The following is a 508,248-nucleotide window of genomic DNA, read 5'->3' on the forward strand; positions in this document are numbered from 1 at the left end:
AGTGGGTCTGATTTTATGATCTAGGATCAAGATTTGGATTTCACAGATTTTTTTTTCCCTGGAGGAGGGAAAGGTATAGTTTCATGTCAGAAGCAAGAGGCTGGATCTACCCTAGCTAGAGTAAATAGACATAGATGATACTTGTGAAGTCCACAAAAATATGAAGAAAAGCACACCCTTTCCACCTTTGTTGCACCCTTTTAGTTAAATATAGCTTACAACTAATACAGAGCATATATGTGATTTGATTGGAGCTAAGTAGATAACTTTTGGTGACCACAAAATTAACACAGTATTTCATTGGTATTTTCTGCTCAGGAGATGCCTGTGAACTGCCATCATTTCCTTCCTCATAGTTGTTATTCAAGGTTAGCTTTTCAGCATTTTTAGATTCAATGAATTTGTGAGGAATACTCTACATCTTAGACATGTTACCCCAGTGTCACTACTCAAGCAAAGTCATATGAAGTTGTCTCAGACCAACAGTCTTTCTGGCGCTCATAATAATGTTCTTTGTAAAATCTGCTTCCCACAGTTCTGTGCCCAAAATGCATTTTGCGCACTAAAACAGTGTAGAAATGGTCAATCGCAAATGCCTCAGAAAAGTTAGTTTAAACAATGACTGAATATTCGTAGCAACCCTCTAAGCATAACCTATCTTTTTACAATAAAAATTTTATTACCTTTTTATTTGCTGACATTCCCTAGTGACATGTCAATGGTTCTGGGAAAAAAGCCTTTAAAAATATTGGTGTTTTTTTCTGTCACCTGAAAGTTCAGGTGGCTTGTTGTCTGTTGTCACTTGCTTCCATTTATCTGACAAATGCTGCCAGTTATTTAGGTTTGTCACACACTCTGCTTCAGTTTCCTTTCACCTTATGATGCAACTTACAGCTCCATCACAGAACTGTTTAATACATTGCTCAGCATCATTTCTCACTCCCTTGTCCACACAGTGTGGGGGGAATGTTTCTGATCCATTTGCCTTGCAAGCGACTCTGTAGCAAAGACGTATCTTATTGTCATAAAGAAGTACTTTTGTCAGCCTTCCTGTTGTGACTGAGTTGGGTGGCTGTTCTTCTCAGATGTACCCCAGCCTGTTTATTTTCAGCTGCTTTCCACCTGACCTGAGTACATGCATTTATTTCTTTAGTGATGTTCCAAATGTGGATGCTGGGGTTTTTTTTTGCTGTGGAGCTCTGTTTTGATTTTTTTTCAGGTTCATTCTTCCACATTCTGGACTTCATGGTCAAATGCCTTGAAAATTCATTTTCTCAAGCCTAGTCTGAGATTTCATTGGAAATATTGCATTGTGTATGTAATTACACCTTCTTCCTCAAGATCACTCAATAATTTATACCCCATTAGAATGTGTTTCTATAGGAAATCATGGTTGCTTGACCAGCTCAATTATACTATGTGTTCCAGAAGAATTCGCTATCATAAAACTGCATAGTAAAGCATTAAAAAAAGCTGAATAATCCAAGGATAGGTGGAAACTTTATATAAATTAAAGTAGTATTCCAACAGTACATAGCATCAAGTAAAATGTACCCTAGCTATACTGATATCTTCTACCCCTACGAAAGAAACAATGGCAAATATTGTATTAAACTATTCTAATGCTTCAGCCATTTAACCTTTTTGCAGAGTATGTATTATTGTTAAGCACCCTGTATTCTGCAGCAGGGTAGCTGGTTTATGACAGACTGTTTTATAGCTTTTCTCTAAAAACCATTCATGATTTACAATTTTTTTTTACTGAAACTATTGTATTTTTACTACACCAAAATAGTTCATAAGCATTCAACAGCAGACAGAGGAAACTGAGTGACATTCTACTAAAGGTGCCAGGAACTTTATACTTTCATGTATACTTTCAAAAAGAAAACTTAAAAGGAGCAGGAGAGCTCATACAGGATGTGATGTATTTTGGACAATTATACTATTCTTATCCCAGGAGTTTGAAAGGATTGAATTTGATTTGTTGGGAGGTGTTTGATAGTGATTCTCACTGTGATTCTTAGTAGTGGTGTTATGGTCTAGTGGTCTAGATCCCCAGGAGCTCTGCCTGCTTCGGCTCAGTCAATGGCACATGAAGAGCCCAAGTGCCCATCTTCTGAAGCTCCAGAAGAAGGAACGCTGTGATCTCCTTAACTGTGGAAAAAAATGGCGGACTTTTCTGGAAATGGTGGATATATTATTTTTCATTATATAATTGCTGCAGAGGCTCAGGAAATTTAAAAGGAGGAAAAGACAGTTGCAAATATTACACTGAACTGGAGAACAGTGATAAGAAACTGATAGAAGAATGTGCCTTCCAGCTGCAATTTGAGGTTGCCTGCAGAAATCCTTGTGAATTCCAATTCCTTTCCTTGAGCTAAAAGAGGTGCGTGGATTAGGAAGCATAATTCCTGTAGGCAAAGGAAGGAAACGTTTGCCACCTTGCTGCTGCCTGCGCTTCTCTCTCTCTTTTATTATTTCTTCGTAGTTTCCTTTTCTTCAGTGATGCATCACCTCTCCAGGTAATAAATCATAGAATCTTTGTGGATAATGTCTTCATTTTGCATGGCAAACGCATGCCATAAATCTAGGTGAAGCTTAATAACTAGTATATGGCATCCTTCTTCCTGTGAATGGCAGAGACAGAGAATCCCATTTCCACTTTGCTTTCCCACTGGAGGAGACACAATACTTGTTGATCAACTATTTGGCTAGAACAGTGATTGATATCAATACTCAAAGAAGCTAGGGGAAAGATACGCTAATACTGGCCTTATCACTTCCAAAATCCTACTGGAAAACTCCACATGGGTCAAGGTTTCTAGAAGAGGATGGCATTGGAAACACTTGTACCTTGTCACTACTCATGTACCAGGACTGACCCATGTGTTCTGCTTTCAGAACTGCCATTGTTATCTGGCACTATGTAGTGTCGTGGAGACCTACTAGTCTTGCTTTACCTGGAGCACTGTTGCACAATGCAGATAGGTCTTGTAATGACATTGTTTCTACTGGGCAAACCAGCCTCTCCTCATTCTAACCGTGCCAGCGTCGAAAACCTAGCTTCCCTTCATGGAAGCCCCTCTAAAGAAATCAAAGGACTGTAATGATTAAGCGTGGTCTAAAATGGACTGGGCTAATTCTAGAGTTGGCTAGACTAGTGGAAGCGTTTTCCTGTAAGACATACATATGGCATCTCCATGTTCCTTGTCTTACCCTGACTGCTTGGGATATTTCTGGCAGCCAGATACTCATTGTAGTATGAACTGCAGGATCACAGAGCCATAAGCTCCCAAAGTGGAACTGACAGCTCTGAAACAAAGACAGCGGAAATTTTCTCTGAGCAGGAGTGGTAGTATGAGGCCCATCATATGTAAGACAATTACAGTGTAAGCTAATGAAATCAGATGCCAGCTTTGCTGATATAACTAGTTTCACAACCTCTAGCCTTCCTAGCATAACACAGAATAATTCATAATGGGACTGCACAGACCTCTCTCAATTAGATTTCAGCAGTGGAGCGAGTTATTTTAGCTAGGCAGAAGCATGCAAAGCCTGTAGGCTCAAACATGGTAACTGAATAAATAGACTCAGGCCTTTGCTATCACAAAAAGAAATTAAGAACTCAGTGTAAAAGATGTAAGAGTCTACCTCTAAAAGACACCCATTCAAATCATCTAACTGCACTCCATTCAAAAATCACACTTCCAGATGAGGGGAGAGGTTGCCATTTCTCAGAAGACCTCTCAGTGATGAGGATGCCTTCAAGTGAAGATTGTGAGTGCAGCTCTAACTTCCAGATGGTACAAATGTCAAAAATGCCTGCAACGCATAAAAAAAATTGGAACGCTAATCAGTAAGCAGGGATTCTGAAGACAAACTCGTTCATGGATACTACCTTTATTAAAGGTGATACTTCAGCATTTCAGGGAAATATCAGTGCTAATCACATGAACCCAATATAGCACAGGCACTTGTGTTTCTGCACGTGGTTTTTTGTATTGCCACCCCTGGCAACTGTTTTGCAATGCTTACTGCAGCCAGCCTGCCAAAGGGTATTGAAAACAGCAGCTAAACATTGCAGCAGCTGAATGTTTCTGGTCCAGCGCATCAGTGCGTGGAAGTTTCTTCCTATCTTCATAGTGTTTTTCGCTCTTTCCTGATAGTGACTACTGCTAGGGATCAAGTTTTTGTTTGCTTTATCTTTCCCGTTATGATGGGAAATCTTTCCCAAGGAAGATGGCTTGTTCCCCAGCCAAATTACTTCAGCCAAGCATCTTTGATCCAGGGCTTTTATTCTGGGCTTCAGATGCTTTCAAGTAGCAAATCGTAGATGAACATACCAGCATGGCTGACTCTTGGCTTGCTAATGGGTTTGAAGAGAACAAATTCAGGACTCCATGAAGGAAGGAGAAGAAAGTCCATAATTGCCCTTTCCTGACTGTAATGGTATACTAGAGACGAAGCAGGAGTGGTTTTGTTTATAATACTTTTATACTATTTTTCACAAATTGTTTATTTATCATTCTTTCAAGTGGAGAACGTGGCATCGGACACAAGAGTGTGGCCAGTTTGCAAGGAAACTCATGGGACTTTTGGTGTTGGCTTCAAAAAGGGGGGAGAAATTATTTCTACCTTCTAGTTTTGAATAAGAATTGCTTATAGTGAAATAGATTTTACAGTCCATTAAGTTCAGTCAGTACAAAATGAACTTAACTGGCCAGATTGACACCTGGAGAATACACCTTGTGCTAGAGGGAATCTTCATCTGTGTAAAGTTGATGCAGCTAATTCTGTTATCTCTTGCTTTGGATCTGACATCTGTGAAGTTTCTGCTGCTGGAGCTACATTTTCTGGATGATTGGGAACAGGCTGAGACAACAGGGGAGGAAGGAAGAGTCGAAGGAGAATCAATATTATTCTGCTATGCCCCATCCTCGATTAGCAAAATAAGCAGACAAGAGCACACTGGCTTACACTTAGTATCCTACAGCTCCAGAGCCATGCAGATCCTACTCACATTACTCCTCTGATGATCATATCTAAACCATGAATGTTGTGATACATCTCGTCCATTTGATACTTCTGTTTTTCTTAATTATTGTAAAGAACAGACACATTTTCTTCAGCGCAAGGAAGAGCTTATGTCCTTTCCCTGGTGGAAATGGCATAGGGCAAAATGATGATGTAAACTACCAAATGCTGTTTGAGATCCAGGCACTGAGAAGAGAATTTCTTCTGTAGAAAAGCAAATGCTAACTCTGTTCTGCTCATAAAATAAAAAATAAAAAAATCCTGTCTGAGAGAGATCCAGAACATTATATTCTTCACAGGAATGAAGAATTATGAAGTTCAGCTAAAGTGTTGACAGAATAGTTTATCACGAGGTAAATCACTTTCTTTAGATAACCCTTGCTTTTCAAATTCCTACGCATGCAATTATTTTCCTTTTGAGGACATTTAAAAATAAACCATCAAACAGGATATTTCCAAAACGACAAAATCCTGAACCAAAAGGACAAGATCCTGAACCTGAAATTGTGTAAAAGAATATTTGGCCCATAGATTAAATAAAATTTCTGTCTACCATTCTCAGGTGTTGAATTAAGTGGTAGAGTATGAAACTGGCTATCCACATGGACAATGTCAGAAGCCCCCAGAATTAGTCCTATGGCAATCTAAACAGTCATGTTGTCCCAGAAAATTTGTTACCATTGCATGTTTAAAGCATTAATCACGCTGTTTGATACCACCCCACAGAGAATTTCCATTTTAATTTCTTTGCTGTGGTGTGGGATTATCTTTATAATAATAGTTGTGGCTATGTGTAAATCATTCTATAAAAATAAAGGGGATGTAACTGGACAGGCACAAAGTTTGGCAGCACGCCTGCTCTCATCACTCGTGATTCAACAGTCATTACACTGAGTCCTGTAGTTAGCTGAATGGATCTGTTGCTATTTGGTCACTGAAAATTGTAATGCGTCATCATCATACCAAATTACCAACAGTTGACTGTTTTTTCCAATGATCGGGAACTGTGACAGCTGTTTACTTCTTCTGTATATTGTATGACACTGTTTTATATAGTTTTTTTATTAAATCACAAACAGAAGTCCTAGAATTCGTAGTGTTTTGATTATGAACTTCGGTAGGAATTTTGCATTTACTTATGAGACTACCATGGGAGACAAATCATCAGAAGTGCTTTAGGCAGCCACTGTGTACCAGTGTTCAAACTGGTAGGGAAGTTGTGTAGTTCATTATGCTAAAAGCAGAAGACACAGATTTGATAATTGGCCAGACTCTGAATTGCACACGTGGGTACCAAAGATGCGTCACTTCTAAGTGCTTTGTTTGGGAGAGAACTTTTTACCTTTGCACAAGTGTGAAGGCAGAGCCCCCAGTCAGTTTGTTTCCCAGAAATGGAAGTGGACTGTGGAATTATTTCCATTGATTGTAACTCAGACATTTACATTTTTTTTTTTTTTTATTGCCTTCCCTTTTGAAGAATTGATTTCAATAGGGGAAGCAGTACCAAGAGAAGATTGGCTGTATTGAATTCACATTGAACTGATTAAAAAACATGGAAGTTATTAGAAAAAACATATTTCCTTTTCCATTATGCAATATTTCATCAACAAATTTATTAGTTTAATATACTGTCTAAGTAAAAATGACAAGGAATATTATTTAGCATCATTGGAGAATAATTTTGGCAGCTGGAGAACAATTTACAATTAAATATGTTTTTTATGAAAGAGATCATATAGTTTTTCACCTTATGTAGCAAAGAATGAATAGTGTGAGGATAGTCTAAATCTTCATAAGGAAGCCTAATTTCGTTTACATTTTTTCCAGATTATTGTAAAATCTTAGCTACTGAAGTAAATGTATGTAAAGGTTATTTGGACAATAATCAAGTGATAGTCTGAACAGGCAGATACTAATCACCATTTCCATTCTGCAAACCTAGTGTTCTTGCACTGAAAAAGAAGTGCTGTAGCTGAGATGAGAACCTGTTTCGCAACTTACAGAGTAAGATAACTAAAAAAATAATCAGGTGAGGTACATACTTCCAAGTGAAGGCCTAACTGATTTTAGAATCAGCAGTTCCTGTCTGTGAGCTGGTGCAGAAGCTATGCCTCAGTAGTGCAGTCAGCATTCCCTTCTGGAGGAGCTGATGGGAGATAAAATAGAGGCCCTGAATACCTATGAATAATAGAGGGTTTGGGGCCATTTTTGGAAGAATAAAGGATGAGTCTGAATTAAATTCCCTTCCATATTTTGTTGGGCATATTAATTCTTTCCCTTCTCTTCCCTTCACAGATGTATACTATTGCAATCTGCTGTTAAACAGCTGCAGTGGCTCCCGCTCTAGGACAGGTAAAGTCGTCCCAGATCTTCTACCTGCCTCTTCCAGGTGTTAGGAGGTTTAATTAATTTATGCTTCTATAGCACATTGAGGTCCTTGAAGAAAAGATAGTATAGGGTTGTATTCCCTGCTTCATTCCGTTACTGGCCAAGCAGATTGCTTGGCAATGCAATTTGTTACACACAGGTGGCACAGCCTTCTGCAAGCTCCTTCCTCTGTGTGGTTTCCACAGGGTTGATCTTTTTCTTTCTCCTTTAAAATTTCTTACTAAGGGGAGAAAAGGAGAAAGCAGGTCAGAGAGGTGCTTAATGAAAGAGATCTTCAATACATTAAATCTTTTCAAGGAGGTTCCACTGTATTGTCCATTGCGCTGATCAATTATGGTATCTTTTTTCTCATGGGCACTACTCCAGGAATGGAGCATGGGTTTGCACAAATAAAAGTACCAGTAGAATTTGATATGGAAAATAGATGTGCAGAGACTCCTGGTGTGCTGTGTGGCGTTGCTGTTCGTTTTTGTAACATCCCAACAAACCCATTTGAGCTAATTCTTAAGCACACCATAATCCATTTATGTTTAAGTAAATTGAAAATTTCCTCTCAGAACCTGTATTTCCAATGGTTCACTGTTATTTATTTATTTATTGAAAATTGCTGCTTTCTATGGGAAATATTATTTTCATGGAAACCAGAAACTGCAAATGTCAATTCAGTTGAGCTGTGACCTTTTGAACCAAAGAGATTTTCACTCTGGTTCATTTTGGCTTTATTATCCTAAAACTTTGGGTCATACTGATGTAATTTTTAAGCAATGTCACTATGAAGATTGAACAGTATGGCTTCCTGATTTTCCTTTAGTTTACAAATCAAAAGACCCTTTTATACCCTTCTTGTCCCAGCCCCTCAACTTAGGGTTGGATCAGGAATGTGAACTTCTGTTTCATCGTTCCAGTTTGTTCCTTTCACTTGCCATAGATCTTCCATTGTTGATACTGTTATTGTTTATTAGCTGACACTATTAGACTGGGGAGACGAGACTTTGCTGGTGAATAAAGCGTAAAGAATTGAAATGACAGGGTTGTACCAGTAGTGTGGTGGCTGCGCTAACTCCAGCTCAGTTGTAGGTTGTGCTGTAATATTACAGATGCCTTGTTGTGATGCAGTGAAATTAGATCAGTGCCCATGGGCCCTACCACAGAACTATGAAACAACACAATGTTTTCCATGTCTCTGTACCAAGAATATACACTAACTCTTTAGGGTGACTGAACTGTTATAAGTGTTACACAAGAGGAAAACATCATATCTGCAAAGTACATTGACAAAAATTCAGGCAATATTGTACAACCAGTGCTGTGTTGTTATTGCTTTTAATAATACAATTTTGGATTATTCAGGGTCTAGCACAGCATTTGGAAGCCATGAGCTCAGAAACAAACTGTGCTTCAAATATAATATTGAGCCAAGGTCTGCACATATCTGGGGGCAGAGTGGGGTCCTAAACCTATATGAATAATAGCTAAAGGCACCATTAATTTACATTGATTTCAGTGCAGCTTCTGGGCTGTGTAGCTGAGCACAGTGTTGCACTATTTGGGCTGCTTCTCTGAACTGGGGCAGAAAGACTTCACTGAAGAGAGCTGTTACGTACTGCTGTCTGGGCATCTCACTTCTAAGCAATGCCTGAGTTTAATAGCTAGAACCTTCAGTTAAAATTCCTTTCCAGGTGCTTTCTCAATGGAAGGAAAGTTTGCCTTTGGCTACATTTTTCCTGGAGACATTCCCAAGACAGCATACTGCCTTTCTTTTCAGACTGTAGGACAAGGCACTTTGCTGACATAAGCCTGACCATTTTCTCTGATGTAGAAGGCCTGTTCAGTGATTTGGATCAGCTGAACAAATGACCTATAACTTTAACACCAATACTTGTTTTATGTATCTGTACACATTAGCAATTCAGATCCAAATATTCGTTCATCTAGTATCTTCTTCATACTTTTGTCCTTCACTAGTGGTACATAGTGCCTGCATGTGATCCTCCCAACTTAAAAATTCATATATTCAGTTAGACATTAGGTTTGGAATGTTCATTATCATTAGAAGATAAATAAGGCCCGTAAAAGTGGCTTTTCTTACATAGTATTTTTTCCATCATTACAACTGGGTGCTGAAGTTTGCTGGTTCAGAGCAGTAACGCAGATTCTGCACATCAGAGGTGCTGAGGGACAAAAATGACTGGTCTGCAGTAACATGGGAAACGAGAAAACCGCCTGAGGAAAATCAGGCCAGTTTAACCTCTTTCCTAATTTGTTCTAAAACCAACTCCATTAGTGGAGTTAAGTTTCTGGTTGGTGAGAAGAACACTTATTCTGCATAGACAAATGACAGTGTACACCACAGATTTAATTAAAAAGAACAGAGATAAGTACTGCATTGTATGCTAAAGTAATGTTTACTATAGCAATTGATTACTCTGCAGACAGCTTGTTGTTTTCTTTTCCAATTTAAAGTGAAGATAAGAAATATAGAAGGATCATAAATATTCGATCTGAATTGTACCTTTTAGGGAGGTGACTGAAAGATATTGAGAACACTTACATAAGAAATAAAGCTGCAAAATCCACAGCCGATGCAAATTGGCATATTTCCATTTGACGTTACTGAGTGTTGTTTTACACCAGTTGAGACTCTAACTCCCAAGAGTGCTCATAAAAAACTTTGGTATCTTCAAACCGCTCCGCGAAGAGCTGGACTTTTTATATCGGTATGCAAAGGCCTGATAAATCATCATTCATTTCTTCTGAGAAAGTGAGGGAGAAATTATTGGAAACAGCACTGTTGCTCTCTGGAAGAAAGCTGTAGGGCACAATGAAGAGACGGAATCTGAATGCTGGTCAGTCCTCATCATTTCAGAGGCTACACCTTTGTCATTTCTGCAATTGTTGTAAAATGTTCCCTCCTCCATTTCGGTCTGGTGGTTGCATGTGGTGTAAGAGAGTGGGCTTTCTGCTGAGGTGGTAGATTGGGAAACAGTTCTGTCCCAGATCCATTATATGACTTTGGCAAGCTACAGTGCTACCGCGTGCCTCAATTTCTTCATCAACATGCTCCTTCTAAACTACACTCTTTCCACTATCCTTTTCCTTCTGAAAGGCAGGATTGCTGTAGGTGAGAAGTGGTCTGGTGTTTAAATTCAAATGGTTTGCACTAGGGCGTTGCCTCTGCCATGAACTGCTCATGTTTCACTCAATGACTGGATTATTCTGTCCATGTTAGAGCAGACTAAATGTAAAACAGGGACGACAAAACTTACTTACTAGCAAAGCAGCAGGAATAGCTAGGGCCACACCTTCGCAGGTCCACAAGATGGGGGGGGAGGGGGAGCAACTTGTGTCTTAAAGTTAGCAGTGGGGACTTAGCTCCCTTATCCTGGTGCAGCGTGCACTTCAGGATCATGCAGAAAGCACGAGGTTCAAGTACTGCAGGAGGCACAGAGCTGCGAGCGCTGCTGGCTCTGTGCACTGCTCTCGGAGCCATGCACCAAGCGCCCACTGGAATCTGGAGTGCTCAAAGCATTCAGCTCACGTTTCCAATGTAGCAGAGCAAAGCCAGACTTTACATGTGTCAAATTTGTACAAAAAGAAAACTGGATTATGTGAGCTTCATTATTCTTTTATTATTATTATTAATGTCTATGTATTGCATGTAATTGTGGCATGAGCTGATGTTAATTAATTCCAAATAGGTTTTTAACTAGAAAGTTTATGTTGTATTTCATTACTGCAATAGTCTCTGGCTTTCCAAATTTCCTCAAAATGAAACCATTTTCTTTTCAAGTGTACATCACCGAAGTCAAAGAGACATAATATTCCCAACTGTATAAAACAGCCTGTGGCAACTAGGTTAGAGCTGTCAGTTTTACACATGGGGTGCCTGACAAACATATTATACATACAATTCAATGTTGACCCTATACTGCACCTGAATTTAAATCTGTATACCGCACGATGCTTTATAACCTAAATAGGCTGTTAACACCCTTTTGCAGCCCTTCCCTTTCATAATGGGCTGTAACTGCAAACTCTAAATTGTCATGAGCAGCAGCCAGAAGGTAACACCATAAAATTAGTTAATTTTAACATAAAGATGCCAAATCACTGCTGCACACTTCTGAAAAATATTTTTTCTTTTAAGTAGTTGAGTGCTTGCAGATAAGAAGAACGTTACATAAAAATTCGCCCTGTTTCCCAGTGTTTCAAAATGTCTGTTATCTCCAAAACACGTGGGATAAGAAAATGGTCAGCTTGCAGGATGGGGGACCTTTAAGACAGAAATTCAACTTTGAAAGAAGCTCAGAGAGTAAAAAATTCTTTCAAAGAATTTTTCTCCAGGTGTTGCTGTATAGACAGCTGTATACAATGGGAAAATAATAACAATCTCTATAGATCATGGTGTTAAGAAACATCTCTCAGGACTATTGCACACGTTGTGGGGCTGCACAGTCTGCAGTGCAGCTGAGATGCCTCGCAGACAGAGGCTGGGGCAAGGTTGTGTAGCCTTTCCTGGGACGTGCACCCAAAGTCAGCATGCAACTGGGCAGACGTGCTCTGTGAGCAGGGGACATGCCAAACACAGCAGTGGACTCCCTGCTGATGCAGGAGTGGTTTGTCTCTGAGCTTTTGCAAGTCTTGTGAAGACACTTTGTGGGCAATAGGCTACAGGCGGTCACTGTGTATGTGGAGGGGGGCTCTTGTTCATGTAATGTGGAGCATACTTTGGTAAGCCGTCCTAGCTGAAGTAACTGGGGGGTTTTACTAAAAACCTCTTAATCCATCTGTGAGATAATCTCCTCCAAACTAGAAATTCCTGGTTCTACTAGTTTGGGGATGCTGAGATACTAGCCAGTGCTTTCAAAGGGTGTAGCACAGTCATTTGCAGAGGATGAAATCCAGTGTCAAACTCCTGATGACTTCAGCAGGGTGAAATTTCTACTGTAACTTTAATGAAAGCACAGATACGCACCGCCCACAGAGCAAGCCAGCGTGCTTCCTCTGCTCATGTGCTGGGGAAGTAATAATTTGCTTCCTCTCTTATTATGACTGGAAGATTTTTCAAAGTCTTTGCATGGGATGGTGTAACTGCAGCCGGGGGTGGGGGTGGGGGGAGGATCTGAGCAATTTACTGCAACTCACTGTAAACTTCTGTAGGGTATACAGAAGGCTAAAAAGGGAGGACAGATGTTGAGGCAGATGCTTTGCCACTGCTCTACACTAGACAATCAGGCATGTCTTTTAACTCTCTCTCTTTTTCTCTCCCTACCGCCCCCTGCCCCTTATACCTCAGCCCCACGCAGCAGGTTTTCGAAGCTCAAGTATGTGTGGATTCATCATGTCTCTGAAATGGATTCTGCCTACCCATGGTCACAGAGGGAAACTGTTTTTCTAGAGTAGGGTTAGGGTATTTGTGATACAGAATTTAAACACTGCCTGTCCTGAATGCACTGGCACACTTGCATTTCGTTGTGTCACTTAGGGACAACTCGGGCAGGTCTGGAAAGTGCTTCAGGCTCTATTACTATGGCAGGTTAACACTGCTGTAGTATCAGCACATCAGTCCCACAGCCTAGTAAATAGGAATGTGGAAGGAATCACAGAATCAAAGGGAGTCCATCTGCCTACTCAGTCCCTATGGTTTCTCCCATCTCTGTAGCCCCTTCCCAGGAGATCTGGTCCATTAGCCCAGTGCTGTAACACTGTACACTCAGTAGCTATGTCCTTGCTCAGAATGCAAACAAATTCTGGTGCTTACTTTACAGCAGCATGTCTTTTCTCTTTCATGTGCTTGCTGCTGCAGAGCTGTGCTGTTTGCATGTCAAATCACCCCCTCATTTCTGCTCAGAAGATAAAAAAAAAACCCTTCATTCAGCCAAGACAAGCACAGGAGAGGTCCAGAGCAGGGAGTCTGATTTCAGACTGACCCAGGCAGTGGGAAGGTTCAGATCAAGATCTCAGCCTGAGCTCTGTAAATCAGGCTTGGCTTTTTAGCTTGTTTCCAATCCACACAGGAGCTGCTTGGGTCTGGCTTCACGCCCTGTCTCTGTGAGCTCGTACCATGCCTGGCACCTTGAGCAACAATGGAAAAAAGACTGCTTTTCTTGGCGTAAACAAATCTTTTTGGAAATGTTTTCAGGCATTTCAAAGAACTGTTTGGAAGTATCCCATTTCAGTCTGTAGATTCCCTTTGTCATTCTCATGCATGCTCCTGTCAAGCACTACAACTAATAGGTACCATTTCCTTTTAAATTCCTTTGGAAGTAAAATCCTTAGGATTACTTGTTTTGTTTCCTTTGATTTGGGTAGTTGCCACTCATTGACTCATGTCAGACTTTAAAAAACTGGCTGCTATACTTGCTAGAGCAAATGAAGACTAGGGCGTGGTGTAGCATATATATTGTTATAGTTAATGAAATTATTTTACACCAGTGGTGCTTTACTAACAAACATTAGTAATTCATTGAGTGGATTAGTTTCTATAATTGATTGCCGAGTTTCTTAACAAGCTTGTGCTCAGAAAGTTTTAAACGTAAGACTCCTCCTCTCCCTTCTCTGGAGATATCTCTCTTGTATGCCTTATGAAATAGGCACAGCCTATTAAGGTATTCTTCCTTGCTTGGATATGACAGATATTCTCAAAGGAACTAAACTCATGTCTGCACAATGTGCTAGAGACCTGAAGAAGTAAACTATATTTGTCTTTCCTGAATAGCACTTCTCAGTTCAGCGCCTAAGCTGAACTGAGTTCCCATGAACTTTGCCTATGGATGTTTATCTACTGACCCAAAGCCATATGGATTTGTTTTCATAACATACAAATCATTTTGCAGATAACACTGAAAACAAACATTTTATTACTGGTTTCCTATAAATTAGAAATTGTCATTGACAAAAAATTGACTAGTTACACAGATTCTATTACATTCTTGTATATTGACTTTTAATTATGCACTGTTTAATAAAGCAAATAACAATGTCTTTCCCATCAAATGATAGGTAAAGTATGCAGTCTCTATCATGACTTATTTTCTTAGCTCATCCTCTAGATTTTGTGAGTTGCTTGAAAATGCAGAAGTTCAAATTTGTGTTGAAAAAAGAACCAAAGGAAGCCTCTAATATTCTGTAACATTCTTACTTGGAAGAATGCTTTATAGAAGATGGGTTAGATGTTTGGTTGGCACTGATTTAACTGGCATAGGCAATTGGGCTGTTTAAACTTGGTGCATTTATCACAAAGAAAGATTTTTTCAAGGTGCCTTTATGCTGCATATTCCTTCTTTAGGAATCTACTTTTGTAGGCTGAGGTTTTGGTTTAGGATAGGAAGTTTTTACCTGTCTTCTGTGATCAAAAAGATAAAAATCACTGGGTGTTAAGCATCAGTTCTGGTAGGATTAGCATGTTGGTGTTAATAGACATATACTAACCCTCAATGCTAGTAGGTAAAAGGGCAAGAAAGTATAAGCAATTCCTTTTGGGCTCCTTCAGCAGCACATAGTTGTTCGAACAGCTTTTCCTGTGGGTCAGATGATCACTTAAGCGAAGTCATGGTACTGACATTCAGGGAAGAGCCTTTGTCCCTGGAGATGAGCAGACACCCAAAACAAGACCTGTTGACTGTCCCAGGTGTCAGCTTCCCAAGTGTGAATAGGCTGGTGTCTGCTGAATAGCAGCCTCAGCATCCCTCTGAATAATCTAAGCTTTCTGCTCTGAAGCTCAAAGCCATGAGACGATCCTGCAGGTCAGTGCTTCTCTGCATGTTCCTCACCCAATCCTGACTTCAGCTGCTTCCCTTGTGCTACACAGAGATATTCCCCCTTTGCAAAACAGGAGGGAGAAATCACAAATACAGAGAAGTTAGTTTAGGAAGAAATGTTAGAAAGCTACTAACTTCTGGTGGCCCCTCTGTATGTGGTAGAAGTCACATGCATATTTCCCTTCAAAATAGCCAGTATTCTGTTTTTGTGGTTTCTAGCCTTCTTTTGCTCATCCCAAGATTCCTCTTGCACCCACTGTTTACCTGTAGCAACAACTGTAATTCCTCAAACCATTCCTAAAATATAGTTTAAAAGCACAAATAAAATTAAACTATTATGAGAATGTTTTTCACGTATGAAACTGTGGGCTCAACTACTTTCCATGTGTTTTATTTGCTAATTAATCTGGAAGCTTCCCAGAGTTTATTTTAAAGAGTCCAGTTTATAGATACGCACACCCAGCGGGGTAGTCTGTGCTAAGGCATATGTTTAGAATATATGCATGGAATTGCTTTATGTCCATATAAAGTATAAAAGTTGTTTTCTCCAGGTTGTAGTATCATGCTTCTAAAAATCGAAGACAAAGGGTGCTGTACTAAAATCCTGCCAAGAGAATGAACAATAGTTATTAGTACTTAAACTTTTTTTATTACAGTGTAAAAAATACTTATCTTTAGTCTCTGCTCACCTCTGCATGACATCAGAGGAGGAGGCTAAGGAGTCCTAAAACATTTCCATTTGCTGTTATATGAAACACACCGACTATTTTCCATTGCTCTCACTGCCAGGCAAGCTGGTGGCAATTAATTCTTTGAAAAACAACTGTTTTTTCAAGTGGCAGCGCTGTTCCTTTAACAACTCCTTCTGTTAGAAAGTTACTGGCACTTAGAACCATAATGGAGAGATTTCCTAAACCTCCCTTTGTAAGAGAAGTTTGGCTTGTAGACATAGTGGGTGGGTATTCATACCCTCTGGTGGAGGTTAACCTGTTGCTTCACTTTAGGTTCCTTCTGTAGATGATGAAGAGATGCCAACTTCTTCAGATATGATTCAGATCAGAAATAGACTAAGCCACCATCTGGAGAGACAGAATTTCTTCTAGGGACTGTAGAAGGTACATAGGATTACTGTACTTACACCACAGGCATCTCAGGTAGATGGTTGTGCTGAGCTGAGCTGGGATGAAAGCAGTCTCCATTGCATGTCTGAGGAAACTAATAGACTAAATTTATCCCATTCCTTGATTGGGTTGGAACTACTCTAAGCAATGAATAGGAATTGCCTTCTTGTTTCAGTGAGTACCAAGAAAAATAGAACTTTAAACCCATTTGTATTTCAGGGTATTAGAATCAGTTAACTCCATGTCCTGGTTTTGGCAGGGATAGAGTTAATTTCCTTCGTAGTAGCTGGTACAGTGCTGTGTTTTGGATTTAGGATGAGAATAATGTTGATAACACACCGATGTTTTAGTTGTTGCTGAGCAGTGCTTACACTAGTCAAGGACTTTTCAGCTCCCCGTGCTCTACCGACTGAGCAGGCTGGAGGTGCACAAGAAGCTGGGAGGGGGCACAGCCAGGACAGCTGACCCCAACTGGCCAAAGGGACATTCCATACCATGGGACGTCATGCTCAGTACAGAAACTGGGGGGAGTTGGCCAGGGGGGGCCGCTGCTTGGGGACTGGCTGGGCATCGGTTAGCGGGTGGTGAGCAATTGCATTGTGCATAATTTGCTTTGTGTATTATTATTATTATTATAACATTATTATTATTGTTATTTTATTTCAATTATTAAACTGTTTTTATCTCAACCCATGAGTTTTTCTCACTTCTACTCTTCCAATTCTCTCCCCCATCCCACCGGTGGGGGGGAGGAGTGAGCGAGCGGCTGTGTGGTGCTTAGTTGCTGACTGAGGTTAAACCACAACACTCCATCTATAAGTCCTGGCATCAGGAAAGTACCTGTATGAGGTGTGCACATGTATTAAAAGGATGAAGTTGGAACAGTAGAGGTTCCATTGAGATCAAGTCCTGACCTTCCAGAGTTGCAGTTTTCTCAGTGGTAAGAGGGCCATGCAGACAGTTTGTTAAGACAGTTAGTTAGCTGTTGCCAATTGCATGTTAACTTACTATTAATAATTGTTACTCAATAACTCCAGGACAAATGCAAGGGGAAATGGTGCTCTAGATGCATAGGTGTCAATGGTTCAATATCATTCTTGGCTGGAATTAACTCACTGCTGCAACCTCTGGTACCACAGGGGACGTATATTCAGTGGTCAAATTCAGATGTGTGCATTTGGTGAGACATGCTGCTGCATTCCTCCAAGAGATGCATAAGCCACAGGGAGCTGAGGATTAGTTAGTTATATAGCATCGTATTTTTGCTCTAGCAGTACAGCATATGCATTTGAGCTAGGAATCCCAAGTTCAGCCCTCACAGCTGGCTAACTTAGCCAGGTCCAGGACATATATCAGGGAGGATAGCTATTTTAGGGCTAATGAAGGAAGCCTCTAAGAACTGGGACTTCCATGCCTAACAGTTTCTTTGATGCTGTGTAACTTGTACAACACAGGTGCATTAAAGCATTTAGAAGCTGGATTCCCTGTGGTTTTGGCTGTGCTTTCCTAAAAGTGGCAGGTTATCTGTGCTTCTACATACAACAGAAAACAATGGAAATATCTTAAGAAGTGGTCTCAAGAGGCTGAATCATAGCTCCAGCAGAGAGATATACCACTTTTCCTTATTGACCTTTAATATAGCTTCCCTGGCACTCTGCAATCAATGTAATCTTTTCACTATGATCATAATGGCCATTATCCTGCAGACAACAGATAGAAGTGGAAACAATATTAAATTAGAAAAATAGCTGAAGGATTTATTTATTTTCTTTATGGATTTCTTATGAGTTTTTTCTTTTTTTCTCTCTCTTTTTTTTCCCTGAAGTCAAAAATATTTTTACGCTGAAGCAAGTGGTTGGCCCCATTAATATTACACACTTTCCTCTGTTTCAGTACATTGCCAACAGTAAGGTATTATTTAGGGAAAAATATAAATGCATAATAAACAGATCTATACAATCATTACTGAACTAAAATAGCAGTTAGGAAAGTATTTTTATTGTGAAAAATGGCCCTGTAAGACTTGCTGGCTATTTGTAATGTTGCAATGTAACTCAGATAAATTGGTGCCCAGGAGTGTGACATTTCAAAAGCTTGAAAATACACTACATTTTTCTGATACGCCATTTTTGTGATTCTGCCAGCTATTTTGCAGTAGCAAGAAGCAATTCCTCTTATGCCCAGGCAGTTCAATTAGAGTGTTGTAGATGTTGTCAGAAAGACTCAAACATAAGTGCCCCTGAGCAACGGTTGCAATTTCATAAAGTATCCTATGCCCCTTCTCCCTAGTAATTGACATTTCTGGTCAGTTGTGTGAAACGCTATTAACTAACTTTTTAAATAATGACTCATTTGTCTTGTAAACTTTGTATGATAAACCCTCCCATTTAAGGTTAGACATGCATTTTTTTAGTAAAAAGGGATTAATAGATGAAGACTTCCGCAGGGACAAAAGGCTCTTTTTCCATTAAGTGTTTCTACTGACATAAGCAAAAGTTCACCAGATTGTGGAGATGGATGTAGGGCAGCCTGGTAATGTTATCTGCTCATCTGTCATTATTCATAATACAGATCAAGAGTTCAGGAGGTATCAGAAATCCTTAGTGAATTGAGGCTGTGGAGTAAGAAGGGGAGAAGGAGATCGGGCACTGACATTGCTGACCTTTGGTTAAGTAGGAATCCCAGCTACTTAAACACTGGTCAAACAGCACTGTACTTTGAGGGGCAGAATTTGAAAGCATTTGGGAGTTCAGATGTGCAGGCAAAAGCTTAATAAATTGTACAAACACACCAAGATTCACTAGAGTTTGTCTTTCATCCCTCCCTGGTTTACGCATTTTTACAGAGCATGTGGGTGTCTATAGTCACGTCTACATTAGAGGGGGTTATTTGGCACCGTGGGAGTGGAGCAGTGGATCGAGGCAGTTGCTGCTGCGGCCTCTCCGTCTGCACGCTGTGTGGCTGGGGCATTACTTGGGACTAGATTCAGTTTGGTTCCCTGAACCTTCCCATCGCTTACGTGGTTTGTTGCTTCAAACTCTTAAGTCCCAGCAGGGGCTGGAGCACATTTGACATCTGTGCTTCTGTGTGAACCAGGCCATGATGCAGTAACTGTGGACGAGTCAGGGATTCACTACTGTTCTGGATCAGACACAGCCCATTGCACCTTTAAGCACCTAAAATATCTGTATGGATTCTCTGTATAGGAAAAATGACAACCATGGAGGTTTAAGAATTCAGTTCACCGGCAGCGCAGGAGTGCTGACCGCATTGTGTTTCAGACTGTAAGCAACAGGCTTCAGCTCTGATCCAAGGAACCACCTGTGGGGTTTAGGGGATGCAGCCCTTGGAGCAGCCGGCCTTTGGCCTGAATGCTAAGATTACTTACAGGGCACCCGCTCCTTATCCTCAGTGGTACCCCAGTTGCCTAAATAATTGCAGTCTTCACAGCTTGTCCCTGTCTTTCCTTCACCGACTTCATGCAAAAGAAAGATGATTTGTGCACATTTAGAAGAAGTGGATTTACTTCCTGCTTCTGCTGCAGTTTTCAGACAATGGCCTTGATTTCCTTGCTCTGAAATGGGACAATAAGATGTTTTCTGCTCTATCTATGTAGTCAACTTTGTAAGGACAAGAACATTTTCCTACTGTGTGTGCATCTAATGCTCAACACAACAGGGTACTGATTTTGCAAAGCAAAGCACAAACTCTTTTGTTAACCCCCAAAGTCTTCTGAAGCCAAGAAACGGGAAACACTTTTTATAGGTGAGCTACGACAAGCCTATTCCTATTAGTTTTCTGATTTTCTGCTAGAAGTTTTCACTGGCTGCTATGAACAATGGTTACTGACCAGTTGTCTTAAGTCCTCTTGATAACAGGCAACAGTATTATTTTTGCAATATGGAAATTGATTCACTAGTGTGATGATCAGCCTTCATAGAGGTGCAAGTTAGAAATCAGTTCCTAGTGATGATAAATAGCAGCTGGGCACAGTCTGGTTTTAAAGCCTTTGAAAATCTCTGCATGTGACTTAACATCAGGGTATGAGACAGCATGACTTGATGCAGACTTGGTTTTCTAACTCAGAGGCTTAAATGTCATAATGCAGCATCATATGATGTTATTACTGAAGAGACATTTGAAAGCTTGGAGATGACAATATAAAATAAAATTATAGAGTACGGTTTTAACAATTTCAGTTTCAGGAATCAGAACGTATTCTAATTCTTTAAGATTGTGACGTTTCACGTTGAATCACTTAATTTCCCATTAAGTATCTGTCTTATCCTATTTTTCTCATAGGTATTCACCCAAATGACGTCAGCATCATTGTCTAAATCAAATCAAACACTAATACTGAGTTGGGAATTTGTTCTTACATATACTTCAGCAAGGGCTTCCCACACAATCTGGTACAAAGAAAAGACTAAACCAAATGCCCTAATCACAGTTTCTGCTACCACGTACTTTCTATCTATCTCAACTTTCGTTTGACCTTGAATTTTCCCTTAGAGGAAAACATTGCCATTTTCTGTTGACAAAAGCACAATCATGAATTCTGGGGGAAAAAAGCAACATTGACAGATACATTGAATTAGAATTATAAAACAAGCACACAGCAATTCCTAAAATTGCTGTTGGCATATGTTAAATATATAGTGTACCACTTGGAAATCTGTTATCATAGGCTGCTGCTAAAAAGAGCAGTTATTGTTATAATTATTGTGCCTGCAGCCTGTTAAACAATCATGAGATGAGAAGCTTGCAGAAATTTTCTAGTGCATGAGAAGGGTTAAGTCAGATTTTACCCACAAAGTCCAATTCAAAAAAGAACAATTTGCCTGATCTGGAATATATTCCAGTTCAGCTTCTACAGATGTTGCCACTTAGTCTTCACTGTGGTTCGAGATCAATTTGGGATCTGTATCCAAATCCCTGTCTAATGGGAACTGTAACAAAGGATCACAGAATATACAGGCATTACCCTCCATCAGAGCTAAAAACCAACCAAACCACCAAATAAACAAATAAACAAACTGCAACAGAGTTCCTCCAGCAAAGTTATTCAGAGGATAATAGTACTACAGCGAGCAGTTATTCTTATTGTTTTTATAATCATTGTGTCTGCAGCCTGTCAAATACTGACAGGCGCCTCTTTACCTTCGTAAAAGGGAAACAAAATGATCAGATTGTAAAACTCGTAGACTTTGATATCTGATCATGTCTAGACAGCCTATGTCCCTGCTCTTAAAGACAGTCATCAAACGCTTTGCATCAATAATTTGATATGCTGCTGTTTTCAAGATGTTGAACATTAATGTCACCTCCTTGGGTCCCAAGTGTCTGCCTCTTCTGCATTCATTATTTTTAGGTAATAATGGATACTTGCTTCTGTTTAGTTTTAATAATCATGCAGAACAAGCAGCTTCAATATCTGAAATAAACTGCTTCACAAATTAATCAAGTGCAGAACAAAGCCATTTTAAGTACATGATAGCCAATAAAGTCATTTGTGATGCATTATACAGAATCTAGCCTTTTCTGCTCTGTGCTAAATGCTATTGCCAGCTGCAGAGATGGAGGAAATTTTTATTAGAAATCAAGTTCTCTGGGAGTTTTTACCGAAGTGTAAAACTGGATTTTATACGTTAGACACAATCATTTAATGTAAGTCCTAAAATTTCAGAGGATTATTTAAGAGACTACATGCTTTGGAGAATTAAGAGAAAGAGCTGAAAATGGAATTGCCCTTGTGATCCAAAGCTGTCTTGGATAGGTTAGATGCCTTGCAGGCAGTCATAGTGCAAATTTCTCATACTGGCAAATACAATCTAAGTCCGCCTTTGAGTAGAACTGAACTGTTTGTGGTTGAACTGTAATGAACTTCTCTTAGCTCAGCAGCTCACTTGTTGGGCTTTTAAATTGTGTGGTTGTAGGCAATAGCTGAATTATATGCAGCAGTTTCGCATCAGCCCATCAATGAAGGAGGAACTGACCAGAGCTATCATTCATTTCTCTTTGTTTTTTATATTGGATATGAAAAAAAATAGTTGCAATATTGAGATAACCATTCCTCTTGCTTTTGATTACTCTTGGATTACATTTAACTCTATCTTCTATCTGTTCAACAAATCCATGTCCCTAAAGCATTTATGAAAATAACATGGGGTACAAACTGACAAATTAACACTGATAGATATGCAGAGAAAGTGATGGTTTTGAATGTATCACATTGTAGATGTGAAGACCTCAGTATAGAAATGATCTCCTGAGTAAAATCTGTGTGAGATATATAGAAGCTGCTACACAGAATATTGGCTTATTGCACTCCGTAGATTTGAAACCATCTTTCTTGGATAGCAATGGAAAACTTCAATATACTTACATGAATTATAAATGATGTCTGATTCTCTTGTTGAAGTTGGTACTGTATGTTTTTCTAACATAGGCCCTTCAGCCTTTAAAAAGCTGCTTTGTGTATGTGCAAAGGTGAAAGATCTGCATTTGGAAACTTTTACTGTTTTCAATACTGTTGTGTAAATTGTGTACCCTACTGTAAACATTTTTGTTTTAATTGGGAGTGCCACAGATATTCCCTTAACATGGGAATGAAGTCATGGCTTTTAAACAATTAGTTTAGAGGTGGAATTGATTTGGAAGAAATAATGCTTGTGAAGACGCAGTATATGAAACCAGAATTGATTCAAGGCGACAATTCCTAAATAGTTCAGACATTTTGGTGCCTTGAAATGAACATCTTTTCTGCCAGTTCAGAAATGTAATAATACACAACAAGGCAGATCAAAGACAAGGAATCATCACTTTGCTTTTCGGATTCTCAGCAGTGATATAATTTACATTCTTTTAGATGTCTTTGTTTTATTTGGAAACAGTGCACACACCCTGGAAGTGCCTATTGCTAGCCTGAGACATTAACCCTTCGTCATAGTTATAGTAATGGGCTCAGTACATGAATAGCTGGATAAAATTCACAAGGCTATGTGACACAAGGTGCTAGACAAAAAGATCTTGTAGATCCTACAGTGCTATGAACTTACTGCTGCTTCTTGGCAGAAAGAAAAAGTCTGTGTGGTCTTCATTTGGAGCAATCAGGATTCCAGTTAATTCATCAAAACAACAGAGCTTTTAAATTTGGCATGCACTTCCTAAGGGCTGGATTCAGATGACTTCTCTTGTACGGAATAGTGCCACAGAGCCCTCACAGCCCTGACTGAAGGAAAGCATTTTGGCATAGCGAGGTGTGCAGATCCTCACTCGGCTGCAGACCTGTGCCCAGGCACCAGATTCTGCCATTCCCAGCCACGGAGGGGGCTGAGAATCTGACTTAATAACTGGTTGCACCTGGACAGAAATATGCAAGTGGCTTCTTATTAAGATCAAACCCGAAGATTTTGACACTGCATAGATCTCATCACGATATTAGTTGAGTGAAGTGGGGGCTTGTAGTGCTCTATCTGTACTTCCTGGAAAGCACTGCCCTCAATAAGAATAGCACAAGACTGTGGTAATAGAACTGATAGGCAAGGCATTAGCCAGACTAACCTAGCAAAGGTCAGTCAAGGATAAGGAAAACCTGGCAGACTACTTGAGGTAAGAATTACTTTATGCAAAAAGGACTTAATGGAAAATAGAATGCATTTCCTGAAAGAACAAGCTGACAAGGATGCAGTGAAAAGAGTTATTATGTGTGCCAAGAACGGAAGGTGGTCTAGACTGGAGCATGCCAGTGGGAATGAATTTTACTGTGTTTTAGACCCATGCAAATGTGGGAAGGCTGTACACAGACTCCAGCAAATCTGAAGGATCTTTACCTGACTTAGAAAGAGTATATTGTCACTACAAGAAGGACGTTGAGGTGCTGGAGCGTGTCCAGAGAAGGGCAACGAGGCTGGTGAGGGGTCTGGAGAACAAGTCTTATGAGGAGCGGCTGAGGGAACTGGGGTTGTTCAGCCTGGAGAAAAGGAGGCTGAGGGGAGACCTCATCGCTCTCTACAACTACCTGAAAGGAGGTTGTAGCGAGGTGGGTGTTGGTCTCTTCTCCCAAGTAACAAGCGATAGGACGAGAGGAAATGGCCTCAAGTTGCGCCAGGGGAGGTTTAGATTGGACGTGAGGAAAAATTTCTTCACTGAAAGAGTGGTGAAACATTGGAACAGGCTGCCCAGGGAAGTGGTTGAGTCACCACCCCTGGAGGTATTTAAAAGACGAGTAGATGAGGCGCTTAGGGACATGGTTTAGTGGGTGGTGGTGTTGGGTCGACGGTTGGACTCGATGATCTTAGAGGTCTTTTCCAACCTCAATGATTCTATGATTCTATGATTCTAATTGAGTTGCTCTAAAAATAGTCTGGTTCCAGCCCTGGCAGAGTCTTGTTTTTCAGCTAATCCGAAACTAGATCTGAATCACAAACCAAATAATTTTGGTCATACACATTATCACAGATCAAAATGTAAGGCTTGCCCTCAAGCAAGTGTGTGAAGAGGGCCATCATAAAGAGTCTGATCAGTTCAATAGCAGCCAGGGATGGTGTGACTGCATAGGAACATGCCCAGTGGTTACCTCTGCAAGGGGTACTCACAGAGGGACTGAATGGAAGGACAAAGACCTTAAAGAGACCTGGGGTCATTTAAAAGAAACACGAGTTTCAAAAGGGCACCCAACATAGATTGACACTGTGCCTGTAAAAAGAAAAACGGAGTCAAATAAGGAGAAAGTTGCCTGCAGCATCACCTTATCTAAGCTCTGACAGAGCACTTTTTCATCACAGATCTCAAAGCATCTTAAAAAGGAAGATAATTATCATTATTTCTATTGCATAGCTTGGGAAACCCAGGGAAAGAGGAAATATTATTTACCTATTCTCATGCAAAGCTGAGTCTAAAGCTGGAAAAGATGGGTTTCCTAACTCAATCCATGCTTGCTATCATGTGACCCTTAAGTCACAGATGAATGAACTGTAAAATACCGAAGAACAAGTTGATGAATATTTAAGTCATGTTTAGAATATTTGAATTGATATTTTTGCACCTTGATCTCTCTTCTTACTCTACCCATCTGCCTTTCATTTTCTGCTGCCTGTGTGCTATGCTTTTTTTCATATTCATGATATAATTTAGCTCTGCCTATGTTTTTTAAGGAAGTTGTTCAATTTTTGATCTGCATTCCTTTGATGATTTGGTACCAAAATGAATTATAATTATCAGAAGATGTTGGGTTTTTAAAATACAAATTATAAGCCAAATTCCTTGCTAGAGTAGGCTGATTAAAATAAAGTAACTAGAACAATGTCTATTTATCCTAGCAAAGACTTTAGCTTTTTGATTATTACTAGTGCCACTATCATTTTCAGACTTCATTTCCTCAAGTTCAAAGTCTTCATGTAGAAAACACGCCTTTTTTTACAATTTAAGACTCCCAGTGCTGTTATTTCTTAGCGACAGAGCAGCCTGTTGAGTAGTCCAGCACCCTTAAAGGGAACTGATAGGAACTGGTGGATTGCAGACCCAGAGGAAATGGTTTTACAAAAGAGAAAACATGGAGCATAATGTAAATAACTTGTCAGAAGCTATTATCACTTCTTATTTTAGTGGAAGGACAATGATCCATCCGATGTCACATGGCATGCTACCTATATATATAGCTGACATGAGAGCGTGCACCTAGACCACCCTGTATGTTGCACAGGAGTGTAGGTGCCATTTATAGTTCAGAAATCTTTAATTACCGGGCATAGCATCATGAAAATAGCTCATCTGATTTTTTTTTTCTTCTGCCGCAGTTTTCCCTGAAATTAGGAGGAGGGGAAATGGGCAATGCGGGTAGACGGGCCTCCAGCAGGTTGTTCTGGCTACGCTGCGTGGTGCATGTCTGCTTACTCATTGATGCTAAAGACGTGATATAGATAGCTGATCCTGGAAACATAATGGATAGCAGGAGGCTGAACCTGGTCCTTCTCTCTGCACCACAGCAGTCAGTGATGCATGTATACCTCCCGAGAAACATGCCCTCCTCAGTCCTTTTGCCCATGGAGAAGAATGGTGAAGGTGGGACAAATGACACTCTTGTTTCAGCCTGCATCTGTCAGATTGGGGCAAAAGTATTTTTAGTAAGGAAAATTCCTCCCAGAAAGCTAAAAAATATTTAGTTGAAATCCCATTTTTCGTTAGAAAATGAGTTCTGCTCATTCAACCAATTGGAACCTACGATGAGTTTGACAGCACAAACCCTTGTTACGCAGGCAGGTAGGTGCATCGGTCTTTTAGTTTGCTGTTTGCTCCATGCTCCTTCCTAACGAACACACCGAAGGGGCACTCTGAACTGAGCTCTGTAGCTGGATTTGCACTACAGAATGGTAGTGTGCGTGGGACTGGAGTGAGGGATAAACAACAAATGAGAGATCATAGACTTTGGGCAGCAGCAGCAGCTCTCGTTAGTGAACTAAAGGCAGAAATTGAACTAAACCTTTTGTCACTTAGGAATGCAGAAATACTTAGCTGTATCTCCTGAATGGGTGAGAGGGTCATTGTAAGAAGGAATGACACAAGCCCTTGACACTTGGAGTAAGCAAGAACATCTGAGTTCTTATAACAGATTTCACTGAAAGCACCTTCATTTATATAAATATATTTAAAGTTTGTGATCACCTCAGTCAAATTAGAAACAGATTTCTTCCTTTTTTGGCCTTATTCACTCCCAGACTTCTTCCAAGAGATGACATAATGAATCTTGTCAGGGTCATGTGTTTGTGCAGTGCTAAATATTAGGGAAGTCAATACTCGATCATAACATTTAAAGTAGCAGTTTGTGATTCAACAAAATTCACCTTTAAAAAAAGCAAAAGGGGACTGGTTGCCTATGGGTTTATGAAGGAGTTAGTGAAACTTCAGAAAAGGTTGCTAGGTTGAAATATGCGTCTGTTGACAATAAGTTGATCTTGGTTCAGTATGAGGAAGCTATCCATTAGGGTTCAGCGATTCTTTAGCCTTTTGGCAACTGAGCGAAGACATTTGCTCTTCTGTCCTCCTGACTTGCTGGCTAAGGGGACACACGTGTATTCCCTACCTTACTAGGACTCTGGAGCAGGCCCATTTGTTCTGCGTGGTTGGAAGGCTACTTGTGCAGTAGTCCATAAGCAGGTGGTATGGACTGAGTATGAAGAGAGAATAGATGGAGTTTTCACATTTACGGAAGAAGAAAGAGGAACACTGGGAAGTGCTGTGGTGTGGGCAGGTAGAAATGGGGATATGGTGGAGCAGTACAATTCGTAATTGGTTCCCATACTCGCACAGCTATGCATGGCAGCTAGAGAAATAGGATGTAGAAATCCCTATGGCATATTCATTCATTCATTCACTAAATATTTCTTCATATTTAAGAACATGGTTTAGGTCTCCTTCCATTCTGTTGTATTTATCCTTTTGCATTAACAAAAGAATACTTTGCTTTTCCCTTTATCCAGTTTGTCATCTTTCAACTATTTTCCTTTGTATTTTATAATGCACAAGAACTAAATACAGTAAAACTAAATGTATATAGTGCAGAAAATACAAAGGATCTCAAATAGCTTTACATAAAAGAATATCTAGGAGCTTTAAAACTGAGCTGCATTTAAGGCTGGAAAAGCCAGCCTAAAAAGATAAGATTTCAATTTTGTCTTAAATGAATTCACTGAATCTGCATTTCTGATGTCAAGTAGAAGTGAATTCCATAGCTCTCATGAATAGCAAGCAAAAGCCCTACAGCTATGAGAATTTAATCTGAATCTTTTATTTTGCATGTCCAGGATTTTTTAAAAATATATTTAATTTCATATGTTCTGAAATCTTTGTGGATTTTTGATCTTATGGCTTGCATGGTTATTTATTCCCCACAATTGTCCTTACATTCCAAAGCACTAAATGAAACAGTCTTCTGGAAAAATATTGTTAACACAATAAATAGCTTTGAAATGACAGCCATGATTCATTGGAGCAGAATACATTTAAGTGGAAAAGTTCCTTGCTGTACTGCTTTCTCTTTGAAAAAACCTCGTCATTCAACAGAAGGTGTGGTGCAGGTGATGAATGCGTATGGACACACTTAGAATTATGCACCAAGAAAAGAAATATACATGAACGAAGATCATCCAGGAGCTTTCAGTTCTGAGTCTGCTGCTGCTGTAGTCTCATGTGTAGGGTCATTAACCCAACATGCAGTGTTCAGATGAGGAGCTGTTAGGAAGAATGATTTTATGGCTAAGATTCAGGAGATCTACATTCGTTCCTGCCTCTTTGGCACTTTCTGTCCTCTACTGCCAGTTGCCAATACCCAATAGTTCGCCCTGTCCTCTTTTTGTCTGTCTGATATGCTTCACTTACAAACTTTCTGGGGCAATGGAGGTCTCCTCCACTGTGACTGTAAGATGTCACTTAGGGTGGAGCTGAAATTGAGAATTTCCTTCAGAACTGTTAACATGACTGCAATAAAGTAGGTTAATACAATGATAATGGATAGTAGATAAACATAACACACTAGGCTGATAGTATGTTTCTATTGCTATGGTATGCATCTCTCCCTCCTTCTGGCAGCAGTCAGCGTGTCACCTCAGAGTATGTCTACGTTGCCATGAATACAGAGCTTATAAACATATCTAAGGTAGCTTTAAACCACCTAGTCTGAGTACTGAGACTACTGCAGCCCCTAACAATAGGGTTCATTTAAGAAGCCCAGCAACAGATCTGCTGAGGTGCCTAGCATGAGGTGAGATGCATGCTTTTGTGACTATCACATTTTTGCTCCCTGAGACAGCTAGTTTAACGGTAGTTTGAACGTATTGACCGAACTGAAAGGAACAGATGTACACATGCCTTTGGTGTGGCAGCTGTGGGCTAATCCATCGGAAGAGCTGATGGCCCCTACTTAGCTAACTTTGCAACCAGCTGCAGGAGACAAATGCAGTAGCCAATGAGGGGCTAAATTCTCAGAAACGTTGTACTTACGCTTGTATATTTCCATCTATAGCCATGAGTGCTATCAAAATGGTAAGAACTCCTCAGTTCCTTGTATTATTCAGTCCAGAGAAGAGGGAATAATAAACCACTTCCCCTCTTCCCCCAGGCCGTGCGCTGGCAGTGTTGGAGGGGTTTCAGTGAATGTGGTGAGATTAGGAACTGGAGAACAACTGCTCTCTGCAGCATGCTTGCCAGGTACCGGCAGTGATCCAGGTAGGCATTCGTGCCAACTGTAATGCTTTGCAGAGAGGGAATACTGCTCCTGGCATAGACAGAGTATGTGTTGGCCACATGGTTACAAAAGGGCAGATGCACGGGGCATTTTTCAACTTGGCTGGCTCTTCCAAATTTCCGGCAGCTGTTATTAATATTTGAATAACGCTACTAGCACGCTCCATTTGGACTCGGCCAAGCTGTCTCCTCCGATTTCCCCTGTGCAAACTCCTAAGCCATGTGCTGCTTTACTGCCGTGTTCAGCCTCCCCTAAAGTCAGTATGGGGCTGAGAGCATGGGTACCATTTCCTGGGCATAGGTTAGAGCAGGCTTGGGGTTGCTCTAACATCTGTTAGCGGGAGTCTCCAACTCCCTGCTCACTCCCCCAGCCCAAACCCAACATCTGTTCTGGTGAGCATATCTAGTGAGATGCCACTCTCAGTTCTCACCAAAGAGGACTCCAGCCTGCATGTAAGGAACGAACTGAACAGAAAATACACTATGTAAATGCAACCTTTCCCAATTTTGCTCCTAGTAGGGGAAAGTACATTTCTGCTTCCTTTGACTGCAAAGTCCCAGGAAAGGTTGTAGGTGGGCAGAAGAAAGGACAGGCGTGGTTCTGTGGCTTTGTCCTCATAAAGCCGAGCTGGAATTCCAGGTCATTTATAATACCTGTTGTTTAGTTTTGGTTAAAAGCTGCTAGCTGAACTTCTTCCCCTTCTGTAGAGTTGCTAATGGTCATCAGAGTCTCCTGGGGTTTCCTAGAACTTACCCCCTTTTCACAGAGGGCAGCTTAAGGGTTTATAAAATGATACCAATATGAGAGGTCCCTTCAGGGTGTTTATAGATATGTGGTATCCTCCCAGCAGAAATACTGCTACCATGGGCTGTTCACTTTGTGCTGTTGTAAAATGTCTTTGGCTCACAGGTACACAATACATATAAGATTGTTTCTAGGAGGTCAGAGCTAACACTGCCAAGAGAGATGCAGATTAGCAAGTATAGCACAGGCACAGACTTATCAGGGATGTTAAAATGGTTATAAACTTTACCTAAAGTTTGTACAGTTACTTGCTGTTCATCCCTTCCCTTTTTCCTATCAAAATTATATCCGAGTCCATTACAGTCACATCCATTAAACCCTGGGCAGAATATAATGTTTCTCATCTAAATCTGTTCCCTGGTGCCTGAGCCCTGAACTATACCTACATGGGTAAAAAGTGCCCAGAAGTACCTGAATGTCCAGTGCTAAATAACCAACATGTTCCAATGCGGGAGAAAAAAAGGATCAAGCAATTCGTAATCAGTAAATGAGAGTGCGTTGCAGAAGCAGACACATCTCTCTCTGTGGGAACACCTGACTGGGAGCAGGAGTACCTGATACTGCACCTGGGTGGGAAATGGGTTTCTTAGTCTGCGGCGGTTTGTAAAATTTTAGAAATAATAATTTTGAAGTAGGATGAAATTGGAAATGGAAAAATCCAAAGCGACTGAGCATCTCATGCTGTATCACTTAAGATCCTCATTTCAATCATTTTGAAAATACTGACAGTCTATTAGACCAGGAAATGAAACTTCTTGGCAAACAAGATGTTTGCTAATTTTGGTATTTTGTGTGAGTCAGAAATGTGTGGAGGGAAATATATCGAAACTAACCCCTTCTTGTGAACTGTTTCAGATTGCATAACTGACATTTGCCAATAAAAAAATGTTTCATCAGAAAGTTTCTGAACATATCCAAAAGAAAAGGCATTCGAAGCTACTGCAAACACTTTCCCACACAGCATTAAAGGTCATTGGTCACACTGGATTTTCACAATGGTCAACGTGATGAACGTCTGCTTCCCTCTGTGCCTAACTCAAACTAATTGCAAAATAATCATGTTCATTTATGACCTTGCATATTTCCACATCATTTACTTGATCACAGAGCTACACTGTCCCATTTCTTTTTATTTCATGCTTTCAGCTGCTTGGTGAAAGCAAGGTGATGGAAAAATCCAGCTCTTTGAAATGTGAGTATATCATCTAGAAATCAGTTAAAAAGTCATGTTTCCCTTGATAACATATTCACACCCACATGTATTCAAAACTCTTAAAATTTTCATTTTGGCTTCTGGAATGTACATTATAAAGTGAAAATTATGGCTACAAAATTAGAATTGTGGTGTTCAAAAATCTACAAAGTAGTTTGATTTAAATTATCCACAATTGTCTGTTTTTCTTCCTATTGAAAAATAGCGTTCCACAGGTTCTTAGGATTTCCTTCGAGTGATGCTCAAAAGCCTTGCACATTACTTATTTGCTTAGTGCACTTTTGAACTGAAACATTTAATGTTTGAAAATAAGCAGTAAATTTATCATAGTTAATTGGAGACAAAGAAAGAATTTGGGAAAGAATTTGAGCTTCTGCAACAGCTTAAAAGTTACAGTGAGATATGATTTTATTGTCTTGATTTATGAGACTTATGTTGAATTCTAATTGCATTAAATGAGCAAGATAAGAGTTATGGAAACTACTGATAGACAAAATAACGGCAGCAAGTATCTAAGTAATGTGAAGAATGGAAAATCCTGCTTAACTAGCCTCTTTTGATAGCAGGTCATTCAAGGATTTCAATAGTAACAATGAAAAAAGATGCAGACCTTTTAAATTTTCAGGAAGTTCTTTATTAAAATTAATATGACATCTAAGCAGTGTCTAAACACAAAATTACAAGGATTTGAGCAGGCAATAAAGAGTCAAGGACATATTTCACTGAAGATTGGATGTCCTTTTTTGAATGATTCTAGTTATTTTTTGGGTCCAGATCTTCAGCAATATATCAACGATGATTCAAGGTGTGGAAGGCCATGGGGGTTGGTCCTCAGTGAAACAAATCTTTGCAGAGAAAAGGATATCCTTTTGCAGCGGCTTCAACCATAGCTTGTAGCTCTGTAATTGTGAAATGATAAGGCCAAAAGAAATAGGTGACATCTGATTCTTCTGGAAACTTCTAAAGACATTTTAGTGACAGTGCCTCTAAAATAAAAACTTCATGTTTTCACATATCGCATATTGTTATATGTAAATCAGGAGGGGGAGAAATGCTGTGGTATTCTCCAGGTGACAAAAAAAATAAAGCATCCATCTGAAACTGCCAAACTGATCCCATTTAAAAACACAAGCAAAGGGAAATATCCCATTGAGAGTTTCTTTAATACTTTGTGGAGACAGAACTGTTGAGATGAATTGATATAGGCAAAAGAGAATGAATTGGAATCTGACCTGAATTATAGCTACAAAGTAAGTAGGACTTCAGGGGTGCCTGGGTGAATGATGCTCTTGAAGTCGGGATGGGTACGCAGAGCAGTGGCTGGTTCTGGTGGCTAGTTTAAAGCCACGGGTGTATTGACGCGCTGACTGTGGTAGGATAAATGCCCCTGGTCATCTGCCCATCTGAACTGCTATGCCCTGAATGAGTGCGATGAGCATCACACTGAAGGTGACGTGGATGCACGTAGATATGCTCTTATGCAGAAGCTTTTTGGAAAAAGCCAGATATGGACTTATTTTTTCCTTTGCTTCTCTCAGGAGTACTGGTATTTCCTTGTAGTGAAACCTGCCTATTCATGCATTGCCCTGGAGATGTCTGAGAGGAGTGTCTGTCATTGCCAAGGAGAGAGGACAAGGGTGGCCAACACTTTCCCCAACAGTTTCAAAGGAAATTGGCTTGTGGGAGTGAGTTTTCCTGACAACCATAAGGCTCTTCTTCTATCATTCTCCAGGAAGCTAAAGAGAGGTGACACTGTAGCCACCAAGTCCTTTTTGTCTTTATTTATCTGCCCCTGTCCCAGTGTCATGTCTCTCTCTTGTCCCATGAAGAGAAGTCCTAGCAAGGGAATTGCTGTGTGCATTAAACAGTGTTTGTGCCCTGTGTACAGGCCATGTGGCAGCTTTTTACTAAATTTTTGGTCCAATAATCATCTTGGCGTCATAGCACCAAGTGATACAGAGAGAGAGTATCTGTGCTCTGGCCAGGTCTTCCTGCCAAGCTGTCCCACTCTTCAAGTCAGTGTAAAGCGTGCACTATGGCAGCTATAGGATTCCAAAGTTCCCTTACTCAGAATGCCTTTAGGTCCAATTTCTTCTGCACGGGGTGTGTGTGTGCCATAAAAAGCATCCAAAGTCACTGAGAGATAATGAAACAGAGAATACTATCAGGAGTTAAAGCTGTCTTAGGTTTTCAGCTCCAAATGTGGTTTCTTTGTGGAGTTATTTCCAGCAATGACACATGGTGGGTGGTAGGTTGTGTATTCAGCTCCCCAATTAGTTGTCTTTGCATGAGCTCCACTTTTATCAAAGTAAATAGAACAGAACTCAGGACAGATGCTACCTGCTGATCAGAATACTGTGGTACATATGCCACGTGAATGCTGTGACAAAACCATAGAAACTGAATAATCCAGACTGTGGTTTTGTTACAGCCAGAGTAAAAAATGATATTGATCTAAGTTCCAGCATCAAAATATCTATTAACTTGTCCTCCCTTACAGAAGTGGTCACAACCTGAAAACATTCAGAGCTGGGTTTAGTACATCTTTCTTCAAAGCCCTTGCAGTTGTTCCAAGGACTCTTGGTTATTAGAATATGCCAACTTGGCATAACCCAGCTCATAGTATTTCTATCATCAAGAAATTCGCTGCAAAGAAAAAGGAGATATGAAATAGAAACTATTCTGGACAAATGGGTAGCGAGAAATATGACATGAGTTATTCTCCATCTCGGAATTCAACATCTTTTTAGGGGACAGCAGAGTCGATGTAGTGTGCCCTGTGTCAGCTCCCTGGACATGTGCACCAGTACTTCTCTTTTCAGTATAGCTTTGTAAGTCCATAGAGCTTCTGCGTCCCTCTGCCGTGAGTGTGTAAAGGGATTGTCTGAGCCCGCAGAGCTGGGAGCCTCTGCCATGGAGGGGTCTGTGGACCTGCCTGTCCCGTGCCTAGCACAGTGATCTCAGTTGTTTTTTCCCTCATCAGTGGATGAAATGCAAGAACAGAATGGTCGCGGTGTTGCCAGTGGTTGTGAGTTAACTTTACAAATAAGCTCCAAATTTAAAAAAAAAAAAAAAAGTAGAACCTTCTCTAAAATGTGTTTCAACAAAATGCTTAAAGCAACCATCTCTCTGTCAGCACAGATTCCCCTTTCCATTGTGTATACATATGCAAACTGTTTAAACCACCCGTTATGTCAAGGATGTGGAATGGAAAGAAAAGTGTGAAGACTGTTTTCCCCATATGTTGAGAAAAAATCTGCAGCAGGCAGTAAAGAATCTGGTAACAGGAAAAGTATCTGAAGTTATGTTACAAGGTAAAAGACGAGACTGTGGCTGTGAAAACAAACTAAAACAAGAGAAGGAGATAGAATACCCTTTACTAGATAAAGTGATAGTACTGTGATGCCATAGTTTGTCGAAGCGTGGTGGTGAGGGAAATTTGAGGGTTCGGGCACTGGCCCAGCTGACTTTGCTGATGCTGATATTACACAAAGTTCCCTCTTGACTAACCGTATGAAATGCAGCTCTGACCAGGAGAGAACCCAGAGGATGAAGGGTCAGAAAGTCTGAATTAGGCTCCTGAGAAGGTGCAAGATGTTTGCCACAGTGGGATATACAGCCAAGGGAAAGAATCCCCACTCTGAGCTTTAACACTGGAGAGTTGTAAATAAATACTTGGAGAATATACTTCATTTGACATTAATAATGCAGTGCTTAAAGTATATTGGATGTGCTTTAAATATTACATGTGAATCCCAGGCTTCTCTTGTAATAATTTTAGAAAATATCCATAATCTTGTCATTTTAACAGCAGAACAAGTTTTCTGGCCTTTTCATCTTTCTTGGTGTATTAGGAACTGAGAAATGTGGACCTTCTCCACATAAAAATTGCATTTACTGTTATTGCCTTTGCAGCTGTGCAAGTAACAGTCTACTTGATTTCAGACAAGTAAAGTAAATTAAGAGAGGATGAAGACCCAAGCACAATAAAGCTGCTTTGGAGTCATTACAAGACATAAATATAGAGCAACTCTCAGGTCAAATCCAGGTCTGGCATCAACAGTCACAGCTCCAGCCTCTAGAAGAAATGCCTGTAAACATCAGGGTTAATGTCATCTATCAATCAAAATTTGGATTGATCAGAAAATAGTTTTAGACTTTGGAAAACAACATTAACAGTGCAACAGTATCACTGAATCATCAGTACAAGGTTCTTGTCAACATGATTTCGACTGATTTATTTCACAATTCAAAAGAAGCATTACTGTGCATGCAGATGGAGACTACCCAGTTTTGTACAGCATATAGAATGAGAAACAAATCTGATTCACTTTTCTACTTCCACAATTTGCCCTAAACCAAAGAATAAGTAGTAAAGGAATGTATGAACAGGAAAAACAATTAGGGTCATTTTCTTCCCAGGGAGAAATGTGTACACTTCAGCTAGCATCACTGAGACTTTTGAAGTATGCTTGCAAGAAAACAGTTTGTTCTTTAGATATTAAAAGATACTCAGCCTGTTGCTGCCAACAATACAAGATGGGCAAGTGTCACAATGCCTGCCTGAGCTAAATGGATAGATAAAATATATATGGATTTCATTTTTGTTCAATTTATCACATACCTTTGATATTGTTGGATGGTAAAGGTCATGGTGAAGGCTGAAGCTTTCCTTTGATATTATTAAAGCAGTGCTTAATTAAATTAATCAGGAATATATTAAAAGATCACAGTGTTACTCTCTGTGATGCCAGTCCCTTCCCCTCTAAACTAGGGACTGACAGAGATTCAGTCTGATACAGAGCCGTAATTATTATCTTCTTACTTTCTGACTATTCAGTTTACATACAGTTGTACTTACATTTTTTTCTGTTTGATACGATCGACATGCTGTTTATTTGCTTAGCTATCCATACTGATAACTGTATCTTCTTGGCGCTGTGACTGCAGAGCAGTGTTTCCAGCGTAAATTGTAATCATCCCATTTCAGTAGTGGTGGGAGGGGAGGCAACATTGGACTGGGGATGAGGAGAGCAAATTCACATTTTGTCCTGATACAGGGTGTAACTGCAGGCAGGTCACTTCACCTCCATGTCCTCCTTCCCTTTTTGTTTGCTTTGACATGCTTTCAGGCAGGGATTGCCTCTCTCCTTGTGAGTCTGTGAAGCCCCTGGTGTGTTTTCCCCTGATGCTAGCTCTTGATCTTGTAAGCGGGGCCCGAGGGCACTGTGCTGATGTTTCTGCTGTGCTGAATGTCCATGTGGCAAATGGGAGGCTGAACAGGTCAAGCCAGAGGCTCAGACCACAATGGCTCCATTCAGCACCCACAAGTCTAAATCTCACTGATGCCACATAAAAATTGAGCCCTTTGCAACCCAGCGGGGACTAGGGAGCTGTGCGACGTGTACCTTCTGCTCCATTTTGTAATCTCTAGGGTAGGGTGTGCTAGTGGGGGGTTACAGTCCTTTTTACTCCTTTCTGCTTTATCTGCTCTGAGAATAAACAAATATGCTGCACACACAAACACACACTGAAAGCAGAGAAGATTCTGCAGGAAGGTATTCAGTGTGGAAGTCATAAGTCACACAAGAAATGAGTGTCACTTCGATGGTCTGCGTTACATGAACGCTCCCTTAGATAACAAACATTCCCAAAGAGAAGTTCAAAATGTCTTCCTATGGCCAAGACTGCTAAAACACAACATTTTGCTGTGGAAGAGCGGGGGGCTCTGGCAGGGCTCCCATATTTAAGTTGTCACTGAAGGCAGGAGAGTGCACATGAAAACTGGGGGAATGGTAATGCAGAGAAAAAGAAGAAAGCTGGAAAGAAGAAAGAAAACCACACAAAACTCGAGCTGTTAATCACATCCCTATGTTGATAAAATATTTATGAGATCTCATTCAATTAATTAGACTAAACTATGTAACACTGCAGGAAACAAATTGAAAATTTAATAAAGTAAGTTCACTTCCAATTTCTTTTGAAGAAAGAAGCTAATTATATTTAGTTCTGTAATTATAACTTTAATTAAAAAATAATGCAAAATATTTCATAAAGTGAAAACGGTTCTGTGTTAGAAAATAGAACCTTTAAGACAACTTGCTCCTCAGACAAAAATTCGTAACAATTTCAAATGAACATTTGAATACACTTGTTTCTAAAATATTTTCAGGGTAATTTTAATACAAATCCATCTTAGAAATGCTCATTAGTGTTAGCTTTTATTTAAAATATGTCTTACCTTCCTGCCTCTATCCAGAAATGTTTCTTACTCTATGTCAGGGATGTGTGTTTTACTTACTGTATTTAAACCAGAGGCACATTCCTTATTTATACTTGCCTATTGCAGCCTACAGAACCCAGTTTTTATTTAGAGAATAATTTCAAAACACATTTTAAAGTATATCCACATAGCAGCTGCCTTCACCTGAGCAACAAGGGAAGAGAGCGCCTCAGGCAGAGAGATCCAGGCAGGCACAGGGAAATTTGGGTCTAGCAATATAAAATGAGAACACTGACAAAATGACCTTTCATTGATGTTTTTGATGATGATTTAATAGCAACAAAGTCTTCTAGGCTTGTGTAAAATGAATTTGTCTTTAGGACTAAAAAAATAATTTTACAAATGATTTCTAACACACAGTTCACCAGGGAGTCTGGGATGAATGTGCTGTTTGTTGATTCTCAGAGTTTATCTGAACCGTATTTGAAGTCCGGTTGCATTTCTCCCACGTTGTTGGATTCTGATTCAGCCAAGCTCATAAGTATTTTCATTTAAGATAGAAACCGTAATTAGATGCTTAAATATGTTTTTAAATAAGTGTACCATTGAGTCTTGTTCTCGGTGAAGTCATCAGAGCCCTGGACCTTTAACTTTTCTTTAGTTTCCAGTAGGAAAATAGTTATGCCAGTGCATGAGCTTTGAATCTTGTCCCCCATGTGGCTTTAGCTATTTGCTCTGGCTGGCTGGCTCACAATGCTCACCTTTCCATCCCCGACCTGTTTCCTACCATTTATTCTTCATCTCTCAGCCTGCACACATTCTCTCCCAGCTGGCTCAAAAGCCGCAGCTCCAGTTGAGCAGTGGTAGTTCAGGACCACCCAACCTCTTGCATACAAGGGACTTCCACAGTCCCTCCAGAGCATCCTACCGGCAACACTTCTGTCTCCTCCGCTGCCCACACAGCTGGCAAACACCCACATGCTGGGCCCTGACCCTCTCACGTTTTGCTTCAGCATGCTAACCAGTCACCACCGTCAGCTTTTTACCTGCCAGTGCTCAAACAGCAAGCTTTGCTCGATAACCATGGGAGTGCTGGAAGCGCTCCTCTGTCCTTCCCACCTACTTTTTTTATTTCAAAGTGCTGTGTGTGAAATTAGGTCAGACAGTCTTCTGCACAGGGCCCACAGCTGTGCTGGGTGGTACTTAGCATGACCAGCATCACTGTAGAATAACACTAATTGTAATCACTAGTGACTTATTTGGCATGAAGAGATTTGAGGTTTTGAAAGAGGTGAATTATATAGATGTTTGCCTGTGTGGGACCACCTCTCCCAGCTACATTAAGTCCTTTCTCCCTAAGCTTTCCATGCTGGGCTTTAGCCTGATTTTTTGGCTAAGCGTGTGTACGTTCTGCTGTCCTCTTCTGTTAAATAGTTAAATTCCTGTTAGTACACAAAGGAAAAAGAGAACACATGGAAGAAGTGCACACAAGAAACTTATAAAAAAAAGAAAAAAAGATTGCTTTATCACTCTTAGCAGTGATCACTAATGACATCTAGTGCAAAGGTGCTTTTTGCCTCTGTTCTTTTCTGGCTGGAGGAAGAGAGTCACAGACTTTGCTTAGTTTTAATACTGATCCTAGGGACATACCTTTTGCCACCGTTTTGAGAAGGAAGAGGGGATAAGATCTCAGACCTTTCTGACTTTCACCTGTGTGTGTCACTGCTATAAAGTTGCTTAACTATCGATTTTCAGTGCTAACGAAAACTCCTTCTGTTCTTCCCAAGCAGATCAGATGTAACAAGAGTGAGTCAGTTATAGCAGTGTTAATTGAACAAAACAGGAACCCAAAATAGAACAGTTTGAAGGAAATGCTGGATTGACATATGCTGTTTTCGTACATTTGTTGAACATTATTGAGCATTTCTAGTGCAGTAATCAGAGAGTAGGAAAATATCTGGGAGTGTTTATTTGATAGAGTTTACATTACACAGCCTGCAATACAGCCAGAGCAGCATTTTGTGATCTTTCTAATCATATAGTTCGCTTTCTTGTCCTCTTTGCCAAGGAACTTGTTATGATCAAAAATGGCCACCGAGTGACCAGAAGCTGGCATTTCAAAGTCTGTCTAATGAATAAGAAGCACAGTAGCAATGGGAGCCCTCTCAGAGTGGATCAGAGGCTGTGGCATTATTATTGAAGAAGCTGCAGAGTTGACTCCTTTTCTGAGGCTGTGGCAGTGGATGCTTTTATCTATCTCCCACAGTCTCTAGTTTGCTCTGCCTGGTGAGTCAATTGGGGTGGTGGCCATTCATCCCCTCCACCATAAAGCCCTTTGCCCTTCAGGCTCTTTTTATGATGGAATTTCTCCATCTCAAGGAGAGCAACTAAAGACACTTGCTCAGATCTAGCTCACTTAATCCCTGTTTGGCAGAACGGGGCTCTCCAGTGACATTTCAACCTCCCTGCAGAACTGGAAAGCTAAAGTTCTGGGATGGCTGGACTCATCCAGGTGAAAATCAATACTGAAGTCAACTAAACTGAATCAGAACATAATTCAGACAGAAAGGGCCTGAAAGACAAAATCTATTCCCGTGAAAGGAAAGATTACTATTTAATATTTTACTCTTTCCAGTAGAGATCAACTCCCAGTGGCCCCCATTGCTGACCAGACCAAACTACAAGGACTGAGCATGCTGAGCAGAGGGTTAGGTGAGCATTTAGATTGAGTTAGTTAATATAGAATTACTTATTGTATCTTTGTCATGGTGAGATCAAATCCTCTAACACAGACAAGAATTTATGCTTTTTTTTTAAGTGGCTTAAGAGAATTAGGCACTGAGCTCCAATTAATAGATTTGCAGAAAGATGTGGTTTATATTCTTATTTCCGTTGGTACTGTAGTATACTGTAGAAACCATCTGTGGGTGAAGGTTATCTTCTGCTGGGTATTATGGTTATGATGTGCAAAGGCAGGGACCCTTCTAAGATGTTTGCAACCTAAGTATCATCTCTAATCTAAATATAATACGTTGTGAGGTCTGCCTTGAATCTGCCGTACCACTGTTTTCTCTTTCTGTGCATCTCTCTCTGGTCTGATCTTCTGCCTGTCTGGTTTATGTAATTTCTACACTCTGCTGCAGGAATTAACCTTTATGGTATGTCTATACAGTACCTGGAATAAAGGGATGTTAATCTCAGTGGGAGTCTTTGGGCAGTACAACTCGCAAATAAGAATTTAATCTGTAACATGTCTGACCCTGTTGTTATCAATGCTTCTATGCATCCAAAGAAAAACTAATAACAAAGGGAAACAGACTCAGTTGTCATACAAGAGATGTGAATAGCTGCCTGCTCCCTTTCATATTTTTAAGACTTAAAGGTTCATGGTTTTTTTCCCCTGCCTATGTTAAATGAAAACATCTTTACTTGATATTCATCATTCTGCAATGGCCATTTCATCACCTAGACAACATGAATAAAAGTTATTATTCTTAGTCATTAGTCACTCAGTCAGGGAAAAGAGAAAAATCGAACATTTTGGAACATTTTACTTTTCTGTCATTTTAGAGTAAATGACACTCCTAAATGATGGCCAGTCAAACCTACAGAATCTATTAGTAACTTGATAATAAGTGTGAAGGGATGCTGGGACCCAAAGGAGTCTTAAAGTCGCATTTATCAGGCATGTCACATCATTGCTACTGGTAATAAAAGCATTTTTGTTTTATGCTGCAGCGTCTATAGAGAATAATATTTTTTGTGCTATAGCCAAAAGTGATATTACTACATTCATCACACTGTTTGATATGAAATAGCCTAAAAGCACTGGAAATTGGCTGTCATTATTTGTTTCTTCCTTTTCTTTCCTAATCAAGGAGCCTACTACAGTGGTGGGAAAAGTTTTCCTTGTCTTCAAATTAAGGCCCACAGACACACGACAATTGTAACATTTCTCCATCAGAAATCTAACCCTTTGTTTCTAGCGGTCTTAAAGTTTTAGTGTCCTTTCAAGAAGAATATCTATGATTAACTCATTTCATTTTCATTTTGTCTCTCCTGAAAGTAAGATTCAGTTTGGTTTACTATTACAGTCTTTCCTGGCAAAATCTTCATTGGCTGTAGTGAAAATTCTGTGTGTTTGGGGACTGCAAGATGATGACTTTGGATGTTAGCTTCCAAGTGTTAAAGATCAGAAAGTAATCAGTTGCCTGTGAAAGTGAGAAAATTATTTGGTTTTTCCTCTTTAGTCAATCTTTTAAATAAGGTAATTTAAACAAGGACAGGTCACAAGGTGCAACTACGAAGGTCTCTGTGCTATAGTATTGTTGTGGAAATCCCTGGTGAAGGGATAGTGTATACTGCTGAAAGTAGTTTTCCTTGCTGGCATAGCTACTGTTGATATAAACTAAAGTCTTCTGGGGGGGATTTTTGAAGTATGTAAATTTTTTTTCAGGCCTGAAAGACACAGTGAGTCCAAGCTAAACTTTTCAGTGTAGTCTTGGCTGGTGGCACCATGGGAAACTACCGCTGACTTGTCCATGAACTCAGTCTGTGACTATGATAGACTCTGTTCTTCCTAAAAAATAAAAAATACTGGTAGCAGTAACAAAATGTTAAAGGTGAAAAAAAAAAAACAAAAAAACCCCAAACCCCCCTAGAAAAGTCTTTCTTCTTTTCAGCTGACTTCCTTGGTAGGAAAAAGATCCATTAGTTACTTTCAATTCATGGGTCAACCAGTCATGGCCTTGTGTTCTGTGTCCCCTATACAGCTGCTGCAAATTTGCATGGGAAAGCTCGTGCAATTTCCTCTGGAAATGTAAGGCTAGAATAGGCAAATGCATCACAGGAGCTCACTTAATAGCAGAGAGGAAACAGAGCACATTTATCATATTGAATTCTTTCCCACTGATATTCATCATTTGCATGTAAAAATGCCATTTGATTTTCTCCCTCATAAACCTGGTGTGATGTTTTCCTTTTTTCCTGTTGTTATTTTGGTTTGGATTTAAATCTGTCACTTTTGAAAACTTATGCTTCTTAAGCCCCACTGCACTCTGGAAGTAGAAACAAATAGGATTTTGAAGGACCGGGGAAGTTAAAATACTCATTGTTGAGTGTGCTTGTGCAGCATGATGGATTTTATAATTACTTGAGCCTGTTCCTGGTGGTGGGGTTGCTCTTTGAAGCTAAATTCTGCCCTGACCATTTTTTTCAGACTACAGAATTTGTCATATTGACTGACTCTGTTAAGATCTGGCATGTCTTATTAACAGTCTGCAGCAAAGCAACCCAGTCTTTGAAACATACAGTCAGGCAAGGCTGTTTGAACAGCTAGAGCAACCTTTACACTTCTTAGGGGCATGATAGTGCCAATATTGTGAATAGCTCTCTGCACTTCCTTCACATTAATCTTATTCTGTCTTTATAATGTGCAGACATATCAGCTGACTCCACGGGACATTCAGTCCAGTAAGAGTATGATGCTATGACAAATTAATTCAGGTTTTTAGAAGTTTGTGCAGCCAGACAATAAAAAAGGCATACCATGCAGAAATGTGGAAGAGCACCACAAATGCGGAAATGCCGCACTATTAGTATGGATGGCCACATTTATATTGGGTGAACAGCTCACACCTTCCTTTTCCTCAATTCTTATGTATTTACTGCTGGTTCTTTGCACAGAAATTAAGGACTTGCAGATGAAGCAAGCTGTCGCTTTGAGGTCAAATATATCACTCATAGAGTATGGTGCTAAGGAATGGCTCTAAACAAATAAAATAATTTGTAAATAACACTAATTTACTGGACTCAAGAACTCTCTGTATGAAGCTGTTCGGCCTTCCAGAAGATATGACATGCCTCAAATCACTGGTTGAAATACCCAACAGTTGCAACAACCTGCAGACCACTCCAAGAAATCATAGAGTCATAGAATCATAGAATGGTTTGGGTTGGAAGGGACCTCTAAAGGCCACCTAGTCCAACCCCCCTGCTGTGGGCAGGGACATCTTCAACTAGATCAGGTTGCTCAGAGCCCTGTCCAACCTGACCTTGAATGTTTCCAGGGATGGGGCATCCACCACCTCTCTGGGCAACCTGTGCCAGTGCTTCACCACCCTCAGAGTAAAAAATTTCTTCCTTCTATCTAGTCTAAATCTACCCTCTTTTAGTTTAAAACCATTACCCGTTGTCCTGTTGCTACAGGCCCTATTAAATGTCTGTCCTCATCTTTCTTATAGGCCCCCTTTAAGTACTGAAAGGCTGCCATAAGGTCTCCCTGGAGCTTTCTCTTCTCCAGGCTGAACAACCCCAACTGTCTCAGCCTTTCCTCATAGGAGAGGTGCTCCAGACCTCTGATGATTTTATGAATGTCTTAATGAATAAAACACATCACCCCGCACAGACTTAACTTCTTCTGCATTCCCTTTCCCCAACATCATTTCTTTCTGAAGCTGTTTCTGGCAGAGATCAATTTGTGTGGCCTTAGGGTGACTCTTGTGGGTGCTGTTTTCTGCCAGTGGCTGTTTTCCTAAGCGTTCCCTACCGCTTACTCTGGTACTATTTGCCAATTTATTTCTGAAAAGATAATGCAGACACTAGCAGACAGTTCTGCAATAATCATGTCTCAGCAGTTGTCTTTGGTCACCAGTAATGAGAAGAAAAGAACGAGCTCATGTAAATGGTCTAATTAGTTCCTGTAGATCCGAACACTTCTCAGCTGAAATAAGCATGTGTCTTCACAGAGCTAATGTCATTGCACTGAAATGTGGGCTTTTTTGAGGAAAGAAATTGCAGTATGTTTTAAGGGACAAACCAAATAATAATTTCATTATGCAAAACAAACAAACTGCAGTAGACTGAGAAGAGGAAGTTCAAGGTTTGTATCTGAAAATCTCAGAATCAAATATGCTTTTATTTATATATTTATATTATTATGTATTTATAGCTCATGTTTAGTTTGTTATGCTCTGTGCTCTATGGATATTTTCAGACTGGGTTTCTTACACTGTTTGCAAAAATTCTCCTTTTGCTTTTCCAGCCCTCAGTTTCTTGCATGCTGGTTTCAAACATCACTCCCTCTCTTACTGGATTTGAACTAGGCAAAATGACCCACTTTTGCTTTTGTTAGTATTTGCATGCAAAGCTAGAGATATTTACAAAGAATCCATGAATTTATTCTACAAGAAAATGCTGCTACTATTGCGAGCAAAGACAACTTTTCTATGTGAGCACAGTGAAATTTCACCAGGAGCAAGCCACAGATGTGCTTCACTGGGACAGTTTGCCATTTGTTAGTGGAAACACTTTGCAGCTTCTAAAATATCAGTTCTTTCAGAGGCAGCTGACTCAGTCTCCAATGTATGTTCTGTTGAGTACGGTAGGTGTGTGGATTGTTGACATCCATTGCATACACACATCTGCCATATATATGCACTCACTCTAACTTACCTGCCTATACCCTCTTTAAACAGAAGGAAAGCAAAATAGTGACATTTTCCTGCCCAACTATTTCTTGGCATATGTTTACCGCTTTGCTTCAGGGCTGCATCCCCTACCTCTTGCCATAAGAATGAGTTGCGAGTCAAACTAAAGGTCTAGGCCAATATGTTGTCTTTGACAGTTGCCAAAACCTGATATCTGCAGAGGAGTAGAAGAAGGGGCATATATATGATTCTCCTCTTTAAACTCTTGCCAGACTCCAGCCGTTCTCAGTATAAGTACTAAGTTTTTAGTAAACCTCAATGGATTTTGATTCCATGAACTTTCCAGTCTTCCCTCAAACAACCCTACACTAGCATCCACAATACCCTTTGACAAAAGGTTTCGCAGACCACATGCCTGTTGCATGGAGTACCACTTAGCTTTGTTCTAAGCCTGGCTCAGAATTTCCTATTACCCTTTTTTTTTTCCTAATTTGAAAACTGCTTATAGCATTTCTGTGACCTCTTTCCTTCTCTCCCTCTTCTGATAGTATCTATCTCTTTGTTCTGCTCTTACCTTCTCAACTCCAGCCTCCTCCAAATATTCTACATGGAATTAGTAACCAATAGCATATGAACATAAGATCTTCAAAAGTGTATCTGGCTTAGGTGGTTCTCCCCCTTTAGCTCTAATAGGACTTATTTAAGTAAGGAATATGAAGTCTATGTGGGTTGTCATTTCACTAGGACATGACAAATAAGATCAATTTGTTCCATGCCACTTTGGGTTTTTTTCTGCCACTGAATGCGTAGGAATTAACTTCTTATTAGCCATTCAAAGAGTATCCCGAGGCATTTCAGAAAAATGCATTGGAAAGACTCAGCAGTAATAAAATATTCCAGGCTCAGATGCAAAGTCAAATGCAAAAACATTTCAGCTTTAACTAAAGTCTTGGAAAGAGCATCCTAGCTTAGGAGCTGAACTAGGCTACAGGTAGTTTCTATCCAATTACTAAGGTCTAATGCTTTTCCAGCTGACTCCAGTAGTACGTCTGACATTGCTTTGAGGACACACAATACTTTGTGACACTTACAAGGCCACAATGGCATATTTTATTGTTGTATATCTTTGTAAATACTAATGAACTACTCTAGAATAATTCATTTGGTGTTACCAACTTCCTACATTCCACTCTTAATTTAAAGGGTCTGTCCTTGGTTATTAACCTATGGACACTCTGAACCCCAAGGGTTTTGGAAGCTTGTCACACACATGAATGTGAAGTCTGTGGGAGCAGAACTGTCAAAAGGGCTAGAGGAGCAGTTAGCTAGCAGGAGTGCACATGGAAGCTGCAAAGGCGTCCACGTAATGGTTGGGAAAGGGGGGAGAAACCAGAAGTGGGGAGTTGACTGCCTGAAAAGAAAAAGCATAAAAGTATATATGAAAGCCCTTAGCATCACAGAAATCGTATCGTCACAGCCACTAGAGGAAAGATATAGATACAAACTTTCATTTTATGCTTAGCACTCAGTGAATTCTTTGGATTCCTAGGTGTTATGAAAAATACAAACAAGAAGCTGAACTTTCACACAAAATATAACCAACAACAGAGGGAAAGCTGCAATGCTTACTGTAACATAGAGAAGCTTAAAATTTCTGTTGAAGTTATTTTTCATGGTCACTTGAGTAGGAAAGAAAAGCAGTCAGGAAGCGTCTAAAAGGCAGCAAGCCTATCCTGTTTCACACCTCTGTCTGCAAAGTAGGTGTTTCCTCTTCAGTGAACCAATGGAAGGAGCCTGGTACCCCTCTGCCTGATCTTTCCTGACTCAGCTGACATTCCTAGGGTCTTTCATAGTTTGGATTCCACGTCACACCATCAGCTACAGTGTAGTTCAGGTACTGAGGGGAAGGAAAGTTCAGGGACTCATCAACAGGTTTCATCAAAAGGTTTTACAGAATTTAATATAAAACTAAAAATGAAATCGGGTCTGTTCTGTATGTAAGATTTGTAAGTATTGTCCTTTTGTGATCAATGGGAAATACTTTTTCTGATACTTGGCTGAATGTTTTACTGCTTCTGTTTAGTTAGTCTGGTTATCTGCCCTTGAGAACGGCTCATAAAGTGTGGACATAGCAATCTTACTTCATCCAGACAAGTGGAGACTCTCTGGATCTGGACAAATATCTGAATTCTTAAATTCTTCATTCTTGTGAAACTACATAAGAACTAAGTTAAGCTAACATGCAGTTGAAGATGTAAGAAGGCTGGAATAGGTATCTCTTAATCCTGGATGTTTATAACTACAAGGCAGTTTCCTAAATAAATGGGAATGAAGGCTATCACTTACAGTTCATCAATTTATACTGGTAACATATCACTGTATTTATTATCCCGCCTTACAGAGAACATTCAATTCATTTGGTAGAGAGTAGAGCCAGATGCACTGTCTTCTGTTAAAGCTGTGAGTGTCAAAATGTCACTCATCTTTAAAAAGAAAACTACTGAATGTTTTTGCATGTTCACCAGTTTGCTGCAGTCTTGTATTACTTGTGGAACTTAAGTGATGGCATTTCTGGGACAATCCTGCATGCAAGAAACCCAGTATTTCCATCTTCTAGAGGAGGCACATCCAGTGGTGACATTAACAATGATGCATAAAACAGCAATTATAAAGTAGACATCACATTTCCTAGTCTAACTCTGATTATGCTTTGAGAGGCACCTAGGTTTCTATAGCATCTTTGTATTTGTGTATACAGTCTGTGTGTATGTAGTTCCAAATCAAAGCTGATGAAGGTGGGAGGAATATAGAAAGGCGGAAGAATAATGTTTGCAGAAAAAGAGCTGAAAAAAGGAGAATTTCACTTATTGGGACAGCTGGATTGCTGTGGAAGGCAATATTTGATGGAAGACCCATGCAAATGTCAGGCAAGAAAGCAATACATTCTGACAACTATTGGAGATCTAACAGAAAGATGCCTCTGAAAAGTAAAGTGAAGTTCTACAGCAGCAACAACTTCAGTGTTTTCTGTAGAGTGGAGATGTGGCAGGTAAGACAGAGTAGAAATTGGATGCTTTGGTACAACATTTCTAAAATCTCTCTGGAACTGGAGAGCAGGGAGGGGAATTGTTAAGCAGATTTTTTTGCAGATCTACCAAGCAGATATTTGAGCCAGACATTGTACAGCAAAAAAGGATACAATTTCTAGTGAATTCATTGCTTTTCCATATTACTCAAAGCTTGAATAAGCAAGTTGTCAACTTGCTTATTGGGAACAGCTCATGGGGACAGTGAAGAAAAATGGAAGACAAGACTATGACAGGTTGGGGTGTTAGGACTGAATACATAAAGGGAGGACATCATGTGAGCTGAATTTGAACAGAGTCCAGGCAACTGAGATGCAAACGTGTCACCTCCCGATCTCTCTGCACAAAGGAACTTACATGGTCAAAATCATCTGGTACTGCAAAAAAGTGCCCTATTACTGCAGAATCGTTTGAAGAGGTACAGTGTTAAACCTTTCTACTTGGGAAGACTAATACAGATATAGTATCTCAAATAACCACTGTTCCTACTGCTGCAGTCATTCTTGTATCAAAAATAAATCAAGATTCGTGCTTATCTTTCTGGATAACAATTTATATTGTAGTGGAAAGGCCTCTGTAAATTAGTCATGCTTCAAAGGCCTTATCGCCTTGTTTAGTCCATTCTCTTAGGTGAGTAATAGATGGTGTAACGCAGTCCCTGCACCTTACAAAGGATCAGAGAGCCTGCTTTACTAATTGTAGGAAGAGGGCAGTGTTTCTTTCAGTTCTAAGCTTGCTTTTTTAAGAAAGGAAGGGGCAGTATGAGTGGAATATCTACGATGTTAATCTGGAGGAGGATTTTTATCACACGTAGACATGCTTCAGATGGGATAAGACAGAAATTCTCAGTCTTGCCCACATAGGGAAATATCAGAACCATAGATTTAAGGGAGGAAGCGTGTATCTAGCTGAGGTGCATTTCCTGGCATTTTAATTTTATATCTACATAAATTTCTGGGTGCTTTGTAGGTAACTGTTTGCATCTACCCATCTGATTAACCCTTGGACAACTCTTACTTACAAGTGCAGCCAAGAGGATAATTATTTAGAGCAGCACTTTGCATCAATACTCTGCAGCTTAGCAATGAATGGGTATTGTATAGGTACTAAGACATAGGTCAGACTATACTACTTGATTATGTCAGATTTTAGGAATTCAAGGATCTAGTCTTAAAGCATGTGAGTATTCGAAAAACTGACTCTAAGTATAGTGCTGCCTTCCATCTCAGTTTCCATCACTAGTCATCCAGGGTATTTGGTTATATGAAAGTCTGTCTGATACTCAGGTTTTTTCATTTTACTCTTGATCCTCTTCTCCTTTGAAAGAACAGTGTTAAGCAGAGGTTACTAGCTAGTTTTTCTCAGGTGAATGACCATGTTATTTATACCAATTTATTCTGCCCCCCTGTCCATCTAAATCATCCCTGACTTAAAGATCACTGTTAAATAGTATATTTTTATAACATGAAGTAGGAATGATTGCTATCTGGCCAAGTGGAACTGAAAAAAGATCCCACAGTTTGTGATAATAGCTTCATAGTGTGTCCTGAGGGCTGCTGAGCCACTGCAGTTCTATTGATTTCAAGATATTGCATACAAGTTCTTAAAATGTGTTGTTAAATAGGATTTTCTCCTGTTATAAGTAGAATGTGAAACACCCCCCAGAAAGTCACAGTGGAAGGACAGCTAAGGAGGCAGGTGAGTATGACTTCAGTCACTATAATACTGATGATGCCCACTTTATTCTAATGGAACCAGGTTTGTGTGAAACAGCCACAGCAGTTCATAGGTGGACCTCTCAATTTTGTTGTATGCCAAATTCATACTCCTTTGACTCTTTCTTGAGATTTTTAATCCTGCAATTTAAGGGAAATGAATTTCAACCACTGGCTTTTGCATTGCTTTCTAATAACTGTAAAATTGCCCAGGTTCTTTGGAAATTGCCCAAGGATCATGAACTACAACAAACCTTTGGAAAATATTGTTATAAGTTCCAGATGCTCTTAGGATTGTTTCCAACAGCCTTCAGTGATAAAGCCTGGAAAATTTCCAAAGCTGGTAAATGCATCTAATTCCTTCCAGGTCCAATAGCTACTACAACCTCCCCTGGAGCCTTGAACCGTAAGCACACTGTACTTTTGTTGGGTAACTCAGACTTCCCTTTAGCAGATGATCAGAATGTAATCGTGTTAGCAGTGAATTTTACATTAAAGCAATCCCAAAAATACTACCAATCACTTTAAGTTTATGAACCACATCTCTCAGAAATGAACCTGAGTAACAGCAATTGTGTAAGAGTCAGATAATCCTTCCAGCTGCAGAGAATTCTGCTAGCAATTGTTTTAACCTGTTATTGGGGGATGAAAGCACTGCTTTAGCTGTCGAACAGTAATAAATGGAGCTTTTTCTTACACAGCACTTTTTTTTTTTCTTTTTTCTGGCCATCACCTGATCAACTGTGTATTTTAATCTGATGCTGTAATGGTTTACCTCAGTTTTTCTCTTCCTGCTTTTCAGCCCGGAGGCGTTTTATTTCATTTACTTATATTCCCTAATATTTCCCTATTATGTATTTCCCATTACAATGATCACTATTGTTTTGAATGGTTCTTGATCTGAAAGGTACTGCAATTATTTTACCCACATGAGTTTCAGCCTTGATGGGGTTCAGAGCAGGATTGCTATTTTGTGTAATAGTAGGCTTTATATGTTAAATCCTTTCCTTTGACCTGGACCATAGAGCATTCAAAACTAATAGCTGTAAAAATATTTGGCTGTGGGCCCATGACTGACTGTATTCTAGTTGTAACAGCTAACCAAGTCCATCTGCCCAGCAAGGCATAGCTGGGGACAGTAATATCAACTCTGACAGCTAAATCCAATCGGGCTCTCTGTTGGGAAAACCAAGAGCAAATACCTGTTCAGCTCCTGAGCTCAGCTAAGCTGTAGCTGCCAATCTGAGGTTTTTCTCACTGGATGGAGCAACCTAGACAGTTGCAGGTTTGTATGTGTACATGTCCAAAACAGTCAGTAGAGGCTTCAACAGTCATCTGGGGGATTAAAATTGGATTGCAAGTGCACCTAGACCTTCCAGCTCTCTGCCTGATCCTGGTTGACATGTGTTTTCTGTGGGGACAGCAGAACATCTTAGGAAAGACTCCTAATACTATTCAATTTCCAAGTCAGTGCATTAAGTGAACCAATCTCAGGTTATCTAATAGAACAAACAGAAAACTACTGAGCCTGATGGTTCCTTACAAGCCATCCAGTTATCCCCACAATGGTGACATCTACCATCCATGATAGGTGAAAAGCTGGGGGCGGTGACCTCTTGGTCAGGCAGAACACAACCCATCCTGTTGTGTGGGGCCCAGTCCCATGGTTTACGTTGACAGTTTAGGGGCTTGAGCATCCATGTAGACAAACTTCCAAATTTATAATCCATAAGGGAACTTTTTCAGATCATGGGTTATGATTCTAAAGGAATTTTTCTCTGTGGATCTACATGAGATTGTGGAGAGGTTTTCTTGCTTCAGTGCCTTTTCTGGCAGAAAATTCAGGACAGTAAGATGATCTGGCTCTAGTCTCATTCAGATGCTATTTTAATCTATCCTTATAGGAGGACTCTAAAAATCACTAAATGTTAGGAAAAGAAATGATGAAAACTTAATTCTGTTAGCATAACTTTTTAGGGATTTTTACTTTTACCTGCTTCCAATAACTCATTGGTACTTGGATTATTAGGCTTTGAAGCCCTGTACTTTTCCTGGGATTTAGGTTTTAAATACAGACGGGCTTCAAAGTGGAGTGTTAGACTGCATCAACAATGTTTTTCATCACACAAACTCTAAATTTTGTGTGTAAAAGTATTTATTTTTTCTTGCAATTTTTCTTCAGTGTTTGTGGTGACTGTAATGTCACCATCTGTTCAAGAAGAAACAGAATAAGGTGCCAGCTCAGATGTGTCAGAGAGATTAAAGCCCTGTAATGTTCCAAAATTTCATATTATGATAAATCTACCTGGTTTAATTTAATGTATGTCTATCCTGGTTATTGTTTATAGTCAGAATGCCCAACTATAAGAGTCATGTGTGAGAAGCTCAAGACTGACCGGATACTTGGGGTGAAATCTTGGCTCCAGAGAAGTTGAAAGCGGATTTTTTTCTGACTTCAGTTTGCAACGTTTCTGAAGTCAGCTCTAAAAATTACCTGCTTATTTTGGGCCTGCTTAATAAAACACTTCAGTTCAGAATAGACATTGCCTTAGCAGATCAAGTTGTGTTCGGTCTAGTCCTGCATTTCAGCTGTAGTAATCATCAACCTTGATGCTTCAGTCAGAGTGATGCTTCTATTTCATCCTTGTCTGAGACAGTCTATCAGAGACAGGATTATACTAGGTGTAAGGTCTTACACCTTGGCACATGCAGTTTTCAAGTCCAAGTTTTGTGACTAAACAATTAATTGTGCACATTTGTTTTATCTATGACTTTTGGGTGGGTGCTGACACCTTTGAAAAATTAATCATAGACAATTTTTTTTCTGCAATAACTGTTTCTATTATTAAAATATTTTTAATGGGAATTATTTAAAGAGGTCCCTTTATGTAAAGGGATATTTGCCAAACAGATTGCACAGGAAGCAATGATTACGAGATCTATATGCAAGCTGCTTGTTTCCGTAAAAATATCTGACAGGACTGGATGTCCCCTTTGGAAACAATCAAACCAAACAGGAACTTGCAGGGGGGACCAAATCCAACTACATTTTGACAAGACCCTCTTCTGGCATTCAGATCCATGAATCTATATAATCTGATAATTTCTAAACTCTTCTCATTCAGTGTCCAAAGCACATATGAAATTTCTTCTGCCATGAAGAATCCTCTCCTCTGACAGTGAGGATTAGCTGAATGCATTCGCTTGCCAAGGCTCCAGAGTTTATCACAATGTTAAATTTCAAATGACAGAAAAGAATGAAGCTGTGGTAACGGTGATACTTGCATCAACAAAGAGTGCTGTCATCTCTGTGCATCTTGGGAGGTTCTCAAGGACCTCTGGCTTCAAAGGCTTATTAGGATCTTTCCTATTCTGCCCCAAATAGAGTTTCAACCTGCACACTGTGATGTTAAATACATTCTCCTGCCAGCATGGAGCTAGTGCAGCTACTGCAAGTTCAGAAGTAATTGTAGACATCAGAACAGGGCATGAAGGTCTGATTGAGGAACTGTTCAGCCTTGCAGATATTTTTAGATGCCTGAACATCTCACTTAGTGTGACTTTTAGAAATACTTTTAAGGAGATTTACATAATAGTTCACTTCTGTGTGCAGAAGGAATATTTCTCAAGATGAATGTTACAGAAGTTATAAGCAATGCCTGTACGGAGTACCTAATGATGACAGCCAGTGAAAAGGTTAGTGTTCAGATTATTCCGAGAGCCTTCCCCAGAAGTGTTTCTTTCTTACCTCGTCTTCTGAATCTGGCCATCGATGGATAGAAGGATCAGACCTACTATAGGAAAGCCTATTCTCCTAAATACTGACATGACCAAATAGAAATTGAAAAGACACAAGAAAAGAAATGGGCTCCCACATCTAATGAAGATAAGCAAAATATTTGCCAGTAAGCACCTCACGAGAAGTTATCATATGTTGTCATTCTCCTTCAATAAACAGTTTGAATTTAAGGTTTAAATTCAAGAAAGGTTTAACAAAATTGCCAAGCACTGAATAGTGTGGAGATTTGACTCAAGCATAGCAAGGTAATAAATCTGCTTAATTTCACTCTAACATAAACCAGCAATCAAGTTCATAAATGCAAGTAAATGCAGTAATTTTCCTTCAGGCAACTAGGCCAATTTGTGAGAGTGCTATCTGGGTAAGAAATGGATGTATCTTGATAGCAAGTACACGGTATTGAAATAGTTCCTCTTTTTGTGTATATAGCAGATTCAGCAGCTACTCTGTGTAAGAAACCTGACACGTACTCTAGGATCAGACATTATTTGGAGAAATAGTTATGTTTTAGAACAATCTGTCTCACTTTGCAGAAGAATCAGTGCAACTGAAATGATCATTCTTTCTAGCTGGACGATAGGGTTAGCGCATTCCTCATGAAAGCCAGCAGGTGGGATTCAAACAGCTTGTACAGTTTGGAGGGCAGGAATGCTCCTGAGATACTGCATCATGGAAGATTTTGTCAGTTCAGCAACTCCTCTATTAAAACAAACAAACAAAGAAAAAAACCCACGGTAGCAATGCTAATAAAGTGCAAATCTGTAAGAGCTGTGGTATTTAAAGTTCAATCTGAAATATAAAGCATACTTCAATAGTTTACATTAAAGGTAATACTTAAAATCCAGATACTTTAGTATCTCTACAAAATCAAAGTAGAAGATAATAATCTTCAAAATCCCTAAGGCTACTTTTTTTGAGCATTTTTAACCAAGAGCTTAATCAGTACAAGGAAATGGGTGAAAAAACCTTAAGGCATATATAAGACAAGCCAAAACTCACAGTGACAAATCTCGTGCAGTGGACAGGATTGGATGATACATACAACCCTGTCAAAATCCTTTTTTACACTGAATGAAACGGAAGCCTCTGGGCATGTGAACTCAAGCATGTAAAGAAGCAAGCAAATGTTTCTAGAGCAGTTTGGTTTTTTCATAACCTGTTGAGTTTGTTCTTTTAGTTCACGTTAGAGTAGGATACCTACAGCTGTCTCAGGTACAAAGCAATGGGTGCTTAAAAACTGTGGAGTAATTATAGAGAAGACAAGATCAGAGGTCAGATCTCTACATTTTAAAATAGTTTTGTCTCCTGTCACACTGTCAGTCATGTCTCTGTTAGTGGTTGGTACCTAAAACCAGAAGGACTGAATAAAAAGTATAATGGTGTAAGCCAATTGTTCCCTGATGTAAAAAGAGGGGAATTAATATTTGACCCCTGTGTGCTGACTGGCGTATGTCTGGAAGTATGAGATTTAATTAAACAGATGGTAGCGTACATTACTGCTTTAGAAATGTGATTAATCATTATAAATGTTCTAGGTCCTTTAAAAGAATGACTAGAGCATCTGGCTATCCACACTGAAACAGCGTACACCCACCTGACAGGAATCCATCTCCATAATGTAGATGATACTTGTGTTTATGTTAATTACTTTGCATCTTTACGCTTCAGTTGAATGGACAAGTGCTGGCACATTCTTTTAAATAAGGCAGATCCATTCTGAAGTTAGACTGCATTTAAATTCTATCTACTGTTGAATTTTAGCATCAACAAAAAGCATGAAGTAAAAAAATCCAACCTTAACCCACCAGTTTTCAAGAAGCCTGGAGATGAAATTTGATGTAGAATTTTAGACTAGGAAAAGGCAAAGTTCCTTTGCCTGTTGTGGGGGTACTTTTCTTCACTGAATGATCAGATCAGTTAGGAACCCCATCACTGTAAGTCCCGGGCAAGTGCACTAACATTAGTCCTAAAGTGTTCTAGCTGACATGCTCACCAGCTCATTTCAAAATAGCTCTCATTACACATACATGTGATCCAACTTTATCAGCAGTCAATGAACAGAAGAGCTGCCTGTCTGAAGTTCTCTGATTTTCATGTATATCATCCTAACACTCATGACCACAGACCAGGTGTCTTAGGAGTATTCCTTACGCAGGTGCTTGGCGAGTGCCTAACAACCTGCCTGTGTTTTTCTGAGGGGACACACCATGAACTCAGGAGGAGCTTGCTAATGCTGGTCAGCCCCTTCTGGTGGGTAAGTACCTTTCCTTGGATGGCTATGAGCATGGTGATTTATTTGCTTCAAATGGATATTATATTTTTTAGTCCTCTATATTTATCCACCTTCTGTCATTTAGATCCATCTGCTGTACATGGGAAATTGAGTCTTTATTTTAGAATCCAGTTCTGCAAACTGCTATCAGCTTGAGGCTTTCAGAGATTCACAGTGCTTAAAGCTGGACAGGACCCTTGTTTTTAGTCTGTTCTCTAAAGTGCATGCCTCTTAATTCATTTGTGTTCTCCAATTGCACATTGCTGGCTGATTTCCAAAGTATGTAGCAATCATGCAGGAGATGTTTGGTGCCTTGCAGGATGGGGAGATTCCCAGGCAGCTCTCTGAGGTTCCTCTTCTTGGGAACATTTCAATCATGCTCAAAGAAGTAAGAGAGGAGACCAGGTTGAGGCTGAATGATAGCCATCAGGTCAGTAGCCAGTATTGCAAAACAAGTACTGTAGACTGAACTGATAACCTAACTATATAGGTTTCTATGCATGTTTTCATTTGCTAAAAGTCACATTAAGAGCCAAAGATACTCGGACAAACCAGATTGCTCTGTTTCTCTTGTTCAGCAGATCAATGGTTTAATACTCTCTATCATTTTCATATGACTCTGAAAGGCTTACAGAAATAAACTTACTTTAGAGGATTACCTTCTAGTTTCTGTGCATTTATAAATGCCATCTGTTCATATCTGAGAGCTGGGTGTTATGGTAACCTGAGTCTTTTAAACTTGAGCTAATTGCAGAGTACATGCCCATACTCATGGAGCACATATGCATGTGGGTGCCTAATGCTGGCATGAGGATGGTGACAGGGGACAGGGAAAATCCTGAATATGGGAAGCCTTTGAATGGGTCTTGCCGGCCACAGTGATCTGGTTGGAAGCAAAGAGGTCCTCTCCTCCACAAGCCCAGGAAGCAAGGAAGGTTACTTGTAATGCTACAACATGCCCAGAGGCCAAGTTACAAGGGCTCTTCTCTTTTGACGGTGTAAATCAAACTTTGGGGAAAAGATGAGGTCAAGGCGGATGCCTCTATGCTGAAATTTTCTTTTTCATATAAACTTTGACATATCTTGTGGGTGATTCAATGTGAAAGTGTCACCTGTTCGGTTCATTCCATCTGTACAAAGAAAAGCTTATGATTACTGTGGTCATGGAGTGAATTTGAATCATCATGCACACAACTCTGTGTATTTACCGAACTTCTTAGGTTATTCTTCATAGAAAGTAATTTGGCATATGTACACAACATTTTCTCAAATGACTTTTGCTCTTAAAAGTGTCTTTCAGCATGTGGCCATGTAGATCTAATAAAAGTTAATAAAACAATTTCACAAAGTTAGACAGGTACCCAGCCTCATTCCCCATAGTTGACTGTTGTATTAACTAGTATCCTGCTACTGTTTTCCTGCTCTGTGCATCCATTAATTATGGATCAATTATTCAATTCTTTAGGAACTCAGGTGGTGCCTGGGCTACTGAGTTGTGAAATTAAAGCAATGCCACAGTGAACAGGAAAGAACATGCATTTACTTTAGAACCATCATCCTACAATACTGGTATTCCTAGGACAGAAGTATTTTTCTTCAATCAATAATTAAGCCAATTCGTATGAATGTCCTTTTCCCCACACTGGTTCTAACTCTTCTAGCATAACGTTTATCAAGACCTTCTTTCTGAGTAACAATCTTTCCACATTTTTTTAATGGCACAATCAAAATCTGAAAGCCAAATGCCTGTTATCATCATAGGCACAACTCACTGTGCTCTATATTTTTCCTAAATGAAGCACAGCACAATTACCAAAAGAACAACTCCTTTACAAAGTTAATCTTGTAGTTCAGTAAAATTTAGCCACTGAGGATCAGCTCAACAAAGAAAGTATTAATTTGCTGTTTGGCATGCTGGAAAAAGTGTCAAACCAAAATGAGAGGGGTGGCTTCTCAGCTGCTGGGACCAGGAGGAGTAGCGCTCTCCAACACATTGCTCATTTTGCAGTCAGTCTCTTGCTTATGATTTCACTTAGATTCCTGTAATATTTAGCTGGTTAAGTCAATTCCTCTTTACCTTTGGGTAGTGAATTTTCTGATGACAAGTCTTTTGTTAGTAAAAATTGTTTGCTTTTGAAAAATGTTCCCTAGTGTAAGAACCTGAAGAAAATTGAAACCAAATATTTACACAAAGTAAAAATATGCTAACAAATAAAGATAATGGCCTGTTTTTCATTGCCTTACCCTTTGTTCAGTCATCTACATCAATCAAATTAAGCAATTAAGCAAATTACAGGAAAGAATCTAACACTTTACAGCTTTTTTGCATGGGGCAGAAAGGGAAGTTAAGCTGATATTGTTTTCAAGTATCTGTCATTTTGCCAAAGTGCCGAGTGTTTAAAGAGTACTTGTATTCAACGCCCAGCCTCCCTGGCATCCAATGCCATATTGTAAATTACCTTTAACAATGCAGCGCGAGGTCATGTTTATATAAATAGGTGGGAAGGGTCTCCATATATGTCTCCATCAGGACTGAAACTGTTGGCTATCATCTCACCAATTTGTGGCATTTACCCTGAGCCTGTGGTGTATGACAGACCACACGGATTGCCACTGGGGTGAGCGCAGGTAAAACTGTGGCTCCTAGAAGTGCTTGCAAGTACAGCTTGTGTCCTTAACCCTGGGAAGTGTGGCAGTGATGCCTGTGCTGCTGGGAAGCAACCTTCTGGTGTCAGAATTCTTTAAAACCTCAGGACAACGGGTGCAAACCTGTTTGTGCCAAGATTTACTCCAGTTCCATTACAAAATGCCGCTTCTGCTCTATGTAGCAAAGGGTCGTTCACACACCCCTCTCCCCCCTGAGGCTGCCTTGGGCGTCTCAGCAAAATACTACTCAGAGCCCCCAAATTTGGAAGCCCAACCTTCCTCTATAGTTAGTGAAAAAAAAGGTTAAGGGCTTCTAGTTCATTCACGACACCAAAATTAGATACCTGATGTTGAGTGGGTTAAAAACCTCTTAACTCTCTCAATCTTCCAGATGCACGCATTTCGTGTTTGGCTTTTGCCAAATCTTTCAGCCTTCAAAAATGTTTTTTACTGCTAAATCTCTGAAGTGTAGTTTAAACTTATGACCCAGAAGGTCAGGCTTAAAAAAAAAGTTAATTTTCTTTTTTTCCTGCTAGGTTACCTGGAATTCCAACTTGAGTAAAGCAGAGCTGTGGCCTGAAAGACACGTTTATGATTCATGCGATTTAGAAATAAAAATGATTTCTGGACTTTCTGTTTTGTTTTGTTTTCCAGAGAGGAGATCATGACCTTCTGTGATGGGAAAGGTTGTCTTCTCTCATGTGGTCTGTGAAGGTGTGAAGTGTATAAAATGAAAGCTCAAGGTGTTTCTTTTTTTTCTTTTTTAGGTTTTAGCATTTTAAATGGCAAGAAAACTTACTTCAGAGTAGTCACACAGCAATGATTTTTGGATCATGTAAGGAGACTACAATGTTGTGCTGTTTTGGCTGGGCTTGTACATATGATACTTTCAGAGGTTCTTGGTGAGCAGGAAGCAACAATGTGTACTAGGATTTCAGAGCAACTTTTTGGCATGCACGATTTAACGTAGAGTTACAATATAGAGAAATTTCTAATGGGAAATCTTTAGCCTTTGAAAAAGCTGTGTTGGAACACTAGTCTGTTAATTTAGAAATGAAGGGGTGAAGCTTCCCTTAGTTTCTTTTGAAAGCTTCAGCCTACATATATTTGCCAGTTTCTTCCGAAAAATACTTCTCAGGTGTAATATCTGCCGAAGGACAGTGACATGTGCACTGCTCTGGTGGTTATTCATTCACTGACAAACTGCCTGCTTTTGGCACTGGATTTATATGGCCATTTAAAGAGAGAAAATTCAGGACCTCTAGGCTAGACAAGAGCATCATAATGTGCTATTTCTCCATCTAATGGAAATGTCATCTTCCTTGGTCACTCTTTCTTCTGCCCAAGAAATTCTGTGCCTTTGAAGGGCAGGTGTGTTTTATATAGGATGAATCTAATGAAAAGGGCTCTTTTTTTGCCTCCTGATGGAATATTTTTTGTGTCCATGTGTGGAGCTCTCTAGAGAGGGACAGACCTGGAGGAGGTCTGAGCATTTGCTCATTCCTGTGGTCTGGCTAGAAGGAGCACCAGTGAGCTCAATTCCAGTCCCCTTCACGTTTCAAATCTGTATCTTCCTGAGATGAATACAGACGTCTTCAACTTACCTGTGCCAGGTAAGTTGAAGGCATAACAATCCCATGGATGAGTTTGCCCAAATCCACTCTCAAACCCAGAATTCATTTTGCAGCACTGACACAGTAGAATCATCTTTGATGTGAAGTTGATTGTTCAGGAACCAGGAACTGCAGTCTTAGAAAGGCTGCATCTCTGGACCTCAGTTCGGCAGTCCTTTTAATGGAGCCAATAATATCAGCTTTAAAAAGCAGCTAGAGCAATTTGGGTAAGCTATTTAGTAAAAAGTATTATTAACAGACTTTTTCTGACAGCCAAACGGGGATGACACTTTTCACTGCTATATATTAAATGAGAGTTTTTAACTTTTTCATGATGAGCTAGAATAGTGTTAGCAACCATGGCAAATACGTTTTCTGATTGCTTTTTCCTTTCTTTCTAACTTCGGAATACATCACTTCAGGGACTGCATATCATTTACTGAATTGCTTCTGTTTGCCTCTCCCAGCCGCCGCCTGCTTTGTCAGCAGTCTGGGATCCAGCCGGTGACATTTTTCACTCCTTGTCTCAGAGGCACGCGGTGCTAAGTCCTGCCCAGATGTTCTCGCACACCTTTCTGTAAAGTCTAATGATAGAGCTGTTCACCTGAGCGATACTCATAGCAAGAGGGGCAGGTCTTGAGAAAGAAAATCAGACAAAAAGCAGGCTTGCGTCAGATGTTGAAAACAGTTGATTTCCATTTAAAGGGCACTTCTGCCTTGCCAGTTCTGAAGTGCAATGTGTGGTAGTAAGAGATGATTGTGCAGCACAATAGCCTGAATATAGTCATTGAAGCAGGGTGAAATTTAAAAAAGGTTTCTTCTTTTAAAGCATGATTATAAGCAATGATTTCTGTCATGCTTACAGCCATATATGAAAATAGCAATTCATTACACACCAAAACTAAGCAAATAGTTGAGGCTGCAGATAGTACATAAGTAATAAAACCAAAACCAATCTAAGGACCCAGAGGCTAAGTGCATTTTCTACTTTATTTATTAGTTTTGATCTAGACCAGAATAGACTAGACTAGAAATAACCACCCACCTGCTCTGAGCACCCTGCCAATTATTTCAATCTACAAAATCAAAATGCAATATGAACAGCTCACCGGTTCTTGCAAAGTGCAATACCCACTCAGATATTCCTACCTCTCCTTTTCCACCAGTGCTTTTATTCATTTCTCTCTCCCAGTGCCAGGTCACACAGATGGATATTGCAAGCACTGCTGATAGATGCAATAACAAACTATTCTTTTCTTTTCCTCATTTTTCAATGAAAAGTAAGGAATGTTGCCTAAAGTGCAATGAAAATACTTTGCAGTGTCTGTTTTTAGAAGCAGGCTTGTAAATTATTAGACTTTTGTTCCTTGTTCTGACTTTTCTTAAGAGACGGCTTTTTCTCTTCTTTTCTGTGCTTAGCTACTTTATGTAATATTTTGACCTAACAACTTCCTCTCTTTGCTCCATTCTACCTTTTAAGTTACTAAAACTTGAGAGGATGAGTAGCAATATTGCTTTTAGTAGGAGAAAGATATATGAAAATCTGCCAATGATGTTCTAGCTATTTAACCATCATGTCTTTATTTCTTTTAATCTCACTAGAGGTTAAATTCAAGAGTAAATCATATATTATTCTAAAAGGATTAACACCTTAACAGTTAACATTCTTAACAACGAGTTTAACAGGTGTTGCTGTTATTTAGATATAGACCAAGAAAACAGTTTGGTTTTCCCAGACACATAAGAGCGATTCTGTGTAACAACAGTAGTTGTGAAGCCATAGATGAAATCTTAGCACCCTGGAAATCAATGGCAGAACTTCCTAGAGTGCCAGTACCTAGGTTTTCAAACAAATTAATTGCCCAAATCCCTTTGAAAATCTCAAATCATTCACGGGCAATGTCATCTCAACATACAGATGGTTTTGGGTCTGTTACCTCACTGTAAATCCAGAATTACACTACAAAGTAACCCCATGGCAGTGAGAGCAGAATTTAGCAAAGGACTGCTGAAAGAATTTAAGAGACTCAGGTGCCTGTATCCATGATTACTCCTTCCACTCCTGCTACAAATATTATTGGTTCATGCCTCATCTGACTCCCCACAACTGGGTGTAAGGCTGCAGACACACATTCTCTTCTGGAGCACCTGTGCTGCTTAAAGAGGTTATGCCCCCATCCCACACCCATCTGTCTCCTCTCCCTCTTGCTCTCCTTTTAGTTTTCATGAGGCAGCTGGTACCCTCCAAGTCTTCCAGCTGTCTGTCCAAATCTCACTGCTATTAGCAATAGCCACTGAAGGCTGGGTCACAAAATAGGAAATGAGGAATTCTTTCACTGAAAGGCAGAAACAATATTTTTCCTTTTCTAATCAAGAAAAATAAGTGGAAAGGATGCGATGTATTTTTTTCAGCCCAAAGTCCAAGATGAAAGGTGGATTTCTCATTGGCTTCACCTTGTAGTTTCCTTCATTTTTTATATAACAGAAAAACCAGCATGGTGAATGTATGTTGCATTTCAGATCTGCTCTGAGTTACGCTGCAGGGGAACCCACCGCTTCTCCAGTGGATGCACAGGATCCCCGGGGATGAGAGTCTCTGTATACCTTCCCCTCTCTCCCCGGCTCCAGTATGTATCCCTTAGGCTTTGGTACAATCTACATCATATAAGCTCTGAGCTGGAACTTGACGTACATTTTTTTTTGCTGTTTCATTTCAGGAGACGTGTTAACTTGGTACATAAATAAATCTGATGGTGACTACACCAGACAAAATATTAATAAAAACTCTTCCCTCCCATTTCTACCATATCTTTGGTGAGTCTTTGCATCCGGGCAAACCAGCTAAGTGACTTTCTGAGCTGCGGTAGATGCTGCCTCTTTCCTTCTGGTCCCTCATAAACCCCTGCTGTAACTCCTGAGACCCGGCTAGCTGCTCCCAGCGATCTTGGTCTCTGGGTGTGCTGCAGGCTCCTGGTGCCCTGCTGTGCACAGCTCCTTCCTACTCGCCACATGCTGTATTCCCTGAAACCTCTTTCTGGTCAGGTTTAGTTGCTCCTTTGATCAGGAACAACGTTCCCCTTCCCAAGATGGCCACCTGACGATGGCAATGCCCTTTCAAAGGATCTTACTGCACAGACTGAGAATAAATAGATGCTATCACTCACAGGAAAACTGAAAGCCTTTGCTTAATCAAAAGGTGTTGTACGGTCTCTTTAATACTAATAAAATTGATTTTTAAGCATAATTCAGAAAGAGCTTTGATACGCAAGTTGCCTTATGTGTTTTATAAAAAGGCTGAAAAGTGCTTCTGCATTTCTAGACTGTTTCCTTCTGTTATTTTAGTAGCAGCAAACAGTGATGTGTTGCTCCCAAGTACCTTTGTTTGGATGCAAAACCGTATTTGAAATGGCATCAAGACCTCCTTTAAATACCCTGGCAAATAAAAGGAGATAAAATCCAATTTATGGATGCGGATTCTAAAATTCCATATTCGGTGCCCTTTAAGTATTGCAATCCTATGTTCTTGAAATTCCTTACAGATATATTATCAGGCTTAGAATTGAGTAAAGGTGAACTTTATTAAATAAGTTCATTATCATGGTATTTCATAGGTTTGGGCTTGTGATTAATGGATTGTAAATTTATACTTTAAGACTAGAAGAACATGATCATATAAATAGTCTTATTGAAGTTAACAGGACTGTTCTTTGAAGAAAAATGCCATTCAGCAGAACACTTAAATGTATGCATAGCTCTAAGCATATGTTTAAATTCAAATGAAGTCAATCTATTTGGTTTTAAGAGGGCTTGACTGTGCTTAGGTTCCTTGAAACATTTATATTAATATACAGGGTGGCTGCTGTATAAGTAGCCTTGGGATGTCATTAATGTTTTAAAAACAATAGTCTTTCTAAGCACTCATGACCATTAGCTAAGAGAACTACTATTAGTTGGCAGCCAGGTTAAGGCCTTAAAAACTCTGTCATCTGATATGTTTATTAAACTTTCGTATGTATTGTACAGATGCAAAGAAGCAAATTTAACTGCATACCAGTTGCTGAAGACTAGTCCCTTCAGCCAAGTGTTGTGGATAAAAAGTTGCCAGAGTGCAGTTCAAGAATGGTGGTAAGAAAAGGATTTGCTATTTCTAATTTTTCTGCCTAATTATTCAGAAAAATAATTGTGGATTTGCTCTGGAAGTCATTTTCCTTGGGTTATTTCGGACTCTCCCTCCCCTCATAGACTGTAATAGTACCTTATGGAAGAATGGGAAAGAAATGTCTGTGGTCATACTTCTCCATAGAGGACACAGCATAGCATGATGAAGGAGCATTGCTGACACAGCAGCCACTTCAGTGCATCTCCCTTACAGCAAAAAGCTGCACTGTATAAGGGTAGTTAAAAGGCAGAAGTTCATTAATTATATTTCTGTAACAAAGACATCTAATGTCTTAATTACAAGAAACTGATACAGAACCAACAGGAACATTCTACATTATTAAACAAGAGTATAGAGGTTGAACGTATTTTTTACTCTATACATGTAAGACACTGTATGTACAAAGGAAACTTTTAAAGTAAGCATTTCAAATCTAAATCTCAAGGTCCTTATCATAGGTAATCTATCAAGAAATGCAAAAAACCCAGCACGCTTAATCCCCCTGCTTCTTAAGTGTATCTGTGGGTTACTTGGCAGCATAAAGCAATCACATGCTCCACAGACCACCATTTCCCCGATTGAGAGGAAATCATCCCATAATTTTTTTCTCCTCTTGATTTCCAAAGTAATTTTTACAAGAGACTCAAAGTCTTTACATATCTGCAGCCACCACTCTCTCCAAAACTGAAGGATACTGCTACTGTCCAACTGGTGTCCATAGTCCAGTCATACCTTAAATTGGACCAAAACCTATTGACCTCCCTGTAGTAAGGAGTTTCATTGACATCAAAGAGGTGTTATAGTTCCTTTGGCCTTAGGATCCATCATCACAGAGATGAACTCTGCTATATAACACTTGGTCGCTGTTTTCTTGAATAACAACATTCTCATCTGCATAAATGGGCTGATAATCTCACTTTTTTTTAAGTTAACAGTTCCACATAAATGCACAAAAAAATGCAGATTCATATCACCAGGCTTTATGCTGGACACGAAATGGTGCAATTCAGAAGAAAGTCAGTAGTGCCTCTTTTTTAAAGCCACGCATAGATAGGCATGAACTGAAAATAGCAAAAGTCCTTATCTTCCTGTTGGTATTGAGATCCAGTACAATGGGCAAATGTTGATTAAATGTCAGATACACTACACTGGGCAGTGCTCTAATCAGTTGTTTCTATATATTCCAAAAATAGACGCATACTTTGAATTAAAAGCTCTGGGGGAAAAAAAAAAGACAGTAGTGCTCTAGTCAATAGGATGTAGGGAACTACCAGAAGTCTCATTCAAACATTTTCAAGCTTTTGTACGGCAAAGCTATGCAGGGTTTAGAAAAATATAATTTCAGAAATGTAAGCTTTTAACATTGCTGTTCTGCTCCAGTGAATGCCATAAATGTGATATTTATAAAGTTTTGTGTTTGTCACTCAAGGATCCAATATAAAACCTATTAAGTTTATAATTAGAAATATATTCTATTCCCTTCTCCAAATTCCAGCCTGTACTTTGGAAGTCAAGGTGCAAACTTTCTATCATCACATGCATTGACAATAAAGATGAAGGCTCTATGCCAAATTAGGCCCAAATTAACAGCTCAATAACTTCAGTTTCTTTAATGTGTCTGCACAAGACTAAAACTTGTTAAACAGTTTAGGTGATGATGGTTCAAAGGAGGTAACTTCCATTCCACTCTTACCTCTGATCTGGTTCTCAGGAGCTGAGAACAATCAAAATAATTTCTGTCAAAATAGACAGCATGTTAAGGCGACTGATGTATGAAAAGGACATAGGGCACAGAAAAAGGCGGTGTTCTTATATGTTCTTTTCCAACAGGAACCACAATTTGACTTGTAGTGGCTACCTTGTTTTTCCCATACAGAAAATTCTCACTGAGCTGGTGTAGGCGAGCTGTGAGTAAGTTATCCTCTGGATAACGATTGGTTGCACCTAGAAAAATAGAAAGTAGCTGTAGTCCACTAGCAGCTGACCAGCGAACAGAGCTGGCTAGTATTAATCCTTAAAATACACTGTGGTATGCAAAAATTAGGCAGTACGATTTCCATTCCTTTGATGAAGCAATATTGCATAAACATGCTCATTACTGTCAAAGTTCAGAGTTGTTGTGGCCTAATTTTCCAACAAAAAGATGTAGATACTTGCTTTGGAAGAGCACCTAGCTTAATGTTTGTCACTGCTTATCAGATCATTTGAACAACATTTGGGAATCAACCTACTGGGTTTTTTTTAATATTAAATTTTACAGAAATAATATAAGGTTGGCCTGTGAGTCTTCTGAGCATTCTCATAAATTTCTTTTGTTTTCAGTTCTTCCTTGAACTAAAAATAAAGTTCCCATGAATGGAAATTTCCTCTGACAAGTTGGTGTTTAGAGAAGCATTTCTCTAGTTGCAGCTTAGCACGGATGTTAAGGAATAACAGAAACTTTTAAAATTATAGACCTAATTATCTACATGCAGCTGATCAAACACTTTGCACTTCTAGCTGTGAGCACAACTCACCACATCTGTTGGCCTCTCCCTGGGTAAGTCTACGCTGCAGTTGCTGCTGTGAATGTTATGAAGTGGAGACACACCAAAGGCAGCATTAAACTAACAAGCCTTGGATTTGTTAGCGTGACAGCACAAAGCTTGGTGGCGGCTTTTTGCCTGGAGTCTTACCCAGTCACTTGCTGGGTGTTGGAGCCAAAGGAGAGTTTGGGGGTGCCACAAAGCTGGGCAGCTGCAACTGCTCTCAGCTGTAAAGGCTAGTACCGCTCTGTCCTTCACAAGCTCTTTCCTCTATTGTTGGGGGTTTTTTTAAAGTTACTTTGGCTATACAAAAATCTCGCTGGAGCTACAGATTGCACTTAATGTTCTTAGAGGACAAAGGGATGACAGTGAATTGGCACAACATGAAACAGGGAAAAAGTCCAAGCAGTCTATGAGGTAGTTTATCCCTCCATGAAAAAGTTGAGTATCCTTGAGTTGTAGCTAAGTGAAAAAGGAAATTTGTTGAAATGTGTTCTTTTGAGTACATTGTATTCTGACTATTATCTAATATTCAAAATATCCTTTTCTCGCTTAGATCATGAAGACTAACAGAGTTGCAGAATATAAGCACTATTAATGTACAAGGTACTCACCCTCGCCTGTCACATGGATGGACTGTATGACTAGTCGTTCGTACAGCCTTTTAGACTGCATGAATAATCTTTCTGCAAACACAGGGATTTCCACATGCAGGAGTGGAAACACAGTCATCCATATGCCTTGGGAAACCCTCCACTTGTATCTTCTGTACAGTCACTAACTTGTGCTGTATGTCCAGCTTTAACTATGCATAATAATAGTGATAGAAAGGCATATGATGTTCCATTTCATGTTTATGTATATAATAGTTCTAGAAAGCTGTATGATGCTCCGTATTCTCTTTTCAAGCAGAAGTGAAGAAGCAGCTGAATCCTTTTTGTTCAAACTCACGCCATTTTTCACCTTTCAGGATCAGCAATTGTCAGCCCATTGTTTAAAAATCCCTTGTACTGGTTCTGTTCGCAGTGCCTAAAGAACTTGCTTTCTCTGACTAACAAAAAGCTTCTTTTTATTATTATTTTTTCCTCCACTGAATGAGAGAATAAGGCCAAGCAATTTTTGATTTAACCTCCTGCTGCTGAGTTTTCAAATTTTAAAGTGTTAACAAAAGGGACTGCATGTTTTCAGTGCTGAAAGCTCTGATTATACTATGGCACAAATTTATAAAAATCAAACGCAGGCAGAGAATAGCAGGCTAGAGATACGTGACTCTCTTTAACTGCTGGCCTCCTATAATAGAAATTGAACTTTCTCAAGAAAGCAAGCTGTAAAAAAGAGACTGTTTTACCAAGTCTTAGTCTGTATCCATTTTTGATAGATTTAGTTAACCTACAAGGGAACAACAGTATTGACATATATCACTTTGAAAAATGCCAGCTGAATGAGATATTTTTGTTTCCTGGGTTACATGCTGAAGCCATGTCATTTGTTCTGATTTTTTTCTGTCCCTGCTAACACACTCTGTTCCTGTATTTTATGATTATATGTTCACTCTCTGAACTACCCCAGAGATATCGATTACGTTTTTTGGTGAGTGAACAGTATTTCAAACAGCCTACATGAAACTCTCACTTTTGTTCCTATTTATGTAATTGTGTGGACTAGAAATATAATTAGATGAGTAAAATTATTATCCTAAAGAGCCTCTAAACCTGGTAAATAGTTTTTGGTGGGAAGACTTCTGGTTCCATAGTTTTCCTCAGCTGACATCACACATGAGAAAGAGTCTCCCCCAAAGGAGAAAACTAATGAGATTAGTTAAATTTGGGTGTTGCCTCAGTGGGTTTTTCCTAAGAATTAATCACTGCCTGGTCCTGTGCCTTTCGAGTCTCCCTCCTGGAAAGATAATGAATGTTAAGGAAAGGAACCTTTAGGCTTTTTGAGTCTTCAGTAAAACTATGGATACAGCTGCCTGCTGAGGCACCTCACAATGCAGACCCAGGTCTGGGATTTTAAGATTCAGTTCTGTTAAGATTCAGAGCATGACCAGAAAACCAAAACAGTATGGACAATGTCACCACTGCTTTTACTTACAGCTTGTTTGGTGAGAAGAGTTTGGGTCAGGCTTGTCAAGAAAGTTTGATGTGAACAAAGCTTTTACAGCAGAGTTGTTCTCTTTTTCTTTCATTCTCTTTTCTTCTATTTCCCACATGTACAGGGAGCGGACATCTGTGTGGGCAAAATCTGCTCTCGTTGCTGTTTGCTGACACCCCATCAAATTTGTGTGCACAAGGAACAAGCACTTGTATGATTCATACTGGTGTGGCTCAGGATGCTGATTTGAGTTTACTGCTCGATGCTGCCTTCCTGGGAAAGCCATCGCTTGTTATTTAGGAAGGGAGTTGATAGAGTTGATAGCAGCTCGGACCAGCTTTGCTCCCAGGCCAGTGCCAGAAAGCAGATGTGTGACGTGCCATATCCTTAACAGATGGACATGCCATATGCCATTAAAAGTGGTTATCCAACTTTCTCTCATATTGTGGGTGAACAGCTCTTCTCTTTTGCATCAAAGCTTTAACAGACAAAAAAAGTGTTAGTTCCTAGGGGAGGTAAGTAACTCAAAGGAAGATTTCCCAAGCGTCTTCCAGAGTTTCTCAGTGATGAACAGTTGTGTGCCTTTCAAGGGTCTGTCTACCTGAGAGTTTGCTGTGCCGGCTGTGGGAGGTATCTATCTTCCCTGACTCACGGTCCTGGGATTGCACTAATGCATGTCCAAGTCTGAGCTAATTTACTTTGCTTTTCCTAAGGCAGGTTTGGAGCCGGGCTAACATGGTCATGGGGTGTCTGGAATGACTTGGCATACAGGAGGAGCAGGCTCCCATCTCCATAGAGCAGAGGCAGGGCTTGTAGAAATAAACTTGGATGTATAACAACTCCAGCTTCCTTACAGGAAGGAGTAGAAAGTTGCACCATAGGCTAAGAACAGCTACACATGTACTTTATGTGCTGGTTAGATATCTAGGTTAGGCCATGAGTACATAGGTACTGAACCGCTCCTGTGTTTTAGGCTCACACCTAGTTAAGGACCCATGAGTGATGCTATGGCATCATGTGCTTAAGTGTTTTGATGGACTATTGTATAGGATCTTTTTGATATTCAGGAGGAAAAATTATTGTCATACCACTAGTCACTTGTGGCCTTAACAAGAAAGCTGAGATAATCCAGGTTTTATTATTTTAGAGTATGAACTGTATCACATAAGGGTCTAAACCCATTTTGATGAATGGCTGAAAATGTTTATAATGGTAAAAAGTTGCAATTATACTGAGAAACATAGTTTTTATTAAAAAAATTGTGCTTAGAAGACTAGCCTCCTATGAGAAGCATATTTTGCTGGAAATGTGCCAAAGCAAGACTGTTTCAAAGCTGACTGGCATATTGGTTTGGTTTCCCTCTCACTATAAATTTTGTTCATTCAGATGAATGACTGGGCTTTGGGCTGGTTGGTATTTTAGGTGGAGATGATACAAAATGGGAGTTGAGAGGAAAAGATTTGGGGAAAGTCTTTATAGGTGAAGTCTTCTTAGACCCAAGCCAGCTCCTGAGGGTGGTTGTTTTTCTGTCCCAGGTTATCTGGGGCCCTGAGATGCGGGAGGATTACAATGAATGGTTTTGATTTGGAGAGTCTACAGCATAATGGGAGACAATGGCCACAATAAAACCTACATAGATTGAATAATGCAGAATCAATACATGAACAGAAGTTTGTGTCGGGGGTTGCTATGGCATCTCTCTTATTTAATAAAGGAATAAATAAAGGAATGGAAATCTCCATAAATGGTCTCAGCACAAATTAGCGCTGTTCCTAACAGCTCTAATATATGCAGTAGCATTTTTGAAAAATTAATTATCTTCCTTCATAAACAAGAATGTTTTTTTTGATCATGCTTAAAATGAATTTAATTTGTCTAAATTTATGCCAATTCCAGTTGAACTGTCCCTGAAGCTTCACTTGGGGAGTAGGGAAGTTATGAATAGAGGGATCTGTTCAAGTGTTTTGTTCAAATGCCTTCTGCAGTTTTGTGCTAGAAGAGTAAGAGGACAGGCGTAAATACACCCCAAAATGCAGTTCCTTGGAGACTGTAGAACCTAAATCTACAAGAACTTGAGCCCTTAGTTTTATTACTTGACTTGACAGAGAAGGGACAGTAACAGGATTTGCTCGGTGTGGCACAACCGGGCTGAGGGCTGTTCTGGCAGCCTACCTGTGGATCCCAAAGTGGCTCCCAGGCCAGGATGCCCCTGAGCTAGAAAACCCACCCTTAGATTCCAGATGGAGCTGCCAGATCACATCCTCACGTGTTTAAAATCAGGGTGTCCAAGGAATTAACAGGATTACACAATTTGGGTGTGGAGACATGAAAGGGCAAGCAAGTTATATGCAATGAATAATTAATCTATGAAGTTAAGATCTGGTTTTGCTTGTCAAACATTGATTTTCTCATTTAGCCTTACTAGGGCTTGATAATATCACACACATTTGAATAGTTTTGCCTGATCTGTAACTTTCAGGGTATGTTGTTTAATTATGTGTTGTTAATCATGTGGTATAGTTCTTCATCTTAAATAGGACAGTGCTGAAGCTGTGCACCCCATATTGTAGGTGTTCAGATATGTAATTTATTGACAACAAATATTTTCTCAGTAACATTTCTTATTGGTAAAATCTCAATTGTTCTAACAGCTTCATGCAAATGAATACCAAAGGGGCATATTATGACAAAAGGTAATATAAAGAAAATTTGGATGAAACTTTTAAAAATGTTTTTTCTTCCATTTAAAGGTTGAGTGGAGGTTTCTCTGTGCTTGAGCATTTGTTGCCCCTTAAATGTATCACACCCACCACATCTCCTACTGTTCCTGGAGAGCGTGTCAACCTTTAAATGAATAATTTAAAGCTAACTTAACTTTCCTGAGAAGCAGTCTAATGAATAGATGTAACTGATGCCCACTAGTTATCACATTCCAGGGTACTTGGTGAATAAATTATCTTTTTTTTTTCCCCTTGCATGAAACAGTCCTAATTTGTGGAAATGCATTTGCTAGTCACAAATATCCCTCAAAAAATGCATGCAAACAAAATAGTATTTGTTATGTGCAAAAGGCCTTCACTCACTTGAGTCACAGGCAAGTTTGTGCTTCAAAAACAAAAAGTAAATACCAAATGACAAGTGATTAATGTTTGCTGAGGAGAAAATACCATTGTTTGCTTGCAATTTCAGGCATTTTTATGGGCTTGATTTAAAGCCCACCAATAATCAGAAAGTCTCCCACCTCATGCAGGTCAGGCAGCCAAAGAACACCTCTTTCCCCAAATTTTTGTGAAAAGAGAAAACAACTTATGGAGATATTTAAAAGTAGTCAAAAGGAACAGGTACAGACAAGCAAAATAAAGATCATTTGAACAGCTCCATATCTCTTGCCGTTTGTCTCAGTTACAACACAGGAAAATAGAGCAAATACATAAGAAAACACTTCACCTGGTGAACTGTGGGCCTATGCAGCATCCTGGTTACGAAGGCGACTGCACTTTCAGTTACTTAGAGTCAGTGAACTGCTGAAGTTAATTAAAAGTATAAATAATTTTGCAACAAGAGGACGAATGGGGCTGGGAAAATTATTTGTCCACATATTGATTGCAAGCGCATTTTTCAAATTCCTTATGATGTGATAAATCCCACAGGTGGTAAAAAGATTTGGGCCCGATCATTAGCTGAAAACTCAGCACCATTTGCATTGAATTCAGAAGCGCTGAACAGTTTTGCCTTACCGTAGCTCTGCTCTGTAAATCAGCAAACAAAGTTTGGCAGCTGAGTATTTTATTCTCAGTAATAAACTATACTTGAAAATGTTTGCACTTACTCTCTTCTGTGGATTTGCATAGATACACCTTTCTTTGGCATCATGTCACTTTTCAGCCATAATGTATTTTGAGATTTAATGAGAAGCTGAAGGATGCTCATTAAGTTATTAATTGCTTTTCACTTATCCATTAGGCTGCATTTTCACCTTTTAAGAAGAAGATATTTAAACACCTTTTAACCAAAAAGATACAGGAGGAAAGGTTATAGCCACCCTGATTCGCAAGGGGATTTTACACGTGCCTCAGGTAGGGACAAATAAACAACAGTATTCACTATAATATCACTTCACGCAACTTTCTCTTGCCACTAGTTAGGCCTTAATATACTTAGAAGGTTGCTCTTCTAATTTGAACTGTGTGAGACTTTGGCTGGAGGCTACTTCTGTGTCCCAGTGATAAAAGAAGACATAAACCAACCCAGTGCCTGATTATTCTCCCTGGCTGACAGTGAATCATGTTTAATAGCATCTCCATTGCAGTTTTGGCCAATTTGCTTGCAATGGCATCCTTTTCCATGGGCTTACTGCTCAGCAGGCCCTGAAGCAATCTATGAATAACTTCCCAACAGATGCTGTTTATGAATTGAAGCAAATGGCTTCCCTGTTTCTCTTTTTTCTCACTTCAATAATTTTCAGTTACGTTATGATGAATATTTATAGTCCTATAGCAGAGCATAAAAGTGGGAACAAGCAGACCTGTGCATTGTTTCATACGTGAGTGCTGTTCTAATGGGTTTTGGCTCAGTGGTTTTAATAATGTTCTGTTGATGGACTGAAAAGAGAATGCAAATTGTAGATCAGTCACTTCCATTCACTGTTTTAGCAGACTGGGCATTGATGGAAGACTATATTAGAAGCACGTATAGTGTACCTTATCTTCTGGAAATAATACACCCCCTAATACAAGCCTACAATACCTTTCTACTCAGCTTTATTTCCTATGAGTAATCCCAACTAACTGCATTGTTAAATGCAGGATTTTATGCTACTGCAGCCAGTCCTTACTGGGTTTATCAGGCTCTGGCTAAAATGTCATGTGATTTATGATAAAATTAATGTTTAGTGGCAGAAGTAGCCGTAGCCAGTGTTACAAGTATGTCATTTCTATGAATTAAGTTGGAAAGGGCAAAGGAGAAACTGATTTGTGATCAGCCATCTTTCTTTAACAGAACAGCGTAAAATTCTTGTTCAATCCTAAAAAAGACCACTTTACAACATTTTATAATTCTGTAACAGTTCTTCAATGTTGTTTTGCCAAGAAAAGTGGTTAGATTTACAACTGTAGATGTTTATTGAGCTTTTTCCAAGGGAACTGTTCTTGGTGCTGCTTCATTCATCTCCAAATGTCTGATCTACTTGTCATTTCTATTGAACAATAGAGAAGCTAAAGAAATAGTGCCTTTACTACGCAGTAATTCCAAGATTAATAAACCCCTCTAACTTACTAGATACACTTGTACAAACATATTGTACATATTGTCTATAAATATATACTAGATACAAAGCATGCATATTTAAATACAGAATATGTCAAATTATTGCATTTTCCATTGCTCTATAATAAATTCATTTGTACGATAAAAAGAATTGGAAATACGAATGACCACACACATTATTCACACTACACATCTTTAACACAGCATTTTATTCCCCAGTACAGAAGTTGGAAACTGGAAACAATCTGGACAATTTCTTGTATCCTAATATGATGGCACTCATGTGGATTACAGCTTTTAAAAATCCGTTGTAAATAGGGCACACTAAATAAATATGACTGTTGTGCCTACGGAACTCAGATTGTGTGATTTCATCACTTTGGCTTCCCATAAATGAATAAAAAGCATATACATTGTTAATTTATATTATCGATTGCCATCTCAGGAAAGTAAACTAAGACATGCACTGTGTCCTGAGTTCTAGGCCATTAGGTAGCGAAATAATACCATTACAGCCGTACCAACCTACACTTCCAGAAGCATTTCTTTAACATTCTGAAGTCTCTTCTAAAAGGCACATATTGTAGAAGGTTGGCATTTCTAATTCACAGGATAATTTGACTTTTAAAATGTGTATTTGTTTCATTTTCCATTGAATTAGTAACTTAAAGAGTTGTCATGTTGGATTATTAAGGTGTTAGGGTCAGGTCTGGCTCCCCATGCTGAGAGCCACTGGGTGGTGGGCCCAGACCTGTGGCCATTCGTAAAATTTGGCTCCAGCCTTCTCTCTCCATCTCTTGACCCGCTCTTCTTCTCTAGCCAGTGCCACCTGCTACAATTTCTTTATAAGTTCTTGGCAATTCTTCTCTGCTTCTTTTGCACCAGGGGAGTGCAATGTACGGGTGTCATTCTCACATCTTTGCTGATGGTTTTTTCTGGTCTTCTCTGAGCAGTCCTGCATACAGTATAGAATCATAAACAAGTCCTTCCCTTGAGACTAGATTTAATTAAGAAAAGTACCAAAAACACAGTAATGGAAAGGCCTAATTTGAATTTTTCAGTATCTTTTAAGAATGAAAAAAATGCATTAAAATGTTGGCTAGATATTCACAAAAATGTCTTCTCCCTGTCAATCACACACAATGCTTTTTTATTTAATTATTCTGTCTAATTTATCTTCACAGTTCCCTCTATAACTCATTTCCACAGCTCCTTGCTTCTTGGACAGGTTATTGATCTAATGTGTACAGAGAAGGTTTTTTAAAGGCAGTCTTTTAACAATAATCACCTATGCACAAAATCAAGGAGCTCTTTAATGTAAGCGGTAGTAGAAATTTGATCGATGTGAGCATTACAGCATTAGGCCTTAAATTAATTGTTTCAGCTTACACTTTAGGTAACTTTGACATCACTTCAAAATCTGGTCTTTTCAGAATTTTGTCATGTAGGAAACGTTATCTTCATAAATCACTGTCAGCCGAGAAATTTTGCTGGAGACATAAAATAAAATAACTGGTCTGAACAATTTTCCAGTGGAAGCTGGGGCCTGAACTAGATACTGGCTCTAGTTTCCAGCCACCATGATAGTGATTTAATATCTCAAAAATCACCAGGGAAAGCAGTGAAAAAGCTCCACCCAAAATATTTGACAAAAAGTTTATAATGTGCTACAGAAGCATCACTCATAAACTGCCATTGGGACACAGAGATTAGGTATGCTTAAAAGGAAGATTGGGTCTATATCTAAGAACTTTTTTCTTTAATTCACCATACAAATTCCTGCTGAGGAATATTGATATCAGTTAAGTTTTCATTTTACAAAAAAAGGTTGTTTCTTTTTAAACCACTGGGCTAAGATCAAAAGTGTAGACCCAACACTCCCTCCTTATTAACCTCAATTAGGGGTGGTAAATAGATGGTTTCTCAGATTAATCATAAAGAATTGATTTTTTAAAAGAAACACCTGAAGTAACATGTAAACAGTGAACTGTGGGGGTCAAGCATGAACACATTTCGGATCACACACTGGTCAGCTTCCCACTGGTCCTCGGGGACCATCGCTGCCGGTTGCGACTACCCTTTAGTAACAGGAATAATGGAGCAAGAGGTGTAAGGGAAATGGATGAAATGGATCTTTCCAGAAGGAAGAGGTACGTATATAAATGTACATCTATTCCTTCAAAGGGGTTTAATGATTTGCATGTAGCTGTGAACAGTTTTCTGTACATTTAAACAATTCTAATACTTAGTGTTTCTATTAAGTTGTTTATTACTGTGGACCTTCAATTTGCCACGTGGTGAGCAGGCTATAAATATTGCTCCTATATAAATTATTAATAAAATCAACATCTTTTATCACTTTCTTGCCTGATATAAACTATGATGAGCTGAAAGTCCTACAAATGCTTTTAAGCTCCCACCCCGGTACACACGAAGAAAATATTTGCTTTTATACAACAGTGGAAGTGCTTTTACTGTGGTTAGAATAAATTTCCTCAGTCTTTCTACAGTGGATGCTAATAACCAAAGTGGCTTTGTTATTACCTAACAAAAGGCTAACATGCTTTAGCTTTTAAAAATCATATCTTTCCTATTGTCCTTTTCATCTCAGCCTTGTTTTCTGCTATAGTTAATTATTTTTCTCATAAACAAAATAAACCCCATTAGTACTAACAAGGGAGAGTCAGATTAAGGGCTCACAGAGTCTTGGATCTTAATGTTAACATTGTTGTGTGAGCAGGAATTTATCAATTTGGGATTAAAAATTAATCACCAAAAATGTTTTAGGAGCATGATTCATAGTCAAACCAAAATACCAGAATGTTTATTTGATTCCATAGAAAAGACAGATGTCTTTATCTTAACTCTATGGGAATTGCACTGGAAAATGAAAAGGAGTGTGTCTTTAACAAAGGTAAATTTGAACCGTCACGTGTGATAAAATCATTTCTTTTTTTTTCTTCTTTCTTTGCCTTTCTCAGTGTGACATGACTCAGACAAAAATAGCAGGATAATATCACAGATGTTCCTTTACACCAATCACTGGTTATTGCTTATCCAAATTATGTTTTAATACAAACACACAACTGTTCCTTCTGTTTTATTGCTGTCAAAATTTTGTTTCAAATTTAATAAATGGAGAAGTGTGAGCAGATGTGTCATTGACAGTTTGCTTTCTTCACTGGGCTGCGTGGCAAGCTACAGGATGTTAGTCACATCTGCATTTTTAGAATATTTAATTCTGGGCCTTTTTCACCCCGTCTGGTGCTCCTCAGTTGGCTGTTAGGGCCAGTGCAAATGGGCTATGGCTGTGCAGCAGATCTGGAAAGCGACTGCAAGCTCGGAGGTGTACAAACAGTCAGCACCCATCGCTAGCTCCTGGAACCTCAGGTGCCTCACCGGCTTCTTGGAGAGCGTTGGGTAAACTCACTTTTCCAGCCACAGATGGTCCCTGAAAACCTTATCGATGATTACAGTTATCCCAGATTTTTCCCAGTGTTTGACATAGTACCGTAGCACCCCTAACTGCTGCACCACTTTGGTTTTGGTCCCAGCTGTGCTCTGGTAAAACCCATGATAAGACTGGCTGCCAAAATCAGATCAACGGGAGTCTGCAGCCTCTGGGATGTCTGGGTCACTAGAGAAAGGGCATTTCTTGTCAGGTGGAGGTGCTTCAGGGCGTATTGCTGTATGGTGGAATTTGGGCAGGAAAGTCAGCTAGGTCCTAGCTAGCAAGGGTCCCCTAACCTACTGAAATGGGTAGCTTATGATCCTGGGAACCAGGCAGAGAGAAATCCCAAGGAAGAAACTATCTTGTATAACAACAGCTGAAGCCATAACCCACTGTGAAATAAATATACTTTATAAACATAAAGTGGAAAATAGTCCCTCACTTACAGTTTGTATGTGATTTATGTCTTTAATTTATTTAAATCAGTGACCCATCAAATGCAGACACAAAATTAGAAATTCAGCAAAAATTTCAACTGCCATAAGGAAATACTGAGTTTTTATTTGCTCTCCTCCTGCAGCTGCCTCTCCATGTTACATGAATTTATCTCAAAATGAAGCACAATGAGGAATCATCTTGCCAGAATATTATTGATCTGTGATTTGGGTACCAGGCTCAATACACTGTAGACACAGATGTGAAAGAGACAATTTACTCCCTCTCACCCCCAAATTTTTCAGAGTACTTCGTTTCAGATATATAAATCTGTAAGCTTTTCATAGCAGTTTTGTGACCAAATATATGCCACTTCTATTACTGATGGGATTTTTCAGTAAACCAAGAATGAGTCAGTATCCTTGTATTAATCAGATGGTCATGGTTTGAAAGCTGCTGATATCCGTGTCACATGGCCCAAAGGGCCATCAGGTCTGGTCTGTAAGGCACTGAGGTGAAGGGTTTCCTTTTTTTGTCCTTTCTTTTTTTTCCCCATTGCTCACAGTGGGATTTAGTTCAAGCTCAATAAATTCAACAACAAGTACCGGATTTCAGCTGGTGTAAATTTCACACATTCGCTTCAAAAGCAGACGCTGCCTTTCACGGTGGGAATTTTCCTGCTATCTTGGGTATACACAGTTTGCAAGAGCTGAAGTTGGAGTGTCCAGCTCTATAATTTTGAAAAAGATACTGAGATTTTCCATGCTTTACTGGTGGCCGTACTCTGAACAGTGCTTTTCTCCTCCTTTTTACTGTCTTTGTTGTTGACTAGTAAAATGATTATTTGTACAGACATTTTCCAGAAATTTCCTCAAATTTCCAGCGTTTGAGAAAAACATGGTCCATGTATCAGGACAAGGCCAAAAATTCACAGCATGCAGTTTTCTTTAGCCAGCTGTGCTTGATTTTCTTTTAGGAAATCATAGTGTTTGTAACAATCTGGCCCTCCCTACCAAAAGAATCCAACCCTCTTTCAATATTTGCCAGGAAAGCTACACCAATATATCAATCATTAATTATAGAAAACCATGTCTGAGCACAGGAAAAAGGGAGAGTTTTAATTCTCTCTGAGATACTGATTTCTTCTGTAGCCTGTGAGAAGTCAATCAACCTGCTTGCCCCTGCAGTAGCCACTTCTTCAGAATATAGGTGGTGCGGGAAGGAAGGGCTGATGGGGCAGAGTGTGTGTATGGGCACATGGCTTGAATGAAGCACCTCTGTAAATGGCTGCCTCAATAAAGAGCTAGTTCACTTTTGCAGGCTTGGAATTGTACAAGCACTACCTGGAAAAGCTCTTTTATCTTCCATGGAATGGGGTTAGTTCAACTCATGAGCATATTTACTCCTTAGGAAGATATCTTTAGGCTTAGGCTCTCTGAAGTGCGACAAAGACGAGTTGCACTTTCTAAAGTCTATGACATTATATGTAAAAGCTCCTTCTGAAGTTTGGCCATTTAAAATATTTTAAAAGTATTTTTTGTTAATAGATTGAGCCATAAAGATGAGATAATGGCATTCAAATATTTGTTCTTGTTCCACAATGATTACCTTATTACATTATCTATGTCAAGGAAAAGCTCTCACATTCATGATGCAAATTTTCTGCAAGTGATTCTTTATAGCTATGCTCAGCTCTACGCAAAGATAGAGGCTTCTTGAAGGCCCATCGAACTCTGCTCTGTGGCATTCTGTGATGGGCACAGAAGTTTCTTCCTCAGCACGATAGGACAAGATAACAGAATGAAACTATGATGATTTCAGCAAGATAAGGACCAGTAACTGCTACCTGTTGTACCCTACCATACTGTACGTCATGTGAGTGGTACCCTACTATTCTAGATGTATCTGTGTAATCTCGGTCTAGAGGTACGTGCTATAGCCACTAAGCATGGACCTTGGCAGGTCCACATTACTTCTCATATGTAACCCACGCTGATGGCAATAGGAGGCAGAAGAGGCATGCTAGTTTGTCAGTTATGCCAGAAGATAACTCAGAAATATTTAACCCAGGTTCTAGCATGAGTTCGAGAATCTTTATGGATGTAAGGTGGGATACTGGAAAACACACTCTACCCTATCCTTATCCAGAGGGTGACTGAGTAGTGGCTCGCCAGTCCATTACCCTGACCTCAGGTTTTTTCTTTATTGTCTCAGACACTTTCCTGAATTTCCCGTCTGAACATGCGCTATTCCCAGGCTTTCTGACCGCATGCTCCTGCTCCATTGCCTGGTGTCATGCTGCTGTGCTGACAGCTCCTGCTAGAGTTTGGATAGCGATGGACGACAAGTGTGGCATGCAGCTGTGACTGCAATTGTTATAGCCAAGTTTAGATGCAGATTTAATCTGTATCAGGCATGGACACTCCCTGCATTTGTGTCTCATTAACAGGATCCCCTGATAGACAGCATATGCCAGGTTTTTCTGAGTCCTGGGAAAATAGATACCAATATAACATCAGATCCATCATAGTACAAGAGAGAGGGATCCATGACATGTGATCTACTCCTGGTAAAATCAAGCCCCACTCAAACTTTCAAAACCAATATGAACTAGTAGAATGATTTTATACCAGACCGGCTTTTACATTTTCAGCTGTGTTGCTTTTGACTTAATACTAGGGCTTCAGAAGCTGAATTTACAGTACCATCAACCCACAGCTCCAAGAGGAGTCTATAATTCTCTTTCCAGTGTCATCTCTGTTGACCTCAAAATGAGACTCGCTTTTGCCATACTCCGTGGATTATGGAGCCCTCTAATGTCAAGAAGCTGCACTGGGTGAAACGTGTCCTCCACAGCTCAGCTCCTCACCTTTGAGCAAGTTGTGGATACCGGCAGATTCATTATACTGTGTTGAAACACAGGATAATATACTTTATGAATGAAAGATGTATTATGCATGCTAACTCTACATACAAACTTCGAAATTGGGCTTCTGTTTATACTCTGATAACTGCTGACTCCAGTGGTACTTAAACAGGCCAGAACTCAGCATTGTTTCTTTAAGACACTGATATTTTTCTTACTATAGATGTTTTTACAGCAGTGGTGACACGCACCATTCCATCAAGTACCGATTGGAAAATGAGGTAAATAAGCACTCTGTGTTGCATGACAATTTTCTTCGCAGAATAGATACAAAGCAAATTTCTGGAAGAAGTCGGTAAGTTAAAGTTAGAAATTAAATCCTGCCAAACCCTTAAAGTTGGGAAAAATACGTGGTTACCAAAGAAACAAAAAAATATGAAAAAAGAGCCACGCCATTGGACCTCAAACATTGTCCAACTGCCGAAAGCAAAAGTAAGCTATATTAATAGTAAATACTTTAGCATGCAACAATGAGAAAATCTGTAATAATGGCTTGAAAAGCCAGTCTAATTTTCCATGACCCTGCATAAGCCTAGTAATACTCATTAGTGTCTACATGAATTTGTTAAACCTTCTCAGCATTGAGAAAACTTGGCTTCTTTCAATTTGGATTTGTTTGCATCTAAAACTTTCAAATGCTGTAGCTTCCATGGGAGTGACAATAACTTATATTTGAGGATTAAGGAAACACATTAGATATTCCACATCTCAATAAGAGTAGCAAAATAGTGTAATCTACCACATTTCTAAAAGCAATCAAATGGGCAGATCCCTGCCCTTTTAAGTAAACAAGCTTGCCTGTAAGAGAAGCATTCTGAATTTCATAATTAAATGAAAAATTGGATGAGTGCAAGTGAGGCTATGACTTGATGCAGCTCGATTGTAACAACAGGGTCATTAATAGTTATTAATGATAACCGGGATAAACTGTCAGATATCATCCATGTGTAAGTAGGTAGACATGAACAAATGATTAATGAATGTGTCTTTCAGAATCCTTGGCTGAGCCTTTGGTGAACTTGCAAGCTAGGAGAGTAGGTATGATAAAATACAGAAGCAGGGTATTTGTTTTAATTTTGGATATACTGTATTTGGATAAGGAACCCAGCATCACACAATGGCCTGCTGTGGAAACAGCGATGTTATGGATTTTACAAGTAAGTTGCAATGAAATGTCCCTTTTGGCTCAGAAGCCTATATTCACCCCTGACTAATTTCATTACGCTGCTCAAGCTGACGTGCTGATTAAAAGAAAGTCATTCCATTTACTGCTCCTTTTAATCATTAGGTAAACATAATACGGACTGCTTGGTACGTTTGGTAAATATGAAATAGATCAGTTATTACTCCTCAGGTGCTGATAGCGCTATCGTACTGGATTATCTCCTGTGTTATCAGCACCCCGTTCTGCCATATAGCAACTTCTTGAAATTGCCACATTGTAAACAAGAGGCCTTTGGGTATTTGCTTTTCTCTCTTTCAAATATACATAATCACTCAGCAATACCAGGATGGTTAAATTATCCTCAGAGCCAAATGACTTTGAATTAGATTTCTTTTCTTAACTACATCAATCCCCCATGCGCCACTGATATCTGTGGAACTAATACACAAAAAGATCTTCTCTGCTGGGGCCACATCTTGCCACCCATTTACAGACTAAGGTGGAAGTGATGCACGAAGCCCCCTCAATACCTCGTGCTACTATACACAGGCTACATACTTCTCCAAATTAAGATATGGCTGAGTCTGCCCACACTGAGGTTCATTTGATGGCTGTCAAAGAATCTTCTCCTATGTCAATGCTGTCACCCCTTACTGAAGAGGGACATTTTCAACTTACGTGTATGACTTACTGTTTTCAAGGCAGGTGAAGGCATTGCAACAGCAGGGTGGGATTTTGCAGGGCACTGAGATAGATCTAGCTCTTCTAAAGCAATGGGAGCTTTACTATTGATTTCCTTGAGAGTAGAATTAGAGTACAGCTTTCCAAACCTCTTCTGTGCAAAAAACGCAGAACGTATTTTAAAATTCAGGGATGATGGACCGAGGGCTAACCTAAGCCGAGCTGAAGCACTGGTGGGTCTCCTTCCTGTTATCTCACTTTTGGCCATGGAGAACCACTCCTTTCCTTGCGTTTGCACTGGCAGCATCTGACCTGAAAACCCAGGGAAAGCAGCGGACAGGGTGCACAGGGATGGAAGGGAAGGCATTATGGCACAGGCAGTGTTTTTCCTTGGACGCAGCTGAGCCTTTCCCTCAGATCCACAGAAGGATGGAGCCTTGCTATGCTGCCTTGCAGGGGTACCACACAGGAGGATGTGTCTAAATCCTACTAAAAAGGATGTTTTGTTATTTTGCAAGAAACAGCCTCCTAAGGTCCCTCGGGTAGGAGTTTTGAAAAGCTCTAACCTTGCAAATTAATATTTTTCAGGCAGTTCCTGTCATATTTATTATTACAATTACTATTACTACTATTGGCATTTTTGCCCATAGTTGCTCATGCATTTTCACAGAGTGAGGATAAAATTGGAACCCAATTAATTTTTCCAATTCTACTCTCACACCTCTGAAAACCAAAAAAATCTGAAGTTGTCACCAGTCTCCCTATTATTTTGTTTGCTGCTTCCCTCCTGAACAGTGGCATCCAGATGAACTTATATTTGATACTTTGTTGTCATTTCTCTTTGTTTTCTGTTTGCAAGACGCTAATGGCTCGTTGCAAATTGGAGAAGGCTCCCGGCATGTCAGCTGTCTGGACAAACTGCAGGAGCAGGTTAGCTGGGAGTAAAACCTCCCGGAGATGCAGGTTTAATACTGTTTGCATGGCTTTCCCTCTGCGGTCTGCAATCACTCTGACTTCAAAGAAGTGTTTTAGAAGTTCCTACATTCAGAACATTGCAGAGAAAAGTATTTGTTCATTCTTCCCGTCAGCTACTCCCAGAAACAGCCTTACAACAGTTGGTAAAGGGGAGGGAGGCATTTTATTGTTCTGACTCCCTTAAAGCAGCAACACCTTGCAAAACTGCAAGGCAATTATAGGTGCCATGATTTTTTGCTATCATCCTTCCTAGCTTGTGTATTCCAGTTTAATACATCCTCACAACCGTGATTTTCCGTGAGCATAATTAACGTTTTGCCTTCTGAATGCGATAAGATGCATTTGCTGCTCTGTCTAGAGGCTGAGCCAGGAAGCATTGTTTCTCACTTGATAACATTTTAATGTTCTTGGGAAACACCGGTCTATTTGTTAAGATTTTGTCCAAACAACACCTCAGCCAAAACTGCTATAACTCTTTTCACATGAATCTTTCCAACGGCCTTGTTTTAAGCATGAATTTTCTTCAGGGGCTGTTGTATTTACTTATTTGTTTATTATTAAGGACATTGCAGATTGAGAAAAACAAAGGCAAGCAGGCAAACCTGCAGACTGCTGAGCTAAGAGACTTGTATCCTAATAACAACATACAGTGAAGTGTAGAGTCTGTTATTAGGATAAAAGTCTGGCCATAAACAATGACAAAACTCTCATTGTCTTTGGGAAGATCAGCATTTCTCCAGTGTCTCTGTCATACGAGCAGAGGTTCTCCTTCTTTCACTGAACCTCATTTCTAATTTAGTCACTATCAACGCTTTCTCTGATTTCAGCCTCATTACGAACTTCATCTGTTTTTTCCCTTCCACTAAAAAATTAGGCTTCTTAACACAAACTATGAATTCTACAGAAATATTCTGGTTTAGACAAAATTGGCATTGAGTAACTAGGTATTTTTTGTCAAAAAGACAGTAAGATCGTGGCACTGATTTTACCCTGGTGCTGAGAAAATTTACCCTTCAGGCCCATGTCTGAGTCCCCTGTTTGCTTGATTCATTGCAGATTTTTCTCTTATCAGGTGAGTAGTTTGACCATTTGATTTTATTGTCGGTTTCTTTCCAGATGCCAGAAGTACTGAGTATTTAAATATATATCTGAAGTTCAGCAGGAAATTGAAAATTGATTCTCTACAGCAGTTATCTGAGATATGGTTCAAGTTCTTCCTTCAAGTTAGCCAAAGCAAAGAGCTGAAGCAGTCTTAGGGGAATGCCAGCTTGGCAGATACTCTGGAGTGATTTCTGTGGCATCTTTGAAGAGAAATTCAGAAATTACGCATTTTTTAAAACAAATCTCCTGTTTACTCTCGGCTCTACTAAATAAGCATGGAGGGTAAGAAGAGAATGAAAACGATTTTGAATTACTTGCATAATATGCAGGCACCTTTTAGTGGAGACATAGGTGATGAATCGTCAAATATGGCGATGACCAGATTACGACTCCTTATGATTTTCTTTCGCTGTGCTGTGGCGTGGCCACAGGCTCTACTCACAGCTCAGCCTGCTAGTGCTAGACCTCATACACGTAGATATAACGGAGGTGGCTTCTGCCCAAAGTGCTCACCCACAGATTGCAACAGGAGTCAGCGGGTTGGACAGGACAAAAAGATAGGAGGACACAGGATGACAGACGGTTGCTGGAGCTTTGATAGCCACGGAGACAGAGGCCTGGTGTGTGGATGGCTGTCCCTACATGCTACTGCTAACTGGTGTTGAAGACTTGCGGCTCAACCTCTGCCATGAAACTGAATTTACCCTCCTTTAGTTTTCCAAACTGTTCCCAAGGCTGCTGAGTACAGCTGAAGCAGAGGAGTGCACTCCAGTAAAGCTACGTGCTTACTGTAAAAGTAAGTGGCATGACATAAAGTCATATTTTTACTAACACTTCTGTGAATTTGATATACTAGCAGAGATGTACTGACGCAAAATGGTAACCTTTGTCATTCTGAGTCGTATATAAATGAATGGTTAAAACAGCACTTGGGTGCAGAGTGTAGTGATGTTTTTCCTCAGCAAAATCAATGAAACTAGTCTTGGGTAAAATATTTGCAAGAATATAAAAGTAACTTAGACGCTTCTCTGCCTAAGCTTAAGCTTGCTTCAGCAGCACCTCCAGTGGTAGCCTATTGAATGTTACTTGGACTCCAGAAGCTGTGATATGCGAGAGAGCTCAAGCCCCCTTTTATGCTCTGGCAGGAGAGTGAGTGCAATAATGATTCACTATTACAAACAAGTGTTAGTTCAATACAGATTGATTTGGTTCTGTATCTTTTTGTTTAAAATGCATTTCCACACAAATGAGTCTGGTGTGTTCTAACTTCCTAAAAAATAATTCCACCAAAATTCTGTAATAAATAAATTACCCTCAAAAATCTACTGGAATTAAAAATAAATCAGCAGATTCTCTGTTCAGCAGCAGCAATAAATCCTTCGTCTATCACAGCGTACACTGTTTACATTTGCCTAGGGGCTCTAAAACATTATGAGATGAAATGATTTTCCTGTTCCTTGGTGTCTGGCTGCCATAGAATTTAAGTGTTTCATGAATTTAATTGTGAAGAGAACAGTTTAACATTTTTCAGCCCCCTGTGGGGAAATGGAAGGAGGAGCCAACTGGATATTATGCTGCCTGGAAAATGATTCATATTTAAAATTTAGCAATGATGACTATATCAGGTGAGATTCAGAAGGCCAGCAAATGACCCCATGTCCATTAAAGACCCACGCAAACTGTCAAAAGAAGGCTTTGATATCATAAGTTGGGCCTAGCCTTCTGCTTGTGGTAGAATTTTATTCCGGGTTGCATAAATATCTTTATTTATGCAACATTAAGCCAATTTTCAGCATTTTCCTGAAAATCTATTAGTTGCTTTCAGGCTCTCTGAAAGGTATCATATTTCACTGCATGAGAATTCATCTGTCATACTTTGGAGAGAGAGTTTATATCTCTAGCAACTAAAAGCTTGTAAAAAGGCAGTTGCAATCTTTTGCTGAAGCATAGATAGAAGAAACAAAAAACTGCTACTGCTGCTTAGATGTAAAAAGAAATCTTTTTTCAATGGAAAAGATTGTTCTGGCTTACCTTGGTTATTGAAATCAAGGAAAACATATAACTTAAGTCTACCAAACCATTTTTGTGCAATTTAGGGAATGAGAGAGAGGATTGCTGTACAAGCTGGAAAAAAAGCAAAACTACTAGTTGTGCCTCCTTTAAACATACACCCCTTTATATTTTCATTTTCCAATCTCTATTTTCTTTTCTTGGTCCTCTTTTATTCACTTTCATGCTTTGCAAGCAATATGGGAAGGATTTCTGTGCCATTGTGTATGCTCGCTTATTCTGACTTCTCTGCTTGGTGCACAGAAGTCAGGGTGTGACATGAACAACAATTTGATGTACGGAGCCTACAATGCCAAAAGAATCTAGTATTTTATACAGAAGCAAAGGACAACAAAATCTTTGAAAACCTGAGAAGAAGGTGGGGTAGTAAAAGGGATGTGTGGGAGGAGAGGAATATAAAAAAAGGATCAAAGCAGATAAATTTCAGCTGGCATGTGATAACATACTCCTCAGTTTCCTAGAGTTAAATTTGTAGCTTCCAATATATTTCAGTGATGGATCCCACATAGCAAACTTAACCTAAATTGTCCCTTATAAATTTGTTTTCTAACAAAAAAATAGAGTTAAGTATCGTCTTATAAATCTTGCTAATGTGCCTGGTAGTGAAGCAAAATCAGCAGTAAGACAAAGAGTACTGCTGACAATTTCAGTGAAGAACAAAATCAGTCAAGTATAATGTTCATCATTCCTTATTTACTATGATAATTAGATCCCAACATTCTGCACTGTGATGTGCATGGCTTGCTTTGTTCAAGATGTTACCCACATTATTTCTTTGGCAGTGGTCTTCTTCCCTTGCCACCAACTTAATACAGGCGCTTTTAGTATACGGGCACTGAAAATGAGCGCTTCAAAAGTTCCTGATCGGCCCAGCACCTCTCTACGTGCATACCAGATGACATGGAGACAAATGAATCTGCTTCCAGGGACAACGCTGCGCAAAGCATTGCTTTGGTTCATTAAAGCAAATGCCTGGATACGTGTTCAATAAATGTTCTTTATCACTGAAAATTAGCAGTGCTGGGTCTCTTGAACTTTGTAACTACAGTCAGGGTTAAGAATGACAGAATCTGAGTGTTGGGAATTGGAAGAAATAAAAGAGTAAATCTGAAAACAGAACAGACTGGAGACTGGAGCACTCCTGCATCTCTCTTAGGGTGGAACTGTGCATTAGCAGATGGCAGCCTAAAAACAATACGTGCTGAGAGAGCTCGAGATGTATGGCAAGATTTTCAACACCTACGCAAACGTTCCGAGGAGTATTGTCTGTCAGGGGTGGTGCAGGAATTTACAAGTTGCTTTTGTGTGGATTTCTGAAGCTATTACCTACATACGATCAGCTATGAGATGTTGGAAGCAAATTCAAGGCAAATTTTTACAAAATGGAATATAAGAACTAGTCACAATATTAATCCATATGTTTTGATGTGAGTGTTGTAAAACACACATAAAACAGCCCAGACCCTTCTTATTGGTAGATCACGTAGTTAGGTTGCTTGTGAGAGGCAGCAGAAAATTGCAACTGAAGAGCAAATCGTGATCTTGCCATCTGCCTGGAAGGAATTATTATATAGGGTTTGCTGTCAATCAACCAACCTGTTTTGAAGCAAAGGCAGAACAGTATATGATTTTTTTTCCATGCTCATTTCATGCACTAATTCCTTACTCGGAAACTAACCGTTTCCAGCACTAGTACAGCACACGGGGCTCTGGCTGCAGCTCTCTGCCCAGCCCTGCAAACAAATAGATGAGGTGTGGAAGAGAGTGCTTCCTTGGAGTGTTTTTCTTAAGTAAGGACAAAGCCCATAGCTGCGACAAGGAATTAAATCTTAAGGTATGGTGTTTGTTAAAGTGATGGCATCAGGGAAGTATTGGCTGCTGTATATCACATATTCAGCACAGGGTAGACACGGACCTGTTGGAGCGGGTCCAGAAGAGGGCCATAAAAATCATCAGAGGTCTGGAGCACCTCTCCTATGCAGAAAGGCTGAGAGAGTTGGGGTTGTTCAGCCTGGAGAAGAGAAGGCTTCGGGGAGACCTTATTGCAGCCTTTCAGTACTTAAAGGGGGCTTATAAGAAAGATGGGGACAGAGTTTTTAGTAGGGTCTGTTGCGACAGGACAAGGGGGAATGGCTTTAAACTAAAGGGGGGTAGATTTAGACTAGATAGAAGGAAGACGTTTTTTACGCTGAGGGTGGTGAAGCACTGGCACAGGTTGCCCAGAGAGGTGGTGGATGCCCCATCCCTGGAAACATTCCAGGTCAGGTTGGACGGGGCTCTGAGCAACCTGATCTAGTTGAAGATGTCCCTGCCCACAGCAGGGGGGTTGGACTAGGTGACCTTTAGAGGTCCCTTCCAACCCAAACTATTCTGTGATTCTCTGATTCTGTGACTCATGCTGATTCTTACTTTTTTTTGTTCCAGTGGGAGAACTTTCCCCAATCTCTCGTTTCCACCCCTTTAAGGGTGTCTTTTGTGTTGCTTTCTAATTTTATTGGTTGGCTGGGTTTTTTTTTCATGAACATAACTGAAGTTAGAAATTGTACCTGTCTGCCTGCTTTATCTTTTCAAGGATTTTCCTACAAACTCTAGACTATAGTATTGCACACTAGTGTATTTCATCCACAACCAAATTTCCTTATGTAGCACCTCTAATCTGAGGATCTCCAAGCATGCTAAAATAGGTGTGTGGAAGCCACGCTGTGCCCCTGCAGAATCCAGGGCATTTTAGAAGTCATAAACTGAAGTATAATTTAAGATCATATACTGAATCCATTATAAGAGTTCACTCTGCAGGGGGCAAGTAGCAAAGAAACCTCTCAATTTGTTAATGTTTTTTCCATCACTGGCTTTCTTTGTGACAAAGCGGAAGCAAATACATGGATTCGCAAATAAGCTATTTGGTCAATCCCCTAGTGTAATATAGGAGCTGAGATTTCCTCAGCAGCTGGGGCCGAGCAGAGCTTGTAGACTTTAAAGTGCTATTTTCAGGGTAGCACCTGGAGTTATAACGACCAGAAGCGCAACGCTGCAGAGCTGAATTGGCTCCTTGCATTTTCCTTTTGCAGAGGTACCAGCCAAAGCTTTCTTTCCCAAATAAGATGTTTCTAAGCACAGGTGCTGGGTTGTGCCAGGACGTGCATTTGATGTGTACTGGAGCACCCAGGCATACCTGGGTGCCTGAAGACATTTCACAGCCAGGAGAGGCATTAAGCTCATAGCAGAGCTCCATGCAGTGTTCCCTAGCACACAGCACAACCATCCTGGCATATTTCTCAAATCAGCCTGGTTGTGCCTTGTCACTGGGATTTACTCTAACCAAAAAATACTTTGCACCTGATAGTTTTTTGAGCCTTCAAACCAGCTCATCCCTGTGCCAGGTTGTGGACCCTTTAAAGGCTCAGGTGGAGCTTATAAAAGTTCCCAATCCGTGGAAGGAGGTGAGAAGAGTAGGGTGGGGTGATGGTAGTGTTTGTTTTGGGAGTGGGGGCAGCAGCAGCTGCCAAAAATTTATAGAAAGAAGTCTTTGAGTTAAGGGGGGGTCAGAAAAAAGAGCTAAGCCTGCCTGTGAGCTCAGACCTGTTTTTTCAAGGTTGGTACTTGGGAGCTAGACTTTTGGGGCTGGAGGAGTGGGTTCCTGGTTATGTTCATGATTTGGGCTTTCATGGTGTGTTGGGGAAGCTCTTTCTCTTCCCAGTGAAGCTGGGGAGGGGAGGAGGTAGCCAGGAAAGAGTTGATGTATTTTTGAGCTTTGGTCTGTGTGGGAACCTTTCTGCTGTGGGTCCTGGCTGCTTTTCCTACTAGTTTCCCTATGCCAGGAGAAGGTGGGAGGCTGGCTGGGCCAGGGGAGTGTCTGTCACAGCCCAGCTGGGAAGGAGATGGGGTATCGAGCTGGGGATGGCTTGCTGCAATGTTATAGGGAGAAATACGTTTCCTGGATAGCCCCATGTCTGTGCTGATGTCTGAAATATGTGAACTTTGATGGAAATGTCTTACTTTAGCTGCTGTTGAAGCCTCCTTTTTTTCATTACCTGGAGATAATGGAGACCTGTTGTTTGTTAACTGAAAGTTAGGAACATAGCAAGCCTAGAGGGAGTGAAGACAGCCCAGGGACCATGTCTGAACTCACCGTAGTGAATTTGTCTCCTAGAGTCTCTCAATTGCTTTGTTTCTGTTGGATTTATTTTATTTATGTTGTGAATATTGAAAACACTTGTACCTTCATGTAAAAATTGACTTTTCAGCAGCAAAAGTAAATAGTAAACCTGTGCTTTGGGACTGATATTTGACATACTGAAACTGATAAATCAAATACCGAGTGTCCTCTCTGACTATAGGTATACTAATTTTCAGTTCATGCACTCTGGTGCATGATTTGTCTGCTGTAGATGGGTCTCGCATGTAATGTGGTTTTAGCTGGTCCGGAAAGGCAACTGCAGACTGACAATAGTAATAGTTTGTTCTGAAGCTGGGAATATTTCAATAGTATTCCATGTAATGGGTTCAACTAAGCTACTATAAGAATGTCGGGGCTGAAGGTTCTTGAGTTTGTGCTATGCTGAAGTTGAGAATCAATGAGGAGATTCTGGATTTTCAGATCAGGATGATCTCTCCAGCTAATGTATAGCTGATGAAGGATAACAGTGTCACTACTTGACAAGAACACCATGACGGGCATCGCTCTAGGGCTGTTTTAACTTATATTTCTTTGCTTTTTGGTATCTCTGAATGGAAACTAAATAAACAACTTGTCTCCATGATATGAAGGTTATGTTTACCTGCCATATCCTGAGCACAGTCATGTTTTTATGGTTATATTTTGAATATACTGAGTGCTATTGAAATTTTGTTGCATGATGATAATGTACTGCACAGATAATTCGTCTTGTTAATCCTTAGCAAGTACTGATCCTGTTGGCTAATGGCAAGTTATAGATAAGGGTTGATTTTTTTTGTGTGTGTGCGTTGTCCTACATACTTTAAAAATAACTAGGACACAAACTTTTTGATATAAACTTCCTTGACAAATATAGATGTGCTCTTTTTTTCTTTCTCTCTTCTCTTAGGCATGGCAAAACTGTAAGAAGCAGAATCTCTGCCTCCCAAACACAGTAATTGTGAAGACTAGGTATCCCTTTAACAAGGAACAGCAGCACCTTTAAGGTAGGCTGGGATAAATAAGTGTGAAAATCTTTCCTTTTGTGCTCTGCTCTCACTTCTCCCTGCTTTTGTCAATATTCAGACTTGTTATTTAATTCTTCATTGTTTTCCAGTACAAGCTACTTACGGAGCTTTTGCGGTTTGTTGTGGTTTTTTGTTTTGGTTTTTTTTCCTAATGGCTTTGGCTATGACATCTTGCTGGTTGGATCTTCCCTGTACGTTTGGGGGTGGGGGGAGGAATGGCTGACAAAACTGCTGCTTCTGCCAAGCAAGGTTGGTGTGGCCGAGGTAGCAAGGAGAGAGGTGCTGCAGCGGTGTGGCATGAGATAAGAGGGTAGGAAGGAGCTACCAGGTTTCTGGGCGCTAAGCGGAGCTTCTCCATTGAGTGTGTTCCGCTGTTCCCTGGTGTTGCTGTGTCCTTGGCCAGTCCCCTATACCTACATAGCTGCACCTATGCTGGGAACGGAGCAAATTTCCCAGCACCCTGTACTTGAGGTGAGACAATAACTGTCTGAACCTGCCCCTGGGCTCCCATGGGAAATGGTTTCCCTGCACATGTTGTTGTTCAGCTCTGCTTCTTCAGGCTTTTGGTGTGTATAGTCTTTGTGTTTGACCAGCAGAGGCTGTGGTCGCAGCCAGATGAATCACCAAATCTCTTTGATGTTCTTCCTGCATGAAAAATTGTGAAGCTTTCTGGCTGAGCTTTGCATGGTCATCATGGCTACCTCTAGGAAAATCAGTGCATCTTCTCTTGCTACTGGAAAACCTAAAGGAGAAGAAAGCTTGACAATACAGAGTAAAGGATTTAACGCTGTTGTAGAAGACACAGGAAGGAAAGGAAATAAGTTCAGTTCAGTCACTGTGGTTGGACCAGACCTCCTTCAAGAGAGGAGGAAAAGTGGTGGGGACTGAGAAAGAGAAGTCTCAGGGCAGGGAAGGTTTTCCTGGGAATACATCAAAAGTGCTAGAAAGGAAGCGGAGCACTACTGTGAGCATCTGGCTGAGCACAGGGGATGTGCATGTAAGATGTCGAACATTGCTACACTCCTATGCATTGAACACGGCATATAAGTGTTTGGGCAAAGCTGCGTCCACAGCTGACTTCTAGGAAACCCATAGATCTTGTGCTCTCCCTGTCCCAAAAGAATCCTGCTTGTTTGTGCTTCCTGTTCCACTGGGGAAAGAAACCAAGAGCCAGAAACACATAGGGCCCTGGATGAGGATTGCTGCTTGGCTGGTGTTACTCTGGGCTTTGTGGTTGCTGTTGAGGCTATTACATGTAGGCAGATCAATCTTCATGCGCACAGCTGCTGGTTTTCCACGTGGGCTGGTTTTCAGTGGAAGACAAGCTGTGTGGGGAGGCTGGGGGGCCAAGCAAAACTTCTGCTCTGTCAGATTTTAAAAAAGCTTCCATAAATGTTGTGGACATAAGACAAGAGAGTCAGTATTTTGTCTTTCAGTGGAGGTAAGGTAGACCTTGCTGTTAGACTACACTTGGCTCACCTGGGGCAGGAACATGCAGGTACTGAGGAGCTGCAATGTGCACTGCCTGTTGCCCAGGCAGCAACCAAGACTGAGTTTGGGTCTACAGGAAAGAGCTTTGTAGGGTGGGTGGAAGCAGCTGGGAGGGATGGAGAACACAATCTGTGAAAAGCAAAGCTTCATTGTCCCAGAAGCACTAAAACTAACGAGCTTTGCATTTCAAAGGTGGCGAGCCTTCTTCAGACCTTGTAAGATACGTGCCTGGGATTTGCCGTGTTAAGTCTTTATGTGGGGAAAAGGAGTGTATGGCGGAGGTGGAGAGAGAGGCAGAGGAGGCAGCGTGCAGAAAGTAGAGGCCAGAGACCCTTATTTGGGTGCAAGTACCAATCTGCTGTCTGCATGAGCCTGCCTGAGTTGCATATGCTTTCCTTTTCTGTGTGCACAGAAAATTGTGATAAATAGAGGTTCAGGCAGTGAAGAGCATTTATTTTTATTTGCCTATTTTTGTCGTTCACTTGGCATCTCTAGATGAATGGTGGAACCAGGAGGAAAAGGCTATTCTCCTTGTGAATACAGTCCTCGTGTGTGTGGCAGCCTGTCTCAAAGGCAGTTTGATGCCAGCTGACCCCCTGCAACCCACCTTCACCTTGGAAATATCACTCCAGTGTAACGGTCTGCTTCTGGCAACCCTCCCAGCAACCCCATGGAGTCTTTCAATCAGAGCTGTGGATAGGCAGTTTTCCATGCTCTCTGACTAGGGTAGCTCAGGTCCTGGTCTCTGTCCTTTCCTCTGTTTGCCATCAGGTATCAGAGTGGAGGTGGAAGGACTTCCTTTTGACACTTCACCTCCCAGCAGCCAGGCATAGACCACGTAACCCAAAGGCTGTTCTGCCCCTCTGCAGGGCCTGGATCCATCCCGCCCCAGTGCTGGAGAGAGCTGTCATTGTACAGGATGGTTGACACAACCTTTTGCCCCGTCTGCATTCTTTCTAGAGACAAACTACCCTTTCAGCCTTCCCTTTTGATGACAAAGGATTTTGAAATGTGCAGACTGTTCAGTAGTGTCCTATTTTTCCTTCCTATTTTCTTTCCAATGTGTCAGTTCTAATAGCCCCACATTCAACACATGGGCCCATGGGCACATGTAAAGCATCATCCCCCTCTTGACAAAGCCAGTGACTCCTGAAGTGAGGAGGCTAACCAAAGCATCAGGTGAAGATGACACTGTGCCTAGCTCAAAGGAGGGTAAGAGGAGCTGTTTCATGTCCTGTTGGTCCGCTGAAAGTTAAAATTGGCAGCAAAGACATCAAAGCAGGTGTGAGGATGCTTCTGCAAGATTTGCCAAGGACTCCTCTGTTCCTGCCCCTCTGTTCCTGCCTGATGCTGGGAGCCAGGGCAGGGAAAAGACTGCAAGCGCAGCCTGTTTAATATTCTCTTCTGTCCCTCTGATCTCCCCCCTACCCCGCAGAAGCAACATGTCCCATGTTTCTGCAGAGCTTGTCCTGAGCAATAGCAGCATCTGTCAGGGGTTACGGTGGCATTAGCCTCATGGAGCTGGGAGTTAGCAGCGCTTGGCAGAGTGACAGTTCTGCTGTACCTTACATAAATCTGTATCTTGCATAAATCTGTCTCTGCCTACTCTGCCAAGGTGTGTGGTCACAATTTGTCTGATTCCTCCTGCTGTCCACAAGGCCTTTCAGTTTCCTAGAAGATTTTATTTGCTTCTTGAGGCCCTTCTCCCTCCTCTTGCTTCAAACCTCCCCAGTCCATACCCTTTCCCTTGTAGCTTCCCCATGAGCCCTAGAGGGAACACTTCTTGTTAAACAGGTGTTATTTTAAAATAAATTCCCATCACCTGCCGCTCTCAGATGCTACAGAAAGCTCCCCATATTCCCATGGAAAGAGGGAAGGTCTCGAGCTTCCCTGTGGCTTTGGCAGCAAACCACAGCAGCCTGCCTGCCACCCACCACCTTCTGCTGTCGGCCGCACCTGATCCCAGGTCCTGGTTCCTTGCCCATCAGCACTTAATATTACTTGGTGTGCCTTGGTTGCTTCTCATCAGCTTTCTTGGATGCTTTTAGGCCCTTCCGAGAAAGTAGCAGCAACTGTCCCAGTTCTTGGCCTTCTTCCAGTGTCTAAGGAAATTCTTGGGGAGAACAAGAAAACCTTTATTAAACGGAACATTATATCCCCAACCATACTCGTGCCATGTGTTTCCATGCAAAGCACCCTGAAAAAAATGCTGACCTCTTGAAAGCATCTCTGGTCACCACAAGGCTTGTCCTGAGCCACCGTCTCCTCCCCAGCACTGCTCAGGGACCTGATGGGAGCCATGCTGCAGTGGTGGCCCGTGGTGTGGGGAGAGTCCACTCGCCAGTGTTCTCCTGTGTCACTTTGTCACACCCCCCCGATTGCTTTATTGTTTCCAGGCTGTAATAAAGAGCTGCTCTGAGCACTGTGGCAGAGACCAGCGTAATGTTCCTGTTAGTCTGCAGGGCCAATCTCTTAATATGCATTACCCGATAAAATACAGCAGCTCCAAAGGAGTGTATGGTCTGTCAAGTAAGCTCATTGCACCTCTCAGTGAGAGTCTCCACTGAGATATATGTCCTTGGGTGCTGAGAAGGAGATGCTTGAGAGTAAGGGTACTTATTACCGTTATTATTTACTATTGGTTTGTGTCTGGAGCTGGTAAGCAGTGAAGGTAGTACACTCTTCTACCGCAGGTTATCAAGGGAAAGAAAAAAATCCCACGTTGTGTTATAGCATGCACCCTGGGCTCTTAAAATGGAAGTTTCTGTTTTGTCTCCAAGCCTTCTCTCTTTTGTAGGCAGACGTGAGAGCCGTAATGCTAAGTGAATGGTATATATTAAGTCTATACAATGGCTCTTTAAAAAATAATCACATATGGTACAAAAGGGAGAGGAAATGACTCCATTCCTGTAAATGGCCACTTAAGATGTGGACAATAAATAAATAACTGTAATAAATAATCTGGAGTATCTGAGCTTTAGCATTTAGGAGGAATAAATCAGAGCTCTTTCCCCATTGTCTGCCGAGATGCATCGGAAATGGAGTTGGAAGGAAAGATTTCACTCAGAGTTGTGGCAAGGTGTTGGAAAGCCCATGGGCGTGTGTAGGAGTCTCCTGCCCTCCCCTGATTTTTCCCATGTTTTTTGTTACACTTTCCCTGCACCACCCCTCCCGTTCACAAGCATGTGCTGCTCTCCTGTGAAATGGAAGAGACTCCCTTAAGTCTCACTTGCCTCTTGTGAATGAGTGCAAGAACAACGCCTGGGGAATAAAGCCTCTGCCGGCAGAATTAACGCGTCTCCCAGATTGCTCATTGGGTGTTTAGCCCTTCGCCTCTCCATCGGCTCTGCCTTTCCACCAGCACTCTTCCACCCTCCTCTGCCCGTTCATACCTGCTCCTCGCGGACGAAACCAGCTGCTCTTCTGCTCAGTGCAAAAGTCTGAGTGCCGGTATTTAAATGCAGCTCCAGTTGCTACGCCCCAGCTGCTAGTGGAGTGCCTGGCTGGGGCTTGCAGCCGAGGGCTGTGTCACTTTAAGGCATGTGATACTTTCCCGAGCAGGGATGTATTGAAATAGGCTACGGTACTTACGGCATCGTATAGCGGTGTACGTACAGCTGCCTTACTCTGCACTGCCTGCGCTGGAGTGAGGCTGCTCTGTCGTTAAACATAAACTGCTCCTCATCCTTAAGTATCCTGGAAGCTGCAAATTATCTCAAGATCACTTCAAAGGTCTCATCAAGCAGAAGGTGATGCTAGGAGATGATTTAAAGGTGAAAATGAGAAGGTTTCCACCCCTCAAACCTTGGCCACTTTTCTGACGGCAGAGTCTGAGAGCTCAGATGTCTTCTTTACTCTGGGAACAGGATTTGTAACAAAAGAGATTTTTTTTTTTCTTCTAATCCTGATAAAGAAGATTATTGGGAAGCTATTAAAAATCCCTTATTGTGATACAGATGGATTTAAAAAAGTGTTAGATCTTTCCAATGAACACTAATAGAGTGCTCTGCTCTTGGTTGGATTACTCAGGTAAGGAGCTTCTTTAGGATTTAAGATTCAGAAAGCAGATCTGGAACTCATCAGATAATAAGTAGAGGAATACTCACTGCTGTGTTTCTTACTACTGATGATTTGTGTGTAAAAGTGTATATGTGACAGCAGTTTGCTGACAAACAAGTGCATGAAGAAATGTTTCTGAGAGATACTGGGCTTTGAGCAAAGGTAGTTTGAATTAGTGTAGTTTGAAAAAGGTTTTTATAAAAAAAAAAAGGGGGGGGGGGGAGCAGAGAGCAAGTAATAAAGCCTGAGTGGGTTAAGTCAGTCTGCTGTCCATGTGGTTAAGAATATGATGCCCGACGAAAGACACAGGAGCGTTCAGCAGGCTGTAGAAGTTTGGCTTTGCTTTGCTGTTGCTTCACTGTTTGGCTAGGATTTTTAAAGTTCAGTTTAAATAGCCTGAATACCTGAAATATCCCTGTGTGAGAGTCACCTTTCCCTCTTGCCTTGTTGTATAAAAAACATGGGAGCACCAAATATGACAAGAAGGCATTAATTCCTGAAGACACGGGAAGCCTACTGGGAGCTCCCTGATCTGAGGGGATGGAATCTATTTTGCAAGATAAATGGGTCTAAAAAGAGAGGAGAAAAAGTACACTGTATACTGCAAAGTACACAGTCGGAAATGAAATTAATTGTATGCTAAACAGTGCATCAAACACTCAGTACAGAGAAAGGAAGAGCCTCATGCTGATCAAAATAATGTTTTGGTATTTTCTATTAATTATACTTGTCAGTTGATGTCGTTCTTTTCAGCCAATTAGACTTAAAAATCTTCCCAAAGACTGTATGCTGCTTTAAAATCAGGGACAAAAAAAAAAAAATTATATCCATATATTTTATTACCACTGTATTTCACTATTTTAATATTGTTAATTTTCCTACTGCAGTAATCACCCTGATACATCACATACGGACTTTTTATTTTTTAATTTTTGTTTAAGGCAATGATTTTTCTATGTGAGAGATTTAATCTTTCAAAGTCTTTCCTGCTCTGTGAAAATGATGTTCAGCTGATTGGATTATTAGATAGAAAACGGCATCATGTCATTGGCTGAATAAGGAGAGTGCCTGAAGTTTGATTAATTTGGCAATATGAAATGCAGCAGAAGGTGTTGTTAAGGGAGCTGGACGATGTGTAGCGTAGCTGAGCCTTGCAAACCTCCCGATCCTTGCAGGCATTGAGAAAGAGCTGTTGAAGTTAAAAAGTCAGAGGGAAATTTAGCCAGTGCTACAGTAAAATTAGCCAGTAAAATTAGTACAATAATGAATGCAAGTATGAAAAATCACAGTTGTCTATATTGGATGGCCAAGTATGCCAGCACCGGGAGACAAAGAAATTGCTCTTCCCTTTACAATAGGAATCTCTTTAAAATTTTGACACAATTTGCTTTGTGAAAAGATCAAATCTTCTATAGAGTACGTATGAAATTCAGTCGGGCCATACTCCAGTCCCTTTACGTGCACAGGTTGGACAAAAGGAAGCGGATTTCATCTGGGGATTAGAACATAATTCTGAGAAACAATTACTTTGTTTAGCAGACAGCATCATGATTAAAAATTAATGCTCGCAAAAGTCAAAAACAATAAGCTGTTACCTTCTGGGTCAGTATTAGCCTTCCAGTCTTGGGGCTAGAGTATTTTTGAAATGCATCTCAGATATCTGATGATGTTGTATGCCTATCTGTAATGTGTTTAAAGTAGTTTTGATGCTGTCTGGACACCATGCTCTTTTTTTTTTTTTTTTTTTTTAGGCTGGCTGTGTGATTTTCTTTTTTAACTCTTGTAAATTCAGCTATGGACCAGCATAGGAGTATTTTCCAGCCTTCTATTTACATTGGTTTTGGTATTTTTAGTCCTCAGATCATTACAGTTTCATTTTTACCATTGAATTATTAAAGTTATCCAGGCTCCTGTGTTGACATCTTGTTACCTCAACTGTCCTTTTTGGACATGACCTTTGTTGTACGACAATTGCATCCTGCAGGGGGTAATAATAACCCGGAGACAAAAGACATTTAGCAAAAGGCGTGTATTAAAAAAAAAATAAAAATAAAAATACTGTTGTAATGGAAGCTGACTATTCTGTGTGCTGTAAGGCAATGGATAATAATGTCTGTCTAATATTTTATTTAGAGAATGGCAGTGGTCTCTGCAATGTCCTGGGTCCTGTATTTGTGGATAAGTGCCTGTGCAATGCTGCTCTGTCAGGGGTCCCTCCATCACACTTTCCAGCAGCATCACCTGCACAGACCAGGTAGGACTGAGATCAGCTGTGGGATGCCATAAGATTGCAGGCTTTCTGCCCGTGCTTATGTCTGTCTTGATAAATGATTGAATAATCATAAAATCCATTTTGTCATTTAACTTTTATGAGTTGCTTGCCTTCATATTGCACAGCATCTTTTTTGGGTTGGTCTAACGTGTCGTGCTTTGCCAATCTGATGTTGGAATATTCATCCTTTAACGTCGTCTTCTAACAACTTCCCAACACAGGAATCCCATTTTGGATAACCATTTAGTTGCTCTGTCTCTTTCTCTGTCTGTATTTCTATCTCCCCTTCTCCCCATTTCATGCAGTTCTGAAGTGGGTGTATAACTCTGAAAGATATTGTGACAGCACAACTTTGGATAACTCTGCAGTATCTGACCCAAACTGGACATAGGTTTGTTACTTAAAATACCGGCACCAAATCTCACTCATAGTCACTAGTGTTTACTGGAGGTCGGGTGTTTGCCTTAGAGTTATTCTAAGGTTCTCAAGTTTACCTCTGAAAATTGATGGGGTTGCAGAAGTGCAGCCCAGAGGAGAATTTGGGACTGTCTTTCGATGGAGTTAAAAGCCTGTAAAGTCAGAATAAATCCCACAGGTTAGCGGTGGAGAATGCAGCTCACTTTGACTGTTGTGCTCCACAGAGACTGCACATTAGTATTTTACTGTGTTTTTATTAATAGAAATGGATCATGTAACTTTTTCAACGGTTAATTGCGCTTTGAAGAATATGTGCCAGCTTAAAAATTGAGGAGTTGGCATATTCTAGCACAGTATTATCATCTGTTGCTTCACAAATTTGGATCCAAAAAAAGGTGGGAGAGGTTTTAAGAGCTTTGGAAATGAAAGATGGAAAATGTTAACTCAGTGATGAATCATTTAATAATGTGGCAACTAATACTTTAATGTTTTTTTTTAATCTAATGGCATACCTTCAAAGATGGATGGTATTGAACCACAGGTCTTTAGCAACTTTAATGACTCAAAGTTTTTCCAAGTACTTTCCTTGTCCAAAAGTCACAGGTATTGGCACTGTCTTGCTTTCTTGTGATAAAATACGCATAGTATGAAGGAATAGACCTAAATCTTTGATAGACCAGCTCTCGGTATCTGTGTTACAGCATCAGGTTAACTAATGGTGTTATGTTTACTAGCTGGCACTGGAAGTTTGAGAGTATTTGAAATTTGAGTGGTGAGGTTCTTATTTGGGACTTGCAGAGAAATGAACAAAATATTTATTACAATGCAATTGTAAGTAATGCTGCCGGTTATCTGAGTCTGTCCCCCAGGGAAGGAAATGGGGAAAACCAGCCCAGCTAAACAGAAAGGTAAAAGGAAAATGTAATCTTGTTTTGTAAAATCAGTTGAAACAAGTGACATTATGAGAAAAAATGAGAGCTGGGCAGATTCAGAGCTCTGCAACATTTGCCTAAGCTTGAAAAATCGCCTTTTGATGAAGCAAGAACAGCAAGACGCGGAATGCATACCAAGTGTTGGGGAAATGTGAAAAATGACAAAATCTTTCACTCAGAGATGTGATACAGATAGAGTGAAGGTTTTACAGCTGCCTCATCACCTACTTAGAAACAGCCAAGCTTTCCCTCCTGCGAGCCTTTCTCAGGCAGCTTCTCTGCACCCTACATGAATAAGATTGATGGTGTTCTGATCCCAGGCAGCCAATTTCAGTCTCTCAAGAAATAATCCACTACATTGACAGATGAGTGGAATTTGACATGATGTTCACCTCTGATTCAGATTGTGCTGCACCTGGGAAGTACCAGCTAGTGAGCATCCTTTAGGGAAACTGTTAGATTTTGGACAATTTCTGCTGTCACAACAGAAAATCAAGACAGTGGGTTTTATAAGGCCATGAATTTGCGGTCTGCCAACTGAATGTGAAAGGTTGTGTATAAAAGGGATGGAAATATGTTAACTAGCAAACTGAGTGATTTTAATGTATTCAACTGCAGTCCCTGAGCACACCCTATTTTTCATATTTATAATATTGGGAATGCGTCATTTACTTTTAGTTAGTCACTGTGTAAGTAAGATTAAAATGTTCAGCCAAATAAAAGTGAATAAAAAAAATGATGCAGATGAGCCAGTGCATAATTTCAGTAATTTAATATTTCATATATGAAATTTCAACTTATTGAATCATGACAAATATAGCTGTAATCAATAGCAAGCTCAGCATACCTTTTCTTTCAGTTTGTGATCTTCCATAGATAATAAGATGCTCTAAAATAAGAGAATTTGAGCTGTTCAGCTCTATCGTGGGGCTACTTTGGTACAAGATAATTAAAAAGGCAGGTTCCACCCTGTTTTGTGCTTCTCATACTTGATGAATAGAAGAGTCTCACTGAGCACAGGAAGGTGCAGGTAAAAGATAAAATCCTCATGGAGTGTATTTAGCATAATAAACTTGAACTGAACTCAGTGGATTAGCACAGTGAATATACCCCTCTGTACTACTGCGGTTAATCCAGTTTTGAAACCCTGGAAATCAAGGGCAATATATGAAAAGGTTAATTTAGCATCAGATTTCTAAGCTTGTTCATTTTTTTTTCTGAAACTTTCTTAAGCAAGTGTCTGAATGGGTTGAAATAGATTTCTACACACCATGCAATCACAAAAGTTTAAAGCTTCCTTTCAGTGTTGTATAATTTTTCAGTTTTATAATTCAGTACTTCTTCATTCAGTTAGATGACTTAGCAGAAGGTACGAACCTGAAAACAAATGTGATAAACTGCTTTACGTGACAGTATTTGTAATTGACTGTAGCTTTATTTTCTGTGAAATGTTGGCAGGCAGGCACAGATAGTAAGGGCATAGTAAATATTACTTGAATATAAGATGGATGATGCTGTATTATCTGTACCTGTTCATGAATTCTTTCTTGCCTCATTAACACAATAAAAAGTTTGAATGCTGCTGTTAAGTACAGTTAGGTATTGGTGGCTGTTCCTTTTGACTCTGATAGGTGAGGTGGGCAAGGTAGGTTTTCAGGCTTTTCTTTGCTGGGATCTGGAGGAGACCTTTGGAGTAAGCTAGCTGAACACCATTGCAGTGTAATTCCCCTTGGGTAATACGCATGGCTTTCTGCAGGTTTGTTATGACTATATTTCATTTTCATGAAAATTATGTTAGGCAGAGGACGTGTGAAAGCATTCACAGGAAATAACTTTATGTGGAAACAAATCTCAATTTTTTTCAAGCATGTAACTTCTGTGTGATTTAATAAGAAGCAGCAGTAATGAGAAGAATTCCACATTGGCCGTTTTAGGCTCCGAGATACACACAGTTGTAGAGCTGTTGAATTGGCCTGAGGATTAGAGCAGACAGGTTGTGATTTGCAGAGTTAGCTGAGTGCCTGTGAGAGTCCGTTGGTCATCTGATTGACAGGGTTGGCCCCGCCCAGAGGTAGGAAGTAGATGCTGGCGTTTGGCAAGACAGCAAGATACTAACAAAGCAAAGGGTTCAAGTTTAAAAGATGAAAAATAACCAGTCCCCCCTCAGTCATGCAATTCTTAGTGAATTTTCTGGCTTTGTTCCATAAATGAGGGACGTTTTGCTCCTGGTGAGGACCATCAGCTAGTACTGAGTCGCAGTAGACAGCACTGACCACGTGTTGCTTAAAAATACAGGGAAGTACATTGGATTCACCTGTAAGTTCATGCAAAATAATTAGGTGCACGTTAAGGATGCTGGGTTAGTCTTGCATACAGTGTAAAGATGTGAGGCAGACACAAGCAGAAACATGTACCTACTGTAGCAATGCTGGCATTTGCAAATATGTTAATTAAAAATAGGCCTGTTCAGAGGAAGAAATCATGGACTGAATCAAGGCTGGAATCGTATGTCTACTAAACATGAAGTGCCTTTTATTGTGACAGTAGTTAATGATGTGCCCATTAAAAATCATCTCAAGAAGTGATTCTCTATACTTCATGTTACGAGGAGGAAGATCAGTCTCAAAGCAAACACAAACTAACAAGCAATATCAACCTAAGGATGCTCTGAGCATGTGTCTCAGTAGACAGCATTTTGCAGAGACTTGAGTCTGTGGCTGTGAGCAGAAAATTTCTTAGTTCTGATCTTGGCCTTCCCACTGTTTTTTATAGCCTTGGGGGAAACCACATATTTTCACATTTCAAAAGGTCTGCTATTTTCATATGCCCCATCTATGTGGCTATTCAGTTCAGAACAGACTGAGAAGAATCTTGGTCTGAATCTAATTCCTCAGGAAAGTGTAAATAAAATGCGTGTCTCTAGTTTGCAGAGCAACTGAGATCTGGAAGATGAATTCAACAGGATTTTTGCTCTTGGTATTGATAGAAGCAAGTGTAGGACTAGGTAGTTAATATATAAATGTCTACAGTTTCTGTGATTAGCAAGAATTGTATTCCATTAATCATACTGTGTGAATGCCGACGGTTGCCTTCCGTACACAATATCCAAATTGCCATGCAACAACTTAGCCAATATCCAGTAGATCACGTCATGGACGTGAAAGCTGACAACTGGTGTTTCTTGCTGTGTTAAAATGAACAAATTTATAAGCTCCGAGGCCTGATTCAGATCTCATTTACACCAATAAATGCACGGGAGGCATCATACATATCCCGGTTTGTTCATGATCAGAAAAACCTGCTCACAATGAGCTATTCCAGTCACTCACTGGAAATCGCCTCTCTTGTGATACCTTTCTGTTATATACCTCTGGCCTTCACAGTCTGTTCTTGAAAATGTGAAACTACCAGCTGCTAAGTAAAGAAATCCAGGTTGGAGGAACTTACTCTGTTCCTGGTCACATACAAAATATATTTGGGTGTATGTGGACAAATGTATTTGTATGTATTTTGTGTAGGCAGAGAACTGATGTAATGAAATAAAGACTTAAGGACGAGTGCAGCATGACAGCGATCAACTGCCTAGTGTGCTAGTGTGATGCACTTGTTTACAGCAGCAGACTTTATCAGAAGTATTGCACCCGGTGATTTTTATTTTTACTTTTCCTGAAAAATTGAATCTCCAAGAGAGAAACAACATGGATATAGGGTGTGTTTCCAGCCGGGGAGTTAGCTATGTTGTTTTTTTTTTTTCCTGGGGTCTGTAAGCTGTTACTTTAGTGGGCTTTTGTCTCTCAGGTAAAGGGGAAAGTGTAGGTAGGCATTGCCGAGGAGCAACCAGCAGTCAATGGAGGGTCAAAGGCAAGAGGACACCACCTTCACCAGAGAAGGGTGCATAGCCGCGAGGCTCACAGCTCGATTGCAGGTGGAGGAAAGCTGTCACCAGTCATGCTGCTGAATGTGATGCCTTGTTACTTCTGATCCAGGGAGATGAAGCAACCTGGGGGTGCAGGTGTTGCAGCTCAATGGACTGTGAACAGCAGTACGGCCAAGGTGCGTGGTGGGGCACTGAGCAGACCGCTGTGCCCGGCACACCTCTGCAGGAGCTGCTGGAAGCGTGGCTGTGTTCCCTGCAGTCGCCCCTGCCACACACCTTGTGCCAAAGAGCAATGGCAAGGTGTTAACAGTGAGAGAAAGGAAATGCCTCTTGCATGTGTGCTTTGTACCGGCATTGCTCTGCGCTCTGGTTTGGTCTCCCCTGCGCTCTCCTTCCTCCCAGCTGTGCTCCTATCCCCAGCCCATGCCACTTCAGCTCTCCTCCAGGCCCCTCTGCAGGCAGCCACACAGGCAGGAGCAAAGCAAGTCCTTCGTTGTGTGGCAGAAGCTGCTCTGGGGAAACAGGGACCACAAAGCGCCTCTTGCTGCGGTGGCCCCGGCAGGCATCTTCCCTTCCCACACCCGGGTGCTGAGCCTCCATCTCCAAGTGCAGCCTTGGGGCCTTGGTGAGTCATGAAGGGACCGTTCAGTGCACTGCACTATTTGTAGCTCGCTGTCGTGGTATTAAAGACTGTGAGAATTCATACTGTAGTGGTTAAGTCCCAAGGAAAATTTGGCACCTACAAATATAAACCCCAAAGGCAAACTACATTGCTCTGTGCTGAAGTATTTCTGCTGATAACATCAGAAACCTGCCTTTAATGATTAGCCTACTTTAGTCCAAGGCTCATTTATATTTTAAAAGGCAATATCCAAGTGCATTTCCTCATAAGATAGATGTTTTCTCCCATTAAGTTTCATATTGTTTTATCCTATCCCGCGTTTAATCTCTGTATTTCCTTTTGAATGTTTTCTTTTCCACTCTGCTGTGAAATCAACCTTTGCTGTGAGCAAGATTTATTTTCCTGATGGGATTCAGCATTTTTGCTATTTCCAGATGCTCTGTACAGAACAGTTCTCTCTAGCTAACCTTATTTTTTTTGCATGGGAGCGGTGCTGGAGATTTCTTTTCATTGTGCTCTAGGCAGGGACCACGAGGACTGCAGCACAGTTGGACTCTCGATTTATGAGACTCAGTCAATGATGCCCAATGGGGAATTGGGGGTGTAAATTAAGCTGAATGAAGTTACAAAGCCCCATGTATGTATCTGTGACTCATATTTCTACGCTCAATTTAGAAGACTGTTATCTGACATCTCTCTTGCCTACTGTATTCCTTTCGGAACAACAGTTTTCCCCTTTTCCTTCGCAGTGGGTGAAGAAACCAGTCCTGCCCTTCTTGAACAGTCACTTCAGTGACAGCAGGTGCAGGATCACTGTTGCTATCATATGATAAACAATAATTATGTTGTAGTACTCCACTATAATCCTTACTTCTCTTTGAGAGAATAGCTTTGCTTGGGAACTGAATTGGTGGCAGGAATGGAGGACCTTCCTAGTTTTTTTTGGATGATGCGAAAGAGATTCCCTGAGAATCACCAAGTGAAGTGGAACACGTGGAAAATCTGTTAGCCGAGATGGCTGAATTCCCTTCCACCAGGGTGCTCTCATTGTGGTGCCTTGTCTCTGAGCTACAAGTATTCTGTGAGTAGTCTGATCTACACTAGCAGGTCCCACCGTCACATGTGCTGGACACTTTTTAAAGTCGTGCATAATTATTTCTTCTGAGCTGTGAAGTTTCACTTGTATATCATGCACCTTACCCCTCATTAAATGAATAGGCAATCAAAAAGCAGCTTAAATGGTGATCCCTGTCTCTTGGTTATTAGGAGAGCTTCTGGCTCAGATCAAAATATGCATTTAATCCGTCCTCAGGCATGATCCAAAGCTCTATTGGATTAATTTTCTTTTCTGTAGATGACAAATCTGAATCAAGAGCCTTCATTGTGAATCTACTAAAAACAATGAGAAAAAAAATCACTTCTGTAGTTAACTTATGTGCAAGTGGAAGTTACATTGATGGAGGACTTGATCGGAAATCTCCTATGAACATACATGTCAGTTTATTGGAAAGTGGGGAACTTGATACTGTAATTTCTATGTTGTAAATAATGTCAGCAGCCAACAGGCTCTATAGATCAGCCTGAGTGCAGGCGAGAGCCTCAGGATCTTAACTGCACACACTCTGATAAAACTTTATTACTTCTTTTTATTGTCCTCATTAATGCTCTTCAAAATGCCGTTAAATATTTCTGGCAAGCAAAGCTTCAGTGTAATTTTACTGTTTTGTTAAGGATTTATTAATTATAATCTTTTCTTGCAGAGTCTATTTATATTTGATCATGACATTAATTGGTTGCCAAAACAAACTAGAGTTAATTGTGTTTAATTAAGTGGTTGGGAGCAAGCAAGGGTAGTTTATTTGGAAAATCGGTTTCATTGATTTATATGTTTTTTTTTTTTTAAAAGAACGTGAATAAATGAAGGGAACCTATTGTTTAGCACCTTTTTCCCTACATGCTGCCCAGGAATCATCAATAACAGTTTTGACTTTGAACAGATTCAAGGGTGGAAAAGTATCTGTATTGTCTATATTTGTCTATATAAACCTATTAAGAAGTAAATGTTCACATCCTGAATAATTTTGAATTTAAATAAAACCTAAAACCAAGCAGAAATGAGATCAAGTAACACTGAAACTAACAGTAAGGTAGCGTTCAGAACAATGCATTTTGAAAAATGCATTTCGGAGAAAAACTTAGCTTCATTTCAGATTTGGCTAAAGGTGCTTTGGATAAGGAAGGCATGGTAAAATACACTAAAATATGACTAGAGAAATATTTTCTATAATAATAATATTAATACAATATATAGTTATATTGTATTTCTGTGATATAATAATTTCTATGTTTTCTATCATGCGTTTCAAAATCAGCTAATTTTACAGTTCAGAAGCTTTTGAAGACCAGCCTATTTCATGTTTTAATGTAAAATCAGAACTGAGTGGAGAATTCTGAGGACTTAATGGGTTTTTTTGAGGAATCAGTTTCCTAAGTTGAAACTGTAATTTGAAAAAAAAAAAAAAAGTAGTTTGATATCTTTGTGCGTTCCTTGTTTCTGTCTTGGTATTCCTCATTGGGGGGGGGGGGAAATTACCTGCATAAGGTTTCTGTTATCCCAGCAGCTACCTAAAACAAGTCATCATCCTGATCAATGAATAAATCCTGCCTGGAAGCATATATTCCGATATGCCAGCAGCTGCCTCTTTCCCAAAAGAAATCAAGACCTCACAGACTTCAAATCCAATACCAATGGAAACACAAGGAAGGTCTTGTGTGTCCTGCTGGCTGGTACCAGCTCTTGTTTTGATTTGCAGCAGCACTGAATTTAAAGGAGGTCTACTGTTTCTGGAAGTTGCCTTTTTCCCCAAAATCAATCTTCTCTGCTGTTTTAACAAAAGATACTTTCCTTATCTAAAAATCTTGCTTAAATCCATAAGCTCTCAGGGCTACACTAACACTGTTTGCTGTGAATATCATTAACTCATGAAGTTCCCCTTCTTGGTTAGTTGCATGGGATGCTTTCAAATTTGGGTGGTCAGTCAGGCAGAAGTCACTATTGTGTGTTAAAAAAAAAAAACTCAAGAGATGAGTTGAAGATAACAAAGGTTTTTGAGTTTGTAATTGGTTTCAGTGTGCCAGGGCAGGATCTGATAGAGAATGATTGTGTCTAAGCCAGCTCCCACATCTGTAGTATAATTATTTCTGTAGTAATACTGTATTTTTGTCAGGCTTTAAAATGCAGCTTTCTTTTTTCCCCAGGTAATTAGAAACTGTCTTTCCATGGCTGAAACCTCAGCACTTTCTCCATAAGTCAGCCGCCTGGGTGGTGTTTATCTTAACCTTGTTTTGAGTTTCTCCAACAAATAGATGACTTTTTTAGTTCTAATTTACTTTCTCTTGGTATTTCTATTATCTCTTTCTAGTTGGCAGGCAAGGAAATCAGATGTGCATCAAATGAAACCATTTGTCATGGATTAGTGCATGCAAATGCCTTGGTGACAACAATAGACAAAAGCCAGCAAGTGTCTGAATGCTAACTTTGGAAGAGAAAATTAACGAGGCCAAAACACCAGTCACAGCAGTCCCTAAGTGAGATTATTCAATGCCTAAGAGCAAGGCGACACTCTTACTGAAATCTTAAGACATCAGGGTAATGCACAATGACACTGCTAAGTGGAGAAGTGTCCATGGGGGCTCCTGGCTTTCCCAGAGCTACTCAATGGCAGGACCTTCCCTCTGCCTATTAAAACCCATCTGCACCCACAGCAGAGGAGAGGGATGGGATGGGACTCACAGGTAGGCAAAACTGGAGAAGACCTTTGGTATTCCAGCGTGCATACCCTCGTTTGTCACAGCGCACTGGGAGTCAGAAAGGCTGCCAGGCAGGAGGCTTAAGTGAATCATGTCGAGGTGGAATATATCTTCCTCAGTGTCTTGGTTGGAAATGTTTTGCATTTCTCTTTTCCCCCGAGGACAGAATTGGTAATTGTTTAATGCTGATCTCCTACTGTTGATAACACACTGACTTGAATGAGTTGACAGCAGTTATTAGATATTTATCTCATGCTTGTGATTGTTACTCCAGTTTCTTTATGAGCCTAGTTGGACTCTCTTGAGTCCTAAAAGATACATGTGGGCTCTGCTGAGTTCCCCACTCGAAGAATGGTGTGAGGAAGAGCTGAGACAGTTGTGGGAAGGGAATTTTGAGATGCCCTGACTGGGAGCAGGCTGCGGACAACGAGCATCCTGTGCACGTTTGCACATTGTCACCCTTAGGAGAGCGCCAGACACAAAGTCTGTAGTTTAGTGAAAGGACCACAATGTAGCCAGATTACCTGCTGTCTTCTCTAGGTTTTCACTCCATTTCAGTCTTCCCCCCTGCCCGCTGCCCCCCCCCCCCAGCTTCTTCTATTTCTAAATGTCTCCCTTCCTTTAAATCAGTTTCCTTTATTTTCTTCTAAATCTTTCTTTATGTAAGCTCTTATGGCTCTCACTTTTAGAAAAGGCTCTCTGAACCTCCTCCTTTTAAACTCAACGCACCTTGATATGGTGTTTGAGCAACAAAGTGCGACTTGATTTCATCCCAATTAGAACACCACCCACATTTTAATGAAATAAATAGCTTCAAACATTGCTATTTACAAATAATCAAAATGGAATTATTTGATCAAAAGATTTGAAATGCTAAAATACATTTCCCACTTTCTGATATTGACGCCATATTTTAAGTGTTTTCTAACAAAAACTGGAGAAAATATAAATTGTAACGTTTTTCACCCATAGGAAAAATTATTTCTGTTGATCAGAATTTTCCAATGGGAAAAACTTCACAGGCACTTTGTGCCTGTCTCTGCAGCAGGCTGTATGCAAGGCAATATGCTACCATAGTGGTTTCTAGTTTTTTTTCTTTCCCCCCTCTGCCCTTATGCTTTGATTTTGTGTATTTGTACTGGAACCAGACCTTCATCCTTTATACCCCCGAAGTTTCTCCCAGTTTTGATGCTGTAGCGTAGTCAAGACACCTTGTTGAGTGTTACCACAGACATAAGCGTGTTGGTCAGACCGGGTGGTGCAGGCTCTGGAAAGCAAACTCGTGACTGAGCAGGACCAGTTCTGAAAAATGAATAAGTGCTGGTGATAAAAATAGGTGCAAATTAAAGGGAAAGGGATTTCTGCTTTCAGTGTGAATCATTTGATGGTTTCCCCTAGTAAAACAGTTCCTTGACTTTTTAGATTGTATTTGAATTGGCTTTGAGCTGCCTGTTGCTGCACAGTGTTTTATGATGATGTGCCTTCTACGTGCAGTGTTGTATCAAGCGGTTCTTTTGCACCAGTCATACTCCTCTGAGGTTCAGGCTGCGCAAGTCCCCCCTAAACCCTGTTCTCATGTAAATTGAATTATTCGCTTATGTTCTTTTTTTTGTTTGTTTGTTTATTTTCTAGTCTATCAAAGGAAAAGGTGTAATCTATAGTGTCTAGAGATGGAAACAAACTACAAAGCAGTATCACATTTATACTGAAGTCCTTCTGATGAGGATTATATCTCTAGTATGCTGCTCCCTACATCTGAGGGGCTGTGCTCTTTAACAGGTGAGAAGAGATTATCCCTTAGTCCTGACAGAATCTATGAATCAAAGTCTGTTAAGGGAAATTCGTACAGAGTTTAAAATGCAAACCTGCTTTTAAATGTAACTATAGCAAAATAATTTCCCCTGTATAATACATGTGCATTTTATGAATTAGTACCTAAAATTTCAGAGGTCCTACTGTAAGCTGTGTCCTGTCTGCTTTTAAAGAAGTGTTTTAATGTCTAGATTTCACATAGGAACCAAGCAAAGATATGAAAAAAATTCAAATATGCCTTTGTCAGGAGGGATTATTTCATATTCTGATAGCACATACAGATCTCAGAACATCAATATTTGCTATAAAGAGAGCATAGTTTTACAGGACACCCAACCAACACCTGCCTTTCTGTTTGGTTCTTTTCTTTCCCTTTATGCCCAACCAAGGGACAGTCGATCCCCCTGTGTAGTGTGTACACAGCATCCAGCGGTGGAATAGATCAGCTGAGGAAACCGAGAGATCTCCATCATGAGCATATTTAGAGCAGCTGAGATGCAAATAAGTGAGGTTTTGTTATTCTGTTCCTCACGTAGCCTCTGTAAGTGAGGCTGGTGGCTGCCAGACACTGTCCTCCCAGCTGGTACCCAGAGCAGGCATCCCATCCCTAGTGCTCTGTCCTTGGCATGGCTTGGCGTGCAAGTACAAGTGTTGCTGTGAGCCAGGTGATGGATCGTGGAGGCTCTTAGCTCCCTCTTTTCATGAAATCAAGTGCTTTACTGTAAGCCAACTTCACGCTGGCTTAAACTTTCATGGTGGTTAAGCTATAATCTATCAGACTGCCCCAGCTGTGAGGGGTAAAGAGCCTTCACGTTCACTTACTGTTACTCAATTGACAAACAAGTTGTACCATTGTAGTGAATTTTTCCCCTGTGTCCATGCTCTCAGCTGAACCACAGGCTCAGCGCATGCAGGAAGGCAGTGCGGCGTTTGCTTCAAATGTGGAACTTCCCACTTAATTTCTTCCTTGAAGAAATGAGAAGGTTAGGCTTGTCTTTGGACAAAAAGGCTTCTGCTTTAAGCGTGTTTCTTACTTGAAGGCTACACTTCCCACCAGAGTTTTGTGCGATGCTTCCAGTCTTTCACAGGCAGCGTAACACTGATTCTGCATAACTCAAAGAGCATATTTTTCGTAACGTGTCTGACTTGCAAATCTTGTTAACTGCACGCTGTTATCTCAGTACACTTGCAGGCCAGCTACAGCAGCATAAAAACTTGTGGCAAGATAAATCATGTCAATTTTTTTTAATAGGGAAAAATAATTCAGACTTTCATCTTCTACAATTGGAAAAAACTTAATCTCTTGATTGCTTCTGAAGACACAGATTGGTCTGGGGAAAGACCTAAAAGATCAGTCCCAAAAGAGGACTGTGCTCTGGGGGCTCCTAGATGGAAAATCATCTGTGAACGATGTCTTGTTTGGTCCAGCCAAAGGCGGGGGGGGACTTGGTAGGGCTAGGATGCTGTTAGGGTCCTGCATGTCCTTCCCCACTAATGGCCTTTTTTTGGCTGCTGCTGTTGAGTTTCGAGCCAACTGCAGAAGTTTTGCTTCTCGCTCACCAGAACCTAGAAAACCTCTAAGCTGGGGAAAGGGCTTCTCTGTTATTTGCCTTTGTTTTGGCAACACAGAAGCTCAGAGGTTATATAGCTATTTACCAGTATTGTTATGTTTCCTGGCAGGACTTCATGCTGTCATAGAGGCGCAGCAGGAATCCTGTGCCACAGTTCATATTGGGGCCACCTGGTTGGACTGGGGAGTCCTGGCAAGGGATCCTCTTCCACAGGATCCTTTTCCCCTCACGCAATGAAAAGGCGACTGAGCTTCAGCTGATGTCCACTGCCTGGCTTGCAGAGGGTACCTGGAGGCTCTTGTTAGGCCTTGAGAATGAAACTAGGACTTGATTCCATCTGTATTGCTGAATTAATGTAAAAATTGCTCATTTTAACCTCTTGTGGTTATAAGCTTTTATGTTCTTGAGGAATTGTAGCAAATTTTCTTTTCTATTGTGACAACTGTTTGTTTATTTTTGTAGGCTGAAGGAATACAAGGTAACAGTCTGCATTTTGCAAAGCATTGTTTCTTTTGTTGTGTAAATAATATGTAAATAATGGATTTTTTTTTTGACAGCTAAAGCAAGATATCAAGTGTTGGTTCGGTGCAGTATTAACACTTTGAAATTAGTTCAGAACAATTTGACTGTTTTTCTTACTAACTGGAAAAGAAAAAAGAAAACAAAACCTGAAACAATGCGTTGTATTTCTAAACACTGAAAGAAAAGCAAGGAAAAGGCCAGATTAAATTAATAAAAAAAAAGTCTAAAGAAGGTACTGCTTCTTTCCTTAAATAGATTTAAATCAGAGTATCTCTAATCAGAAGCTATGTTCTGCTGTAGGGGTTAACCCTTCATCTTTCTCCCAAAAGTAGGGCTGTGGTGTTAAGATATTGCTGGTAGGGAGAGTAACTTCCAATACCTCTTGAGTTTTCCATTTTGAATAAATAATTAGGTAATCAGGACAGCAGAGATGGGACATCACGATTTTTCTCACTTGCAAGAGGGCAAAAAAGCCAGTCCATTGCTCGCAGTCTCCATGGCTAATGTAGTGTTTTATTCAAGGTTGAATGGGCTTTGAGACAGGCTCTACCCCTGCCAAAAAGTGAAGAGATGGAAGAAGCAGTGCTAAACTCACTGCCACTAAAACTGAGCGCACAGCTCTGCTCCGAGCTGGTGGGGGCTCTCGGGTGGTGGTGGCAGACGCTAGTCATTGAGAATTAAATGCATTTGAAAAGGAGGCTTTAACAAACAAAGGACGGGTATTTTAAAAATACCTTGTTGCAAAGTTTAACCTCTGGGAAGGGCATACTTTGGGTGGTTTTGCTTTGCTTTCAAATAGAAGAAAGCTGAACCGCTGCCCGCTAACTCTGTGTGGTGCCGTAGGCATAGATCTCCTGCCGTTCTGCTGCTGTATCTGAACGTAAGGCTTGAACTGTGGCTTCTCTCTCTCTGCTTGCATTTTGGAGGAGGCCGAGGCTGCACCCCAGCCACAGCAGAGCACTACTCGTGGCCTCTGTTGATCCGTTCAGAAAGAAGCAGGAGCCCACAGGGAGGGAAAGCAAAGCTTTGACAAACTGATGTTTGTCTGCGGTGCTGTTGAAGTGCTTTGCTGACTTCTCGGTCATCTCAAGACCTTTACTAATTTAATGAGCCAATTTCATTCATCAAGCTGACAGTTATCCATGTCAGAGACCAACACTCCTTCTCCTGTAATATACATCTGTAGCAGTTATTTTGCTGTCCTTGAAGAAACACAGACTGGAATATCACTTTATTTTGAGAGATGCTTCTAGTTTTTTTTTTTACCTGAGGCTTAGTATTGGAAATGTGTTTTCTTTATCTAAGTGCTTTTGTCATTTTAATGTAAACTCAGCTCTGCTTTGCAAAGCACTGCTGTTCTCCTCTTCCGGAGAAAATGTGATGGTCTATCAGCAGTGAAGCTCTCTCTGTGCTCTCTAATATTAATCACTGAATCCAGCAGTTATTTAAACTGTATCTACTTGTGCCTTTTTCGTGACAAGTTCTGGGGAGGGTGGGGGGGCATTGTGGTGGGATTCGTAAGTGTCTGTATTGGATTTTGAGTACTTACAGTAAATGAGTTAGGAATTATGTGTCAGAGGAGAACTTTAGCGAAATACATAGACTTGTCAAAAAAAAAAAATCTTCTGGTAGAAACACACCAGTTTTAGCAGGATCCAAGTTTTGGTAAAACGGAACGAAAGAGGTTGAGATCTTATCAACAATATGATCAGTGGTGTGGTGGTTTGGGCATTTCCCTGGAAGCCGATTCAGATGAAGGATTTGAATCTCGGTCTTTCACCGGGCTGTCGAGTTTGTCTGAATTTTCTGTTTCCTGGGGAGAAAGTCTGATTCAACCAGTGAGCCGCTCGTTCAGCACAGAGGGAGCTGACGGCATGGCCTGGCAGCAGCACAGCATAAAGACCAAGGATCGTGCTTCAGCAGCACAAAGCACAAACCTCTTTCCATTTCTTGTGATTTTTGTAAAAGTACCAGCCTAGTTCTGCGTGATGTTTTTCCGTGTTGTTAGCCAGCTCAGTGGATGATCTGTAGCTGTCAAATCTTGCAAAGCCCCAACTTTCTGCCAGCAGAAATAGAATGGGATGTAAACCACTTAGGAATGGTTTTGATGGCCCTTCACGTGGAATAGAAAATGTAGATTCATTTCACAGCTGACAAAGAGCTGATTATTTATGTTTCTTAGAAAACAACTAAGAATGTCTAAGAATCTTTTTTTACCATTATGGATGACTTTCCTTGTATTTTCACATCATTCTTTTTTGAATCATGACAAGCTGAGATTAAACAACAAACAGCCCCTGAGATCTGTCATTTTTTTCCCAATGATTTACGTCGGATGGTACCATAAATTATGGAGGCAGCTACCGGATACTGTGCCTGAACAAGTACTTTATTTGTGATGTAGTTTTGAGAAACCTCCCGTGAGTTGTATCTGCAGAGGATAATGGTGCCATCCCGTAAAAAAGCTGCTTAACATTTCTAGGACACTAAGCCATGAGGCAAAGGTGCTAATTTTTTTATTTATTTTTAACATAAACCCATGAGTATTTATGCTGGATTATATTGCTGTCTGCCTATCTCTCTTCTCATCGCTTTTACCATGTCATTTAAATGTCAAAAGAACAAAAATCTACCTCTTGTAGCTGGAAAAGGATGAAGATTTTCCATCTTGCTCTGGTGCTCTGAATACTTTGACATCTGTAATATAACTATTTCTCGGTAAATAATTCACCCAGTTTTGGACACCCTCTTTTGTCTGAAGCGTCTCCCTCTTCTGTACTGGGAAGTTTTGGAAAGATGCTGTAAGAAAAGGAGGCTTAATTTTGTTCTGCTGCAAAGCCTCCTTATTTATGGCTGCTATTATTTTATATATTTCCTTTCATTGAGGAGGATGGAAGAAGGTGGCAATGTATCATCTCCCAAAATGAGAATGTGTGGATATGCATATGGCCAGACACGTCTAACCTTTTTGTTCTCAGTGGTGCAGGCATATTCACATACAAGCCCCTATATGTCACCTCATCTTGTAGTGCTGAGAGCCATTTTTATTGTACAGAGCTGGATTCTGTACTCACTTTCTTCACAGAACATTGTCTTTTGCTCTTCCCTTATTTCTTGTGTTCTCAAAATAGTCCATCGTGGGGATGTTCAAAGCAGCAAGGTCTTAGTCACTCTCATGGATAACTAAATGTCTCCCATCAGCTGACCAGGTCTTGCAGTCAGTTATTCAAATAGTCACAAGGGTTTGGGGTTTGGCTGTATTTCTGCTGGGTCTTGATGAAGACTGAAATGTTTTGAGTTTTGCTATTGCTGAGAGCATCTTTCTTCATTGTGCAAGTGCCAGTCTGGAACGAGATGCTTCCCCCAGGACCATGGCTTGTCACAGGCCAAAGTAGCAGCGGGAATAGCATTGTAAGGGGCAGCAGAAAATCCCTACGTCGCATTGCCCAAGGGAAATGAATGTTGCTGCGTTCTTCAGACCTTTTTTTTCCCCCCCCTCCCACAGAGAATTTCTGGAGCTTCCCTAACAGCAGTAAAGACATCTGTTTGCAGCTGCAGAAGCCAGAAGTGTCAATAGCCGCCCTGGCCAGGGCAGCAGCAGCAATGTTGCTGCAATGCAGGCAGCTCAGCACACGCTAATTTTCCGTGTTTCTTGTCCATGCGGCCCCCAGGCCAGTCTAGCTTTGCCTGTCCTCAGGGCACAGCACTGTCAGGCTTGAAGCGGTGCTGGCGAGCTGCGGTCCTGGTGGAGCGACACGTTGTACGGGTCTCCTGCCACCGCAAGGCAAAGCCCCAGCTGACCTGGGGGAAGAAAAGGTGCCATCGCAGGCACAGGGCTTCTGTCGTTCTCTTCAGTTTATATGCACTCGTGATTTGCTTTTTGTCCTCCTGTCAGTGAAAACCTTGAGAAATATCACTCCGTGGACTGGAAATACTTATCAAATTCCCTGCTTTTTCATTATTTGTTTTGTTATCTGCCTACCCCCACCCCCCAAAAAAAGAAGATACCCCCTTCTAATTTTTTTTTTTTTTACTTTTACCTTCTATGCTCTGGTGGCCACAGTTAGGCAAACCTCAGTGCTTACAAGGATTGTGTTTTCTAAATGAAGTACTTAAAATCATAAAGGATAAATGTATGAAACCTGGGAACAATATCAATTATCCTGTCTTTCTTCTCTAGAAACATTTTTGTTATTACATTTTGAATTATGATTCCTGTAACAAATTCTAAAGTGTATATATATCGACTCAAATGCAGAAAATGCCCAAAGTGTCATTAAGTTGGCCATGACTGTTTCTGTCAATATTTAATACTTGGGTAAGTGCAATTCATGCTGTAAGCTAAGCCATGGTAAATTGGTGGAAGGTAGCGCTTGTATGTGTACACATCCATACCTTTACTGTAAGCCAACTCATTTCCTGCTTTATATTCCCCACATTCATACGGATTTCTTTCACGGGGGTTTCAGGCGCTATACGCTTCTGTATGTGTGGTAAGATTCAGAAGCTTCAAATCCATAAAATCAATCCACTTGGTGATCTTCTGGTAAATAACACCCGAGAGTTTATAGTTTGTTCAGCTTGGTGATAGATCATAATTTGGATTTACAGCCGTTTGCCAGCCTGGCGGGCAGAGGGGGGTAACTATCCTCCCCTTCAGGAGCCTCCAGCCTGGCAGCACCTGTGTCTTATGCTCGGAGCCCAGCAGCAAGGGGATGCTTATGACCTCCCTGGGGAGGGGAGGGACCGGTGCCTCACTGCTCTGGCAGCTCCTGTGGCTGCCCTGTGCGGCAGCTGCCTCTTGGGATGGGTATAAAGATCTGGTAGTTAGCAGTGAGCGGGGATTTGGGGTAGTAACAGGTCTTCTTTACAATAAGCTTCCCAAACATTTTGGTTTCATCACACTTCTTCTGGCAGTGATAGATATATTAATTAGCATTTTTATCGCATAATAGTCTATAGCCTTAAAATGTCAAATTGTGAGCACATTTGTGGATTAGGTTTAACTGTTAGTGCTTTTCCAGGAATTATATCTAGATATGTATTATTTCTTTATTGGCAATATTAAATCATCACAGTTGGAGAGCTATACATCTGTTCTTTATCCATTTTTCCCCTGCCACCAGAAACGTGCAGACATCCCAGCATCTCACCCAGCTGTCAGTATTTGAAGGTGTTTTCTCTTTTTAAGTCTCTTATATAGTTATATAATATGGAGGAGTGGAGGATATAAAGGTTTCATCAGTATGTCTTTCTGTAACTTAATTTGTATTTATTATTTTTTCAAGGAGGGAAACTTCCACGCCTATGAGGAGAAAAAGAGGTAGACTATGAAACATGGTTCTTAATGGCAGCAATGAAAGTGTTCCGTGATTTGGGATGTCAGAGCAAGTCTGCTGGGAAATGGATTAGTAGGCCAGGAGAGGGTAGTGTGATCAAAGTGCATAGTAAATTAATTTACCTCATACTCCTGCAATTTATCACATAGATATCACCTCTACACATGAAAAGATACATGAGTATGGATGCAATATTGCTCTAGTGCTTATATCTTATTCCAGAAGTTAAATAATTTAACACTCCTGCTTTAACCTTACTGAAATATTAAAACCCTGCAATCCCTTAGATTTGCTTTTGTTACAACTGTAACATTACATTTTCGTGTCATTACGACACCGGTTCGTAATTGCAGCCCAGACAGGTCTTTGGCCATTTGAATAGAAAGCAAAACTGGTTTTGACTGGTAAATGCTAAGCAATTTCATCATGAACAAGGACACGCATTATAAAGAAGGAGGAATTACGGATTCACTGACATCAGGAGCCCTTTTAAAAAGAACTTTTTCATTTGCTCACCCTTGCAACTTTTGGCTTGCAGTCATTTCCCATCTATATAGCAGTTCTGAGGGATGTTTCAAGTTGTGGTAGTTACACTTCACAATTAGACTTGGCTGGTAAACAGTTCATTAAAAATATCTACTTCAAAGCAAGATGAAACAAGTCTTTCAGAGGTTTTGGTGGAGAATGGAACAAAATAAAGATCCATCTATTGTTGAAGGGCCTCTAGACTGGGTGGTGGTGGTGCAATGAAGTTGAGCATGGGAAATGCACGGTTATGTCCTGGCCTGAATTACAGGGGTTGAGAGTTCTCATTTTGCTACTCGTGGTCCAGGAAAGTGCCCTGACAAAGCTGCTCTGGTCTGTCTGTGCCTTTGACCAAAAACTGCCTTGTTCCTGAGCAACTCTTCTCCATCAAAATTACTGCCAAGTGGCTCTCCTCCTGAAAAAGTTTCAGCTGTACGGAATATGTGCTATCGGATTACAAAAAGATTTCCTCGAAAAGAAGTCCCAATTGGCTATAGTCACTGTGCTCAATTCAGTTAAGCTGAGCTGATCCCGGCTGCTCGTGGAGCTGGCAAGCAGAGCGTTGCAGAGGAGAGGCTCTGCTCCCCTCCTGCCGTCCCACAGCCTCTTTCAAATGATTGCTTGGCTCCTGTCTGCGGAGCCACCAGCTTCTTTACTGGAATCCCTTTATTGCCTGGGTTCCTCTAATTAATTACTTCTTTCCAGGTCTTTTAAAAATTTGGTAATTGGTGTATGTAGCTGTCTGTTTCCCCTAAAGTCTGAAGCCATTTTATGTACATCTTATCTAAGTGTACAATCAGCTAAATTAATACTAATTACAATTTCCGAGAGTCCCATGTATTGTTCGTTTTCTGAAGAGAGGAGAGTTTTCTTGATGGTTATTTATGGGTAGAGGTCATGAATCACTGTATTAATCTTTTTTGATTACTAACACCTGATAACTCAGACTGCTTCTTCCTAAAGTATTTTTGGTTCAATTAATTTGCTTTTATTGCTGGATCTAACACACGTTCTGCTGTAGTAAATCATCTGCTAATGAAACTACATCTTTAAAATCAGTTCAGACTTACTTGTGACTATGTTTGTACTTGTTAGATTTCCGTTTGAGGAAAAAATGTGTACCTGAAAACACTTACGGAAAATTCAAATAAAAAAGCCAGTTACTCAGATATTTCAGTTTACTTGAAATTTCTGAGGTGAAATATTGTCGCCTTTTAATTTCTTGAGATTTTGACACCAATGTGAGTGGGTTTGACCATCCTTTGTATAATTTTTTTTCTGTATATCTTCAGTATAGAATTTTTAGTGTTTCTTGGAGTTTCTTCTGTTTGTTTAAGTTGTAGGGCTCAGAGCCTTTACCTTCAGTATGAAAATATAACACACACCAGACATCGGGGCAGATATGCTAAGGGTGCTCTTTGCATCTGGCAGTGATGTCAGATCAGCCCAGGCTCTCGTAGCGTGGCCACACAGAACAAGGCAGATTCAATCGGCTGAGACCGGCTGCAGGGAAGCGTGCAGGAGAGCAAGCTAAACGATGAGGGTGGCAGCGTTTCCGAAAGCTCTTTGAATGATGAGGTGGTGCAAACATTGGAACTCAGACTCCAAAACTGGCAAGAAAAAGGTGATGGAAGAAGTTGCTACTCTCGTAGAGAAGGAGGAAATCTTTCCAAAACAGGCAGTTGGCTCTCAGTTGAGTTTTCATCATAGTGTTACTCCATCAGCAGAACGTAGGCACCAAGTAAGACCACACTGATTCAATGGCATTTTACAAGCATTGCCCACAAGACTTGGGGCAGTAGATAACTGTGTTCTAGGGTTATATTTAAAAGCCCCTTTAGACCCTCTTACAAAATGAGATTCATTGATGGCTCATGTGAGGGATTTCAGATGAGCTAAGTGATCCATCAGAGAGAGGAGTAAATGGTTAATCAAGACATTTGATCTTAACCAGTGCAAAATTAATCTCTTCCACTGAGGTAGAAAATTTGTCGTGACAACTCTTGTCCAGGTCCACAAGAGTGAGCGGTACTTAACTAGTTCTGCAGGTGACAAAGAAGTGTTTGGGTAGTCAAAAGGGAAGAAGGATGCAGCAATCTTAAATAAGAGGAGGCCAACGCTACAGAACCACTTTGCAATGTGTTATTCTAATCACAAATCAACAATATGCTGGGATTCAAAAAACAGATTAGAAACTAAGATGATTAATAAAAACATTTGTACATATATTTGAATACATTATTTAGCTTATAACCCTCATTATTTTAACAGTATAAGCTTGCTATTCACCTCTTAACTTCATGTCTCTAGTGCAAATCCTAGTCATACCTGCACTAAAATCTGTGCCTGTCTCCCTGATCTCCATGACATTTGGCTTTTAAGTCTGACGCAATATAGCTAGAACAAAATTCTTCTCTTATCGTGGCTAAAGCAGGACTCATCATTCTGTCAAATCTGTTTTCATTGTTGTCCACTGTGAATAATTCCACCCTGCCTGTAACATGAGTGTCATCTTCAGCTCCTCAGCTTGTGTCATCCTGGCCACCTCTGAATCATGCTGCATGAGCCACCTAAGGTGCAGTTGTTCAAGTCTCTACGTGCAGCCAGAAGTCTTGTTAAGGCTCTTGTCTCATGCCCTGATTATTTCCACCTTCATTTGTCTGTTCTTCATAATTTTTGTTATACTGTGCTAGTGTCTATCTGAAATAATGAGACCAAGACTGTCCTTAGCCTGTACCTCATCTTCCCTCTGTCCTGGTATCCCCTTCGCTATTGCATCAATTGTAAACTACTTGTTTTGATTTTTTTTTTTTTTTTAAATAGCCTTTCTGGTCTATTCCCAGCAGATTTATTTCCTGTTTATTGTGTTGTACATGCTTCACACGTATCTCTCATTGTGCAAGTTTTCATGTTGTTCATTCACATAGTACTTCATGTACTCTTTCAAAGTACCAAGCCACTTTAGCTGCTGTTGGGATACTGGATTAGATGTAGCAATTGGTCTGATATTCTATAACAACTTCTCTATAACTGCAGAAAGAAAGACTTTCTTTAGATAATCTGTCTTCAAAGATCTGTACTTAGGATAACAGATAAATTATTCTTAAACGCAGGCGACCACGTCTGATCTACAAAGGCACTTCCAGGGACATACTGGTTTAGGTACCCAAATGCAGGTTTGTACTTACTGTGATTTTGCAGCCATGAGTTTTCAGGCTTCTAGTTTAAAAGATCCAGTTGCACAAGGATTTCATTTCAATGGGTCTTCGTCCTTTGAATATCCCCCCTCTCATAAAAAGAAGATTCTAGGCAGATCCACACAATGCAAAGGAAAACAGAGGTGTCCTAGTTGGAGCCTGTACTAGCTCCAGAGCCAACATAGCTGCATCAGGACATATTAGCTTGAACTGATTGCTGTGTTCATTTGGTACCCTGCTTCCCTGGCTGGGCTAGTTTCTGTGTTGCTCCAGCATCACACATGTGTTGATTGCAAACCTACCATCTGTGCTCAGTATAGACTAGTTTTAAGCTATTACATCAGTTTAGGTGCTTATAAGACCAAAATTCAATATTTTAAAGTTTACTGAAGATTATCTTAATTACACGTGTTTGTGCTATGTGTTTCTCAGATTTTGTTAATAAACTAACAATAATCAGCAACAATTATTAAAAGGTGTAGCTAAAATTTAATATTGATTGAATCGCTTATGCATGTGAGTATTCATAATATGGAGCGCCCCTGGTTTATTAACTTGAACTGAACTGTGCTGCTCTGAAAGAAGGAAGATGTTATTAAAGTGAAGTATATGTGTATAGCCAGGCTATTGCCTTACAAACTGTGGTGATAAACCTGAGGCTTAGGTACTCTTGAAAATATCCCCTATAGAGAAGTGTATGCATTTGTTTATAATAAGTCAGAGACTTAGAACAGGATTTCTGCCGGTGTTTGTAGCCCGTGCCCTGGCAGCAGTCAGCAAGCACTTAATTGGCATCTAAACCCAACGTTAGGGCCTCAAGGGTGACCTTCAGTAGAGGGGAGCAATCAGACACTTTTAATTTCCTAATTACTGAGCGGGGCTAATGGATGCATGGCGACATCAGTTCCACAAAAACTATTCTTGTTCCTCAGACTCCTTTGCTTGTATCGATTGCATCTCTGCCCTGAAAAATGTATAGGCAGCGTGAAAGAAAGCTATTTTGGCTTGAGGTGCTGTGAGATCAACACTGTCGTAGTATACATATTCATTTAAATGTGATATTCCAAAAAGAGGGCAAGATACTGTGCTCATCTCCACTGAAATAATAGTTATTAATAACTGTGTTCTGGTTTTAAGGAAATAAATGTGGAACAGGGAATTTCCTAAGAGTCGAGGGGTTTAACTTGCTCCAGTCAATAGTACACATAATACCATCAGTAATACTTATTAAACACAACTCTTCAAAAAGGAGAAGCTAACATTTTTAAATGTCCATGGGTGGTCACTACTTCAGTAGCTTAGCTACTAGTTTATACATAGAGCGTGCTCACGAAGTATCCCTTATTCACCAAGGACTGCTTGCTAAACAGACAAAGTGACTTAGGTCTGGTGTAGAGCAGACAGGTTCTGGGTTTCAGACCTCGGTGCCAGCCAGTGCTATGGGTCAGTGACCTGGTGCTGCATTCAGAGGCCACACCACAAATTATTTCCTTTGCAGCACTGGGATATGGGGTCCTGCTTTCCCCTCTCTAGCTTTTCTACGCCTCTTGGTAGCATAGCTCAAGCTTGTGTAGTGACCTAAAACTAAGTAATTACTGTGCATAAAAGGAAATAGATTTATTGGAGTAAAATACTAGTAAAATACTAGTAAGTGTGCCATATAGTAATTATACCACTTTAAAAAATTACCCGTCTAAATCATTTTGATATGTGATGTGTTTTAATGCTTTTCACCAGTTTTGCATTATGAAGAATGGTAAATAACTGGTAAATAACTGCTTGGTCTTTCCATGTCATCTGCTGGTTTTTAGGCTTTCCTGTGTCCCTCCCCTTAATTTGTTCCTGCTGGAAATTAAGTGTTTAAATAGGTTTAGTGCCCTTGATTCCCACTGGTCCTTTTGCTGGTATCTCTCTCTCTCCTGTTTTTCCCACTTTGCCTTTTTTAGGGTGGGGATCTTAAGTTTTACCCTTTTTTAGTATGATTTAACTATATTTCTTCTCTACTAATTTTTTTCTAAGCTATTATTGTTCTAGCTTCCAAATTGTCTGACATTACGGTTGAACTATCATTTTTTTCCCAACCTGACATTGTTTACTTTAGAAATATCTTAGAGAAGGTACAGCTGACTGTTATGACTTGAAATGGAATTGCATCTGTTCTGTAAACTCTTGTATAATTTAATGATTTTTTTTCCCCCTTTTTTTAAAAACAAAAACAACTGAAAGAAAAATCAATTGAAATGCAGTTCAACAAATGAAAATAACAATTAATGTTGGCCTTCAAAGTGAAGCAGGGGGAGTTAGTGCCGGTATTCCCTCCAGAGTCCCAATGCTATTTTTCTTCCTTTGATAATACCAACAAAGTGGAAGCAGCTTGGGCAGATTTGTGTGGGGAGGTGTAAAAGTTGTGGGAGTGTGGAAATAGCAAAATAAATTTATCCTCATCCCTCTACAGTGTGTCACTGCAGCTGTTTATTTCAGTAGTTGTTCCACATAAAATACCAAAGCAGAGCCAGCTTCTCCGCTGCCTCACACTGCCTGCAGTATATGGGTATTTTCAGGTGACGGGCCAGTAAGCAGCAGCAGGCCTGAATGCTGCCTGTATTGCCACGTGTGCCTTGGGCTAGATGCAGGTCCTGCTTCTGCATCAGTTGACAAAAAGCCACTGCCAGGAACTGTGCCTGTAAACAGCAAAAAATGTGAAGCCCTCTGAGGAGGAGCTTGAGGTTGGAGGATGCTTTTGCCTCACAGATTTGGAAACGAGCATCCTGTAATTTTTTTTTTCCCCGCGTCCCCATTCCTGAGGAGAGCAGTGAGACAAATGCTGAAAAGGATTCCCCTCCTTCTCAGCTACCTTCTCCCTCTCACCGGGAAAGTGCCATAGTGAGTCACTTCTTTTAAAAACAAGAAGTGTGTTGCTGCCGCTATTGACTGTACGTGGGGTGAGCTCCAACACCACCCCGCTGAGCCAGCATCCCTGCCTTTGCAGGGCTGTGTGTTTTGGCTCCAATATAAATTAAAGCCATTAGCTCTTCCCCAGGCCTCCTATGGCACCTGTGAGTTGTTGCATTGGAAAGTGACCTCACCATCTGCTCCCAACTTCTCATCGTACGTGGCCAGAGACAAACTTTTAGCTGAGGTGTGACGCTGGGCAGAAAGGGGAGAAGAGACTTTGGACAATTAAATACAGATTCTTTGGTATTTATTAAAATATAGTAACTATCAAATTTTAGTAGAAAAATAGCTGTTGCAAATGCAAATTTTTTCTAAAGTTCAGCTGCTGCTAAATGAGATTCTGGTGCTCCTATACTTAGAAATGCTTAACATAAATTATGACCTCATTAACATTTGCATGGTAATCTAGACTTCCTACAGCTTATTCTGCTAATTAACACATGACAAATGATCAAGAATTAATATTTCATTGAAACATAACATGTCCAAGAAAGCCCATTAATGCTGCAGGGAACACTTCCATTCCCTTATAGTTTTATGCCTGAAAAGTGTTCTCTTTGTTAAGACTATTATATAATTTTTGTCATGAAAATTATTTGTTATTAGAAAAATCACAGTAATAAGGGTGACTGCAGGTGTTTCAAATTTTACTCAGGTCTACTTAAAAATAAATGAATACATGTTCTGGCATGATCAGCTGGGCTAATTAGGGTTTGGGGTAGTTGGGATTCTTCTGTAATACCCCACTGGACTTCAAACAGTCAGCTTCAAACAGGTTGAAACAAGAAACAAGTGCAAAACCCATGTGCTGTTCTTCTGTCCTTGTGTATTTGTAATGTGACAGTACCAAAGGGTAACATCCATTCTGTGTAATGCAGCGATTATGAGCAGATCTGCAGGTTAGCTCCAAGCAGGCCAATATCAGCACGGAGCACCGCACAGCGGCATGCGGAGATAGCAGTCTTGGGTCCTTAGCTCCTGGTGCCGCATTCGCTCTGCGTTTCGTGTTTCCCCCTTTTTAATGCTGCAAAACATCCTTGTGCTTATCGCTGCCGCAGTGGGGCCAGCCTTCCAGCACCCTCAGTGGGACCCAGGTCCTTGTCCTCGCCTTTCCTGGGGAGACGGGTCGCCTCTTTGCAGGATATGGAGGTCTGAGCACCCACTTAGAGCTTCTCATCTTAAATAGATGGCAAAATATGGCTAAAACAGAGAGCTTACTCTTCAGAAAAAATACTTTCTTTAGATCCACAGGAAAGGAAAAGAGCCTGAAGATTTCAGTAAATGTGTATAGGCTAAGGATAATTAACACTTAAATAATAATTAACTGCTAACTCATATAACCAAGAAACCGAAGTTTTAAATCAAGATCATAATTAGGGTTACATGATCAATGCAGCACAAAAATCCAGTGAGCTAGTTCCTTGAATTCAAAGTGATTAAGTACTGGCCATTCTTGCCATGTTTTTTCAAGCATTTCTATTTCTGAGCACTGCTTACCCAAAATTTGAATACAGATGTGTCTCCTTGGGCTGAAACAGTAAGTTTGATTACCCTTAAAAAAATAGAAATTAAAAATAATCAAATGAAAACAGATTTTCTTCTGCTTGTATTCCTATGCAAATAATACCACTTAAAGCAATAGGTATCCTTTTGCAGGAATGTCTCATCTTCATTGTTTGGTCATCAGACACATCTCTACAGACACCACTTGCTCCATTTCTTTTAGATAATATATCATCATTTGTTCACGAAGCAATAAATCCTTAGTGATTAATCAGTCAAAATGCCTGTTGGTTTCAGAAGGAATCTCAACTGCTTGCAAAAGACAAGATCTGCTCTCTAAGGGAAGAGCAGAAAACATGCACGTATTAGACTAACACTTGCTTTGTTTTAGAGTCAAATTAATTTTGCCTTGCCTGAAGCAGAGAAGGAACTTAATCATATATAGAGAGTCTGTAATAAATCCTGCTTTGACATATGGTATTTCCCTATGAGCTTCCAAAAAGGAGGGGGACGCAGCAGATATGTTGTTCAGGGACAAAGGCCTGGTATTTCTCGAGCACCAGTTGAACTCCGACATTTTGTATTTGCTTTTGTACTCTAGTTGTGTGTGCTTTTCTTGGAAAGAGCTCAGAACTCAATTTTGTTGCACGTGGCTGCTTGGCTCTAGTCTCAGGCGCAGGCGCAATGCAGAAACATGTATCTGAAAAATCTGCTTCATAGATTGTCAGACAGCTCTTCTCCAATGTATAAGGTCAATGTCTAAGGCTTGAGCTTTATCGATATCATTTTATAATAACTTGAATACTTATCTAATTATAAATTACCCATAACATTTTTAATTCAACCCAGAGCAGTAAAGATATTTGGGGTTATATATTATCAGTTCTGAGGTTATGAATATCTATCTTAACAGTTCAACATGCCCAAACCTCTTCAAATTAAGAGTCAGTTTCTCAGAACTATGATCATGAGGAATCGTGACTGTTCAGGCTGGGGCATCTGTTTTCTCCCTCACCAGATGAAAAACACGGTGCAAGAATATGGGGGGGTTTGGACAAAAGGGGAATGACTAGGTTTGTATCTGAATGGTGGCATTACATAGCATATAATCTCGACTATCAAATAAGTACTGAAATGCTGAGAATCCGTGTGCAGTCATTCTCCCATTGCATTCTTGGGAGAGGCCTTAGTGAGTACTGGGTGTTACCCGTTGTGTAATTAACCAATATTTAATATTGTAATGATCTAAGTCTTAGCAGAGTCGTATCTTTGAATTTCTTGTAAGGGTAACTGTTAGAAGAGTTTCCTCTGTCTAGAGATGAGAGTGCAGATAGAAATTGGTAATATTGATCTGCCAACAGTGATATATTTTACAACTGAGTCTCAAGCATATCATCCCTTTGAAGCTGTCTTTTTTTAACTATTTTTCCTTTGCTCTAGGTTGGTTTTTTTTAATGTTCTGGCATTGATGCCCACAATGCTAAGAGAACTGAATGAAAAGCCCTTCAGAAATCTAGCAGTTCATGCCTGTTTACATTCTTCTGTTCTACATTAGATGCTCAAATGCATTTGACCCTGAAAAAAGGCTTCCTTTAAGGCTTTTGATTCACTGTGACATGTAACCTGTGTCCGCATTATGCATTTGGCGTCATGGCATTTGCCCTCTGCCATACAGCTGGAGGAGAAAACTAATAACACAAAATTTCATGTCAATCACTTCAACTGTAGGTGGCCTTTCAGTGGTCCCAAAAGCTGATGTGCATGGTTTTGCCCCCTGCCCAACTTCATAGGAAACAATAGAAGGTTTCTCATATAGGACTTGTTTTTAATTCAAAATATAACACCACGTTGTATGTTTTCTTCAACTAATAAAGAAACTGACTCTCTTGAGTTTGGAGAATCTTTGAGTCTACTCTAAAACTACAAATTTGCTACCGTTTCTGCAGGAGAATCCTGCTGAATTTGTTTCTTTGAAATCCCAGGGTGGTCTTGGGATCTTGAATTTGTAACAGTCTCTGAACCTGCATGATTTGCAGACTTAAATGATGTTTTAGTGTTTCCCAAGAAGGATTGGCACCTGTGGCAGGATACAGCGGGGATGGGCTATCCTTCTGAGCTTCAGGCTGCCCTGGATGCAGGAGCCTGTCGATGTTGCTGGTGTTCCAGAGGCCCATAATGTTCCCTATTTGGATGCTGCATTTTGGATAAATCCACATTTATCCAGGCTCGTCTTGCATCGTGTAATTGAAGCAACCTGATTCATGCAATGGAGTGACACTGAAAGCCAGTGGCTCATTTTATAAAGTAGTTTTCTTTGAATTCATAATAAAACATCTTGAATGTCTTTGATCTATGACAAAAAGTCAAAAGTTTGAGATGCAGGAGATATTGCGCATCACCCATGGATCTGGGGATGGCAGAAATGTCAGTCAGGCTCCTGACTGTTTTGCAGCAAGAGCGATTTCATGTCTCCGGTGGCCCTACATCCTCCAAATGTAGAGCGCTCTCACACTTGTATCCTTCAGCTTCTTTAATTTGAACTTCTGAAGGGTGACTGTAACTTGGCCTACTGACTGAAATGAATCATGAATAATTAACTCTTGGCTTATATGGTTATTTTGAGTCAAACAGTCTGATTCATATAGGTTTTTTTATTCTGGAGTTTGCTGATCGAGCATCTTGACACAATTTTATTTCTTTTACATAACGAACAACAATCTCTTGTCTCTGCATTTTGTTATATCCTAGCTCCATTAGATCTGCGGGTAAAACCGTAGCCTTAACAGTTTCAGAAAAGGCTTTACTTCTTTCCCGTTGTTTGAAGCAAAAACCGTTTGCAAATAAACAGAGTTATTAACTGTGTTCTTTAAGAAATACTGGTCAGTGCAGTAAGGAAGGAACTGCTCTTCCAATTTGGCTGTCCAAATGCAGTTAAATGCTGCTAGATTTGCCATAACAAACTGCTAAATTGTCACTGTCATCTACTGAAGAGACACCTCAAGTTATTGAGGGCACTGCTCATTTCCTCCTCACAGATGAGAGATCTGTCCGGCTGTCAAGTGTCAGTCGTCATCAGGCGATGCTGCTATGTGCCTGGACTTCAGCGTGTGCAGCGCAGTTAGTGCTTGGATGGCATTTTTACTTATTCTTCGGCTTGGGTTTGCCACTTTGGGGGTGCATTTGCATTTTCAGCTTCCCAAAGAATGACTTCAGGTTGTAACGGGTAGGGGTGATTGCTCAGGGAAAAAGCAGAGTGGGAGCAGTCATTTAAACGGGTAAAAATTTGAGTTTGGATGTTTTTGTGAGACAGGGCACAGTTCAGTTCCCTGGCTGTGGTGAAAGGAACAAGCTGTGGTTTTGTCATTTTGGGTCTGGCTGCATGAACTGGCAATCGCAAGGTGGTTTTGTGTTCTCTACTCAAACTCGTCTTTGTTCTGGATATCTCTGTGTACACAGACCATCGCAGTCACAGCAAAGGTTAAACTGAGGGAGAGAAAAAAGCGTCTTTTTTGTTGAGTTGGCAGTGAATTCATCGTGGGATAGTCTTTTGCTGAGAAGAGAGGCCTTACTACTTGAATTTGGTGTGTCTCTAGCATTGAACTCTATTACTCATTTTACCTTTTTGCTTCTCATTTCCCTTTTGAAATGGGAAGAGCCCACCAGAGGCTGTTTTCAGCATTAATTAGTTGGCATAATTTGAGATGCTGAAGAAACTCATGGTAGTTCAGACACTTTATTTTGGGCTACTGCCTCTCTTATTGATTGATGTTGCTTTTTCCTCACATGCTAATTTAGTGGGGAAAAAAACATCCCTTTTTCAGTTTGATGTTAGGTTAACTCTTCTGTCTTCTCCCATCCAAAGCATCTGGAGCTCATGGAAGCAGCTGCCTGTGCGCCAGGCCACTACCAAGCGAAAGTGGCTGAGCACTGATGCACACGTACATTTCTTTCTGACATGTTTAGCTATATTGATGTTGGAAGGCAATATTTTGGCCGTTGGAGCTGGTATTTACATTTAGAGCTGAACTGTCAGTTTGTTTCTTGGTTTGGAGATGTGAGGTTGTCCATCCATATAGACCCAGCGCGAGTGTCGGAGAGCCCTTCAGCTCGTAACGAACGCGAAGGGATTGCTTCGCAGTGAGTCATCCAGTCATATAATCAAAATGTTTATAGCGTCTGTGTCTTGGCAAGGCCGTCTGTGGTGCCCCAAACACAAATTCCATCAAACAGATTGTTGCAGAGCAGCCATGTGTATTAACTCTATTTATCACATAATGAATTTTGGTAGCAGAGAGATGAGATGACCATAATTTACAATGCAATTCAGGGCCACGTGGAAGAAAGAACAATGCTTGTAGTATTGTGGGCTGCAAACAGGAATTTTAAGTATGCCTTAATATCTCCGTGAATATGCTAAATGCAATCAGGTAACCTTCTAACCGGAAGGTTGTCCTTATGGTAACAGGGGAGTCCAGTTCATGTCCTGCTTCTGGCAGGACAGGACTAATTTCCATTTGCGAGGGTCTCTTTGCTAAGGGTGGGGTTTGTTTGGGTTGGTTTTTTTGTTTGTTTGTTTGGGATTTTTTTTGGCATTTTAGTATTGCATAATCCTCAAGAACAGATATTATTGGTTCTCTGGCAGTAGTCGTATTTTAATGTTTTTAAACAATATGATGTTTATAGGCCAGCAAAAGATTTGAAAATTATTTTAAGCCACAAATCCTGATTAGACTAGGAGGTGTGGAATTAAATTGTCCCAGACAGGGCCTGAACCCTATAAATGTATAATCAGCCCCAGTGCTATTTCCTGGATGCATTTTGTTGCCGAGTGCTCAACCAGGGCCCACGAGGTGACTTTGCCTCTGTTTCCCTGCTCCTTGCCAGGAGGGAAGGAGCAGACATCATCTGTGTCTTCTCTGGAGCATATGGAGTGCTTCTGTCTCCTACCCCTTAGCAGCAGCGCGGATCCAAGGCACACGGGCAGGAAGCACATTTATCCTGGCTCTCTTTATTCCCTTAGTATCGTCAGGCTGAGTACTCCCATTTGACAAAATGTGTATAACGTGCAAAGCTTCATCTAATTTTTCATCATTGGGGTGACTTCTGTTTATCAATAGCTCAATAATTATTGATATTACATTTCCTACAGAGCAGGTAACATCTTTTAAAATTTATTCTCTCTCCTTGCAGTTTTCCTCCATTTTCCACAGTATCTAGCTAGAGGGGAGAGAACCAAAATGAGCATTCAGTTTTATTTTCCAGTTCAGGATTCCTTTCATTCCTACAAGCAAAGTGCAGGCCGCACTGCAAGCACTACATAAATGGCTCGTTTTACCTCATGACCAAGTGAAATGTTCTTGCTCACTTTTTGTTCGCTGTTACGACGTGTTTGGTGTTGTTCCATTTGCAGCATTTGTAACAAGTTCCAGTCTGATGACCTCCCGCGATCCTCTCAGCAATGCTCGCAAGTGGTGCGTTATAATAGCAGAAGAGGGAATGGGCAAAATTTCCTCTACTGCTGCATGACTCTTCAGACCTGCCAGTACCTTTGGAATATGCGGCATTGTTAGTTTGCCTTTTATTTTATCTTGGGTAGCTACGATCGGTTGCGCTGACTGTTGTGAACAGCCGAGATGAGGCAAGGCTTACGCTGGTCGCTGTTTTAGCACTGAGAACTTGACTGTTCTTTAAGACATGTCCTGGGAAGGAGCAGCCGAGTGGGATGCCCTGGGCTGGGAGGTGCTGTGGCTCAGGCTCATGCAGTGTCCCAGCTGGCTCTTGCCTCTTCCCCTCCGTGGATGGTGATGTGAGTCTCCACAGCCACTCTCTTCCAGCAAGATATCAGGACTTGGTCTGGTTAAAATGTGGGATTTTCATTTTTGATTTGAAATTGCTTTTGTTTTCCCATTTTTAGATACTATTTATTAATTTTGCAATACTTTTCTACGAGTGAGTAGTGGTTCAATATTTCAACTCGTCTTTCACGTTGTATCTTCTTTCGTATTGTTTTGAAAATCATTGTTGCCTTGCATTGACCAAATCACAGTACCCTTTATCTAGAGCAAAGTGTTTACTTTGAGATGCAATGAAGGGTAAGTTTGACACGTACAAAAATCGTACATTAAGGTATGTCAATAATAAAGTAGTGTAGGATGTTACTGTTATCATGTTGGAAAATGTGAGAATAAGAACCATATAAATTGTAAAATATATCAAATTATTTTAATACCCACCTTCAAAAGATATCCCTAAGTTTAATTTTAAAAAAATAGCCTAGTTGGAACACATTATATTCCACAATATCTTTGTTGCAGTTTGTATTGAAGACAACAGAATTTGTAGAAAAATCTCAATTTTTTACAAAGACCAGCACTTGGGTCCAGGACCCTACAAACAAACAATATTGTAAGGGGAAAAAGGCCCTTCACCACACCCAGGTCCTTACCAGAAACTCCAGAAGATTGGTGCTAAACATATTTTTTTTATTCTTGCTATCTCTTTCTCAATCAGCCTCTATTGTGGGAGAGAGGGAAGGAAGAGCTATTCTTTCCTAAAGCCCTTTCACGATGATCTGAAATCCAAGACACAATCAAGTCTTTATATACTAGAGAAGTGGGTGGTAGGTGTCAACCTAAATAGATTAGATGAATTATTAATGTGCATATTTTTGAGACTGACAATAATCGGTTGAAGACGACAAATCTATTTTCATAAGTAGTGTGCCTCCAGACACAGCACCAAATTGAAGGTCTGGGCTGGGGCCCCTCAGTTGGGAGGGAAGAAGGTTGAGGGGGACATGGACATGCCTTACCAAATCACAAGGGCAGGAGAAACAGACAATGTGGAGCTGTCCACCATGTCCTTAAAAATTAGAGCTATGGACATCCAGTGAATGAGCAGAAAAATGATTTTAAAAGGACGTTTGTCCCCTTGAATGTCCCCAGTGCAGGGCTGTACGTGCTGGGGTAGGACGAGGGGACGGGATGGCACAAAGTGGCGGAGTCTCACCTGCTTCCCCAAACAGCACCTTATTGCTGCTGTGGGAGAGGGAGCACTGACCCACAGGGGAATTCCTATGCTAACACGTCAACTCAAAAAAGTCCTCAGTCTTTCCTTATTTTCCTGCCCCTTCCGTATATTCTGGGAAGGGAGATGGGCATATGAATTTGCGCTGAGAGAGAGGGTGCTTTGGCTGTTTTCTCAAATCCTAGGAAAGTACCATTGTAATGGTAATGTGGAGGAAAAAAATCCTATCCCAATTTTCCAACTCTTCTCGTTTACTCCCTTGCTAACAACCACACAGACTCAGCTCTGGTCATCCCCAGAAGCCGGGTTGCTGCTTTTGAAGAACTGAATGAAATTTCAATGATATGGACAAATACTTTTGAGATTAGTTTGCAATGTGCTTAGCTTGTTTCCAGAGCCACTTAATCTCAGATTATCCAATATAAAAGATTAATCTTCCGCTCAGCTTTCAGTTCCTCTCTTTATCCTATGTCCAAGCTTTCTGCAAGGTATGCAGCTTTTTAGGGTGTAATACTATCATGGCAAATGCATGCATAATGTATTAAACTTATTCATAAACAAACACTGGATGCTATTTACCAACATTTGCTTTGTATCCAAGCCAATCTTTTCAACTCAGTTTATATTGATCTTTCAGCCTGATTTCCACCTATCCCATTAGGGTTTTTTTGAACCATTGACCTTAATTTTGTCCTTTGGAGCTGTAAGAATAACCGAAGTGATGCTATTAGGTTGCTCTTTGGAGAGCTGATGGTGACAGTGGCAGCTTTCATTTCAGGTCCCCAGGAATCTTCAAGTGTGTGACTGATATTCCTATATTATTCTCATCTCTCAGGTCAATCAAAAAAAAAAAAAAAAAAAGCAGTTAATCCAAAAAGTCTATCACCCCCAAAATGAGAATAGCGTACCATGGAGGGATGTTGGTAGAGCGGACACCTCTACTGCCTGTTAGAGCTTCTTATTTTAAATGACATGGAAACAACAGCTTTACACTCTGATCAGAAACACAGAGGTTAAAACTCAATGTGATTGAACACTATCCCACTTGTAAGGTTGTCATGAATTTTATCTGCAGCCTGCAGAATGAGAGAGGTCTCCTTGACAAGATACCCCCTAAGTCCCAAGGCTGCATTTACTGTCTTAAAAGTGGGATTCTCCAATGTTTGCACACATTTTCCAGTTTGGCACTTGTGGCTTTAAGAACCGTATGAAATATTAATGTGTTGTGCAAATGGCGCTGCTTAGTTACTATTGGATACCTGTTGTGGTACAAGGCTTGAATCAGAATTACATGAAGTCTGAATCGCAAGATGCAAAACGAACCCCCGAAAGCAACCCCATTTTGTTCAAAGAAGCCGATCCTTTAGTTTGAGGCTGAAGGAAATTCCTAATTCTGTCCTTTTCCAGAGGGATTATGCTTTTGTCTGGATTTGCTGTATCAGGAGAGAGGTTAATGCTTGGCAACATGTTTTGTGGGAACAGTAAAAACGCATCTTGGCTGGCATATTATATATTCTTAGATCTACTCCACAGGGAAGAGCAGGTCGAAAGGACCATCTTGCCGGCTTTTAGCCGAGTCTCTCGCACTGTGGTTATCAGTTAACTGATGAACCGCACTCCGCAAGATGCAAGATATTTTTTATGAAGGGGTGATTACCTTCATTTTCCCCTGGGAGCTGAAAATGCTGAGCATCTCGCATGTTATGTTCAGTGCTTTACAGGACTGGCTCTAAAGGTGACATAAGTATATTAGGGTTAATTTTAGGGGTAAAGACCCATGGAGAGGGGCTAAAAATCGTGACGCTGAGATGATAATCTCAGCCTTGCAGCTGTCCTACAGCACCTGCTTAGAGCAAGGGCACTTGCTCTTTTGTGGAAATTGGAAACAGGGCCACAGCTACAGACACATATGTAGGTACCTAAAGATGCTACCAAAAATCTCCCTGAATGTGTCTTCTCCCTATTACTAAATGTTTTACTGTTGTGAATCTGGCCCTTGAGTTGTGGTTCTTTCCTAAGCCTTTCCAAGCCCTGCCTAAAATAATCTTTTTTTGTGGTAGTGTTTTGAGTTAAATTTCTGAGTTATGTTTTCTCTTTAGAAGGTGGTTTGTTTTTTTTTTTCCTTTTAATACTGTGAGTTACTTCCTGCCAGTCCTGAGGTGGTTTTATTTTTTTTTCTTTGGAGCCTTGCAAGATCGACGGGCTTGTTGTCATTTGATAGATATGTACAACTGTCAGTGCCACTTGCTCATTCAGGGATGAAGAAACCTTTAATAATGATAAATGGTTAATAATATCAGCTTTTAATGTCTACTATCTGGAATTAAAAATCTCATTAAAGCTTTTTACCTGCTTTCAAATTGTGGTCATTTAGTGCCTTTGTACTTCTACGTGCTAGAAATCTAGCAACTATCCCCTTTGTGCCTGTTAAATACAGAACCACAGTTGTCTGACTTCATTAGTCAGAATGAAACCGCAAAGATTGCTAGAGCTCTCCTAAGCATTTGCTTAAAGACTTATTTTCATTTATATTACTTGGTGATTCTAACCTTTATTTCAGTTATAGTAACATGTTGATAATGTGATACCTGGGTACGGATATAAACCAAAATTGATGTATATGTAAGTTTAGTAGGTAGATCTACCTCTTTATCTGATGCAGAAATATTTCCGTGGGTGTTAGTTGTACGTACAAAGTAACACTCCTGCATAATTTGCAAAACCAATTAATGCACGGTGTTACAATGCACATTTTTGGTCACCTTCTCTACGGTCCGTTCACAAGCTCGTTTGTTGCGGAATAATGCTGGATACTCTCAGCCTCTTTTACCTGAGTCACCACATGTAAATCAAGCTACCCTGGAAAAGGTCTCTGATACCTCTGTCAGTGTGGAACAGCGGGTGGAATCAGTCTGACTAGAGGTGGATTCGCTCTTGGATCTATCGGAGGGCTGAGGTGCAGCCTCCGGTGGCCCTGCTGGATTAGCAGATGGAAACGGGCTGCCTCTTTCCCAGAATGAGAAGTCATTATTACATCAGGCCCCAAAGACTTGTGTTACCCCTCCTAAAATAAACCACTGGTGTATGGAAAGTTTAGTGCAAAGTTGTTTTCTGGAGTCTTTCAGATGGGTGTCAGTGTACCCCCGGTACTAAATTAGACCAGGTATTTAGTTGAAGCAAAAGAGAAAATTACCACAGTTAACTTTAAACACTCTAAAATTTTTTTCATGTTCAAGTATATATCTTGTAGTAGTATGGATTAAGGTACTCTAAGGAGTTCGCAGACATTTCTTTAGGATGACCTTTATAAGTTCCTTGGGAGTTTACTATCTGCAACGGAGACATCCCCAACTAGTGCCAGTTAAATATTTATACCACAACATGATATTGTAGAGATACAGTGGTCACCATTAACATTTCAGAATTTGTTTACAGATGCTGCATTCTCACCACAGTTATTTGCTAATTCAGGCATACGCACAAACAAATGGTGTCTCAAACAGCTCTAACTGTTGGAGGAAATACTAAATTTTTAATTGTGAGCACTGTATATACATGTGGCGTGTATTGTTATTCTTAAATAATTGGGACCAAAAGCCCCAGCTGAGAATAGCAATCCATTGTACAAACTTGTATAGGAATCTGGCCAAGTATCATTGCAATAGAAGAGAGCTGCCATTCAGAAGACCTTCAAAGATTGTTGGGTTAATGAAGGTATCTGCTAATTGAAGGTAAACTGAGGGCATTGATACACAGATTGTGTCAGAGTGTAGGATGTGAATTTAGGTAACAGCAGCATTTCTCCAGTCATGTTAAAACAGAAATAATGCAAGGTGGAAAAAGTTACTTTAAAGCTAGTAAGTGATGTGTTCTCACTTTGGATTTGGAGTTAAATGTAATCTACAGTCCAGTGCTTGCAGTGGAAATGATGTTTCTTTTAAGTTGCAGTGATTCCTGTGCTTAAAGGGTACAGCTTAATAAAACACAACTTCTCTTTGAAATGTCTCTTGTCAAAACTAAACACTTTGGAAATTTTTGAACAAACATCAGATGAACTCTCTTAATTGGCACTAGTGTGTTGAATATAAAGTATGTTACTCTTGTAGGATTTGTTTCACTCTACATTCATTTCAAGATATTGGGTTATTCTGCACGTTGAAAATGTTTGGTGGCAAGAAAAAGTAGTGATGAATGAACATGACTAGTGGCAAAAATTAAAATGTGCTATAAGTGTGCATTCATCGTACTACTATATAAACTTTATTCGGGTTGGGTAGGCTCAAGTAGTGCATATTTTGCTGAGCATTGATCAGATTCAAGATTTTGGCTGTTTCCTGTCATGTATTCTGGCCAATGGAGAGATCATATCCAGCCTAGTGATGAGTAAGTTGTGGATATACAGATCTCATCTATTTTGACTGTGTTTTAGTCCTCCCCCCAGATTTCTCAACAACACAGGCATGGGATCATTCACAGCATCTCCTCTTGGGTTTCTCCTTTGTCAATGGGACTGCCTCCATCTCTTACTGTTGGGAGGTGCTGTAAAGGTAAACGTCTGAAATGTTTTGAGGTGCTCTCATACTGCAGGAACAAGAAACTCTGCCTATATCCTGTCCATATGTCTACCTGCAAAGATGCATGCCAGTTCAGTGCTAAGACTAAATTACCTTTGGTTTAATAATTTGTATAATAGTGTCCTGGTTTTGGCAGGGATAGAGTTAATTTCCTTCCCAGTAGCTGGTACAGTGCTGTGGTTTGGATTTAGGATGAGAATAATGTTGATAACACACTGATGTTTTAGTTGTGGCTGAGCAGTGCTTACACTGGTCAAGGACTTTTCAGCTCCCCGTGCTCTACCGACTGAGCAGGCTGGAGGTGCACAAGAAGCTGGGAGGGGGCACAGCCAGGACAGCTGACCCCAGCTGGCCAAAGGGACATTCCATCCCATGGGACGTCATGCTCAGTACATGAACTGGGGGGAGTTGGCCGGGGGGGGCCACTGCTCGGGGACTGGCTGGTCATCGGTCAGCGGGTGGTGAGCAATTGCATCGTGCATCACTTGCTTTGTATATTCTTTTATCATTATTATTATTATTTTTCCTTCCTTTTTTGTCCTATTAAACTGTCTTTATCTCAACCCATGAATTTTACTCTCCACCTTCCCCACCCCCCCCCCCAATTCTCTTCCCCCATCCCACTGGGCGGAGGGGGAGTGAGCGAACGGCTGCGTGGTGTTTAGCTGCCTGCCGGGTCAAACCACGACAAGTAGCTGCAATTACCTCTGGCTATATGGCTTCCAGGTGAGGGCTGGGCCACAGTGGAAGAGCTCAGGTCCATCTACGCTGCTGAGGTAGGTAGCCCTTCGGTGGGCATAGGGCATGGCAAGACTGGTAAAGGGAGATAGGATGTGGCTGAGAAAGGGCTAAAAAAAATCATAGCGGAAAGAAAAGCAAAATAAATCAAACCAACACATAGAGAAGTGAAAAGAAGACATAGCACCCTAGAGGCAGGGACATAAGAACTGAAATTAAATTAAATTGCTGTAAAGTATTACACCTGGAATATCCCTATTATCTAGTCAAAGAAAGAAGCAGGGCTTCAAGGAAGGCCAGTACTAACATTGAAAAGGAGAAACAAAAAGAAAAACCGTGTCTCCTGGAAAGGAAAGCCATGGCATGAACACCTTCAAATATTTCCCCTGTTGTAACTCAGGGGTGAGACCGTGTGTCCCTTCAGGATATAATTCAGAAGACTTTTTTTTTTCTTCTTTTTTGTCTGGGAGGGGATGGAAGAAAATACCTGGGAACAATGTAGTAAATAAAATTAGAGCTGTGTACTGAAAAGCAAAATAGTTGGAGTTGTGTCTTGATTTCTGAAATTAAACTAAACTCCAAATGCATTCATGCTTGCTGGTCCAAGTCACCTCCCAGAAAAATCTGATAGGTATTGTTTTGTTTTGTTTTGTTTTTTAAGAGCTTACTAGCCTGGCCATGCAATGTATTTCTACAAAGAGGGTGGCCAAGAAGAAATCACTGGTTAAAAAGCCTTTGGCTGCATAGCAATCAGATTTGACTTAACCAACACATTAGGAATTGGAAAATAAATTTGGTGGTTCATCTTGGTGGCTGTTGGTGGTTTTCTGCACCACAGCGATAACAAGCATGGAGGCTGCATTGACATGGGCACTGTACGTGTGCGGCATTGCAGTGGTTTTCTCTTCGGTGCCTGATAAATCCTCATTCACTTCGTAGGGTTATGCAATAGGAGTGAAAATTTCCCTTGTTGTACAAAGGACTGGTTTTTTTGTTTGGTTTCTTTTTTCCTTGCAGAACTTTTAGTTGAAAATAAGCATAGTATCTGTGTCCTAACTCCACTCCAAATAGAGAGAATGGTTATAGCATTAACCCATTTCAATATTGCTGGATAACCAGTCATCTTTCACAAATAATACTTGTGTTATCTTTTCACAAAGAAGTTCCCACTGTGTGTGCTCACCTCTAGCTGGTCTTTTCCGTTCCCTCACCTGTGGCGTTTGTAGCCCTCAGGGCCAGTCTTGCTTCACAGAGCCGTTGAGGGCAGGTACCTTCATGGAGGCACACAGCCTGCAGCGAGGGCAGGCAGACACCTGGGGTGGGGGGAGGATTCTTTCCAAACTGAAGATGCTTTGTGCATGACAGGTGAAATTAAATGTTTTTTTGAAAATAGAGCCTTTCTAAAGGGACTGTAGGCCAGTTTCGAGATCCCTTCTCAGCCTTGCCACTGCTCTGCTCCCCAAGCAAGGCCTGGTTTTTTTCACTCTTTCCTCCCTGATATGCAGTGCAAACAGAGCATGCATAAGCCACACACGCTCCCTTTCCCAGGAGTATCTCTCCTTAGGGACAGACAAAAATATCAGTGCGAAGAAACGCCACCCGTGTCGCTGAAGGTACGTCACAGACCCCAGAAAAGATGCAATCCCGGTAGCTGTGCATTTGCCGGCTTTAGTCTAGCTGATGTGGGGAAGGTATAGCATAAATTTCAGCACTGCTCCCTCTGCTCCTGATTATGCATTTTTGTTGCTGACCTGCATTACTGTGCTGCTGGGGTGAAAGCTGTGCTCTGCCCCAGGTGTGGAAAGGCACCTCGGGAGAACAGGGCTCTCTGTAAGAGCCAGACATGCTAAAGCTGAATGAATTTCACTCCTGTGCAATTGATCACTCAGTTCTCTGAGAATAATACAAATTATGTGCTCTTGCATTAAGAAACCTCGTCCTGACAGTGCTGTTTAGAAACACGTCAGCTTCTGAAATCAATGTTTGAAGTCTTTGGGAAACCTGCCTTTTCTGAGTTCTTTTCTTGCTAGAAGACAATATCAAAAGCTGGCATCTTAACCTCCTGCTAATTTGCTTCTAGACAGACAAATGATGAGTTTAGCTAAATTCTTTTTCCTAGTAACTGGCAGCGTAAGTTAACATCTACCTTTTCTGCCTACACAAAGCCAAAAGCACACAAATGCCTTCTGACCGGGTGTATGTACATTAACAATACAGCTTCTTAAATAATCTGTTATCTAAAAAGCAGTAAAATCCGTTGCTTGTAGAGTTTCAGAATATTTAGTTTAAAAAAATTTAGCAGTAGGCATCTGGGGTTACAAGCTTCTGGAAGTTTTGTTTCAATAAAAGGAGTAGTTTTTGGAAAAGTTGCTGTGGAAAAGTGACACTTTCTTCAGCAGTTCTGTTCCTGGGATGTCTTCTGGATCACCTCTGCTGAAGACGGTCACAAAATAAGTTTGTGCAGCTTAAAGTCAGACATGTCCTTTCCTATACATCCATCAAGAATGGGACAGAAATTCTTCTCGCAGTCTAATCGCTCCAAATAAGCATGCCTGGAGTGGGCAGGATTACAGGGATATTAGGAAGGGCAATCGATTTAATACTGGTGCTATGAGAGAAGTCAAGCACTCGGATGCTTTTCAGCTCAGAAGTTGAGTTTGTGGGGTTTGAATTTGGGAGGTTTCTCAGACTGTTCATACCTGGGAATCGCTGACCGGTGATATGGAAGCCCGAAACAAGAGTAACTCATTTGTCAGAGCTTTGAAATGAGTTTGTCCTCTCTTTGCATTTCTGGGTGTTTTAGAGGGCTAGGGAGAGGCGGATACATAGCAGAATAATTAGTTTGCAGTGCATAAAGCATTTACATGGTGAAAGGAGGCAAATGAGCGCCTCAGGAGGATGTGGGATGCACCTGAATTAGCCTGGGTGCCCAATGTGAGTGATAAAGCTGACCCCGTCCTGGCATAGGGGTATTAAACACCCATCGTCACAGAGAGATCAGGTAGTCACGCTGCAATTTGCTGCAGTAAATCACCTGGTAAACGAGAAGCAAGCAGGTGAGCAGGATTTACACAGCGCTGCTATGTCATCCTTCTACACGAATAGGCACTTAAGATGTTTGGTGCGGTTATGTCTTGTTCCCCTGGGAGGCTGGAGTAATTTTTTTTGTGGGGGTAGTTTAGTTCAGCTCTGAGGAGGTTTGTCTGTGCTCTTTATTTTATGGCACAGCGAAAGCTGCTGATCTATGTTAGCCTGTCTTTGCTTGCAAGTGCTTGCTGTCGAGCTGCATGATACCTCTGTTTCCCCAGCAACTCTGTTAATTCATTTAAATCTCTCGTAAAAAGTAACTTTTGCTGTCTCCCTTAGGATAGGGAATTGTAGGGGAATTACAAAATCAATATACAAAACAAACCCAAATTAAATTTAGAGAGACCTCTGCCAAAACAATGCGTGTTTGTGTTCCTTATCTAACAAAGATTTACTTTTTGCATTGTTCACTTTGTTCTTCCTACATCTATTCCTTTATCCATCATATCAAATACAGGGAAAAAATGCTGAAGCTACTGAGGTGTGAGTTTATGCATATATTTTGGTGTGTGATGGATCCACGTTATTTTCTTCATCTAAAAGTAGATCCCAGTTTGTGTAGTATATACACTGTATGGTACATTTATATGGATGCTTAGGAAGTACAGAGGATATTTTGAAGAGGTGAATTCTGTATGGCTGGACACAGTGCTGGATGGAGATGCAATCCCAAAGTCCAGCTAGAATGATTTATCCAGTTACAACCATTACATCAGAAATAGGGGTGTTTGAATCTCTTTCGTTAGTGATTAAGTAGAGGATAAAAATTGCAATTCAGGGAAACAGTGATATTTGGTGGCTGCACAGCTAAGTGCTCTGCCTTTGGCTCTGGTTTAGAAAACATTGGCATTGAGATGAGAGGAGTTTCCCCCACAGTGCTGAATTCCTACAGTCTGCCCAGTTTGATTCCTTAGCACTCTAAATAAAACCCCCAGGACGCTGGCAGAGTCTTGAAATTTCTTTGGAACTCAGGAAAATATGAAAAATAATGGGAAATAATGGGTATTAGCCTTTAATCAATTGGCACAAACCCTTGAAAATCAAATCCTTTCCCTTTCCAGACTGTGTGACAAAGCCTCTTGGGTTACAAGAGCTCTTCCAATCTAGACCTTCGTGGTGGCTCAACCAGAACCGGGCTCTGAAGATGTGCAAGATGCCTTCTCATGCTGAGCAGACCCCAGGCCTTGTGTTGTCTGTATTTGCTGCCCAGACACTGGAGAGCGGAGGCCGGGGCACAGCCCTCTGCTTCACACCCTGCCCCAGGGCAAGTGGCATTTGCAAACTTTTCCAACGTCAGCCACCACTGCTCTGCATTTTACAGGCAATTCCAAGGAAAGTAGTGCAGGATGCGCTGAACTGGTCTCCCTGACAGGGAAGGCTGGGCTGTGTTGTCTCTGCATCCCCTGTCTGCTTCTAGGAGATGAAAATTAAACTTGCAGTAGCGTATCAATCCTGAGAAAGTTGTGCGCAAGCCTATTGCCTGTAGTCTGCATGGGGGCCAGTTTCACCCTGCGTTTCTTCATAGCCCAAGGCTGTCAACTCCATGCTTTCCCTGAGCCACGAGGACTCAAAGGAAAAATAAGATAAAGAAAACAGCTTTGATTTTTATATTTTTGCTACCACCACCGAACAGCATATAATTAGCCTTTTTTTTACATATTAAAGTTAGCCTGATGATGCAATATCCATTATAACTCTAAAAGCTTAATTTTAAACAGAGCAAAAAAACCCCAGAGGAGGATCATATGCCTGGAAATTAACATAGGGTTTTTTCCTCTTTAGAGGAATGCCTGAGTGCATGGATGCTGAGAGGATGTGACTCACGCAGAATGAGAACGAGTTGTTCTTCAGCCTCTTGATATAGTGCCTGGGATATCAAATCAAGTCCAAGCCCTGATTTGAAACTCCCTTGGAGGACCAATTTTTAATTGGATGTGAACTACTTTTAATGATGGAAGGATACCTCTTTTGGTGTTATATTTATGGGAAAAAATGAAAAAGCAATTTTATATGAGCAATAATATACTCCAGGGCATGCAGTTGTAATCAAGTAGACATATTTCCCGACTGCTGGATTCACAGCTGAAGCATAGCGTATAGAGTATATAGGCTACATGTTGCATCTCACACAGGGCTCAGTCCTGTTTGTGCTGCTCTTGGGATTTTATACAGACAGCTTCCATCTCGGGACAGGAGTATTTTGCCATATTTATCCTAAGGAAAGACTAGACCTCCCTCAAATTTCCTCTGTTCACTGCATGTGAAGAATGGATAACTGACTGGCCCTCAATTCTTTTCCCCTTTCACCAGACCCAAATGTTTAACATATAGGCTGTAATGCACATCTCACCTCTGCATACGTTCATTACCTCCCTCGTTAGTACAGTGTGGAGGTCTTGGCGCCATCCCACTGGGGAATGGGGTCATGCGTTTGTGACTTATTCCTGTGCAGCTCCTCTACTTAGCGGTTGTAACTATATAATGTTTTGGGTTAGCTTTTCTTCGGTGCCAAGGTGCAAGCTGGTAGGAGATGCCACCTTCCATCCTGTACTGCGTTAGAGTGCAGGCAAAGCAATCTTTCCACCCACCAGTTGTAATCAACATATAAAGTTTGTCAAATAACTCATGGGTAATTGTTTGTTACTCTTTCTTAGAAATCAGATTGTGCTGTTGGTTTTTTTCCCCCTCTTATTAATCTCTTATTAATGGCTTATACAAAACCAACATTTAGAACCTCCCCTTTTTCATTGGTTGTGACAAGGATCAATTTGAATTGCAGAGCACTGCTTTTGAAAAGAAAAAAATAACACTCGGCCTTTGCCTTGTACTTTTTCCTTTATTCAGAAATCATCAATAAACAGCTACCTGGCTATTTAAATAACCTTTCATTCTAATAACTTAGTTATTTATCTACCACAACCTCATTGTTTAACATTAACAGAAGTGTTTTGCTTTGCAAAATCTCAGTGCTCTTTCTACCCGTTGCTGCTGTTCTCTCTGGGAACCCTCATACCAGTTGATCTTCTGTCTGTTTTTACAATATAAGCGAGTTTAATATTCTGCCCTATGCTTTCTGTGCCCTGGATGTCCTCGCAGATTTGTTATAGAGTAGCTAGGGCAGACTGCATTTATAATTTGCTTCTCAGTAATTTTCCTGTGAGGACAAGTCCTAAAACAATTATTTTTGAGTTAAAGGTCTTGGAAACTTCATTTCACTATCTAACAAACAAAGACCTGATCTCAGGGTTGACTGTATCCACGTTGTTCTTCCTATTCTCTACAGGTTTTTGTAGCCACACATCCACAACTGCACCTGAACATCTTTCAGTGTGTATTATGCGACATGGTTAATATCTGGTATGTATTTTTCTTCTCCCCTGCTCCTTGGGAAGGGAAGTGTGAGCTGCAGTGTGCCTCGGTGTTTTTGTTTGGTTGGTTTATGCAATATGCGCATTTCTCTGAGTTTGTTTGACTCAAGTGAATGTTCTTGAAAAGGAGATGTTGAAGGGTCTGTAATTCCTGTTTCAACCTGGGAAAGCTCAGCATCTCACACACATGAGCCTAATCCTCCTTACAGCACTTTTTTCCCCACACAATGAAGTCCTGAAACATGGGTTTCAATCTACACACACCATGTGCTGGCGTGCGGTGCAGGAACAGTGAAGCTCAGTTGTCAGGGAGAGCAGTGCTGTGCATGCTAGTGCCTACTGGGTGGGCTCTCCAAAGCATCACGGCCATGTCAGCGGAGCACTCCATCGCTTGTCCTGGTTATTTGGAGAAACTAGTTATAGTACCATGCTGATACAGGTATTTCACTTCTAGACTAATTAGTTTGGTGGGCACTGGGCACCATGGCTTCACACCCTAATGTAGGCAGTTGATTGGGATTCAGGCTGTCCAAGAAGGACTTTGAACCTTTCTGGGGATATTGGTGTAGAAAACAGAAGACTAACCTGATTTACTTAAAATAGAAGCTAAAGGGATTGTTGCAGCTTTCTGTCCTGGATGGGATTTCTCTGACCAGATCTTTCTGTCGAGGACACTTGCACCAGGTGCAGACCTGACTAGGTAGGACCAGGCTGGGACTAGAGTCCTCATCTGCACCATTGAGGGGCACAGAAAGCAACCTTTGTGTGTGCAGACACTTGTAGCCTTGGGTTTCTTCAGTCTCATAACCACCATGAAACTCTTCTCTAGACAGTAGAACCCTTGAATCCTATTTCATCTTGCCCACAAAGGAAAACTTCTAACAAATTTCATTATTTCCTCACTGAGAGTTGAATAGACCTCATGTTAACTGCAACAAATTTTTCATTAGTATATGCTGTATCATTCTTTCATGTCAGTAATTCTTTGTTCAGTCTGCCTCACTGCAGGAATATATTAAGAATCCTTGTAGCCCAGATTTAGACATGCTTAGGCATGATGATTTTTCATTTATTGTTGTAGAATGAACATTGCAGAGCAAGCAGGAGGCTAACCGTTTAAGACCAAGTGTCTTATTAATCAGCTTTTGTTTATTTAATTTAATAAGCAGTTTTGATAGCTGCAAGAGTCTGGTTGGATATTTAATTTAAGCAGCACTTACTGTTTGGGTCTTTAGAACATACGACTTCAGCCTTCCTGATACTTCACTACTGTATGGTAGCCTTTAGATCTCAGAAAGTTTGTTTCATCTTTTTTTCTTTTTCTTTTGAAAATGCAAGAAGCGTTTTCTCCTTAAGACGCCAGGGAGTCCACTTTCTTGGGCTGGAAGTTTTATACTGCTTTCTCTTTAATTTTAGGAGGCATGCGTAGGCACACAAAACCAAGCAACTGCTTGTCTTTTGGCATCAAAACCCAGGGAAGCAAGTGCTAGAAACTCCTGTCTTTGAATCGTGTCTGGTCCTTTGGGAAGTCATGGAACCTTCTTACCATCCTCCTCTCCTTCCTGAAAAGAATGAGCGTTATCACATCTCTGCCTTGAATAAGTCCTAAATTATTTCAAAAGCACTACTCTATGAGCTGAGGACCAGAATCCACCTCTGAGACCACTCTCTTACAGTCCTCTAGTCGCATCAGTCCATGGGTTTTCTCATACATGTGTTCTTTAGAGCCATTTAAAATGCTTCCCAACATGCAGCATGCTGCATTCCTGTGCCTGGCCCTCCAAACCTTGTCTCCTTAGGGATTTGGGGTCCAGGAGATGATTGTCACGCTGGTCCCGCTCCTCAAAATTCCCTGGGGCAGAAATCAGAGACCTGCAGGGTAACAGGGCTCTGGGAAGCCTTTCTCTAGTTTCATTTGCATTTCATGTAATCATTACTTATTTATTAAGTAATTAATCTGGTTTTATTTTTCTGAACTAGAAGAATGCCATGTGGTTTTGTCTCTTCCATTAGTTCAATCACATTACATTAACAGGATGGGTTTGCATGTACAGCCTGTAGCTCCAAGTGGCCTTGGGCACTTTTTTCATGGATCCAGTAGCTGAAGGTGGACCTTGCTGTATCTAGTGAAAACTCAAGAATTCTCCTTAATATTCAGTGCAACTTGATTCAATAAAATCTTGATAAATTGAGGACAAAATATTACTGAAATAAATTTACATACATGTGAGTTTCAAGATATTCTTCAAGCAAAAAATAGATATAGAAAACCTTCTGTTACCTATGATAGTCATATTTGTGTATTTTTGCAGCACTAGATTGACATGGAGACCAGGTATTAAATTGACTTTATATATATATATATGCCTAATTCTATTCACAATGCTGTGGGCTATAATACTGTGTTTTGAAAGATTATTCAGGATTAAGTCTCTAACTTCACGACTCCTTGCATAAATTATTTAAATACTGTGGGGGTGGGGTGGGGAAGGGAGTTTCAGGAAAAACAGATAATTGTAATTGTCTTGGTGAAATATCTATTGGCAATATTAGTGTTTAATTATTTGATAAGCCCTTTGAAAAAATGTACTGTCTGCTGCAATTGGCAGATCCTAATGCAATGTGAGAAATACAGAGGTTGATACATGACTGCGGAGTGCTACATGTCCTTGGCTGTAGCCCCCATTACTGCAGCCCCCTGCAAGTAGCCCCCATTATGCCATTCGGATACCTAAACGGGAAGATAAGTGAAGGACAGTTATTCACTGCTGAAAAGCTAAAAAAACCCACCCCAAAACTGTTACACAATTTGTTATATTGGCTATTAAAAAACCCTAACACCCAAAATTCCATGCTTGGCAGAAAGCCAAGGGCATGGTCCAATTTGATTTTCAAAAGCATGGGTATACAAGTAATTAAGCAAGCTTTTAAACCCAATTTAAAAGCAAAGAGGAGAGAAGAGTTTTGAAGCACATAATTCAGTTTCTCTTTCAGTTTGTTCCCATGCTTTCATTGATTTTTAGGGGCTGTTGAGTAGTTCAGTTGTAGTCATTAGGATCCTAATTCTCTTAATTCACTAAATTGCTTGCTTGTGCCAGTTCTTAGTAATTCATTGTCCTGAAATAAAAAGAGAAAGAGCAAAGATTGACATCCTAATTGTAATTTTTCCTATTGTGTTATCTGGCAGAACAGTAAAATCAGCATCTTACAACCTTTTCCTCTGCTATATAATGTAAGACATCTCTAGTAACGATGGAAATGACTCATCTAAATGGGAATACTTAAGTGTCTGTTCCCATGATTTTTTTTTTTTATCCTTCCAGGAACAGGCATTCATATAGGATTCCTGGTACCCAGCTCCCTCTTTTTCCAGATTTCCAAAGAAAAAAACCACTGTGTGCTGGAGCAATGCAATGTTCCTTTATCCAGTAACAGTGGGACTTTGGCCCATGATTCCAAAGAGGATCTGAAACAAAGGCCTTAAACACTAATGTGGGAGACAGCTCTTCACTGCAAGTGGAGAGGGCTGTTATGGGGAAGCAGTCATGGAAAGTTATTTTCATATGTCCATCAGCTACACAAATGGGCCATCTCTCAACTATTATGTTTGTAGGGCCTATGTGGACATATAAAACATATTTCTGCTGCAAATAATGTCACAAGGTCCATAGCTTAATTATCTCTGAGCATTAAAGTTCCTTGGGGAGGCATAAGCACAAAACCAAATGCTGCTGTGTGCATTAGACACAGCAAGTATCAGCAGTAATGTTTTCAGCACAGGTAATGCTGAAGTGGGAAGCTAGCCCACTGCCAAGCCTTGGATACCTTGGCTTTCCCAAAAAACAAGTGGCCATCTGCAAATTAACCTGAGATGGCTCTGCGCTCTAATGGAATAGCTAATATGCAGGATCATCAACAAGTGCTCTTTGACAGAAGAAATCCTTGATAAAAGATGTCAAAAATAGTCCCTGGGGAGGGGGGATAAATCAAAAGCTCAGGTTGGGGGAGGAGTCAGCTTTGTATGGCAAAAGGTGACACCAAGCTCTCCGCATGGGATAACGGGCAAGAGCTGATCTTGAAAAGAAGTAGGGCCCGTTATCCTTTAGTGACCTGAAGTGATGTCGGCATGAAGGAGCTATTAAAGGGCAGTGGAAGCAGAGGAAAGATACTCCTTTTAAGTGAGAAATGAGTCATTTGAGGAATGAGTTTGCTTTTATTTTTTTATTTAATTGCTTTGCTCTTTGTCTCTATTAGCTAGATATCAGCTCTGAGAAATGTGCTATTTCGGTTTCTGGGAATTTGTCGGCAGTATTTCAAGTTTGTTTGTCTATCGGTTTTATAGGCTTGTCAGCAGTAAATCATGGGAGAATGAAAATCAGGAAATCTTCAATTGTGTGTAACGTATCAGTTCATTTCCATGAGTATTTCTCAATAATCTTATTTCCACAACACTAAATGCATGTATACTTTTTATTTTCATTGTGTGTATTCATTGGAAAGCTATGTTATAAATAGAAAAGTGCTTTCCTAAATCCCATCTTGCTAGCATTGTAATGTCATGTCTCTGGCACTCTCAGTTATGCCAACAAGAGTATTTACTACTGCCAGTTCCAAAAAATTAGTCACAGGCTGCTGCTCCCTGCTTATTTCCTGCATCAGGCTTTTTTACCCCAGATCTATATAGAACTCCTCTGAGAGCTTCACCTATCCTCTGCACCTTTTGAGCCCATCCGTGCCGTTGCTGAACACCTGCCATGCAAAACTGCCATGGGAATGAAATCACCTTCTGTCCTCTGGTGATACCTCCAAAGTCACCCCCCAGTAGGACACCAAGTGGTGCTCCAGGCTCGGTCCTTCCCTTTTTGCTTTTCTTCTCGTCCATCCTTTGCCTCTTTTATTTCTCTTACTCGTTAAAATTTTTTCCCCCTTTCTCTTCTAGACATCTCGCTGCTCTTTCTCTTTCCCTTATCACCTTGTCCCTTTCCTTTCCTGTGTTCCCATCCCTTACTGTCCTCTTAAAGGCGAACCTTTGTGTCTCACCTACTCTGGCTCTCCCTCTCCTCTGATGGTTGCTCTCCTGGTGATAACCATCCTTCTTTCCTCAACCTCTTCCTCTCCTCCTTTTTCCTGGTACTCTAGTTTCTTTCCAGGGTGGTGGCTGAAAAACAGGTTTACACCACTTTACCCAAGCTAGATGAAATGGATGTGCAGCTATTTCTGTTCATAGCAGCTTATTTCAGTTTACGTCAAAACTGCTCTTACACTCTACCATGGTGGAAGCAGCACAGAAGAGAACCTTTTTTTTTAATGCTGAAGAAGCCACCCAAGGTGTTTTGCTGGCTGATCCCCGGTGGTTCTTGGGTAACCAGATGTGGGACCATGTGGACAGGCTCCAAGGGCTGTGCTTCAGTTCACAGCCCCTCCATTTTCTGCCGCTTCTTCCACTGTTCGGTTTTTTTTTCAGTTGAAAGAGGCATTTGCCTTCTGACTCAGCCATCTGCCTTGGTCGCGCCACGCTTTTTCTCTTCCATCTCTAAATGGAGTTTGCACCATCTGGACCTTCCCCCTCTTAGCGGACAGAATTTGTAAATATCGTGATGGGTTTTCTGGTTGGTTTCCTCGCAATTTCCTTCTTTTAACAAGAGCGTGGAATTGGCAGAGCAGCTGCCTCATGGATGTTAACTGAGTTGCCCTCCTCAGCACTTCTCCTGCCCCATCTTTTCCACCTTGATTTGGGTGCTCGAGCTGGGATGGCTTCCTCAGTGTCTGTGCAAACATTACAATATTTCATAAAAATAGTAGTGAATAATGCTGTTAGTTCCTCCTCACTGTGATTTGATTACCTTTATTTTAAGCGTAGTTCATTAAGACTGTAGCTCATTTTTTTTATCTCGTATGTTAGTTTTCAGCTTAGACACCATCCTACTGCTGATTTTCTTTAACCTCAGTGGCCCATTGCAGCTTTAATAGTGTCTTACTGAGTTTCTGGGTACTGCTGAGGGCTCATCTCTGACAGCAGCCAGGCCTTTAACACTCTAAGATCATATAAATCAGTCTGATTTACCTGATTTTTATTGCTGTTGATGGAATGCAACGTCTTCGTTTGTAATGATAAAATATACGTTTGTACCCCCACGCTCAGCTTTGCCTTGTCTAGCTCAAGCCAATGATGGTTATTTCTCACATCACTCAGTTTGACGTAGAGGGCAACTGTTGTTTTGTCTATAACTCTGGTTGTGAGGAGAATATAGAAGACACCTATAGGACACTTGCTCATTTGCAGAGGGATGGATCACTCCAGCCAGCCGTCCACTTGCAGAGTCCGATGAATAGGCTCGATGCCTCCTTCAGCACTAAGTATTTACTGCTTCACTGAGCTGGTCTACTAATCTAACTGCACTGAGAGTATTAAAATAAGTATCATTGCCTTCAGCTTAATTAATTAAATTTTCTAATTGTGCTCTCTCTTTACTGCTGTACGAGGTAATAACTGGTGCTTTAATTGGGGTAATTCAAGAAAAAAGTCATCTTGTTCTTATTACTGCGTTGCGGGTTTTGTTTGTTTATTCAAGGTTTCCCTCAATATAATACCTGTAACACTGAATTGCTTAAGACTGTGGGAAAGCATCTGCCATACACAACACAGGAAAGATGCCGAGAGTCCTGCGTGACGTGGCTGCTGGGTCAGGCCTGACTTTCTAACAGCCTTAGTGTTGGTAATGCTGGATTTCATACCACTGCTGGGAACCCATATACCCCACATTCCTTTTAGGATTAGATTGCAGGATGAGGACCACGGGTCACTTAAGCCTGATCCCAATTTGTAACGACTTTATTGTTTCTCTGAAATGGATATTGGAGAAGAGAAATAGGCCCATCGGGTGTGTTATGATCATAGGGTGTATACCACAATCCAATCCTTGTGTAGTCTGTTTAATAGAAGAAAACACAGCAGAAAGATCCATTTGAATGTTTTTAAGATCATTATCTCTCTAAGTATTGTCCTTATTTTCTAGAGACGTTTCATAAATGGTAATTGCTGCTTTGGGAACAGGCCATTGAGAGTTTGTGGATATTGGCAGCGACGGGAGTCAAGGGGCTTAAGGGCTTTTCCAAGTGGGGAAATTTACTGGTGTAATTACACCAGTGTAATTATACAGCTCTAATTGTACCAGCATAAATACCCCATGTTTTCCAGGATGAGGGTTACTTTCTTCTACGTTTATCGTGCTTCCACCATGACATGCTTTGGGTAAAAGGGAGCAAACTTTGGCAGGGACGTTCACACTTACCAGGGCGCTGGAACTGGGGTTGTGCCAGGTCCCAGCAAGCTGTCCGCAAAGGGTCACCCGTCATCTGCCATACCCACAGCCACGCTGATTTATGTCCCGGCACCATGGTGAAGTTAGGAAGGCTGTGTTGCACGGCCCAGTGGGATTATTTTGTCCCTGGGCTGTGCTTCAGCCAGCTGTGTGGTAGCTGTTATCCCACTATTCTGCAGAATAATAGAAAGGAGCTATCTAGCAGGGACGTGTCTCTTTTGGTACCACAGATTCTGAAAAGGGATGGAGGGACATGTGCTTTCAGCAAGACGATATTATAGTGTATTATCGAACAACTGAGGCATGGGAGTCTTTCGAGAAATGTAAAAGCAGCGTGCTCACCGAGTATTGCCTTCAGGGCTGGGAGGAGAATACTCCCAGACTCAGGGCTTTCCTTTGAGGCTGGGTAAGTTAAAGAGTAGAGGAGTTAATGCAGGTGAGGGGGGAATGAATTTGCTGGATTTTCTGTGCAAGGTGAAGCTAAAAGCATTAGGAGTCTTTGTGTAACCACTATTGTTTGAAGAGACAAAACTCTAATTTTGGAGTTATGTGTGTTCAGGACAAAGAAATGTTGCTTCTTTCTGCAAGTCAGCATCAATAACCAGCTGGAACCTGCCTAAAAATGTTCCTCCTTGGATTTGCAATTATTATTTTTGATTAAATAAAAAAGAGGGACCTTGTTTTGTTTTAAGTACACATTCTACAATATTTCTGATAGTATGGGAAAGAGAATACTATGCACTTAAAAATTCCTGCTCATTAATTAGCTGCTTTGATCCTAAGAGTGAAAACATCCCACCTGTGCTACAAGGTAGCTTGCAGAGTCGTCTTTAGAAAAAAGACTTTTGCTGAAAAAGCCTATCCTTTCTGCTGTGTTACGCAAACAAATTTTTTTTTCTTTTAGTAGGAGTGAAATATGAGTTCTTTTTCTTTCCCAGCTTGCTAAAAATGTGTGATAACAAGTTGACTTCAGTGGGAGTTTTGTATGGGTAAAAGCTGGAGGATCAATCACATATTGTATGTGATTTTGCCCTAGTAATTATTCTTCAGTTGAACAGCTTCTCCATGGCAACTGCTTCAAATAAGTCTTGTATCTTCACCTATTTTTAAAAAAGGACTTATTAGGATGTATGTTTTAATTTTTTTCACCCTAAAATGAGAGACAGGAAAAGAATCAGACACAAGCAGAAGTGTACAGGATTTGGCCAAAGACGTCCTTTCTTCCACTCACATCCCCACCTTTTCTCTGTCCTAGGAGGCAAAAAAGAAAAAAGCATATACAGTTAAAAATAAATTCACTACCTTGTCTTTCCACATCCCCTTCCTGAGCCTCTGAGACATTATGACGCTGACTTGATCAATCATCCCACATCCACCCCGACAGTTCCTTAACACAAACTTTCTTCTTCCCTTTTTTTTCAGCCACAGTCTGCTTTCAATTGTCTGGCAATTAATTGTCCTACTTCTCCTGTCCTCACAATTGCATTCTTGTCAGATGGCTCAGATGAAGCCCAGGGCCTGTTAGCTGCTTGCTTTGTTTTGCACCCTCTTACTAAAAAGTAAAGGGAGCAAAGTATTTTGTGGCTGGATATTCTCTTTCATATTGGACTCATCTCATGGATCATTGGTGATGCCTCCACATGCAGTTCTACTCCTAAAAAAAAAAAGGGGACTTTTCTAATTTTTTGCCAAAGACTAGAAAACACATCTGTTGTCAGGAAAAACATCCAATTATTTTAGACTTGATTTTCTATTTTCATTTTAGTATGGCAACCGTGCTTTCTAACAAAACTCCAAGAGCAAGGGTTTCATAGGAAATCGTCTTCTCTTTATAGTTTTCTATTGTTGGAGGTCACTCTTCTGAAATAATACATCCTTTTGTAAGGCCTTTTTCCTTGATTCGCTTCCGAATGTGGGGTTATTGTTGTATGCTGGGCATGGTATTTTGTGTTCAGTTCCTTATGCTGTGCCACATTTTGAAGGCTAGTAGGGTAATATGGGGCCCTCTCCTTTCTGCTGAACACGTGAATATGGAAACTCTGACAGATGAGTTTACCTGTCCCGGTGATGTGAGTTTTGAAACACTGCTGACTGACAGCTTTGCTGGCAGGTTTTCACGCATGGCTTTTTTAAGCTGATATATAAAGCCGTGTTATGTTTGTTTCACCTGAAAACCCATGTAATGTGGCATACAAAAGATGTTATCTAATTGGTTTCAGCAGGACTACATCCCGTGTGAAGGCTATTTTGTCATTTTTAAGGTCGTCTCTGAAAGTTTTTGCAGGTTATGTCTAATTTTAAAATCACTGCTCTTTCTTGTGAAGATCATCAAATGCTGATGATTTTTAGCTGTTTTCTAGCAAATCCAGGATGGCTGACACTGGCCCCGAGTTTTGCCTTCTCTAGCTGCTCACCCCTCTGGTTATACGCTGCTCTCATCCTCCCTGCAACGCACAATGCTTTTAGAGATCCAGTCTATATTATGACCCAATAAAGAATTTTATCTGCAGAACTAAGATGGCAACAAATCGTGGCAGAAGGTGGGAAGAGTTTGCTGGAGGATGAGAACGTAATAAACTAGCTTTCTCATTTAACCTGATTTATCACTGTACCCTGAGCCACAATACTCGCCCATGTCAGCAGGTGCTGCTCAGTTTTCTTCTTTTCTTTGCAACTCTCAGTGTCAAAAAGAGGGCTCATCAGGCAGCATCCCTAAATTTGCCGGTACACTATAAAGCATTGCCTTTTGCTGTTTTCTGACAGTCAAAGTAGAGAGAGTGGTTAACAAACCTAAACTAGAATTTTTCAGTCAAAATGTTGACAGCCATTTTGCAAATGCCGTCTTAGCCCTGACATCTTGGGAAACAGCTTAATAATTAACGTTACAATGGAGATTTTAACTGTCTGCCGGTTCTGACTATCACCAAAACAACACACAAACTCACTAGATGTAGCAGCGGTACCTCGGGTGGGCTGGACATCAGGCACTGAAGAGCAGCTGTCATGTTTGATACCGTGCCATCAGATGGAAGAAACTCAAACTGAATCTTAAGCAGGATGCATCTATTAAGTATTCATTATATATGTTTGGCTTGAACAGTTACAACAGCAATTTGATTGTCTTTTGTTGGCATTAAAAAATTAAGCCAGCAATTAAAAAATGAAATAAACATAACTAGTAGTGAAAAATCTAGGATTTTTTTTTTTTAATATGTCTTGCTGTAATAGTGATTAAATGGTATACTGTCAGTCAGGCTGGGAGAATAAATTGACTCTAAAAAGCTGTGAGACAAAATTTGTTACCCTCGGTTCTGCACTACCTGTTTTGTCACTTAGTCTAACACCAGAGTAATTAATTCCAAAGAGTTATCTTTGAAAAACAAATAGCCCTGGCTTCCTGCTGAAAATGATAGATATCACTCTACAGGGAGAATAAAAAATAAACAATAGTTTATATTTATCACAGAAATTTGGACCATTCTATTTAATTGAGAAGTATCCAAATTCTCCAAGTACTCTCCGATTAGTGAATTCATATGTATACTTAATGGGTAAAAATGGGTGTGATATGGTACCATTCATCACTGGTTGTACCAGTCTTTTGGCCAACAAACCAAAAATTACAGAGGGTTCTCTGCAATGTTAGCCTTATTACTAAACTTTTGATGATAATAATAAAAAAAAACCCAAAACCAAACCTAACCTCTACATTTTACAGCTTAATGTGGTTCCACAGACCAAAGTGAAATGCTTACTGGTGTCTTGTGGACCACCAGAGAAAGCTGGGACAGCAGGTGGGATCCTCACTGCGATCCATGGAATGCTGTTGCCGAGACTGCAGAATTTCCATGGGCAACGCATTTCAGCCACGATCAGTTTCCCCACATGGCAAAGAGAAAAACCTTTTGCAGCAGCAATAAAATGATTGATGCTGTTGTTTTTTATTACAGCTAGGTCTTAAAACATCCATTTATCCCATTCGTCCATCCCATGCAGATTTTAGACAAAGTGACATCTTCTCCACGAGTCTCCTGAGCTTGCTTCTCTCCCTGAGGCAGGGCTCCTTCAGTGCTTGTATTTTCCTCAGGATACCCATCTCTTTGCTTGTGTGAGTAGGATAGTGAATGAAGTATTCTTTGGTGGGGAATTCAGCAAGTTTATTGTTTCATTTATTGCTGGATTTGGATTTTGAGCAAAGAGTGAAGCAGAGGGACCGCACATTGAATGCTGAAGGGAAGAATAAATGTTGCACGGTCTGCATCGCTGGCTGAACTACATACTGATTTGGGCAGGGTCCTGAGGAGCAGCGGGCATGGAGTTATGTACAACTCGTGCACAGGATTAATGTTGTAGGACCAGCCCTGACAGCAGATTGGATCCTGCTTTCTAAGGACTTGACTTTGCAACTTTAGCATTCTTCTCAGTAAGAATTATTACTTATTACTTGTATTTAAGTCTTTATTACTTATGAAAGAATATCTTTAGAGACCTTCCGGCAACTTTTCTGACATAAATCCTTCTAATCAAAACCTTTTCCACCCGAACTAGATCTTGTGCCCCACTGTATTACGGGAATTATACTTCAGCTGACCCCAGGACGTGGCTATCCAAATGATGAAGAAATGCTTGTGTGTCAAATGAAGAGCCAGGGCACAAGGGAGAAGGAGAACAGGGCATAATTTCCATGGGTGGAGGCCAAAGGAGGAAAGGTTGTCATGTCTGCCTTGCTCTCAGATAATAGTATACACCACCTGTTTTATAGGCTTCTGTAGGTTAGTTTTCCTTTCTTTCCCCTTAAAGCTGTTCATATTTGAAATATACAGCTACTTGAAACGTGGTATTGTTTAAGATAATATGGCAAGAGCATCTCTGTCAGTTGTTCGTCTAGCAAGACATATCATAAACAAGGTGGCTAAAACCATTTTTGTACCATATCGTGTCATCTTGCTGTCACAATTAACATCTAGCTAACCAGGTATTAGGTCTCTCCTCAGATCAGAGCATCCCAGCTCTTATTACAAATTAACGACACCAGGGCACCAGACTAGATGGGAAAAAATAATTTATCAGGAGTCCAGCTTACAGTTTTGAGTCTTTAAAAAAAAAAAAAATAGTGAAAGCAGGACTTTGTATGTGTTAAAATGCTCTAAACTTAAAAATGGCTGTTAAATATGGTAAACCTAACACATGCTCCTCTCAAATAACATTTCTGGCTATGGAAGGTATATGAGTAGATTACAGCTTAATGTTTTTCTCAAGGTATGTTTGTTTAATCTCCATCACAATGTTACTGCAAAGTCTGCTGTCTATGTACGTTTTGTTATATTTGTATCCTATGCCCAGATTTAGGTAGCACGTAAGTGAAATTCTGTCATTTATTAAGCAGGTAAAACCGATCCTAATTTTCAAGTGTCTATTAGAATGCGAAAGGAGTCATGACATTTATCTTGCAGACTCATGCTTCTGAGATATAAATGTATATATAATATCTAGTAAAGAAATTTTACTTGCTGGGCTGGAGTTTCAGGTCATGCTGAATTTACGTTTGTGCAATCTTTTCTGAGGGAAAGAGCCTTTGCTTATATCTTTGAAGGGATGTGAGGTAATGGACTTTTACGCTGAGACGTTTGTACTTCCAGAAAAGCTTTTACTGACCAAGAGCAATGCCCAGGCACTCCTGTGGCTTGGATAAAATTAATTGGTGAAGAGGCATTCCACATCTAGTGAAAATGAAAAAAACAATGTTTTGATAACTTTAGGAACTTCCTTCCTTCCTTCCTTCCTAAAAATGACCATTTGAGCATGCTGAGGAAGGTATACCATTGTGTTGGTACGTTGAAATAAATCTCAGAGAAATGTATTAGCAGGCAGGCAATGTAGTCGTGGATGTGACATGGCTGTGGTTATAGATATGGAGGAGAAATCCATGAGGTGAATTCCACATGTATCTGTGCGTGCAAGTTAAACCTTTACAAAATAATAGCAAAAGGAATAGTGTATGCTGTGAAGTCAGAGTTGAAAAACAGTCCTGCAAGCTGCTTCCTTTTTAGTTAATGAAGACAGAGGAATCTTTGTAACATATAGAAAATCAGGACTCTGTAATGTGTTGATTATCCTCCCATTAAACATTATCCCGGACATAGAATTGGAATATGTTAGCTTTATAGGGGAAATATTGACTAGACAGGCTGCTAACATAGAGATTGATTTTATTATTTAGGAGGGCAGAATATTAGGATACATGAGTGTTTCTTTTTTTAACCAAGATGCTATGCTGTCAGTGCTGAAATATTACTGCAGGAGAGTTTTCTTTTTATACACAGTGGTAAGAAGTATGGCTTCCTTTCTCGGCACTTCAGCCACAGATGCTATCAGCTAGACCATCTGTGGTGACAGATTTGTGTTATATCACTTAGAAACTAAGCGAAGCTGGTAAAGCCTCCTACTACAGGATATAAGTAGCTCCTGCTAAGGCTGGGATGTATTACGATTCTGTCTTTCTTTGGGGGGGCAGAGGAGTGGGAGGATTGTGTGGATAGAGGCTCACAATAGCTTTCAATCATGTCTTCACCGAGTCTTGAAATGCTGGCGTGGATCTTCTGGGGCAATGTCCACACGAAGCTCCTTCCTCTGTGTCCCCACAGGGGATAGATCTGGACTCTTCTTGCTCACTGTGAGTCGTTAGCAAACCTAACCAATCTGTGGAGGTCAAGGGGGATGCTAAATCTAACCTCAGAAGAAGCCTGTGTAGGTGGTACGTGCCAGGCTTTCACGTGGCCCATATTTTCTCTAGAGGAAAGACTCCACAGAATGTCTTCTCAAGGTTACATTGTCTTGAAGATGGTGGATGGTGACATTTTAGGTTATGGTGGGCTTCTTCCTGCGCAGTTGTAATTTTTTCCTTCTCCTAATCTTTAAAATGTTCTCAATTGGTGTTCTGGGATTTCCCAGAGGATGACAAGCTTCGATGAACATTGTTGATAGCAAGTGACCATGGTGACCGTGAACACCATTTGAGCACTGCTAGGACTGAAACCATTACACCATACAGGGAAAGCCGGTCCCACCCGGGACAGGTTTTTCAGCCATGAATGTGCAAGAAAGGGATGTTGATGGCCTGTAGTGTCACACAGCATTTCTGTGCAGTGAGATGTGGTACAAGTAGGTGTTTTGGCAAAAAAACTGCAGAAAGCTTTGCTGAGCCAAGAATGGAAACCTTCAGTCCTCACATCTGTGACTGTCCAGTTGAAGGTATTAGACTGGAAAGATATTCTTGTCATGTCTCCATAAGCATAAAAGAAATGTTTTAGCCTGAGAAACAATTTTTGCTGTTAAGAACATTGCAGTATTCTTGTTCTACATTCAGAATCAGTGGGGCATACTCAGATACCAAATAAAGACAATAGGATTTAACAGTATGAAAGCTCTCCAATTACAGGAATTACAGGTTCCTCAGCCCATAGTGTTATCCACTCATTCCTCATCTCAAATTCTAACAAATAACAACAGAGCTAAAGGAGTTGAGCACCTTTATGGGAGTTGGCATTTCATGATCTCAAGTTCTCCACCTACAAAATAGAAGAGATCATCCATTTGGTTATGTAGAGAAGTGGCCAGGACTTCTTTCAGTAATAGAACCCGTAAAATAACCAAAAATAAAATTATGGCATTTTACAAAATCTAAGCGATAACAAACACCTACTTGGCAGTATAAATTTGCAAAATTGTCCTTCCGTTCTTTTAAAATAAAATCCTCCTGATAACATCCTTTAAATGCAGCAAAGAGACTTTCAAACAGATGCTCTCAGGAAATTGTTTTTTATCTTTGTCTTTGGAAATTTAGGCTTGCTACATCTCATCCACAGTAATTTTGCAGAGGGAAATCATAGCAGCGGTTTTCTGGGTACTGTTCCTGCACACAGTGTAGCCAGCTAAAATTTTCCAGTTGGTAAGATAAATACTGAGAGAGTCATAAAATGAACAGCTCTTTTTTTGTGAAGTCAAGTATTTCCTGAAGGATAAATAGGTAGTCAGTTAAGTCCCTAGTTGGAAGACATAGCTTACATGCGGTAGCTTATTGGCGTCTCAGGTGTTACTACCCCTTTTCTTAATTTGTCCCCTTTTTATTCTTTCCTTTATCCCTCCTCCCTTCTTTCATCTCTCTGAGCATTTGGACCCTAGCTTTACAAAGACTTAGAGTAATGCACCCAGAATAGCTGTATTGATTGCAGTGGTTACTGCATGTATGGCACCTGCGGTTGCTGTACTGCCTCTGAGCAAAATCTCCACTCAAGTTTTCTTCTTCCTTCTAAAAGTGCCAAGACACTACTGCAGGGTAGAGGGCATAAGAAAAGGTTGCTGAACCTGTCTTTTAGGCTTGGTAACACGGAGGGCACGCAAAGCAGGGGTCATGCTCTGATTTCCCCAGCTGGTCTGCCAGCTAGACCCCTGCAGAGCTGGCCCAGGCGTGTGCCATCAGGAGGGTGGGCAGGCAGCGGGTTTGCTATTGGGCATGGCCCAACAGTACACCTAAGGAGAAGGGTCTATGTGTGAAGTTATGCAGGCATCACACTGCTGCTCCACGAGGCTCAACCGGTGCACCACAATCCCTACCTAAAGCACTCCTGTGTTACTGTTTCAGGGAACGCAGTCATCACTGCTTGGAGTAGGAAACCTTGCCCTTGACCCAACACCCTGAAAACTGTCTCTGAGTAACACTGGAAGAAGACAGACCTGGAAGCCTCAGATCCTGTCACCAACCTCTAGTCTATTTTAGGCACCTGCTTCTCACCAAAATCTGTTGGAACTTGGTGCTGAAATACTTTGGAGGATTTGAATAAAGCTGCTTAGTATAATAAAAAGATATGATCAGCCAGTGTGCCATCGAGAAACATTTGAAATTAATTCTTTTCCCTTTTTGATTTCCAGAAAACATTTTTTGCTTTTAAAAATGTGAACTGGCTATCATCCATTTTAAAGCAAAATGAAACCAGCAACAAAGACTGCTGCGTTTAATTATTTTTTTTTTTTACATATCAAAAGTATTGCCTACAATGGATGTGTGTTATTAAAAAAGAGAAGAAACTGTGATTGGTTTTACTTCAGGATCAGTGGTGTCCCTTTAACTAGGCTTTTTTCTTTATCAGGCATTTGTCAGGAGGGTTTGTCATATGTATACACATGGTAGGATTAAGCTAAACTGAGACACAGCAGATTTATTCATTTCACAGGTTTTACTTGGGTTTTGGTTTGTTTTTTTTTTTTTTTTTCCCAGTCTTCAATATAATTAACTTATTGCTTGCTAGCTCTCTGCCCTGCTGCCGCCCATGTGAAGTGGGGGAGCTTTGTGGTGTCTTTGCAATACCTTGGACCTCTAGAAACACACAACCTTGACAAAGTCAAATCAGGCTTCCTAGTCCATGATTCTGGGGAGTCTTTCTATGAAGAGCTTGAGCTCCTGAGCACTTGCTTGATGCCGTCATCCAAAATCCTGCCTTAGCAGAGGTTCCCTGGTGTCTCTGTTTGTCTGGTTCTCTGGCCATTAGAGGTGTGCAGCATGGTGGGGTACAGTCTGTGGGGGGTTGCAGGAAGTTTGTCTGAGTTTGTCTCCAAAACTGAACACCATTCTGTACTGAACACTCGACTGCCAGCATGCACACAAAGATATTTTCTCCCCAGTAGCTCTTTATACAGCTAAAGTGATCAATACTGGAATCTAGCTGTCCCTGATACCCATATCCAGCGTGCTGTTGACTGGACAACATATAGCCCTGGTAATATATTGCTACGGGGGTGTTATAAACAATTAGAGAAACAGGGAGTCGAACCATGGGCTCTTGTCAATTGGAAGGCATCATCCAGTCTAGATGCCTCTGGGCATCATCTAATCTAAACTCCTGCTCACAGCAGGGCAGGTAGAGCAGGCTTCTCAGGAGCTGCTCCAGTCAAGGTCTGAATAACTCATGCTATGTGAGGTCCTAACGAGGTCTGTGGGTGAAATTAAAATAAAACGTAGACAGGAGTTACTGCCATAGAAAAGGTCCTGCCAAAAAAGACATCATCATTATGCTGCATGAAAAAGGGGAGACAGAAGAAAACCAAAATCTTTGGCAAAAATTCTGCTCTCTGTTACGTCCTTGTCATGTCCTTGAAGCCAGAAAATCCACCCACTGGGTAACTCGGGTCAGAACCCAGTTCTGCAGCAGAGACATGATGATTCTTCTGTAAAGAAGAATGCTTTATTAATAATATGTTTAAGTTATGTCAACTATCAGCCATTCATGAACTTTTATTGACAGTTAAATAGAACCTGAATGACTTGGGGTTTTGGCTGTCATTCAGGGGTGCTTTTGCTTTCAGGTCTGTCCTAACCTGAAAGCATGTAATTTGTTTCATTTGTGGTGCTGCATAGGAAATGAACCTAGGTCTCTAGTGCTCAAAGGCAAATGCAGGAATCATATGCGTGACTTGATTCCTTATTCCGGTAATATGAAAATTGTCAATTATGGATGAATTATGGGCGCTACTAATACCTGTAATTTGGTTCTGCAGTTTTGTAAACATATGCAGCTGCATTTAATTGTATTTTACTAGTCATGTAATTCATTAAGGTGCACCTGCAGTCACCTAAGATACAGATATTAATGAACTGAAGAGCTGTATTTCGTTGTCTACTATTTCTATTGCCATTTCTTACAACTGTTTGTTTTTAATCACATATCTATGTATCTGAGATGCTGATGTTAAAAAAATTAAACAATTGTGAAATAAACAGACAGCATAGCTAGCTGCTGTATTTTAACTTCCTGAAGGTACTTGCTAAATAATTAATTTAAATAACTGCTTTTCCATGCAAAGCCCAAGACTGGAGGAAAGCTGTAGAATTGATTTTTTGCAACAGTTATTGTGGCAAAGATGAATCATTAGATAACTGATTCCAGGGATGTGAGCTGCTGAAGACCTTACTCTATTTCCATGCTTGAGTGGTGATGGATGTTGTGCAGCTCTGCCCGAATACAGTAGCTTTACCTTTCATCTTCCAGTCCAATCTCTTGAAGAAGTTACCTTCAGATTTGGGAACACACTTTTAAAATAGACATTATATTTTGCACAAATATGCGTTTAATATGCACAGCCTGTTCCTCCTCTTCTGCTTCTAGGTATTCCTATCATTTGGATTAAAACAAAAAACAAGTAGTTTTATTAGAATCATAGAATGGTAAAATAGTTTGGGTTGGAAGGGACCTTTAAAGGTCTAGTCCAACCCCCCTGCAATGAGCAGGGACATCTTCAACTAGATCAGGTTGCTCAGGTTGTTATGTTAGCCACATAACCAGTCCTTGGTTCAGTGCATTTTGCAGAATGTACAGGTAGAGCACCGAGAATCAGATCATACAGGTCATACCTTGGATTTTTTTTCCCCCCCTTCTTTCAGCATGTCTCATTTTGCCTATTATTATGGGAAAAAAAATGGTGCTATGGCAGAAGCCTATGGCTTCAGGAAGTCTGGGGTAAACTCTGGCTCCATAGGGAATTGTCATAACTTTGCTGCACAGGATAAAGATGGAAAAGAAGGCGACAGAGAGCTTCAGTTACTGTCTGCATTCCTGGGAACATTGCTCCGTGCCTGCTGTCTGTATGGGAGCACGCGGAGAAGAGTGATGAGCCCATTATCTGCAAGCTGCTTAGGGGAAACTCAAACCTTTCCATCAGCACAGGAGACATACTCTGGTCTCCTCTCAGTGTTGGTCTCTGCCTGTTCCTGCTCTCTGTTAGCTATGTCTTGTCTCTGACGAAGTACGACAATCGGGTACCTTCTTCCCGTCGTTACTTTCTCCTTGAAGAGTTTGTTTTCCTTTTTCCCTCTACCCTACCTCAAAGGATTGTCTCCAGTCAATCACACTGTTACACATACGAAAGAAGCCACACCACTACAGTTAAATAGCATAATAGCTGAACAGAATAAAATTATTGAGTCTGAGAAAGATGTAGAGTTGCTTACTGTAGGTTACAAATGGTGTAGTTCCCATCCCTGAATCAACGGTATTGTATTTCTTGAGAAAAAGCCTCTTTTCCTTGAAGAACCTGTTGGTTGGTTGAGGATCTTTCCTGGAAACAGCATTAACTTGTATATTCCATTTTCAGTGAAATATTTTTTGTCAGAAAAGTTTTCCCGGCTCTAGCTATTAGAATACACTTTCTGCCTCTCATAAAGTTCGTCCTCTGCCCTGTAATGTACGTCCTGGGACAAAAATAGGGTGAATCCTTTCCATACATCTTGACATTTTCAAGGATGTGTAAAATTTTTGTTGCAGGTTGGGGGGGGAGGGGTGTTAATTCAGTACTTCAGAAGTTTCTGTGATCTGAGTGAGTATGATGACATTATATTAAGAAATGTTTTCTGGCCTTATCATGAGATTCTGTGATAGATGCTTTTGCGGTTGCAATATTTGTCACAAAATGGACTAATCCCATCGCTCAGATGATGTACTTTGTGGCTTGGCACCATTTAACTGCACAGTGATGGTTATTGTAAGAGCAAGGTAAATATTCTTCAGCATACCTAGGATATTAAGTACTACCAAGCATCACACTCCCATTTCTGGAGGTGCTTTACAGATACAGTTTGCAGCTAGGAAAATGTCAAGCAAGAAGATGAATTGAAATCTGAATAGCAAAACTTGCATAAGGGGACACAGGCTCCTCAGATGGAAGAGGCAGATATCAAGACAGATGTCTTCAATTAGAAGAAATTAAGGATTAATGTTGTAAATAACTTCCAAAAAACATAGGAGTTGCTGGAATGAATAATCTGATTATGTCTGTCCTGACATCTATGCAAGTGTTGGAGTGTCCAACACTAGGAACATTTGCATGGGAGCAATCAAAGTACTCGTGGTGTTCTTATGCTAGAGTCTAAAAACAGATGAAAAAGTTAATTGCATGTTTCTTTGTTATGCTCATTAAGAACACTGCAGACAACTGAAGGAGAAAGTAAAGAAAAAAGAAAAAGGAACTGCCATTGTTGGGGAGAGGAGTGGGAAATGAGGAAAGGTGGATGGGAGTTTATTGTACATCAGATTAGGGATGGTATTATTCACTAGGGGAATACCGTTCAGAAATCTGAGTTAATATGGCAACTTGGCTGTTTTATGGTTCTGTTCTACTGACTGTATTGAAATGAGGTATTAAAGAACAACTGAAATGCAGAAAAAATGTTAACAGTAAGCTACATTTTCAAATCACTTTATTCAAGCTGTTCTTTCCAAGGAAGTATAGAATAGATGGAGCATAGTTCCATTAAAATATGGAACTATGTGTCAGTTGAGTCATTTTAAAGTCCTCTTTCTGCGTAATAGCAGAATTTGTAAGGATAATGAGATGCCCAAATCCCACAGGTTGGTTCATCTACCAGGCCTTGCACTTAAGCCAGTTCCAGTTAGGGTTATTTTCTTCTTTAGACTCAGATGAAATCTCCTCCAAAGCTTGGCTTTCACTGGCCTTTGGAGTTCTTTGCACTACTGACATCCAATTCACTGTGAGAGGGAACAAGATTTAGCCCTTATCTCTTCCTATACGCATCATTTGAAGTTGAATTTAAATGAGATGTTCTTCCAGGCCACATAGGCACCTAGATTAGAGGTAAAATATATCAGTCATTAAATGGTTCCTTGTCTTGCTGCAAGTCATACAGTGTTGGGGAATGGCTCAATTAGTTTTGAGTGCAAACCTATTGATTTTCTGCTCCTTTCCCCCCTGTCAAGCAATGGACACTAGTTATGACAGCGCCTAGCTCTTTTTTTATGAGAAAGTTCCATGCACAGCAGCAAACTTCAGAAATTAATGTCTTTATGACAAACTCACAAACTTGTATGATAGCGTTTACTTTGATCGTTGATTTGTATACAGCCTGAAGTGTTAGAAGAGAGGAGAGGTGTATCCAACTCTCAGTTGACCAGTAAGTGCTGTATCTAATTGATTCTTTTGTGCCAAATGGAAATTGAGTTTTCTTGGCTCAGAAAAAGGTACCTATTTCTGGAGTTTGCTACCATTTAAAACACTTCTCTTTATGCTCATGATTGCCATTGCCACACAGCATTGTCATTTGCTTTTTGCTGTTGGTTCCTAAGCACACTGAACTAAAGAACTTTAGTTTATAACCTTAATGCTTGTTTGAATAATTGGTTCTTGCTGCATTGAACATTTACTCTTATATCTCAGGTCTTTTATTGCTGAACTCCGCTCAAACACTTCAGTGTTGTAGGCTTATCCAGACCACAGAACTGCTCGATACACAATATGGGTAATTCAGTGTTTGGTTTCCTGCAATACATATCAAGGATAGTTGTCCTAAACTCAGTTTGTCTTGAATAAGGACAGACCTATGACTATTTTTGGCATCAATAGAAGTCCAAGGGGTACAAAAATGGAATAATTTTTTTTAACAATATTGGCAATTTCAGGATGCTACAAGACACACCTTTTGCTAACTTCCAGCTTCCTGCTATCTGTTGATGATTTCCGAAAGGCCCTCCGAGCAGGACTCGCAGTATGAAGCACACAATGGCTGTGTATTAAACACAGCTTTAATTTGAAAATAAGCATGGGATAGTTAGTAGTTTAATTGCTTTGTGGCTTCATCTGTCTAGAGGAGGTAGGAAGAGAGTATATAAACCATCCTCCATTCTGCAGCTTGCTTAAACCTCCACTCCAAGTGAGTAGACCAGGAGGTGGTGGGTAGCTCCAAGGGCTGGGTAACACCTTGGCTCAGCCCTCCCACTCACTGGGTCAAAATAGCTGAGCCAGCACCTGCGTGCGGGGAGGTAACGACTTAGTCCTGTTATAGGCCAGCGGTAAATCACTACCCTTTCCCTCCCACGGGGAGTAGGTGATTGTGATTCAGAGATGCGTCTCTGAGTCAGGTGGCCTCCCGGGGCTCGTCGTGGGATGTTCGCTCCCAGTTTAGTGTGCAGCAATGCAGAAGAGTCGATGTTCGCCAAAACATTGCTAATTGCATCCAGTTTGAGAAGAAGGTATAAGGAACTGCTTTGCCTTTTGGTTCCATCAGCCCTTCAGTGATAAAGAAAGGTTTAACATCCTGAAGTTGAAATTTTACATCCACTCTTTCCAATTGTTTTCTGAAGCATGTATTATAATGCATTGGAATGTAATCATAGCAAAGACTGTGCACCTGCAGAGATGTCGTAAGTGCCTTCTCGCGCCTGCATTTCAAAAGGCAGCACTACTAAAGATAAAGGAGGAAGCTGAAATAGTTTAGGTAGTAGGAATTTTCTGGCAAATGACTTGCCAAAGGAAAAATCTGAAAACGTCCATCATGAAAAATGTCAGCTTAATGCAAATTAATGTGGAAAAGAAAATTGGAAGTTTTCTCTGGTGTATCCCTGAAGGCCCTCCTGAAGGACCATAATGTTACTGTCACTGCCTGTCTGCTGGAGGGAAGGGAATGTGCAAGAATATTTCCCCAGGGCAGCAATTTCAGCCATGCTTAGATGGAGTTTTTATCTTTTTCTGGAAACTCTCATTGGGGAGCACAGGGAATTATATTTCTGTATAGTTTAGGGTGATTTTTTTAATTAACTTTCTTTTTTTTTAAAGTAAAAGGAATTTATACTTTCTGGCGAACTAAGCACCCTGGACCAAACAGAAAAGTCTGGTCAGTGGCTTTGTTCTGAATGTGTCATGGGCTATTCTCTTACGCCCAGGTTTCCAAGTTCTTTTTCCTAGTATAGGAGTGAATGTTCAAGCACGAGCAGAAATGCCATGGTTGTAGTACTGCAGCAGGAGCCTGCTGTGGGTGAAGAACTGTTTCCTCTGCACGTTGCTTTCTGATTAGGGTTGTTTCTTGACACAATCTATTTCTGAGATTCTTAAAAAAGATAATTACATACTCTTGTTTCTGATCACTTCTGCTCCAAGACTAGCAAACATGCAGGAATAAGACAACATATTTAGAATCCACCCAAATATTCATGAAATTTCTTCCTTCTCCTTTACTGGGCCCAGTTATTCACTAACTGTTCCTAGACAGTCAGCCCCTGTCTCGCTCGAAGGGGACAACAAAACTATTTCTTGTAAATATATTACTAGTGAACACTTCATTAGCTAAAATGAAAGTGTACTCAAAAACCTTCCTTAGGCAGGAGTGAAAGCAAAGGAAAGAATAGGAGGGATTCATGATTTTGATATGTCTTAACAGTAAATGACTGAGATTCGTACAAGGAACCTTTTATTCCGTTCTTTTGTGCACTCATGTCATGACAGATACTCACGTCTCGTTCTCTCTGTAAAGCAGCTGTGGTACTTGTGAAAAGGCTGTCATCAGTGCCAGAGAGAGAGAAATGCTGCATGAAAAGCGGCAGCGGAAGTTTTCCTGCTCCACAACTGTCCTTGCCTTGCTTTTTTAGGAGCCGTCTAGTAGAATAAAAGTAGTACCTCACCTATTACGGCCATTCAAACAAAACTGACTATAAATATCTCTGCCAGCTCCAAGTATAGTGTGGTTTTTCACTGGAAGTGTTTGTTCAACCGGTATCTCCTGACCGTCCCCAAGCATTGTTGAGTAACATCTCTGCAGAGGAAGGGCTGTTCTCCAGAGAAACACTTTCCCACAGAGCTGTAAAACGTAGTGTCTCTTCCCATCAGTCTTAAAGACTCTTGGTGAGAATTATGGTCACCCTCATCTCCTAGTGTCTCAAAAAGGATGGCTTGCACCTCTGAAACGATCTAGTCGTTGATGGAATAAATGTATTGTTGGCCATTGCTGGTGTCGGCGTGGGGAACCCGTGGTGGTCCCACAGCTGTGTTGTTGCAGGACTGCTGATTTCCCGAATGATTGTGCGGGGGATCCGGGCAACCCCCTTGCAGGCGACTTGTCGGGTGTTTCCAACTTTCCTTACCCAAGGAAATTATTTTTACCCTCTTCTTCTGTTACCTGTGAATGAATCCTGTAGTTCTAATCTTAAAATTCAGGTTGAACATTAGACTAAAGTTTCATGGTAATATAATTGTTTCATATGAGATCATTCCACTTTGTAAAAGGTGCCTTCTGATGGTCTGGAAATAATGTTATAAAACAGAAAGACCCCAGAAACACTAATGCATCACCATCTCTAGAATTGTGTTATCTAAAAAATACTTGAAGTGCCTTCCTGCTGTGCACTGTGTCCAGAATCAAAATGAGGAAAGACAAATTTTTAAGATAAATTGGCTTGTGAAAAATTTATGTGCACTTTACTAGTGCAGGCAGGATGTAATCTGTTTTGTATTGAATCTGCTTAAAAAAAAACCCACAATGATAATGAGATTTTTTAAAGGCACTTTTAAATTCATGCTGGCAAAAGACAAATAGTCATGACTTTTAATTTCTATAAACTTAACAGCTGGGGACAAAATAAAGCGTTATTAACTTAAGGGGTGTAAGGAAGTTGCTTTTGTTTCAAGGACGAAATAAGTTATTCTATTCTCAGTGTTGTTCATCTAAGCTGTCCGCCTGATCTTTCTGCTGGTACAACCAGGCCAGTGACTGGTTTTATTTATGCTGCTTTTACTGTTAGTAGTGAGAGAAGAGGGGCCGCAAACATCTCCTGTGATGTCTGTGTTCCCCATCCTTGGTAATGCCTGTAAAAACATTGGTTATGAAGGAACTATGCTTCAGGGGCAAGTTGTTCTGCTACTAAATGGGATATACCTCATATTAAAAACATAAAATGTATTACCAAATAGCGAGGAGCTTCTTAACCTCATTTTATTATTTGGAAAAATATTATTTGTCTTTTTTATCATGACAGCCATTAATGATAAAGATGTTTGTCCTTGTCAAACTGAGATTTACACTAATTTTAATTACATTAAGAGCAATTTACTGTTATCACAAGATAAATAAGTTATTTTTCTTTATCACTGTATGTCTTATATTACAACTAAGAAGTAATCTGGGTTTGTTTGTTTTTTTTTTCATTTTGATTATAAATTTAATGGTAATTCAAAGGCCAACCACAGTTTCTTGGTATTCTTTTGTGCCTGCTGTTTCTTTTGCCTGTTGAATTCAATTCCATTTATATTAGTGATTTATTTTTTACTGTGAACATCTTTGCCACCTGCAGACTCCTCCTGTATTTTCCCAGACTTCACTGTAGAAGTTGAAGAGTATATTGTGTTAGTAGTAAACCACAAGTTCATGTTTACACACCGAGGGGTTTCCCTTGAGTCCCAAGTCTTTACTAACTGATTTGTCATAGAGGTGAAGGGCACAACCTCTGTGTTTAGGAAATCAATAGCAGTTGCCATTTCCATTAAGAAGCCTTGGCTGAAGTTGTTCTGTCTTGCATATTACACTGCTGTCAGTGTATGCTTTCGTTTGCTCATGGCCCGAAGCTAAAAATGGGGACAGACCAAAGGCAGAATTTTTTTCTCAAATAAGCATATTCTCTCCATAGAATTGGGAAGGGCTGATCTGAAGATGGCTTGAGCAAAGAGGGAATACAGAAAAACTAGCGTGAGTAAATGTTATAAAAGGGTGTACTTACACATGCTCAGCTAAACCAAAACAGTGGAACAAAGTATGGTTTGACCTAGTGTAGAAAAAATGAGCAGAAGTGCCAAAAAAAAAAGAGGTAGAGAGATCCCTCTGCAGGGAAGATTTCTTACTACATTATAGGGGTAGCAGACTAATACCTCTGTTCAATAGTTGTTGAGTAGCATCTGACGGTATTCCTAGGCATCTTGAAGAATGACCAGTGTTTGAAATAACTGCAGGTGGAGTAGCAGCAAAGAGCCACGTGCCAGTTTAGGAGAAAATGTACTGCTGCCATTGTTTAGCTACCCAATTATGGCTTTCCCCCAAGGACTGACTTGGGCTACAGCCCTTTATTGGTACCCACGCTGCTGTCCTTTTTCATTACTTCTGATCATCAAGACACGTTTTGTTGCTGCTTACCTTTGAAGTGCCGGAATGCACACGAGTGCACCAGCGTGATTATGACACCAGGTGTCATTACAAAATGAATTTACATCACTGTAAATTCTGGGGAGAAAACCAACCATAAATACTCCTGAAGTCAGCATGTGAAATTACAAAACACATCTTTCATTTCGGATTGGCACATCCCAGTTGGCACTAACCATTCTCTCTAGCAAGAGTGTAATTTAAAAGAGATTAAACTGCACATGACAAGGAAAAACTCCCCTTCTCCTCCCAGGGTGCTACTCAAAGCTTGCCTGCTTAATACCAGTGTTAGTACCCTCTTCTTTCACTGTAACATCAACTTGATTAGACCCTGAGGTCTCCATGGTAGGACTAAAGAGATGCTCACTGGGTGGGGGCACCATCAGCAGTGCTCCTCGGGACTGTGCCGGAGTACAGAGGCTGTGGGAGCCCAGTCCGTGCATGCTCGTCTAAAGCATCCGACACCCAGTTAATGACTGGAAAAGATTTGTCCCCCAAGGCCGTGCTAAATTTGCAGCAACCACAGCAGCGTGGAAGTGGGCTAGGAGAAAATTTGCTAGCCCTGCTTATGTTTTATCATATTTCTGCCTGCAGGAGAGCCACTGTGCTATTGCTCGGTCTTATGCACTCTCCAGTGTATTTCAAATACTCTACCTTTAAATACTGACCACCAGCAGAATGATGCCAGTGCTGAATGCGGTACTCACAGATAGGACAAACTTAGGGAAGATAGATACATTTCTCTCAAAATTATTTAAGGGGCATCTGATAGCAGTGTTTCAGTTAAGGCTTATTAAACATTCTCCATTTTATTCTCCATTTTCAGGGTTTTATAATTTTGCTATAAAAATTCACTCAACCTTGAAACTTGCCATCCACGGTTTCATTCCAGAAGATATTTTTAAAGATACAAAAGCAGAAATATCCCTATTCTGGCAATGGTTTAAATGGATATTAACTTTCAATCCTGCCGCACAGCACATTGGAAAGTTGAAAAAACTGCTAAAAATTACCGCTAAAAAAAAGAAAAGAGCCTTTGCAGCAATATAGCTTGGATTATCCACTGAAATTTTGGTCTCTTGAATGTAATCTGGTACATTTTTGAGGGTTGCTGCCCAGTTTCAGAGAGCTGCTCAGATGCAGATACCTCTGCACCGTACTTCTCGCAGAGGCTGGAGCCACATGCTCCTTCTTAGAAAGGCCCATACCCCATGAAGGAAGGGCCTTTATGGATAGGGAGGGTGCCCAAGCACAGGCAATCCTGAAAGCAGTGTGAAACAACAATTTTAGCAAGTGAGCTTTAGCTTTGAGGGGTGGGAAGTCCTGTATTACATGAATGCCTGGGTCTTTTACAAGATTGGCAATGGGCACAGTTGCACTGAGTTTGAGTATTCTGGAGAATTACTGGAAAAAACTTTCTAACTGTTAAGTCTTGGACCAAATTGCTTAGGGTCATTGTAGGGTCTCTGTCATCAGACCTCAAACTGGACAGGCTAAGCTAGGCACGTGCCGGTAACGTCTCAGGTACAGTTAGTTCTGCCTTAGGGCAGAGGGAGACATGGACACTCTCACATGCCCTCCAGCCCATTTTTCACTCATTTTTCATCATAAAATTTGCTATATTCTTTGTCATTGGTGCTGCTTATTCCTCTCCCCATTTCACCAGGTGAGTGCTTTACGGTTGTCTTAAACGGGTCCGTATTTCTTAATGCAGAGCAAAGTTTGTTTGTTCTCAGTAGAGGTCTCCGTTTTCCTGTCCTTTTTACCTAACACATCTGAGCCTGGTGTCTTCCTGATTTCATTGGCATTTAAACTGCTTGACATCTTTAACCCTCAAGGATGCTCTGAGCTGTAAAGACTCCTTGCTGAAACTGCTGTTCTGGAGTTATAGGTGATGCACGATTGGTTGGCTGCTTCATGCGCTAAAGAAATCAAGCAGCGTGCAGCTTCTCCCATTAAAAATTAACGCTCTGCAGTAGGCAGTAAAGACCTTAAATGTTTTGTTGTTAAGGAGCAAATAATGGAAAAAACACCACCTTTTTGTTAAAGAACGAAGGATGCTTCAAGTTAGGAGCTTTCTTTTGTTATGTGGCTATCACCGCCTTGAATCTGACAGCTGGAGAACGATGTCCGGGAATGCGTGATCGTGCGTGTGGGTTGCTCGGATGTTACTCCACTGTTCATAATCACACTGCTTCTACCTGAGATGGCCAATGCGTGTATGCAATATGTTAAGAGATGGATAAGTACCTATCCGATTGGATAGTACTTTGAGTATCCTTTCACGCACTTTGTGTGTATGTAAAGCTTCACACGGCTGCAGATGGTTAATTTGAAAAGAGACCTGTGAAAATTTGGCATAGAGTGCATTCGCTAATGCAAATAACAATCATTCATGTGGGAAAGAGTGAAAGGATCATTTAAAATGGAGCACTGACTCCAAAACTTCCCAGATATCCGTGAATATCCTGGGTTAAGAGGCTAAGCTCGTGGTGGGGGATCTGGGGATTTGGTAATCATTTGGGGTTATGTGAAGATGAATTGTAGGATGTCAATGTTCATGTCTATTTTACACACTCAGTCTGCAACGGGAGATTTGCCTGGTGCATGGGGTTCTGTTGCCCTGTTGTAGCTGTCTCAAGCTGTTCTGCACTCCGCGAAACAGCGATGACTTGAAGCCTGAGAAATGTCCGTAGAGTGGGATGCAGTGATTAGAGCAGACCTGTGGAAAGCAGGCACGTTTCCTCTGTCTGTCTGAAATGGCATAATGTTTTTGGCAAGGACCACAGTGAAAGAAATGAGAGGGGGCATTCTGTCCAGCCAACTGTCGCTGCTCTCGTCCACCTCCCCTACGCCTATCTGGTACATCGGCACTCTTTCAGTTGTACCATCTAAATGCTAAACAGCAGGGCTGCTGCATGTCCGTAACTATGCAGCACTCTTTTATTACAGTCCATGCCGCTATCAGATGAGAAAGAAAAATAGTTATGAAGTGTTTGAAGATTTAGGAGAACTGTGAAGCACCGCCATGCAAATAAGAGGAAAAAATACAATGTTATAAGAATGAAGTGTTTGTCTGGAGAAGCTCTCTAGAGTAATATAAAATGTAGTCTATCTATTTAACAGGGTTGCAGCAGAGGGGTCCTTCAGCTCATCTGGGCTGTGACAGGGGCTTTACTGTGTATAAAAGCTGGTGCTCACAGTCTCTGTCTAATTGGGAGTAATTGCAGTAAACTAGTGGTATAATGACGACTAGTTAGAATAAATGCTACTAATGACAGTAACACATGTTAACATTGAAATGATGATTGTTGGGTATTGGTGGGTAATTGCTAGTTTAATTTTAATTTCACAGAAGAAATTATCTATTGTCAACCACCCACTTGTCCAGTACAATGCAAAGATAGTTAGCTAAGAAAGACACCTGTGTTCAGACTCCCCTGGTTGCTTTACCCATGTTGCACCGTGTTCCTCTTTAAAGTGTGTCCACAGCCTCCAACGCACATCCTTTACGGAAAGAAAAGAGCAATGTCACTTTGAGACAGATCCACAGGGTTTAGACCAACTTTCCATTTCCTCAGTTAATTACCAACATAATCTCTAGATAATCTCTTCTCAAGTCTATGAAGATTGGCTGCCTTTGAATTCAGAGGACACTTGGTCTTTTTGGATCGTAGCCATAGATTAAAACTCTTCAGAGTGGAGATAGCTGTACTTTCCTGCTGTTGATTGAAACACGCCGCTGAACACTTCTGAAGTTGGATAACCCCTCCAGAAACACAAACAATTCCTGGCCTCCCTGTGTCCTCCCAGCTCAGAGGTGCCAAATCCCATTATAACTCATTTCTGTGCAGACAGTCAATCATAGCCTTGTTGTTCGATGTGTAAGAGGATTTTCCAGTTATGCTAGGAATTCTTTATCAATAGGAAATCACACATTATGAAAGAGCTATTTCCACCAAAATTGCAAAATTGTGTCCATACTTGTATTGTCTCTTTAGAGAGGGGAATTTTCTAACTGTTTTCTTAACTATCCTCATCGTGACTGAGTTCTTACATCTCCCGTGAAAGGAGAGATCTCCCATCTGCAGGAGACGTACCACTGTCATTTGCACACCTCTGCTATCTTCAGTCCCAGGCATTTTGGCGTGCTCTGCAGAGAGCATCTGCCTACAAAAACGCTCACAAGGTTTGTCTGATGTCACCTGTGGGAGCTTTGCAGAAGATCAGAGAACTTTCAATGGAAAATTAAATAATTTCCTGGGGGAGGGAGCAAATTTATTTACATGAACAAATTTACCCTATCCTGCATGCTTTCCTTCTGTATCACCCACACCACCTCTCCAATTCTGTGCAGGTACAGGTGATCTAAGGAGCCATTTGCCTACTGCATGTGTATGGCTGGGAGTGTGGACTCTCGGGAACCAACTTGGTTTCTTATAAACCACATAAATTGTTCAAGTTTGTGCTAGGCTGTCCCTCAGTAGCCTCTAAGACCATTCCTGGCTCTGTCCTTCTGGTTATGCACTTCTGATCTTAATGGGCTCACTAAAAAATGCTGGGATCTAACAGCATAAATCCATTTTGTGTCACTTTTGGAGAATAAAAATACTAATTTTTTAAAAACATTTAGTAATTTATGAGACAGCAAGAGAATCAAATGCTTAATTTATGCTTTCCTGTAGGGCATCATTTTAAATTAAATTTTGCTTTTGAAAGGGCCTTACGCTTCCAAACTATTTCACAAAAAAAAATGCCAGTACCTGCACAGTCATGTTGGTGGGGTTTGTTTCTGGTTTAAGATTGGGTCTCTAGAACCAAGTCTGTCATTTAATTTGCTGATGTTTATTTACAAACTAAACCCTATCTGTATCTGAATGTAACTCAGTAAATGTCTGTGTGGTTTCAACACAAGATATGACCCATCGTTCAGATATCCATACAGTAATTTTCCATGAGCTCAGAGGAAATCATTCCATCTCCCAGTGGACATCCAGTGCCATTTTCTATTGTACTTGACATTTCTTTGCTTGTGGGTATTGTATTTCTGCCCCACCCCAGACACACACAGTCATTCCAGTTTCTGGTAACAAGTTTTTGATCAGGTTTTCTTCGTACTCTCAGTTTTTGAAAGCTCACCATTGGGGTAAATTTCCCTTTCATCTTCATGTAGCCTTCTCCTCCCCTTTTTCTCTGAAAACATCTGAAATTGGTAAGGAAGAAAGTTGCAGTGCAAACACAATTTGCTTGTTTAGTTTGAAATTGTAAATCCCCTTTTTTTAAATTCTCCCTACAGTAAAAGAAAAAAAAAGAACCAACCAGTTTTTTTTTACCTTGTGACATTAAAATGTGGAATTTCTACTTATGAAGAATAAGACAGCTCTTCGTTCACCAGCTGTATGCTGGGGGGAATGGTGCAAGATTTGCTTCTGCCCCATCTAGGCTTGATATTTTGAATATTATCTGCAAAATACAACAGCTGACGAGTTTGATAATCAAATCCTGCTCTCTACCAAAGTACTGAAGATGTTACTATAGCTAAAATGTTTACGGCTGTGTGAAATGTAGAGAAGTGGATGAGAAATAGCTTTTAGAGAATGACAGTGATTTTGGTTTAAGATGTAGGAAACTTGAACTTGGCTTTCTACCGTGATATAAATAGAAAATGGACTTAAACGCAACCTCTGAAGCCACTGACCTAAGAGCCAGCAACATGTGTGTTACGAAATGTTGGAAAGGTTGGCTCTGCACGCTGCCATGGGATGGAGCCGTCATCCCTCAGCCATGTCCAGCCAGCACAGCCCTGCCTGTGCGCCCCAACTCACTCTTGCCATGCAGCTCCCATTTCAGCTTGGCCAGTGCCTTGTCCAGCCCCATGGCAGACACTGCTCCAGCGTGACTTTCCGGTACAATAATGCTTAGAAAAACTATAAACAGTTAGGCTACCCTTTGCTTGTGTCCCCTCTTCCCTGCCACGGAGCATCAATTTTCTGCAGGTTGGGATAGTCTATGAAAAACATTGTTTCAGTAACTTGGTGCTGGTAGTACCATAATTGCTCTCTTCTTCTGCCATGCTCTTTATTTTCCTAAGGCTATGAACAGCATCCAAAAATCCTGCGAGCTGCACCTATTCTATTAAGGACTATTCTTTCTGAGTCTGGAAAGAATAAAGGCTGTAGCAAGGAAAGGGCTTTCAACTCAGCTCAGGCAGATGAGCTCTGCTGGTACTGGTGCGGCCACGTAAAATGCCACCAGATAAAACCCTAATCCGGAGTAAGGTGTAAAGCCAGATGTTTCAAGCAGGGATGTCAGCTGCCTTTTTGTTTTCCGAAATGAGGACTGTGAGTAATCTTGAGGTTGCCATCTCATGAAAGTGTCATGAGTGAATTTAGTAAGATTTTGGAAAGCAGTGAGTGTGTATGAAGGTATAAAAAAACCCTCATTATTTCTTGTGTTGAGTTTGTTGCATGTAAAACCTCCCTGCTCCTATCTGGTTTGCTACACAAATCACAGTTTAAAATAGAGTGTATGTTTTACATCTACATGTGCATGCGTGTGTGTGTGTACACTGAACACTTTAAAATATATGAATTATCCCCATTTGGTGGTTAATAAATTCTTAAGGGAGAAAGGGCCCTCCTGAATTTGCAGACCAAACATGATCAGTTCCTGTAACTTTATAAGGTGAGCCAGATCCCAGCTGATGTAAACTGGTATAATCTCAATGAAACCAAAAGAGCAGTTCAGATCAGAATCAAGTGAGAATTCAGCCTGTTTAATAAGCAAGTTTCAGAAATAAACCATTTATCCATTTTACTGTTAGAATATTTATTATGGCAGGATATTTTCAGGCAGCAAAAATAAGCAGCTCCCAAACTTGCTAAAAACATAGAAAAGACTTGAGCACTGCTAAAAGGTGTTATTTTTACTGAATGTGGTTTATTACTTGTATAATTGGCATGAAGTAGAAAGCAGTTCACCGTAATGGTATTGTTCATACTTCTGTAATTAAGATTGTATCAGTATTTCAAGGGCATAATACCCAGTTAAAAAAAATGCATGCAATTATAGCATTAATTCCTTGGGAAGTAGATCTTTAGCCAATTTTTATGGGGAAAACACTGCTTTGGTTGATGACCAGATAGTCTTCCAAAGAAAATGATTCTGGGTTCCAGCGTGGCATCAGGTGTTTTGCATTCCTCACATAATTAAAGCCTAATGGGGAAGTGATGCCTTGAAGTACTTAACTAGCAGAAATGCAAATATTAGACCGACTTAGTATGTTCCATTTTTACAATGTATTAATTGCTGTAAATATGCAAAGGTATGCAATTAAAAGAGCAAATGAGTATTTCTAATTAGGATGGAATGGTAGCGCATTTCATCAAAGTAGGACACAGTGTGCTGCTGAGCTGTGTATATGTTTTTGCCAATTAGTCAACAAGGAATTCTCGTATGAACAATTGAGCCTTATATAATTGGAAAACGAACACTGAAGCACCAAAGTCCAAAACCAACATTTATATCACCCTGTAACACAACAGGCTACCTTTGGGCTTCTTCGCTTCTGGGGAAAGGGATAATCCATTGACAAAACCTGCGCCTGCGTGTGGGAACGTGGCTTCCTCCTCGCTGTCTGCGCTGCAGCCTGCTGATGGGGCCGCCCAGCAGAGACGTGGGGACAGACTACTTACAGCCAGACAGAGCAATGCACGTGGGGCTGGGAAACCAAGTCCCTGAGCAGCCCAGGGGCAGAGCTGCTTTCTAACCCCTTGCATTTGTTCATTCAGATGTGTCTTTCAGCATGCCGAGTACTGTGGCAAGTGCCCACAGTACGTCGCCGTCTAACAATGAGGATTGGAGCCCAGCTTTCCTGGCAGTCCCGGCAGTGTGTTACAGCTGCCTTATTCTCCGTGGCAGAATACCACACAAAGATGTTGCCAGCACTTTCCTAGAAAGCATTTAGAAACAGGTCTAAGCTGGAATGATAATGGAAATATAACGGAAATATAACTCTTGGCTAAAATAACTTTGATCTGATCCCCTCCATAGAGTTGCATCTTTGTGGATGCACGTGTGGGAGAGGGGCAATTCCACAGGGTGGCCATGCGTGGGATGTGCCAGGGCTGCGCAGCCGCTTGGACCGTGGCAAGCGACGTGCTGGAAGGCTGGGGTAGCCCAGCACCACGCCAGAGGCACAGCCCTCAGACACAGGTACCAAATTTGTATGCTGAGCCTCAGGTAGTGGGGAAGCAAACCAATTTTCTGTGCAGTCAAGAATACCCCAGTGAATACCCATGTGTTGGACGAGGGGGCACTGACAGCAGGTGGAGTTTCTGTTAGCTGACCCTATGCTGCACACATGCTCCCATGGGAAGATTTGTGTTTGGTGATTTAGCAAATGAACAATTTGGAAATTTTAAGACTAAATCCCTTGGTTTTTTTCTCAGGTGAGGGGAACAGGATTAGAAGGGGGATAACTTCTGTTCATGACTAACATCTTTGGGGGAAGCTGTATGGAAGAGGGTGTTACTGATACAAGTTGGAGCCACAAATATATCACTCAAGATGCCAGTTCAGACCAATGTGGAGTTTGCAGGAACAAGAGTTTAGTCTGCCTGTCATGGGGAGCTAAAAATCTGAAACTGCTTTGAAAAGCCCTTGAAGGGGTAATGGAGCATGAGAAGGATGGGGAGAGCACATGGCAAAGACCCCAACCCAGGAACTCATGGGAGCTGCTCGGAACAAGAATGTGCCTCCAGTCTTTGAAATGCTTTGCTAGGTTTTGGACTGTTCTTCCCTTGCTTTTGGATAAATTTTCCTCGTGTTTGTGAGAGTTTCAAATCTGTGTTGGGGATTTGGTAAGTTTAGGGGGTTCATTTGGGGGAAGGAAAACCCATTTCTCCTTTGTATAATAATACAAATGCACTTAGATACAGGCTGTACTTAAAGAACTGACTGACAGCCTCTGTGACAGACGAAATAGAATGTTCTGGGGTTGCAGAATAAAATAATATAATTCATACAGTACCGGGCAGCCTCCTGCCCTGAGCCCTGACCTCTCAACAGATATTCTTCCCATAACCTCCTGAAATATTCCCAGAGCCTCTTTCATGGTGAAAGGTAGCTTGCTTAGTGCTTCTCCTATGCTCAGAAGGCACTGGCCTGTAGCTATAAATAATTACTGACTACTCACACTGCCTAGCGCAAAGTTCAGATTTGAACTTTCATTCAGATACTTCTGTGCCTGTTCGTGCTTGCTGTACGTGGTAAAAGTTGTGTTTTCTACATCCACCCTGTCCGCTCCAAGTTAAAGTCATTCTGTCATCTGGTTGAGATGCTCAGACAGGGAATTAATGGTTTTTCTCTTCTCTTCTCTTCTCTTCTCTTCTCTTCTCTTCTCTTCTCTTCTCTTCTCTTCTCTTCTCTTCTCTTCTCTTCTCTTCTCTTCTCTTCTCTTCTCTTCTCTTCTCTTCTCTTCTCTTCTCTTCTCTTCTCTTCTCTTCTCTTCTCTTCTCTTCTCTTCTCTTCTCTTCTCTTCTCTTCTCTTCTCTTCTCTTCTCTTCTCTTCTCTTCTCTTCTCTTCTCTTCTCTTCTCTTCTCTTCTCTTCTCTTCTCTTCTCTTCTCTTCTCTTCTCTTCTCTTCTTTCTCCTTCTTTTCCTGAGGAAAGTTTCTAAAACCTTGTTCTTTCCACAAGAAAGGAGTTAGTCACCTAACTCCAGGTCATCAGCATGTGAGTGTTTAATTCCCCTGTGCTCTGTTGTGAACCACCACAACGAAAAGATTGAGGTGTGTCCTACAACTGCCTTTCACAGCTTTCTTCAGGAATTAGGGACGCCCCTGGCACCCAGGTGAGGCACGGGTGGGGATGAGCAGATGAAGGTGGGGAACATCTACAGGTCTCTCAGTCCTGAAAGCCTCCGAGTCCTGGCAGCTGCCCCAAGATAGGACGTTGCCCTTCATGCCATCTTTGCAGAGGTCAAGCCTGCGGTGGCCCAGCCATGAGGGGTAGGGATCCTCTCTGCTGGGCTTAGCTGGAAGAAGGGTCCCTCCGGGCTGGCCTCCATCGAGGGTGCACTAACCGATGGCACTTGTGTAGAAGCCTTTATACATGCCCATGGGACTGCACCTCTGTTCCCTTTTAAAAGACCATTTATATATGGTAATGGCAACAAATGCCTCTTGCGTCATGGCTGAGTCTGATGTGTTGATACCTGCACTCACAGATGATGCTTCAGTGGAGTGAACCAACCGTCTTCTCCAGCTTTCAACAAACCTCAAGGCATTTTGCATCTGGCTATTTGCATGCTGCTATTTTGACAGACCTCCTACCCAAAATGCTTTGCATCACTCAAGCTTGCCAGATATTGAGCTTCATATTTTGAACGAGGGTGACTTTCCTAATGTATTGAAGGTGTTTAGTACTTTCATTTGACCTTAGCTTTACCTTGCTCATATTTGTCACTGGAAAGAAAGGTGATTAGGAAGATATATGGCACTCTACACTGATTGCAGACAGCGGATATGTAGCACTGTCAGAGTGGGCAATTGCTGATAGAACTGTTTAAAGTTTAGTACAGTTTGGATCTTAGGCTCACATCTCTGTCAGCTCTATTTGAATATCTCCTATCACAACTTCAATATTTACTTCATGCAGAATAGAGAACATCTGGGATTTATGCGGCTGCTCACAGGAGTAAAGAAAAAAAAGAAGTGATTCTGGGCCCTTGCCTACAAATGCTTCAACTTCCTGAGCAAAGCTAAATGGTGTTTGGCAGTGCTATAGTAGAAAATTAGAAAGAAAATGGTATAAAGGCTCCTGTTAGTACCAAAAGAACTTTTATTTCTGCAGAATTTGGCATAGCAACTTCATGCGTTCCCAGAACTCTCCCTCTGTATTCAAAAATAATGAAGTGAAAACAAATCGGGTTTGTGGAGTACATTATATGTGCCAGCAGGCTTGTTTGTGTGTGTCTGAGATAAATGTGCATGTGCCTCTGTGTATGTGGGGTAATTGTTATCTGCTAAGTGGTGTGTGATCCCCTTCCCTCCACGAAATTACAGCACCACCGTATGCTGCGAATAACAAAGAAATATTGCGTACTACCATTTATATGTCTAGACTCAGTTTCCACGTAAAGGGGCTAATACTAGCTAAGAATTAAGTGGTCTTCTCTTCCTGCTACTTTTGAGGCGTTTGGGAATACTTTTAATCCCTTTTGCTTCTAATTGCCATTGTCCCTGCTTCATCCTCTCCCTCGTTGCCACTTAGTCCTTGTTGAACTGAAGAAACGGCTTTTACACAATGTTCTGTAACTATCGAGATCTTTGATTATAAAAGGTACATGCTGTTTCCGCTGCCTTCTGTAACTGTAATTTGCACAGGGAAGTAATGGTGAAGGTTGCATTGAGGGGGTGGCTGGAGCCTTAGGAAACCCGCTGACATGAAAGTGCTGCTCTGCTTTGCACTGGGTGAGGATCTGTGTCTCTTCCGTCCTCTCAAAGGTGGTTATTTTTGTCAACAAAATAGGGGTTCCCTACAGTGTCAGGGCTTTATTATCCCAGAGAAAGTCAGCTGAATTTCAGAACAGTACAGTACCTTCCCAGATGTTTGATGCTGTGATAATATACGCTCTATTGACAGCCTGCATTAGAGCTGAAGCTTTGCACTCAGTATATTTAGAGCCTAACGTGCTGCAGTAATTGCACAACAATTCCACTCTTGCGCGGCTTTTCTTTATTCCATGAATCCTGATTCCTTACTTAGTTCAGAATAAATTATTAGCGTTGGGCTATGCCTGAGCCAGCTAATCTGTGTGAGGTAAAGTTGCTCAATGCAAGAGTTCTTGCAAGAAGTCACAGCACCTTGCTGCTAACTTGGAACTGCTGATATTATGAATTTCCAAATTCTACTATCTACCCCATCTCCTGTATACATCAGGAGTCAAACTCTAAGGTACCACAGGTCTGAAGTTTTCTTTACTTGTTTTCCTTTTCAATCCTATAATTTTTTCTAAGTAAATTTTGACTTGTATACGAAATGTTTTTACAGCTACATAGTAGTCTTTATATCCAGAATTCCTGTGTGTCTTACTGACATGTGTCACAGCCGGGGCACTGCAGGTATGCAGTAAGTCACATTAACCCTTTAAATGTTGACAATACGGTGTATGCACTGTGTATTTATCACTAACCCATAAAGCAAGTCCTGGACTCCATGGAATATTTGGATTTACTTTGTATGTCTGGAAAGTCAGTCGTGTATGAAAGTGCTAGACCTACTGCACGTGCACAGAGCACCTCTGTTGTACATACACATTAGTAGTGATGTTTCCCAGGGGCATCTGTGCATATTCAAGACATGCACAGGGTAATGGTGGCGGAGCAGGATACTTGGTCTTCCAGGAAAGCTTGCTTGGAGCATATGGCTTGTGGCTCCATAGTGGGGGAGACCCCATGCTGGCCCCTCTTTCAGTGTGGTCTTTCCTGAAGGAAGACCAGCCACATCTGAAAATGGACTGATCACCAGGAGGTGATAAAATGTTAATTGCTGGGGAAAAAAAACAGAAAAAAGCATGTAACTTATTGAGAAAAAAAGTGTATAACCACAAAGGAAAATTACCTCTGCTCTGGAGTTTTCTATAAATGCATCGTTATACTTGGGAGTTATCTAACATTTCTGTAATTGCTACGCCACTGTCTCTCATATTGCAGTGGGTAATTCTGCATGTATAGGTGCATATACTATAAAGCGATGGTTTTATTAATGTTAAAGGAACATCAAAAGTCTAAACTATATCTAAGCACTGGCATACATCAGTTGAGTGTTTTCCTTTCCGCACAGTCCTCTCTCCTGCTTTCCTAATAACTCTGACACGTTCTTTTTTTTTTGACACATTTCTCCATAAGCATAGTGGTAAGATGTACCTCCCTGCATGAATCTTGGTTTGTATAGACTTCCATACTTGGATTTCAACGTTAATTTTACCTTAAGATAGTTACAGGTTGTCACTGTGCCCAGTCTAGGTATATTAGTTCCATATCATTTTTGCATGGATGTGGTGGTATTTATTCATACACAAATAAAGCCAATAAAGCATATAACTAGTACATATTTTATTACTAATGTAACATTTACAGTGCTTTATTGTTAACATAAAATAATGGTACACATATAAAAAGCAAATGTTTCAGCATAAAGCACTCTAAATGTTCAGCCAGCACGACCATTGCATATAATGTTTCCATTTATCAATCAATATGTCAACGTGCCTTGATGCATCAGATGTAAATTATCATCTAAGGTATCTTTAACTCCTCAAAATGTCAGCCATTGAACGGAGCTCATTCAAGTTCACCTTTTAACTTTTTCCCCGAGGTGCTCACTGTCCATCAAATATGTGAAGGAGGTCAGAGGTTAATGAATCTTAATTGGACTTTGTTATGTGGTAATATAGCACCTCGAGTGCCTAACTATGCCCCGATACTGAAGAGCAATGTCATAATGTAAGGTTGTAATGAACTGGAAGCCACGCATTATCATGCACTGTAGCACTTCATGACTTGTTATGGTTCTCTGCATTGTCTCCAGTGAGGTATAAAGCTTGGTGCATACTAATACAGTCAAATTTCAGTTTTGAGAAGTATTTTAAACACATTTGTAAGTGTGAAGACTTCTGATTGATTGAATTATGCTGTAAGGCAAGCCCAGTGCTATGTAACTTCTGTCATGACTATAATCTGTTGTTCTTCATTGCCTGTGATGCTAGAAGAGAAATTGTATTCCTTCGCTGCAGGTAGGGCAAGTCACACTGAAAAAACAATCCTTCAGTCCCAAATTTTATGGTGTTAATTTGCCATGTATTAATTTTCACGAATCATTTGAGAGCAAACAAAGAATTAAAGTAGTTCATTTGGTAATAAAACTGTTTTATTCAGAGATGTAATTAGGCTATATTATTTTCAGTTTCCCTTTGGAGGATTGGAGGCCATGAGCAGAAAATGACTGTACTACTGTTTCGTATGTCAAAAAGTCTGCTTATACACTAGCTTTTAGCAACGAATGAATGTAAGATACTAGTGAAGTTAGCGGGGTGTTGTAGGATCAAAACATACTGAAACAATACCATTTTTAGGCACATTGTAACTACTGCTCTGTGTGTGTGTGTGTGTGTATTTCTGTTTCCTGAAGTTTCACGTTCTGCATCAGATGCATTTTGCCCATTTTTTAGCAGCTGTCATTTATATAATCACTTTGTCCTCTTATTTAAAATGGGAGCCAGGTACAATGTCTGGTTGCTAGAAACCATATTCTGTGAATAAAAGTTGTACTAAAGAGCTTGCAAACAGCTCTTCACAGAGCTGTGTAAATAATTGATAGGTCTGTTTGCTAGCCGAACTCTTTTGTTTTGGGTTTGGCGTTTTGTTTGGGGGAACAAAATATTTTTTCTTAGTAAAAAAAATTAAGTGTGAATTTAGGTTACCTAAAACATTTCATTTGAATAAAAATGATGTTTTGTATTTCTAAGGATTTTAAGCTTCTTTATTTTTTTAAAATATTCTGGCATATTTTTAGAATGACTAGACCAGATTTTAATTTGAAACAAACAAACAAACAAAACCCAAAAAAGTTTCATTTTGAAATATTAAATGAGCACTTTAATTTTTTAAAAAATAAACACCTCTTTTCCCCAAAAGTCTTTATGGACTTCACCCCAGAATGGCAATTTTCTGTGCATAAACTATTCACTTTTCAATTTTTCATTTCTTGGGTCATTCATTTTTCTTTTTTTTTTTTCTTTTCAGCTTCAGAGATTTTTTTTTCCAACCCAACCATCTTCACTCCTAACATTATCTGTTTCAGCTAAATCTTGCTTAACAGTATGTGTTGTCATTTGCAAAACCAAAACAAATTCAACCCAAAAGATGACAAACAGTAGGGCCACTCTAAACAGCACTGCAGAGAGAGATAACTTTAATTTTGCTTAAGAAATGTGCTGATTTTTCCTGGTATTGCAAATGGCAGCTAATTTAAAATTGTTTCATAAATAAATGATTTTCAGTCAGCAAAAGAGCACCTTCATTTCTAAACTGAAACTGGTAATTTTCTTGTGGACTTTCAGTTGTTAGGAAGGGAAACCTAGTTATACGCTGCTGTCTGTACCGTCAGGTACCCTGCTTTGAATCCAATAACTGAGTTCAACAGCCTCAAAAGTGTATTAAACATCAATATCCTTTCCTCAGCGAGAACTAATCAGTTCCATCTCTCTAGCTTTTGGGATAAAATGAGGCTGCCTGGTTGCTGCAGGATTTATAATATTTATAGCTGCGTTTTATATTCTCTGTTTCCGTCTGCCTTTGTTTCCATCCCTCTCGTTCGCTGTATTTACGTAGGATATGCGTAAGCTGAATGTAACACTACAAATTGGTTCAAGCAACCGACCTGTAGGACATATCTGCTTTAGGAAAGGCTCCGGTGGTTTCACTCAAGAAGAGAGTTGTGTATCTATCTTTACTTCTTATTTTCAGTTTGTAAGAAGAGCCCCTGGGGCTCAGTGACCACTGGGGAGACTCTCTGGACACAGCAATGACCAGGTAGTCCATAGTGCCCACATCTCCTGGGGGCCTGGGCTGCAGTGAGGGCAGACCTCTTCGGTATTCACAGTATTTGATATGGTCAGATGCTTAGGGGTGGTGGGCAATGCAGATTTCTGCTATCACTAATGCAAACTGTGTCTGCTTTCCTTCTTTCCAGGGTCTGTTGTGAATTAAATCCAGCAGTGAGCACTGCTGGGTAGCAAGCCTTCCTTTCGCTGTGTTCTTACAGCCCATAGCACGGTGGGACCCTGGTCCTGATTAGGCTGTCACAGCACTCTTGGAATGACGTGTCTAGTTTTCATTGCATCAACTGATAACTTGGATAAATGATTACATGAAGAAAAACAACAACAACAGCAAACACCACCCCCCCAGGCATGTGTGGTGTATGAAAGCAAATCTCAGCCCTTATTAATTTTCTAGGCTGTTAAAAAAACACTTTCCTAGAGCATAACACATTACTATTGTCCCTAAAATGTGAAATACAATACAAATAACCAGTGGCAGCAAGGGATATATTTGCTGTATGCTCAGGTAGGGTTCATCTGGTGGAGTTCTATCACATTCTGATAGATTCATGACAGTTCAATCAGAAGTACAACACGTGTGTGTGTGTGTGTGTGTACTCCGTGCCCGCAGGGACGATACAGATTTCAAGAAATGCAATGAGCATTCCAGCAACAATCACAATTCAGGACAACAGTGTCTTCACTCTGGATATCAGTGGCAACATCTAATTATAAAAAAGAAAATGTCAATGCTTTCCCTTTATTACTAGCATTGTGGCTGCATTAAATCTAACTTTATTTGACAGGAACTACTCAAAATTATCTCCTACAGAAATGTGCTATCAGACATCAAGAGTATATCTTTGTCAAAACAGCAAGTAGTAGCTGCTGTTAAGCAATTTTGCAAATATGGTACCTTCAGGCTCATATACTATATTTCATTCTGCATTTACCAATATGACAATTAGCCTTCAGTGACAAGATAAAAAAGATTATGGATGCAAATATGGCTATTTCTTTTCTTTCAGTTGATTGAATCTGATCACAGCCAGATACTACTTCTCAGACTGATGAGTTTAAATATGTTTTACTCTTTTCTTAAGGAAAAAAATGGAAATTGACAGCAGAGTACTTAACTGCTGAGATTCATATGCTCACTTTATGTATATATGAAATGTAATTCAAGTGGCTGCAAACATTGACTAATCAAAGAATTCAAGCTTAGTTGAGTTTTCTGTAGAGGAGCTTAGATTAGATCAAGTTGATGAGTTCTTCTGAGTTGCATATTACAATGTCATAAAAGACTAACTGAATTCACGCCAAATGCAAGCTGGGCTCCTGCTCTCAGCACCACCAGAGAATAGAATCAGGATGTGCATCTTCTCTCACAGACAGAAAAACTCCTTTTTGATTATTGGAGGAGTTTTGGCAGATTGTCTCACTCTGGAGCAGCAACATAACATGCAACATAACAAATCTTATTATGGAGTCCGTCCTTATACGTGGAAAATATTGTAATTTTCTAAGTATGAGCTGTTCTTCAGTTTTGCAGCCTGGAGGTGGCTTAAGCTTGTCTGGGAAATTCAATGACAAATTTGTCATAACAATATTCTGGAAAACTAGCTGGAATTATAAAAGCATATAGTTAAAATTAGTCACTTCAGGCTCATCTATCACGCAGTTCAGCCCTGAGGAGCTCTGCTGAAGGACTGGCGCAGTCTGAGCTTGACCTGGTGCTTCGGTTAAACCCAGTGGGCTTGTTCCCAAGTGGGCCAGGGAAGGGCAGAGCCCCAGCTCTCTCTGCCCTCCTGCTCGTGATAATGGAGCCAGCAGAGATTGTTGTGGAAAACAGGCAGCCTTGAGCATAGTCTTTGTGATCAGAGACCTTTTCCTCTGTATCTACACCAAAAACTTAGTTGCGTTATTTTTTGCAGTTTATTACCTGAAAAACAGGCATAACAACGGACAGAGACCATGTGATAAAGAGATGGAGTCAGGAGCTAAATAAAGAGAACAATGTTGCTGAGATTAGGCAATTGGCAAAAGAGCTGGATGAAGTTAAAAATCCAGCAGATCAGTTCAGTAGGATGAAATTCATTGAAGGATGCTAGTCAGTAAACAGAAAAGTGTGTTGCAACCACAAGAACAACTGAAAAGAAACACCGAGACGGCCACAGCAGGCGTACTTTATACTGCTGACACTCGTGAGACCTGCCGGAGAACATTATATACATGTGGCAGCAGAGCATTTGAGTATAAAAGGAGCATAAAGTTGCCTTGGCATTCACATCCAATTTAAAAGAAAAGCACTGCTTGGATACGTAGAAAATATGTATCTTCCAAATATTTCATATGGAGATTGTGGTGCTTATGCTGTTCTAATCAAGAGGACATTCATGGAAGAAACCAGTAAACAGCAGGCTTGAACAAATGCTTTCCCAGTTCCCAAGTAGGAATTATTTTTAATCATAAGACATAAAGCACCCATTGGAGTAAACCCCTGATCGGTATCTTGCTGTCATGTGAGTTGTTCCATTGATTTCAGTGAAGCTATTAAAGATAAGCACGTGCTTAAGTGCTCGACTGGGTTGAACGATAAAGAGGGAACATTATTTTTGCAAAGATACTTGACAAAAACTGCCCTCATTTGCAACTTAACTCTCATTTCATGGTTCTGTCCTTTAAGAACATTTAATTCACTGACAATAAGAAAGGAGTCATAGACCCAAACTGCACCAAAACAGAGGAAGACTCTTTTCCCTGCAGAGATTTCAACAATGTGCAATGACCTCCAACAACTTTAATTAAAGAGAAAACGCATACAGAAGGAAACAGTACAAAGATATAGTAGGGCTAATAATTTAGTTCAGCATCAAAAGTCAGTAAATCAGTGTGCTTCATGAAAAGCAACTGTCAGTCTTTGGCCAACAACTACAAAACATGTTGTGATGCACCGAAACTTGGGGGGGGGGGGGGAAGGAAAACTTTTCCTGACTTCTTAAAACTGGGCACACAGTTCATATTCCTTTTAACTACCTTAGGGAATTAATTAATGAGGGAAAAAAAAAAATCACAGTCCACTTGGAAGTTAATTGCAGGTATCTGCTTTCCAGATCACCTGCTGCTTTGGCTGTTTCTATCCAGGACTGCTGCTGCTGCTGACCTCACCCTGCGAGATGGTTGTACAGACTTGCATAAAATTCGAGGTGCTGTAACCTTGCACGGCGTTCACCCGAGTTGGCTTTCCGGTGATTAATCCAAGGCAGGTGATTGTCAGAGAGCAGCCACCTTTCCTTTCGCATTAGCTGCAAACCGACAGAATTTCCATCTCCGTTAACGGACATGAGGCTAATGGACTTCTCTGCTACAGGGTTTCATTGTGTCTCTGCCCCTCCAGCTGCTTCTTTCATTCATTGCACCTCAGTCTTCTTTAAAGATACCTTTGGGGATTCCTTGCTTCCCCCTCAGGGGGATGGAAAGTCTCGAGCTGAGCGAGGGACACTGTGGGTGTTTAATCTCGATTTCTGCTTATCAGACGTTCTCAGGTGCTAGCCACAAAAGCTGTAGCAGCAGTATGTCTTTCTTGACTTCATCTGCAAATGGTGTCTTCTGCTGTTGAGGTTTTTCAACTCGAGCAAACATGTCACTCAAGAAAGTGGTAAGACATGCAAATGTAGATTGCTTTGTAGGTTTTTCTCCAATTTTCAGGAAAACTCTATGGATTTTTTTACCCCAAACTCTACTCTGTATTTACATATTCATTGTTGGAAACTTCTGTGATGTGTAGAGATGATCAGGACATAGGACTCCGCCTGGGGTGTGTCTAAAAGTCACACGAATTCAAAGAAGTAAGGAAACAGCAGTCAGCAGCTCATGCACTAGCATCTTTCCTGCATTGGCCCTGTGCAAAGACTCCTGCAGGTGGAGAGAGAGAGATGTTTATTTGGATAGAAAGGGATGGGTACTGCCATATTAGGGAACTAAATTGTAAGTAACCAGGTTGGCCAAATTATCTATAGTTAGGGCCTGAAAGTTACCGTTGGATTCAAGGCATGTTTGCTTGTTCGCAGCTCTCAGTGGAGATACTCTTTCTAGGCATTAATGTAACTGATAGCATCACTTGAGTGGTGTCAGCTGAAGTGATATTTCTCTTTCCCTCACCTAATGGAGACTGAAAGGGCCCTGAATTCCTGGATTTAGTTGTGTGAAAGTATCAGGTATTTAGGAAGGAAAAGGAAGATAGACGTAGTAACCAAAAGCACTACAAAATCAACAAAGTGTAAAATAAAGATCAGTTCAGGTAGGGTTGGAGCCTGCCTATAGCAGACCTGTCTAGTCCAGGCTAAGCCGGGACACAAGTTTGAAGAAATGCTGTTAAAAAACCAAGGCTGAAGCTTGGGCTTTTACCTATACTGTTGCATTGCTTAGCTACAGATATACATGACTAAAAATGTTCTAGTATGAATTGGACTTGATTATTTTTCTACAAGGACACTTAAAGTATGTAATTTTGGAAATACAGATGGCTTGATTACAGAAAAGTAGATGGGAGAGACCTACTGAGAATTAGAGCAGGTAACAGCACCAGCAAGACTTGCTGTGCTCTTTGTTTTATTTAGAATGCAAGGTAAACTTGTTTTATTTGAACGTCTCACTCCCTTACAAAGTATTACTGCAAATACCATGGCTGAAACTGAATGCCCAATGAAGTCCTTGAAGTATTTGTTTGACCTTTTAATCTATGTGTGTAGATTAGAGTTTCCAAATTAAAACATCAAAGAAATACTTCTATTTCTTCTGAATAAACCACCAAAATAGGTTTTAATGTCAAATTTCGGTTCTAGTTCCAAGCAATTTAGTGGAGTTTTTACCAGTGTAAGGATTCAAAATTGAGCTCACTGATTGCAGACTGTCACTCCTCTGGCAGGCACAGTGATCTCGGAGAAAGTCTTCTGGCTGTTAGTGTGACATCTGTAGTAGTACAACCACATTTCTTGTTGAAGTGTGTTTCATCTAAACTGTATCATTTAGCAAATAAAAACCATTTAGTAAGATACAGTAGACGGATGCTGAAATTGGCCTATTAAAGACGCTTTAACAAATGGTGTAATGAAATTCTCTGCAGCTGAGACACTAAGCTTAGTATGACTCAGAATAGATAATAGTGACTAAATAAAATAGTGACTAAGAGTAAAAGCACTTTATAGGAGATAATTATCATTTAAGTAAGGTACTTTGCAGATGTGAGGAATTTCTGCAACACATTTCTCTGCCTGCTAGCATTAGAGGTAGTTTTCTCTCAGTAGTGACTCAATGCGGAGCAATTTGTTTCATAACTTGAGAGTCTAAAACGTAGTTTGGAGGTTTGCTAAAATGTCTCAGACTCTTCGTTTTGTGATGCTTTGAAATAGGCTGTGTATTTATGAATGATTTTCCCCTGAGTCTTTATTAACTAACAACTACAAGTCTCCCTCATCTTCCAATACAAACTCCTGTGAGTAGTAGATTTTCTTGTTGCCTGCATAGTATTTTCGTATGTTAGAAGCAGCTATGCTTTACAGACAGATACTCCAGTAAAATTCTGGCTGACTAATAAGCTGTATGATTTAAGGTCAGATTTCAAGTACAGGTTGGAGCAATCCCTGTTTTTGACTACATATAATAGTCGGATGAGTGTACTAGGTCTGGCTGGGTGTTGTGGTTTAACACGCTGGGTTATGAATATGTGTCTGTGTCATAAATACGAATCTGTTCCCACTGTGTTGTAAGTGTGATCTCAATAGCCTTGTAGCTTCAGCCTGGCAGCTCTTTCAGACACACGGAGACCGTTGTCAATTCTGTACAGATCAGGTTTTGATTTCCAGAATCGAATTGATTCCAATTGTGCCAATTTTTCCTCTCTGCTGTGTGTTCAAATCAATGGCTCTGAAGTTATCCTCATGTCTTAGCGACTCCTTAACTTTATCTGTAGTTAACAGTAAACTAAAAGTTAAGAGAAATGCTGTGTCTGGATCATACATGGTCAAGATCCAAAGCCTGGCCTAATCCAAAGCAAATAAAGTGACAGAGATGCCTCATGAGCTGTTCTTCACAGCCCTTTGAAGTCATCATTTTCTTCTGGGCAGAGGGACTGCTCCTGGGTAGGGCTTCAGGGAGTTCCAGCTTCCCCAGATGAGGTGGAAAAGGCTGACACACATAAATGATTTTACCCGCTTAAGATGTCTTCTGAGATACATGATTCCTGAATCACTTTTTAAGTAGGTGACTTGATTAATTAGTTTTCTGCAATACGTGTTCTTCATAAGCAGTTAAGAAGCCTTTCCACTTCATCACAAAGCACTTTAATTTTGCCAGACATTATTTTTGTTTAATATGCAACCTATTCAGCAACTGATTGCAATGCCCCATACAACATATCTATAAGTGTTGCTGTGTGCTTTAGTAGTCAGTATAGTTATTGTAAGGTTTAATGTTCACAGCACTTCTGAAACAAATGGATTTTCAGTGTCCATATTATTTTATCGTATCAGTAATAAGCTATTATGTGAATATGGAACAAGTTTTATTTGACACAGCAGAGAAACAGTATTAATTTCCCATACCGTTACATTCTCATTTTGAATTAGCAAAGGTGTGACTGAGAACCATTTCTAAAACAAAAACCATTGTGCCATATATTGCTGTATGAGGAATGTCCTGATAAGGAGTTGCTGCAGTTACAAAGAGGATAAATTGAACTTTTAGATGAAAATCCCTTTACATATCTTTCTCCCTCTGTGAGGCTGCAGAGTAGGGCGTGACCATGCTGTTTAGATACTGGCCAGGTGGCCCACAGAAGTCCTGCAGTAGCCCCTTGCACATTTGATTTAATTTCTCCCAGGCTGAATCCCCCATAGATTTAGGGTTAGGCAAATGTTTTTCAGGGATTAAGTTATTCACACACAGAGGTTGGAGCTATCCCAAAACTCCTCGCTAAGAGGTTAAAATCAAATCTGCTGAATAAAGTATTTCAGGCTAAATTCAGCTGGGGCTTGTGCTGTCAGCACACAAGAAAAACTTCTGCATTGAACCGAAAGCAGAAGGCAGCATGAGGAGGAGGGCAGGGGCTGCCCTGCCGTGCGGGCTGCCCAGGGGAACATCCTTCAGACCTCACTCCACGGAGCAGCTGGTGCTGCTCTGCACTCGCTGGTCGGCGACGTCTGCGCAGGTCCTGCACTCATGCAGATGTCCACAAAACCTGCCACAGTCTCCCCTCATTTTCAGTTTGCATTGCACTGTACGTCCAGAACCAGCCGTGTCCCAGTTTGCATTGGCACATCTAATTTGCCTTCTACACTGTAGTACTTTGCATTTGTCTTCAGTGAATTTCATTTTCTCGATTTCAGTCTGTTTCTTCAATTTATCAAGATCGTTTTGCTAAGCCTGTCCCTGAGAGACTTCCCCACCTCTCCCAGCCTCGTCATGTGCGTGTTTCAGCAGTGGGCTCTCTTTTCTAATTACCGTGTAAAAAGCAGTACCGTCGCCACTGATAAAGAATGATAATCATTTCTTTGCAGCCTGCAGAATTTAACGAGTGTTGCACTTCTGCTCTAGAAGGCTACAAACAGGCTTAAAAATCTCCAGAAGGTGTATAATTATTTATTTAAATGTAACTGGTTTATTGATTCCTGTGGAATCCAATTGATTTCATCCCTGCTAAAACCCAGGTGACTAAAGAATGTAGCCTCTGATAAATTAATAATTGAATGTAATGAGTTATTAATCATGGCTCTTGTTTTGCCTTTTGTGACACAAGGTGCAAAGACCCCAATTCATTCTCCCCCACTCCCATTTCATTCAATGAGAAGTTTCCGTACCAAATTTAGGTCCATTATAAATCTAGCAGAGGAATAATATTAGATATACTGTTGGTCCGTTTAGTTTGTAGAATGAATTATACATTTGCAGTGTCTGAGGCTTACTGAAGTTATTTCAGTTTTATTTCAGGGTTTTTTTTAAATATACGTCTTCCATTTTTAAGCAGAAACTATTGTATTCCCCAAGTGTGAGTTTCACTACATGCATGCTACAGTTGGGTGTGAAGATGTGCATTCGTTCACCTCCAAATTATGGATCAAAATTACAAGCGTTCTAAAACAATCATTAAAATTATAAATCAGATATCTGTGTGGCACAAATAGCCCTGTGAAAAAAAAAAAAGCCTGAAAATCAAGTCTTGAACATTGTGTAGGGCAGTAAGTGGAAGTCATCCGTGGTACAAGAAAAACTGGTTTAAGGAAGCCTTGCCCATGTTACAGGAGAACTCAGCCAAAGGCACTGCACTCTGCTATTTGCTTCCATTTCAACATCACTGTTTGCTCTGAAGACCCCATTTACTGCAGCTGCACACATCACTTTTTCTCATGATCTTGACTTATCTTCTTATTGACCTAATGGGGGGAACTCAATATATTTTCTGGAAGATGGGATTACAGACAGCACTGAACAAATGATCTCTCCTTCGCTTATCCTGGCCTCAAGTACCGGCTGCTTCACTGGCCTAGTGACCAGCAAAAGCTGCTGCTCAGTGTCACCTCCTTGCCTTAGGACGTGGCAGCCCTCCTAAGTGTCCTTGATCTTGCCAAAGGATTTTTAAGAACTACCTCATTCCTAAGATTCTTTCTTTTCCCCCCTGAATTATTTTAAACCAAGATATTCTCTAAAAGGATTTATAACTTACCATTAGAAATCCTCTTCATTGCTTTTTAGCCCTTTAGGATTTTGTCAGGATTACTAACGGGATTTTTATCACTAGGAAAATATGGCTTCAGACATTATACCTTAAAAAATAAATCTGAAGCATAGACTGTCAATGAAGCAGCCAACACATTTATATTCTTCTCCAGAATAGCTTGTCTTGTAAACCAGAGAATTCTTTAGCAAGGTGTTTTAATTTTTTATGTGTCAGAATAAAGCAAATTTCTGGCTGAGGAAAACCATCTGTATAGATGACAGCTTGACCATCCTGGTTTACTATTTTGTTAACATGTATCTGCCATATAGATTTAACCATGTTTTCACCGTGTTTTGCTACAGCTGCATTCTTACTCATTCTGGTCCCATACTTAAATATATTCTTAAGTCTAGCTCTGCTCAGCAATTCACTCGGGATTACAAGCATGTACCTAAGTAACTCAAACAGTCTCTCAAGTGTTTTCCTGCATCAAGGGCTCTCTTCTTGTGTATAGAGGATGAGTAAAGAAGAAATTAGGGATGTTAGTTCCTGCTATGCTAGACCCAAGAGGCACGTAGGGTAAAAAGCATTCAAGCTCTCCCCTACATTTATCTCTGGGCGTGCAGATCGTGCAGTACTCAAGGGGTAAAAACTTGGGTGGGCTTGAGTACAAAAGGAAACTGTATATATGACTTTATTTAACGGCTTTTCTACACAGGCTTCTTTGTCTTGCCTTAAAGTTGTTATAATCATCCCACCTAGAGGAAGGGTGATCAGCAGATTTTTACAGTTGCAGCTTACTGCATATCCATTGTGAACTTCCTGAGCGAGCAATGGAGGCAGTTCACCAACAGTATTTATGTAGAGACCTGTCCATGATCTTATTATGTCTCCATGTTATACCTAGTATATCAATAGCTGGGGAATGGGAGTCAAATTAGGAAGGAAATGGGCCTGAGGAAATATTGCATTGCAGAAGAAAGTGTGTTAACCTTGGATATGGTCTTCAGGGATGCAAGAGCTGCAATCCATGTGAAAGCAGATTTTACTTCAAAAAATTCTTCCTGATGACCAGATTCCTTTCGTTATTTGTCAAATGAAGCAAGAAAGAAACACACGTCCTTCCTTCTCCCTCTGACACTGCCCTCACAGGGTACGACGAAGAGCCCTGTGTCTTCAGTAGGCTCTTTCTGCCTCCGTTCCCCCCAGTGCAGACTGTTGGTCTGGAGTAAGGAAGACTGGACCACTGTCATAGCAGAGTGGTTCCAGCTCAGAGCTGGGGCAGGCCCTTAAAACAGGAGGTAGCAACTCCCTGTTTCTGAAAGTGTTTTTCCAAGTCTTGGTTTTGCCCAGGAGGTAGGCCCCCGTGGTGGGTCTCTGTGCTCCAGGTTCACTGAGATTCTGCATGTTCTCGTTGTAAACTGGTCAAAACCATTTTCTAAATAATTGCTTTATTTAGAAAAATCCTGCAGGTTTTTTCCTGCTGTTTGGTTTTGGGTGTGTGTTTTCCATTCCATAAAGAGCATTTATTGGTGAATAAGCTAGCCATCCAGTAGGCTGACTGACATTGAGTTAATTGGTTAAAATGCATGACACTGCAGAGGTTAGTGGGTCACATAAATCTTTTAGAACCAATAGCTCGGGTTTTTTATTTGAAAAAGTTTATTTAAAATTGCGTGTCTGGGGATGTACTGTCAAGGCTATTTTAATTTTGTATCAACTATAGTTATTTAAATGAGCTCTAATCTATTATATCTTAGAAAGTCTAAAATGCAATAATAGGAATGGAATCCTGTGAGTACAATCTTTCTAGCCACTTACAGGATTGCCCTTAGCAATTCTCCAGTACTTTGGGAGGTGGGGATTGACAAACCTTTCTGAGATATTTTCCTTTTTGATTTCTAAAAACTTTCCGGATCACTTCACAACAAGTTTGGATTAATTAACAACGAGTGCAAAATACAGAGATTCCTGGGAATGACAGAAAATCCAGGCAATAATAAGCACGATCCATCCAGATCCAAGTGCCGAGGGCTTTGTCAAGCTGTGACCATATGATCATGAGCTGCATGCTCATCTTGTGTTTATGGTGGTATTTAGGATGTTCTTCAGCTCATCTTCATTTGCCTGAAGAGTACGAAGAGGTTTTGCAAAAAAATGCTCACAATAAAATATTATTAATTTTTAAACTGATGAGTACAATCCTCGCAGCTGGTAGCTCTATGCTGTTTACAGCAGAAGTGATCTTCTGTTTATATATTTATAACAGGCCAGGTAGCAATTAATGTCTGGGGGGCAGCTTGCCTCAGCAGGCACTGCCATCACAGAGTCCCTCGTGCAGAGTCCCTGCTCCCTCCACCTCACCCAGCCCAGGTCACCTTTGTCCCTCCATGAACTACGTTCTGCTTCTGCACCGCTAAATTATGTAAATCAAAAATCATGCAATTGGATTAAATGCATGTGATCTTTAAAGAGAAGTCTGTGACAGGTAACTTTTATTTCCATCCTTGGCTTTGACCCTGCAGGCTTTAATCAGCTTTCATTTTCAAGCTCATCTTTGAACCCACAAAGGCTCTCTTGTCAAAGGGGAGATATTGTATCTAATCACTCGATTTCAAGAGCTGGGCTTTAAAATTAAAATACCAGATATTCAAGTTCACGATAAGGACAGGAAATGTCATCCTTACAACAAAAGTTAGCAGGACTTCTTTCTTCCTCTTCCGTGCCGTGTCTGAACCCACGGTGCAGCCCTGCAGCCGGAGCCAGGTCTCAGCAGCACACACACGAGGGGTAGGCGGACGGCAGCTCCTTTCCTGAGTCAAATTTCACAGATACCGAACTTGGCAGCTCGCCTCATGCACGTGGTTTGTTTTAGCAGGGGAGCAAACAGTTTAATTGCTCAGATTCCAGGCCCCGACCTCAACTAACCTTAATTAATTAATTAGATATCGGCACAAGTCATCAAGCCAGTGGGTGAGGAGAGGAAGAAGCTTCTATTTTAAGGCCTGCTCTAGGACCTTTTTGTTTGCCTTTGCCAGAGGAGGGGGGGTGGGGAAAGTGCTTTCTATTGCTGTTAAAACAAGACCTGGCGTGGCTCAGGTGAGGGCGATGTGAGCGGCAGCGGACATGACTTTGCACTCTCCTACAGCGCTCGTCATACAGGAGTTCGTGTGGCTCCTGTCACCTCGGGGAGGCTAACGTCCATGCTCGGGCTTATCTGCTGATCAGCTGAATTGATTTTTTAGATACTAAACACACATCAAGGCAGAAGGGCTGCAGCTGGAATGGACGTTAGATACTATTTCATGCAGGGGTTGGTGGTAGGCTGTCCATCAGAGGCTGGGTTGTTACAGAGCAGACTTAACCCCAGGTAGAGGATTGTAAGTCCCTCTAGGCTCTCTGGACAGTGAGGAGAAAAAGGTCCATCCAGTGGGCAATTCAAGAGAGGGGGCTTAACTGGACAGAAAGCCCCTCTCTTGCTTACAACAAGTCTCTGAGCTGCCCTCCTGGGAGCAGCAGCCTCTGCGAACATGTCGATGGATGCCAAGAGGGAGGTGGAGCAGTTGCAGCAATTGCTCTCATACAGCTTGGGGTGGCTGTAACTCAGCAGGACACAAGCTTGTTTGTCTGCTGGCTCAGATTTGGGACATAACAGCTTCCTCTGGGAAGGGAAACACAGCTCGCCTGAATAATTCATGTTTTTTCCTTAATTATTCAATAATAGGTGCCCATTCTTTGGTATTGAGAACCCAGATAAAATGCCAACAGTATATTATGTCTCTAAATCTCATTTTCAGGAGTAGTTTAAGGCCAAATTTTCAAGGTTATAAAAGCATCTTAACACAGAGATAGCAATTTTCAAGACCAGTAATTAAGCCGGGCATCCAATTCCCTAGGAGCACAACCTTGGTAGGCATTTTGTAAATGTATCTTTTGGCACCTAATGACCTTGGCATCTTTCTCAAGAACAGAGAACTGAGGGAGTTTGGATGAATTCTTATGGCTAAATTGCAGTGGAAGCTTTTGTTAAGTAGGAAATGCAAAAATGATCTTTTAGCATGTTTATTTTGTTAGCTGCTCTCTTATGATACAGCAGAAAAGACAGGTCTTGTAAAAAGCTGAAGTGACAACCAATCTTGTTATTTTGAGGGTGAAAAAATAAGTAATGTCATGTTTTTCTTCTAGTTCATTTAAAATTTTATGTCTGAGACTATGATCCCAAATTTATGTGGCTTCATCAGAATATATTTGCTTAAAATAACTTTACACTATTCATTTCTTAGAAAGTCTGAAATGCAACTAACAAATGCTAAATCTTTGAAGCATAAGCTGCACAGCTGCACAACACTACTACTTGTTTTGGCAGATCCCCAGCACGGCTGGGAGTCCCCTCTCTGCTTTCTGTCCTCAAAATGTTTTCTGGATCAGAGCTTTTGACAACTAGAGAGTGTGGGAGTGTCATGTTCGACAGCTCCAAATCATTAGGAAGAAGCTGAACTGGAGTAAATCAGCATTCCTGCACTGACCATGGTAGTGTTGGGTTTTTTTGGTTAGTTGAGATCCTGATCCGTTTAAGAAAAGATTAGGTTTAAATGAATGTTTTAAAGTGTTAATTGAGAAGGTTTTTTACATAAACAATCTCTTTTCTATTGAAATATTGCTTTGGTTTACAGATTTATACCTATGCATCTCCTATTTATTTTATAGTCAATTAAATTATTAACAGAAACTATAACAACTTAATAGAACGATTTAATAAATAATAGAAAGTAGTGGAATTTGTGATGCTTTGATTTCTATTAGACTGGAGTCTGAGCACCCCACTGCTATGCTCCAGCCTCCTAGCTGCCTTGTGCAGGAGGAAACCCTGTCCCCTCTCTGCCTTTTGGGGACAGGGAGCTTTCTGTATTCCCCGGTCCAGCATGGTGAGCTGGCTCAGTGCCAGGAGCAGCATGGCCATGTCAGCAGGCACTGAGAGCAGAGTTTATTCCGCTGGTTGGCCTCAGCTTGGGGATCAATGCGTTGGATATTATCTATAATATAGACTTGCGCTAAGGCTCAAGTCTTTAAATGTATTTAGGAACCTAAATATGCAAGTGATTTCCTGATGGACTTGCCCAAAATCACAGATGAGGACTGTAACCAAATGCTGTAACCCTTTCTAGTCCCCGGAAAGAGAGAGAGCATTTCTGGAAATGGCAAAGTGTGTTGGACAATGTTAGCATTCTGGGAAAAGAAAAATATTTAATTTGCAAAAGAGAACAAGTAGAGTTCACATAATCCTGACATGAAGATTACCTAGCCCCTGCTGAGCATGTGCTCACCATACCCCGCTTCAACTTCTGATATTGTAAACTTGTAGCTGATCACTTATGAATAAACTAAAGAACATTAATTACTTATTGAAATTATATGGTAAATAACTGTGCACAACAAATATACTTGCTTAAATGATAATCCGCTTGCAGATAATTCACAAAGAAAAATGTGATGCTTTATTTATGGCAAATTGTTCACTGCTGTGAAGTGATTTGTTAGTGAAATGCTGATTCTTGCCAGATATTTAGAGAGCTGTGTCCAATCTTCTTAAATATTTCAAGGAAAAGTCACAATAACATCGCATAGCATCGTTAGTGTTTGTGCGTAAAACTCTGGTAATGATTGCTTAGCATGAAGGTTTGGCTCAAGAAAATCAGCCAATACTCTACACCAGTATTAGATTTTCTTTACACAAATTTCAGACCAGAACAGCACTGCCTTCCTAACTTTAACTTGTATGTGGAAACTAGGCGAAAGCAAGTGAAATGACAAAAATAATTGTTTGCTAAGCTCTTGCTTCAGAAGACCCTTTCACAAACATCAGCTTTTGCAATAGGTTTTTATGGTGCCCAGATAAACAGCAGCAATTCCTGGTAGTTGAATTGCCCTGTGTGTTACTTGACAGATGTCAATCAATTGCTGCTGAAATTTACTTCTTTGTTATATGTGTTTTAAGAAAAAAATAGGAGACCATTCACACAACCTAAGTGGACTTCATTAGCATAATGATGATAACATAACACTTCTAAAGAAAAAAACAGCTTAAGGAAAGTTTAACCTGCCTTCCAGCCCAGTTTCTGCATGGAATCGGAGTTTTCTAACCAAGGAATTTAACCTAATTTCCTAAATCTTCAGACTGATAGTGGAAATAGTACAGAGAGTAGAGAAGCGATTTCTTCATGTGGCTGGTTACTGCCGTTTGAATCTGAGCGGGACACTTGCGAGATGCCAACAGAGGCTGGCTTCTTAGTTTGGGCACTTTCCTTCTTATTGTCTGACTTAGTCTTGATTAAGGTGGTTATGGCTTTTGTCTCTGTTTTACTTCATATTCTTGGAAAGTTTGCTGAGGAGGCTTGCCTTGACTCAGCATTTATAATATACTTGCATGATTCAGTTAATATTATCAGAAAGTTCAGAATTAATACTACAGCACGTGTGTTATATACGTTTTTTGTCACTAGCTAAGTCAGCAGCACTAAGGCAGTAAAAACAATACTGAGTCATACCAAAGCCCTGTTCAGGTCAATAACCATGCAGTCTTCAACTTCAGCAAGCTTCAAATTTCAGCTTGCGTGAATTGGTGTGTGGTGAAGCTGTTTTTTTAAGGCTCTAAATACATTGACCAAACTGTTTGTGACTTTATATATTGCAGCGAATACAGAGCTATGCTGATTTTTCCCAGCTAAAGTCTGAAAACCTAGTCCCACTGCTTTGAAATTGCTTTTCTGACTTTTTACAAAACTGCAAGGGAAAAAGCCTGTGATGAGAGGCCCAGCTTTGAAATGTAGCAGGATTCCTTTTCTGTGGTAGCTAGGGAACAGCCTTGAAGGTCAAGTTTATCCATATATGTGCATATGTATGTGCACATTTGAAATGCGTTTATGTGTATTTTGAAGCTTTTTAATATATATTGGTATATTCACAAAGATACATTTACGTGTATATGTTATACATATAGAGATATTTTTAAAAAATCAATTCATGCTAAATCATTTATAATTCCTAAATGAAGAACCAAAGTTTTCTTCCTTGCATGAGACGCAACCTATACAGCGTGCCAAGCAAAACACCACAGTTTGCGTGCCAAGGTACTGGAGTTTTTGCCGTTTTAAGGAAGTTAAATTTAACTGATTTCAGAAGATGTTTAATGAAAAGGCTTGCTTTCTTTCACACTGGTGCTGTTTATTTTTGTCAAACTCTGGCTGATTTGTTAAATATCACTAAATGATATTTACAAGTTTGCAATGCTCCCACGGACCAGGTGCAAAGATTTTTATATATATCTATCTATACATTACATATATATTCCTGATTATACATAATCAAAAGGAGAAATTAATGACAAATGCCCACCTACCCATCATCAGGCACGTCACTACACAAATATCATCTCATTTTATCTCCATTCAGTTTAGTGCTCAGGGAAACGGATCAGACATTACAGCCCAAAAGACTGAATATCAAGCAGTTGCCTATGAAACTTTCCAGCACATTAAGGTTTGCATACCTCTGTCATGGACTCATCCCTTTATTTTAACAGAAACTTCACCTCAATTCCCATACAAAACCACAGCTGCTGTTTGAATTTCCTCCTCTTTGCAGCCCCAGCCATCTAGAAGAACCTGTGTGCATATCTCTACTGCAATAACTCTCCATCTATTTTCAAATATCAGCCATAAATATCGTCTTCCCCCTGCCCATAACCCTCAATTTTTCACCCCATCTGAAGCCACATTTTAAGTGTCGATTTTGCAATTGGACTATCTAATTGTGGATTGCGCTTTGAGGTGCGAGTTGTCATCCCAGGCATGGGGGTACATGTTTGGGTGCCTACCCGGGGAGCACCCAAGGAAAGGACCACAGGCACCAAGGAAAGAGTCCCTTTGACCTGCTCATGATCCTGTCAGTATCACTGCAAGCTTCGTGTCACAGGTGGCTTTTGCAACTATTTGGGTGCTTCCTTTAAGTACATTTGAAGAAAACTGCATTTTCAGCCAATTCCCTTTGTTGTCCTGAATTATAGAGAGCAAATAATTTTAACATAATTTTTCCCAAATTGCCAAGTAAAACTATTTCTGAATTTTCTCGTAAAACTGATGATGTCAGTTTAATTGATTACAGTATGGCATCAACCAAACACTAGCCTTAAAATACTGTCAGATGCCAAATAGAGTAAACATAGCCACTAAGTACCTTAGCCTTTACTTCTTCAAAGAACTCTATGGGTGTTACTAACTGGTAAGTTACTCTAGACTGCCCAGGTGCGCTGGGTTTGGCTGGGATAGAGTTAATTTTCTTCACAGTAGCTAGTGTGGGGCGATGTTTTGGATTTGTGACCAAAACAGTGTTGATAACACAGGGATGTTTTCGTTACTGCTGAGCAGTGCTGACACAGAGTCAAGGCCTTTTCTGCTCCTCACCCCACCCCACCAGCGAGCAGGCTGGGGGGGCACAAGGAGTTGGGAGGGGGCACGGCCGGGACAGCTGATCCCAACTGACCAAAGGGATATCCCACACCATATGGCGTCATGCTCAGCATATAAAGCTGGGGGAAGAAGAAGGAAGGGGAGGACGTTCAGAGTGATGGTGTTTGTCTTCCCAAGTCACCGTTGCGCGTGATGGAGCCCTGCTTTCCTGGGGATGGCTGAACACCTGCCTGCCCATGGGAAGGAGTGAGTGAATTCCTTGTTTTGCTTTGCTTGTGTGCGCTGCTTTTGCTTTCCCTATTAAACTGTCTTTATCCCAACCCACGAGTTTTCTCACTTTTACTCTTCCAATTCTCTCCCCCATCCCACTGGGGGGGAGTGAGCGAGCGGCTGGGTGGGGCTTAGTTGCCGGCTGGGGTTAAACCACGTTAGGATCTTAATACACATGTATGACTCCATCTGCATTTATTGCTTAGCAAGGTTACAATACATTATGGGATGCATATGGTGGTCCGTGCCACCTCAGAATACCTTAGAGCACATCAGTAACCAGTCTGCAAGGTCAGAGTGACATTTTTCTGCTTAATTCTAAGGCATTTTGGATGATCCAAAGAACAAGGTATCACATTCACCACATCAGTGAAAAATTCTTAATTCTTGCATGAAAGTGTAGTTGGAATATCAAACGCTGAAGATAAATTTGACAGCAATTCTAATTCGAGACACGTTCTTGAGTTCAGTCCACCTGAGCACAAAGACTATTTGATTGATAGAAAAAATGTGTGATCTATCTGTCTCTAGGGTGCCATCTTTTCCCATTGTCCCTTTGAGCTCTCAGTTCTGACACAATTGAAAACAAGGGGTCAGGTTACTGCTCGAAACGGAATGATTTTATGCCACTTACTAATGCTATTTCCTTGTAGGCCAGCCAAAAAAGATGGGAGAGTTTGACATTCTTTTATGCCCCTTGAAACGTGGTATTGAAGACCATATTAGCATACACATATTTGCTCCATCTCTTTCTTCTAATGTACAGCTTACATGTTCTAAAATTAATCTGAAGCAGGTTTCTCACAGAGTAGGAATATGCTTATTTGAAAGATTTCTTGCCTTGATTTCTGACATAAAATATCTAAGCTGTATTTTAGATTTAGTTATGAATAGATACAGCTTATTGATAGACAAATGCTGATGCTTTGCCTTCCTGTTATTTTGACGTTTTGCTTGTAATTGGCGATTGTGAAACTTGAAAATTAGCAAAATGGAATTATCTGATACAAAGAGAATACTTTGAATTTTGTGATACTGAAGTGGAACAGAAATATATCTACAACAATTTTCCTGTATTTTTTTCCATAATCATTTCAGGTGGGTGTTTGTGTTTCAGAAACTGCAATTTATTCTGCATAGCTCCTTTCATCCAGGAGAAATGGTCTACAAGGTGTTTTATAGACTGTGGTAATTTAACTTACAGCGGTAATATAGGCACAACATGGCAAACAGACCTTCTAACTGGCAGAGCACTTAATTCATGCTGAACATTAAGCATCTCGGTAGTCCCATGATGAAATCCACTTTGAGACTGCTGACAGGCCATTTTAATGTTAATCACATGCTTACAACCTTTGCCGTACCAAGGACTTAATTTACCAACACTTGAACGGTATGCAGCAAAAGAAGGAGAAAAGAGGGAAGATGCTAAGAAATCATTTCCAGATAGAAAGCACTACACTTCAAAAGTTACTGAAATGGTCACACGTTCAGAAATCTTGTTGACACTTGACTTTATGCCAAGATGTTGTTATTTCCCACGAAACCAAAAAAAGATAGAACAGGTGAACCAGGGAAAGGCAAAAGCTTACTCCTTCAATCCTGAAACCACTCAGTGCAAAATTTAGCTCCATTTGGCTTTGTCACAAGCATTGATAAGAGCAAGATCTTGCTCACTCTTCCCTGTATGGTAGACGGTTGCTCTTGTGGCATCAGTATGTTGAATCCTAATATTCTTGAGCTCATTCAGAACAGTCACATCCCACCTGTTTCCCTGAAGCTCCACAGGCAAACAAAATTAAAACGCTACCTGCTGTCAACACAGCGGAAAGGGTGAGAGTCAGCCTTTGCTTTCTTGGGGATGAGGTTGTCACCAATCGAGAGGAATGGAGGAAATTCCCTAAAATACGTTTTCCTTTAATGTAGGTAGGTGAGAAAATGTGTCCTTCAGTAAGTGTGGTTGCTTATTGAGGTGATGTTAAAACGGTTGAGTTTAGGGCTTTGGTGAGCAAGTGGAAGGAAATATGGCGCAGCAGGATCAGATTTGATCCTCCTAGAATCACATGATGGAAAGATCTCGGGTAATATGTGAGATTTGTGCAAGATCAGTTGCTGCTGTGCGATTCCTGAATCCTTAAAGATTTCAGTGATAGAAACAGTTTGGGATCTGTTTTACATCCTATTGTATGTCTAATGGGTGTTTTGTAGATTTTTCCTATCTGGGCCTTGGATGAAAGATTGTCTTCAGTTTTAGAAAGACAAATTCAGTGGTCTTGGCAGTTTCTTACTTGTTTCTTTTTTAATATAAATATATACATTTTTAAAGATGCATAGATGAATCTGTTGGGAAAAAAAAACCCAACATTTTTTCTCTTATCATTATGAATACAAGTGCAATCTGAAAGAAATATCACACAAAATGAAGGACGAAGAGGAGATGTGTGCTGACTCTATGCAGGCAGCAGTAAAACTTTTGCAGAACACATTGAAACTTCTGTCACTAGAACTATTTTATTGCAGCTGGGAATAACAAGAACTGTGAAAACTAATCATTAGAGACAATAAAAACAATGTTTTTTTCTCCAGATAGGTAAATCATATTTTGAGAGGTAATTGATAAACTAATGCTACACAGCCAGCTGTAAATAAACCAGCCATCCCAAGGATGAAATACATACTTTCTTCAGTCACAATCCTAAACCTCCATCAAAGATCTAATTTCCTCCCTGTAGCAGTGGAAAATACAAGCCTTTATCAAACAGTAATCCTTTTAACAGAAATGCCAATTAAAGCTGCACTTTTCTTTATACTATATGGGTTCTTACCATCTGTCTTGCAACTCTGTACTGTAAATAAGAAGGAAAATAAAAGGATTCTCGGTTTATTATATCTTTAACTGTAGGAAACGAAATTCAAGCATTCCCTTGATGTCAACAAATACCTCTCTCGGCACCCAGTGGAAACATGATTGTACTCTCGCACTTCTGCTTGAATTAATGAGTTTAAGCTTAGTGCTCAGGGTGCAGGGCTGAGAGCCAGGGGCTTGTAACCTATAATCCAGGGCTGGAGAGACTTTTCTTCGCTGAGGGCAAACAGGCCTTTGAAACGCCTTTGGTAGACCGCGCAGCAACAGCTAACTGGAGTGGCAGCGGCTCTGGGAATACACAACAAAAAATGTGGAAGGGGGGGCTGCAAATTGTAATGTTGCATGGAAGTGCACCATGGTGTTATTAACAGCACTTTGCACCATTGATTAAGGTTTCCTTGGAACACATCAGTAATTTCTCATGAGCTCCGTAAACACTATGACTTCTTATTTGGAGATGGGAAGTCTTTCCAGGGTATCAAAGCTAGAAGTCTTCCGCACTTTTCTACAGAGTTGTACGTTGAGTCAGGGCAAGGTCCTGGATCATATTTTGAAGTAATACCTGTCTCTCCCTTCTCTGTCATGCCTACATAAATGTCTATCCCATGCTCAAAATTAAGAGACATGAAAACCAAGCCCGTCTAAACTAATAGCAGTTTAAAAATGAAATGAGAGTTACTACTGCTCAAAGCTGCAGCATATTTTCAGAATGGTACCATGAAAATAATGCAACACTTTGCTAAGATGCTCAAGTGCTCTTTTCTTTCACATAAAGCCTATTTTAAGTATTCCATGACACTTTTTCTTTCATTTTTTAGCAAGTGATTCGTAAGTTTATTTCCATGTCCTGTAGGACTGATGTCCTCACAAGCTTTTTCTGTTCTGGCAACAACCTGATCAGTTGGCCAAGAGGAATCTGTGTGCAGAAAAGCTGCAAGCCTCCAAACTTGGATGAACTGTAAATTGTGATTAAAAATGGCATTAAATGTTACTAAAAATGGTGTCCAGAGATTTGGTTTTCTTCCTCTCTATGTTAGTTCTGTTTCCCAGAAGTGTCCTGTTGTCTGGCAGTGGCACACTGTGGTTAGACAGTGGTGGACTATGGTATGGTGTGGGAGTGAGTGTGGTGGAAAGGACCTAACAGGTGGCCCTTGCTTAGACTGTGACATTAGTATTGGTTTTGATAGATTTTATTCTATGGGCCCACTGCAGTATGATGAGTTCAGCAGCTTATTTTGGCCCAGCTCCTATGACATTGTTATAAATTTGGAAACATTGGGCAGGGAGGACAGGTTGCATTTGATTGCGTCATCAGGTGGAAAACTAAACATATAAAATTGCTCATTTCAAGTTAGACGAAATATCTTTTTTACTCAAAATACCTTTTTTTCACCCTTTTTTAGATCTAGGAGCACAGAAAATATATCTTGCAACATGCATTAGACTGAATGTCAAGGAAAAAAATATTTTTCCCACCTGCATGCAACAAGAGAGATGTCTACCCCAATGCATTTATTCAGGACCTAATTAATAATGTGCTTATCAGCGTTAAAAATCTTGACAAAATTACCTTTTTTCTACCTGATTTTTCCTGTTCTTTCAGCTTTGTCTTGGTCTCATAGTTTTGCAGCTTATTAATTCTGCTTCAGCTACACCTTGTGTAGACCTAACCATACGTTTCTACAAAGTCTTTGTAAGTCAGCACCTTCTCCTCTGGGACTGGAGTGGCAATACCTTAATTCCCCTTTGCATTCGGGAAGTACACAAAAAGGCTTGCAGCCAAACTACTTCCTATCCTTTTAATAACTCCTTTAACTCTCCCATCTCCAGTTTGATGGCTTGTGTTTTATTGCGAAGTGAGCTTTCCTCTTAAAGGTAATAATACCCTTTGGTTTCTAAGTACCTAGTAAATTGGTCCCAAGGTTGTCTTATGACTTTGACTTGTTGAAACATCCACCCCGTTGCTTGTACAGCTTCTCTCTTACAAAAGTATCTTTACCAAGTTTGTGGCAGTGATGGAGTTTCCATGTTGCGCTCGTGATCATGTCATTATTGATTAACAATCACATCTGCAACACCAAGACGTGTTTGCTGCTATGTGTACACACGCAGAGCTCCAATCCACATGTATACCTAGCACAGACAAAAGGTTTATTAATGGAAGAGACATTATATGCAACATAGAAATTACTGCTTGAATTATTTGTTAGATGTTTCTCATTGAAAAATTCTAAGAAATGGGAGAAAAATAAGATAAATTATTTAACATAAGAGGCAATGTATTGAAATAAACGAGTCCTATCTATCAGGTCATACTTGCTTTTCCACCACAGCCACCCAAATCTTACAGTGAGCCTGAGGAATATGATATGTTTTTCAGACAAAACCAGTCTGAAATATCAGATCTATATTCTAGTTTAATTGTGCTGCCTTGGAAGCTTGATGGTGTATAAGGGTCAGTGTCATATGTGGTCTTAGGTGGAAATAAATGCTAGGATGTTCCTAATCCATGAATATGTGTAACCAAAGATAACCAAAACTGTGCTATATTTGTCTCAGAAGAATATAAAGGACTTCAGTTCCCTTTCCAGTAATGTGTACTAGTGCACTAATCATTCATGTACAATGTGAATCAGAATGTCTCCATGACGAAATATCGTAGTGTCTAAAAAGGACTTACATCCTTCCTATGGAAAATTTAAACCAGCTCAGAAAAATTCAAAAGAGCAGACATCTCCTTCTAAATGTTTTAACTTCTGCATAGGACACATAGGTTTTAATTTCGTAAGAATTTCATAACAGTTGCTACAGGTGTCAATTTACTTCAGACAAATGTAAACAGCAATTGGAAATCCTCTGGCAGAGTACCCGTTCCGGTGAGGAATGCTACTGTCTTTTTGCAAATTTCACCATATCAGTTGGCACTCATAAATAGTAATTAATTAGAACAATTTACTATATCACAAGGAAAGTGGCTTTCTTGTGAACGCTTGCATAATGAATATAAATATCTGCATACTTTTCTCTGAATGATCCACTTGGCCTGTCATCCATGTGGTTTTTGAAATAAAACAATCCTCCTTATACGAACACTCAGTGTAATTACTAAGGCCACTGCTTAAATAACTCGCTGGAGTCACTCCATCTGTGAACTGCATGAGCCTACATAAAATAATTCACTACGCACGTAAAAAGAAAGGGAGAGACATACAGGAAGATTGCAGATAACCCCCGGGCTTAGCAGTAGGTCTACTACAGTTAAATAAAAGATTTTCTGAAGGTGACCTTGTGGATGTTCATTTCTTACTCTTGTCAACAGTGGACCATGATGACAAGGCGGGCAGAAGGTAGTAATGAGACAGTTTGATTGATCAGTGAATGTCAAATTAATTCAGCTGGAAGCCTGCCAGAGCAAAACACAAAACTGCATAGTGGAATAAATAGAAGAGTGGATTTGATACTTTGGCTAGAATAATGCCCTGAAACCATTGAAAAGATGGCTCGGGCATGGAAAGGTAAAAAAGGAATTCTGTAATGAATTATTTGTCATTCCAAACAAATTTGGTTTTACAACAGGAGATAAAAACTTTACGCAAATCTTAGCAGCTTTGCCAAAAGGAGAAGCAATATATTAGAAAAATGTTAGTGGGACAGATGACAAACATTCATTTGTCTTTAGGCGATCTGCAAATTCAGCCGCTTAGATTAAAATCAAAGGAACCAGTCTGGAGAATTCAGTAATTTAAAACATGAAGGAAAAAAGCTCTTTCTAAAATTTATTTTATATGTACAAGCACGTATCATTTTATAGAGCTTCTTCAGAATCAATCTTGAGAAGATTGGTCTATTAAATATACTTTTTTGGATTTGATTGCAATCATTTATGAAATGTTTATGGTCTGCTGTATATACACAGAGGGAAACCCGGGCCTGTTGAGCCAATGGCAAAGCCTCCCTGACTTCACTAGGTGCTGCGTATTACTGCTACATTGCAAGGAAAAATTGTCCCTACTGAAATCAGATTTTTACCTGGTAATCAAATATAGTGGCTCTCTTCAGACTTACTTAATTCAACCCATTTCACTCCTATTAGCACGAAAAATAACATTCACGTCCTTAACAATACTCTTCCTTGAGATAAAGTAGCTACGTAACTTATGCCTCCAAATAGCACATTGCTACTGTTGGGCAGCTCCCTCCTTTCCAACGTGGCTGCACATCCAGAAAACCACCTTGCTCCTGAATGTAGTTTTTTTGATGCAACGGGGTTAGGAGGAAGGGAAGTGGTGGGGTTATGGAGAGATCAGGGTGAGAGGTGGGAAAACCTCCAGCATAGCCCTATCAGCTGTATCATCCCCTCCTGCTTTTCCCCAGAGCTGTTCTCCGTGGATGCCTATGCTGTTGTCAGGTGCTGTCTTTGCAACCATCTTTCTTCAAAACCAAGAAGTTTTACTGGCACAGTAAATGTGAAGTCTACACCACAGAAATGCCAGCAAATTAATTCTATCTGCTGCTGGCAGCCCATAATTACATAGCTGCACGTTGCTAAATGTTCTTTTTTTTAATATAAAATAAGTAGCATTGTTCTATTTAGACTGTAAAGGTACTTATGTCAGCTTTGTGATGTGAGCGTAAGGCCTAGAGTGGGAATTTGCTAGAGTTTCACGCAGGATCAGTATTTATGCCGCAATTGCAAGACATGCTTTTACCAGTGTAGAAAGATTTCTAACTGGGCTTCATTATCAGCCCTTTTTGCATCTGCTGTTCTGCTGCAGGTAGAATTTTTCTTCCAAGCATAATGCTGATGTTGAAAACACGTGCTATTATAACGAGGGTTAGTTCTGTTGCTCAGTGTCTCCTGGGAATATTCATGCCATCACACTTGTAAATTAATTTCCTTTGGCTATTCTGTGTTCCACCTGTGTTAGTTTTCTATGAACATTTCTCCAATATGGTTTTATCAACAAAAATATTCATAGAATGACTGTTTCTAAACCAAGGCATATTTGCAAGGGCTACTCCTGGTGCTTGCTCACGTACTTGTTCTGAAAGCATGGAGTCCTCTTGTATTGTCTGTAAGAAATTCTTGTTTTTAAAAACGCGCACTGAAAACAATAGCAGCTTTGATGAGTAATTTTGCTCCAGTGTTAACAGAGTTTTAGGGCTGCAAATGTAATTTGTTGAACGCCAGGAAAGGCTGATGGTAACGTTTTTTGCGCAGTCGCAGCTCCATCATCTTCAGTGTATATACTATAAATCAGGTTTTGTATCTGTAGGGATGGAAGCAAATTTCTCGAGGTGAGCTGCTCATGCTCGTGTTCGTTTGCACCACAGGACTGGCCAAACCTTGAAGTTTGACATTGCAAAGGCTCAAACACCGGGAGCTCATTCTGCACGGTGCAGAGGGAGTGAGGGGAGAGTACGCAGGGGTGGGACATGGGTCCTGTGGATTTTCCCCACAGGCACCACTTGGCAAATCCGCTGGTGCCAGCACATTTATTCTATCTCAACAACAGGACTGCTGCGAGCACATCTGGGCCTCATGGCACAGATTGGAGGGTGGATAGGAACAAGACATGGGAATTTTGCCACCAACTTCAGTGGGAAACAGATTGAGGTGTTGTCTTTTTATGCACTTATTTGCAGTGATTAATTTTTTAGGGAGTTGGGGACAGCCAGCTGCCACTGAGCTATCTGTTCCTAGGCTCCAACTGTTTGATAACTTCCCAGCTGGAGAAGCCTTTGTCCCCACCTCATCTCTTTTTTGGTCATTCACAGTATCATTTGATAAATATCTCATGACATGATGCTCTGTTTTACCCAGACCTGCACCTCAGAGACCTCCCCGCAACTTCAGCAATCCCAACCCCAGGAATGTAATACATCAATAAAAAAAAAAAATGACTTGATGTGACATGAAGTGAGACCTGAAATACCCTTGATATTGTGTGTTAGGTACATTGCAAACCTTCACATGCCTACGGGGTTTAATGGCTTACTACAGTTCTATAGAAAAACTTTACTTTTTTCATCTGAGTAGAAATTTGTCATATACAGAGACACAGTTAGTCAACCTGATAGACGACAGTCTCTTGATCTGATCTGTATAATTATACGATGCCTATTGGGTTCTTAGCTCATTCTTTTCCTGCAGCTATAAGTGTATCAAAATATTTGTTTGGGCACTACCTGCCCTTGATGAAAACTCCTATGTTTTTTTAATAGAGGTCAGCACACCCTGTTAGCGCAGTGAAATACCCTATGGAGGAGAAACTTCAATGCAAAGCTTTAGGTACCCAGTTTGAATGCCCTGAGTTAGGAACCTGAGCTGAGCCTGATCTCTGATGAGCAGAACCACCTTCAGGAGGTGCCAATATCTTTCCACCATGAGGGGAGGAAGCTCATGAGTCATTTGGGTGCCTGAGAAAAGTGCTTAAACTATGTATTCTCTACGACGGGCACAATTTTGAAGTGGTCTGTAAAACTGCACAGGCCATCTTTCCTTCTGGAGCAGACATTTGCACATTGGTAAATCTCACTTGACTTAATTTTGGCACAGAAACAGTCTCTTGTTTTTAGTAGTGCAGATTCCTTATGTGTGCAGGGGAAAGCACAATCTTGCAGTTGCACTTTCAAGGATTTCCACAGAAAAGTGGTCCCTTGGAGCTTCTGATCTTTTAACTCTCAAGGCAGGAAACCCACTGCTTTTCAAAGCAATCATTTTGTTGGTCTGAGTTTGCTCCTCTCGAAGTCTGCAATTGAGTTCAATGGGAAGGATCTCAGCCCACCCACTGCCTTGGAATTCCACCTATTCTTTCTTGGAGTAGTAATAACTAGCTTTTTCTCCACTGTTATAGTGTTATTTAATTCTCCAGTTCATTTACAATAATATCCTCCCCTAATATTTATTGTACATGTTGAAAATTTTTACTTGATCTTCACTTCCAGATAATGTCCATATGTCTGTATGATAACATTTTGATTTTCCAGCTGATGTACATTTCTCAGTAATGCAGCACTTGAATGCATAGCCATTGCTCTGAACTTTCAAGAGGTATCATAGGACTGGAATGAACCTAAAAGTTGCTTTAAAAGCGTCTCATCTTTAAACAATTCGCAGAAAAAATCAAGTGCAAAATTGATTAAAGATTATTTAGCATGTTTGAATAGCTTTCAAAAAAAGCCACATATCTAAAACTTAGTCACATTTCTGTAAGCCTGTGCTGGTGTTTCTGTCATGATTTTTATTAATGTTAAAGGAAGTAAAGTGGTTTTAATTTTTCCCAAAGGAAATGCCAGGTTTTAATGTGGTGAAAGGACAACCATCGTTTGCTGAGATTTCCGTTGCCGTGACTCATTTACTTGTCCTACTCTTTCAGTAATTAGCTTAGATGAGCTCTCTTTCTGCCAGTTGGCATTCCCAGAGCGTCTGAGGGGAATCCTGGTGCTTTCTGTTTGCATCAGTTGAAATGAGAAAGGTCCTGGGTCACTCCTGAACACAGACTTTGGCACTGTACCCCACTGTGCGATCAGCCCCGCTCGCAGGGCTCGCTGCCTTTGCTGCTCTGTGCTCTTCCGTCACCTCCCCGCTAATTAAAGTGTCGATCCAGAGCAGCTGGGTTTGGTAGTGGTGTGCTCATGCCAGGGACGTGGCATGTCAGAAGGGTCACCTTTGGGGAGGGGACATTTGAAACCTATGGGAGGAGAATGCTACTTGGGAGACTTTTGACACCTTGAGTTTCTAAATTGGCTCTCAGATATGAGGAGAGATTACTGCGGTGAGGTTTTCCCCTTCTTCCTAAAATCCTTTGCCACAACATTTTGCAGTACAAAGCACTTTTTAAGTGGAGGGAGGGGGAAGGGAGGGAAGCATTAAAGATAAGGATTATATTAAGGGAAGTGGGTAACTTTGGAGCCAAGCAGCGTGACAAGATTGAAGTAGAAGTGCAGAGACTGATTTTTGATGTGGGATAATTTAACTTAAGACCATGACTATCACTCAGAGGTTTACACACTGTAATGAATGCAGGCATGCGGCAAGAACAGTTTGGGAGCATCTGATACATGAAAGCATGAATATTGTATTAGGTGCTTTTAATTGCTGGATTTTTGGTGTCTCAGGCTCTTTTTTAATAATTTCCATTGTTGTTATTCTTTCTTAAGAAGTTGTAAGGGTGCTCCTTAGCTCTACAGATTGCGTTGGACATGGAAAGGTAGAAACCAATGGAATTGTTTCTATATTTTATGTTAGTAAATGAATTATTTTGTATGAGAGCAGCTTTTGTAATGCATCTCCCTAATTAAGCTACTTCAAGCACCCTTCTAAGTGCAGCTTATATTGGCCCAGATTCAAGATCTGCTCAGTGCAGAGGAGGGGTACCAGGGAGCCGATTATGGGTCTCAGACTCACAAACCCCATCTGCTCCAGCCTTGATTTCAGTTAGAGCATCTGAAGGGGCGGCTCCAAGTTGCCCCCAGTTGTTCTGTGGCCTCAGAGACTCTCAGATAGCTGGGAACTGAGAAAATTGAGATTTCTACCCATTATACCCATTGTGACAGCTGAGTGTTTCCCCAGCTGGGGCCATAATCTGTCCGGATGTGCTCTGTTAGTGGTTGGGATGAGTGGGAAGAAATTGTGGCCCTTTTAGTATAATCCTACTTCACTGTTATATCTGTCTTCACTCGGCAATGTCTGTTAGTCCCCAACAGCCTTTATGTGAGATGGGCGGCTATGACTCTCCCCAGTCTTCCGTGCTTACAGTGAAGTAATTACAAATGGTATGAAAATTTAGCCACAATAGTGCAAAAGTTTCCTTAGGATATGTTTCTAAGGGAATTCTTTCATAAAAAGCAGAGAAAAGAGTGATAGCTTCTCTGAATTCAGATGGAGATCTTTGATGTGTTGATATTCTTCGTATATTTCTGTCAAAAACATAAGTTCAGCTGTAACCATTTTTGCCAAAAATATATTTAGGCTGCAGCGTTGGGAAGACAGATACCAATCTTGGGACTGGGGGAAGATGCATTTATTGAACAAATGCTCATAAAAAATTATCCACAGAGCAGTTCTAAATACAGTTGATATCTGCAAATACCATAGTAACTTTAAAAAAAAAAAAAAAGAGAGAATCTGTTGTCCTTGCTTAAGTGAAATCAAGTGGCTGGTGGGATGCCCTTTTGTAGCTCGTTTGCTGACACTTGAGACATTTAAACTCACCTGTGAAGGATTCTTACCAAAAGAGGGGCTGTACTTGAGCAGCTCTGAAAGTAGTGCTGGTGATTTGAAATTGTAAAACTACTGAAAGAAAATCTTCCTGCTGGAAGAGTCAAGGAAGTTAAAGGGAATTGAATCAGAAATTTTTTGTAAATTATACTCCCAGGCTACTTAAGAAGAAAATTTTACAGATGTAAGGAAAAATAACTCCTTGGGCTCTATATCTATCATTTCTGAGATAGCTGGCGAGTGCTTTTATTGCGAATGTGTTTATGGTTTTATGACTTGTGAGTAGATTCAAAACTTTGATCTAGTTTAACAAAATAAAACCATAGCAGGAACGCTTGAGGAAGGTGCAGGGAGGCCACCGGGGAAATTTGTAAGCGGTGGTGGGTCTGCTGGAGAGTGTCCCTGCACGGTTTGCACAAAGAGCAGCTTTGCTGGCAGTGAAACTTCCAAACAAACATCTCTTTCTGATCTCCAGAAGTCTTCTTTTGGATAGGGCTCCCAAGCGTCTCTTGGTAGAATTCCCCAACATGTTAAAGCAGAAACATCTAGGTTTCTGATGGAGTTTATTATGTCTCTAAATACTGACAGATTATCCTTGACAGAGACACCTTACACCTGAGCTTGGGGAAAAAAGCATACATCAAAATGTTCTTTTTCTCTTTTTTTTTTTTTTTTTCATTCTTCAATAAAGTAAATGAAGGGTATTTACAGTAAAATAAATCACCGGGAGAAGATGCTTTCAGTGTCATAGTACCCAGTTCTCTACCATCAATATCCACAGGATGATATCCAGGTCTAAAATACAAACATTAATGAAAAAGAGGATCTTAATAAAAACAGCTTTTTCTTTTTTTTTTTTTTCAAATTGCAGAGTTATTGCTTTGGAAAAGCCATTACAAGGCTCCTGTAACTGCACTCTCTGTTGGAGAAGGATGTCATGTCTAAAAATGTTGTCACCTTCAGAATACTGTGAAAGTCAGGGGGAAGTTATTTTAATAAGGCAGTGTTAGAAGTTGTGGGTAGAATCACAATGGAAAAGCAACATTTTCCTTTATATGGCCGATGCAGTAAATTCAGTTTCTCTGGGGAGATGCTAGGAATTATGCGGATGGTGAGATTAGTGTATCACTAAAGCATTTACCAGCAAGAACAGCTACTGTGTTAGCTCTCTAATACATTAATAATATTTAACATTTCTGAGTTGAATAACCCCTTTCTTTACAGGTTTGTTGTACCCATGCCTTCTTCGCTGCAGTCGGCTCTAGCTGCCTTGAGAGATGGAGAAATAGGAAGGCTTTCTTAGGAAAGTGATTGATTGGGGTGAGACTGGGGCTCCTGCGGAAAACAATGGAAGCTGCCAGGCTCATGCCTCGGAAAATGCCACTGAACAACAGTGCAATTTTCATAAATGAAGAGGCTTTCTGGTTCAGGAAAGATGTTGCATTGTGCAGGAAAAACCTGATGGTGATTCTTGGAGGAAGGGTTAATATGAGAGTCGTTTTGTAGCCAACATAAAATTCAGCTTTCATTGATGGCTTCTTCACTTGGAAAGCTCGCTCTTTCTGCAGGGGAAATCACAATAGGTGAGAGTGGGAATAAAAGAGATTTCTTACCCGTTCTCCTCCGACTGACCCCAGCCCTCACAATTTATACGTTGTGCTCTTTTCTCTCCCTTGCTCCATTAGCTGGCCCCGCCAACTCTCATGCCAGTAGTTAAACTGCTTCCAGTTTGGGGTTTTCACAGGGTTTGCTTTAAAGTTTCATCTCACTCGTGGAGACCTCCATCCCAGATTCCCCACACTATTTATGCATAAAAGCTGCTTCTCAGCAAAAGCACAGACCTGGGCAGGAGGCACAGTGACATGCCTAATGTTTCCACTGTCTAATGGCAGGATTGCTGGAGGGGTCAAGCCAGCACAGCAGAAGCAAGGGCTGTGCAATGCAGAGGAGAGCTCTGCCCAGGCTTAGGTTTATTTGCAGTCTCCAATTAACAGCATTACCATCCCGGGTCTCCTGCTGTGTCATGTCTTGCTCGCCTGTCTGTTCTTAACTGAGACCCAAAGAGTATCGTGTACTCGCACAACCTTGGTAATTATCCCGGCTACCTTGGCTCCTACCTCCCAAGCCAAGGCTGCCAATCTCTTTTCTGTTGCTGACCAGCTGGACTCGCCTCGTAAGTCCTCTTAATTGGCTTTTTGGGATAACTTAAGTTTACCTATTCTGCCTGGCTAATTTGCTAACAAGGATCAGCTGCCTTTTCTGGGCCTTGACAGGCTGGAGAAGGATTTTCAGGGCTTGGCTAAGCTGAGAGGCTTTGGAACAGCTGCCAGTAGTACCCGAGGGTTGCTATCAGTGGCTTCACCTCTCCTGTGGGAGGCTTCTTGTGCGTGTCCAAAATGGGGATTTTTCTCACTGAAAACAGATGGGTGAGCGCTCCTTCACCATCCCCTAAACATCCTCTTCCCCTTTCCTTCCCTTCTCACAAAACTATACAAGTGGTGTATGCCAAGGAAAATAATGAACCGGTATGTGGTATTTTACTGCTACTTTCTATCCGTGTATACTATGTCAGATATATTGAGAGTAATGGGATTTATAATGCTATTATGGTTCTGATAGTTGGCCATATCTATGGCTAATCTTGTTTTTTCTCTAAGCTCCCCTGTTCTTAGCTGCACTCTGATTTGATTTTTTTTTTTTTAATGTAGTGATATCAATCTCTAGGAGGCAATGTTCTGTCACAATTAGAGTTATTAGATGGTACTGTATATAGAAAGAGGCCAAAGTGACTTGATAGTTATTTCCTTTTCTTTGTAGCTATAGACTCATTAGAAGAGCCTCATCCACTTGTGGCAGGCAGGCCAGAGCACACCTCATTAGTGTTTCGTATGAGAAAACCCTGGCATGCAGCACCAAAGGTTAGTTACAGATGTATTTCTTGATAGATCTAAAGCTCTCTATTTTAACACTTGCTCTAAAGTAAAGCTACTGAACCATGGCTCTGTATTGCAGTACATTAAAATGCAATGATAATTACCCTCATTATGAAAACATCTCCTTATAGCTCTTGCAATACTTGCTTCAAAAACATATTAAGGGGGAGTACACTTGGGACGCAATCCACAGAAGTGGGGGGTGAAGGCTAGGAAAGCAAAAGTACATTTATGGACAGGAGAGGTGGTGAAGAGATGTCTCTCCCGAAATGAATCCTACTGCAAACCGCTATGTCTCAGAAAAGGTCTAATTCAGCACTCGCCAGTCAGAGGTTTCCCGTAGTCCCCCCCTGGAAGCAGCACTCAGTGAGTCCCAGTGGTCCCCGTTTGTCTCATACAGGTCTGGTATAGGATTGACCAGTTAAATGGGTTTTGTGTAGGTGTGTGCTTACCCGGGACTCCCTCACACAGAATTTCTGCTTTTGGTAGTTTTGAAGTGACAAAGTGAAAGGTGCTTTAGCTGAAAACAGAACTCATTAAAAGTTAGGTTTGTATTTCCAGCCTGTCCATGCACACAGGGGAAAAAAAATAGTTCTTTTGCTTAATACGTAACCCACAGGATTTGGTTTGAAGAGCTGTATTAGCCTGGAGACAAAAGAGGGAAGCCTTAATTAGAAATAAAACAAGCAGGCTTTCAACCACTCTGAACTTGGTGGGATACAGAAGAGGCCTTGCAGTAAGAAAACTCCTTGATCTACCAAGTTTCCACAACTACCACTGCCTAGAAAAGCCGTTATATTGAGTAAGAGAACAAAAATAAGATATCTCTCCCCATCCCAAGCAGTGGTAAGGTTTTCTGCAATGTGCTTCTTAGCAGGGGACAGCGGTTTGATAAGGATCAACATCTGATCCTTACAATTCGGTGGAAAACTTTGCTGACGTATGTATGTCTTACAGTTTGTTGCTCGTTCGTAGCCTCCGGGAGGCATATGAGCAGAAAACCAGTCAGTTGGGTAATCATGGTAATTAAAAGAGATGTAAACGTTCAAAGTAGCTGACACTTAGTCATTACGCCAAGCTGTCATGCTTGACTGAGCTAACGTTAATTCCGATATCCCATTATATCTAGCTGATATCAGTTTAAAAGATAGCTGCTGTGTTTCTTTGGCAACTTGCAGCTACAGTCATAAAAGTATTGATTGCAGTGCACATTTGACAGATGTGAGATGTATTTAAGAGAAATTGTGCCATAGATATTCTTTTACTTAAATTGCTCAATGCCGTATGGATGCCAGATGTATTCTTCTGGATTTCACCAGTAAGGTCCTGTGGAATCTGCCTGAGAGGTGCAAGATTGAGGGAACACCTTCTTTTGGGCAGCACTTTTAGTTTCTTAGCATAGATCTCTTTGATTTTGTTACCTGAGTACAGAGGTGATGGAGAATGGGAGAAAAAGCAATTTTTTTGGCCAGCTTCACCATTTTCTTTGAGCCTTCACCACATGCTAAGTTATAGACCTCAGCCAAAGTGAGGTCTCCTAATTGACTTCAGCAGGCTTTGATGGAGGGGCTGAGCACTGAAGTTTTCTATTCCTTGGGAATTATCTACATATTCAAGAGTTATTTTATCTTGTCTTTCTTTCTGGCATCAAATTGATTTCCCAGTACTGAATTATTATTTTTAAGACCTTGTTAGATTTCATTAGATACTAAAACCCCAACTAGTGGAAGCTGCTGGCAGCCGTAAGGGAGCTATGGAGAAGTTCTCACTCGCAGGACATAAACTCTATGGAAGTGGCAAGTGGGGTTGCTCACAGCAGACTTTGTTCTTACAGGTGGCTAGAGGACATGAAGTTTCTTTGTTCAACCCTTAAATTATTTTTATTTTCTTTTCCTAAGTATCCCACCCCTTGCTATCTTGTAAGTTAAAATAAGATTTTTATTAGACAATGCATTCTCAGTTTCTTCATTTCTGTACGCAGTTTTGAATCTGTCCATGTGCCCACACTGAAGCATGAGGAAAATACTGGCAATTGCCCTAAGATAAGAAAACATAAGAAAAGAAAAAGATTTTTCATTTCCCTTAAAAAAATTAAAAATCCATCAACTTGAAAAACCCAATAAGCCTAATTACTTTTATCTCTTTCTTTAAAATCATGCGCTAGCTTATAGCATGGCAGGAGAAAAATCAGGAGCAGACCCACAAACTTGCATGAGAAATGGGAATAGCGAAATGAAATGGCAAAAGTATTATTCATAGATTTATTTCTCTGTGTTTGGCAAAAAACCTGTGACTCTGAGGGCTTTCACAGACAGAGGCATGCTGGCATTATGAAAAAAAGGCCAAAGTTCAACTCTATCTAAAGATTCAAAAGCTGTCATCAGATCAATGTATGCCTTACAGTGTGGCTTGCAAAAATCGTTTCTCAGCTAATATCCTCAAGGACAAGATATAGTTTGATTTGGCTCTTCCAGGAGGTATTCTTGATTGCTTTGGAAAGCAATATTTTAAAACGGGGGCAAGGGAAGGAGGGTGGCGTGGAGCTTTATTTTTAAAGCTCTGCAAATCAGAACATCAATCAGCCATGAGGATGGAGACTCTCTTTCTGTCTTGATAATATGAATCTTGAATCTTCTATTTTATGCCTAATTGGGAATTGTTTTAATGAGTTTATGGAAATCAGTCTGCCTTCCAAAATGTTTCAGGAGTTGTTTTTGTTTGGGTTAGTGCCTCCTTCTGTTTGTTGGTTTCTGTACTGCAGCGTAGAGGGATTTTGAACTTTTTTTTTCTTTTTTGTCAACGTTTGCGTTTGATTCATATGTGGATAGACCCTTAACACTGTGTAAGTAGATTGGCAAGAAAATCTTACCAAAAACTGCATAGAAAGATGCTGGAGACAACAATCTAATAGTTCAGTGTTCCTGTACTGAGGCATTGTGGAGACCAATTTACCTTTTCCCCGCCCCCACCCCCCCCAAGCTGATTGACACAGAAAATGAGAATGGTAAATAAGTGTTCATGCTAGTTTATTTAAAGAGGTGCACGGGCTTTTGGTGTGCATCCCACAGGTTATTTAATAAGATATGTGCGCAAAGCTCCCCACGCGCTGCTTACCCCCCGATGGGCAAATATGCACGCTACGTGGCTGCTTTTAAGTGCGGGAGTCTAAGGGGCCTAATTCCTATTTCTTTATTCAGTCAGCAGTGCCATTATTACTAGGGAAGGAAGGGGTCTTACGTGTTGAAAAGCCCCAGTCTTGCCCCCACAGCCCTACCCTGGCAGCGGTAGCTCCAATGAACCATATGCAGGGAATTACTGACGGAGAAGTACCTGCTTTAAAACTTCTCAGGAAAATGCTTACGGAGATGCTTTTGCACAGGAGACCCTACAAAGATCACTAAAGTTACAGGCGGCCACTGCAGGTCAGAGTTTTCTTTATTTTGCTCTTGGTCTGATGGGACATTTGGTCAGAAGGCAAATTCACGGTGTGCTGGTAGTTGACTTCACTCATGAAGCAAAGTACTAAAAGGGTCAGGGTCCCAGCCGACCTGTGTTTGGCTCAAAAAGGGAAGAGAGCCTGTGAATTTAGTTTAAAGTGTTTCACAGCATAGCCTTGCGGATGAAACTAAACCAGGGGTGGGATTTGAGCACACCCATAAATGGCTGCGGACAGTGGGAGAGCTGTTTTCAGGGGCAGTGGCACCCATTTTTATTTCTACATTTATCACCTTGAGTGCTTCTACCAGTCCCCTTGCTTGGTTTGCTCCCGTAGCTGATAATTTTACATTTAAAATAAATAAATAAATAAATAAATAACCCCAGGATGATTTGGCTTTTTTGCACCAACTGGAGAAAGCCTTTTTTCTCCAATTGTTCTGGCTCAAAAGATGTAATGGAAGATGTATCTCATAACTGGAGTGTCTGGAAGATACATCCAGCATACGCAGCTGCACATCAGCACAGGGAATCAGAAAGAGCAGGTCCTGTACAGCAGTCCTGTTAACCAGCTAAGATACTGGTGGGCTGTTATACCAGGACTGGGCAAGGCAAATTTGCAGAGCTATCATTTATAATGTGAAATGCAGAAATAGCATGCAGCTTAAAGGAAACAGCAGGAGAAAATTCCTTTCTCTTCTCTTCGTATATGTCGGTATAGCCTACAATGGCACAAATCAATATTGATTTTTCCATCTCTATACTGAAGTGGAGTTAATCTGCCTTTTGGTAAGATGTGGAATAACCTAAATGTTCAAAGGTGTAAATTAGCATGGAAAGCGTGTCTGTGAGAAAATGAAGTGTTTTTAATGGCTCTGTTTTCTATAGGTACTTGAAATTGTGTTTGTTTCACTTAGAGCACATGTTTAAAGTTTTTCTCTTCTGGCAGTGCTGCGTATCAAGCGCATTCATGGAAGTGAGTTGGTTTCACCTCCAGTCCTGGCTTTGTCAAATTAACTCAGGCTGTAGTTTCCCGAGCCCCTGGAGCTGTGTTTCTGCCCCTCTATCACCAGGCTTGCCCCAGGCGTGAGCTCACAGGAGCGTCAAGCCTACGGTGCTGTTGGTTAAAGAAAAAAACCAACTCGGCATCCAGCTCAAAGATGATGAAAGTTACTGAGAAAGAGAAAATTTGTAACTTGGCAAGGCATTTTTTTACAGCCACTTCTCTGAGTGCAGCTTCACCTTATTGATTTAAAGGATGCTTGTTCTCCAGGTACTGGTGCTTTTATCATTTAGGGAGAGTTGAAAAGCAGATTTTATAAAACTCGATAATTTGAACAAAGATATAATCAACTATAAAAAATGCAACCTTAAAGACGTGGGAATCTTTTGTTTAGTGTCCTGTGCAATGATACTGGGCTGATAGTTGTAATTGTTTATCACTCTTTAACGTGATTGATATGGTAGCTAACCGCAGTGCTATCTTTCAATACCATTGATTGTAACAGCTCTGACTGACGGTCGCTTCGTGTACGTTACAGCTGTAGCAACATATTAACATGACTTTTGAATGGCTGGGGGAGATTTAGGCTCAAAGGATGCTATTCTTCACTGATTTACAGCTCTTACGGTATTCCTGAGGCTACATGGAATGTAGAGCAATGGAGAAGTTGGCCTAGGTGATGAGCTAGTCCATTACAGAGAAACATTTCCATTTTGGTGTGTTTACAGTATAATGCACTTAGCTCCTCTGGTATTACCTCTAAAGTGAAGTAGGGGTGCAATATTGGGATTGAAAATTAAAAAAAAAAAAAAAAATTGTTCTTTGAACGCATTCACTTACAAAGTTATTACTTGCCTTTTTCATAGTGTATGAGTCAGCACAAGTGCACAAGCACCAGAAATAGAGTCCTGGCAAACTGCCTTTCGTCTGACACCAGAGTACTTGTATACTCTGTGCTTTGCTTTCTTGCACTTGGAGGATTATTCGCATGGTGAGCTGTGAACCCTCCTCTCCAGATTGCTGTCCTTCAGCAGGAAGATCCTGAGTCAGACCGTGAAGATCCTGAGACACAGACCATGGACCAGTTAAGTTTGCTTTGAGTAATTTCAGTCTCAATGGATCTGTCTAGTGGCAGGGCCTTGCAAACAGCTGGTTTTATGGCAGTGCTCAGTCTGTGATACAGGCACCGTGGCAGGAGTTTGGTGTTTGAAGATGACTGAAGTTGCTTCGTTGTATTGTGGGCCAACCCAGATCTGGGAGCAGATGGCATTAGTCAACCTTTGTTTCCCTCAGCATCACAGAGCAGAGTTGTGTTCTTGCCACTTAAAAGGTTATTCTTTGTTTTTCGTTTCTTTCTTTCATGATGAGTATAAATAATGGTAGTTAATTCCCTATCAAGATAAAGGTACCGTTACACCCTCTCTCAAGCCTGACCATTAACCAAGCTGAACGAATTGATGGTAGTGCCTCAGTTTTTTGACAACTGTTAGGTTTCTCCTCAGCCTATACATGATGCTTACCTGGATTAGTGTGGGGGTCTACTAAATAATCTATTAACACTTCAGGCTACTGAAAGACCACCTTGAAACACTTTTAAATTATGTTTGTGGGAGTCAGTCTAGAAAAAATTGACTATCAGAATTTGGGAAAAAAAATACCCCCCTCTCACCCTATCCAGTATAATTGGTTTCTGTTCACTGGACAAATCAAACTAATCAAAATAGTGTTGTGATGCCACTGGCTGTGACAGGCTGGTTGTGAAACAGGTTTGTGCATGCATGGCACTGCCAGGGCCTTGGTTTGTACAGCCTACGTACCCTTCCCATTGGTATGATGCCATTCTTCCCCCTGTTTTCAACCGGTCTGCAGGTTTGTCACCGCAAAATGTTACAGTACGTCCCCTCCCTGAGTGCTGGGAGATGCAAGACTTGCACCACATGCAGCTGTTAACAGCTGTAGTAGGGGGAAAATGGCTTAGATTTTGTTGGTGCCGTTGTCACCAGTCTTGACTGATAATAGAATAATGAAAAGTAGATTTGCCTGCACCATGGATGTCAATGTGATCATGAGTTCTTGCTACGTCTTTTCAAAACCGGCCCTTGTCAAAGTTAGAGCCATGGTGCTGAGTGGCCCAGAGCATGAAAAAGCAGCTGTCCTACATAAAATAAGTTTTGTTTCTATTTTTCTTTTCTTTGCTCTTCTTACCTTCTCAAATCACTAATCACAGGCACAGAGGTGAAATCTGCCCTCGGCCATATCTATAGACTCCCACTGACTTGTAGTGAGAGATTATACAGTGGGACCTGAGGCTAGAAGATTTGCCTTAGTTTTATTTTTTATTCTGAAAAAAAAAGAAAGCAAGGGACTAGTTCGAGCTGAGAATTGGAAATTAAAGACCTCAAATAAATTATTTCTGTGCACCTACAACTTGAAAACAGGTTGTTTTCCTACTTTGTGTTGGTGTCTCATGCTGATTGCCTTATTAGCAAGCTGACACGATCTCCACTGCTGAATAACTGAGCAAATTAAGATAGTGCTACATGTGTATTACTTGAAGGACATGCTTCAGTTGGGATTTCCTTCAGTATCTCATACCTGTGAAAACCTGAAGAAACTGCTTTGTATTTAGTGCTTGTGATGGTACTTCTGACCTTTTGTGCTTCCTCTCCCTTCTTGGATAAGGCACCTGCATTTTGGACTGACTTGCCATGTATGTAAATTACTGTAAGTGGTGAAATGACTTTTTCTTGATTTGACAGAGAGCACTAAGTATTGTGCTTTTGTTCCCTACGCTACTGAATGTAAGAGTTGGCAAACTATACGTACTGTGAGAGCTATTGTATCACGCTGTTAAAACCTAAGGAGCTTTTTATTGGACTTTCATGCTAAATAACTTTAAAGGTACCGCCTGGTGTTTTTATATAAATTATAAATGTTTTAAAAATACATCAGAAAAAATACTTTAATAGCAGAGTTTCCTGCTGCGGAGTCTCACGCTACGTAAACTTTCAATTATGGCTATTTATCCCTTCCCCCACCAATGACAGTCTGTTTCATGGGATTAAATTATAACTATTCATTCAGCTTGAATAAAATATTTCTTTAGATATTTGGCCTTGGAGCATTCATTTTTATTCTGTAGGTTTGGTAGGAAACACCCACAAATAAGATTTCTGCTGCAGGCCCCCAGATAGCAGTTGTTTGTGAAACTTGGCATAAAGGCCATCATAAAATAGAATCACCTGCAGTTTCAGAGAGGAACACGGAGTTTTCCGTGAGTTTGATCTTGCTCAGTTTTACTGGGAGCTGTGAAACTAGTAGCTCTGGTATTCAGAACTGCACACATATCGGGAGTGCAGACCTGCAGCAGGTCTGGAAGGTCAGGTTCTGCAGGCGATGCGTGGTTTTCCCACTGAAACAGAAATCCAGTGGCTGATCCATCTGCTGAAGGCTACCCCGTAAATTAGTAAGCTGTAGTAACAACACGGCCGGTCAGCTGAACCCCTGTAACTGTCTGCAGTCTTTGTGGTGAACAAAAGGTAACACAACTTCTCCTAAAAGCTGTTTCCCTAAAGTGTAAGAGAAGCTGCATGAGCTTGCAGTCGCAGCAGGCAGAGAGCATGCGCCTGGATGGTTAGTGCACCTCTGCTAGCCTGGTGTAGCCTGTAAAGCCGCAGTAACTTGACTGTAAGTCTAAAATGCAAGTCACTGGTGCTCCTCAATGATAAAAGAAATGTCCCAGGGTGATGGAGTGACCCCCTTTTATGTGGAGGATTTGCTTGTTATCCTTCTGCTAAGGATTCTTTCAGAACTGTCTCTGATAACTCCTAGGACAAGAGAAGCTGAAAACCTTCCCGCTCCAGGCAAAGGTGGTGAGGGAGCCCTTCGCCGCACGTGGCTCTGCACGCAGGTGTGGGCAAGCAGCATTGCTTCTCACCTCACCGCAGGCACGAGGGAGTGTTTCATATGTAAGTTTCTGTCTTGAGCTGCTCTGCCCTGGAGTGAATATTCGTGTTGGCACTTCTGAAAATGGCAGAGAGAAAACCAGGCTGACAAAATGCACTTGGTGTACTCGGAGGTGATATATATAACAGGTTGTGCCGTTAAGGGTAGTGCAAGAATGATGCCGTCCTGTGAGAGAGGCTACACAGGGCCAATGTTCAGTGTTCTCCCTCCTAAACAGGACTGAAGTACTGCCCACAGTGCAAAAGTTACTTGCCTTTTTAACGTAATTATTTTATCTAGGCAATCTTTCTTCCTCTACTTTTCTGCTTTCCTTATTAATACCGACTTCAGGATAATCCCCTGTACCCCTGCTGATGAATATATGGTCTTTCGTAAAAACGTCATCTTGTGTGCTGGGGTTGGGTGTATTCAGTCAACTGCAGTTAGTAATGGAGCTTCAGCAGGGAATGGGGATACTTTGAGCCATCATTTCCGATGTGGTCCACAGCCTCCAGGTGGAATTTGGCTGGTGGTGAAGCCAGATCATTTCTATACTGCTGAGTTTGGTGGTGAGGTTAGTGGTGACCAGTGATGAAACTGGAGGGCTGAGAAAGGCCTGCTCCCAAATATTTGCATACCACTGGCCTAGGTGGTCTTGTGAATTCAACAATAGAGGAGATGTAGCAAGGTAGCTGGGCATTTGATTCCAAATGAGGGTTTTTCCTAGAATAGGTAGTTATTTTCTGTACGTAACTCTTGTGACTATCAGCTGTGCATGGGCTTACAATACACTACAGACCAAAGTATTATTTTTGATGGCCTCGAGACTGCTGCCTGGAGTGAGATAATATCTGCAAATGATGCATTGTAACTGTTGACATGGTAAAACTGTTTTGCAATCTAGTAGAGCAAAAATAAATTAAAAAAGCAACCGCAGAACTTGCAAATGTAACAATCCAGCAAACGTTATTTCTCTTTGCCTTCCTATTTATTCATACATTTGTAAATGCCAAAATGTCTTTTATCTGCCCTTTATCAAGGGCAGTTCCCTAGTGTCATAGTAATTGAAAATTAAGAATTTACAGTATCGTAATTATATTCTACCTTTTGAACTCTTGTAGACTGTAGCTGCATTATTAACAACATCCCACTCAGATCATGAGTGGCAAGAAGTATTTTGAACACCAACTGCTGCAAGATAACATAACAAGCTCTGACAGCTCCCTAATTATCAGACTACCCACTAGTTAAAAACTCTTTAATACTGTAGCAATTCTCTTCTTTGCACATAAGTCAAAAGGTATAACTAATTTGTCCTTTAATTGATATCTATATTGCTGTTTAAATAAAGGGCACACACTCCCCCAATATGCTTAAGCATTAATTTGTCACCCATGAACTGAATTTGGAAAATAATTGGAATGACTGTAAAGTCATCTTTCATTGATTTTTATCACTTTCACCAGGAAACTTTTGCCTCCGATTTGATCATTCGTCATGTTAAGTGATCGGGAAATCATGTAAAGTGATCCTAAGCGAAGCTGAAGTTCAAATGCTTTTGTACGTGTAAAAGATTCCCACTGTGCCGTGCCCCAGTGCTTGTGGCTGAGTTGCAAAATAATAAGTAACTAGGCCTAAAACAAAGGTTGCAGAGCCATGAGGCAGGCAGGCCTATCGCCTGAACAACAGCAGAGGGAACAAAGTCCTGCCTGTAGTATGACACCCCATTTCTAGTCTACAAGCCCAGCAAGGTTATACTGGTGGCTCGTTAGCAGTTTGCTCCCCGCACCAAGGAGTGGGCGATGGCACTGCTGAGCTCAGCTACTCCAAACCCCACCGAAACTGGCCACCTGCCCAATACCCATTGCCGTCTCTCTGCTTTTCCTGTTGGTGGCTGTAATTTAGGAAAAAAAGAGGTTCTGGTGGCTTGCCAGTTTGGAAGGAAGAGTGGGAAGGTGATATGGAAGCTGCTGTAACTCGATTTTCAGCAGAGACACAAAAAGTGAATTCTGGAGGGGTCTGTTGGTGGAAGAGGGTAAAACCAGGATGTTCTGCTCTTAGGAGTGTAGTTATTTCCAGAAGAGACGAGGACATGCAGAAGATGAGACCAGGACTGCTGTGCAGCCTCTCTGAAGGAGGCAGCTTGCAGAGATCAGTACATGCATCTGCCTGAAAAGCTGCTGGAGAAATGCACATCTCTCCCAGGGCTATTAATGAATATGCTGTGGGTTTATGAACAAATTCTGGCTTTGTGTTCTTCAGCACTTTGTGCTGGTGTCATGATTGAAGTCTTTCCTTAGGTTGCAGCCAGAGGAGGTGGGAGACTACTAATGAGGCTGTTTTTTTGGAACATTCTTCATGCTGTGTAAATACCCCTCAGAGAACGTACTATACACAAAGATAGTAAATGCTGGTTTCATTTCTGCTTTTCTCTTTTGTTCAATACCTGGCATGAATGTAATAGAAATGGTGCCTTCAGTGCATGTAAATACAATGTGATGTTTTGATGATGATGACTAAGATTACCTACATTATTTAGGTAGCTAAAAATGCAGGCAAGAGCTTCTGAGAGCATTACTCTGCGCCTCGCTCCCATCAAGGCTCCAGCAAGAGCAGAGGTTCCAATGAACTCACGTGTCCTAGCTGTACCTTAGGTTGCCTCTGACTTTAAAACCACTCCATCCTTCTCCTCTGCCTTTCATGATACAGAAAACACTCAATTGTCTATATGAATCTTCTCCCTTCAACAATACCATATCCTTTGCATGCATTCTTTTAATGTATCACCATTGAATTCGAACTGCTTGCATTCAGTTAGTGAATGGCACAACAGATCTATGCTCTTACAGTGCACATAGAAATCTGAGTTCTCTGAAGCACAAAAAAGGGCTCAAAATGTTTTTCAAAACTTTTTTTCATGCTTCAGTTTCTCAAAATGGCAGGGCAAAACATTATCGATCTAGCTAAGAAAAGCCTCCCTGTAGCAGAAAAATAACGTTACCCAGAACAAGAATATGGTGACCTGTGTATAAGTTATTCAAGAGAATCATTAGTTAAAATTTTAAATTATTTTGGCAATATTTTTTTCTTTGTAAGCAATTTCTGGGTCATGCTTTTAATTCTGTTCAAAACCGAGTCTGAGCTGACTGCAACTTGGGACTGTGGCAGTGAGGAAAAATGTAATTGATAAGAAGAACGTCTGATGAGACAAAGCAGCATTGTGGCTGTATGTAACATCTGTCATTAAAATATTTTTAACAAGCTGCATTGCCAGTAAGGAATACCTTTGGATGCTTACTTTTCCATTGGAAAGAGATAGAAAGTATCAGCGCAATGTAACAGGAGAAGAATCGTTGGCCGTCTTTGAGATTTTGGTAAACATTTGCTTATGCCAAACCATGAAAAGTCCCAAAAAATCATTCATGAATGAGCCAAAAGCTGAAATATAGACCTAGCGTAGATGACACCGTGGAGAGGAAGAGTGGATGCTCACTCAAGTAACAGACTTATATGCACATGTTTTGGGATGAATGTTATCCCAAAGTGGCACTGAATATAGACACGCACATTACTGTTATGTACAATATAGGTATATGATGTACGCATGGGGTCAGTCCACTGGTCTGGTTACAGAAAATCTCATGAAAGTCATCTCCTCATCTCCCAAAAGAAGGAATCTTTCTATATAGTCTGTGGCAGAAAGTTCATATTCATGTGGTTTTCCCACTACTTCTGTGTTTGCTTTAGACCCTGTTCCTTCTATATGGCACTGTGGGTCATGTGAAACTCCTTATGTGAAAGACATGTTGTCTTAAAGCCTTTGTGAGGTGACAAGTTGGTCATGGCCCGTCAAAATAACTGTCACCTGAAGAAAACCAGTAGAACCAGATGGAGGGAGGGAAGTGGGGAGATACCACTGGTTTAATGAAAATCCCAATTCTCTTTGCTTTTCTGGATACAACAACCTGGCTTTTTGTATCAACTGCTGAAATGTGCTGTAATCACGTAAAAGGGACCTCTAGACAGAAATCTATTTTTTGTTCCTCTTCTCCTTTGTATTAAGTGAGCTGTTTTGTAATGCTACTTTTTATAGCCTATAATCATGGTAATTATGGTTTGTTGAATCTTTCACAGTAGTCTAACATTTAGTAACATTTATCTCACTGTGCTGGGACTTGAAATCTTCCCTGCCATCAGATGCTAATACAGTTATATTATTGTGGCAATATGGGAGCTAAGCCTGAGTACAGTTGTTCCTTGTTACAGTTGTTACCTTTGGCAAATTACTTCTGGTTATTATGAGCAGCTGAAATCAGAAGGTCAGTGTTAAGCAAACCATGAAGAAGATATAAGCAATAGATACGTTTAAATATCCAGGCAAAGCACATAGTTTTTTGGGATCTCTAATGCATTGGTCAGCATCCAGCAATCAACAGGGCTTGCTTTCAGTGTTGTGCTCATTGCAGTGATTATTTCTTGTTGAAGATCCCCTTGTGTGCTTTTTCAACAGAATGCACATGTGTCCAAAGCTAACTCAACCAGATAAATTCTCCTAAATGCTAATATTAGTATAGTTCTGCCAGTATATTTCTATAAATGCTGGACCGTATAACATCTTAGTATCATCAGATCTACATAAGGAGGTATCTCAGAGGGAAGAAGTTTGGAGAATTAATGCTGTAGTTTCTGTAACATACTCTGGGAAAGGGAAATGCATATCCCTTTCTCTCCCTTTCATCTGCTTGCTTGCTCTCCCACTTTATGACTGGTATTGCGCTCTGTGCTGTAAACAATCACCATTAAACTCAATTGAGGCACTTCAAGACAACAGCAGAACTTACACCAACTGTTTATTTCTCATTATGTTCCTCCAGCCTGGGCTGCTGTCATAGTTCCAAGGCAAGATCCTCAGCTGGCAAAAATCAGCTGAGTAAATTTGTGTCGGTTAGGATGTACTCTGTAATAAATGTACCTTTTATAAAATGTCTAGTAGGTTGTCAGGTGCTTAAGCTGGTTGTTCAGAAGTCACAGATCCTGGATTGTTAGTGGGAGAGGCATGATCCACCCCGGATCATGTCTGCTACTCATAGCTCAGTAAGTTACAGCATGGACCTTAATGTTTTTATGTTCACATCAAGCTGGAATAAGATTGATCAAATGACTGCTATTTAACTAAAAGCATTGCTGCTACTTCTTTTTCTCTTCCTTGTACAACCTTTTCTCAGATGCTCATTAGCTAGGAAATGTAGTCGCTACAGTCTCTGCCCTAAGGCGAATACCCTGCACATGTAACAGAGAGATATTGCTTCAGCAGGAGAGCAAAGTGAGAGATGATACTTCTGCCTTAAATAGGATGACACAACCATGGTTCAGAACAGCATAATTTTGAGCTTTTGTGGGTTTTGTGTGACAGAAATGAAAGCCCTTTGGAGTCGTATATCTGTATTTCCACGTGGACCCAACAAGTCCATGGTGCACCCAGGAGGGGTGGCCGGGGGGTAGCTCCTCTTCACCTTGCAGAGCAGGGCCGACTTGCACTCATAGCAGCACAAAAAAATCACAGAGGGCTGACCTGAGATCTTGTGTAATTGTAAATTATATTTAAACTACTGTAAAGGCAAATGGGTTTCAATGAAGGCAGGTTGCCATGGGTGGCATACGCTGTGTGGCATGAGTGTTTAAGCGTGAGAACTGGAGAGGAGTGTCTCATCGCCTTTTGCAGCTCCTTCCAGGCATCGATTGGCATCTCTTCACCAAGAGGTTCCTCCTCCTCCAGGTTTTTTTGACCTTGTCATCCTTTCTGTCTGGAGGCACCACCACTACTCCCTGTAGGTTTTGGTTTCGACTCAATGAGGAGAGGGAAAGCGAACTTCATGTTCCTTGAAGCTACCGTGGGGAGCACAGGAATTTGTGACATGCTGGCAGCAAGATGATCTTTGCAGTAGAGCTCTAACAGAACACAGCAGAATGAGCCCTCAGATGCAGTGCGACCGTGGTAGATGATTTTTTTTTCTTTTTCTTTTTTTTTGTAAGGGCATTGTTCAGGTGGCCTTGTTGCTGCTGCTTTCAAGAAGAGCCTGGTGGTGCCCTGGGAAATACAACTTTGTTTCTCCTAGAATAGCTGGCTTGGCGTGAAATTTCCCAGTGCTCTGTTCACCAATAGAGTCCCCATGCCTCCAAATTTTAAAAAAAGAACAATGATATGTGCAGCATCTGATTGCAGAGCTTTGTGCTGCAACAAACTTGTAATATAAGAAAAGTCGTTATTGATTTGTAGTGCTATTAGAGTTCTTTGCCCTCCCACCACTCTGTTTCAGTGCTTCTGACAAGCAATTGGCTCTCAGGTCCTGGAGCAGGAATGAGCAAGACAAATCCAATACAGGATTTGAGCATCACTGTAAGGCTTGGGCTAAACTCAGGTTCCTGTGTCTGAAATTGCAACTCTGGAAGCTCATCCAGCTACCCACTTCTGGGGATACCTAAACGCTTTGGTTTAACAGCGTGCCTCAGGTGACTGGATAAAATGTGCCAGTACTTCTGGAAGCAGGGTCCAGGATCCAGGGCTTCTACCTTTCCAGAGGTAGTTACCAGCTTTCCTGTTATCTTCACTACCCAGCAGCGTGGGGTTGCTCTGCCTATCATTTAATAACCAGCAGAGGTGGATGATGAGGGCATCTGTGCCTCTGCTTTGCTGCTTGACTACTTTTAGCTGCAAAACTTCTGTGCAATAGAAAGGAAAGCTCCGGCACTATCAACTACATTTTAAAAGCTAAAGGATTGATCAGAGGCCATGTTTTGAAAGAAAGACTGTGGATGCATGTGTGCAGAGAGGGTCCTGGGTGGGACCTTCCCACAGAAATGAGCTGGGAGTAGGGCATTTGGTGAGTGGGGGTTAAGTCCCGCATCTGCCCCACATCTGCTGACAGCTAGCTAGGCAAGAGTGCTGATTTCAGATGCTCTGTGCTCCAAGCATTGGATGTTTCAGACTCATTTGGAGGCACTGTGTAAGTGTAGGAGTTGTAGCACCAAAGTCCTTTGCTAGATCTGCTCAGAAAATTAAAATATTCTTCTTGCATTTTATCTGTCAAAGAAATTCATCCTCATTTCCTGCTTTCCAACTGTACTTTTAAAAACATCTGAAAAATATTAACTACCTATCTATCAGTGACGGACAAATGCAAGTTATAGCATCAGCCATAATTATTTGCTTGTTTTGCTTGAAATGCCATTTTTAGCCAGTTTTGCACATTTTACAAATGCCTTCCATGCCAAATCATCCATGGAACGTACAAATCATCTCAATTGTTAAATTCATTAAGCTAACAAACTGTGGACTAAAAGCCACATTTAAAGCATGCGTCCTAAATAGTATTCTCATTATGTGGAATCAGATTAGTCCCTAATCAAATTTGACTTGGAGCTTGGAGCAAAAGGTAATGGAGTATGACCCCGATGTAAAACAAGGATAGGTGAAGTAAGTATCTAGCACCATGATACCTCCATTTTGTGCTGTGCCAACTAATTCCATCCTTTCTGAGCATTTTCATAATTTTGTAAACAGATTTGTACTTGTTTAGCTCCTTACCTCAGCTTCTAGCACACACATGACATCTGCTAAGATATTTATAGATATTCTTCCCAGCAGCTTGATGTTTTTGCGCATTCATGTCACTGATGTAACTTTAATAGCATGGACCAATAATAATTATCAAGTCTATTATTGTTGTGCCAACAGACCGAGCGTTGATGGGACACCATGGTTTGAGACACAGTACGGACAGAACAGGAGAAAGTTTCTTTTTCAAAAAGTTTTCTGTATAAAGAGAAAAGGCAGGAGGGGGTAGAATATGCAAAGAGAAGGGGAAAAAAAAGCCTAAATGGAGACAAATATCACAGTCAATTACTTCCATCCCAGAAAACTGAAGAGAGAGACTCGCAATAGAAAGGAGAGGAAGGACTGAGAAAGACTGACCATAGTCATATTATGCATTTGGATAGTGGATTTTCTCCAGGGATTTCCAAGCATGTCTTAAAGACATTCCTTAAGGAAGATTTAGGAAAGCATATTTCCCCCATGAGTAATACTTCACCAGCTTGAGTTAGCCGGTGTGAGCCCGTTTCCCCATTTGCTGAGCAGTTGGGACTCCAATGTGGGTTGCTCACCACCAGCACCAGCCTGGTTTAAGGGGACCCCACAACGGTGGGAGAGGTGTGGTTTCCTCCCCCTGCTCCAGACTGGGCTCAGTAAGCTGACTCTGGATGTGGTGGGGACATACTTACCTGCTCGTTTTCCTTCCAGTTGAAACGAGCATTCAAGGGGTCAGTGAATAGCATTCACCATGAAGTGGTGTACACCAAACCCAGGAGGTGGGATGATGCAGTCTTAGGTCCCCTAGTTAACCCACTGGGATATCCTATTTATTTCATGCAGGAATATTCAGTGTGTATTAAAAAAATCAACATCTGTTCTATAGCTATTGTAAAGTACCTACATACAAAAACCTGGTTTGTGTCGAGGCTTTCTGTTTTTTAAATCCTTCCTTTTTGAAAGTGTGTTTCTTTTTCACAGGATGCTTTCTTACAGCATCCTTTGAAACTGTCCCATTTCATGCACTGCCATAGATAATTCTTTCGTTTGCCAGCTACCCATTGGCTAATTAAAGCTGTAGCTGTTCATGTGATAAATGAATACCGTATTCCAAAGCTGGGTTAGCTCTTTAGTTGTGTATCAGTAGTAAGGAGAATGGACTGCATCTACAAAGGAAAAAAAAGCAATAATAGTTAATAAATTTAAAAAACCAAAACCCCATCCTTCTGATATTCAGAAGCCCCAAAGGACTGTCAGTTCTTTGGAAAGCAAGAGACAAATACTTTTAAAAGTATGGTCAAGGACATGAGGTGAGGTTAACACAAAGCAATTTAGCAGATAAGAGTGTGTGTGATGGTGCTGAGGTCTTTGCAAGCCTGCTCATGTGCTGTTAGCAGGCTGATTTCTGATGGAGTTTTAGATACCTAATATTTGATGCTGTCCGTCTGCAGCATTTAATGCTCTGTCAAGGTCCTATGCATATTGTCCTGCAGTAGGGTAATATACAATTTATTCTCCCTACCCGCTGTAATCGACTTGACTGACTGTAAACGTCTGTTTATGAATTTGCAAGCGCTCATTCTTTTCTCTTTTTTTCATTTTTGTTATTTCATATAACATTGATAACTTCAGTATATAAACAAATGCTGTCAAAAACTCTCTGTTCTGGAGGCAGCTTGCATTATTTAATCAAATCTGCAGTTGCGGTACGAGATAATAGCTGCATCATGCGATTCCAAAAACAATCTCAGTGTGATGTTTGGTGGGTTTGGGTGTGCCGCAGCCGTCACAAAGCCATCATTAGTAATCTGGTGCAGACAGGAGCCTTTGTTAATGAAAGGGTAAGGACTGAGTTAGTAAAAATTACTATGATTTTTCATAACTTGCACCTAAAACTAAGAACACTTTTTCTTTTTTCCCCGCAGAATTAAAAAAAAATAATCCATTTGCTTTTCCTCTTTGCAGGTCATTTCTTCAATCTTCTCAAAAAAAGGTTAAAAAGGTTAGGTTAAAAAAAGCTACTCAGACCAGACTTTTCAGACAGATCCAGTAAATGAATGGGATAGCTGGTTCTCTTATGATTCTCCTTTTTAAGCTACAAAAGTTTCAGATTTTTAACTTTCTGGCCCTTTTAAGTAAATGGAAGTTTTGATTTTTACTTCAATAAGGTCTGTCTTTCTCCTTCTAGAAGAACATGTGGTTATATAATTTGAACTATATCAAAACCTTTCTGCTCGCTAAAATAAGAGAACTTGTTTCTGCCAATTTAGCAATTACCCACAAGTAGTCTTTGTGGCAACTTCTAGAGTGCTATTTGGTGTCAGCATCTGGGCAAGAATTTGGCTCCAATAAATAGCTTCAAATTGAAAACTATAACAAAACATGAGTATGAAAAAATGGTAGGGATAGAAAACAGTAAAAAACCTGAGCAAGCATACCTTGGTAGCTACTCTGCAGCTCGTAACACAGCTCCTGAGCAAAATCCAGATTGCACCTGGAATAGAATCATAGAATCAGAGAATCATAGAATAGTTTGGGTTGGAAGGGACCTCTAAAGGTCACCTAGTCCAACCCCCCTGTTGTGGGCAGGGACATCTTCAACTAGATCAGGTTGCTCAGAGCCCCGTCCAACCTGACCTGGAATGTTTCCAGGGATGGGGCATCCACCACCTCTCTGGGCAACCTGTGCCAGTGCTTCACCACCCTCAGCATAAAAAATTTCTTCCTTCTATCTAGTCTGAATCTACCCCCCTTTAGTTTAAAGCCATTCCCCCTTATCCTGTCGCAACAGGCCCTCCTAAAAAGTCTGCTGCCACGTTTTTTGTAAGCCCCCTTTAAGCGTTGAAAGGCTGCAATAAGCTCTCCCCAGACCCTTCTCTTCTCTAGCCTGAACACCCCCAACTCCCTCAGCCTTTCTTCGCAGGAGAGGTGTTCCATCCCCCTGATCATTTTCGTGGCCCTCTTCTGGACCCGCTCCAACAGGTCCGTGTCTTTCTTATGCTGAGGACTCCAGAGCTGGACGCAGGACTCCAGGTGGGGTCTCACCAGAGCAGAGTAGAGGGGCAGAATCCCCTCCCTCGACCTGCTGGCCACGCTGCTTTGGATGCCGCCCAGGATACGATTGGCCTTCTGGGCTGCGAGCGCACATTGCCAGCTCGTGTCCAGCTTTTCATCCACCAGTACCCCCAAGTCCTTCTCGGCAGGGCTGCTCTGGTTCAGTTAACACATCTGCTAGGAGAAAATTTGGTGGCTCTCATACCTCAAAACCCTGTTTTGTTGGCCACAGAAATATGGTTATTCCTGTCCAAGTCTTCACCCAGTGCATAAGTTGCTGTTTAAATGCACGGAAATTCATGGGAATTAGTTGCGTGCATTGCAAAGGAGAATGCACAGCTCCAAATCCCATCATCAGGGCCTAGAGGATGGCAGAGCAGGAGCGCTAATGTGATTTCATAACAAATACTTGGGCTTCGGCATATACATGAGGCATAAAAACTGTCCCTGCAGGCTGACATGGAGTAAGGAATATGTCATCAAATAAGCTGCATTTTGAACACAATTGGTCTATTGTGAAGGCCCCTTCTTAGGAAATCTCTTGAAAAACAGAAGTACAGTAAGGAAAGACTTCTCTTCCCATTGTTATCCCTGTCTGAGGTGTTCAGTGTCTTTTTTTTACTGCTTTCTTTAGATAACTAAACTGATGCTACCTTTAGATCTGGGCACTACTTTACTGGAGAAATAACAAGTTAGTTGAAAAATAGGAGCTAGCTGGGGAGAAAAAAATTTGGGTCGAATCCTATAAATAGCTCCTGATGAAAAATATAGGAACAAGACAGAATTCAAAACCATTTCATGGGAAATGCCAAAATGTTTCATTTCAGCTCTTTAATGATCCAACTTAGATTTTTGCTTCGAATCAGCATTTTTTAGTTTAAAAAAAAGCTCTGCGTACTAAAAAAGGAATCAATCTTTTGTTCAGGAGTTAAATAAACCAAAATCATAATAAAACACTTTATTTTAAATTAAATTAAGCATTTCAGATAGTGCCTATGCTAGATGTGGAGGTCTTGTTGTTGAAAAAGCATATATATTTTGACCTAAACCAATTTCCTTCTCAATCTCGGAATTGGCTGGGAAACAGAAGCAGCTATTTTTTCTTCTCCTTCTCCCTGTTCCAGCATTCTTGAAGCATTACATTTCCTTAGACTTTTCAAGAGTGGACAGGCTTTCCTAGAAGCAAATCTATGTCTGTGACTAGCAAGAGAATTTCTTCTGCTGAAATATTTTGCATGTGTATTCTTTCTGAGACAGACTCTGTTCCTGCAAAATACTTTGCAGAGCACTTTCCTTGGACATGCACTCAATGAACAGTTATTCCATGTGTATTTTTGTTAAAGCTTTGATTATTATGGCAAACGTAGGATCCAAATTCCTACAATATTCCATGAGCAGTGGAAACATCTCCGCAGACTTAGGAGTCAAGTGACGTGTGTTTGCTAACCACCAAAATTCGCAGGTTAGCACTGGTTAGTCAGGATGACTGCAGAACTCCTCCAATCACATCCATTTCTTTTCCAGCTAAGTTGGCTCCTGGCTGGAAAATACACCTCTAAAAGCTGCACTGACAATTTCAATGATATCCAAATGCTATAAAAGTTTAGTGCCACACTATGGTATCCTTATCTCTTTCAATAATATTGAAAAATACTTCAGGACTATGAAGAGCAAGGAGTTGCAGAGGCAGAGAAGACAAATATGGAATGTTTTTGCCCAGGACGCAGCTGTTCAAGTGGGCATCACATCTATTGCTTTGTCTGCAGTAGAATGAGAAGCCAGGCAGTGCCTGTCCTCTGTTCTGCTCTCTGCAACTTGCACGCTCTGTAGACAGAGAAAAAATGGTGCACATCTAGGACCCCTTTTAAGGTCCTCTTCGTGTGACGGCTGAGAGCAAGAAGGGGTAGCAAGGTGGTGGAAAGGAAGGCTAGATAACTAAAAAGAGGGCAGCTGCTGTTGTCCTAGTTACTCACAATATTTGCCTTTTAAATTTCCCGAACGACCTGGGACTGAGTGTACTGGGGGATGTGATGCAGGGAAGCTGAAGTCACCTGGGGTCCAGCATCAAGCTCACAGCCAGCCCCACCAGGCTCAGGCTCACACCCAGAGGGTCTGGCATAAAGATGAATTAGCCCCAAAACTCTAAGTGATGTTAATGATTGTCTCTCTTTTGCTCTTCTCTGGCATAGCTGAACTCTAAAACACAGCCCTAATCATACAGACAAGTGCTGTGGCTCTTTGGTGAGTCTTATCTGTGCGTTCACATGCCTTCACAGCACAGGATTCCTTTTAATTCAGTCTTTGTGCCATCTTACCATTTTTCTGTTTGGGAAGAGACAGCTCCATAGCTGAAATCAAATTTCTGCCTGCTCTTGGCTGCTCTGCTGTGATTAGGTGTATAGAGAGGAAAAGAGAGGAGAGGAAATCTAGACTCTTGTGATGTTATGGGAGAAGGGAATAGATAGAAAAAGTGTTCATGAGAAAAAAAAAATTATTTGTGTGGATTTACTGTAACTGAGTAAAACATTTCCTAGATGTATGAATGTTATTATCTAGATCAAGAGTATTATATGGAAATAGATTTAAGTTTCAAGCCCAAGTCCCAGTTTAACTTCCACTAAGTCAATAGAAAAGATTGCAATGTGCTGAATGGAAGCGAGACGTAGGTCTATAAAAGAGGTTTTCTTCTGACAGGGGACATTGCTATTTGTACTCTTTGTTTCTTAGGAACGTCTCTCAGAGGTACTCCCTCTTTCATTTCTCTCGTCAGAAACATGTGATTAATGATCTCTTTTTAAGCTTTATTATTCAATTTAGCTCACTAATCCAGTATACATATGCATAGTTCTGAAAACCTAAATTGTCACCACATTCATCCAGGCTGGTATACGTAGACTTGCAACTATCCTGGAATCTGACAAATCAAATCATTTTAATGAACCACAGCAAACAGTTCATGTTGAAACAGCTGTAAGCACAATATGCAAATCATGTTTACTGGTAGCTTATGCTCCAGAGAAATAATCTTTATATGACTGCTTTATTATTTACAGTAGTTCCAAAATTTAATTTTAGTCAACATTGACAGATGCCATCCATGTTAATACTTGGACTGCTATATATGGAAAATGCTAAACATATGCAGAGATCTCATGTTTGTGAGTTGATAATGTGGTTAACAAATGGGTTTAACAATATCCACTCATTTCTGAGCAGTCGGCTAAAATTCACCTGAGGTCTGTGGTAATAGTGAAGAGAAAGGTCAGAGGAATATGAATGAAGAAAAAACAAAGGAATGACTCCAGAGAGCAGTGGGTATAATAAAAGCATGACAGAGGATGATTAATTATATTTTAGAGTCAGATAATTCCCAGAGAATATGTGTGCATGATAAAACTTTCTAACCTTTCGAGTTGTAATTAAATGAGAGATACACTAATCTGACCAAGTAGAGACTATTCTGTTCCTAAAACAGCACTAATGCATATATTAAAAACGTGTTATTTGAAATAAGCAATCCTACCTGGCATGAATAAAGTCAGAGGCATTAAATGCAAAAGACAGAACTGAGAGTAAAAGAGCTAAATTAAAAGAAAAATAAAGGAGATTTTGAGATGTGAATTGCAATGTGTAAGATGCAAGGAACAGAATTAATAGGAACAGCTATTGCTGGAAGATAGGGGTGAAACCCTCCAAGATTCTTCTCTACTTTTTATCCCATGTCCTTTGTTTTGAAGATGCCCATTTAAGTCTTTGCATACTTGCTGTCAATGAGTTTGGTGGCTCTTCAGAAGCAACATGGGCTTCTGTTCAGGTCTTGAGTGGTTGGCAGGTTGATTTAGACAAAAATCCTAAAAAAAAAAATTGAGAGTGTAAACTAGTTTATATGTATTCAGCGAAAGTAAGCATGGATCATAGAGCATGGTTTCCCCTCTTCTATTGATTATTGCAGTTCAAAAAGTATCTTAAACTATTTCTGGATCTTGACATTAGCAGAGCTGCTCCTTTTGCTGAAATCTTAGAGCAGGTAGGTAGGAGCTGTTCTGGACTACATGGGAATGGACCTTCGGATTGCAATTATTATCCATTTAAATCTATTCCTTCATATCAATTACTGAGGTGCTGGAATCTCAGCTACAAAACCACAGTGCTTTAATTCTTAATTGACCCAACAGGAACAGCTTAAGAACAATGAGCCGTGTCCCCCTATTTAGTGAACTTCACTTCGGTTTAGAGTCAATGTGTTCATTTATAGTTAATGCTACAAGAGATATTACAACCCTTGTTATCCTACCTTGCTTTTAATACAAGGACTTTGTAAACCACATGTGCAGTGGGCTGGACTGGTCTTAAGCAGGTCTGCCTGGTTCCTGAAACACTCAGCTTGTTCCCGAGGGAAAGCTGGTTTCAACTTTCATGCTCTCTACTGCACTTCATGCTGATTTTTGAAGGGGAAGACTATGAAATCAGGGTCATGTTATTTTGAGATGGATGTGCTGGTGACAGACTGGTCTTGGTCCGCCTTAATGAGAAACTGTTTATTGCCTTTCTCTCTCTGTTGGCTGAAGATGCACAGGGAAAAGTGGCCATAGCAAATGACTCTGGTATTTCTGTTGTTGCTTCATTCTGATTTGTTAGGAGTCCTTGAGAGAGAAGCACCTGAAGGAGCTCAGTAATCCCACCCTTTTCCTCCAGCTGACCTTGGAGCCATTCCCTTTCCAGGCTGTTTCCTCTCAGCCTCCTTGCTCTTCCCTTGTGCATCTTGCTGCACGAGACACCAGCTGGGGACAACAATGCTCTTTATCTTCTTCTTTTTCAAGTTGTCTCACTCATCTTCTGTGCAATGTTTCCTGGAAGCTCAAAGCTGTTCAACCCCTGCTTTGTGGTTATGGCTGCAGGTCAGATAACGCAGAGGTGCTCCTAAGACATTTGCAAGAAGTGCAGGATGTTATCTTGGGCTTTTCTTCTTATCAAATCCTTGGATTGCTTCATTAAGAAATCAGGGTGACTTCTGGTAGTAAATTTGCATAGTGAATTAGGAACTCTTACCAAAAGATGTAGCTGAAGAATTATGTTGGGTGTTCCATTTCTCTTTGAAATTAATATTAAAATACTGATTTGCTATTGAATCTTTTTTAAGTGTATTAAAATAGGAAGCATTTTATTGAGGTGATTTGTCACACCATAAAAAACAAAACAAAACCCAAAAAAAACCTGAACAGTTGCATTTGAGCAGGAAGATTTCCTTTTTAATAGATCTGGATGTATCGCAGAAGCACTAGCATACAGCAAGCCTTTATGTTCATGGTCTGCTTAACAGAAGCCTATCATTTGGCATTAAAATCTGAATCTGTGAAATGGTTAAGCACATGTTTAATCATAATGGATTGTGGACCCACTCATGTATATCACTCTAACTTTTTTTGAGCTTTCTGAAGCACATTTTTCCTTAAGTTTTAAAATAATAATGCAGTGAGTTATGCTGATTTCACCCCGATCTCACATTTTTAATGTTGCAGGCTTGATCAGCAAATTTTAAATCAAAGCATTTCCTGTGGCTTCTTAGATTAAAGTGAAAAAATGCAGCTCAGCTGTTTATATACAAACATGTGGCAGTTATAATGAAAGAATTACCCACAATGCCAGTGTAACTATAGTAACCTGCATTCATAAAGATCTACATTTCGCCAAATACATATTTGTTTCACATAGACAATATCATTTTTGTAACAGAACACGACATCAAAAAAGGACCTGTGGATACAAACATTAGTTAGGTGTGGAGTTTCCTACAAAATAGACTCTGCCTTTGCCTTTGCTAACAGTATGCAGACTCCCAGGCTGCTCCAAGAATGTCAGAAGACAGTCATTCAAAGTGCTATTTCAGTACAAAGTCAGCTGAAAACCCAGTTGTCTAAACCCTCGTCCGCAGTAGTATCTACTGGCGGAGGTCCTGTTCCGCACAGAGTACCACTGACTTCAGCAGGATGGTGCGGGACTGATGCTCTCTAACCTGCGGCAACTCCTGCATCTTCTAACTGCTATAAATATCAAAAATCAGGTGTTTGACTGTGGCAGAGCTGTTACTGATTCTAAGCAATGGAAAAAGAAAATAGTAAAAAACAAACAGAAGGCAGATAGAGGAAATAAAATAACAAGTGGATGTACGCTGTAATCAAAAGGTCCTCTCTAGTTTTGATGCACTTTATGACAATGCACTGTTAAAGAGAGGTGGGGGGTTTTGAAGTCTATGGCTGATTGCAAGCAGAAATAACTACTGATCAATAGAAACCTCCATTGGGAATGGAACACTGCCTGGAAATTATCTTAGCAAAACTATCTGGCTTACTGCCTTGCAAGTTTATGCAACTTCATAGTTGTTTCAATTCTTGTATGCAGAAAAGTCACTATTGGCCTATATCCACCTTTGTAGCTTGGTAGTTTCAGGGAATGTAAGGGTACAAAAGGTGACTATTTCCTCTGCTTTGCTCTTAAATGCTGTGCTTCCAGTTTTGTCCAAATATCCTGCACTGAGATTGCAAAGCATTCAGGACACTAACAGTGCGTGGTGGGTAGAGGACAGGAGAGAGCTGGGAGTCCAGGCACCGTCTGAAGTGGGAGGTACCTGGATGATCCCAGCAAGAAAACCTCATCTCTCCTAAAGAGAAAGGCACAACCATCCTGCAAGCCCTGCAGATCTGACACAGAGGAAAAAAAAATCATTCCCAGACCCAAACCTGGTAAGTGAGGAAAGCACAACTGGCAGAGTCTGTGAGCGCGTGTTCTCCGTGCCACCTCCTTCATTAGTCCACGGCAGCCCCTCTTCAGCAGCTGCGGCACTCCACTGATCCTTCAGAGAAAGAAAGGAGAAAACCATCAGATTTTATCTAGGAGGTTGTTTGCTTTGTAGAAAGCAAGCAAAACAAGTGTGACCAGGTTTATCCGAGTTGAGTGGTTTCAAGCCTGAAAATACCAATACAATATTGACCAAGGATTCTCAAGGTTCAGAATAATTCTGAACCAGTGTTTGTTCCAGCCAAACTTAAAGCACACTGTGTTTTTTGCAAGACCCAGTTGTTAGAAGATTACATCACTAACGACTGCTGTCAGGTTCATGTGTGCGTATCCCTTTGTCCCCAGAAGTTGGGTTCCTGTTCCCAAGTATGTGGAGGAAATGTTAGGGTATAAAATGGGTACATGAAAGGTTAAAATCAAGCACCTGTATTGTGAGTTAGCACAGATTTTTACCAGAGTTTGGTGTGTCGACCTATATGGTTAAAACAGTTTCTATAGTGGGCTAGCATGTAAGATCGTGGTAGCTGGTACCTTACCCATCTTCCTGGTCTGGCTGATGTGGTACCCATTTGCTGCCTTAGCTGCCGGCATCCCCTGATGCAAGGAGGCATTATCTGCACCGAGAAGCTGTGTCCACGTTGCCTCTGTGAGTTTGAAATAAAAACTGATATAAAGCAGCTTGAAATTAGCTGCATTTTGCTATAGCGGAAAACAAGAACATAATTTCAAATGAATGGCACAGAGCTGTCAGTTGCTCTGTTCTTTACAGTTAAAAGTTTAATGCAATTCATTGTACGTGGATGAAGAAAAAGGAGAGAAAGAAAGTGTGGGTACGTGGAGGGAAAGCTAAGGGCTTACAGGTGGAAGGGCCCAGTTCATCAGTACGTTTCCATCAGATCCGAAGTAAAACTGAGGCAGTGAGTAAAAATGTAAATGACATAAATAGAAAGAGAATTGAAAATAGAAAAGTAGGCAACAGTACAGACGGGATATAATATTCATAATGACATGTCCACAACATAGGACAAAAGTTTAAAATCTTGTTCCTAAATCAATAAAGAAGAAAAAATGGCATACTTTGCTCTAGTCAAATAGCTCTCTGAATTTCAATTTCAAATAAAGCGAAAGCAGGTTGCCATGACTACTGAGTGTTATTGAATGTCTTTATATCTGTATAATTGCTGAATATTTGTAGACAAACAGTTGAAATGCATCTTTCGCTTTCACTTGAAAACTTGGAAGCTAACTAGTTGTTAATGTGAGTCCCCTGGCGTCTTCGTGAATAATTGGCTCAACATTAAGCTACAGTTATCTCTATCCAGACAAAAAGATAGCTATTCAAACAGCCATCATAAATATATCAGACCTGAATGTCATCATGTGTTAATATACAGTATCTTAATTTTACAGAGCTTTCCCCATTTAGATAAATCAAGGGCTGCTGGCATGGTTGACGTGATTTTATGAAGCTTGTCTTTGGGCTGTTTGATCTTTGCTTCCAAAACTTGATAGCTTTTCACAGAGAAGTGGTTCTCTTCAGCACAGCTGTGGAGGTCCTGTGCGTGGAGAGCTGATGGCTTTCTTGGGCTTGTCAAGGACCTGTCACGGGGCTATTTTATATAGCATTTGCCCACAGTGTCTCCCTTCGTCTGGTAGGTGGGAGATCAGATCTAACAGGCATTGCTCGTGATTTTTTTTTTTTTTTGCATTTGTACTGAAGATTTTGGTTAAACTGTTCACAAGCAAAATGAGATGTGGAATTTCCACTGTCTTTATATATTATGCATATATACTCTGCTCCGTTTGCCTGCTAAATGCAGCACTTCCCACTCTCATGGAACTAATTGGTGTTTAGTCCTGCAGAAGCAAGAATTGCCCCCAGTGAGGCTAATTCAGATATCCAAACCGTTCAACAACATTACAAATCTCCAATTTTGATTAACTTGTAATCGTCTGTAAGTTACCTGCACAGTTTGTACTTGGGCAAAGCATTCAACTTTTTTTTTTTTTTTTTTTTTTTTTTTTGCTTGTGGCATGCCTTTGAGAAGATCTGGCCCTAAAACTGGAAGGAAAATATTTGGGAAAAAAATAATCATTAATCATTTTCCTGCTTTTCATCCAATTTAGAAACATAATTAAATGTCAAGAAAACCAAAAGCACTGCTACTCCTGTCTCCCTTTTCTCTTAACTGCATCTACAGTAGCACATACGTGGGAGTAAATAGGAGGAAGGTTGTCCAGAAAAACAGACTTTGTGTTGTATTGAACAGTTGCCTCTGTCATACAGCACCTCTAAAAGAATCGGGAAAACACAGGATAATAGGGGACAGTTCTGTAAGGTACCAAGAGCTTTCAGCTCAAAGTTGTGCAAGTAAATCCATAAGTAATAAATGTATATGGAAAGCAAACTCAGAAGGAATGAGGAAAAAGCTGAAATTTTCTGGGGGGATATTCCCCCCTCACTCCACCAGTACTTGTCCTGTTCTAGAAGCTATGTTACTCCTCTCATGAAATTTTTGAAGCTGTACGTCTGTGTTGCTCGCTGGCAGTAAACGCAGTATAGTTCTTCGTAATCAGCTGTTATTAGCAAAACGGCAGAACTCCAAATCAGAGATCTCTTAAAAGTCCTGGCAGCACCTAACAGTACAGATCTGGAACAAATTTTGCAGCTACTCCCTTGGTACACAATTAATTACCCAAAATCCAACTTAGACTGTACCCCAGTTCTAGAAAAGAATTTAACCGTTGTTACCTGCACCTTGCTTTCTCTTAAAAAAAAGCTCAACTTAAAGCCAGAAAGCTTATTTTATTTCCACTAGCTGGACTAGGATTGGTCTAGTTCATTTATTTATTCAGGACTTGAGGTCTATAGATAAATCAAGTTTACATTTTATTCTATTTACATAGTTCCAATTAACTAGTAGTGGAAAAGAAGTGCTGCATGAAGGTCTTTGGCCTTCCTACCAAAGTTCATTATGCCTCTAAAGAGCACTTAGTTAGTCCTCTAATCACTTAGAAGTTTTCTGTCAAGCCATATTAGTCTTTGTTCAGTTTCCATTAGATTTAAGGTTCTCTTTCTTGGAGTCTGCTTAATTGTATGAGTGGAATTTCTTTCCCTTTGCACAGCCTTTGGAGAAAACTCGACACCTTCAGCCTCAGCACAAAATAGCCCAGTTGTCCCCAAGTGATACGTATTTTATTGCTTCTTTGACTGTAATTCTCTGCTCTTCCTATTTTGCAACCCTTTCTTTTTCATCATCAAGCCCACCCACGCCTCTGGTGTGAGGCAAACAGTTCCTTTGAAGAAGAATAATTTATACAAATAATTTTTCTGTAGTTTCTTCATAGTCATGGATTTTCACTTGTGATCCTGCAGAAAGCAGCTTGGGTAGCTCCATGTATAGTTTGCCTTCCATCTCACAAGCCCATGCCATGCCCTTGTAGCTCTGAAAGCCACTGGAGTATCTTTAGTGGCCTATTTTAGGCCAAGCAAAACTCATTCCATTGTGCTAGGTGCTGAGCTGTGAAACTGTCTCCCTTCGGTACCAATAAGTGCACATTTCATATTTCATATGTGTAACTTAAGCGTAACTATAGAAAATAAATTTTTTCCCAATTAACGCCAGTTGGGTGTCATACACTTTTCCCTTTTTCATAATAAATGGCCTCTGCTTTATCATTTTAATGAGCATAATTTAGGATATTTTGAAGTTTTTCATTGTATTAAACCCAGTGAATTAGGTGGAGATATACATCAAATTCTAGACTATCTCCTTACGTATATGAACATCTTTAACATCTGAACAATGGGAAAAAAGAAATAAGCTAAAAAAAGGGAATACATGGAATTAATCCTTTCAAGGTTCAGGGACTCAGCATTTCAAAGATATGTGAAACTTATTTTTTCACAGAGTTATTCCTTTGACTCAAAGATTTTTTTAAGGTCAGAAAGTGTCACTAGAATTATGTATTCCATTCTCTTGTGTAATATAGGTCACAGGATTTCATGCAGCTGTTTCAACGCTGAGCCTCGTAAACTCTGTTGAATAAGCATATTTACTGAGGCATAAGTCAATGAACTGGAGAAATGAACTGAGTTCTCCCTTCTCAACCTGGGAAATCCTCTCTGTCCTATTCAAGTTTTACTCAAAATGCCAATCGTTCTATAATAAAATTATTTACATACATACAGATTATGTCAGTTCTTTGGAATTAGCATCTAGTTTGTTCTTTATAGTGAGGAAAATACATCTGATGTACTCCTCTGAATACACGTGCGCGCGCACACACTGGTCTCGCAGTACTTCCTCTACTTGGTCAAGTGTCCCTGAGAGTAGCGTTAGTTCTGCAAACATTTGTAATCCCTCTGTCATGATCATCTCTACATCTATAATCCATTTGGTTTAGACAATGGAAACTCTTCAGAAACTTCATAAAAGATTTATAGATCAAATTTACAAGGCGGAGAAAATTCTAACTTACAGAAGTAACACTGCTGGAATGAAGAAAAAATGTATGTGGTCTGTACTTATTTGTATAATTTTCTGGGAACAAACCTTTGGTAAACTGTTTAGGACATCTGCAGCTCATCTGTCCACTAGCCTGAAACACTGCAGTAAAATGCAAAGAGAAAGAAATTCCTCTGTAATTATTTTGAGCTCCCAATATGATAAAAAAAAAAAAAAGTGTCCCTTATCCAAAGGTGCTCTGCTTATCGCTAATCCTGTGACCTGAGAGCTGCTAAACACTTCTGAAAGCCCCACCGTGGTTCCCCAGGTGCCACTGACGGCCAGACATCCTGCGTGCCTGCTGGCTCCGAGAGCTGCCCCGGATGCTGGTGGCCAGCCTGATGCTTTCCAAGAGGGTGAGGAAACCTTTGGACCCGAGGTGGGGTCCTTCCAACCCACCCCTGGTAGGGAGATGGCTGCAATTCATGATGAGATGGTGCCAGGCTGGGGTTTGAAGGGTGTTAAGGTTCTGTAACCAAACAGAGCAGAAACTCAAACGTGACCGTCCTGTGGCCAGTACCTTGCTACAGAAAAGCACGCAAAGGAGCTTTATTTAGTTCTGATGCAGAAGGGATGATTGATACATTGCATTTTTTCAAGTTATCAGCTACACTGCAAAATTTATCAGTTGTGCGTGGAGAACCTTAGAAAAAAAAAAAAAGAGGAAATTTAGGCCCTGAACCTACGTCTGTAGAAACTGCTGATAAAACTCTCATTTTCAGTAAGTCTAATATCTTGTGAAAATTTCAGTACAGGTTCAGGTACCTGAAAATCTTGAAAGCTTGTAAGCTATTTTGTCCATAAATAAATAGGTACCATACATTTCTCAAGCATATTGTTATACCATATTACACTATATCACTATGTGTGTATTTGGTAGGAGTGTTGTCTCTGCAATGTCCCCCAAAGGATGTAACTGCCCCCCTGCTACGTGCCTGCTGCGGTGGCTTGTCCTGGAAATAGGGATGGTTGCCACAGTGAGCAGGTGTGGTGTCAGTTTAAAGGAGCGATATTTGTGCTGATGAGCTGGAACCGCCTTGCAAAGGCTGGCGGCGTGCTGTGAATAGCGATCCAGCGCAGGCAGGAGCAGGGCTCCCGAATGGCTTTCCAACGTAATGGTGCGTTCCCTACTGAACTGGCCGCAGTGGGCGAGGCGGGGACCGGATCGTTTCTTGAACGCGCGGGCCGACGTTTAGCTAGTGCTGGAAAAGCTGACGTCAAGGCTAAGCACTATTTAAAAAAATTTCTTCTTTTGTGTTAAGCATAAAATCTTGTTGAAAATAAGATTTTCCATGTCTTAATTGTAATACAGAAAGTGTCTTTTAGTCTTCCTATGCTTGAGATAGCAAGGTAATTTCAGAACTGAAAGTGATTGTCTCAGACATTCACGACTCAAATATTTAATCTAAAGGGTAAAATTCCCAGACTACGTCTTTCATCGTTCCTTAGTTCTATAGAGAATAAAAGCTTCAGCTTTATATGATCTGATATTATTTCCATTATTGGTATTATGCTGGAGGCAAATATCCTTCAAAAAGTAAAATCTGCTTCCCCAGTGCTCAGTAAGTTGCGCACCACAAAGGCCCAATCTCTCCTTTGCACTGTGTTCCGGAGATGCCTTGTAATCTGCTGAGAATTTAATAACAATTATTTTACTTCTTGTAGTGAAGAGCCTTTAAGATGTAATATAAAATATTCATCTGAAACCTGATGTATCCAAATTTCAGGGGCGATTTAGGACTGAAGGATGAATTTTCCAGCTAACTGAAGAGTTTAAGTAGTGGTATGCCTCTATGTATATGCATCTGTGTACCTCTCCGCATGGGTGTGCAAGGACTTTCTTTGGCACCACTCTGGTTTTACTGTTCTAATATATGCAAAGACTGTGATAAGTAATAGCTTACTCCTAAGTAGTTCATACATTTTTGGAGCTCTGCCTCTGGGAACAGGAATAAAAGTAAGCGTTTGCCTGTGTGGTAAGCAAAGACATCAGATTCCTTTTTTCCAGTAACCCCTCAAATTCTGTATCTCCTTAATAACACCTCAAAGATTTTCATGTGATCTGAGTCCAATTGCTGCCATCTGAAAGTGTTAAGAGCTGCTAAATAAGAACTTCTAAACAGCATGCAGTGTAATATGACAAACTGTAAAATATTCTGCGACTGAAAACAGTGGGTAATATAACGCACCTTACTTGTAATACAGAAAGCCCCTCTTAATGATATCAGACAAATTCCCAATGTCTTCTTTTCAGTTCTTACTGAGTAGAAATCCCATTGACTTTATCACCTTAGTGGGGCTGCAGGACTTTATCCTTCCTGTCTGATATCATAACAACATGAATATGGATTGCTCTCTATATTTATTGTAATACAAGGGAATATGCTTTGTAATTATGCGTAATGAGGTCTGTAAGGCTACGAGGTGTGTGTGTCTGCACATTAGCCGCAGAGATGCAGGCAGGAGATGGATACAATTTCTCTACTATCGATCATTTCTAAACATAAAATGAGATGGTAGGGAAGATTGCTTACCGCAGTTGCACAAAGCAGTTACTGCATCTACAGAAAGAACTTGTGCAAATAAGTGTTTGCATGAGTGAAAGAGTGAGGACTAGAATAAGTACATGAGAATTCAGGGACACGTGGGTGATAATTGTATAATGGTATATACACAGAGCGGCAAGATCAAAGATTAGACTGAAACATTGACGTAGACAAAGTCTTTGCATCACTAAAACTTGTTGCTTTCTGCATCCAAAATATCTTTGAAAAACATTATTTGCTGCATATAATTGTCACAACTAATTTGTAGATGACACAGTTGGGCTTTGATCAAAGAAAGAAACAAGGGAATTGAAGACCAAGAATAAGGAATCATGACTCAGGACTGTGCGACAGACTGAGAAAAGAGAAATCACAACCTGTGCCAAAGAATGAGCGCATTAATGTGTGCTTAGTCTGAATTTCCATAGCAGTCCAAACCAGGAAAATGAGAAGAATTCAGGCCAGATGCTGAACAGTTGCACAAAAAGAAAAAAATATTCCCTTCTCTGTTACAACACAGAAAGGGGATTCATTTCACAGTGGTTTGACTGGTTACAATACCAATGTTTACACCTGGGCTCACAGATCCCCTTGCAGTCAAAAGGTTTGCAGGATCTAATGTGCAGAATGCTACTGCCAGGCAGCAGGTGCTTGACAATGTTGATAATGTCATGTAGATAACACACGACAACCAAATAAGCTGCATAAGCTTTATATATATTGACATGCTAAAACAAAGACCTAAAAGACACTAATGAAGAAGAGAAACACTAAATTGTGTTAGAAAAGGGAATAATTTTGCAGGAGATGCTGCATCTAGTTCATGGCAATGTTAGTTTCTGGACCAGATTTTAAATCATTGAAGCTATATCAAGTAGACATATCAAGCAATAATAGCCGTGATGATCCACATTAGTTATGGATCCATTTCAGGATTCTGATTCTGGTATTTTCAAACAGTAGAGAACAGAAAAATAATCCAATGAGTTATTAACTCTGATAAAGTTAATTAACGTAATAGAGCATAATTTCTACTCTCTGGATATATGTGAAATTAGTATTCATTGGGTGAACCAGGATTATCACTAAAATGTGATTTTTTTTTTTAGCAAATGATCTGTATATTCAAGTTTTTACCTAACTTGCAAATAGCTAGTAAATGTCAGAATATGCCAGATGACATTAAGAAAGTTATTCAAGCAAAGATGGTTTAAAACACTTACTAGCGCCTGTGGTGTTTTTAGATGGAGATCAGAAGACATCACTCAGTTTCCTCTTGTTTTCTGATAATAACAGCAGGTAAAGGCAGAGCAGTTGTTCGAATGTACCTCAAGCTATCTGCTAACTGCACATATCTTTCAAGATAGTCAGGGACTCCTGAGGAAAATACAATTGAATTTTAAATTCTAAGCTAGCTGAACCTTTATGCATATATATGCTTAAAAATGAGTGTTTATACACATGTACACAGATTTTAGAGATATTCGCTCTGAGTATTTGCAAATACATCCTTAAATGGCATTATGATCTCCACTTAAGTACAGAATATGCCCTGCTTCAAAGTCAATACATAACATTTCTCTCATTCTCCTTTATTTGCTTTTTTCAAAGAAGATTGTAGGAGTTGAAGGTATACTCAGTCTCTGATTTTATAGGTGAAAATAGATAATATCATTTAGCATTAATTGATGACCCTTTTATTATCTTCCATCGCTTGGTCTTTCAAACAAACATAATGCAGCCTACTGTTGCATGAAAGTTGTAATAATAATTGCTATTTGGTGACTTGAAATGGGTTTCCTCAGCTTTAGCAGAGCTGGTATTTCTCAAATGGTCATGTAGTTAAGTATTTTAGCAGGGCCTGTTGCGACAGGACAAGGGGGAATGGCTTTAAACTAAAGGGGAGTAGATTTAGACTAGATATCAGGAAGAAATGTTTTACGCTGAGGGTGGTGAAGCACTGGCACAGGTTGCCCAGAGAGGTGGTGGATGCCCCATCCCTGGAAACATTCCAGGTCGGGTTGGACAGGGCTCTGAGCAACCTGATCTAGTTGAAGATGTCCCTGCCCACGGCAGGGGGGTTGGACTAGATGGCCTTTAGAGGTCCCTTCCAACCCAAATTATTCTATGATTCTATGATTTTATTATGCATTTAGAGCAGCTACTTGCTGCAGTTTCTGGCTTTTCAAGGGACAAAGACTCTGGGAGACATCAGTATTCAGGAGCAATTGTAGGATAGTGCAAAGATTAAAAAAGAATTAGAGGAACAGCAAGAAAGCAGCAGATAAATAATAAGAGGCATAGTCACTAAGAAAATGGGATTGCCACCTGTGATGGGAAGAATGATGACTAAACGTTGTGCTCCATCTGCAAAAAAAAAAAAAACCAACCCGTAAACAAAAGGGCTCATTCTGATTTTATTTGGTGAATAGGCTCTACAGTGACTGACACCATGCAAATTATGTTGATGAATCTAAAATATCTAATTAGTGAAATTACAGAATAGTCTCATGAAGTTCCTGGGGATGGGATTGTATTAGTTGTGTGCATGTTGCCATTAAAGATCTTTATATTTTGGGTAAGAGGCAACATCTCTTGCCCCCCTGGACCATTTCAGAAGCTACTCATAAGGGAGTTTATGGGGCTAGGAAAGCAGTGGACCCGCTCGGCAGGGAAGCAGCTCGCCCATGCTGGGGAACACTAAGAGCTAAAGAGGGTCCCAGCCCAGGCAGGAGGAGGTCCTGCAGGGAGATTTGAAGTTTGTAGGAAACCTTCCAGGCAATGCAGGGCATCAGTCACCTTTAATGAGACTGGGCTCTTTATTTGGACTTAAAATAATAAATGGGGCGAGCCCTATAGAAGCCATTATCAAGGTTCTTGTTTCTCTTAGTTAAGATATAATTATTACTTTATTATAATAAAGACTATCTTTTGGACATGTTCTAAATGAGCTTTAATAGTCATTTGCTTGAGCTGGAAAGCAGTGAAACCAACTGAAAAAACATTCATTTTTTAAACATTTTGCATTACTGCCCAACTCTTGTAGTAAAAAAGGGAAAATCTCAGCCGTACAAGCTAAATGCGGGAATCCAAGAATCAAGTCCTTTCTGAAACTCTGTTTGCTTTCCAAAATAAAACAAGCTGCCAAGTAACTTCCAGTCATTCTTGCTGTGGCAATAACCTTTCTCAAATAAATTGATGCAGTGCTACTTTATTAACTCATCCGTGTAGAAAACTGTCTCCAGCCAGCCAAACAACCGCTCTTTTAAGAAAATGCAATAAATTTAAGCATATAGCAGGGAGTTACTTGGCACTATGATGGCCACAGTAGATCACCAGGAAGAGGTGATACAGTTGTTCATAAAGCAGTGAGTGCTGGGTCAGTGTGGGATACGCACTGCTAAAAATGCTCTTCCCTAGCGATGATCACCGCTTGTACCCATTAGAGATGTGATGGAGCTCTTCATGTAGGGATGAGTATGATTCTACAATGTCAAAACTAGATGATTACATAACATTATTTCTAATGAAAATTGGATGTTAGGGGTCTAATGAGAAAGTTTCCTGGTTGTTCATGATGTGTTACTCAAAAAGCTTTGGGAATTATGGTTGCATAATTTTGTCCAAATATGTAAATACATCAGGCAGGACCAAGTAGTTTCAATAGTTTATACCTGCTGCCTATGAATTTTCTTAGGAAAACCATGTTCTGTTTGGAAGTATTTCAATTTTCTGCAATATTTTCAGCAGAATCGGAAGAGCAAATGTTATGATATACAGATAGTGTTCATTATTGTCACCCATACTTTCCAGTAGTTTCTTAAGGGCTGTTGAAGGAAGTTGTGGAGGAGTTTGGATGCTGTATGGACACAATTAGGACACTTTTTGACCATGTTTTGTACATAATTGTCTGTAATGTTTAAGCTGTTCCATAGTAAAGCTGGAGGACTGGAAAGCAAACATCAAAGTATATTAAGCGGTCACCTGAACACCTAAAATGCCTTTTCTGAGAACGTGTACCTCATCAGGGACTGAGCTGATTGCTGCTTGGTTAACTCCTGATTTTTACTTTGTTCCAGCTGTAAGTGACATTAGTTATTGGATCTCAGTGGTATTATTGTCATGGCTAATACAAAACTTCCTTCAATAACAAGACGCCAACTTGCATTGTCACCTGATAAGTATGAGAGACAAAAGGGTCCACAGATGGAAGAAATGGGGCAAAATTTGCTTCATTAGTTACTCAGTAGATTTGCCCTGTGATACAATGGCTTACTCGGTGGCTTGAGAATTTGCTAAATTTGTATTACTAATCTTGTTCTAGGTAGTCACTTGAAATACATTCTGTACAAATAAATATGGCCTATGCAACCATTTAAATTCACAGTTTGGCATCATACTAAGACACAAAAATGTTTAAAAGACTGATTTATGTGGAAATCTTACTCGTTTATGCTGAACAAGAAATCACTGTACTACACATTAATATGTTGACAATATAATGAAAGAGGGAGAAAAAGTTTTCTCATACTTCAATGAAAATGATTATGTATTTACTTCCATAACCATCTCCATAGGTTTGGACAATACTTTATACTTTTGAAATTAAACTATTAGGGGTTCATAAATCAACTGCGGTGCTGTTTCTGTTGCTCCTGTGTAACATTTTACTGATGGAGAGTAGAAATCCATCACGTAAAAGGAATCCGCAAGTTGTGGGAGGAGGCATCCCTTAATGGCAATACAGCATTGATTTATTCATTTTACCCTTGCTTATAGTCAGAGTAGGCACCAAATTTACTCCAGATTAAATATTAATGTAACTAAGAGTAAAGCCTCATTGTCTATTTTACCCAAGCAAAAACTATCAGGGCATAATTCAGTTGGTATTTTATATTGCAGTTAACACTTGATATTAAAAGGGAAGCTTCTGCAAAGTTCATAAGAATACTGTGGGTTTACTGAAGTTTTCAGGAAGCACTGATTCACATCAGTTTGGGGGGTTGCTTTAGAAGCAGTAAAGGGATGAAACACTGCCTTTATTAGAGTAGGTTTTTTGGCTGGATCCCTTCAGCTTCAACAGCCAGACACATTGGTCTGGTGTTGCACGTTCCTTTGAGCGTTTTATTTCATCCTTTCTTTCTCTTCCTTGAACTATTTTGCTAGAAAATCATAGAATCATAGAATCATTGAGGTTGGAAGAGACCTCTAAGATCATCGAGTCCAACCGTCAACCCAACACCACCAGGCCCACTAAACCATGTCCCTAAGCGCCTCATCTACACGTCTTTTAAATACCTCCAGGGATGGGGACTCCACCACTTCCCTGGGCAGCCTGTTCCAATGTTTCACCACTCTTTCAGTAAAGAAATTTTTCCTTACATCCAATCTAAACCTCCCCTGCCGCAACTTGAGGCCATTTCCTCTCGTCCTATCGCTTGTTACTTCGGAGAAAAGACCAACACCCACCTCGCTACAACTTCCTTTCAGGTAGTTGTAGAGAGCGATGAGGTCTCCCCTCAGCCTCCTTTTCTCCAGGCTAAACAACCCCAGTTCCCTCAGCCGCTCCTCATAAGACTTGTGCTCCAGACCCCTCACCAGCCTTGTTGCCCTTCTCTGGACACGCTCCAGCACCTCAACGTCCTTCTTGTAGTGAGGGGCCCAAAACTGAACACAGTATTCGAGGTGCGGCCTCACCAGTGCCGAGTACAGGGGCACGATCACTTCCCTACTCCTACTGGCCACACTATTTCTGATACAGGCCAGGATGCCATTGGCCTTCTTGGCCGCCTGGGCACACTGCCGGCTCATGTTCAGCCGGCTGTCGACCAGCACCCCCAGGTCCTTTTCCGCCAGGCAGCTTTCCAGCCACTCTTCCCCAAGCCTGTAGCGCTGCATGGGGTTGTTGTGGCCGAAGTGCAGGACCCGGCACTTGGCCTTGTTGAACCTCATACAGTTGGCCTGGGCCCATCCATCCAGCCTGTCCAGGTCCCTCTGCAGAGCCTTCCTACCCTCGAGCAGATCAACACTCCCACCCAACTTGGTGTCGTCTGCAAACTTACTGAGGGTGCACTCAATCCCCTCATCCAGATCATCAATAAAGATATTAAACAAGACCGGCCCCAGTACTGAGCCCTGGGGAACACCGCTTGTGACCGGCCGCCAACTGGATGTAACTCCATTCACCACAACTCTCTGGGCCCGGCCGTCCAGCCAGTTTTTGACCCAGCGCAGAGTCCACCTGTCTAAGCCGTGAGCCGCCAGCTTCTCTAGGAGAATGCTGTGGGAGACAGTGTCAAAGGCCTTGCTGAAGTCCAGGTAGACCACATCCACAGCCTTTCCCTCATCCACTAGGCGGGTCACCTGGTCATAGAAGGAGATCAGGTTGGTCAAGCAGGACCTGCCTCTCATGAATCCGTGCTGGCTAGGCCGGATCCCCTGGTTGTCCCGCTCATGCCTTGTGAGCGCCCTCAAGATGAGCCGCTCCATAATCTTCCCCGGCACCGAGGTCAGGCTGACAGGCCTGTAGTTCCCCGGATCCTCCTTCCGGCCCTTCTTGTGGATGGGCGTCACATTGGCAAGCCTCCAGTCTTCCGGAACCTCCCCCGTTAACCAGGACTGCTGATAAATGATGGAGAGCGGCTTGGCGAGCACCTCCGCCAGCTCCCTCAGCACTCTCGGGTGGATCCCATCCGGCCCCATAGACTTGTGAGTGTCCAGGTGGCATAGCAGGTCATTGACTGCTTCCTCCTGGATTACGGGGGGTTCATCCTGCTCGCCGTCCCCGTCTTCCAGCTCGGGGGGAAATGAAAACAATAAACAATAAACCCATCCAATCTTGGAGGTTAACACATATGGAAAGATACTTCTGTATGACAAAATTAACTAAGGAAAGACCTGGGTTCCTGGGACTGTGGTGGATAAACTTCAGAGACTTTTTCATTATGTCCTAGTAATTGAATCATTTACAGCCCAGAACAGGGGAGAAAGGAACAATCCCACAAAATGAACTTTCAAGTTCTACTGACCCCCTTGCATTTAGAGGTTGGAATCCTTCACCAGAGGCTGAAAAAGGCTGCACAGATAAAATGAAAGCAGATTAATTTTGTGCAGTCCACATTCCATAAATAAGGCAGTTTTCAGTTTAAATAATTAAGCAGATAGAGTGAAGTCCTTTCCACATTTGCCAATTTCTTCAGTGGGACCAGGATTTTGCCTTGAGATTTTGTGGCAGACAGGGACCAAATCTCCTGTCAACTTTACCACTATGAGCTGTCTTGCTGAGTTAGGTTTCTTTTCAGCTACATTAATTCCTGAGAAGCATCTTAGAAAGGTACTTTAGTGAATTTTGCTACATATGCTCAGAATAGCTGTGGAAATTCAAAGTGAGTGAGAGCTGAGCCAGAGACGGAAATGTCTATTTTCTTCAAATTCCTGATGCTACTGAATTTGAACTTCAGCTTTTTTTCTTTCTCCGTTCCACTTCTTCTGTATGTTATTACCATCTGATTAGTTAATTATAGCTATTGATTCTACTCTATTATCAAAGAGACGACTTTTCCCTTCTGTTTTACCTGTGAATTATGTTTAGACAACCAATAATTATTTTGATAGTAGTAGGTATAGGAATGAAGAAATACCTCCTCACTCCATATGCAACACCTAACTTGAGGCTGAGAAGTTGAAGCTGAGTTGAGCGCTACAGATATTTATCGGTGTTGCTGTTCAGTTAAACTGATGTGCGTGTGACCTGCTGCAATCAAAGGAAAAATCAAAGTGGACAGGAGCTAGTTTGTGAACATGCCCAAGCATAAGGGCATTAACCTGTTACCGTATTTGGGAAAGGGAATCAACATCTCTTATCCACAACCTAAAGTATGTTTTAAAAAACATATACAAGGGTGATAGTGTTTTGCCTTGTCTCCAATTGCTCTTTGATGATTGGCATCAAGAATCAAGCAGTGTGGTAGAAAGACCTTGACATATCCCTTAGTGACATACAACAACTTGTAGGCATGGATGGTATTCAGCAGAATTGGCTTTCCATGAATAAAATTCTGACGCTTCCACACAAACCCCCTGATATCAAATATCTGCCCTCCACCGCTTCAGATGTAATACATAGCCTTCCAACAACGGCCTCAATTCACAACTCTGTCTGAAATGTTGCCACTCTGGCAATTAAGTTTGTGAAGCTCATGGCAGTAGTAGTAAAACACAAAATATGCAGTACACAGTGTTTAATATTGCTTAGCAAAACTCTAAGAGTAGCCTAGTGGAATTATAGATATGTGAGCATGTTTGTGCATGTATTTAATGAACTGAGCTAAAAATATATTACAGAACATATTTTAATGCTCTGAAAAAATGCAGAAAAATGTACTGCTCATCCCTAATCAACACAGATTTTCTGTAATAGGCCCTATGAGTATAACATGGAAAACTCTTTATATCTGCACACAGACCACAGTCAGGCATGCTCAGCACTGACAGTTGCAGACCTTGATGGATGCTGATGTGCACAATTGCCCGCCCCGCGCACGCACATCCAGAGTTTTTACAGGCTGACATGCACAACCACTGCTAAAAAGTGTGTGTAGTTTGTGGTCCCTGCTGTAATATGAATTTCTTTCACACTGCATACAGACCAGTCTTAAAATTAAGACGACCTTATCTTTCAGTAGCCAAGACAAAGTAAAGTTTAATAATGCTCATGGAACAGTGTGTGTACATTGGGGGGGGGGGGGGTGTATGTGCAAATAATGAATTATCTTCAGTAATGCCTTTAATGTGCTAACACTACTTTCAAGTGTTTCCAGAGGTACACAGAAATATTTGTTACAGTTATATCCTATTTTTAATGTTAATTGATTAGCACTAAAAGATATGTTTACCATAAATTAGATTTACTAAAGGTTTGGGCAACGGTCTGGCAAGTTTGGAAAAGTATGGCGTAAAAAAAAAATTTATGAAGCACATGGAAAGACTTGACTTAGAAAGGCTGATACAGTCGACAGTCTTGGGTGATGGAGAACATGACAGAGAGTTTCCCAGGGACTAATAAAACTAGATGAATGGGTAGTATAAGGGCAGATGATTTTCAGTGTTGATAAAAGCAGGAAAAATAAAACAAAATGTGTACACAGAAGGAAAATCACAAAGGCTAATTTTAGCCTTGGGGCATTATTCTGCCTTTATATTCAATGGAGGGAGATGGGCATTTAAAATACCACTTAAACAATCATCTCTGGGCTAGAGGTAGTCCTCGTGGATGCACCTCACCGTACTGGGCTCTAATTAAATCTAACTACTTGATTCAAAGACCTGATTCATCTCCTGAGCAGAACATCTGCTCACTCTGCACTGTAGTTAACATGATCCAACGTGTGATGTGGTTAGCAACATTGTGCTCTGAAAATGAATAACGGATCTGTGAAGGATCATGTAAGTGAAGAACTAGGGAAGGTGACGTTGTCAAGATGTAAACTACAGAGAGACAAGAGCACCCAGGGGAACGTGTGGTGAATTGTTTCTAGGGGCTAGCAGAGACTGCAGAATAGCTTAACAGGAGTTCGAGCCCGAGAGGGTAGGAAGAAAATAGAGAAGGAGGCCAAGAATTATTAAAAAGCAGAGCTGGAGTAGTCCCAGGGGTGAGTCACCTGGGGCCACCTACTGCTCTTGTCGTGGTGAGGCAAAAATCATCCATCTGGTGAAACCGCAAAGGATGATTTATTATGAAAGCATTGGTTATTGGAAAAAACATCGTCAAAGTGAAATAGGTGTGCCCAAACTGGTGACTACTGAAATGCTTGCTCCAGCACACTAGGATAAAAATGGGGTGGGAAATACTGGATTGAATACTGAATTCTTGAACGTCATTATGAATTTAAGATGTGTTTACTGATGGATTCGCATCCCCACTTCTGTCATCAAATCCAAAGCACCAGTGAAAACTAAAAGAGGAGCCAGGTAATAGGTTTGAGAGACAAGGAAATAGCTTTATATGAGCAAAAACTGATGTGTCGGTGACCACGTACAGTAAAGAAAAACTCATGAAGAGGCATGAAATGGAACTGCAGAATAACAGTTATTATTTGTAGCTCTCTTAATGAATGAGTGCAGACACTCAAGAAATTTATGAAACTAATATAGGGAACCAGGTTCAAAATATTTATTAATACAGCGTGTAACATATGTGAAATGCACAGCGTACCAGTAGTACCAGGGACATAAAATAATAAGGATATTTTGCTGGATCATTTGAACATCATGACTTTGCATAGGATTAAAAATGCTTCCGAAGGAATAGGAGCTCTTATTCCCCAGGACATAAGTGTATAAGCAGGCTATATTGTAATTGTCCCATTTATGGGCTTCTTTAATGTTGCTTTGAAGCCCTTTGTGTTTCTTCTGTCAGAACGAGGACAGAACAGATGAGGGACAATTGTTCTGATCTAGTTTGGCACTATTTATGTTGCAGGTTTGTACATGGTTAAGGGCCATTTAGCAGTGAACCTGGGATGCTCTGAGGATTTCTCAGACGCGTGGGAGATTCATCCTTAGTTTGAAGCATAAGCACAAAGAAGTTTTCGAGAAGGTGTGGCTAGCAACACAAATCACATTGGGGAATGTGCATGACAACTTTGACATTTCCTTCCTTGTTCCATCCTGTAGCAGTGACTCCGGACAAGGCTCCGCAAGACAGGCTGTCAGATGATGAATGAAATAAACAAAACTTTGAGTGTGTACTTCTGATGGTATTTCATAGCATGAGTCTTCTTTTGAGAGAGCACATCAAAACTGATGTGGTTTGAGTACAAAGAGAATACAGGAGATGGAAGCGTGAAGGAGATTTGCTCTGGATAAGAACAGAAAAAACGGAAATGCAAGACCTGCAAAGGGATATGGAATTCCCAATATATGACTTATTTTAGGAATATGTGTCCTAAATAAATTGGTGATACTTTGCAGTGGGTTACTATTTTCAGATGACTAGAATGACCTCTGCGACATCGGGACCATCTCTGGGAATTTAAAAACAACCGTACTGGGTCAGGCCAGGAATCCAGTATCTTGTCTCCAGTAGCAGTCACAGGACATGCTAAGGCAGAGTACAGGAGTGATAAACAAATAGGGAGAATTTCCCCCTAGACTTTCCCAGTTTTCCATAGTTTGTGATTCAGGGATTGTGTTTAGTAACCCTTAAAAGACTTTTCTCCCATTTGCTTGTCTAACCACTTTGTGAGCTCATGGAAAACTTTCAGTTCATCTGCCTTGTGTGAGAAAGTCTCCCTTATTTGTTTGAACCTTCAACTGCATATTCTGTTGTAACTCCTGGGCTTGGTACTGGAAGACACAGTGAAAATTCGTATTTCCCTGACATTTAGCAGTACCCTGATTACACATAATTTCAAACCACACCTCTCGTTCAGACTCCAGAAAGTGACTCTTATTTTGTTTAGAAACATTCAGATTTTGTTCTTAACTGGTATTAGTCACCGCCAGTTTAATATTTACTTTTTACAGTTGGGCAAACCTAATCTCCTCATATGGAGCTTTGGGGGTTGCGTCAATGAGTTGCAGTTGACTTTTTTTGTCCTCTTCTATTCACTTTATATTGCTATTTTACTGAGTTTTGTTAATAAATGTTTATTGGCTTCATTATGAATAAAGTCAGATCTAAGGCAAACACCTTCCTGAATAGCAAGTGATTTTGGAGGACTTTGTTTTGGGGACAAAATTGAAGTTTCTGAAAGGTGCCTGTTTGTCAGGGTATTTATCTTTAACCTTTTCTAGTACTCAGGTCTCTTAGCACATCTCCACGTAGACACGCAAAATCAGCAGCTACTGTGGGATAACTTGATTTAGTTATTCTTTTAGCCAGCAGGGTCAGCGGAGAACTGTCTTGTTCATAGGAGTTAAGTGCTAACATTGTATGCAGGCTGAGAGCCGCAGAATTGCTGTTATATGTCAGATCAGCTGTTCAGAGGACTGTCATATGTAGCAGCTGCCCTTATAACTGTCGTTTACTGTTCCTGAGAGACTAGAAGTATATCAAAAAGTTTTTTAAACACAGAATTATGAATCCTCCCTTGAAGATATAGATGTAGGTTCTTCCAGCTTATATTTTTCCTTTGTGAATTTTGAATGAATTGTAAGCCCTTATTTTTACACTTCTCTAGTAGTGGCTTTCATACTAAAAATCTCAGACCTCTACAAATAAGAGAGAAAGCATTTTCTTTATATAACTGCATTAATTTAAGAGAAATCATACCAGGATATGTTAGGTCCATTTGCCAGGTAAGCTTCATAAGAGGTGTTCTGCCTCATTCAAAGGAGTAAGAAATACATAACGCTGTTGTGAATCATGCTACAGTGCAACCTTCTCTGGGGTGGGACATGATGACACACAGCCAACATGCATGCAGTTCCAGGAGTGAAGAGATGAGTATATTCATCTGCAGCATGAATTTAAGTGCAATGCAATTATGCAAGTCAGAATCCTGTCCCTTTTCTAATGGCTTATATTGGCATTCACCGTCATAAAATTTGAGCATCATTCATGAGGGAACATTCCATAATGTTCCATGAGGAACTTTAACGCTGCTATCTTTGCCTAGTGGAAATAGGCTAGTATTTTTTTTTTCTTCATTCCAATTCTCATAGCGTACAAAAGAATGTGAGTGGTACCTGGTTTGAGTTTATGGTGGGAAACTGGGTAGAGAGGTTGACTCTCTTGTGACTGTGAATGTTCCTGAATCATCTGGTAATGAATTTTACAATCTGATTAAGCTCTTCAAAGTTTGTGTTTCCTGTTGCATACACACCAAAGCCACCTGCTACCAGGAAGCGATGAGTGAGGCTATGATGGACGTCATGGCTTGATAACCAGGTTATTGAAGCCTAATTCTGTGGAGGGCTTTCAAAAATCTGCAGGGTGGCAGTAACTAGACCTTGCTATCTTATGGGACTGATACAAAGAGCAGTGGATGATACTTCTCAGAAAATAATCAATCTTGATGAGATGGCGTCTGCTACTTTGTAAGGGATTGAAGTTTTCTTAGGACGCTGTTTCATTCCTACCCAAGGGAATTTGGTTGAAACAGGAGATTTGATTTCATCTCTTGTCATTGACATTTGGAGTCTTGCATCTTTTGCAAAGATGATTGCCATCATCTTTTGCCAAAATGACTTTTCTCTCTTTCTCTCTCTCTCTTTTTTTTTTTTAATCAACAACCAAAACTGTCTGGGGAGTTCAGCTTAAATATTCACTTTAACTAAACCTGTATTTCTCCAAGAAGTTTCAGTGTAGTTTTACACTTTTCTTTTTTGCTTTGTTCTGATGCCCAGGTGCTAACTCTCTCTCTCTTGAGGATCAGAAACAAAGCCATAAAACCAAGAGCAGTTGACTGGGAAGCCCTTATGTTAGATAACTGGCCAGAAGGGAGCAGAGCTATCATCAGTCCATCATGCTGATGACCATCTGATGAAATTCACAGCATGATAAAAAGAATTTCTTACTGAGTGAGGGTCAGTGAATGAGCATCACCAGCTAAGAGCTTGTTTGTCTAGGACATTGATCAGTGCATATTTTCAATCATCTTAAATATCATCCCTTTTGAAGCAGTCACAGTTAGTCATTTATTTAGGACACAAAACCTCTAACATAAGCAAGGATTAATCTTGGAAGAAAACTAACAGAGACAACAGCTTTGCGCCATTTCATTTGTATAATTAATGTTCAACATTAAGTGTTCACTCAGCTGATACATGCATGGTACTAGCAAACTAAATTCATTCAAATGCAAACAGTTTCTCTTGTATTGTTTTTGGAACTATATGGTACATTTGTTCAGCTCCCTGGTAATACTTTAAAAGCTAATTACTTTGAAAAGTAAACAAGTATGCTTGTTTATTCATTTATGTTTATTCATGTATATACATCAAGAAGTGTCAATTGGTTGTTTTTGAGGTTTTGGGTTGAAAGAGCCCAAGAAGAGAGAACCATGAGTTTGCTGAATTACTGACAGTGCTGTATTTTCTGTTTTCTCTCTGCAGTAGTTTTTTCTATTGTCAGTCTCTACAATACTTTCTTTTACCTAAAGAAAAAATACTTGTTCTTTAAACCTGGTTTAAAAATAATTGGAATCAATGCTTTAGGATCGTGTAAATTTTCAGCAGAAACAAGCCAACAAAATAGTGATAGTGGGGAGGAGACTACAAACGCCCAGGAGATTTGATCTGTTTGGAAAGCAGCAAGCAGTGGAATATTTATGCACAAATTGAATAGACCTCACAGATAGCTTGCCTACATTGGCTGGGGATGATAGGCTTTTGATTGCTGCAATGAAAACATGAACGAACAAAGCAGGGAAGGAAAATGGGAAATTTGGGGCAGCTGTGTCCTATTGTGCCTCTTCTCAGCCCAGCTTCCTCTTGTGCTGTGCACTGAGCTGATTCCCTCCCTGACTCTGTCTCTGCTGCAGCTCAGGACCAGGAGCTCAGATGTTACAAGCCCATGTGCTTTCTGCTCCATGCCCTCTGCACTGACACCATTATCTTAGATGTAAACAGGAAGGTACAGAAATTTGCACTTCTTTAGTTGCTAGTTATGGCAAACATCTTAGTATTCAACTGTGCCAGTGAAACATCTGCACTCAAGTGCTCTCACCAGTCTTGCCTGGGTGGAAGAGACCATGAGCTCCTCTTTGTTCCTTGCAGGTCATCAGCAGGAGGATGGGAACCACAATTGTTTCTGGATGCCACACGGGTGGTACTCTGTGAGGCTGTTCCCCGAGCATAACCAGTGAGCAGGAGGACAATGTTTAAGTCTTCCAGATCTAACCTGAACCTTAGATTTTTCAATGATAAAGTTATACACTTAACACTTAGATATAGACTGGACAATGTCCAGTAACTTCTCAAAGGCAGATAATAATTATTATTAATAATAATAATAATAATTCATGACCTTGATATAAGGAAGCTCCTGCTTCATGTTTTTAAGGGAGCAGTCAGATTATTAAATCCTTTACCCAAAACTTGTGCCCATCAGCCTCAGCATCTTCTGACATGACAATTATTTAGGACCTAGTGCTATCTCACTGAGCTAGAAAATTTCTCGCAAGACCATCTCCTGGTCTGAGAAAGTTCTGCCATTAGATTTCTGTTCTAGCACCATTAATTCACTAGTCTGCCTCTCAGTATGATCCTGTGCTTGCATATAAATCCCTCAGAATGGTCTTTAAATCTAAAATTCTGGTTCCAGTATGGCTGAATATTGTTTATTCATGTGAAAAGAAGTATCTGATCCTGAAAGTATTAACATATATATTCAGATATTGAAGAGGTGATTTGTCCCACAGAGAGAATTATGCTTTCTAAATAAGAGAAGGGCTACGATGCATGCGACTGTGAGAAGGTGATTGCAATATCAAAGCAGGAAATGGAATAAATGAACTTTCCAATTATTTCAGTAACTTACCTGCTTGATAGAGTGTGTAAATTATTGTAATTTATTTAGATGAAATTTGTGTAAGCAAAAGTATTTTTCTAGATACACTAATTTATCAGAGAAAGAATTTTTTAGATGTTTTCTATGGATTTCTTTTTGTGATGATTGAAATAAGACCCACATCCTAAAGCTATTATTGTAGCAACGCGGATTTTCTGGCTGCATTACTTGTTCACAGATGGTTAGCCTTTGACATGGCAATGAGATTGTTCACTTCTGCAAGATGTTAGCACAGATCAATAAGAAAACTGTCTTACAGAGAGAACACCTGTTTGTCAACCAAGCCTGCCTTAAAGGTATTTCTGATATTACGTTTTCGTTTGTGCAGTCAAAAGTCAGTAGTTTCCCTGGCTGCAGCGTTAAATTCCTTCTTTGTTAGTGTGCAGTTTGATAGTGGTAGGAGAAGACTCCCTTTGGAAAAAGAGGGAAACCCACATCTTTGCAGTGCTGGATTTCTTAGCAGGTTGGGCTTAAAACTCTGTTCCCGTACTCCATTCTGGGCCATAGAGGTATTGCAAGTGCTAGTTTAGTTTTCTGCCAAGCAAAAAATCACTTTCATCTTCCAAATTTTAAAATAAAGATTTGGAGACTGCTCTATCCAGGTTGTGGCTCATAGGAAACAGGGCCTCTGCCCATTTACCAGTGATATTAAAATATGCGTTATGACAGATTTTGCCGAAGTCCAAGACTCGTAATAAAAAGGATCAGAAAAATTTGAAGGCCCGGGAGATAATGTGAGTAGAACTAGAAAAATGTGAACTAATATATCTGGGGAAAAGAAGTATTTAAGTATTAATTTTGAAAAATTGTTAGCTGCTACAGCGGGGACGAAAAAAATAGGGAAGTGATGGCATTTTCTCAAAGCGCAGGAGGTAATAGTCTCTTTTCTTGTTGAGAACACTGCTGGAAAGCACAGAGCGCCATTTCAATTAGATATGGCATCCCTCTTCCACTCTTAGACTGTTGGCTAGATTTTCTATTACACAGCATCTGTCTCTGTTTCTATCTATTCCTTGCCTATCTCCATGGTGCCTGCATGCCTAAGCAGTAATAGATAAATGCCTGTGTATCTGGTAGTTTATACACTGATGCTCAAATATTTTTGAAAATTGATTAACTTGTGTTGGTTGTCTATGTTTTCGTTAACGGTACTGAAGAGCAGACTAGAGATAAATGCTGGGTTGGGAAAATAGGGCAGATTTCCTCTCTTAAATGGAGATAATACTCATCAACTTAAGAGCACAGAATTTTTATCACTGTTAATAATAATGTTGTTGTTATATAGTGGAATCTTAAAAACATCAGTACCAGCGATGTCAATGATGCAGAGAAGAACTATAGACATAATTAAGGTGATGGAGGCAGGCTTATGAAGAAAGATGAAGAGAAGCAGCAAATGCACAGTTTGACTAAGTGGTAATAATGATGATGGGGGATGTGATGACCATCTAAAACGTATCTGACATCTGTAAACATAGAATAGGGAATAGTTGTGTTCAGTTGGTCATAGCATTACAATTAGGGTTAATGAGGAAAACTGAGTAAAAGAAAACACAGAACATTTTTTTTGCTGTTCAGCCCAATGGTAGAGCACATTAAACGCTAGAATGGTATCTTCAAAGGATCCCCTGTTGCACCAGCAGAAGCCCAATTGCTTAAGTAATGTGAAAATAAATTGAGCAAGATGCTCATGAGTATGCAGAGGGAAACATTTTGATACTGGGAAAGGACTGGGCAAGATGACCTCTTCTGCTTCTAATTTCCAACACAGTATTAGAAAGAGTTGGCAGAGATGCCCTATTTCTAGTTTGCAGGCATTTCTCATTTTTTTATTTGTAATGAGAGCCCAGTTTATATCCAAAATTATCCAAAACTTTCAAGATTGGAAATTCAAGTAGCTGAACTGAGGGTTCAGAGCATTAGGGTAGTTTCTCTGCTGGGGCTCACCTGGAGCTGCACACCCTGGATGCACATGAACCCTATGGGATGGCAGTTACACCTGAGCTATCTGAAGCAAAACATTTGGAGTTGAATTAAATGATGCTTCTCCAACCAGCTCGAAAGCAGACAAAGCTGGACATGCATCAGGACAAGTCTAAGAAGAATCGAGGGAAGGAGAACCATTTGCGTGCGGTGCGGCAATCGGCACAGCATCTGCAGCGCATTAGACTAGCTGCTTTTCCTTAGGACGTTGCAGCACATGCATAAGGACACATGATTTTGTGTGTGTGTGTGTGATTGCCTTGAAATATATTGTTTGGTTTATTTTGGACTAAAAGTTGAATTATTTTGTTTTAATGTAAAATGGCTGTGTCATGATCATAAGAGACATAGTTCAAGTAATTTCCAATTTCCTTCTCTGTCCGGACTTCAGCTTTCAAGATACGTTCCCCTTTTTGATGAGAATATGAGTACATCATAATGTTTCTTGGCTGTAGTACCATATAGGAAAGAAACTGGAAATCATTAGCTAAAAGTAATTGAGTTACATGAATTATAACCCCTCCGAGACATAGGGATTTTATGTTGAATTGAAATTTATTGATGTTTGCCAATGAAGTGTCTTTTTTTTAAAAAAAAAAATCTGTTTAAAAAGCAAATTTAATTTAAAAAAGCCTATTCCAAATTCTCAGAGATAGTATTTGGATGAATACCGATCATTACCAAGGGTAAACAGGAGAGAGAAAAATACATGCATTTTCTGCCTGGCCTTTTTGGTTCTGCTAACAACAGAGCTCCCAGCACACTACTACTGTTTAACTAATAAAAAATAAATTAATATGAATTTCAAGCCAATGCTGTAATGTATCACACGTTGCTTTCAAAGTAGGAAATTATTTGCTCACTAGACTTCATGTATTTCCACTCAAGTATGCAGCCCTTTTTATTCATATTATAAGGGAACAGAGTGAACTGAATTGCGCATGTATTCAAAGAAGCAGTACAAATCTGAACAGGAGCCAGACGATCAATTATTAGGATATAGTACTGCATTGTGTTGTTCACCAGGAGCTTCAAGAGAGACGAGAAAGAAATTGTCAAAGAGAGAAACATTCAATGCAGTTACAAAAAAGGTAAAAAGAGAGAGAGAGAGAGGGGAACCAGAATAAATCACGGTTAGAATTGTATGCTGAAAGCTGGAGCGGAAAGACAGAGCAAATCAAGGTGACAGGAAATAAAATATTGCTCATCAACAGAAACAGGGAGGAGAGAGACATCAAAACATGGAGACTCATGCAAAAAAAGGCAGCTCGGTATAGTGACTACAGGAAAATGCAGGGGAAAGGAGGTCTTGGGAATGTTCAAAGTAGTTTGGAAAAAGAGAAAATCAGTCAGACTTCATTTGTTTGAGATGAATGTCACCGAAACAAAACCAAAAGAAGAAAATAAGAGGAACCAAAAGTTATCATGAAATAAAATATTGCCATTTTCCTCTCCCTTAAAATTTTGGTGTGGAGGAGGCAACCACCCTTCCACTAAGGCTTCCCACAGAAGTGGCCACAATGAAGAGTTAAATCTTGAGAATGGTAAGGTCTGAACCCCACATCATCCTCTGCTTCCCTCCCTCTTCCTCAGACGTAGTTTGGTCCTGACCAGTAGTAAACAGCTTAATCATGCTTAGGTCTGGATGAAGTAGATTATTTTGAGAGAGAATTTTTTTAACTTGTTAATTTATAACCACAGTATAGTAGCCTGAAAATTAAAATATTGCTGTTCACGTATCCAGTCTGTAACATTTACTGAAGTGTTTGACTGTGCTTGAAGCTAAATAAAGTTCAGTAATGAGCGCGCTATAAATTCCTCAGGCTGGAGACTACCAGGTTCTTCTGCTATGGATAATGTATGCAGTGTAAAATGCTTTCCGTGCAAAAGCAACTGATTGCTTCTGTTCCTTCGGTTCCATCCTCTGTCCTTCTGTACCATTGTACAGTCAGTTCTGGCAAAGGTATCATTTTCTACTCAAATGTAGGACCGGCTGCTGGTGGTCATCGTGTGAATGACTCTAGGAATATATGGGGTGGGATAACGTGCACCTTGTCCACTGAAAAATGACTGAGAAATGATTGCTTGACATTGCTTAGCTGCAGCAGAGTATAGAATTTACTGCTGCTGCTGCTCGTGGCACACAGCACCCGTACAGTGACATTTTCGTTACATATGCTGTAACTTATGGTCCTTTGTTTTCCTTTTCGTGGATTTTGTAACACGTGGTCAACCCCATTGACGAAAATGTTACTGCCGCTATAGCAAGACAACTCATCTGTAAGAGATCCCATTCAAAACATCTTCACTTTGATCCCACCCTAACACCTCAGTTTTATACATTGGCCAAATTCTTTCAGTCCCGTTCCTCCTTGTTATTTTATTTATTGCCATTCTTTGGAAGATTAATGTGGCTTCTGCACTGGGTATAATTCTCTATATCAGTCTGTCTATAGTATCTCTGCAATCCTAGCTCTTCATCACTGTACTTTCTTTATGGATCACATTACTTTCACCACCCCTTATCTAACTACTTCATAAAAACCACCTCACACATTTATAAAGCATGACAAGAGCATTACCATAAACTATGTTACTCTGCTCAGTAAACACATCATAGACTCTCCATAGGCTAATCATCTTAGTGGATAAAATTATCTGGGGATGAATTTATCTGCAGCAATCATATCAAAAGACAAACTGTATAGAACAACATTGTTCTGCTTTTCCATCATTTTGTCTGACTGAAAGCCTGGATTTTAAAGTTGGTTATTGCTGATCATCTTCATAATCAGTAGATTTATTTATGAATATTTAACAGAAATCCTGAAAGTGTGAGATTTTCATGTACCATATGAAACAATAAGGGATATGTTATAAGTGTTATAAGCAATTTTGAGTCTCTTTTGAGGTTGATGGGAAAAGTAATATAGTGTCCCAATTTGGAGAGCAGGCTGAAGATAAAGGCATTTAATAAAAGGATTAGGCAGTTTTAGAGATCTGGAAACATCAAGGTGCTTGGGGAAAGCCTGTTGTGCAAGAGCGAGACTCTGGCAGGACCAAACAGTGCTCGCATGGTTGACAGAATAATTTTTAAATCCTTTCTTAGTAACTACTTCTCATGCACACGTCTGTATTTATTTCTCAGCAGCAGCTGTGCCTAAATCGCATATTTCTTATCAGCCTAATTACTCCTGAAAAGAGAGTTATCCTATCTTTCTTTCATTGTGTGCCTTTTCTAAGACTCATTTAACTTAACATACATTCTTTGGATGCCTTTTGCTGGCAGCAGTTAGAACAACAACATTTTGAGGCCCCAAGAACAATATTCTGCGGTTCACCCAACTTTTGTTGTTAGGATATTTTCAGGCGTAATTCCACTTTGGATTTTCATTGTGCTCTGGCAAGGAACTAGAGATGCCAATATTGGAAATGTTCGTTTCTGTTCAGCAGCAGCAATGCTCATTTCTCCACAGCTTTGTTACCTAGAAAATTTGTTCTGGGGATGAATTGTGCAGCTGCAAAGCAACGATCAGAATAGCATAGTAGGTCTTTTTAATCTCTAGTTTTATACTGCTGCTTGCAGTTTAAGTTACAGGAGGAGCTCTGCTTCAATGCAGGCATATTACATCTATTTTGCCCAAACTGTTTTTTTTATCCTCTCTGACAAATCAAATATTAAATTTTCCAAACCACTCAAGTGACTAAGGGCAAGATTTTTTTAAAGATACTTCCAGATTTTATGCTCAACCTTAGTAGACCTACATCATGTAGACCAAAAAATCCCATTTACAAGTGATATAGACCTTTAGGAGTGTCATATCTCACTGAAAGTCGACGAAATTTAGAGTCATAATGCCTATTACTTTTTGATATGGAACTGAAATTATTTCTCAAAAATAACGTTCTTCTTTTTCTGAATTTTGAAAGTTCTACCTCTTCATATACACCTCTTACTGGCATTCCAGAGCTGTAAATCCCACCAAAACTTCTAATTTCTAACCTCCATTTCTCCAAGTTGCTGTAATTGATCTCCCTTTGAAGTAAAAAAATCTCATTAAAAGACTGAAGATCCCCACTAAGAGAACATTGAATTCTTGACTGCCTCATGAGCTACATATCTGCTTTTTGTAGTTCATCAATACGAGAATGCTAACAGTACCTATTGCAAGTCACTTTCAATACTCCCTGTGACAAAAAAGCAATCAAACGTATGGGGTACGTGTATGGTCCTCTGCAGACGGTTCTGCCTGGTTGCTTTCACTCTGCTGTCTATCAGGGAGAGCATACACACACAATAAGTGAGATTTTCTCATAAACTCTGTCATTTTTGTGTATGTGTATACTGCACACGTGCACGCAAAATCATAATTAAAACTACCCATAACTCTGCTTCAATAACAGCTAGAAGCAAATTCCTCATCAGCATTCCTCTCCAGCCACTCGTGCCCTGTTGTCCTCTTGAATACTTCAGCCGACGCTGGTTATCGCATTGCCATTTGAGATGCGATGTGCCAGAGGCAGTAGCTGCTAGAAGACTGTCTTGTTTTTCTGGATACCATTTTTCCTTTGATTCATCTTTAAGAGATTTTTTTTTTTTTTTTAATATGCATAAGAATAAGGTCCTGTGCAAATTTCTCAGGAGATCAATTTGCAAGGCTCTTTAGTAGAAAGACCTATTCTCTAGTGTGTATATTGGTTTGATATGGAAATCCATAAGCCTGCCCTAGATCTACCCACATCTCATACACTGGTGTGCTCTGGGTTTTCTTTGTGAATTCAAGAGTAGAATCCGTACCATTTCTTCTCTGCAAAAAATACTTATTTTTAATTTCTGTGAATAAACCAGTTCTTGAGGATCAGAGTCTATTCTGGGTGTAAGTATAAGAATCTGTAAATCTCTCAGATAAAAAGCCTCCTGTGGCTGATGGCAGAGAGCATTAGTAGAAAATCGTAAAAGACTACAAATGCATGTGCTAATTAGAGCTTTGCATATCCCTGCTTCCCCTATTATACTGAACAGGAAATAAAATACAAATGAAAAAAAAAAAAGAGTATTCAAATGAAATATTAACATTCTGCCAAACAAAATATTTTAAAGATATTATTTTCCTCTAGAAATTTTTTTGTTATGGATTTTTGTGGAAAAGTTTGGTTTCATAGAAATGGCCTCTTCTGTCAAAACTACTCTTAGAAAATTAGCTTATAGCACTGTAAATAACCAGAGATGCCTGTGCTGAATGCACACTGCCCCTCTTAGCCTTTGAATTCTGAATCCAGAATCTATCAAAACTTTGGCTTGGTATGAAATTAATTTCCATCTGTAGCTGACCTGCTTTGTCCAGCAGTTCTTCTCCAGACTCTGACCATGTGTGCAATGGGTCAACACAAACCAAGACAGCACATTTCTGGTCTTACTAGAAATAGGGTTGTTGTATCAGTGATACAGAAACCGGGGCCTGATCTGAACAGGAACGTTGCACCGCCCACCAGGAAAGAGGCCCGTGGGCTCCTGGCTGAGCTGTGACCTCCATGAGTACTCTTTTAAGTGACCTAGACATCGGAAGAAGCTCAATAGGAGTTTGAAATGAACCACAAGGTGCAAATCCACAGGAAACCAAAATTTGCTAGCCACACTCCCCATGGAACTACTTGTTCTGGTCTTTTGTAAACAAATAGCATTTTCTTTAGAGGAGGTACCCTGTGTCTCCAGAACCCTTTCCTAGCAACAACATTCGAGAAAATAATATCTCAACCTAAAACTTAATGACCCACAATGGGAATCGCTTATGTTGCTGCAGTTGCATAGAGCCTTCCCAAACTGAAAATAATATATAACCCACGTAATGAACAATGGAAATACTGAATATTAATGAAAATATAATTTAGGGAATTATATTAGGGAAAATAAAATAGGGAAGAGGCCACTGCAGTCTATTCTGATCCACTGGGCAAAAAAAAATCCAGTATATAAGCAGGAGGCTTGTGGAGCATGTGCAGTGCGTTACAAATTCCCACAGTTACTGTAACTCCATATGTAATGAGTAGCCCATGGATCTATTTCTATCAGTTATCATAATGGGAAAGAATTAAGTATGGCTTAATGCTGACTTTTTATAGTTGGGTCCATTTTTTGATGGTACCTTTGTGCTACTTAAAGTTCATGGGCCAAATTCAACTGTTTTGTAACTTCATTGGAACTGATGGCACTCTGGCAGCTGAGGTGCAGTTAACCTCGACCTTATAAAAATGAGTAAAAACCCTAAGCCCTGTCTGATTGCTCTGCAGCCATTGTCACTCTCCATGCGCAGAAATACACACTCCTCTGTGTGAGGACTTGTATCATGTAAGCTTGATCCTTTTCCTTCTGGAGCAGATACAGAGTGTCAGTGGATTATATGTAAAACAAAAATTGGAGTGTAATTGCACTGTGGCTGTAAGGAGTCTCTTATTTGTTCACTTATGAAGTGACTCGTGGAGTAGCATGGGACTTTGTTTTTCCATCTGTTACATATTCCCGTCAGAAGCGAATACGTTATTTTATAACTAACATAGTAGTGGCTTATTATTTCTTAAAGTATAGTATTTTCCCCTGAGCACAGTGTAGTCTGTAGTTCTGGCACGTTAGCTGGCATAAACATTTTGATTAAAGCTTATGAATGTATTAATTACACCTGGGAAGTTTCCAAAGCTTATTCAAACTGCAAACTCTTCAAACTGCAGCCCCGAAATCTGAATTCTATTTAGCAAATGTAAAAATGGCTATCACAGGGTTGCCTTTTCTTTCTCTAGGATGTTTGTATAAAGACGTGAGGTGGCAAGGGTGCAGATTTTTTTACCCATTAGTTTCTGTAAGCACTTTTTCAGAAAGTCTTCAAGTGTCTGAAGAAGTTTTACTGTCATGTTGTCAAACATTTGCTTGAAGTCTAAACAATTTAATTCTGTTTAAAGTTTTCTCTGATCTTCTAGGTCTAGCAACATCTGCATATACTGAAGCATTTATCAGAATAGTGTATGGGTATATGACCCATGGCTTAGACAGGTGGACTCTGCGCTGGGTCAAAAACTGGCTGGACAGCCGGGCCCAGAGAGTTGTGGTGAATGGAGTTACATCCAGTTGGCGGCCGGTCACGAGCGGTGTTCCCCAGGGCTCAGTTTTGGGGCCGGTCTTGTTCAATATCTTTATCAATGATCTGGATGAGGGGATTGAGTGCACCCTCAGTAAGTTTGCAGATGACACCAAGTTGGGCGGGAGTGTTGATCTGCTCGAGGGTAGGAAGGCTCTGCAGAGGGACCTGGACAGGCTGGAGCGATGGGCCCAGACCAATTGTATGAGGTTCAACAAGGCCAAGTGCTGGGTCCTGCACTTCGGCCACAACAACCCCATGCAGCGCTACAGGCTTGGGGAAGAGTGGCTGGAAAGCTGCCCAGAGGAAAAGGACCTGGGGGTGTTGGTCGACAGCTGGCTGAACATGAGCCGGCAGTGTGCCCAGGCGGCCAAGGCGGCCAATGGCATCCTGGCCTGTATCAGAAATAGTGTGGCCAGCAGGAGCAGGGAAGTGATCGTGCCCCTGTACTCGGCACTGGTGAGGCCGCACCTCGAATACTGTGTTCAGTTTTGGGCCCCTCACTACAAGAAGGACGTTGAGGTGCTGGAGCGTGTCCAGAGAAGGGCAACGAGGCTGGTGAGGGGTCTGGAGAACAAGTCTCATGAGGAGCGGCTGAGGGAACTGGGGTTGTTTAGCCTGGAGAAAAGGAGGCTGAGGGGAGACCTCATCGCTCTCTACAACTACCTGAAAGGAGGTTGTAGCGAGGTGGGGGTCAGTCTCTTCTCCCAAGTAACAAGCGATGGGACGAGAGGAAATGGCCTCAAGTTGCGCCAGGGGAGGTTTAGATTGGACGTGAGGAAAAATGTCTTTACTGAAAGAGTGGTGAAACATTGGAACAGGCTGCCCAGGGAAGTGGTGGAGTCCCCATCCCTGGAGGTATTTAGAAGACATGTAGATGAGGCACTTAGGGACATGGTTTAGTGGGCATGGTGGTGTTGGGTTGACGGTTGGACTCGATGATCTTAGAGGTCTTTTCCAACCTTAATGATTCTATGATTCTATGATTCTGTGACCCCAAACAGGATGATAACACTGGGACATAGACTGTCTAGCTGAAGCTATAGAAATAAATAGAGCTATCAAAACCAGTAATAGTCCTAATGAACTGTCTGGAAATCTTGATAAAATTGGTCCATATGATTTCCTTTGCTCGTATTCCCACGGTGGATTGCTTACAGTGTAACAGAGGGCAGAATTTGACCAGCAAAGCCTATGTAGTTGTTTGGGTATCACTATATTTTTGCAAGTAACATGAACAAGTTCTTACAACAACCTTCAACTGGATTAGGTTGCATGGTGCATTGACAATGAGATGGAAGCAAACGTAACAGAGGATCTGAATTCTAAAATCATTGGGCATATGACCCCAAAAAGAAGGGCATATCTTATCTATCAACTGTCTGTGCCTCCGCCAAACAACCCAAGAAGTCTCACCTAAGCGGTGCTTTGCTCATGCATTCATGCACACATGCATTCATTATGACTGACCTGCCCTAGGAAGGTCCATTAAGTGGAACTCATTTCAAGCACAGATGGTCGTGAATAGCTTAATGTCTGCCTGGTGGCCAGAATAAGTGATTTCTTGATGGCCTTAGACTTCTGATCACATACATGCAGCCAAGGAGGAAATGAAAACATGTTTATCATTTTGATAAACAAACTCTCTCATTGCTGCAGGATGCTCCATGTAACTCAGCAGAGTCAAATACTATTAAATTGTCATCACTGTCAAAGAGAGAACGTATAAGTTTTGCTACCTGAGTCATAGTTAATGACTTCCTCAATGTATAACACAAATCAGTACTGCTGTTTGCCTTTTTTATGTTTGTTTACTGATAAGTTCAGGCTTGGTTAGAATACAGAGGCGAGTTATAATTTTGAAGTGCAAAATATGCTTTTATTATTACCTCTCAGCTAGAGACATAAAAAACAGAGATGACTAGAAGATGGCTTTTTGGCTTCTGCCAGGCATGCACTCAGACCCTATAGATGATTAGATATTTTAAATCACAGCCACCCACAGTAGGCTCATACTCATGATAAAATATTTCACTCTGCAGTGTGTAAACTCAAGGTGGCTTTATAAGAGACAAAAATGAACATGATTTCAGGAGTGTAGTGCCCTCCAATTAGAATTAAACCATTTGCAGGAGTAACAGACAGTTGTCCCTGTTTTACAGGAAGAATGATATATAATTTCTACAGTTTTGTATTTTGAGCCTATGCAGAACAAATACTTCCGAAAGGCTAGGAAATATGAGCAGAGTCGTAATACCACAGATAGTTGCCATCTTCAACAGCCCAGCATCCTTCCTGGCAGCCAATTCTGTCCCTCTTGCTTTGGTAGGCTTCACATTTCCTTCATGCAAAGTTCAGGGCATCCTGTGAACTGAGCGCTCAGAAAGGGTCAGCTGTTCTTACCATCAAGTCCTGCTAATGTTTGGTGTGAAGAGGATATAAGTCATGTTAGGACATTTTCATTCACCTCTGAAGCTTCTTGACGAAAGAGCAAAGCTATTCCTGATTTGCAAGTTCCTGTTTAATTTCTAAGCTTTTTTCTTATTTTCTTGGGGCAGGAGGGAATTAAAAAAACATAAGTTATTTTTCTTACCAGGTGGATAAAGCAGCCACTTCATGAAATGTAACTGTCAACAAAACATTCAGAAGACGCTTACTTAGAGGATTTTAGGGCCCTTCTGTCTCCTTTAAAGATCAATGGCAAATACCCTGTTGACTTGAATGAGTTGGATGAGGCTGTTATTATGGAAACAAAGCCAGAAGCTACCTTAGTTCAATAGACCATAAACTTCCAAAAAAAGACATTTCTGTTCTTTGTGACAAGGATTTAAACTTTTGCTGCACTCACAGCCTAGCAGGTCAATAATTCACATTTTTTCAGGACTCCCAGCACTGTAACATCTCACCAGGTCTTCCCATAACCTAGAAGAACCACTGAAAAAAAATCACTGGTTCAGGAGCAGAAGTCCTCAGATGGTATTACAGCATTTCTTGGTGCTCTCCCCGCTCCCCCCCCCCCCCCAAAAAAAAAAAAAAAGTTGGAAAGAAAAAATAAAAATCACAGATTAAAAAGGTACTTCACATATACATCTGAACGTGTTAACATTTTTTCGGTGGAAACTGAAGATTGATTCATGTTCCGCTCCCCGCTCTAACTTGTTTCCTCATTTGTACAGCTAAAATAGAGATTTAAGTTGAACATGTCTGTATCCCCCAGTATATTTGTGATATATATATTTCTGTGACTAACGTAATCAAGAGTGTGCTTTTTCAATGAGGTTTTTTCCTAGTCTCACTGTGTCCATTTGTATTTGTCTGGGTACCTCTATCTATTCCCGGTTTGTATACGGCTTTTAAAAGGTCTAACATGTATATGCACGGCTGCTAAAATATATACCGGCAAAACACATTGCATGCAATGCTATCCAGCAGTCATTCATAGGCTAACTGTGCTTTAATGGAAAACTCTGATCCCACATAACAAATTTTCCAGGAAAACCGGGTGTGTAACATGCATAACTTTCTCCATGTGAGATGGATTTTTTCTTCTGTATCAGCACCGGGGAGGGTCTTTTTATTACTGTTGTTAGTATTATTATTATTATTTGCATTACAGATATAGTCCGTGCAGATAAAAGTTCCAATTAATGTACTTAACTGTCTAGTGGTAAAACAAGTGCTTTTTCATTGCTTTTATAGTTTCATTATGTTTTGCTACTCCTAAACAACTATACACTTTGAGTTAATTTCTTTATTGCTGCAACAACTTGCGCTTCCACATAACGATTAAAGGCATTATAAAGCTCATCCACCACAACCCATTATTTTGAATAGATAACCAAATAAGCAAGACTAGCTCGTGTGGTTATTAGTACTCATACAGCAAATTAATAGAGAAAATTAAGCATTTAGCTTATTCACAGATATTTACCACACAGTCTATGTAGTCTAAAATTAGAAATGCTTATTACTGCATACATTATCTTTATTGTTGAGGTTGCGATCAATAAAATCACAAATCTTTCTTCTCTTAAGGCATGACCATAAGATGAATTAACCAATGAGAATCTTTTCATTGCTTTCAATATGATTTGGATGGGGGAACAGGGAATTTATCTGAAGAATTACTTCATAGAAAAATACAAGCATTTGGGGCTGAGTTGATCGTCACAATTCCTCTTACTCCTAAGAGACACTTAAAAGACCATTTGTCAGATGATGGCTTTCTGAATTGTTGGGATCTCTCTTCTGTGACACCTATTGGCTTTCAAAAAGCTTGTGTCAGCATGCCAAATGCACCTAATAACTAATACATGAAGCAGCATTTCTCTCCAGATGAGTTAAATATTTACTGCAGTTAGTCTTGTCTCATGCTTGCAAACTCATCAGTGCTTAACCCCATCACCATGCAACCTAAGCTCATTTACCCTAATGGACATTCACAGGCTTTCATCCACTGGCTCACCCTGGACAGTCAGTGGTTTGAAAATTTAATATTATAAAACATTTCCACACTTTCTGGAGTCCCTGTTCATTGGTAGTTGTTGCACTACTTAATGATGCGGGTGCACCTTATGGCACACCACCATATGACCTTAACAGCACAGAGTGAAGGGAGACTCCTCCCTGCCCATCTACCCTAGTGCTTCACTACAGAAATACCACATTTGTAGAATTACCAGGTAGCTGGACTCGCTCCTGCACAGGGAGATGCCGCTGGACTCCCAGATCTTTTCCAAAATCCCTTGTTCACAGCCAGACGTGGATCAGCATCTCCACACTGCTTATTCTCCTACTTGGCTGCAGGGTTACTATAGCGTTCAAAAGCTCCCAAAGTTGTTTCAAAAAGAAGAGTGAAAGCCAAAGATAGGAATAATGCTTTTTACGCTATAGTAAAAGCAATGTACAGTTAGCATTTCATAGTGGCATGAAGTAATAATGCTTTTCTAGCAAACCTAGCAAATCTTCTTACACATCCTGCTCTTTAGTAGGCTGTGCATGATGTTTTGTGCTAAGTTTAAACAAATCCTGCCAAATTTATGCCACAATTTCATGAAGTAGCCAAATATCTGTGGGGAGCAGACTGGCACTGTTAAATACTTGGTGATTATGAGCTAAAACAATCTGAACTGAGGAACCAAGAAATTACTTGGGCAGCGCATTAGCCCACTGTGGTGACTCATCTCCTTGCACTGTACTACTGAGGTGAATGGGAATAATACACTTGACGCTCCATTTCTGTGCGTAGCATATGCCACAACCACCAAGAATTCATAAACCTTAAGCCACCATCTACCTGTCTATCACTCCTTTGTGTTCTCTACCTAATCAAACTATTGCAAATGTTCATAAAGATCAATTAGGGAGAAGACAAATTAAGCCTGGTGATCTTGCACACAACGGGAATGTTTCCTGCCCTTAAAACTGCCAATTTAGTGAGTGGGGTAGCAAAGGGAAATGCTGTTGGACCATCCTGTAATTTGCAGAGGCTGATCATCATCCCCTAAGGGCTGAGTACTGGTATAGAATCAAATATCTGGAGAAAAAACTTATTTCTAGATGGATTCCCTTAGCCCCTGTCCTCGTATGAGAGAATGTTTGGGGGAAGAGGCCTCCAATATTACAAGTATAAAATCAGCCAACAGTTGTTGCACGTTTACTGTAGTATGTTACCTACATTTCTTCAGGCCCAGACCTTGACACAGCCATTTTTAGGCCAAAAATTTTGCTGATGTCAGAGAAGCTTCTGATATAAGACAGGCAAGCTATATCTACTCTAGAGGGACATTTATCTGCATTCCCTATTAAAACTGAAGTATAGCAGCACCTGGCTTATTCAGGAGCATGCATAATGGGAGAAATAGCATTGTAATCCCACCTGTATAGAAGCCATGCAGAGACACAGACAGGAGCATGCCTGGGTGCTTTGATTAGCCACTGCTGCTCTTCCTAATCAGAGTGTCAATATTCTCTTTTTCTTTTTTTCTTTTTTTCTTTTTTCTTTTTTGCCAGAAGGAGGAACGTGTGAAGTTATAGCAGCACACAGATGCTGTAATAAGAATCGAATTGAGGAAAGATCACAAACAGTAAAATGCTCCTGTCTACCTGGGAAAGTGGCTGGGACTACAAGAAACAGACCTTCCTGTGTTGATGGCAAGTAGCTCCTCCTGTATATATGTCTCTGTTTGTGTACCATCCAGTAAATAGCTTTAAGTCTATAGATTATGCATAGGAACTTTGTTGTGTTCTCTATTTAACAAAACAGAAAAATCTATAAGCATAAGCGTACATTTACACCACCTTGCCTGCTACTTTAGTGCATGGTTCTGTGCACATGGGTCACGTTAAGATTTACTCACAAAAATGAGAGTATAGTATTCAGTACAGGCACTTAGATAAGTGTAACAGATTCTGTGGCAGGATCAAGCCCTTAATAAATAACTGGACAAAATTATCCCTTGCGTCACTTCACAGGGCCGCCCTGGTGCCACATTAGTTTTAATTCATGAATAGTTCAAAGGACATCAGCCATTCATTTTGATTTAATTAGCCATTTGAAAAGTCAGTGGCAAAAAAGATAAATAAATGAAACCTGTGGTCTTGTCCTGTAACAAACATTACAGAAAGCTAGGAAAAAAATCTTTGTCTTTTGAAGTCACTGGTGCTGTTTCTTGTCATGGGGATTTTTTTGCTGAAGGGAAAATACCATGTTATTTGTGTCTGGGTTTCATATCAGGTCTAGCTCCACAGGCTGTATTCCTCTCAGGGGCTCCCCTGCCACCGCTGCAAGGTGAAACCATGCAGCAATCGGGGAGAGAGCCGCGGCTTGGAAGTGCTTAGCAAAATATAAATTGCATAAGAAGATGGGGAGTAAGTGATACTAATCCCATTAGTCACCCTTCCCAAACAGGCTGCTCCGTGTTGCAGAATCCCTCTGTGCAGCAGCTTTGTGAAACAGAATATCTCATAAAAGTTCCCTGCTACTCTTTATAGTAAACATCTGGTGCCAGTGTATATACCACCCCCCAGCCCAAAGGTGCTTCAAAAAGCCAGGGGTCGTTTTGGCTAGAGTTGAGGTGGGCACTGCCCGGGGCTCTCCTCATCCTTCACGTGGCTGGATGTCTAGGGGTGGCGGCGTAGCTGCAGGTTTTGGAAGCACCCAACATTTCCTCTTTGGGTCTGTCGTTCTTCCCCCCGCGTGAGTGAGAAGGGGGAGCGGTACAAGGAAACATCGGGGCAAATGGTTTCCTCTGGGTACCTTTCCTCAATCACATGCTGCAAAGGCACTAGCAAGTGAGCAGGGGCTGTTCCAGCTGTAGCCCAAAGACAGGAGTATTGGTGGACATAGTGGGCCGTGTAGACAAAGCTCTGAGGCTTGCACATTCAACACTGAAAAGATGAGAGATTGGGGGTGCCTTGGAGGGATGAGAACCTCGCATTTTCTCAGTAAGTATTTGTGGTGTGTACGTATCTGGTTTATATATTAAAGATAGAAAGAAAATGTTTTATTATTTCAAAAACGCTTTCAAATTTTTAAATTGAAGCAGTAATTCATAGGTTGTCACACTGGGAATGCGATTGAGCTTCTGAACTCATGACTAAAAACATGCTATGAACGCACCTGTGAATGATTACACTTCAATCCACATTCTGTCATTCTGTTATTGCTTAATTACCCTGATAAAAAGAAGCTTTTCTTTTTCTGTTAAGCACACTCATAAAACCGTAGGTGAAACCTACAGCTGGTCTTAACCAAAGATCAGCTGTACAAGCCTTGAAGAATTTCATGTTCTTGAGCAGGTCATGAAAAACAGAGGCACCGAGTAGAGTTGAGAGACACCATTAAATCAGATCTCATAATTCTGTTCAGAGAAGAGGAGCTCAAAGAATGCTGTGTTAAGAAAAAAAGGTCGGGTGCAGGTGTGGACTGGAGCCTAATTGCTCTGTCAGGATTACAATAAAAAGAAATGTTATTGTCTGGAATTTTGAAAGGAGTAAGGATAAAACAATGGCTAATAGAAAAGTGCAAAGCTAGTCCCATTGAAGTCACTGGTAAGACTCGCAGTGACTTCAAAGCCAGCAAACGTGAACTACAAAGGAACGTTCTCCCCTTTCAAGTTTAGTCATTGTAGTCAGCCCATAGCTTCTTTTGTAGATGGCTGGTGAACGGTTCAAAAGCCCAATATGCTGCTCGTAAAAATTAATAGAAGGGGCATTTTCTTTGGCCTTTGTTTTATCCCAGACTTTCCTTTGTGACTTTTGACATACTGACCTGTTTTAAGTCAAAACTTTGACCTATTCAGTGGTTCTGTTCTCGCTAAGGCAAACTCCCAAAACTTCCTATGGGAGTCCCATTGACGTCAATACTTTAACTCACACAAAGATTTGGGATTTGCTGTTTCTTTTGTACATGAGAACATTTCAAAAGGTCATCTGCAACTTTTTACCTTCTTTACCTACTATATTGAAAGGATTAAGACCATGTAATCTCACACTGGGTTTTACACTGTATACGATTTCAAGCCATAATCTGTCACTAAGAAAGCTTGCTTAGGTCCATTAATTAAAAATCCATGGGTGTTCAGGTACAGCAGTATACTCACACCCAGACAGGCTGATCACCTTTGAGAGGTGACAAGGAGTGGGAGATCTCATGTTAGCAGTTTGACTCCCATCTGTAGTTGATTTTTACCTCGACCCATCTCCACCTGATAGCTGTTTAGTAGTGTGTATAAAACAAGCTGAACCTGCCTTGCTCTGTTTTTACCATTGGCCAAATTGTGACTTAATAGGATCAGAATCAAGCTTTTGGTGTTTCTCGGTCCAATTTCATCAGAAAACATCTCATCGAGGCTGATGCTTTGACAGTTTGAGTTCATGTTACAGAGGAGAGATTGCATTGCCTTCCACTCCTACCAGCCATTGCTCTGGGACGCAACTGGGCTGCATAGGTAGGACTGTGTGGAGAGCTAGCTTTGTTTTCTGTTTAAGAAAGAGTACAGTTATACGTAGGAATAAGCTTTATCTTTTTAATAAGTATCAGGGGTGATAAATGGTCCTTTTGTCCTCTTGTTGTGAGATCTCATTATGGGTAGCACACCATTATAGTACCTAGGACTCACGTATGCAGTCCTCCTCCTGAATGAGCTGAAATTCAGGCTGAGTATGTGTTATTTGTACTATGAAGAGTGGCTGGAAAGCTGCCTGTTGGAAAAGGACCTGGGGGTGTTGGTCGACAGCCGGCTGAACATGAGCCGGCAGTGTGCCCAGGCGGCCAAGAAGGCCAATGGCATCCTGGCCTGTATCAGAAATAGTGTGGCCAGCAGGAGTAGGGAAGTGATCGTGCCCCTGTACTCGGCACTGGTGAGGCCGCACCTCGAATACCGTGTTCAGTTTTGGGCCCCTCACTACAAGAAGGACGTCGAGGTGCTGGAGCGTGTCCAGAGAAGGGCAACGAGGCTGGTGAGGGGTCTGGAGAACAAGTCTCATGAGGAGCGGCTGAGGGAACTGGGGTTGTTTAGCCTGGAGAAAAGGAGGCTCAGGGGAGACCTCATCGCTCTCTACAACTACCTGAAAGGAGGTTGTAGCGAGGTGGGTGTTGGTCTCTTCTCCCAAGTAACAAACAATAGGACAAGAGGAAATGGCCTCAAGTTGTGCCAGGGGAGGTTTAGATTGGACGTGAGGAAAAATGTCTTTACTGAAAGAGTGGTTAAACATTGGAACAGGCTGCCCAGGGAAGTGGTGGAGTCCCCATCCCTGGAAGTATTTAAAAGACGAGTAGATGAGGCACTTAGGGACATGGTTTAGTGGGCATGGTGGTGTTGGGTTGACGGTTGGACTCGATGATCTTAGAGGTCTTTTCCAACCTCAATGATTCTATGATTCTATGATTCTATGAAGGGTGGGAAGTTGCTGTGTATTCCCAAGCATCACTTCCTGCCAAGTCCAGCAAACTTTTTCTTTGGGGCCTCATCTTAAAAAAGTATAGTGAGGCCAGGCTGTGGCAGCCTCAGAAGTTATAAATTATTCCTTGCCGCTCATTCAGTAGACACTGTCCTAAAACCTGCCTCAACCACCAATGAATTATGTAGTAGCAGCTGTGAGAGCAAAACAAAAGCCAAATCTTGTCATGAAACAGAGATGCCAGTTTCTGTTTCTTTGCCTCTTCTGTTGCACATTTACTTTCATGATTCCCTTCACTACTTTAAGGCCTTTTTTTTCTTTTTTTTGAAGGATGGTTTTGAATGCTCCCTTCCCTCCCTACAATTTATCTTGTGTGTCACTTGGCCGTAGCACATACCGTGAGCATCAGTCTGTTCAGCCCTCTGTCATGGCTGTTACTATTTTCTCCCTTTGCCCAAATACCTCTCCAGAGCAAGTCCCAAATGGATTTACTTCATTTGTGTTACAGCAGCTTGAGAGGATCCCTTTTTTTTAGGGAAAGCAGTGTTGAGCATGTCCAGGGAGTCCCCAGCCCTCTGCCTCCAGAGCACAGGGGACCTGTGCAGCTTAGAGTGTTACTAACCTACTCTGCAGCAACGCTGTTGGACACAGCGTATGCATCGGCTGTCTGAAGGTACCAGAGCAAGCTCCTGATCTACCATCCTGCCCACGCACTTCAGAGACGACCAGGGCCGGTACAGGGCTTGAGTTTGCAGCTCAGACTAGCATGCAGACCCCTCTAGCTTCACACCTTGATGGACCTGCTCTCTCTCATTTTCCTGTTACTGCAGGCACTTTTTGTGTGATGTGCAGGTTATTTCTGCAAGGGTTTCTTAGCCATGCTTCTGAATTCACACCTTCCCTCTCTGCTATGCTCACAAACAGCTTGCCTTCCTTGTTTTAGAAGCCCATGAATTTTCCTCCTCTTGCAATAGGCTCTGTGGGCTTATGCGTGCACTCAGGTGTCAGCACAAATAGCTGGGATTTGTCCCCTTGCTAGCTGTCGCATGGCTAGTTCAATTTCTCCTGTGGGTTGAGGTTTTGTTCCTTTGTCTTTGTTAATTGATTTCTTCTTTTGATACTGTGGTTATCAGAGAGAGATGTTCCCAGTAACGCCCTCTGCTTCTTTATAGCAAGTCCTCTTGTATCTTCCTGGTAGGGTCAGTGGGCACATGACGATTGTCCTTTCCGGTGTCAGGCCCACATCCTTTAGAAAATCTGTTCACCTCTGTGAATAAAGATCAGCCGGTGGCTCCAAAATTTTCCTTGTTTTTTCTTAAGTTAATTTTCTGTTATTCCACATAAAACTAAAAGAATACACTAAAATGAAAAAGAAGAAAAGAAACCCTCATGTATTTCTCTTTTTTTTAAATAGATATTTGTCTTTTTTAAGAATTTTTCACCATTCCCAGTACATCTTCCACATTGTGGGACCAAGATTTCTTCTGTTGCTCACGCATAATGGGGAGGTATTCTTAATCTTGTTCATTACTTCATCAGAGCTTTCTTTTCCTGCCCCATCTTCCTTCACTGTATGGAACACACTGAGCACAGTAAAACCCTGATGAAAAAATGTGACTTTTAAATACCTGTAAAATTGGTTTTTGAACCTTTTCTAGACTTACTCAGCATATTCTCAAAATATTTAAATATTATTGAGAGATTTGCATTCACAATGCCTCCACAAAAGCCGTTTTTATTTTGCTTTTGCTTTCTTATGACCCAAGACACTTTTCTTCAAATAAATGGCTGCAGACTGCTCCAGGTTTGGTGGTTCTACCAGATCTTGGCATCATATGAGGTTTCATAACATCAAAATAACTTTGCTGTGGCAGTACCAAATGTAAAGGTTATACCAACACTGTCATATTTGGGTCAGGACTACAATGTCCACTTCTCGTTTTTCATTGACCTAATCTTCATACAAAATTGATGTCACCTTTCTGAATTTTCTTCTGTGGCATGAAAAAGTTGGCTGTGTGGGCTAGAGAGCAGCAATGAGCAAGTGGCAGCAGTGAATTGATTAATACAATTATGTCTTTTTTTTTTTTTTTTGTTCTTTAGGGCTTGTCTACACATGACTTGCAGTTTTCTTTGGCTGCTTCCATTAGCAAAACAGTCTGTGGCCACTTCTTTTTTTTTGTTTGTTTGGTTTGTTGTTTTGGGGTTTTTTAAGCAGTTCATTTTAGTACTCAGTATACACAACATAAACGTTTGATTGGACATGGGAGTAACCACCTTTTCTACACTCTAGTTGAAAGCTTATGAAAATTCTCCTATTTGGAAGTTTCCCATTCCCTGTAAGGATACACACTTTTGCTTTCTACTGCACTTTGCAGCGGCCGCTCACGTTCCTCCCAGGATATCAGTAAACAGGACTGGTCACAAATAGCCAGCGACGGAGGTGGGAACAGAGGCCAAGTGAGCCCGTGGAGTTACTGAGTAAATATTAACAAAAAAGCTCTGGTAATATTCTCTCAGCTTTAATACTTCATATGATTGCTATAAAAATGTAATAGGAATACAAAATATTTATAATTTTAATACTGTGATTTTTATACTGTGAATCATGTGCTTTGTACCATATAATTTACAGTGGTATTGAACCATTCTGTACAGTCAGTAGGTGGCTATGTTCGTGTGTTCTTCAAGGCCTTTGAATAATACATAATTTGTTCATCTACACTGAAGTTTACTGTGTTACGGTTAATGATGCTCTCGGACACACATCTTTTTAAGGCTTGAATTTTTTGTTCCCTTCTCTTCAATCTTCTTCCAGTCTTTTTTAAACTCTTTCAGAGGCAACCTCAATATTTCTTGCACAATTATCTGTGAAATTTGTTGGACCACAGAGTATGGAATAACGGAAAAGCACCTGCACTGGCTTTTGAAATCAGTCACAAAGGGACTTTCACGCAGGTTGTGCATGTTGTCAGTGCTTTTAGGAAATGAGGTGGTTTTAACACTGGCCAAAACCAATGAGGAAAAAGGAAGGTGCTACTAAAATGCTGTGCAGTATCTCTCCCTCTAAATTATTCCTGTAAGAAATGTCTCTGCAGAGATCTGAGATGGTCCGATTCCATGTTGTCTGCAACACAGGATTTGAAGCATTAGCTCTCAGGCAGCAGGACTAGTGTTTTAAGTCTCCGTGGCCTGCTGTTGTCTTATTTTATACCAGTCATGCATCTGGGGAAAGGGAAATCACCCACTGATACAGAACAATAAAATGAAGTGAATCCAGTATTTCCCTTTCTCCCAGACTGGCTTTGGATCACATCAAGTTTCAAATCATTCCGTAATATATGAAATATTAATGTGCATGTACGTACTTCAGATTTCTATTAGTTTGAGGATTATCCATCACTAGCCACCATGTGGCCCTGTGAATTTACGTCAGACTTCATCAGGACAGCATTACCAAACTAAACACAAGTCTTAATGACCGTTGAGAGCACTGTGACTTTTAATGCCTCTCTGGGCCAGCACCTCACGACTCTCCAGTCATGCTACTGGATGGTTGGTACTGCACATCCTTATTTTGCCATGTGCAATAGTGGGAGCAGAGAGGGGACAGCATTCATCAGCACTTGTTCCCTTTGCTGGCATTTGCCCTCTTTTCTGTCACCCAGGACCTGCAAACGAAAAGGTCATACCTGCTATGTCACTCCTTGGGCAGACAGCAAGTGCAGCCATGCTGTTGGCATGAGCTAATTTATTTTATTTTTTAAATTATGGATAAGATGCCTACTGTAGAATGAGCATTCATAGTTCAAGAGCGCTGTGTTCCTGCAGTACAGCGGTGTAGCATATCCCCTCGCGGGTCCCTGAGCTGGTGCTCAGCCCCTGCGTCCTCCCACAGCACCCATGCTACCCCAGCTCACACCGGCTAAGAGATGGGCACGGGACATACAGAAACTTCCTGGCTCTCCCCGGAGTGAGTGCAGGATTCGAGCCCTGCAGAGTCAAATGAAAGACTCCTATTGACTTGGGGTCGGGTCCTTAGTAAATGCTTTGTTAGATATAATCCTGTATCTATCAGCACTTACATCAAGTGAAAACGGTTCACAGTCACAAAGCCAATAGTTTTCTATTTATCTAATGTGTACTTTAGGTGGTATCACCAGAAAGCCTTTTTTTTTCCCCCACTCTGTGGAAATACTTTCAATCAATTCTTATTTCTTGAAGAAAGGGGGAAAAAATGTTTTCTGAAATCCAAGGAGTCAGCTTCTCATCCCTCTAGCTGTGCTTCGGCCTAGATAAGAAGAGATCTCAGGGTCCCATATTATTAATGCACTGTCTATATGAATAACGAGCAGGCTTGGTGAATTATTCCACACTCCTGGGAAAATCTATAGCCCTGTCCTTCTGCAGCACCACTGGAGCTGAGCAGGAGACTCCTTTTTTTTTTGATTTGGTGAATTCAGATTACTTCATTTGTAAGGAGGAAAAAAATGTATCTGTTCCCTATTAACACCCATTTAGTAAGCTCAAAAAAAACTCACAGCATATCATGTGCACTATTAAAAAAGGAGAGAGAGAGAAGCCTAACTGTGTACTGAAATATTTTAAGACTTTGCTTTTGTCCAGAAACATGTCTTTTTGAAATGTCCTTGCAGTGACCTTGAAACTGCAGCCAGATCCTGAGAGGTGCTGACTTCAGGGGGAGCAAAAGCAAAACTGGCAGTGACGATGCAGAGTAATTAGTTCATTTACCAAGGCACAGCAGCTCTCATTACCAGTTTGCCTTCTAATCTGCAGGGCAGAGGCTGAACGGAGCAGAGGGGAGGTATGTGCCTGACCCTGCTGATGGTGGGTGAGCTTTTGTGTCCGATCCCAGTGTCATTTCCTGAACCCAGACATCAGTGAGCAACCTGGGGAGAGCAGAGAGACCACGCTTCTCCCTGAACAAGTGTATGTACAAACGTATATATGTGTGTGTATACATGTATATATGTATATCGGCACACATACCGTAGAGTCATCCTGCCATGGGCGCTACATCAAAGCACCCAGTGTTGTTCAGACACATACGCATGTTTCCAGTGATTAAGGTACGCAGGGGGAGGATATTCAAGGGTCAAATTTGCAGCCAACCTGAGCCAAAGTCCGCAGCGAGGGCTGCCGAGTTAGGCGCTTCCCCATCTCTCAGTGAGGGCTGCGTTGTTTGTGCCGCATGCAAACATCCACCAGGCATTAGGGAGAAGTAGACAGATGATGATGTCTTTCTGGTGTGAAGACTGTGCAGCTAATGAGATCGTCTGACTGTGGGTTTATGTGAGTACATCTTCATCTCAGCTATAATTTATCTCCCTACCTATGTCTTATATTTCTTTCTTTTCCAATTGACATTGTGGTTTCCTGCATAGCAAAGCAAACACCCTTTTTAATATCAAGCCCATAGAACAGCTGACTAATCCCTCCCTCATGAAGTGCAGAGAGCTCACTTAAATCCTAATTTCCGCAGAAAAAACATTTTCTACTTAAGAGGGGAAAAAAGCCATAAGTCATGGCACTATCTCCATCTGTGTGAGGGGTGGTCATTTTTCCAGGCTCCAGCTGACAGGTTTCAGTGCTGACACAGAGGGAGCAGAGCCCTCGCAGCCAACCAAGGTGCACAAGCAGCAGCCTTATGGTGAAATTAGAGAACGGCACGGCTGTGTAGCAGTGTGAAGACACACAGGAACATATAATTACTTCACCTCCATACAGAGGAAAGTAACCTTTCTCTAAAATACTTGCAATAAGCCCGCTAGAGGCTAAATGGAAAAACAGTAGGAGTTTTCTCCTCTTATAGGTAGCATTAAGTGTTAATCACAGCACTGGAAAGAGCCTGGTAAGGGGTTTTGGAGGCAGGGAGTGCAGGCACAGAGGGCAGCTGGCCACGCCGGTGCGCTATGCACCGCAGGGAAAAAGAATCACAAGCTGGGTGGGAAAAGAGAGCCTAAATTAGAGAAAATTCCCTCACAGGGGTGAAGCCACAGGCAGGACCGTGCAGGTGAGCCCTGTGAGTTCAGGTAGCATAAGGATCAGGCATGCTGCCTGGCCAAGCACAGAGAACAACCAAGAGAAGGGGTTTTCGCAGCTTTTGCATACGCAGATCTGCCTCAGTGATCCCGAATTAGCCCAGAAGAGGGGCAGCAGCCCCCTGTGACCTATCTGCAAATCTACAGATGGTAGATGTAGGGGGAAAAAAGCTTCAGCAATGCTAAGGGAGGCTCCTCTCACAACAAGCAGGCATCCAGCAATGCTGAAGGAGAGATTTCCAAATGTCAGGATCTAGGTGGAAAAAGCCTGTCCAAGAAGAGATCACAAGGCTGTGGTGAGCAGCAGTGTGTCAGAGCCAAAAAGCTTTGCTTGGTGGGCAACACAGAAGTAGCTCAGAAGAGCAAGATCTGGACATATAGGAGCGACTTATGTGTACGACCCTTGATGTTTTCATATCCACCACAGCTAGGCAAGGTATGGAGCCTGGTCTGTAGCTGCCCTGCGTGGCAGCAGCAAGGCAGCGAGAGAAAGAGCTTTGCTACCATTTACTAAATCTGAGTGGAGTGATGTTGCCAGCTCATACAGGATGTGTGGCATCTCAGCAGTAAAAGGTTTAAACCTTTACACTATGCCTTTAAACAAACTCTGGGTTTATCTGTCTCTTGTGTGACAAAGCACACGTGCGCCGCCCAAGTACAACCTTCAAAATGCATTCAGAAAGCGGTTCGACACCCAGAGACAGGTTTTCAGCTGGTGTAAACTGGCTCCTGAAATCCAGAGAGACCTGCTAGTTTGTGCCAAATGAGGACATGGTTTGTTGAGTTTAGGAAAATGAACAGAATGGCAACTGGCTATTAATCCTTGCTCGCGGTCTTTAGGAAATATATGGGACCAGCATTCAGCTAATTGGTGGCCAAGAGGAGCTTAGAGAAATGTTAAGGTCAGGTTAGCATCTGTGCTTTATCCCCTTACACCAAATCTTTGCAGTAATTCAGATGATAATCGATCTCTGCCAGGAAAGACCGTATTACTAAATGGCTAATTCTGCATAAGCTCACGTCATACATCTTTTCTGCATCGGATACTGTATTTTCAGTGCACCAGGGCTGTGAAATGCTGCTTGTCTACAGGTGTCTCTAACATAGTACAGAAAATATGTGATCGGAGTATTGCAAAACATTAAGTCTTTTTTTCTTTTCTTTCAAAGCTACCTTCTATCTATAAACATGGAGCCTAGTTCACAAGGCTTGAATGTGGTTTGTAGGATTAGGATTAGAACACAAAAGAAGCGGATGATTAAGTAAAAATGGAAAATGCTGCTACATAGTGTGCTCTCTTTAATTTAAGAGACGAGAACCTGAAGTTATTACACACTGAAATTTTAAAGAGACAACGACCAAATCTTTGTAAGAAGAATACACATCGTTAATCCTTTTATTGATGCAGTGAGTTCAAATAAGAGTCACTAATTTAGCACTGGGATTGTCCGTTGTGTTGAACTACATGAATTAACCTAGCAACTGCAACTAGAGGCAGACAAGTCAACAAGTGTTTAATTGATTTCAGAGAATTGATTATCCATAAAATTGATCACTGACACATTTCCAGTTCCTCCTCTCAGAATACAGCCAGGTAGCTGTAGAACCCAAACCCCTCAGCAGTTTGTCAGCCCGTAGTCTGTTTTGGGTGATTGTCATGCATTAGCATTGCAGAATTGCCTTACATTTAGGAATCAAGTAAGTACATTGCAAGCGAGGGATTTATTCCAAATCTCAGACTTTGTGCCGAGGAAGTGTACCATTCAGCACGTACATAGCCTGCAGATTTTGGAACAGGTCTCTATAGGCAGGTGTCAGAAAGCAGTTTACTAATCCAGTATCTCAAAGAAAGCATTATTCCTCCCTGGGAGTTAAGTGTTTCCACGGACAATTCAGTTTACTACAATAACTGCTCAAGGTTAAGCAAGCACAGGTGCTGATGTAGTATGGCAAAACTCAATAATATTCAAAAAGTGCTGTCTCTCCCTTTTGAAACTATCATGCGAAAGACAGTGGTGTGGAAAGGAGCTGTGCTCTACAATTTAAGCATTCTGCCCTGTGTCATTAGTACATAAAACCTATTCTGCAGGCAGATGGATTGTTTTTAATATGTGGTCTTGTGTAATCATTTCCTTCTGATTACAATTCCTAGGCAGCAAGCATACAGCAGAGTTTTCAAGATGCATGTGCATGGTCAGTATATTTTTTTTTTTTCTTCCTAATGTGCCCAGAACTCACAAACAGCAAGGTGAAACATCAGCACAAACCATCACTCAGGAATGAAATTGAGAAGCAAATGACACTGTCCTAACTGAGGACAATGGCAAATCTCCCATTAACTCAAATGAGAGTAGAAAACATATCTCTGTAATGGTTTTACTCTTAGAAAATGCCCTCTCCTTTTTCTTCAGACCCCTCCATGAAATACCATCAAATGCAGTTGTATGTAATATAGTTATGCAAATATCAAATGAACTGTATTTCCTTTGGAAATTTCCTTTCCTCCTCTTGAAAATAGCTAACTGGATGAACACATTTTAAAACAAGAGCGCCTGTAGTCCCTGTTAAATAAAAAAACCAAAGCCCATTAGTGTAATGAACACTTGTATCACATTAGTGAGAGTGTTATCTGGGGGATGCAGATACCTTTGGCTCTGAGCAGGACCGGGGAAAGGAGGGTGGCCACTGCTTTGAACCACAGAGTACAGGAACGAAGCAGTAAAGGAGAAAATCCGTATAGTTTTTGACAGGTTGTATTTCCTCTGGGATTCAGCTCAGTAGCAAAGGCCCGGCCTCATTATTGCACTGGTGCTATTCATTTCTCGTTTGTCTGTGTATTGTGATGAATTTGGTTCATCTGAATATCAGGGGAATCAGGTGAGGAATTTGTGGCAGAGCTGGAGAAGCGTAACGCTTCTCTGTAGCACAGTGATGGGTCCTTTCCTGGGAGGGATGTACAGTTCTGGCCACGCAGCCTCAAAAAAGGAGGTGAATTAACTTGGGGGCCCAGGTGTGGAGAAAGACTTTGGCTGCTCAGGAGAACAGGCAGCCTCTATGAGAGAAAAGAGTTGTAGGGCAGCAAAGCAAAGGATGAAGGAGTATGAATCTGGTGTCAGATCAGTGTGTGAGCACCAGGAATGGAGAAAGGCTAAGAAAACAGTGGGGGATTTAATAGCTATAAACTCCCCATCATTAAACGTAGGTTGGAAATTAGAAGAACAGTCCTAACTCTTAGAGGTTGGCAACAGCTTCCCAGTAGGGATGCCAGCTAATTTTGCAGACTTCCAGTGTCTTTTGCCGTACCCATGAAAGGCAAAGAAATTAGTATCAGTTGATAAAATAACACTGCGGCATACTGGTGAACAACGGACGTACCGCAGACTGACATAAGTCAAGAAAAAGACCTGTAGAGCAGACTCATAAGAATTCATTTGTGTGTTAGACACACAACCGACTGCATATATGCTTTCTCTTTAATATAGCAAGAATTGATTCAATCTGGCAAAAAAAAAAAAATCTTATCACAAACAAATCTCATTAGTTTTCAGGCAGCTGCATTTCATACCAACTAAAGGGTAAAGTCTTGGGTGAGTTGTGTGGTGGTTTTTGAAATGCAATTTTTGAAAACAAAAATGTTTTGTCAATGTTGTGAATTTATTAATGAAAGAAGGAGGGAAAAAATTGCCAAGCAGATATATGGAAAAGTTTCATCCCATTTTGAAGACTTTAGTTACAGTTTGACTTTATTTGATACAGTAATATTTTATTGTTTGGTTGGCCAACATTGATATCTTTTTTATATCCATTTATTTGCAATAACGTGCTGATAAATCAGTTTTAGCAGTGGAACCAATTAATTCTCCATTGTAAATATTGACTTAGATTTTTTTAATCTATTTTATTTGTTGGAGATGGCAGTGCTGGGCTTCCCTGGATGAGCAATAATGAGGGAGTATTGCAGAATCCATTTCTACTACTCCTCTGAAACAGCGCTTGTCAGTCCTGTGTGGTCATTGCAAAAAACCCAGCATTTGCAAACACAAATTAAGTAAATTATAGCCTTGCTACCTGGCTTGCATTCTTCAAATGACCCCTGTGCCCATAAGCGGGGATTCTAGCAAAACATATCAGTTCAAGTTTGCAGATTTCCCAGCTGAGTTTGCTCATTAAAACACGGCAGGATGGAAACTATGATCAGAAATGACCTGTGATTACAATGGACGTGGTCTAAATGTATTGTGTGTAGTCAGGTCCGGTAAATAAAATGAATGGGGGAGGTTTTGAAATTCCTAAAATTCAAATGTAATTACGTACCACCCAGATCTGTGTTTTACTGTTACTGTTCACTGGCACTGAAAACCTTTTGAAAGCTGATACAATTTCCTAATAAAAGGAATAAATTGACAAACCAGGTCAGAAGCTTACACTCCAAATGTAGCAACCCTTATGCAAAGGCCTTTAGTGAAAACTGCTGCAAGTGTGCACTGTATTCAATCAGTATATTTCTGAAATAATCAGAAAGACTCATTTGCAACAAGCTTTGGGTTAGACCCTTTCCATGTGAACCATTTTCATTTTAAACTCGTTATTTATGGTAAGCATAGCCACACTCTTCATGCATTTTGCATATTCAGTTTTCAAGCCAAAATATAGGAGCTGCATTAGCTTCAGTGCTCCCAGCAGGTAATCAGCCTCCTGCAATATCAAACCTTATGTCACCAACAGTAATAGGTTGAAATAGTCAGAGCCTCATAAGGACCGTGCCTGCCCAGTTCCTATTAAAATTAATGGGGACTGGGCATCCATTCCCTCTAGGCAGCTTTGAAAATATCAGCCAAAATGTAGTTGTAAGTATTAACCTTTAGGAAGTTAGTGTTGGCAGCCTCCCACTCCTCTGTACTAGTTTCCAAAATCAGTAGCTCTGATTAGGCATGAGCCCTGCGTGAGTGCCGCCAGCGCCGGTTTGACGGGACCGTGTCCTCAGAGGCTGCTGGTGGGAAGCAGCTGTGGGCAATTCGCACCTTCAGGCTGTTTTGGCTGAGCAGACCCCGGGGAGTCAGAAAGCAAATTGTGAGGCTGCTCTGCCGCTTGCACCAGGAGCGGCCTGAACGGAATGTGATTATTTTTTTTCTCCTGGTCTTCAGAGGTGAGGAAGCTGGTCCCATAAAGGTCAGTAGAGGTGGTGTGAAAAGGCTACCCTGACTCTGAATATGATGCAATGTGGAAGTCTGGGGCAGAAATGCCAAAAATATTACAGCCTAACTGTTAAAATAGACATATTTGGTATCGAAAGAACCTGCCTGTGAATGTTTTTATATATTGAACCCTGTAAGGAACTTCTGCCCTGCTGATTTAACCTTCTTTAATTAGGGTTTTTTTCCCTTTCCTGTCCATATTTGTAAAGAAAAACAGTCTGGCATTTGAAGAGAAAAAGGGGATTAGAATAATTTATTATTGGATTACTATTAAACCGATAGAAATAGCAATAGAAATTCATGTTTTTAAACAACCTCCAGGTCTCAGGTCTAATCCTCACAGGATTGATGACCTGTGAGGAAGTAGTGTTACAGGAATAAATTGGCTGCGGTTTATACTGAAGGATTTCAACCCAGCTAATAAACTCTCAGTAGTGCATGCCTGAAATGTTACCACAGTAGCTGGAAAGCAAACTGTCCCCTTTTTAAATTTTTTCACCAAATAGTTCTAAAATAACCAAAGTGTAATCAACGCACTCAGCGAGCAGATTGTTCATGGACACAAAATATATTCCTAAATCAAATAAATTGCTAACTGTGAAGCATTTGCTAGGCTCTGCTTTACATAGTATGAGATAAGAAGTAAATATAACATACTGTTCTCTATTACTGAGCGCTACTAAAAATGCAAGGGGATATACGCGCTCTTTCGATTTCAACAGTACATCAATAGCAGAAATCCTGTAAGGACTGCATGGATCTTAATGACCTGTTGTACTGCATCTTCGCCACCATTGTGAGTGCCAGCTCTGTTGGTTTGGTGGATACCTGTGCCATTTTAGGAAGTACTAATTGCATTTTGCTGATTTTTGCTGCATTTTTATTCTGGTGTTCTTACTTTTTTATTCTCCCTTCCTAAATAGGACTGTCTAGTAGTCATGGCCCTGGAGGAAATGTGTAGCCAGGAACATTAGCAGTGCTGGCAGATCTCGGAAGCAGCAAAAGGGCCAGCCAGAGCCCTTCCTGGCTCTGCTGAGTCCACAAGTTTTGAGCAAAATTACAGGCAAGGCTTACTGCAGTATCCCTGTGCTCAGGGTATGGATCGTGTGCTTGTTCTGCTAGCTTCTTCTGAAATATTAGGTCTTGCTAAATGTAGCTTTCTGTAGAATACAAATCAGCTATGTTAGTGTAGTGTCCTGCTTGTACAACATATTTTGGTTACGTCTACCCTTATATTCGCTCACCTCATGGCATACTACGATATGTAAAAGAATGTAGATGCTGCTGCTTCCTACCACGTTTTTCAGCTAAAAATGACGGGTGCCTGGAATTATTACAGTATTATTTTTGTTTGTTTTTTCACTAAGAAAACAACACCATAGATGTTGAGAGGTTCTTGCCAGGAGTTCTGCAGAGACCAGGGGGGCTATACTTGCACTCTGCAGTCTAACAAGGAACCACAGTCTCCTAGTTTGTGCTGCAAAACAAGGTAGGCATCCAGCGAGGGCAAGAGGACAGGCTTTGTGCAGTGAAAAAAAGAAAAATTGGGCTGTGGGCAACACAGGAGTGAAGAGAGGTTACACTGCAGAGTGGGAGCAGATTTGCTGTGTTAGCTAATACTGGATACAGTAAATAACCTCAAACATCTGGAATTTTTTTCTTTCTTAGAAACCTGAAAAAGTGTGCAGTGACTAAATAGATTAAAACTCTACCCTGTTTGGATCACTGTTGGTGTATCTGTGAAGGATGAGATAAAAACATAGCATGGGGGGCAGAGAGGGGGCAGACCCACAGGGTCCTGTTCTACACTCAGTCTGGGGAAACCCTAAAGTAAAAGGAGATATTCCTACAGCCTGCTTTCCATTCTCATCCAAAAATACTCTTCCTTCCAATTTCTCTTTGGTGTCAAAATAAATGAAAATGTTTCAAAGTGATTAATGGTGTGCTGGCTACACAGCGAATGTTGGTAGGGATACAGCCGATCAGTGAAGAGGATATTTTCAGAAAACCTCATCATATTTTGTTTTGACTTTATGCTGACATGTTGAATTTTGGCAAAAAAGTGATGAAATTCAGCCAGTTACATAGGCGTGCATGTGTGCACATAGACACACACAGGGAGAGAGAGTCACTTGATGATTCTGCTCCTGGAAGGCGATACCTCTCTGGATAAATGCTCCGTTGTTTGACACGTGCTGGACTGTTGGTCGCTATTTGAACCTGGATTGTCCACTTCAAGGATTATGTCTACAGGACAGGACTGAAGGAGCATCCCTGTGGTCCCCAAGGCCACCCAATGTTGCATGGCACTGTGGGCACCAGCAGCCACTGCGAGGCAGGTTGATGGGAGATGGAGGCTTACCTGCCCCTCACCCTACCTCTGTGCACCTCCTCCTGTGCCACCTTTGAGAACAAAAGGAGGTGACAAATGCCACTGTGTCCCTGTTTTCTTTAGGAAATTGGCTTAGTTTTTTTAAACGTGCTTACAAGGTTTTAGAGGTCCGAAAGAACTTGCACCCTAATGCAAATGAACTCAGAACTTCTAGTTTTGATAGAGCTTGTTATACATAAAGTCTATACTGTTTTTATTCACCTAGAGACCTTAACTACATGTACAAAAAAGAACAACTACAGCACAATATTGTTTCTTTCACTACCTTTGATCTTTAGTTTCACACTTCAGTTTTGCCCTCTAGATTAAGGGTGTTTTTTTCATACCGCTGTGTATGTGAGATGTTTAAAACTTGCTTGAGATTTTGATTTCCAGAGGGTTCTGCGAGGCTGAGGTTGTAGCTTATCTAATATTTTGACAAAGTCCAAGCTCTGTGTTGTAAATGTCAATTTAGTTTTAAGCTGTTTTCACCACTACAGTGAATAATCCAATTTTTAATTATTTTATATGTTATTTTATTGGGTTTTTTGTATTTTTTACTTAAAATTTAGTTGTTTGTCATTATTACAATTTTAGTGGAAGGGACACTGGAGGAACCAAGCCTTGCTGGAATAGATTGTTATCCAGTGTAATGTATTGATCAGGTCAGGCAGTAAATTAACAGGAGCAGAACACCATTAAATTTTGAACTTAATTGCCTTCTACTCTTAATTTCTATTGGATATAATCAATAGGTGCCGGAGGAAAGTTAAAAGAGTTATTTAGCAAGCCGCTACTTCCTGCAGCATAATGGAAAACTACTGTTTCATCCTCTAGTTGATGCAAATAATTTGCAGTTCAAGTGTGGCCACTTAAGCATTTTATCAAAGACTCACTTTTAGTTCTGTCTTGATTAATCTTCATCCCTTCCAGAAAGAAATGTGATTTAGTGACACAATCTGTTTTGGTTTAGCTGCCCCCCCTTTGGTCTTTGCACTTACACTGGTGTTGCAGCAACGCCATTTCCCTCCAGGATCTCTCCAGCCTGTATTCCTGTCTCTAGCCATGCACACGCAGAGTGTCTTCAGGGGGATATTCTCCGGTCAGTATCTTCTAATATGATTTCCTTTCCCAAGGAAATGCAATGTTACAGCCAGTGGAAATGGAGACCATAGCCTTGGTCTTGACTTTTCTTCTTGGTTCTTCTCCTAGCTTGTTTGGGCAAGTTGCTTATCTCTCTTATTTTCCTTGCCTGCAAAACACTAACATAATCAATCGCCTTCACCAAGGTCTAGTGTCAAGCTGATGTGTTGTATTCTCTTGTAGGACTCCCTGTGCTGATGATACACCTTGTTCTGTTCTCCAGCCTACTGTTCAGTTTGTTACTCTTTGTGTCTCACATTTCCCTCTATAGTAATATTTTAGATACCTTTTTTTTTTACTTGCTCTTCAATTTAAGTATTGCTTATCCTGCTGTAATCTAAAACCAGTTCCTTATAAATCAATATCTCAGTCCTATTATTATTTTTACACCTCTTTGAACACTCTTTCCGTTACCTAGTCTTTCGCTAATAAAATGCTGCAAAGGAAACACCATGTTTCGGGTGGCCCCTGCCAAAGCTGTTTGCCCCGTATCACTGCCCTGTGGAATCACAGGGACATTAAAAAGCCATTGAATGGAGGATAGACATCTGATGCAAATTAGGGGATTATTGCAAACTTTGGTGGGCCTTGGAAGATGTATTAGCGAAGCAGCACGCAGAATAAAACAGGCCAAGGTAATCATACCTCGTATTTTACAATAGCTTCGGTTCTGCACCAGTGGTGCTGTTCCATATTTATAACTTTATATTGGCATAAGGTGATTCACATACAAGCTAATGGGAGTTTTCCAGGAGTGTTGATTCAGGTTCTTGATGAGAAATGAGTATAGCCCCTTTTGCACATCTTTACAGCAGAAATAGCAGTTAGAGTAGAGAAGAGTCTACTTGAGATTTTATGAAGTGGTGCATAATGATGCACTAAACGGACAGACCTTCATAGAAGTCTCATTGTCTAAGAGAGCTGACCTATACCTCTGAAAACCAAATATCTTCAGGGAGTGGCGAGTTCCCACCTCAAAATAGTCAACACATCCAGCGAGCCTTGCTCTGAAATCTTGACGTACATCTGTCCACAATTCTCTCAATTATGAAATGCAGATAACAGGTATTTTACTGTGAGCACAGTTTTATTTTATTCAAGTCCAGTATATTTGAAAAAACATTGCTTGCTGTTTATGCAAATTCAAAAACCGCCAAATCATCAAAAGAGCTGAGTATGAATTTACCTCTCTGACAATTATTCCTTGTCACATTATTTTGGTTAACAGGAAATTTGTCACAGGGCAGAAGAAAAAATAAAGCCTCTTGACGGTTACAAGGAATTAACAGTGCTTACAATAATATATTTTCCAAGGGAAGGCTGGAGGGCAGACTTTGACAGTGCTGAAGCTGTACCATGTACAGTGACGTCCTGTGACCATCATTGGCCTGGACTTAACCTTTACAGAGGGAAGACTTGTTGGTCTGTGTTACAGATTAGCACGAATTGTGCAAGACTCTCAGTCCCAGCTCCCAGGAGAGGCTGAAATTCTCCTGTTCTGGTCATCCCACCAGTGCCCACAGCATCACTAGTCCTCGTATTATGAGCAGACAGACAGAAGAGTTGGTGTTGTGCCTATGGTATATTTAGGGAACTGAATCACAAAGCCCAGGTGCCCATGGAAGCCTGTGGCCAAGAAAGGAATTGGACATAGGACTAATTGAGTATCTCTGGCCAGGGTGGTGTCAGCAATTATAATAGCATTCCCCATTTCCCATGGAGAAGAGCTTCTCCTTGTGTTTCACGCTTCTGCCAAGAAAAGGATGAAAGGAGATTTTTCTCTGTGTCACTGAGGAGAATCCCCTTTTCATCCAAATGAATTATGCTGTCTCCAAGGCGCCAGATTAATCTGTCTATTATATCCCTTGTGTATTGTTTCTAGACTAACACATATCTGTGTTTCTTCTTTCATGATCAACTGCCACAAATGAAAGCTAACTCACGTGGTAGTCTTTCACTGCTACCCACTGCCATGAAAAACTCTACAGGGACGATTCAGCCCTGCTGAAGAGGAGAGGTACAAATATATACCTCCCTAAGCAAGAAATTAGGGTAAAGTTTACCCCTGAGTTGCCTCATAAGAAGCCTCTGGAGGAGATGCTTTAAGCATCTGACACAGTTCCCTGGAAGAGCAACAGAGGCAGCTGAGATGATATTTTGATGCTGTGCCTGATCCTCTCTTGAAACTCCCCTGGCTTCTTCTGAGCCTCTTGAAAGGGAAGTAGCTACCTATGCCATGCAGCAGCCTAGGTCCAGTCCAAACTTCTACATGAGACAGACATTTGCAACGATCCCCAACTGTTTTGGAATGAGATGTGGATAATAAGACAACATTCATGTTAAGGTTGATGACGAGTACAGTTTGGCTCAGTTGAAGCTCCTTCTCTGGCTTGCTGTCATCATAAAAACTATGGATTATTGCATTATAGGTGTATACACCAGGAAAGGCAGGCAAGGTAGGAAGTCTCAGAGACACACATGAATTAGGATTAAATGGAGCAAACTAATTCTCAATCAGATCTAGTCACCACTAAAACGAAGAAGATAGAAAGAGACAGAATCAAAATTAGCAAGATAACAGATTGCATTTCTGGTTAGGAAAAAGTCTTGCATTATGAAATGCTGGTGGATTTAATGTTCAATTCTACCCTTATTTGTCATGCACATTGTAAAGCATATTTGCAGTCATCACCTTCTAGTTGAATCAGGGCAGTGAGATTTTGTTTTTCTTAGAGTACTTTATGGTTTATAGCTTAGAGCCTTGGCAGAAGTCCATCTATGGTAATATATGATTCACATCGTTGTTAGGTTGGGGACTGCAATTGTTGCTGTTCTGTCTATACTCTGCTGTGTTTGTGCAAGGATCAGGATTGGAGCTGTGAGGTTTTTCTTGTGATCTCTAAATCCAGAAGTGTATTTGCACCATTTTTATCCCTAGAAAGTTATCCACTACTTACAACTTGCTTTCCTGAGAAATGGTCAGACAAATGGTCTGCCTGGAAAGCAGGCTTATGTAGCGTATGCTAGTATATAAGAAATTATACCAGACATTAACCCCAGTTATGACTCAAAAAACCCACCACATGACAACAACAACAGCCCACACACACACACACACACCAAAAAAAAAAAGAAAGAAAGAACCCCCCTCCAAAACCCAGCTCTTTGGGGGCTTTGCAAGACAGCTCTGGGAGTTTCAGGTAAAGATAACATATTCTTTGCATAACTGTTCAAATTGAATGTGTTGACTCTATACATAAATTGTTTTCAACTCTGTCTTGTCATTCAGTCTAAAGAGAGTTTCAGTGGCACCTTGGTGGAGTTTCTCAAAACATTGGTACTGGCAGATATAAGATGGCCTGCTTCAGCTGGAGGGAAGCTGAAGGGAAGCTTCAGCTTCTGGGGAAAACTTTGCCATTAATTTCATGGCTGGCAGAACTAACAAATTATGGCTGCAGGAAAACTGTATAACATGTTGCAAGTGGAAAATTCTCCATATACCGCATCACTGGAAATACAATATGAATGTGAAACCCTTCCACCTATATGCACATATCTTCCAACATTTTCAGCAAAATCAGGAGATTTCCAGATCTTTGTCCTGAATGATAAGCAAGCACATTTTATAAAGATATGCTCAACATCCCTATAAGTAACAATTTCTCTTTTTGCCTTTGCAAGCCATCATCAGAAGGTGAATACTTCTTCACTTCCTCATTCCTATCCTTCATTTGCCCACATAGCCATAACAGCACGCATGTAAAAATGCATTAAAATTTCAGCCTTGCAATTTCAATGTCAAGTCTTCAATCTTATTCCAGTACATTTAGACCCTTTTTTGCATACAGTATGGCTGACTTATTACAAATCTAGTTTTCTTAAAAATGGCAGAAGATGCGTCTGTGGCCCCTTCTGATAGTCCCATTTGTTACTCTACCCTTGCAGAACAAAAACGTAATGTAGCGTGCTGTGCTGAGAGATCGGTCACAGACAATCCCTTAGGGATATTAAATAGTTATATTGTCTTTGTGGAGCTGATCTGACTCCCCTTCACTTCACTAGAGTTTAGCAAGGTCTCACTGAAATGCTGCTGGGATTTAGCTTCACTGTGGTATAACCAGGCATCTCTGCATGGGGAGATGATGTTGCAAAGGTGTGTCCCTATTGTCCATCTCTTTCAGTGCCCTGAAAAAGAGAAAAGACGGCACAGAGATATATAGGTGTGTATATATATATATATATATATAAAATCCATTTCACAGCTATCTGGCTGTCTAGATTTTTTTTTTTTTCCCTCCCATCCGGTATAGTTTCCTCAAGTATATATCGAGAGAAGCTGTTTGCAATCATGCTGAGTGATGATTTGGGGGGGTGTTGCAGACTGCTGAAGAGAGACCCAGAACACACGACACACTAGGCTGCACTAATGAAGTTGTAGACATAGCCTGCTCCTCTCTCTTTAGCGCAAACTGGTATTTAGGACCTCACTTTCCAAGACTGAGGGCTTCCAGGGAGTCATCTAAATTCCACATTTGGGCACCTAAATTACTTGCCCTCAGTGGTTTTCTAAATTAAAAATTACAATTTAAAACAAAAAGCACTAACAACTGTCCAATTCATTTTCTCAGACTCGTTCCATTTGAAAGAAATAGCAAATACAATGACTTTAAAAAAAAAATTTTACATAACTCATTAGTTTTTGAAGAATTTCCTTCCAAACAGTAATAATAAATGTACATGTGTACATTGAGAGCTCTCTCTTGGGTCAGTTTTTTTTAGTATTAGAAAAAAATTATTTTTATAGCTATATAAAATGTTACGGCCATTCCTAAAGAATACATGAGTGCCTGTTTACTCCACTGCCCACAGAAAGTGGAGGGGAACTTGACACTAACCTCTCTCTCCAGCAAAGAGGACACAAATATAACCCAGTATTTCCACTGAAGGATAGTGGATATTTTTACCATTTCTGCCCACGTTCTTCGGAGCAGCTTGTACAATCCATAGTTATTCAGGGACAGGCATATACTTTCCCTTCCACCTTCTACTGTTTTAAGGCAGAGCTTGGAAACTGCTTGAGATCCTTGCAGTGGAGGTGCTAAAAAGGCACAGGAAACTGCTACGGCGTAATGGTGCACCGACTTCGCTGCAGCATGAGCCTCGCCGTTACTACAAAAGCCTGTGGAGGTCAAAAGCTGTCCTAGTTTGACTATTTCTACCTGCTTTTTAATGAACAAATGCTGACACTGTTTGAATAATTCATTTATATTAAAATACAAAATCTTGAAGCACATCAGCCACTAAAGACGCTTCTTTGCAGAAGACGTTCTGCATTTCCCTGGCCAGGACTGGTGTTCCCTGCAAGGCAGAGCTGGAAGGGCTCCCCATGAGCTCCCAACGCAGAATTGAAGTCTTGAATGCTCCCTGGCCACGAATTGAGCCCCTGAATGCACAGTGACTGAATATTCATTTTGTCCATTCTTCAAAAAAATACTGACAATTTAAAGTGCAAGAATAGCTCCATTCATAAGCTGCTATGTGAGACAAGTCTCTGTCACCAGTGCCACATCTACATTTCTTAATAAGAAGCGAACAAAGCTGATATATTACCACGTATAAAAATAATGAAAAAAAGATATCCAGAGAGAAATTACCTTTTTGTCATAAAGTGATGTGGGTTGATTATAAGCATATGTATTATTTCTCTTTGTTGTTCACTTCATTGTGCAGTCCGGGAGAATAAGGAAGCCGTGTGCGCCTGCTGTATGGCTGGATGATATTAGGGTTTCAACATTCGGAACAGCAGATACTTATGGTAAAACTTTCCCCTGATTTGAGCTGTACTATTCATCACACACGTAGCTGTCATTAATCTTACATGCAGAGCCAGGCTTCTCATATTTCAAAATCTTTGGAGAGGCAGCTTTTTAATCTATATTTGGTTCTTCTTTTTTCCCCCTCTGAGATTGATTTCTCTTTGCATATAATGCTGTAGTAGTTTCAATTTAAACAGAACCCTGAAATAAAATAGTTGAATATGAAACCTTAGGAGAGAGAAAGGAAACAATTACCTTGAAATTCTTTTTTTTTTTTCTTTTTTGAGGTAAAAAACTTCAGTGACAGCACCACTGACTGACAAAATTGACATGTATTTTAACTTCTGTTTCAAGCAACGGATTATCTTAATCACAACGAGAGGGCATATACTCCTGGATGGGACCATAAATTCAATTAATCTCAGCAGTAATTCTCAAAGCAATTCATTTTAATACAATGCAGCTCCTTGAAGTATCTAAATTACGGCAGCTGAAGCTGGTTGAAGACGAGAGGCAGATGCAGAAGCTGCCCAGCAGTTCCTGGTGGCCAGCTCTACCTCCTCCTACTTCTTCTCTGCCCACACCAGCTCAGGCAAAAGGCAGATCTGCTGGAGCTGCTCCTCTGAGCCTGGACAGGAAAATGAAGGAAAAGGACAAGGAAAGGAAAATGTCAGGGAAAAGAGGAAAAAAGGCAGAATGGATGTGAGGGCGGCAAACGGCAGGGGCTAAGGTCTCAGCTTATTCTCAAAAATATATGAGCTATGACAGCTGCAGGTTATAAAGTATCTCTATCAAAAGTTTCTGGTGACCAAGAGCAAAATTTTTAAGTCGTTTGCATATCTCTCTGGGCTCTTGAGATAATAATATAGCTGTCTGTTCCTTATTTTGTAGGTCATTTATACAGCTCATAATCTAAACCCTTCTCTCTGCTAATACTCAAAAAGGATGTTACTGGAATCCGAATCTCCTTGCCATTTTGCAGAGCTGAATCTGGACACATAACATTATAAATTCAGCAATGTGTGTCACTATGGGAACTGTTTCTCCTGCCAGGCAGCATTGGGAATGAACTGGGAACTGGCTGTTTAGACACTTGTGTGTATGTGTGCGCGTGTGTCTGCCAGGCACACGCGTACGTAAACATTCAAATGCAGATATGTAAATTTTACCATTAAGTGTTTGCATTTCTTTGCTTCACCATTTCTTCTTATTTTGCTTCATTTAGCATAGATTATCTCTGTAAGTTTAGCAACTAGTCAATTACTGAATTCCTTTTCAAAGGAAGGAAAATGAAGATTACAAAATTCATCAAACTAGCATAAATCACCATATCTTCCCCACCTGAGGATCTGACCCTTTAACGGTAGTTTTTTTCTTCTTTATAAAGGTAATTATTCTATTAAAATTAATAGTAAAATGAATACTGCTGTGACTGAATTACATGGGATAAGCGTGAAATACTGTGATCTGTTCTGCTATGAATTAGTAATTATAGTGTGCCCAGTGAAATTTGCATACTTTCCTCTCCTTCCCTGCTATCCACCTTGGTTTAGTTGCTAAAGCTCTCTCCAGGGCTGGAGCTGGGGATTGCTAATGGTTTACACCGGCACAGCAAAGAGGAGGTGTTTGCAGAACATAGTACCCCTGAGTTTTAAGACAGCAGAAGAAGTTACAAGATAAGCATGGATTTGTTTGGTATTTGAAATATCTGCGATTGCCTTTCTAAATGTGGTGGAGGGATTTTTTTTGTGCTTATATAGATGAGGTGAAAAAAAAAAATCTTTCTCCTCTCCACCTGCTATTTCTGCATGAAAAGTTTGGCTTTGTGATATGACTTTGAGTTCACGCTGCCTGGAGCAGTGAAAACAGTTGGTATCTCAAAGGGATGGTACTTAGAATAAGGGAGACCTGGTACTCATGCAGGAGCTCATGGACCTGCAATAGCTTCTGTTTTGGGAAGAGCCGCGTGCGCCTGCTTGCACTTAGGTGGTTCATGGAAAGTGTAAAGTGAACCTTGAAGAGGATAAATGATACCGGGGTGAAAGGCAACCTTTCCCACACACACTCAATGAGAGACACGCCTTGAGCCAGCAATAGAAATTACTTATTAACTAGAGGATGGAAGGAAACAATAGTTCTTTCAGTGCTATATGGATGTAGGGCAGAAGTCAAGTATCGGGTCCAGGCTGGTTTCTGAGGACGAGAGCGCGCCTGCCCAGCACTAGCAAGGAAGTTTTGCCCTGCAGCCTGTACAGCCCTGCTCTGCCAGGGTACGTGCCCAGCTCAGCGAGATGGGCTCTTCGCCTCAGCACAAGCTAAATACCCCACAACCTGATAGAAAGGGATAGATGGGAGAAAACTGAGATAGAGCGAGCTGCTCCCCTTTGACCCGCAGCAGCCTGAATCTGACATCCTTGCAAGTGTCCTACGAGAGCCGTGTGCTCAACTTGGCTTCACAGGCAGAGGGAGGAAATCACTGCTGCCCGGGCAGCCTGGGAAAGCCCTAGCTGGCTGGATTCCTGAGAAGCAATTGCTTTTGTTACCAGGATTTCATTGTTATTAACCATATTAGGATGGTTGCTGGCTGGTTTAGATAGCTTATGCTTGATTAAATAATGACCTGCTGCAGTGATAAATGCCAACTTGTCCCAATGAATGAAAAACTGGGTTTGCTTTCCTGAAAAAAAGGAGACTTATGTTGACATACTTAATTAAGACAATGCATTTTGTTTCTTCGGATAAACCTTGATCTTGACAATCCCCAAGCTAATAGAAGGTCGTTCTTTTTTCCCTCCTAAAATAGTGTGTGCAGTGCATAGCTTAACCGGCTCAATAGAAGCACTTTTTCACCCCAAGAATGCAACCTTAGACAACTTGTAAAAAGGTCATATAAACTTTGGATGCAAGCCATTATTTTTAATTCGTGTTTCCTAGCACCTGAACAATCCTTTCTGCAAATTACGTTCTTTTTGTGAATATAAACAGTTTATTAAAACTCTTGTATTAATTATTTAAATGAGTTTATAAACATTTGAGAAAGCTCATGCAAAAGGCACTCATAATAAATTATCATATTCTACCTTCATTGAAAGTTAAATTACAAAACTCTGAAGACTGCCTTCTGTAATAAAGCTGTTTCTGCTGCCTGTCATCGCAAGGGTAAGAGCATTATATCTAGGTAGCAGCAAAAAAATAAAAATCAGCACCTAAAGTTTAAAGTGAAATAACAGCATTTCTGTCTTAGAGTGTTTGTACTAAATGTGACACGCAATCAAGTACGTGACCGTTTAATTACCCATGCTCAATGTCTTACGGAAGGAGCCATCGGTTTCCAGCCTTGACTTTGAGATCACAGGTGTGAAGACTGAATTAATGAGCAGAAGGGGAGAGAGAGGTACTGAGGAGAAGCCTGGAGCAAGTGAAGCAAGAAATCACTCACACAGATCGATTGATTGAATAAGAAGTCAGATACTGTAAGTGGTACGGGAAAGAATATCAATCCTACAACTCTATGGCAGATCAGCCTGAACAGTGCAAGGGGATTTCTTCTATGAGAGGGCAGGCAAAAAATAAAATTAAATTAAAAATGGCAGCAGCAGGATAGCAAAAACTTCTCTGGATAAACTTTTCTGGAAATTCTTTTCCAAATGGGAGGAAGCTTCAGCTTCAGAGTTCTTAGTTTTGCAATGTTGGTTGGTAAGGTGAAGACTCACTTTGTAGATGTTCCCATCTTTTGAGTCCCAGTCTCCATGCACACGGTCATGTCTGGCTGTCAAGGACGTTGCAAATTATAAAAGGCAGGTGCCAATCAGGCCAGAAGTGCTTCTGCAGAAATTCGGTAATGGATAATTAAAGTGGTCGAATAGAAAGAGATGTCCGATGATGATCCCCTTCACCATGTGCTTCTTTCTTAACTGTCCTGTTTTCAAGGAGCGTCTTAAGGTGGACACGTGGATTTCTTGAGAACTTGGTAAAGTCAGTTCGTTGTAATGCAAGATAGACCAGAAGATGCTCCTGCTGTAAAGCCTCAGACTGTGAACTCGTGATGGTTGATAAAACCGAAGCACTTGTAAAGATGGACTCACCTCTATGAGGAATGACAGTTCAGATTAGCTCCATGTATCCAGCCTTTACAGTTTTCCCAACACTTGTCCACTCACCTGCTTCTCTTCTTCATGCATCTTCTCTTCCATTGGTGGTCACTGCTAAAGCAGAAAATCAGGAATCTTACTAGCCTGAGGACTGCAATGTAATGCCCAGAATTAGGGGATTCACTAGCCAATTATCTTTCCTATTTGATCTACTTTTAACTTTCAAGTATTTGTGGAGGTGACTATTTAGAAAGAAAAGCCAGCTATTTCAACCTTGTGCTGTTTTAAAGTGCTTTAAAAAGATGAACAAGGGGTATTATAAAATTTCATCTAAAACAACTTCCTGTTCGGTTTGCTAATAACTACAGGAATTCTCAGTATCTTTGTTTCGCTATTCATCTTTGGAGGGCTTCTGCTTGCATGCATTTTGCAACTGGCAGAGCTGAACATATTCTGCAAAGCATTTTACACTAATTCATGCTCAGATTTGTAAAAGAACTTGCGCTGGGCATGCTCAGGCTCCATTTACATTCGTTTTGTATGAGCATTAATGAGATCAAGTAGAACAAAGACAGATGTTTGTGAAAAATAAAATGTTAAACTCCTATTTGTAGTAATGAGAATAGAGCTTACAGCTTCATAGCTAAGAATCATCTGAATGGAGTGTGCATGAGATTCCTGGAGTATCTGGAGTCTAAGACTCACAGCTCCTTCCATCTGGTTATTTTTTCAGGAGCACATCTTGTGCATTACATAGGAAATAGGCGACGGGTGATAGTAGTAGGCAACTCTCTTCTGAGAGGTACAGAGGCACCCATTTGCTAGCCGGACGCACTCTCTAGAGAGGTGTGCTGCTTACTGGGGGCTCGCATCAGGGATGTCACTGAGAGCTACCAAGCCTTGTACAGTCCACTGACTATTATCCACCACTGCTGTTTCACGTGGGCATCAGTGACACAGACAGGAGCATTCTGAGGACTATCGAGAAGGACTGCAGAGCCCTGGGAGCGGCGGTAAGGGATTCAGGAGCGCAGGTAGTTTTTTCATCAATCCTGCCGGTCAAAGGGAAGGGGTTTGAAAGGGCCAGTCGAATCTGGCGAGTCAACAAATGGTTACGGGACTAGTGCCACAGCCAGGGGTTTGGCTACTTAGACCATGGGACTCGCTTTGAGAAACCTGGTCTACTGGGGGCTGACGAGGTCCATCTATCAGAGGAGGGGAAAAGCATCTTCGGTCATAGGCTCACCAAGCTGGTGAAGAGGGCTTTAAACTAGAGATGCCGGGGGAGGGGAGCCTCAGTCCATCCCACTCCTACCAGCTTGATGCCAGGGCCAGCAATAGATGCCCAGAGCCTGGAGAAAGATCACAGGTCAGCAGGAGAGCACCCGAGGAGCAGCACAAAGGAATTCCAGCCACTCCAGACAGTAAGTCAGCTTCATCAGGGGCCCAACTTAAATGCCTCTATGCAAACGCACGTAGCATGGGGAATAAACAAGAGGAGTTAGAGACGTGCGCATGCCTGCAGGGCTACGACCTTATTAGCATCATGGAGACGTGGTGGGATGGCTCCTATGATTGGAGTGTTGGGATGGAGGGATATAGGCTCTTTAGGAAGGACAGGCAGGGGAGACAAGGAGGGGGTGTTGCCCTCTATGTCAATGACCAGCTGGAGTGCACGGAGCTCTGCCTGGGGATGCATGAGGAGCCAACCAAGAGCTTATGGGTCAGGATTAAAGGGAGGGCAGGGACAGGTGACATTATGGTGGGGGTCTGCTACAGGCCACCCGACCAGGAAGACCGAGCAGATGAGGCCCTCTAGAGACAGATAGGAGCAGCCTCACGCTCACAAGCCCTGGTCCTCATGGGGGACTTCAACCACCCCGACATCTGTTGGAGGGACAACGCAGCAGGGCATAAGCAATCCGGGAGGTTCCTGGAATACGTTGATGATAACTTCCTTCTCCAAGTGGTAGAGGAGCCAACGAGGAGAGGTGCTATGCTGGACCTTGTTCTCATCAACAAGCAGGGGCTCACGGGGAATGTGAAGCTCAAGGGCAGCCTGGGCTGCAGAGACCACGAAATGGTGGAGTTCAAGATCCTTAGGGCACTGAGGAGGGCGCACAGCAAGCTCACTACCCTGGACTTCGGGAGAGCAGACCTTGGCCTCTTCAGGGATCTGCTTGGTAGAGTGCCATGGGACAAAGCCCTGGAGGGAAGAGGAGCCCAAGAAAGCTGGTTCATATTCAAGGGTCACCTCCTCCAAGCTCAGGAGCGATGCATCCCAACAAAGAGGAAGTCAGGCAAAACCACCAGGAGGCCTGCATGGAGGAACAAGGAGCTCCTGGACAAACTCCAACACAGAAGGGAAGCCTACAGAGGGTGGAAGCAAGGACAGGTAGCCTGGGAGGAATACAGAGAAATTGTCCGAGCAGCCAGGGATCAGGTTAGGAAAGCTAAAGCCCTGATAGAATTAAATCTGGCCAGGGACGTCAAGGGCAACAAGAAAAGATTCTATAGGTACGTCGGGGATAAAAGGAAGACTAGGGAAAATGTGGGCCCTCTCTGGAACGAAACGGGAGACCTGGTTACTCGGGACACGGAGAAGGCGGAGGTACTCAATGACTTTTTTGCCTCGGTCTTCACCGGCAAGTGCTCGAGCCTCACTGCCCAAGCCGCAGAAGGCAAAGGTGGGGACTGGGAGAATGAAGAGCTACCCACTGTGGGAGAAGATCAGGTTTGAGACCATCTAAGGCACCTGAAGGTGTACAAGTCCATGGGACCCGATGAGATCCCTCTGCGGGTCCTGAAGGAACTGGCAGATGAAGTTGCTAAACCACTATCCATCGTATTTGAGAAGTCGTGGCAGTCCAGTGAAGTTCCCATTGACTGGAAAAGGGGACACATAACCCCCATTTTTAAAAAGGGAAAAAAGGAAGACCCGGGGAACTACAGGCCAGTCAGTCTCATGTCTGTGCCTGGGAAGATCATGGAACAGATCATCCTGGAAGCTATGCTAAGGCACACGGAGGACAGGGAGGTGATTCGAGACAGCCAGCATGGCTTCACCAAGGGCAAGTCCTGCCTGACTAACCTAGTGGCCTTCTATGATGGAGTGACTACATCAGTGGACACGGGAAGGGCTACAGATGTCGTCTGTCTGGACCTCTGTAAGGCCTTTGACATGGTCCCCCCCAACATCCTTCTCTCTAAACTGGAGAGGTAGGGATTTGATGGGTGGACTGTCCAGTGGGTGAGGAATTGGTTAGATGGTCGCATCCAGAGGGTAGTGGTCAACGGCTCAATGTCCAGATTGAGGTTGGTGACGAGTGGCGTCCCGCAGGGGTCTGTATTGGGACCGGTACTGTTTAATATCTTCATCAATGACACAGACAGTGGGATCGAGTGCACCCTCAGCAAGTTTGCAGATGACACCAAGCTGAGTGGTGCGGTCGACACGCCAGAGGGACGGGATGCCATCCAGAAGGACCTGGACAAGCTTGAGAAGTGGGCCTGTGTGAACCTCATGAAGTTTAACAAGGCCAAGTGCAAGGTCCTGCACCTGGGTCGGGGCAACCCCCAGTATCAATACGGGCTGGGGGATGAAGGGATTGAGAGCTGCCCTGCCGAGAAGGACTTGGGGGTACTGGTGGATGAAAAGCTGGACATGAGCCGGCAACGTGCGCTCGCAGCCCAGAAGGCCAATTGTATCCTGGGCGGCATCCAAAGCAGCGTGGCCAGCAGGTCGAGGGTGGGGATTCTACCCCTCTGCTCTGCTCTGATGAGACCCCACCTGGAGTACTGTGTCCAGCTCTGGAGCCCTCAGCATAAGAAAGACACGGACCTGTTGGAGCAGGTCCAGAAGAGGGCCACAAAAATGATCAGGGGGATGGAACACCTCTCCTGCGAAGAAAGGCTGAGAGAGTTGGGGTTGTTCAGCCTAGAGAAGAGAAGGCTTCGGGGAGACCTTCTTGCAGCCTTTCAGTACTTAAAGGGGGCTTATAAAAAAGATGGCGGCAGACTTTTTAGCAGGGCCTGTTGCAACAGGACAAGGGGGAACGGCTTTAAACTAAAGGGGGGTAGATTCAGACTAGATATAAGGAAGACATTTTTTACGCTGAGGGTGGTGAAGCACTGGCACAGGTTGCCCAGAGAGGTGGTGGATGCCCCATCCCTGAAAACATTCAAGGTCAGGTTGGACGAGGCTCTGAGCAACCTGATCTAGTTGAAGATGTTCCTGCCCACAGCAGGGGGGTTGGACTAGGTGACCTTTAGAGGTCCCTTCCAACCCAAACTATTCTTTCTGTGATTCTGTGAAATAATGTTCCTTGTATAAATTCAGGATTATTCACTCTAAGGACAACAGAGTAAGGTCACCATATAAATTATTTGTAGCAAAGACTTACCTAAAAGTGCAATCCAGGGACTCTTCCAAGGTAAAAAAGAGGAGAAAAACCACTGCAAATGGTAATGAATTTTCATCTTTTAAAATAATAGAATTCAGAGTTAAATTGAACGGAGGCAAAAAGACATGAGCTGTGCCAATACCAACATGGCCATGAAATTTCAAGTGCCCATTAACAGACTTCTCAGCTCTGTAAAATGCTTTGGAGTAAATAAGCATTATGAGCACTGAAGGAAAACATAATTTCAAAGAAAAGCTTGTCAGTTAAGGTCAGTTTAATATCCACTCATGAATTTCACTGGTTTTAAGTCTTGGTGATAAGCTTTTATAACTGAGTTACTTCTCTTATTCCATGCATATTGAAGCAGTAATTAAGCTATGATATGAGATACAAAGTATTGTGTGCTCAATTCATCAATTTTTGTTCAGTCTTGCAGTTCTTGTTCCGATTGCACTGGCATTGTTGCACTGAAATATCTGCAAATCTATCATGTCAAGATAATGCATGATGTAATTTGTAATAGTAGCTAGGGATTTGTTTACAGAAAACAAATGTTCCTTTAATCTTTAAAACAAAATTAGACTTGTTTTACATCACAGAACAAAGAGATTTGAATGAATACAACACTTCTAATAAATCAGTAATTACCTTGTGGAGTAACAGTTGGCTCATTTAACTCAACCTTTGAAAACAGGTTCCTCCACACAGATTTTAAACTGTGCCCTTTGAGATAAATTTTGAGAGCTGGGCTGTGGAGATTTAGGTGCTCTATAGGTGTATTATTTATACCACAGCAATCCCCAATTCATGGAAGAGAATTTGGACCATATTGCCATTTCACATCAGAGATAATTGCAAGTTAACTAAACTACCTCCTAAAGAAATTTGCAAGCTCTGCCTTTTGGGACCACTGTGCGTAAAGTGGCACACCACGTGCAAGTTCATAGTACCATCATTAGGTCAATAAAACCTCCCTTAGTTTATAATTTCAAATTGAATCATCCCTACGACGAGAGCACAGGGCACCTGACCCTAGTTTGCAGTGTGAGTTTGTTGGCTGGTGGGGGGTTAAGTAACACTCCACCAGCTGTAAACCAGTCTGCCATAAACATATTTCTGTAGCTGATATGGTCTGAAAATAACTGGTGGGTACAGGCAATAGCAAAGTGCTGCTCCCTTCCTTTCCCAGAGCACCCTGGGTCATCCATGGGTTACGCTCATCAGGGCCTTGACCCACATCACTTTACTCTGAAAATCAACCAGCCACATGCCAACAGGCAACTAATGAAGGCTGTTGTTCTTCTGCATATGTGTCCATTGGATAATAGATTTGTGCATATTTTATTAGGCTGCAGGACACAACAGGCAGAACATTTCAGGGGAAAGAGAACGTACCAAGAATGTATTATGAGACATTAGGTCAAGCACAGATGAACTTCAACTACTTGAAAAATGTTTTAATCACCTGCCGTGGACCAGTTAGGCAGCTTTACTGCTACTAGACAGGACAAAGAGATGTGATGGTGTGTGTTTTGGACATAAGTATGACCACACCAGCAGGTGCTTGCACTGATGGGACTGGGGAGAACAAGAAGGTCCCTCCAGAGCCACGTCCTGCCACTGTGACAATGGTAGCAAACCAGCAAACAGCTGCTCACACCCAACCCCATCCTCACACGGTGGGGTCAGCCTGTCCGAAAGAATGATATCTCAAGCAAGGGTTCTATAAAATTGCAAACCTGAGTCACTTAAGTGATGGCTGAAATCTGTATTTAATCACACACCTGAATGTATTGCTGAATCTGCCAATACCAGTTAACCCAGCAGGAGTCTCAGACCAGTGGTGATATTCAGACCTTTTTAGGACATTAGATTCTTGTAACGAGCTCAAAATTAAGGAGTGTTTTGATTCAGGAATTTTCCAGCTCTGATTATTATCCTCTTTCCATCCTTTTAAAGGGAAGAATAGCAGATGGCTTCATGTACTTCACACCTCTTAGCAGCCTCTTTTTCCAAAAATTCTATTTTAAAAAAAAAAAAAAAAGAAAAAATTTTCCCCTGGAAAAACATATAAAAAACTAAAAAAAGGTGTTTTTCACTGACTAATAACACATAATCACATTATGTGTTATTAATTTCTGTAGCTCCAATGGAAGAATTTGCCTTATTTATTTATTTACAGGAATCTTCTCTGTGAACTGGAAACAACAAGAGACAAATACTACACCATTTATACCCAAGGAGTCCACCAGAATTTAATTTCGTAACTGATAGCTATCCTATATATTATGCATGCTTTGTTATGCCTTATAAATGCATTACAGTTATATAATTTATTCATTTTCAGTTCTTTCATAGAGTGCTTTGCTGCTAAGCTATGTTTCTGGCACCTCATTCAGTCAAAATTTCCTAACAGACTTTTACCCTTCAGAGCCCATCTTGCAGCTTTTCCCTTCCACCTCACTACACCCAGCCCCCTGCAACGCAGGGGATTCACATTTGAGCAAACAGCAACTTTTATAGACACCAGATTTGGTCCGAAGCCTGCAAAAACTAAGGAGGATTTTTTTCCTGTTTCTTCAGTAACTGTTTGATCAGACCCTAAACACAGAGCATTGGTTTCTAATGCAAGAACAGGCAATAATTGCTCCTCTTGGGTGCTCGCTTCCACCGTCATGATGGACAAAGTCATAGCAATTATATCTTTGGTTCAACACAGTCACTTCCCAGCAATGCTGGTTGTGTGAGCAAACATCTCCACAGCAGCATCAGCACCACAGCAGGTCATCATTTTATATATATTTTTTATATATATATATATATGATTTAGGGTCCCTGCAGCCACCGGAGGAATAGCATTGCAAGGCCACCCACAAACCTCTGTGTACGTCCCTTATCCTCATCTCACAGCCTGGGTTTTCTCTCTCTGCATTTCAACTCATTCATTTACTTTATTAATGAATTATTTTTAATGAAAAATGAACATTGCATGGAGGCATTTTTCTTCTTTGATGGCACACCAGTCCTCAACCCTGGTCTGAAACATGTGTGTGAATATTTATAAGCAGCTTCCTATTGTCTTTCCAAAAATGTATAATTATGCTGCAGTTCTTTGGCATTTCACTAAATATATAACAATAAGATTAAGTTTTCACTAGGCTATCTAGAAGCAGTTCAAATAGGGTGTAAATAACACTGGTACACTGCACAAATAGTTTATCAGCCTGCTCTCAGCTTTGTTCTGCGGTGAGGGACTGATTCAGTTCCAAACTTCAGTAATAAATAGCAGCGATGGCTCTCCCTAACCTACAAAAGATCAATTTTCCCCATACAGGTTGGGAGGGGATCCTCACTCACCTGCATTCATTTCCACTCCCTGCATGTAAGCATTTCATGTTTTCATTAGTCTCATTAGCACTCATTAGTGTCAGCAGGTTGCTCTCAAATGACCCACTGTCTTTGCAGTGAGGTTATGTCAAACACCAATAAACTCACACACATAAAACTATAAATAAAGGTGGGTGGCTTGATGCTGGCCTTAGATGTATGTTGCTGTGCATGAATTCAAGAATTTCCAAGAAAAAAATATAAGGCTGTGTCTTAGCACTCTGGAAGGTCATAGAATACGTTATGCGTTTTGGGGGAGACAAGTTTATCATACATGGTTTATTTCATCATTTCATGTCCTTTCTCTCTGCGACAGATATCTGCAAAAACCTGTTTTGTTGAGGCTTGCTCTGCCTTTCATTGTAGAAATCAAATTTCCAGGCAGATAATGCAGTGAAGGTTCAGTTATAGTATCAACTATGATCCATAACTGTCGGAGAAAAAATGTCAAGCGTTGGTCATGTCTGAGCTCAGTGGAATGTGGAATAATTAAAAAAGCCGACGACGCTTTTTGAGTACAGTATTAGCAAATGAGAACAGGGGTTGAGAGCCAGCTGCCAAGCACGATTCGGCTGTCCTGGGACCTGCTGACATCTCTGGGAAGGAGTGCTACAACCCGTTGGCCTCCAAGCCTGACAGCTTCTGGTGGCTTCATTTTTTTATTACCTTAAAATCTGAGACTTGGAAAATATCTCACATGTTGAACTGTAGGGCCCAAGAAAAATTTTGATTGCTTTTCATTGGTCTGTACTCAGTGCTGCTGAGATCTCTGAGATCTACCAGACTCAGAAGATAATTATGCGAATTCTACAGTTCTCCTTAAAATCTGGATGTTATCTGAGTACCTAGCTAACAAAACAGAGTTTTTTTACCTCTGAACAGCTGCACACACTTTATAAGTACTCAGAGGACTTGAGTACTGTCATTTTTAATGCACTCATGGAAGTTAAGATGCACGTTCACTCACCATGAAGGTGCCACCCATGAGAAATCGTGGTCCTACTTCAGTTATGGATGCCCCTCAGCCATATGTCTAAGCAACATTTGTTTCCAAAGGTGCAAAGAGGGAGACATGGAAAAATGACAAAGCTGCAGCATTCGGCCCTCCCAGGCTGAACAGCATTGAGGGCTAGAAATTCCTTTGCAAGATCTAAGCTATTTGGTATGAAATCCGCTCTTTAACAGACCATCTCTATTCAGCTGAAAGTCAGGCACGTGCTTAAAAACCTCCTGGCAGCACACAGATTTCATATAATTTTAATGTTTTTATTTATTATCGTAGTACCTAGGAAACGCAGGCTCAGTCCAAGACACCATTCTTCTAGTTGTACAAATGCAGAAAAAAGGTCAGTCCCAAATTTCTGCAATACAGTGTTGAAGCTCAACAGGTCAGTAAAGACAGAGGGGAACATACAAGGAAACAAGGCAAAAATAACTCATCCTCTTATGTAAATGAAATTACAAATGGAACATTGGTATAGCAAGAAGATGATTTATCTGTGGTAATACAGAAAGTCAGAAGCAGAGCTGGGATTCAACAAGCCTCAGGAGTTTCTGATTCTCAGGCCATTAGCCAACACCATCTCTATTAGTCATATTGTTATGAGGGAAGTAGGCAACATGCTTATGTCATTTTTTCCAATTTACCTAACAATATGCCAACTGTTAGAAAATAGCAATGTAAGTGGTTTTTCACTAGTGAGTCTTCTCATGCTGTCGAATTAGTACCCTTTTTGCTGGTTTATGCAGATCTTAAATGGAAATTGTTCATGGATTCTTTTGCATCTAATTCATATTTTATGGGTATATTTTAATGCAACCCACAGGGTTGTTCAGACGCATATCACACTCTTAAAAATATCCTACTCTGGCTGCTGAACATATTGCAATGAAAAATCAAGAATTCTGGATGGAAAAAGAATGTAAAAACCTTCAATTCTTTCTAAAGTTTCTGCCAGTGAATTAATAAAATATTGTTCAAAAACCTGGAGAATATTGCAAAGATCAGAAAGTTCTAAAAGCAAAAAAAATTATGATGATGATCTCTTTTTAATGTTTACTACAATTAAAAAATATTAAATTAACTCAGCAAGACTGGATCGGAGGCAATTAGGAGATACGAGACATCACTTGCCAGACTGATTGCACTGTGCTTGTATTTTAAACTGGAGAAATGTCAGTTTTCCCAGAGTTATGAGAGGTCTGTTATCAAAGTCTGCAAAGTATTACACTGCGTGAGCATTAGATGGATGCTTCTAAAATTGAGTAAGATTGAACTAAAGCAGACAGTTTGATGGACTCCCTGTAGGAAACATCCTGTATTTCTCCGAGACAGCATTATTCAACCTGAAATCTCTTGTTTTGGATTTGTATTCTTTAACTTATCAGACTACTGCTTTACAACTCCCAGAGTAAACGGTATCTTTGTCTGTTTATGAAATACATAACCCTTCAGATGACATGTTCTTTCACTCCGGTTTTCTCCTCCTCCTAGAAAGTGTGTTCCCACCCCCATAATTCATTCCGCACCCCATGACATCCCAATAAAGTAAGAGAAACTACATGTCTCATTCAATTCTCTGAGATTTTGTTTTATAAGGAATAGGGGAGCACAGGATTACAGATTCTCCTGTTCTAGTTTATATCAGGTTTTATTAAAAAACCAAAATGACCTGAAAGATTTTGCCTACCTCTGTGCTATTGTCATTGCCAAAAGTCTCCATCAGTGCAAGAGTCTCTCCCAGGGAGTTTGAACTTTCCTTTAATCTCATCCATTTAGAAAATGACTCACAATTTACTGAATAAAGTGGAGAAAATTGATATATTTTCATTAAGCTGACAAAGTCTTTTTCACTGCTGGCATCTGTGAAGTGTGTTCTCTATTTAAATTTTATTTATATCAATCTTCTCTGGTGGAAACTAGATTAAAATGGAATGCTTTATACTTACAGTAAAAACTTTCCCATGCTGCAACGAGTGTCACACTGGTTTTGAAAACGAACTCTGTTTCTTATTCCTTGGAGTAACATGATACCTATGATCAGGAGGAAGCACACTCTCATATCTCTATTCCTTTGTATTCTATTTCTATATAAACAAAATGTGTACACTTTACCACAGGCAAAAAGAGATAGCTGCTGTGGCTTTATAATGGCAAATGCAGAAGCAATCTTGGAACATTTTAATACATAGCATGTTCCCTCTAAACTGTTGAAAAATGCATGATGATACTTTGCTCTGTTTTCATATTTCAGGGTCTTCCATAAACATGAATTAAAGTTATATATTACTCTGTGAGTATTGTCATATTGTTATATTGTTAAATGTAATGTCTTTATACTTATTGTATAAGTGTCACACATAGTTTGCCGTATTGTTAAAGCGATTTCCTAAATACGAATGCAGAAAAGTTAAAGGAGAATTCTATCTGCAAAAAGTCTTTGCATTTTTTATACACGCTGGAGTAGCAAACATGACACAAGCAAGTGCTTGAGAGTTTCTGGGCTGTGTGTGCACATTTTCTCCCAGACCACCCTCTGCCCGTGTCCTGTTAATCACCTGTAAGAGGGTTGAAGTTTAATGCAAGAACTCAAAGACTGAGAAAGGTGAAACTCAACAAGTTCAGGAGTTTCAACAAGTAAGGAAGTTTTAATCAAATGGGTTGTGTATTTTTTTTCCAAGTATTGCTTGATTCAAGAGGAAGGTGATGGAATGGTTAGTGTTTCCATGTTGATTTGATCTCAGTTTAGGTGTAGATATTTGAAGGTGTTCAGTGCATTTTTACTGTGATCCCGTAATAGAATAATTTGTTACTGAAATTCAAGGGGAAAACATCCCCAGCCAGCTTTCCTCATGCACCAAACCTTTGTGCTCCAGATGATGCACAAGAACAAGTCAAAAAACGGTCACTACCCTTTTGCAACCTACAAAGGTTCTTATGAACCTAAGGCTGAAGCCCACTGAATTCAGTCTAAGCTGAAAGTTCCCTGCAGCCACCTAAGGCTTTGGGCATTATGTTTGGGAACAAATGCATTTTAAAAAGGAATAGAATTGTGTAAACACTAGCAAATATAAGCTATTCTTTTGCTCTTTCCCTATATTCAATCTGATTCCCAGATCTCTTATTCGTTGCTTATTTCTCTGTTTGGTACACATGATTAGCAAATGCCATTTCAACCAAATGCTTTTTTGTTTGTTAATCCATGCAGACTAAATACATCAAAAGTTAAATATTTTGATCAAAAATTTTCTATAGCTTTGCAAACAAAGATTAAAAAAACCAGTGTGAATTGGACTGGAAAAAAAATCTCAAGAATTTTCTGAAGAAAGTCGCTTTTCTCCCCAGCTCCATTAGTTATATGCTTAGTTTAATATTCTTGTAAAAGAGGCATTTTCTTGAAAAGAACTCGGGTATAAGCAATCCCTTATTTACACTAGCAGGACTTGCCGGGGTGGGGGTGGGGGGACACACACGACACACGACACAAAAGAAAACACAAACAGAGCAGGAGTAGTCAAGGCTCTTTTATATCATATCCTTTTTCTCTCCCCATGGCTGAGGGTATCTGTCTCAGTCGAATCAGACTTGCATGAAAAAACTTCATGCTTCACGTATTCCCCAGGCAGTGAGAAGAACACAATGAAAACCACTCCAAAATGTAACAGGCGTCTAATTCAGCATGATGTGGGCACTCACAGCCTGTTACGCCTGGTGACTAACGGGAGGCTTTAATTCTCATCCAGAATTAGCAGTTCGGGTCACTGAGAAGCTCAGGTTCCTCAGGATCTGGGAGATCTTGAATGCAAACCATCCCGAGGGAAAGCATCTTAACTTTAACAATTCTCTCTCTCACACGACCGCTTCAGCATATCTCAGAGAGACATAATCTAAATGTAGAGAAGCTGCATTGTATTCCCCGGGGAAGCTTTTTTCCCCCCCTCCCCATAGAGGTGTGCCTAATCTCAAACACAGCAAACTGTGACTCATTTTAAAGCTTTTTCCTGCCTCTTTGAACAGAGCTGGAGGTGTAAAACGTTGAAATCAAGGAGACCTCAAAGGATCAGCAATGCCCAAGAAGGACAACCGGTCCTAAAGATTAAAAGGCTCTTAATAGAACAGAAAACCTATAAACACAAGACTTAAAGGAAATAATTTTCATTGGGCTCTGGACACCCCTGCCGCAGCATGGTGCTGAGGACTAGACCACAGTGAGCTTTGTAGTGCTTCAGACTTACAAAGGATTTTGCCCACTTACATATTAGAGACAAATAGGAGCTTTTCATCTGCAAATGGCCTTAGTTTCTCCCTTTATAAAAGGAGCCTTGTCTCCAGCCCAGCTATACTGGGTAGGGACAGGTGAGGGTACTCACTGGTGGACCCTTGGGTGGGCTACCTTGTGATTGTAACTGCACTGTGATCACAAATTTTTATATATATTTATATACATATATACACACACACTAAAACCTGCACACTATTACATGAATCAGTTGACGTTAAGGTTCAGCACTGACTTTACATTTGATTCTTTTTCAAGGTCAATATCCAAATACTTGGGCTGTATTTAACAACATTAATAAGTAGTTAGATAATTTTAATTGCTGTGAACAGCATTGCTTCTCCATGCTGCTTCTCAGTCTGTATTCATCTCATAGCTCTTACATTGTAAACTCCCTAGGCCAGGGCGTTCAGTTTTGTGGGTTTTAGTACCTAGCACCATCGGATCCTTCTCCATGGTTATTTAATACTACAGCACTGCTACTAGTAAATAATTATGATCATCGCTTTTGATTCCATATCACAGGATTCTTCTCACGTATTCTGAGGATGCTCTGCTCTGATGATTGCTGTGAAGGCCAGTATTTAGCAGGATATGGTTTTTCAGTTTGCCCACTGCACAATCTATTATTAGAGTGCAGATTCAGCCCTCATGTGCCTTTTCATGCATAGCAAAGAGAGATATCTCTTTTCTCCACTGTTAGCAGCATTAATGATATCCTTCTGAAAATGATGTGAGTAGTATCATTAAACTGCCTTGCAAGCACAGGTGTAAAGTGGGGTTTTTTTGTGAGAAATGATATATTACATGATAAAAATGAGGTATAAGCTGTGAGAAGAAATAAGAAAGACAACACACAGAGCTAGATGATCGTTGTAGGGCCCTTCCAACTGAACTATTCTATTCTATTCTATCTATTCTAAGCTTAGCTCACTTGCTCCAAGTTACTCAACTCTTCTTCCAGACCAAAGGAGCTTTCAAACCCAAGGTGTTTCTCCCTGTGTTTTAAGTAAACTCAGCAGGTGAAAACCATATCCCTGTTGGGACAGTTATTCAGCAAGTCTGCTGGTATAATCACATACCAAGTGAAGGCCTGTTTTAGAGATATTAACTTGGACTCATGAATTGCAGTAGCTTCCCATTAGAGTTAATTAGCTGGCCTGAGAAATATTGCTTCTCATTCTGGTTTATTTTGCACTAAAGTGGGCTATACTTGGATGCGCTCCAGCATGGCCCACCAAATAACTCGACCATATGCCACTCAGATCAACCATGTACCTCAACAAGTGGCAGGGGCTGGTTTGTCCAGCTTATCTGAGGAACAAAGACCTCACCTTTCCAAAGGAAGTCTCAATTGCACTTTAAAGGAAATAAAAGTGAAATTTAATGAATGTATACTTGACCTTCTTTACAGGATTTCCCACTCTATAGTAACCATTTTTATTTCCCAGAGTACACTACCAGCTTTACATAAAAAACAGCTTCCTTTCTGGGCACATGACATACCTTTGTATTCATTTAACCAACCTGAATTATTTCTCTCTATTACATTCTTACCTAAAGAATATGGTATTTAGCTTAGTTTGGGTGTAAGCCCGTGTACCTAAGTCTCCCATTTGTAAATATACATTTATAGTATTACACACCTACACGCTTGCATCTGTGTGTGTGTGGTATTTGTTAGTCTGCAGCAAAGAAAGCTGGATCAGAAAGTCAGGGGAGCATCAAGGAGAAGAGGTAATTACGTGAGGCTTCCAGAAGAGTTCAAAGCGGCTGAGGGTTGACCGTGTCGGCAGTGGTTCATTTTTCACGGACCACAATGGAAAACAAAATGCTAAATTGGAACAGTCCTATGAAAAGGTAGTTTTCCTTTCAGAGCTAGATCAAAAGGGGAACCATTCCTAGTAAATTAGGATTGGAGCAATAAAGTCAGCTGCTTAGGTGGGACAACAGCAGGTCTGGTAAGATAGTGTGATGGGTGTAACTCTGTGTAGATAATGCTGATGATACATAACTCTGAAGCTGTGGTCACCGAGTGCCCACCTCTCCTAACCCAAAAAAAAGAATGCAGTCCCTCTTTTATCCCTTGCTGAGTCTCTCTCTTCTACAGTCTCCCGCTCTCCGTGCCACGCAGAGCCTCCTCTTGCATGATGAAATGGAATAGTGATACACACTTTTTAGTCTAGGAGTGTCTGTGGGTTTGGTGCATTTATTTTTCAGTGTGGCTTGGTCATATGTTAGAGATTAAAGAAAAAGGGACTTGTAGTTTCATCTGTGTAGCTGTGAATTAAGGGTATGGGCATTAGTAGCAGCTGCAGATACGTGTCTGGGTGTTTCCTTAGGATTTTGTGAGCATAAACAGATTACAACTAGATAAAAAATAAATCAAGTCTTTAATTATAAACTCTGAAATGTCCTTAAATCAATGCATGCACAACAGGGCATTTTCCAGAGCTGAATGGTGTGATACAAGGTAGTCTGCTGCTTCAAAGGTATTTTATGGGCTCGAAGCAGCTATGTGGGGTGATATGAATGGGTTAAACATCTCTATTTGAGTGAGTGTGCAAGAAGCTTTGACAGTTAGGCTTCATGAGTGCAACCATGAAATTAATTCTTGCCAGGGAAAACAAACCGCAGACAGAGCCACTCATGCACCAACTAGTCACAGTTTGCAAGGTTAGCTAAAGTTTATCAAAATCCCCAGACAAAAAATGTCATTAAGATACAGTTAAGGTTATAGACAGATACCAATTCCCAGGCAAGAAACTTCATTAAGGTACACTCAAGGTTGTAAACATATGTGCCAATTAAATTCAAACAAAAAGATCCAAACACTGTCATTATTTACAATGTTAAATATTTGGAAAATAAAAGTTACTGCTAGAGATAATACAGTTTCTATAAAATTAATAATCATGTTTCAACAAACTGAACTTCTGCTGCTGTTCATTATTACCTTACCTTCTATTGCTAGTTGTGATGCTCCCTGCCATGGAATACTGTGAAACCTAAAAGCCTACATGGGTTCAAAAAATTCTGCACAGATTTGTGGAAGAAAAAGCCAGCTGTAGGTACTGAAAGCAAAGCAGACACTGTTTATTCTGGAGTGCCCTGAGCCGCAAGTCCTGAAGACCTGGAGAATATTCTGAGGAAAATCCCTTTCAACTTGCCTTGCTCTTATATATGTCCATAAAGACCAGATTGGCCGCTCACGAAGACAGGCTGTTAGGGTGGATGGTCCTTTGGTCTGAAGCGGTATTGCTGCCGTCACAGCATTCCCCGCTGTCACAGTACGAGAGTAGACTAGATCTCGCGTATAAGGAAGCTATGGCAGGCGGTGCACTGTCTTAGAGAATATAGGATGCAAAACAAGTAATTAAATGTGAAATCCTTGCAACTAAATTTCAATTGAAGGGTTTAGAAGGGACACTCTGCCTCTTAAATGCAGTGTCAGACCCTTGAGATATTATTTAATTAGAATTTTCATTATAACATAGTTGTGAATATTGTCTTTTCTCTTTTAGCTTCAATAGTGATTGGGAAATGGTGGTGTGAGATGGAGCCCTGCCTAGAAGGAGAGGAATGTAAGACGTTGCCTGATAATTCTGGATGGATGTGTGCGACTGGCAATAAAATCAAGACCACCAGAGTAAGTCGTCTTTCTGTCTATACCCAGGAGGTTTTAATAGGAAAGGGAGTCACTAATGATTGCTCACCCATATCTTTTCCATCATCATGTCTGCTGTAAAAGTCTTAAAGATCACTGCATACCTCCTCAGCCACCCAACGCTCCTGGCCATAATTTAGTGACAATTCAGATGGATTCAGGCTGGTCAGCTGGGTCCAGGCTTGATAACTGGCAGGTTGGAGCTGCTGAATCACCAGGTCACATTCTTACAGACATTGTCACCTCAGAAAAAAACCTAGTGCACATCACTGAGTCCCCTTCTGGTGGCCAAAGGGAAGAATATTAGATCAAAGGGATCTGCTGGATCCTACATCCATTCCTTGGCTGTTCCAGGCCACTTCTGTGTTAACAGCTGCACAGCTGCTTCGTAGCATGAAACGGTGCTGAGGACCCAACTCACTGTCTGCATTTCAGGTCTTACTTCAGAGCAGCTCTGGCCCCATGCACCCGTTAGTGACATACTCTTGAGATGCTGAAGATTCAGGTAACACAGGCCAACAGGTGACGACAACTTTCACCATGCATTGCTAGGAAAACGCAGAGATATGGCTGCAAAGAGAGAGCATGAATGAGCTGGCTAAACTTCTCCCACTATGAGATTACCTTGGGGAAAAAAGTGTTTTTCAAAAATAGAGTCTAGCTTTTCTTTTGCATCGTGCAGTTGTTTCACAACCATTTTCTTAAAACCACTACCTATACCTGTATTCAAGAATTTTAATTAAATTATTTTCATACCACGATTGAATTTTTTTCCAAGAAATTTACATGGTTGTCAACTCAAAATATTTTTTATAAATGAGTAAGTTTTGTTTTTCAGTGAAGTGGAAAATAATTTTTGAAACCTGCTAAATGAAAAAACCCAAATTTTGAAGAAATTTTTCCCTGTTTATTAAGAAGTTCTACATACTCATACCCAGCTACTAATTCACAGGAACGTGAAGCTTAGTGTCATGATTTCCTGACTTCTTCCTTTTTCTACAGTCCTAACTCTAGACATTATTCATGTCTTCTAGGCCTTTTGTTGAAGGAGAAGATTTTACCCCAACTGATCCCCATGCCATCTGAAATCTTTTCTTTCCCTCCATATTATTTACCCCAGGATGAATGATTCGTATTGCAACCCTAGTTTCTTGAACAGTGCCTTCCAGCATGGCTAATCTTACCACCGCATTAAATTACTAGGATACATACTAATTTAGGAGGTTTTCTTTGCAGAAGGCAGTAAGTGGCCCCTGAAAACAGGATGCATATTATCCCTTTGTCATCTCCCAGAGCAAAGGAGAAAGCACGGAGGGAACTGTGATTCCTTGACTCAATTTCTTCCTGCAGTGTCATTGTTGCTGCAAACCACTCCGTGCTCACAACTGATCTCTCCACACTGAAACACCACTGGAAGATTGTGCCCCTAATGTATGTACCTTGCAGTGCAATTAAAAAAAAAAAAACAAACTTGCTACATGTCTGTCGTGATTTAACCCCAGCTGGCAACTAAGCCCCACACAGCCACTCGCTGTGGGATGGGGGAGAGAATCAGAAGAGTAAAAGTGAGAAAACTCATGGATTGAGGTAAAGACAGTTTAATAGATAAAGCAAAAGCCGCACACACAAGCAAAGCAAAACAAGGAATCCATTCACTGTTTCCCATGGGCAGGCAGGTGTTCAGCCATCCCCAGGAAAGCAGGGCTCCATCACGCGCAACGGTGACTTGGGAAGACAAACGCCATCACTCTGAACGTCCCCCCCTTCCTTCTTCTTCCCCCAGCTTTATACGCTGAGCATGACGCCATATGGTGTGGGATATCCCTTGGGTCAGTTGGGGTCAGCTGTCCCGGCTGTGCCCCCTCCCAACTCCTTGTGCCCCCCCAGCCTGCTCGCTGGTGGGGTGGGGTGAGGAGCAGAAGAGGCCTTGACTCTGCGTCAGCACTGCTCAGCAGTAACGAAAACATCCCTGTGTTATCAACACTGTTTTGGTCACAAACCCAAAACATCGCCCCATACTAGCTACTGTGAAGAAAATTAACTCTATCCCAGCCAAAACCAGCACAATGTCCTTTTCAGAGAGGCAACATTTTTCTCACTGAATGGGGAATTAAAATGGAAGAAAGTGATATTAAAGATATTAAAGAAGTAATAAGCAACATGAAGAAGTATGTTATACTTTTGTTAAATTATAATAATTCAGTACTTCTGCAGTCTGTCTGTAAATTATATAATTTAGGAATTGCATTTGCTTTTTTCTGTGAAATTGTCCTGCTCTTAACTCCCCCAACCCTCATCATATAAACTAGTTTTAGGCGATAGCCTGCATCTAGAAGTGATTGCTAGAAATTTAGCAGCTTCATTAATATGCAGATGTATGGTCCAATCTATTCAGTATGCATTATTGTATTTCATTTAAATTAAATACTTACAGAGTGAGCGCTCATAACTGAAAAAATATTTCTTCATTTACCCACAGGAGTTATTTTAATTAGCTTGTGAGGGGAGTACCTTATGGTGCTGCTTCCAGTAGAATTTTGCTTTGTTGCTTTAAAATATCATTACAGAATCCAATTGACAAAGGCAACATGACATGATGTGCTTAGCAACTGTCTCTTGCATTTTCTAAGCAAAAATTCTACTTCATAATCCCTGAAACTTTGCTTGAATCCGTACTGCTGCGTCAAGTCTAGCAACATAAATATGAAATAATAGAAGCGATCAGATCCTGAAACAGGCATTTTTTCTTTGTTTTGTCATTTCAGATGGCATCAGAGAAAGAGATTACACTATAATCTGTACTGACCCCAATCCAGGCTGCAAGATTGGGCCATGTGTGTCTAATTTATGTAGTTAAGGAAGTTAAGAAAGCAGAAGAAACAAGACAAATCACTCAACATCCTAGATATATCTGTGGTGATTAGCCAAAAAGCTAGTGCAAGTCACCATAGGCTGTAAACTGTAAACTGTTTTAATGAAGGCTTTTCCTTACACTAAATACATTTACGTTAGGCAGCTGCTGTCCTGACAAGGAAAACATTCGCATTTATGACTCACAGGATTAAAATACCTATTAGTATATTCTTCAAGGCCCACAGTAAATCACATATAAGCATGTGTGTATGTGTATATATATATATATATGAATACCTGTATATACACAATATATGTAATTTTACAGTGTAGTGTATTACTTCATGGTTGGTTCTCAGATGTGATTAATACACATTATATACACATAATAGTGTCAGAAGAAGGTGGACAACAGATCCAGCAAAGGCTTTGCCAGCACATCCTCCATTCCTTCCTTTTCATGCATTTATTCCTGTGTTTAGTCCTTTAGCATAGCTCACTAATTAAGTTGTTAAAGCCAAAGATATAAAGCTCACAGCCTTTGTAAATCAATTTGTTTTCTATTGATGGTCAGAGCAGGTGACAAACACTGGAAAGAAATCATTTTGTAATTCAATTTTTGGAGCAGTTTCAACACTTTTTTTAATCCCTATTCACTCCTTTTTTTTCAAGAATATACATTTCAATGCTTTCCTTAAAAATGTGGGGCTCTTGGAGCTGTACTAGGATCTGGCTGGAGATCACATTTGCTACATTTCAGCAGAGCAACCGGCACCAGGGGGAATTCAAGAGCGCCGTCTCAGTCTGGATGCTGGGAGATGGTGCCCACAAGGGCACATAAATGCCTGGAAGAACCAGAGCTGCTTGAAAAACGTGAAAACATGGCTCTTCATGCATCCCATGTTTTGTCACTTCCCATCTGAGCAAGGGAGTCACTCACAAGCTCTTGACATTGGACTGGTGTCTACACACAACTTTCTGTGTGCCGTTTTGCAGGGCCCTTGAGGAGCACAGTGCTCTTCCTCAGGGGTTTCTGCCCAGACTTATGTGCACACTGCACTGCAAAATGCCCTTTTTATGTAATCCACGCTAATAACACCTGGCATTCATGTACTAGCCCTCTAAATACTTCAACAAGCTGTTTTTCTGCTGATACTGTGGAGGATGGAAATTAAAGCGTTGAGCACTTGGGGACTGGCAGAGCAGCTCTCTCTCTCCAGCTTCACAGCCTGCGCCCTCCATTACAGCCCACCCACCCCCCAGTTTCCAGACTAACACTTGGTTTACCGTATATTTTGCCATCAAAGAAATGCAGGCCATTTTACGGTGCCCCAAGGGACCTGAGCATCACATTTCTTAGCAGCCACTGCTCATCTCATGCTGCAGCAAATAGCACCTGAGGTGCCCACAGCCCCTTGGCACTGTGGTCCCTCGTCATTCCCTGCTCCTGCACCAACCGCACAAATCCTTGCGGCAGTGTACAAACAAGAAAGGGAGGTACTCATGCCCAAGAGAGAAAACCCAGCGGGGCCACTTGTTAGTGGCAAACCAGGAGAACAGAAAATGGGAACTGGGAGAAGGAAGGAAATGGTAAATGAACCCAGAGTTTTATTTTCTTTTTTTAAGCTGTCCAACTAGGTTAATATGTCAGATGATTTCCAGATTAAGTTTTGCTTTAGAGCAGTGAAGAAACCCCTCTATTTTTGTGATAATAGTCTCTGTAATTAAGAGGTCAGTTCGAAGCAGTAGAACACAAGAGATAGTAAATATCTCTCGCTATAAGACTTACTGCTGCATTTCATCATATCACCTAGTGCTTAGCTAATAATTTGTAGCCCTGATTTAATGCCCGAGCCTGCTCGTATTCAAGTCAATTTGAGTTTCATTGCTGACCCAGTTGTCTACCAAAGGGTTGGACCCCTTCTGCCATTCATCTGTGTGTATCAGTGTGGGAAAGAAACAAAGGCCTCTCCTCGAGAGAGCTATTTTTGCTTCTGGTCGGTCGTTCTTATTTCAGCATCCTAAAAAAAACCCTCTGGGCGGCGGTGTTTCCTCTTCAAGCCATTAGTGCGCTCACTCAGATCAATTGTGGTGTTAGTCATAAACAGCGATGGTTTTATGGGCTGTTGCAGGCCATGCTATCTCACCCGAGGTGAGTAGATTAAGTCGGTCAGACTCTCCAGTCTATTATATAGCTAGTCACTCCTATCTGCCCCTCTTTGGGTAAGTGGGTTGGTGGGGGTCCAAATGAACCTGAAAGATGCATCCATCTGCATGTCCTTGCCTGGCAGAAGCTACTTGCATCACTCTGAGAAGGGGAGGGTGGAAGGCTGGGGTGAGCATGGCCCCATGACCAAACTGTCCTGGCATCTCCTGCACCACCAGCCAGGGTGATCGATGCACATCCAGGATCTCCCAAGGCACAGGCGGGAGCTCCCTCAGGGTCTGCCTCTTGCACATCCTCAAATCCCTGCAGCCCCAAGAGAAAAGACTGCCCCCAAAATATTGCGATTTAAACTCAGCTATATCAGGAGCAGGGCAAAGTGCCATGAAGCCTGGGTCTTTCTTTCCACTCATAATATATTTTACATAAGTGACTCTTTCGCACTTTCTTACTGCAGATCCACCCGAGGACCTAACAGAGCACCGTCTGCATGGAGACAGTGAAAGCCCTGCTGATTTATGAGGACAAAGTATTGAAAGTTTAAAACCATCTCAGCATTTACAAGCCAAATGGATTTCTTATTTGCACTTTGACTGTTTACCAGATAACAACAGTGGCTTTATTGAGTGGAAGAAAGTATTCAGTGGAAATAATGGTCCTGAATTTTGACAGCTGAAAATAAAAATGAAGAAAATGGTTCCTTTGGTAAAGTTTCTGAGATCGCGAAGTACAAACAACAGTGTCAGTTTGGATCTACAATTTACTTTATACCAGTTAAAGTATATATATATATATTTAAAAATATATATATATTAATATATGATATTTTGAAATAAAAGCCTCACTCTTCAAGAAATTGAATAGTACCACACTTTGCTGCAGCTGCTGTAGATTTTTTTTTCTTTTTTGTAATGGTCTGGAAGATCCCTACCTGTTTCAGAAAGAAATGTGGCAGTGAAGAGGCAAAGCAAACCTGCTGCGGTACAAGGACGCCTAAGAGCTACACGAATCCTACCGATGCGGCATCCAGAGCTTCCTGTTCCCTTCGGCAGAATTTCGAGGGCATTTGTTGTTCCACTTTGTGTTCTGGAGGCTTTTCTCCTTGTGCAATACTAGCATGCTGGCTTTGCTTCATTAACCATACTTGATTGATATATAACAATGATAATTCTATCCTCTTCCAAGAAAATATTTTTAGAGCTGTTAGGTATTCCATGAAGAAGAGATGGACAACTACTGAGTGAAGTACAGTATGTATTAAAAGTTTATTTGGCAGAGTTTGGTAGACTGTGAGCTCCCTTCTTATTAAAGATGTACTGTACATACAATGTCTTCAGACTTTGTATAGCTCGTAGAGACTACAGTAAAAACCCCGTAACAAACTCCAAAGCTTTGCGTTGTTGGCTCACTAATTCTTTGAAACAGCGACAAAGCTATTTCTTTCCAGACCAACATGCGAGAGGGCTTGGTTTGTTTTTTTACGAGCCCATTTGCAATAGGTGAACAAGCGTTTCAGCTTAAGCAAATGCCTCTGTGGTCACCTCGAATGCTCAGGCACACCCGCACGCAAAGGACTGCCTGGCTGCATGCTCTTATCCCACAGCACACACGGGAGAACAACCTAAATTTAAGCTTCCCTCGTTGCAGGCCAGGCTAATTCTCACTGAGAGCATTTGCCACCAGCTAAAAGCATACATGTGGGCAATTCCATGGGACAGCAAACACACAACAGTTTGTGGTAAGCAAACCACGCCTGAGCCTGGCTTTCGTTTCAGGAATAGTTTCTTTCAGTTTAATTTTAATCTGTTTTTTACTAAGGTGAATTCAGCTGAGATGAGATGATCTTCAGCAAGGATGTGTCCACAGAGACATTGATCTACTCACCGCGAGCGGTTTGAATTCACATTTCTAGCTAAGCTGTTGCTCTTCACCATGCAGCCTGGCCCTTGCGTTGCTGAAGAAAGATCAAATCTGAGGGCTGAAATGTGCAAGCCTAGTTCACATTCCCAGGCACTTTTGTGAGCAGTCCAATTAATTTCAGGGGGTTTATTCGTGTGGAAAAGTATCTTGCTGTCACGTGTAAGTCTGCGCAATCTACCCTTCAGTACGCCTAATGCTACCAAATCAAAGAGGAATAGAGAATTGTAAAACTTGTTCTATCCAGCCCAGCTTCATTTCTTTAATATTTCAAATTTCCTTTCAGCCTGTTTACCTGTCTCTCACAGGACCCCTTTGGCCATGCTGATCACTTGTAATCCAACGCAGACAAAGTGCTGCACTTCCCGGCCTAGAGTTGGTCAAAATTCTCCCACTGACTTCTTTCTCCTTCAGGGCAACCACTTCAACCCCTGATGCTTCAAGAGGCAGAAATTTGTCACTGTAATTACACTGTATATTAAAGCAGCTACATGACGTGCCACGCCATATTCCATGCCGGTTTCCGTGCTGGTCCTTGCCTGTTGCTCACAGTGGAAATGGATATGCTGTTTCCAAGTACTTCTATTATTTCCCCTTCAGGAAGACATAAGAGTGAAAAATGTCCAGGGAAGAAACTTGGGGGGTTTTTTGTGCACAGAAAGAATAAATAGGAGCATGAGCCTCACTGCCAGTTGTAGGTCCTAGCACATGGAGACGAGCCTCACTGGTGGCCCAGCTGGACAGGCCATGTATTTTCTGGCCACAGCCACCTGCCTAAACCACAGAAGATACCTGGACCCTGGTCTATGTTTTAGATATGGTCTGCCACGGCCATGTGTGCCTGGTCCCATCATCTCAATTCGGAGAGGACCACTGCCTGACTGGTTACCCACAGATAGGGGAGGTCCCAAAATGAGATCATCAGACCAGCTCCAGGCTCACCTGCCACAAGTAAGGAGAAACTCCTTCAAAATAAATCCTTAGCATTTCTTAATTTTACTAGAACAGCACATTAAAAACCCCAGGACTCTCTAGAGCTAGGAAGCCCTTGGTGCACTAGGAGATAGACCCTGCCACCAGGAGACAAGTTGATTAAAAGCCAGGATATGTTATCGTCCCTTTACCAGTAGGAACCGAGGCACACAAAGCTAAATGGCCACTCAAAATCACATTGGAGGGTTATGGAAAATCGAGCAGAAATGGAACTTCGGTTTCCTTATTCCCAGTGTACTGATACTCTGTAAGATGACCCACACACAGCAAACTAACCCATGGCCTCTTGTACCCTTTGCCAAAGCCCAAGGTATCACCATTGAGAGATATTTACCCCATAGCACTGTATCTGACGTGGCTCAGACTGTGAGTAGATAACAATGCTTATGCCTGTGTCTATGAAATATGCCTGTTGAGATAGATTGGGAAATATTAGACTTGCTAAAATATAAGAAGGAAATGTTGTCATTTCCACAGCAAAGTTTTTTAGAGATGTTTATGAATTTTTCTTTGCCAGTAGGCAGCCTCAAATATCACCACACCAAATTCAGTAAACATCTGCGCCTCTTTGAAGTTGCTGCAAAATCTGCTCACGAAGTGTGGCACTGAGAAATTGCTGTTTTAATTAAAATGTTTTAGAGGGGAATTAAGGCCTTTGCAAAAATAATGACTAATAAAAAAAATTTGAAGTCAAATTAAGAGCCGGATGCAGCTAACCTTCATTGTTTCAGTGAACCAAATTGAAAACAATAATAAAAAAATCCAACCAGCCTGGCGTCACAATGATCATGTGTTTCAGTGATATGCACAGTAACACAGTGTGTAGTGGGAAGATGTCAGAGCTGCTTACCTTGGCCGATGGAAACCCAATGCGTTTCAGTGGTGGGGTGAATGAGTCCCACATCCTCACAAGAAAGTGAGAGTCATGCCATTCTCTGCACAATGTTAAAAGGTATTTACATCAACAGAAGAGAAAGCTAAAGTTTCTGCTTTCTGGCAGAAGTCTAGACAGAGGCATGTCAGGGAAAAAAGAAAAATATTTGTAAATGCATCAAAGATAAACTTAGATTTATGTCAGTGTTTCTTCTTCAGATGTGTGAAACCAAGTTATGTAAATCTAAAATGTACAAGTTGGAAAAAATACTGAAAAAAAAAAAAAAGTAGCTACCATCTGCCTATTGATTCAGAAAATCTAGATTATGTGCTTCTGTCCAAAAATCTCTAGTAATAAAGAGCTCAGTGTGGTATGACTTGATATTGCTTTGAATATGCTACATGCTATATTTGAAGAAAAAAGACCCATGGAGGAAGTCCACTCAGCGGCCAACAGTTATGAACAGCATGATGTGCACCCAAACCTGGCATTACACAGAGAAAGGACCATGAAAAATTACGGAAGGTGATACAGTTTATGATGAGTGATGCTCTTATCAGACCTATTGGTCGACCATTAATAGAGTTTGCAGATACTTTCAGTGGTGTATTGCTTGTATATTTTCCTATTATAAAATGATTAGTTACGTTCCTAACTCTCCTTATTTGCCACTTTTCTGTTTCACTGTATGGTCCAAATATAATTACAGATCATAGAGAAGTTGTGGAGGAGATAAACGTACCTTGGCTTGAAAAGCGCATCCGTTTCATCTGAAGGTGGCAGTCTTCGTTTCTTCTTCACTGGCAGGATGAATATTGTGGCCTAAAATGAGCTTCTCTTTTATCAATACCTCAGTCACATCCCAGTAAGCAGGGTTTAGAGCTTGCCTGACAAAGAAATGGGTCATGCTTCTTTGCTTGGTATTCTATTTTTTGTCAGAGAAAAATAGAAACACATTCCACAAATAATCTTTCAGGTAGACAGAAGGAGATGTGTGTACAGGGCAGTTGGTTTAAGGCTGTCAATGCTTTTTCTAGTTCACCGGTTTGAATTCAGATCGTAGGCCTGACACATATTTATGGTTTCTTCTCTGAAATGCTCACACAGTCAAAACACTTAACTTCACAAATATTTATACTTTATAAAACTATGCCACTCTGAGGAAAAGAAACCGAATCATCTGCTTTGCAGATAGGAAACCGAGACTCGTAAGACTTGAGACCTGCCCAAGGTTATGCTAAAAAACTGCAGCAGAGCCAGCAGTAGAACTGAGGACTGCTGGAACTGAGGACTCCTGGATTTTAGGTCATCATTGCAGATGGTTCACATCAGTGAAATTTCACCGACAGCAGACCCTGGCTTTTAGCTCGGGTCACAGAGAGCAGAATTAGGGTGCCTGCAGTCAAGTGTGGACAATCATCTGCAAGCACCAACTGCTCAGAGCTTGTTCACCTCCCTTCAGCTGGGATTTTCAAACCACTGATGGACGGAAGACCACCACTAGACCTACTCCAACATCTTCTGCTCCCACAGGGACACAGTGACACAGTCCTGCCTTAGTTTGGTTTCATGGCTTCTTAGTAGAAGCTGCTTTGAGCCTTTCAGATCAGAGCAGAGATGCAAAAAGGCAGCGAAATGGCTGTGCTTAACCCTGATGGGCTGGGAAACAGGTCTAGCCAACAGTCCTTCTTTTGGAGGCCACGATTTCTCAGAGATGCCCATCTGATAGAAGGATTTTCATGTAAAAGTTGACTTTGAACAGAAAAAGCACACATTCCCTCGCACCAGAAGGTACTTGAACCAACCAACAAGAAGCACAAATAACTTGTTCTCAACTGAAAAACGTGAGCACCACTACCAGGGGAGAGGATACTACACAGGGTAATTAAGTCATGGGGAAAAAAAAAAATCACTTTATTTTTGGCAAATATTCATCTGTGGGCACACATGGCAGATCTTTGATAAAACCTTTTGCTGTTGCTTGACAAGTACCTCTAATTCCTGAATGCAGCTCAGAAATATACAGAGGTCTTTCCCACATGACAGGCCTTTCTTTTGGATCTTTTAATCCAGCTCTCATTGGTGGATTATTTTTGTTTTCCCACCATGCAGCAATATGGTCAAATTTGTATGACCAGAAACAACATACATGTTTGAGCATCAGGTTACTGACCCGCTTCCTATTATTTCTCATCTTCTTTCTTTATCAGGCAGTTGTCCTTCATTCAGTTAGAAATTAGGGCTAGAGGCCCACCTAGATTTGAAGCAAACTACCCATAACCTAAAATATTGCTCAGGGGAATATGCAATTTCTTCCTCCCACCTGCCATTCCTCTTCATTTCCTATTTCATTTCATTTTCATTTCATCTCACCCCCTCTCTTTCACACTACTTAATTATTTTCATCCATCTCTATTAATCTTTTATCACCACTACTGCCCCACAGACTAAAGAAAAGCAGCTGTGCTGTTCAAGACCCAATTCAAGGAGCTGTTCCCCCCCAACATCAGTGATTTATGTGATCGTCTTTCTTTTCCTTTTTCCTGTGTACTTTGGAAGGCAAGATCCCAACCTCACTGAAGCTGCTGTGCCAGCAGCTCCCTGCATTTGCACTGCCCACACCAGCAATCCCCAGCTCAGGGCCACAGGGTCCATCTCAGGTGTGCCCTAGTGTACAAAGCAGATGCTACTGGTACTTGATTTGCAGCAGAGGAGTTAATTGTCAGCTCCTCACCTTCACTGAACCTGTTCTGTTTGTTGCTTCTCCTACAATCTCATATACCTTGACCAGAACCGAGAACTTGGCACACTGACTATTGAGGGCTTGCCATTAGTTTATGCCTCTGCAAAAGGAAAATTTATCACTATTGATTTGATAAGACTTTTCTTGGACTTGAAATAGAGAGTGAAGAACAGGCCAAGTTGCTGTTAAATGCACAATATGGGATCCAAGCACAGACATCTTAGGTTTTTTCTGGGCTCTTTTTTTCCTGCTGCTCTTTCAGTTACATTTTCTTTCTGAAAGACTCTGCTATTTAGACTTGTAGAGCCTACATGGTATCTCATGTAAAGTGGTCCAGAGTTTTTACAAATCTGGCACCAAGTCCCTAAAGACCTACTAGTACCTCACAGACACTGATGTAAAGCAGAGAAACAGTTAGGAAATGTTACAGGTTGAAGACAATGGTCTCCGTGTCTTTCCTCTGCTTCAAAAAAATCTTACCTGAAAGTATCTTTGAAACAAAGCATCAACTTTCAAAGCATTCTGCAATGTGAAGAACATCAATACTGAATTAATGCTGAAGATCAGCTAAAAATCCTAAAAGACAAAATGCACTGGTCTCTTGAATTCAAGCCCTTGGTCAAATCTTCCACTAGCTTTGCTTCTGGAATAGTAACAGATGGGTCACCTTGAGACCCATTTAAGTCTTAGTAATGAACATAAGCAGGGAAGGAGACCTATCACAAAGGCATCGCTGCCTCTCATTGCTACCTCCAGGCACGCTCCAGCTTTTCTTTAATTCTGCCAATGGCAAGTTTAGCATTTAGCACTGAGTGCCTATTACCAAAGGGGCTGCACTGTAAGCAGATTTGTATCTCCACCCACTTCCACTGAGCTAAGTCTGCCTGAATTTGACTGATGGGTATGTGTGATAATGGCAGTTATGACTTTGCAACACAGTACGACAGTCCAAATAAAGCTTTCTTACAGAGGAAAGCATACAACCTCATTATAATTAGCTGCTCTTTTAGCAGAGTTTGGTGGCATACGTGTTCAAAGCTGCTCAGGCTTTGATCATCATAGCTGATCAGGCTACGATGCTTTTCCTTAACCAGCTTGGCTATTTTCCCCCATTCTGTTTGGCCACCAGACTCTCAAAGACACATAAGCTAAGTAGCAACTGCTAGTGCAACAAAGAAGTATCACAATCTGGACGTGTACCTTCAAGAGGCAGCTTCAATGAATGCTTCATTCATTTGGCTTCATTTTCTTCTGACCTTGACTTCCAAGAACTGATGGGCTCAGAACAGCACAAACAGTGACTAGATGGAAAAAAAGGTGGAAAATCACAGTAGCCCTAGTTGGTATGCCCTTGCACTTCTTTCTCCTGAGCTGGCACAGCAGAAAGGGAAGACTCAGAAAGGCAAGGGCAGGCAGAGAATTCTGGCACCCAAAGCCCTAAAACTGTTACAAGCCTACAGTGGCCTTTTCTGCCCAGCTGTGCTGAGATGTGATTATTATAAGAATATCATGTCCTCTGTTAGCTTTTCTACTCTCTCAGCACCTGATTTCTAAACATTATTACTGCCTATCTCCTTTTCAGCCCATCTCCACCCTGCCTTTGTCCTAGGCAGAGAAAATGATATTCTGCTTACACAAAAGCCTGTTCTTTTACTTGACATACAAAACAAGACAGATGATAAGAGCCCGTTGGTCTTATTCAGCAAAGCTAATCTCATCACTTGCTTCACCATGGGATTATAAACAGTATTCCAACCTCCCCCCATAGCTGAAACACCTTTTTTTATATCACATCTTTTTCTTTTTAACGTCAGACAACTTTGATTTGTTTACAGCTCTACCTCCTGTAACCTGTTTCTAATTCTCAGATTTGAGCAGAATTGAATGGAGATTTCAAAATGGTGGGCCCAATCCTACCATTTTTCCCTATAGATGTTGTGTCCATATAACCTGTGACTTCCACCTTGCAATGCTCTTTCCAGCAGCGTCTTGTTACAGCCAACACCTCCCTGGGCAATAGAAACTGAAACAGCCAACTCTGAATTGATAGTCCAGGCATCCACATATTTTACAAATTAAAATACATGTTAGATGGTTAAATATTTAATGCTAGTCTTCATCCTTTAGTCACTGGCCTCAACGGAGGGTACAGCAAAATTTCACCAATGCCCAGCAGGGTTAGGAGAAAGATAGGGACGAGCAAAATAAGAGAGAGTTACCTACAGACATAGATTTACCTGCTGCCTAGAAAGATTCTCCAGACTGAAGTTACTGAATTCACCCCGGAGCACTGAATAGTAAGGGTCGACACCTGTTTTCCGCCAAAGCACATCAGTTTCCTTCGTAAGTGGAATTGACCCACAGTATTTGCTGGTTCACAATGTTGTTTTGCGGCCCCACTGCTGAGTTAAAAATGTCTTTTTTTCCCCCAATAATTACTTGTATTGTGGCTTTTGGGACTGCTTGTTACATATGATCTATGACACCTCGGAGTTAAAGACGGCCCTCAAAAGCTCTCAAATGTGCCACAGTGCCTTTTCTCAAGAATAGCATCTTGATTGTGCATCTAGAAGCAACCTACAAAAAATACTTACGATGGGATCACAATACAGCCCTTCACAGACTAAAACTGCAAAGAAAAATAAGGATGACAGGATTTCTTACAGTCAATGCTGTTCAAGATCTGGGGGCAAAATAAGGAAGAGCAGCCCAAAACTTTAAAAACATTTTAGCACATAGTTGTCATTGATTTCTACCCCATGCACTCCTCAATATACTCCACACATCTACCTGGAGACTACAGTAACTTCACCTAGAAGCACCTCCTGTAGCTACACCATTCGAAGCCTTGACACTTGCAAAGGAGCTCCAAAACCCAACCACACCACGTGAAGTGAGTGTAGACCTGGTCAGTGTGTTGCTGTGTCCAGTTTCCCTTTCGACTGCTGCCCTTAACGCTCCCAACAGAATTTGACCAGAGTAGCTCCGAGAGAGTTGTTCTCCATAAATTGCTGTGAGACATGAAAGTCATCTTATGCCTGAATAATTGAGGCACTCGTCTCTACCAACAGGCAGTTGCTTTCTGTAGTCCTCATTAACCAACAGCAGCCCTATTTAAACTGATCTCATTATTCCCTTGCAATCAAAGGCAGTGGTTTGGGTAGAAGAATTGAAAAATGGGAGTTACCAACAGGTAAAGTTCTTGATCAGGACTATTATTATTTTTTCAAATCAAACCCAAAGTTTGCATAACGAGGATTTCTGGGAAGATATGGTCTATTACATAGGAAAACCAGTTGTTCATCACTAATTCACTCCATCCTTCTCAGATGCTTTTTCACAGACACCTAGAATCAGGATTTCTGAGCACATACAAGCCTAGCATTAAGTTAAATGAAAACTGAAGAACTGACCTGAAAGCAAAGATTACCAACCTTAACTTTCAATTTATCGGAAGTTTGCCATGATTTAAACACAGGCTGCTCTGCTGAAATACAGACAGTTTCTACCTGCAGCTCTCGATTTTCTTCACTGCTCTACAATGCACAGGCTAAACTGAGCGTAAAACAGGACCCATGCAAAATACCCAGCGCACCTCAGTGGTAACTTTCCTCACCAGTTAGCACTAAGATGCCCTGAGACACAGGTGACCCCATCAGACATAACCCAACAGCCACCAGTGTGAATGACATTGGCTATTCAGCTTGAAGTTTATGCAGTACAGAGGCAAAACAGACTCATAACAGGCGCAAATTGATACTAAAACCAGTGTCTGGACAGCAGAAGATCCACATCTCACAGATGACTTACACATAAAGAGAGTATATACAACGGCTATGCTGATCATTTCCTTAGGATTCAGAGAAACGAGCAACTTCAGCTTTACAGACTTCAAGGTTGCTTGATCTCACTACCGTAAACAGCTCCATATTTTTCCTTTTCATGTTTTATCCTGAAGCAACAGAGCATTACATTAATTGACTTGTCTTATTAATTCAATAAGCTGCTTCCAAGATGAAATGCTTAGCTATGCTTGCTTGTTTTTGGCACTTTTTGGTTGTTGGAAGAAAAGCTTTAAGGCTAGAATTGCTCTGATGTTTTCTACAGTTCACTGAATAATTTTATGCACTACTGAAGATTTGCCACATTTGGAATTACTGCAAACTACTACTTTTTCATCATATTATAATTTAATTCACACTTTTAGTATGATAAGAAAACATTTAACAGTTTGCATATTAGAGGAGTGTATTTGTTCTGCCATAAAGTTGTGGTTAAGAATTCATTATGGGTCACTCATTTCTAGGATTTATAATTTGGACATAAGATGCATTTAGAAGATTAAAGATGACATAGAAGCCACCTCATTCAAATAAATTATATGCAAGAAAATTCAGGGAGAAAAAAAATGACCTTGCTGTAAATATATAGCAAAAATAATTTACTGCCAACTTGAAAAAGATTGAGAATTTTTTACTATTTCAGCAAGTTATTGGAGGGGAGGTGAATGTATTTTAAACTTTAAGAAACTTGAATTCCAATAAAGATATCCAACATTCCTTAAGGGGAAAACACTCATGTCACTATGTGGAGTCTTAGATTTCAACTTCTTTAGGAAACAAACTCTGGGTTTGCCTTTCAACTGGTGAAAAAGCTGTTGTTTTTTTTTTTTTTGTTTGTGAACTGGGTGAAAATGAAATTTCTTTTTTTCCACTGAGCTTACTCTTTTTCAAGGAGGCTGGCCAGGGGTTGTCAATGCCTTTACCTTTGAAAACTCTCCTTCCATCCATTGCCCAACCCTAGGCTGTGCCCATACAGTCTGTTTTGAAGCAAGGTAGAGCATGGTGGTGTCTGCTCAGCGCATGGCACGCACCTTGGAGTGACACAAGCATCATTCAGCTTGTTAATGTCACCCTTCAGTAGCCACTGTTGGTGTCCCTCAACCTCTCCATGTCTCTTGGAGGGTCCTGTCACAAAGTGAGCTGTTGCCCTAGAGGTAAAAGTCTCTCCCCAGTTTATTTCTTGGACTTGGAGTGGAAGCTCACAGTCAAGCCTCCAAGGTGAAGTCTCTGCAGGGTAACTGTGAATACTCTCCCTCTGCCTTCACGCTGCAAGGGGCTGTGGGCACCTCCAGCCTCTCTGATGAGGAAAGGGGGTGAGTGAGCCCTCATCAGTGATTGCTTCTCAACCTGTAGGTAGTACAACTCCCTAAATCCCTGCTCCACTGCACGGCACTCACCAGAGCCCCTTACAGAGCTCCTGGAGATAGTGCTGCATTTAGCTGCTTCAAGGGTGATGCCTGGCCTGGGCTGAGCTGCTGCAGGGAGCAAGGGCTGGACACAACTAGAGTGAAACCAGAATGCTACAAAAAGGAGTCAGTCCCTGGAGAACCAGGTCAGTTGCTCCTGCTCCTAGGGGTAGGAAGGCACGTCTGCAAAAACTGTTCTTCACACCCTCCCTCATCTGCAGCAAGCGAAATTTTGTCCCCCAGCAATAAGCTTGGCAGCTTTGTGCTCAGAGGTAACGCTGGTGGTCAGGGCAGTGACTCCCACCAGCCCTGGTATGGGTTGGTGCAATGGGTGATAAACCTTTTTCTCACCACAGAGCCAGTTACAATCACTGCTGCAGCAAAACCAATCTGGTCATCACAAGGCTTTGAGTCAAAATAAAGACTTTGCCTGCAGTGAGGTCCTATTTTTAAATGAAGGTTATTGATCAGGTTTCTGGCCTTAAGAAAAGAAATCAAAACATAATTTATGCTCAGAGTGACCTGTAGGTGTTTGCACAGCAATTAATACCCACAGTTATGGTAACACAGCTGGACACATGGCAATAGATCTTTTCCTTGAAACATTTTACCCTTACAGCCACTACCTCTAACTCTTCATTATGTGTCCCCATACTCTTTGCATTTCAAAATTATCATACTAAGCAAAGCTCAATGCACTGTTTAAATGAGTAAGGAACATCTGGTAAGCTGAGACTGCTGGGACTCCACGGACAGATAAAGTTGTAGCACTTTTCCTCTGTATATGGAAATGCATTGTAAATTAAATCTACAAATCATCTGAAAAGGCACAGGTCAGAAAGGAGGTGGAGAAATGCCATCATTTGTGCCAAGGTCAAATTCCATGCAGATTAGCTTAAAGTCAGTGCATTTTCATGCATCCAGTCACAAAGCATTGTAGTGTTCACTCACTATTTTGTATTTTAATGGTTTTCTAAAGGTGCTTGTGACATCATATTTCAGCCTTCACAAAACATGTGTCAAATATACTATAAAACTGACAAATATTGTGAATATGAAAAGATTTCTTTCCCAACCCCTTTTTTTTTCTTTCATTTGCTTTAAAGAAATGTGGGATAATACTGAAATATCAACCCGGAGCTGCCCGAGACTGAACCACTGCCTGCTGATCTACCTTAGTTAAAAAAAAGAACAAGTTGTGCAGTAGGCCATCTGCCGTGAAACATAAATGTCTTGTAACAGCAATGAGTCGAGAGCCATGAACCACTTAGCCTGAGGGAGAAGATGTTTCAGCAGGGTAAGCAGCAAGGAAAGCCTCAAAGAGATGGGTGACGCTCCCTTTCAGCTCCAGCTGCCGCAGCGTTGAAGGCCAGCTCTCCGCAGCCTGCTAAATTTCTGCACAGCCTGATAGCTCCTGCTGCGTCACCTCTTCACCTTTGCTTTCATGCAGAGAGATTGAACCCTTGGGAAGATAAGAGTCACTTTTGTCAGTGTTACTCTGTGGTCAGACATCCTCCATATCCCCCTGTGACAGGAGACGATGTTACCATACCTGGAGGTTATCGCCACCTCCCTGCCAAAGACGATCTGCCTCCCTAACGTGCTGGCGTTCCTCTGGCACAATATGTCTGACAGAGATTAGGGAGTACTCATATGTTGGTAGACCTGAGGTCCTTGCAGGAATTAAGGAGAGGGCACTACAAGCTGGTGGGACTACAGTGTTTTGCAGACGAGAGCTGCATCTGGAAGGCAGTGATGCCATAGATGTGCCAGTCAGCACCGATACCCATCCTACTGCTGTTACTCCCATCGCACATGAGACCATGTGTTTGCAGAACATTCACACACATTTTGGCTTTTGCCTTTGCATCGCAAAGGGGCAAAAGGCATCTGGGAGAGCACAGCCTACATCTCTGCAAGAAGTTTTACCACCATTTTCTGCCAACCCCCCAAAACACCCTTTATACACCCCATCTGTATGTCAGGAATTACTCTGGCACACCTTACAACCACAGCCCAACTGTCAAATGGGATTAATATGAACCGGTAGGACATTTCAGGTTTTTTACTCTGGAACAGAGCTAATAACAAAAGACAAGCAGCTTTCAACAGAAGGTAGGCTTATCTCAGGTCACAACAGCTAAGGAGTATCATTTTAAAACCCCAAAGGGAAAATTTGAGAAAATGTCTTCCAGAAAAATCCCTGCTCTTGTTACCATTTCAGGAACAAGCAGCAGGAACATGACACCTTTGTCTTCTTGGTGTAATAATGGTACTAAGTATATGGGAAGGTTGAGTGCTAATTGTTTATTGGGTGATCAGTGATATTCCCAGGTGGATGCAAAGGAAGAGGTTGAAAAGGGATAAACGATCTTTTGGATTTCTCCTCTCAAGAAATCATTTAAACAGAGGCATGAATAAAAGGAGTGGCAGGGCTGAATCTGCAGATGGCTCCAGTGTCAGGGAACATTTATCTGAAAGCCAATAAAAATGTGCCAATCTACTGTTTTCCCAGGCCATATAACTTCATCTTGATGAATGTTTTGAGATAAGACAATAATCAATCTCGAAGGGCACACCTCCTTTTTAGCACAGCAGCGGGCACCAGGAGAGCAGCAGTGCCGTTACGGCACACGCTCTCCCGCAGCTGCCTGCCCGGTGCTCCTGCTCCTCCTCCACCCGCCGTGCAGTTCCCCCAGGTAATAACCCAGCAGTTCTGCTGCACTGTCCATCTGACTGCCCCAGCCTCTTCCCCCCCGCCACCGCTGTCCCCATTACCCGTGTGTGGCTCGTCAATTTGGCTGATCCCTTTCTGGTCCTGCCGGTGCCATCCATCTCCACAGCTCCCACAGCAACATGTGCCAGCACCTCACTGCCCACTGTGCAAAGAAATTTCCTCTAAAAATCAGTCTCCTTCTCATTCACCGGGTGCCCCTAGCCACATATCACAGATCTGTGATATGGATCAACAAAGTTTCCATCCCTTTGAGCAGGGCTCAATGCAGCTGAGAAGAAAGGGGAATAAAGATGCCCCGTATCTGGACAAAACACATCTTCTACCTCAGGAAGTGTCATCTTCTGACACTCATTTTGTACCAGCTGAGGGCTACAAAGAATGGTGGAGAATCACTGTGGCAGTTCCCTTATATGAGATTATCTGACATAGCTGATATTAATTGATGCCCAAGGGCAAAGTGACTGATATTAACCTAGCTACCCTCTCAATGCCATGAAAAATAAGTCCATCCTTTGTATATTCCTAGGACAAGGAAATAAAGCTAGAAACAAAGCGCTTAAAAACCTGCATTTGTCAGACTGATCCTGTTTAATTAAACAGGAAATTGCAGGGCAACTAAATCAATCTTTACGAAGAAAAGCTGTTTGTCTGTTTACAGAAGAGAAACTTGTGGTGATTTATCTTAAAGAATGTAATTGCCTAATGATTAATAGTGACCAGAGATAGAAGGAGGAAATAAGGAACAGGAGTAACTTCTCTTGGTGCATGTTTGAAGCATGGCAGAGCTATATACCCCTGCCACAGTAAGTATTAAACAACCAAAATTTCCTGGTTTATACCAGGATACTGCTGTTCTTCTTCTAGTTTCTTCTGTTGGTACAGAAGTTATCACCACTGGAGAAATCCAGATATGCTAGTAGAACTTTGGAGATTTGGGTCCGGATATACATTTGTTTTTTTCCTTTCTGCTCATGATAATACAAAGTCAGATTTTCACCTTCACAGTTCTCATCTGAGCCCGCTGCCTTTTTAATGCAGGACTGTAAAAAAATAGGTGTTGCCTGCCTGGGCTTGAGACTTATTTTGCTTTGCCTGAGTTTAGAGCAGATTTGGAGCTGCTGCAATACATGGTGAGTAGATAAGGCTCTCAAAAGCAGAACAGATCTAATGTGCTGGCCTGCAGGCAACCTTTGTCTGTCTGCAGGCTACCTATGGCTGTTTGTAGGCAACCTATAGCTGTTTACAGGCTACCTATAGCTGCCTACGCTGTGGCAGTGTCCCAGGGACTGGAACATGCAGGTGTGTGTATACGCATATCTCTGTATATGCATAATGGCACTGGGTAGCCTTAACTCTGAATATATTTTCTTTATCATAGAGACACTATGAAGAAGCTAGAAACAGCTCTTATTGTTCCTAAAACCAGATAGGAATTAATACTTGAGGGATACTTGGCCTTCAGATAAAGCTATCATCTTGCTTAAAAGGACAGCCAGTGCTTTTCATAATATGATCAGGGTCTTCTTGCAGCCATTCATCTCAGGATACCCTCAAAAATATCGATCACTGGTGACAGGATAGACAAATGAGCACGTCAGGGTAATCTTTTCATTATATTTATTTACTTGTGCGCTGAAGTATTCCAGCCTGATAAAAGCGTCGTGAGTAGACAGTGGGATGATTTGATTGTCCAGAGAACAGCAAGTTCATGGATAGTTTCTAATAAAGCTGCTTTATTATACCACTAATATAGCACAACTTTCCATTTTAGGGATCCTCACTATCTCACAAGGTCTCGTCATAAATTGCCATTCAGTTCTGTCATTGTCTATCAGGTTTGTGGTTTCCAGGAATGACTGTTGGATGATATGACTGCTTCCATTAAAAATAAGGGTTATTTTCAGAGTCCAAGTCATAGATTTGGGGCCCTTCTTTCCCTGACACATATCTAGACCATGTCAACACAAGCTGATGTTCAACCTGAGTGTCCAGTTGGCACCACCATGTTTCAGAGGTGCCCAAGACTCAGCACATCTCAGGAGCGCACTGGTTTGAGATGAGCTGCTGGCACTTACCTGCCCAGTCTGAGGAACAGGAGATGGACCTGCCTTGTGCTGTAGCTCCAACACGGTGAGGTGTCCCCCAGGAAGCGTGTCCCGAGACTGCCCCACCACAACAGGTTGAACGTACGGCCAGTTTCCTGAGGTGCTGCTGTCAGCCTCCATCTTCCTGCTGAATCTGAGCCGTGGTGCAATGAGGAAAACCGGAGAATAAGCGTAACCACGCAAGATGCTGACTTTGTAAGCTGAAGTGCCTTTACAGGAAGTCTTAAAATTTCCCTGTATATTTTCAGGAAAAACATACATTTCCCAGGAGCTGAGAAAAGAGCCTGGAGATCCCTTCCTCCCTAGGTTGAAGAGTCAGGCTCCATCTTGCCTATTCCCTTTTCCTGACCCCATTGATTTTCTGTCTTAACTCCCCAGTGTCCCGGCAAGAGAATGAGCAGGTGGTCTCCCATCCCCTTTTCTGCAATCTGACATGGAAAACAGTGGGCTTTACGGCTATATGGTACCTAAATGAGCACCGCAGTGGAGAAGTGACCTAAATACCTCTGCAGTCCCATCCTTGGGGGTTGCATCCTGCTTCTGAATCCTGCCCTGGCTGCAGGACACCTGTGACAGAGGCAGGAACTGAACCCAGATTAACTGCATCTCAGTGCAGGACCTCAACCGCTAAATACCGCTTTCCATTCCAAAGCATGTCCGCTCACGGCTTTCCAAGAGACAAATTAGATTTGCTGCTCACTACTGATGGCTGGCAGGGCTTAGAAATGTGGATTTCTCACACAGACAATAACAGATACCATGACTGCAGAGCCCTGGTAGGACAGTAAGACATCCCCCTGCCTCCAGGATTGCATTCGACCATTTATCAAAGCAATACCCTTGAATTTAAATAGGAAACAGATGTTGCCAGTACCTTCTGCAGGGAAGGCAAAAGGAGGCACCGCTGACTTGTCAGAGGAGCAGCCCGCCCTTGGCTGCTGAGCAGGTAGCAGGGCTTCCCAAACAGCACTGGGAAGAGCGCTCTGCTCAACTGTATGCACATAATCCAGACTAAAAACACACAACCACTCTTTTGTGCAACTGACCGAATGACTTGAGAGTTTGACGAGTCGTGATTCAATTCGAGAGCATCTGATAAGGTCAGTGACAGTGTCCTCTGCAGCCACATACAGAAATCCCATCGCAGCCAAGCACAGAAGTGCCATCCATGCTATCCCTCTCTCCTCACCAAGCAGATTAACAGATGGAAACGATTTCTATTCACTTGGAACTGGTAGAGGTGAGGATAAGACAGTAACCTTTTAATGAGCTGTAGTTTTTTGATTGCTTATGAGGAAATGCAGGCAGAGGTCTCACAAACCAGTTAGAAAGCACTGATTAGTGAAACCTCATAGTTTAAGCAAATGAGGAATGTTTATTATTACTCTAAGGTGTCTTGCACTGAGATGAAAGTTTGAAGGACTAGTAACACCTCTGAAAGAGGTGTCTTAAACTTGACCAGCGTGTAAGAGGACTAATATTACAAGTGTTTCACTATTTTGCTGTTGTAGCTGAACTGAAGCAACATACTGCCCATTTTTTCAGCTCAGTCATGTTTCATCTGCACCTCCAGCAGGACAGTTCTGATCCTGAGAGTTAATGCTCTTTCCCTAGGAAAGTGCTTTGATAGCATTTCAGTCCCTTACACTAAAGCACACGTTATTCTCTCAGCTACAAGTTTTTTCCCCCATTTCCTTTAAATGACTCAAGGAAAATCTGCTCTCAGTCTGTTGTAGAAAGGAATCCATCTGGTTTTAACCCATAACCTTTTTGTGCTTTACTGACCTAAATGGCTGCTGGCTGTAAGGCAGACTCACATTTTAGAGCATCTATCTCCATAATTTAGGGATGGTCATAAAACATTGTCCAAGCATATCCACTTTCTTTTCCCATAGATCATTTACTGATTATTTATAAGCAGCATCCTAGCTACCTGTTTGATGAGTGCTTTCATTACTATGCCTCCGTATGAAGTTACTCAGCTAGACTAATATCCACAGATTGCAGTATAAATTCCCTATTAAATCCTAACCCTTGTAATTACTCAATCCTAAATACTCTCATTTCTTCCTCTGTAGGTTCCAAAAATATCTAGCACATGAGAATCTTTCAGCCACCCTCACTGATCCCCTGCCACCACTTAATTGAATTATAACACCATAAATAATCTGGAGGTTATCTCAGAGGCACCCCATACAATTTTCAGGGATGCTGCCTGGCGGGTGACCTATTTGGAGAGGTGCAGACAGGTTTCTTGGGATTTTCTTCAAGCTGATTATCTCCATATTCCCTGATGGGCCTTTGCTGCAAAAGCATTACCAAAAAAAAAAAAAAAAAAAGTGCTAAACCATTTAATTTATTAACAGCTGGTCCCAAACCAACTTCCCAGGGTGGAGAAATACTGAGCAGATAAACCTAAACTTCTGGAATTGAGAGCGCCAGGACAACAAAGTGTTTTAAGATGGGGATCCGAATTTTGCAGCTAAAGACCATCTTCAGGCAGCGGGTGGATTATGGAGACTGTGCAGGGAGCCAAATGCAGAAGGCACTTATTGCCAAGTACCTTCTGGCACCCACAAACATAATCTCCCAAAAAAGATTTCCACCACAAAGAGATGCTTCACATATACAGCCAGAAACATGGTTGCTTATCTGAATTAAAACTTCCAAGGGCATTAAGGCTAATCTATTGGCAGCAGTGGGTCTACACTTCAGGTAGATGGAGTGCTTGTGCTGTATTGCAGCCCTGCATCCACTCAGCAGAAGGCATTCAGAAAATTGCTATTCTCTTTGCTCGCCCAGCTGCGGTATGGATGCCTGCCACACTTGTAAGACAATAGATGCGATACCAGAGCAGTCCGCCATCCCGGCCGCATACCCACGAGTGCTATTGTATTAAGCAGAGCTCTGCTGAGTGGATCTACACAACATGCGTCTGCTTTTGTTATCAGCCTGCACAAATACGTGTCTTCTGCCGTCTCAGGAAGAGACCCGGCCTGTGCTCCTGAAGAAACCTTTTCCCATCTGTTTGTTCCCCAAGAAGCATGTGCTGCTCTCCTGCGAGCGGGGCCAGTGTGAAGAGCCCGCTGGCACCGAGCATGACCATGTGCCATTCAGAAGTGGAAGGCCATGCACTTTGAAGCACGACAACCATTTCATCCTCTGCCTGCCTTACCTTTCTCCTTCTCTTTGTTCTCCACCAGGTTCAGACAACTCGGTACATTCTGATCCCACTTTTGCTGAAATAAAACATGTACATTTTTTTTCCTATACTGATTTCTGGAGAATGTGCTCATTTGTAGGAGCTCAGCACCTGCTGGACTGCCATGGCTGATCCTTTCTGTGCCAACATCTCCGGTCAACCGATGCCTCCCAGCCCCTTGCAGCATCAGCCCAAACTTCTGCTCCCTCCCTCTGCATTTTTCAGTACATTTCATATTAGTAAAATTGAAAGGGGAGGGGGAAACAGTATTGCAGCTGTTTTCTTCATTAAACTGGAAAGCCTGTCAGCCTCGTCAGCATTTGTAGAACTGAAAGACTGGAGAGGTGACACTAGGGTGGGTAAAACAAATCCCATAACAGGGAAGCGACAACTTAAAAAGACACCAGCACCACCAATGAGCACCAAACCTTTGGTCAGTCGCTCCTGCATTCTTGGCAGCAGGGTCTACCCAGGGCTTTCACAGCAAGGCAAGCTATCTACTGCAAGAAATTCCTGCTCTCTCTCCATATGCATCGTCTCTGATACATTCAGCACAGGATAAACATGCCCCCCAGCTAGTTTACTCACCCATAAACATTGGGAGTATTGGTGGCCTGGGTCTGATGCTTGGGTGTTCAAAGATTTCAACAATTTCACAGCTGAGAACTGGCACTAATCTGGAGTAGCAAGCAATGAAAGAGTGGACAGGCGACAGGCAGGGTGAGCTTTCCCACAGAAATTTGTCTGGGCAGATGTATGAGCATCACACGGCACCTCTGAAAGAGAAGAGACGGTCTTGTAAGCCAGGAACAGGGCTAAGTGTTTCCAACCTTTGCTAGAGATTTCCTCCAGCACATCACTTCTTTTTAACATTAACAGCCTTTTTGGTCTTCTCTTTCCCTCTGATTAGTGTGTAAACACTTCCCATCTGCCTTTCAGTGCTCTCTCTCAGATGGCGGAGAGGCTGGGGAGGGGGATCCCCAGAGCACGGGGTACACACCAGTCCGGCTCACAGGGGCTGCAGCCAACAGGAGGCTGGGGGTGGTGTGGCCCCTGTGCGAGAGCCACATGCCACATCCACTACCAGAAACTCTCCTAAAATAATAAAAGTTAGGAAAAATAGGCTATTGAAGCTGCATTAAAATCTGTGTGTGAGCACACTTAGTGAGCACTAAAATCAGCCCAATAGTGTCAGCATTTGTGTTCGTGCTCTTAGCCTATAAATAAACTTAACCTGGCCAGTGAAGGCTAAATAAAATCAACGACATTTTCTTTGCCTCTGCTTGAGAACATTTATATAATTGCCAGCTATCTGTTAGCCTGCAATAACTTTTCTCACTTCCAATGTGACCAAACTGAACCAAATTAAGACAACCTGTATCCTGAGTGCATTCACACTGGGCACTAATTCAGTTTAACACATCTGCTGAGACTTTACATGTTTGATAATAGATGAGAACAGCTTGTGAATGGTTACAGAGCAGGTTAGAAAGCTTCCTGGCTTAGTGCTGTTTCTCAGGGAGACTATCCTGCACAACTGCAGTGCTTTGACTACTTAACTATACAAACTGCTGGGGCAGGTCTGCCGTGGACCACCTCCCACCGCATTTCTCCAGCCGCTTCCACTTGCATTGCTCCTACCTGTCCTCCACGTATGTGGCACCACACTTTGCAGCAGGAAGGGATGCTCCTCGGCTTGCAGTGACGTGGTGGCTTTTGCTGCCATGACATGCAGCTGAGGGTTTCAGTTTCCTTTCTTCTTTCTCCCTGGCCCCGCAGCTGCTTCTCTGAGTGCCCGACACATGCAAGTGGGGACGTGTGTGTGTGTTGCCAGAGGCTCACAGAGGTGTTGAGACCCGATGTTTTTCCCAGCCCCTCTGTTGCTCTGTGTGCGTGTGTTTTTGTGTAACCAGAAGCTGTTGAAGCCTGATGTATTAATATATAATCCCTACACTGGGAAGCAGCCAGGTCTTCCCTCCCGCTGCTTGTAGAGCACCTTTACATCTTCCCTGCTTCCCAAGGAGGGGTTGGGGAAAAAAAGCCAAACCTCAGGCAGGGGTCTGCTCTTTTTGCCTTCTTATCATGCACAGCTCTCTGCACGTGAGGTCTCATAAGGGGTGTGAGCCAAGCCTTATCCTCATCTCAACCTTCAATTAAGGAAAGAGTGAGCAGGGAGCCTCGGTGAGCACCAGCACCACACCAAAGCCCAGAGCTGTCAATGGGGCTGTCTGCAGCGAGCTCCCAGGAGCTAGCTACTAAAGTTAAGAGAAGAAGGGCAAAGAAACCCGAAACAAGCCTCTGAGCCCAAATTTCTGATTAAACAACACTAAAGTGCCTAATGTAAACTGTTGCACGCAAAGGCACCTGGAAGGTGGGCAGAGTGTCTGTGCTGGGAAAGCCCCAGCTGGAGTGTGGCTGCGAGAGCATCCTCTACTCTCAGCCAGGAGACGGGAAGAGGAGCTCCCACAGGAACGGCTATTTGGGGGCTGGAGAAGGCAACCAAATGCTGAACGGCTCAGAAGAAGACCGAGCCTGGAGCAACAATACCCAACGCTCATCCTCACCCACAACTAATGGGCTGCTGCTCGTCTGTTTGACTGACTTTCTGCTAACTACCCCCAGAAGTTTTACCCAGCCCACGGGGAGAGGCTGAGCCTCTGTCCACTGATCGTGAGACAGCCCTGGGGAGCTAAACCTGGGCCCTGAGCTACGTCCTTCAGAGCCAACGGCAGATGCAGTTCCTTTTCAGTTCCAAAGATTTTTTGGTTGTAAGTACCAAGTGAGTAGCAATTTAGGCTCGCTAACTGAATCCAGCCTGCTTTACCTACTCCAGTGTTACAGTGTCAGGTATCATCTAGTTAACCTCAATACTGTAGCAGGGTTTACAACAGACCAAAACCTTCTTTCCAAAGTTTCAGGGACTCCTGGGGTGCAGCTGAGGCTCAGTATAGGACTGACCTGTGCAAAAAGAGGGGAAGACGTTTTCAAGTGCAAATTCCTCCTATTCAAGTTACCATCCACCCCAGTGCCAAGGGCGGTGAAAGTGCCAGGTGAAAGGGAGGGATGGAGGGATGCATGGTGTTCTGGGTACCTGGCTGGCTTTACCTCCTCAGGGTAGTGAAATCCCACCGCTGCCTCTGTGTTCTGCATCACCAAATTCCCAGCAACAACAGCGTCAGCTGCATCTGTCCCATAAAGGAGAATTTAAACTAGGTTACCAACAAAAAAACCAATCACCCTGTTAAAGAAAGTAAGTAAACACCCTCCATCAAGTGATTGATGCGTTGGAAAGTTACACAGCCTAATGAAGAGCACTATGAGCTGCTGGCATTATTACATTTGCTGTGACCTTAAAAAAGAATAGCTCCAGTTGTCTCCAGAGTACAGCGTTGTATGTTCTTGGATTTCTAATACTAGCGGGAGCACAAAATCCAGCACTGATTAAAATCATAGAAGCTTTTGCTTCTACACCAAGGAAAGAGTGAGAATGGAGTGTATTACAGACATTTTGACAGGAAAAATATTTGCTTTCTCAGGGGGAGATATAATGTGTCAGTCATCTAGTCAAATAGCAGACAGGCTTGCTTCCACTCAAACACAGTTTCAGGGAAGTCTGGTTTTACCCTGTTACACGTTTCATAGTGCGTGAGCCCAGGCTCTGTGCAAACACCTCCAAGAAGCCCCTTTGCAGATCCTCCTGCTGCAAGTGGAATCGGGCAGCCAGGGGAGGGCGGGCAGGATTGCAATTAAAAAAGGGGCTGCGGTAGCAGACGTGGCCCGGGAAGAGCACATCCATGATGAGCAATTCATGAACCATGCATGAGGCTGCTGTGTTGTGGCTGTGATGCCTGTGGAGCTGTGGACCAGCAAGGGCTGCAGAGAATGCCCTCGATGGGTTTTCCCCTCCACCTTGATACCGTCTCCTCACTGTCCCACAGGGAAGAAAGGGGATTGCTAAGAGCCTCCCATACCGCCAGCCCTTCAAGCACCCCTAGCCCAGTTCCCTGACAGTTATCTCGTATCATAACTATCAAAAGATGTTGGTTTGTGACTCAAAGTACCAGAAAAACTGTCTGTGCAGCCATGGTACGTGAACGTGGGTTACACTTACATCAGGTTACTTAATCTCCCTGGTCTAAGAACATTTAGCAACAGGATTGCTGTGAAAATAACACAGATTCAACAAAACCAGCTTCAGAGACAGCAGCAAATTTCAATTGCATTTTCATTTCTGTAGAGAGGCTGATGGTGGGTATTGTGCCATCTAATGTCAGTGTTCAACAATACGTGACTAATTATACCAGAAATGAAACAAAGTCAATACATTTCCAACTTCATTGGCTTCCATCTGGGCTTTATTAAACAAACAAACAAACAAAAAAAAGGACGTCTGTCTGTCTGAGATTGAACTAGAAGATTTAAATGCACATTTTCGGACTTTATACCATTCTTTCATATTTAATCTTTCTTTTTCAGGTGTGGTTATAAGCCTTCAAGCGATCAGAATGACTTACTCTTAAGATACTCATTTCTTTTGGAAGGTATATGAGAAGATTTCAGGAAAGAGAAAGTTAGGTTTCACCTGCTTTCTCTTAGAGTGCATGAGAAGAGGAATACAATGTTTTAATTAAATGTATTTATAGAACAGAGTCTGGCAAAGCATATTTCTCCTGTTGTTGAGAAAACAATAGTGTTTTTCCCTCTTTGTTGCATTACCTAGAAAATGAATGATTTCCCTTATCCATTGTTTTTAATAAAATGTTTGTGTTTTTATCAATATGAAATGTCAGGTTGAACCACATAGCTATTCACTTTGGAATAATCATGATATTACCCACAGCTCTATTCAAAGCACCAAAGTACATAACAGTGTTAACTATAATCAGATTATTTTCCAGAGAGTTCGGAAGATGCACTGTAGAGCAGGGGTTTTCATAAGGAAATGGAAAGAGTTACTTTGCTGAAACCCTCAAATACCTCCGCACAAAACGGTTTTGGAGAATTAAATCCCCTTTGTGTCTGGGCTTTAATTATTGTCTTTTTTCCTTGGTAATGCATGGATTCTAGCTATCACATTTTAGCAACATAATAGATGATTCAATAGACAAACATGGTTTCAAACTACGGTATTAGCTTATCCCACTGCTACTCTGAACCTCCTGGGTCTGCAGCACATAGTACAACTACTCTTGAGGACCACCCATTACCTTCTGCATGGCCCAGTAGCACCAGATGCAGATTTCCTCCAGAGAAAAATTTCCTTTCTGTCCACGCACGGCATCTTTCCCAGCACCGTTCGGGGTCAGCATTTCACGCCTACCCTGAAAACGGATGGCACAACACTCTTGCTAAAACTGTTCTCTGTTAGCGTGATGCTACAGGGTTAAAAACATTTAATCAGATGTCGCAAGGCTGCATCTTCCTGACACAAAACAGGCAGGCCATCACAAGAAATCATATCACCGATTTTATCAGTTATTTCTGAGCAAGCAGGTGATCATGGCTTAAATTACTTTTACTCCAGAAAGTCTCTGTAATTGTTTGTCGTCTTTTTTTGCACCTGAGGTCTATGTCCTAATGGATGTTTCATGGACGACTCATCTGGCATCTGAATCAGAGACTGAAGCCTCTATTGACCTGTTGGGTAGGAAGGCAGTGCTGATCATCATTGTATCTGACAAGTTTTAAGAAATTCCAGATAAACAGAAGTTGATAAACTACCTGCTGTTATACACCTGGCACTTTTGGATTTACAGGATTTATAGTGACTGTTTCATCTCCAGTTTCTTGGAAAATAAAAGAAACTTAGGAAATCTTGAAACACAAGTAATTTCAACAATAACTTAAAGGACACTACACAGCTCAATGGCCATTTTGCTATGGAAGTGATGCGCTTTTTTGTGAATGATATTGATTTCCAGTCATAAAGACCTTTTCATTTCCAAGGATCTCTAAATTATGCTAAGTGCTACCTATGGGAAACCCCATCATTGTGGTTCTGCACAGCTGGTCTGGAAAGCAAGAAATAAACACTGATGTACTTCATGTCACATCTAGCTGGACATTGTAGCTGAATCAAACATTTCTTCAATAGTAGCCTAAATAAATTTCTTTTCAGTTCTGCTGAGTCCTCACGTGTTTTCACTCTCCATGAACACTGAAAGGATCAAGCTCACACCTTAAATGCTTGCAGGAAGGGAATTTTAAGTGAGAGAGAAAACACTAGCTATTGAGCCATAGAGTTGTGCATCCAGCTGGGTGGCTCCTGAGGATAATTGTAGTCAAAAGAAGGGAGAGGAAATTTCAAATGCTTTTAGTCAGACCAGAAGATAAAACTATGTCTAAACCAGGAATTAATTTGAGAAACTCATCAACCTGTCATACATTCTTGGCCTCCAGCACATGTAAGTGTAGTCTTGTAAGGTCTCTGGGGCAAAAGCTGCATGTGCCCACGGGTTGGTACAATATCCCTACTAGGTAGGCTGTTACGTACTACACCATCAGCTACTAAAAGACCTTTCAGTTCTCTCTGTTCAAAGAACTGAGGAAATTGGTAACAAACCTGGTTAGTAGTGGCCCTTGTTTTGGAAAAGATGTTCAATGGTCTCTACTGACTTGTTTTCATATATCTTCCTAGAGATGACATCTCTCAAAGCAGAGGAACCTGCCCTGAGCCATTGGACCAGCACTGAGCACAGAGTGCCACTTTATTGAATTATTATGGTCGATTTTACCCATATCCCAGGCTGTTCTTGGAGGTCTTCCATTCACGATGGACAAGGCCCAAATTAGTTTACCTTGCGGGACTTCTGTCCAAGTTTCTGTGGGTGCAGGTAGGTGAACATATTTGCTTCAGAGAGAGCTGAGACCAGCAGGAACTGTAACAAAGCTACCGCTGGCAGCAAGCTAGATTTTATGTATCAGGACTGGGACTTCACAGACAGTACCACTGGCTGTGGAAATTGGGTAAGTAGCTCCAACTAAACAGAGCTTAAGCCATTATAAAGTCAGTGGGAGGTTCTGACTGGCCTCCGTGGGCTTTGGATCAAATCCCAGGAAGAATATGACTGAACTAGACAATGTTACTGCAACATGTTCCTAGAAGACTTCTTTGCCCATGACAACAGTGTTGTTAGTGAACATCTTTCTAACAGAGAGCCTGGGCTACTGGGGGGATTGGTTGGCTGGTTTTTGAAGGCAGTTTCTTGAATTGTTGGCTGTTGAAAACAAGTGCCGGACAGGGAGCAGACAGTCTGGTCTAGTCCAATCTCCCTTTTGCTGTCATCTAGTCAACCCTGGGTGTTCTTAACCACATTTGCTCACAGATGTTTCCCTCCTCTTAAAGTCTCTGGGTGGGGCCTCAGGAGAATGGAGAACTGGAGGGTTTTTCTGAGCACTTCCTAGGCAAGTTCTCCTCTCTGCTTCTTCTGCCCTCCCTGTGAAAGCATAGGGTGATGACATTTGAGATGCACGAATGGAACCTGCCACCTAAACCTTGGGACAGCTACTTCTTTTTGGAAAAAGGAATAAATATACATAATACATAAACTTGAACCTTGACTCTCCCTTTCCAAACCTGTTATTAAACTGGGGAAAAAAATGTTTTAGGGGCACCAGAAACCCTCACTCCTAGCACTATACAGAAAAAGAAAGAAAGACATGGTCCAAAGCCTGCCATTAAATGTTTCTCATGATTACTTGTTGTTAGAAGGGAGCTGCAGCTATGCTAATACAGTGTGCTCACTACAAAAAACCCTGTAATTGGGCCAAGGCAGCCGCAAAGCTTCCCGCAGCTGGCAGGAATTGTGACTGTTCTCTTTGGTTTTAATCATGGCTTTTAAAGCAGATCAGTAACAGCAACAATTAGCCTTTTAGAATGGTCTCAGAAATTACCATTTTTAAAATATGGTGACTCTGCAGGCACAAACCCAAAAGCTCTGAGCTCTGCATAAAATGAGCAGCCATACACTCTGACTTGTTTGTCACCAGTTTGGTTCCTCCTTTGTTTCTGCTGAATTGTGGTTCTGAAAAGCAGACGGGAACTTGCACAGATACTCAAAAGGAAATATCCTTAGTCACCTCCTTTTCCTCAGGAAACCTATCCTTCGAGACAGCTTCTGATCCGAAGGACTGTCTGGCACTCCAGCTGTGTAAGGAGAAAAAGGAGACAGGACCACGTGGTTACGCAGACTAATGCCTGATAAGATTGCTGGTTCTTAGTCAGCAGAACGACTTTGAATCTTACCTAGTAGGAAAGGATTGAAGCACAGCCATTTGGAATAGACATGAAAGAACAAAGAGGAGAAAGAAACGAAAATTTTTGATCCAACAAAGGACCCAGAAGATTCACATCCCTGGGGAGACCATAAAAAGCAGTGTAGGAATAAGAACAAGCACCTCATCAGAGCAGATGATGCTGTGCCACAGGTTGCTGTTGAGAGGGTCCTTCAGTGCATCTCCACGAACGGCAGCGAGGACTCAGCCCGGCTGACAAGGCTGGCAGGACCTCCCTTTGCTCATACCTGCCTCTGCTAAGCCACTCAGAAATTTTTGCCTGTGCAGCAAGGTTACTCAGTGACCCTAATATCTTTTGTGAACCCTCTGTATTATCCCCACAAGTCCTGGCATACAAAGCTGGGTATACCTATATAAAAACTCTCTTCCTACTCTGTGTGGCATGATGTATGCTTCTAGGAGGGTTTGCCAGCACAGCAACACAAAGGAGCCTTTTCAAGTACAGATCTGGCCTTTGTGCCTCAGGGCTTATTTCTCTGATGCTAGGACTTCTTTGTACCACTCTGGCTTACAGAGTCTTTAAAGTACAAGTGTAAGTGCACCTCGATGTATCTACATGTCAGGTGGTAACAGGATGTTTCTTGCCTACCTCAAAGAGCGACGGACTGGTGTTATCAACCAACACTTCCACCAGGCTTTGATTTCTCTCATAAAAGCACTTTAACATTGACACTCATTGCTCAGTCTCGTTGAAGTCTGCTGTAAATCCCACATGAGCTTCACAGCATTGCGTCCCTGCCAGACTGTTGTGCCAGCTCCTGTCCGACTTCTTTAGTCCCAAAACTTATTTACCTGTCTCGAAGCTGCACATGCCCCAGGCAGCAGAGGGTTTAGAAAAAAATGTGGCAATGGAGTCTCTCTGGCAGAGGTGAGTAGACCATAGTCTGCTGTATGATGTTCTATTTCTATGAAAACAACAGAAAGACGATGTACCCTGTACCATTTTCCAACCAATGCAATTATAAAATGGCCAAATAATAAAATCCGTATATACAAGAAATGCTGAAAGACACCACTCCATATCTAGCTGATTTAAGTGAAATGATTATGACATTTCCTTGCTTTATTTCTGTCACAAAATTGTTGGAAAATTTAGAAAGTCATCATTTTTCAACTTCGTAATTTGTCTTTCTCTATATGCACTATAGACCTAGGAAGAAAAGAGTAGAAGCCGCAATTACAGGAGGCTTTCAAAGCAGCAAAGGAAAATCAGCTTTATGGAGCAATCCTGCATGATTAATAATATGTGGAGCTTAGGCTGAACCTTTCATCCCAATGGGCTCCATGTACATGTGGACAGAAGTGCAAAGTACCCATTTTTTACTTCAAGCCTGTCATTCACTATGTATGTTCAATCAAACAGCATTGAAAGGTGGAAGTGCTGATTTTGTCCATGATGACTGATAATGGGTTTAACACTTCCTTAGGAAGTGCAATAGGAATTGGCAGGAATATAAACCCTACATTTCCTGAGGTCATATTTTGCTTTTAAAATGGGATTTTTTGCTGCTGTAAATACTGTGAATGCTGAGCCAGAGCCATCATTAAGGCTTGCATGTTCCACATTTTACATTACTACACTTGCCTACATCAAAATCTGCACATAACAGACACAGCAGGAGTCTGATAAACCAAATGCTTTTGAATGCAGTTACTGGTTTAATGCTGGGCTTTCATTTATTCCTACCTTATGAAGTTATTCACTGAGGCAATATGCATTAACAGTAAACCAAAAGGTACCTTAGTCAATCAGAACGTGGCAAGGAGAAATGCTATTGTGATAACTATGAATGATTTCTATTATAAATATCCACGACTCCATACAGGAAAGCAAAGGATAACGTGTTTGTTTCAAATGCCAAAATGGGCAATATTTCCATTCCATAACTTTAAGGGGCCAGGAAGCATATTCTTTTTTATGTATCTGCAATAATTGACACTAGGATGGAGCACAAGCAAATGACTTACTGCTCATGTTAACAGCTGACCTGCTTCTTCCATACTCGCCATTTTCCAGACGTCACATTTGAGGCAAGCATCCTCTTCATTGCTTAGTCTTTCACTCTACGTCTTTCTCCTCGTCCAGTGGTATCTCCTAGTAATGCAAGCACCAAGCGTTAATGGAAGTGTTTTAATAGCAAATTCAGGAAAATTTGCCTGTAAAAAAAGCAGAGCCTTATTCAAAGCTGGATGATTCTGGTGGATTTGTGGTAAATGTGCTCACAATGTATCAAGTGGTTGTTGTAACCTTGATTTTCTCTTTTTATGATATTCAATAAAATGCGATTATATTAATTCAGAATTTCTGTCCTTGGGAAAATAACAAACTTTTTCCGTCTTTCCAATCCCAAAATGGGATGGAAGACATCTTGAAAAACTGAATATTTGAACATAAAGTTTCAACCTCTTTTTCAGGAACAAAAAACTGTAGGTTGGTGCAACAGCTACCCTTGCTGCCTCACGGGAGGTGAAGTTTCGTGTCTCCTGCAAAGGCCAGCATGTCTAGCCAGGTTATGTTTCTCTGTGTTGCACGGAGGACATGTGGGTCTCACCACACACAGACTGCAGTGTTTCCTGGGAAATCATCTCCGTTTTATTGGGGGTCTCTGTAACACCCACATTGTGTTTCCCCATGACTCACCCAGCAAGTCCTCCAGGCTTGAGGCTGACCTGCCACAAAACCAGCTGTTTCACCTGGAGTTCTGCATGCTCTAATCACCTGGGTTTGGATGCGGGTTTTCTCTTTCAAGAAATGGTTCTCTGGAATCCACATGTACCTAAAGATGAAACGGGCATCAAAACATTAAATTAGCAGTTTGTACTAAACCATCAACTCTTTACCCTTCAAGAAAATAAAAATAGAGATAGAAATGTTCTTTCCGGTCTGTGAAGAATGCTAGCACAAAGATGTGTAACCTTGTGGATGTCCTTTAGATCATAAAGATCTCATAAGCATGTTTTCTTTATCATGATTCAGGTTTTATATGCAGCTGTTGTCTAAACTTTTTTTCCCAGAAATAACTGATTAAAAATTGAACATCTTGTGAAAAATTCAAGAAAAAACGTCCCTTATAATGAAAATTTTAATTGATATCTGCTTGAATATGTTATCAGATTCATTACTGAAATTCTATTTTTGCTAAGCATTTTTCTTAAAAAATTTCAGGGTTTCATTAAAAGAAATGTGACAGGTCTGAATGCCTTGGGATGATATTTTGCTTAATGAATTGTGTGGCATTCAAGCCAATCTCATTGTCTGCCACTGTATCTAATAATGCTATGTGATACAGATAGCTACTCACATCTACGGTAACATAACATTTGACACCACTATTTTTGCAATCGCTATATTAGCAAGTAACGCAACTGAATTTCCCTAGGTGTCAGGATGAGGCTTATGGATTTGCCCAGGGGGGTAGTACAGATGATACAAACAAATCAACCAACCTGCCCATGAGTTTAACTTTTTTCAGGGAGCAATACTTGATAATGCTATCAACTCTGAAGAAAAATCTAGCAAAATTTTCCTAGCCGGAATGCAGAAGTTGCTTTATTAATGGAGAGTATTTAACTTGCTGGTTGAATGAAAGGAAATGTTTTAGAAAAATAACTTGAAAAAAAGACACTTGTCTGTTTCTGCCTAAGATGCTCTATAACTTCTAGACAGTGTCCTGCTAATTGCAAAAAAACATGACGCATTCAAGTCATAAATCAGCATTTCTCGAGGCAGCCAAAATAGCCTTTAAAATTCATTGCACTAAGACTGCTTTATTACAGCGCTGAAACCACAGTTTCTCAACAGCAGCTCCCTATTCAATGCAAATATCTCTGCCAAGATTTGATAAGACAAATAGGGAGGCCGGGGCAGAAAAGGAGGAAATGATGAAAGAAAACTTTGCTGTAAATTAGTTACAAAATGGTTTTAAGCTATCTCGTTTCAAGTGTCTTTCGCCTCTGCCGCATCTTGCAGTAACTCTTCCAGGAGGGCTGGATTACGCTAACGAATGATCAGCCTTGACTCGTTCCTGATTCAGGCAATCTCTCAATGGCAGCTTTCCCCAGCAAGAGATGGGCAGGGACCTTTAGGATTTCACATACGCTGCTTGAAACAGCAAACAGGACCTGACCACTGGGCAATCTGCAGATGACAGCTCCCTTCCCAGGGATCTATCTTCCTCCCTTCTATGTTTCGCCTCATTCTTTCTGTCCCGTCCCAGATTTACGTCCCTTTTTCTTTCCTATCTTAGTCAGCCTCTCCCTCCTGCATATCATCTCCCTGCAATATCTTCCCAATCAAGAGGAAAAAGTGATTATTCTGTAGCTCTTACTGATGCTCGCACTGACACTCGTGCTCGATCACTTGAAGGGTTTTTCAGGGTGACGATTGCCAGCCGTCCTGAAATTGAGTAAAAATTAACACGTAAAAACCCCAGAATCTGTGGTCTGTTGATCTGACCCCAGGCAAAACATGGCTCTAGCTGTGGCTGTTTTACATCTAATCACAGCAGAAGAACAGCTTCCAACTGGTCTTATTTGTAGTTTTTTATCTCAGTGTCCAGCTAAGTCAATCAATCGTTGCAAACTGTGTTGTGCTGCAGGGTAAAGAATAATAGAGAAATATTCAGCCAAACTGTACAGAAATTCTTCCTAGTGCTGTGTATATATGTTGAAACAGCAGCCTGGCCCCTGCTCGCCAGGTAATGCCACCGGTCCTTGATAAGACTGTTTCAGCTCTTCCACTTTCAGGAAACAAAAATAAAAAAGGCCACCGTTCACCTCAGGAAGCATCCATGGAATAATTACTCCCTCCAAAACAATTATATCTGCAAAAAGCTCCTTCTCCTCAGAGGGAAAATCCTTGTGGAGACTGTTCCCAATTAAGGTTTAATATATGCCTCTATTTCTTCAGGAAAAGGATTGTTCTAGTTCCCATTGGAACCACTCGGGAACTTTAATGGTCTTTCTTTGAACCAAGCCCAGTGACGATGCATCTTCATTAGTGATAGGAGTGCTCCCTTGTTTCAGGTTTTTCTGTGGTTTGGATGCTTATCCATCACACTGTGGCATACTGGGGACGAGAAATTGGACATAAATTTGCACAAAGAACGGAGATTTCCTACCAACTCGGCCACTCCTCATGCCTGCTTCAAGGACTGCGTGGAGGATGGTATTTTCGGTAACTTTTGCTCTGGTGACACTGTTGGGACCAGTCCCTGCCTCCAACTTTAGCACGGCTGGGAAATGGGGCTGGGCAGTTCAGCGCTGGTGCTGGACATACTCCAGCATCCCCAGCTGCCAATTGATACCCTCTGGGCTGTCAGTGGAGGAGCAGGACATATTCTCCTGAGCCGTTATGCCCACTCCACCCCTGCAGTGGTCCTCAATTTTGGGGGCTGGAAGCTGGCAAGGCAGGGGAAGGAAACGAATAATTATGCAACCGTCTTTCTCGCTTTGTACCTTTGCAAAACAGCTTCAGAGTGACTTCCATTTCAACTGTCCCACAGCGACTACACCTAAGGTTCCTGGGAGGAGGAGGGATGGGGTTTTTTAATTGAATTATCATTTAATTTCTATGCCATATTAAGCAAACAAATTGCCAGCCTGCTAGCCCACGAGCTCTCTGCAGGGTCCATCTTACCAAACTCCTGGCAAGGGAGAGGAGAGATTCCTTCTGACTCCCATGGGCTCTTTCATCAGCTCTTCCATGCTTCTGCCATCCTGCTTATGTTTTCCTGTATATCCCATTACTTTTCTCAACAAACTGGGCGCAGTTCTTAATATTGATTGCTATTCTTTCTCTCATACACAGACATACTTCTTTCCCTCTTTCTGTCATCATACAGTCTTCAATCTTTTCTCTTACCCTGTTTTAGGTATTGTACAAGCTTTTCTTTGCATTGTCCCACTGCTGTTCAGTAAATGACTCTTCTCAATCGAATCTGTGCTACAAAATCTTTGCAGCGTGCTGTTTACCTGAAGCTCCCTCCAATTCTTCCCGTGTAGTGCCTTCCAAAGCTTCGCTTTCTTGCTATGGCTGTCTGTGCAGTATTTCACGCTGTTCCCTTACAGGATTTCTTTTCTTAGCTCCTCCAGCAGTGTAGGGTTTCCTTCTAAAACATCCGTGGTTCTTCTTGGTATTCAGGTGCCTGTAGCATCTTGCAGTGATGAGGGAAACAAAGACGGTTGTCAGCTGCAGACAGGGACCCAGGACAAGGTGGTTGTGCCAGCCTGTAAATCACCAGAGCATCTAAAGGTTTGTTAAAAACAATAATAAACACTCTCTCATCAAATGTAGTACTCAAAAAACTATTGGATTTGAATCAAATGAGAACAAAAGCAGTATGCCATGGCTCCCATTCATCTCAAGGCATGTTAATTCTGGTTCCTAATATTGGTAAAACTGAGATGAATGGGAACTACAGGCGCTACTGGCAGAGTTCGCTCTTGACTGCTGATCATTCTTAGAGAAGCTCAGACCCTAATGCCTCCCCATCAAGTGTTTTTAAAGGAAAGTCTGTGCCTTGGTGTAACAGAGGCATTAACTTCTTAGTATAAATATGTAGAATTAAGCCCCCATTTTCCTCCAATTGTAAAAACTGTTTTGACCTGTGCTTCTATCCAATATTCTATAATACTTACCTGGCAGGGGAGACATCATGATCAGTCCGGTGGTTTTCCCAGGGCAAGGCTCATCCCCTGCTCTCGGGGTGTGCTGTTTTTTATATTGGGTTTCTTTGCAGTTGGACTAGATGATCATTGTAGGTCTCTTCCAACTGAACTACTCCTATTCTATTCTATTCTATTCTATTCTATTCTATTCTATTCTATTCCATTCCATTCCTTTCTATTCTGTTCTGTGCTAATAGATAAGGAGATACATCCATCTCAACACAAAACATTGCAGCTGACCCCAAACACCCAAACCAGACATGTCACGCACCTCCAAGGACACTCTTACCTCCAGATAACCCCCTACTGCTTTTATCCCTAGCAGCTTTGGGCTTTGGCCGTGCAGCCTGCTCTGAAATACATTTTGGAGGTGGAGGGGTGGTGGAACATTTACAATTTGGGATCCAGGTGAAATAAGCTGAAGAGCAACCTGGCAAAAATAACGCTGAGGCTGCTTGGACCGTGCTGTGCAGAAGCGCAAGAGGCTCGGGCCGAGGGGTGGGATCTCACCCTGGATCCCACCCAGCATCCCAGCCAGTTCTACCAGGGTGGAATCCCACCCAGCTCTACCAGCCTGCACCCCTGGGGCAGCCCAGCTTACACACAAGTGTGCAGCAGTCTGAGGAGTCATTTCCAAAGCCGCTGAGCTTCTCTTTGCTCAAAGGAAGCAATACTGTGGACCGTAAGCCAGTAGTTGGCTTTTGTGATATCTATATTGCTTATCAAATTTCTGAGCTCTGTGAGAAATATGAGAAACACATGTGAGAATTGTTGCATTCAGGGCAGCTGAGCTGCTTATCAAATAAATGAATAAAACAAAGTATTCCTTCTTAACGTGGAACTTACATCTTTAATAAACATCAGCTTCATGTTCTCATGAGAATCCTATTATACAACTTCCTTCATTGATTCATGTATTAATATAATTTTATATTAACCTAGTACATAATTGATGATACTGTTTTCATATAACAACTCCTTCACTGCATAATATAACCCACTTATCATATTTTCAGCTCAAAACTCAGAAAGTTCATGGGTGCATTATACACTGGAATGAACAAATTAACCATATAAAAGTACAGTATATCATTTGCAAATTGCATGCAGACCAAAGTAAATATACAGTGCTAAATGCTTTTGACATAGCTCAGGTTGAAAGGCATAAATCAGCTAATAGAAAAAAAAAAATTAAGAGCTCAGTAGAATGGAAAAATCCCCCACAGAAAACAAGACCTGATCTAGTGATTTGGGTGCAACGTGTAGCCTATATAGCTATGATTAGCACATACATTAGCCATTCAGGGACAAGACTCTCCGCCAGAAAAACAGTCCTGTCTCACAGTACCACTCACTACAAGCAGAAGAAGCAGGTGAAATCCCTGAAGAGATTTATTTTTCATTTGGTTTTAGGGTTTTTTTGTTTCGCCTGCAATTGCATAACAGGATTCAGCAATACTTCAATATCTAATATGGTGAGATTACAGACGGCCTGTAATCAAAAGCCTGCTCCATTTTATAAAATCTGTTTAAAACTAAGCTCAGAAAGACAGACAAGGAAACCATCTTCCTGCCAAACAGTGTACCAGGGCAATGATGACACAGACCGTACCCTGCAGCCCTGTGAGTCTAGTGATTCCCTGTGTTGACTTACAAGGTTTCCATCCTGTGGAGCCCATTTTACAGATGCCCAGGCAAAAGCGTTAATATTGACAGCTCTTACGAATATGTTCACCAATGGAAAAAAATGGTGGTTTGCAGGAGGAACACTCATGCAACTTCAGTCTTACGCAAACGCAGCGAGGGTTCATTTCTGTGCTGCTGCTTGTAGCACCAGCTATCTATCTGCCCCAGCCTAGCAACGGCACCGTGCGAGACGCCACTACCTATCGTGGACTCGTGTCAGCACAGGCCTGGCTCCAAGTTTTCAGATGCTGTTCAATTACCTGTTATCTCCACCATGTTGCTACACAGCTAAATAGCTCTAACTTTAATTGAACTTGGGAAAATAAGTGAGGAAAAACATTTTTTTAAAGATACCGACTAGCTGTGACCATTCCATTCAAATTCCTAGTTTCTGCATCATCACACTTCAATGTTCCTTGAATGTACAGCTTGAAAGCGTTGTACCAGTGTTATACCGTGAAGTTAGAGCTATGGATACTACAAATGTACACTTCGCCCTCAAGCTTGTTTTTGGCCGGGGTCAGTCTTTGCTTCTGTTACCTGTTCTGGCTCTGATCCTCAAGGTTATGTCAGTGCCCAACACCAACTGCTCCAAGACATGCTGTCTGTGAGACTCAGCGCCTTTCTTCTTCTCCGGGAAGGGCCTCATTGCTACTCTTACAACCGCTGTCATACAGCCAGGGAGTTCAACTGCGTCATAAGGCACTATATATAATTCATCCTCTCTCCCTCCATTGCACCATCATACACTTTCCTACCCACTAATAATGCCCATCCTGTACTCAGAAAAGTGATTATTAAATATTCATGTCTCAGGAATAGACACTTCATCCACAGATCTGCCCACACATACCATCAAGTACAGTAGTTCCACTAATCTCCTTTATTCCTTTTCCCTTGTACAGCATAATTTAGAGCAGACTCAAAATATGAGTTGATGCATCTTTTTTCATTACCTTCTCCCCAGCTTGAAAATTTATTATGTATTCCAGGTAGTTTGATGAGGGTTAGATGCATGTGGGATGCTGCAGCTTCATAGGCTGCATTTCATTTCAAATAAGGCACAGTGATAAGGCACAGGTCTTAAATATCTTGAATAGAGTGCAGCTGCCCCTGCCCAGGGATGACAGTGACAAAAGTCACATTGGCCTGAATAATAAAAGATAAGAGACCGAATAGTGCCCTATTTCCTATTATTCATAAATGTTCCTACACCTATATTTATTGAACTGCAAATACTGAAAATGCACCTATTGTTCATTTGGCTGTTTTCTTATAGTACTTTAATCTCAGGTGTATTTATAACAACAAACTATGACTACGGGAGATTCTTTTGTCATCTGACTTGATCAAAGTCACAAAGATCTTTCAAACAAGGAGAATAGCTAGTATTTCTGCTTGTCATTTTTTGTAAGCAGATTACTAACAGAAAACACATTTTTTCCAGAAATCATCCTCACCTTTTGCCTAACTAGCATTGCACACGTTAATTCACCTGTGAATGCTTCAAAACCTATGTGTTAGCAGGAAGCAATGTAAATGCTTTCCGTATGTTGAACCATTAAAAATATATCGCTATTGAATCTCCTGGCTCTTCCCCCTCCACCACAATACTGACTCATCACTGCTCTACTGTTAATAATGGTCCTCCAGACTCTGGGTTACCTTCCAGCTCCCCTGGGCAAGCGACAAGCCACACTACACGACCTTTTAACTCCCTCTCCTCAAAATGACCTGTCACTTCCCAACCCCCTGGTTCCTCTGGGCAGTAAACAAGTCTTGCTCCAGGAGCAGTGTGATCCATTATTAATCCTGTATCACCATGTCTGGGACTTTCAGTCCAAGACAGAAATAAAAAGACCGCAGCACAGGCAGACTAGGACTGCAATCAGAGCAGGGTTTGTAATTTAATAGAGCTACCTGGAGTAATGCTATAATCTCAAACAGCCTTCGTAAGTTGTTCAGAGAGAGATTCCCTAAATCCTCAAATCAGCTACAAATATATAGTTGCATTACTAGCATGGATTTAAATGTCTTTGAAGTCAATAGAGAGATTCTTATGGATTTTTTACAGGCTCATGTGTTTTTTATATATATATATATATATACATGCACACATACACAAACACATATAAATATAAATATATATATATACAAATACATATAAATATATATAAAATCTCCCTAGGGGCTTAATCTGGCTTGAGAGTCCCTGAAGAACTCATAGCTGAGACCCTAAGGAAAGGCGCAGTCTGAAAGCTCTCTGTCTGTAGGATTTTGTTATAATGTCTTTTGAACAGAGGTTTTATTCCATTAACCACCATTTTTTCTTTTCTTCCACTTTTTGGCAAGGTGAGAGTTGTCTCTATTCTGTAATGTAGACATCACCGTCTCAGAGCACGTTCCCAAGGAGGCCAATTTAAAGACTGACAGGAAAATCACCCGTTCTATTTGGACAGAGAGAAAATGATATTTTTCCAGCTGGAAAGAAAAAAAAGAAAAAAGTAAATCCCGCTGTGCAATCCTGATCAGGTTTGCTGGACAAATCAAGGAAAGCTTGAGGTTTTGCCAACCTGAGGATCACAATTATGGGAAAAGCTTACTGAGCTTTATTTGCTTGTACCATTGCACTAATTTTCCGACAACTCTGTTTTTCCCTTGATGCAGAAGCACGCCCTGACCAAGGCCAGTTGGATGCTTATAGTGACCTGCACAGGTCCACCCGCACCCTCACCGCTACCAGTGCCACTGAAGCTGGGCTGGGTCACCCATTTATTTTTCATTCCCATTTTTATCTTTCCCATCTTGCTCCCTTTCCGGCTCCCTTCTCACAGTCTCCCATTACCATAGTCACCTCCTCTTCCACCTTATGTTGAGCAAGGTTCCTCCTCCTGCCTTTTCTCAGCTCCTGCTGCAAGGGGCCGAGGGATGACGCCGGGTCAGTACAGCTCCAGCATCACCGATAGCTTTGAATGGGTGGGTTCGGAGGTAACGACAGCAACAGCCCTGACAGTCAAAAACACCATCAAGCAAGATCAGATAAGAGGCCAAAAGACTGAGTTTTCAACCCGTTTCCACTGGAGGACTCGACAGAGCAGCTCCAAGAAGACAAAGGGAAATGAGGCAAGAGACAGGTTAAAAATAAACACAGGTATCCTTTGGAGGGCACAGATCAGATCAAAAGCCTCTGACATTTTAACTTAACCAATGGCTGCAAAAGCACTTCCAAATGAGAGCAACTTGCTGCTGCGGGAGGGGAAAGTGCTTCGGTGAGGAAAAATCCGTATTTTTGTGATTCAGGAAAAAGGAAGGTATTTTTATATATTTTTGTCTCATATTCATTTGGGGATTGGGGATAAAAAGTAAATAAAAAGCCTGTTTTTCAGGCTAAGGGCTGTCACTCACCTCGGTGGTCCTGTCGGTACCTGGAAGCAAACCTTTTCATACGGGTCCAGTACAGGCTCAGCACATTGAGTCCTGCTGCCGACGCTCAGCGATGGCCGAACCGGCCCTCCAAAATCCCATGGAAAGCCACAGCATCAGCATGGACTCGGCCTGCCGTCACTGCAGGCTCTGAATGACCTCTGCCCGGGAATCACACGAGGCTTAACCTAGAACTAGGTGCCACTGCTGTACAAACAGAGAGAAAAATTAATATAAAAATTAGCTGAAAACCCAAGTGCATTTCTTTAACCAAATCATTTACAATTTTGCTCTACATTTCTTTGTTGCAAAGCAGGAGGGGGGAAAAAAACAACAGAAACTGCAAATGTAGACCAAGAACGAAAGGCTAAGTGAGGTGTGTGTAGAGGATGAGTAAAGCATGGGTAAGGACTAAGAAGCCTCAAGCTTCTTTAAATGTCTTTCTATTGCTAATTAAAACACCGTGCAGAATTTCCCATGGGAGGAATCATGGAAATTGAGCCTTGTGGCATGAGCCTGAGAGAGGGGCGGGACACAACCTCTTCCCTCTGAGATGACATTCTCTCCCACGGTTCTTTCCGCCGTCCTGTCTCAGCCCGGCTTCCCCCACCCCCTCACCACGCTGCTGCCCGTCCCTGAGCCGAAAACCAAAGCAGCCAAGCAGAGGACTGCCCTCGTACCCCTAGGCTTCACCAACCAGGCCTGTAAGCGCGCGAGGTCCGTTAATTCAGGATAAGGCAGTCTGGGGACATGTGATGGGACAACTGTGGGTGATTTACTCCTCTCCATGGTAGATTTACCTTGGATGTACCAAGGCTCAGTCTGGGCTACAATTAAGTGCCTGCCAGCAGCCACAGGGCAATTTGTCCCAGGGGTATATCGCGTGCTTGGTTTCTGCAGCTTTGCTTCTGCAGCACCTTTGCAGCCCCCTCCCTGTCCCTGGAACCCTGACCCAGCGCAGAAGCCCCCTGCCACAGACCCTCTCCCAAGCCTGCCTCCACAGCCCTGCTCACTGCCCGGTTGCAATGCGAAAATCTCAACCTCCGCACTTGCTGGAATAATCTTGTGTCATGTTCACAGAGATCAGACAGGATTTATTTCTAGATGAAACTCGGCTGATAATATAAAGCAAGTTATTAATCCACTCGGGCTGGCCATCTAACATCCAAAGCCTGTTACTCTTGCTGGCTGGAAGGAGGTATTTGATTGAATCAAGAGGGATTTGTTTAGCTCTCCCTTGTTTAAGTTAGAAGCTGCTTAAAATTTGTAGCTAGGGTTTGTGCCTTTGCATCCACCACCCGACTGTTGGCTCTTCATTACCAGACTGAACCTGTGAACTGAGACTTTGCAGTAAAAATAGGATGAAAAGCCAGGATTCATGTTCTCTCTGCAACATTTTCCTTTAGTATGAAGATGCCAGGACTAGAAATAAGACCAACTCTGATTATTCATGGCATTTTTTTTGTCTTGAATATTCATTAAACATCTCTTCCTTTCAGGCTATGAACTCAGCTTCCCTGCCCCTCCTCTGGTATGGCTTGCCAGCTCTCAGTCTTCCCCTCTCCCGTGGTAAGACTCAAGCTGATACCCCAGTACCTCTCTCCGTTGCCCCATCTTTCAGCCTCCCCCCACCAGAGCCCTGTTCCCAGCCACGGCACGTCCCCACGCTTCCCCCGCAGTCCCCGGGGGAGAGTCCCATGCCCACGGTGGTGCTGCCTGGCACCCTGCCACGGGCCGGGCAAGATGCAGGGCAACCCCCTTCAGCTTTTACCCACCATTCCTGGTCATGAAAAAGCTGCATGTTGGGAAATTTGGGGTGCACAGGATGCTTTGGAGATCGCTGGAGTTTTGAGCAGTTGTGTTTATGTACCTCTGCGCTGGAAAACTCTGCTTTCTCCATAGCAGTAGTTTAGATCTGTCAAAACTCTGTGTTTAGCTGCTGTTTTAACCAGCAGGGACTGGATTTTCTCTCTTTTTCTGTCAGAGGGTTTGATGAGAGAACTGGTATCAAGAGGATCAGCCAGAGAGTGATGATAATGCTTTTAGTATCTGAGCCAAAGCCTTTACTGAAAGCCTTTCCATCGACTTCCATGGGGTGTGATCAGCCCTACGCGTTGCCACAGGACAGGGCAGGCTTTACTTTGAACACGTTTTCAGAGTTAGACAAAAGAGTTTCCAAAGGCCTCCATGTCGTCCAGTCACAGAAGTCTGCAAACAGGCAGGGGGACAAGGGAGAAGAAAGGAAGATATTTCGTCCCCCACTTCCACTTCCTTAAACACCTTTCTCACTGTCACTCCCATTATATTTCTTTTTCAAGTATTCCCTAACATCTCCTGGAGGATCCAAAAAGAAAAAGGTATCGACTCATTTTTAATGGGGAGATGTAAAACTGAAAGATCTCGTACAAATAAACAAATAAAAATGAGAGGAGCAAAGAAAGTAAACACAAAAAGATGATTAAATGTTTTGAGAGGTTGACAGAAAGGCATTATTTTAACTCCTCTTCCACATAGTCTGAATCAGCTAAATGTAAGTAACGCAATTCTCCCTGTCTCTATTTATTGCATTATTCATAAACTCTGCTATCTGGGGAGATGAGCAGATCTTGACATGCTGTGACAAGCTGCCAAAGTTTCCGCAAACAGGCGGTTCCTGAGCAGCCACAATAAATGAGGACAGCCCACACGTGCTCCTAATGAAGCGAGCGCGGTGCGGCGCAGAGTGCCCGCAATCTGCCTCCCTTGTCGCCCGTGCGAGGCGCTCCAGAAATAAATGAACAAATGGCGTATGGAAATGCCTGGCAATGGGAGCAGCACTCGGGCTCCTGCAACGGTAACTAATGTGAACTTCTACATCTCGTAAGAGTCATTGTTGCTGCTTTAAATCAGAAATTAAATGAGCAGTCGCAGGCCTGAGCCTGTGACCATCCAAGGGTTTAAACAAACATACTCATTAAGATGCCGTTTGACACCATGTATTTTGGGGGGGGGGGGGGGGTGAGACCGTAGTCTCTCATTTCCTTCTTAGGCTTTCTGCCTCGTTACGCACTAAAAGCTGGAAGTTAATTAGCTGCTTGCACAAAATGGAGGAGGGATGAGGGAAGGTGTGACAGAGCCAGGTGGCTGTCATAGGGAAACATCTCTTTGCGTAAATGCTGGTATCCATTCACAGGCTCCAGAAAACCTTGTCCCCGAGAAAATATATGCCAGATGCAAAGCACATCATACGTGCTCCGCTCCTCTGCAGCGGCTTCCCCTTTGCAGCCCCTGGTTAATTATAACTTTGAGGAATAGCAGCCTATAATCACGTACATGGAAACTCATTTCTCTTCAAATGAAACCTGGCTAACAGTTGCTTTTTACCGGAACAATTTTCACATAAACAAGCTCTGAAACTTAAAAGGAATCTTAAACTCCATTAAATAATACAGTTCCTTCACAGGAATTTCTCCTGGGAAGGGATGTCTTCTATTCAAGTGCCATGTTATGACAAGCATGACAGACTTGATAGCGATCTGTTCCAACTCATGACATTGCTTAAATTAGGTTAGATAGAATCTGTACAGGCTTTCTAAGGAAAGCTCCTCTGGGTGAAAGCACTATTATTTTTGTTAATGGCTGTGAATTATGATTTTCTTCTCCTAGGAGTCATAAACTATGTTGCTACACAGTCGTACATCATGTAATGTATGTAATACATGATTCCTTAGTAGGGGAGGAAACTATTACATTTGCATACATTAGAGCCAGAGTTGTAATCAGAATGTGTTTTCCCACTTCCTTCATTGAATATTTATAGATTTTTTTCTCACTTCCCCGCACATGTCTCCTGCTTGACCTGGTGTCTTGCTCTATCTTATTCAAACTTTGGAAGGGTACATGTTTGTGGCATGTTCCTGTTGCTTTGCAAACACCAAGTGACTGGCTTGCTTTCAGATTGCTTTCTAAGCCTCACACACGCTCCCGTGCATATGCAGCCGCAGCCTCAGCCATGTGAAAAGACAGATGGAGGCAGAAAGCAGCTTAGCTCCATCGCTGGGGGCTCACGAGCACATCAGGGCACTAGACAGCAGCTGATGACACCAAGGACACTCGCAGGTAAACAAGGGGATTTTAAGGTTGTAGCAACACCTGAGTAAGCTCAGAAATGCCACAGCCAGCGAGTGACACTTTACGCCTTCAAGGGCTGCCAGGCCAGGGCTATGAGAGAGGGCAAACCAGCCCATCGTCCTGTTTCAGTCCTCTCATAGCATAACATCTCAGCACGACCGTTAGCAGAAGGGTAGAAAGGCACAGGGCGATGCATTCAGTGCTGTGCCGCTGTTTTCAGTGCGTTCCATACAGTCGTTTCCGAGCGCTCAGATCTTCAAAGGTGCTCTTGGGCTCCTAAGTCACTAAGGTTTTATTCAGAAATCCTGCTCAGCAGTCCACCAGGCAAACCCACACTTGTACTTTTCCACACCTTTGGTCATTCATGTCTTGAATTTAATAAAAGCCATTCAAGTGCAAATCCAGATCATTAGGAGACAGACTTAAAGGGTTTGTTCTGAGCTTACATTAACACACCTATTTCCCCATCAATAAAATGCAAGCTGAGAGAAGACTGACACCCATTTGTAATTTACAAAGAGAAGCTGGAGGCCACCTGAGCAACTTGGACAAAGAGAAGCAGCAAGTACACTGTTTTTGATGCTACACATGGGCACAGAAACAAAGCAGCAAAGCTGGAAGACTCTCATAAACATCAGAAGGCAATATACCACCAGGATAAATTAACTCTCAGGACTTTGGAAGAAATTCCTTTTGAATCGTATAAAGCAACAAAAAGTGTATAAAGTTCTAAGAGACGCTCTTGGATCTCAAGTACACGAAACCGAACTTGGCCCATTTTGCTATTTACAGTATCTGCAACCTGTGTAACAGCAATTCTCCAGCCTCCCCTCCAGACAGCGTTTGTACATGTGTCTGGGGTTAGAGACAAAATGAGAGGTCAGGTGAGACATCCCCCCCAGGTTCCTGAAGCCTTGCTGAAGCACTCAGACACTGACAAAAGCGACCGATTATGGATATGCTCCCGAGTACACTGATGCTGATCAAAATAGAGCAGACCTTCTCGATGTCCATCATGCTGGTGAGGGCTCAGCCAGGTTAAGAGGAGGTTTCGCATCCACGTGTCAAAGGCTTACAGTAATAACAGGCTGCACGTTCAGAACCAAGTTTTCGTTGGTGCAGGGAGGTTAGAGAGAAACCAAGAGCATTTCTTACTGACCCAAACCAATTTAAGTTCAGGTTTCCAGAGTGACACGTTGCTATTTGTTATCTGAGAGATCATTCAAGGCAAACTTCAACCTTGCAGGCAACCTATGGGTAGTACAGCATGCACCGATGGGCAGGGGCTCATGTTTGCAGACAGCAGGAGCTGAGAGCACTGCACGGTTGTAGGCCACTGTTACCAAAGGGACCCATAAAGATTTCTGTTTTGCCATATAGAAATATTCTCTGTCTCAGAGCAGATTTATTGCTGGGCTGCCAGGGAAGAGTTGCCTTTGCTCCTTTTCATTAGAGAGAGGGTGGTCACAGTGTGAGATTTCTGAGCGTGTGCGGAGGAGGAGGAGATGGCATTACATGGTACTCCAAGGCTTTTGATGCATGGCCAAAGACGTACTTAGAGCTAAAAGATGTTAAGGTGCCTAAAAAATGCAGAGAAGCACACGGGCCCAGATCCCTGAGGAAGAAAGCTTTTCCTGGGTAGGGCTTAGTGGAATTTCCAAGTCCTCCCAGTTAAGGGAAATACAATGACAGGACTACAGCACCTCTCTGCTTCAGTGCTCTCTGCGTCTTAAAGATGCAGAAATGCCTTTGCAGAACTGGTCTTTGTGCTAAAGAACAGCTACAAAACTAAAAGGGGAAAAAAACACATTAAATAGGATGTTGCAATTTCTGAGCCATCAGGACAGGCACAAAACAAACAGTAGCAGGTGGGTTTACGTTCTACATTTGAATTCGTGACAAGTTCACATTAAAAAAATAAAAAAACCAACAATGTGGAAAGCATCTTGAAATAACTTTGGCCTCTCTCTTCCCACACGGGACGCTAGCCACGATTATACTATTTAGTATACTATAATTACATTACAGTCATTTGACGTCCTGGTAGACACTCTGCTCCTGCATTCAGCCTGGACAGATCATTAATGTAAAGCAAACAAGGAAGGAACATACTTTAAACCACTATTCAAACTCACAGTCCCTAAGGGAGGAGAAGTCATACACCATTGTACAGACATGTCCTGAATACCCACTCAGTTCAGGGCAGATGCCATTAAGGCTGCAACCTGTGGGGAAGTTCGTAACTGTATTGTATCACACTTTTTCAGTTGATGAACAGCAGACTTCAGCCTGCAGTGCTGTTAATCTGGCATCTTTATGAAAACAACATTTATTTTCAAAGAGAACTGGATATTTATGGCTGATAAGTGTTATTTGATCATTTTCATGAAATTAAATTTAGGTTCATACTGCATGCTCTCCAAACTACTCTATAAAATTACATTTAAAGTGAAAATGATATAAATCATAGACAAACTGATACAATCCTTACCCCTTAAAAGTACTGCATGGGTATTATTTGACCATGATGTATGCAAATAAAATGCAAATTAAATAGCAGTGGGTGTGGTGTATATGCAAATTTCAAACCCTACTCCATCCCATTTTCCCCTTTATGAACTGCCTACAGCTATAACTCTCAGAATTTATGAGCTGCTCAGCTTCTGATACAATCTTTGTCATTGTAATGAGGCAAAAAGAATGGAAAATGATACAAAGTCAACCTACTGCCATAGGCCCCATTCCTCTTCAGCACCCAAAGAAGCGCTATCTTGAAGATGGACAAGCAAGGCATAGCACGGGAAGGTATGGGTACTCGTGAAAAACCCTGTGTACAGAGGGCACCTGAAGCTTTCTGCGTTGTCCGGCAGAGAGCCGAGACGCCGAGGGCTGGGGTTCATGCACGGAAGATAGCACAAACAAGCAGATAGCTGCCCCACTGCTCCTTCCAGCAGCTCGCGGGTACAACTAATCAAGAAAAAAACCTGCAGCTGCTGTATACCTCGTACCCGCTGCTCCAACCTACACCTCTCTCATTTCCATCAGACGTAGCCCACTTTTCTGCAGCACAAACCGCTTTCATCAGCATCTCCCCACAGTTTCAATGCAATCCGTCTCTTTGCTTTCCATCAATAATGTGAAATGACAAATTCCATGAAGCACTCTATCACACCTCTACCTAGAGGGGATATTTTTATGTTGCTAAGGCCTAAATGCCTGGATTTAATTTTTATAAAAGCAGATCCCAGGTTTTTGGACAGAAAGCATCCCCTATTTCAAACCAAATTAACGTTTTGGGGAGTCTTCACAGCTAAGGTGTGACCTGGCTGTAGAAATGACCTGTGCTTGGGGCACACTCGCTATGCAGGTGTTAGTATTTTTCTGGAGGACACATGACAGTCATCCTCCTGGGTGACCTACCTGCCACTGACACTGGCCATCCAGCACTGAAAGAGAAATGCCCCCAGCTTCAGCTGAGCCCTGTAGATGGGTGTACTTCAAACCCAAGCCTCTCCAACATGGGTCCCAGAGGGAAATTTTCCACACGGTAGACTGACAAAGCATTACAAGCATTCTCCTCCATCTTCTCCTGATACTTGAAGGCCTCCTGCCTTTGATTTCCTTTGAAATTTCTTTTTGAATCATTTATTTGAACATTCTCACAAGGGCCATGGGGGCTTCCACCATGTGACAACCTCACCATGTTTTCCTCGAGATTTTGCAAAGAGCCTTCCAGCAGCTTCATTTCCCTCCAGGGCCCTCACCAGGGAACCGAGACATCAGATTTAGTTACAAGACACTTGATAACAGAGGAGCTGTCTCCCAGACCTGGCAGACTCAGACTTAACAGAGGAGTTGTTCCTCCATCCTGTAAAGGGGTTTCCTTCACAGTTTCAAAAGCAATAGGATAAAGCAGCCCCAGGGTCTCTCCTTCACTTTCCTCCTTTCTACCTCTCATAACATAAAGGGAATTTGGCTATTTTTCACTCATGTGTTGGACGCATTGCATTTGTCATCAGGACCTTTCTCTGAGGACATACCTATAGACACACCTTTTTTCTGAAAACAGTTCCCCATCACCACCCACAGCAAATCAGAAGAGCAAACACTGGTATTTACTGAGTGAGAGAAGGGGGGCACCATCCAGCCCCTCTGGGCACGAACACAAAACTCACTTCAGCAACAGCCTTCGGAGATCAGGCCCCCCCCCCCCCCCCCCCCCCCCCCCGAAAAAGAGCAGAGAGTACCCCCGACAGAGCAGGAGGAGGAGAAAGGACAGAAATGGAGGTTTTCCTAACCCCACTGATTGAGGACTTGGAGGGAGGACAGACCAAAACACACAAGACTGATCAGTAAGTTTGTCTGGTTCAGAGGTCCACCAGGACTCCCGGCTGTAGCCGACCATTCACAGCTATGGCAACCGAGTGTATTTGCCAAGTGTGATTACATTTTCTATTTTTATTAGACATTCGCCAGCCACACAGCCTGTCATAGCCACGTAGAAGGGCCATTTAATGTGAAGAACAGAGACAGGCCTCAACAAACAGAGGATTAAATAATTAATTTTGGTGCTGAGTGAGCAGCTCCATAAGGCACAAAGGAGACCCTGCTTTTTATTTCAAACTCAGTGAAGGCAAATCTTGTGTTCCTAGAGACTGGGAAAGCTGCCTTTTCCTCTGTGAACTCCTTTGGGAGATAGCGCCATTTCTCTGAGTCCAGAGTAGCCTGGAAATCTCTGCATCAGAGGATTTGGACAGGAAATCAAGGAAAAATGCAGTTCTGAGCACAATGTTTGTGAAGACCCATCTACTGCAAATAGAACATCCTAATTTGTGACTGCAGACCTCGGAGTAACACGATCAAAGGCAGCATCTGATAGCACAGTATTTGTGACTTGTTCGCGTCTGTTCTGTTCCCAGCTTAATTATCCCTTCGTCAGGTGAACGGAAAATATTTTAATCTGTTTTCGCAAAGCTCATTCCATCAAATTAGTCAGCAAGGTACACAACGCTTTCACTGCCGGTAAAACCTACACCTAGGAACCATTGAAGACAGTAAAGCCATCTCTCAGTGTAATATTTTCTATTTGACAAACTCAACCACTTCCTCCAAGGAACAAAATGTGCAGGAAAACACTCAGCATACACCACCTTAATCTGTCATGCGAATCAGGAACAACTCTTGGCTTCCTCCCATCCACCTCCAGGTGCAAAGGATGGTGGTGAGCATTCAACATACCCACTCCTTTTTCCCTACTGATGGCAAGAAACAAATCAAAAACCCACTGCACCTTCTCCTCTTCCCACTCTGCTTTCTGCCCGTGGGAGCATGGAATTTCCCAGCACTGATGGTTACAGCTCACTGTCATGGTTTAACCCCAGCCGGCAACTAAGCCCCACCCAGCCACTCGCTCACTCCCCCCCCGTGGGATGGGGGAGACAATCGGAAGGGTAAAAGTGAGAAAACTCATGGGTTGAGATGAAGACAGTTCAATAGGCAAAGCAAAAGCCGCACACACAAGCAAAGCAAAACAAGGAATTCATTCACTGTTTCCCATGGGCAGGCAGGTGTTCAGCCATCCCCAGGAAAGCAGGGCTCCATCACGCGCAACGGTGACTTGGGAAGACAAACGCCATCACTCTGAACGTCCCCCCCTTCCTCCTTCTTCCCCAGCTTTATACGCTGAGCATGACGCCATACGGTGTGTAATATCCCTTTGGTCAGTTGGGGTCAGCTGTCCCGGCTGTGCCCCCTCCCAACTCCTTGTGCCCCCCCAGCCTGCTCGCTGGTGGGGTGGGGTGAGGAGCAGAAAAGGCCTTGACTCTGTGTCAGCACTGCTCAGCAGGAACGAAAACATCCCTGTGTTATCAACACTGTTTTGGTCACAAACCCAAAACATCGCCCCACACTAGCTACTGTGAAGAAAATTAACTCTACCCCAGCCAAAACCAGCACACTTGCCAAGACTGCCGTCGTATGGGATGTTATCCTCAGCCTTTCTAACATTTCATAACATATGCTCACTCACACTAGGGATTATGTAGCTCCAGTGGAAATCGCACAGCTTCGCAAGGATAGAGAGAGCACGCAGCTTTTGGTTTAGCAGGGTTATCCACCATTTAGGAGTGTCTTAGCCTATTCTTAGCCTTGGCAGGTAGCACGAAGGAACAGCACCTACCCAAGGAGTGGTCTCTTTGGAGTATTAGCAGTTCTGCACTTTGGGAGCCCTCGTTAGCAGTCAGCACTTATTTTATCGGCTGCTGTTAGGCTGCACCTGTGCTTTGGTCTCATGAGTCTGTCAAAGTAATAACTCACCCGACATCTCCTCAGCCTGCTGTACTTTTTATGGTTTTATAGCTTATTCCTCTATAACATCACTATATACATACACTTCACGGGGGCTGACCTTGAGAGGCAAAAGCTACTGTTAGGTAACTATACCCATAAATCCAGCTCAGTCTTTGTGTCCCACTGATCCTTCTCCATATCGAGCCTAACCCAGGTCCTGCTGAAACCTGTGGGAAACCTCTGGCCCTAGATGTATTTCTCTTTATCCTGTCTTCATGCTTCTCTGACCTAGTAAGCTGTAGTGTTACTAAGCTTTTCTTATAAAAACAATCCTTCCTTATTTAGAAATAAATTTAAAGCAGTGAATTACAGAATTACAGAAGGCAGACCCACAGGGGGACTGAAAAAGGTTACTCAGCCTATTCCCCCAATCCCAACAGAGGACCATAAGTACTCATGAAAAATCTTGTTTAAGCTATTCTGAGAATTTCCAGAAGTGAATCCTGCTGCACTTGTATTTAGAAATGATTTTTTTAATTATTTGCACGGTTTGGTCCTTGCACAGGTTTTTATATAAATTCTATCTCCACGGGGTGAATCAAATTAAAGACCATTATTACTGGGGGGTGTCGGGGGGTGGTGTTTGCATTAAGCCAGTGTGTAAAATACACAAGGCAATGTCAAAACAAATTGGGAGTCTCTTTGTCTGCACTTTCCAGCCTGAAAAGATTCCAAAGTATACAATGCAAAACACACACGAAGTTGGAAAGTATCCTATGGGGAGAAATAACGAAGAAAACAATTTGATGCCTTTCCAATCTGACAAAACAAAGAAACATTCTGAGCAGTGGTTCTCGGGGATAAAAATCATTCAGCTTTTCATTATATGTGTTAATTTATGCTTTACATATTTTAAAAAACAGTAAATTTGTGAATTGAAAGCCTGCTATTACATCTCACTGAGTGTCACTCATGCAATACGCAGAGCAGCACTGGTAGATCTAAGCACCACATTTACTACCAACACTTGCAAGTTTAGCATGGGATGGTGCTTCGCTGAATAATTTTTTTTCCTAACTACAGATGGCCATCTCCTTCCCAACCACAACTCTGGCCTCGGTGACATCAGTGGGAGGAAGGTCTTAGGGCATTTGGCTCTGTCATCTTAGAAGAACATCCAACCCTTTGAAGTATACTTTAGTTTGTTAAACCAGTTGCACCCAGCTGAGGAACAAATGCAAATCTCCTCATACAGAGACCAGTAGAGCAGAGACAAGTCAGCCCCTCCAGGGCTCAGGAACTGGAAACCATCGGGATGAAGTTTCTGGAATACCATTGCCCTAAACCTTCTCAATCCGCAGAAAATATTTCTTCCAACTGTGCCATATGTTGAATCAGTTCTGAAGCCAGTTGCTCATTCTGCAACGCCATTAAACAAAAGAGAAGGGGGGGGGGGGAAGCCTAATGCTCTAGCAGCTGACTGCAAGATCAGATGCCAATAAAACCAGTCAGACTGGACAGGATTTCAGTTTGGTTGATGTATTTAGTCGTGATTGCATCATTGAGACATGATTCAATGATGCTTTTGACTCTTGAAAAGATAGCTCTTTCACTTCTGCTCCTTCTCATCAAAAAGTCTTAATTCACACTCCAGGATATATTTTAGTACATACCAGACAAACGAAGAGGAGAGGTTAGCTGTTTTTCAGTTTCAGATGCAGAAAGCATTCCTGCATTGAATAAGCAGAATTAAAAATAAAAATAACAAAAAAACCCAAACAGACAACAAGCTGGAAAATAAGATGATCAACAGCATATTCTCCTCTAGATAGAAAGCCTTCTGACTCTCTCAAAGAAATTATAGACCAATTGCCTACCACCACGTGGAAACTTCATATAGAGACATTCAGCCATAGGAAAATGCATAAACTCATTCCTATCTTGAAAACCGTGTTGTTATCTGGATTTTCTTATGAGGCAGGCATATTTTGCATCATATTTTCAAAACGAAATCAGAAATCTTGTATTCTGGAAGCACTACAAATGTAGCACACCACTGGAATATTTACCAACTAATGCGAACAGAGATCAGAGGTTGAACTGTACACCAGCACGGTTGAGAACAACTGAAACTGGTTTGCCTTGCAAAGAAGCCTCGACTTGTCCTAGGCAAGCAAACCAGCCAGAGAGAAATTAATCACATATTATCTGCTACTGTTTAGGTAGCCTCACCCCATCTATTCCCTTTATACCTACCAAGAAGGTCACTCTATGAATCCGTAAGCCAGCAAAATGAATAGTTGTGGAGAAGTGTCAGCTTATTAATCATGTACATACGGCTCTTCCTGGAAAAGAAACTTTCACCTACAAGCAAACTGATGTTTATGTTTGTCTGCTCCAGCTAAGTTCAGCCCATCACACATGCCAGATCATTACAAGTTTGGGGAGGGGAAGAGTCATTACATGTGAAAGAGATTGATGACTTTCCTGCCTGATAAATGTCAGTGAAGAATAAAAATGCCCTATTATAAACAGAAGTAAACGATACCTTTTTCAAAAAAAAAAGCCAGGATTCAAAATAAATATTAAAAAAAACAAGTCTTCAAAGCGCTTCTTTCAACAGTAAATAGTTTCTTTGAGCTTTACAAAAGCTGATCCTTGACCTTGAAGATTCATACATGTGTTCTTCTCTTACCACCTCCCTGCTACCTGCCAACAGTATCACGTTGGCCAACATCCTGTGTATCACACAAAGGGATATAGCCCATGAAGCAACACGGACAGCTCTGCTGACACCCAAAGATATCCTCGTGGACACCACCGTCCTTACCCTCCTGAATCAGTCTGCAGCCTTTGATACAAAGATTGAAGAAACTATTAATAACAATATGTACCAGAAATAGACAGTTCATCCCCAACGGAGCTGCTGTCACTGGTGTCCAGCAAACCTACGAGTGGAGACAGGTTCTGTTCTCCCTTCTTTGAACAGCCCATAGGCATCCACATCATCTTTCCTTCTCTCCATTAATTATGCAAGAGGATTAGGAGAGATGGAGAGGTGCTGCAGGCTTGGTTACCAACAGTCTGCGGACGACAGTCAGCGTCCTCGTTCTCCACGGGTACAACCATTGACACTAACAGCATGCCAGAACACCTCCAGGAAAACAGCTCTTGGAGAGGAGCAGATGGCTTGAACTGAATCCAAGCAAGGCTGAAGTGAATGAATCCGAGCACAGCCAAAATGCAGGATGAGAAGAAGGATTTCTTTAAACAGCTCATGGAAACATCGTCTCCCCCTCTGTGGAAAAGCATGCTGCCCACATTTGTCAAAGCTGCGCCTTGGGTCTGACACCTTGCAAAGTCTGGCTGCTTAGGTGGCATCAGTAATCCACGAATTTGTCACCTCTGGGCTGGATTATAATAACTCAACTTGTTTTGAAGCTCAGTGTGGGAACTGTACGCCAGCTCCAGCTGGTAGGGAATGGGGAAAAACTGCTTTTTCTATGGCTTATGTTGCCAAGGGCATATCTGGTTTGTGTTCAAGTCTTTCCCATAGCTCCCAGTCAGCATCTGATGCCAACTTAAGGCCCCGGTCCTATTTTTCAAAGCAGTTAATGTCTCGAGACCTAACCACATCAAAGTCTGAATTTTCACCCATGAACCCCCATGGCAACTGTGCTCCTTTGAGAGGTCTTAAAGCTCAGAACAAAGCATCTAGGAGAGCTGTGAAGAAAACAGGCCCTGTTTATCAATAACTATGGAATATTTTTCTAGTGGAGATCAGGCAAATCTAGACTCTGGTACACTTCAGGCATAATTTCTTTAAGGTGGATTTACTTCCTAACTTGAATGCACAACTCAGATAAGTTTCATTCCAAAACTCTTCCCAACTTCCTCATCATATTAACTGTCATGAGTTTCTACTCCCCTTGTGAAGAACTAGAAGAGGTTATACAAAGTCCATTAGACAGCGCTGCCACTGAACTCGCCCACAGTGTACAGATGCTCCAGCAGTTTAATACCCTTAGAGAAAGTATGGAAAAGCAAGAGCAGGAAGAACGTGCTGGATGCAATTTAGTCTGTGCTTCAATCCATCCTGGACAATTTTTTTTGATGACACCATATCAGAGAGGAAGTTAAAAACTGTTTTCATTTGGTATGCACCTGGATGACCTCATACATCTGGAGGTTTTGCAGCTTCCTCATGTGAATTCTTTTGTTCATTCCTCTTATCAAGTACAAGTAGATTTAGGAAGCTTTTTATTTACTCCTCCTCCGGCTTAACCACCCTGACAAGTGTCCAGGGCGATGTTATCCTACCTAGTATACCAGTCTGCAGGAAGACTGATTTGTCTCCAGTATTGACTAGTGGAAGTACCAGGTTTATTGGCATTGAAAGAAGTTTGGTTTTCCAGCTCCCCATATTTTTAAGAATTACAAAGGGACAGTCTTTTACAGATGGACATGATCTTACACAGGATATGTGTGTTAAGCCGACTTCAAAATGCAGTTTCTTCAGGAACTGCATTTTTTCACAAGGCTGCTTTCACTTGCCTCAACCAGTCTCCCCCTATTTCGTTCCCCTTCCCAGAATGTCCCTCTCCTGCTGAACTTTCTCAGCATCGAGTCCTGCTAGCGGTAGATGCGATTACCTTGCTGTTCCCACCAACGTCCATGGCATCAGTTGTTAAATACACACTTGGAGTAGCACAGGCAACCCCTCTCATTCATCATATTCTGCCCTTACGCAGACAAGATTAAAGACCTTTCAGTAATTAAAGATGGAAGGATGTCATTGAAAGGTGCAGGGTAGCTGGGGAAGGTGAGTTATCCAAGTGACACATCTATGATTCTCTTGCCTCTTCTGACCCCTTGTTCTGCAGGCTACTGTTTGTAAATCAAGATTAATGAGAAGAATAGCACTTAAGTACACCTGATCATAAATCTGGGAGAGTTAGTACACTCTCTGACAAGATTAATATAGTTTATATCTGACACTGTCTGTGTAATGCTCTGTGTTCAATTTATTACCACCTCAGACTTGAAAGTGGAGCATGGATTTACTTGCAGTACAACTTTCACTTTTTGCAGAGCGTTTCATTTACAACTCTACATTAATTTTTATCCCTCGAGGTTATTTTCATTATGGAAAAACCTTTTTTCTTTTAACATAATTCCAGTATAATTTTATGCAAAACAACATATTGGCAAAAAGCCACTGAAGAGTGCTGTTAGTTCGATCATGAGGTCAACAAGCCGGGAATTTTTTGAGGAAACATATCAGGAAATGCCATTTCACCTAAATCAAAACATTTTGTAGATAAAGAATGGTTCAAAAATTTGTTACTTAGGGGGAAAAAAAAAAATCTAATCTAAACTACTTTTTTATATACTTTTTTACTTGAAACAGACTGCGTTTCATATAGAACCGCTTTCTTCCTTTGAAATTTGTAATGATCAGCAAATACTTCTTTTAAATTTAAAAAAGTCTGAACTCAAACTGCAGTAATTGCAATTTACTGAAACACATTTTTTTCAACTGAACCAGTTCCCTCCTCTGGAATTCCTCCATCTGATGAATGAAAATTGTTGACTTTTGGTTTTCTGCCTTAATTTGAGAGAAAAATATTTTTCAAATCTTGACTTTCTGATACATTAGGAAAACAATCCACATTGAGCTGTAACAGACACACAAACTCTACGAGAATCCATAAACCACTTAGAACAATTCCTTTAGCAGATGTTTGGGCATCCCGAATTTCTTGACCGTGGTCAGGGAACGTGCTGACAAACAGTTTCTCAAGTTGTCTCCTTGGTGAGCTAAACACCTGGGATCAGCATCAGACATTGCAGAGAAAATTCTTCTGTGCAACGGCTGCACCAGTGACGATAACAGCATGGTGTAACTACATAACAAAGGTAATACAATTCAATGCATCCCACGCAACTGAGGCAGCACGGAGCAAGAAGAAATGGGATTCAGCCCTGCTGAAGGAACTCCTCACCGGTTGCTTCCTCCCCGTTCGCTTCTCTTGGAGCCGCTCCTGTCTCGCTCCTGTGGCCCCAGTGAGCCCCCCCGCGCATGAGGGCTGGTGGCACATCTCCTCCCGTGGCCTGTCTCTCCTTCCAGGACTGTATGTTCACAATCACGAGTGCCAGACAAATAGCTCCTGTCCCCTCCTGAATCAAAATCAGAGCTGGAGAGTAATCAGCAGAGGCCCCCAATTTTATTCCTCTGGAGAGCAACATATGGGCATAGATCGTCCATCTTTCAAAATGTTCCTCTAATTCAGGTCATAACTCCAGTGGCCTCCAGGCTGACATATGCCATGAGAAGTACACGCATGATAGAAGCTAATTTCTCTCCCAAGACTCATCCCTGTTCCCAGTTCCCATCCCCACATGCTTTGATTCTCCTTTGCACACACAGCCATGCTCTCACCAGTTCCTGCCCCCTGCCACCGCATTTCCTAAAGTCGGCACCCTACCAAAAGTTTACTTCTCATTATATTCCTTGCTCTTCAGTTCCACTGTCACCTCCTCCCACGACACCATATGTTCCTCATCTCTTCCCCACTGAGCAGTCTCTGGTCTCTGAAATCTGACAGCTGAAATGACCTCCCCCTCCTTGTCCCCCAGTTCTGTCTCAGCAGAAGTCAGTGACTGCAGTTGGCGTGCTCCGCTCTCCTCAGGAACGAGATCCACACCTGCGAACAAGGGTAAAAGCATGTCCTCATTCTCAGCCTTGATCTACTCCATCTCCCAATTCTGTGGGCTTTAGGGGACACAGAGGTCTCCTGTTATTTGGCTATGGAGCACTTAGGCAGTGCCTCGCATCTGATTGAGGTCGCTGGGTGCTTTCATAACAGAGATAGCTAAACCTGCTCCCCACATTACTTGTGACTAGCCATTTCTAAAGCCTTTTTATCCCCAAAAGCTTCTAACATAGCAAGAACTTTCAAAGAGATTCTCAAGACGCAAGGTCAGAATCTTGCCCATAAAGAGACCAGTTACTCCCTGTTCGTGCTCCAGCTCTGCAGCCAGGACTAATATAAAGCAAAGTCAAGTTTTCTAATCTTCCACGGTATAAAACGCCCAGCAATCAGAGGCTTATTAGCAGATAATGATTTACTTTCTACCCACCAGCTATTTGCAAAGATCATCCACTCTCCCTGTCTGAAGTACCGTCAGGGTTTCTCCATAAGTCTACTCCATTTATCATTAGGGGGATTTACACTGTAAACAGGACAGCTGCATTACTGCGTCTAATTATACCCTGAGAAGACAAAGCACCGTGTGCCCACACATTGCACTGGAATTAGAAGTCCAGGTAGAACAGAAGAGAGGCTTTTAATTAAACAATGTCAGTTACCTTTCACAGAAAGCCTACGATTTAATTTAAACGCACACACAGGAAGAACAGCAGGTCAAGCACCTTCCCCATCTTGTGAACTTCAGGCGTAGTGATTGCCAAACACGACACAATCATTTCTGCCCACCTGCCTCACATTTCTGTTTAGAAGTACTTCAATCTTTTTTTTGGCTCGCTTTCCTTTAATTAGGAGTAAGGAAAAGGTTGTAGTGACTTCATAGCGTGTCAGATTTAATCTGCATAAGACCCCATCACATGTTGGGGGGGGGTGTGGCAGGAGTTTTTAATAAAGGATTACAGAATGCACCTGCTGTGGCTGAAATATTGTGAGCTTTTTCTAAGCTCTGGGAGGCCTGCATTAGGTCAGGTTTGACTTGGACATTTATTACTTATCAACCTCTGGCATTGGGACGGAGTCTGAAGCACGGTGATGATGCCAGCTGATTTAAATTGCCAAAAAAGTGATCAGGTTGTTTGCACAAAATCAGATAAGTGTTTGTCTTAATGGCTGTTCCAAAGATGGGCTGAATTCCTTTGCCCCAGACAACATACTTTTTTTGTTCCCAGATGTCATCAGATAATGACTTCTATGCCAACAAGTTAATTGCAAAAGCAAAGCAATGCAAAAATATACTGAACTATAGCCACGTATTTTCTACAGTTGCTTCAAATTTAATGTTACGAACAGAGTGTTTTGTGAAGGAGGGTTGCTGATGCCATGGAAAATAAATGCCGTTCCTGAGTGTAACCATCACCCAGCCAAATGATTTGCAAATTCTCGCCTTTGCTTGCACCTCTCATACTGCTCGTTGCTTACTTCTTTCACAGGATGTGGGACATGGGGGTCAATCGCTTTCTCCATCTGAAGGAGTTCAACCCAAAGCTCACCGGCACGCACCTTTGCCATTTGGTGTAAGGATGGGACGGACACGCTCACTCCAACCAGCTGAAGCAGCTCCACGTTGCATAGGCAGATCCAGGATTACTGGGGCAGATGGAGACAGAGAAGCACCTGCGCACTCTCCTACGGGTTTGAGAAATCTCCTGCTCACACTTCTGTTCCATTTTCTGGTTTTGAGGTCATTTTAACTAAGAAAAGCTCACCGTAGACTATTATTGGCACGTGCAGCTATACCGCCTGGTTCAGCAGCTCTTACGAACACCAAGCAGCAGCCAGCGAAAGAGCAGTTAAACAGACCACTTCACCTGAGTATTCTCAGCAGCAGGGCTGCAGAGCTGGACCAAGTATGTCTAGGAAACAACCGCCTTTGGAGTGTTAGATGTCTCCGTTTGAATAAATCACTTGTCAGTTCATTGCTCACAGCTGCCAGAGTGTACCAGACTATTTACTGCATCCAAGCCATTTCCATTCTAATGGTACACAACAGAAGAGAAAGACATACTGAAAATACACAGAGCAGTGACAAGTGTTAATAGGGCTGCTATCCTGCTTTAAAGCAATTCTATTAACACATTATACTGCAGCTGAGGGTAATTATTTCCAAGGGAAATGGTTTTTGCGACCATGACCCATGGTAGGCTCTCATAATGGTGATTAAATTCACATGTGACTAATATACATAAGACATTAACTGAAGTTTGAGGATTTATTAAGATTTGCAGAGACATTTGCAGGGCCACAGAAGACAGTCTCCTTGGGCTGCAGAAACAAAAAACGAAGTAAGAAAAATTTGTGTTGGCCTATAAAGCTAAATAAATTAATTTCAGATTTTCAGTAATATGTCTTAAAGTAACACCTCTGCAAATCTAACATTCTATTCAGTAAAGAAATGCAAATAAAAGGGTTGCTTCTGCTCATAATATGTAATAAAATACGACATTTTGCCTTCAGTTAACACAGCTTCCATCTACCACTGAAGATCAAGCTAATTTAGAAACACGGGGGAGGGGGATAAAAGAAATAAGGAGCATTTAGATTCACAACTTCTCATCTGGCATTGTCTGTCTCCTCCTTACTGCAACCTGACAGCAACACAACATTGTGCATTCAGTACTTCCCTGCCACGCACATGAGCAAAGTCCTGGTAAATATGGGATACTCCTTGTTCCTTTGCAGCATCCAGCTGGCTAAGCCAGTGCTGGAGACTGATTAAAGCCAGCAGCTGATCACTCTGCCACTGGAAAATCTCCACCTCTCTCTCCCTCCTGACACTGGGCTCACCATTATATGCCAGTCTGCCTGCCTTCAGCACACACTTACCACTGATCCAAATCAGTCCCAACAGGAACTATGGACAGGGCAAACAGCAAAAGCGATCATGTAAGCTATGCTGTGCCACGCACGCCGCAGCATTAGAATGTAAAAGCCTTTCCAGCTTCATAAAAGGAAATCCTTTTACGGATTTCCACGGTGACTTGATGTGATCTCTACAGTCACAGGTAAATGAGAGCAACATCAGCAAGCTAACAGCTTCCCATACGCTCTCAGGATGGCTGCGTTGAGTCAGTCTGGCATTTGGTTGCAGCTGTGGAGCAGTTGGCAAACCTTAAGCCCATCCTTTATGGGAAACCATGCTGCAGCACCTGCCTGTAAGAACCAAACGCTGTTAAGAAGAGCTTCCCCTGCTGCACAATACCGTAAATGTTCTTGAAGAACAAAATACGCTATTTTGAAAGGAAAAATGGCTCTCATCAAATTCTGTCCGTGCAACAGCAGTGCAGGAGGCTTTAACGAATCTCTCTCCAATGCCTTTTGAATGTGCACTTATACACAGTTTGAATATAAGAAAGGGAAGGGAAAGGAAAACAGAAGTGAGGAAAATTTGGATCTACATCGTGGGTGGAATGAGTATAGATGTAGCTTTTACCACCCAGCCAAGTTTTTCACTGCATATCCTGCAATGCCTCATGGTAGCTGCACACAGTCAATATTTGATAGACAAGTTGGCAAAGCTTCGTACATCTTACATTACCTACTTACTACACAGCAGACTGAGAGTTGTAGGCAGGTGGGCTACAGGAATCCACACTAGACCAACACTACGGTCCGGCTTGTCCCTTGGATCTGTGCCTCGGGGACAGAATGGGAATAGCCTGGGCTTCTTAGCCCTCGCTGTCATAAGCAATAAAGCAGAGAGGGATGCAGTTGCTTTCAGACATTGATTGAAAACCTTTGGGCTCCATCATTCATGCAGAATTTCTGTTGATGAACATGCACACTAGGACATCCACTGCATTTAAAAGACTATCTGCATTTATTCAACCATCTTGTCGTTCTTTGTATGTAATGGCCTGCAACTGGATCTCAAATACAACCTCCATTGCAGGACTCTGATTAACAGCAGAACCAAATCCAGCATTTAGGTGACTCTCTCTCCTAGTCTCCTGCTTGCCACTCCCTGAAATCAACAGAGAGCTGATCCCCGTGATGCAGATCAGGACATTTATGGACTTGACAGAGGAAAAAAAATATAAAGGATTGACTTTGTTATTCATCAAATATTGATTTTTGCTAGATTTGAGGATATAATGAATCATACCCCAGAAAGTACTGTGCTGTGGTAGAAAACGTTAAGAAAGGAAAGAATTTAGTTTATAATTTCAGAGGCTACTTATTCATTTATATAGCTACTTATCGAGCAGGGAGAGCACCTTTGGCAGGCTCGATAATGTCATTCCTTCATTAAAAACACCTCTGGAATCTCCAAAGCAATCCTTGAATTGAGACTCTCTTAAGGTAAAAAAAATATTGTTGGAGAGTACAGAAAATGTTCCTGCCTCAGTTTCAGTGTTTGTCTGACAGAACGTAATTCTACATACCTATGGATCACCAGATCAATGACCCAGGAACAGAACTCTGTTGAAATATTCTTGACATGGTGAACATTAATAGCTTGGAATAGGCCTATAGGGTCTAACCCATCAATGCATCTGTAGCAGTTCAGCAGACTGTAGCACCTCTAAAATTGCCATCAGTCCATTAAACCATAGGTCTACAAATGTACATCTCTCTAAAGGAGGGGCAAAGTCTGATCTGATTTGATTTGACAGACTGAAATAGCCTCATCAGAACTATTAACTAAAATATCTTCAAAGGTGCTTATGGGGGTTTTAGATCGTGTTGAAAACCACGCTCCTTTTACCTGCCGTGACTACAGAACTCCAACAGGATGCTTGAATGGATAAACCAAGATTTCATTCATGAAATCACATCAACACAACACAGCACAACCTCCGCACACAGCCCAGCCAGCCTTCCCAACAGGGAGGATGTCCAAAAGGGACTGAACGTGTCACATCATTGCTCAGTGCCAGAGTCTTGCTTTGATGTGGTGGACAGCTGGTTTTGATGTGGCCAAGCCGCTATCCTGAGCCAAGAAGAAAGACCAACAGCTACAGCTTTCCATTTTCACCCAGTTCAAGCCCATCAATTTCTGCAGCTTCTCCTGTTCCCCCTGCTCTTCCAAACACTTCTGCTCTTCTCTGCCCTTGCCAATGTCTGATGTTCTCGGTGGTGGAGCAGAGGGGCAAAGCTTGGGAGGCAAAACCTGGGGAAAGGAGGAGTGACCAGAGCCGTGAGCAGCCAACATGGCGAACTCACCTTGGTCTGTGCTGGGGGCCACGTCAGTTGCACTAAAAAGACTTCTGGCTCAGCAGTCAGTCACTTGCCCCCTGCTGATTCACAGATCTCCATTCCTCATCATTGCCTGTCAGGAAAGGAACCCAGGATGAAGAACTGTATGAAGGTCTTTATGACCTTCATGGAAGACAGCCTGTTGTGGTGAGGAAGATAACCTGGTGGGTGAGTAAATGGAGAAAGGGCAAGGGCACAAGGGAGCAAAGACACAGCAATGGCAATCAGAGCTATACCCAACCCACATTTTGAGGGCTTCCCTGCAAAAATATTTACAGATATTTGGATAGAACCTTTCTAAAATGAAAGCTAAAATATTGATACATTCATCATAGATAAACATATTGTACCACAAATGCAGCTCTGTGAACAGAGTCCTGAAAGATATTATAAACAGCTCAAAAATTTTCCTCTTGCATAAATTCCAGCACCCCAGATCTGTTTTGTTGCTAGGCTTAATTTTCAAGCATGGGGGGAAAAAAAAAAAAAAGCTTTTGCTAAAAGAATGCAAATATCCGTGTGCTTCATAAAAGAAAGTTCCTTTTTTGACATGATTACCCCAATCTAATTAAAAACTATGCTTGTCGCATCTCGGAAAATTAACTGTCTTCACACAGGGCAAGTGCTATCATTTGGAGAGGTCACAATAAATTACTTATAAACAAGAAAAAAAAATTAATTCCTGCTCTAAGTACCAAACTCTTTACAAACCTAATTAAAGAGCAAAAATCATTGCCCTGAAGTGACTCTGAGATGCTTCCCACTTGCAGAATAGAAGTCTGTGTGTTTAAGGGAGCAACTGTACCCATTTGGGAAAGAGATGGAGAGCACAAAATGAATAATATAAAAGATGAGAGACAGGATTTTATGCAAATGCATTATGAATATCAGTACACCCCAACACTGGAACAGTGAGTGCATCATTATTGTGGAAACTGGGGGATTGTCTTTGTTGTCATTCAATGCCAAAAATCAATGCTTAGTATCCTTTTCTCATGACACTGTCACAATTCATAAATTATTAACCGGAGTCTTTTGTAAAAAGTTCCTGTTTACAAGGTTACTCTGTAAGTTAAAATGTTTGTTTCCCCTCAGATCTCTACTGTAAAGCATCTGTGGGTAGATTTACATGATGAAGTTGATAGATTTGTATTTTGACAGTACATCTGTCATCTTCGCTTCATGTGTCAAGAGGTCAGGTGTGCACTTGGTGTTATCAGGTGGCTCATTAGTGTCCTGTGGGATATACTACCTTGTCTGCTCTGCTTTAAGTGACAAAAAATGTTCTTTTTAGCCCTTGCTGCAAGAATTCACATCCCCCTCGCAATTGTTTGTATTTTCCTACTGTCAGAAGATTGGAACGAATTCGTAGCACTCGTACAGAGAAAATGTCTGGGGACGCAGCACCATGTGGAGAGAAAGCTCAATTCCTTCACACGCCCCCCAGCCAATCTGGGCTGCTAAGGTGCAGAGTACCCCCATGGCCTCTTCTTTACAGGACCTGAAATACATATTTAGACACTCAGCACAGTCACATTACAACTTGCACAGTCTCTGTCAAATACATGTGCGTTACCCACTGCCAGCAAGCCATCAGCTCACTGCTAACCACTGTTAGACACTTATGCTCTCTATAGGTGTAGGGCCTAATCCATAGGCTGTGAAAGCCATGGTCTAGAGTACAATGAAGTAGTTTTCCCATAACTTTCCAAAGACTGTGTAAAAGTTCTTGAAAGTAGCAGTACCGTTTCTGTTCTCTTCCTGCAACATTCCTCACGGATTTGCTAATACCTCCTGCTGTCTGCGGGCGCATCTTCAAACGACAGACTAGAGAACATCATTGCGCATTCATCTGGACCTGCGTGAACTCATCAACTCCAGGAGTTTCATGAGAATCCAAGTGACAGCGGAGTTTAGTCCTGCAAATACCAGTGCTGTTTTACAAAGCACCTATTTTATTTTGTTGGGATTTAGAGTAATGCATTTTACATTGATTTTACCACTGTAGTAGATTACTTTGTGGGCCACTTAATTTGAAGGGTAAGCAAGCAGCTGACAGTTTTGCTTGCAAATCACTTGTTCTAGTGAATTTTAAGCAATGGGCATATTTGTCGAAAAATGTGGTAAAGAAAAAATTATCGTGTTTCTGTAAACTGGAAAATCATTCAACGCATGAGCTTGGGTGGATCTGCATACTACTATACAGCAGGAAAACAGATTCTGTACCTAATTTTTTGTTATCTTTTAGGCTACTTTTCCACTTTGTGGAAATGTATGATGTTCCTCATCTTTTTCTCGTGGTGGCTGATGGATGGCATTGTAGATGTTCCTTTAAGGTGCGTGAAAGTTATTTTTCCATTTATTGTGGCTCTCTGAGGTCTCAGGCATATGAAGGCTACAGGTCAACTGTCCTTGAAAAGTCTATCGAATAACCCTTTGTATAAATAATAGGGAGTATCTTGAGGTAGAGTTATCTTACCAACGTTACCTCGTTACTGTCCTGGCTCCCTGTAGAGATCATTTGTGGGATTGGATGAACCTTGTTCCTCTTAGCTTTCTTTTAATGTCTGAACCAAACTTTCCCTCTACTCAGAAGACTCAGCAAGAAGTTTCCTGACTGGAAGGCATTTCTGTGAAAAACCTCCCAGATGATTCAAATTTAAAAAAAAAAAAAATATATAGGAAGAAAGTGCATCCACCCACAACCCTGAATTGCAGAGAACACAAATAAGGACTTTATAGCCAAGAGCAATGAGTGGGATTACCAAACCTTCACCCAGTGCATACATTAAAGAGCAGAAGGCATCCTGGATTCCTACAATGTATACATTTTTGTGTAAATGCCCTTACCAATCTGTGCAACCTCGTGTCAGTATAGATTGTCATGAAGTGAAACATAACTCCAGTGAGCGAACAAAACATTTGTGTTCCTATTCCTCTGCTGAGAAGCCTTCAACGACTACATACCAAGATCTAAATGGAAAGAGTCAGCTCTGCAAAATTTCACTTACAAAGATAAAACCCCTTTATACCCTAAATGAAGAAGTCACTGCTAGTGCTGGATCATCCAATGTCCCTAAATAACCACTACTTGGCAGGTACGATGCAGGTTATGGCTGAGGCAGACGACTATAAATCAGAGAGTTAATGTATCTATAAGTTACTGCCCCCCAGCTGCAACCTTCATAGTAGTTTAAGCCACCCAGCGGGGTAGCTGTGAAGTAGCGTTACTTCATATCTCCGCAGACCACAAGTATGTACGGTACCTGCAATTCAGGCAAAGACCAGTAACTTGTTAAGATGCACTGCTTCATCACGTGTGATCTGACCACGCCTTTAGATACCTTCCAAGATGAAAAACTTATATTGGCTAGAAGAGATTGATAAGTCTCTGAACTTCAGTCCTAGAAAGCCGTACAAAGACCGAATACACAATCTGCTTTCTTCATTGTATGGTATGGGCAAGAAGAGTGAAGCCAGAGCTGACTTTTCACTTAGTCTCCCTCACGACTGCACCTTTTACAAGGCATTACATCTCTAAGGGCCAGAAAGCCATATTCATTTCCAGGACCCATCTTGGGCTGGTAAAATGCAACAGTGGCACTTCACAGGCTTGAGCCTCCAGATTCAGTGTAGCCTGTAGTGATTTTTCTGGCAACATTTCATTGACTATCATTTTGTATAAATGATTGTAATGAACAAACTTTTTATCTATGCTACTGAAACTGCTCTTCTTTTGAGTGCACGTAATTTCTATTAGTAGTAATGGGAATGTCACACACACACAGAGCAGGGTAGAACGGCCCCTGAAGTGTTCTAACAGCAATATTAATTTCTCCTGGTGGGTGACTTTGTCGTCATAACAATAATAAAGCTACAGTACTTTATAAAATGCAAAAGGTCTCTTGAAGGTTGGTACAGGCTGTTATTCTAACCAATTACCTTTGTGAATTTTCATCCAAATGAGAAAAATCTGGTAACTGAGACATACCCATACAAGGTTCTAGACTTTAAAGTACAAGATGAAAACACTGCCTAGGTGTCTTTTTTTTTTTTTTTTTTTTTTAAGAGCAACTGTTTAACAAGCAAAAGACACAAAGAAAATCAATGGGAGATGTGCTGCTAATTCATCAAGGCAAAGTCACCATTTGGAAAAAACCTCCACCTTTTATCACTGTCTAGATAATCCTGCTTTTGCAAAGGGGATCTAGTTGCTCAGCTAAACACTAAGGTAACTGAAGTGGAAAATAGTACATACTCCACGTCTTCAGGTGTAGGAGTCTCATTTCCATGCAGTGAGAATCCCTGCAGCCATAACCTTCAAAAATCATCTGCGTGAACTCAACATAACCAGCATATTCCAAATTCCACTGTAAGCAGATCCATTCTGAGTCTGCCCAGAATTATTACCACAATGCAGTGCTTTGGGACACTGTGCTGTGAAAAGCAGTCCTTTAAGTGACATTACTACAGTTTAGAAGCATTTATTTATCCTAAATAGTTAAAAGTTTGTTACAGGATCATCTATATTTCAATAGATACAGAAGCATCTGTTGTTATAACAGAAGTCTTAACTGTTCTCTTACCTCAGGGTCTGTTCAGCCTGCAAGCAAATTGTTAGTCTTCAAAGACATTTTCTGTTGTTGTAGGTTTGTTGAACTAACCCTTGAGAAAATTTACAGCAAATGTAAAAACTTGATTCACTCTCTTTAGGTACAAATTCTAACACAAATCCTTGAAGATAACAGACTTAGAGGTAAATGGAAAATGGAATAAAATCTACCATGGATTTAACAGGGTTGTAGGATGCAAGAGAAACTTTGCAGGGATTTCTATTAAGATAATTTATTTTCTAGATAAAGAAAAGTCCATTAATCTAGTTTATATATCAAAGCATTTCTTTTGATACCACAGATATTTCCTTATCTACCTGGAGAAGATAAGGAACTGGCTAAAGAGTGAACAGTGGCACTTTCTGTTCAAAACAAGATGGGATGGAGTTCCTCACCAGTCAGTCTTGGTAGTGTTCAACTATGGCTTTGCAAAGAGGCACACAGAAAACCTCAGCACAGGGAACAGGCAGCACCTCATGACCTGAGCCTAGGAGAGTAACAGTGAGTGATGTTCAGCAGCACAAACTTCAAGGCCATTCTCCGAGGTAGAATCGGTAAGAACATACACTATCAGCAAGGAGGCACGAGCTGAAAAAAGCAAGCCTAGAATATTAGTCAAACACTTGCCGACTGTGAATTGCTAGCGTGATACAGCTATGAAAAAGGCAAAAGCAACATAGGCTGTAGAAAGTGAAGTATTTGCAGCAGAGATGGGGAAGTGCTAATGACACTCTAGAAAACTGGCAATGGCAGATGTCAAATAAAGTGCATAATTCTGGCAATCCTTGTTCAAAAAAAGATTCACCTAAATTGCAAGGGATGCAAAGAGGGGTACAAAGACAGGCAGAGAAAAAAAGGAAATGAAGAGGCCATGGTGGTTTTATGCCTACTGAAATGTCACCTGGGTGAAGGAAAATACATCAGGGTCATCCTAATGAGGGGAGAAAAGAACACAGTTAAGAAGTGAGATATAGGTATAATCAGGACACGAATCAGTTCGGTGCGGATATTAGAATAATATCTCATCAGAGGAGTGTCTGCAACAATCTTTGTTAGAAATTGTATGGCAAAACATTGCCACTTTAAGACAAAGGGGATTACTTTCTGAACCAGACTGTAGGAGACAGTGCCTGCCCAAACAAAAGCCTGGACATGATGACCCACGGGTTTTAGCCCCATAGAAGCTTAACAGTGGGATGCAAACGGAGGTTTCTAAGAGATTGCAAGTATGCTGCTTACAAAAACCGCTCTTCTAGAACAAGTAGATAAACATAAACTAAGCCATTTACATAGAGAACACACCAAGAATCTCGGACGCTGATCTCTCCTACTAACAGAGCTGCTGGCAAAGACTTTAATTTTGCTATCGCTCAGCAGAAGGGCAATGCTGGTGTCAGGTGCCAGACAACAGCATTAGAAGAAGCCGCAATCCTCCAAAGAGAGACAGGCATATATTACAACATTTGTGAAATGAGTCAGAAAAAGCTGTAAATCAACCCAAAATCCTCTGGAACGAAGCTGCTTTAGGAATATAAAATCTCTGTCATGGGCTGAGGATCTAGGAAGGAAAGTCATTCATTTGGGCTGTATTTCATAATCTCATGCTATCAAACTTATGTTGTAGTTTCCCCCTTCCTCAGTGGCAGCGAAAGCACCTTCCAGGTGGCTATTTGCAAGGCATGTAACATACTGTACCTCTTTTGGGCAAGTATGATACATGCCTTGAATGGGAAAGACTTAATTAGACGTAAGAAGTTTTGGTTCTGGTCTCAATTCCACCACAAATCCAGTGTATGACCACTGGCAAGTAACTTATTTTCTTTGTGTTTATCTTCAAAAAAGAGAAAAATAATAACCTTTCTCTAAAACTTTTGTTTATCCACTTAGAACATCTCAGCAATGGTTTTTACTATGGCTTTGCAGAGCACTTACCTAAATAAATAAATACCAGTTATGGGTCAACATTGTACAAATAGTAAATGAAAATGATCTTCACTGATGATATGGTTGAATACATATGCACAGAAACAGTAGAAATAGTAAAGGTAATTTTAAAATTTAATCAGAAAATTGAAACAATGGAAAAATATTAGGAATGTAGAGCTCATTAGAGCAAGCAGGGTCTATTAACTGTTCAGCTGTCCAAGCATAGAGCAGAAAATCTCTTGTTTACTTATCACCGAGTACAATGACCACTATGATCCCAGCTGCAATCAAATACATAATTGAAAGTGAACTAAACCAGAGAAAGCAAAAAAACGAAAAACACAGGGCCAGATCTTCCCACCACTGACTTCAATGGAATTACCTGGCTGAATACTCCCACTCACTCCAGCAAATCAAAAGCTAACAATTATTACTCTGAACAGCTTCACACTGCTGATGCTATCTTTCCCATAAACTAGAAAGCTTATGCACAATGACCTAAGTTAGCAGAACACACTCTTTTTTTTTTTTTTTGGCTTTTCTGTCTATATAAAAATTAGATATACATTGTTACCCTAATATTTACATAAAGCATAACAATGAATTCAGTAGCTGGCTCAGCAGCAGTTCATCTGCATGATAGCCGTCTGCATCGTTGCATTTTAACCTGTTTCAATGCATTTTAAGTCACAAAATGATGTAATGGGGAACAGACTGGCTACAGCTTCACCTCTACTTACTGTTCTATTTGTGAAGACTGATGACAAAAAAACTGTAACAGGCAAATAAGAAAAACAGTATGAAATGCATCTACAATAATATGGAACAATTATGTGTCACAAAATGTAACCACTTGGAAATTCAGTCTGTCAAGGAACTGGACATTTAATTATTATAATAATTCTAAATAAGAACTAATTGAAAGTGAAGATTCACTTTTATCTAGAATTTTGCTTATGAATTTTAAGTATGTTGCCTATTAGGATAAAACCAAAGCTATGAAAATCCAAACAAATTACCCTCCTTCCAGTAAGCCTTCCTTATGCAGTACAAGCATGGTCTCCTTTTTTTGAGGCATCTGAATGAATATTTCTAGCTAATGGCTAAATTCTTTTCCATATCTAGATTCAAAGAGGCAAGGAATACGTATAACTTTGCTATTCCCCTAGAGAATGGATTTATTTTAGGACAAGAAAATCTATGTCTACTTTCAAATTTTGTCTCTTCCTCATGCTTTCCTGCCATCACTTATGAATGTAAAAGTTAAACTACCTAGAACTATCTAAGGAAATAAATCTAATTGCACAGATATAACCAAAGTATGCCTTACAATAATTGCTACTGATTTATAAGTTCCATCTTTTCACCTTCATACAACCTTGATAGCTACTAAATCACAGCTGAAAATACATTAAGACATAATTTACTGTCCTGTCAACTCACTTAGCATTGGGATCAGCTTTGTATTTTTATGTTGTACTGTATGTGAGAAGTATCTCAGACCAATCCGTAGAATCACAGAATCATAGAATCAGTTAGGTTGGAAAAGACCTTTAAGATCATTCATATCAGTTCTAACATAAGCGTTTTCTTTCTATGACCCCCTAGGTTACATTCATGATCTAAACTCATTTAGAACAATTTTACATATATTAGTGTCATTAAGAAAGTCTTATCCTTGATGCACCGCAGAAGTTCAGGTGTGTTCTTCCACGAATTTCTGCCAGGTGTCAGGTCCTTGGGAATCCAAGGTGCATTTCAGGTAGAACCAAATCTCCTTGCTTTTTCTTGTGAAATTAAAATGTACCATTCTGTATAGCAAAATCCAGGTTCAGGAACTGCAGCCACAGTTGAAAGGAGAAGTATTGTCCTTTTCACTGACTAATTTTGCAAGTTCAAAGAATTAAGTCAATAGCATCATCACAAAAAAGGGTCTCTGTGTAACAGCCAAGCAACAGTTGCACATGCCATTGTTCTGGCAGGGAGCCACAGGTTTATTCTTTGCTACCGTGTTACCTATAAAAGAAGAGGAAAGAGTTACCTACACAGAATCGATCAAACAAGGATGATAGCATGTGCTTTGTTGCTGCAAAGGAACTGTACACATGAATACATCATGAATGAACTTGCCCCAGCCATACCTACATACCTTGCACAGAAACAGAATCTATATGCAAATGTTAATTACACTGTTATTCAATAGTATAAGGGAGATTTGCAGATTAAAAAAAATGGCCGTTTACTACTAAATTTGCCACCATCATCTCATGGAAATCTCCTGCTTTATGTTGTTTAGCATCATTTTCAACACCAATGCCTACAGCACAAGTGTACGACTTACATCCCAAAGGACCATTCACACAAACCGCTACCCATTCCCAGCGGTCCATCCTATGGGAGGGAACTGGGGATCAGACAGAACATGGTCTGCAGAGGGGATGAATTGTTCTTGCAGGAGAAGCCACTCCCAGACAGCGCGTCTCCCACGGGACCCTGCAGTCTCTTCCCCTTACAACCACATGCACACTCAGTCAGGTGCTTCAGGGATGTATGCGCAAGCCTTAATGCGCACACAGAGTGAAGTGGAAACCCAGTGGGTTTGGCTTCACAGCGAGGAGGGGTCATGTCAGGTTTCCCATCCTGGAAATGGATGAGAATAGGCAGCCTGCAAGGAGGAAAGCTTTGTCAGCTCTGCTCTGTAGTGTCTAGACGTATTACAAAACTAAACAGACACTCAGCATAGAGAAGTTTTTATTTCCTTCCCTGAGGTAACTGATGTAAGATATGAGCTCTTCAGCTTTTCACGTCTTAACTGTCCCATTCAGCTACTAACTATTCATCTAAATATTGAGTAGCGTCAGGAGTCTCCTGTGCTTCATATACTTCAAGTTACTCTAATATTTTCACGAAATTAAAAGATAGAGGACTTAAAATTGATTAAATGGCATTTCCTCTTTCAGTGTATAATTAACCTGTGGAAGTCATTGTCCCAACTAGCACTGATCCCAGGGTCTTAGAAAGCTTTAAAAATTGATTAGAGGTTTAAATGGTAATGAGATCATCTTTGCTACATAACATAGAAAAAAAAATTTAATATGCAATGGATCTCAACTCTCATGATTTAGACATAAGCCAACTATTAAATTGGAAGAATTCCACGTATGTGTACATTTTCTATAATTGTCCACATGGGTTTTGCTGTGTCTTTCTGATTTAAGTACCCCAGCACTGAAACACACAGGGTGTAGTATGGTTTGGACTACTGGTCTGACAGTTCATAGAGTCCTCTGTGTAAAGTTTTAATAATGCATTTAATACATATTTTGTTGATTAAGCTGAGTTTGGACAAATCTTTGGTTCATTTTTTAAATAAAAAAATAAGTTATATCATACTTTCCTTTTCCCTATAACAAGGGAAATTTTCCTTCCATTCTATTTTCTTTCCAGTTCAGTGTTACCTGTGCCACAAGTTTCTGTTCAGAATCTGGAGTTACCATTACTCATTATATTTGTGCAACAACTATATCTTGGTAGACAGAGAAAACCACCCACAAGACAGACAAAATACCTACAGAGGAAATACGGATGCCAGGACAGATTCTGTAGCACAGCTTTTGCTGTCTAGCAAGCAGAAATCTACATGTAAGCTTGTCATCCAGGGCTTCCTTAAGGTACAGGAGAGAGAAAGAACTACTTGTGGGCACACTCTTGTGGATGGGCACGGTCATGCTGCGAGATCACCCATTTATCCCGGCGTGACTTTGGAGAATCTGAAATAACTCAGCTTGGATGGAAACATGCCCGCAGCTGGGCACAATGAATCCCACCCACAAAACCTTGGACAAATCATATCCTTTCTTACTTGGACCAATAAAGATGACAAACTTCAGGATTTCAGACCGATTCTCAAAAGGTACAATACTAAAAGCTAATTACAGGAGTACAACAACTTGGTCATAGTATGACAAGTCCTCAGCTTTTAGAAGTGTCACTACTACTGAGGATATAGCTATGTTAAATCTCAGCCTCCAAAAGTAACTCTTCAGGGTTCACTTACTAACAACACAGGTAAATGCATGGAAAAAGCTTTTATGGGTCAAAATTGAAATATTTAAAAGCATGAAAGTAATTATTTCCCTGAAGTATCCACACATAAAACACATACAGCAAACAATGGAGGAATTTCTAGCAAAGAGTAATTAAAATGGGAGGGACTGAGACACCTTTTTAAGGGATCTGCCCTTTAAGGAAGTCTGCCTGTTCCCTTCTCTAACATGGCCAATCACTAGTTAAAAGTTAGGACTCTCTTGTGTCATTTCAATGTAATGTTTAACCACTAACTTTGCTATTCATCTCTACATTTATATTGTTGCAGTACTCCAAGACCCCAGTCAGAATCATGATCTCCCTTATGCTGTTGCTAACCACGTGCACAAGAAAATACAGTCCTACCTTAACATGCTCAAATCTAAAACAACACAGGGCAGCGAAAGAAAAACAAAACCGTGCAAGGAAAATGAACAGTTCTCATGTTAGTAATACAGTAGAATGATTCACACCTAAGCACAAGTGCCAATTGTTTGCTTATCCTTTCAATTAAACGCCCCTCAAAGAAATCTCCTGTGGTGATAAAAATCAGTGCAAAATGCATTACTCCATATCCCAGCAAAGTAGAGGAAGAGTTTAATGAAACAACATTTGCACTCATACTGCTACACTCTGCCCTCTGTTAGACTCACACAAACTCACTGGAGTTGATGAATTTGCACAGGTCTAATTGCAGGCAGAATGATTTGTCCCACTCTAGCTTTATAAAGACATCCCTAAACTCATCAGAATGCATTACCATATTCTGTAGTTTGCTGGTTGCAATATTTGTCATGGATAATAAAATAAATGATCCGTGCCAAATTTGCCCTTCTATTAGTAAACTCCCACTGACTCAGGCTGCCTCTTTTCACTCTTTAAGAGCGAGAGTCATGAACACAGGCTTTATGACTCATGTGGTCAGTTGACCTCAATGAACTGAAAGGCAACTGCTCCTAGGAAGTGACAGCTGCATGAATGAGGACTTGACGCCTCAGGCCTTCAGTCATCAATGCCAACATAACGTTTGTTCTTCTACCCTTCATCCCTCTAGTATCTATTGAAGGCATCAGGGACACTTAACCTTGGCTTATTCTTTTCCAGTAAGGTCCTTTTGGTATAAAGTGCCAGCTCTCTTCTGGTATGTCCAGAGATGAAGTTGTCTTATTCAACATCTAAAACTCCTACTTCGCCAGTCTCACCCTGCAGTGTGATTCTACACCACCACCCTTTATCTATATATGCGTAGTTAAAAGTCAGTGCCTGTGAAAAAATTTAAAGGCTGAGGGTAATCTATACCTTCCAATTACTGATGGCCAGTTACCCATACTGATTCTAGAGTGTGCAGGTCAACTTTTGGGTGTAGTATCCGTCACAGGAGAACAGCTGGACCTAGGCACACCATAGGCTACATCTTTGGCATTTGATAAATAACATTGATTTCCAACAATTCCTCTGATCTTAAAAACAGGAATAGGGTTTTTCGGACTGGTTGGTTTGGTCAGAATTTTCCAGCGAGCCTGCCAACGTGCAATGTCTGTAACTGGGCTTTAGACCACCAATATCACACCACAGCTGCCCAAACCGTCTAATTTTCTCTCTCTCATCCAGAAATTAGTACAGTTTTCACTCCTTAAAACAGCCATTACTAAACATTTGGTGTCAGTATTTGCTTATTAACTCAGACTGTAACCTAATCAACAACATTCATTCCCAACTAGAAGAAGCTGTAAAGGGAAAAGCTAAGCATATGTCTTTCCTTGCTATGCCTGCTAAAGACTCCTGTTTTATGATACATTTAGATATGCAGTTCACTATGACTTGTTGAACTTCAACGCACTGAACTCATTTTAGATTGCTAAGCAGACAGAGGACATGATATTTTCTCTCTGCTGGCCATTAATTAAGAAATAGGATGGCATAGCAAAGTTTTTTTTTTAAAAACGGGCAGTCTACAGGATGGCCTGTAAACAGAACTGATCTGAACCAGCCTGATTTCCAGTTCCCACCGACGTCGGTGCAGATTCTCAACAACTCCCAAGACAGGTTACTTCTTTCAAAAGCTAAAAGGGCTTTCCAGTGGCACAGGAATGTAACTTTAGGTGACAGTGGTAAAGACCTTGGATCCATGTACTCAGTCTGCAGATTGAAGAATTGACCCTGGAACATGATTATCCCTCTAGCACTGGTCACAACTGAATAGTTTCTTTGCTCACTAAAGACTGAAGCAGGGCCTTCAGTTTGACTCCAGCACCCAATAACTTAACTAGGCTGGCAGTGAAGGGGCAGTTCTGACCCAACATTACCCTCTCTGAGAACAATTGCATTAATCATCGCTTTCCAAAACATTGAGGAGTCCAGTACTGGTGCTCACACCCACAGATGTAATGCAATAAGCAAGTGCTATCAGCAGACTGCCACCTTTAAATATAGGCGATCTCTGTACTTGCCTTTGTGGTTTTGACTTTATTTCCACTGCTGCAAGACCAACCTGAATAGTCTGGTAGTACTTTACAGTCCTCTCCATCCAAACAGGGGTTCATATGACACCACCACCTCTGTAGGACAATGGAAGCTAGAAAAAGAAATAGGAAAGAGAAACAGAATACGATCTTTTTTTTTTATTACTGTTGGTTTTAGTAGGGAGGTTGTCTGTGTGATGTTCAATTGTTTGATTACAAAAGGTAGAACCAACAGTTACTGTTTTAATAGCTTATCACACTGATAGTGTTTAAGCTAAAAATGTGGCTAAAAAACTTCACCAGCACACAGAAGGGTAAATGCTATATGCAAATGGTGAAGACAGGCAAGCACTGCCAGCGACTGACTCCAACATTTGAATTGACCTCTGGAAGTGCCTTTCCATCTCCACTGACTACAAAGATGACTTGCCTCCTTCATTTACATGCTTCAGTCAAGTACCTGCTGTAAGGTGGGATGAAACTAAGGCTTCTTGTTTAACCCAAATATGCATATGCGAGACTGGATGAAGAAATGCTGGTTTCTCCCTTCACTGGGTGAGAAAATAGAATTACACAGAGGTGTAAGCATGTGAGGTCTGTCAGCAAATAGTGAAGATAAGAATGTGGAAACCACTGGAAAGCATTAGATTATTAACTAAAAATCTACTTGCAGTTAACACTGCCAGTTTTGCAGTATGTTTTGGAAGACTACAGTAGTACACCTTAACTGTGCAAATTTATTAATTTTCTACCCTTAAGCCAATTTCCATTAATAGGACCATGCTTGTTATTTTTACAAATGTAGTCATGACTTTCTAATACTGCTGTTAACAACAGATATACTTTTCCACAAACAGCTGCAAACATCTGCATGCATTTCTCAGTTTTGCATTGTTCATGGGATTCATCAAATCCCAGAAAATTATTATGAAATGTATCAGTTCACAATATTACATAATCTAAATTGGATTTCAAAATAAAATACAGCTTAAAATGTTGATTTAGTTAGTCTGCATTATGCTACTATGTGCACAAAATATTGAATTGCATGCTTTAAAAGATACCACATCCAAAAGAGATGAACAAAAATAATTTAGTCTACTTCTTGTAAAGCACTTTTTTTCCTTTTAATTTCAAGGTAGATTCATACTTCTGCAACCTTCAAATGAGAGTGACAAGCAGGCAAGCTGACGTCAGGATATTGCTGAAATGTTCATTCAATTACTTTTGTTTTGCACTTTCACTCTAAGCCTACATGAAAAGCCCTATGAAAAATATACTTCTGGAACACCAGTTGGGCTTTTATAAACTATTCTTTCAGTCTTATAAAATTATAAAATAAATGCATGATTCCTTTCACCAGTCATTTGGATCTTAGTTCATTTGCATTGATCCTGATTGATTGTTGACAAAACGGGTGAAACTTGGCTGTGTCTCCTAGGAAGTGAGGGATCATTTCCACTCCAGACAAATGGTCCAGTCACCTATTTTATCTATTTTATCTCTGCTACATTCTAAAGTTGTTTCAATTTCTATACCACATTTATTTCAGGTAAACACGAGCAAGTCTAGAAGGCCAGATTCAAGAAGACTGAAGGCATGCGCAGAGGTCCCTAAGCAAGCAGGAGATCCTAGTGGCAAGCTAGCTGTGTCTTTAGAGCTCTGCTTCAAAGCCAGCGAGTCCTCCTGGAAGGCCTGGCTACCACATGACACAGCCCTGCACAGTGCTGTTGTGAGTGTGGACATGGTGACATGCTGAGACTTCGTCTGCACTCTGACATGTGAACATGCTTTCACGTATTTAGTGCTACCCTAAAAACATAAGTTCAACTTCAGACCTTGAAAGCCACCTCTCACTCACCTGTCTCCTGCAGGTACCTAGAATCCCTTGTGCCTCAGTTACTCTGATAAATCCTTAGATCCAACCTTTTTCATATTGGTTTGGGTGCAATATGTTTTGAGACCACAGAAAACGCACCAAATGTGGCAGTTTTTATTTATCTATACAACCTGCATCAACCTGCTCCTAACACCTGGTTAAAGGAAAAAAGGCATTAGTTGACTGGCCAAAAGTGCAGCACAGGAGTGGGTTCACACAGCATTCTTGACCAATTGCGCCCATGCAACTTCCTGGTCCATATGGACCATGTGGAACTGAAGATAGTGAAACTGGCCCATCATCTCCAGCAGTACCATCTTCCATTAAAACAAGCACAGACGTGAATGGGAAACATTGCTGAGTTAATCTGTAACTCAAACAAGATCCACAAGCTCTTCAATAGACTGAATATTTCACCTTCTATTCATCTTTCGTTTAGACACTTTCGTAGAAAGTGACTCCTACCCTTCTGTTGACTGATTTCTATTCTGTGCAGATACCTCTCCTCAGAGTAATGGCAACACTTTGAAATACTTAATACAGATCTCATTCCATTAGCTTCCAGCAAATCCCCAATTCTTTGCTGTAGCAATCCACTAATTCTTACATTCATTTTATGTCCAATTTCTTTGTAGTTGTAATGTCCACTCTCCTGATCTATATATCCTAACTGGCTGTAGCTGTTTGTGTCAAACACACCCCTGAGATTAGTCCATTACAATTCTCCATCAGAGCCTTAGGCTCATCTTCATAGCTAGAGTTCTTTAACTATCGTTGTCCCTGTAACTGTGCAATTCACTGGAGGATATAAAGGCTTCCCCTTCTTTTCAGATTGAGGCACTCTTGGAAAGGTTTCAACAGATGACTTTTGTAAGAAATGAGAGCAGCTATGTCACTCTCATACACAGCCACCCTCATGAAGGGAAAGGAGACTGCTTTGGTTTGACATTAGCCAGCTGATTTGCTGGAAATCAGTCAGAAACCAGCCAGAAACCCTGCCAGAAATAAATCTTCTGCTGACATTGCTCCCTAGATAACCTGACTCCATGGAAACTGTAGGTTCATAGAGAATAAAGCCAAAAGGTGTCAATACATCATCTCATCTTATCTGAAGCAATTCACTGTGTTGTGCCCCTAGTTGTGTTTGGCTACACAGTGTCGTCCAAACCAATCTGGAACAGGTGAAGAAAGAAACTTCGCCCATTGTAATTTTTTCTGACAGTTAAACCATCCCAGCATGAAACACACAGCCTTAGTTTTCTTCCTCTTCCCACCTCTTCTGTTGTGCTTTCTTCTCCTACATTACAGCACCTGTTAGCAATCATCATTTTCTCCCTGTGAAGGTATTGAACGTGCTGCAACCCAGTAACTTTTCAATCTTCTGCCTGATAAGCCAAGCTGATTGAACTTCTTCAGTTTCGCACCACAGTGCATTTGTCTTTATTAATGCAGTTATTTCAAACAGGTTCAACTTCTTGTGAGTAGGACCATGCCACATGACTGCCTTGGGCTTGTCATTAATTACTCCTTTGCCCCACTGGATGAAATCCATACATGTTTTTGTCAGGAGAGATTCTATATTTGCTTTTCGGTCACTGCTGACAATGTTGCAGAGTATCAGGTGTAGAACTAAGCACTGTGAAATCCCAGTGGGTATGTGCCATCTGACTACCACTTCCTACTGATGACTCTGCAGAGAGACGTTTTTGAAGTATGCTAGGTAACTGACACTGAGCAGCGCACACAATGGCATATCGTTCAAAATTAAATAGCTTACAAAAAATAAGACTTAAATCCTCAAATGTATTTAGTAACCAAATCTTTAGTTGAATAAATTATACATTATCTTCCGAGGTAACTTGGAAAATATGGGCTTACGTGAAGAAACTACCTGTATTAGTCTTGAAAACTCCTCAGGAAATTAAATCAGTTGTGTCTGGCAAATCTCTTTTCAGAAAGCCACATAAACTCTGGTGACCTGTACCCCAGGAATTCCTTGCTAATTGGATACCGTATCAGCTTCTCAGTTATTCGCACAGGCTGAGACCAGCCTCAGTTGTCCCTAAGTATCTAGACCATGTTGCCTACCCTCTCAAAATCGACACAATACTAGTGCTCTTCTAGAATACCTCAAGTATTCTGAAATACATTTTGAATTACAACAACTGACCAGAGATCTATTAGCCAGCTTGTTAGGACTTTAAACTACCCAGGGTCAGAATTAAAAAAAAAAAAAAAAAAAAAGTTTAATCCCAGTAGATGTTGGTTAGCACCTTTTTTAGTTAACAATAAATTAGAAATTACCTCCCCACCTGTTTCTTACCAAAAGAAGAGCTGTGATACTGACCCACCTCAGCATTAACAATGTCAATATTTCACACATTATGGGCCAATATTTTTTTTTTTTAAGGATTTCTGTGTGTTCTACTCGAACAAGCAAATTCTTGTTGTCTTTAGTCTGGACAAATACAGATGTCTTTCCTACTCTACTGGACTAAGCTTTCTTCCATATAAGTTTTCAGTACACTATTCACTCTACCGTATATTTCCTTTTTTTCTTTGAATACTGACACAGCATTAGCATCCTTTTGAATTCTCAAGTATTCTGAAATCCATTCAAAAACAGTGGGAGGGGAATCTTCTCAGCTATTTCTTATTTTAGCTATTTCTTGTGCATTGATTTTTTGTTTTCTTGTTTCTGTATGCTCTCTTCCCTTCAGTCTGGAACCCAGATGGGCTTTCAGCCAAAATTGTCCTTTTTCTTCATTGCGGCTCTTTGGCCCTACAGAAAATTCTTAAACAATTCTTTAGTCCCATTCACATTTTTTCCAATCTGAGTGTTTCCTCCTCATAAATTCTAGGACTAATAGAATTGCCCGGATGGAAGATGATTTGGCCAGTGATGATTTACTTAGAGGTATTTAACGCACTTAGCTAAGATAGCTACTCTACAGACAAAAGTTATTAATATTTTATCTTCTTGGCAGTAGCTGTTAGACAAGCTGGAGGTACTTACTCAAGGATGTTTATTTCCATAAAGAAAATCGGTATAAACAAAATCTCATGACTACTTTAAATGTGATTTAGTGATTGACAGAAGAACGGGTTGACCTTTGCTAAGCAAAATTTTCTATAGCTGCAGTCAAGTCATATAGCTACAACTCAAGGTAGGGTATACAGGCTGTGTGGTATGTCCTCTCTGCCTATTTGAATACTTTCCTTCATATGCTCTGTTTTTTTCCTGAGTTTAGTGGCTCAATTTATCTACAGCAACATTTCTCAAAGTATCGGATGGGCCTGTGCTTGGAAGCTCAAATAACCCCCAGGAAAATGAGGTGTGCATGTGTACAGAAGAACTAGCCTTGCTTTTTTTGTTTGCCAATGCTTGTCAATAGCTTTCACAACTATGTTCAAATACACAAATGACAGTTTCTTGTGGGATGCATCCAAAATGCAATTATCTAAGTAAGTGTGTTACCATGGGCAAAGGATAAAAAAATATCCTGACCCAAAGAGTTCTTGCCCTGTACTCTCATCTAGGCTATGATGACTGATTTTACTGTGCTTGTAAAAATGCTGGGAAGATCTCAGCCTGTAACATCGATTTTTCATTTTCATGTCCTTCTTTTTAAAATGAAGTACTTTGACTTCTACTACTACCGATATTTAAAGTTTCCAAGATGAAAGACACTGTAGAAATGCAAAGGACTCTATAAATGTTAGTTAGGCCCCACAACACAGTAAGTATTACTGCACAACATGGAAAAGGACCGATTCGTAGCAGTCAAGGCACTTAAGACTTTCACTTTATATATTTGCAAGATTTAACTAGCTTTTACTTCCCTTTCTGCACCACTTCAACACCTTTTCCTTGGAACTCACCTGGATATCTATCATTTCTTTTGTAACACCAAAGTACTTAGTTTCGTCCTTAGCACATACCATGAGAAAAAATGTCATTTCTGTGTGTAAGTGTATGCCTGAATGTAATTATGCAAACATCCATTCTGACTTGGCTCAAATAGGGGGCCTTCCCAAAATTTTGGTAGCTGTGAATATTGGTACACGTATTCACTACCTCTTTGAGCAGGGCTTAGCCTTAACATATAGTGCTGCTCCAATAAACCGCTGCTCTAAATCTGACCTTGTCTAAAATTCTTTAGCATCTGTCAACCTATTTCAAAATGTAAATATCCAGCTGGCCTCTGACTGTATCCTAAAAAACATGATGATGGGCTTTATAAACCTATTTCATGGCCTATATATACAAAAGGGCACAATGCCCAATACTCATCAACAAGGAGCTCTGTCTGATGAACTAGCCTCTACCCCCACCCAAATTAACAAACAAGCTGTCACTGAAACCCAGTGGGATCTAGGTCAGGAAACAGCCCCGCATTCAGTAAAAAGGTGCTGGGAAAGAAAATGAAATGTCTGTATCGGACTGAAATAGGCAAATTCAAGATGTAAACTGTTTCTGGCTTCCACAGTGTAGAAGCCTACTGAAGGATATGTATAGAGTGGGAGAAAACATATCTAATCCTGAGGCTAAGGAAAGATAGTTATAGTTTCCGTGCTACAGCAACTGAATAGCACTGACTGTAGTCCCATATGCTTGCAAAAGTAAGCGAAGCATGTTACAGCATTACCCTAAGGGGTGAGGGGGAATCAAAGGCTTCCACTTTAGAAACCAAAATCTTATATTCATAATATTTTGTTGTATTAAATTTCAACTATACTTGAAGAAAAAACAGCTACTAAATTCTTTCAGCAACTATTTGCATTGACAAACTGAATTAAGCTTCTATGGTATCGTGCATTTATATCTTTCTATCATGGAAAGACAGTGTCACCTTTGCAATCCTTAAGCGAGTTTAAAACAATGCCTGACTTCTATTATCTGTTGTATGTAAAAGTACTTCTGCTGTTTAATGTGTCACCTAAAAATACAGAAGGTACTTCTGATTGACAAGAAAACTGCTTAACAGATTGCACAGTTAAAGTTGATTGTGTTCCTGAATTACAAGGCATGAAAAGACTAAGCATCAAAAAAAAAAATCTATTTTCTTAAATAAAAGGTTCTCAAAACAGATAATAGGTTAAAAAAAAAAAAATCAGACATCACGTGTACTTAGAGTTTTATGTTTAAAACTAAATATCTCTGAATGTTAGATTAAAAATTGGATTTTGAAGCTTTTGTTTTATATTTAACTTATAATGGTTGCAATTTTGTGTGAAAAAGAATGAAAACAGAACGGTCTTGCTTATGAATTAATGAAATGGGGGATCTGATAACTTTTAGACTTTTTCTGGGGAAAAAAAAAAAAAAAAATCTGCCTTGGAGTAACTGTTTACTAAGTTAAGAACAAGAGCAGCAGCCTCTCCAGGGAATAGACTCTGCTGGTAGGAAAAGGAAGAAGGGTAACCCACAGTTTCTGAACTGCTGGTAAGCCAGAGAGGAAAATGGTGGGGGCGAGGTGCAGAGTGCGCCTCAGCAATACAAGTTTTATATAGCCTCAGAATGCCTGGTCAGTATTACAATCAAGGTAAGATTTTAGCTTTAGTGTATACAATCAATTTAATTTTGAGTAAGTTATACAGGAAAAAGCATAAGGATGGCAACGTTGAGCTCTGTGAGGATTTCAACATCTATCCAGGAAGGTAATGGACTAACGCAACTGTAGCACATTTTTCCTTCATCAGGTAGGTGACCTAGCTCAGACACTGTGTCCTGTGCAGCACTATGCTTGCTCTGCTCTCCAAACTCTAATGTATTTGGGGTTACAACACATGAAACTGAATAGACATGGGGCATTCATTATAGCACTGATGTCCAACATATGAGACCATTAGGCACATAAAATGGTAAAACATCCATCTAGAGAACAGCTCTCAAAATCAGATCTGCATGCCCAGTCTCAGGGCTGCATTTATTATCCAGTGACTTTTTAGCCAAGCTACTAAGTCTAAAGACAACTGGAAGGGTTAATATTATAAGCTTGAGTTTCTTGGCTTATGCTGTTTTCAGACTAGTTTTAAAGAAGAATTCTTCTGTGAAAAAAAATTAACAAGTTTTATTGGCACAGACATGAAATGTACGAGTACATATATTAAGAGGATTAATTACACCCAGATTTATGCACAGACTCATTATCATCAATGCACAGAGATGTTTCCAAAATTAACAAAAGGAAGGATTATGCTTTTGAGGCAGTGGGAAGTCAAACAATCAAGGAGACTAAACTTCTCAAACAATCTTAATGAACTGTGAGTGAGCAGGAGACTGCTTACCTTCCACGCACGAGGGCTGAGCCCTTGTCGTACCAGCCACCTGCCCTGGGAAGCAGGAGCACTTAACTGTTTGCGATCGTTCTTCAATCCGGTTCTTATTGCAGCAACGATGCACTGCCACAACTTCGCATGTCCCTTGCTTGACTTGGTGCTGGCCTAATAATTGCAGAGATAAGTGATGGAGAGCAAAACAAAACATCAGTGCATGAAGAAAAAGCTAGTTCGTACAGTCCTGCAAGACACTGAATCTCTCGAATGCCAGTTTAAATCCCAGGAAGACAAAGGAGCGAAGCACCTTGTAGGATCTGGCTTTTTCCCTGAGTTTATCCTGTTCTTACTAATACAGATTAGTTCATCATAACAGGTCAATTTTTCCATCTATCTTCCCTGGCCCTTACAAAGCCATAGGGAGAAAAGAAGATCGGAGTAGTCAATTAGATGGATTATACAAGAAGACATGTAGAGACAGAGCCTCCTTTGGCTTCCTGTCTTGCATTAGGTTTTATATTTAATTCTTTCCCTTCATAAATGGACACAATGGACAGGATAATATTTAATGCAAGGGAGACATCTTAAATAGTAGGGAAACTTTCTAACATAACAACATGTAAGCACTGCTTACTATGCCTATCATTGCAGGTAGGCTAAGAACAAGGTAGGCTGAAAAGCTGTCACAGACAGTCAAGTGTTGTCAAAAAAAAAAAAAAAAAAGAAAAAAAACACCAACAACCAAACTATATGGATTTCTCAAGTTCCCTCCCAGCCCATTTTGAAGAAACCTGTGATAAATATTCTATCCTACTGCTTTCCTCTCACATGCCTTTCCTCACAATTCACTGTCCCCTATTTCTCTGAGTTTATTTTTCCCTTCCTCTCCTTTCCTTGCTCCTGCCTTCACATCTTAGTTCCACTGCTCCTTGCACCTGACCATTTTCCTCCACTGCCAAACTTACTCTTTGCCCTGCCTAAAACCCTTTCTTAGAAACCTCACTTCACAAAACCCCTCTTCTGTTTGCATAAGTCATTTCCACGTCCTCACTTTCCTGAACAGCCTTCAAGTGTTTCATCTTGCATTTGTCTTGTCTTATGTAGAGCAGAGCCTTGGATGGCTCTTATCTATGTTTGTAAAGCACCTTGTAAATTAACAGCACTACAGAACAGGGTGGGTTTTTTAATAAGTGAGCTAGACAGAGAGACAACGCTGAGAATAATAAAAATATTCACCATCAAAGCAGTACAGACTCCTTATATGAGAAGAGACTACGGTGCAGATATCGGTGTAGGTGTGGGTAATATCAAAGGCACAGCAGACTAAAGAAAGGAAGGTGAAAGGGAAAGCACGCTTCAGAAACAGACAGTCCTCCAAGTGGCAAGCCTGGAGGATTCTCCTGTTTCCTACTCACTCCATGCTTGCCCTGTTTTGGTTTATTTTTTTCTAACAGTATCTTGTTACTAACTGATACCAGACACACGATTCTGAGATAGAGAACACCTTGGTCTGATGCAATATGGCCAGGCTTACATCCTTATAGATGAAATCTTATAGAGTGATTAAGATCACTGTACTTCTGGGGCAGAAATTTTTATGAGTTGATTAAGTGGGAGATCTTAACCTTCAAAAGAGTTAGCAATGCAATTTAGGCTTGTAAGGAGGTTTTCCAAAAAACGGAGAGTATTCAAATACATATATAACTTTTTAAAAGGTTGGCTTGGCAGTGTTCCTTTGCTGTGTGTGTTTTGGTGTCACAAGTATTTCAAGCACAGCTGAAGGTCTGCCTGACTTTTGTTGCCAAATTTGTATTCACAATAACCTCAATGGACAAGAGACTACGTATATGCAACCCTGGAAAGGAAATTTAGTCTTCTATTTGTGCACTCAACATGTAAAAAGAAATTCTATATACAGAGATTTTTTGGGTTTTTTTCTGAGGAAAAAGCTACACTGTACTTTTAAGCAAAATATGCTACAGCAGAAAAATGCATAATGTATTTTACAGAAAGTTGGAAAAATGTTGAAGACAGCATAAAAGTATCTTACATAGCTACTGTAATAAGTTTATTGGCAGACCGTGAACTTTCATGCAAGTACCTAATACCCATATCATAATAAACATGAAAAAAAATGAAACCAGTTACCAGCTTATAGGACAGTAGCTTCTCTGTAAGTCAATATGGAAAATAGATACACAAATAGAGAAATTAAATTGGCCATGCCACTTCATTCCAAAGTATTGTTCTACAAAACAGCTCGCATGACAATGTTTGGAGATAATAAGCAGATGGCCAGGGGCTCTGACAGAAAAGATTTTGTAAAATGAGGTTGTTAATTTAAGAGAGAGTATTTATTTATTTATCAGCTCTACAGCCTGAGTCAAAACTCTTTGGAGCAAACAGGGAAAATTTCCATTGGTTTCCTATGGTTTTACAGCAGTGGTCCTGCATTCACTGGAGTCAACAATAAAACTTCTGTTGATTTCAGGAGTGCAAGGTCACAGCCTGGACTGTCTCTTGAGAAGGAGATTTTATAAGGGAGGGAAGAAAAAGCAAAAATATGGAACTGCTTAGGCCACATACTTGAGTTTGCCATGTATCTCATCTGAAAAACCAAGCGGACAGATCTTCTATTTAATTAAAGTCATTATTCACCAGACATCAGATGCCAAGATAAGAGTAGAAGCCATTTTTTCAGAAGGTGCATCATAAGGATGGACTAGATCCAGCTCCAACGATCAATATGTAGCTGAAAGAATTTCTATTTTCAAGCTCAAATCCTGCTTCCTTTAGGTGAACAGTCCTGTTAAGTCAATACCAAAATAAATCAAACAGGTTGGCCCAGAGCATACAGCCCAAAAAACCTGGGGCTCACTTTCAATTATCTTGTTTGAATTTTAAAGCAGTGACAGTGCTCCCCTGAAGTACCAGGAGTCAACAGGCACACAAATGTTTGCAGAAGGCAAAATTAAGTTACTGTGCTGGTTTTGGCTGGGATAGAGTTAATTTTCTTCACAGTAGCTAGTGTGGGGCGATGTTTTGGGTTTGTGACCAAAACAGTGTTGATAACACAGGGATGTTTTCATTACTGCTGAGCAGTGCTGACGCAGAGTCAAGGCCTTTTCTGCTCCTCACCCCACCTCACCAGCGAGCAGGCTGGGGGGACACAAGGAGTTGGGAGGGGGCATGGCCGGGACAGCTGATCCCAACTGACCAAAGGGATATTACACACCATATGGCGTCATGCTCAGCGTATAAAGCTGGGGAAGAAGAAGGAAGGGGGGGACGTTCAGAGTGATGGCGTTTGTCTTCCCAAGTCACCGTTGCGCGTGATGGAGCCCTGCTTTCCTGGGGATGGCTGAACACCTGCCTGCCGATGGGAAACAGTGAATGAATTCCTTGTTTTGCTTTGCTTGTGTGTGCGGCTTTTGCTTTGCCTATTAAACTGTCTTCATCTCAACCCATGAGTTTTCTCACTTTTACCCTTCCGATTGTCTCCCCCATCCCACGGGGGGGGAGTGAGCGAGCGGCTGGGTGGGGCTTAGTTGCCGGCTGGGGTTAAACCATGACAGTTACCTCATGAATGCACCCTTTGGTTTAGTAGCTGTTTTACTGTGCACTTATTCATGCTTCACAGCTACACAAGCAGGTAAGAGAAGGTGTCTCCTCTTCGTCTGCTGGCAGGGGTAGGATGCTAAGGTTTGAAAGCACTGCTGCCATGCAAAGGAAGACAGCGCTCTCCTCCCTTGTGCCTCATGCGCAGATCTTATGGAGTATAACAGTGAAAAGGTACTAAAAAGCCAAAGACATCTGCATGCATCATTTGCATTAATTGGATTGCCCTTGTAATAGTCTTTCCCCTCCTACATATTCACATCTATATTTCCTCCTGCTTGTTCACGCACATCTTAACACTTTTTATTCTGTTGAACACCATATGCATTTCTTCTTAATATTCAGACACATCTGTGAACAGGTGCTGAACAAATGCTAAGTGCTAACATGCCAGCTTTCTGTCCCGTTTTTGTCAGTATTCAGCAATCTAGAGGACAAGCACTCAGTTTGCAGAGTAGCTTTCAGATTTAAGAAAACTCACAGAATATTTTAAAAACTAACCATCAACTCGGTCTATTCTCTGCCTAGACCTACTGAAACCTGTTGTATCTACATTCAGGTGCCCAAAGGCAGCAAAAAGAATGAATATAAGAATACTCTCCTGAACATTTTAATCTCCATCTTGCACTAGATAAACCTTCATCTCAGGTTTAAAGTACATTTAAGGTACAGCTGAGAGCATAACGACAGAAAAACTCACTAACAGCCTTAAAATATTTTATAATCAATGGATTCTCAGGAAGCCAAGGCATTAGAGGAGCAGGGACTGAAGAATTTTTAAAGTGTGAAGATCACAGTAAGTGAATTCTATGCCAGAAAATTCAGGAAAGCCATTTCAGGGAGAACTGCAATGAGAGATAGGGAGAAAGCCAGGTTCTGGAGAGCAAAGCCCCTTTGGGCTCACTTATAAAAAGCCCATAAATTCATAGCTCTTCACCTGTAAACCTATTCAGATCTGCAACCTAAGGGCTGTCAATATTTGCAGTTGAAATTCAGTTACATCTTCACATTTAAATAAGAAAACTCTCCAAGGAGAGATACATTTTATCAGCAACAGTACCAGGGAAAGGTTCCTGTCGTAGAACATCTTCTGCATACCGAAGAGGGGATGTCTGCCAGCCAGGCACTGTGGAGGACAGAGGATGAATGTTGAAAACTATGGGGGCTCTGGGTTACCTCTGATCAGGAGTTTGGCACATGTGTTGCTCTCCGTATCCCAATTTCTTTACAGCTTATCTTCCCTAGAAATACCAACGCTATTCAAGTTCACTAAGGACGCTTTCCCTATCTCTCCATACAGGGCACAGACATAATGAGATAGGGCTCGCTAATGGAAGCAACCTCCAGGACACTCCCTGCTATGAATTGTGCTGCCTTTTGTAATGAGATACCTACAGATAATAACAGCTTTCAGGTGTCCACATCCAGAATGCCTCCGAATGACCTCATGGACTGGCCACACAAAGGCTCTGCGACCGTTTCTTTGTTATCTGTGGACTTTCCAGTCCAGAAGATGGTAGACTGTGTAGAGCTGCTAGGCAGCCTTCACAGTTTTCAGAGAAGGCAGTTATCATCTCTGAAGAACAAGAAAGTACAAACTAGGAAGTTATTAGGCTTGCACATTACAAGCCAGCAGAAGTATTGTGAGTAGAGTTGACTGAATAATCACCACTGAACCGTCTATTCTCAGTTTAATACATTTTTTCAACTAACTTATTTGACAAGATCTTATTTTCACTTTCTTCATACAAGTCAGGGGGCAGATATGCAATTAATGCTTCTAAAACTCTTTGAAATCCTCAAATGAAAAGAGGGAAATACAATTATTGTTAATAAAATATCAAACATCACAGTGATGTACTTCAAAACTACAAGGAAAATATCAAAGAAAGAGGATGGCTTTCAAAAGATTGCCAGCCAATTCTGTCCACATCCATTTCATCTTTGTGACTAATTCCAATCACTCCCAAGGAATACTCTTTCAATGCAATACACATGCAGGCAGCATGCCTTTATCAGAAATCCTGATTAACCTCCTCTTTTTCTAATTTCTGAGCTAAGAAACATACGGAAGAGACACATTTAAAGGGAGTTTAAATAGCTGTTTAAAGCAGCTGTTTCATAAGCTGCCCTCTTTGATGAAGAAAGCAACTAGTACTCTGGAGAACAGCACATCTAGACAGTAGGACAATACGACCCTAGCTCAGCACATTCTTCAGTAAGCCTCAAAACCAGCAAGCTTGGTCTGCACAAAATCAACTGCATCATTTATTTAAAGGGTAAGAGGATGTCTGTCAATAGGGAGATGAATGGCTACGGAACCTAATATTGCAGACAACAGTAAGAGAAACAAGTGAGTTTAGAAGTCAGCACTGATGCTGTTTGGAAGAGGAAAGCACTCTAAAAAGCTTGGTGTCAGTTCATCATCTGTTCCGCCTTCATCTCATGCTGGCTTTTGCTTACCAATATATGAACACACAGAAGCACACAGCAAGAGGCAAATATTCTTAGAAAAACACATATATTAAAGGAAATAACATTTGCTATTTTTCACGTTTTTTTACCAAACATATTTATGAGAACCTCTCCAGCTCATGGGGTATTTTTTGAGGGGGAAAGGGAGAAGGGGTGTTTCTAAAGATAACACCTCTTCTCAAGAGAACCTAAAGGTCACTTGGAATGTAAAATTAACACACTATCTTCTAGGCTGAGAAATTCAGCACAGCTTTTCTTTACTACCATCCCATCAGCCACTGGATTTTTTTCATAATAATTTCACATTCATGTCGAGGTTCTCACTTAGATGCTCTCCTTCCTCAAGGATATACAATAATTATATATACACTTTCTCATAAATTGTCTCTGCGTATACAACTCAGTCCAGTTTTACTTGTAAAGTTTTACCTTTTCACTTGTTGGCAGTAAGGGACTGTTCAGACATAGTCCAGACTGCCATAAAAGGCCAGTTCAACTGCTCTACTGATAAATAGACAAGAAATATCTTCCCATAATCACCTGCCCATGACAATAGGCAAAGTAAGATGTAGCACACAGACACAAAAAAAAAAGGGAGCAAGGAATCCAGTTTGCTATCCATTACTCTCACATTCCTCAAATACATAGTGGTATTGTATGTATACACAGCGGTACTGTATACATAGGCCGCACCTCGAATACTGTGTTCAGTTTTGGGCCCCTCACTACAAGAAGGATGTTGAGGTGCTGGAGCGTGTCCAGAGAAGGGCAACGAGGCTGGTGAAGGGTCTGGAGAACAAGTCTTATGAGGAGCGGCTGAGGGAACTGGGGTTGTTTAGCCTGGAGAAAAGGAGGCTGAGGGGAGACCTCATCGCTCTCTACAACTACCTGAAAGGAGGTTGTAGCGAGGTGGGGGTCGGTCTCTTCTCCCAAGTAACAAGCGATAGGACGAGAGGAAATGGCCTCAAGTTGCGCCAGGGGAGGTTTAGATTGGACATGAGGAAAAATTTCTTTACTGAAAGAGTGGTTAAACATTGGAACAGGCTGCCCAGGGAAGTGGTGGAGTCCCCATCCCTGGAAGTATTTAAAAGACGTGTAGATGCAGCACTTAGGGACATGGTTTAGTGGGCATGGTGGTGTTGGGTTGACGGTTGGACTCAATGATCTTAGAGGTCTTCTCCAACCTTAATGATTCTATGATTCTATGATTGTGATTACTAGAGCTAACATCTGTAACACAACAAGCAAGCAAAGATACAACGATCTCCCAGATGAAGGAATTGAGGTTGATGCTCACACAATGTGCAGGTTTCAAACCAAAGAGTTTATCGCAGCCAATAAAGTTGCAGCCTTTGTTCCAGTCAAGACATTTGTGCTTCATCGGTTGTGGAAGCCAGTAGTATGTCATGTGCAAAATCTCAATCAGCATTTTAACTGGATAACCAGGGAACCAGCACTGAACTACTTTAACTTGTTTTGGGCAAGAAGTGACACTCGAGGAAAACAACAACAACTCTCAAAACAAGCAACTAATTTGAGAGGAATCCTAGGGGTACAGTAGATCTAGATGTGTATTTGAAAAAAAGGGGTGAGTGACCTCAAACCCTGATAATGAGACCCAAAAAGTTAATGAAATCAAAAGCATAACCTTTCAGTGCAGGTGGAGGAACATGCTGACACAGCTGGAGAGAATCATGTAATACAGTGAATTCTTTGGCGAGCGTCAGAGGTCACATCCATATGGAGATTAAAGTCCCCTGGAATAAGTAGCATAGGTGACCTTAGATCAGACACAAGCACTGAGACTTCTCCAAGGAATGAAGCATTAAATCTGAGTGGTCGATAAATCAAAACAGCCGAGACCAAAGTAGGTGCTGCAAATGGGGGAGGGAGGAGGGAAAAGTTGCTGCAAATGAAAAGAAAGGTGGATGAAGAGTGACCTGGAAGCAAAATCAAATTAAAACATGAGCCTCTCTACCTGCTGGGGTGCTACGCTGAAGTTAATCAATAAGGACTGCCTTTCAGCCAGGCAGTAATATTCATCCTGGTTCAAGCACACATATCATTTGTACAAATGAAATCTAAGAGCATAAAACTTCATAAGGTACCTCGGAGTAAAGTGATGCTAATCATTTCCTGTGGGAAACTTCCTAGTGTGTGGCTATTTTAGGTGAGGCAGAGAAGAAAATACAAGGGAAAGATTTGGTTTTCCATCATAACTTGTAGCAAATGAGCAACATTGTGCTCTGTAATATAGAAGTATTTCCCACATGCCCCATTAACATTCACTCTCGCTATTACATGCGGAACACTCTTTTTCTCTCATTTGTTCCTTCCTTCACAAATTTGTCATGAGAGAAAGGGAAAAAGAATGCAACTAGTTCCCTGGAGAGATTTCTGCTTGCCTGAAGAAAGCAGGTGCACATACATCCATATAGGCCAGGCTTACAGTTATTCACCAGTTTGTAAGCAAAAATTAAGTTTTCTGCCCCAACTGTGAGGGTTGATGGCCTCTAAAAACAGGGTCACTCTTGTCATAGGAAAACAAAAGTAGCATACGTGGGACTGCAAACTGGGAAGGACTATCCCATCCACATCCATAACTAGTTCTTCATTGATGGCAGAAGTCATCCTGACCAAGACGTCACCAATGCAGCCCTAGCAGGCACCAGGGCCCAGGTGAGCTCACTGTCCCCAGCAGCCAGCCTGCTGCCATTTGCGGCTGCTCACTATACCCAAACTCAATACTGTACTTGTACAACTTATTACTTCACATTTATGGCATGCCAGAAGTTCCTTTAATATTATCATAAACTTTAAGAAAGAAAAAAAGAAAGAAAAACTCTTAAGTCTGTCTCACATATGCAAGAAAATAAATTTTGAGGATTAGGCCTTGTGCCCTTCCGAGCATTCCTCCATCACCCGAAATATCAAATGACCATTTTGGGATTAGCTGTGTAAAACAAATGTTCATAATCTACTAAACAGCAGAGGTATTTTTAACCCAGTTCAAGGTCATTCATCAGACAAGAATGATATTTGTGTAGAGAATATGAAACAGCAATTGTCATCTAAGTCATTAGGCTCAGAAAACAAAGTAGATGTTTGGGAAAGAAGCATTTTCTTCATTTCAAGTGAAAATTGAATCTTTATTCTCATGTCCAAGTATAATGGGTAAAACTGACGAGGGCAACCAAGGAAACTTGTACTCTGTTCCGTTTCAGTACTCAAAACAGCTCAAACTTACAAGGTACAAAAAAGTGCTTTTCTGGTTTTTATTTTTTAAATGCAAAGGTGCGTTCCCCTCCTTAAATGAAGTTACTTTTATGGGACTGTAAAGTAATAGGACTGTGCCTGAATTTGGTAGTTAGAGGTAGGCAGATGAATAATTATTCATTAGTTAACCCTCATTTGAGAATCTGCTCAAGAAAGATCCAGACATAACTGTTGTCATTAAATGGTATGGTTTATGAAAGTTTTTCTGGTTGTCCTGTTTGACAGTCTTAATTTAAAAGACTGACTTTGGCAGTGAATCTCTCTTTCCATTAATTGCTCTGTGCTTATTAAAATCATACAGCAGTATTTGTTGCTACTAGAAGAATTGTCTTTTGCAAAAAACAGGACCAGTGGATAATTTGCAAATTTGAATGATACATTTCATTGCTGAAGTGAGATGAAATTTTCATGCAACAGGCAAATGGAATTTCGAGGAACGTTACAAGCAATCAGAGCGGTTAATGCACTGGGCACCAGGCCATCAGCTCCTCAGCTGGTCTTTAATCCCTGGAAAAGCCCCTATGTCTTGATCACCACTGATTAATTATTTTCAGAGTTTGCCTCATTTTATATCAGGTTTTATATAGCTGTTATGGTTATCTTGGGTTTATTCCGATGGAATGGACAAGGAAAGCATTGCAGCAGTCCAAGTATAAGATCCTGCTGCCAGTTAAGCAATAACAGGCCATAAAACTAAATTGCACAAATGCATTTTTAATTCTGAGTGGCATGAGAACTTTTAAATGGTTTCAGCATGTGCAGACTGTATCCAACCTGGCTGAAAAGCTAATTGAACTTAAGCTGTTTTAACTATTATATCCATAAGTGCAAAGCCTAAGTGAGGTTTCCAGAATGCCAAGAGACTTTTTTTAGTCAGTATTATTGAATGATGGCTTTCTTCTTATGTGGAAAAAAATAACCCTGCAGAGTGCCCACCATTTTATGCTACACTGTAACAGTGAAAGAGACGACAATAAAATATAGTCATATTTAAATAAAATGAGAATCAGAACCTGATAACAATTTCCTATAGACCCACAATATAACTCATGACCCTGACTTATACAGCTAACAATAAAATAATAATTAAAAAGAAGATCAGAATCCAGAAGTTGTGAGGGTCTGTACGTTTCCTGTTTCATACTGACGACACTTTTTCAAAGCTTCACCACTAATATTTTTTTTCTTTTCAAGGTTCTGCAGATCTCTTGAGCCTCTCAACTTTCACTTTTTAATCTTCTTTACTTAAGAATAAAGGTACAAATCTAAAATTTTGACGTCAGTTACAGGCTGTAGCCCCAGAAAACCCCAGAGAGGTGCAGTTCAGAGACCCATATCTGGAGATCTGTGTTCAATAACTAGGTGCATGGACATATGGGTGTTGCCAGAACACACATCCTATGTTGAGCTTTCACCTTATTTCCTCCATGTTATTTATATTATTAATCCTATGATCTTATGCAGCAAAAGGCCTTTTTATAGTCAGTATACTCCTTGTTCTACCCAAATTTGGCTTTTTTCATTTGGCAACTAGAAACAATAAAGATATTTCACCCAGGCTTACAATGTGAGTTGCTATGAAAAAGCTGTATGAATCAGTAAACATAAAGTGTTAAAAGACCCCTCTCAGAAATAGAAGAACTAGAGGTTAAGACATTCTTTCCCTGTTCCACAGATCTCCTTCCAAGCACCCGAGAACCCAACCCTTCTTCCATCCTTATTAAAATGGACAGTCATTGACAATGATTAGGTAGATTTTCCATTTTAATTAAGCCATTCAGCTTAAAGTGAAAAATGAAAATATAACCTCAAAATGGCACAGAAGTCACTGTATCCTGTAACCCGTACAAAAGGAAAAGACTGGAAAGTAACATCAAAAGTCTCCCTCCGCACCATGTCTTAGCTTTGGCAAAAAGAGACTACAACTTGGGGAGAAAGTCTGACAGTTTAATCCTTGAATCATATTCAAGCCTCACTGTCATCACTCAAAGGACTAAGGCGGCTCTTGACTCTTGCAGGTTATTGTATTTGGAATGTGATGTAGCAGTTGCAATAACAGCATTTTCCTACACCCGTATGTAGCAAGACAGTCACTGGCTTAGTCCTAGGACACTTGACAAAGCATATTTGGATTGGAGCTCAAAGGAGGTAGAACTGAAGAGGAAGTCTCAGATTCCCAAGGGCTTTTAGATGTCCAGTTCTTATGTTGGCAATGAATTCTATTTGAAAACAACGGAAATGAGATGTTTAAATAGCAGGAAGGCACTTGAGTATCTTTCTAGATCTTGGCCAAAAAAACCACTCCAGGTCAGCCAGAAGAGGGGACATACTTCATACACTAGAGAAGAGAGGGATTGCCCTTTTTAGCAGGAACACTTGTCACAACTGGGCAAGTTGCAGAAACAACGTAGTGAAATGATCTTTCTAAAGTATTCCAGCTAGCTTGTCAGATTTGACAAAGTTTTATTCTTACCAGAAAACAACAGGCTTTCTCACCTGGTGAATTTTCCTTTGGCCCTAATGAGACTATCAGCAAACACAGAGATGAATTAGAATAGTCATTAAGGAGGCAGAGCATAAAAAATAAGCCACAGGAAAGGTCAAAGAAACAAGGGTGAATGAAGAAGAGCACGTGCCCTGTCACAACCACTACAGATGTGAAGGAAACAACCAGGGGAGAGAAGCAGATGTTCCTGTTAAAACTGTGCAAATATGATGGCTGCTTTCAAGGATAATGGAGCAGCCATAGGTGGCAGGACAGGGCACACCATTAACTTACACAGTGCTGGTTAGGCTCCCCCAAGAGCCATTGACTTTAACAGCAATGCTCCACCATCTCCCCTGTCTGAGTAAGATTAAAGGTGACCTGGTACAGTTGTCATTAGTTCCACTATCTTTCCACAAAGATGGTACTCTAATTAAAATGGTTGGGTTTTTCCTCTTGCAGTGTGCACATTACAAAGGAAAAACTTTTAAAGTGTTTCTTCTGATCATATTCTCAAAAAGGAGAAGGTCAAATCAACAGTTACACTGCTTATTTTTCTTACCTTTAAAACCTGTGTTGACTTTAACTCATTAGAAAACAGTTTCTGCTCACGTGGTTGGCTTTTCTTGATCTTAAAAGATGCATTGCCTCGCTGGCAAGATAAATTGTCAGAATGGTAACTAACTTTGAAAGTCTGTGGACAATGTCAGATTATATATAGTGCCCTTCCGGTACCTCCTTTAACTCAGTGTTCCACCAGGGACACGGTGGGAAGGACCAACAGGCATTGCTCGTGATAGCTGTCCTACAGAGCAGTGGCAGCTTCATAAAGGCAGATTTCTCTGCAAGACCCCTTGCTTGAAGCTCCTGGGAACCCAAGAAAAGTTCAGTTTAATCTGTGGTGAATCACAACAGCAGAAGTCAGCAACAAGTGCCACTGTCATTAATGAGCTGTGTAGTCCTTCATAGTCTATACAACACACTTGCACGCTGGCTGAATAGGCCATGGAAAAAGACTTCTCTTCCGCTCATGCCTGTTCGACTCCTGTTATTTTCAGAGCTTTCTAGGACTCTGTGTATGGGTGGAGCACCTCCCTCACACTGTTCTTCGACTAGCCTCCCCTTTAAACATGAACTACTCTACTGCCTCCCTCTGCTGACATCCCTCCAGTGCCCACACCAGTGGACTCCTGTCTGACAGGATCACCGCTGCCCAGCAGGTAGCTCTCAGCAGCAGTGAAACTGGCCAGAATCACATTAATCCTACCCAGTCAGCTCAATACAAGAAAACAGCAGAAATTCTGTCTGCTATCTAGATAAGAGGGAAGGAGGCAGCCAGAAAGAAAACCACAGCCACAGCAATTTTTCTTAGGTGGATAGGTACTTACTAACAACCCTGAGATCTCCAACTAATTTCACACTCACTACCTGTCTGATGGCACTTCCGAACACTACCAAGCAGATCTGGATTAGAAACAATGACTTTGAGGTGAAAGGCTCTGTATCTCATTGTTAATCCATTGAGGCTTCCTGTTCTCATGTGATTGCATCTTGCAGTTATTTACAAGTGCCTCTTTCGAGCACAAGAAATTACAAGAGTTTCTTTATAGTGACTATACACCTTTGGACCATGCAAACCTGACCATTTGTGATTAAGCAATATAATTAATGTATTTGTTTCTGCACTACCACTTCCATGAAGAGAACTCAGTTGTCAGCACACTGACAGTCCTGGCTAGTCCAGTTTAATTCTACCTTGGCAAACAGAACATTTAAGGAAAATAATTCACACACCTGGGCTGCCGTGCCGTAACTCCTTTAATGAAATAGTCTGAATTTTGTAATGTAAAAATACCTACATTTCTGCATTAATAAAACCTGAGTTTTGCTTTAAAAATATTACAAAATTTTATTGTTAGGCAACAGGCAATGGCATTATTCAGCATGAAAATGCTGACAAAGAAATGGCTCTTCAAAAGTCTTCTTGTCACTTCATATATGATTTATTGCCTGCAAGCTCCCTGCTTAAATACTTCTAACCAAGTCATTTACTTTTTACTCATATATTACATACGAAATAAGAGGAAATTTTAAATGAGGTCTCCAAGAAGTTGCTTCTGAGAACGTAAAAATGGCAGTACAGAAGTAAGGCAAAATTTCCTTTTATTCTTGGGCAAAGGTTAAGGGAGAGGCAAAAGAGAAGGAAGATTTAAAAGATTCTAGAATGAATATAAAATAGTTAGTGGGTTTAAAACAATAAAATACAGTGAAATATACATTCTGCCGTGAATCACTGGCTGTGATAAGGAAGGATGCATCTAGGATGAATATTTTTATTCATTCTGAAATTGGTGGCAGATGGCCTGAAGTTATCACAAATATGTACACTTTGGAAGTGGCCTTAGCTGAGAAAATATCTGTCTTCAACAACATAACCCCAAAAGAGTTCACTTATAAACAGGAAAGCAGGTTTCCCACTATCAAGTTCCAAGCATCCTGTGCTCTGAGAAGCTGAAAATTAATAATCTATCTTTAATCACAACAAACCGAAAGTGCTTAGCAATCTTGACCAATGAGCTGACAGTCAACACGTTCAGAATTTAATCTGGTGATGTATAGAGTATCCTTAACTCCAAGTTACACAAAGTGTTGGTTTACAAGGCTCAGCACCAGAATGACTTAGACCTTCAGATATGGCCTTTAAAAACATCTGACACTTCACTTAAAATATCCTACTTTTACTGAAGGAAATTTGCCATGCAAGTTCACTAAAAAGGCAGGGAAGCACCAGAACATACATCCATTCCTAGCACCTACAGTTCCACATGGGGTGGCTAAATGACACATTTCAGCGCCCCCTTTTCCTCAGGGATTATTTTAACTCTAACACACCCTAGCGACAAGAGCTGAACAGCTGAACCATCACAATGATGTAGGCAAATGCGATTCCCCCAGGTACCATGACAACTCCAAGAAAGAGAACATCCATGAGACAGTCCCTGAGCTACGCATTCTGCATTGGTCAGGGATGGGACACTCAAACAAAAGTACGATACTTTTCACGAGGACTTCTCTGCTGCCTCTCCACAGAGTCCTCTCAGGCCATAGCACACTGTTTTGATGATTCCAGGTGGCAGACAATTCCCAGCAGAAAAGCTCGGAGAAGTTTTCAAGTATGTCTTCCAAACGGACTGCAACAGTGAGGCACCTGAAGGACTGTATCACTGCAGTATAAATTTCACTCCCTTCCTGAGCTTCAGGTACCTTAAATATCAAGTAGCTTAAATATCAATAGTAAAAATCTCAGACCACCAACGCCCTCTTGTTAGCTACAAAGGCTGCCCTTTTTCCCTCCTCTTGAAATCTATTCAGACTGTGAGCTGGGGTGGATTCGTTTCCAAGGTGCCCTGGCTTCACATTCATTAACACAGGCGAGGCATTGAGAGCACTGAATGGCCACCTATACGTATCTTTTACAATAAAATGAACAACGGGATGTGTCAAAAGAAGAACTCAGCTACCCTCCTACTGAGAAATATTCCATTTTTCAGTTTGCACTCATTAAATTTTGCTAACTATTAGACATGAAATCAGACATGTTATTTGGCAACAAACTTGACAGCTACTTTCAATGGACTAGAAAAAACAGCATCATTTATCTCCTGCAGGAATGTATTTTGCACTCCGAAATTAAAAGGTGCAGCCTCTTGAAAATCATAACTTGTTCTTCCTTTTTTTAATTTATTTAAAATCATTGACATTTTATCAGGAACTTTGGTAATATATCGTTATTAAAAAAACACTGAAATCGGGTAAGAGAGAATAGATTTCTATTTCTTTCAATGTTCCTGTCAGTTTAAACCAGAGGGATATTTTTTATTAAATGAACTTTTTACATGTCCATCAAATTTCAGTAAAAATTCTAGTAGAGAAGAGGAAAAGTCTGTTAATTTAGACCCCATAAAGCACGAAAATACTACAGTGAAAAACCAGACATATTTGTGCATGAAGTATCTTGACAAAATTGGGACTACCTTCTTTAAAAGAATTTCTTACATGTCCTTCCTAATATTAGCGAGAACAGTGTTATGACTGATCATGATTCACTGCTTCAAGAACAGGTAAGTTTCAGATGAGAGGTGGATGGCAATTACCGGGATGAATAGATCCTCTATTAGAGATTCAACATGCTGCCAGTCCAACACATTATCCTTTGTCAGCTTTTAAGTAATTTTAAGCATTTGGGTAAAGGTGGATTATTAGATAGTTTATGTTTCAAGACACGCAGTGTATGGAGGCTTACTGTTAGAAGTGGAAAACATCTTTGTTTGCAGGATTATGTAAATGGCTTGCCCAGATACCTTCACACTACAAAGTTGATGCTTTTACTGAAGCTGAACAGGGACTTTCTCCCAGCTGCCACCTCAGACCATTGAAAAACATGGGAAGTGTTGAATTAAAATCTTTAAAGAGCCTGTAGCAAGGAGTGACCAGTTTTCAGCTACAGGCAGAGAGAAAACACATAGTCTAGCTTTTAGTAAGCAATCAGTCCTTGGGTGTGAAAATAAATACAACGTGGCTTATGTCTTATCTTCACCAGTACTGAACCAAGACAGGCAATTATGGACTCAGTGAAACAATTTGTTATTTGTTTACTATACAGTATCATCTAATTGAGACTCCACAGAAACAAAATCCCTTCCTGGAGGTCTTTGCTTTACTCATAACTCATTACCCTAGAGACAAGAGATATCACTGATGCTATTTTAATCCACTAAGCTGCCTTTGCTCAGCTATATGGCAAGTCTTACAAAAGTCTGCTGTGTACAAAGCAAAATCTTCTCTCTCCCGGCAAGAAGACCTTGAACTTGAAGGTTTGAATCTATAGCAAGTCAGACTATGGCAAAATGACTAGTCATAATAGTAGTGCAGGATAATGCCTTATATTTTCAAATTTTAGGTTTTGCTGTACTGTATTAGTGCACATCGAGCAGCCCTTGTCACCAGTAATTACCATCCCACAGCAACTACACAAAAATACTGGCCAATTAACTAATTTCATTTTGACAGTTTTGGAAACAGGAGGAATATTGATGTCTCCAAACCACAGTCAGCAGCTGACACACATCTTCTTTCTATCTGAAGGAGCTGCTGTCAAATGAATTGCTTAAAAAAGTTTTTGAGGTGGTTCTATAGAACACAGCAAGGATGCATTGCAGAGCCTTCTGCAAGTATTATTTCTTGGGGCACTATTAAGATCAGTACAAATGAAAAATACTCCTTGGTGGCAAGAAATGACAACTTGAGGAAAGTACTATTTATAGATGGCCAACATTTTAAGGACTAAAAGAATTTTGAGAATAGCAATTGTCTCCAAAAAATAAAGCAAATCTTGACTTTTTCAGCAATGTGCACTAAATATTTAATAAGGGATCCTGGAGCTCAGAAAGGTTTAAGACACTGTGTTAGGATATTGAACTAATAAGCTCCTCCAGTAAGCCTCTAAATACGTATAGTTAAACACTACCTAGTTTATTTTAATTATTTAAAACAGAGACTGAAGGAGGTTAATGTGACCCAGCGGACTTGTTTATGTTGAAAACTATTACCTCTCCATACTCAAAAATCTGCATGCTGAGCTGCATGATAGCAGAGTTACAAGGGAGCAATAAGGAATAGAGGTTTACAGCTGCTTGCTAACGTCCAAATGATAGCATTTATACCAGGGCAGTGACTGCATGAAGACACAGGTAATAAAAAAAGGTCAGGCCCACTGACATTGTTGACATCACTGGAAAAACTGATACATGTAAGTTAGACGCACAGTTGAGAACACCCTTGATGATGGGGGATATTGCTAGTTTCCAAAATTTAGTTTTAGAAATATAAAAATCCCCACCATTTACCATTCAGCTCACAAATCATAACTGCTATTTGTCCTTCTCTCTCTTCAGACCATGGATGACATGTCACTTTGATCTTCAGTCTTTTCCTCCAGCTAAGGCAGTGGCGAAAGCAGCCTTCACTAAGCCACTGAAAACGAAAAAACCCAAACCCCTTCACTTCAAAAACCCCAAAGGATAGTTATTAAACAACGGGGGGAAAAAACCACATTTGCAGTCTTCCACATCCAGTCAAAAAGAGAGAAATGAGGGAAAGGTAACCATTCATGGCTGCGCCGGGGGGCGGGGGGGGGGGAGGGTGGGGATAATCCAGTTTTAAGCAATACCTGCTAAGGCCCAGTGTATTCACCTGGATATCTCTTCCTTAAAAAGACTAAAAGCTAGTCTTGCGTAAGTAAAAGAGGGCTTGAGTTTCATTTTTACATGGGTATCTGGTTTATCAAAAGAAATCTTGTTAAAAAACATTTGTTTTCAGTTGTTCTCAGGAATGCAAGCACAAGATGAGGCTAAAAAGACTAAGGAAAAAGCCACTGACAGCAGAAGTCCCGGGACTCTAGAGGATCAGTTGGCAAAAGAAAGGCTTTGGAGAAGTTAGTTTTTGGAGGAAAAAAACACTTTTTTCACTGCGTTAGATGCATTCAGAAGGGAACAAATAATGGACATTTTGCATATGTGTCTCCTAGAAACAAAGAATTTGCTGTGCTAGAGCAATCCTATCAGCAGATCTATGCACGAACACAGCTTTGCGTTGCTCTACCGTTGGAGATCTACTGACTTAAAACTGCAGAATCCTGCCCAAAGGCATGATAAACACTGTTATTTCAGCTTCTCAAGAGACCAGCACTGAGGCCTCAACCCTTTGCTATTCAGCCTCTCTCACCACCACCATCACCTTCTTTGCGGTTATAAACAAGGATGGCTGTGACTGTGCTTTGTTTCTAATTCAGTGCTCTGCCTGAGTTTTCACTAGTACTAAACACTTTTCACTAAACACTTTCTGAGATCCAGGTGCCTAAATTCCACAGCTATTGGATTTCTAGCATTTAAATAAGTTGGGTCTTTGTTTTGTGTTTTGGGTCTTTGTCTTCTAGAAAAACAAAACCACGAAAATTACTGATCTCACAGTAAAGACAATCTAATTTTCAAACAATCCTGAGGTAAAACAATTCCAAAACCTCCAAATAAGATCAACATCATCTTCAATCACCTAAAATCTCAGTACTGGGGAAATCAGTGGGGCAGAAACAAAGAGGGAAGCTCATCCATACAGAAAGAATGTTTAAAAATAATTAGTGATTCAAATGTTTTATCTGAGAATGAACCCAGGAGGTACCAGACTCTTTTTTACCCCCAGTCCTGAATAAAAATAGCACACTTAAGTCTTAATTTTATTGGCTTATTTTTCCTTTTCTGCAGGATTTTCGTTACTGCTTTCCTTTAAAGCTCTCCCAAGACTCAGTTATGTGCCTGGAGAGCTTTTAAAGGAAAAGAGCTTACTTGCCTGGCATCTCTTTCCAGCATCTCTTAGCTCTAATTACAAGGTAAAGATTAAAAAGACAAATGAGTTTTATCATTGCATCCTTGGCCTTTTGGAAAGGAAAAAAAACCAAACCCAAAACAAAACAAAAATCAGTGGAGCTTCCATCCTCAGGCAAAATGTTGAAGTCAGCAGCTTGTACTGGGAGTGGGGGGAAGGAAAGATGAAATCCAATTTACAAAATAAAAGAATCACTACAAAGCTCACATGCCTTGTGGCAGTCTTGCTTGAGTACAAAGTTGTGTGGCATGCAGGTGACATAATTAGTTCACTGGGGCCAAGGCTTCTTAGAACTATTACATAAAGAAATCCATAAAATTTCTCAAATTAGACTTCCTCCAGGTTTCAAGGAGCTTCAAAACAGCGACTCTGCAAGCAACCTGGAGTAAGTTCTTCCTGACAACACATAGCACTGCAGTTATATGATCTGGCTAACTAAATAGTTACTTTCTATCATTATTCCATTCTCAGCTTGCAATTATTTATGGGATCCTGCTAATTACATTTTATAACTTTGGCATTGAACATGAAACAAGATTAAAGAGATGCAATAGGCAAGCTGTCATTGGTGTTTCCCTGTCATTTCAGGATGAGGAGTGACATTGCTCACATAATAAAAGTGGCTAATAAGAGTCAGACTTTGCAGATAGGATTTTCAGAAGTGTCTAAAAGGTGACCCAGAAGCACTGAAAACAATGACCTTTCCCGCTCAGCATTTGTTGCTACTAACTCCAATGGATGATAACTAATAATCAAAATCTAATGGAACAGAAATCAAGTGTGAGTTGGACACTCACAGGTGAGAATGGCAATGGTTGTGCTGGGAGGGATGGACCCCAGCATCGGGATCATGGTCCACGCTGACACAACAGCTACAGCTCGCAGCCATAAGCAGCTGCCCATGTATGCATTTACTGGATTTTTCAAGCTAGTGCAATACGTGCTCCTGCTCCTCTATCACCACAGGCTAGATGGAATTGCCCCACAGACAATTTTACATCTGGCCCATCTCACAGTGGCAATTCCAAGAAAACCAGCATTCAAATCATCACCATCTTCTCCCATCAGAAGAAACCAATTTTTCTGACATTAAACAAGCCAAATCCCATTTCAGAGGCGACCATCGCTTCTTGAGGTGACTGTAAAAAATAATCTCTCATTGACTGTGCTGCTCCACTAAGTTGCATCCATGACACGTCTGTTTTCTGTCCCCATCCCACATCACTGCCATGGCTTCCATTCTCATCCACTTCACAGTGCTCAGGCATCTTCTGTGCCCCTTAACTACAACAAGACAAGCGCTGGTTCCAGCGTAGAGGTGTATTAATCAGCAAGCTGCCAAGACACACAGGGCAGGTAACCCTCACAATTACACTGTAGCTTTTCCTTGGTGGGGGCAACAATGTACCTTATTGTTGGTTTTCTTCAAATTCCTAGAAACCCTACCACTATTAAGATCTTCATTTGGTTGGATTTGGCCCAGCAGTTTCAAAAGATTTTTGGGGAGTCAGTGACAGTTAGAGAGACTATAAAATTAGGTATGTCTTGCTCCTTTTTTAGTCCTTCAGGGTTAAGACGTGTTTCAAATGCAAGATGTACGCATAGTTCCCATTTAGGAAAGCACTGTGAATTAAACAGTCTCACTAAACACAGTAAGACTCAGCCATCTCTTGTTCTCTGCAACAGTCCCAGCTCCATTTACTCTGAAACATTTCATAATTAATGCAGCACATGCTGGACTGTTGGATTGACAAGTATCACAATACACAAGAGCAAACTGAAATGGAACAGACTAACTAAAGAGAAGTAAGAAACAACTTGCTCAGGACAAAAACCAACGCGTTGTTCTTGCCACCTGTAGCTAATCCCAATACTTGGAACAAGACACCAACATAGGGATCTACTTAAGAGCAGCCTTTTTACACAACTATTATAACTACATAAATCATCTCTTGATTATACTGTAAAATTTCCTAATGAATGTACAGGAGAGAATCCCAGTACACATCTATGCTGTGCCCTTAAAACTCCCAAATTCCCCTTAAACTCCCCAATTTCATATGGATTATTTCATGTGTCTACCAGCTAGAGATGTTCTGTCCTCTCTGTGGATCTTCCATCATCTGTCACCTGGGGCATATATAGCACCACTCCCAAAGGGTCAATCACAGAGCTAGATTAATAATGCTAACCAGCTACCTTCTCTGAATGACACAATTAACCCTAATTAAGAGATCTCTTTATTTCTAAAAAATCCTCCTTCAAAGTGATTTTTCCTTTAGGCTTTTAAGCCAACCAGATAAATTCAACAGCTGGGACAGTCCCATAGGTCAAGCAGCCCCAATTTCCATAGCACAGCATCAGATAATACATTCAGCCAGCGCACATGGCTTGTGTTGATAAGCTTCAAACAGGTTTGTGTCACTATATCTGCAAGCAAGTTCAGAAGGAGGTGAACAAGTTGCCAAAATCTTGTTTCATTCCAAGATTGAGGGCCATAACAGAGGTCAAGCCTGTACCAGCTCCAAGCTTGCATTTTTCCCCACATAATTTTCCTTACTTTATTATCTCCACATTCTTGTCTAGCACCGTCACTAGGACCTGTGGCTGGCATTAAGTCTCTTCTACATATCCAAAAGGAACTACTGTGGAATTACTGTCAACAAGCCAGTCACTGGGTGTCACTGCTATGGCATTTATAGGCCCTGATGCTCTGGGGAAATAGTCTGTGTTTTGATCTCTGATTTCCTGCTTGCAACAAACAGCACTATCTTTGTTCTACCCACTTAATACCATATTCACCCCCCCTAGTAAATACAAGTATTTCCTCTTCAACTTAGAGCCACCTCCAAAGAAAGCAGGTGTGATATTTTCCGAAATATACCTTGCTGTCATTTCAGCTACAGTATTTACTAATTAGTCAAGAACAATTTAAAAAAAAATATATCAACTTTCAATATTTAGTTGCAAGAGACCAGTAGTCAAAAAATAAAAAAGCTCTTATTCTGTTGATTGAAGTTCAGTCTCTACCTAGATACCCAAAAATGTCACCATCGTTAGAATTTTAATTTTTGTGGGACTTTCTCATACTGCAGAGAGAGCCTTAACTGTACAAATCTCTCTTTTTTTACTGTACAGACTCAGCACACAAATAGCTGAAAAATACAGCACTGACACTTTCATCCTAACGGATTGTTAGCCTCGGAGGTGAACTGGATCCCATTTAAATGCTGGCATACATATAAAGTACTGTAGATGTGAGTACTCAGCATAAAATCATGACATTTCGTTAAGAAACATGTTATATTATAAAGGCACAATACTACACAAGATGTTGTTACATATTTTAAGTAACATAATTTACATTTGTCCTGGTTTCAGCTGGGATAGAGTTAATTTCCTTCCCAGTAGCTGGTACAGTGCTGTGGTTTGGATTTAGGATGAGAACAATGTTGATAACACACCAATGTTTTAGTTGTTGCTGAGCAGTGCTTACACTAGTCAAGGACTTTTCAGCTCCCCGTGCTCTACCGACTGAGCAGGCTGGAGGTGCACAAGAAGCTGGGAGGGGGCACAGCCAGGACAGCTGACCCCAACTGGCCAAAGGGACATTCCATACCATGGGACGTCATGCTCAGTACATGAACTGGGGGGAGTTGGCCGGGGGGGGCCGCTGCTTGGGGACTGGCTGGGCATCGGTCAGCGGGTGGTGAGCAATTGCATCGTGCATCACTTGCTTTGTATATTCTTTTGTTATTATAGTTATTATTATTACTATTTTATTTTATCTCAATTATTAAATTGTTCTTATCTCAGCCCACAAGTTTTCTCACTTTTACTCTTCCAATTCTCTCCCCCATCCCACCTGGGGGGAGTGAGCGAGCAGCTGTGTGGTGCTCAGTTGCTGGCTGTGGTTAAACCATGACAACATTTTAAAGAGACTCAGAAATTCAGACACTGCTTCAAGTAACATGAGGAATGTTGGATTGCTCAAGGTCAAATCTAATTACAAAGCCTGCTAAGATGAGGATCATTTTTTAAGCAGTGGGAAATTAAATTATTTGTCCACGCTATCTGGCAGTAAATACCTGCCTGTTTTAATTGCTGTTGATATAGCCTAATAAAAATTGGAAGGGAAACACTCATGCTCAGTTTCAGTTCCCTTTCTAGGTAAAGTTCTACCTGACGTTCAGCAAGCTGAGCTGGTCATTGCTGCAGTCTGACCCACACCAGGGTACACGGGCACATCACCTACTCACTGGCTGACTCAGCCCCCCTGCTCTTTGAAGATCTAGTACAGCAATACGCATTCTTGGACACTGTGAGAAGAGGAAACTGAAGACCAAGCCGTGCCTCTCCTGGATACACAGAGGCAAATAACAGAAGATTAAGTAGGGAGAAAGTCACATGAAAGCTGGGAGAGCATGTTCTAACTTGGACAGTCCCACTACTTAGACAAAAAAAGGAATAGATGGATGTGTTCTGCTGCTGCCATCCAGTGGGGAGGTTGAGTAGAAAGCACTTGAGTAAAGATGGATGGCTAACAAGGGCTGAGTCTGAGTCACTGTCAGATTGATGCTTATTCTGCACCTTGCTGTCAATGCCATCCAAGACAAAAGTTTTCAGAGAAAGTAAAATAAAACAGGTGCTGAATAAGAAACGGTTGTAACAGTCTGCTCTTTCTGCGCAAGGACGAAAGAGGCATTCTGCTGCTCCGGCTCATTCCTGGTGCTGCCTGTGAAATCACTCTATGGACTTGATCTGCTTTGATCCTGCAGCTGTTTAGCTGTTTTAAGATGCTGGAGCTGACAGAGGGATGGTTACAGAGAGCTTTGTAACATGCAGGATCTCAGCTTATACCATCACAACTTTCAAGTCCTCAAATCTACAAATTTCATTGCAGTTAAAATGGAAGTTCAGCAACTACCTTGCATACACACATTTGAAAAATCCTACTGGCTGCTAATCTGCAGTGATAGGTATCTAAATATCTTGTTAAACCTGGCTTTAAAAGCCCGTATCTGCCTTGTTTCAGTACTTGGGAGCTCAGAATATAGATGTGTAGAGCAAAATGAGACTCTGATATGCTGCTGTCTACTTAGCATCTCCTCATAGATGACAGGGGGCTTCAGAATTGGTAAATGATAGCATAACATTTTCATTATCAACATCATTACTTGTGGATGATGAAGCAGAGGCAGTGACAACAATTTAAAGCCAACTCAAATTGTCAGGGTACAGTCTATGGGGCAATTTATGAAGAAGATAAATTTCTGATGCTAATAGGACTCTACAGCAAGACATCAATAGGCAAGAACTCCTCCAGCAAATCAAGGAGAATGGCAGGGAAGCAGGGGGAAGTGGACTGACTTGGGACTAGGAGAGAGGAAAAGACAAAGCTTTCCTCAGCAGTCTAGCTGCACGATCAGCACTCTGCTTTGTGAGATTGTGAGATGCTGCTGAGACTGACTCTTGTTTCTCTATGTCCATATTTTTCATACCTTCATAATATTTCCTGTAAAATTTCTACAAGCAACATAAAATTATCATTTAATCCACAGCATCAAATCCCACTACACAGAGGTCTCCCAATCAACAGTAGTGGTGTAGCAGTCAACAAAGAAGGGGATGCTGCTTTCTTTTTGGTGTGTGGGAGGAAGTAAGTGAACTGTGGCCCAATAAACACCATTTACCAGCACTGACATTCAACTACACCATCAGCAGAATGGAAGAATCATAATTCACATTTCATCTGTACTGAGGACTTATCCACATCAACCTAACCCTTAGATTATCTTGGGATTCGTATAGCAGTTGGAAAGACTGACACATGTTGTCCTCCCTGTACAGTTAACCTTCCTGAAAAGCAGGGATACAACCAGAACCCCTCTACTCTCCAGCAAGTCCTGGCTGCTATAAATAATATTCTACTGGAGTCACAGGCAAAACTTAGAGCTGCCCTGTGATTACTTGCTATACATCGCACCAGGCACCAAGTCAGCTTTCTACAGAGAATCTGCAAGTATATCTGCCCTTATTTTCTGCCATATGTTCAGTTCAGCTCTGCCTGAGCAAGGCACCAAGCCCAGGACCCTCTCAGTGCTTAATTTCAGAAGGATTAATTTAAGATAGTTCTGTTTACTGACAAAACATATGTCCTTGATTTGCCTCTATACCAAAACACAAAAAGCCCCTTTACCTTTTAAAAAAATTAACTGTAGCATTAAAGCCCTGGTAATTCACACACCCATACAAACATTGCATAGACAAGACTTGCATAGCACATAACATAAAGAATAATCTCAGCCTTTGCACATTTCTACCAGGTTACTGTTTAACCGTGTTTTAAACTTTAACACTTGTTTGGATACAGGACAGCAGAATTAACTGACAATGTACAATATATTATTTAATCTCTGATTCTAGTCAAAAGGGTATGTAATCATTAGCACAGACCTATTTATCTCCCTCTCATTTCATCATTCAGTAACTTAAATGTGATTTTTGAATTTCAATTGGCTTATCAAGTGCTCAACGACATCATGAGATCCTGTCTCCACTGAAAGTGATTTCTGCCTTTCTTCTTCCTTGAAGACTGTCATGTCCTGTTCACTCTATCAATCAGCCTGACACTATCTTCCTTTCAGAGCAGATAGCTTAAGTCATCAGATTTATGCAAAAAATAACAAGTAGCTCTCATTGCCCCAGAGAGCACTTGTTGTTCTTTATACACACTCTTATTGAAGCACAGTGTTTATCCTTGTGTATTTCATATTGTCTTCTTTTTATATTCATCAATTCTTTGCTTAATGCTTTATTTACAGCATAACATCAATGACCTTTTTTTAAAAAAACATACTACTTACTGATCTTCAAACAGATACAGGAAAAAAGGTAAAGAGGAAATGGAAAGACAGGGGTATTTAAGAAATCCATTAACACAAAATGGAATTACGATCTGAAATACATACTCATATGCTAGTGTAACTCATCTGTTAAAACACAGCCCTCTAAACACACCACAACACCCAGATAACTCCAGTGATCAGCATCTTCCTTTCATGCTTCTCGCCCTGTGTGGTATCTCCAGTAAAGATCAAAAGTACCTTTGCTTCCATTTAAGCCTGTAATCTCATTCTTCAACTAAGCAGTCATTCCAACTTTACAGGGAAAGAATGGTGTCTCATTAAAAACGACTTATTGTTTTGTGGGAACCAGAATGTTACACATCTTGGTTCTGTCTTAAGACTTGATTGTATTTTTAAGGTTTCTACCGCTGAGGATGGCCAAACAGTGGTGAGGAATGGTACTGCCCTTGCACCTGGAGAAGCTCGGAGGTCTGCGTGCCCTGAAGAGTGATGCTATCAACCAGTCATTTCAATGGGGCAGTGCCAGAGCACTCCTAAGATGGGTGCTACCTGAGCCATGACAACTGCTGGAGGACCGAAGTCTAAGAGGGGCCCTGGCATTCTGGCTTTCTACATAGCAAACAGAGAGACGGTCTTGTCACCTAAGTGTCACAGTCACTGCATCTCTCACAGGGGATCCGCACAGGGCACAACAATGCTTCCTCCCCCCACTCCTCCTCCTCAGTCAGCTAGCATTGTTTGTCATTTAGCAAGGAGCCGTCATGACATTACTGAAGGGGTGGTCATACCGTTCTCTGCCAGAGGTCAGTACATACTGCCTCTCAACTGGTTACCTTAGCGTTACCTGTGCTTCGCACTGACTTCTGCATGAAATGAGTATCAGCCTAGTGGTATGCAATGACTCTATTATCACCTCACTCACCTGAGACAGAAGGACCCCACCTCTTCTCTCTCCCATCCCCACAGGCAAGTGGCAAACCAGCTCATAGTGAACACGCTAATATAAGAGCAGTGGCAATTAGCAATATCCATCGTCTCATTACAACCATCTGCTGAGGCTGCCACAAAACAGACATCTTTCCATTGCTTGTCCCCTGACTGAATTCATCATTTCACAACATGCAGTTTTTCCTTGGTCAAGGAATGACCTTGCTAGTACTGTTTATTATCTAACAGATCTCAGACTGAAAGCCCATGTCATACTCCATAAAAAAATATAGTGAGCAAAACTTAATAACTATAAGAATAAAGTATCTAGCATTCAATGCAAAATGTTAATAATAATTAAAAAATGTCATTTCTTTGCACGGCCTTTTGACCAACTCAGCTAACAGACTCCGGACTAGGAAATATTGAAAATAAATTCGGGAAGGAGCTTACTGGTCACTTGTCAGCTTTGATAGGCATATACCTTCGCTGTAGCTGGCCAGCACAGTGCAATGATGGTATTTAAGTACTGCTCTGTGTTGTTTGCATAAATAGTAGCTCAGCCACCAAGTCCCAGGCAAGGCAATCTAAATATAACCTCTGGCACTGTTCTGCAACTGAGTCCAATTTGTTCCCAAGACCTGGAAGCATTCACCATGCACACATGTGTGTTTCAGCCCCCCATCTGTTAAATGAGAATAATCACACTTCAGTTGTAAAGCACTTCATGTTCTACTGACAAACACCTTGTATTGCTTTGATTTCAGTGAGTCTGGCTGCCAGAGTAGAGTTACTCCAGCATATTGCTGTTTATTTAGACTGAAGCACTTGGGGCAAAGACCCTTCTCTTTTGTTGAGAGGCAATACAGAGAGAATACTGGATCACCTTTATCCCTCTGGTAAACTGGTCATTCTGCAGCCATAGTTCTTTTTAATGCTGTTTTGACACAGTTCTTGCTACAGCTGAAAGAAAAATGGAAATGATTTTGCAAAAAACCCTACTCAGGACTTGGTTCTGATCCAGAATTCAGTTAATCCAAATCCCTTGATACGTGGGAAGAGTCAGGAAAATGCTTTCCGTAGTCACTGTTGGATTAGATTTGTTCCCCCCAGAAGAGGACACGTTTTCAGAGTAAACTCTCTTTTCTCTCTAGCTTGGCACAAACTACCATGTGATACAGTCTGATAAAAGGATGTTTCTTTACATTAGCATAGCAGACTTATTTGTCAGTTGTAGACTAATTATCTTGGCTCCTTGTTTGGGGACTGTGGCATCCCTTGCAGTAAATTGCATTTTGCTGAGGGCAGCAATTTTACTCCATTTCTAAAGAATGTCAACACAAAGTTGTGGGGTTTTGTATTTCCAGTAAAAACGGTGTATGGCGGGGGGAGAAAAACAGCACACCTGGCACAGTATTTCCAAATGAAATGTCAAACTAGTGCTTTTTCCTATGTAGTTCAAACCACAAAAGAAAAAAGAGCATAGATCTGAGCAAAATCCACTATGTTGTTCCCTCCCCATTTCTGAAGCCCTGGAAGTAGAACAAAATCTGAAAAATTAACTCAATGCAAGTAAATCATTAAACTCTATTATGAGTGGGCACTCCCAAAACCAGACAACTCATTTGGACACACAGTCAAGCAAGTGTCAGTCCTAAAAGGCAACTTCCAGTGCAATCAGGCTTCTTTTTTCTTTTTAAGCAAGATGCATTTAGAAACACTGAAAATAAAAATATTGGTTAAATTTCAGTTCTTCAGTGACCCAACAGTGCTAACTCCAACAGCGTGCACCTAGAGAACAGTAGGGACCTCTTTCTGCATTCAAACTTTTAGATGAGAAATTTCAGTTGATTTAGTTTTGGCGGTTTTTTGTTTTGGTTTGTTTTTTTCAGTTGGAGGAATACCAACATCTGCTGAAAGGACTCAATAGACAGAAATCATTAGCATATCCACAATTTGGGCCAGACACTCATGTTGCTAGGGTGATTTATGCCAACCAACATAATTTGCACTTTTTTCGAATTATACTCTGACTTGATTTTCATACTTTCAGTAAATTATATTTTCTAAAGACAATCTAAGAATACTTAGGAGTGGCAACAAACATCAGTGGTGATATGCAGTCTAAGATCGTCCTGTTTTATCTCCTCTGAAGAGGGCATCTCCTGAAAATGGTAAGTCATAAGAGGACAGGCACCGTTCCTTTGGGTGACCAGTTATTTTTTGTGCCTCATTAAAAAAAAAAAAAAAATGAGGAGCAGGAGCGCTGAGTGTTTGCACAATTATTGCTTATTTATGAAATGCAATAACCTGGTTCCATAACTTCCAATGCCTCAATATACTTTTTGTTATATCACCAGACTGTGCAAATGACATCATTGGGAGAGGGGGGGAACATGTCAGAAAGCCTTGATACTTTCAAATTGTATGGCACGTAGGATAGTATAAGAGAGCTCCAAATACATATTTATAGGGAAAACAGATATTTCCATGCTCTTTTTCAGGAGATTTTGTCTTTCATTGTATTGTGCATTGGATCCAGTGCTCTTCCTAATCCAATCTGGTACCTTACAAAGGTCATAGCTATGAATGAGGGACTTGCATACTGTTCTTCTCTCCCCTTTTGCAGTGTTTGTTGCTGAAGGACACTTGTGCTCTAACCAAGTAGGCTAATGCCACCTTAGAGCCCTTGAACCTCCTCATCTTCATGTCCCGTCCAGTGACAATCCAGGGGCAGCACAAAAGAGGAAGGTCAGCGTGCTCTCGATCAACTTTTATTTCCTGCTATGTAGAAGGAAATCTCCCAAGGGAAAAGGGAGCTATAGAAGAAAGGATATACAGAACACGAGACACTCTAAGCTTTTTCACCCAACCTGAAAATAAGATGCATAGGAAAGACTACCTTGATACATTTAAACTTTTGCTTTACAATTGCTTAGTTTCATTTTCACTATCAGGCATCAACAGCCAGCATGAAACTAAAATCGGCTACATGCCCTACAAACACTTGTTAACACAATCATGAACTGTTACACACAGATCCTGCCATTCCACCCCAGAAGTATAACACACCAAGCTAATTTGCAACAATTTGCCTCTGTGCAAAAAAGACAGTAAAAGAAATCTGTTTATTCCAAAAATATTCGCTGCATCTTAGGATGCTACTTTAAGGAAATACAGGTGTAAAACTAATAGAAGAACTGATATCAGGAAGATGAAAGCAGTAAATAACACTAAGAGAAGTCCTGCCTCACACTTAGCTGGTCATTATTTCTTTAAACAACAACATAAATCAAAAGAATAGTGACCATCACTGGACCACAAGGCATATGGATGCTGTCCATTAGGGAAACAAAAGTAGAAATAAATAAAGAAAAAAAAAAAAAAGGCAGGCCAAACACTATGCAATAGAAAAGTTGATCCTAGAATTTTCCACTCATAACTGCTGTCATTTGTGGGGTATCATTAAAGATTGCCACCCTGGAAGATAATGAATGTCAGGTGTAGCCTCCACTCCTGTGCTGATGGATACCATCTGCAGTGTGATGAGGAAAGATTACCCTGCCGAACCCTACATGACATCTGTAATCTCCTGATTTAGAATCCATTGTGCTCTACCAGTTGTCATTCTCCTGAAGGAATGCAAGAATGCTGCCAAACACTGAAAAATGGACAGCCGCAGCAAAGGGCTATCAGCAGCAATCTGGAGGTGCTCCGCCAACAAAACACTTAAACATTAGTTAAAAAAAAAAAATTCCATCTCCAGGTTCTTCCATTATTAATTAAAAATTTTCTGGTTTCCAAGACAAAAATGCTTGCTCAAACATGTCCTTGAAACCAGAGACATCAACACTGTAAACTTTCGAACTAACATCGAAGGGCAGCTCTCTGGCAAGGGAAAATACCATGACTGGCATGAGAGCAGAGCTGAGCACTTCTTCATGCAGTCTGAGTGGACTAGGCACAGGTGGGGCATGTTTGATGCTACAGCCCAGTATGACAACTAATTTCCTGCTCTTAAATACAGGGTGAATATTTTGTACCCACCTACAGCCAAAACCGTGAGCAAATGGAAGCCAGCATGGAGGGTCAGCCTGTCCTAGCCTGTGTGACGGAGGTACTCGACCCCTTAACCAAGCTAGCAGTAGTTTGGTACAGGCTCCAAAGGAGGTAGAGGCCTGAGCCATAGCCGGGCCAAGAACTCCTCTAGTTCCAATCTGTTCTCTGAAAACCCACAAAGGAGCAGAGTGACACAGTGAGCACCGATATATATGAGCTTGGAATACCGATCATGCAATTAACACATGAATAGTGGGTGGCTTTTCCAGGACTCATTCATCAAGGAACAAAGAATGTTGTGTGTACAAGGAGTCTCATGCATACCTTTTCCATCACATGTAATTTGACTATGAGCCAACCACTTTATCCCATAAATATGACAGCCGAGGTGAGCCTTCTTTGAGCTCTCCCTGCTAGGCAGCATGGCTGCATGGCAGTGATCTCCCCTTGAGCTGGGACAGCTTTCAAGGTTGCTCCTCGAGGCAGAGACACCTTTTACCAGCGACAGATCTTTGGTAAGCGACTGATATCGTGCATAACCTTGTAGTATGGTAACTTCGATTTTGTCTTGGTAACTTTGATTGCATGCTGAATTGATGCTAATGAAACATTGCGTATACAATCCCTTAGACATAAACCGTTGACCAAGTCTGAGACGAGGTTTGGACCTAGACGCACCTAGACTCCTCTCTGAGAAGGAGTTTAGAAAGCAAGGGGGTCCACTCTGAACCATGTGACTCAACGGGAGGGTCTTCCTTACCCTTTGTGTCTCCGGTCTCTTTGTGAATCATTCTAACTTGAGCATAACTCAATTTTCCTTTGTATGTTTCTTCCATGCAGTAATTAACAGAGCGAACCTTGCCATCGAGCTTTGTTAAGTCGCACTTTTACAACATCATATTAAAACCACATTTGCTAATATCTTTGACGGTGATTTTTTAAGCTATCTAAATCACTCATTTCCACAACAGCCTGCTTCTGAATCACCCTCCACCTGGCAGCACAGACAGAAATAGACACTAAGCCTAAATCACCAAATCAACAGAAACTGCTATCCATTTCCATGGACTTTTATTCAAGCCTGTGCTGTCACTCATTTGGAATGAGACTCTCCAGCAGGACAAGGCCTTACAATTACATTAAAATTGGACTTTAAGTTTGGGACAGACTCTGTGCTGCTATTACAATTAATGTAATTGCAAGGCTGTGGCAATGCAGCCCGTGCAGTAAGCACAGACATGTCGATCAATAGCAGAACAGGCCCTAAAGCAATTTCCATCCCTCAAAATGGCAGTGATTTGCAAAACACTGAATGATGAATTCTGTAAGAATGATTGGCTTAAGCGTTAATAAAATCATAACTATGAAGTCTAACTTTTCTGCTAGGACCGAAAACCATATGACATATCCAGAGCAGGCTGGAAACTAAATCGCAGAAGAATCACAAACTCCCACTTCGGTGGGGTCAGGACTTCATCTTAGGCAGGTCTTTTAATCATTTCAGAGCAAGGAATTCAATGCAAGTCCTTCACATTTCAACCTATTGCCTTCATCACTCAAGCATCCATCCTCCCAAGGACTCAGCATGCTGACCTCCATGTAAACCCAGAGCAGAGCTCCTGAGTAGAACATGTTCCACTTTTTGTCGCATCACTTCACCCAAATTAACACCAAAGACAAGATGCCTTCCATCCTATTTGTGGATTTTCACTTATCCAACCATTTCTTTCTCCCCACATTAGCACGAGCCGACCCATTTGCAATGTAATAATTTTTTTTAATATAAGTTCTACGTTTGGGAGGAGTAGATTAAAAAAAGACAAAGAGTAAAGAAAGCTTTCTTGGTTAGAATTTTGGTCAATGGAATGTAAAGATTATCATTTATTGCAGATAACAGCTATATAAAAAAATGATGCTGTCAATGTGAAATGAATAAAATAAAGACAGTATTTTCACAAGCTTTCCCCAATGGCTTTAAGATAAGGCCACTTTGATATTGCAGGAAAGAGCTTGGTTTCAGCCTGCTATACAGACTGATACACTGGACTTGACCATTTGTGTGTTAAATGAGACTCCATCTTCTTTTTGTTACCGAACTTTTCCCTCCCCTTTTGAAACACGATGAAATATGATACACAAAACCTACACATTCACCAGTTTGTCTGCAATTTTTTTCCCCCCTGACTCCCTGGAATACACAAGTCTTTTCATATACAATCACATTTCACACAGTTAAAGTGCACGTTCATGGAAAACTATACCAGAAGCTATGTTTTGCCCTATAAAAGACTAAATTAACACCGAATTGCACCTTACTGGTAACATAGATATGCATCCAAATTGAAGTCGTTGTCAAAATCTGTCGTATATATTAAAAGTTCTCATTGTTATTTAAGAAAAAAAAAGGAAAATAAGAAGTATTTCTTCCTCTTTTTTCTTCTCAAAAATAAATATAGCAGCAAACTTCACACAGTGAATTCTGCTCCTTTCTGTTTTAAAGGGAACCTATTGCTCAACTGAATTGCTTTCCCTACCTTATTACTTGAAGAGATTACAGCCAAGGCTGTATATTGTAGATACCCTATATTTAGAAGCTGGATAATAAAACACATAAATAACACACTGAATAAAACATTAAGACATAAAAGGAGTTAAATAGAATAAAGGGCTAAAGCTTATTGTGCACTAACCATGTCTGACCCGTTGAAATACAAAAGGACTCATAATTCTAATTAGTAAAAAGTACAGTTATGATTTAGATCACGAGAAAGCAAGCGCGGTGCCTGTCTGCAGCTGTGCGATGGAGCCCCTCTGGCAGCCTTGCAGGGCCCTCTGGTGGAACTGGGAACCATGTCTGTGGCAACCCGACAGCACCTCTAGGAAGAATAACGCTCCAACCCAAAAATGAGGGGAGAACAAGAAGCCTGGGTTTTCCCTTTTTCCTTGAAAGCAGCAATATTTCTAATACTAAGCTGCATTTTTCAGACACACAGCCTTCACTTAAGTAGATGCAGTCCTGAAGCCTGTATAAGGGAGGAATTTTTCCTCTGACTCCAATGGGGACGGGATTCTGTCCACAAAGTCCTTAAAGTTGTGAAAACCTGCAATTGATGTGGAACAATCCACTCTGCAACCAGACCGCCTGAAACCAAAAGCATGATGAAGAGGTACTAAACAGGTCTGAATTCCAGCTGATGGTGACATTTCACATTCAGAGTTAAAAAAAAAAAAAAAAGCAGACTCAGAGGGTCCGGCAGGCCAAAACAATGTCTGATACATGCCTCAGTACACCAATTGCTACTTTAGTGCATAAAGGAGCAGCCTTCTGCTGGGATGTTCCCAGTACCATTTAAGCCCACCTGTCACTCAGCCCCAGAGTCCGGTCCAACAGCATCACTGAATCCCTTATTCATCCTTCAGATGAACTGTGATGTTTATTTCTTCTTCACTTGATGCCTGCTTTCCTGATAACGCACCCCACGCTGACAACTGATCAAGGTTTTACCTATCATAGGCTGCTATTCCTCTCTTGGTACCTAATAGAGGGCAATGAAGCATGTACTTTCCCAGTATGTTAGAGTGGTCACTGGGGTTGGGGGAGGCGGGATTCTTCCACTCCTTCAGGGTACTGACTTCTCTTTGCTGTTTGGGACACAGAAAAGAATTATTAAACACCTAGTTCAACACATACCATCTGTACTGCCTTCAGCTGGTCTGGTTTGCTGTCCATCAAGGGTAGATCTTTGCCTCGGGTCCATGTACATACAATACTTGCCACTACCAAATGACAGGAGGTCTGTTTCTGTGACAAACAAGTAACTTTGACCATCCTACTGATAGGTTAGACCAGCACCTCCTCAGAGAGCAACCAAAGAAGGACAAAAAAAAGAAGAGACAGACACGTTCTGAAAAAGACTGCTTTCCGTGAGCCATAGCAAGGGCAGAAAGGGAGCAGCAGCGAGGAGAGCCTTTGTCTTCTGCATCAAGAGCACTGCTGCATTATTCACTCAGATTGCTCCTACATAAGCCGAGCCTTTCCATACATCTGTCTCTCCCTGTTCAAGCATCAATCAGAAGAAAACAAAGGAGAACACTCGTGGAATCCCAGAAAATTATCTCAGGTCCCAGTTCAGGCCCTGCTCAGCAGAGTCTAGAAGAGAAGCTCGTCTTTCACATGTGATGGAAGTCACCGGTCACCTGAAAACCAGCTAGGACAGCATCCTAGTTGCTGGAGATCACATCTAAGATGCCGGGTAGCAAATTACAAATTTTCAGCTGCATTTCACTAAGCAAAGATGTAGAGTTTACAACAGCTCAGTCTGGTGATAATTCCCTCCTGAACCCACTTCCCAATATCTAAGGTCACGCATATTTGCTTGCCACTGCCATTTTTAACAAGACTTCTCCCATTTAACACCTGATAACCCTGTAAATTGTCTGCAGTGCAACAAGGAATAAACTCCATGAAAAGAAGTTGCTACTTATTCCTCCAGTTGGCTAAAAGACAAAGCTGTCCCAGTGCACTCAAACACAGTGATTTATCCCTAAGATCTGCATCATCCTGCAGGTGCTGTAAGCAAGCAAACCATTAGGGCTACCACTGAAGTCTTCACTTGAAATCACAAAGGAAAGAGAAAATGTGAACCGTGTAGGACAATTCAGAGGCAAATTTGGCCCTGCTTTAAGCTACAGATGTCTATTAAATATATGGATTCTGGGTATGTTAATAATAACGGACTTTCCAAAAATCTAGACCCTTCAGCAAGCAGAAAGAGGCCGGAAGCATTTCAGGTGAGCATCATCACATAAAAATAAAACACAGCATCCTCAAAAAAGCCAAGCTGCACTGGTAATTCATGACAGAAACTGCTCAGCTGGCTGTATCAATTAACGGTCTGCAAGTCCAGCCCCCACATGAGGTGACCTGAGGAAGTGTCTTTTCAATGCTTCATCATTCGTGGATCCTGACTTATAGCAGTGAGGTGAAAACAAATATTTTCTGGTACTAAATGTATGTGGCTTCATTCAGCACAGCATGGAATTGATAGTTATATCAGTATCAGTTAGGTACTCTGGGAGCCTGAAATACTGCCCAATTTTAAATAGCTATAGTAAGGCTGGTGCTCATGCTTCCCTCAGCTATTGTCACTGCAAAAGACAAACTCTTCAGAAGAGTAATTCAGAGCAACGAAGTCAGATGAATATTCTGAAGTGTCTTCTCTACTTAGATATAAAGGGAGCCTGCTGAAATAATCTGCATAAGCAGCATCTTCAGTGATCTAACGGTAATGAGAAGGAACGTTTCTCCTCTACCTTTTGCCTAGTTAACTCTGCCAGTCAAAGCAATTACAGTGTTCAAATGAAAAACAGGCTGCGGCCTCCAAGCTGGGCTCAAGACCCACACTGCTTCAAAGCAATGGCAGGATTGGCTTGCTAGATTGAACAGTCTTTTTCTCCACTAACAGTTATTCGACGGTGGTGAATATTTTGCAGAACAAAAGAAAGAACCAGGTCTGCCTTACACTTTATTACAGTGAAGAGGCCCTTTTTGTCAAAGGGATTGCTCAATGGCACTCTCTCCCACTTTTCAGAAACAGGATGGTTATTGGGTCCTTAAAGATCTAGTCTCTGTTCCTGTCTGAATATTGCAGAGAGAGCTGTCAACTGTCATTCTTTCAGGCACCATCTAACATGACCAACCAAAGTCAATAACTGCCTTTTCCCAAATTAGGCTCCTTAAAAATGGTAGTATTTTGAAAAGAAAAAAGTCAATCCCCACTTTTCATCTTAAATGCTATTGTCTGCTCTTGGTTAATAAGCTTTCTTAGCTTTAATGAGTAAGCATTTTTTCCAAAAGTGACTAGTGATGTCAAGTATATAGCTTGAAACACACTGATTTTCAGGAGCAGACACAGCATGTTCTCAAAAACCAGCTCCTCCTAAAGTATCCCAGGCTAGGCACCTCATGCCTCATAAACAGCATGTATTTTGCACCTCAGTGCATACCTGTCACGTTACAGCTGCCTGACACAGGACAGAGCCTTTGCCAAACTCAAAGCTTGAATTCATCCCTCTAATGAGCTTCGGGACATTTTATTTTGAAAAAAGTTAACGTTGTCTATTGACTGCAAAAATTTTATCTCAATTGCCATCCAAGAACATGCTAATTTGTATTAAACAAATGAGGCTAATTATTTGCTTTCCACAAAACAGACCATGCTAAAAGCTCCAAATTATTTGCTTTCCTGATGAACAAGGCATTGTCTTGCTCACATAGATTCCATCACAGATCTGATCATACATTAGAAGGTCAATCTAGGCGTTGTATCAAACAGCAAAGATAAGATGAGGCTGGAAAACACAGACCCTTTGAGAAGAGCCCCCCACAAGCCCTCTAAATGCTCTATGATACCATATGCCAGACACAGGGAGCTGGAGAATCAAAAATGGGGTGACTGTTTCACCTCTACATGGAATCATAAAGTGGGATGGGGGTCACTTCAGTGTACACATAAGAGAAACTCATGTCTGGGGAAGAATATGACACCATAGTCTAAAAAGGTCCATGAAGGCTCCAGCTTCAAGGCTGTCTATTTGAAAAAAGAGCTCCATAATCTGACCAAACTATTCATGAAGAGCAGAACCTTTCTTTAGCCTACCAAAGAAAGCACTGTACACAAATTTGCTTAACAGTTGAGCAGCTTGATTGTGTTTTACAGCACCTCTTTGATACGGGGGAAAGAATTCTTACTGTCAATTAAAAGTATGCAAGAATTCTTACTGTCAATTAAAAGCATGCAAGAATTCTTACTGTCAATTAAAAGCATGCAGTCAAGCATTCTGGAATATTATGTTAAAAATATTGTCATAATTCACATAACACGAGTGTTCATCATACGAGCACACAACATAGGATCACTAATGCCTTATTACAGGTATTTCCCTTAGGTACACATGCAAAGTGCATCTTTAAAAGACAAAAATAACATTTCTTTTTACAAGACTCTTCCCTGAATGACAAAAGCTGCAGAAGGCTGTTCTCCAGGTTTTGCTGCATAGTCAGCTCTGAAATGCTCTGCTAAGCAGCAGTTGTTTACAGGAAAGGTCAAGAGGGCTTAATTAACTTGTCATTGTGCATAGACCCCCTTCCTCATTGAAGTGATTCAACTAGTTTCCTTAACAGCTACCTGCAAAATGGTAATACGGATCATCCTCTAACACTGTATTCACTGGAATTGCTTTATGGGCTTTTGCTGCAACATGTCAGCTACTCTCCATAACCTGTGACTGTGTTTTACAGCAAAACACAGCACCAGGGAACGCAGGGCTGGTGATGGGGTAAGGCAAGGAGGTGGTTTGTGTAGCTCTTAGGTACACACACTGCTGATGTGCTATGAGCACGTAGATAGACAGAGCAGCTATACGTAGGTCAGAGTCAGTCCTGCTTGCCAGGACTGAAGAGATTTTGGCGAGCACATGAGGAGCCTTCAGCTCCTACCTAGACTATCACCAGAGACAGCCAGGAAAGAGATCAATAGGTTGTCTCATCTGGAGGATGGAGCCTCTATCAAATGCATCCCCGCTTCCTAGAGCTGAGCTGAAGTGGATGCTAACATTAGACCTGGACCCACAAGAGTTTGCCTCAGAGCTGAGAACATTACATCTGTATTTAAGGCATTACACCTAATTTAAGAATGAGATTACACCACACTAGCAACACTTGCAGAAATCCCCGAGCCAGCATGAAGCTAACTATGGTACTGAGAAGGCAGTCATCTCATCATGATGTTGCAGCCAGGCTTTTGATGTCTCCTAAAAAGCAGAGCTCACAGGTGGTTATTTTGTTAACTTACCTCTCTCTCTTCTGGGATCAAAGGTGACACAGGGCTGACTCAGCTATCCAGATTTAGGACTTGCACTGATATCTTTGCATTAGCACATCCATATTTATTTCTGCATTCCAGCTGATGTGTCTGCACGATTCTAGCACAGAGATGTTGCTTCGAAGATCCAGTCTGGTATCTCTTCATGAAGCCAACCCAGCTTGTTCTGAGCTATTTCTGTCATTTATGTAAGATAGTACATTGTGCCTGGTAGATATACCCTACTACAATAGCGCATTCTCTTAAACGCAGTATCTTTCTGTTTGCCTCACTATGCCGGTTAGGAAAAGAAGGAGCATACCACAAGCTGAACTAAACCACAGTTCAGTACTTGTGTAACTTAGTGAAAGAACTGGCTAACATAAGTCTGAGGGCTTTGATCTATTGCCCACCAAAGCCAATGATACCGTTGTAAAGTCTCTTGATAACAACTGGATTAAGAGGGAGAAGATAAAGATCCATTTCAGAGTATCTTTGGAAAAGGATAAAGCAAAAGGACACAAACAAATCCCAAAGTCCTAGCAGTCATGAAGTCACTCCAAAAACTGTCTGGTGTACGTAAAATTACTAGAGAAAAACCATGAAAATTTACAATAGCTCATTTTTTGTTGTTGTTGTATTTTAACCCATTGCACTGATTATAACACGCTGTCAACAGCCTCATCAATTATCCATTGCTAAAAAGTGGGCTGTAACATTCTGCAAGTGGTATTAATTGGTCTTAGTCGCACATAATGAGTTTAAAAGCTCCTACCTGTGTGCCCCCGGGGATGGTGGCTAGAGGCGGACAACAATTTACAGCAGACCATTAACACATAGACCAGAAAGAGCCAGTCAGATAGAAGCATTGATTTGGCACAGAATCTCATCCTGGAGGCAGAAAAGGAAGCAGGTGAGTGAAAGAACAATATGAGTAGGGAATAACATAAAAATGATGCAGGGAAGGAAAAGCTGAAAAGATGCTGAAGAATAACTAATACGGCTCATTACAAGGTAACACTGACAAAGTCATATTCATGGTTTGGTTGGGGTCAATTCTTTGTTAAGCACGTTTTACAATTAGAAGCAATGCAATGGCTATCACACATCGTATTACCCACAAAGACATGTTTATAACACCACATTAGGAGTGCAATACATTTCTATGAATCTGAGATAAGGGGTTGGTGTGGAGTTTTTTTGGATTAAGATCCATCCACACTCAAATTTAAATATATGTATTTATAAGGCGTGCTACTATTTTTAAACTGCACCTGCCTCAAAATCATAGGAACATCACAGCAAAATGTCCTTTTTACTTAATACTTCTCAGGACATATTTGCTAAAGCTACCAACTCCCATGTAGCCATGGCACATGAATTGGCTGGATCTCCCAAGCACACATCTGCTAGCTTTCCTGGAGATCAGTAAGTTTGCTGAGGGTTAAACACTCATGAAACCAGCACCTCAGTCAAATATGCAAGGACTCACTGCTCTGCCAGGGTGTCAGAAACTGCATTTCGGAAAACAGTTGTTATAAAGAAGGTGGATGTTGTTAGTCTTATTCATGTTAGTGTTAGAACTAAGACCACGAATCCTCAGTAATTTTGCTGCAAATATCTACAATTAAATCCCTCAATAGCTTATGTTATGCCATTCATCATATAGAAAGGTAATCTAATCATTTTCTTAAACTCAGTTATGATGATTTATTACTTGTGCGATACATAAATGGGCATTATGCACTCAAACCCTTAGATATGTTCCACACTTTCAGCAAATGCTGTAAGCAGGCATACATCAAATTAATTAAAGGCAATTTATAGATTTGCATAAATTGAACTAAATATTGCTTTCATAGCAGTGACGTTAGTCTGCAGTTAATCAGCATGCTGGGATTTGGGCAAGCCTATAATAAGCATGCTTATTTGCACCTTGCACCAAAAAGTCCTTTGAGAACTTCCTTCCCCTGCAGATTCCAGTTCTGATTCTTCCAAGTATTTTCTAAATAAATTTATCTGTATATCTTTAAAATACCTGAGACTATTCAGCTAATCCAATATTCAAGTGCTGAATAGACTGATAATCTAAAAAAAAAAAAAAAAAAAACCACCACTAAAAACTCATGCCTTAGACAGCTCTACTGTCAAAGCCAGGTGAAGCACTTTGGTCCTGCTTTAAATTTGATAACCATCTACAAATGAAACTAAACAGATCCCATGTTTTCTCATTTAAAAGTACCTGCATAATTTTCCCTTTCGCACATCACAAAACAATTGTGTTCTCTCATTGTGTATGAATGGGAATGTTGATAAAGCCCAAACAAATCACAAATGCATCTATTAATATCAGAAGTTAAGAGACCAAAAGCCTGTTGTATGTAAATATATTTTAGCAACAAACACTATTTTACACTTGGGAAAAAAAAAAAACAACACATTGGTGAAGAGCCCAGCACCTTCAGCTGTCCTTGTAGACTTTACTCCAGCCTACAAGCTTTTTTAAAAAGCTACACAAATATTGCTAAAAAATAATTCACCATGTCTACAGATTTAAGAAAAAAAATTACATGTAAATAAGCAGCATTTTAAGGACTGATTTGGCAAAAAGATACCTTCCCTTGCGCTAAGAAGGCGCTCTGTTTTGAGCCCGATATGTTGCCACCCTGAATGCAAGTGAACCAGTACAGGAAGAAACACACTGAGGCTCTTTTGCAGCAGTATATAGGAGTCTTCTGCAAGCATGAATCAAACTCAGAAGATAAAGACATCACTAGTCCTTGCCTACCCTACAAGTATCCTCTTACAGAGCACTCCCAGGCTAATTCAGAGCAGCTACACTTCAGCTAATAAGCATGGACCTAATTCACCTCCTGCACCCAGCTGAACCACATAATGCTACTGCAGCTAATGGGATTGAGTCACTGTGAAAACAGCATAAATGTTATTATTGCTGTTGATCCAATATTAGTCTAAGGAAACTGCCCAGTAGGCTTTGAAATCAACCTACCATTTCAGATTTTAGTCACCCAAATCTTCCCCAGGTAACTGAACCTCCTTTTCTTGAGGAGAGAGCTGAATTTAACCTTAGTTTTCTCACTCTCTCCATGAGAAACACACAGCTTACACCTCACACACCAGTTACCACTAAATAGGAAGTCATCATCTGCTCGTCTTGCAATACCATCCCTCTGTGCTCTAAATGCAAACACGGGAATCTGATCCAAGTATCAGTGGAGACTCCAGCTCTGGTGTCATTCTGTAGTATCATAATGAAGACAGGGACCTTCCTTCAGGTTTCCTGAGGTGTGACTGAAAGCAGGATTTAACCCTCGGAATCAAATACCACAGATTAGACATTTTGAGCATGTCCTTTCCGGTGTGAGTTGATGGAAGGGACAGGTATTTAGTCAAAAATCATGCACCGCATGCTCAACAGCTGCTATTTCAGCATGTAAGTGAACCCAGGTGTTCCCACCATTCCCAGTGCAGGAGCAAAGCTGGTCTCAGTGGAAATGGTTGTGTGCTGACCTATTTCAAAAGTTTTCCCAGCTTATGAGTTTGACTCTTTTGAAGCCATGGCCCTGACGTTAGACAGGGAATGTGAAACCAGGTTTCATCAGGTTAACAGGGTAACCTTACCCCTTTGTAAGTATATTCAAGTCCAGGAATAAGTGTATCACTACAGAGCTTCAACTTAGTTATATCCAAACTGAAAGGCTGCTAAAAGCATCCAGTACCATTAAAATGATACAACATTTGCAAACTGTAGTCTGCCTTGCAGGTAGACAGGACACAAGTCTTCAGCCTGCTAATATAAAGAAATACAAGAGGATCTTAAAAAAGGCAGGGAAAAAATGAAGTTTGGCAGACAGATGCAGCAAGGGGTGCTGAGCCCTTCAGCGTCAGTGGGCTGCCGCTTTCAGAAATGTCAAGCCTTCATTCTCTGTTGGATTCAAGTGGATATTGTTGCTAACCAGAACAGCAAATCTTCAGTGTCATTTGAAAGATAAAAAGTGCTCTTACCTTGGGGACTTTGCAAGAATTTTGTTCCAGTCAAACACAATTATTTCAGTGTGTTTTTCATAGTTATTCCAGATTCCCATTTGCGGCAGCAAATAAGCCTTTCTGCATTTCAGAATTTTTCCTTCACTTTGGGGACCTAGAAAGAAAGCCATATTACACTGCAATTAACGTCTGGAATGGTGCTGTGAAATAGATCTTCGTTACCAAAATCATTGTTTCACAGTGCCATCTACAGTGTAATCCAAGGCAAACGACAGCAGTCATATTGCTCTTTTCACTTGTTTCCAAGAACACAGAGAAACTGTGATAAGGCAGCTCTGAAATATGACTACATCAAATAAAGGCAGAGTTCGCTATACTAGAAATTACAAACATAATGTGCGCAGCTCACTCTGTCCTTATAATCATGTGCCCTCTCGCCACCCAACCACTGTGAAAGCTGTTAGGTCTAAGACACCACCACAGCGCAAACAGATTTCCACATGCTTACTTGAAACCTCCAACAGTTTGAACCAGAGATTATTGAAGACGGGGAAAACCTTTGACTGTCTTCATAAAGATTTGGCCAACACCCTCGGAGTCTGGCTGCCTCAGGACCAGAGGGTCTGTAGGGTCTCATCCATAGGATCGTGTCTGTGTGATCAATGCATTATAGCACTCTCTGACACTTTTGTCTCTACTTGCTTCCAGCATCACATCTCAGACCCAGCCCACCTATACCCAGAAGCTACGCTTTGAAGTCGCTATATGGAGACACTTTTGCAGCAGTACTGACACACGTTCCACAGAATAATGAGCTCAAACACTCCATTTCACAGACATTCAAGTCTCTTTGCTTTTATTGTTTATATTTGTTCTCTCACTTCTATCCCTGGGCTCAACTTGACCTTCTGCTATTGAAAACACAACACAGTGCAATTTGTGAGAGTAATAATAATGTGGTCTTCACCTACGGAGTGATCACAATAACCTTTTCTCATCTTCTTCCAGCACTCTTTTCATTTCACTCTTCCTTTCATCAATTAGAAACTTGCTTTTAAGAAACACAAAATTACACTATCACATTGGAGAGCAAAGCATCTCTGGGGTCATAAAAGCACGTAGGCAGACTCCTTTCAGAAGCTTAGGACAGGAAAGCCCCTGGCTCAATACACTCACCTCCTTTCTGTTCAGAACACCATGAGAAAATAGAGTAATTGCTGGAATTAAAGAGGTACCAGGCCAGCAATCTATAATTAATCACATTTTACTCTGTCTTCGCTTTCCAATGTGGAGAGTCTCAGAGTAAGCCAAAATCGCAACGCAGCAGTTCTAATCAAAACAAAATGTGAGCAAAGAGATGTCTTAAGACAAAGCACTACCATCCTGTATTAATCCTTTCTTCCACAAATACACATAAAATAAAAAAAAAATCCGTGTGCCTCAAAAGAAACCTTTTTGAGAAAAAACAAACAAACAGGCTTTTCAATATAGTATTGAATGACTGAAATGGTTGTGTGGTACATTTTTACCCATTTCATAATAGGACAGATGATAGATAAATATATCCTTACAGTGCTCTTGTAGAAATCAATATTGCAATATACTAACTTGGGTTTTAGTGCTTATCTGTTCCATAATTTTTATTAGAGAGGGAAAAAAACTTGTGTAGATGCATCTACAGGTAAATACTAACTTTAGTGAAACCTATTCTGTAAACATATGTTAAACACTGGTAAAAGACAAGGAAGTATTGATTATTCTAACTCATTCTAATTAAATGGATACAGCAAAAGCGGCAAATGATACAGCCACCAGCGTATTCTAGGGCTTTCTGATGCCTTCCAGGCAGTGCTATTTCTTAAGAAAACAGGGTTGTTTGAGGGGAGTGTAAGGCAAACTCCTACCGTGCAATCTGAAGTCTGAGATTCAGCTAGCTTTATTTCAAGAAAGGAGGGAGATCAGAACAGAAGCAAGAGGCTCACCTGGTTAATAACGGTAAAAGGAATGCCAGGCTTCTCACGGTGAAACCCATGTTTTGTGCATATTTTGTGATTGGTGGTTTTAATGCTGGTCCCTGCCTCATCTCAGGGCGCAGCGTTACTTTGGAAAGCAGAGCTGCTTATTTGCAGGCTGCACAAACAAGCAAATCACTCCTGACCTTCTGCGCCAGGAGCTCTGCTGGGGCAGCGTGGCCTGCGAGGGCAGCTGCTCCCACGAGCGGGCACCAGCCCTCCCACTGGCCACCTGCGAGCAAACCAAGTGCCACTTTAAACAAAATAAAAATCAGCGTCACCTCCCAAGAGGTGCCGATATGTCTGACAACAACTGGAATTTCGTGGATGAAGTCCTTGATGTCAGCGCAGCAGGGTTAATTCACGCAAGAGGGATTTGAACAGAGGTTACCCATGGAAAGCAATCTTATGAAGAAAGGGGTCATTTTTATACAACGAGCTCTAGCCAGGAAGCAACTGAACCCCCACTTCCATCTCTAGCAAAAGAAAAGAAGGAAGGGGGAGAGGGGAAGGGCTCTGCTCTCAGCATTTATGCATGGGCTGGCCATGAACAACTCCTGCTTTGCACGTTAGTTGCCCCAGACCCCACAACTCTCCTGTGCCAGTATTTAGGGCATCCAGGAGCCTGAACTAAGACTGTGGGTTCTGGTATCTAAAGGGAATTGCAATGGTCAGATCTGCTGCGCCTCAGTCCCAGCACAGTCCGTCTCTGTGCCTCTGTGCTTGGGTAAAATGGGTATAAACAGCATTTCCCTATGCCAGAGAAGCGTTTCAAGAACAGAAACAATAAAGGTCTAAAGTTATTTGGAAATTGTATGAGCACTGTATAATTCCTTTGACAGATGGAATAAGATAGCATTTTAAATTAGGTACTTTTCCTACCAATATTTACATGTTGTAAAATAATTCTTACGGCTACTTTCTGTAAAGAATAAATTACTAAACCATTTTATGCCATCTTTTATAATAAGCTATTAAATAATTTAGAAAAACCTCCTTCCGTTAAATATTTAAAAGGCCTTAATTTCTCCATTCTCAATAATTCCTCACTTAAAATAAAGATAGCGCATCCCTTAAAAGACGACTCTTCTGGAAAGCAATTGGTAGCAAGGAGGCCACGGGCGCCACACGCTTCACAGGGTGACTTGCCAGCCCGAGAATTTAACCCCACTGGCAGCCCTATTAAACTCTTAACGTCCCCCTGAATAAAGAACCGAGAGAAAACACAGCAACATCTGCAGTTTCTTAGAAAAAAAACCCAAACTATCTAGTCTGGTCACGACGCGTACTTGAAAAGCGCCGCTGTTCGAGTTTGAGGGGACATAGAGACAAAATCAAGAAAAGAGCAAGAGCGAACACCTGCTTGGCCAGTTCTACCTGTTACGCACCAGCTAACTAACGCAGACCGCCCATTTCAGGGCTAAACGACTATAAACGGGACACATATTTAGTAATATCCCTCCAAAGACCCCCACAGAAGCAGCTCGCTCTAGGCCCGCAGGCCGGAGGGCAGGCCTCGCCCCTCAGGGGAGGGCCGACACCTGAAAGGCGGCACTCCTCGGCCCGGCCTGGCAGCCCACAGCAGTTTTCGGGCCGCGAGCGGGGAAATCGTTTTGCCCGCGTGCGGCAACTTTATTTCGGCGGCTGCTAAAGCGCGTTTGAGGGGACGCGGGGCGGCAGGCAGGGAGGGAGGGCGGGAGGGCCTCGCCTCCCTGAAGGCGGCGGGCGGCCGCCGGCCCTGCAGCGTGGCGCTGCTGCCCCCCGGCGGCCGCCCGCCGCCTCGGCGGCTCCGCCGCCGCCCGCCGCCCCCCTCTCCCCGCGGGCTCCCGCCGGCGGCCCGCAGCGCGGTGGAGCTGTCCCCGGCCCAGGCGGCATGCATAATTTAGCGGCGAGCTATTAAACACTTCCAACTTTTGTCATTACTCGGAAATCTCATTAAATCTCATCCGTACAACGTGCACCAATTGCTCCGCCGAACCCCGCTCGTTGTTCCCCGCCGGAGCCATCCCGCCCCTCAGAGAGATTCCCCCCCCCCCCCTCCCCGAGGCCCTCGCCTGCCGCAAAGCCTCTAATTCGCGAGCGCTCCTTTGTGCGAGAATGAACCGTCGGTGCAAATTAAGTTCTGTCGTTAATCATATTAACACGTTGCTGTCGCAGGATTCCTCCGTTCACCCTGCTCCCGGAGAGCCGGGCTGCGGGCACCCGCGGGAGGAGGCGCAGGGCTGGTGGGCTTCCCGCGCTCTCTCGCAGGCTGTGCCCCGTCTCCTCGAGGTCCCCCGTGAGCCCACAGAAACGGGCCAGCCAGAGGGAAAGAACGCGGTTCAGATTCTGAATTCGGTCCCTCAGCCCTCACCCAGAAACCTCTGCATCGGGTCGGGTAACTTTAGCTTGATCTGTAGACTTCAGGTGGCACTAAATTCACCGCAGCTCAGTTATTCCAACAGTTAATTAACCTTGCTTTAAACACCGCACCTCATTTCTAAGCTGAATTTGTCCGGCTTCTGCTTCTAGGCATCTGATCTCATTAGGCCTCTTGCTGGCAGATGAAAGCGACCTCCGCTCTCCGGTATCGCTGCCCACACTCGCTGCTCTCAGCCCGCCATCAGTCCCCGACTTTCACATAAGTGAGATGGAGAAAGCCTCTCCTTGGAAGGCTTCGCACTATTAAATCCATCATGCAGCTCTTCTCTGCATCGCTGCCAATTCCTCAACATCAGGTGTTTTGAAGTGAACCTCAGAAGATACGGTAACCAGAGAGGATCTTTATCGATACCGCAAACAGAGGTAACAAACCTTCCAGCTCGTACTTCATGTTCCCTCCTCATGCACCCTGCTTGTCTACCCGGCTGACGCATCGCGTGGGGACAAGTAAGGTGCTTAAAGGTCTCAGTTCTGCCCACCCTTACTCACACCGAGTAACAGTTACACCAGGTAGGAAGGCACTATGCAAACTGAGGAAGGACACAAAGTCATGCACGTAGTAACCTAAGACTAATCTCACAGTGCAAGAAAGCAAAACTTTTACTGAGCCCAATTCCTCTATCCTTTACTCCCAGGGTAAACATCAATCTTTCTGCTGCATCTACTTCCCTACAGGTATCACTGAGGGAGGCCCAATAACATCAAGCTCCATGAGGCAACCTGAATTGAGAAGGCTCTTCAGACAGCAAGAAAATTAGCTAAACGAGGTGGCAGCAAACTGCAAGTGTGCTTCCTCACTTTTAAGAAAGCCAGACATGTAGCAAAAAAACCACTGGGGGACTGTGGCAGTTCCCAGCTCCTCTCAGACCCCAGCAGACTCCCAACACACTTCACCTGCAATTTTTGAAGTGCTTTTTTTATGACATCACATTCCATTTATGACATCAGTCTCTGGCTGGCGGCAGCTCAGGCTGTCACCACTAGTCAGCCCTTTCCACAGGAATATTTCAAAACCTCACTTAATAGCAACTGGGGGAGGTGGGGAAGAAAAGAAAACAATGCCAATGAGAGCTAAAGGAAGTAAACCCCACAGCCCCCTAAGAAGGGAGTACTGGACTGCTATTATATCCACGTAGCATGAGGTATCAACCACACCAGCAGCCGGACCATCCACACACAGTCAGACATCCTATGTGCCATGTGTTTTGGGGGAAATGTGTCTGTCTTCACCAGCATTTCGAGTTCTCTAGAGTATATCTGTCTTCACTGTCTCCTTTAGAGATGAGAGCAAACCTTCCATCCGTTGTGGGCACGTTAAGAGGATGTGCTGGGAGGACTGCAAAAATATGCCTAAGCCACCCTAATTCTCTGCCCCAGTCACTGTAGCCTTCCTCAGGTAATTCTGCCAGAGTGAGAATAGCGAGTTGACTGGATGCTCTGTTGGAAAGCCTTTTTCAGTTGGACACATTTTAAGTGAGAGTTTGTGGCCTCCAGCTTTAGTCCAGTGGAGCTCAGGTCACACAGAAGCAGTAACAGCAGTGTGCAGAATCAGAAAACAAATTCCAGCAAGGGAGTGAAGGTGAGAACTAAAGGACTGCCAGAAGATCTCAAGTTCACACAGTGTAAGGAGGAGTTTGAAATCGAAGCTGTTGCCTCCTCTGCTGAGGCAGAACAAGTCAGGTGTCTACTCAGAATCTGATGTAATGCAAACTACAGGGGCTAGTTCAGGTCCCCTCCAGGCAAGGGAAGAGTAGCTTCTTCATATACACTAACTCCAGTGTATATTCTGGGGACCTGGGGTCACCAGAACTCACAGCAATCAAGTGTATTTACGTGCAAGAAGTAGTCGTCTTGCAAATGAAGCGTATGAGTTATGCTGGCACAAATAACTGATCACTTGCAATTCAAAAGTATAATCTCTGTGTATAAGAAGATCACCTAAATTAAATAGAATCTCATTTAGAAAATTAATTTTTAGGAAAATGTTTCAGAACCTGCTCTCTCAACTCAAATTAAGTCCACATCTTCCCTCCAGGAAAAATTCCTCCCAGAACAACAGGACTGCTCAGAGAGTGAAGTACAGCTATTCTAGCTGCAAAGTAGAGTCAGAATAGACCTTTTCTCCATACAGCATTATTTATTATTCATCACCATCCTACAAAGAACTCTTCTGCCAAAGTAAACTCCTGAAGAGGTAAGTATTGCTATCAAGGTTTCATTTTTAAGGTTGCACAAACAGACTTCCCAACTTGGACAGCCAGCACAGCATATCTCCTCATTACAGCCCAGCGTTTCAACTCTTTCAACTACATTTATCAGAGAGAATTTTTCATTGTGATTATCCAGGTTCTTTCAGTCCCCCACTACAGCTCAAAATCTTCCCCACCCCCTGGTGTATGGCCTACTTAAGAGATGGGCAGACTTGCAGGCGCTGTGTTCAAGGAAGCGCACAGGAATTGCTTCAAACCTGTTCAAAGAGGAGGCAGAGCGGAGGCAGTGCCCCGCTCCACTCCCAACTGACCTCCCAGAAGCAGAGCAGTACTCACGTAAAGCAGGCAGCATGCCAAAAAACGTGGAGAGAAACATCTTTGAAGGAAATCTCTTCAGCAGGATGTTTCAGACAAGGCAAATACGCCTTTTCCCCTACTGCGAAATTTGCCTGCCAGGTAGCAAAGCAGTAAAAATGTTGCACAGATTATCTCGAGCAATAAGACACTGTTTTCTATACCCTGAGTTGATGGAGGAATTGCACTTCTCCCATGGAAGGAAAAGATAACTAACCCAATAGCTATAGAGCAGGTCACACACCTTTCTTCCCACTCACCAGGGACCCAAGTGAGCTGGTAGGTTGTTTTACAGAGGTCACTTGGGGAAGGGAGGGAAGGGATGGAGGAGGGGGCCTCATGTCAGTTTGTGCCTCTGGATAATGCACTGGGAGGTCCCAGGCCTGTTCTGGGTGCCCAGTGGCCAGCCCAGGGCTCACATTCAAGAAGTAGATGATCGCTGACTATGGGTGACCATTCAAATTAAGAACAAGAGGCAATCCCAAGGAAATAACATGAAAATTAAGAGATTCAGCAAGTGCGGGCAGTAAAGAAAGGTTGAAGTAGCTGTGTTTGTTTAGTTGAGAAAAGAGAGTTTATTGGAGACATGCTAACCGTCTCCTTGAAGAGGTTTGCTTTAAAGAAGGTCATGACTTAAAGAAGTGGTTCTCTGTAGCTACTGCAAATAGCATAAAAATAAATTAAGTGTCCTGCAAAGATAATTTGGTGTGTGCATGAGGAGAAACTTTCTGTGCCTAAGTGTGGGAAACTAGTGGTATAAGCTGCTCAAAAAACTCATGGAGCCTGCTTCGATGGAGTTTTTTTTAAAATTGGCTGAACACCCATGGGATGGTCAAGGCTCCCTTCTCCATCCATAGGGTTGGGTTACATGTCTGCTCAGGGTCTGTAACAGGACTACATCTCCTTTATGCCTTGGAGCAAAAAAAGCACTGGAATATAAACGCGAGGTAAATAGTCGCTGTTCACAGTGTCGCCATCAGTACCCTGACCACAGACAGTCATCAAGTCAGAGGTTAGTGGAGGAAAATTATGGCAGAAAGAAACTGAAAGTACCTCCTACACATACTGATTTTTTTTTCATGCAGACAGGGTCAGCTTGTGTTATATGTAGATATCTTTCTGGTGGTTCTGAGGGTCCTTATGCAACCAAATTTGGTTCTTTCTGATTCTACTGCATTAGAATACTATATTCTCTTGTTATTCCCCAAAACACCTCATTCACAGTAAATAATTACAGCATGGCCACTCATGCTTCCCTAAGCTGTATTAGGCCCTGACTCCAACAGGGTCTGTCCATTTCTGTGTCACCAATGTAATCTGGTCTCTGCTTTTGTTTCGATTCATGAAATGCTCCAAGAGGAAAGCACAGAATAGCTAGTTTTGCTTTTAGAACACAAACATGCTTTATGAGCAGTGGATGCACATTGGCTGAAGAAGAATCCCAACTGTCTGGGTATATGGGATAATTGTTCCACTTGGGACTCATTAGCTAACTGTTAAAAGATTCTAATGAAAAGCATTTCATAAATACAGCACGAAATTTCCAGAAGTGTAATTATGGGCTGAATGCACATTTTTAGCACCTGTGTTACCAACTACATAAGCCGATAGCAAAATATCTTGTGGTGTACTATCTCTGTTCTCTCTGTCAGTCTCAGGGTAGTACGTAGGATAACTACTAGCAAATTGAAAGGTAACATTTTTGATATTCCCATTTTTGTACAAAGATAGCACAGTCAGCTTGGGATGGGTTGAAAATTCTGCCCCTAGCATACAGAATCTCTTGTGGCAATAGTGAAGAATAAAACTTGCACAGGAGGGGAGAGACACAGACCAAAGAGCTATAGCCCAACTTCTTGATCTTGTTTTGCCACTTGACTTTCGTGCTATGGGACGAGCTTTTTACTCCGTGTTAGAAAACATTGTTTGCTTATCAGAGCCTGCTCCTCAACTTATTTTAGAAAATCATTGCTCTGCTGAATAGGACAATTCCAGAACCGGGTTCCTGACCCATCAGTTCAGGAACTGTTACTAAACAAAAAAAAAAGTGTAATATCATTCCTCATTTTCTGTAATTGAATGACAGAAGCAAAATACTGCTAATAAGCTAGCAAGGCATTTGTATGGCATGAGGACTCGGAGTTGGGTCAATAAACAATTGCACTTTAAAGGAGAACCCAATTTTGTTCAATCTTGATCCTAGTTAAATGAACAAAAGCATATTCAGCACCAATCTCAAAGTTGTATTTGCTTTTCTATGGTTTGGCAACATCATGCTGGATGGAAGTACTGACCATCACACAGAGTGCACCCGCACTGTACACAGCACTGTCTGAGCTGGGGGTAACTTAATTCCTATTCCAACACTGACGGCACTGGTCTTGAGTCCTGAACTCTGGTCTCTGTTTGGCATTGTACCATGGAGAAGTATTTGCTTGTTTGGGGCTAACTGGAGCACCACAGTCACAGTATGGGCATGGCACAGTTGGGTTTAGCTCTCATTGGGTTTGAGAGACCTGGGTGAGGCTGTAGCTATACACTGCTTGTATTGTGCTCTTCAGGCACCAGGAGTCGTATAAGGTTTTCTAATTCCTGACGGCAGCCTACTACTGAGTCAAGAAGAAGAATGAGCAGATAGATATATCTGTTAATTATCTCCTGAGCCCTTGGACCTGTGGCCCTGGAATCAATATTACATTGCCAGAAGAAAAAGCAAATTTAAAAAGTGGACAGACCTCAGAAAGATGTATCATTTGTGATGTGTAAGCAGCATGCCCTAGCTGGTTTGGCTGCCCCGGCAGACCACTGACATGTACATGGAGTGACTCTACCTCTCTCCTGCAGGCCCTTGTCTTTCTCATTGTAACCAGAAAAATTCCAAATTCCAATATGAATACATAAAGTAACACCCTCTCTCAAGTATTTTCATTTCCAGCAGTACCAGCTACTGCATGCCCTGATGCAAGAGAATTTCAGAAGTCCCATACATTACATTTTGCCTCCTCACCTCCAGAAGGGATTTCCTTCATTCTTTCCTCTTCCAGCCCGATCCTTCAGGCATCCTTCCCTGTCCCTTCTCAGCTCTCTCTGTTTCTTGTTCGCATAGCATCTCTTCCTGCCTCCCCTGGGAAGCTCACCTGCTTGGCAGCAGCATGTGTGTGAGCATCAAGAGAATGGTTGGCAGGCAGGGAAAGAGACACCCCCGCCCCAAGTTTCGTGTTAATCAATGGTGAAAAAAAGTCTCCTCTTTAGAGCAGGTTAATCATCTGCTGGCTGCTGTTTTCATCCCTTCACAGGCATGAGGAAGCCAGCTAGAGCTCTGGCTACTGTTGCAATGAAAAAGGAGCAAACCTCAAAAGGTGCTGAGGGATTGGTAAGGAGAATAGTCCTAGACACCCTACTGTCGCTGCACTACCAAGACAGGACAGCAGCAGCCACAGCAAGCTGATACTGCTCTTCAGAAGCAGTAAGAGAAGTTGTTAGCATGGTATTTGCCCCCTCAAGCACCTGAATTATCAGAGGGTCCTCCTTCCAGAACCTGGCACAGCTGAAGTTACAACGTGTTTCCATACAGGAGGCTCAATCAGTTACTCTGACTGAAGTAAGACCACAGCCAGACTTTGAATGAGTAACAGCATGTCCTCTTCATGGCTAAAGCTAGAAACTTTCTTTTTCTTTTTTTTTTTTAATAATTTTCTTTTTCACAAAGCTCAGAGAAGGATGAACTTTAGGCTTTCAGTTCCCAATCTGCCTAGGATGGATTTTTGGTTTTCTATCGCCCCTTCATTCATGCACAAGCCACTTAGTGATCACATAACCACATGCATGATCGATGGGAAGAGCTGGGGGGGGGAGAGTAAGTGGCATAATTTTGATTATGCTTTGAAATGCTCAGGGTTGGAAATGAAGTATGAGATCCCCCCACTTTCCCTGCCTCCCTTGAAGGCAATTATGATTGCCTTAAAGATGCGAGATCTGTTGAAAGTAACAAATTGTTGATTGTTTATTTTCAGGGTAGACAACAATCAGCTTTTAATCAGCTTTTCATCACCGCTAGAGAGCTATTAACTCTCTTAAAAATAATTAGAAAACAGAAAAGAAAAATGTCCTCCAATTACTTTCATCCAGGAAACTGGGACTTTATGAAAAAAAATCTCAAGATTCACAGAATAAAAGTTAACTTGGTGGCGCATTTAGTTCACTCTTTTAACAATGAGATAGTCATATTTGCCTTTTGGGGTGGTGACCAGACAATGTCCTATGTGTGCTCCTAAGGTGCAGTTAAGTGGTAAGGAACCTTTGGTAAGAAGACTGGGGGACAGACACGCTTTGTTGTAATCACATTGCAGAGAACCTGTCCTCAAAGCCAAGAAGGGATGCCCTTCTTGATGGTAGGCATTAGTCAAATACAAGTTCTCAGATCAAATAAAGAGCTAACTGAACAAAAATGTAATGAGTTGTAAAAAATAGATCACACTGGATTATGGATTCCAAGGAATGACTAACTAAGCAGCGTGTGAGGGGCTGAGCTGATTAAGTACTTCCCCACCAGGACCCCTGTGGCTGTATTTTTTTTTTTATTATTTTTTTCAATTGTCCATTGGAGATGAATTGCGATTCACTTTAAAAAGGGATTCTTCTTGTAAATCGATCAGTGTTAGACCCATTTGACCTACTAGTGTCTCTCTAAAGATTGATGAACTGGAACACAAAAGTGAAACTCTCTGACTTTAACTGTTCCCATCTGAGTTTCCTGCACTGTGAGATACATTTTTAAAGAGGCCTGTGGAGTGGTTGCATCATTGATTCAAATTCTAGGGTTATTGCACAAAGCATTTCCATAGCCTGGCAATAGGCAAGACAGGCACACAAACTGAAATAAGGCCATTAGCAAAGACAGTCACAGGCCTGTTTTAGATTAAAAACTGCTGTTATTAAAAACACGATACATCTCAGGGACCATAACAGGAATTTGTTAGGCCTTTTACTTTAATACTGGTCACTAATTAAATGCAAAACAGCAACACTAATTAAAAAAAAAAAAGGATATGGAAAAAATCACTTACTGGATTTATATTTTCCCCTGTCCAAGTGAAACCCCTTCCTTGCAAATGACAAGCGTTTTGGCCAAGATTAGCAAGAGAGGCTGCAGGTAACCAAACCTTCACTCACCAGAGGGTACCACTGCATCCAAAAAGAAAGAGACTTTTAATTTAGAGCTATGCCTTGCAGTATTTCAGGCAAACCCCACTTGTTTTCACATAGCTATCTGCTGCCAATTTAGTCTAACACTTTGTTTTTCAACCAGGGATGAAGTCTTGCCCACCTCCATCCTCCCCTAAAATTCACAGACAGTGGTCAAAATTCCTTTCTCTGCTCACAGATACTGTTTGGTGAGCACCCAAAGGACATTTTTGAGAGAGTGCAACCACCCTTAATTTACTCTCCTGGTCCTTTTTCTTTTTCTAAGCTGATGGCTTTGAGCAAATAGAATAAATACTTGGGTATTTATCTGTTCAGCTTCATTCCGATTGTACGATTTCGAGGAGGTATTTGTGAGTATGAAGTGTTTTATAGCATCTGTATGTCAGAAAGACAGCATAACTTGCTTAGTATACTGACACTACTGCATAAAACAGAATAAATGGTCAGTGGAGGGTGTGGTTTACCATTTTAAATTATTTTTGCACGCCAGCCAAAGACAGCTGGTTTCTAAAACCATGATTTTCTCCTTTTTATTTTGACTACTCAGTTGTACAAGAATTCCTAATTATTTCTCTGCTTGCAATAGCACCATCCAACTTACTACCTGAGAATAGTAGTATTGCATAAATAATCTATTGCCCTTTTAAACTGAAGGTCTCAACATCTGGTCTTCAAGGATATGAAATATTTTGAATTTAATAATGGAATATTCCTACGATAGTCACCCTAACGGGAAAGTATTACTTTCTGAAGCTTCCTGTTCTCCACTCAGGAGGATTTAGGGTCAAATAGATCATTCAACGACAGTGCGTCCTCTTCCAGCAGAGACCCAGAAGCGCGGGGAGAGAGATCAAGAGCAGGCTGGCTGCCACATGAAGAGCCAAGACCTGCATGCTATTTGTCAGCATTCAGGCTAGAAGCACGAGTGTTGCGCTGAGGAGATAGCAGGCTGGGTTTTAGCATTGTCATTGTTGCTCTGTGCTTGGATCTATGCTAAGTTAGCAGAGCTCTCTGAATACGGTGCTCAAGCCTGGCTTAAGCTGCAGTGCAACAGTCTAGACACAGCTGTAGGTCACCTGGGACCCCTTGGAGCTTTCATCCACCAGAGACGTCTGGCCCACCTGTCTCCTGAGACTCATGTCCCAAAGCGCAGAACCACAGCCGCATCCTGTCTGTGTGCTGTACGGTGTTGAGCAAAAATGTTTCAGAGTGAAAGCAAAAATCCAGCGGTTGCTCCCCCGGCACAGAAGACCAGTAACAGTATCTCCACTGTGACTGGGCAAGTTTCAGCTGAATTCTCACAAGCAGCAGGATTTTTTTTTTAACATCTCTAAAAAAGATCTGCTGAGCACCATGTAACAAAAATAAAGACAGACCAGACTTGACAGGTTTGCAATTAATTTTCCTTGGCTATTATTTACATCTTTGATTCTGGCAGTCTTCCTCTTCTGAATGAGAAACACTGGCTCCCATTGGTTACTCCTAACGTAGCAAAATCCATAATGTGGCAGGTGTTTGCGACTCATTTCATTGACACAAGTATTATGTTTAATCAAAAACTGAAGCAAGACAAAATGAGTAAAACAAGATAAAACAATGTAGAGCCTGAAGCACCAGTCTATCCTTGACACTTCGCAGTTGGGCAGGGCATTGCAGGGTAGAATCTCAAAGAGTAAAATTCGACTGCCCAAATCACACACTGTATTGTCAAGCCGACCCACAGAAGCTCTATAGAGACAACCTAACAGACTTCTCCGCTCATGCCCTACCTACCAAACAATCTTACGCAGAGATTTTATAAAGCCTCTCTCCGGTCCCTTCCCATTATAAGTATAGCCTACTTACAACATACTCCTCCTTCCCATCACCTGACCAAATCACTTCAAACAGGACAGCCATGAGTCTAGCCTTACGAGAAGGCAAAGTCCGAATATCTTTGTGAACCAGCTGTCGTCTTACCCTAGAAAGCTAATGGAGATGTCTAGAAAAGATAGGAATAACTAACCTTCAAAACAACCGTTGGACAATGCATTTGCAACAGAAAGGCAGTGACCCAAAGACCTGAAGCAGAAGTCCAGCCATGTTTGTCAAATGGTGTATTTGTAGCTGCACTGAGATTTGAGAAAATATATTCTGAAAAACAGGGTCTTGAAGCTTGAAAACCAGCATGACTTGGGAGTCACTTAGAATTTAAGCATGAGAATTGTGAAAGTCTTATTCAAGGCACAGTACCACACATATAACTATTGCCACCAGGGACTCCACCAGTGGAGCTTGTGTGGGTGCTTGCTCTATTACGTGAGACCAAAAAAACCCAAAAGACTGCAACACAGAGCAGCCCTTCCAGCAGAAGGCCGTTTATCTCCTCCTTTAATAAGATCAACTACCATGTCTTAACAGAGCAGCTCCTCCTAACAGCTCCTCCTCTATATTGTGTACCCTGACGAGAGCTACACGATATCAAAAGCAACACTGGATGAAAGACGGAGGCCCCGAGATGTCCCTTTTTCATCGTGTATAATTTGTAAAGCTAGTCAAAAAATAGCAAGCAATTTAGCCTGGAATTTTGCCAGCTCTGATATTCATAGCACATGTGATCAAAAAGCAGAATTTGCCAGTCAGTGGAAAAACAATCAGGCTTTTAACCTGACTTCCACCACCGAAGACAAAGCCCACAAACATTACTATTGATCAAAGTAGAACTGTTTTCATCAGTCTGCATTGCACTGGACATTAAACATCTGCAGAGTCAAGGCCTACATAAGCTGAAGTTGGGGCAGATAGTTCCAAGAATTTAACATTCCCAATCCGTAAGCAATTTTCAAAAGAATAAGCAACTGAAGACACTACGAAATCACACTGAAAATTAAAGAAAAGGGTATCATAAATGGATTTTATGTAATACTCCAGGTTATGTTACAGCATATTGACATACACGGCAAACTAAAACAGCTAATTCATCTTACTACCTTCCACTGATAATTTTTTAATTAAGTCACTTATCTTTATCTCCATATTTAAGAATGTAGATCTTTCATTATTCATCTCTTAAAGAAAATCAATGTTGTCCTGATTTGCTACAGCTCAAACAAGCGAGCAGTATTAGCTAAGATAAGACAGCCTAATAGAAAAATAATTCATTAACTTTATTAACAAGCCCTAAGAAAATGCTATTGAGCACATTTTCATACTCCTAGCAGTCTGAATTATGAACCAAAAGCTTAATGGTGTTCAGTATGACTAAAATATACATAATGGATTTTTTTTAAAAAAGCTTATAAATAGAAAAGGAAAAGGGAGAAGACTATTAAAAACTATTAGAAGAGTTCAGTGAAATGTTTTAGAGAGTGCATCCTTAACATTGAATTACATTACAAAAACCACTATCAAAAAGCTTCATAGTCCGTAATGAATTAAGAGACTGGAAGCTAATCTGTAGCACTGGTTAGATGCGAGTGCCTGAATGCCTATCCGCTGTACAGTTTTGAAATATTTGCACATCAAAACAGACTCTGGTTTTACACTTGGGATCCTAAAGCTTTATAAAAGACACCGTGAAAAGAGTAAACTTTGAATCTCAATTTCTTCAGGAAGCAGACTTTTTCTAGTCATCTTAAGTGTCCCTTTCTTCTCAGGGTGACCTTAACTTTCAGATTTGTAAAATGGTTTCCTCCTGTGTTCAGTCCTACCGTGTAATAAATTTTAAAAATGACTATTTATCTTCTTTAATATATTAGTCATACGTAGCAGGAGAAGCCTCTGTGGGAATTTTTGCTATCGAGTTTGCTCAAGCTTAAGTCAATGCTGATTTAGAAAATGTAACTTACGCTTAGTAACAAACAATCATGAATATATTTATTGGAATAACATCTTTCCATTCTCCTCCAGCAGCGTGTTTAGTTTATCAGTTGCAATACTATATATCGATATATATTTACAGTGACCAAGGCAATTTGAAAGTAATGCTTTTATGTTGCCCATCTTATTACACTTTTACAAGCCTGAGACGCCGGCATTTGGAAAACAAATAGTTCTGATGGTTCTGAAAAATGTAAATGAAATGCAAATTAACCAGGCAGGTATAAGTTATATTTATTTCTGAAAAGTGAGAATCAGTGCATTGCTCAAAAACTGCCTGTTTCAAAAGTTATATTTAAGCAAGTTTAAAGATTTTTAGATTTTGCCTTACTAATCATGACCTCAGCTGCTTGCACCATGTAATGACAATAATGAATAAACATGCTGTGCTTATGAAGAACTAGAACCTAACAAGCTGATCAATTGTTAATTCTATAAAGTGACTAAAACGTGTCTTTACTATCAATAAGTAAATCAGCTTCTATTTGCGGGACTAATGCACCTTGTACATATCCTCCAGCTATCCTGCCCTTCTCTATAATAATGTAATTATCAGTTTGGTCATATATAAGTACAACCTGAACGAGATTTGGTATTATTTTTGTCTTGAGGGTGGAAAAATAGAAGGAAAAATTGTTTGGATATTTAAAGAGACACACTACATTTGTTTAGAGGGTGCAGATTTTCCATTTGCCCTCCAATTAGATATACAGAGTTATTCATTTGAAAACCAATTATTTTACAGTATTATTCTTAAATATTACAGACTATTATCAGACAGACATTCCAGAGAAGAAGGCCTTTTTATTATTAATGCCCTCTTGCTCTAAGCCTCTGTAACAAAGAATTTAAACAAAAGACAACAGTGCTCATTAACTGTAACAGAAGACGTTACTTCTGTAGAAAAAGGCATTTAAAACAAGACCAGTTTGGCTTTATTCAGTCTTTATTTTTCCTCTTAGATGAGGAAAACATAGAAGATGTATCAAGTTTTCAGCCATAATACAATTATGTATATTCCAAATATGCTAATTACAAATAGCTGCCAGTCTCCACTACATTTCCAAGCAAGATTTAACAGTAATAGTTTATTCATTGCTGAAGGTTCTGTTCAAGAAAAAGAATGTGTAACACTTGCAAAAAACAAGAGTTTTTCTGAGAATATCCGATTTCCTTCTCATTCCTACAGCCATCTGCAAAGACGCTGGGTGAATGCAGCTACCCGTTCATCCACTCAACAGCAGAGCTCACCTCAGTCTGGGGTGCAACTAGAGAGCAAGCATAACCTGAAGCGTGTCGTAGGTGAATGATGCACACTGGCAGAGTAAGTAATTGTATTTAAAGTTGCTGCACCTTTTTCAGAGTTATAAACAGTAATTATTCTTAAAGGTTTAGGGCTCCTATGTCTATTCTGTTGTTAAACCAAAAGATGTATCACAAAAATACATTAGAAACATCTACAGAAAGGAAATGTTCTGGAGGGAAATGCTGTTAAGTATGTGGATAAGCTCAGTACCAATTAATTTCTGACACTTAACGAACCAAATGAACCTATTCATTTCTCAGGTGGAAGGTTAACTCTAATTCTGCCAGAAATTGCCCCGCTTCACCTCAGATCCACCCCTCTGTGTCAATTTGGTGTAGAAAAGGAAGGAGAATCCTTTTAGCCAGTGCTCTCTCGGATCAAGAGAATCAGTGCAGGTTTTTAAAACTAACTGTTTCTAACAAAATGTTGTTCTTTTAATGGTCCCTGAACAGAAACAGATCTATAATTAAACAAAAGCAGAATGAATCATTTTAGAAGCACACCAATAATATGGGGTTTATTTAGTACTAAAATAATTACTTTGCTTCTTCCCCCTTCAGCCCCACTTAAGCCTATACACCCTATAACTGGTAAATATTTCCACAGTTAAACTGTTACTCCAGTAGTACCTTTCAGCTAAACAAGCCAATGTCAAATACTCTCTTATATTCTTCCACATAATGGGTATCAACTCAAAGGTTCAGAGACACTGTTTAACTGAGTAACGTAACAGGAATACACACATACGACAATCTTTCTATATTCCACAAAATTACTAATCCTTTTTTCAGACTGAATGGCCTATTTTATGTGCAAGTCCACTCACTGCTGTAGATGTGTGTTTGGGGAAAATTTCATAGCACTTGACTTCTAACCATGGTGCTTCACAGTCATTAAACTGGCAGTGCTCAGTGCAAATAGCAATGCAGTCAACAGGAGCCCACCAGACGGTCAGGATCAGTCTTTCACAGCTACCTGTATTCATGCTGGGCCAATTCCAATGAAATTCGTAAAACACTCATGAAGTGAGGCACAGCTGCATATACACAAAGAGGAAAAGGTTTAGCCTCGTAATAACAACGCCGGCTGACCAACTTTAACTTCACTGGCTCACTGCATCCCCGTTTTCCTTGGGGAGGAAGCAGTGCTGTGGCCCCAGAGCGGGGTTTCAGAGCAGACCAGCCACAGCAGCCTTCTCTCTTCTCAGCTGTATGAGTGTGGCTGATCAGAATCCCCTTCCCTGCGTGCTCGACGAGGCACAATCCGGGGAGCGTGTCTGAGCAGTATGGGGGAAGGCTCACCCGGTTCCCCTCGGGAGCTGATGTACGCAGCGCGCAGGTGGCACTGGAAGAGAGTTGTGGGGCATCACGAAGATTTCCTTCACACACTATCGCATTTTCTAGGAACAGGGCAACCGGATATCCTGAATACAGTCCTGGCATTGCCACAGTCCCTGGCAACGGCCAGAAGAGGAGATGACAGCAAAGGGGAAGAGATGACCCCTCTTTCCTTCCTAGTAACCCTATCTGCTGCGCATTTGCCAGAAAATTGGAAGGATACCAGCAAGGAGTGTGGGCTGCCTGAATGCCCAGCGAAGGGACCATCACCAGCAACTATAGCTTCTCTGTTTCCTTTTCGGAATTACAGGGAACAAAGAGTCCCAAAGACTAATTTAAGTAGGGCATATTAACCCCGCTGCCTGTGTCCGAAAGTGTACTTCCATTAAAGACCTCAACCGCACCTGGTTTATAGTTTAAACAAAACAAGAAGTTTCATTTAGGAGTCTAAGTTAAGTGAATTTCGCTAGGAAATTATAATACGGATGCATTATATTCATTTCTGAAATAAGGCATTTCTCTTCCTGTCTCCAACATTATTAGCATGTTACAGTGGCTTAAATTAAAAAAGAAACATTTATTTTATCACCCTGATATCAGCTCACTGCAATACAACATTTTTGAAACAGGAAAGTGTCACAGCTTAGCATCATAAATTCAGTACTGCAACAAGATAAATCCTACCTATTAATGTAAACCGCTGTGCTTCACAATATATCTACATCTGCAATGCACTTCTATTTGCTGATCGGACTATCATAAACACACATAATTCTCATTGAATAATGGAAGCAACAAAGAAATCCGTGGGTAACTATGTTCTGTAGACTAAAACAGCCACAGCCTGGCCCTTCAAACAGATTCACCCATGCAGGGATGTTCCCGCTTGCAGGTGACAACATAAAATACCATCGTCCCCATAACTGCAATCTAGGTAACACAGCAAATGACATCGAAGTATAGTCACTCCTTAATTACACATGCACAGAATCTATGCTGGAAGCTTTACTAACTTGCAATATATATAAATCTCAGAGATGTACATATGAAAGACTGGGTACCCTATCAGTTAAGAATTTCCAAATTTTTCACTGAATACCTCAAGCGACACTGAAATGACTCAGAAAAAAAAAGAAGCTCATTTAATTTTGTTGAAAAGAAAAATCACTAACCATTCAATTGCTGCCTGCAACAACTAAATTTCCTCCTTTTCCCCTTTACACTCAGGTTAACGCTCTGAAACTTGCACCAAATGGGAATTTGGCACACAGTTCAGGAAATGCAAACACATGAATTAATAACCTGAATTATGCAAATATGAACCTGAGATTTGCAATTTGTTTTAAAAAGCTAAAAGAACTTGTATCAACCGGTTTATCCCTGTCCAGGCATTACTCAAATGCTTCTGGTTTAGTTAGCAGTTTCTTGCAGGCTAGAAAAAAGCCTACAAATGCTTTAAGAGCTAAAGCATCAAAGTCCTGCTCTCTCCTTTTAAGGGGTTAGTTGCTTCCAGAACCAGCAAGTCCGGGCTGCCTCCAGTTATACCATGTCCTTCAGTTCAGAAGGATGTAACACGACTGAGTTGTGCTTTGCAAGCGGTTAGCTGGAGGACAAAAAGGGGCAAAAGCGCTGCATCAAGGGTTGGGGACTAAGTTCTTTAACCAGACTTTTACCGTCGTGTAACACTGAGGCTGGGATTGCCGCCCCTTAATATATTTATCCTTGCTTGTTTTATCTCGCAGCACTTGTAACACAACTGTTATTTTAAAGGAGGGAGGGAGAAAACTTGTACTGGTGCTGTGCAGAGGGAAATACCCTCCGAGGAGAAAGGCCTGACCCCACAAGAGTTTCTTTACCACAGTTGTTCCCTGTAAAGCGTCACTGAAATTGAAACACAACAGAAGGGGCTATAAAAACAACAGGTCACCTTTTGAGTCACTGAGATACCTGGTACTACTTTCCTTCATTTAAGCTTTACTGTGGCATAGTTGTACCAAGTCCAAGAAAATCAGCCTTTCAGCTCACAGCCTTTCCAAAATAATTGCTGGAAAATATAAAATAAAGCAAAATTGGTGAAATCTGCAGTCCTTTGTTCCTCCTTATAAGCCTCTTCAGAATAGCAAAGAGGCTTCAGTGACACAGACCAATAGAAATCCCCATAGCTTGAAAGTATTCCGGATGCTTTGCCACTGCAAAGCAGCTCACATCGCACTGCCTAACCTCAGGTGAAAGTGTGCTGTGATCTTCTGATCTGCAGGGTTGGCACTGGCTTCAAAACAACCGCTTGCATGATGGTTATCAAATTTTTCAAAGGGAAAAAGAGATGCCGAGGGAGTTCTCCCACTAGACCTCGAGCGGGGGCAAGGAGTCCCAGGGCCATAAACTGTGAGAGTGAGACAAGGAAAATCCAGTGTCTTGGATGAAAATTATATATACAGGAGAGCTCTTTATTCTGAATACGCTTCCAAAATCCAGGACAAAACAGTATTCTCAAGACTTTCCTCAGGAGACTGGAATGAGGTTTAGCACTCCAAGGTATCTTGTTGCTCCATATTCGTATTGGTAGTGAGTTAAAAAGAATGAAAGATTTGTCTTAGAGTGTTATTAAAGATTGATATTCCAAACAAAGCAATTTCTTGCACCCACAAATTCCAGTTTAGCTCTAGATTAAGAGCTCAATTTTTCATTGGTCAACAGAGCTAGGTGGCATTGCAAGACCGCAGTAATTTCAAGATTTCATAAGAAACTTTGTTTTACATGAACCTGAGAATTAACTGCTTGCCATTAAAAAGTTTGCTGTTTACCCCTTAAATGTACATTTTTTTCTAACACTTGAGGAGTACTGGCCAAATTCTGCCCTTTTCACTCAAAGCCCAGTCCTTACTTGGGCAGCTTGCCTGAGAGAGGACAGCAGGTGTTGGCCTTAGATTAACGAAAGATTGGCGCGGGGAGATCAGGAGCTGCTCCACACAAGTACCGCCAGCCGCTTGCCAATTCAGATCTAATCCAGAGCGGCCACATCTGGAAGGCAATACCAGGTAACGCCTGCACGGTGAGATGTATGACCAGGAGAACTGGTGGATTTAATCTAGTTCTTAGGAATTTATATAAATCCCAGTGAAGTCAAAGGGAATCTTTTTATGCAATTTAAATCATATCCCAGAATTACCAGACCTGGAGCAGCCTTCTAGGCAGCCGAGGAAAGGGGCCATGGAACAAGTGGCATGGACCCAGTCTATCTCTGCACCCTGGCAAGGCAGACACCTCTTCGGTATTGGACTGAAATTTATCACCGAGCCTCCTGTATCACTTTGCCTGTGTTTCTCCTCAATAACTAGGAGCTTTTAGCTATCAGAGTACATCAAACCTGTGCCTTCCACAAGCACGGAAGTCACTCAGAAAAATGACAGCAAACATCAATGTGAAACTGGGGGGGAAGGGGAGGGAAGAAATCTGCTACAGCATCATCTAAACATAAGATAGTAAGTAATAGCGTTAAAAAAATCTATTTCACACAGATGAAAATCATTACAGTTCTCTAGAGACCCTCTCTCTGCAGTAACCCGTGTCATTTCCTAGCTAGTAAAAATGTGCCACAGGATATCAAAAGATGGTAACCTTCTTCTAATTTTAATATTCCTCTAATCCAATAATGGCTTGTTTACTGCTTTCTAATTTAAAGGTAATTCATTAGATGTATCCTGTCACATCTTATTGGCATCGAAGGTGTAAGAATCATACACACCGCTGAGGCATGTCAGCTGTACCGCTAATATTCTATGTGGTTCCCCCAATGTAAATGGCTATCGCTGCAATGGCACTGATGAGGGAGCGCGTGTGTGTACGTACACATAAATTACAAACAAAAATATTAAAAGACTTCAGGGATGAACTCTGGACCCAAAAATTTACATTCAACACTAAGAACTCTAGCAAACAGAAAATATTTTAGCTAATGTAAGTGATTTGCGTGCAAATATTTGTGACAGTGATACAAAGGGTCTCACACAGCCTGCGGGGAAGCCCCCGACTGACCTGTGGGGGACTTGAATGAGTCTGCTGCAAAATGATGAAGGTCAAGGAAACATTAGGCAGAAGAGGCAGCCTGAACTCAGAAATGCACATTTCAGGAGCCAGACCGTGCTTGGCAACATCTGTCGCGATTCTGCAAAAGCTACCCAAGACAGCTGAGTTTTTGAGTAACCCTACAGCAATGTAACAGGAACTGAGGCCAAGGGCTTCCAACCTGCTAGACCTTGGCAGCACGGGGGCACCGAGGCCCTGGGATGAAGGCGAGAGCGCAGCAGGAGCCATTAGCACAGCGGGGGAACACGCTCTTCCCCACCTCACGAGCTACGGCAGCATCCACCTGGCTGCACGGTTTCCCTCCTCACTCCCCTGACACAGAGTCTGTGCCTACCTCCACGTGAGCAGCTCTACTCCAAGCAATAAGGCAGAAGAGGCAATTTACTACAGGTAAATCCACTGTGTGCTCAAAGACGGTGTTCAGGCAGCTTTCCTGCCACAAAGGCTGAGAAATGTTGGGCTGTTTGTATTCTGCCAGCAACCAGCTCAGTCACATCATCTCTCTCTGTACCAGGGAACTAATATGTCCATTTTGAATAATCTCTTCCCAAGAAGTGAAACCTTTGATCAACCAGACTAACCACACACACGTGGCTATTTAATGAACCATGCCTATCTCAGAGGAGGGCACAAGACTGAGAAACAATGAAACCGTGCTAGGAAACCACCCCGTTTGTCCAAGCTTGCATCATTCCTTAGGAGCACGGCAGGATCACCACATCAGTTTGGAAGACAGTTTGGGTCAGTACGTGGCCAAAACCATCACCTCATTGGCTGTCGATGATGTCATGCCCATGCATTAATCCCCAGTGACTGCAGGTTTAACATCACACATATCACCACATCATCTACATAACGACAATGAATGCGAGTCTTAGAGGAAATTACTGAAGCAGAGGATAAAGCAACTTGTTGAAACAGGGAAAGTAGCACCTCTTAAACGATTATTTCCAGCTTTTTTTTTTTTTTTTGGTCAAAGTGAAGTTGGTGGGGTCAGGAAATAACACATGCCTCACTGAAAGGAGCAGGTATTGCTACAGCTCTATTTTAAAGAAAGTAAATCTTCAAGATCTCCCACTCAGAAAGGTAAAAGTGCCAGTGGTGAGAAACCAGCTTATCTGGGAAATAAAAGTATTTCAGGAGCTATAAAATCGGTAGCTGAAATTGAAAACGTTTTTAAAAAGGAAAAAAAAATTAAAAAGTAAGAGCGATATCTACAAAGCAAGCTTGTCCGATTGCCAGTGACATCCTTATCACCGGAGTAGCTATGGCAGTAAATGAATTACATGCACGCACGCTAGTACATAGGTATATTTAAACGTAACACAAATACTTGAAGTGTTACGGACTGTCACTCAGTCACACTCCCAATGCCAGAGCTTGCCCAGCCCACAGGGTTCGATACAGACGTACTTGAAAGCGCAAACATCCCAGGCGCTTGCCGGCAAGGGGGGTCCGCCCGGTGCCGGGCTGCGCGGAGGGGAGCCGGCTGCCTCCCGGCTGGGGCAGCCCGCCGGACCCAGGCGGCCGCTCCGGGAACAGATAAGTCGCTGCTCTCCACCGCGCTCCTGATAACTGCACTCCCAAACGCAAGTTACATGGCAGATTAAGCCATGCTGCTCCCCGCGCAGCTGCCTCCCGCCCCCCCCCCCCCCCCCCCCCCCCCGGCGCGGGTCGCCCCTCCAGCCCGCCCGGGACGCGCAGCGCCGAGCACCGGCCCGGGCAGCCGGAGGGGACCCCCGGCTCGGCAGCCCGACCCCGCACTTCCCCGCGCCCCGGCCCCAGCTCTGCTCCCCCGGTACGGCTTACCTGGCCACCGTCTCGTCCGAGGAGATGCTGCGCGGAAGCGCGACGGAGGCAGGAGCACGCGTGTCGGGAAGGGGGGGGGGATCATCCACGGGAGAGCGGGGAGCGCACCCGGCTTTCAAGCTGCGAGGAGGATGCTCCGCGCAGCCTCCCGCACGTAGCGGCGCATCGCCCAAAGTGGCTTTGGAGCTCCCCTCCCACTCCTCCTCTTCAGAGACAGGGGGAGGAAGCATCAGCGTTACGGCTTTTCTTTCTCTCCCACCTCCGCGGGGCTCCTCGCTCCCTCCCTTCACTTCTCCCCTAGTACATGACTCCACCGCGCACGTTAAGTGCGGAGCTGGAACTGTTTGGGCAAAGTGCCCTCTCCTCCCTCCGCCCCGGGCGGGGAGGCTGCTGCAGGGGAAGATTGCACTGCCTTCCGGAGGCAGAGCCGCACGCCCTGCTCAGCCCGGGCTTTTAACTGCCTGGCAGAGCCCTGACCTTGTTTTAGCATCCGAGCGGTCGCTGCTCAGCCGAGGGAAGAGGAAGGAGACGTCTCTTCAGCCTCGCAGCCGGGCCAGAGTTCGCAGCATCTTTTGGAGACGGCCGCAACTTGAGAAGGGTGCAGAGGGTCAGGGCCGCAAGCTCCCCCCGCCTCTTACCGCGTATCTGGTCTCTGCTGCCCCGTACACCACAGTCCTACGGGTTATCAATAAATTATCCCGTTCAAAAATGTAGTTTAAATGGAAAATGTGAAAGATGGTGTTTCACCGACTACAAAGCCGGGGTCACTTCGACAGGCTTTCCAGCAGCCACTGGGAAACGGATTCTGTTTCTTGCTCTGCCGCTGACTTTCCGTACAACCTTTATCAACTCACTTCACACCCTCAGTTTCTCCTGTAGCCCTGGTGCTTGCTTAAACAGGGATGTCCAACTATGTGCTTCAGTGGGAGTCAGGCATTTAAACGTCTATAGATATTAGTCCCATTTCCGTGAGAGAGGGCAGTGTCTCACCGTAAGTGACCGTAGAGCTCGGTGCAACGGTAGGCTGACCTTGGCTGCATTCCCTAAATGCTGTTGTGATGCAAATCATCATCATCCTGGACAAACGTTCCTTAAATTGGAAGAACCACTGAAAATATGCCTTGTGGAACAGGGCAGGCTACTTTTATCACAGGAAATCACTCATCAGCTACTGATTTGGAATTGCACGTTGCCTTTCAAGATGTCCATGTGCGACTTTTCTAGTGCACATGTGAAAAACAGGAAAAGTCTCAGTAGCTTTCACACCACAGTTCACTGTAAATTAATAATACAGTAGCAGACTCTCACATCTTGGATAAATTCATTTAGCCTGACAGAAAGGGTCCAAACCCCCAGCCCTAGCTCTCCCTCATCTCATGTCAGCACAACTCAGCTATGCCCTTTTAATCAACAGCAGCTACAATACAGTCAAAATAGGAGGGAACAAGCCCACAGCATCAGATCACATTTCTCCATCTCATTCCTTATGTGTGGAGCTACCACCTTCTTGCCTGTTGCCCCTGACACTTAACATCCCTCCAGCCCTCCAGACCTCTAGCCAGCCTAGAAAAGGGGACAGAGAAAAGGCAGAGAAAGGAAGGAGCTCCAAGCTTGCACAAAGGATTGTGAGAAGTAGGTCTGGGGAAAAGGGAGAGAACTGGATATACTGGTGGGAAAGGGAAAGATTTAGAGGACAGGAGGCACAAATCAGCAGGAAAAAGGTCTTGTCTTGCTGCCTGGGGAACAATTTGTTGAAAGCAGGCTAGCCCAGACATCAGACAGGGATTACATAGGATCAACAGCCCCCGGTACGTGTGGACGGAGCAGTTCGCCTGCCGTGGGTGCTCTTACAACCGGGCTGCTGAGCCGCAGGAGGCAGGAGTTCACTGCTCTCCCCCACCTGGTGCTATCCTGCGCTCGCATTTCCCTCCCCAACCACCTCTATCTCGGGCCTGTCTCTTAGACTCAGTTTTCCCATCCAGACAATGGAGACAGCCACATTTCTTGTGCAGGGCTGCTGTCAAAATGAATTAAGTGATGTCCAAAGAGTACTTTGAAATGCAGATATTAGGCTCGCTAGTTTTAATGCCTCCAAAGCGGTCTCCAGATATCTCTAAATCCTTAAGATATCCCTGATCAATTCCTGTTTTACAGATGAGGAAGCCGAGCAGAGGGACGGATGCTTTAGTCCATCTCTTTTATGTCGGGCTCTGCGGGTCCCCCTGACCTTGCCATGGCTCAGGATCCCAGTTGCTGGCCCGCAGTGACTGAGTCCCATCCAAAGCCGCATTTTGCTGGCGACATAGAACAAGCATCATACATGCCGTGTATCCACACCTGATTACTAGCCCCCTATAAAGCTATTTCCTTTGACAAGTTAATGCCTAGGTTTGAGCTCCCGTCCCCTCCCCTCCCGCAATCTGGTGTTACATGCATATTTCTGGCATCCGCTGTGCCCTGCAGGACCCCCCCCCCAGAAAGTGTGTGCAGTGTGGGGCTGAACTAAATCTCTCCCTGTATTTTCCTCGCCTTCGTAGGTGTACTGGGAAGGAGCAGGACGCAGGAGCTTCTAGTCCCCAGGCCTGTGATCAAATTATCTCTCCCTCTGTCACACATCCTAATCATCACAGCTGGCGGTCATGCCAACAATATTAACGCTGCTGAGTAGCTTTCCGTTTTGCAATTAGCAAGGTTTTCCGCTTCCCTCAAATAAAAAATAGGCTTGTGCTACTTAACGCTGCATAAATGATACAGATACATTCAAGGCCCATGTTACTGTCTTGTTGAGATGAACCAACATTATAAGTGCTGCAGATATTTTAAATCTTTTGAAGATTACAATGGTTACAAAGCTCATTATTTCTAAACATGTTTATCCTTCCTCTCTGTTTTGTTTGCAAAATTAGGCAATGCACAGTTTAAATAAACAACTATTGTACTATTAAACATTGATTAAAGAAAAGGGTTCCATTTAAATTATTAAGTGGTAAGATAAAAAGCATCCCTTCTCTTTTGTACGCCACTTTATTCAGAAGTCAAACTTCTGTAGTCTCACTGAATGCTAATGAATAGCATAATAATGCACAAGGGCAAGAGGGGGCTGAGTAATTAAAAACAGAGGCCAGGAATCAAAGGGCTTGAAATACACTTACCAAAATAATTCAATTATACATTAGAAACCTGGGATAATCAAGACACATCCCACAGTTTCATTCATCACTATGCCCCAATTTAATATCTATACTGGTTTGCTGTACACAGGGAGCAACAACTGGGACTTTCATGTGTGATGCTTCGGCTGAAGAGACAAAGGCAACGTGCACTCAGGTCCCATTCTCATCATGCCGCACCTTGGAAATGGCTTCACTTGACTGAGTATATTCTCAGTTAAACTGATTTAGGGAACTATTTTTAGCCACAAGCTATTTCTGTATTGGTTGTATATTCCTTTTCTCCGTAGCTTTGCAATTAATTAATACAAATCTCCACACCCACCATTTTAGCTTCCCTATAAATCCGTCTCCCACCTCTCTCCTCGGCTTCACCTCTTCTTGTGGTTTCGGGCTTTCCTGGTTATCCACAAAAACCTCTGCCAAGCAAAGCAGCAGGTAGGTTCATTCAGCAAACCGTGCATTTAGCTGGGATATGGCATCAGGCGTCTCTGAGGTTTTCAGGCAACACAAGCTGCGTCAAAAAATCCTGATGTAGCTTTGCAATGTCACCTCTCTTACGGGCCAAGGAGTCCCAGTGCAGCTTCTAGTCTCCAGGATGGCAAATGAGGAGGGGGGACTGTGCATTTCAAGGAAATTCCAGTGCCGCGTGATAAAACAAGGAAAAAAGAGCCAGTCTGACCTCGTTCAGTGGTTTTGGAGATCAGCGGAGGATTTATGTGATTTTGCTTTGTGCAGTCTTGATGCAATAAGCAATGATCAAACCTAGTCCCATTAGCACCGGTAACAGCTTCATGGAGGAAACTCCAAGTGATGTATTGTCAGGAACCATGGAAAAAACAGAAAGAGTGAACAGAAGTTTCCAGCTGACAAAGGATAGCACTGTCGTTCAAAAAGTTTGCAGATGCGTAAGTTGTTCCCTCCCTTCTGGCACATAATTAAGGCAACGACAGGTGAAAACTGTTGGAAACAACCAATTTCAGCAAAAAAATCCGGAATTTCAGCAAAACTAACACTCAATTGTGTATCAGCTTCCTGAGGAATCAGAGTCTGAGTGTCTTATTAGAATTTTTAAAGGTTTAAGCCTAGAGACTACTAGTTGTCTCTAATGAGCACAGAAGTCAAACAAAATACTGCTGTGCTTCACAAGCTGAGAGGAGCCTGTAGGCCAACATAGGTCGCAACATTAAACGATAAAAAAAGGGAAACAAGAATCTCGGGTCAAGTTTTCCAAAACTAGGGGTCTTAATTAAAATGAAGGTTATGACTTTAGCAGATGGGTGCCGTTTTGTATAGTCCCAGCTATTACCGAGATTTGCTGCATCTTCAATTTAGAACAAAACAAAACACTGCATGACAATAGAGCAAGCGAGCGTGCTTTAGCCAGGGTATGACAGCGGCAAATGTGGATGTCCCCAACTTCCCCAGCCCTATCAGCTACATTTGCCTCAACCAGAAATAAAGCTCCTTTTGAGCTTCCCCAAAAGAAGATGTACATTCACTTGTGAAAAAGGAGATCGTTAAGACAAACAAACCAGCCTGTAATGTGAGCTGGAGCAGCGTTTGCCAAAGGGCGAGAGGGGAAGGTACAAGTTAAGACAGATATGATTTCAACATACAGTGAAGCAGAGAGCAAAATGCCTGTTTCCCCCATTTCTCTAATGAGGAATTCATTTTTAGAAGAGAAGATGCTACCGTGCATGCTGCTTGATTTTGCAGAGGGATTGACTGGAAGGGGGGAGCTATAACCAAGGGCAGAGCCTGAGCTACACGGGAGCCCCACTGCTCAATATTTGTTTCCCAAATTTGGTGATGAAATACTCTAATAGATATCTTAGCGACATCCTTCTCCGAGAAACAGTCTGGGGCAGTAATTCTAACAGGACAAGTCAGCTGTAATGAATCTCTTTCCTCGCGCAGATGGGGCCTCACTTTACTCACATGCATAGCTTCTTCCACTTCCTAAGACTACACGGAGACAAGAGCAAGTAGCTCTGGCCTCTTACGCTTGCCTGCCTTAAACAATATACTGGCAATCAATAAATGAACTTCATTTTTTTTTAAATATGCAATTACATGAAATAGATTATAGAAGTGACAAAATCCAGAACAGCTCCACAAACACAGAGCTGGGCTCTGATTTCTATCTGTATGAGATCAAAGTAGCGTAGTTGCTCATTTACAGCTCAAAGCTGCATTATTTTCCCTAACTCAGGCTGTATTGCTAGTCGACTGAACTCGGTACAGCAGAAATATCAAGCCATCTTGATATTCCTTCCACAGTAAACAACGATTTACAAAGGAGGGGGGAAAATCTCCCTTCCCCTCCCTCTTTCAATTCATTAAGTTCAACTGTGATAACCAGTGAGGCATACAGGAAAGGGTTAGGTATCTCTGCCTCTGAATATTTAATTCAGGACCAAATGTAATGCACAGCATCCTTATACCCTTGGGAGTTCAGCAGCCAATATACCAATGAATATATCCTGACAATAGTGATATTTTCTGCACTTTGGAGGCATGAGTGACATTTGCTCACCACATATGTTACATCGGATGCTGAGGTCTACACTTGTGAGAAATTAATCAGAATCCATCTGTTTCCTTCTCATCCCGGACAATTTCATTACAACTTAACCAAAGATTATAGGATTCCCATGTCTGTGTCCCCAGCCCCCAGCCCAGTCTTGGTGTTTCCATACTGAACGATTAAAGCTGCTTAGTTTAAGTAAGGTCAGGAACAATCTTCCTTCCTGTAGGGAAAGGCATAAGGCTCATGAGCAGGGTCCAATATCTGCTCTAAATTACATGTAGGTAAATCCAGAATACCCCTATTGAACCAAAGGGGGTTTAGATTTATCGTGGAGCAGGATCTGGACCTTGATCATTCGATGCATATTTCTGGTGGCTGATTTTGATTGGTATCAGGCTCGAGATGGCACAAAGTCACTCTGCAGGTCCTCTGTTACGTTTTCATTTACCTCTCCAGCGGGTGAGCAAAGGGATGGCTCAGCCTTCCTACGGGGCTAGGAGATATTGTGCTACTGTTGGGAAAAGAAAGTGCTCTGTCTTAAAATACTCCCTGTGCCTACACGTGCAGCTTAGCAAATTCTTTCCTTATTTCTTATTTGCTAGTACTTTGTTAGTTTGATGTAATAGCAAGGGAGAACTGGACATAAAGACTGCTCGGACGCAGCTGATTTATAATACCAAATATTGCACGATGATGGATGAATTTGCTTAAAAGTGGGTTTTTCTAAGAGTTCTTTGGATGAGGCACAAATGGCACAAAAAAACCCAACCCAAAACCAAAGCATAAATATCAGTGGGAATCTGGTACTCGATTGCTAGGTAACAGTTGCAGCCAAGCCTGTTAACATCAGATTTCCTGAATGACAGAGGAGCCAAAGCTATGAACCAAAAAGTGAGGTTTCCATTACAGAAGCTATCAACAGAGAGACACCGAATGGGGGGGCTGGGAAAGCCCATTGGCGAGGGAAACGTGCTCCTGCGATAAGGAGGGGCTGCGAGGCAGCTGTAGCACCCAGGGTCTGCATGTCGAAGAGGATACAAAGGGATCAAGACTGCAGGCCGGCTGCCGCTGCACGGACAGAAGCAGGGGCTGCGCTGCCAACCCAGCGCGGGAGATGGCAGGTCGCAGCCCCTCTGGCAGGTCCCTTTTTAGAGGAGCAGGATCTCCTGTACCTGCAACCTGAAGTCTTTCAGGCACTTACCCGTGAGTGCTTTTGCTGCTCAGCCTGAGTGAAGGAGGGTACTTGGAGACGTGAGGTTTCCCACCAGCTTCGGCAGGACCGCTCACCTCTTCCAGTTGTGGCTGGAAATGAAGCACAGTGCGACTCGAGGTCCAGACCCCGGCCCGTGAGATGGCAGAAAGCAGGCACTGGTCCCGCTGAGCATCGAGCTGCTGGGCAGGAGCAGCAGGACCCCAACAGGGATAGGTTAATGCGGTTGCCCTAAACTAGGCAAACATCCCCCAGTACTGCGGCTTCACGGGGACCAGCCCCAAAACCTGAGCATGGTGGCGGTGGAAGAGGAAGGAGGCAATCAAGCGAAGCTGCGCAGGAACGGCTAGAAGGAGCAGCTGTAAGCAATAGGTTGTGGCAATGAGATTTGTCTGCAAGCAAAGAAATTCATCCAACAGTGGGGAGGTGGAAGCCGAAGGCAGATGAGATCTGCAAAGCAAAACGCCATTCAGCCAGCCTGAGATGGGAAACCGCACGAAGCTCCCTGACCCCGTTCGGAGCCGTGCTGCCTTCCCCACTTCTCACAGCTATTATTCCAGCTGACTTGCAGATACCCGACAGTTATTTTTGAAATGAAGGTGCATTCAGATCAGGCTGTCACAGCCTGTCTTTTCAATCATGAGTTACTTGATCAGATGCTTTTTTGCTGTAAGAGAATCACCAGGGCTTTAAACAGGACCTACATTCTAGCTCCAGTGCTGGATACTTCCTTGACAGAAAGATATTGACACATTGGGAGATAGCTATAAAAGAAAAGGAAGATCTTGCATAAATTAACTTATGCTATTTATAGACATGGAGAGCAGTCTATCCATGGGACCATCTGCTAATCTATGTCCCATGGCAATTAAAGTCAACGTTTCACCATATCTTCTCCATCAAGGGCTGAGATTATGCACTGTACTCTTTTTTTTGTATAACACCGACCTCACATCTGTGCTGTTTAGTGTCTCTCGCCAACTTTCCATAACACTTCCCATATCCAGTCTCTGAGTGCCTGCTACAAGAAAGGAAGAACTCAAACTGTTTATTTTTATTACTATGAGGTCAAGGGGCCAGTAGGTGACAAAGGCTCTAGTTATTTCATTGATTCTCAATAACTTTTCTGTTTTAATAAAAAAGAAAACAGACATTATGCAGTAAATTAATGAATTTATAGATTAGATACAGAGCCGAGTTCATACAGTTAAATCTTTCCAGTGCTCCTTGTTATAAACATCCCACATACATTTTCAGAAGCAACTTACGGTTTTGGACACTATGTTTTTAAGCATCCAACCCAAGATGCTTTCCAAAATTATCAAAAACCTGTGAGCAGACCTCTTGCCATCTCATTTTTTCAAGGAAAGCTGGAAGCCTAAAAAGTATGGCATCCAAACTTTTTGCTTTAGAAAACAGGTAAAGACAAAAACCAACTGTATTTAATGTATAGCTTGCCCATATTATAGATACTAGAGAATTTTCTGAAGTAACTTAAAAGCTTGAGTCCTACTGCCTTGTTCTGTATCTTTTTATACACAATACGTTTTTACTACTCTATGTAATTTTAATAATTTACACTGGCACCATCATTTTAGCAACTGCATTCACTACATTTACCAACAGGAATTACTATAAAAGCAAGGAAGAAAATACAGAGGATTCGATTAGCAGGAAGATTTGCCAGAAAGGCAGCCTTACAGCAGGACTGAAGGACTCCTGCTCAGGTGAAAGATACTATTTTACAGAAATGGAACGCAGGGATACACGTTTCATGGCCACTAATACATTTGGTTAAATAAATAAAAAAAAATTAAAGGCTTTTTAGCTGGTATGTTGATCAATCACATAAATAACATCTCAAGCAGTGCTCCACCTCTGTCATAGTTGATATTACAAAAAGCTTCTTTTTTCCAGATATGTGGGGATGTGTGTGTGAGAGAGAGAAAGAATTTGAAATGTTAAGCTGTGACACAACCAAATATTAACCATTTTGGTCTGAAACTTATTATTACAGTCACAAGACAATTAGAAGTTATGTGAGCACAGAGATGATACCCAAACTTTTGCTGCCTGAGCCACCCTGCATGGGAACAATCCTCTCCCTGATCTCCCTTCCCCTTCCAGCCTCCCCAAAACTTTCCTCTCTCTGGTTTCCACTTTCCAACACAAGATACAAAAACTCTGAGAATGAAGGTGCTGAGGATGAGCTTTACAACCATGACTGTCTTCCCAAAGGTCTAAACACTCTGCTGAAAACCTAAAGGTTCTTATGCAAAGTCCTAGAGAAGAAAAACTGCTGTAATCATAGAATCGTTTAGGTTGGAAAAGACCTTTAAGATTTTCCCCAAGCCTGTAGCGCTGCATGGGGTTGTTGTGACCCAAGTGCAGGACCTGGCACTGAGCCTTGTTGAACCTCATACAACTGGCCTCGGCCCATCGATCCAGCCTGTCCAGATCCCTCTGTAGGGCCTTCCTACCCTGTCGTGGTTTAACTTCAGCCAGCAACTGAGCACCACACAGCCGCTCGCTCACTCTCCCTGCCCCCCCAGTGGGATGGGGGAGAGAATCGGAAGAGTAGAAGTGAGAAAAATTCATGGGTTGAGATAAAAACAGTTTAATAATTGAAATAAAATAAAATAGTAATAATAATAATGATAATAAAAGAATATACGAAGCAAGTGATGCACAGTGCAATTGCTCACCACCCGCTGACCGATGCCCAGCCAGTCCCCGAGCAGCGGCCCCCCCGGCCAGCTTTCCCCAGTTTCTGTACTGAGTATGATGTCCCATGGTATGGAATGTCCCTTTGGCCAGTCGGGGTCAGCTGTCCTGGCTGTGCCCCCTCCCAGCTTCTTGTGCACCTCCAGCCCTCTCAGTCGGTAGAGCACGGGGAGCTGAAAAGTCCTTGACTAGTGTAAGCACTGCTCAGCAACAACTAAAACATCGGTGTGTTATCAACATTGTTCTCATCCTAAATCCAAAACACAGCACTGTACCAGCTACTGGGAAGGAAATTAACTCTATCCCAGCTGAAACCAGGACATACCCTCAAGCAGTTCAACACTCCCACCCAACTTGGTGTCATGTACAAACTTACTGAGGGTGCACTTGATCCCCTCGTCCAGATCATTGATAAAGATACTGTACAGAACTGGCCCCAATACTGAGCCCTGGGGAACACCCAAGACTCCGAGAACAACTGGCCTCACTATTAAAGACTGAGGCAAAGGCGGCATTAAGTACCTCAGCCTTTTCCTCCTCCTTTGTCACTGTGTTTCCCCCCGCATCCAATAAAGGATGGAGATTCTCCTTAGCCCTCCTTTGGTTGCTAATGTATTTATAGAAACATTTTTTATTGTCTTTTACGGCAGTAGCCAGACTAAGTTCTAGTTGGGCTTTGGCCCTTCTAATTTTCTCCCTGCATAACCCCACGACATCCTTGCAGTCCTCCTGAGTGGCCTGCCCCTTCTTCCAAAGGTCATAAACCCTCCTTTTTTTTGCCGAGATCCAGCCAAAGCTCTCTGGTCATCCAGGCCGGTCGTCTCCCCTGCCAGCTCATCTTTTGGCACGTGATACAACAGACCATTACTGACTACGGATGTAACATGTACAAAGTATACCAGGGCATAGATGTATTTGTGGAGAGGTTTTAATGCCATTGTTGTCCATTTTTGCACATTAAAACCCACAAAGAGATTTATTTAGAGCATTAAATCATTTCATTTCACTTTGGGTAGATTTTTAACTATTAAAATATTCATCATGCACTCCAAGAATCTCTATACCAAGTATTTTTTTTTTATAACCTTTTAAATAGCTTCTTTAAAATACTTTCAGGTGTACATATTGCTCTTAAAAAAATACTGAAAATAAGAGCTTATTGTAAAACACCAAAGAGAAATGAGGCATCAGGCACTGCTGAGACCAGCGCCCATCAGCAGTGGCCTCTGACCACAATACAACAAAGGGGTGGATCCCATGAAATTCCGTGCTCAGTGTAAACAGAAAGTGCATTTTTTCCAAGCTGAAAGTTTTCAGAGTGAAAGTTCTTGGAGCTTCACATAAGTAGATGTAACTTGCTATTGCCAATAAGGCTGGGGGTGGAAAAAAAAGCTTCTGTAAAGGGAATATTTGTGTCAAAACCTCCCTTTTAGATTTCCCTTCAGATGGACAATATTTTTTGTAAGACGGATGGCTGGCACCGAGAAAAAAAATCACTATTTTCTGTTTGAAAATTTCCCCCTCCTCTTGTTACCCTCTGACTGACAGGATACCCCTGGCTCTGAAACGATGCTCGGTAGCAACCAGCCCTCTCGGCTTGCAGGCAGGGTGCCGGACACAGCGCTGGTGCTGCTGCTCTCCCCCCTTGCACCGCGTACCCTAAAACAAATCTGGGCCTCCGACTTTCTCGGGCACAGCCAGGCGGAGAGCTGCACGTAACTCCTACTCTAGGTAGCCTGACGTAGTCGGTACTGATCAGCCCAAGCTGCATTTGTCAGAGGCAATTACAGAGCTGCCTCGTCCGAAGGGAATATCATATGGCGATGCGTGAGGTGCCGTCCCCGTGGCCGGCTGGCCTCACGCACTTGTCAGAGGGGGCAGGAGGGGCCACGTGCCAGCAAAGGGGATCTCTTCCCCACGGTGCCACGGGATGAAAGGCACAGGCACTACAGTCATTGTGCAAGCAGCAATAGCTGGGACTGTAGCTGACAAGCTCACCCCGGCACGGGTTTCCTGACCAAAAGATCAGCAGCACCATGGAGGCTCGGCCCACCTCGTCCTGCAGCTTTTCAGCACGGTGGCGGATCAAGCATCTTCCGCCTGGAAAGACACTTTGGATGGAGCCTCTGACAGAGACCGAGGCCAGGGCTGGCTCGGATGCCTTCACACCCCAGTGATGTGGCTGCTCCTCACCCTGCAGCCTCCTCAGCTGGAGATGCTGAATGTGATCAAACACAGTTTGGCAGCTGTAAAGCTCAGTTACAAACTGCCTGGGAGGAGACTACCCACAGTTTCAAGAACATTTCTTTCAATCTGGGGAGAAGCAGAGACCTCCCCTCTCCTCCCCGCGAAGCCTCTGCTTTATGCACGGAGCCAACCTCATTCTCGAATACCAGAATTTGAACCATTATGTTCCTCTCTATATTCCTTCATGTGATTTAACTTCTTCCACGCAGAAAAAAAATTACTTTAACTGTCCTTCCTTCTGTCTCTTCTCACAGAGGAAGGAGTCAAAGAGCGAGGCACAAACCTGAAAAATTATACCAAGCTTTTACTGACTGCTTTGGCATCTCCTCCACGAGCTTTCTGGCCACCACGGCTCCTTGGAGGACAACGGTAGGCAGCATCTTCAGGCTATTTCATACAGAATTTGTGCCATTGCTTCTCCGTCCAAAGGGGTTTCATTCTGTATCTATATAAATGTAGAAAGCAGAAGAGGCTGTTTACCATTGATGGTCTCCAGGGAGTAAGGGATGTGCTTGTACATAGTTATTCCACCTGTTTTGTTTTCTCTCCCAGACACCGAGATTAATGTAAAAAGGCAAGTAAGACTGCATTTGTAGACACTGACTACATTATTACTGAACACAGAACGTAACACTGAACGTCTGGGTCATTTAAAAGGTGACATGCATTTGTGAGAAAGTGCATTTAGTTTATTTATGGACAGAGAGACACACTGGATTCACTATATCATAGGCTTTCCCAAGCAAAAGCTCCAGTCAAGGTAGAGTAAGCGAAGACATCTCGCAGCTGGGGAGGAAGCTTGTTCTTTTTCAACAAATTGCTGGTTATACGGCATATTAGGTATCATTAATGGACTAAACTTCTACTGAAACATGACCTGCTATTTCCGCAAGCAAGTCTCTTACCTTTACCACATTTATTTCCTACAAACTCTTTGATTTTCATTTAATGTCTATCTAAAAGGCTAAAGACGCAGGCACTCCACTCAGTTGCATTGACATTATCTTTTAATTAGCAGAGGTCACTTAATGCTTTTAGTACAATCAACAGTTGCTTTCTTTCTTTCCCTGATCAACTGCAAGAGCATCACAGTTAATGCAGACTGATTAAAACTTGAAAACCCTTTAGCATAAAAGTATCTCAGGACAAATATAATCAAGCCACTGCATGTAGATCATTTTCCTTGACAGCTTTGATTGCCACTCCATTAGTGTGTGACTGATCATCGCTGCGCAGTATCATTTTCTAGAAAACACCCTGATTTGCGCAGCACCGCCAGGTCGCAGGAAGAACTGCTCAGGGTCTGTGGGTAAATGGCCTCTCTCCTATCGTGGGTCTCACCAGAGGATTGACAAAGCTGTGGGTGAAATCAATCCCCAGGGCTATCTCCAGCTGCATGTGTTTGCCATCCTTTTAGTGCTTCCAAAACCTTGTCTCAGGAGAAGGAAAACTAAAATTAGGGTTCACATGTGATTGGTGTTATTAAATAAAGCTCACACTGGAGAGACAACCACAACTTGCTGCTCGGCATTGCAGCTGAATGCACATATAAAAAAATGTGACCAACCGTATAACGTCTCACAAGTATCAGTCGGTTTCCTCACACACAGATGAAGCTGGGATCCTTGCTTGATTTCAGTGGAGAAAGACCTATCGGGTGGTTGGTGGCGAGAGATTTGCCGAAGTGAATGAGTGTTTTGGGAGCAGGGACCGTGTTCAATTCAAGAGGGTGGCAGGTCTTCTCACTCCAGAGTCACCTGCCCTTTTAAGAGACAGATTTTAAAAGCTAAAGGCAAACAGACAGCGCTACTGTCTCCAATACCTAATAGTTTTGTTAATCCTTATCCTTTTGACCCATACACAAAGAAAATTATTCCAGGAAGCCAACGGTAAGAACTCCTTTATAATCCCTGTATTATATCTGCTACTGAGTTTGCAAAATCAGTAAAATGAAAAGAGCTCTTACTACGCCCATTACAAATTAACGAAGGCTTCTTATTCTTGGTAGCTCTTTATTGCTAGACAAGGAGCATATGTCAGAAAACATATGGCAAACAACAAAACCAGGATGAACCAGACCAAAAAAAAAAAAAAAAAATAGAGCAAGCATTTCTATTTAAAAAACAATTACATAAAGCTCCCTTGGAATGGCCATATACATCCACGAACCAGCCGTTTTCATCCCCTGTGCTGCATTTAGGTTATGAAAGGATTTAGTTTCCCAAGGAAAGAATTTGAGACATAAGGAATGCAGGACAATTTTGAATTAAACAGCATGACTATGGTAACATCTGCAACAGATTGGGTGCCCTAAACACAGTACAGGAGATAACAGTCGTCTGATCGATGGTTTGGTAAATAATTTCTCCTACCTCAAGGGTCATTACATCTTCAGCTCTTTCTGTCATTTGTGATTCCACTGAGGGGCTGAAGAATAAAGTCCCTACAGGTGCTTATGGTGCAAGTGAGCAGCTATAAATAACATCCCCGCATTCGGCTGCACAGGACAAGAAACCTCATTCGCATCCTGATGTTCCTTCCTTAGACGCCAACTTCCAGCCCTACAGATCTCGGCATCTCCCGACATCGAGTCTGGCAGGCAGTGGCTAAGCAGCAAAATGAGCCATTAGGGAAAAGGTTTTGTGCTTTCCTGCATCCCAAAACCTCCATAATCCCCTCCTGAGAGAAACGGGGAGTTGGGGTGGGGGGGAAAATCCCACCAAGTGGCACGTTCCCAAACCTGTGAATCAGCAGAAAAATCTTCCTCTCCAGTCCTAAAGTTTGAACCCATTAGGTGGGGGATAACATCAGCCAAGAGCAGGTCCCCACTGCGGGGGTAACACTCGCACCTCTTCCCCCCACGCTGCCGATGGGTGTTTGCTCCAGCAAAGCGGAGCACGAGGCTCCCTCCAACTGCCCAGCCGTGAGCTGTTTGCAGTTCACTGCCCTGGGAGCAGCACTCTGCGGCTCTGTTGCAGACCGACGTGTGTTAAAATAAACGAGTAGGTCTGTGGCTGAGGACTGCGTTTCCATTACTGGGGAAAAGATTTAAGACTGGGGCCGGTGCAGTAGCGTTCTCCCTGCTGGTCCCTGGACAGGCGCGGGCTCGGCGCTGCCTGCGTAAGGTACCGGCACAAAGAGGAGTTCAAGCACGAGGCCGTGAGGGAATCTTATTGTATGGGTGCTGGTTTTTTGGAGAGTGCCAAAAAGAAGAGGGTCATCTTAACTAAAGAGAAGGGGGAGGAAAAAAAAAAAAACCAAAACAGTGAGATTTAGTATACAAAGGTATTAAAACTAAAAAAAGCTGAGGAGAAGGCAAGGGGGCACTTCGATCAGGCAGGCAGAGCTAGACACGTAAGCAAGGCACAGAGATCTCATGGGACAAGGTTAGGACAGAAGTGACAGCTGGTCTGAAGAAAGAGCATTTTAAGACCCAAAACCCTGTCAGGAAAACCCAGCCCTGAGGCCGATAGAGAAGTTCAATAAAAATGGGCAGGCAGAAAAAGGACGCGAGATACATAAATACATGCTTATTCAATAAAGCAAGAAATGGAACGGCAAAATTGAGCAAACAAGGCTGCCCGGTGACGGGAGACAGCCTGATTTATTTGCCTTGCTGAAACACAGCAGCGTGGAAAACACAGCGGGGAAACTGTGTTGTCTCAGTAGGAATTATTCAGCAAAGGAGGGTTAGGTCATGGCTAGAGCACCAGAAAGAGCCTCTGGAAGCCAAGTTTCCAAAGGAAGAAAAATCACACAGACGATGCATAATTGATGCAGATGTACCAGGAGCGTTGTACGGCTGGCTCTGGGGACAGAGAGGAAAATTATTTTTGAAAAAAAATCAACAAACAGTTAATAATAAAGAAGTAGTGACTTCTAATTACCTATATACAGCTGATTACAGCCCTTGCCACAGAGACAAGCTGTTTCTTAGCAACTCAGAGGCAGCTTTTGGAAGGGCTCGTTCCAGGGAGAGAAGCTCCCATCTCCTGGGGACCAAAGTTTAGTGGTAAACTCTGCCCGGACCGCTAGGTTTTAGGGGCTGCAGTACATTGTAGCAATGTCATTTACCTTCCATAGGAAGAGATCACACCAAAAAAAAAAAAGAAAAATAAAAAAGATTTGAGAACGTGGACAGGAATCAGGCGGTCCTGTAAAGGAGGATATTCAAATTGTAGATTTGGCATTGGGGATGCCCAGACATTTCTGGCAGAAGAGGGGTGCAGCATCACCCGAGCCAGCAGCACAGGGGAAAGTGCAGATTATCAGGGCCAGATGGCTTCACCCAAAAGCTCTGCAAGCAGAGAGCACCTGAGCCGCTAGCGCGGAGATCCCTTCTCATTAAAATCAGGTGTCTCCCTTTTTTGAGAAATGCTCAAGACAAATCCATTTCCCAGCCATGATTTTTTTTTTTCCTTGCGCAAAGAAGTTGATCATTTTGAGAAGTCATTAAAAGTCACACACGCCTAGGTGAGCAATATATTTCTGTAGAGGAAAACTGCACCTTTCCGCAAGTTAATCTGCAAAATAATAAGAGAAACTCACGTATAAATCATATGATCTTTGAAAATCTTGGGCAAAGGCACTGGCAAGGGTCTGTTGATGAGCTGAAGTATCCAGGAGAGAGGGAGCATTGCCATGGCTCAAGAACTGCTTAAGAGACAGGCATAGCTGGTTAATTTTTAAGAGGATCAAAGACCTGCATCACCGTTGTTGTTTAATAAATTAATGAGCTGGAAGAGCACACAAAGAATAAATGTCAAATACTAGAGAGAAGCTAGAAAAACTCCAGGGGTTCAGGAAATCTGCATGAATAAACATACAGAAAAATAAAGAAACACACCCAGAGCATGACGCAGCCCTACTCCTCAGTAGACGCGAGCCTTAATTCATTGGAAACTGCTTCCAATAATAATTAATAGTGAAAAAGAACAAAATGAAATGGAGCTGCCTACAACAGCCCTGCCAAAACTTTCCTCTGTGAAGTGCTGGCTGGGAGAGCGGCTGCCAGGAGAAGTGTCACCATGTAAAATGACATCAGCCCCTACCTCTGATGCAATCGTAGCGCCGCTGAAGTCCCAGGAGGGGCGAGTTGTGGAGTTCAGTGCGGCCGGTGCCAGTCCCCACCCTCCAGCTCGGACTGATGGCAAAAATCCAAAGTGTAACAAAAAAACCCCCCAAAACACCAAAAAGCAGCAGTCCAGGTCTGGTTAACTCCCAGAGGAGACAAGGAACAGAATACACTGGGGGTAAATTGACACCTGCCCCCAGGGAGACAAACTTGGGCATCTCTTCTTAGTAAAGGGGGGGGGGGGGGGGGGAGGGGGGGGAAACACCGAAAAAGAACAACTTGGGTGACAGGAATTTAAAAAGTGATGGAAAGATACGCTGGGGGAAGCTGCAAGGAACGTGCTGTACTTACTTCTCAAGATGTCGATGTCCAGCGGGCATTTTGCCCACAGCGGGATTTGCACCAGGATCTACACAGGATCCGCAGTTGAATTCCTTTTTGTCCTTCTTCATTTAAGTGTCCCAAGCACAACGTTTGATAAGCAAGTCACTGTATTCCTGCATTCGGGAGAAACCTTTCCTGTACAGCAGGGCTCTGATGCAGCATTGCAATGCCGACATCCTCGTAAAAGATGCTTTAATAAACTGCTCTATTACAAATAATCTGCCAACAGAAGAGTATCGACTGTGTAAATACGATATCGGAGAGTTGTTAGAAAGTAAATATGAGAACAAGTAAACACTGTTTTATCAGGTTTTTAACACCCAGAAAGCCTTAGAAACAAGCAAAATTGTTTAACATTTTCAAAACATAAGGCAAAAATTTTTAGCTGAGTACTGAGCCAGTGGGATCTGGGATGTCCTCGACCAAGTCCCTGCTGCTGAGATCAAGCTTCTGCCACGCAGACGGGGTTTGTACTTTCCACTATTGTCTCCAAAGTGACAACAGCATTCTCAATTGATGTCGTTGCACGAAGCTAACATTAAATGCTTTCAAATCTGATCAATAAAATCCAATTTACATTAAATGACCAGAAAGCTGTCAATTTTGTTTATTAGTCCTAGACTTTCTCATGAGTTCCTGACTCGAAAGGAAAACATTACGGTTATTAAGTAAGTAATGATTAATTTTTACATACATATTTTCTTTGAAGCATGCATTAAAAGGTCAAATATTCCCAAGTTTTTATTCAGGTGGAATGTTAAAAACACTGAATAGATAATATCCAGGGCAGTTTTGCAACCAAGGGCATTAGAAGGAGATTTGGAGTATCTGTGTGCCTCTTAATTTACTTTTTTTTTTTTTTTTTTTAATAAAATGTTTTAATATTCTGCACTGAACTAACTACATTTTCTTTTGTTAGGGAAAAGCAGTCCTACGAACAACATGACGCCTTCCGGACGCGCCAACCGCGGATGCAGACCTGCCCGGCAGTCGTTACACACAGAAACCGGGGCGGGGAACGGCACGTTTGGCAGCGATTCAAACACCATACCCAGGGAGCAAACAGATTGCTTGCAAGAATTCAAATCAAAGCATCGCTCAGACTTCAAAACGTACAGACGCATTTTTCTGCTGCAATTGTTCCTGTTGACAGTTATCCACCTTTGTAATTAATGACAAGGCAGGGAATACTTTGTCCTCCAAGTGCACCTCCATCAAAGGAATCCCCCGCATTTTACCAACGCTAACGCAGCCGCCGCTGCGGGACACGATGTGCCGGGACTCCAGGTCCCAGCAGGAGCCGGGTTTCCACCCGGCCGGCTGGCTACCGAGAGCCACGGAGCCCCACTCCCCCCACCCTACCTAAAGTGCCACTGAGCCACGTTCTCACTCAGAAGAGCTCCCAGGCTTCAAAGCAGCACACATTCGAGCATCACTTGAGCACATCCTGAAGTGCTTTGCTGGAGCTGTAGCACTCGAGCTCTGGCTTCCCAGCTCCTTTCGCTGCGAAGCCCTCTGCCCCTCACCAAGCGGGAGAGCCGATGCGGGCGCAGGTGGCGAGGGCAGAGGGACCAGAGCACCCCACCCTGCCCCTCGCCTGCTGGAAAGCTGCTGACACAGATACACAAATAACCGATAACGTTAAGCTACCGGGGAGGAGGGCGTTCCGTAAAGCAGAATGCAGGCTGCTTAAATAATGAATTAAGAGGCATCAAAGAATGCGTATGTAATAGGACAGAGAGGGAAGGTCTGATATTTTAGACTATGCTAGACCACGATGAATAAATTATAAGAAAGGCTGAGTACTTTACTAAGTATAAAGATGTCTAGCAAAAGAAAAGTTCCTACACTTCTCCCCCACTGGGTCCCAAATGAAGACAGAGCTGAGGGCTCAGCCGGTCCCTGAGATATTTTTTTTCCCCCGTGTACATTTTCATCCAGACTGAGGCATCTTTATTTAACAGCATCCATCCTGTCTTTGAGCCTTTTACACCAGAGACAAGCTTGCTTATTTTTCTGACGCTGCTGAAGTTCTCCCAGTCATAACAAACTAAGAACACCCAGTCCGTTTGACAAAGATGAAGTGATAGGTAGGAGGCACATTTCATTACACTATCAAGGCTTAGCCGTGGTAATTGGTGAAGAAACAATTCAGAGCTGTCAGCTCGATACACACGCCTTTTCACTGACTGATGTGCCGAGTCCTTGATGGGGTAATGAATGATGTCCAACGGTGGTCACAGCCGCGCTCGCACCCTCTTACCCGGCATCCTCGCGAAGCCCTGACCAGCGCGACCGTCCCTCCCTGTCACCGACACAGCCCCTCAGCCGCCTCCTGCACATCCCAAGGGCCAGGGCAGGTTCCCGCGCCTGACACATGGTCGTGATGAGGATTTTAATTATCTGCAAGATGCAAAAAAAATCCAATGCCGAACAGGGATAACCCCTGCTGCAGCCTCCACCAGAGCTGCACACACACTACACTGCACGCTCAGGATCTGTCCATGTTCCGCACCTGACACAGACCCACGGATGATAGCGGAGAGATGCCAACTTGTAGCAGTCAGTTACTGACCTTCACTGCCCGTGGCAGCCTTCCCCTTTTCACAGGGTCTGCCCCGCCCCTGCACCCCTGAAAGGGACATGATAGTTTCCAGGTTTCATCACATATGGTCGTAGAGGGACTCTGAAGAGCCCTAATTCGAACACCAACGTTAACGATGGATGTATTGCTCTCGCGTCACGGAAAGGGAGAGCATCTGCCTTCTTTCAATACTTCCATTGTATCACAAAACTCACCTGCTTTCCATCCTTCTTGCACGGTAATTCAAACAATTACTACCCCGTATTAACTTTGAAAGCTTATTTTCATTTTGCTCAGCCGTAGAAAGCTGCGGCTCAGACGGCAGGCAGAGAAATCAACTCCACCGGCTTCAGCCAACGAGCAGGGGCAACGCAGGACACCGCGTCCCTCCCTGGGGCAGCCAGTGGCCTGCGGCAGCTCAAAGGTTTGCAAAGACAAGTCAATCAATTCCATTTTTAATGACCAACCGTGGGATAAGTTTGGAAAAGGGGTAATCTGCACAGCACAATTATTTTTCTTTAAAAACAAATGCCCTCGTGGTAATTGTTGGGGTTTTTTTAAAACAGAAGAACAACTCCACCATTTTCCAGTGTTTTCTTACTATTTTCTAGATTGGTCTAGATTTTCAACGACACCAGATGCATACGCACACGCACACGCACCCCAGTAAACTAAATGGGAGAAGCAATTAGGTAGTGGAAGGTGCACAGTATATTGCAAGGCTGGGTAATGTGTTGCATAAGTGAAAATCAAGATTTTGCAGCAGAACAGTAATTGCATTAACTACTAAAAAGTGACAATTTGGCACAAAATGTTTTTACAAGAAAATGAGAAACAGCATTTTGCTACAAAAGATTAACTGAAAATTGTTTTCCAACACCAACTAAGGTGCTTAAAGAAAAACTGAAGAAAAATACTCTGATATTATAGCATCTGAATAGTCCTACGCTAAAAGCTAAGATCTCCCCGGATTAATTTTTTCCAGGCATTTCCTTCTACAAACAGGAAGGGGGAAAAACAAAATCATCATCTGCAGGAGCAGTTGCTTTATTGTACTCCTCTGTGAGCTGACTCCTTGCATTTGAAATGAGATTCCCTTTGAACAGCCAAGGCAAGATTGGAAAGGGCTCCAGTGCCACCTACTGCACTCTGCTAAAATAGGTAGTGAACGCTCTTCTGCCTTACCTGGAAGTCGGATGTCCGCTCCAAGGCAAGAGGCATCTCCAGCCGATAGAGACCACCCGGGCAAGCAGCAGCCACCTTGGCTAACGCTGTGGCCTTCCAGCATTGCACTGAACGCGAGCGTGCTCTCCTGAAAAGCTGAGGAGAGCAAGGAGACTTAACTTAAACATAACTTACAGCTCCGTTACTGACCGTGAACACACGACCAGACAAAGCAGATTTCGAGTTCTGAACCGATGATATTCAGCAGCTATTAAAGAAACCCCAATTCTAAGTGCTGGGGTAGCTGAGCTCTAGACGACTGATTTCTCACCCTCTACTCAAAGGCTTCGTACATTTTGTGTACTACGCTGTTTCAAATACTCTTCTAATGGCTAAAACCAGATCTGATTTTAAAAAAATCCAAGTAAAAAAAAAAAGTCAATGCCATGTTAGAGGTTATGCATATTCAAAACAAATTCAGGTATTTTTATTCCCAATACTAGTGCCATTTTTCTTTTTTGCTACTTCTCCTCCTTTTTGATTTGCCGTGGAAAGATAGGAAGGGAAATGAAAAAACAGAAGAAAATATAAAGAAAAAGAGAAGATAGTCTGCTCTTTACTTTGGAGTTTTATTCCCTTATCCAAAAGACAATGGTAATAACAGGAATAGTTACGGTTACGTTACATTTATATTCAATATATTTCTATTTTATATCAATAGTGTTCCATATATATTTATTATATTTTCGTATACAAATATATCGTGTATAGTATATTTTTATATTATAAAAATATTTCACTATTCTAAGGGAGGACAGGAGCCTATAAAAAAAAATAGGTTTCAGAACGCATTGTCAGCTCCCTCAAACTGTGGCAAAACACCCCCCGGCCAACCTCCACGGCCCTTTCCAGCTTCTCCCTCCAGCGCAGCTTGCCGGTCACCACCCAGTTTTTCAGCCCTGGCCCTTCTCCCCGAGAGCCCCACCTGGCCGGGGGTGCTGCTCCCCTCCTCGCCTGGCTCGGACCCAGGGGAATTCGGGTCCTTTCGTTTCTCCCTCCTGTACCTCCTTGCAGTTTGTGACAATAACGTTCTCGCTACCCTCGGTTTTGGCTCTGTCCCAATGGCGTTTCCACACACTTCACTTGATTTATAATTGCATTCATGGAGGTCTTCTGAGCCTCAGGCTTGGGAACGACTCTCTGCCCGTTTTACCCATCTGCAGCCTTTACGCTTACTCATTCCTCCCTACCCCTCTCACTCCCTCTGTGCATCTCCCTCCCCACCTCCACAAGATGCTTTTATCAGCTGCACTATTTGCGATACCCCTGCTGTAAATTGCTCAATTCCACCAACACAGAAGCTACTAAAACTCGCCAAGACCGGCTCAGTCATTCTATTCCAGCTCTACTTTCTTCCAGAAAGGTTACCCCAACCACAACCAAGACCTGTCTACCTGCGTCAAGGTACTGCCACACCAGACGAGCAGCTCACACGGCCATCCCTTACACCACAGCCCTTATCTGCAGGAAGAACGAGCCTGTGGCAAACAGTTTGAACCGCAGGCTTTTGCTAAGCCAGCTGACCTTGGCTGAAACGAGTTAGAGAGCCCTCACACAAGCTGACCGACGCAGTCTGTAGACGGGAGGAGCGGCTCCTGTTCAGAGTAGCTCAGTAGCTTCAGTAGCTGCAGGCTTAGCACCCTCACACCCGCGCTGTGAGATGAGGAACTGAAATGCAAGAAGGATGATGAACATCCATGAATGAATAACGAAG

The 508,248-nt window shown here is 41.4% G+C and overlaps 2 protein-coding genes across 5 annotated transcripts; one reads left to right on the forward strand and one right to left on the reverse strand.

Annotated features, from left to right (window-relative positions):
* The first annotated feature begins 97,056 nt into the window (after positions 1-97,056).
* Positions 97,057-338,705, forward strand: TAFA1 (TAFA chemokine like family member 1). 4 transcript variants are annotated; one of them, XR_012996038.1, is made up of 6 exons: positions 97,057-97,895; positions 100,059-100,179; positions 283,945-284,085; positions 329,107-329,231; positions 332,015-333,692; positions 334,724-338,705. XR_012996038.1 is itself a non-coding variant. In XM_076346619.1 (5 exons), exons 2-5 carry the CDS (start codon positions 100,062-100,064, stop codon positions 334,739-334,741), a joined length of 402 nt encoding a protein of 133 aa, XP_076202734.1. In that variant the 5' UTR covers positions 97,057-97,895; positions 100,059-100,061; the 3' UTR covers positions 334,742-338,705. The 4 variants fall into 4 exon arrangements, 2 of the variants coding, with proteins under 2 accessions (XP_076202734.1, XP_076202735.1); XR_012996039.1 differs by having other exon boundaries at positions 283,948-284,085; XM_076346619.1 differs by lacking the exon at positions 332,015-333,692.
* Positions 338,706-409,570: 70,865 nt separating this feature from the next.
* Positions 409,571-460,884, reverse strand: TAFA4 (TAFA chemokine like family member 4). The gene is made up of 4 exons (XM_076345876.1): positions 460,805-460,884; positions 457,554-457,669; positions 417,780-417,935; positions 409,571-409,722 (listed from the first exon to the last, which is right to left on the reverse strand). Exons 1-4 carry the CDS (start codon positions 460,882-460,884, stop codon positions 409,571-409,573), a joined length of 504 nt encoding a protein of 167 aa, XP_076201991.1.
* Between the last annotated feature and the right edge of the window lie 47,364 nt (positions 460,885-508,248).

Source organism: Aptenodytes patagonicus, chromosome 8 (genome assembly GCF_965638725.1).
Source record: "Aptenodytes patagonicus chromosome 8, bAptPat1.pri.cur, whole genome shotgun sequence".
Taxonomy (NCBI): domain Eukaryota; kingdom Metazoa; phylum Chordata; class Aves; order Sphenisciformes; family Spheniscidae; genus Aptenodytes; species Aptenodytes patagonicus.

Bases quoted from the DNA above. Each gene is read 5' to 3' on its own strand.
- TAFA4 (XM_076345876.1), bottom strand. From the start codon at position 460,884: ATGGGAATCTGGAATAACTATGAAAAACACACTGAAATAATTGTGTTT. The intron at 457,670-460,804 runs GTAAGAGCACTT...TTCTGCCTCCAG, and splicing joins ATTCTTGCAAAGTCCCCAAG to GATGAGATTCTGTGCCAAAT. The intron at 417,936-457,553 runs GTAGGAGCTTTT...TGCAATTATTAG, and splicing joins CCATCCCCGGGGGCACACAG to GCCAGCACCAAGTCAAGCAA.
- TAFA1 (XM_076346619.1), top strand. From the start codon at position 100,062: ATGGCAGTGGTCTCTGCAATGTCCTGGGTCCTGTATTTGTGGATAAGT. The intron at 100,180-283,944 runs GTAGGACTGAGA...CTTTTTTGCCAG, and splicing joins GCATCACCTGCACAGACCAG to AAGGAGGAACGTGTGAAGTT. The intron at 284,086-329,106 runs GCAAGTAGCTCC...TTTCTCTTTTAG, and splicing joins CAGACCTTCCTGTGTTGATG to CTTCAATAGTGATTGGGAAA.